The 545,730-nt window shown below is 41.7% G+C and overlaps 11 protein-coding genes across 48 annotated transcripts; 2 read left to right on the top strand and 9 right to left on the bottom strand.

Annotated features, from left to right (window-relative positions):
- Positions 1 to 28,114: 28,114 nt before the first annotated feature.
- Positions 28,115 to 41,984, bottom strand: LPAR3 (lysophosphatidic acid receptor 3). Its single transcript, XM_009673219.2, has 4 exons — positions 41,846 to 41,984; positions 38,342 to 39,099; positions 30,061 to 30,441; positions 28,115 to 28,721 (listed from the first exon to the last, which is right to left on the bottom strand). Exons 2-3 carry the CDS (start codon positions 39,075 to 39,077, stop codon positions 30,092 to 30,094), a joined length of 1,086 nt encoding a protein of 361 aa, XP_009671514.1. The 5' UTR covers positions 39,078 to 39,099; positions 41,846 to 41,984; the 3' UTR covers positions 28,115 to 28,721; positions 30,061 to 30,091.
- A 310-nt stretch (positions 41,985 to 42,294) lies between these two features.
- On the bottom strand, positions 42,295 to 76,291 carry MCOLN2 (mucolipin TRP cation channel 2). 22 transcript variants are annotated; one of them, XR_011142575.1, is made up of 21 exons: positions 76,138 to 76,251; positions 72,738 to 72,897; positions 72,059 to 72,196; positions 69,341 to 69,514; positions 65,602 to 65,755; positions 64,987 to 65,074; positions 64,713 to 64,809; positions 64,118 to 64,217; positions 62,431 to 62,546; positions 61,160 to 61,309; positions 59,489 to 59,590; positions 59,250 to 59,372; positions 57,525 to 57,731; positions 56,044 to 56,159; positions 54,247 to 54,750; positions 53,097 to 53,270; positions 52,712 to 52,785; positions 51,768 to 51,831; positions 49,268 to 49,372; positions 48,986 to 49,081; positions 48,460 to 48,632 (listed from the first exon to the last, which is right to left on the bottom strand). XR_011142575.1 is itself a non-coding variant. In XM_068952648.1 (15 exons), exons 3-15 carry the CDS (start codon positions 72,083 to 72,085, stop codon positions 54,714 to 54,716), a joined length of 1,491 nt encoding a protein of 496 aa, XP_068808749.1. In that variant the 5' UTR covers positions 72,086 to 72,196; positions 72,738 to 72,897; positions 76,138 to 76,291; the 3' UTR covers positions 54,068 to 54,713. The 22 variants fall into 22 exon arrangements, 13 of the variants coding, with proteins under 13 accessions (XP_068808749.1, XP_068808750.1, XP_068808743.1 ...); XR_011142569.1 differs by lacking the exon at positions 72,059 to 72,196 and having other exon boundaries at positions 76,138 to 76,262; XR_011142574.1 differs by lacking the exon at positions 53,097 to 53,270 and having other exon boundaries at positions 48,462 to 48,632.
- A 2,990-nt stretch (positions 76,292 to 79,281) lies between these two features.
- On the bottom strand, positions 79,282 to 98,051 carry MCOLN3 (mucolipin TRP cation channel 3). Of its 6 annotated transcripts, none has more exons than XM_009673216.2 (16): positions 97,234 to 98,051; positions 96,877 to 97,026; positions 95,747 to 95,797; positions 94,260 to 94,489; positions 92,301 to 92,468; positions 89,659 to 89,812; positions 89,077 to 89,161; positions 88,903 to 88,999; positions 88,151 to 88,250; positions 86,014 to 86,126; positions 85,784 to 85,933; positions 83,795 to 83,896; positions 83,561 to 83,683; positions 82,762 to 82,968; positions 82,254 to 82,383; positions 79,282 to 80,592 (listed from the first exon to the last, which is right to left on the bottom strand). In XM_009673216.2, exons 4-16 carry the CDS (start codon positions 94,485 to 94,487, stop codon positions 80,573 to 80,575), a joined length of 1,677 nt encoding a protein of 558 aa, XP_009671511.2. In that variant the 5' UTR covers positions 94,488 to 94,489; positions 95,747 to 95,797; positions 96,877 to 97,026; positions 97,234 to 98,051; the 3' UTR covers positions 79,282 to 80,572. The 6 variants fall into 6 exon arrangements, with proteins under 6 accessions (XP_009671511.2, XP_068808740.1, XP_068808739.1 ...); XM_068952639.1 differs by having other exon boundaries at positions 89,659 to 89,803; positions 97,234 to 97,419; XM_009673218.2 differs by having other exon boundaries at positions 80,463 to 80,592; positions 82,298 to 82,383; positions 97,234 to 97,419.
- Positions 98,052 to 98,341: 290 nt separating this feature from the next.
- DNAI3 (dynein axonemal intermediate chain 3) lies at positions 98,342 to 128,461 on the top strand. The gene is made up of 24 exons (XM_068952634.1): positions 98,342 to 98,361; positions 98,887 to 98,984; positions 103,881 to 104,015; positions 105,368 to 105,409; positions 110,379 to 110,560; positions 111,118 to 111,222; positions 112,084 to 112,248; positions 114,023 to 114,222; positions 114,511 to 114,627; positions 115,320 to 115,510; positions 116,432 to 116,556; positions 116,656 to 116,745; positions 117,330 to 117,419; positions 118,034 to 118,162; positions 120,067 to 120,140; positions 121,782 to 121,929; positions 122,697 to 122,784; positions 123,459 to 123,589; positions 124,442 to 124,505; positions 124,961 to 125,091; positions 125,709 to 125,913; positions 126,409 to 126,500; positions 127,378 to 127,500; positions 128,079 to 128,461. The coding sequence occupies exons 2-24, from the start codon at positions 98,981 to 98,983 to the stop codon at positions 128,223 to 128,225; spliced, it is 2,778 nt and encodes a 925-aa protein (XP_068808735.1). The 5' UTR covers positions 98,342 to 98,361; positions 98,887 to 98,980; the 3' UTR covers positions 128,226 to 128,461.
- Positions 128,462 to 135,772: 7,311 nt separating this feature from the next.
- On the bottom strand, positions 135,773 to 171,602 carry SYDE2 (synapse defective Rho GTPase homolog 2). Its single transcript, XM_068952628.1, has 7 exons — positions 171,448 to 171,602; positions 163,594 to 164,313; positions 153,246 to 154,342; positions 150,404 to 150,530; positions 144,329 to 144,510; positions 142,346 to 142,577; positions 135,773 to 137,477 (listed from the first exon to the last, which is right to left on the bottom strand). Exons 1-7 carry the CDS (start codon positions 171,560 to 171,562, stop codon positions 136,975 to 136,977), a joined length of 2,976 nt encoding a protein of 991 aa, XP_068808729.1. The 5' UTR covers positions 171,563 to 171,602; the 3' UTR covers positions 135,773 to 136,974.
- Positions 171,603 to 184,563: 12,961 nt separating this feature from the next.
- On the bottom strand, positions 184,564 to 197,432 carry C8H1orf52 (chromosome 8 C1orf52 homolog). Of its 8 annotated transcripts, none has more exons than XM_068952631.1 (5): positions 197,101 to 197,431; positions 196,757 to 196,967; positions 196,436 to 196,542; positions 194,865 to 194,909; positions 194,206 to 194,770 (listed from the first exon to the last, which is right to left on the bottom strand). In XM_068952631.1, exons 1-4 carry the CDS (start codon positions 197,377 to 197,379, stop codon positions 194,895 to 194,897), a joined length of 612 nt encoding a protein of 203 aa, XP_068808732.1. In that variant the 5' UTR covers positions 197,380 to 197,431; the 3' UTR covers positions 194,206 to 194,770; positions 194,865 to 194,894. The 8 variants fall into 8 exon arrangements, 5 of the variants coding, with proteins under 5 accessions (XP_068808730.1, XP_068808731.1, XP_068808732.1 ...); XR_011142567.1 differs by lacking the exon at positions 196,436 to 196,542 and adding an exon at positions 196,543 to 196,584 and having other exon boundaries at positions 194,681 to 194,770; positions 197,101 to 197,427; XR_011142566.1 differs by lacking the exons at positions 194,206 to 194,770; positions 194,865 to 194,909; positions 196,436 to 196,542 and adding exons at positions 184,566 to 185,186; positions 185,812 to 186,013.
- A 1,341-nt stretch (positions 197,433 to 198,773) lies between these two features.
- On the bottom strand, positions 198,774 to 207,657 carry BCL10 (BCL10 immune signaling adaptor). Of its 3 annotated transcripts, none has more exons than XM_068952624.1 (3): positions 207,508 to 207,657; positions 202,472 to 202,760; positions 198,774 to 201,383 (listed from the first exon to the last, which is right to left on the bottom strand). In XM_068952624.1, the coding sequence occupies exons 1-3, from the start codon at positions 207,577 to 207,579 to the stop codon at positions 201,016 to 201,018; spliced, it is 729 nt and encodes a 242-aa protein (XP_068808725.1). In that variant the 5' UTR covers positions 207,580 to 207,657; the 3' UTR covers positions 198,774 to 201,015. The 3 variants fall into 3 exon arrangements, with proteins under 3 accessions (XP_068808725.1, XP_068808726.1, XP_068808727.1); XM_068952625.1 differs by having other exon boundaries at positions 207,520 to 207,657; XM_068952626.1 differs by lacking the exon at positions 207,508 to 207,657 and adding an exon at positions 207,161 to 207,261.
- A 4,182-nt stretch (positions 207,658 to 211,839) lies between these two features.
- DDAH1 (dimethylarginine dimethylaminohydrolase 1) lies at positions 211,840 to 317,921 on the bottom strand. 3 transcript variants are annotated; one of them, XM_009673207.2, is made up of 8 exons: positions 268,016 to 268,853; positions 266,912 to 266,957; positions 266,762 to 266,831; positions 231,429 to 231,528; positions 230,182 to 230,255; positions 229,418 to 229,537; positions 216,961 to 217,104; positions 211,840 to 216,489 (listed from the first exon to the last, which is right to left on the bottom strand). In XM_009673207.2, exons 1-8 carry the CDS (start codon positions 268,026 to 268,028, stop codon positions 216,373 to 216,375), a joined length of 684 nt encoding a protein of 227 aa, XP_009671502.1. In that variant the 5' UTR covers positions 268,029 to 268,853; the 3' UTR covers positions 211,840 to 216,372. The 3 variants fall into 3 exon arrangements, with proteins under 3 accessions (XP_009671502.1, XP_068808724.1, XP_068808723.1); XM_068952623.1 differs by lacking the exons at positions 266,762 to 266,831; positions 266,912 to 266,957; positions 268,016 to 268,853 and adding exons at positions 314,954 to 315,169; positions 317,725 to 317,921; XM_068952622.1 differs by lacking the exons at positions 266,762 to 266,831; positions 266,912 to 266,957; positions 268,016 to 268,853 and adding an exon at positions 276,227 to 276,567.
- Positions 317,922 to 319,557: 1,636 nt separating this feature from the next.
- On the top strand, positions 319,558 to 322,243 carry CCN1 (cellular communication network factor 1). Its single transcript, XM_068952620.1, has 5 exons — positions 319,558 to 319,811; positions 319,916 to 320,132; positions 320,497 to 320,844; positions 320,981 to 321,183; positions 321,291 to 322,243. Exons 1-5 carry the CDS (start codon positions 319,752 to 319,754, stop codon positions 321,588 to 321,590), a joined length of 1,128 nt encoding a protein of 375 aa, XP_068808721.1. The 5' UTR covers positions 319,558 to 319,751; the 3' UTR covers positions 321,591 to 322,243.
- Positions 322,244 to 333,197: 10,954 nt separating this feature from the next.
- Positions 333,198 to 368,946, bottom strand: ZNHIT6 (zinc finger HIT-type containing 6). Its single transcript, XM_068952621.1, has 10 exons — positions 368,852 to 368,946; positions 367,469 to 367,534; positions 367,252 to 367,358; positions 367,080 to 367,165; positions 365,657 to 365,760; positions 355,952 to 356,020; positions 355,015 to 355,095; positions 354,408 to 354,488; positions 338,730 to 338,854; positions 333,198 to 333,363 (listed from the first exon to the last, which is right to left on the bottom strand). Exons 1-10 carry the CDS (start codon positions 368,908 to 368,910, stop codon positions 333,278 to 333,280), a joined length of 864 nt encoding a protein of 287 aa, XP_068808722.1. The 5' UTR covers positions 368,911 to 368,946; the 3' UTR covers positions 333,198 to 333,277.
- Positions 368,947 to 369,616: 670 nt separating this feature from the next.
- COL24A1 (collagen type XXIV alpha 1 chain) lies at positions 369,617 to 524,098 on the bottom strand. Its single transcript, XM_068952617.1, has 60 exons — positions 523,945 to 524,098; positions 518,170 to 518,234; positions 509,366 to 510,651; positions 500,216 to 500,269; positions 497,295 to 497,348; positions 493,228 to 493,281; positions 491,028 to 491,081; positions 482,527 to 482,571; positions 480,250 to 480,303; positions 478,921 to 478,965; positions 475,854 to 475,907; positions 475,087 to 475,131; positions 469,431 to 469,484; positions 467,085 to 467,129; positions 461,217 to 461,270; positions 461,077 to 461,121; positions 460,579 to 460,632; positions 459,909 to 459,962; positions 458,234 to 458,287; positions 450,718 to 450,771; positions 446,258 to 446,311; positions 444,851 to 444,895; positions 441,536 to 441,589; positions 440,280 to 440,324; positions 428,490 to 428,543; positions 426,462 to 426,515; positions 424,222 to 424,275; positions 423,406 to 423,459; positions 416,420 to 416,473; positions 416,096 to 416,140; positions 415,936 to 415,980; positions 414,585 to 414,638; positions 411,505 to 411,558; positions 410,433 to 410,486; positions 410,146 to 410,199; positions 408,839 to 408,892; positions 408,118 to 408,225; positions 405,344 to 405,397; positions 404,663 to 404,770; positions 403,489 to 403,542; positions 402,669 to 402,722; positions 401,554 to 401,610; positions 399,734 to 399,787; positions 399,044 to 399,097; positions 398,885 to 398,938; positions 395,768 to 395,821; positions 393,904 to 394,011; positions 391,119 to 391,226; positions 389,426 to 389,533; positions 389,293 to 389,346; positions 388,936 to 388,998; positions 387,619 to 387,672; positions 385,936 to 385,971; positions 379,256 to 379,291; positions 379,135 to 379,161; positions 377,740 to 377,805; positions 376,808 to 376,976; positions 374,089 to 374,198; positions 372,751 to 372,966; positions 369,617 to 371,039 (listed from the first exon to the last, which is right to left on the bottom strand). Exons 1-60 carry the CDS (start codon positions 523,998 to 524,000, stop codon positions 370,893 to 370,895), a joined length of 5,061 nt encoding a protein of 1,686 aa, XP_068808718.1. The 5' UTR covers positions 524,001 to 524,098; the 3' UTR covers positions 369,617 to 370,892.
- Positions 524,099 to 545,730: the final 21,632 nt, after the last annotated feature.

The following is a 545,730-nucleotide window of genomic DNA, read 5'->3' as shown; positions in this document are numbered from 1 at the left end:
TGGAGCAGCTTAGAACTAGTAACTATTAGGAATAAAGCCACCACCAGTAGCAGCACACGAGTATGAACGCTCTATTTCTGCGAGAAAATTTACTGCAGCATCATTTCTTGGATGTAAATTATACAAGCATCAGAAGAAAAGAATTAAAGGTTTTACCTAGTGCCATTCTTAACCACACAGGAAAAAAGTTTTAGGAAAACAAAATTTATAGAAATATATTGAAAGGAATATATTGTGGTAAAATATGAAACCCACAAAGCGATACCAGATATCAGGAAAACACCGTAACATACTGATTTCAATCCAGCATCTGTTTAGCTGATCTGTGACTAGGTTGCAAAGCAATTAAATTGCAGTAATCCACTCTGAACACAGCTGATACTCCTGTTTTTAAAGCATTCTCAGCTGCAACAAGTTTCAAACGATGCCGCTCCCTAGAGAGGTGCTTGATGTCACAGCACTCAAGTATAGCCTGAGCTAGCATAAGTTTATTGCATAAAGACACTTAAATAAGAATCCTTTTTTCATTTTAGGGTTAGCTCAGCAAGAGCATAAGAAAAAAATTGTATCTATGATTCTATATTACCCCTCAGTTTGGTGAGTGTTGATGCACATGAATACCTACATACAACTTCAGCTTCACATGCACACATACTGCTTTTCTGTTAGAAGAAAAATAAATGTCAAAGCAAATCACCAGCTGAACAAACTACTATTCTGAAAAAATGTCGTATTCAAATTAATATCTTAAAAATAAAATAAAATAATTTACCATTTAAAAAACATTTTAAATGAAACAATATTACGGAAATGAGCAATATTTCTCAGCTCTGCCAAGATATATGCTCTCTGCAGAAAGGAACTCGTGTGCCCGCTGCACACTGTGCCTGCAAGAGAGAAGCAAGGACAAAACCAAAAAAGAAGCGAAATATTTGAAAACCTAAATGATTAATGAGAGCAGACAAAATCTTTGTAATGTGAGTTCTTCCCTCTCTAGCTATTAATTGTGAAACCTGGTCAAAGTAACTCCTCAGTCACTCATACCCGCACATTTTAATCATCACAAATATTTCTAGGATAATAGCTCTCTATCTGTACCTATAAAGACAATTGTGAGTAATTTGTTCTTACTGGTCTCTTGGGTAACAATTTAAGAAAGGTTTTCTGTTCTTTTGAAGATTGAAACTGAACTGCTTTAAAAACAGATTGAGACAAACAAATAGGCCTTTAAAAACACCCTTAGAAACACCCTTAAGCAAAATCATTTTTATAAAACTGTTATCAATTGCTATGCACTCTAGCAAACAGCTGGATGGCCTCCTCCTAAACGTAGGTTATGTCTCTGAGTGTCTGTAGAAGCCATGCCTGGCGCTGTGTGCCACGGTGTGGTAACAACTGTGTTACACGCTCCTATCTGTCACTGTCTAGGCTATAACATGCTACTAGGACACTGGGATTATTGTATCAGGTCTCTTTTAAATGAAAACTGGTATTCTACACCGTAAGCTTTGATTTACAAGAAGTTGAAGAAGACGACTAAGAGATTTGTTTTAAAACAAAGCCAAATAAATCTTTTTAAGTCTGTGGTTGAGCACAAAAGGAACGCACAGTAAAAAAGAAAAAATTGTTTTTTCAGAGAAATTATACCGGGAAACATGATAGAAAAGGTTTGTTGACCAAATGAAATCACTGAAACTACTGAAAACTGAAAAAGAAAAAAATATGAGCTGTTGGAGAAGATTTCTCTTAGCCGCCATCAGAAATTATACTGCCATTTTTGCCTCTGCATTGCCATAAATAACACAGCTACCTTTCCTCAGTGACTAAGGTACGCTTCCTGGGTTTTGAAATGCAGTTATAAAATGAGGTTAGAGACCCCTCAGCTAAAATAAAGCAATCTTGATTTTAATTTCAAACATCTAGTAATTTTGTGTGTGTGTGAAATTGCCAATAGAAGGAGGAAGGAATAGATACGTATGCATTTCCTAAGAGAAGAATAAAACCTACTATTTTCCTTTTATGCTCTCAATAGGAAAGGGAAAAACTTCTTTTTAGAGTGCTACAGTTTGATGTTAGTGCGTAACATTATCTGATTTTGCGGAAAGTTTTAGAGCAGGGAATTTAAAAAATTATTCCCCACAGTTGTCATTTTCACCTCTTGCCAGAGGTGACTGCCTTTGGAATATCAACCAGAGAAGCTAAGAGGCGAACATTTAATCCCTTTCTGACAGCGCTGTTAGGAGAGCTGCCTCTAGGAAAGGAAGAAACCAGCATGGCAGCGCAGCGCAGGCAGCTAGGGATGAACGGTGTTGCTGCACAGAGAGCTCGCGTGGGAGAATTCCTGAAGTAAGCCTGGGAGCGGAGAGTGTCACAAGTGGCATCTCTGCTTGTGCTTTTTACTACTAGAGCAGGACTCTGCACCAGCTCCGAGGGGGGATTTGATTGCAGAAAGCACCAGTGTGAAATTATATTTCCACAGATCCAGGGTCACAGATCGCAAGTGAGTGGAGGCTTGTTGGGCTGCAGTACACTCCTGTGATTTGTCATGAAGATGAAAGAAAAGCCCTTCCCTTCCAGAGAGAGGACTGCAGAGGCACAGTGCAGCCCTAGGAATCTCTCAGCACTGTACCGTGTCCTGACAGCTGCAGTATTTTCCTGCGGGCTTAGAGACATTGTAGATCTTGAGGAGTCACACAGCCCTCTGGCTGGTGAGGAATAACGGCGATCCGTGTCCCGTGATGGAAGGATTCTGCAGAGGCAGGGAGAATTAACAAACACATATATCCATTTTAAATGTTAAAAACAATAAAAGGCTTTAAAGAGCAAGATAGCAAAAAAACCCCACACTCATTTAAAGAAAATTCTCCATTTTTTCCAACACTGTTTTCTACCAATATTAAGGTATCTCTTATATGCAGCTCCAAGCTTACTACCAAAAGAGGCTCTGTACTCTGCTGCGGTCTCTCACCTGCTCTAAGCTGGTGACTTCTGTTCCCAGATTGGGTCCCTGGTTTTTTGAGGGCTAATGTTAGTTTGTTGAGCTCTTCAAAAAGTGTACTTCCTCTTTTCCTAAACGATATAAAAAGTATCCTGCATGACCGTAATGTGGATTTGAAACTGCTTTTTTTGAGTCAAAAGAAGGGGATAGCCTGCTAGGGCCTTTGAAGGGACAGGATGGTGCTGTGATACCTGGTGAGAAAGGGCTGTGAGCAGGCAGGAAAGTCAAATGCCTAAGCACAGTAAAAAACATTAATAATTTCCAATCTAAGCTTTCTGTAGAACATTGCACATACTGGTGCTATTTAAACTCCTCTCCTTAGGGCTAAGCCGGTCAGAGATGATAACACAGAGCTTTATTTCAGTGGAACAATAGTGGCATCCAGTGGTCAGTCAGCAAAATTCAAAGCACCCATTCCCCAGGGTTTCACAGAAAAAACTGTGGTCAGCTCTGCACCTTGTAGTCGTGACATCGGTCCTGTTCCTTACCGCTTTGGGGCAGTGGGAAATAATACTTCTCCTTGAAAATGGTGTTTATTTGTATCTCAGTGAAAAGAAGAAAATACATTTTCTAAGGTCCAATAATTAAAAAGTTAATTCTCTGAGGCCTTATTCAGTTGGCTGAAAGTAAGTGTAGAAAGGGCAGAGTCAGCCCTGGTGCAAAGACATTTGATCTAAGGGCCCTGTTCTTGTGATGAGGTTAGACAAACTGTAATATGTCTTTACAGCTATGTTCTGTTTGTTTCTCTGACTGTCTAGAGAAGGATCTGCGGGCTGTTTTATAAGCCAGCAGAAGTACCACTTTGGCTGCTATAAACCCTTGGAAACTTATTTTTGTCGTTCCACTGAAGTGAGTCGCATCCTGGCTCCTCAACATCCAGCACTCATGTTACAGAGATGTCGTTGGATTGTGTAGATTTATACTATTTCTTCTTAGACTAAATGTAGCTTTTAAGAGGAGAATATGGTGTTTTGCGTTTGGTTTTATACAGTCTCACCTCTACATTTTGCACAGAGCGCTTTTATTCACAACAGGCTGATCAGCTTAACATCCATTCCCACCCCTTCCACATTGCTAGGACAGCAGGAATTCCCTCTGGAAGAATGATCCTGGACTGCCTCCTTTTTCTGACTAATCAACCCCTAATGAACTGAAGAACACAGTAAAAAATAAGGGAAAAGAAAGGGTGTGCTTACCCCACCAGGCCTCCAAGTGGCTCATTTGAATCCATCTTCTGCCGTTCTGCTTAGATTTCACCTAAAGCAATGAACCTAGCCCCAACCTGATAATGACAAAGGCCTCTGTTACAGTCTCATTTCTGCATGGAACAAAATGCTGTAAACTAGATGTTGCTATACTTTAGGGAAAAATGCAATAAAATTACACTAAGCAGATCTTGTATGAAGCATAAATTACTTTCCACTCAGGTATACTTATCAAATCAGCTTCAAAGTTTAAAGATTCATGCAGGACACTTGGTTTTGCATTGCACATCTTCACCTTCATTATATGTTTGCAGGTCAACCAAAGGGAAAACGAAATATTTGTAATCCTGGACCAGATCCCTGCAGTGTGATCTTGATACACCATCCATGATTCTCACAAGTAATTGAGAATGCCCTGAATGTTTTATCTTTCCACTTTCCACCTTAAAAACTAAATCCAGATATTATTTTCAATCAAAGTAAGATCACAAAATATATATAAAAGATTTCCACCTGCCTAATATGATAGAGTTCATGTCTGGCCTGAATCTAATGCAAGTTCTACAGAGTTTAACCAGTTAAAGATTTACACATTACCTTAAAGACAAAGTTTGTGCTACTTGTCAGATAAAGATACGCAATGGATTAAAATTGTGTGTCGTGACATTTGGCAAAGAGAAACTGAGTGAACTTCTTTTCAGAAGTTCAGAAAAGTTTACTGCCCCTGAATTTAATTATATGGCTGTCAAGTGACAAAATAGGCATAACATTGCGGGGGGGGGGGGGGGGGGCGGAATCTTCTGCAGTGATTAGTAGATGCTTTCTGCCTAATAAGAGATTTCTGCTATCTCAAATGTTGTGTATACATCTTATAAAGGTCTAGGATTTCACTATTTTTATGTAGACTTATGAAATTCTGATTTTGCACACATTTGCCCCCCTTCTTTCTGCCTCTCTCTCTTCAAAGGATAGAGCTGTAAATGTGTAAGGTCCCAAGTCAGTCACCATTGAAGTAAATGTAAAGACTCCCACTGACTGCTGTGGGAAATGGATTAAGTCTCTAAAACAACAATTACATGCCTAATTGCTTTTTACTGCTCACTTAAAAATGCATTCTTTGAAACACTACCAATATTTGTAAAGGCTAGGAGTTTAATGTGCCAAACAATTTAGAGTTATTATTTGGAGACCTGTTTTCCACTAGTGCCTGGGGATTTAAATAAATGCTGTTAAAGAGTGTTACTTACATTCTGCATTTATAACAGAAGTGTTTATATTGTATCATCATTACTCTTAACAGAATTTGTCCTCTAAATGCCAAAATTTTGCTTCTTTGAAGTCAGTGGCAGATTTACCATTGACTTTATTCTGACTCTGAACAACTAGGAGCTAATTTAGGACTTCTGGAAGTAAGTAGCAGGTAATGCAGGTTTCAGAGCCTTCAAAACATAGGCAAATGTTGAGAAGGACTCTTCCTAGAGCTCTGTTACTGGCTTGCATGGACAAATGCTGTGAAAGACTCTTCCTAGAGCTCTAATACTGACTTTCACCTCTGAAAGCCATTCTTACCCTGTCTACTCTAGTCCTGAGTGTCTCTTGAACAGGAAAAAAATGTGTTATTTTGGCAGTACCTGTAAATAGTACCTAAAATGAATTTGTTAGATTGACAGTGGCTTGGAGAACTTGAACCCTATTCTGCACTCTGCACCAGCTCAGTTCTTGAGATTGCCATCCTGACTCCAGCATGAGTACAGACGAAAACCGTAGGAAAGTGGTATGAGAGCAGAGATTAATTAACCATCAGTGATCTTTTACTTGGCCTCCAAGACTAGAGAAAGAAGTCACTGAAGGAAAACAGTATAATCGTGTTCCTGTAAAAAACTGCTTGAAAGAAACAATATAATTAAAATAACCCTGAGTCTTACAAGCATGGCCTGGAGGAAGACTACAAGATCTGAATTTGGCTACATGCCTGATGGCTTTCACTACAAAAGCTATAACTTCCTTCTTCCGATGATCCCCTCCGAATACAAAAATCCAATCCCTGTGACAGTGAAGTTTGGGCATCTTTTTAAACAAATATAACAGGAACCCTCTGTGTATACTTGGGAATAATTCTGAATAATGCTGCTAGGCACCATAGGGAGAGAAATCAGTTTTTGGGAAATAGATTAAAATGATTACAGAATTTGGTCATTAACTCTGTAGAGGATTCATGAAAGATATGCTGAAAGTAAATAGCCTTGAAAAAAACATTTATCTACTCACAAAACAGCTCATCAGCAAATAAAAGAGAGCACTCAATGAGTATAAAAACTAAGCTGGAGAGTATCTACATTTGCTTATTTCAGCATTATTTCAGTATAGGAAGTCTGCAGATCCTCTAAAAGGAACAGATTAAAGCACAGACATCATTTATCTATATGTCAATCTACGCACTATTCAAATTTCAAAGCATTTCAAGATCATATCTTTGTATGTTGCAGTAATAAAAAAAATAGTTTCTGATGTATAATACTGTTGCTCAAGAGCTGAGATTAGAGCAAAAATCAAAATCTCTGAGTTTGAAAGTGCTCTTCTGCTAATTTGATAAAGGTAAATAATTTAAACAGTAACCCATTAAAACATCCCAGAGTTAAGATTAGGATACGAATACTTTATTTTCCAGGAATCTCCATCTAAGTCTTTGACTGCAACCGAAAGTTGTCCCTAAATGCTTCACTTTTTATACAATTTAATTCTCACGGTCAAGTTTATCTGCATACCATAATTCTCCTTGCCAGTATTGTGTGATTACTAAGATGCTACTGTGTTGCTACAGGCAAACGTTTCCAGAACCCTGTGAAACTAAGGCAAAGCTGAAATTGCTCCACACAGCAAAATCGAAGGGCATTAATGTGGAACATAGTTATATTTAATTTAACGATACATTGTAATGGCACTGGATTAAGGAAAAACTTTTAGACTAATGGAAAGTAGTTGTGCAACAGAACAGCTGAGATAAAATAAATGGTCACTTGTGTCCACATGGTTGGTTAGTTACAGCAAACAATCCTCTCAGTCAAACTTGTCATTTTAGTGATGCTCTCTCCATAGCTGGGTTTGGGTGTCATGTAAAACCCCCACCCCCAGCAATGCTGTGGTTAGAAGTGCAATACAAATGTGATGGTTGCATTGGGTTAGAAAATTCAAAGACAAATGTGGACACAAAACAACACAGCTATAAAATAAAACCAACAAAGACTGTATCACGTGAGCGCTGACATTATCGTCATTACTATTCTATTTCCCTAATGTAGCCCCAACAGTTTTTTTCTTTTTTCTTTTTTTTTTTTAAGAAGAGTGATGATTTTAGAGCCCATTATCCAGCTCTCACTGCTCTCAGGTGCATTTCCATGGCAACAGGAAATGCAGGCATCCGCAGTGCTGTCAAGGCGTGCTGCATTCGGTTTCTGCAGCTCCGCTTGGCTGATGGCAATCCAACAGCAGCAGTCCCACAGATTTTTTAGGAACTAATTTTTACTGCACTCTTTTCAACTCTAAATGAAACACAGAAATAAATATGCAATTAATGTGTGGGTTTTTTTTGTTGTTGTTGTGGGACTTCTCTTTTTAAAATTATTTCCTAGAGAAGGGTATTTTAAAGAAACGTTTATTGACCAGGAAATCCTAACATTAATTATAGCGCAAATCTCTGCAGTTAAAAACTTCACCAGCTCTTTTTTCTTGTTTTAAATGAAGTGCTTTCTCAGCAATGGCTCCTCAGCTGCGACTTGCTCCCATCTGCTGTGTGGGAGACAGCCCATGCAATGATGTGCGTGCACAGCACAAAGCATAGCTGTTTGGCCAGGTTCGTACATTGGGGCGTGAGGACTGTGACGTTAGTTTGAATGGATCGAGCATGGGATGGGTCAGATGGTCTAAGGGAGAATTTGTTCAATTTACTAAAGTTTTTATGAGAAAAGTACTCAAACCTCTAGAAGATTCATAAGTATTTAACTAATCAAACATTCAGTACAGCCCTCTTGTGGTTTGCACTCTGCGTATACTAGTTACAGGCTAAATAGATAAGAGCTTTGGAGGGAGCTGTGATATTGAGACATTCTGGATGCTCAAGGCTCTGCGGGCACGCAACAGTCCCTGAAAATCAGAGCCCTTTCCAGTGTCAGCAATTCAGCTTCAGCATCGACCCCTGTGATTTTTTTAATCTCTTCCTTAAGAGTTGTGATGGAAATTCATTGTCAGCTTTGCTTAGCTAAAAGCACCAGTTAAACAAAAAAGCCTACTAAATCCCGTTGATCAAAAGTCATTTCCATTTTGTCGATAATCTGACATGTAACTTCTGACGTCTGGCCACTAGGCCAACTTCCAGCAGGCATTGGCAAGAGTTGGGGGTGCCCAGCAACTCCAGACAGGAGGAATTTAAGTACAAGTCTGATAGGTGGGTTAAAATGATATAAAACAGTAACCCAAGTCTAACTCCTTGCCCACAAAGACAGGCCAACGCAATAATTGTGTTCATTTCAGTGTTAAAAGCAGCATGATGCGACAGGGTATCCCTCTAAGCAATGACAGCAGTAGCGCCCATGAAGTGGCTTGTGTGCAAATGTGAGGCTCGCATGCCCATACACATGAAGGACAGCTCTCGGTTTCGAGATCATTCAGTATTTGTATAGCTCCCTTTGATTTTAGTTCAGAGCTAGGCGGATTTGTCAGAGGCAAGCGCCACGTTACTAGCCGGGGATGCTGAGCTCCTCCTTGTCCTGGCAGAGCTGATGCAGCCTGGGCAGCAGCAGCAGCAATTTGTCAGGAACTGCTAATCCCACTTTGAGGTAACTGCTAATCCTGGCCCCCAAATGGGGGAGTCCCTGCTCCCCATGCGGCAGCCCTGGCCTACGGGCTCGCTGGGATGTAGCTGCGCCCCTCAGAGCCAAGGCTGCCCCCGGGGACCTGGTCCGTTCCCTTCACTGTCACCCTGGGAAAGTGACAACCAAACAGCGGCCACAGCTCATAGTCCTGCGTATTAACCCAAGCGGAAACCCTTCGAGATCTAGGTTAATATGCCAGACTGTAAAATGTGGCGGCTGGGATGGAGCTATACATCCTCCCTCAGCCACTTCTCCCACAGAGACGTTCATCTCTGGCAGGGGGCAAGGCCGTCACCCAGGGAAGGTTACTGTTTAACCACCACGGTAAAATCCTCCCCTGAATAGTGGCTGTGAGCCCCAAGAGGAGTGCTCTTTGCCAGAACGCTTTTGGCACACCTAGCACATTCCCTCGCTGCGGCGGCACCGGAGTGGCTGGTCGTGGAGAGTGTGCAACGAGCAGTCAATGCTTCAGGCAGTTTTATACTCCTAATAGGATTTTCTTCTTGCACAAATGCCAGAAACAGGGCGCAGCCTGCCCCTATTTTGCGCATATTGAATTATAAAGAACTAACTAGAAAAGTACATGGGGAGTGTGGCATAATACCATGCAGCATATGGATATTTTGTTTTTCGCTGCCCAAATTCTGTCTAGAATAAGTAGGCTCATTTTCCACTGACATCAAGAAATAGTGTCATCTATTATCCCATATTCAAATCTAAAAGAGGATCATGATCATCTCGCACATTATCAAGCAGAGCTAGTTGTCCAAAGCCAGACAACATTCCCGTAATAATGTTAGCATATGCCATTAATCTTTCCCTGAAAAGTGAATTTCCCCTAAATGCACTGACTGTCCTCGGATTCAGCAGATTATAAGTAGGTCAATGTGGAGAACTTGTCTCCTCCAAATCCAGGCAGCAAATAACTCAGCTCTGGTCTGCAGCATGGTTCCAGCTACACCACAGCTTCTATGCACCGTTACCAACCGCTCAAAATAAGAAAAATGAAATCTAATGTTTAAGAGAGACAGAAACCTGTCCCCTAAGAAAAGCACTCGCATGAACCTTGCTCTCCAAGGGCAGCCATGGTTAGGATCCAGCTCATAGTAGAGATCCCTAGGTCTTCAGCAGACGGTTGCATGCGACACCTCTGGTCCTGCAGGCACATGTTAGTAACAGGGATATCATGGCAACCACCTTTGCTCCATCAGGCCGTACCTCTTTTCCTCTGGTTATTTGTATTCTGCTCCCAGGCAAGAGGTCACGCTTGCTCCCCTGGCATGGACGGCTTCCCAATGGTGCGAGGGGAGGGCTCAGCTCACTCCCTTGGCATAGATGGCTTCCCCCCGGTGTGGGGGCTAAGCCTGATGCTGTGGGGAGACTCCGTGGCTTTCAGGGGTGGCCAGCAGGGAAGCAGAGGAATGTGGCCTTTCCAGCCAAGCACACCCTGTCTTCTCCCCAGCTGCAGCTACTCCATCATTTTCATCGTTCATTTCCACTCATGCCTTCAGTGCATGCTCTGCTACCTCAGAGCCTTCCCTAAGCCAAACACGCTGTTTACACAGGACTTGAACCTGCAGGTGTTTGTTTATTAATTACACTCCAAGTTCAACCTTGCACTGCTGGACACGGATAGAGGTGACAATGTCGTCCTGCTACAGCGGGCACTGCTGACCAAGCAAGAAGCTAAGCTCTTGCTACCTCTAGTCGCAGGCAGATAAAACAGTGGTCCCTGAGGAGGGCCCTGTAGCACTTTGCACCTGAAACGGCAGAGACACAAAGCATTGGCCAAAGACAATCTTCCACAAAAATCTGTCTCGCTCTGCCAAACAGAGGTAGGCACTAGGGCACCCCTCGGCTCTGCTGCTAACAGCACCTGGAGATCTGTGAGATTCCCAGTCCTAGGTGTGAGACGAGCAAAGTGATCAATGAGGGATTAGCCTCAAAACGCCAGCCAGCTTCTTTCCACCTCCTCCCATCTTGTTAAACATGTCTGAGTCAGCCTTCAGCCAGCCTGCCGTCGTCCCCTGTGCACCACCTCCCTAGACACGGATCCAGCGTTCCCCCCGGGGCAGCAGCATGAGTAGCCTGGCCCTGGCTAAGTCTCCTCATGGCGCTGGGCACAGCACCACATGAAAGGGAAAGCTGCCAAGCTGCCCGGACTCCCTTCGATGACACCCAAAGGAGACAGCATGGCTCTTCAGCTCCTTCTGAGTATGCTTAGCAAGGAGGAATAGCCTCCCACCTCGCACCCCTGCAATGGCAGTAACTGAAGTCACCATTTCACTCCCAGCCATCAAGATAGACGGTACCTCAGCTGCACAGCCCTTTGGCCTTTCTCATACTACCAGCTCCAACAGCAGTGCACTTCGGTCCTGCTCGATGCTATAGCAGAGTTGGTACTCCCTTAACCACTGCCAGTGGCCAGGGGGGCAGTCTGGCTTGCAGACACCTATCACTGTCTCTGCTCGGCTGCCCCAGCTGTCAGCGGCGCAGGGGTTTCACAGCCACCCTCCTGTCACGCACACTTACCACTTCTGGGTCAGAGTATTCTTCAGTTGCCTTTTGGCTTGACACAAAAGTCTTTTCTGATTTGAATGCTGAAGCACAATCCTATCAGCCGTTGCCAGGATGGGAATGCTTCAGAGAGGCCATGCTTCTCCTTGCCATGTTTGTACGAAAGGAGCCCACACGAGTCGTGACCATCCCTGCCTCACCGCAGGGCCGTGCGCGCGGCTCTGCCCTAGGGGCTCCCCCTCCTTCATTCCCCACGTGCCTGAGCTTTAGCACACCCTCTGCCATGCCCAGCGAAGCTCTGCTGTGTAACTCCTCTCTAATACAGCCCTTCACAACTCTGTTTGTCAAAGTTATTTCTCATTGTCAGACCACAGTGCCATATTAACACCTACGTTTTCTCCTGGCAGAAGGAAGTTTCTCCAGGATCCGGTAGATTTTCAGGCATTCATGTTTTGCTCGCACCACTTTCCCAGTGGAATTTGCAAGTAACGGAGAAGCCACATTAGCTGTCAGTTAAGCACCCTTTGGGCTAATGTTTTTCAAGTGGCCTGCTGTGTTGAATCCCTAATTGCACTAATGGACCTAATGAACCAAGTCTCCCAGGGGAAGTAGTGGAATCCACACTGACAGAGTTATTTAAAATTAAACTGGACAAAGTGTTTGGGAATATACTGCTAGGAGCAGTTCTGCAGCAGAGGAGGAAGTCCGTTAGACCTATTAGTTCACTGCCAATTATGATTTCATAATTTCATAATTAATAATAATTTCATAATTTCAAGTGCTCTTGCATTCCCCCTTCGTGGATAAAAGCAGAGCCACACTCTAATGCTTGTGTTGCTAACCTGAGATGGCAGAGGAGCTTGCTTGGGTCAGGACTATGAAAATGAGCAAGGAGACAGATCTGCACAGCAAAAGTCAGAATGACCTATAAAACCCTGAGTGGACATGGAAAGAGTTGTGTCTGCTCATACCACTCTACACAGCCTCTGATGGACTGCGGTCTTATTTGCGGGTCCATTGGTGGAGGAGGACGGACAGGGAGCTGGCACAGTGCTAGGCTGAAATCCCCTTTTGATGGTGGGGATGGTTCTCCCTGAGCCATGCCCTGGACCAGACCATATGGTCTCCTGGGAAGGGGCAAAAGAAGCCCCACTGGAGGAGGAACTTCCTGCATTATCACTTTCCTCGATGTTTCTTATGGTTTCTTCCCACCTCATCCCATCCCTATTAGGCACTGTTGAAAAAGCAGGGGGACTATGAAACCCACCGGTCCACCAAGTCTCAGGTCTGAAGAGATGAGCCTTAAGAATTCTGCCTTTGCTTTTATGCTGGATTTGCTACTGGCAATCATGAATCTGCAGATTGTTTAGCAAAGCCTTGCACTAACAGTGCTGTCAGCCCCAAAGAAGACAGGCTTATGAGCTGTAGCTCTTCTTTATGCCAAAAATCTGTGTAGATAGACAGGCAAACCTTTTATTTCCTAACGTGCCCAAGTCTGATGGTTATTAACTAGATGTCCCCTATTTTTAAAATATATTGTAAGCTGTATTTTGTAATGATTGCACTGGCTGAAATGGGAGTATGTAGCACACAGCTTGCTTTATATTCCTGAAGTGATTTTTAATTAATGAGTGGCCTAGCACTGGCTGGATGCTTAGAGCTATAATTTAATAATAAAATAGATTATTTCTGTATCTCCCATGCTATAGTTGCCTAGTGTTCATTTCCATAACATTTTTTACTTGGGCAAAGAAACAACTGGGACCCAGCTTCCGGCAACTTGAGCTCTGGCTAGAATGTCTGCAGCAAGTGAGAATCAGTCACCAACCTGCAGCTCAGGGCTGGTCAAGGTAACTGAGTGGAAGAGACTTGGGTTTTGCTGTGCTGCAGTTGCCATAGGAATGACTTAAGAGGAATTTTGTCCTACTAAAGCAAGCTTTAAAAGACAGTAGAAATTTCTGACTCTTTTGGAGATTTTCCTCCAGTAATTCCTGCTCCTGTTTGTAGATGCAAATATTTATATTTAAGCCAGAATAGTTTATCTCTCATGTAGCCTTCTTAATAGCAATGTAACGTTACTTGCAGATCTTTAGCACTACTTGCACAGAGTCCTCAGCCAGCTTCAAGAAAGATAGTGTTAACCCTTTCAAGAAGGACAGGAGTCTGTCAAGAAAGACCTTATCTGCAGATAGCACTGCTCAGGATCGGCAGCAAAACTGTAACTGGAGTTTGGAAATGGTGATCCTGAAGGCTTGTGCCATTGCCGCCAGACTGGCTTTCTCCCATTCGCGCCTGCAAAACAAGAGGGGTAAAAAGTTTACAGCCCAGATGGGGTATCTGCAATAACACAGGAAACTCCCAGAACACAGGACTAGAAGAAACTTAAGACTATGCTGTCTAAACACCAATGTACTAACCATAGGTGGATGCTCCCACATACATGCTTGCCTACTTTCTTTTTAAAACACCCAGTAATGGAATTTCTATAATGTCCCTAAGCTGACGGCTCTAGTGTCAAACTTTTAAACGGCTGGCAAATTTTTCTTGGTAGCTATCTCAATCATATTTGCTGCACGTTAATTTAATTCCCATCAGTCTGAGGACGTGGAGAGTGTCTGATCAATGTCCCTGTTATAACAGCAACATGATAGCAGGCCTATCGTGTCTAATCTGTCATCTCTTGATTAGGCTGAACACAGCTGATTCCTTCAGCTTTTCCTATAAGGTCATATTTTTCTACAACTGTCAGCTGTGTTGCTGTCCTCTGGACACTTCTCAATTTGTCCAGAGAGTTCAGTGTGGTATCCCAGACGTAGCCTCCCACTGGAGGCCAAGCTAAGACTACTGCCTCTCATGCTGCTTGTGCAATAGTCCCGTTAACGTATCTCAGACTGAGGACGTGCCTTTCTTGCCTTTATTTGCAACAGCCCAGTGCTACTGTTTCATATCTAGTTTGTGACTCAGTATTTCCCACTGGTTCCTTTTGTGTGGTAGCCATCTCTATTTTTGCATGTAATTCTCCTTTCAAAGGTAACGCTTTCTTTATCTTTTCACTGGGCTCATCTAAACCACATCACCTACAACGAGATTGATTTGAATTCTGATCCTTCCCTCCAGAATGCTTCTACCCCTCTCCAAGCTGACACCCATAATTGTAAGTGGGGTAATTGTCTACTCCAGCTGGCAACGCATTAGTAAAAATAGTGGCGGGAGGTAAGCCCAGGACAATCTCTTGTACAGCGCACCTAAAATATCACAGGGCATGAAGTGACTTTAGTCCACCCAGGACCTGAAGGAAATCCACGTTTCTTCACGGGCAGCTAAACAAGCAGATCCAGGGCAGACACCACTTGGACAGCCTTTGATGCAGAAGATGCCTGTGTCCTCGCCACCAGGCGGTGGCAGCTGGGGCGCAGCTGAGGGAAGAGGAAGGTAGGGGAATGCAGGAAGGAAGAGAAGGGTATTGCCACAGAAGCTGGATATAACAAATGCTGCACATTGGGGCCCTTAAGAGCTCATCCACTTTTTAAGTTGGGAAGCCCCATTTAGACCACATTTCCACAGGTTGCTTATTAAAATGTTTTGTTGTGTGGGACAGCGTCAAAAGTCTAGTTAATGTCAAGGTGTATCATGAAATTTAGAAAAGTTCAAACAAAGCAGATGATTTGTGCCATAGATTTTTGCCTCCCCATTTGTGGTCGTTATCATATGAATATTAAACCACAAATTCTAATCAGTAATTTTGTCAGAAGGCATGACAGGCTGATGGTGACATTTAGAAGTCCGGCCTTGGCAGCCTCAAAACCAGAAGATTACGCCACCCACGCAGTGGACAGGTGTCCTCCCAGCTTTCAAACCACCCTGAGCAAGAGCTTCCCCCAGGAGACTTTCCTCCTTGCCACTCTGCAAGTTGGTGGCTGAGCTGTACACTTGAGTAGCAAGAACCCTTCTGTATGGCATCCTGTTGCCACAAGTTCACCCAAGCAGTAGTCATTATTAATAGTTTAAAAATACCAACAAAGCAAACATGCCTGAAGCATGGCAGTAGCTGTCCAGTGGGGAGGAATCTGAGGCAGGCAGGGAAACACGTGCGTTGGGGAGAAAAAAGGCTATGTTAAAAAAGGAAGACAAGAATAGAAAAAGTAAGTTTGATGAAAAGAAGCCACGAAAGGAAAGATAAAGTTTGTAGAAGAGAGGAAAAACATTATGGGAAAGAAAAGAAGAGCTAGAAGGAAATGAATAAAAGAAAAAGAGGTACAAGAAAGAAAGACACTTGAAAATAGTGCAGAAAAATTACACAGCGATCTTTGAGAGTGAGACGCAGGCAAGAAGGTAAATGAAGTCTTACAGAAACAACAAACTTGCCCAATTCTAAGGTGTTTTCAATCAATTCCAAGCTGAATGAGTGGTTATATCCCATAAACAGCTGCTAGCTAGGTATTACTTTGCCTAGGACTCATCCTGCTACCTAACAGCGGGAGATACTGAATACTTTTCAAATCTGCATGACAGAAGACAACTTAGGCTGGAGAAATAAACTGTGAATCAAGGCTCAGCATATAATATTTTAATTCTTGCAAAAGAGAGAATTAAAAGTAGTCTGAAAGTGTGCTTTCCCATCAGCCTTGATATTCTAAACTTGAAAAAAATAAACTCAGCTCTTCTCAGCTCGCCATGAGCTACTGGAAAACACTGCTCCCTGAGATCAAAGCTCAGGCAGTCCTTGCTTTTCTTTATTAAAAGAAGAATTTTTATGGGGCTGTTTTCTGTAGAAAAATATAGCAAAATTCCTGAGAGCAATGGCTCAAAGAAAAGATTTCCATATAAAGGTAAATGGAAAGATTTCTTTGTGCAAATCAGGACTCAGGACGAGCAGGCACTCATAGCCTTCAGAAGTAGGGATTTCCTAAACAGTTCAGTATTTGGTGGCTAAGCAAAGTGCAGAACGCTAACAGAGCAGATGGAGTGCTAACGTGCTGGATAGATACTGTTCAGTATAAACACTGGAGAGGCCAAGAATTTCTCAAAATTATTTCTGTGGGATTTTTTGGCCTTTTTTTTTCCTCTGTAAACTGAAAGGCAACCACACTTTCTACAGGGAAAGCAGGAGTGGTCTGCAACACGAGCAGTGCTTGAAAGCTGTGGCCATAATTTCATATAACAAGAGGAACCCCCAGGGAAGACAGATAGCTACTCTGAGGCTTGTGTGTGTCATAGGTTGCTTTAAATGAGTTTCTTTGAGTTTTATGGAATGTCAAATGCAGTCCATCCACTGTGCAGATGCTGGCCCCCGTGCAGATATACACCCTGCAGTTGCCCAAAGGAGAAGCTCTCTGAGGCTCTGTGTGTGGAGCAAAGGTGAACGCTATCCCTTTCCCCAAGTAAACACCTGCTGAATTTGCCTTTTTTTTTTTTTTATTTGACATTTTGAAGCTGTTTTTTGGCTTTGGACAGTCCCTCAAAGCAGTGCCTGCACTTCCCCACTAAAGGATGATTTCAAATCACTGTTTGCAGGAGGCGATTCACCTATCTGGCTAGTTACAAAGCCTTTGACTAAGCACTGGCTAGACTTGCTATGATGCTGTTGATTGATGCACCCCCCCCTCACTTCTCCCAAGAGCAGACAAAGGAAGTGACAGGTAACCATCAGCCTTTCCCCAATTCTGCTTTAGCGGACTCTTTTCATCCTCGATTTGCAACTGGTACTCCATCAGGCAGCACTTTCTTCCCCATGCTTAGCAAATCTCTGCCTTGCTCACCATCCCAAACTTCACCTTGGCCCTATGATTATTTCTACTGAGGCGCTACGCTCCATCACTTCTTGCTGTAAAGGATTAGCTGGGAGCTTTAGCTTTGCAGCAAAAGTGCTTTAAAAGCAGCAGCACAGCCAACAAGGAGGCTGGCAAAGGGTCACTCAGTGAATCGGGAACTTGTGAAAAAAAACATCTGGAAGACAGAAGAGAAGAATGAGTTTTCCTAAGCCAGCAATGCCACAACACTCCACTCGGGACGAGAGGAGCCAGCGGACATTTCAACTCCAGCGGTGAAGGGACTAAATGACCTTCAGCAGCCAGAGGAAAGGTGCATTTAGGAAACATCGGTGACTTCATTCCCTGCTCTTTCAGCTTCCTGCTTCTGGGATGCAGGCTCTGAGAGACCACGATAACAGTACCGAAAGATAGCCCCTATGGATTGATGGCAGGACTCATGGGCACCCCTAGCTCAAAGCACACAGTCTCAAAGAAGTGCACAAATCCCTGCCTACCACAGTAGCCTCAGGATTTCCTATTCAGCTCAAGCCCTCTGCAGTAACTACCATATCCTTTTCTGCGTTTCAAGGACACATTAGCTTGTCAGCACACGTGGCACCTCACAAGCACTGAAGAAGTATGTAAAATCAGATAAGGTAATCCTGATAAGAGATATTTTTATATAGGTTACAGTCTTCTAATTGGAAACCAACCCCTTTTATTTTCCCTTGCCATTTCACTAACATTATAAAAACACCATGCTCTTAGCTATTTAATTTTAGTTAAACATATCTGCTCTTTCAAATCTCCTTTAATTTCAAATACAAAGCAAAAGCCTTCAAAAGGGAGATTAGTCCATAAACACCCCTAAAAATCTGTCCCCGCAGCCCACGATACAGCTTGGCGCGGCGGGGAGGGCGGCTCGGTGTGCCTGCTGGGAGCTGGTGACTCCCGGCGGCCGCTGGTGGCCCCGGCCTTCCTGCCCGCTCTGCTCGACACCTCTCTGAGGTGAACATCTGCAGTGACTTGAACTTACCGCGGCCGTGCGGGTTTGCCTCCTAATTCAGGCGGGGAAGCGAGCAGCAGGAGAAGACGGGCTCCTCCACCACGGGCCCCGGCAGGTGGTGGCGTCGGGAGCGGCCCGCGGGGCGGACGCGGGTGCCAGGGGCTGCCCCAGAGCGGCCCCGCGTCCGTCCGGGCGGCGTCGCCGCTGGCAGCGGGAGGGAGGGCACATGTCGGCGGGCAGAGCGCCGTTTGGTCCCCCGGCGGGGCCGGGCCGTCAGGGCCTCGTTAACCATTGTCAGGGACACAAAGGCAGCGCAAACCTGCAACTGCCTGCCCTGGCTGAAAGCGGAGTCGTTCTTAAATTAGGAGAATGAATGCCACGACCCGCCATTTATCATCTTTTGTGTTGCTAGCTACAGTAACCGGCTTTGCCAAATCGCACGGTTCGAGACCGGTTTGGTGGCCGGAGCCTTGTCGACGGCCACATCTGCCCCCTCCACGGCCGCCTCCCCACCCAGAGAGCGCCCCGTTGCCCCCGCCGCCGCGCACCCAGCGAGGGGCCGCAAGCGGCCCGGGCCAGGCGGGCGGCCGGGGCGCGGGGGCGGCAGGGCGGGCGGCGCGGGCAGGCTGGCGAGGTGGGGCTGGGCGAGCGCGGCCGCCCGTGAAGGGAACGCGCCGCACCGCCGCCCCGGAGTGGCTCCCGCCGGCCTCCCGCGCACGCCTCCTCCCAGCCAAGGGTGCTGGCGGAGGGGAGGAAAAATATAACGCCAACCAGCGCGGCGGCCCTCGTGCTGCCGCAGCTCTCACAGGACGCCGGCGCTCGAGGAGCCGACATGGGGACGCCACCACCGTCCTCACCTCCACCACTGCGTGGATCAGGCAGGTGGCTGCCAGCGTGGTGTCACCTTGGGCTGCACGTGGGTCAAGCGCGCTCTCACCGTTTTCTGAGCAGGTTCAAGGCAGGGGCGCCCAGCGCGTCAGGGCAAGAGCAGCCGGGCACCAGCCTGGGGTCCCTCACTGAGGTGCCTGGCTCGGCCTCGTGGCGCGCATGGCCTCGCCGGCCGCTGCCGAACACCGCAGCACAGCCGCAAGGCTCGCCAGGGAAACGCAGTCCCTCCGCTGCAACCTGCCACAAACAGCCCTGCAGAGACCATCTCTTGGTTCATGAGCTACCCTGAGAGCCTGACTCCTGATCTGTCGTGGGGTCAGTGGGGTTATGCAGAAGATGCAGAATACAGAATCACAGCATGGTTGAGGTTGGAAGGGACCTCCGGAGATCATCTAGTCCAACCCCCCTGCTCAAGCAGGGTCCTCTAGAGCGTATTTCCCAGAATCGCGTCCAGGCCTGTTTTGAATATCTCCGGCGAAAGAGACTTCACAACCTCTCTGGGCAACCTGTTCCAGTGCTCCGTCACCCTCACAGTAAAGTAGTTTTTCCTCATATTCAGACCGAACTTCCTGTGTTTCAGTTTGTACCTGTTGCCTCTCATCCTATTGCTGGGCACCACGGAGAAGAGTCTGGCCCCATCCTCTTGACATCCTCCCTTTAGATATTTGTATGCATGGATAAGATCCCTTCTCAGTCTTCTCTTCTCCAGGCTAAACAGGCCCAGCCTTTCCTCAAAAGAGAGATGCTCCAGTTCACCAGTCATCTTCATAGCCCTTTGCTGGACTCACTCCATGTCTCTTGTGTACTGGGGAGCCCAGAATTGGACACAGATGAGGCCTCATCGAGGCAGAATAGAGGGAGAGGATTACCGCCCTTGACCTGCTGGCAACACTTCCTAATGCACCCCAGGATACCATTGGCCTTCTTGGCCACAGGGCACATTGCTGGCTCATGGTCAACTTGTTGTTAACCATGATGGGAGGTGGGTTTGGCCCGAGCAATGCGTTTTCCTCCCTAAGCAGCAGCCTGGTCACGGGGGCTGCCTCCCAGGTCCTGAAACTGAAGTCTGCAGCCAGATTTACACAGAGGGGTATATATTTGGGTCTGGGTTATAAACACTAGCATAGCCTTGTTTAAACTAGGAGTAAACAAATAATCGTATTTACGAATATAGACATGTATAGAGGTAAAAATCCAGGGTGGCTATAAATAGTAACATTCCTAAAAATCACATCCAAAGAAAGCTTTATTCTAACAGAACTTGGCTTATCTTTACTGGGTTTTACTACTTGCTTTCAAGAAGATGACTAAATAAGACACTTCGCAGCTGCTACTGTCAGCCAGTGGTATTTTTGCTTCTGGAACCATGTCATTTAACAGATGGAAAAGCAGATAAGACGATAATATAGCATTCGCAAATAACATTTCAAAAGAAGTAGTCATAGCCCCTAAACAAAACTGAACATACACAAGCTGAGTCAACTTCAACTCCTGGGTCAAAGAAAGCTCCTGTTGCCTCAACTTTGACAATGTTAGAAGTGTCCGTTAAAAACTGCTGGAACAAAAATGTAAACTCCATGTTTGGAAAGATGTGTAAGTGTCTGCAAACTCTCTAGAGGAACGATGGTGCAGACCTCAGCAAGGTCTCCCAAAGCAGGTGGACACCAGCTATTACACATTGACCGAGTGGGACTACCGAGGCAAGGCTACCAGCAGCAAGGCTACCCACCAGCTGTCTGTAGTCGCTTCTGAAAAATGATGAGAATTTGAAGAAGCTTTGAGTTATCTTTGATGGCCCCGATTGGTGGCCCCAATCAGTGTAACAGCTCAGGAACCCTGAGGCCCCTTATCCTCACAGTGACGTGTCTCACTTTAACCTACGGAGAAGAGAGGCACAAGGGAAGATGAGTGTGTAGAACACAGCAGTGCCACCTCCTCACAGAGCGTATTTTTAATTTACTGTTCATAAAAATAACAAATCACAAGAACATTGCGTGTCTACCAGCCAAACATATGGGGATCAAATAAGCATTAGCAAAAAAAAGATTTGCTGGGGTGGGTGAGGCACTGGTTGTGTCATCTTTAGCGTGTTGATGCAAATACATGCTGGATCCAGCTTGCCTTTTGAAATAATAGCTCACTCAATCTTCATTGTGGGACTAAATGAATCAACAATCCTTCAGGGCAGTTCCTGATAGAGCCTGTTGCTACAGTTTGTATCAAATCAGTGGATATCAGCCCACAGGAAACGATTGAATATTTTGACTCGCTAGAATGTGAATGCTGCAGAGGAGGAAGAACTGCTCATACCAAATCCAAGTGTTATCTCATCCCTGGCACCTCTTCTAATCAACATTTGGCTTAACTTGCTGAAAACTATTTGTACTTCAAATCTGAAGCTCGTGCTACTGCTGCAAAAGGTAGTGAAGGGACAGGGTTCTAGAGAAAAGGGGATTGAATGAGAAGCGAGTTCTCAGCTATCAGAGACTTCCTATGTGGCAAACTTCAGCAAGTCCCTCAAGATACTGAAGTGTCTGCTACCATTTCTTTGAGCTTGGGATGGAAGGAGATGGCTGCCTGAATACCTTGTTCAAGGAAGATTAACCTCCAGTCTCCCTCCTATGTAAAAGGAAATGGAGCTGAAATTAATTCATGTTTGACAGTTATTAACCAGGTTCTAAAGTGCTTTGATAAGTCAGTAATGAAGATGACCATAGAGGTCCCTAAAAAAGATGGTCCTCCGTTTGGATAAATATTCATAATATTTCTATTATGCTTATTACCCTAATATCTGGGCATTGCAACTGAATAGAGGTGCCCGGTCCTGCTGCCTCTAAACATCTCATCTGAGGTTGTGAAAGGCCACAGAATCTCTGGGATGACCAATTCCTATGCAGTGTAAATGGACTTAAAAATGTAGCTGCCAGTTGTACAGCTTAACAGCAGATCCTGATGAAAAGTCAACAGTATTAGAATTAATTAACAAGACAAGTAGTTCTATGCACTGGAAACCTCCTGTGACTGACTATAATACCCAGGAGGCTCCCTCAGGTCAGTCAAGCCATAATCTTAGGCTCATTGAAACCACTCCTACCAGACACAAAGGTCTCAGGATTTGCACACACAAGCAAATTCCCAAACTGATTTGCAAAACCTGAAATGCAGCCATCAAGAGGTGAACTGATCACACACAAGCTGAGCAAACATGGGAGTCTGATTTTCCCTCACTTGTAACAACAGGGTTAAAACTGGGCTTCTAGCTCTTTGCAAGTTACTCTGCTATCTTTTGGAGAACCATGAGGCACATTCATGCTAATGCAAAGAAAAGGATTTGAAGCTACTTTGTATCAATGATTCCTTGATTCTATTGGCTATAAAATGAGATAAAGGCAGACAATTCTGGTCTTTTCCTGGCAGCAGCTGGATAAAAACGTGATGAGCAGAGGTTCAGGGGTGCTGGGGATTTCCTGAAGATCAGCTCTTGGGATTGCATTCATCCGTCCCCAGGAAGCCTTTTCCTATGCACAAGCAAACATAACATTGCGTCCATGACTTGCATAGTTTGAACCAGAAAATAATTTTAACCTGATTTCTTAATGAAATGAAGCATAGGCAGTTGTACTGCTTTTCACTTGGCTAATCTCTCGTAATTTCTGAAATCATCAGCTCCTTCCAATAAAAGTTGATTGAGCAGAAGAGATCTAAAGGCATAGCCTTTCCAACAGGCTTAGGGAAAACAGGCAGTTGGGTAGAGGAGAGTCTATTAATGCTTCCACAGAAGGAAAAACTGCTGTGCAACTTGAGCTGTCACCTGGGGAAAGGGGTCCTGGCCACCCTAATTGCAAGAAAGTCTTCAATCAGAGCTCACGCCTTGTTCGTTACTCTGTCCTCAGGCATGGATTCATTTCCATGATTCAGCAAAGTTCCTTGGTGTCCAGGGAGACAGGAGCTCAGACTGAAGCTTTGCTGGGGTTAAAGCATTCAAAATACCACTTTCCTTTATGGATTCTCTGGTGCTGAAAAAGAGCTGAATTCATGCTGCAGCATTAATTTACTTAAGAGAAGCCATCACTCAGAAAACAGATTTCTTTAGTTCTGATATTCAGAAAACTCACTGGTTAACCATCTAGCACTCCCAACCTCCGATTTGATTGTACAAACCTGCCATAAGTTTGGGGTCTACTTTTATTTTGCCAGAGTATTCTTCTCCAATATCTTTAATTATTATATGCCTATATACATTTTTTTGTAATTGTCACTATTCTAACCTTGCAAAAACCCAAGACTAAAATGTTTGCTCAACCACTTTCATTTCTTTTTGTGGCTCTCTGGTCTGTAAAATTGGAGGGTTGCTCTAGAATCCCATACTGCTGGAATTTATCTGTTTAGCGAAAAGTATGGTTTAATCTATGCTTTGAAGAACAAAGCAGGACACAAAAAATTACATGGACTTTGTAAAAAGATTATAAAGGAGAAAATAGAACAAAACAAAGTAGGTCAAATTCTGGACATACTCCAACATTGCAAATTTCTGTTTATGGGCCCAAATGTTTTCTCTTTAAAATCAACAATTGTGTCTGCTAGGGATTTCTGTGTGAATAAAGTCTAGCCTTCCATGGCTACTCCTTTGCTGTTCCAGTTAGTAACTATTTAAAGGGAAAGTTTCTCATACAGCAGAAACATACAGTCTGAAGCTAGACATTTAATGTCTTAATCTCACAAATGCTGACACATGCTTGAGTCCTTTCCACAGAAAAAGGTCTACTAAAAGCAATACAGCTACAGAGAAAGTTAAAGCAAAGCATGTGTACGGGCATTTGCAAGTTCACAGTCTACATGCCCTCTCCCCTTATAGGCACAAAAGCTGTACATTTGTGACTAAATTAACTCATTTATACCTGTGGGAAAATCACAGCCTAATATCACAAAGTGCGCTGCACAAACAAATAGACTGACTTTCGTAACAACTGATGCGTTAACCAGAATTTGAATAGAATCATTTAAGCATTAATAACATTTCCATCCCAAGGTCAAGCCTTTTCACTCCCATGCGCTTTGACATCCATTAGTAACTGAACATATTTCTAATAGAAAGCTAATCAAAGCCAACATACCAAGCATATGTTTGCATAAATATAAATGGAAGCTGGATATAACATCAGCTCTACAGTACTACAAGAGTTTAGCACACGTGGGAGAAGCTTAACATTTACCATCAAGACAGTAGATACATATACCTATATGATACTGTTACCTATATGAAATGCAATACTGGGTAAGACCAACAGTTCTTCTAGGCCACTATCCTATCTCCTTCTACAGCTACCAGTTAGGTTTATGAGGAAAGCGAAAGAACATCTCTAGATGAATACCACATCCCCACAGAGACTCTGTCTAAACTCCAAGCAACTACTTGTTAACTTGTGCTTAGAATCATGACTTCCTTATTTTCATATATATCAAAGAAAACAAGGTAAACTAAAAAGGTCAGGTGCTTGCTTACTCCTGGCCTACAGAGGTGCAGAGGAGTTTTTTAGAAAAATTAGACCATGTCTATAGTTTTAAGGAAGTTGACATTTAAATTAAAATACAGCAATTAGTGAGAACAGATAAGTGATTTGTGCTCATCTTACTGTGGGTGTTTTCTGATACGGTTGTGCATCAGAGCCCTGAGTGCACCACCGTGGAAATTTGTGGAGGCTAGTTCAGAATAAAACAGTTCCTGTGACAAACATGGCAGAGGTTAGTTTGAAAATTAATTTACTTCAGTACATACAGGAGAAGTCCACTGAAATGCATATAGAAAACTATTAAAAATAGCGTACTTAAGGGCTGCAAAATAGAACTTCTGAATAGGTTGGGGGAAAAAAAAACAGATGTGCTTGCCTGCTTCAGTGAAAGAAACCCTTGATATTATAAAAAGAGGTAGAAGAGAAACTCAGGGACTAATTACTATAAGAAAGATAAGCAGGGTGTTTTGAGGAACAGCTCTAACACAGAAGTATCTAAATTCTTTATCTTTCAGAAGACCTTGGAGGAAAAAAAAAGCCTAACATGACCTAACTCCTTGTTTCAAGAATGATTTTTTCCCCTCTTTCTTTTCATTGATAGAAGTGTGTCTACTCACTGCAAAGTGTAGCATTTAAGGAGGATTGTATTTTACAGACTTCTGGAAACCAAACCATCTATGTGACTCTATACAGCAAACCGAGGAAATAATTCAGCTGCTGGTTCACAGCAAGTGGAAAATCTTCTCTAGGCAGTAGTGACATATTCCATCCAGAGTCATTTTTCAGCTAGGTTGGTCACCCACTACAGTTCGCCATATGGTCTCACAAATGGCTGTACCAGCATAAGGAGGAAGTAGGTGGCAAGAGGAAAAGTGGGATCGCTTACAACGTTTGTTTGAATTATAAGCTAGGGATAAATAATGAGGTTCACCTGCCTTCTCCATTTCAGCATTTCCAGGTATTTTCACTTTTGGAGTCTAACCTTGCAAGCAGAAATTGCTTTGGGCAAGATAAAAGGATCAGCCCACACTGTATCCTCTCTAGGATATTAGACAATAGTCAAAACTATAGGGAAGGAGCATAAGAAATAGGGCAAGTTTAAAATGACCCTTCACCCATCAGCTTCAAATAAGCAGCAGTTTAGAAGTCTTCATGCAGAGGCTACTGAAACTGTAAAAGAATCATAGTAGAAGTATTGCTCCTACAGCTATTAGGAAGAGAGTTTTAAGTTAATAAAAGTAATAATACATATGTACGTATATATCTGATCAGAGAAAGGCATCATGATTTCACATAACTTACCGAAAATACTGCAGTTCATAAACACATGCACATGCTATCACGTGCATAGATGCATTTCACTCATTAGTAGTAACCTGACTACAAAAAAAACACTGAGGAGGAGGGAAGAAAAAAGTCATGGTAAAACAGTCCTAGAAGTAGTGAAGAAACCACACTTCAGAGCTGCTCAAGCTGTAGTGATTTGGCTCTTCTCCCAGAAAGACTCATCACCCACTCTACCTAGCTCAGACTGACAGCACATGTATCAGAGAAACTTTTCTCCCACACACGTAGACAGCTATTAAATAACAATCATTTTAGTTACTTATTCCGAAAGATTCAAATGATCTATCATGTAAAGTAAAATCCCATTGCTCTGGGCTTTTAATAATAGTTCTTTGAAAAGCATCTCTAACAATCATGACCACACAGACTTTGTGGGGACCTAACCACGGAGGACAGCACATACACCTCTGGCCTGGGAAAAGCTGCAGAGCATTTCTTCCTGCATCCACTGATCAGCTGGAAGCCTTTGGTTTGGAAGGTGTGCAACTAGAGAGGGAAAAGGGAGGGGGAATTTGACGAAAGTGTTTAAGCTATAATTGCTGTGAAGATGTTGAATTAGAAATACTTGTTCACTGTTTACTACAATATATGAAGTAGGAGTCCAAAGTTATTAGGTAGCCAATTTAAAACTAAACAAAAAGAAATGGTTTTCTTCACATAACACAAACAAATTGTGGAACACACCACTGTAGGTCATTTTGAAGACATATGGGATAAAAAGAGGGTCTCAGAAGGACAAGATCCCAAGTAGATTGACCTTTGGCCCAAAGTAGTACCACCATTACCATGCAAGGGCTCTGCTCTTCTGCCTCTGGCTCTTGAGGCTCCCCCAGATGAGGAAGGGCCTCTGGAGACACTGGGAACATATAGAGCCTTATAACCCTCCAATACAATGGTAACTCTACCCTTGCCATTCTCTGTCTCCCAAGAATGAAAGTCTGAGAGTTTCTAAGGACTAAAAAGCCTAAAGCTTTCCCCATAAGGATGAATTTCATCTCGTGCATCAGTAGAATACGGCTGGCATACATAAACAGGAGTGGACACGTGCCAAGTCAACTGATACTGGGACCTTCTTTGGGACACCACTGAAAAAACAATATGAAAATCCTGCAGAACTTACTTAAAAACTAGCTGTTTTACTCAAGTGCAAACAGCACTGCAATATGCTTTTCTTAGAACAAACTATTCTGACAGTTTGTAGAAATAAAAAGAAATTCCCTGCTGGGGGAATAACTGAATGTTTGGACAGTTTGATATAGGAAACATTACATAGTCTCTGCTGTAGCACTCTGTAGGAAAGCTTGATGCAACATCAATTCCCTGTTTTAAGCGTGTCATGTAATAAATGTGAGTAACAGAGAATAAGGTAGCAGCTCTGTAAGAGAACCATCATGCCAAAATAGAGGGCATGACACATCAAAGTATGCCATTCACAGAGCACCAGTTTGCAAGCTACTTTTCATCAGGCAACAGAAAGCACAAGCACAGAGCTCTGTGACTCCTTCCATGTATTTGTGCCAGAATGATTGTTTAACCTGTGATAGCTCTCAGATCTCAATCCGGACCAGGAGTCCACTATACAAGGAGCTGCACAAACAAGCACCACCCTTTGTCTTTACAGGGTTCACCTTTTCCTGCTTACCTGGAAAAACATCCATATGTGGTTGTTTTGCAGCACACTCCCCAAGTTCTGAGGGGAAAGCTCTGCAGGGGAATTCTTGGGTTTCCTCCATTGCTGCAGATGTCCCAGACTTTCATCTGAGTCCTCCTTGGGTCCTAATCCAACCAACCGTAACACTGGCTACTATTGTTAATAAACACAACAATTTCATTAAAACAAGAACCCTTTTGTAGTAATCTGAAACAAAGTTTCCTGATCTTCATTTTTATCTGCAGTTTGACCAGCCTTAGCTTAGACAGATCCCTGGAATAAACAACAATAACAGCAGTCATTTACTGCTGACTATACTGCCAGGTAACGTTCAGTCACCATCCAAACAGGAAACAAAACAAGTATTTTATTTTGAAGGAGCATTTTATTTTGTTAGCTTCATATATTGAGTTTCAGTCTGGTTAACACAAACTGCACTGCAAGTGATTATAGAGACATGAACGGTTGTGTGACACGTCTTTGTAATGCCACTGACTCTAGAAAGCACCACTTAAACCTTTCAAAACACCAAACTAATGAAGTAGTATTTGCACAAGAATATTGCATTATAATAGCAAAAACACATGTAAACCTTTTCAACATTACAAGTACAGCGTTTATCTTGAAATGTTAGGCCACAGCCCTGCAAGCTAACTGATATTATAGAAGAGCTCTGAATAAGGGCTTACTGTGTTTATAGGGTCCTGCTACAAAATCCCCAAATGCCTTCTACAAAACTGTAGCTCGGCCTTTAAGCCAAGTGCCAGCTCCACTTTTGACCAACATAATCCAGATACCTGTATGCAGGCAACACCAAAAGAATTTGGCCAAACCGCAGCTTATCGTTCAGCCTCACGTAGCATGCGCTTGATGCTGTTCTCTGATCCTTCCAAATGACCAAAATTTCCAAAACTTTACAAAGTCACCTCTGGTTTTACCGTCACCACGGATCGTATTTTCTCTAGGATACACAGGTAATGCCTGTTGAAACAATAAAGGAGTAGTAGGGAGCTCACTACTTTTCAAGTCAGAAAGAGAGAGAGGCTACGTTCTCAGACAACCAAGACATCTACATTCCAGTTTTAAATTAAAAGTTTAAATTCAAAAACATTATCCTAGAGCTTTAAATAGGTAAATACTCCATTAGAGCACAGTTTATATGTCAAACTTCAGCTTTATGGACTGCGGCTGCATTCCACACCAAACCTGATTAGTTATAATGCTGAAAGCCCTTCATTGCTTGTTGTTTCATGGCTTCTTCCTCAAGTATCTTCCAGTAAGATCGTCCAAATCAAGGCAGGGTGAAAAACTTAGATTGTACCCTAGCAGGATTTTTTTTTCTTTTGTAAATTAATTTCTATTTTAAATAGCTTAATTGAACTTGTATATTTGATATATATATATATATAAATAAATATACATTACATATGTATTTAAACACCCCTTAGAAGTTTGTCTTTTAGAACAGGGTTTTAGATATCATTTCTCTCAGCCTCATAGCAGTTCAAGAGGGGCAACCATACTTCCCCAGATAATATACGATGGGCAAGAAAAGAGTCTAGTCCATTTTCCCCCACAGCCACACTGGTTTTCTATCCATCCACCCTCAGTGCCTGCCTATGAGATAGCAGCAAAGTGTGCAATGTACCTCCTTGCAGCGATTCATCCTCCCCATGAAAGTAACAATGGCTTCTGTGCTTTTGGTACCGTCATATCCTGACCATTTGTGGTGGGCTTTGATATACTCACACACACTGGTATCTATTTCGGGCTTCCCATCACAGCCAGGTTTCTGGCATTGTTTAAACAAGCCATCAAACTACTTATTTTGAAAGCAGGAGAAGGAGGAGGAAGAGAGAAGGTAAGTATAAACTATTTCATGAACTTCATAAACAGAGAAAGCAAGTGGGTCACAATCCTCTCCAACCCGGTCTACAATCCTCCTCAAAATGCACAAAACCTGTTCAATGCATAAATACTCAATGAATGCCAAAACTGCACTGCAAGGAAGGTTTATTCTTTCTGCAGGAGCTTAAGGAGGGTCTCACTGTGTTGCTTACATTTTGTTTCCATGCATAAAAAGTATCTCAGACATATTTATTCCACAGACATGAACAATTTCATTGTGGAAAGGAAAAAAAGAAAAAGAAAAAAGTCGGCAGTACAGAAAGTTTTCTTCCATACAACGTGTTTTTCCATCAGGCAATTATTTATAAGAACTTTTGTGAACACTGGGGTTTGGGCTCTGGGAACAAAATGGATACATTGTTACTAGCTTTGCCAGTCAATCTCCTCTTGCAAAACTTCTCCCTTCCCCCACCTTTTCTCAGCCAGGTCAGTCCTTGAATAGCTCAGGAGTTTCCTTTGTCACCAAGATCTCCTTTTCCACAGACAGTCCCTTGAATAATGCCGTCCTCAACGTACTGCCCCGTGGCTTCTGTGCCCCTGCAGAGCACCGTCGAGGGGATCCGTGAGGAGCGTCTGTCCTGACTCTTATCATCAGAGGAGCAGCAAATCATCCTTCTCATGGTGCCCCACATTTCATCATCTTTGTATGAATAAATTATTGGATTCATGACAGAGTTCAACAAGGCCAGAAGAAGAAACCACCTTTTAACATGCTGAATCCCACAGTGCGTGCAATTCAGACCATCGAGTAGTAAAACCACCAGGCCAGGAGTCCAGCAGACAACAAAGGCACCTAGAAAGAAAGAAGAAAAGACTTCAAAGTGCTGGGGGATTTTTTTTTTTTTTTGGTCTGCCAAGAATATTGGGTTCATTAAGAATCTTTAGAAAAATCATAAAAGGAGGAGAGGACAAAATACTAATCACAGTAGCAAAGTTAACTCTATTAGCAGCTTCTCTGACCATGTAGCAGGCCAGCTTTCGGAAATTCAGGGGAAGCAAGAATCCAGCTGCAAGCAGCCATCAGCTCAAATGGAAGTGGGGAAAGGTCATCACAACAGTAATTTGACCACCTATAAATAAACAAGAATAGAACCAGCACACTGAAAGTAGAAAATTCCTCTCCTTCACCTCTCTCTTGTAGGCTGGAGGGGAAGATGTCTGCTGGCCCATCTTTACCACTGCCACAGTACAAACCAAAGTCAAGTCTTCTGTCACACCTCAGCTGACTCTGCAAAGCCATAGGCATACTGCCAAATTCATAAAATGAGAGTCACATAACTTAAATACGCCCCGGTTCAAAACAGCACAGCTAGTGCAGGGCGCACGCCGTCATCGGTGGCCCAGCCGTTGCCTGGATCCCCAGCCCTGCCTCCACAGCACGCTCCGGCTGGATCTTCTGGGCACTTGAGACCTAACAACTTGGGCCACCAGTGTCAGGAAAGGGTCACCTGGCTCCAGCAGGGAGGGCATCTCACTACAGAGAGGAAAGCCAGGGAAGTACCTCCAAACCTGAGATTTTGGAAGGGTCTCCACAACGCAGAAATTAAGATGTAAGAGAGAAGAGAGAAAGAAGATGAGAATAAATGAGAACAGATGAACTGAAATGAGTGAAGATGAACTGAAAGAGGTAGCAGTCAGGAAAGAGAAATACAGCAAGGAGCAGAATAAAAAGTTAGAGAGACAAAAGGACAAGAACGTAGGAGAGCAGTGATGGGAAAGCTCTGCGAAAGAGGCGTTCTCACGTGACAAAGCAAGAAACCGAAGGACAAGACCAGGAGTAGCAGGGTCCTCCTTGTGTTTCAGCTGCAAGGCAGGAACGATGCAGCCCCTGCAAGGAAGAAGTGAGTGAGACACAAGGTGATAGCAAAAGCTAAAAGAGGCAACATAGGACAAATAAAATATATTCTCCCACCATCCCCCTAAAACAAAAACAAAACAAAAACACACACACACAACACTGGGGCAGAAGTGGTATTAGACAGCATGAAAACAGCACAAAGAAAGCATAGAAATCACAGTTCAGAAGGAGGAAGGTTAAAATCTTGTTTGCCCCTTGTACATGCACATCCTCATCAAAAGGACCAGGGTGCGGGCAAGACCGGCTGGGAAAGGGAACGTCCCGACTGAAGGCAGCCCTCGGCCACGAGCTTGGGAGGGGCCCTTGCCCAGCCCCATCTGCCCTTTGGCCTCCCCACGGCACCACCAGGCTGTCATTCTTCGCCTTTGAGCCTAAGGAAAAAGTAGCCATATGCATGATAATACTAACTTAGCGCAAGCCACAATTGCTGTCTGACATACAGAAATAGAAAATTACAATTCTGCACAATAGTCACGTTGTGAACGACATACTGAGGAAATTCCAATATTTACAAAGGCACAGTTTCCCTTTTTCAGGCTTAAAAGAAATAATCAAACAAATAAGGATGTTAGCAGTAACGTACTGAGAAAGTTCTCCTGCGGGTCTTGGTATCCCCTCAACAATTTTGACAAGGAAAACAAGTTCTGCTCATTTTCATAACACCACTGATTTTTCCAATATCTGATCTGTGTTAACATACATTAGGGGTTATAGTCCAGCTGCTGTCAGGAACCAGGACCACAGCAGCACCTTGCACATCCTCATCAGCTGCGCTGAGCATGCCCTGGTTTCAGAAGCACTGAACACTTCTCTTTTTCAAGGACTTTAATGGAAATGGCGACTGCTCAGGCCATCTGATGAGCAGGCCATAACAGTATACACAAATGAATTCAAGTGAGATAGTGAGCATCAGGACTGCTGAAGGGAAAAAAAAAAAAATGTTTCCAAGGCAAAGTACCTTGGACCTTGCTGCAAAACGATACTCCTGAGTTATCCCTCTGTTATAAAGAGCTTCATAAGAAGACCAAATAAAATTCAGCTAATAGATTTACTGTCTTCCAGGAAACATTGTACAGAAAGGAAAGGTAAGAGGCCATCTCATTTAGAGGTTACATTTTCTACTCTGCTGTACCAAGATTTTTGTGACAGTAAGTACTAATTTCACGGTGTTAGTTTTGAATCAGTGGTTAGCATCAGTAGCAATTCTCCCATAACTCACTAGCACCAGGAGCTGCAAGCTGCTACCACCACCGTAGCTCAAGGCATCCATTTTCTCCAGGCAGTTGCTACACTACGCACTGGTTTGGGTACAACATGCTGAATAAGTGGTTGTGACACCAACTCTCTCTTTCAGTCCACAATGGAGAAAACACTGTGTATAGATTTATTGCACCAGGATTCAACAGCAAAATCCCATCCACTTGAACAGGCACTAGAACAAGGCCAATTAGACAACAAGGCCATGTCTACCTGAACGCCACACTAAGAATGCAAAGTGCTCTCGCTAGGCACCAAGGGTCACCAGCAAAGTAGCCAACACACCAGCTCCTTGCAAAAATTAATATGGCACATCACCCCTCCCTAGAACAAGCACAGAAAGTATTTTGACCAACTGTATTTCTTTTACCTACAGCAAGGCATGTAAGGTGCTCTCAAGTGCACAGAAGACGAAAAAGCCCCAAAACTGCATTTAACAAAAACCAGACAAAACTCCTACAAACAAAACCCCAGTCTCGCAAACTTTGTGCGGGACTGGTCTGTGAGCTCCCAGGATATACTGTGGTAGCCTTATCTGCTTGTACAGGCAAAACTGTAAAAGGTTTCAACAGCAAAAGTAGGAGGAGGCAAGTCACATCTGCAGACATCTCTGGTATCCACAGAAGCGCATACAAACCTGTCACTTCCCCTTTGGGGAGGCTGCATCTGCCCACGGCTAAAGACAACCTCAGCTGTACGTCGGTTGGCGGTTCAAAGGCTGTACAGTGCTGTTACTTTGATTCCATCAAAAATACATTTAATTGTGTATGGATACAATGCAAGTGATTCACACCCTACTCTTAACATGGCACAGATGAAAGAAGCACGTCCCAAACTTGCTGCCTTTCTAGGATTTTTCTATTTTTACCACAGAACTTCCAGAGGGAACTATAGTTAAACAAATATAAACCTTTGCCTTGGCCCTTCAGTGATTTTGTCTGCAAGGTTTCTACCCTGCGGGAGCTCCTCTCCCTGACAAAGTGCCACATTTCAAAATAACTTCATTTTGAGGACTTTTTAAAATCCCCGTAAGTGACTTGATATATCACTTGGCTGCAACATGAACCAGAGAACAGCTCTGAATTTGCACACCACATTAGAGGAAATCAGGCATCACAATGCCTCAAGGTCAGTTTGAGGATTTTCCACTAAATCTAAACACAAATTTTATTGCAGAGTAAGTCATTTCTGGTTGAAAATGAGTTCTAGTGTACCTGGAAGCACTACTGATGCTTCGGCAGCATCACGCCATAAAACTCTCCCCATAATCAAAGCTCTCTCTCAGGATGCCAATGCCGAGGAGAGTCCAAAAAAAAAAATCGTAGTAGCTTCCAATGTGCCTGAATTAAAATAGCAAGTTACCAATTAAGTTATAAACTCACAAAAATTGAAAATCATCCGCCTCAAAGCTGCTATTTCAGCAGGAATTTAACTGCCAAGTTCAGATGAGCTACCACATGCAACCCACCTGAAATCACGTACTTGCACACATGCCAACCATGCTTCTTCAAAGTTAGTTACATGCTTAGCTAGGACTACGCCACAAGGTAAGCCCAAGAGAGTTTTAAACCCTTTTGCTAGGCTTCTCCTCTTCCTATTTCAACCAGATGACTTCCTACAATTTAGCATGCCAGAGGGAAAAGTCATGTCAGCTGCTGCTCTCCTGTGATGGATCTTCTTAGGGGTTACAGTAGAAAGAGGAAGAAGAGGTGCCAGTTATAACAAGCTCCTATCTCTTCTTTTAGGCTTTACCTTTTGCAAAGGTCCCCAGAAGTCCCTCTCACAGGTCTCTCACAGAAGCTGGGGTAAGCGAGGTGACTTGCACAGATCATCTACAAATTAATAGCTCGTCTCCTGTGCCCCCATCCTCTAAGACATCTTCCTTCCTAATAACTCCGAAGGAAGATCCCCAGCTACCTGTGGGGTAATATGGCCACGGCGAGCACTGACTAAAAGGACTGCGAGGGATTAGGAAATTGGAGGGTCAGTGACAGCGCCTGCAACTCCCACATCAGCCAGTTGGGATTGTACTCCCAAGCACAGGCCACCTTTCTGCTCTGCCCTGCAAACACGTGGGGGTGGCACCAAGAACTGAGGGTGTTATTGCAAGACTGAGCACACTCTGACCTTGGTCTACACATCACTAAAGGAATATTAATTTTTATATAGTTATATATATATATATATATATATGTGTGTGTGTGTGTGTGTGTGTGTATGTATGTATGTATATGTATATACACACACACATACAATAATCAAGACAAAGCTCTACATTATGATTTATTTGCATGTGACTTCCTAGAAAGAAGCCTGTGATTCTGCCTTGAATAGAAATGCTCAGAGAATTGCTTTTTAAAAGCATTTTTCTTTTTATCTCTTTCCAGTGCAGCAGTTAACAACTGGACCCAGTCCACTGGATGTTAATAGACCAGGGCAGGATGACTTTTGGAGAAATTCAGAGTTTTATTGCAGGGACTTTCTCCTTCCAAATGGATGGGTTTCAAGTTTCATTGCATGAGAGCTTAAGGAGGAAGCAAAAGATTGAATCTAATCCCTGCAAATCACGGAGGGGACAGGAAACAGCACCACACAGTCTGTATGTGCTGTACAAGCAGGGCAGCTGCGGAGGGACTTGGAGGGGCAAGGCTCCAGCAGCGGACGAGCTGCTTCAGGAGGCACATGAGCATAAACGAGAACCGTGTAACTTGCTTGAACCATCAGTCCACTTTCCTTTCCAAGGTCAGGCACTGCAAGGTTTAACTAGACTCAGCTTCTAAAGCATTTTAAATATCTTTTGGTGGAAGCTGCTGCACACTATAGCACTTTTACTTTTCCTTTTCGCAAGGATCCCATAGTGATTGTCTAAAAAAAACGCTTACCAAGCCAAGAACTAGAGCCACTGTGAGCATAACTCACTGAGAAGGGGGCTGATGTTTCACAGAAAATTGAAGCCTCCCTTGGGTTGTCAGTAAATGACTCAGAGTGAGGAAAAACGCCTTACTAAGGAGCTGGGATTTCTTTAAAACTACAAACTCCAAACTCATCCAGAGAGCAATTCTGATTATTCTTTACTCAGAAACTTACAGGGATTTAGAAGTAAATCTTTGTCTGACATAGTCTGACTTCTAAATCTAAACTATTAAGTCTGCACTTCTATTCAAGTCTAACTCTGTTTTAGAAGTTAAATGAGGTCTAATTTCTGATTAAAAATTAAACAAATATAAATATGTGTCAAAGACCACAGGGATCAGACTGACTGAAAAAAATCATTCATTAAAAGAAAAAAAAAATCTAAACTTTCCTTTTCCCTTCGTCTTAAAGGCTTCTTGTCCACCCTTCCACCCTCAAAAAGGGAGCAGGTTGTATTTGCACCTTACGGTCATGCCATTCTCTATCTAGCCCAAGAAAAGAGGGCAAAGCAGCTAGCTGCTTGCATTCTTGCAGCACAGTGCAGAGCAAAAAGCTTAATGCTCCTCTCTCCTGCTGGACAAGAAGAAAAAAAAAAAAACCAGTTCAGGATAATCTGGAGCATCACTGAGACATTAACACAGTCCCCTCTCCACCATCTCTAAAATTAGTGATTGGTTCATTGTAGACCTGAATATTTTTTTAAAACAATGGCTTTTTTAAAAAACAATAATGCTATTCAGCTAAATAAGCAAAGAAATAAACTTTCTTCATGCAGATCAAAAAGCAGCCCTGAGCCTGAACTGAAGATCTGCCTCCTGCTCGGTAGACTTAGCATCTGTGCATGACAATTGGGACCGAAAGCTTTGAAACCATGCCATTTATAGCACAGGGCTATCTCAGAGGGACCTTTTTTTCCCCCTTTCTCCCAGACCTCAAACAAACCATTAGCATATAATTGTGAAGGCAAGAGTGTGCCTGCAACACACTGCTGCCATTACAATCACTTCATTATTAACGTAAATTAGCAAGGGATTTTATAAGGAGGGTTAGAAGCATTGCACCCCAGAGATGACTCTGAAGTCCCAGACCTATCACTGGAAGGCCAATACTAATTAGATTTAATTCCACTTACGCCTAAATCACCAGATTTACAAACATTATAATGCCTCCTGCTTGTGGGACAACGAGAAATCCCAGAGATGAGAGTGCAGGGGGAGAAGACAGAGGAAGATACTCCACTGTGCAAACAACACGCAGAGATTCTGAAAGAAGAAAATGCTCTCAATCTCAACTTCTTACCCCAGCAACTACTGCCTCCAGAAAAATAAATGTGGCAGTTTTCTCCCAGACCTCTTCCTTCTCTCATTAGCTTCCCAGAAGTGCCACATTAAATACCAGAGGAAAGAAACAGTGGCTATAAAGGCAAGCTTTAGCTGTGGCACAGAGAAATCTCTGCAAGCTGCTAGCAGTGATTCAAAAAATCCATTGCAAAACTAAGGTGTGAAACATTCAGTTCCAGGATCACCTTCATTCTTATCCCTGAAGAAGTTCAGCTAAGTGAAACCCAGGTCAGATCTCCACGCTATAGAACCCTACAACCACCTCCTACACGCACCCTTCCCAAGAGCCCCAGCTCTCATATGCCGGCCCATACATCACTGGAGCACTTCTCCTCTCAGAACGGGAAAGCCATATTCACAGTTTGACAGTCCAAAAGCGCTCTTCCACCATCTGAACCTTGTTTTGCAAGTGTCCCAGAGCTCCACCCAGTTACACCTGCAGCAAGGTTTGAGTGAAGCCTGTCTTCCAGAAAACATCTTGTTCAGTTTCAAGTCCTGAGGAAGAATTCACCATTACGTTTTTTTCCCCTAGTGATCATCATCCACCCTGTGCACTCTACTTTTAAGTTAGGTTTCTCCTACTTTAACCTCTAGTTTCTCTTATGTTAATAAGCAGCCAAATCACAGCTAGCTGATAAAGCGAGTTCTTCTGAGTTGCTCACGTATTAAGCGTGTATCTAGGACGGGATGTAGGTCAGGTCTCATTTTATCATCTAGAGATATATGTCCAAGGCCATACTCCATCACCATCTCACAGCATTTTGCACTGTGCGTTCTTCACAAAATGAAGGTGAATTCTCCCCTTGCAAAGCAAATCTGTCAGGATAAAGTCACACATCCACCAGGCCACCCTCTCCTTTTCCCAGAAAGAGCATGTTTGTAGGGAGAGAAGTTTGTACATACAGAAATGGCCAAGAAGAGGAAGTGCAGAAAAACTTATCCATAAACAGCCACAGGATCCAGGGCCTTGTGCAAATACTAAAGAACATTAGTTTGAGAGTGTCCTGCTAAGTCATTACGAGCCTTTACAAGCCTTTTTCATCCAAACACATTCAGTAATTCTTTCCCCCCCACAAACTATAGATAATTTGCGTTTTGTAACAAGCATCCTACAACCAAGCAGGCTGAGCATTACTGAATGGAGAGACCTTTCTTCTACATATCGACTGGTCCTTTACTTGACATTTCTCTTGGGCATAACACTAGCTACATCAGACAGAAAGCTAAACTCCAGCACTAAGAAGTCTGTGTTTGTCTAGCTGGGTTTTTTTTAAAGCATTGATTGGCACTGCCAGCCTTGCACAGCATGGTCCATAGTCTCTTACCTAAGAGAGTCATGACTGTCTTCATAAGCTTCACTGGGGTCCTCCTACGGCTAATGGATCCACTAGTGTGCGACGACAAGACATTTGTTTTCCTCTGGACGTACATGTAGATTCTTATGTAAACCACCACCATAATGAAGAAAACTACAAGGTTTAAGACACTCCAGAACACCAAATAACTTCTGCTGTAAATAGGGGCCAGGGATGAGCAGGCTGTAATGTTACAGAGGCAGTTCCAACCCAGGGTAGGAACAGCACCCATAAAAATAGCAATGGCCCAAATTGAGATAATTAAAAAGGTGACTCTCTTCTTCGTGAGATTACTGTGGATCTTCATCCGCATTACTGACATGTGCCGCTCAACAGCTATGACGAGGAGATTCACCAGAGAAGCTGTCAGGCTGGTATCCAGAAGACCCTGACGCAAAAACCACCGGTTAACGGTTAATGTCTTAGACACTGGGCCAGTGTTGAACATTAAGAAGACATAGGCAATTCCAGCAAAAAAGTCTGCAGCAGCTAAATTGGCCAGGAGATAGTAAAAGGGAAAATGAAACCTCTTGTTTTTGACCACAGCTGCTATGACCAATGAATTCGAAACAAAAATGAAGAGGCAGAAAAACGTCCCAAAACACAGAACAACAATAAGCTTTGGCCCTGTCCACTCATCTACTGTGTCAGTGTTTGTCTTGTTATAGAAAAAGTCCATGCGTCTATCATAGTAGCATTCATTCATCCTGGATTAAAGCCCCTGCATCCTAGGAAGGGGCAAAAGGGAGAAAAAGAAAAAAGGATTAAAATTAGCTAATGGTCCGTGCTCGAATCCCTACACCTAACATCTTTTTTGGGGAGGTGGGGAAGGAGAGGAGGGGTCATGGGAAGGTATATATTTGGAGGCCTCAAGGGAAAATGTATATTGCACAGTGTTAATGCAGAAGGAAATACTTTGTCTGTGTAAGGACCGCAAAACACAATACTTTGATGAATCTGGAATTTGCAAAAGACTTAACCACTTACAAAACCCCAAAATAACCCCTTTGCACCAGCAGTTGTATTGTAGATGCAACAAAGTTGAGGTTAAGAGTGACTTTCTGGAGGTCACAAGGAAAGTCTGAGCAACTGCCAGGCCCTTCTTACTCTGAAATCCCATGTTTGAGCCACAGCCCCATCATTTTTTCCATTTCCCCATGTATGGGGAAAGCATACAGTCAAGACAGTGAAGCATAAATCACTACTCTTCCATTTTATTGGCTAAGCAATAAAAAGCCTTTTACCGGAAAAATATTTTTTGTTTTTTCAGTTACATATTAATGAATGTAATAATGCATGTATGTATAATGCCCAAGGCACACACATTCTGAATACATGCCTGTTATTTACTGCTACAGGATTTAAGTGTTCTGAAAAGGAAAAAATACATTCTACATATTTGACTACACTAAAGCCACAGATTATTTTATTGGCCTGTCAACCCAGAGCCCTGTGAGCAACACATGCAACAATTATCTTCAAAAACCAAAATGCCGTTCCCTACCCAACCGCAGGATAAAGAAAGTCCCAGTAACAGCAGTAGTATGGGGTGTTTTTCTTACACCCGCTCAGCACTATTTTGGACAGATGGCTATTAAACATGATGGAAGGAGAAGTCTGTTTTCCCAATTACATCACACTTCAACTTCTCTGGTGAGATCAGTGTCAGCTGCCCTGGCAATTTTACTGCGTTTATTAGGAACTGAAAGGAGCCCAAACTAATTTACACTGGCAGCTCTGACAGTAATTACTTGTGGTGACAGGACCCTGGGCAGGGTCTCATGGCCTGGTAGCCAGTTTGCGTCTGATTGTAACTAACTCTAATTCTCTGTCGGTATTTGAATAAAGGTGCTCAAACATCAGCTTCTCACAGCTGTGAATAGCATCATTAATAGTATTGTAAAGTTATAGCAAAACCTAGGAATCTAACTTTGGCACGAGATCTTAATTACATTAGATACTATACAGAACAGCAAACTTGTGCCTAACTTGGAGGGCAGACAGAAGGAAGCATCTGTATACGATGCTACTGGAGAGGCAGCAACGCTCATAAAAACTTCTGTGGACCTCCTTGTCAGTCTCAGTGCGCTATGAGTGTCAGCGCAGTAGACTAAGGGAGGTTGAAAAGAGATATGGAAAGAAGAACTGGAAGAATGGTCACAAGCTAAAAATTACAGCAAGGCATAAGCTTTTCTCCTCTGCAGCTAAAACTGATCTCAGATGAAGATCAGATTTGTTTAGGTAATGACAGGTAATAACAGGCTAACAGTCAGCTCTAGCTTCTCCAAGGATTGGGAAGCAAATTAAGCACATCCCCAGCAGGCTGACTAACAATCCACATTTACTTTTTTAAAACTTAGAAAGAATCTTTTATGTTAAAGATTTATCTTATATTAATGTTTTTAAGATATTCTATTGTATATTTCTTTCATGCAATATTTATATTATCTGACTTTAATTAACTTGTATTATTCCATGATATTATACCATGTATGATTCCAATAATATATTCAGTGAACTTAAAAAGAAAAAAAAAAAAAACACTTTGAATACTTTGTTTTTCCTGAACTAGTTCCTTGCTGTTTCTTGGTTTCTGCCCTACATCTAGCAGTCAACATGAAGGCCAGCCACTTGATATTGTTGTCCATTTTCTTACCTTCAAGATTCTAGGCTTATTCTAGGCACTTATTTTATAAAAAAAATCTTTTTTTAAAGCATCAAATGTGAGTACATAGTCAGAAGGAAGAATAATTACTTAAGGATAAGAAGAGGAAGGAAACAAGTAAATCATTCCTTGCCCTGAAATATTACAGAGTATCCCTTCATCTAAAAATAAAAAACCTCAGCAACTCAGGTCCAAGGTATGGAGTCAAATGGAGTTTGACGCCTACCTCTCCCTGTTCAGAGCAATAAAGTAGAGGTGGGCAGTCAGTAAACTCCCTGTTCTCACTTAGGAAGTATTCAAACGAACAAGATGCAGTTAGAGCTACAAGTGACTAGAAGTCCCTAATAAGCTTCAGACAACAGTTACTCATCGACAGGCAAGCGCTGGGAACCCTGCCCAGGCGAGATGGCTCTGATCTTACTGCCTTGATGGGTAAAGACTTGCTGAGCTTGACAGGAAACTTTTACGGAACAACCCAAAAGCCTTCATATAGAAGCAACATTTTGGGCATGAACAGCAGGAAAGTCTGAAAATTACAGGGAAGGTTTTCTGAACATGCCGCATGTTACTACGTAATCTCAAGAAATGAGTCTCTCTTACTTGTTCTAACAGGAGAGTCAGATATATCTGCAAACACTTTTTGAATCTTATCTGAGAACAAGCTTAAAAAAAAAAAAACCCAAAACAACTATGAACCTATTCTAAATGTTTCTGCTTATTGAGATACCACCCTTATTTGAAACAATACCCCCCCCAAAAGTCACACATCAGTAATTCTCTACCAAAATAATCACAGTACAAACACTCACTGTCACACAGCAGAGCTCAAAAAAACAATTCTCAAGAGTGGATTTTGAATGAGATGTCTTGAGATGTTGAGATAAGGCAGGAGGGAGTAGAAAAACATCCAGCTGAGGTCTCAAGGTCATGGAGCAGACTCTGGAGATGTCCAAGTAGAGGCTGCATCAGAACAGTAACTGCACTGAGGCTGGGTTGCATCCCAGTACTTCAGAGCGCAAATGCAGCTGGCTATCTGCACCCACCTATGAACAAAAAGCACTTGTCACTCCCAAGTCCTTCCAGGAAGTGGTTTACTTCACGCTTCCTTCTTATTTATGTCCTCACAGCAGAACTAGCCTGGGCTCAGGAGAGCTGTACAGCTGCGACAGAGCGCAAATGCAGCTGTACCCTCAGCCTTGCACCAGTCCACACTAGGCAGGAGAGATGTGCGACACAATATCCACGTTTCCTGGCATGGCACAGTTTAACACATTTCACGAGTTTATTTCCAGGTCTTCTCTTCTGCAGCCAAACTGGAGATGTTTATCTGAATCAAGACAGGTTTAACCTTAAAAAGAAGAAAAAGAAATCTTAGATGATATTGCAAGTGCTAAATACTTTTAAACAACTTTGAAAATTGAGGCACAGTATTGTTTGTCAAAGCTTTAAAAATAACAGACGCTAAAGTAGCAAAACAGCTATATTAGTCAGATCAGTCTTAGAGAGACAGTCTTATAGAGATGAGATACTGTCTCTGAAAAAGGGGCCAGAGACACACGGCCCGGGGACAAACCCAAGAACAGGAGATGCCTCCCCCGGTATTCTCTCAGCCTACATATTCTCAGCCAACGCGATTCCTGAGCCAGGTGTTCGCTATGTGTTTAAAAGTGAGAAGATTTCTATGAACTTATCCAGGCTCAAGCCAGTGCAAGCCTCCACCATCCACAGCTTGCTGGAGCAGAGCTCCCCAGTTCGACGACTCGCTTCATGAGGAACCATCATCTTTTGTTTTGAAAGCGGCTCTCCCTAATTTGATACCTCTAGCTCTTTTACTAGAAAAGTCAGCAATCAATCAATCCCTATGTACCTCCTCTGTGCTGCTCAGGATTTTATAAACCTCCATATAGGGTCCCAACTCCCTCTCCAACTTTAAAGGCAGTAGCCATATATTGCATATTCTACAGAAGGGTTAAGCTACTAGCTTGCTTTAAGTCACTCTCAAGCAAAGACATCAAAACTTTCAAGGGCAGAGAGTACACATTTGTCAAAAAGCTCATTCCTCACGTCAATCTATTTAATTGCTTCAGTTCAACCAATTGTGGCTACAAATATCAGAAACTGAGGGACTGGAAAGTCTTCTACCACTCTGAGTAAACATACGCTTTGAGTGGGAGAAATCAACTGTTCCAAACTGAACTGTTGGTTCTGTTAATTTTGTAGGATTTGGTTTCAAATGTGAAAACATGCAGTAAGAATTCTTCCCAATTCTGCCTATTACGAGTACTGTTGTCTTAAAGACAGATTATACAAAGAAGTTTAAAATCAATTCAAATCTATGTTGCTTGTTTCAAGTTGCACGATATACTTCATCTTTCTCAAAAGTCAAGAAATTGCACGCGTGTATAAAGTACCATATTACACTAGCTACCTAAAAAAAGGATTACTGAAATAAATCACCTAGTTAAATCCAATTAGAATCTAGTTTACTTTAAGAAAGTGACCAGAAAAAAAAAAAAAAAACTTACAATAAAAGTTAACATCAGTTATTTAAATCAAGGATTTTGCTGATTCAAGAGATGATTTTAATCACAGTTTAAGTCACTTTCATTCAAAATTAATTCAGCCTATAAATCCCTTTCAAGCAGATCATTCATTATTCATGCAGACAGTTCTGAAGGACAACTCAAAACAGTGTTTCCCGCCCGTTAAAACCCAGCTGTCCCAACGCGTTTGCCACCGCTTTATTGAAAAGCTGGCGTGAATTTTACGACGCGCGGCGGCTTGTGCCCCAGCGCCGCCTGAGGGGGCCGGGCAGGCGCAGGCCGAGCGCCCGGCGGCGCGGCCCTGCCGCGGGGCAGGAGGCAGCGCTCCCCCGGCAGGCGCCCGGCCGCTGCCCGGCGGCAGCCCCCGGAGCCGCTCAGGGACCTCGGGACAGAAATTCGGAGGAGTTGAGCGTCCGGGCTAGGCCCCGGCGCCGCCGGGGAGGAGGCGAAGGAGGAGGAGGGGGCGCGGGTGCGCCTGTGTGACGGCGGGCGAGCGAGAGGGGCGCGGGGTCCTTCGCCTGCGACGCGGGCAGGCCGCAGCCCCCGCTGCAGCGCTTAACCTCCCTCCGGTTTTCCATTAGCAAAGAGGTTTTCGATGCAGACCTCTGCAAGATACTTGGAGAGTTATTAAAATAAATAAATAAACGCTCTTCAGAAAGCAGTTTATTGCACTGACTTAGCCCGGGCAGGGGCGGCAGGGCAAGGAGGAGAGTCACCTGAAGTCACCTGCCTTTGGGTCCTGCGTTCAAACTGTTACTGCGGAGAAGAGTTCAGCAGCAGCAACTGCCCATCTACAAATATTGCGACGGATAAGTTTTAGAAAAAAGGCAAAGATGGCCCTTGAAACAGTCCTGCTGAAGGACTGTCCGAACGCCTCCACACCATGCCCTTAGCAACCCGCCGGCAAGGGGGCCCCGAAGAAGCGCTCTCGCTGGCCTGTAACCTGGTCTACAGGCAGGCAAGAACACCTTCAGCCCCTTTTTTGTTCTGGATAGGTGACCGGTGACAAAGTCCTTTTATTTTTCAAGTTACTGAAAAGCTCTCTCACACCTCGTTCCAAGGAGAGGAGCCTGGGAAGAGGAAAGAAAGTAGGGTGCCCCTCGGCCAAGCTATACGTACAGGTAGTACCAGGTCAGAAAAGGAATTGGTCACTTGTTCTCCTCCACACCCTGAATACACGCAAGGCCATGGAGAACACCACAGCCAAATGACCGCACAGCAACCCAAGAAACTCATTCAGATTACTTCAGCTTAAAATAAATAAATAAATAAAATAAAAATAAAAAAAGAAATACCAATGCAGAAAAGGGTGTGTAACCCAGCAGAAGCCAGAAATGTTAATATGTAACTGTAAGAAGGAATTTTATGAGGTAAGCACTCTGGTTTACTTTCAATTGTCTTTAAGAGTTAATTGATATTACACAAAAATCATTTTGGTGAGAAACTTCCTTTCAATTTATTTCTCTAAATCCCCGTTCTTAGAATCAGATTAGTTTCTGAGGCAGAAAGCTGCCTCCAAATATCTCCGGATCTAAAATATAGCCTTTTTTATCTGATATCACTAGAGGATGTAATACAAGCTGACAAGACATTTGTTGAGCAGGATTTACAGAGAAAAATTATCTCAGAAGTAACAGTTTTGCGTTTTTTGTTAACCAAGGAAATTCTATGGGCACTACCTGTACTTGGAACAGCATGTTACATAGTCCACTTTTCAAGAAATGAAGAACAGACTTTAAAAGCTTCTTTTTTTTTTTTTAATTCATCTACATAAATTAGAAAAAATCATTGTAAAAAAAATTATTTAACGTGTAATGAGTAGGCTGCTGAGTCCAGAAGATCTATTCATTACCAGGGAAATCCACTTCTGGCAGGTTTTGGCTTTTTGGCTTTTTCTTTTTTTTTTTTTTTGGTAATTTAAGTATTCCTGATTTCAGATAATTGATTGTGAACACAAACCAAGTATGCATGCGCAAGCAGCATTATCTTATCATCTTAGTCTTCAACCCCTTTTAGAATAAGGGGGACAGAGTGCCACATCTCTTTCCACTTCAATCCTTCTTCATCTACATAACGTTAACATCATAGTAAGTACAGTAACAGTCAAATTTCCACCACAGTTCTGATCATTTTCAGTAATAGTTCGTTTTAATGGTATCAGTTTGGGCTAAAAAGGGAAGCGGGGAGAAGAGTGAAGGAAATCAAGATGATTTTATACGTAGGTCACATTTCTGAGAAGTATAAATCATTCATCCTCAAATTAATATCTTCAGCGATTCATATAGATTGCTGCTAGAAACATCTGAGGTTTTATTATTATCCAGCAACCTCATGTTGTATCCAGGGTACGCGGTGCAAACAAAGGGTCTTAAGAAAAGCATTAAGTCTACCAAAGATTTAGAACCTCAAAACTGAATATTGAAACTGCCAAGACAAGAACTAGTACTGCCAGCCACAGGCCACAGCACTGGGCGCGTAAAGGCCGATAAGAGACAAATCACTAGTTGGACGCAGCAGTGTCACCCCGTGCACATATGTGACAGTGCTGTTCCTCTGAGTCACCGCAGACCAGCACAGGCACTTGGGCTGCGAGGCACGGAAACGCAGGGACACCTAGGCTAAGTTATCACAAAGCTCAGGCTCCAATTCCCAAAATCCTTTCAGTACAAAGCTAACCTGTTACACCAAATTGCTTTTTAAAGCACCGATCCACTACAAAATGTTGTTCAGGGCAGATACTAAGTAACTCGCTAGTCACCACAAGTTTAGACTTCAGACTTTGGTAATTTAAGACCTTCTGAAATTATGGTTTACTAAATCTATATACGGAGTCCAAAATAAAAACTTCACTGCAAAGCTTTCATTTAGAGTCTCCTTTAAGTGTGGTTCTGGAAGGAGCTGGCAGGTCATCCTATAATGCAGAAACAGACACAGTATTTAAAATATTTAAAAGCCATTCACGTAGCCTTTACACTGTAAAACATGCCTGCAAGAAGATACCTGTTCTGCTTCTGAATTAAGTTTTTCTTCAGAACTTTCAAATCAAGTCATGAATGACTAAAAGATCCATTTTATAATTTGATAAATCAGCAAGATTTTGCAAAACATGGAACAGAAACAAAGACTCAGTACGTTCACCACCAAGCGAACTTTTCTTTATTTTTTTTGTTTTCAGGAGCTAGCTGATGAAGGCCTAAGTCTCGCCACTTCTGATTAAAAAAGGTACCTATTTATATGATTTGTTAACAAATCCAGAGCCCTGGTTTGCAAGCGTACATTTCAGCGAAGTGGCAGAAAAGGTGGGCTCCAAGAAATATTCCCTGCTAGACACAGGGAAGGGGAATTAACATCACAGCAGTAGTGCTCTTCCCATCGTGTCAGTCTTTTAGATCAAATTCCTATGAAATCGCTTCTGTGAAATATGTCTATTTTTTGGTGTCAAGCCTTATACTTAAACTTTTTTCCATTAGCTGATAACAAAGACGATGCTGGAGGATGTTCTGAAACGGTTAACAGTAGTAGTGGCACAGGAGGATACGATCAGTACAATTGGTCTGAAGCTATAGTCTGGCACCCCGGGGGGGTGGGGTGGGGGGGCCAACATACACACACACCTTGAAGCTCTAAGTGCTGGTAAGAGTTGCACCCTTTCTGATTGTGCAAAAAAAAATTTTTTTTTAGTTATTTTAATTCATTTTCACTACACAGATAAAGTTAGTGATTATCAGATTTTTCACCATGTAACTGGTTTTGTTGCATTGTACTTCCTGGTACACTACTCAGGAGATCACAAGCAATCGCATACTCCGCACAGCTTAAAGGATCAAGCTACAGCAATCCATGTTAACTATTTGTAAGAAGTGTCTTTTTCTAGATTTATATTACAGCAGAAAGGAGAATAGACCTACCTAGGTGATCTCTAGCAATTAAAAAAAAAAAAGATAAAGTGCATTTTGTTTTCCTTAAAGAAAAAAAACTATCAGAAGATATCATGCAAAATAATATCATCGCTACTTTTCGATGCATTGCACAGATTAAGGCCATACCTTATGAATAACTTAATCAAGGGATCCATCTATGCCAAAGCACCACATAGTCCTGCTGAGGCACTGGTAGTAAATGCACATACAAATCCAAAGACGTGCAAAAAAGCCCCAAACATAGCTGTTTCCTACATGTATGTGCGTGTGAGCGCGCGCGTGTGTATCTGACCTAGGCGCACACACACACGCACGGCCGGGCAGCGGGGCGCGCCGAGGCGCAGCACCTCTCCGCGCTGGGGCTACGCCTCAGCTCAGAGCGGCGCGGGCGCACTTGCTGCTGCAGAGCGGCTCCCCGGGAGACCCGAGCGCGACCCGGCTTTCCGTTCAGCAGCAAGGGGACGCGACCCGACCTCCCGACGGGCGTTCAAGCATTCACGGGAAAAAAGTTCTAGGCAAAACTGCAGAGGGTTTTGGATTGCTTGATAGAGGGAGGGGGAAAAGAACACACACACAAGAAGAAGTCAGTCGCAGAGCCGCGCGTTAAGCCTGCGATACAGGCACTTCCATCACCGGCCGGAGGCTTCTGGCGAGCCGCCGCCGCCGCCCGCCCGGCCTCACTCACCGCCGCTGCCGGAGGCGCCGCGCCCGCCGCCGCCGCCGCGCAGCGCCGCGCCGCGCACAGCGGCCCCGCCGCCCCGCGCCGCCCCGCTCCGCTCCGCGCCGCTCCCCGCCCCGCCCCGCGCCGCCTTAACCCCTCCGGCGCCGCCCGGGGTTCGCCCGGCCGGGCCGGGCCGGGGCCCCCGCTGCCCCGCGCGGCGACGGCAACGCGCCCGACTGCACCGCCCTGCCCGCCGGGACGCGAGCACTGCGCCTGCAGCCTGCACAGAAATAAACATAAACAAGGGGGAAACAAGTTTTTTTTTTTTTTTCCTTGACGAGTTTGTTTTCTTCCAGGTGCGAAGGTCTCCCAGGGCTCTCCCAAGGCGTGGGTAATGCCGAGGCAAACCTTTAAGGACAGAGGGGCAGGAGTCAAAAGGGCTGTGCTTCCTGAAAAGCCCGTAAGAAGATCCCTGGAAACGAACAACATCCGTGGTTTGGAAGAAACAAAAGCAAAACCCAAATAAACTAGAACAGCAACAGCTGTGTGAGCATATCCAGCCCAGTACAGTGTGCCGCTTCTCCCACAGTAAAACACAGTAAAAACCAGCCTGCGATACAGAAACCTAGAGGCTCATGTCCAGCTCCAAACAGCAGGACCTCATACAGAGAGCTTTGCTGTGAAGGACAGGACAAACTCAAGTGGAGAAGGTGGTGCAGGATGAGGTTTATCCAAGCATCGTGACAGATCCCCTGAATCTATCCCATCATTGCCCAAGTGATTTACTCAGACCAGTGGAAATCTGAGGTGTACAGAGCTACTCACATGTCGTTTCACAGAGCTGGCGTACAACCGACGAAGGAAAATCTCAGCAGAAAGTCTCTCTTCTCGCAAGTCCTGGTGATGACTACAGCACAAAACCTACAGAGCGTTATAAAGATTAGATGGAGTCCTACGCTTTATTACCATTACATACGAAATACCACACACAGCCCTCCGCTTCAGTGGCGTCTTCCCATCTTAGGCATAAATGGAAGGCCCCAGAATAAGAGCCCAAAGTCTTTCAGGCAGCTCTTACCCACCCCATCCCCCCATTTCAATGCTCACCTCCAAAGATGGCTCAGGAAGCAGTCTTCTCCTTCCTGGCCTTTTCTTCCTAGGACAGCCTTCCCACTGCCTCTCCATCTATTTCTCTCCTTCATTTGTTTAGTCCTATAAGCAATGAGCAAGAACTTTTTATTCCCAGAAAACAAGACCACTGAAAGCAAGAGCCCATTTTCAGGAGATTGCAAAAGGTTATGTTACAGTCCTGCTTCCATTACTGTGCATCACCTCCTTAGCACTCAGAGCATTATCACCTATCAACCAGCTACTATATTCAAGTCTGTATTAATGCACAGAATTAAGAGTTAACATATGCTAGATTTCCTGTTAAGTTTAACCTCCAAGGAGTAGAGAGCCAATGAAGAGCTCCAGCAACTAGCTCCTTATTAATCAAGAGCAATTTATTTTTCTTCCAACAGCAAGAGACAGAAGGTAAAGACACAAATTGGTTTCAATACAATACATTAGTGACCTGCTCTAATATGGTAGGGCTCAAACAGTAGCCTGCCTAGCACGTAGCTCATATGATAATAAAAATAATGAAGAAATAAAATCAATACTGGACAAAAAAGCTTTATGATTCCATTACAGAGATTAAGTCTAAAATGCAATAGAAATTATTAGTATTTTCTACATCCCTTAGGATGACACTTCCCTTCATTCCCTGAGGATCTTTCACAAACAAATAAATATTTATCTGAGCTGTGGCTTTGGCAGATCACAGTCAACATCCTACTAAATAGGAAAGAAGCAGCCTGAGTCAGAGCCCGGGGGCTCCTCACGCTAGGAACAGGACGTTCCTCGTGTGCTTTAGGGAATACAGTTGCTAGACCTCAGAAGGTGATGAGCTTGTTGCAAGCTACTGCTAAAATGCAGAGAAAATCTTTGCAAAAGGAAAGTGTTTACTCACAACTCGCAAAGAAGGGAAAGATCCTACAGTTAATATGTCTGAGAAATCATCTGATGCTTTGAAGGCTGTTTGGAGCAAAGTGAAGCTCAAGCATCCTGTCCAAACCTTTGTTTTTCAGTGAACTGCAGGACTGGCTGGCCTACGACAACACTGAAGGCCAAATTTTGCTTTCAGAAACACGCTGAAGTGCCTTTGTGCTCAGCGGAGATCAATTCTGCACAAGAATCACTGGATCATAGATGAAGGAAAGAACTGGCCTATTTACTGATGAAGGGCTTTGTCTGTGCCAGCACCTGCCCGTAACATAGACCTGACGTATGGGAGAGCAGTTCTGTGTCACCACACTGTCTGCAGAGCTCTAACCACAGCAATGCTCACCGGCTTCCAGCCCTTCCAGACCACATCATACACGCTTTGATCACTGTCTGGCCCAAATAAAGCAGCTAAGGGTTCATGCACTCCAGAACCTCTACTGTTTTTATACATTCACAGCGTGCTATCCTATCTCAGGCAATAGTGCAAAAAATTACCAAGAAAAAAATCCAAGCCTTGCCAACTTGCCCAACCTCAGTTGGGTATGTGCAGTTCAGAAGACACATGCACGACATCTCACAGATCACAAGAGATGCAGGACTTGCACGCTCGAGCCAGAGCCCTTTGAGGTATGTATTACCCAATGTATCTGCATGCCCCCTTAGGGCAACGCATACTGGGACACGTTATATGCAAGCTCAGCCTCTAACATAACGTGAATTGGATCTATTTTTCCCCAGGTTCAAGTCTCTAACCTACAATTTCCATGAGTACTGACAGAAGGTAGTTCAGTGAGGATAATACAATTCATTTTTAGACATGCTGGATTGTTGTCTTGTTTACTGGGGAACTATTTGAATTGAGAAGGGAAGAGACCTTCCAAAAAGCTATTGGTAAAATGGCAACAAATATGGAAAACAACAGCATTTTATATGTGACAGAAGTCAAGATCTCACACTGTGTGGGCCAAGAAACTCAGCTAGTAATCAATTAATGCTCATCACTCCTGTAGTTTGCAGAAGAGCACTTCGATTCTCCAGGGCCCCAAAGCATACATTAGAAGATCCTAACAAATTCCACATGTTAACATTAGCAGAAAAACTGATTTTTCTGTTCAAGAGTGGAACACGGTAAACTTCTATTCTGAATCAGGCAATTAGCATCTGTTTGGTGAAAGACATAACAAGATCTTTGCTAACAACACAAAGTCTTTGTTATTGGGAGCAATTTAATTTTTGTCCTCATTTGTAATGCAGCAGGACCCACAAGCTGTGGAGGCAGCTGAGGCCACAGCAAGGCATTGCTCAAACTAGGACAGGGAGAAGGCTGCGCACCCCAAAGACACTTCAGCAATAGAAACATGGATGCTCACAGAGACCAGATGAATGCAAATACTTACATGAAAACTGTTTCTTCCAGACATCTAGCTGCAGCCCAAGCAAGACAAAATGGCATTTATTTACAACACAAAGAGTATTTTTTCAGGAAAGTAAATACGGGGGGAGGGATTTGAATTACAGTTACTACATTTTCCTGGAGCTCAGTTACCACTGCTCTTACCTGCTAGCCAGAAACACTGCTAGAGAAACCGCCAAGCTATTAACTTCTCTTCTTTAAGCATCCTCTGGGGGAGGCAGAGAACAAAGACAGACCTATAAAATAAGCTTTTTCAGCCTACCAAAAAAGGTGCAAATTCAGCACTGGTTTTGCCCATGTATCCCCTCTTTAGTACCCCAAACAGGAAGAAGAAAAAGAAGTCTAGCATATTTTGCTTCTGTCCTTTAGAAAAGCATTTATTTGAACACAGATCAAGAACCATAATTAATTCCCTCTTGCCTTTCATATGAAAGTCAGGCCAGGTCTACACTACAACCAAATGTTGCGTCTTCACAGCTCAGAGCTGATTAGCATTGAGATCACTACAGCTAGGATGGATGCTTCTAAAGGCAAGAACAATGTCTGTCCGTTACAGGCTTCAAAGCATCACTACTGAAGGTGTTAGTGAAATACAAGCATGAGCTTTTAATAATTCTGCTCAAGGGCAGCAAGTCAGGCTTTTTATACCTAGGGCTTGACCTACTGCAGGTAAACAAGCATGAACAAGAACAGAAGCTTCAGACTATGCTGTTAGCAAGCCTTTCCCTTCTGAACAGCCGATTTTGCTCTCTTGGCCGCTCAGAAATAGCACAGCATAGGGTTTCCAAATTCTAATTAGGGCTCTTAAATGACAGTCAGAGACTCGTTACTGTTTTGCCTACATTAGGGTTATGTTATCATTTTCAAAGTTTCCCAGTGCCCTCTGAGACTCTTCCTGCCAGACTTCAAGATAACTACACCCAACTGATTTTAAAACATCCAGGGCAAGGCAGAGGCACTTGTCAGCTTCTCTCCATCACCTCTCCTCCTTCAACCAAAAACATTCCCCAAAACTTTACTTTTCAAAACACAAATCAATCACACTGAAGTATAAAATGCAAGCAGATAAATTGGTTCAACAACCTCACCTTTTCAATCCAACTCTGCTTTACTACAAGTAACCATCCCAGTCAACCACAGTGGCTCCTCCCTCTGAGGCACTCTTGAGGAGAAACAAAAACTGAATGTGGGTGATTCATGCCTCTGAAGCAGGAGCATAGTTGTCAATATAGAAGAGGTCTCTCCCCACCCTTACGGTGTTTTGGGGATCTATGCTTTATTCTATTACCTAGTGCTCACGTTTTATACTGATGACAAGAGAGATCTGAAGAGAACAAGGAGCCATGGCACACTAATGGACACCCTGGACAAGCTAGTGAGAGCAGGGCAGAAAAAGAGATGAGAAGTACAAAGATAGTGACACATAGCAAAAATAGAGCACACAGAATTAAGGTAAGTTGTCCTAGGACAGACCTGTTCTGTTATGATTTTTAGCATTACTTCAGTCCAGCTCAGGTAGCAACAGCTGCCTTCAGTAACAGGTATCTTCAGATGGTTCTGATCTGTCTTTTAGCCACAGTAGACGTCAGAAATTGTGTTGTCTTCATTAACGTTATCTTCAAGTCATCAACATGCTCTCCTAAGAGCCTGGAAGAGCCAGCACAAAGCCAAGCTATGGCAGCTCCATGGGTACGTCCAGGAGCGCTGCCCCTGCTGGGTTAGCTACTACCGCCTCCTCAGCCGAGGGTGGTCTCAGGCATGCAGTGAGGATCCCCACTGACCGAATGGGAAGACCCGAACTCAAGTTTGTGGACAAGGATGTACGTTCACCGTGCTCTGCTGTGCAGGCAAGCAATAAAGGTGGGGGGGGGGAATAGCATACAGTATTTTGAGTATGAGTACCCTATAACAGCAGCTGTCAATAAGTCAGGATCTTGTACAAGACTTTTTTGCATCACTCCCTTCTTACGCCAAGTTACTCATACAGAGAGAACATTCCAGATCACACTTGCAATCTGAATCTTGCTTTATAAAGAGAATGTCAGAGAGAGAGGAAGAAAAAAATTATTTAGGATAGTAATCTGTAAATATACCAAGAAATTCACCAATATGCAGCCTGAACAAGCCAAATGCCTGAGTCTGTTAAAAGTGTTTTCTTCCATTTAACATGTACTTGAAATAGAAGTAATTAGGCAAGTCAGCTCCACAGCACTGTTTTTGCCTGAATTTGTCCTTTAGGCTATGACACACACACACAGACACACACCTTCTCATGCTTCATCTTTCAAATGATGCCTGCCACAGAAGTTTCCAACAACGCAGTAAAGTATTTACCTATAGCTAAAGTAGTAAATTTAATCTGGGTGCAACATACATCAGATGTTGTGGGTATAATAGAGAAGACTCTCAGAAGAAAAAAAAAAAAATACAAGAACAAAAAAATATTTGTTTTTAGTAAAGCTATTAAAAGATTGTGAATTAACAGTAGCTTGTGTTAAAACTGGTATACAAAAGGGAGAATAGCAATTATTTTGCACTTTTGTGGGGCTCTGTAGTTTTATATAAATTTATTTCAAGAAAGAGTTGTGCCAAGTAGGAATTAGTCTCAATGCTAATGCATCACCTCAGTAAGTGAAGTGAAACACTCCTCCCTTCTTCTTGCCGAGAGCTGTAATATTCTTTTTATTTTTTAAAAAGTGAAATTTTAAAGTGTCATTTCACATATTTCTTCTTATTAACAAGAACTTTTGGTTCAGGACCACTTTCCTTCTTCCTAGAGGTGATTAGCAAACAGAACTCTCCCAGATACTTCTCAAGGATCAGCCGCCTTTGACATAACCAAACTTGGCGCAAGAATACCAAGTTCTTCACAGCCTTCCTCCAAACAAAGATGCTTCTGGGCTCTCATTGCATTCATCCAGCTGATGTCACATTAGCAGCTTTTCTTCCCCAACACCTTAATTAGGTAACATTAGTCTGTTCACATGGAAGCAGGTCCAGTAGTTGGTTTCATTGTTATTTGGAGAATTATTCTTCTCCATAAAATATGCAAAGAAAGCATATTTGTAAGTAATGAATTTCAGTGCAGGATCAATTAATAAGTATCAAGTTGTCATCGCTCTGTTGTCTGTAAAAGAAAATTTCAGAATTTTCATTCAATAAGAAATGCAATAGGAAACATTTGTCTATACAAAACTGATTTTTGATCCTTTCGTTTTGTATTTTCTCATTTCCACACACAGCTTGCAACACTTAGAATGAGGCAATCGAGCAAAGACTGTTATAGCAGCAAAAATCCCAGATTTTCACTCCAGCTACCAGGCTTCTGCTCTTGATACACACTGCAGCACACTACACTAAAACGTATTTATTATACTCAAGCAGACAAGAATCTCTTAGGCTGCAGGGCTGACTTGGATATGAAACCTGATGCTGTACCTGGCTGGAGTTCCCGTGTACTAATTAGATTTCAAGCGCCCACAGCAACTGCTGGAATAGCCGCCCAACATCATTTCACTTACTCCTTCCTGGCTAGGAGATTCTGGTCTCCCAGCATATATCAAAAGTAGAAAGCTGCATTTCACAGAAGCCTCAAAGTAAGTAGGACAAGTCTCCTAGTGCTAAAATAGGATTTGTTACACCAGTTGGGATTCAACAAGTGTTCACGTTCAGCTCTACTCCTCCTCCCATGAGCTGGCCCCCATACACTGTGTCCACAGTCATTCCTTATCCCAGCATGAATAACCCTAGATTGCCCAGTGACAGTGACAAGATCCCCATCTTCAGTTCCAGCACGGATTCAAAGGTTAGCTAGGTTTTCTTGGAGACAGAATTCAAAGAGACTTCCAAGCGAGCAAGCATCAGGCAAGGTATCTGCATGTCTCACCAACACCAGCTTAAGGAGGATAACGCCAAGGCCTCCAGAGGCTTGAAGTCAGTGGCAACCAGATATTTAGAAATGTGTTCCCAATACTTTGACAGATGATATTGGAGCTGGTTTACCTCAGACATGACATAGCTTTGGGATCACTGAATCACGTTCTCTTGCTGTCTGCTACTACCTTATCCTGGTAGGAGAGTAACTTAGAAACAAAAGACTCATAAAGGCCTAAGCAGCAGAGGCTTAATTTGCTCCTGACTCTGACGGTTCCAAGTTATACTCCACAGCTTCAGTTTCCGCATGGTAGCTTTCGTATGAGCAGAACACTTAGAAGGGTGCATTTAAACTCAGAATCACCTCCACTTCACCATCAGCATATTAAAGATCTAATATTAAAGTAAAACACAAGAGAAGTAGAGTCCAAATATTCGACAGGTAGACTTCTGTGTGTTCCAATGTTTGTGAAACAGCGTGTTCTAATAAGCAGCCATGCACTGATGCACTTCCGAGACTAACACTCACTAAAGCTACCATACTGACCTTCTACAGCAGCAGATGAACGGCATGGAAGCTTGTTCTTTTCTATAGCCAACACTGCCACACTCTTTTAGAAATTCATGTAGATCCGTTACTGGAAACCCACTTTGTTGATATTTCTGAAAAATAAAGCATCTTATTTACAACACATGAGAAATTATTCAGCATCAAGTGTCTCTAGACTATGATAGCCAAACCTGTGTTCACTATTGCTGTAAGAAGAAAAAAAAAAACAGCCTGCCACAATCTCATCCCAGAAATACCATGTATATATGGCTGGGGGAACAGAACCAACTAGAAATTCACATAAACCTTGTACTGTTCAGATCCTGTTACATTTTGTTATTGTCCGTAGGACCAAGCAAGTGATCTTGAGTCAGACATTAATTCTCTCCTGTTCACATTAGCCACTGTGCTTGCTGGAGGCATGCTGGGTTCACTTTCACTAGAAACGCCAACTCTAGGTTCCAAATGCCCTAATGCAGATATTCAGAATTTTCATGCTGAGAAAGTGCTCTGCAAAACACCAGTTCAGCATAATGAAATGGCGCCCCTTTGAGTCACATGAAGTCCTCAAAGAAAAGAGTAACAAGTAAATATTCCTCTGTTTAGACCATTCAATAAGCTCAGGAGTACAGACAGTAAGTCATATTTTGAGATGCTTAGAAAGTAGAACTCATGTGGACCACAACTTCCGGACCAAGCAAAAGAACCAGCCTTATCCTGCTGTCCTGTTTACTTGGCACAGAGGCAGAAAACAACAAGAGCTAAAGAGCATTTGTTCCACCTCTCCTTCCTACTGATACTGCCACTACCAGGAGCGCAAAGGGGGACAGCAACAGAGGACAAGAACCAAGGGAGTTACTGGAAACTGGGAATATTTCACTTTCATCCAGTTTATACCTGAAACTGATGGTACAATGTTACCTTGAATGAGAAGTAGTAGGCTTTTTGGAACAAACTCCTTAATAATCACACATTTCCCAGTGGCACATTAAGCAAATCCAGACAGCTAAACAAGCTGAGTTATCTGCTTGCCCTGAGCCACACTCCTGTCAAATGTTTCTTCAAGAGATGCGACAAATCCCTCCTGACTTCAGCATCTGGTGCCATGAGAAGAAATATTCACTCCAAACAAGATTCACCCAGCTCTGTGCAACTGTATCTAAAATATGACTTTTAACCCAACCTCCAATTACCTGCAAGTTATGTTTCCATTACCTTTTTCAAGGCAGGTCAAGTAATAGGAAATACGAAACAGGGACCCAGACTAAGTATTATTTTCCAAGTCAGTTATCGGTCACAGTCATTTGGATAACCACCCAGTGACCCTTCCAATTTCTCCTCCAGATTTTAAGCTGAAAGATTTTAATATTCTCATCATCCACCATAATTAACACTGACATTATGGTGCTGACTGGTTAACAATAATGAATGCAGAACTGTTTAGAAGAAAAAAGTATATGGGAAAATTATTGATTTACCTTTATGGTGTCATAGGAGTCTGTAATGAGTGCAATGAAAAGGCTGAGGATCATGTATATAAACAGACTAATGAAGGAGTACAGATATAACCGACTGAACAACCACACCAACATGCTCTTCTGCTGGATTTGAGCAAATGTTGCGAACATATCATCACCATTGACCAAAGAAAACAGACACTCAGCCACTGTGTTCAGATCTTCAAACTAGAAAATATTGAGCACAAATAACTATTAGAACATGAATATCACCCACATCCAGATTAAAGGGAAGGGAGAAAGTGTTATTAAAAAAAAATATGGGGCCCTCTAGTTGCCACAAAAGCAAAAAGCAGGATTTCCATCCCCTCTGACCTGTAGTAGAAGGAGGGAAAATACATATATCTGATTTGAACTAAAGCTTCCAGAATTTTTGAACCCATGGACCACCCTCCTCTCCACCTACACAGTGGAGGAAGGCTCTTACCATTTGCTGTAAGGGACAGCTTGTGCTGACAGAGCACACTGAACCTGCAACGGGCTCAGCACGTTCTGCGCAGAACCACACCGCCTTCCAGTGGGGTACAGGAGAATAGTTCAGAAAAGAAGAGAAGGATGTGCGTGTGGTGGGGGGAAAAAAAAAAAAAACACAAAGACACCCTACAGTTATTTTCCTTGACATTGATCTGTAATATTTAGCAAGAGTTAACATTTTCATGGAGAGGCATATCATGGCCTACAATTTCTTTTACTCAGATGATTAACATGCTTGCTGCTGGAAAGTCAGAAGAACAATATTTACACTGTGACCATTATAAACAGTTGACCTTCTGGTATCACAGAGGATCCCACAGCATATAGTGGCTTCCCCTAGAGAAATGTTCTGTCATCAACTTAAAATATACATAGACTGAATACCCAAGTTTCTTGAAGGAAACGCATGCATTATGTCAGAAGAAACCTAACTCTGGTGATACAAGAAGTTGAAACAAGCACAGCAGCATGGATCTTTGTTATAATACATAATGTGCATTATCAGAAATCAAGAATGAGTAGTAATACATTTGTTACTCGTTAATAGACACTTAGACCAGGAATCCGCCTTTTTCCAAACTGTCATATAAAGCATCCACAAAGAATGGAAACAAATCAGACACTTAAGATTCCTAGCTTTGAATCTGAGGGTTACGGCTGTTTCTGCTTGCAGTTAGGATAGCACTGCACCCTGGTTCAAAGAGGAAAGGGGACATGCTGGCATACTTCGGGGGATTAATAAGGTCACTTATCCATCCATATTTGGGTCAACATGTAATAGTTAAAGCTGCATAGCAAGGAAAAGATTTGGAAAACAAAGTCAACACGATACCCTGAAACAGTAACAGACAGTAAACGCATCAGCATCCCAACTACACTGGGACTGCCAGAAGAGGGCGAAAGAGATAGCGTACCAGTGTGCCTCTAGTCCCCTGCCAGACTGCCTGGATAAACCATCCAGACGCTCATTACAAACACAGCCTCGTGTTTGTGGATATTAGTTTAGTAGAATAAGGATTTCAATTACACAGTGAAAGAAATACAGTTATTTTGTTAAAAGGAGCGGGTGATAGGAGTTAAGCAAGTTCTTTCAAGCTTTTAAACAAAAACATGAATTCAAGACTTGTATCTGTTAAAATGACTAGGAGCTTTACACATAGTTCGGTATTTACACATAGTTAGAAAAGAAAAGGAGCAATATTGCTGACATACCTTTTCATGATAAGGTCCCAATACAATCCAACCACAGAAAGTATAGCCAAGATAAATCATCCCAGCACAACAACAAAACCTTAGAACTTTGGGCAGTGATGCTTGCATAGTTAAAATGAGTACCTGTAAGTCAGGGTGGAAGAAAGGTTGGGGGGAAGTCACATATATTAAAAGAGATCCGAATAAAAGTGACAGACCTAAATGTGTTCCAAGTGTCAAATAATAGATTCCAGCCTTACATTGTAGGTTTGAAAATATCCCAAATATCGGATGACGCCAACCCAGACAAACAAAGTTGATGTTCCAAGTAAAATACTGCAGACATCATAACTTGTAAGATTCTGAGGGATCCAAAAAGAGCAGGTGGTCAAGTTAGTGGTAGGTATGTCAGCTTGACAGCTATACAGGTGTCAGCAGTTCAGACAAATAAAACTGGACAGTTCATTACTGAAATGACATTGCCACATCATAAAAATCAGATCAGCATAAACTGCAGTTAGAGAAGTCACTCAAAAGCAATAGCACTACACATAAAAGCACAGCTACACTGACATTCTTGAACAAGATTTGTATGAAGTTTGGAAGAACTAAGGCCTTTGCTTTGGTTACAACATACTTAAAGTGGAAATTTGGAGATACTCAATCTAATTAAAATTAGATTAGTCTAATTCTAACTCAATCTAAATTAAAATTAGATTGAGTATCTCCAAAATTCCACTTTAAAAGGCTAATTTTTCATTCACTGTTAAAACAAGTCATGACTTAAAAAGCAAACTTCAGGACTACAGCCCTGTCTGTGCTACAAGCACAAACAGTTTTGAAAAAGTTGCTAGCTGTTTGAAGTCTGAACACCATTTCCACTGCCGGCAAAGTTTATAGCCATTTCTACCCGCATTTTGATTCAGCGGAAGGCTAGAGCATGTCACAATAAGCATGAGATATGTTTAAGATTTTATGCCCTCCCCTCCATCACCTAACCACAGAACTGGACATTCCCAAGTGTTTCACCTGAAGCCCGCTCCAGACGTTTGCCCTTTGAGCATTAGTACACATGAAGCAGCACCACACTACCTGCCCTGTTTTTCCCAGAATATAAAGTTTTGTGAACACATGAACTGTTAACATACAGCTCTGTTGCTAAAAAACACACACACAAAGAGCTGCCAGCTGGACAAAACACACTGATTTCAGTAAGTACGGACTAGAAGGTCAAGGACTAGCAGCTGATGACGACTGTGCCTGTAGTTTGGACGGGCCAGGAAGACAAGTCATAGTAGTAATGAGCTCATGAGCTGCTGAGACCCCTGTTTTATCTAAGGTAATGACTCAATTTCTGTGTGCAATATGTACTACTGCTGCTTAATTACTAACATAACAAACTAACATAACCTAAAGCTTTTAATTAGGAACTGTCTTTTCCATAGGATCTACAGCACTGTCTACTTACAAGTCCTAAACCAGGGATTACAGGGCTTAACACTAGAAATAAGATGTTTAATTAGCTTCCAGGGTCTTACTGAAAGAGTTTAGGGAAAAGGGGACTAAAACCATTTATTAGTCAAACTTGCAGACAACGTTTGTTTTAATGGTTGATGCACACACATCATCTTTGATTGCTATAAGAATCCCATCAATACTCAGAAGACACATTAGTGCTCACAGAGAAAAGCAAGTCTAAGGGTTTCATTCAACATACGTAACAGGTCTCAAGTAGAAACAAACACCACACAACTTCAGTCAACCATTTATATATGATGTCTACTATAGTAGACAACAACGTAAGGGATAAGAACTAGCAGAGGTAAAAAAGTGACTAGTAACTAATATAGCTCATTCACATGTCCCCTAATTAGGGGATGTTACACCTGACTAACAAGACTAGTATTTTATCTGAAGCATTAGACTCTCACCTTGGCTTTTATTTCCATTTTTAAGATTGATCCAATGATGGTCATCATATCACTGATAATTACCAGGACATACCATCCATTTATGAACTCCAAGCGATCAGCATGACAGACATGACGTTTGTATTTCTCCAGGAAGAAATTCACAAATCTCTGTTAAGAAGCATTTAGATGTTTAGTTACAGGTCCCCTTAGATGAAAGATATGCACAGATGCCCCAGTACTGTAGCAGTGCTTGAACTTCACTTGCCCACTTTTCCCATAGTATTTGCTGGAATAATAGCCTAAAAATTGTTAGTAATAGCAACAGGAAAAAAAAAATTACAAGAAAAGATTAAGACCGCTTAGATCATTGAAAATTAACTTTTCACAAAATAAATGACTTCACAACTGACCCCCAATAACCTAACTATGCATGGCTTGCTATCCCCTTTCCAACCCCCTTCACAAGAGGTTTCTGTCCACCCTTAAAAGAGCATGGCCACTCAGCTGAAGGAGTGAAAGAACAAGCAAAATTAATAACTTCAGTTCAAATACAAGTATCAGTCAACAGCTCTCATTTCCAACAGAGACAGCAATTCTACTTCCTGCACCCAGTACTGCCTATCTGCTTTCACTTGTTCTCTCTGCTCATGAATAAAAATGCTGCTGTCCTAATTCCTGACTGCAACTTGCAATATCTTTGCTGATCTGTGTCCCATTCACCTTTGTCTTGTTTACAAGTTCCTGAGAGGATATACTGGATTAGATAAGCACCTATCTGCACTTCCATATCCTGTGCTCTTTTCTAACTCCCTTTATCCACATGCTTAGGAAGTGTATCACAATTAATGGTACTAAATTATGTAACGACTCTGGCCTGGGGTGTGAGAAAGTGTGAAGTATCAGCCAGGCTCTGGACATTTGGGAACTCTTCCAGCACAGCAGTTCTACAGTGCACAACTCAAGTGAACAAAGCTTCCCATGCAGGGCCAGCTCATGTTTCTGCATCACTTTCTTTGGTTGGGAAGAGTTGGGTCTGCTTACATGAACTCAAGATGAAGCCAGAGTTAGTCTCAGAGTATGTGGAGGGGGGCAAGTGGGGAAGAAGCTGACAGCAGATTCTGGTCAAGCATTGTGAAAGCAGAAGGAAAGAACAGAAAAGGGCTGTTCTAGCCTCAGGAAGACCAAGAAAATAGAACAAATCACTTCACAAAACTAGTACCAAACAAGATAGCAGAGGCAAAATAAGCATGGAGACTATGAAGCATGGAGACTATGAACACTGTACTTACTTTTTGCAGTTTCAAGGCAAGAATAATGGATCGCGTGCAGAGAATAAGAGAAGCAAGGCAACTTATAATGACAAATCCATCGAAAACCAGAACATACTGAGTATTTTTCTGGAGAACTGTAAGTTACAGAAAGGAAAGAGTCTTTTCACATCTCTTTGGGCATAGATTTGTCATAAGCATTGACACCTTTACAAAAGGTCACGTATTTTGCACCAAAGTCTCTCACCCCCATAAACAGATGGGCTAGAAACAAAAAAAAAAAACAACCCCAAAAATCTTTCTGCAAGTATGTCTCCAGCACAACTGAACAGAGAATCACATCCCAGGAGAGCTACATAGACTGGGCCACAAACATGAAATGCACGTTTCAAGTACAAAAAAAAACACAAAACAAAAAACACCCCACCCCTTCCCACAACACTGATGCAAGCTTCTTGTTTTTCCACTAAGCTCACCTGACCATCTGTGCTCCAACAGTGTTACAACTGCATGGAATAAGAGAAATGCAGGATTTGGTCCATATCAATGTAATTAACACACACAAAAATCATACCTACAACACAGCTCTCCACGACCACAAGACCACATTTCTTGTTCCCTGACCTGCAGTCAGGAACTGCATCGTACTCTTTTCACACACAGGTTTAGAAGCTATCATGTGAACCCAGGGAGCATAGTTTTGAAAAACAATTATTTTCTTTGGCTTACTTGTATCTATTGTCCCTAAGAGTTTCACAACATAGTTTTTAACTACATAAACAAACACTAATTTAATTAGTATAATAGCTCTTTAGCTCACCTTTATAATGAAGTTACATGCTCTCTCCTTCAGCTGCTCATTATATACAAATAAACTACTAAAGAGTAGTTAGTTGAAAGACAGCTGCTAGAAGTTACTGAACATACACACAAGCCAGTGCTTTGCGATTACTTGAATCGTATTGTAAGATGCCACTTCAATGCCAGTAAAACAGGGTATTGTTAGACAAAAGTTGGCTTTGGACAAGCAAAGGGCAGGCCATTTGACATCTTTCTGAACTGAGATCTTCTATAACTTGTAAGAAACTATTACCTCTATCACAGCCCTTTACACCAAGTCACTGTGCGAGAGATGTAGCTGCATAGCACTGTCACAGTGAACGCTCCTCTGAAGGAGTCCTGAGCATCCACTTCTTAGCTGTCAGATAAAGCCTTAAAATGGGAATAAGGTAGATGCCACCTTTTGCTTGCATGCATCATGACAGTGGCAGCAAAAAAAAAACTCTAAACCTCTAATCTCAGAAATAGTAGGCTTCAGTTAGCCAAAATGAAGTAATTTTCAAGGCTATAACGGCTTGAGTTGGGAATTTACCACTCTTAGTACATTATACCAAATTACTTGAGTAAACTCAGAGCAAAAAAAAAGTTACAACCTATAGAAGAAATATTCAGTCTCCTTCCAGATACAGCCTGGTAATTTATACAGCTGTATAGAGATGCTTATATTATCAATACCCTTTCAGAAAGGGATCAGTTCCTGACTCCGATTTACAAAGATGTATTGAGTGACATAGGCAAGGTTTTTGCCTGAAGGTGGTAGAGAAGAGGACAGGAAATATCTCGTTAGTTCAACTGTTATGGACCAGGAGAAACAGAAGGAGATGTGTAATGCTTCCATCATGCAAACAGATGCACACACAATACTTACTAGAACCAGATATGTGCCAGTCTTTGCATTCTTGAATATCAGTATCACTATCAAAATAAATTTTGATTTTTCCACTGTGGGCTCTATTATTCAAAGTGATCTGGAAACAAAGGTGAATCAGAAACAAGACAAGCAAAATGTAGTCCATAAAATAAACCTTAGTCTGTGCTCTGACATAATATGCATCGGTATTTTTTTTAGGTAAGCTTTTAGGAAAGTTGCCACCATAAATGGCAACATATACAGAACACTTGAGAGCATATAATATATAGCATTAAAAAGCAATATTCTAAGAAGCCAAATTTCAAGTTTTACTTTGTTAAATGAATAATAATTACTTACTCCCTTCTCAGATTACAAAGTTACCAGCTGGACTAGGTTACAAGACAATATTGTTCTGTTGTCAACATCATTTTAGTTGATTCAGCAGCCTTTAGGAAAAGGGAGGATAAGCATAAGGCATCTTCCTAGTAGGCTGGGACATGCCTGGCTGCTTTTCCATGCAGTCTGGATATAAGGATGCCACCTATGGACCCTTGTTACTATAAAAATAGTGTTAAAAGTTCGATGCAAACCAAACCCAGTATTCACTTACAGTATTTTGAAACACGTAACAGTCGGGCAATTCACGGGCATGGATTGTTTGGAGAGCGATGCCTTTTAGCTTGAAGGAGATTTCAACCTGTATAAGCCTGAATGTTTAGAAGTGTATAAATACATATACAATCAAAAATACAAGCATACACAAAGCAAGGAAACCACACAGAACATAATTCAGCATATTCCTATGAAAAGACAATAAAAAATAAAATTAAGAAAAAAATAAAATCATAAAAAAAATCTATTTCTTCCCCTCCCCCAAACTTTACCTGTAAAATTCCAGATTGAAAAATGAGGAATTCAACTTCAGTTCAGCCTTCTTACTGGCTAGCTCCTGTGGCTTTAAAAGGATACATTCTGGGGAGAGAAGAAGGGAAAAGTTGAAGTTTTAAAAATTCCATGTAGAAAGCAGCATAAAACTGAGATAATCAGTCTCAAGCAGAAGATGTAGTCAGGCATAGTGTTAATTTTGCACAAAAACACTCATACAGAGCTCAACTAGTGGGAAATGGGAAGAAGCAGGTGCAGGTAGAAAAAAACTCTTGGGAGGCTAGAAGGTGGGACTCTGCTCGGCAAGGTGCTAAGGAAACCCGCTGAAGTTGCAACCTTACCAGCATCAAGAACTCTGTATATGAACCTTCTGCATTAAGAAAAAGCTAACGATGACAATTTAAAAAAAAAAAGGACAGAGAAACCTTCTACCTTCTTCCAATAAACTACAAAGTCATAACTTTAAGCAGATACTACAAAGCAAGGGGTGAAGCAGCAACAAGCATATTAGTTTCTGTTATTGCTATGCAAAAGTCTATTAAACATCACTGATTTACAATTACATTGTAAATATTCCATAGCAAGAAATTTTTTTTAGTACAACAGTATCATACCTGTTTCAGTAGCAACATCTATGTTCAGTGTATCATTGGAAGGAAGCATTGTGCCTTTCTTGTACTGCTGTTTACAGATTTTTAAACCTGATCCTTCATTTTCATCTTGTCCATAACCAAGCGTCCCCAGGGAAATGTTCTTTAATTGTTTGTACTAGTTTAAAAGCAGAACAGAACTAGAAGTTAAGAAGAGATACCAGTTTGAGGGAGGAGCTAGGGGTCTCACTACCTCTTGCCTGCCCACACCCCTTATGGTAGGTCTTTTTGCACATGACAACTTTCAATCTCCACAAAATTCTTAGTAGTAACGTAGCTTTTACATAAGAACTCAAAAATAACAAACCTTTACTTTCCCATAAAGCCTGCAAATTGGAAGTGGACACATCATGGGAAGTTGAGGTGGCTGCTGGCCACTTGCATTCTTGGCATCCTGGTTACAGTGACTAGGAACCCCATACCTACTGGGGCGCCTGCAAGCAATTACACACGTGTCATACAACAAGCTAGCATGAGAGTCTAAATTAGATGCCAGGTATTGACTTCAGTGCAGCATTGCCACTAACTACGCACACTTCACGGATATATTTTATGCATTCATCTCATGAAGGTGTTTTTTTAAACCATTTAACTTAGAGATTCTCTGATTAAAATTCAGCAAAATTAAAAAAAACCCTAAGCAACATAAGACCTTTTTCTACACTGAACTCAAATGTTGGTAGGATGGTCAGTTAAAAGCACAATATTAAGAACAAATTTAAAAACTATAAAATCTTTTCAGACTTGGCATTAAGGCCTGAAAAGGCTAGTAAACAGTTTTCATATTTCTCCTCCTTTTTCCTCACTAATCCCTCCCCTAAAGCAATCATCTTACAGAAGGCAGAAGAGGTCAAGATTGAAAGTACGAGCAATTTAAGTCACAGTTTTAGTCTTTGTCCCCAAAAGTCTGCTCTAATAAGAGGAGAGAAACTGCTCCTTGTATGACTACAAAAGAGCAAAGCTACATGTGCACCATAACTAGCATCCATGGAGCATGCACAGAGCTTGGGCAGCTTCCAGAGGCTATTTAACTTGTCCGCTTTACACGAGCATAGAGGCAACTGAAAGCTCGTCTGTGAAGAAGGCACTCTCTTCACTTACTCCAAGTGCAACTAGAAGCAAGCTGTATCCTCTGTCCTTGGAGTCACACCTCCCACACTTGCATAGCTGAGGCAAATAGCTGGGGGTGCCACACCACCTTTGATTTTTGACTCCCCAACAGCAGAGCACATCTATGACTAACCATGAAAGCAGCCATTTGCCCATTCAGCTTAACATCAACTAACATTGCCCAAGAGAAGCCAGATAGACCAAGGGTCCTTTAAGGAAGAAAGCATAAACACCTAGTAATTAATGAATTTTTATCATTACCTCACCTGACAGAACAGCTCAGGGCAGCACACAACATTGGTCATCTCTGCAGAAGTATTTATTGTTCTGGGAAGTATTTCCCAGGAGGCTTGTGTTAACAAACATGGGAAGTCAGACAAGGCTTCTCATTTCTTAAGAGACTTGCCGTTCAGCTGATTTTGATATGGATTAGACCTTCCTCCCCTTAAACACCAATCTGATTATTAACAGCCATCCATTGTTACCCTATTTCTTCTTTCCTATGGGCATTATCTGCATCCGTCCATCATGTAAAACTCCCTACAACAGTAGAAGAGCCCAGTAGCTGTTAACTGCCACACACTCCACGTCCGAAAAGGGCTGTAATGCAACCTGCATGTTCCCATCCAAAACTCTGCCTCCCAGCACTGCCTTTCGAGTCTTCACAGCAGAGCTTTGAAGAAGTTTAGACAGCCAAGGAGATCACCGCCTCAGCACCCTTCAAAAACACTATCTTAAAATCAGAATAAACTAAGGAAGCCAAGTCTGACTAAGGCGTGTCAAGTGAGTAGAAGGAATAACTAGTCACAACTAGGTACCCGTCCAAGGCCATCACCAGATCACTGCATCTAGCAGCTGTTGTTCTGTCCACACACATAGAGGCCCTGCCCTCCTGACAGTATCACAGGACTGTAGAAGCTATGCACAAGTCTCTCAAACAACACGCTATACAACAGTAACAGCAAAATTTCCATGTATACATTCCCAAGCAGCCTAAGACAGAGTAACCAGCAGGAGCAAGAGTTCTGCAGCCTCTTGGTACTCCAGACTCTGCCAGCTGATAGGCTACAAGTGTACTCCGCATGGCTTTTTTCATAATAGAAGTTTCCAAAGCAGACTCCAAGAGAAGAGTAGGAAGAAGCTGTGTACTTTTCAAGTAGAGAAGCCTGTTTTCTGCAAAACATGAAAATATCCCAGTGGTTTAGTACATATAAAAAAAAAAAATCTGTGGATTCTAGCTGCCCATCTTGAAATAAAATAGGCTTAGGCCTTCTTGGAAGGTTTTTTTTTTTTTTGAAGAACATCTCAATGTTCACCTGAAAGCCACATTTTTTAAAAGGTTTACATGCAATAAAAACTGCAGGAACTCCACAAGACAAAGAACCCAGATTACATGAATTTTAAGCTCCTCAGAGGGTATATCTACATTTATATAATATAGGCATTTTATGGAGAGACCTTTTTCTGATGCCCGTATCACACATTGGCTCATTCTTGAGGATATAAAGCTATTATTTCTCTACTGTCTTCTACCTGGGCTTCACCTCAGTCTTAGTGCCTATGAAAGAAGGAAGTAAAGCAAGGAGGAGAGGAAAAAAAGAAAAGGAACAGGTTAGAGCAGAAACAGCAGCAACATTGAAAGTTCAAGGGAAAGTCTGAGAAAACTACTTCAGTACTCATTGAGCATACCAGGAGTCAGATTATTGGCCTTCTCCAGCACAGCAGAAACAGTATGTTTGATCTGCTGATGGTTCTGCTGTAGCTTACAGGAGATGGTCAAGCAGCAGTGAGCCCTTGCACAAGTGTCTGTCTGAAAAGGAGGCCTAGCCTTCACACCATAGCAATTCCCAGATGCCTGCTGGGCGTAACTGTTGGTGGGCAAAACAGCTTTAAATCAAGCCTCAAAGCTGATCCCCTAAGGTCAGAGAAAATGCAAGGTGGTTGAGGCCACTTTCTGTTCATCTCACCTGAACTGTTTCCGGGCACATCACCATTCTCAAACAAGAGATTTTTCTTGTTTTACACACACACACTTTCATCCTTTGACTTTCAAACGTAGCTGTACTAAATAAGAACTGTTTACTGAATTTTCATGCTAGATTTATTTCCCCTCCTCCCACAATTGTAAAGGCACTGCTCCTTAAAATACCATCTGTAACCAGGGCCGGTGCCCCTACGTTCCTGGAAGTACCGTACTCCCCATTTCGAGGCCTCTGGCACTCACTACAAAGCTGCAATTCAGTATAGCTGTAAGCACAAATTTTTTGAATGCCATGCATAGGTATATTCAAGACCGTAGCTCTTCAAAGTAAGACCTAAACAAAGGTTCCAGTTCATGTAAGATGACTGAACTTCAAGGTTTCTGGACTTCAGTACTATGCACTAATTGAATAAAACTTTGTGTTTATTTCTGTTTCTTGGAGACGAATCTCAGACATCTACACACAAACTTCAGAACACTCCGCCTAAGCAGATTCACTGAAATAGCAAGATTAAAATCCAAATGGAGACAGAAAAATAGAACCTTAGCAGAAGTTCACAAGCTACAGCTTCAGTTTTAATGCTATTCGTCATTATAAACAAACACACTTACCTGATTAATAACATAAAAAATGCTATCATAAGCTTCCTGCTGTGTATATATACTGCAGCTGTAGTCATCTTCATCAACACCAGAATATCCTTTCAGGAAAAGGTGTTTAAAAGCAACAGTGTTCTCCTCTTTGAATGAGACCACCAACTGGTTACTCAAACCAAAAAAGATAAGCTGACGAGAAAAACAAACAAAAAAATTGAAGTGTTCAAGCAGCAGCGTTTTGGAAACAACTTCACTTCTTTCAACTCTAATAAATAGAAAATAGAAAGGTGCATGTTTCTGTAATGTTGCTACAATAAAAATCAAAGAATCTATTTGCTAACTATGGTAATTAACATCAGAAGACTACTAGAGTAGTGATTACCACATGCACAGTAAGAAAAACAAAAGTCAAAATCTTTATTGTTTCCAAAACTTCGAGTGCAGCAACAAAGACAGCTGGTTCATGTCTACCTTTCACATATCATAGACCAACAACTCTAACTGGAGTTCACCAAGAAAATTGTGGAGGAAGCAAATGGCAAGAGAGCTAACCTAACAGTGCAGCCTGCTAAACCAGAAGTGCTCTGTGTTGCTATGGGATGAATCCCAGCAGTTTGTTTCTGCCTGCAGCATGACACAGGGCTAGAGCAAGACTATGCAGGACCTCACAGCAACTAAGTCATCTGCTTGACCCAGGTGCTTGTTAAGGAGGCTATGATATGCTCCTGCAGCAGCACACAGCAGTGTGTGGATTTCTGTAAAATTTGTGTACACACATCAAGATTTGTGCAGACCTGTGTGGATGCTCCCAATCTTTTTCCACAAGGAGAATATAAACAGAGTCTAGAAAAGGGGAAGAGGAAAGGGGGGGAGAGGGGGGGAAGAACCACCAAGCAATGAATTGCTTGACAAACACAGCAGCAGAAGAAAATCCTAGGCCCTAAACATCTAACATTTTCTAGGCTTAAACTATTTACTAAGAGCCAATGTGAAACTGTCATTACTGCACAGAGTTTCCAAGTCCCGCAAGAAACTCAGAAGTAGGGAAGAAATAAGAGTGAGAAACTCTAGGCAAGAGAACTGTGAACTCAGAAATCCCCCAAAGCAGACAGGAGGGTTCCCCTAACTTTCAAATTCCTTCATTCAAAATAATGGAAATCAGGAAACATGTTCCTATTTGTCCCCTTCACTGGAATACTTCATCTCCTGTCTTAGAGAGTAATTACTTAGATCTGGGCTGGGCTGAAAGAATACATGAAACGGGATTATTTATAGCAAGACTTTTTGGTTGCGTGGCAGAGCTGCAGCCAAAACAGAAGGAGAAGGGGATGTCAGGTATGTCTGGATCTATACAATCTTTAGGGTAAGAACTGAATGTCCACTCTTCTAGCAGTTTTGCAGTCACCTAAGGATATAAATAGTTCATTTACAAATTGGGTAGGAGTGCTACAAATCAATCTGCAGCACTCCAATATCTCTACATATCAGAGGTCTTCCAACCACAATGCAGAAAAATAAGACATGTTCAGTAGGTTTTCCTCAGGGGACTCCCTAGGGGATTTCAGCACAGCTTTGGAGTAAAACACATTCCCCTTACCAGGACAGGAGCCTCTTCTGCTTTTCAGTAAGGTAGCAACGTCCCAGCTACTACACCAGATCAAAGCTGCTGCTACAACAGTCATGCTTAATCAGCTGGTATCAGACAAAAACAGCCAAAGAAAGCTTAAGCTATTCCTAAATCATCCTTCAAGGGTCTTGCCTTCATTCTGAAGCATAGAGATGCTTGTTAGAAGCTGTCTATTTACTATTAACTCAAGTTCAAGACTGCTCTGCAGAGCAGCAGCACATTTTCCTTCAAAATCTGTTTGCCTTTCCCTGCTGGCTGCCCGGCTGGCATCCAAGCAAAGCCAGGGCTGATGAGTGTTGCAGTGCACCGACAAATCTGAAGGGACCAAGCAACTCACAGCAAGGCAGTAGATCACCCCTTTTGCCCACAAGGACAGAGATATTGGGACAGCAGATAGAGAAGTTATGAGTTCAGTTACTTTCCCAAGAATTTAAGCCAGCAGGCTAGGATATATTCAATAGTACTGAACCTTTTAACAGCCACGGGAGTTAATGAGACAAAACAACTTCACACTTGAGGTTACTGTCTTGTCAGCCTTTCTAAGAAGGCAGTGTAATAACCCATATTTTAGGGGCAGCTGCTTGTAAGACGGGGCAACCCTTCCCTCTACTTTCTTAGTACTGTCATAAGCTAAGGTACCTGTTCTGCTGGAGTTATGTTGTGTTTGCGCTGTCGAGTTTGCCCACACGCACGCACTTTAACGTGCTCCCCGTTCTCAGCAGCAAAGCCGCTACGGGTAGCTATTGTGCCAGCATTAGCTTCAATGGCATATTTTGGCTACCCTTGTCTAGGCAGACTGACCAATGCATCCCAACCTTAGCCTGCAGACAGAGCTGCACAGGACTCCCACCACTGTAGCAACAGAGGCTGAACTCTGCCAGCAAAGCCAAAGAGCTTGCCATGTCTTTCCAGAAGGATCTGAAGAAAGCAAGCATTCAATACAACACTGGGACATGCAACGCCCCATTCTGGCAGGTAAGTCAAATACAAACCCTGAATCCTGCAACTCAGCACGTTTGAAGGATTTGTATATTTAGCTGTATTTGCAAAGTGCCAGATGTCAGAGTCCTGCATTTCAAAGGTCCAGACAAACCATTTCTACTTACACGTTTGTCCCCTTCTCCTTCCCCCATCCTCCAGTCAGCATTTCTCAGTGGATTGTTAAACAATCAAATGCACTGCAATAAACTGCAGTTTAAAATTCTCTTCTTCTTTGCCTCTACTTATGTGCATATCTGCAAAGTCTGAAATACATAATTTGATACAAGCAAGGGGCACATCTGACTTTAGCAGCCCAACCATCTCCATTGCCACCAGATAGACTGCGGCATTTTCACACCTGAACCTGCACATTTAGAGTTACTATGTTTCAAATGCTGTCACTTTCACAAAACATGCAGTGAAACAGTAATATATTAGCCTAAAAGGGCCACGAACATAGTAAGGAACAGAATATGAACACAGTAGGGAACAGAACATACAACGTTTCAAAACATAGTGTTAGATTTAGTGGGAGGGAAGAGCAATTTGTTTTAAAGTGTTATCTTAAAAATATTAAATTACAAAACACTCCTGGAGGTTTTGGGGCTGCATTTGACCAGATAACGTAGTTCACGCTATTCTTTCACCACACCCCCTCTATTCATAGTGTTTTTCTCTTTCTGGACCGACGAGGGAAGTCGGCAAAGAACATTGAGAGACGGCAAGGAGCTGGATAAAGACCTAATGCTTCTCCTGTGTATCATTAGTACACTTTCTAAGAGTAAAAACAGAAACAAAAATTACCTGTGTAGTAACCATCAGTATCTTCAAAATCTGCAAAGCCAGTTTCCATGGTATTTGATGTCTTGCTCTGTATTTTTCACATGGGTTCATGAAGTAAAATTTCAAATCTTCTTTTAGAGCTGTTTCTGTTAGATCCAAATCTGACTGAGCCATCATATTTCTGCCATAAATAATACATTAATTAGAAACCAACAGAACGCTTTGTCAGGCAATTTCCTCTTATTACAGTTTCACCTTAGCTCTCCATATGACATAAAAGGTCTGTAAAGTTTTTCATAGCAAGACATAAAAAACATTTCCCTATGATCACATGAAAAAAATTACATTAGATTATGATAACACAAACAGTAATTTCTCAAGCCATATGCTTTAAATAATAGGATGTTATAACAATAACAAGCTTAGTTTTAAGAAAGAGGTAAGACTTTTAAATAAACAGAGGCCACTGTTAACATACTTTTCAGAATAAGTCACATTCTTCCTCCAGAAAGAGGTGTCTCAAAGACTGAGCAACCTGAGCAGGCTTCAGAGTACACGCATGCTATGAACCAGCAATTTCAAGGATCGGAGTTATAAACATTTACTGCTCTCAAACGTTAACACTAAAAAGCCCCCACGCTTTTTACACTTTAGGCATGTAAAAATAAGAGGAATAAGCACAGATGGCTGTTGTTGTTGTTGGCATCTTATATCCACTCTAAATTTCTGCCTCTCAACTGAACAGGGCACTGAAAACTTTTTCCTCCTCCCACTCTGTCTAACCCTGTTTTCCAGTATTGTAGTTGTCATAACTTTCCTACTTCAAAAAAATATCAGGACCAAACTTCCCCCCCACCCCCCAACTGTTAAGATAGAGCAATCATATCTGAAAACAGCTATATAAATCGATCTCTTACCAGTCCCATTAAACATTCACAAAAATATTCCCAATATTCTGAATTTTATAAAGGATAATATTTTCTCTCAAGGTCAAAATTGGGAACACCAATTCCAAGCTTCCAGATGCATTTGTAGTTTGTTTGTCCTCATCTGCCTAAAGTGTATAGTTACTTCTGAGCCTGAACTCCAGAATGCAAAACCCATTTGATTTGACAGAACCAGCTACCTCATAACAAGGAAAATGAATTATAAAACATAGTAAAGGCAATACAGTGGCAATCCCCATAAGAGGGGTGGAAAGTCTATTTTAACATTTAGAAGCTCAAAGGTTATCTTTATTACACAGAATTACATCAATCATTCACTGAGATCACGAGAGGAGGTGGTTGTTTTGTTTTTGAGATGGGGGAATCATAGGAAGAGTTTTAGAGAAGATACAACCTGTCGAGCACCCCTATTTAGGGAAAGAACAAGAAAGCCACACACACTGTGCTAGGCTAGTTTTTAAATGACACTCAGAATCTAAATTTGGAACTTTAAACACATCTGACAAAAGCATATAACTTTTATAGTTGCAAGTATTGTTCAAGGAAACGGTTACACATGCACTTCAACACAGCATGGACACCCAAAGAAATAGTTCTTCTTACATCAGCTTCTTCTGAGCAGGCAGAAGCATGTTTTGGGCACAGCATGAATGAGATGTGACACAGAATAAAAATAACACGAGGAGGTGGTAAAGAAAGGAGAATTGGAGCAAGTTTGCTCTGGAACTGATCCAGATTCAAAGCATGAGGTATGACATAAGGACCACTCCAAGACATAAGCAAAGTCTTCCCCTAAACTTTCAGTAACGGTACATCTGAAATGACAGATCTTAAAAATCAGGCAACAAACCTTATAAGAAATAGCATCTCCTTAAAAAATCAAGTACATACCATGCAAAATATGGCTTTTTTTTCAAAGCTGTCTTTTAAGCCTCTGCAGCTATTCTAAAAACTCCTTGTTGACTAATAACAGTGCTTTCACTTTTACACACCACTCATTTAACTCCACTGGCTCCACTGTTTTAAACCTGCAGAACTAGAAACTTTGACCCAAGTGTTATAAAAATAATTAAAAAAAAAAAGCTCTGAGCTATTAACAGTGACCACATCTTAAACAAAGCGTTCAGTTCTACCGCATGTTCATTAACCTAATATTCTAAAAACAAGCCAAACAAAACCCCTACGGCCAAGACAGAGCCATGGAATATCAAGTTCAGACACAGCAATGTAATTCATATCGCTATTACTTGTGTCCACGCCACTATTATTTCCATAACGTTTTGCAAGGCAGACGCAAGCAAAGGTCTTGTGAACGAAAAAATAACTCTCCTGACACGACAGCCTCAATTTTCTGAGGCACGCGTCCAAGCACCGTTAAGGATGAGGTGACCAGCCACAGCAATGCTTTAAAGCCCGAGGTCTCGGCAGCGGCATCGCGTGCTCTGGCTCCGCTACAAGTGTAAAAGCGTCAGTAGTACAGATGCCATCGCAGAGCTTTAACTAGGAGGCCGCGTTCAGCCACCTGTTGAGGCAGAGGAATAGCACGCCGTTTCGGCGAAGTGCATTACCCCTCTGTCAAAACGAGGGGGAGGAGGTTTTGTTCTCTTGCATTACAAGAGGTGTTTATGAGCTTGAAGAGCCTCAGGAAGATTCAAGAGCAACCTTTGGGAGGTACTTTCAAGTACGGCACTTAGGAGCTCAGCAGCTCATTAAAGAAAGAGGACTCGACAGTCACAACTATGACCTACAGCTACCGACGCATGAAACGCGCTTTTAACACGCGGCTCTTCTCCGAGCACAAAAAGCACCATTGAATCGAGTGCCCAGAAAGCTGCAGAGCACAACCGGGCCTTTTTTCGGGGGGGGGGGAAACTGGCGGCAGGGGCGAGGCGCGCAGAGGCCGGCGGCAGGCCCGCTGCCCCCGCCGCGGCGACGCGCCCCGGCCCACGCGGGGCGCACGGCCCCACTCACGGCTCCGGCCCGCGCCCCGCGTGTCCTGCCGCAGCCCGGCGGCCGCGGCCCCGCCCGGCGCCTCCCCTCGGCCCGGCGCAGCGGCGTAACCGCCGCGGGGCGGCCGAGCGCCGAAGGCGTTACCTGCCGCAGCGAGCGCCACACCGGAGCCGCGAGTAAACCTCCCGCCTGCTCGCCGCGCCGTAGCGGAGGCGGCCGTTGGGAGCCGTTGGCAGCGGGTCCCCGCCCGCCCGGCGGCGGCTGCCGCAGAAGCGCCGTTATCCCCTTCCCCAGGCGGTGCGGGGGCCGTGCCCGCTCCCGGGCTGGGGCGGGGCGGCCCGCTCGGGGCAGGGCAGGGCAGGGCAGGGCGGCCCGGCCGGCGCCGCCTCGGCTCCGCTGCCCCGACCCGCCCGCCGGGCGCAACGGGAGGCAACCGCCGCCCCCGCGCGCGGCCAACGGCCCGGCGCCCCCCGCCCTGGCAGGTGGGGTCGGGGCCCGGCCGCCCCGCTCGCTCGCTCGCTCACCCGCGGGCGGCCCGGCCGCCGGGCAGGTACTTGAGGGAGATCTCCATGGGGCCGCGGCGGCGGAGGCGGCCCCGCTCCCCGGGCGGACCTCGGCTGCAGAGCCCCGCGTCCGCCCGCCGGGCGGCCCGCGCCGCCTTTAAAGGGCGCCCGCCTCGGCCCACGTGCCCTGCGGCCGGGCGAGGGGCGGGCGGGGCCGCTGCCGCGGGCCGGCTCCCGGCGGGCGGGGAGCTGCCGCCCCGGGAGGGAAGGGGGGCGCGGGGGCCCCGGCAGCGCACCCCACGCAAACCTCCGGAGAGCCTCGACCGCCTGCGGCACACGGCTCCTGCCTGTCCAGCAGCTGGACACGTGGACTGGCTTCATTCAAAGAGGTCCAACTCCGCTTCCATGGGGAACAGTCGGTTTTCTTAGCCCCACCACCTGAGTTTTGGGTAAAGCTTTTCCCAGAGAAATATATTTTACAAGAACCCTGCTGAGGTGTGGAGCCAGTTTCTGTGTAGGGAAAACAAAACAAAACAAAACAAAACAACCCCCCCCCCCAACTTTACAAGTCTAAAGAGTACATTGAGCTCCCTCCTTTCTACCAAGTCTACCTCTCTCCTTTAAGGCAAAGTCACCAGTGCCTGAGCTCTTACTGAGTGAAGTAAGGGATGTTAGTCACTACTGCAGGTAAGGCAGAGTTCTCCCCGAGAACAGGCCAGGAAGTTTGTCAGGTTAGATTAGCCGCTACAGAGCTGGTCGTTTTGCAGCTAGAAAGATACTTTAGTTCCTCTGACAGTGTGGTTTAATGTGTGCATTCCAAACTAGGATGTTCAAACATCTCGGAAGTCTTGGAAGAGGAGTCTTCCTTACAAGGACCTTGACTTTTCTACCTGCCTTAATAGTAGGAACGGCAGGATAGAGCATGCTATTGCATGCTACGAGATAGCCTAGTATTGCTAGCCTTGCATAGCAAGGTTGTACAGGAGATGCTGTGCTCCGTCACAGTCACCCCGCTTAAGGGAGAAGGAGGAACAAAAGTCCAGACAAACTTCAATTTGAAGTTACTCAAAATTAGCTGCAAGAGCATTAGGTCAGGTCATGCATGAAAGTTTTCTTGAGGCTTCCTCTGAAGCATCTGGTATCAGCTACTGCCTCAGACAGGAAGACGCCTCAGACAGATCAGATCAATGGTCTGAGGTTTTACAGTAGCAGCATGTTTTTTTCCTCCCATCTGCCAGAGATAAATTATGCCTATACACGTTTTCTTATTGGAAAGGTATGACCATATCAGGATTTGTTTTCCTCTTACTTTGCATGCACACTGATGGCCTTCCCTTGAGTGAATGCTTCTATCCAACATGGAAACTGGTACCCAGAAGCAAGTCTTTAGCCCCCACCTCTCCCTCCCCCTCAGTCTAACTTCATTCTATTAATAGATGTGAGCTTTGCTGCAAACAAGAGGCTCTCACTACCTGGGGATGCGCAAAGCATTGGCACTGAAATGAGCTTCACTTATCAGCGCGCTGTTACTCAAGTTTGGCACGCTGCAAGTTATTTTCATGAGGAGGTAATACTGAGCAACCATTTTCCAGAGCCCTGAAAGAGTCAGAACAAAGGAACCCTCTTACCACTCCACACCTTCTTTGGACAGTACTAAAGCTCTGTCTTCCTTAGGATGGCATTTGGATGGGTAATGAGTTTATCTGATGCTTTATCTGCTTCTTTGCTCTCCCCACTCGCATTTTACGGTTCTATCTGTGCCCGCCTGATTGCATCAGCATAAAGATACTAATTCTCCAGGGTGCAGCTTTATATATGTCACTAGCATTGCTGATGTTGACATTACTGATACCGTTGAAGTCAAGATGTCTTTTTTTAAAATAAGATCATTGCTGTGGGTTTTGGCTCTGTGAGGCCTGAACCAGCGCACCATGCATTGACAAGAAACAAGGGTAAAAAGCCCCACCACAAATCCAACAGCAGCAGCCACCACACAGAGCTAAACACAAACCTCCTGCTAGAGCTGCACTTTTTCTCAAACACAGCCAGTAGACTAGAAAACAGCACAGACGAGCTCTTTAGGCACCAGAAATCATTCTGCAGCAGCAGACTTCCTCTATTAGAAATTAAAAGAATCCACACACAATACTTTTTCCTGCTTTGGGGTCACCCGCTGCAGGTTTTCATGCCTTGCGCTCATACTGCAGACTTCTGTTAACGTGATTTATCCCTGCTTCTGTAAAACTTTGTAAGAATTTGATATTTTAGAGGTCTGACAAATTGTGTTGAAATTTGTCACCAACTTCAGAAATTAACAGTGATGAGGCATATACTCTGCCCCATTTCCAAATGAAATCAGGTTACTACTTACTTTATGGATGTGTTGGAAAGCAGAGTACTTTGTAGCTGTTTACAAAATGCACGTGGTTTTTGAGGAAGTTACTCATTCAGGGGAAGAAATCAAGACAGATTTGTTATGGGTACAACCTTGAACGAGCAGTTGTTTTCAATAGAAACCTCATACTTTCTACCAAAATCTTAACCTTCTCCTAGCTTCCTGTGAAAAAGCCTTGCTAAGAAGTCAGCCTTATGCATTTCAGTGATTCTATCCTTGCCATCCTTGTCAGAATTCCTTGCACAGACTTTTTTTATATCATAGTGATTATATATTGTGTGTTGTCAAAGACCCACAAGGAATTTAAAGAGTCAACAACAGATAGTCACTTAATATTTGCTTTTCAAGGCAAGGTAGCCTTGAATCTCTTTAAAAGATTCAGAAGTCTGCAATCTCAGGTGACTGCTGGAAGACAAGTATCTCAACACAGGAAACTTTTAGATACTGTGAAGTTTGTTTTGACTATACCTTGCATTTGTCTGCCTTTACTGAATTTGAACCTCATATAATGTACAAGCAGCATTTTTAGCGTAAGGTTTAATACCTGCTTATTCAATTCAATGACAAACTCTCAAAAGCAGTTAGACAAGACCTAACTGGGAACAGATCCTGATCAGGGTCCACACCAACTATCTCGACTACAGGCTATGCGAGTTTGCACACTCAGCACTCTGTTTCATGCCAGAAATTACATATTGCTATGAAAAAGCTCCTGTATTAACCTGGCAGCATATTTACTCTTAAAATGAATACAGACGCACCCAATACTTACTGCAACTGCAAATGTTTATTGTAGCACATTCCTATATTATGTAAACATTCAGACAGAGTATGTTTAGTGTCCTCCACATTTGTGCACAGTATACAGCATTTCATTATACCTTTTCACACACAAACCTATATGATTGTTGCTTACAAATGCAAGTTATCTAAAATATGCTTCCCTTTGTTTTTCTACTCTGCTCCCAGAGTGAATAGACTATAGAAAATAAGGCATCCATTCAATGATATCACAATGAAGAAAGTTAGTTTGTAACTAAGCTGTCAAAATTTAATTTTCATAATTTGTTAAATAGAATCTAATGTTTCAGAGAGCCCTTGACAGTACCAGATTATTAGCTTGGTTTGAAACATCCAGCTTCTGAAGCGTGGAGAGATGTGACTCTCAGAGTCCTATCTCCCACATATTTAACTTAATTTAGTCTCCAGGTTTACTGACCTGTGTGCCAGAGGAAGTTTTTAAATAAAAAAATAGATATTTTGAAAGTGCTTCTGTCTTTTTCTTTAAAAACATAAGATCAGCACACTGCTCAGAGAAGCTGAACACTGTAACTGATCCTAACTGGAGTTAGATAAAGGAGAACATCTACATTTCTCCACTCAGCTCACCCCTCAAACTTGGTCTGGGCTGCCAAATCCCTGGCCTCTCTGAGAAGAGCCTGCCAGTTATGGCAAATGGCATAACTTTCATTCATATAAATATTTGTTTTACACCCTGAGCCATATTTGAATGGCTTGTGCATCAATTCACTGTACTGTCTCCAGAAGCCAATTACACTGAATTTCACCGTTTTAGTTATTTTTACTACAACTGTGGATAAACAAAAAGCCAAAGGGCACTGGAGTGTGCTTTAATTCATTCAGTATATGGTTGGCTATAGATGGATAATGCCTGCAGTACTGAGGGCTAGTTTGGTACTCAAAGTTGCAGTTGTCCAATTTTATTTCTACATATAGCTGCAAGTTACTTACTGCATTTCTAGTCTATTTGTATAACCTAGCCAAGCCTCTGAACACAGTTTTTTAATGCCCTTTGCATTCTAGTGCCATTTAACTTAGGAAACAAGTAGGGAAAAGCAAAAGAAAACCCAAACCTGAACTAGAAGTGAGAGTGCCTAATCAGAAAGACTGTATGTATATCACAAGTTTCTTCCACAGGCTTACTCTATTTTTGGAGAAAAGCAAATTTAGGCTTAAGGTATAAGATTTTCCACCAAGTCCACTATCTACTTCTTAAATGTGTGCTGCTTTAAACTCTGCAAAACATGCTCCCACAATCCATTAAACATCTTCACTAGGACCTGTGCAGGAAAGGAGGAGAAAAGCTGTCAGGTACACATATCAAAATAATAGTTTCGTTAAACAAGGAGCCTTAAAAATGCTCCTGAACTATTTAATTCCTCGTTTGATATGTAAGTGCTATGAACCACCATACAACATTTTGAACATTTATAAGAATTTAAGAGAAGCCTTTGGTGTACTGTAAGACCATTTAAGACTATTTAAGGAGCAGATTCCCACTTAAAACACCTATTCCTACATATCATTTGTTTCAAAATAAAGCCAAAAGGCCAGACTACTGAGCTAAAGGAGAAACACCCAGTATTCACAGGGCACTGCAAAGGCAGCCTCTGGTTCACCTTCTAGAGAAAGAGCTACACTATGTAAAACACTTGAAACACTAATACAGTGTTTATTAAAAACAGTTTGTAACACTAATACGCATGTTATGAGGAATGCGCATGGATTGAAATATTTGCCACCAGGATAAAATGATTAAAGATTAGGCAATCAGTTTAGAAAACAAGGTTCTGAAATCAAGCACTTCAGTGCCAACACCTCCCTTTGAGCCCAGTTAGCTCTGCTAACTGCCCAGTACTCCTGAAGAACAACTTACTTGAGAGTAACCAAGTTTTCATTTTCAAATGCTCTTCTAAAATCCTGATCTGACCCAATTCAGTGGCAAGAGGATTACATCCTTCCATCCTGCCTTGTGTTAGGTTTTGTGCCTGGTTAAACTGAGTGGTGCATGCAGAAGAGGGAATATCAACATTTCAGTGCCCTTTACCCAGGACCAAGATGGCCTGCTCTGCTTCATCCCACGCTTTCCTCTCATAGCAATCCATTGGAACAACGGCTCTCGATTCTAGACTGTCTCACTACAAGCTTTATTTTATCCCTGCTCCAAAATATGGCCCCATCTCCTCCCCCACATAAGTATATCCTATGTGACATATAACACCAGAAAAGCCCATTTATCAATAAGCTGGAAATTCCTTTGATCTTCTGATCAAGCTGCCAATGTTTTAAGGCTCCCCCACCAAGGGAGCCTTCCGCAAGTGAGACACAGAGTTGCTGCCAGCCAGGTTAAATATAAACCATGTGCTCTGCAATCAGTGTTCGTGAGGAAACAAAACTTCAGATAACCGAAGTATATTAAGCCTTCCATAATGGAAGTTAGGCGATGCTTTTCCAAGTGCTGTGATAATATCTTGAATTGCATGCTATCTTAGTACCCTGACAGGCTGCTTTTCTCCCTAAGTTTTACGCCTGCTACCGTCTGAGTTAAGACAAGCCACTGCATAAGGTATCATTAAAAATTAGGTAAGACACTGAAGGAGTTCAGTAAGTCCTGACTATTGCAAATAGTACAGGAAGTGTAAATGCCTGCATGTTCCCAAGTTACTGTATATATTCTCTAACTTTCTGTAGTGTTTTGCATATGTTAAGTAATCCCTAATTTCGGGGTTCCCTTACCTCTGCCAAAAAGTTTGTTGGCTGGAGACATTTCAATAAATTGTTCCATTCTAGAGCACTAGAAATAGTTTGAGTTTGTTGGGTTTTTTTCTTCCCTTCCCCCATCCCAAAATTTAAGTATTCTTCATACACATTAGACCATGGACATTTTGTGCTCTGTTGCTTTGGATATATATTAATGTGTAATTTTAACTCAGGTACCTACCATTACAGCAACAAAAGAGAGATATAGAACTCTCCTCTTCTAACCTGTACTTGCCCGAGTTTGGTAAGTCTTTGCACTGCGATATAAACGTCTGAAGTTCTGTCTCTGGAAAGCCATCTTGCTGGTAGTGCTAAAAAAAAAAAAAAAAGTAATTAGTTAAATTTTTAACAAAGCTAAACATACAATAATCCAAATCCTTCCAAGACCGCTTTTCAGATGCTGGTCAAGGCTGAAATTAGAAAATTCAAACAGTTGAATATGAAATCACTGCTTTTAAGTAGATATTTAGCTTCCATTGGAACAGGAAATCAGATAGGCTTGTAAGAAAACTGAAGTAGGGAAGGAATAAAAATCTCTCCTTGTCATTTCTCTATACCCTCAGAAGTATATCATTATGTTTACTCTTTAAATTGGCATACACAGCAAGTCAAAATATTGAGGGAGATGAGTCTCAATAACACCAACCTTGTCTTTTTATTCCAACCAAAGAGTAAGAGTTCATTCTCACCTTGATGGTTTCATATGTATCTGTAATGAGTGCAATGAAGAGACTTAGCACCATATAGATGAACAGACTGATGAAGGAGTAGAGGTAGATCCTACTGAATAACCAAACCAAGTAACTTTTCTGCTGCATTTTTGCAAAGGTGGCAAACATGTCATCTCCATTTATCAATGAAAAAAGGCATTCAGAAACCATATTCAGAGAACGGAACTAGAGAGGATGAAAAAAGATAATTACATTGGTGTCCACTTTATTCAAATTCAAAGATTGTACCTAACAAGAAGAAGATATACAGCTGCTGACTGGCTGCCTTGGATCTCAGCCTTTTTATCTCCAGATTATGACAAAGTGCAGTGCTAACAGGAAAATATCTGGGGAATGAACAAAGGTGGTCAGCCCCCCCAAACGCATTCAATTCATTCACCTGTAAATTCTTGCTAGAGCGGATAAGCCAATTTCACTTTTATAATGGACAAGGATAGAGTCTTGAAAGCTTTAGTCTAACACTGCTGTTCTGCATAATGAAACTTGTTTCTCAAAACACCACACAGGACTCCCAGCATGTGACTGAGAGTCACAGCAGCTTCCACTTCTAACTCAGAGCTTTCATAACTAGAGGAAAGTCTGACTGAGTCATGAAAGTATGACTCCTCAAACAGAGCAGCATCATGTAGACGATGCACTGTTTTTATATTAAGGGAAGCCTTGACACTGAAACCTAGAAGACAGCAGTAGTAATGCATCATTTATTAGGAACGCATTCTACTATTCCAGTTGCCTTTTTCATGTCAAGCCATATTACCTTCACATGGTATGGTCCCAGTACAATCCATCCACAGAAGCAATAGCCCAGATAGATCATAGCAGCACAACAGCAGAACCTCATTACATTAGGCAGTGCTGCTCGCAGTGTTAGAATGAGAAGCTGCAGAAACCAAAACAAACAGTTAGAATTCAACCAGACATTTCTTCCAGTTGTCTGATAACAATGAACAAAATAAATACCAACAGCACGAAGATCCCAGGAGATCCTTACATTATACTTCTGAAAGAAACCGAGGTAGCGAATGACTCCAAGCCACACAAGCATAGTAGATGTTCCTAGGAGTATGCTACAGACATCATAACTTGTCAGACTCTGGAAAAAAAAAAAAAAATCAAGTATTATAACAGCTAACAGGCTCCAGATTGCAACTCCCATTACTACACAGATCTGTTAAGAAATTTTGTTATCCTTGAAAATCTCTCCCATTAAAAACTACTTGGGGCAATATATATTAGAGAGTAAACGTCCCACCAAGGAGCAAGGGAACATGCAAATGTAATTCATTTCACATGCCTTATATATGGATGTTTCTCAAAATGATTTTGAAGACCAACAGCACATCTGCACCACAGCTGCAGAGACACTCACTCTATACCTGACTCACTAAATCCTGCAGAGCGGCACTGCAAACATTTTTATGCTGCTTCCAGAACCAACTGCAAATGTTTCCAGAATCCAGCAACAGCATCAACAGATTCCCACTACCAGCAAAGCATTCTCCCTCCCCCCAAAAAGCATGACTTTTCAGCAAAGTTCAGATAAATATTAAGGAGGATCTTGCAATGTAAAAAGGAACTAGCAGCTGTCAAGGAGAAGAATAATTAACTTCTAAATTAGTTCCAAGTAGAACTTTGTTTATATTTTATTGGCATGGCACTGTTTTTCTACCTACACATACTGTCCTATTTTCATCCAAGTTAGCACATACACTGTTCCTTGAATTACAGCTCTACTCGGTAATTAACTGTCCCAAAATAGGATGTCCTACTCAGATCAGGACAGCCTACTTGAATAAAAAGTTTTCACTATTTTCTGTTTTTATTCATCTAAGAGCTGGCTAATCTTGCACATTAGAAAAATTAATTTGTAGCTTGAAAAAAAAAACAAATTTAGACCACTTTAATATGGTATTTTTACAGTTATTCAGCTGATAACTTTCATGTGGTGACACGAAACAAGATCTTATTATATGACCCACAAGGCTTGCAAAATCAATGAAATGTGCCTGTAGAGAAGAGTGTTAGTAAAATACTGTTTTAGGAAAGACACATATCTAAATATATGTATTTGGATATGTAAGATACCAAAATCCCAAACACAAGATCTTACTCCAGTCTCGTTCTCATCTTCACTTTATCCCAAAACAGGATGGAGTTATCTTTTATCTCAGCTAACTTCCTCTTAGCTTCTTTTTATTCCTCAGAATTGAGTTTATAGCTCCTAAGCTAAGATAGGGCAATTTGTGCAGGGCGTTTGTGACAGTCAAGCTGTCACCAGATGGATTTCAGAATTATCCTTTCATCACTATAGTCCAAAGTCTGTTGTGTTGCAATGTCACACTTCAAAGTCTGCTACAGATTTGGTGAAGAACAACACTACCTGAATGTTAGAATGCTTGAGGATAGCATATTGCAATATTTCTTTTTCACTAATTCTGGCTGTATGTAGTACCTTAACAAAGATTTTTTTTCTACAGTGAGTTTTAGAAATTGAGGGCCTAGAACCAGACTGTGGCTGGTTTTTATGTACATGCTGGAAACTAGAAGCTGGGAAAGCAGCAAAGTGATGTTTAAGGAGACATTCTCTGTGCCAGCTAAACACTTGCTAGAGGTGAAACAGAAAGTTACATGCTAATTTAAAAAAACACATCCAATTATCAAGGATAAGTGGTCCTAAATGGGGAGAGGAGATGAAGTCAATAGTTTTCAGCTTTCAGAGATAAAGTTAATTTTATTTCTTGGAGTCACAGAAAGGGGCAAAGAGGAAAATAAATGTAATATCTAGTGACTGTTGGAGTTTTTAAATCTCACAACTGGAAACAACACATCTGAATTATAGTTCCAGAAGAGAAGACGGAGTTTTAAAATTTCATACCACTCAAAATCAAGTATCGCAAGCCTAGAGTCTTCTGAGGGATTTAAACCCAGCTGGGACCAACATAACCAGTTTTGCTTCTGCCTAAAAATGTAAATATCTTACCTTTGCTTGTATCTCCATCTTTAAAGTTGATCCAACAATAGTTAAGACATCACTAATTATAATCAGGATGTACCACCCATTGACAAATTCCATTTGATCATTGAAAGACACTTCTTTCTTATAATAATATAGGAAAAAGTTTACAAATTCCTAGGGGGAAGAAGGCAAGGAAGAAGTTAATCAGGCTAACAAAAGACACAAACACTTTGCACAGAAAGAGTTACACCCACCCTTTGGAGCCGAATTCCTTTAACCACCGATCGTGTGCAAAGGATTAATGAGGCCAGACAAATCAGTATAACAAAAGCATCAAAAATCATCATGTAATGAGTATTCTTCTGTACTGCAAGAACAAAAATGAAGAAGTTTAAAATAAGATGCATTTCATCTTGTGGACCAGCTTGAATATTCAAGTAAGAATATCAAGTTTTGCTATTTGTTATATTTATACAACTAAATTAAGAAAAATCTTAGCACTTCTCCCTTGAAAGCTTGTCTAATATTTTCATGATACACAAATATATCTACACTAGATATACCACTTCAATTAATTTAGGAATAAAAAATATCACACATCAGAGAGTGAGTGCTTCTTAAAACCCTGCAAAATTAGAGCTGAGGGTTCTCCATTTTATAAGCACTGGACTGGCCTTTGGAGCCATAGACCTTGTCTAAAAAAATTCCAGGTATTTTACAGTATGCATCTTCTTTTCCAGGCTAGTATTTGACTAACAGATGGGTTTTCTCTCCTAGAGCAATGCAGATAATTTGCACAGCTGTTCAGATAGCCAAGAGCAACACTGAGCTGGACATGCGTTCCCCATCTCTTAGGTTACTAAAAGTCACATTCTTGATAAATTAAGGTCGCAAATTTTGCACCAATATTACCACTAGACATCTTATTTTTTGTTATACCTATCATACAGCTGGAACTAGATGGAGACAGGATAAGAAGAATTACATTTTTAAAGCTAAAAGAGGGATTCTATTTGAAGAAAAAATTGTAACACATTAATGTTAAAATTGCAAAAACAGGCAGAAAAATCTCCAAAAGAGGATACTAACGTTCTAGCTGACTTCACAAAGACACCTACTGTTTTACCCAGAAAGAGCCCACCTACTCCTTGCTTTTACCAAAGTGACTAACACATATACTGTTGGCATTTAAGTTGGTTTTGCAGTTTAATACAAAATAAATACAATTTGTTATTATCCGTTTGCAATCATTTCCTGTCTATTTTTTCCTTGGGTTTTATAATACAATACAGGGTACTCCAGGAGATGATTTTGGAAACTGTTACAGAGCTGGACACTAGGCAATCTTGATAGCTATCAAATATGAATTATTACAGAAGCCTGGTATCAAAATCATACTGCATTGCTGCACAAGCAATCTACTAGATAGCATGCCATCTGGCGTGCTTTCATAACACGGCAGCTAGCAATGCTAGTTGATAAAGACCGTTAGTGGAATATGTATTTGCATGAGTGGTGTTTTGTCCTCTGTAATGCATTTCACAAAGCTCCAAAAATTAATTCCAATCTAGGTCATTACAAAGAAGTCTCCTTTTTACTACCAGCTCTTCATGGGGTAATTTCCTAATGTTAACATAGCAAAGGGGCAAGTGGTAAAGTAGAGAAAAGATCTTATTTATCCTAGTGCTTATTTCAGCAAAAAGGTAAGAAACAACAAACGAAATTTAGACTCCTGGAAAACTTCTTCCAAAGAGATTAGTTTTGCCAGTCAAAAAGATGTCATACGAGCTTTGACCAGATCCAACAGCTGCTAACAAAGGGTGCTCTTGTTAGTAACTGATTTAAGATATCTAGTCATACCGTGCCTCTCAGTTACGCTCAAATACATGACCAAAAACATTTAAGGAGCAATCAGATGTGTTGCTAGCCACTTCAATCTGGCAATTAGCAAGAGTGCTTCCTTATTTTTTCTTGTGTTAAGTCCTGAAATAAGAGTGAATTAGTTTCAACTTTCCACCATTATCACATGACCTGTTGCTTGGGACCAGAACAACGGCTCACAGCCCTGCCTTAACCAATGAGGAGCATAAATTTAGTAGCTAAAACTAGGAAGATAAACAATGATTTGTGGAAAAAATTTCAGTTGACAGCATCAGTGGTACAAGGTTTGAGATCTGCTAATGAGAGTAATGGTATGTCTGGATTCCCAAGATTTCGAATCAAAAGTTTAAGAGCAAAATAACAATTATTTAGAGAACAGGATTTAGAATTTACCTATTAGACAATATATGTCAATAGTGCCTCACCTTTCAATAAAGAAAACAGTTAACAAACATTGTACTACTGTGACAAAGTTTAGCATGAAAATTTGAACACATTTATATCACTTACTTGATCCAGAAACATGCCAGTCTTTACATTCCCTGATTGCTATGTCGTTGTCTAGACTTATTTTAATTCTTCCGCTATGTGCTTTATTATCGAACACTATCTGTATTAACAAAAAATATTAATAAATAGTGCATGTCTTTTTAAAGTTAAACCATTATATATTTAGCATATTGTATTGCTAACCTTGCATAATGATTCTGAACAATACTCCTAGGGGAGAAATCACAAAGCTTGTATAAGCTTAAGGTAGTTCCAGTTTATTCAGATAAATACTTTTAAAACAAAAGACTTAAGATGGTGGACCACAGATTTGCCACGAATTTGCAATTTGCTACAAATTGCTTGATCAACTCAATATGGAAATACAAGTGAAATTCTTTTAAATTACAGCCTCACTCCTCCATGATCTGAAAACAATTATTGCTAGAAGGATCTCTCTAAAGAGAAGATGTTTATGCTTTTACGGTATTTCAAGTGGATTAGAGCACACAAGGCTGTAAGCCAAACGAGTGCTTAAGGAGTATATACCATCAGGAGCACCTAAAGCTTAACCTCCTATAGTTGCAACTGACAGTTATTTACGGGATACTAAGTCACGACAAAGTAATCCGGGCACCACTGGGGACCAGTTAATGATGCTCAGCACTCTTAAAAAAAAAAAAAAAAAAAAAAAAAACTTCTGCACTAACTGTAGATCAGTGAGAACTAGTTCCCATCTTGAACAGAAAGATACACGGCAGGCGTCTACGTACCGTCAGAGTGAAATCGTAACAGTCAGGGAGTTCGTGGTGGCGAACAGTCTGGAGGTTGATTGCCTTCAGATTGAACCTGAGCTGTACTGTCACTAGTCTGCAATACAGCTTCATATTAGATTTTCACAGGGGAAAATGAACACATCAGTATAGAAAGCAGCTATTCTTCCTCACCTGTGGAAATCCAGAGTGAAATTCAAATTGTGTTTTCCCACAGTTCTGTTGTCTAAAGGTATCATTGGCTCAATGTACAAGCAGTCTGCAACGGATAAGTACACACAGTAATATCAGGTGGGTTATTACACGCTTTTTAACTGTAACCTGCCTTTTTCATTCTTGAGGCTGTAAGAGCTGTTGACTGTAGTAGCCAAGATAGCATGCTTAAGAGATGCGCCATTTTGGAGGCTAGTTTACAAATACGTTTGCTCCCGTGGCAAAGTTATTCCTCATGAATTAGGTGTTTAAATCTTGCTTCACAGGGAAGACTTGTGAAATTAGCCTGAAATACTTGCATTACACAATCATGGGTGCTAACGGCTCATCGCTTTTTTGTGGAAGTAGGCATAGAGGGCTGTTTTGTTGAAAGTAAGGAAGAGAGGTTAGTTATACAGTGGTTTTCTTATCTGTTTTGGTTGGTGATAAGTTTAATACAGACCGTTTGATAGGACTATAAAATACTAGATATTTTTTAAGAATTCATCATAATTAGAAGGTCCTTCCTCCCAAAGAAACGATATAATAGATTAGATTCATCACCAGTCACAATCTCCGGGTCTATATCAAAGGTGTCATTTCCAGGACAGATGGTTCCTCGCTTGTAGAATTGCTGACATACAGCCAGAGCTGTCTCTTCTGCTCCCCTCTTTTCATAAGCATGGTTTCCAACAGAGATGTTGGGCAGCTGTAAGTACTCAAGTTCAGAACAAATAGACAAACCAAGTCAGATGCACCAGAAATGTTGGTTTCTGAAAAAGTCAGAAGCATTTGGATCTGTGCTATAACCCATCTTTTCATTTTAAAGTTCACCTAAAGAGTGTGGAAACCTACACTACACCACTCTAAAGCTGAGTCCTCAAATACTTTTAAGGTATTTGGCAAAGGCAAGAAATGCAGGATTAGGGTCTAAATAACTCTTTGCTTACTATTTTTTTCTGTTTACAATCCTTACTAGAAAGCCTAATTCACTATTTGCAAAGCATGCTGGCTCCAATACAAGGACTTCATTTAATGCAGAATTAATATACTGACCAGCTTTAAAGATGTCTCCGTAAGTCTAATGCTCTGGCAATGACAGATACTCTGTTTCTTTTTTCTGACAAATCACTGGATTTATCCATCAGTTCTTTTCAGAAATGGCTTTATTCTAGGTGAATAACAATATTCAGCTATTTTAGCAACTAATTTAGCAATACTTTATTTCTGAGAGGCCTAATGCTTCTAATGCTTTGACCAATGACACAGAAAACCATGTGATAGCATATATCTGCTTTTATGTAATGGGGGTACAACTCTGGTCAAAGGGCTAGTACATCCAGTTCAAAGGATCTCCCCAGCATACCGGACCCTCAGTATATTAGAGCTTATACAGTAGTACATACTTGAATCTCCTTCCTGTTTCTAGTGTAGGCAGAAGAGTGAGATCAAAGTCTCTGTAGGGTTTCTCTAGTCTTCCATTAATTCTCTGCTCCATTTAACTCCTTATTAGTTTAGCCCCAGTCTGTAGCCCCAACACAACAATCAAGGACACCGTATAGGAAAAGTGGAAAAACAATCATTCCATCCCACTTGCGCTGCAGGTTTCCAAACTAAAGCCAAACATTCAGTAAGTTTTACTTAATCTTTAACAATCTTTGAGTTTGTCCCATGTTCAGTGATATCTGGAAAGCCAATACTTCTCCAAATAATAAAATTTGTATTATTTAATATCAGGAATAAAGTAGTAGCATGTGTCTTCTCCTTCCAAACGGCTTTAAGAATTTCTGTCTGTTAGATATCTGGTTTTTTCCACTTGCATATTCTGTAACTCTTGAAGAAAGTTATCTTTGTGTTCAGTAATTCACTGTATCTTATTCTGCTGTCCCCATAGGAACCTATGTGTATGTCAGCTCTTCATACATCCAGATCTTCCTGTTAAATCCTCACTTCTCTTTCCCTGAAGCAAGACACTTTTGTTATCCTTACCTGTTAAATGGAGAACTGATATACAGATTTTTGTATTTACTTCCATAGGGCTTTAACACAAATAAATTTTTAGGTTTAAGCGACCCTCTCAACAGAGGTCTGTGTGAAAGCAGAACACACCCATGTGATGGCACTGTTGCCACTGGGACAGTCATCCTTTTCAATCCAGCAACATCCACTTCAAAATTTAAGGAAGATGAGCTAAATTACATGTCCTATAAAGCATTAAAGTCTTAGTCTAGATAGCTATCTGATAACTGCCAAGAAGCTTGAAGTTAGAGAAGCACTCTTTGGCAGCTGAGTGCTTCAGATGAATGTCATGGTAAGATGCAGGTCTGCCTGTTACAGACCAGCCTTTTGCATTTATGGTTAGAAGTCACTTGACCAACAAATTAGCCATCAAAGAGTGTTACGCTTTATTAAGCACTGAGTTTTGACAGTGTAAATCAGGTTTATTAACCAAATAGAAGCAGATTATATTTTGTTTTCGTTAGATAGGTACCACAACAAGCATTGACTGGCAGTTGATTACCTATTGATACACACCACATAAAAACTGTGATGTAAGGACAAGTAGCAAGATCTGTATTACTGTATCTTTGCCTATGCAAAGTATGTGATAATATGCTCTGACCTATAGTACCAACTTCTAGATAACTCAGTGCAAAGAAATAGCGTAAGGGAAAAAACATTACTGATTTATTTGCATCCGACTGGATCATTTGCACCACCAAAAAATAGTAGCAGCAATCCAGAGCCATAGCTTTGTGTGTAACCTGTACTACTTGCTATCTGGTATCCATTTTCTTAGTTTGTTCAAGTTTGAGTGTAGTTCCTTTGACAAATGTCTCTAGATTGGTCCCCTTCATAAGGAGGGAAGATAAGAATGATCCACCCAGAAAGTTACTGAGTCCACTCTGGAGCATAGATGTGGCATGAAGACTTCCTGCAAGCAGTCACTCTGACCCACCCTCCCCCCCCCCTTTTTTTTTTTTTAAGTTAGCTATCCCAGTTTTTATTCTAAAAAAGCCTGGTTTATTTTGAATTTAAAATCCTCTTTTGAGGAGTCCTCTATCAAAAAATCTGAACAAGTCAACATTCTTGGTTTAAGAGACTGGTACAAGCTCAGTTTGAGACACTGTCAGGGAAGGAGGAAGAAGAAAAGGTTCATGGGTAATGAGCATATAGATTATATACATTGTAGTGACAATCCTTACCTGGTTTATTGCAAAGAATATCTGGTCATAAACATCTGTTTGTCTGTATACAGCATAGGTATCATCTACTCTGTCCATGTATCCTTTCAAGAAGAGATGCTTGAATGCTACAGTGTTCTCTTCCTTGAAAGCAACCACCATTTGATTGCTCAATCCAAAAACCACGAGCTGAAAAAAGACATTTATATGTCCTGTTTGAAGACAAAGTTGGCTTCTGCATTAAAATTCCGTTCCTGTCCTACAAACAGACACTCTTTCATCACACTGATAGACACAGCACTTACATGCACGCTACTCCATTTCATAGCAGGTCAAAAGAAAGTTTGACTTCAGGAAAACATTGGCTTTCAATAATGTTTCTTTAACACATTTACTGGCATCTTGGCCAAGGACTCACCTTTTTAAAAAGAAAAGGATACCATCTCAAATCCAAGCTACCCATATACTGTTACACATGGTTTGTTAGCTCAGTCTGATGTTGAAAAGACTTGCCTCAGGGAATATCAGTGTTCCTCAGCCAAAAAGGCAGGCAGAACATAACCAGATCCCACTTTGAAGTCCTAACTCCAGTGTAGAAAAGGGAGATTAAGGACAACTCAGAAAAGCAAACATTTATCCCTCAGGTTTGGGTGAAAGGTGCTTTGCGAGTAACTGATGAGCACTGTGCTTGTAACAGGATAACCTTCGTAGCTGTTAAAAAATATATTGCAGCTGTTCATGAAAAGCTAGCTTAAAACCCTGCTAGATACTATCCAGGATGGAAAAGGTTTCTAGAAGAATGTGAGGTATTGTTTGTGGGAACTCATGATTCTCTTTAGTGACTACTGTGTCATACCTATTATCAGGAGCATTATGAAAAAATGTGTCAGGAGACAAGGCTGAATCAGTAGTCTACAGGTTAGTTCTATGGCCTTGATACAAACTGGCTTTTGATCAGGACAGCTCAGTCATAGAGATACTGAAATGCTCTGCGGACAAGTTCAGTATTGCAGGGACACCAGAATACGCTGGGGAATCAATAGTGCTAAGATTTCATTACCTACTGGCAGATTTTCTCTGAAAAAGATAATTCAACAGTAGTTTCTTTCTTATTTAGACTCTTCCACCATCAAATTTTATTTCTAGTTACAAGAAGGAACAGATGAAGATCAGAGGATGTCTACATATTTAAAACATCAGTGGTTAAGTAGAGAATACAAATATACTGCCAGATGTATCGCAAGAGAATTGATATACCTGTGGTTCTTCCCATCATTCATGCAACCGGGGAAAACATTCTTCTCCAAGCTCATACTTTCATAGCACTGACATCACCTTAAATCTAAATCACATTCAGACAGTTCTGAGGGATTATTATCTGAGGCATTTCAAAGGTTATATGAAAAAACTTTCTTCTTCCTTAACCACAAACTTTGAGACAAATAATTGCATTCCAGGCAGCAGATACATTTGTTAGATGAAATCTGTGGTGCAAGGCTGGGTAAGAGGAAGAGTGGAACAGAATTTCAGGTTTATTCAGAACAAGAGAGTTTATACACCACATGCAAGACGCAAGGAAACATCACGAAGCAGCTACCAATTTCAGTTTTTATGACTGTGATATTGTACTATAAGCCACTGTTGCTTTCCCACCACCACACACACTCAGAATGAAGAAGGTGCTGAGGGAGAATACACATGTAAGGATGCCATCTTTTTAAAAAAGTAAAGTGAAAAATAAGGTAAAGTCCTTAAACATGGTTACTGTAATCTCCACTCTTAGGAAAGCTATTTTTCAGTCAAGACTACTAAGAAAAAATTTTACCATCTCATTTCTAAGCTACGTATATGCAACCAAGACGGTTTTGCACTCTATCCTCTCCCTCTTTCCATAGCAGACCAAGAATAGCATTTTTCATTTGCACTCCTTATTTGAATTCTCATGGACTAAGAAGAGTCCCTGCTTCCAGAGTTACTCACCTGGATAGTAACCATTGCTATTTTGAGTAGCTGAATCCCAAGTTTCCAAGGTTTCCTTCCCCGGGCCCAAAATTTTTCACACGGGTTCATGAAGAAGAATTTTAACTTCCTTCTAAGCTGGTCTTCCAAAAGCAGCTGCTGTGATACTGATGGGCGTTGTCTGCAGCTGCAAAGATTTTCATCATCCTGAGCACTGGAGCTACTCACAGCCACTTCAGGATTTTCCATTTCTGGAATGAAAAAAAAAAGTTCATGTCAGTTGGAAAAACATGTAAGCATTAGTATAGTAACATCAGATCAGTCTGCACTGACTGCCTGGACGATATAGATATTTATCTTCTGTGAGGAGTGCTTATATGTTACACTGAACTAAAACCAAGGCCTGACTCATAATATTGCACATGTTCTGCAGAACCCATATCAGTAAAAGGTAAGTTTCAATTAGTCCTTAGATTTACGGATAGAAGGTCAGGAGATTTATTTAACAGTGGAATTTCTGTCCCTTTGGAATTACAGACTCACTTGCTGAAAACCTCTTCCTCTCTCACTTCCCAACATTAAGATCATATTTGCAAGACATTCTGACTCATTTCCTTTTGCGTCTAGAAGAGTACCGAAAGTCTCTTATTAGTGTTGACTCTTACGGAAATTTATCTAGTTTTATGCTTTCTGTATAGTTTGCTCCTGCATCTACAAGTCTTCTGTCCAATACTAGAAAGAGACAGGACTTTAAAGACAAAGAGCATTTTTTTAGACATTAGTGTTAGCATTGATGGCTCTTGACAGTGGAGATCTGGCATGCCAAATTGCAAATCAGGTAAACTACGTGAGCATATTAACTTTCATGTAACAAGATTAGGTCTATTTCTACAGCCATAAAGGCTACAAGATTGAATGCAAACCAATGACAACCATGAACCAGACAAAAAAGACCAGAAGGTAATGGTTTTCAAGCCTCATGATTAGAAGAGGTTGACATTTTAGCTGTGTATGAAGGAAAAGATTATAAGAGAATCTTATAAACAGTTTGAGAGTTTATTCTCCACAGTATTCAACATGTTTAGACATTAATCTCTTACTAACTTCACTGACTCCCAACTATTTTACAAATGCTTTATAAAGCATTTAATAGGTAGCCAAGAACATTTATTTCAAAGAAAAGATTGCTGATACTGGGAACAGAGGAGACAGTCTGAATAATGAATAAATTGAAAGAGGTGCCATATTATAGACCTTTAATTTCCCCAGGTGTTGGACATGCTAAGAAAAGTTTTGGATCAGCAATTTAACACTAAGAATGCACCCATAAGTAGATTTAAAAAAAAAGCCCAAACACTTCAGATCCTATTTTATGAAGTCTCCTAACGTGCAGAGGTTTCCAGTCTTCTTTACCGCAGCTGACCAACCATTTCTAAGTTAAGACTACTCAGTCCTACTACGATATTGCAATACTCCTGTCAATGTTACGCCCGATTTAAAATACATACGTATGCTTCTGGATCTCGTGGTATCAGCTTCAGAAGTGGCTCAAGATAAACCTGAAACACAGCAAGTATTTTCTCGTTAACCTGCACATAGACAATAGCTTCATATATGGGCTCCAAACCTAAGATGACATCACAGTATCTAGTCTCTGAACCAGGCAGTCACCTTCTCACAGCAGAAACACTGTTCCCTTCATCCTCTCTTCTGAGCCGTTACAACCGGTTAAAAAGCAGCCTTGTCCATCAGCCCATTAAGACCTGCCTATGCAGGTTACAGGCAACAAACAACGGTGGGAAGAGGGGGGCTCCTACGCCGGCCGGCCGGCCGGCACGCGTGGCTGCCTTCTGCAGTCTCGAGTTACAGGCGGACGGTGTCAATGACTAGACATGTCGGATCCTGGCTTCTGCTGACATATGCCAACAACGCTCGCTTTGGGGAAGGAGGTGCCCGTTTTCACTCAGTAAAACCGGCCATCCCCAAATCAGTACGGGGCCCTGAACTCCGGACTACAAACGGCACCCCCGACCCCGACCCGCCGAGCAGGAGCTGCCGCGTGCGCTCCCGGCGCTGCCCGCAGCGAGGAGCGGCTGCCGGCCGAGCAGCACCACGTCCCCCCGGGGCTGCCGCGGCCACGGCAGAGCCCGGCCCGGCCCGGCCCGGCCCGCCAGCGGCACCGCGCAGCTCTCCTCGGCCTTTCAGTGAGCGCCCCCGCGATCCGGGGCATGGGGGGGCGCTGGCCCCCAACCACCCGGGGCGGGAAAACAGGTGTGTGGGGGGTGCCCCCGGGGGCTGCCCACCCTGCCCTTCCGCGGGGCGGCGCGGAAGCCGCGCGGCTCTGCGCCGCTGCGGCCCGGTGCCCGCGGGACGCGGCGTTTCAAAGCCAGAAGGTGGAAGCCGCCGGTTCTCCTCCCCCCTCCCGGCGACACCCCGCTCACTGATGGCAAATAAAAGGCTCACGGATAGCGGCGGGCCGGGCCGCGGGCGCTGCTCGCTGCTGCGCGGTGCCTGCCGCGGGGCGCCGCCCGCTGCGCACCTCCGGCGCTGCCTTCCCCCGACGCGAGCCGCCGCTGCGCTGCGCTGCGCTGCGCTGCGCTGCTCTGCGCTGCTCTGCTCTGCGCGCACACGCACGTACCTGCAGCAGTACCCCGCGGATGCCCCGCAGAGATGTATCATTCTGCTTTACGTGTCTCTTCGGTCATACATGACACGCATCCCTCTATGCTATATATACTTTCTGTACTGGAGTAATGCTGTTTTCAGCTTTACTACTTTAGGCTTCTCCCTTGGCAGAAAAAAAAAAAAGGCTAATTTGTTATAACTAGCTGTTTCCAGTCTTTAATAATTCCCCCCTGTATAGGTCACAAAATCATAATTATGAAGGGCAGCCAACAGTACAGTGAACTAAGTGGAATGGCTCGCACTGAAGTAAGGAGGAGCAATGTGCGGTAGCGGTTATCATCAAATATAACTAAGCTATTACAGTTATTACCTGGAATTCAAAGAAGTGGTCTCTTTTCCCAAGTCTTGGCCAGCTCCATTGCATGGCAGAAATATCACTTTGGTATTGCTGCCTCACGTGAGGAAGTGCTGGGATAAACCCAGGGATGTAATGGCACCTGGTCTCCAGCTGGCCTGTCTAACTCATGGTACAAGCAGCAATGTAAGCAATGGCTACAAAGAGAGAAGATAAAATAAGGACAAGATAAAAACAGGGAGAGTAGCAGGATTTTAAAGCAAGAAGTGTGGGAACTTCCTGGCTGTGGGGAGGGAAATTGGAAGGTAGGGAGGATCCCTGTGTGCTGCAGCTCTCCACACACGGAAAAAAAGAAACCCGGGGTCTTGTATGCTTTGCAATGAGACAAGGCAAACTCAACTATTTTTATGCATCTAAAATATGAAAGGTGTATAACAAAAGCCTTCCCCGAGTCATCTAAACCTCCAGCTCCAGCTCGAGACGCTCCCGGCACAACCGAATGGCAAAGCGATGCTAAAGCACGAAGCATCCCTGGGCGCGGGGTTAGAGGTGGCCGGACCCAGGGGGGCAGCTCGCCTGCTGAGGCAGGACGCCAGCTTTGGCAAGTAAAACTCGTGGCCTTAACCCGCAAGCGACGCTCAGGAAACCGCGCCCCGGGCGGACGGGCCGGCCGCGGCACCGCCTCCCCCGGCCGCACGGGCTGCAGCAGGCAGAGGCCTCTGAGGGCCAACGCCCCCAGCGGCCGTGGGTCCCGGAGAAGCGGGGAAAGGTGAAGGCCGATCTCCTCATCCGCCCCCCGCGCTCCCTCCCCGTCAGCAGCTCCGCCGTTCCCCCACCCTGCGCGGCCCCCGCTGACAGGGCCTGGGGCGCCCACGGCGCCACCGCCTACAAACCCCACTACGCTCCGCTCCCGGCGTGCCGCAAACCGCCACGCCGACACCCGCGCGGGGCATGCTGGGAAGTGTAGTTTTTCTGGCAGCGGCCGACATAACAGCCCTGCGTGAAAACGACCAATAGCAACTTCTCGCGACGGGGGGGAGGGGTGGGGTTTGAAAAGCAGAGCGCTGATTGCCTGCCGGCAACGTCAGTCCTGGCCGCCCCGTCGCCCTAGCAACAGCCGCCTGCTAGCGACGCGGCGGGCAGGTAGGGGCGGCTTCCCGCGGCAAGCGAAATGGCGGGCGCAGCCGGGGCCGGTCCTGGCAGGCAGCGGAGGGGGGAGGCTGCACGGAGCCAACGGGGGGAAACGAGCCAGGCGCCGGCAGCGGCGGGCAGGCGGGTGGTGGGGGTGAGGAGAGCGCTTCCGAGAAGGGGGAGGACTCAGGAGGCTGCTCGAAATAAGGGAAAGCGTTCCCAGCCCTGCCGTCGGAGCCCTGCGCTCCTGAAAATAACCCACAAATCCCCCCTCCGCCCCGGCCCACTTACATGATTTTGTTCCGGAAACTTAGCTTTCACATTAAAAAGATGAGATTTATGTTTTTACCTTTGTTGGCAAAAAAAAAAAAAAAACTGGAAAAAGCCTGCCTGGTGTAAATCGTCATAACGCTTCTGGGCATGTTGCTGGTTCAAAACCCGTAACAAGGCAAGGCATGTGCTACTGTTTGCATCCTGACAGGATCACGTTATGGCGACTTCAGTATCCTATTTGTTATGGTCCTTATCGTATTAAAGGGCGGACCACGTTAACAGATTTGGAGAACACAGACCCACTGTCCTGCATCACACCAGAAGGTCCATCCAGCCCAGCGTCATCTCTTCAACACTGATGGGTAACAAACATCTGGGCAAGATTATAGTAATGCCAAACTTGTACTCGCCCACATTGATGCACCCTCTTTCTTGGAGTTATGGCTTCATACTTCCATAGCCAGAAGTGTTAAGGCTGTTTTTAGAAGCCCCGACTTTATTTTTTCTTCTTCTATTAATTTGTCCTGTGACTTTTTGAAATTGGGCACTTTTTGGCAACTGTCACATCCAGTGACAGTATGCTCCATAATTCGACTAACTATTGCGCAATTAAGTACTTCTGCACTGCTTTTGTTTGGTTTCGGTCTGTCCCTTGGTAAGCGCATGTCATGCCAGCTAGATCTTGCACTATGAAAGACCATGAATAATCAGTCCCCGTTCACATTCCCCATCCCTCTCATGACTTTATTGATTTCTGTCGTATCCTCTTCAGTCTTTCCCAGGCTAAAAAAAGAGTCCTAGTTTATTCAGTCATTCCTAGTACAAGAGAGGGTCTATATACTTGATCATCTAGGTTGTCTGTTTTTGTACTTTTTCCAGTCCTATTATATTCTTTTTGAATGGAAGAAAGGAGAGAAAGAGAAGACAGTTTTATACAATGTTAGAAGGAAGTTTTCCATTTTCTTCTCTCTGCCTTTCTTAGTAATTCTAAACTTATTTTCCCCAATGGTGTATTTATCCCAGAGTCTGTAACCACCTCTGTTTTTTTTCAAATAACAAAATCTGCAGATAGTTTATTTAGGCCTAGTTTCATGGAAACTTGTACATGTGAAATCAGGTACATTCAGATAGAACTATTCACATGCCAAAATGATTTGGCAGTTTCCAACTTTGCTCCCTGTAACTTATACAATGAAGTTGTATCCAAATATGAACAAGCATTATTAAAAATGCAAACTTTTATTTGTATTATTTACTCTTTCCATAGAACAAAGTATGATATATTTAATTAAAGTGAACACTGTATAAGAATTTCAGTACAGATTAAGTCATTTTCAAGATATTTTTAACATGAGCACCTAAATGTTTACAGACAGACAGAAATGTGATTTTTAACTTGACACAACCAAAAAAAAACCAAGAAAGCAAAGCGTGTTTTTGATTATTTGCTTGTAGTGTTTTTGTTAAATGAAAGTGCACTCAACTTTTCAGTCATTCTAAATGGTACTAAATTACAGACCTGAATTAGTAATGCACACAAGCTTGACCGTAAATCATTCAATTAGGCAACTAATGAATCATTCTGCCTCCTCCGTTCAGACAGCATCTTTAGCATTACTGTTAACTAATTAACTTTCCTTTCTGCAGTACCTAGCAACTTTGTAGATTTGTTTTATAGTTAGTGTAAATGTTTCAGTCCATTTAATGATTAGGAGAACGCTCTGATCTTCACTTTTCCCTTGAGCTGAAGGTCCATCTATGAAATAAATAAAGCTACAAAACGTCAAACAAAGTTTTCAAACATTTGCAGGTTTCCTTGGGTTTTACCAGTTAATGAATGTAACACGTTCTGCTGAAAATGTGGTGGAAAATTTGACTCAATGTATTCATTGAAAGTTTTTAATATAATACATTACCTACTTTTTTTTTTTTAATAAAAAACCAAGGCAGCGTATGTGGCAATTTTCAAGGACTTTTTGTATTTTTCGTGCTCTTAATTATGTTAATTTAAATTAACATAACCTCATTTCTCAGTCATAGAATCATGAATTTATGCAAGTGTTAATGTAAAGGAAAAATACATTTGCATGTTTGTGGACAAACGTGCATATTAGAATCCTTTCTAAATAAACAAAGTAGAAATATTCCTGAGGACAGGAACTACCTATAGCTGAACATTTTCCCTTAACATTTAATTTAAGACTTTACATTGCATGAAATCTTCAGATTGTAAGACTTCCACAAAAGAAACCACTTACTTGCTGATCATAGTCTAAACATATAACAAAAGGTACTTCGTAACATTATGTATAATTAATTTTCTCTTTGAACTAAAAAACGAGGTATTTAGTAGGATAGTGCCTGCGCCTGGCATTATGATATGAGGAATTTATTAAAGAGAAGGTGGCCCCTAGCCCATGGCTCTTTCTTGCGGTGTGTTCTGTCACTGGTGTCAGCTACAGGCACTGGGGTCCGCGTGCTCTGCCCCACTGCTGATAGGGACAACAAAGTACAACATTACCCACAGCCTGCTACTGGCTCAGTAACGCTGCCCAGGACCTAATGAAGGTTGGGACCACTGGTCTTGTTTAGGAATGACAAGCAGTTAGTTCAGTTAGCTCTTGTTCTGCCAAGGGCTCAGTCTTGTAGCCTAAGATAATTTACTAATGACCACATTTTCAGACAGCCCTCTTATCTAGGAGCCTTATTTTCCATGGTTCCTCCTGATATGATTTGGTTTAAAAACCTAGGAGTTAACAACAGCTGCAGTCAGAGGTAACTTCCAAAATTACTTTTATCTTAAACATTAGGAACTATTAGGGTTTTTCTTTATTAATTTCCTTTTTGAAGGAGGTGGGGTGCCAAAGATGGCAGCTGTTTAGTACCTATTTTAGAGTTTTTGGTTCATGGCAGTTTCCCACATGGAAACACCTGGAGGTTAGTAGCATAATCCTGTGTAGAAAGCAACTCAGCCAAACAACTTTGCATATATACACTTTGTAGCTGCTGTAGGCTCAATTATGCTTCCACCAAAGTTTTGGAAGTTCTGCCTTTGCATTCTTTGGAGGCCTTAACTGTTCCCTAACCACTAACAATCATGTGCCCACAGAATGACAAGTGGGCAGATCCGATATGTTATTTGGGATATTGTAGAAGGAGATAACTAATTAGTACTTTTCTAACTGTTCTGGATATATCTGTCTGTTTTCCAGTTGGTTAAGTTCTTTGCTCACAAATTGAACCATAAGCAGTCCTTATTGATCACTATTTTAATTTACAGTGCTTAAAAACGGACACTTTTTGTATAAATATATGCACACATACCCACAGTCTCCCACTGCCTTCACCAGCACTCCCATTATCTGTATACTGCTATGTGTACCTGTTCACCTGATTCTTTTCATTAAAGAAATTACTTGGAAACCTTGGAAACAATTTTCACTTTTTTTTTTTTTTTAAAGGGAAAAGCTTTTACTGTTTTTATGGGTAAAATATTTTTAAGTCAGTCAAAGGAAAGGGGTTATTTTTACTTGCAAGTTGTTATTCTACTAAAAATAGCCATGTGATTTATCTCAGGCCTTTCAATGTTTCCTCTATTCATGTGACTTAGGGTTTATATTACTCAGTAAAAAGAACTCAAAATTTCCAAATTTGCTTTGCTTCAGTATATAATTAGGAAATGGTAAAGTAAGAATGTGACTGTAATTTATATGAGATGGTTCATATTGTCCTCCAACTAATTTCTGAAATAACAGCCCTCGCCTCTTATCCTAAAGAGCACTGTCTCTCAATCAGCAGCATCAAGGTCTTGTTTCAAGGTGGAATAGCCACAAAATTCCTTTATAAAATGGACCACAAGGTTTTATTTGAAATATTCTATGGGGTATATAGGAAATGGCTTCAAGGAGAAGGAAAAAAAAAGCACAACTTGGAAAGAGGTTGCATGCTTAACTACAGGCAACAACCACACAGCTTCTCAGTCTGGGAATGAAAGACCAATCTGTGGCAGTATGACCATTGAAATTGCAAAAGCACAGACCATGCTGTACTTGCTCTAATGTTCACACCTTTTAAGGCCTTTCTGGAGGGGAAGTCTCTCACGATACAACACTTCTTTTATAAACTCACCTTTTTGCCTGAAGCTCTTTGATGTGCTGTCTACATGTAGCTCTGGCTGTAGCTCCTGCTGGAGTTCATAAGAAATAGCTGTTATATCATGACATAGTTGTTAACGGTGCAGACTTTCTGTGCTAGAAGTGCATCTGCCTTCCTGTTATCGCTGTTAACATTCTAGTAGTATTCAGAATACTGTAGGTGCACTGTGATATTAAATATAGCCCCTCTCCCAGTCAGCTTACAGTCTTAACAAAAAAAGCAGGGGACATGGGAAAGGTGGAGGGAAGGTTTAGATTTGTTTCCTGTCTCCTAGAGAAGCTTGCGGCAGAGACAGAGAATTCCATTGTCCTTGTCCTAGTTAAATGCATCTAGTTGTTGTGTAATAACATCAGTTTTCGATACTCTTCATAACAAAGTCTAGACCATTCCCGTTTAGTTCTTCTACAGGATGCTATGTGTTTATCTTCCACATGATGGTGCTGGAGCTGTATTTTGTGGTGGCGTCCTGTCCAGTCTGTATAGTTGGTGGACTGTATTTCCTTTCATTCTTTGCAATGGAACAAGTCAGAAAACATTGCTATTCTCACCCCTATTCTAGATATTGGGAAGGAGAGCAGCGAAAGAAACAAAGTAGCCTTCCATACAGTATAGTCTCCAGCTGTGTGGTTGTTGCCTGTAATTAAGCATGCAACTTCTTTCCAAGTTTGCCCTCCACAGAGTTGCACTGAAAAATGAAATGGAAATAAAAAAGCACAAAATGCTTTGGGCAGCTGTGTAATGATTTACACTTAAATATTTACAACTATATGTACAACTATAGGATTTTCACTTGTGCTCTTTACATGGTAGCTCAGGTCCCTAGATTTCTTTGAGAGTAAAACTTATCCTAATTAAAGCTTTCACGGTTTTGGATAATCGCTTTCATACTTAATCACCTTGGATAGAAGGAGTGTTTCCAAATATGACATATCATATCTAAATAAATTAAGTTTGGGAATTAAAATTCTGCAGCATATCTCTGGCTGTAGATGAAAATAGTATCTTAACAATAAACTACAGAAAGTCACGGGCCAAACTGTCACTCATGCAAGGCTCATTCCATTGTATGTTTACAACTCATTGAGGATATATATTTTTTCTAGAAAGAAATCTGAACAAAATGTCAAAACCTCTCATATCCAGCAAGTCCTCCTCAAAAAGTCCAAAAGGCTCAGCAAAGAAACAGAAAGGTGAAAACAAAGCTAAGGAATCCTCCAAAGGAAAACAAAAACAGATCGGTATGTATGGTATTGCAGTAATGAAGCAGTAGTCTGTTTTCACAGGACAGTTACCTTAATTGTTTTGGGCCCAAGCATTTAATTAAATGTGAGAAAAATTAGAATATGCTATTTCATATAAACAACTGAGAGACCTGTGATTACTAATTATGATTTTACAACCAAAACATAGAACGTAACAAAGCTACATTATGATATTTACACTTTTTCTTGTTAGTTTTAAATTTAATAGTTTGTGGTGTTATGGAAAGAGTATTGAATGGGAACTTGGAAAGCTTAATGTGTAGATGTGGGGAGATTCAAAGATTATCTTAGTCAAGGGAGCTAGCATCAGACACAGAGGTATCCCCCGGAGCAGGAGTTTAGGTGACCGGGATCATGCTAGGAAGCTACAGTAGCAGATTTTGAAAACAAATCTTACAATTTAATTGCAGTGTTTACGTTTATTACGTTTTTCTGAGACATGATGAGATACTATCTCAGTTGCGCCATTTATAAAATGTACAGTTAATGAAGTGTAAGCTAATGTGGCTTTGCTATATGGTTTTTTTTCCCCCAGCGATTCATGCATGTTCACAGAAAGGGTGAGAATTTACTCTTGCTGGTTTTTGTCCCCTTCTCTCCCTCCCTGCCACCGTGCAGCCACTTCCTTGAAGCTTGGTGTCTCTTTTTAATCACCTTTTCCCTTCCAGTTGATTAATAGCTGTTGTGCTGCAGAGAATATTCTGCACCTCAGTGCTAATCTCTTCCTATCCTACCTCACTGTGGAGTTTGCAGACCCTCTCTCAGGAGTGCTGGAGTTTGCCTGACTCCTGCAGCTCCCTGCCATCCCGAGCAAGCCTGCCCACTTCACCAGTGTTAGAAGGGCGTAACATCTGCTCTTTTCTGCACACCTGCCCGTTCTGCTACTATGTGTTAGGGAGCCTTGTCCATTTATCACCTCTTTACATGACATGTTCTGCATGGTAAGTGCCCCAGGCAGGTGCTATCTCAGGTAACAATCACTGCACTTGTCAAAGCACAAACTGCAGTGCACACCACAAAATGAGAGATCTCTTATGGCTTCCCTCTTATGCTGAGCATCTGCTCACAACAAAAATGAGTTTTTAATCTCTGTAGTTTCAGAGAAACGCTAGGATGTCCTTAACACACACACTTTATTTTACAAGGGTTCACTCATTTCTTGTGTTAAACTTGAATTGAATATAAATTATTTTTTTCCCCTCTTCACAGATTAGTTTTAAATATATATAAATATTTCAAACATTGTCCTGACAAGGAAAGATTGTCTATTGACAGTTATTTTTTTAGGAAGGAAAATTACTGATTTAACATCATGCTTTATATTTCAGATGAAAAGGATGAAGAAGTTAATCTATCTATGGCTAGTATAGGTAAGTGCTATGACGATTTGGGTTTATAGTAATAGTTTTGTAGAGGAGCTGGGATCAGGGGAAATTAAGATCATTGCAACAGAATTATAGGATGCAAATTGTTTGCGTTTAGTAATAGTTAAGCAGTTGAAAGAAAACCTTGAAATACTTTTATCATTTTCAGTTTTTCTTTAATCTTTGTTAAACTATTATTAAATCTGATGGGAAAATGCAGATCATTTGTGTTTTTTAATCATATATATCAATACACATTGACTCAGTAGGATGACACTTTGTAGAACAAAATAACATCTGCCACTGAAAAGTCACAAGATATCAAATGCTTCTTGCCAGTTATCAGCAAGAAAAATGCAGTTTTACTTTGTGGGGTCATAGTTATGAGATAAAATATGAAATTATTCGAATTGAAATATATTGCTTTACCTTAAACATCACTTTTTTAAATGTCTCTTCACATCTCTGGTTAGGCTTTTTATCTGACCTGATTTTTGCATTTTCTCCTTATATATAACTTATATTGACGTAAATGTAAAATTTATGTACAGTTTACAGGAACAGCTCAAAGTGTTATCTTCTTAATTATATTTTAATGGTGCCACTTCTATTGCTAAAAGCAATGATGTGGCAAACTAGGAATATACAAACCAGGTAATTTTTAATGAAAACATAAATCACTTTCGCCTGAGTGAAAAATTGCACTCTCTGACTGGGTCCACTCAAGCGCGCAGGCTGCAAATAGTGAAAATGGGCAATAAGTGATCTCTCAGATGACAAAAGCGTTACTTTTAAAATCCTGGTGATCCTGGAAATAATTAGTATTAGCTTTAAGAGAGAATTTTAACTCCACCTAGTGGCAAATAAAGTTAGATTCGCATTATTGCCTAATTGTTAGAAACAGGAAGACAATCTCACTATATTCAGACACTGTCTGTGCAGGATTTAAACCTTATGCATGTGGGCTCCTTAGCAAGAGACTTGCAGTTCTCTTAGTGCTTTTTGTCCCTTTATGAAGGGATAATAGCACAGAGTAAAAGAAATGGACTGTTACAAATGATATGAATACAATTTACTATTATAAAACAAAAACATTTTAACTGAAAAGCAGCATTCAGTAAAAATATTCATATTAGTAAGAATTCCAGTATCAGCTCCTTTTGTTATAATACGGAATCCTTTAGACTGAAAGATGTACACATTTTAATTCTATCATTACTTTGTTTTTAAACTGGACTTACAACAATTGCGCAGTGAAGCAAACAATTTAGACTATATGTCCCACTCTGTCCTCTCCCCTAATGCTGTCATCTATTGTATTTTAACTTTAATGCATGCTTGCATTGCTTCATTTAACATTGAAAACTGTATCTCTTTGAGAAGCTTTTTTAACATTAACACTTGTGCACAAAACTGTCTGCATCTGAGTAAAAATAATTTATCAAATAAGCTTCTTGAAAAACAAGTTATTCTTGGTGAGGATTTTTGATGTATCAAAAAAAATCTAATTTTTCAGTTTTACTTTAACTTATTTTGAGCCATGGGAATCTTCTCCTCTGCAAAAATTTCATATAAGAGGTCATCAAAAACTGTTGTAAGAATGGAGAAGTTAGGTTTATAAATTTTCTCTAGGTCCTGGCTCTCTTAATTGCACTAGCCACATAGACCAACTCCGATGTTCACATTTGCTGTTCCTTTCCTCCTCCTGTGCCTTCTGGCCTGTGGGCCCATCTGCGTATAGCAGAGGATGAAAGCCATATCATGTTTGGTGCACAGCACTAAGGTTTCTGTTCTCTTGGCTTGTGAGAGCATAGCTGGCAAAGAGGATGCCTTCTTAGTCATGGTTTGGATGGAAGGTATTCCACTGTTAGGAAATGGGGACTGTTTCACCTCACAATACTGAATAGTTACATAGTTTAAAATGTGACTTGCAGTTCCAATATATTGAAATATAAAGTGTACCTCTACTGTTGAGGCTCGTACTAAGAGTTTCAGTCTGTTTCCTAATGACTTCCTAATGAGGGATGCCTCATGCCCTTGGCTACTGGGACCTGGGAGTCCTGCAGATCAACTTTTCAGTTTCTTAAAGGAGTAAGTGTTTTAAATCACCCTGGAATAAACACTTTTTCTCAGTGTGGTCTCATAACCAGATTGATAAACTAAAGGAGGATCCAGGTCTTGACCTCATTAGCTACGGGGATTAGATGTCAAAAAGGCAAGCACAGGCAGTCCAGAAGACAAACCAGAGCTGACTTGGTCTAGTCTTACCAATAGTGAGGCTGGACCAGATGGCCTCATAGGTCCTTCCCAACCAGCATTTCTATGATGCTGTGATTCTTGGAAGCATCCAGCATCCTGTAAATCACGGAAGTCCTGGAAATCTGTGAGACATCAAAAAAAAAAAACAAAACAAAACAAAACACACAACAGTGCAATATTGACTACAACTTGTGAAGAAAGAGTACTAATGAATTGCACATGCCTATTTTCTGTATGCTACAAAATAACTTATGAATGCCACATAAATCATACCTGGAATACTGCAAGGTGCACAAGAGGTGTCTTAATATTTTATTAATTTTAGGGAATGACTATGGCAGAGCAGGTGCAATGGAGGAACAGAACTGAAAGGGTTTAAAGGATACATATTGGATTCGTTGACCATTATGTATTATATGATAGGCTTATGCAGAGATTTAGCTTCCTGGATGATAGAGATTAAGAAGGATTTATTGTTCTGTCAGTTCAAGATGGCTTAGGTTAGAGGTGGCTTCTGAAAACATGCATAGCCAGTTGGTCAATATAGTCATTTTAGATATAGCCGCTTCATTTCAAGATACACACAAGAAGAAAAAATGCCACAGGTGTCAGAAGATATATTAAATATATCAAGTAAACAATGAAAATAGGAAGTATCAGCTATCATCACAAAAACAGTCCGTTTGAGTACATAAAAAAAATCCCGTGTATAAATATCCTGAAATCCTTTCTATTTCTGAGTTAGTCAAAAAAAAAAAAACCATATTCAATGTGAACGTCTGCTAGCCTTCTCATATAAAAGTATAGTGGTCTTCATGGGGAATGCTCTTATTTTTCGAAAGCTATGAGACATACAGTTTGAGTCTGCTACTGTGGCAATACTGGCAAGGAAGAAGAGAGTTTCTCAGGCAGGGAGGATTCAGCTAGCTGGATCTATACCGTTCTTAGTCACTTATATCTATTATATAAGCCAGACCATGTTATCTGTGAAGGACCTTTGTTACATACATATTGCTGACACACACTTAATGAAAAGCCTGTAGTACTATGTGTTAATGTCAGATTCTCAGTGGCTGCAAAGTGCAGTTTCTACTCACCTGACTGTACCTATCTTCACTAGAAATGCTAAAGATAACAGTGCCAGAGTTAGAACAATAATTAGCTGTCTTGGTTTGAATCAATATGAGTGAACCTAACAGAAGTGACAGGCGCAGCAAACAACAAGAGATATATTCTTCATCAAAGCAGAAAATAAAATCTTGTATCTGGTTGGAACCTCGGCAACCTTGCTTCAGTCTCAAATAATAGTTCAAAAATAGATTCACCTACACTCTTATTGGATGAGAGGAAGATGAACGTCCCAAATCAGAAAAGCACCCTTATTTGGGATGGTATTTAAGCATTATTTAGACTAAACATTGGCTTTACACGGTACAGCTCCATAGGGAAAGGCTTCTATATTCAAAGGCTTTCTTAAATCAGAATCATGCAGTTGTGTCCTTTGTGTATTAAAAACAGTCTATTTGTGACTCTTCACCAATGCTCTTAATGACGCATTGAACAAGAGAAAAGATGACCACCACAAAACCTGTGATACCCCATCTGAAAAATCCTGTTAAACAGAATGCCTATTATTGCTTTTCTTTCCAAGATGAAAGAACAGAATTAAGAGATGACAGTTCTGTCAACACCACAAGTACTGTCTTAGGTATATGAACACGTCTTCAGAATTAACAGTAGTAAAGACAGCAAGTAAATTCATGGATGTAAAAGTCAACACCTCTTCTTTACCTGTTATCAAAAGTTAAGCAGCCAGTATTATTAAAGTAGATTATTTCCATTTTGGAAAGATAAAGATCAAAGAAGGGTAAAGTTCTCCTAGAAATTGTCTTATTGCAAAAACTTTTACATAATTAAAAAACAAATAATAAATATAAAGGCCATCCATTCAACAAATTGTCAACATCCAGAGCCACAAAATTTTCCATAAGAAGTTCCTTTTCTTTCTCTGTTCCCTTCCCCTGCTGGCTTTCAGTAGCCAGAACTAAAGTGAAAATACAGGCCGTGACCGGAAGTTCTTCTAGCCCATGCAAAAGATTTAGAAGCAATTAAACCAGAACAAAGAACACGGAACAGTTTTTCATTATATGCAACTTTGCGCCTATAGAGGAAGGTTCTGTGAACATAATTTTGTAAAATATATCCTTAAACAAACAAAATGGTTTCACATAATAGGAAAGATTTTCCCCAATGAAAATTAAGCAGGCCATAGATTTGTCAGCCTTTACACCAACCTAAAAACCACAAGGAGACCGGATTTACTACTGTTACCATCAAAACCAGCGAGTATTTCTTTGTATACCACACATAATTCTAGGCATGAAACTCAGTGCATCGTTGCCAGGGCTGGGGTGGTTTCTTTTCATTTTCCTTTTCTTGTGAATTCAGGTTTCTTTTCCTTTTTTTAAGAAAGCTTATATTAGGAATAATGTAATTTCATTAAGCAAAAAATGTGAGATAGAGTCTTTTCAAAGATAGATAAACAAAATTAGTATAATTTGCACTCCATGCTTCCCCACAAAAGCTATAAGCCCAGAGATTCCAAGGCATTCTGCTAGGAAACTCAAATAATAATTCAGAGACTATTATGAAGCGGCATGTTTATGTTTAAATAACACTGAATTTGTTTCTCATGCAATTTTGCTTTCTTTCATAGGCCACCCAGAAATCTTTCCCTTAGTTTTCACTACACAGACCCAAGAAATCTTTAATTGCCGGGTTGATGTAGATGTCACAGAAGAAAACCGTTTCAAACTTATTAAAAAAGAGGACATCATTGAGGACCTGAAAACAAGGGCAGCAGTTTCTGATTTCCACCCTGTCAAAAAAGTTGTCCTAGTATGTAATGTATTTCACTGTCACTTTAAGGCTTCATTCTTTCAGAGCATACATTCTTTTAATGGTAAGGTGTGTTCTTGTTTGACCCTTTGTAAACACGTGAATGCTGTAATATCCAAAGGTAATAGGTCATGGACCATTGTCACCTCTAAAAGTTTTGCATGGCTCATCATGCATCTTTTTACTAACTTTAGATTGAAAATATGCTAAAAGTAACATAAATGTTACTAGTTTTAATTCTGTGAACTAGCAGAGGTTGACATATTTGGGCTTTCCATGATTTGCGGCTTCCTTATTGAGAACCTGTAAGAACAGTTTCTTTTCTGTTTAAGTCTGTGTATGAAAAATGATTGCTATTTTCTCACAGTTTCTTTTATTACAAAATAAAAATCTATCTATGCTTTTAAATTAGCACATGAAATTCTCAGTGAAGACCTCAAGATTGACCACGTATGCTGATTTTACACAATGACATTAGTGATAGCTTTGCTAGTAACAGGCTTATGTGTTTTTTGGGTGTTATTTGCTTTCAGCTTTCATTGTTTTACTTGAAATAGGAATATCCAGGGGAAGAACTTCTGGTAGTTTTTGATGCAGAGTTCCAGTATGGACAGAACTTTTATCTTGTTGCTACTGAAGAAGCCAAGGAAAACCTTCTGAAGGTAAGGAAATCCAAATATACCCCAGCATTGTTCTATCTAAGAATATTTCAGAATCTTGTCTCAAATACGTAGTTCAGGATTGGTATGGTATTCATAAGCATCTGATGTGCTTGGCATGCCAGAATATTTCTCTGAAGTTAATCCAACCATGAAAAATACATGTATCACCGTAAAAATGCCTTTCTTCCCCAGAGAAAAACAGAACTGCATTTTTGCATTTTCGCATTTTCCTTCGGAGAGACCATTATAACCCTTTGCTGCATTTTTCTCGTAATGGATAATTCCCTCTGCCAGCACCCAGGTTTCCAAGCAGGAAATACAATTAAGAGATTATAATGTGGTGGGCACTTTCAAAGTAATAATATACATATTTGTCATAATATGTACATATATGTTCTTCAATTCATACTTTAAAATGTTTTTGAATTCTAAATAACTCCTCCTTGTGCAATGTATCATAGAAGAAGGTTTATGGGAGTTTTTCAACACGACTGTGTCACCCAGCATCAGGAGAAATAACAGTTAAAAGAAGCAAATTGCAATTCCAAGACAGGAAGGCCTAATATAGGAAATCGCTATAAACTCTTTTTTCATATAATAGTGATTTTCTTTCAAGACTGTAGTATCTCTTCAGTATTTATGAATTAAATATGTAATATTTACTGGAAAATTCTAATGCATAAATGGTTGAATGCGGCCTAACTGTGCCCCTGGGTACAACTGAGTATGGCCACATTTATTACATTGAGACAACAGTAAAGGCTCTGTGCATAAAGATTGAAAGCTGAACTTCTAACTCATGCTTACGTTTCAGTAACAAATTTTTAAACAACCAGTATTTTCTACTGTTTGATGTCATAGCTTCCAGAAGCTGTGGAAGAAGAAGACGACGAAAAAGATGACGACGAAAATAAAGAGGGAACACTAGAAGAGTATGTTTATAAGCCTCCTGTCCGCAAACCTTGGGTTTCTCTTGGCAGCGAAAAGGAAGTTGAAGAAGAATCTGTTAAGGACACTGTTAAAAAGGTCAGAATCAATGGCTGTTACTCAATCAAATGAGTATCGCAAAAACAAACTTAAAATAATTTCCTTAAAAAACAGAAAATTGAAAGTTGCCATCCTAGTTTTGCTTGCAGTCTTGTTATATTAAAAAAAAAAAACCCACAGAATACAGAGAACTAGCTCAACTTTTAAGAAAACTTGAAGTGCTTCAGGAAATTTTTTTTTTTTTTTTTTATGACTGTCCCCTTTAAATCTTGCAAATAAAGTATGTGAGACCGCATGGAACATATTTACTTCTTAACCTGTAAGATCAGAGTCCTGAGCATCTTTGGTCATTAACCGTCTCTGCCACTTTTTGCTCAGTTTACTATCTGGACAGATTACAAGTTGAATCACTGTAATTATATTCTAAGGACCTAGTTCTGATTCCATGTAGCCCAGTGAAATTTGTTTCATCGTATGAATTGTATTTAAGTAGTAGGTAAAACTTTAAGGGCTCTCAACCTTAGAGTAAATGTTACAAATTACAGTTATTAAAAGCTGACTTCACAAAAGTGCATAGATAATTAACTACATCTAAATATTATACTTCAAAAATTTTAAGTCCAAAAGGTAGATCCACTCACAGCTGTCATCTAACTTGTGATGCATTTGGGGTCTGTGAGCATTTAACTGTCCACTAGTGAATTTTACTTATTACTTTACTCCCTGCTCAGGGAACACAGCCTGAATTGTGATAGTTCTCGGTATGTGGACATCTTGCTTATACTTCAAAACATGTCTGAGTGTTCTAAGGCTAATTCACAAGCACTAAATTTAAGCTGCATTCACAGTCCCAAGTATTCTCTGTTCTACCATGCTGGCAAAGTCCACTCAGTAGTATTCTCAGAGCGTGCCCATTAACTAAGGCTTTGTATGAAATGGAGTTTGAGGCAACAATGATAGTCCTTCTCATGAAAAAATCCAGCAAATAAATACTTAAGTAGGAAGTTGAAAATTTTCCTGCTGCTCGAGGAAGCTTAGGTATCCAACTGGAGTTAATCACTTGGAGCAGGTATCCAGCTGGAGCAACCACCACCACCTCCTTGTCATATTCTCCTCCAGCGTTCTCCTGACCTCTCCTACTCAGACCAATTTCATTTGTACTATTTCTTGCCTTTTTGGGCGGATTTGCAAAAAAGTACCTGGCTATGAATCCAAGGCAAAGAAATACCTCCCTACAGCCCGGAATCAAACTACCTCTCTTTGAGGGCAGAACTCAAGTCACATCCCTCCTCCTTTCCTAGTTCTTTACCATAAGTTCTCACATATTCATTTTTTGTGGGCCCTCTTCTGGGTGCCTTCCCTTCCCTAGGCACTGCAAGGGAAGCCAAAACACCAAAGATAAGAATTGTACTAAGCAGGAAAGTGCTGAAAAGTTAGGTCCTGGGAGCCCTCAGCCCTTGGCTGAGCTGAACTCGGCATTATGTAAATCTTCATGTGAATCAAGCCTTTAGACAAAGGTGCAGTTTTGATATTGCATAAATTAGAATTTATAATTCTCTTATGCTGCTAGCAGTAATTTGAAAAGGCAACTTCTTTGTTCTGAAAGTACAAATATATCTTCAATTCTGTATACAGGTGATTGGAACATATATGAGCATTTCAGAAATTCAAAATGCAGAAATATTAGTAAACTCAGCACAAAAAGTCATCTACAGAACTGGTTCTGCAATTATATGAATACTGTCATTTTACAGAATTGCCCTTCTAAAACCTTCCTCCTCTGCTAATTTCAGAAATATATATATTTTTCCAGATTAAGTATTTGATTTCTCGAGTACGCAGAAAGTTTGGTGCACCAGTTACATTTACTGATAAGAATGCTTCAAGTGTAAAAGACAGTTATATTGAATGCACTTCCTATCAAGACAAAACTTTCAGCATTAAACTGCTTGAAAAAGACGTGGGTGCACAAATAGTTCCAAAAGTAAGAGAAAACAGTACTCAGACAAAATGGTAAGTGTGAGAAATATTACCGGTTCATTTTATTAACCTCCATGCTATTTCTGATCTCACCTAAAGTTATGTAAATTAACTCAGCTCCTCTGGAACTATTCAGTTGCAAATTGATTATGAGATCAGAATTGGATGCTCTGTCTGCATCTTTCTTCTCTTGCTCTTCTCCAGAAAGGTTCTAGAAAAACTGAATATACTTGGCTTTTAATTTCATGAGTTTTTCTTAAAAATATTTCTTTAAAATATTTTATATATTTACTCATGTTCAAATTTATTCTGATTGGTTAGGACCTATCCAAAAAATGCAGCCACACAGTATTTTCCTAGAGAGTTCTCAGATGAAGAAAGAGAAGAAAGTCTGTCATCCAAGAAGCTGAAAGAATTTATTAAATCAGTACTTTTAAGGTAAAATTACTGCACCAATATACATTAAAGACTACCCAAAATAATATAAAATACAAGCTGCTGGAGACAAAATGCTGGCCTGAGTGGATCACTGATTTGGTCTAATATTGAAATTCTTTTGTTTCTATATGCCTTTTTTGTTTGGTCCCCCCTCCCTTGCTTATTATTTTAATATTTAGCTTAATCCTTATTTTTATCAAAATAAACATGAAATTCGTGCCATATTAATATGAATGTTGGTTTAAATAGGTATAGAACTCCTAAAGTTCTTAGGGATGCATCCTTTCAAACAAGCTGCTGAGCTGATCTTTCAACCACTTTGCTCCCTCAAGTAGAGGCAGAGGAAGAAAGGTGCTGTCTTCTGGCCCTTAGTCATGGGAGGAGTCCCAGTTACTGTCACTTTTTGTACAAGAACTGGATAATAAGCTTCAGTGACTTGATCCAAATCAAACTGGACTCAGATTCTTGGTACAATTAGTGGGTATTGGGTAGCAAAACATTTACTTTTTTTAAGTGGAAAGGTTCTCCTTATGTTTGTGATCTATCACTGATGAATTCATACTTCCTTTTGTTAATAAGGGTCATAATTTTGGGCAAAACAAAAGTTGTCTCTATTGAAATATGTATGATTCTACGACTGAGCAGTCACATTTGAATTCTTGAAAGTGTTAACTGTTCTTTTCACAATACAGAATGGAGATTGCATTGCAGCAAAATGAAATTATGAATGTTTTTTTTGATGACTGGAAAGCCCTAGCAGAAGATGAAAGCAGCTATGGTGGCAAGTCAGATGTTTATCTTAAAGAATATCAGTCATTTACAGATCTGCACTATCTCAAGGATAGAACCATTAGCTGTGTTTGCTGGCACCCAAACATTTATGGTAATACAATTAAAATACTCATTTGAGATTTGAATGACATGTATATTACAGCTATAAAATGTGCATCCGTCAAATTTATCAGTCATCAAATTGAAAAAAAGAAACAATCAAAACTGAGTTACAACGTTTGTCTAAATTGCTGATTTGAGAAAAGGGAAAAAATGATACAGACCAATCCTTTACAGAATTCAAAAAGGCTAAACAATGTGGGCCAATGATCCCTCGTGCTAGTGTATAGCTGGAGATTTTTGGAGCGGGAAGCTTCTCCCTTATGAGGCCAATTTAAGTTGGGCTGCAACTGTGCTAGATCCTTCTGTTTAGTGGTGCTGCTTACATTTCTTCTCCTCTCAGCTGTCCCTTGTAGCATCCCTAATACCAGCGAGGAGCGTTGCAGGCAACAATGACATACGGCTCCACTAAGTGGAGCCAAGGAGCATCAGGAGGCATATGCCCCTGCTCCATCATGCATAACTGCTCTATACAGCCATGCTTAAAGGCACAATCGAGTTCTAGATAAATAGCCTAACTGCACAGCATACTAATAGCCAGCATTGCCGCCTCCGCGGGAAAAATAACTTCAGCTACAAAAAGATTTGATTTCATAATGGATAGCCAGGACTATATTCCATGTCACATCATTTCAAGTTCAGCATTATACCGTTAAGGAGTAGTAGGATCAGTCTGTTTGTATATAGCTGAATCTTAACTAACAAAAATAACGTCCTCAGGGCTGATCTGTAAAAAGAAGAATACATGCTTTTTCTTGTTCTTTGCACTGTATTGAAAAGCATTACACATAAGTCACTTAGAATAATTAATAGCAGGTTGAAAATTGAGCTGAGCCTTGCATGTTTTGGTTTTTTTTTTTTTTTATGTGCCTTAAAATTTCTATTTTGATTTTTTGTCCCTCCTCACAATCAGGAATTATAGCAGAGTCAGCAACAGAGAGGCTTTCTTACGACGAACGAGTTAATCTTTCTAGTAAATTATTGTTGCAGAAGTCAGTAATTCTTTTCTGGAGTTTCTCTGACCCTATCCACCCTCAGGTATTTGATCAGGATTTTTAAATATTCCAAGTGTCCAAATAACAAGAGAACAATCAGTGGGATTGTATTTCTCAACTCTCTTGTTTTTCTTCTTTCCAGTTAATGTTGGAGTGTCCTGAAGACATTTACTGCTTTCAGTTCAGTCCAAGTGATCCAAATATCATTGCCGGTGGCTGCATCAATGGCCAGGTGTTTATTCTCTTTTAAAGAATAAAATTAGATATAGCTTTCTGTATTTTCTCCTAGTATCAAAAGTAAGGGTGAAAGTACTCAACAAATCGTTAAGCTGCAGTGCCACAAGATATTAGAGTCCCACGAACAACTCCAGTAATAGGATTAAGACATTTCAATCAATATGGAGGTTTTCTTTCTAGTTCTATCAGTTAATGGCTCATTTATGAAATGGAGATTAAGAATGTATATTACTTTGTATTTTCATTGTGAAATGAATTAAGGAAATTCTCTGATCTTACACTGAGTCCTGCTAACTTATGTCTGATTATTCTGTAGCTGAGCCATTACTGTAAAGCAATTCTTTTTATTACTGATAAACAGGTTAAGCTGTACAGACACTGGTTTTGTTTGGTTAAGTGCAACATTTTAACTGTTTTCATCAGACTGAAGAGTCTACTTTAAAAGACTTATAAGTTCTAGTACAGAAAGTAAAGCTCCTATTTTTTCCTCAGGAAACACTGATTATATTTGAAAAATACATTTACAACGAAAATATAAAGAATGAAATCATTCATAATAATATTCATTTCTCATTGCAGGTTGTGCTATGGGATATTTCTCAATATGAAGAAAAGCTGCAAAATGCAAAAGCTAGTGCTAGTGGAATCAAAAAGACAGCTGTTAATTTGGTGAATGCTTCTGTTCTAAATCTATAGCAGTACAAATAGATGTCTGGGATGAAGGGAAGGAAAGCTAGAATATAAGCTAGAGTGTAAAAATGGGTGAAAGGATCCTGGCTCAAAATAGAGGAATAGATAATCTTTGCAGCGAGAGAACAGATATTATAAGCAGACTGATGAGCTGATGAAAAACTCATTATCAGAATATCATCTCTCTCTGAATAGTCCATCTTAATAGCTTTACATGTAGCATTTAATGTTAAAAATAATACTGAAAATGATTCTGGACATGTATGGACAGAAAGAAGGTAGCTTGGAAGATGAGAAGAGGATTTCAGTGGAACAGGAATATGAAGTGGGTAAGCAGAAGAGAGACCTAAGAGCAGAGGAGGAAGTAATAACGTAAGTGGATGTGTACCTGTGGAGGCATATTGAAATTCTTTTTAGAGCTTCATATCCATATTTCAGAGCTTTCAATGTTTTCCAAAGGACTCAGTTTTATAGAATGATCTAAAATGTTTGAGGAAGCATTAACAGTATACAAAAGTAACCTTTCCTCCTTGACAGGTTTACTACTGTATTTTGAAAATACACTAAAACATCTCTTTCCAAAACGTTTCTAGCCATCATTTATACAAGCTCAGCTGAGTGGTACAGAGCCACCTTTAGTGAGATACTGTGCAGTGTCTTCCATAGAATATAGCCATAAAGCAATAATAACAGATATACAGTGGCTGCCAGATTATTTTGAGGTGAGTTTAAAATTTTTTTAATTGTTATTGTTTTTCTAATCCACTACTTCTGAAACACCAGTGTAAATCAGAATAAAATATTAAAGATTAAATTACTTGTAATAGTGCTCATCTTTGCTGACTTCATTTTAATGTTAAGTAATTTGAGACCACTTGTTCTGTTTACTGTTTACAACTGTGCTGTATTATACTGAAGATTTCTGTTGTTTTACTCGTAATTATAATTTCATTATTACAGTCAGTCTTCTATTTCTAAAATGTGTTGAATTTCTACTATGAGTAATCCAATCTGCCACTAAAAATGCAGAGAAATAAGAATGGTGTTACAGTAATTGCCTTACTTCTCCTAGGTGCTAACTATGAACCCCAAAATTATATTTTCTGTCAGTTTTTTTAAAGCTTCATGATACATAGGGCCTACACAGTTAAAGGGTCCAAGATTATTATAAAGACAGTAGATGCTCATTTGCTACCAAACTGCTGCAATTTGCTCAAATTAATTTAAAATGCAGAAATAATCACATGCAAAATAGTGACAGTGGAAAAGCAGGCCAAGGTCAAAAAAATTTACATATTTAGAGGGCTTATACAAATTAATCAACATTTCTTGGAACCAAATTTTAAAGACTCCATAGATATTACAGTCCTTAGCAACATGACCAGAAAAGTGAGGAAAAGGGTGGATGTATATGACAAAGAGAAAGCTGATAAAACTGTTCATTATTAAATTGTGTTACAGTAGTACCCATGGATACTAATTGGTACCAGATGTCGTGAAACAAAGAAAGGTCTTAGATAGCAGAATGCTCTTTTATTATTATTATTTGCCAAAGAAAAACAGAAAAGCTGTACTTGATAAAGAACACTGAATTACTTTCTTTGTCAATATTAGCAATATGTACTAGGACATACTTTTTGTTATATAAACACATTTGTGATGTGTGTTGGCCTTTTCACAGCATTGCAGTGTTTATGATGCAGTTCTTAAGACCTGCAGTTTGTTATAACATAACAGTGAAAAAGTAAGCAAAATTATATGCAGATCCTAATCCAGCTTTGCCTGGTTGTGCAAATAACACTAACTCTAGGTGGGCACTCATGAGTGAAAACAGAGTAGAATTTGGTTTAAAAAGTGTAGCTGAAACTTTGTTGTATAGTTGATAAATACAATTTTAGCCAAAAATAAACACATTTTGCATAAATGGAGATCATGTTTGATCAGGGCATAACCTGTCATCAGCTATTCCCTCCCACATTTAGGGGATATACGTTGCCTTTATTTTGCTGAATAAATTAAACAATAAATTTAGTCTAAAACAATGACTGCTTGGTAAATGATAATTGTTGTAAAACCTGGAGAACCCTACATACACAAACTAAATTATTACTAATAAATTTTTGAAGGTAGTACTACATTCCCACAGAGGGGCCTAGAGAATAGAACCCCCCGTGATAATGTCTGAGAGCTGACCTGCTGGGTAAACCTGGCAAACGCATGTCACTCTCACTGCTCTTTAGCTCCTTGAGATTAACTCCTCAAGGATTTGTGGTTTGCTTACGCAGGATAAAAAAGTTAACCTAGTTGGTTAATGGCAAACTAGTGAGGGCCTAATTTGCAGTGGTGCTAGTAAGTACTCATCTTGCTGACTTGATCTGGAATTTCAGGCGTTTAGCAGGCACAGTGGAAATCAATTCACTTGGAGTACATTTGTAAAATGTACACATTGACTTTGTTTTTATATCTACGAGTTAGCAAGTCCTGATTTTTCAAACTTCACGCAGGCAGAAACAGTGACAGTTTCCAAAAGCTCATTTTATATGTGTTGAAGTAGTTGCTTAGCTGAGGATAATTTTCAGCTCTCATTTTCATCTTTCCCTTTACTTATTATTACTGTTATTTTTAGGTCAACAGAACAGGTGCTACTTTTGAAAACAGAGCTGAAATTTGCGTGCAGCTTGTAACCTGCTCCCCTGACTGGTATATACAGTACCTACTCTACAAGACATTTTCCAAGTTCCTTTGAAAAGCTTCCAAAGTACAACTTATTCTTTCTGTACCCCTCATGTTCTATCATATACTCTCTGATTTAACTAGCACATTTCTGGATTCCTGGCAAGCTATTCCTGAATAGCTGAAATTGTGTATGCCAAAGACAATCACATCAAGGTCTTGGCCATTTAAGCCCCTTACAGTGATGGCATTAGGGGTTCATTAATTGAACAACTTTACACATTTGAGTTTATATTCTGGCTGCACCTTAGCAAAGATGTTGGCCACACATATCCCGGCCTGGAGAACCATACCACCACATTTATATCCACTATGTAACTCTTGCAAAAAACATTATTAAAGACTTTAAAGCCACAGAAATATTGTAAACTCTTTTTAGATCAGGAGAGTTAGCTGGCAATGTTATTCTGTATGAATCCTCCTCTTTTCTAGATTAAATAGTCATGAAGGTTAGGAGCAAATATATCCTGTGTGAAAGACTAGTAAGGGGCCAGAATGCAGAAAGTATAAGTAAATATTCAGTTTTCATGATGATAAAAGGCTTCATGGCTGGTCTGAATCATAAATATATTTAACAGTTGAATCAAGAGGAGAGTCAGAATAGGAAAAGCAAAATTTCACAATTCAAAGTTCTGTTTCTGATTAAGAAAAGTAAAACTCCAAAGAATTCAGTAAGTTAAAAGAATGATTGCAAATACAATTGTCAATAAATTTGCAATGGAATGTAAGTAATGCACATTGAAGAAAATTTAAAACTACTCACACACCAGGGCTCCAAATTAAAATCATTCACTCAGAGTAAGGCAGGGGAGTCACTGTAACGTGGTCCATGAAGAGCATGGTCCCTGTGCAACTCTTGACAGAAAAGGAAAAGCAATGTCAGCGATCAACTGTAAGGAAAATGTATCATTGTCTAGATCAGTTCTGTGAATGAATGTCCAGAACAGAGCAACAGCAACAATTAGGAGGCTGGAAGCTCCAATAAGATGACAAATTGAATGGAATTGTTTGCCTTAAATATAAGCAAATAAATTAGCACATACAAAATGAGATTTGCTTTAGCTGGCTAGATTACCTGCTACTAGCTTGAGTCCATTTCTCTGAGCCCCTGGTACTGACCACAGTCAGAGACAGGATATTGAATTAAATAGTTCGTTTAAGATGGCATTTCCTGCATTTCTAGGCTGCGTCAGGCTGTGCTTGCTGTTACAGAAAGTTGGGCCCAGCGGAGTCACATAACACTCACTCTCGGGCTCTGGTCTGAGAGTAGATTTCAGCTCCCTAACAGCTCCATAACCAACCATAGAGAGCCCAAGTAATTGTACTGTTCAAGAGAATTTCACCCAGGTAGTGTGCAACTTTCTGAATGCTATTTAGCTGCTTTGGTATAGTTAAAAACTGATGACATGATGAATGAATATAAGCCATTGTATACAAATGAAGAAATTAAGTATTTAGTGTTTGTCTGCTTTTCAAAGTCTCTCTATTGCTATGTGAAGTTTGAAGACAAAAAGTTTAAAAAAAAACACTTTAAAATGTGCTGAAAATTGCACCTGACTTTGAAACAAACAGGAAATAATATTATATAATCACTTTGGTATTATGCAGCTCAATATTATTCTGGGATATTCGAGGCACCAAACTTCCTGTCCAACCTTTGTCTGAGAAAGTTAAAGAGGAGAAAATTATTGACGTGCTCCCTGACATTCCCGCTACTTTTAAGCATCTAGATCTCACCTGGAAACCCCTCATAAAGGTACTGTATATGAATATTGAAGGGAAGGACGAAGGCAAACTCTTAAGTATGGCCAGAACTCCGTAGTATTTTATTTTTATTCTTTTGCTTCCCAATCCTTTAATTTTTCCACAAGATTCATGTTTTTGTGAATTTTCTTCAGATTATGAAACAGAAGAGACTTCAAAGTTCCTCTGCAACTTCAAAGAAAATATTTTGCAAAGCTAACTCACAAGACCTTTAAAACAAACACTTTTTAAAAACTGTAGTAGGTTCAAAAGTAGTTGCAATAATAATGTATGTTACCGCCAGCTTTTTCAACCACTGGGCTGCCTATTCCAGTGGGTCCCAAACTGTGAAGCATGGTCAGGGTCAACAGAACTGTAATTACCTGAAAACCAGCAAAGTCTGATGCAAGTGGTCATAGCTGTTTGTGGGGAAAAAAATGATAGTAAAAAAAAATAATCTGTTAGGTTAAGAAAAAAGGGCCTGCTGATCTGTTCTGCTCAGAACAGCTGCAGCTAATACACTATTTGAAAAAACGTGACCACTGGAGCTGGTTTTCTGTTAGCAACCTAGGGAAATTCTAAAAGGAAAAGTTTAAAACCAGAGATACCACAGATCTGCATTCCTCTCTGTGCCTGCAAAGGAAGCAGCAAAAGCTGTTTGTGGAATATTAAGAATACATCACAGACTGAAGAGAGCTGTTCCATTACAGCAGAAAGCACTTTAGTCTTGTACCTCAAGGTCTGACAAAATGAGTTATCAAATGCTCTTCTTCTGAACAGATAACCCTGTGCAAGAGTGATACCAGCGTGGACTACAGTCCTATCAGAATTAGTCTAAGGGAACAGCATTATCATTACAAAACGCCAGGTAATATTTTTATTACAGCTTATTGGGAAAAAATGTTTTTAATAATCTCATATTTCAGCATATACAAAATGAAAGCTAAACAACAAAATATTCTACAGCTAAATGCATGAAGGGAAAATGTTTCATACTGGTATTTATCAAAATATTGTGCACATATTAAATATGAAAAGAACAGTTCTGCATCCACAGTAACACTGCCAAGTTTCAGTTAATAGCACATGCAAGTGACCCAGTCGCTACTCCTGAAACAGTAACTCTTTTTCAGTCCCTATAAAACAAGCTCTTCAGAAAAAGATTCCAGAGCATCCTATTCTAGCATTTCCAGTATAGCTATCATTGCTGCTGCTCCATTAACGGGGAGATTTCATGGGGACAGTTAACCTGCAAGAGTGCTACTTTACTTGGTACTTGCTTTTAGCTCTTTTTAGCTGTAAAACCTCTTTCCCCAAGCTCCATTGAAGGTAGCACTGTATACCTATGTTATATATATATATTATATATATATATATATATATATATACACACACACACACATATATACACACACACACGATATATAATGTTTGTCTTCATCTCGCCTCTTGAAATTCCTCTCATCTGTGAACTATCTTTTTAAGACAGATAAACTGTTTGATCGTGTAACTTTTGAATAATGAATCCATGCTTTTTCCAAGATAAAGTACAATCTCTGAACAAACTAGAAGTACTTGCCAAAGAAAGCCCATATACGGAGATAAGTGTTCCTTCAGGCAAAAATCTGAGAGTGCTAGAGAATATCTCCACCAGCTTTTTTGCGGGAACTGAAGTAAGTGAAAGCAACAGATCACTGTAAAAACGTTAATCAAAGATACCTGAAAGACTGAACAATTAAATAACAGAGTTTTCAGAATTGAATGAGCTTACATGTTTTCTTCAGCTGTTAATCAAAAAGACCATTCTGAACGTGCCTTTTTTTTTTTTTACTTCTATTTTAATGCATTTAGATCCTTGTTTAGAACAATAACAAAACCTTGTTATTTGGTAGACTACGGACCCTTATTTCAAGGCTAGAATTAGAAGACATTTCCAAAATACATTGAACTGAACCACCTACCATTGGAAACCCAAGAGCAGTTTATTATTCCAGAACCTGTAAGATTAGTAATATTTTTTCAGTGCTTCCCCAAGTGTCAGGTGAAAATGTTACTTTACTACCATTTCCCTCACAACATATTTCTAGTTTTAGAAGCCCCAGCTATTCATAGCCTTCTGCCTACATACATGAAAACTGTGATCTAAAATTCCAAAGTCTTTCCCAGGTTTGAGTTCATGTGGAAACATTTTACATCCAACCGCGTTTTTGCTTCCAGCCACCTTTTGCCAAAATACTAGGGTAAAGTTGTGTGCTGTAAATTCCCAGAGTACCCAATTCTGCAGGACTGACTGCCTACATATCTCATGATAAGTAAAGCTGTTTCGGCAGTATAAAACTGAAAAAAGTGCCCCAACATTTTACTGTTTTCTCAGTCATGTTGGCTGCAAATTTTTCTCTTAATTTACACAGAGCATTTTTTATAATGGTTATAATTAAGTAAAGTCACAGCTTAAAAACAGGCAAGTTTGCTAATGTTAAAGCTTGCTGACATATCTCATTTATTTGAATTTTCTGGCATCACAGGATGGAGAAATTATTTATTCTGACTGGAAAATGGAAAAAGATGGTGATTCAGGAAGACTAATTAGTAAGTTCAAGTTTCTTAGTACCTGTTTAAGCCTTAAAAATTACTAACTTTAAAATATTTACAGCAATACTTTGCCTTTTTAATACTCTTACTTACCTGCTATAATACTTTATTTCACTGATGACATCAAGATTCAGCAGTAGGCCCTCAAAATAACATGCAGTTTAACTGCCATGACAGAATAGGAAAAACCCCCTCTAGTATCATAGGTGCATCACTATGCGCCCATTGATGCCAATCATGGACGTCATACTTCACAGTAACTAAATTTTGTACTAAATTTTGGAATTGTCTGAGGCAATTCCAAAGCCTGTATATTACAAGCCAAATGTTGAGGCCAAGTGTTGTCAAATCCTGTGCTGGATCCTGCACTCCTGTTTCTCCCTGCATAACTCAGTGTGAAGACCAGCACTGAAAGGGCTAATTACAAGCAATTGTCTTTTCCATTCTGTTAGGTCAGAAGCCTTCTCAGAAGCACACCATCCACGACGGAATCGTACATACTGTTCAGAGATCGCCATTTTTTAAAGACATCATTCTAAGTGTTGGAGGCTGGAATTTTGCTATTTGGAAAGAAGGTGTTACAGTAAGTTACTTTAAAACATAATTGGTGGAGATAAGAGATTTAATAAAAGCCTCAGAGACTGTATTTTCAGAAGTGTTGGTAAATCCCAAAGCCTGAGAGTTTAGAAATAAATTGGATAAGGAAAGCTTTTAAAATATTTTTTTTGACGTGAAAAAAGTGTTTTATAAACTTGCCTTATACAGAAAGAAGGAAGTGGCCTTCTTTAATATCAACCTTGTAAAACCATGGCTTCTCCACAAATTATTTCTGCTACAAGAGAAACTAAAGAATAAAGGCAGTGTATGCTAAACAGGTCTGAAGAACTCTTATTTAGGATGCTGTCTTTTCATCAGCTGAAGACAAAAAAAGATGTTTTTTAGTTTGTCATGTAATAATCCAGGTTAGCTGCACCTAGCAAAATCTCAAGGCTACAGATTTTAAGAGCAGACAGATTACCTTAATAGGTAATAGGGTGGGAGTTAGATACGAGCTTTATTACTCCCCTATGTTTCTCCTCCTAATCTGCAAAAGGTGATACTGTTGTCAAATGACAGGAGATTGGAAGTAGCGAATAGAGAGTACTGTTTGATTTTTGGGGCTCTCTCTCTTTTTCTGTTATTAAAAAAAAAAAAAAAAAGAGCGGACCAATCCTTCAGTCAAGCTGCTCAGCAGTAAGATACACTGTGGGACACTGGTCCTTAACAAGACCAGCAGTTTTCTTCATTGGCAGAGAAGACGGAAATATAGATATTTGGGACTTACTGGAGAAAACTCATGAGCCATCTCAGTTCCAGAGCATCTCCATCTCAATGATCACTTGCATCAGACCCTGGATTGCCTCAGGTACGTTGATGGTGATCACACCTTACTATGGCACCATGCTTTTGAAGTTTACTATCCCATTTCTGCAAAGCACAATGTAGTCTTAATGTTACGCTATGCTATATATTATCAAATAATAAGTACATACTTCTACACATGTAACACTGCACTGTGTACAGAGATGCATACATCAGATTCTGAATGTACTAGCAATGTAAAATATCTATTTTTACTAAAAGAAATGCAATTGAGTTTGAAAAAGTAAAAACTTTTCTTATAAAGGGAATTTCATTTGTTAAGAAAGTAAGGCTTTATTTTTGCTGCAGTGAACAAAACCAAAAAAACTCACAACAACAAAAATGAATCCTTTGTAGCTCTTCACACTATCTGCATTAAAAGGCAATCATTTCTCATATATTATGAAAATGTAGGCATGTCACGTTTAAGTGGGGGAATGTATTACTGTTGGAATTTAGATTGTTTATATGTTTTTTGTTGTTGTTAAATATCTTCCAGCAAAGCAGCATTTTTTAGCTGTTTCTGATGATTCTGGAGTACTGCATGTTTTAGAAATCTCTTGGACATTAAGTCACCCTTCCAGCAATGAGGTTGGTAACAACTCTACTTATCTCCATGACTCTCTATTGTGCAAACTCCCCAACAGAAATAGGCCTTCCTGAAAAAACTTGCCTTCAAATGGGCAATGATAACTTGAGATCAGTGTGGCCCAGAGCCATATTCCCCAGAAATCACCTGTAGCAAAGCTGGCTCTGTGCAAAGCTCAGATAGGAGGCGCCTGAAGGAAACCGGGGTGACAGCTGGCAGAATTCAACTGCTGCCGAGTGGCTGCAAGAAATCCACAGTAAAGAGGTCAATGTTTTGCCATGTGAATAAAACGACCCATAGTTTCAGTTGTTCTCCACCACCTCCCACCCAGAGACAAGTTAGTCTTCATCTCATCCAGTCGAGCAGTCTTTCCTGATACCTATTCTGTTCTTTTTACATCCTAACATTTTCTTCCCATCCTATCCCAGTTATAAATTTTCTCCAATTAGCCCCATAAGTAGTTTATAAACTGAAACTGATATACAGAGTCCCAGATAAACGCATAGCATAATACTGAACCTTTTTTCCCCCCCCTTGTTTTCTTTATGCCTGAAGATGGGTCCAGAAGGATTTTAGCATGTTCTTGGGCTGATTTGGTTAAATCACTATCTTAAAACTGGTTTAGTTATTTCAGTGCAGGTTCCTGAGGGGTAATCTACTCGGAATCAATGTAATAAAAATTCTTTAACCACTTGCATGTTTGTATCCAAATCACTTGGTTTCCATCCACATCTTTTTATTATTTTGCTGTGAATCATTTGGCAGAAAGAATATAGATCTCTCCATACATAAGAGATGAACAGATAATACCACAAGGATCACCAGGAATAATTGAGTCTTTGTACTTGTAACAAGCCTTGTTTTTCTTTGTATTAATAGCATGCTAGTGTACTTCATTACTTTGAGAGAGAAGTCAAATATCTGAAGTATTATGAACAGCGGCAAGAGTTCCGAGCCAGAGAAAGAGTGGAAATGGAGCTAGAGGCACAGAGGAAGAAAACAGTATGTTATATCTGGAGTTAGACAAACTTTTTTTGTTTCCCTAGATCTTTAAAAATGCATCTATATTTGCTATGCAGCATTTCCCTTGCTTTTTCAAAAATCAGGATATGCACCTTTAGAATAGCTTAGCAGTGCCTTATTTTATGCTTATTTCTAGGAGCAAAATAGATGATCCTAATTCATGCCAGGTCAGCTCTTAGTCAAGCAAAACTCCTAAAAGAGCATTAGAGCCTATGGACATTTAGCAACTCCAAATTCGCTTTTCCTTTTACTCATTGCTCTTTCAGAAAGTGAACATTCTGGTAACCTTCTTATAAACATTGCTCCTGAAAGGCAGGATAGATTCCAGCCTCCCACTCTTCATTCACATAAGAATTTTGCCCATCCATTTGTGGAGAAATCGTTTAATACCACCAGCTAACCAAGGAAATGGCAATTCAATTAATGTAGCCCTAGAGGATACCTGTTTCCAGTCATTTCTGATAGCACTGATACTAACCACTGAAAAGTAATGGAGTCACATGCATGTTTCAAAGCTGAACAATGAATTATTGGCTGATTTATGTTTTTTCCTTCAGACAGCGACTGCTCCACAAAAATCCAGAGAACAGATGGAAGAGCAAGAAAATATGGATTATATGGAGTTTCTGGACATAGAGAAGAAGATACTAACAGATCTAGGACTAGTAAAGGGATCAGAAGTATTTTCTCCATCAGATGTGTAGAGTACAACATTATCAACCCTAAAACCAGTGGGCTTTTTTCTTCCAGGGCCTCTTATATCCAGATCTCATAAGAAACCAAAATATGTAATTCAACATATAATTCAGTAGAACATTTTTAGCTTCAGAAATTAAGTATCTTGCACTTAAGAGATTACTGTATCGTTAACTTTATTCATTTATTTACTCTTAAGTGTGGGTAGAGAACGTTTCAGGCATATTTCCTCCACTCTTTCATTAATAGAGTTCTAATGAAATTGTTATACATACATATATAAAAATATAAATATATAAACATATTGTTTAAATAGTAGTTTTTAAAGTGGGCTGTTAACTGCTGCTCTATATCTGTCCAGGACTATAAACTGCGGAAATCTTAAACACAACTTAACAGGTCAAACTTAGGCTCCAGGGTTCACCCCTGCAACCTACCTCCACCTGGTCCCATCAGAGAGAAAGTCATTCTATTCCAGTAGTCCTATTCACAGAAACCAACCAAATGTTGCTACTTAGCTCTAGCAAGCATCTCCTACCTCATCCCAAAAGCAGTCACTCCTCTTGAAAAAATCAGGGACAAGCAGTAGTTTTTGTGGTGTCCAGGATATCGCCCAGTCCGGAGATGTGGTGACAGAAAGCACTCCAGAGCGAAGATTCCCACAGGAGACTCGCAGCACCGGGATCCCCGAGCTGCTGCCCTGGGGAGAAGGGAAGGTGTGCAGGCATGCAGATCACTCAGATGGCAACTATCACATGAGGAAGGAAGGAGCAATTCCTTCCGTAAAGGCTCCAGTCTCACCTAAAGGATTTAAAGATCAAAACCCAGATCCTAAATTGCTCTTATAAATCAATGAGCCGTTAAAGCTCAAATATTCACAAGCTATTTCTTGAAGTCTTTTATTTATTACTTAGTACACTTAAAGCGAAGGGTGAGCCTCTTGCCTTTACCGAATCCATACACTGATGGAATTTAGGGAAGGATCACGTACATTATTAAACAAATTTCAGGAGCTGCTGAACAGAATGCATAGATCTAAACACACTCTTCATAAGCCCTCCAAACTTTGGAGGCTGAACCAGTTTTATTTGCCGCCATCAGATTAGAAAATGATTGTTATTTAAGCTTGGCAAATGCTTAACAAGCAGAAAGCCAAACCCATAAAATGTATTTTTCTCTCAAAAAGATTAATGTTGTTTAGAGAAACAGCTTTTACTAAGCACACTGTGGATATTGCTTATTTGCCTTTCAGTCAAAAGAATTATTCTTGAGAGATGCGGAACTGTGCTATACAGCAGCTTTAATATTTACCAGTGTAAATGAGTAACAGCTCATTAATATTAATGTTCATCTTTTACCTAAAGAGATGACTCTCTGCTAATGTAATGCTCTGCCTGTTGCCAGGTTTCAATAGTCAGGTCAGACACCATGTAACTGAGCAGAGCCTGTCAAGTGGAAATTAAACGTATCGGAGGAGGACAGATTAAACTCTATACGTATGGGTGAATTCACTCTTTCCATGACTCACCAAACCGCTTGAGGGTCACAGACTCCTGTCAAACAAATGTCCATATGGTCACAGGAGAAACTAAAGCACAAAAGACAACTGACACATGGGGATTTGCAAAGAGGAACTTTGCTGGCAAACGATAGCCAGCTCCAGTGCTCAGACCAAAGCCTAGCCCAGGAGTTGGGAAACAGGATCGGTGAGAGCCTCCCATGTCCTGAAACACACATTGCCAATAGGTTTTTAGGTGCTGTTGACAATCAAAGGTGCTGTGCCCTTTGATTGATTTCTTATGGGCAGGCTCCCCCTATCAGATGTTTACCACTGGCTACACTTTGGTCAGATTTAAGATAGGGTTAGTGCTACTAGATTGGACTCTGTGGCTGCTGGGAGACATTAAAAATGGAGCTATGTTTGAAAAATAGGTTTTTTTTAATATGTTAATTTGAAGTTTAATATCACAATAATATTCCTTGCCCCAACATATTAAGCTAACAACCACATCCTGAACGCCTGCAATATGGTGTTTGCAGTCAGAGCTCAAACAAAAAGAAAACACAGTTCTCCTGCTAAATCAATATTTAACTAACAATCTGATTTATACAGGTATGTAAATATCCCACAATCAATTAATTAAAAGGCCAAATTCTTGGTTATCAGGCCTGGGTTTCATTAGAACAGCACATCAGATCATCCTTCGTAGATTTTTGATTAACAGGGCTGCAAACTACAAACACAACAAAGTCAACCACATGGCCGTGACTTACCAGGAAAGCCCCAGTTGCCTCCCTTCCTCGTAGCTCTGCAGCTACAACGCGGAGGAGCAGCAGCGCCGCGGTGCCGTACTCCCCAGGCCGCGGGGCTGTCACTGAGCCAGGCCTGCCCTGCTCCTGGAGGCCGGCTGGCTGGGACCAGCACCTCACGTCTGGCCCTCATAGATTTTGGGAGAGACTGTGGTTAATGGATTTATTCTCTCATGTTCCCAAAGTTTCCTCAACCTGCTGACCCCAACGCTGAGAGCACAGTTCCCACTAGCCAGCCTCCTTGGGAGCTGGGCAGGAGTAGCCCATCTCCGCTCTTCACAGAGGAAATAAATCGCCTGAGAAGAGCAATTTTGCCAAATAAAGCATCACAGTATTAACAGAAATGCAGGCACAAGGCGCCACAGGTGCACTCTAAAGTTTTGATAAAATTAATTTCTGCCCGTTAAAAATCTTGCACTGGTCTGAAGGGCACGTAAGCCCCCAGGGCCTGTGCTCGGGGGTAGCTCTGCGGTGCAGCTGAGGGAGGCTCAGGCTCGGCTGGCGTCAGCGCGTGGGGCCGGAAGGCAGCCCTGCGCCTCCCGCGCTCCTGTGCTGTCTGCTTACACCCTGAAGCACTAGCTTGGCCACCTCGCTTTCAGCGCGGTTTGAAGCCAGCTAGAGACAAGCGCACACTGCAAAATAAGCCATGTGTGGCAGGTTGGAAGACAGCCAGGTTTCAGCTGGATGTTCCTGACCCAGTGGGGAATAGGAGGCAGGTCAGGCTCTGCCGATCAGCCCCTTCTCACCAGGGCAGGGCAGTTTGGGGGGAGCTACATGACAGCAGGCTCTCTTCCGGAGAGCCATTTTCCTTCTAATTGCTGTTAGCAAATGCATTTGTACACCTTGAGACATGAGATTATACATCCCATCTTGATCTTTTATCCTCTGCAGTGTAATCCTGCATGTTCAAAGACCTGCAGGGCCTGCTTCGCATTCCCTGGGGGCAGGCTGCTCCACAGGTTAACCGTGCCTGGCAAATTCTGTCGTGAAGACAAAAATACAGGGCTTCCCCTGCTGCTCTGAAAACGTCAAAGGGAAAACAGTTCATTCAATGTGTACGATGACATTTTAAAACCAATGCATCATAGTTACACGGAAGGATAACACTAATCTTTCTGCTCCAAATAACCATCTCTCAGCTGTTCCTAGCTCCATAGTTTTAGGTGAAGACTTATGTCGAAAGACATTTTTACTGTTAAAAAAACAAACCCTCCACGCTGCTTCCCATCCGAAGGTTAGAGGAGTTACAGTCTGGCAGCAGAAGTACCAGATGGTTCCCTGGCTTATCAGATTTACAGATTTATTCCATAAAAATCCTTAGTATCTTCTTCTGTCGGGGATGTTTTCCTCTATTTTTAGGACATGTCTGAATAGTTACAGCTACCTTTCTTGCCTGGTGCATTAACCAGCCACATACATTGTGGCTTGGTTTGGGAAAAAGAGGAAGGGGACAAAGTTTCTTTTCAACAAATAAACCTGCACCAAGTCCTGCCACAGAGGGCACGACTGACCACCACCTTCTAAAAGTAACAACACAACCTGAGAAGGAGCATAAAGTTGTCTTTAAAGCTTCTTGCAACCTACAGGCATAAGTCAGAGGCAAAGTCTGAAAAGGTGGTGCTGAAGGCAGGCAGATACAGCGGCCATGGGCAGGCCCAGGACTCTTCAGCAAACGGCATCTCGTCCTGCTTCCTGCAGCAGCCGTGACAGCACTAGGTAAAGGAGAGCCAGGGTGCTGCAAGCACTGCCCCTTTCAGCTCTCACAAGGCTCAGTGCTTGCAGATAATTTCAGAGCTGTAAGGTTAGAAAACACACAAGGGCTCAGATTCAAAGACTACAACACAGCCAAGGAAGTTATCACCATGATATGTGAAACCGCACCTTTCTGAAAGGAAATACAGACCATAAATTGGGTCTGGCAAGTGCAGTGCAAATTGCCCCACCAGGCCCCCAAAAGTTCATTTGATATTGTCCCAAAACAGTTCCTCAGTCATCTCAGTCACCTCTGAGAAGGGACAATGCGCCTGCAGTGAGGCTGTGAAAGACTCTTGCTCAGAGATACTGAAGCTTAAGCCTGAGGAGCAAGGGCAGCGGGACCTCCCTACCTGGCTGCTGACACTCGCAAGGCACATCAGTTTTGCTTCTCTGTGCTCCCAGCTGGTGAACACGCTCCTGACGCCTCAAGCGTAAGCAGACCTCACACCCAGGAAGGCAACACACACCATGCTCCCTGCTTAGGCACGTCTAACTAAAGGTGAGAGGGTGACTTCTCCGCAGGCTCAGGCGTGGGCAGCCTGTGTCCTCAGGGCACCGACAGGGCAGAGGGTGTGAGCAAGATCCCTTCTGTTCTGGGAAAAGACGCAAAATCTTCGTACCAGCCCATTGCTTTGGGAAATCTCCTGAGAGATCCCAGCAGTTGAGTTGCTCATCAGGGATGAGAAAAGCCTTGAATCCTGTGTTCAGCTGCCTGACCACGAGCAAGATCTGACATCTCTGCCAAGGACGGAGGTCTCCAGCAGCCTAAGACAACCCAAGCTCACGCTGCCGCCCCGTCTGCTCTACACCCCATAAAATCTCAAGCCGTCTCTTGCGCGACCCTGTAATAAGCCACTTTGGGACGCTGAAAAACAAAAAGGGGATTTACTGTGAGCTGGATTAACTGCGCAGCCCAGCTGCTCCCACTGGAGCCCAGGCACTGCTGCGGGAAACACTCCTCCATGGGAAAGCTCGTCACATACCCACTGACAAGGCTATGCCAGGGTATTCTTAAGCAATTTTTGGGTGTTAAAAGAAGCACTAATGACCAAACACAGTCACTAAGGTCCTTCTAGCTGCTATCACCTCTCCAGCAGCAGCAGCCAGTAACAGTGCTTCAGGGAAACAATACAAGGCACGAGGCAGGTACAGCGGGCTATTTTCCTGTTACAGCCTGTCAGCTTTCCCGTCCCAAGTGTGAGGATTTCCCTGGCTGGCAGCAGCATTTGGACAGTCCTGTTTGAACAAACAGCAATGGATTAAAGCTCCATGAATTAGCCTAGTCCGCTCCTGATCCCACTTACACGTGCTCTATCCTTAACGTTTGGCAGCACACAGCTGCGCAGACCTACGGAGGGATTTCTTCTCTTCCCTGCAGACTACAACCTAGGATTCCTGGCTGCTGCCCAGCTCAGCACGCGCACATTGCTGGCCAGACCTAAAAATACCAGAAACACCCATACTTGGGTGGAACAATTTGTCTGTATGTGATTTTGGTGGGAGTCTGGGAGCTGCTTCTGGAAGAGCACCTGCAGAAACTAGCTTGACCTGGGAACACTGAGGCCACACCTGAAGGAAGTCTGCACAGCCCAAGGCCAGCAGATCTCTGAACCAACCTGCATGCTCTACCCTCTACTTTTAACCCCTTCTTGCAGCAGTGAGAAGCCCTGCAGCACATAAGCTTCTCTTGAATGTCCGAGTCAGTTGCAACAAAAAGTCAACAAGTATTAGTAGAGTAACCGAAGCGTCTGGCCTTGCCCATGGGGCTCAGTAGGAGCTCTGCCCTGCAAAGACCACAGAGCCTAACCACACAGCTGCAAAACCCACACTACCCTTTCGTGAGCATAAAAAAAACCCCTCACTTCTATTTTGGTAGAAGCAGGTCGTTTTAATCTCTTCCCCAATCTAGAAACACTAAATGCAACCCCCCCCACTAATCCTCCTCCTTATCTGTTAGAATCCTAAAAAAGATGCCATTTGACCAGATCTTATTATATACTTTTTAATATATACAGATATATATTCTTATATTATTATATTTCATAAGGTACAACATATAACAAAATGCTACTTGGTAAATGTCTCACTTGAAGAGGGATCTCTAGGATACAAAACGCATTCTACAAATTACCTTGACTAGATTAAGTGGCAATGTTTCATTTGAATAATGTGAATATTGAATTGGCTTTGCTTATACTATATGTCTAACTAGACTGACACTAATACAGTTTCAGATCATTATTTTCCCTGCTGTAAGGTTAAAATACTAATTTTAACCTATTATATAGTGAATATTCACTATATATTCATATACTATTTATCAAAGAACTTGAAATGCAAAGAGCTTTTAATTACTTCTAATAAATTCACATCCCCAATTCAGGAGTTGGGTTACATCCAAAAGCATCAGAATCTCTTTGCAATACAGGAAGAAATGCTATCAAAACTTTGGGTTTGAATAGTTCCTTAAAATATTACTGCTTCTGAGTTTAAATTGAGTAGTTATTTTTTAATTATGCAACAGAAACGCTGGGTCAATCTAGACAAAACATCAAACAAAACACCTTCTGAAAAACTAAGTGTCTATGAAATTAATTCACACGTGCAGCCAATGCACACCACCAGCTGAGACTGGCTTTAAATAACCACCAACTAGGCTTAATCAAATTTCATTCTTAATTCAAATTTTATTTAGAATTAAAATTTATAGTTTAAAAAGTACACGCATTCTGTAGGTATAAAAGTTTAAAAAAATACATTGATTTACTGATAAATGCTTCAGGTTAAATTTACATTTTCATACATTATTATATTGCAATAATTGTTTTGCATCTTTTAACACTTATAAAAATAAATTAATGAGATTGAATAAACCATGTGAAACCATGCTAAAATAATTCCTTAGGAAAGAGTGATGTTTGTCATAACAATTCTTAATCCCTTGCTACTGCAAATAAATAACTCTACAATTAAGCAATATATGGAAGTAGGTGGTTAGCAAAAAAGCACTTACCCACATAGTGAATGGAAAGGCACGGTGGGATGCCAACATGGTACCAAAGAGATGGAGGAAATTAAATTCTATCCTGCCAGTTGACAAAGACTTGGTGTTTGAAGTCTCAAAACAAAATAACCATCTTGCCCCCACCCTCCCAAATCCCCCGCTCCTCACTGAGAGCGTCCTGCAAAGGAAAAGCAATGAGTTTGTGATTCTGTTTTGGTCAGAGCAACTATCAAAAACCTGTGAGCAATTTGGTAACTATTTTTGGTTAAACAAAGAGTGGGTTTGGTTAAAACGAAATGTTTAATCGTTCACCGTAAACGACTAAAGATAAAAGATGGTCTCAGAGTACGGTGATAGCTGAATCTAACCAAGCCACCGCAGGCTGCAATCCCACCCACGTGCCCCAGGCTGCGTAAAACTCCGCTTTCCATTTTTCAGAGACTAATTTAACTAAAGGACTCAGGGGAAAAAATAACTGCTTTTGTGTAGGATCTCAGACCTGCTTCTCCTCCAGAGAGAGCTTTAACGCTTCTAACAATCAGCCGTCAGCCAAGGTACCTCAGCAAAACTACTTAAAACTGGAGAAAAAACGAGTATCAAAATGTCAGGAATAAAGTAAGAGGTTACAAGGACAAAGTCAAAAGTCTTTAAAAAGTAAACATCTCCCAGGCCTTCTTTATGTATCAAAAAGACATAAAAAAACAAAAAATGAACAGTGCCTTCATATCCTTCCTGTGCATACTTATTACCCATTTAAAGACAGCAGAACAATTCACTGCTAGAAATCCTGGAAAATCCTTAAGATTAATCTGAAAATTTGTTTTTTTTTTAAAGTATGGTTAATAGTCAACACCTGTGAACTGATGCTCCTGCAACACACAAGGTCATTTACATTAATCATTCACCCTGCCTCTCTGGACATGTTTTTGTGCCTAAATCAAATGCTATGTTATTGAAGGAGTAACTTAATCTTGGCATCCTTAAACATGTTTTCTTAGAAATAGTACCCTTACGTAATTTTTATTCTTTTCCTTTCCAAAGGTGGCTACAGACACATGCACGTTTATACATAAATATATACAAACAAGGTTAGAAAAATATTTAATTCTTACTTGTTTAAATAATTACTGAAAAGTGTTAATACATGAATACATTAATATTTGTACAATTAAAACTTTATATATAAATATTTTTTATATATATATAAAAAGCATTTCTCATAGCAGCCATTGCATATATAGTAAAATGAGTCTATCTAAAGTTCATGCTGCAAATCTCAGGCCAAGCAGCGTTAATCCTCTTCTGAGAGAAGCATCTGTACCAGAATTAAAATCTCAGGAACGAGTTCTGCTGTGGCTACAGACAGCAGAGATGTTGCCTTATCGTCTGTCAGATATTGCCCAAACTGCTCAAGTGAATAGTTTTTTTTAGGTAGAAAATGCCGCTAGTTTGTAGAATCACTTCATGTTCTCTATGTTTCTGTCTTAAACACCAGAGGATCAGGCCAACAGATTCCTCTAACAAAAACGCTGAAACATGATGGAACGTCTTAAAATGGATTTGTTAATTCAAGGTGGGCCATGGCCTTACGATGGCATGTTCATGGAAACCGGCACTCCACATGCCGTTATGGGGAGCCAGGTGAGGGGCAAACAAGCACTAGGAGGAGGCATCATGCAGGACAGGAATTAGTAACTCATATTTAGTTTATTTTTGTTGAGTTCCCTTTCCAGGTTTCCTATCAGAGTATCAATACTTTCCTGCAGGTCTTTGAGGTTTGCTCTGTGGTCCACTGCTGAATCGATCGCTTGCATTGCCAAATAGCTCCGAAACGTGTGTTCCTTGGGAATGGGCTGTGGATGCTTTATCAGGTTATCCGACCCATCAACTTTGCTGTTATCGTCTCCACTTTCTGTGTCTTCTGAAGGGACGTCATCGTAGTCTGCTTCACTTGGGCTCTCTTTTGGGTTTAAGTAGTAGTTTTCCCCACAACTACTCCAGTCTCCCGCATAGCGGTTACTCGAAGGGCTGTCTAGACCTGCTGGTCTTGGCCTAAGCACCCCAGACATTTCAGTACTACTCAGATTCAACATCTGAGGTCTTTGCTTCTTAGGTCTCAGATAACTCAGGGATGACGGGTGTTCTAGAAACGCGTTCAGATGTGTTGGGTCTTTGGCAGTTGAATGACGTACTAGAACAAAAAAGAAGTTAAAGTCAGAGCTGAATTCATATTGGAGCAAGAAATAAACCACGAAAGAACGCTCATTTTCTTCCCTCTACGTTACACGCTAGGAACATGCGTGAATGCATGCAAAATTACAGCCAACGCATTCCACTAATATGTTTTCTCCCATTATTTGATATAGTTAATTAGAAAAACTACTGTAAAAGCTCAGTTTTGAAAATTCATGCCAGATTCAAACTGCAACTGATAAAAGTCTATCTAAAAGTAGAAGCTTCCAGAGCACTGATTAAACTCACTGCATGAGTTAATCACCATCTAGCTCTGGTTCAAAGAGAAGCAAACAGCTCAGCTCACACACTTCTTCCAGGCTAAAAGGTATAACAGAAAGCAGGCACAGCATAAAGTGGTTAAAAAGACAACAGAAATACCACTGCTGAGAAACACCTAGAGAAGCTAAAGACACAGAGTTGAACCCTTGCATTTCTCTTTTGTCCTAATGTTCTGCACTATTACCAGAAGCTCATTTGCATTAATTTTTCTAAGCAGCCATAACCTTGGCGTCAGAAGTACACTCAAACAGGTTTGATGGCCGTGTTACCTGAACTCATGATTATACAGCATAAGTTACTAACAGTGTCCTCCATTGTTACCGGCTTCCTATGGTAAACAGTACAAATATTTTTACTGGCCTGTGCCTGTTAAATGTCTGAACCGCAAAACTTTTGGTTTTGAGCAGACCATAACCTCCTGTAATTAGATACAGAGACTTTCTATTCCCGTTCACTGCTGGAAACATAGTGTACATAAACACTTACAGAGCAGAACATCACTTTTTTTTTTTGTTAGATTCCATGCATTTAAACAAAGCTCAATCCTGAGATGTGTCAAATGTTTCACTTTCTGGGTCCATATAACAGGTCTCTGCAGAGAATTTTAGTCTTACTTTACATTGTGCACAATAACATGTAATAACTATCACTGGATTTTTTTTTCTTCCTTTTACAGTAACAAAAGGCTTACTGTTTGGACTATGTTCCATTAAGACCAAAGGCCATGGGTTAACAATAACTTGCCAGTATTACATGTTCTAACTGAACAAGGACCATTTGTTTTCAACTGGAAAAATAAGGAAATTGAAGTATTGCGCAACATGTTTGTTATCAAGTTGTCTATAAACCTACAGGCAGATTAAATTTAAGAGACAAGACTGATTTTTTTCAGGTCCAAGTGTTCTGTTTACATTATGCAAGCACTCACTCGTTTACATCTCTGCATTCATATTTTACTTCAATTTTAGCACAGTCTGTCTTGCACAGTTCTTGCAAGTCAAGGGATATCATTCAGCATTTATTGCAAGGTGAATGAAAACTCTGCTACTTACCTTTTGCATTCTTGACTCCTATGCAAGGAGCTACATCTAGTTGCTTTTGTTTTCCACAGCAGTCATGCTGTAAACTAACCCCAAAGTTCTGTGATTAGCTTCTGTGTCGTATCTGCTGCCCAAACAGCTCTTGATCCTCCTTCTTACCGCCACATTTCCCATCTCTCCTGCACTGGCTCTAGCGGTCGTGCAGCCACCCGGTACAGCTGACTCCGGCCAGTCCCCTCGGCTCACTGAGCTGACTGAACACTTCTCCGTTTCTGGCAGTCAGCAGCTTCAGGGCTGCACCGGCTCTACAGCTGGTGAGGGAGGCAGTGAGAAACGTCCTAGCTTGCCTTAAGCCAATCACGAAGCTGCATCATAAGTCAAATTAATTTTACTCTTGCTCTTATTTTCAGCATTTTGCTTGTTGCGGTCATGTCCCAAGGAGCCCACAGGCCAGGGCCAGAGCACACTCCTTAGGGCTGGCGGGGTGCAACTGCGGCAGGAGGTGCGCCCAGGACATGTAAATGGCAGTTTGTACTCTACTGACCTGGCAGCGACCATTTTCCGCAAGCAGCTCTTCAAGTTGCTCAGAGCCTTTAGATGGTGATGTCCTCTCAGGACCTGGGCCTGACTTTACAAGACTACTGGAAAGTAACTCACTCAGCTGAGAACAACAGCAGAGTAGCTAGCAACATCTATTTGGAAGCAAACTATCATAAATCAGACTTCTAGAAAAAAAAAATTAGAGAACAACTGAGACTATCCTTATTTTTTTTCCTCCACACTACATAATTCTCTACATGGACTTTTTTTTGGCCAAACTCGCATTTCCTGCTGCTAGGATACAGAGACAGAAGCAGGTGCTCACAGCCAGCTGCTCGCGGCAGCGGCTCCAGGCCGTACCGCAGCGATACCTTCTGATTCGCAGCGACTTGCTGCCAATGATCTTTCTGGCAGTAGCAACAAGCCTAGCGATACTCCCAGGGTGGAAACTATTGTTTGCAATAGGAATGAAGAAGTAACCCGTGATGGCTGAGATCTGACTCACCCAGAACATTCTTCATACTGATCAGTGTCCGATGCACCACAAGAAACCTTCAGGCACTTAAATGACTTCAGTATGTTATTCACAAACTTGTCAAATTTGTTGTGCTGTTCAAAGGAGATCACATTGAACTGTTCTATTTTTTCTTCACTTGCCTTGCTACTCCACAGTTCTACTTAAGAAAGGATTAAACCTACTCCAACAATTCTTTCATCTTCAACCATTTAAGAAAAAAATCCTTAGAGATTTAGAGTAACCAGAACTATTAAGTAAAGCAGAGACTATTTAAGATGATCTGACATAAAAAGCAAGCAAAAAGACGAGAATACAGCATAGATTTCAACCCTCTTTTGTAATCGTAACAACCCCTTTTAATAGTAAGGTTTGTCATGCATCCTACATAGCTTGATTATGAAATACTAAGCTGAAGACCACATGTTCACATGTCTAGCCTGCGCTTTGTCTGCTACAGCCCATTCGTTTACAGCTCATGTCTAGGAACTGACAACAGATCCAGACACCTGCCCCCTCTCCTCCCCTTTTCTTCTTCCCAGTTTTACACAATTTGCCAGAAATAATTCCTTGCCAATCCATGCTTATAAGTCAGCTGTTCCCTGACTCTTCACAGTAACATGGTTTAAGTATCACCTGGTTAGGAAGGGGAATCTCTATAACATCTGCAGCAGGAATTCCACCTCCACTTCGAGAAAGCCCTTCTACAAACTATAAGAAAAGTAAGTATTTCCAATATTTCTAGGGTTTTTTCTTCACCCATACCAATGATATCTATCTACTCTGCATTCATAGATGAATTAAAAAATATGTTTTTGTATGTTATTTGTTTAATAATTACCATTTACTTCTCTTTTCTAGTCTGGAACGTAAACTCCTAAGATCAAAAAGCTTTGTTTACAAAGGGGCTCAATCCAAACCCTCCTTAAATGAGTTGCGAAATATCTTGCATTCTGAGCATAGAGCGGCACAGAGCCTGTCTGGTTGCCTCAAATGCAGTTACGTTATCTGTAAGTAATGGCAGTACTGCCAAGTCCAGCCCTTCTTGGCCCTCCACATTTCCCAAGTACCCCCTAAGTCTTGCATAAAAAGCCTGCCTCTTGTTAGAATAAAAAAAAAAATTAAACTAAATTCAATCAGATATGTCACTCATTTAGATTAACTGTAATTCTGTTTCATGTTTCTACTGGTGCAGAAAATCTGCAGAGATGAATATATTTGAAAAGGGAGCAATAAGAAGCTGTTTAGATGACAGGAATCTTCTCCATCTCAAAATTAAAGGGTTTACAGTGTTCAAATTTGAGAAGCAGACATTAAGCTATTTGGGTTACAAAACAAATCAGTTCTCCACACCATCACTAATCAGACCACTGTGAAAAGGAAGATATTACAACTTGGAACAACAAGTTCCAATTCTGTACGATTACTTGGTCAAAGAATATCTGAAAACAAAAATAACCTCTTTGGATCTAATGTTGTTTCACTCTATTATTCTCAAACTCTCCATGTTATAATTGAAAAGCAGTAATATCTTAGCCTGTCTTGTGACTTCATGCAGTGTTTGCATAAGAGAACGCCACAGTTCAATAGCTAATTACCTAGCAGAAGAAGAAATGCAGAGCAACTCACCCTAGGCTCAAATCCAGGCTCAATGATGTCATTATGAATATTTCCACTGACTTAGGCCTCTCAATACCATGGGAAATGTGAACACTTTCCCATTTGAAAAAAGAAACCTTAGCAAAAATAATTACCTTCACTTCTACTTCGGTCATGGAGATGATCAGAATTTCACCTCCTTTCTTATTGGGGATTGATCCCAAATTGTGCAAAATCACAAGAAGTACTCAGGTTAAGAAGTAGGAGCTAAAAGCTACTTTCTCTCTCTCTCCCTCTCTTTTTTTTTTAAGCATTTCTCCTTATGCAGTGCTCTGGAGAAATGATCTGAACTTGCACAGCTTCTAGAGCAAGGATGTCACCAACTCTGCCAAATTACAAATGCAGAAATAAAAGAAGGTCTCTCGTCCCTCAGAGACCAAACCACTAATGAATCCCATACAATGTCCTGAACCAGCAAAGCAGCTTTAAAACGTTAAAAAAAAAAAAAGACAACCCTAAACCCTAATTAATATGTGGAAGCATTATTGTCAATGAGTTTGTCTTCACTGGTTGCTTTACTAGCATAAAGCACTTTCTCTGCTTTTTATATTCAAACTCTGCCATTTGGTAAAGAACTAATTAAAACTGCAAAGTTCCCATTAAATAAAATACAAAGAGTAGATTATAAAACTGTCATGTTCTCTTTATACTAAGAAGTTATGGCATATTACCTCATATTTTAAGAATACTGACACTGCTCAGTTATCCTGTGAATTAGTCTACATTGAGGCACAGTAAAAACATACAGCAATGGTTTGTTATTTTGCTTTGATCAAACTCATGAAACATTACCCGGCCATAGCTGGAGTAAGTAGTGAAGAACTTCTATGTGCTTTTTGAAGTCCAGAGCACTAGCAAGTTCTTCCGAGTCCGTGAAGACTCTGTTATTATGGTTGCTGGTCTCCTGCCTCTGGCTTAGTAACACAGGCCCAAAACATACAGCTAAGTTCTGGCATGTCATCTTATTTACTTCGTGGTAAGAAGCCACCAATTTCAGGTGATCCAACAGCATCTTCAGGGTAGCCTACAAGAAAAAAAATTACATCTCAGGAAGCAAGATATTAGGCTAATGCAGCGTTACCATCCTAACGCCATTGCTCTAGAGGGGTAAGACGGAGGCTGCTAATGTTAAAGCTAAGGTTTTTCTACCAACACTCATCGACGCAACAGCTAAGTCCTGAATAAAAAGAACTGTACTAGACTCCATCACAGTGCCAACTAGTTAAGACAGACTTTCTAATAAAACTTAGCTTGTCTCTTACCTGATCTCAGTTTTATGTGGATGAGTTTTCTCACAGTGGAGAGGGGACATCAGAGAAGGGAGAGAAGCTGCAGAGGCAGCACAGAAGATCCATTTATATTAGGAAATAAAGAGACCCTCAATTTGACTTCAGCACCAGAACAAGCCTTCAGAACTCAGTTTAGCTTTATCAGAAGTGACCTCTAGCTAGCTGTCTGGTCACCAAGTCTGCTGTAAGTGGAAATGGTTTACCTGAACTCTTAAAAAAAATTATAGTGTCATTTTAACTGCTTAGTTTGCAGAGATAATTTGTGAAGGTACATTCTATTTTAGTTAATACCACAAATTAAAGTTATATTTTATGTTTATGTATATATTATGCTACCTTTACTCTTGGCTGTACAGCACAAAAATATCTCACTCCGGGAAGTGAAGTGAAGTTACTTGAATGGTATGATACTATTCATCATTAATACAAATACAAAAAACATTGATTTACTCATCTTTCAGTGTATCACATCCTACCACATTGCTAGGAATATTTACAGTAGGTCTTCCATCACGAACGAGGAAATCCATACCAAGTGACAGCTTGAGCATTTGCCCAAAGCATGCAAGTTCTCCTAAATCAGACGGCACTAAGAAGAAAAGCACCACCTCAGATAAGCCAGCAAGCCCAGCTCATAGAACCTGTTCCACCCAGAGCACTGTAATGTAAGATGTTAGAAGAAAGGACTGAGAAGTTACACAATATCTCATGATATCTATTATAAACACAGAAGGTAAGACTTCTTCCACCAGCTAAGCTCAACTTCACTCAACGGAAAATGAGCATTCATTCTGCAGCACACACTATACCATACAATTTGTTTTTCTTTGCATATCCATGGAGGACTTTGTGCACTTGAAAACACAGAGTTCAAAAGACAACAAATCTCAAAACCAGCATTACATATCCGGTAGTCCAATAGGGCTAACAATACTCATGCATGCAAGACTTACACAGTACTGCCAAGGTACTGCACAGTCTACTCACTCATTCGCTCTTTCCCAGTAAAACTGGCTAACTGTGGTTTTCTCTGTAGTTTGATTTGGCAGCTGTCTAACAGAACACAGCATTATTACACTGCACAGTATGAGGAGTTAAGGTTTTATTGCACATATTTGGGAAAAGGAATGTATTTCCGCATTTAGTCACAGCATACAGAACAAAGGGCTCCACAGAAGTGTAGCATGACCCCACATGGGAATAATCCATGATCTAACATTTAAAAAAATGGCATTCACAGCTTTTCGTTCAGTTTTATAGACACGGTATAAAATGCAAACTAAAACGCACCTAGCAATACAGAGCCTCGGATTAGTAAGAGCATGGAAGTACTTTCAGCCAAAGGGGCAGAGCATCAAGAATCTATGTAGATATCTAAGTCAGAAAACAGGCATGCACGTTTTCACATATTTTATGCCCAGTGTGAAAATGTTTATTTTTTGAAGCTGGGGATTTATTATCACTTGAATGCACTAATACTGCTCACCTTCTCAACATCTGGCAGGCAATCCAGGAGGGCTGCTGTGTGCTCAGAATCACTTGGGTCATTTTCACAACCACTTGCTGTCATTTTCAAGGGATTTTTCACCATGGCATCCAGTACTGCTTCATACAGCTGTTTGGTTATCAGGGGAGAGGGCAGTTCTCTCAGATAATCCTTTAGGATACCTTCACAAAAGACACAAGAACAGTTGCCTTTAAACAAGCTGCAGACACTTTTCAGAATTGCTTGGGAGTGATTAGGCACATAAACATCATTTATCTCAAGAGAAAATCACCCACAAAAGTTACAAGCGTCTCACTTGGAAGCAAGGGAGGGAAGAAAAACAATAAGGATACAGTAAAGCATTAGTACTTGAGGGATCATCACACAGTAACCTAAAAGCTGTCAGGTCCCACTGCAATGCCCTCACAAAGCCAAAAAACAGCAGCATCTCTGCCTTCCAGGCACATCCTACAGCAACGTGAGTCTCAGCAGCTCCTCTGAGATCACACAAGGCGGCTCATAGTGAATTAAGGACTGAAACCAGGTGAAAAAGGTGCTTTCCAGAGAGGATGGATGTTTGCAGCTGCTGATGAGCACATGGAGAGCTGACACCCCCACTCATCGTTCTCCCTGGGCAGGCAGGAGAGCGTTTTTCCAGATTCTCCTCCCAAGTAGGGAGAGGGAAAAGCCAAACAGGGCTCTCAGCAGTTCACCTTCTGTCCAAGGAAAGGAGCTGGACACCAAAGCCTCAAGCCTGATGACACGGCCTGCTTTCCATACGACTGTAGATAATAGCCTTCTGCTCAATTTATTTTGAATTATAGAACTATGAGCAAATGTCCCAGTGCTGGTGCCACACACTGCAAACCACACCGGGTTTTCTCATCTACTAAAGCACAAACCAAACATCTTCCTCAAGAGGCAAACATCAGCTCACCCTTGCCTCTAGGCTCCTCTGGTCTCCTCCAAATATACCGTTCACATCTGCAGTGGAGCCATAAAACAGATCTGCAGCCACAGGACACATTGGCTAAAGCAGCCACTTACTAATAATAAGCTGCTCTCTGCAGCCTCGTCCTTGGCAGAGGAGCCTTTGGGTCCATAAGTGGGGTCCTACTGTGCCTACTGTCTGCAGTTACGCAATTCGGGACATGCACAGGTAGGTCTGCTCCTGCAGATCTCTGCAGGAAAATACGTTCCCTGGAAAAAGTGACTTGTGCAGAGTCATTGCCACCGTCCCAGCACTGAGCTCTCTTACCTGCAGAAAAGTACCACATTGCACGAAAAGCCAGAGAAGTGCTGGGGCAGAGGCCGTTTCCATGGGATGCAACAGCCAGGCAAGCACTTCGCTAGACCTGTACTCCTTACACAGATGCAAACCAACAAGCAGCAGCAGAGTTGAGCGTTTGCATTCTCTGTAAATTGGTTTTAAAGGCTGGCTGATACTTGAAGTTTGAGTGGTGTTTCAGTGATTGTAATGATAATAAAAATAATTAAAAAAAAACACACACACACAGACTACCTCTAATAGTGGCCCCTTGGAAAGAACACAAAAATAATGCTATTCAGGTGCAACACATCCAGTAAAACTAAACAAAAATCTCTGAAGGAAATAAGCTTTACCTCTGTCTTCCAGCAGCTTTTATTTTCCATTTTAAACAATTAAGAAAATGCACTCTGTGCCACAAATAGCTAACCATTTTAGCCAGACCACAGTTAAATTTAAACACTTCGTTAAGAAGAAACAGTAGATTACAAACACTTTTTAAAAGACCTGTCCTCAGGTAGCCTGTCCTCTGATAATGGAAAGTTGGAAAGGGAGAAGATAGAGATTTTTTGGTATGTACTCCACATAGCCTTGTAAAATCCCAAATCATGGCAAATGCCATCGATTTTGTGCTATTTAACACCACAACAGTTCTCAAACTCAATCTTTATGACCTAGCTGTAAACTGAACTGTATCAGGGGTGGGCTTTGTTATGAGGTCATTTCTAAAAAACAAGGAATGGATATTAGCATTTTCCCCTTCCTAGCCATGTTCTCATGTGGAATACTAGTAAAAGGGGGCTTCTATCTGTATAATTTTTTTTTTTTTTAAATTAAAGACAACTGCATCTAGTAGTGGTGCAGATAGTCAAGCAGTATTCCAAGAACAGCGCTAACTGAAGCAGAATCACCCTCCGGAGCAGCCAGACGATCTCTCCTTGCAGTTTAAGGAAATGGGGCAGCAAAATAAAAATTTTTATCTCTGCAGATCACCATGGAGCATGTAAAAACAGGCACTGTGTTTAAAATGGGAACATTCCATCAGGAACATGACAAATGAGAACACCATCTGCATATTTTCCTGAAAGCACTTTAAAACAAAAATAACTAAAAAAATAAAGTGGAGCAGTAACAAAAGTGGCATATTTCTACGTGGCTAGTTTGATCACAGTATACCTTGTTAAATGACTTACTTGCGTTGGTGCCTCTCCTTCCCCCCTTTTTTTTTTCCTTTTACTTATTTTAGAAGCCCATTCCACACGTGTATTAACTGAGTAAAATATTTATGACACAAACGTGGCAGAAATCAGTGCTGCACAACAGGGTTTGGAACATTTTCCTTTTTCCATGGGCAGAACTAGCAAGAGATGCTGACTTTAGCAGGGTTCGTTTCAGCTGTGCTTTTTTGAAAACAGTCTGAAGTCAGAATTAACTTGCAGTAGGAAACGAGAAGAAGGTCCGTCTTAATCAAATCAGTTTATACTGTTGTAACACTCGCAACCATCTGTTAATAATCGTTCAGAAGGACCTCCTGTAATACCTTCTACAGTCACAGGACTTCTCCCTGCCAGAGGACTTCCTCCTATGTAACCCTGAATAACAGGATGGTTTGGGAGCCACAGATGCTCTTTGACCTTTCTTAATCCTTTTGCTACCCACTCTAAATTAGCCTTATGAGTGGCTGCAGTTTTTTTTTTTTTTTAAATGAAACTACACTTCTCCCTCCTGACTGTCAGCTCACTACCACAGCCTTCTTGGCACAACCACTCACCACACAAAAAATTTGGACCGCAAGCAGAAATTGCCATCCACTTCATTAATTCTTCATTTTTCTGATCCACTGAACTGTTAACAGCATTACATGCTTTATTCAGAGATACAAACTCACATGGATGAGAACAGATGTGATGCAGCAACATTACTACTGGTCAGTTCCTAAAACTGGCAGCACGCGTTATTTAGAGCCACAAGTACACTCGATTGTGTGCAAATCTGTGCCAGTCCCAAGAGCATTCTTCTGTGAAGATTTAATCGTTAAATGCTCATTTGGAGAGCTGTCAAAAAAAAAAAATCTTTTGAAAAAACAGTGCTACTCAAATTTCAAAAAGGACACAACAAGGCACTTCTCTCCAAATCAGCTAAGATTTATGCTGAGGATTCATATTTTACAGAACATGTGTTTTGGCTTATAAAAGCATGAATCACGTGCATCTGCCTTAGCATTGCAAACACAGCAGTAAAATTGTAGGGAAAACATTCTGCACCTACCAAACTCCCTAAACATATGCGAAATAGGTTTTGTGGGCTCTTTTGTTCCTGGCACTAAGCATGGTGGGTACCTCAGGTCTGTGGGCAAAACTTGCAGGCTCACCTTTATGTAGAAACCACACTGTTTACAATTAAAGAATCAGTTACGTGTTAGTAAGTGGAAGTTATCGGTGCAAATACCGTCTCCTGCCCGCTCCCTCTATCACACACTGTGCCACTGCATTAAGTCTTTCAACATGGCATTCAAACACAGGGACTAGTGAAAATTACACAGCACAGCTGCCATGGTACCAGAGGAAATATATGCATTTTTTAAATGCAGTTCCTTAAAATAACGTTTCCCTCTAAGCAAGTAAATTCTCGCAATCTAACATACAAAAGCACATCCAGTAGTTTTTACACAAGATACAACAGCTGTATGCTTTTCACCCTTACAAAACAAACTCTGGATGCAAAAAATTGTACTGCAGCGGTACAAGCCAAAAAGGTCCAGGAGGTCCTGCACATTCACTAACACTTTACCATCATCATTTTCAATAAGGCCTGCAGCAATGTACATTGTAATATTAAAGCACACTTTTCTATTTCCCCACCTCATCATAGGCCCATGATAGAAAAAAAATCAGTCTAGCACAGCCACCCTTTCGGGGCTTTTTATCTATAGTGGGCACTAATCCAGATCAGACTTCAGTTGCAACTAGTTCTGAGCTTACGATGTGCTCAGGAACTCAAAATGCTTATGAAATATCACAAGCTCTTTTGTACGTGCTAACAAGTTCCTATACCCTCGCCACCATAAGCCTGAATCAGTTCTGCAAATACAGTTTTATCCTAGATGACTGTAGCATGGGAGTGCAACGCCCTTTTATTACTCTCTGGGCCAAAAATTTACATTAGCAATGAATCTGTGTGACGTTTATCTGCTCGCATCAACATCAGATTGTTTCTGTTGTTTGGCGCAAAGCGACAGAGCATCTTTTCTGGAGTTGATTTATAAAATTTGGGAAGAAAATAGGACTTCAAATATTTCATGGAACAATCTGCTTTTAGAAGTTAACACCAATTTCTTCATGAATTTATTTTTAACTTAATTTTGTTCTTCTCTTTAAAAGATATTTTAAAGTGTTTATTGTACACCTTCTCTTAATGAAGAGTATATCTTACCAGAGTGAATCATAAGCCCAAGATTCTGCTTCTGGGAAAGCCAGTATTTGTGAGGAAGACAGGACCCAACATTGAAACCAGCCAAGACAAGTAAGCTAACTGAAAGCTCTTTACCAAAAGGTTCTTTTATCAAAGTGAATGTCACTGAGTAGTATCCTCAGATAATAATTCTTGCAATTATAAAATGTATTTAATATCCAATTTATTCTCAATATACTGAGGTGAAATACACTAAACAGGACACAACTGTCCAATTCCTTTCAGTGTTACCTAAAGCGCTTTCGCACAGGAAATTTATACCCTGGGCTGCTGTTATGTTTTCCTTCTCTGGATACATATGAAGCAAGCCTTCTCGACCGTTTTCCTCAAGCAGTCAGTTTAGTCTGTAATCCCTGAAATTATATCAACTTTGCTCTGCATAACAAATATTATCAATAGTTATACAACTGTTCCATCTTTAAGCAAATAAAAAAATTTGACAACTCAATTTTGTTGTGCAGTACAACCCCTGCAAACATGCTCACCGAGAAAGATGATGCAAAGGAAGACATGCCTGCGAAGACCTTCTGTTCCTGCGGTCCCAGCCACTCTTTGCTTTGCCAGGATCCTTGCCGCATGACAGCAAGCAAAGGGCCACTCCAGTGAGCACAAGTTAGACTATTTAATAACGTCTTAAAAGCAGCAGATTACCAAAGGGGGGCACTTTCCTGCAGTTCTAACCAGGCTTTCCCTAAGATGATGGGAAATCTGCGGACTTTAAGGATAGCGGGATTTGCTGAATGCCCCAACCTTGCGCACATTTATGTTTTCATACCAAATTGAGCGTTACTGAAACGACAGCACGTGGAATCAGGCACAGACATCTTTGCTGGATTGGGGCCTAACACTGTAACTGCAAATCATTTTTCTCTCTTCTTGTTCCCTTGTGCCTTTCCAAAAATCCTACAATCGTTGATATCAAAGGAGAACAAAAGGTGGATCTGAGACGGCCTTTTTACCACGTGTTATAAAGTAACCAGTGAAATGCAGTTCCCAACCACAGCCGAGTGCACCAGCTACTACAACACACACTCATAACAAAGGTGCAGTCTGCTCCTGGGACCTTAGGTCCTTTCAAATTTCCATTTTTCTCTGTAATTAGTAAAGCAGGTTTAAAAAAAAAAAAAGCTGCTCTTTTCATATCATCCCTCTAAATCATTCACATGCCACCAAGGTTACTGTACTCACTTTCATTTAACCTTCAGCAATAAAAAAGGTAGTTAATAGCTTGTTAAATGACAACAGAAAACTAGTTAAAAGTACAATTTCACCTATTAAAAATATTTTATAAATACATCGCAATTATACACTAGAAGAAAATCAAGTAAATTGATTACCTGTTATCACATTAATATCTGGGTACTGGTTTTCACAGAGAGAAACAGCCTTACTGTCCCTTTCAAACGCCTCTCGAAGCTCTTTCTTAACTGCTGCCGAACCACATAATCGATAGAGGCCCACCACCTAGAAACAGAACCAGCGGCCGCACATCAGTTACTTTCCTGCACAGGGAATAAGAAGTCTCTTCTGGGAAGCGTGACAAAACAGTCAAACAAATGTTAGGAAATTTAAGTTTAAAAAAAAAAAAAACCAAACAGGGAAAACTCTTAACCTCAAATGATAATGTACATATTAAACATTACAAGAGACACGCAGTTGGGACTGTAAGGAGTAAGCAAATGATATTAATGCTCTCTAGGATATCAAACATCCTGAGCAATGTTTTACTGACAGAATATAGGTTTTAAATCAGAAGCATAGTATCAAGTCATCCAGAATCATCCAAGCACCTATACAAAACTTAGGAAACAAATACAGACAAAGCTTCGAGCTTCTTATCCTATAGAGCCAGACGGCTATTATTTTTCTTAGTATAATTGCTTCATTCTACAACATAAAACTAGGACTTAAGCAGAAATAAAAGAGGAGAAAAAGTATTTTTGAACTTAAGTATACCATACTGCAAAAAGTACAGTATGGCGAAATAAGTAGTTATTAATCATTAGCAGAAAAAAGCAGCTACACAACTGACTACCTACTAAGTGATAATACAAAATACCATAAACTGATTTAAAAAATTAAGCCTCAATATATTATTATTAAAATAAACTAAATAGTAAATAATTTAAATTATATTTGATATCACTAACTAGGGTTTCAAGAGAATTATGGATACGCCTTTATTACCTCTGCAAGATATTATTTTAAAGATCGCAAGACGCAGGGAAACTCATGTTTAATGTTATATGAAAATTTTTATGCAAAGGAGAGGTTACTTAACATGCTCAAGATGACAGGAATGAAACCCACGCCACTCCTGCACTGAATTACTAATTCAGTCATGTGCTTTCATGCACTCAAATTTGTTACATTTTATCATCATTATACTTTTGAATTGCATAAATACCATTTACACAAAGCACTCCTTAAGGAACTAAGTCCCAAATGTACTATTAGGTATTTTTAATGATCTTTACAGGCAGGTGTACTGAGCAGTAAGTGACTAGTCCAAAATTACCAGAGAGTCAAAAAAGAGTAGAAATGTGAATCTAGGTTTGCAAACAAGCGTATTTGTCCAGCCACATGTTAATGACTGCAGTACAAACTGGATATAATTCCTTTTTAAATAAATGGAAAGTTACCTAATAGAATTTGTACTCCCTCTTCCTGAACACGATATGATCTTGTATTAGCCTAATGCAATTACTGTTAACCATAAAATTTTCTAATTCCACGTCTGAAATTCAAGCCTAGGTGACGCACCATAACAGACAGTAATCTGCAGTCTATAAGAAAGCCAAAAATCTCAGACAAGTTCATAAGCTCATAGTTAAAATGAGAAGTTAACAGTATATTTTGCATTTTTTGTCCTCCCCGTGCAAATGCACAAATTAAATTTCATGCTCAAAAGCACCACGTACACACAGACAATTCAGCTCTGAATTGCCTAATCACCAGTAATGTCTTGATTACCCAATATCATCTGCATGACTAGATGCTAATAAGCCCAAAATAAAATGCTGAAGCCATGGGACATACATACTAGAAAGAATACTTGTTATAATAACTTTCCTACTGATTTGCAAATATTAGGAAAAGCATTCACAATAAGAATGAATCAAGTAGGTATTACCAATAACAACTTCCAGCAAAGTAATTGCATAGAAATACCATTTCTATCTCTATTTTATGACCAAGGTTATAAGTAGCAGCATTAATCTCATAGTCTCATAACAGTAAAAAGAGGCAGGTGTGATCACTTCCCAGTTTCACTCGAGCAAGTGCACGTGTCAAACAAACCGAGGGCTCATGCACGCTATAGAACAGCATACGAAAATCCTCTCACCAACTGGAGAGGAATTGCCAAGGGGAAACGTTTGCCGTTAGGACCGTGCATCTTCCTTCCTAACAGATTCCTCGCGTCCGTAACTGGGGATTGGTTTTCATACCTTGTTTCACATACCTATTTTTATCCTTTCGACTACATTAACCAGTAAACTACTAAGATGTAGAGAACACACTGCTGGCCATTACTGTCTTTCAGCATTCATCTCCTTCCCTAATCTTGAAGGCAACCTGAAGACAGACAAGGGGGAAGCAGCGTGGGGAAACAAACTCAGCTCAGAATCTATTCCTCATCTCAAAGCTGTGCACAGTAGAAGTGACGTCAGAGATGAGTCTTTGTGATACCGGCTTGCGAATGCACGTATGTAAGCAAAGATTAGCAAAAGAACTGTCCTTATGTTGTTTCAGATAACATGATGCCTCAGTTTTGGGTACGTGGGAATGGCATGAACCATATCTCAGGAATCAGAAATTACCAAATTGTAATCCCAGCTCTGCCTTATTTTGAGGGTCTTTCTAAGCGCTGGAGCCTTCACGTTCATTTATCTATCCTAGTCCTAAAACACTACTGCAAGCAAGCATACGTCTGCTTTACAAAGGCAAGTATTAATTTCACATAGTCCTATTATTCTTCCTACGTTACAATAACTAGTGTTCACCGAGCAACAGGAATAGCAAACAGAAAAAAAAATTCCACTTTGGAAAGATGTTTTTAATTTCCCCTTTTCCACTCACAGCTCATGCTCCCAAAGTAACAGTACAAAGATAAGCAACCATAGACATCCTGACCCAGAAATATTAACAAAACAAAACAGAATAAAGTATGTACCGTACCTGACAGCCTCTCTTTTCTATCTCCAGAATACACTTCTGCATCAAAAGTGGTACCATCAAGCCCGCATTTTCTTTCTCAACAACTTTTCGAGCATCTACCCCGAACATTACTGGCTCTCGATCTGCATCTAGACCATCGAGAGAGTTCTCCCACTGTTCCATGAGCGACAGCTTGACATAAATAAGGCCCCTCGGTTCCAGTTTGACAGCCAGCTGATGAGTCTTTGTCACTCGAAAGAGAGTAGGAAGAACCACTGTTCCATGACAACAAACACGATTTTTCCGTGGGGTGGGTTCCCAGCTGAACACTACTAGCTTTAAGTGCTGAGCATTTTCAATTTCTATGTTGAATGTGTGGTCCATATCTAAAAATGTTGTCCTACATGTAAGCAGGGCTGTTCTTGCTTTGTTTACTGAGTCAACCTGTATTGCACAAAAGACATCTTTGGAGTCTATTCTAGGTGGTTTCAAATCTTCAGCACCATAGAAGTGAATGCTCATGAGTCCAGAGATGTACTGAGAACACTTGGGTTGATCAGAAAAGTTGTAGTGTCTAAAAGCATCAATATCTATTTCACTTTTACTACTGTTGCTTGGAAGGGTCTCCTTTCCTTTCCCAAGCTTGGTTTCATGCCCGTGTTTACCCGATTTTGTTATAAGTTCAGGAGAATCACCATCACTGAGGTAACCACCTTTGCTGGAGGATTTGGAACTCCTCGTGCTTTTCTTTCTGTAGGTGTGTTGCGACGACACACTGCTGTCAAGATGGTAACGACTTATGACATTCCTGCTGGCAGCTGCTGTTGAGTTTCCAGAAGATGGCAAAGATGTTGTATGGCTTGTATTCCGACAGCTACCTTTCACCAGGGAAGAAGGATTATCAGAACTATTATGGCTTGAGGTTCCCTTGACGCTCAGCTTTCTGCTGAGCTCTGGCAGCTTTTTCATTTTCATGGAAAGTTTCCTGACTGTTCTGGGAGATTTAATTCTATCAGGGAAAGGCCAATTGATTGATCCACCTTTTTTCAAAGGACTGGGACTTGGAGGAGAAACTTCTGCTGGCATGTCAGCCTTGGGTGCAAGTACGATTCCAGATCCTTTAGAAAAAAAAAAGAGAAGGAATAATTTTTTTTTTTTTTTAAACACGTCAGTACCTTACCTTCCTGCTTGAAGGAAAAAAAAATTAAGCTAGGAGAAAAAGTGTTGATTTGTCATAACCTGATAAATGCAATTCATTCAGATAACCATCATTCATCAGTCAGATGTTCACGAGCATTCAGAAAGCTGCACTGCCGACTTGTTCAGCCAAATTTGGCAGTTCACACTCAGAAGCCCGATTTGTTCTGCTCTATGGAGATGAAAGGGGCAGAAACTACATATAAACAAACGAACTATTCCACCTACTTGTGTTCAGCTCTACCCGTTTGTGTTATATCCTACAGAAGCAGACACGACTGCATTCCTGGGGCACAGGTGTAATGACACCAGTATTAAATGGGAAGACACTGGAATATGACAAATACACTTTTGTCTAAGAAGCAGTCTAACTGGCTAACACAATAGCGCTGCCCACTCCTCTTCAGCCTAAAGGAGACATGCTCATCTCTAGTGAAAGACATAGCTATGCTCTTTAGCATGTCTCTGTTACCCGGAATAGCCCTAAATCCCACTCATGTAGATGCAGGCAAGGTGCCTCACACCTTTTTCCTCTAGTTCTCTCAAACCCTCTTTTCTGATACAGGAAGAAGGAGGTATGCAACAAAGATTCATTCTTTCCAAAAGCCACATCTTGCACTGCTTCATATATGCTAGCAACCTTCCCTCTTTCCTAGCACAACCATCCCGTGACAGGACTTGAAGTAAGCGGTCCCCAGCTGATAACCACATGGGAAACCACTAACTTTTCAAGGTACCAACCAATCATACCAATAGACACTGATGCAGGAGAGTGAAAGAAAGAAAGAAAGAAAGAAAAAAGAATCCCTCAACAGTGAAAGACCACCATTACAATCATGCACCACCCAGCAGAGCAGAAATTTCTGCACATAATGCACACATCAGGACCTGTGGTTCACCCCATGCTGGAATACTCGAGGAAATCCAAATCTCAAGTTATAGCTCATCTTCTCACTTTCATCAGCATGAGGCAGGAACGACTGCAGGAAAGGCAATGAATTTACATGAGTAAATGGAACATGCGAGGGGGAAAACTTGGCCCAGAGTGATAGATATGAATAAAATTACATAAGTACTTTCATTTACAGTCAATTTGCTGTCCCTTGAGAAACTGACAGCGCTTTTAGAAGTAACCGCCACATTTATTCATCACTTTGCAAACTTCAGCAGCTCCCAACAGGACTTTGTGTAGCCTTGCACATACCTGCTAAGGTACCACAGAGCCCCTAACCATAATGATCCTTGTTTGCTGTTGTTAGCCCAAGCAGCTCATAGAGACTCAAATATCTACACACATCAGTTATCCTCCCCCCGCCCTTGCTCACAAGCGGAGGGAAATCTGTTTTCAGCATATAAAAGACAAGAAAGAAGTGTTGCTTTTACCACATACTTGGCAAATCATATTTCATAGCAACTTCTATTGCAGGTTTTTCAAAAGCTTTCTGTTTTATCTCTAAACCTACCACTTTAAATCAAAATCGCCATACAATTGCAGTGATATTTAAAATCCTCCTGTTCATCCAAATTAATTTTTCACTATTTAACTGTTAATTTACTTTTTATACTTCATTTAGCTTAAAACAGTAAAATCACGCAACCTGGTCTTTATTATAACTTTCACAGAAAGGATTTATTTCCCTCCCCACCAACTCTAAGACCAGTTTTATTCCCAACATAAGTTTGGCTTTAATAACTTTAGCAGATAACTGCTTTCTTTATAAAAGAAAGTTTTAGTTTTGAGGAATAACGCATAGACTTTGTTTTCCAGAGCAACAGAGGAAAATTCATTTTGTCCTGCATCTCACTGAAGCAGTTCCCTTACAGGGAAAGGCCTATTTCTAGCACGCCTGCTGTGTTTTTCTGGCAAGCAGCTAGTAAGAAATGTGGTGTTTGATAAAGCTGGACAAAGCCTCCCCTTGTACTGCACATCACAGCACAGTCCCACTGGTGGGCTGGCCTGAAGCAGTCTATAGTAACCAGTGCCATACTTCAGCCTGCTAACATTAATCCTCCCTTTCTGCCAGAAGTCTCTGACACGGGCTTAGAAAAGCAGGCCAGCATATTAAACTTCCCTCCAGCTCATTAACACCGAGGAGTCAATCTAACAATCTAACAACTTTTGTGCGTCCAACTTCTGCTGTACTCAGCTCCAAACAGTAAAAGTGAAATATGTGGCTAGAAGAAACTTAACAGTCAAGTATTATGCAGGATGGTATTCCCATCAGTATTGAGCCACATGTTGTTCCACTAAAGCCAGAAATGTGCTGAGGTTTGCACACAATTTTCAAGAGCGCACATTAGACAACTGCACAATCTGCAGAAAGGAACGGCAGCACAGTGAAACAACACGTCGCTGTCAAACCTACCCATTTCATACAGCCTTCTCATGAGAGGGCTGCAGGAATTAAGTCGCTTCTTGCTACTTGGACGTTTTGTGAAGCGCCAAGGCTGTTCTGCAGGCAGAACCCAAACTACTCCATCCCCGTCTTGCTCTACCACGCACCACACCTCACCTTAACGCCAGCTAGGCTTCAAAAATATCCTGACGGAAGGATGGCAGGAGGAGAGGAAACACAAGAGGCACCTGTTGCTTAAATGACTACCAAGGCAGCAAGGGGAAGGATCAGTTTTAAATGATGCAGCTGACTTCCTGCGTTTATCTTGCACTTTCTGGAGGCTTTATCAGTACCAGACAGACAGAAAAAATGGCTTTAGAAGGACAACCCAATTCTAAGATGCATAGTTTATCAGCAGACAGGTCAGCGATTACCCTGAAAGGGGACTATACTGAATGAAGATGACTTGACAACATTAGTGATTGCTTCTGTTAGGTTTTTTTTTTCCCCCCCAGTTTCTTTAGTAAAGCCAATTTTTACATTGTTCAGTGATATGGCTGCCTAAAAGGTTAAAGCCTTTTTTCTTAACTAATTAGACATAGTCCACTGGAAATAGTTTTTCACAAATTCAGACACTGCCCCCATCCCATCCTGTATGGGAACATTGTCCATTCAGGCAAGCAGGTTGTCCCTGACAAAACGCACACCTATGTATGTAACTCTGCCCTAAGGGAAGAGAGGGGCTTAAAATACCTTCAGCACTTACAGCACAGTGCCTGTCAGACATATGCAATGATTTAGCATAGTTTTTAAAAACAAAAAACAACCCACCCTGTCTGACCCTGCTTAACACTGTTTACATGTACTTGGGCATATAAATCACTGTCACACTGATTGCCAACGGGCATTCTGCAGGGAGATTTGATTGCCCTATTCTACACGTAACGTTCCTCATCACTTAAGGTAGGGTTTCTGAGTTACTTTAACATCCATCAGAACACCTGAATTAATTTTTGGGACCACGAGTTGAGGTGGATGAAGAATAAGCGAGGTGACATCATTTCCTTATTATAGCAAGCTATTACAACACCAAAAAAGCCACCCTGGTAACTAATGGAAATGCTAAGTTAAGACCAAATTAAAGCTGATACGTAATTTAATTTTTCCTGTTGTTTTCCAGAAATATTTAATAGGTACACTACAACTAACACTAAAAGTTTATCTTGAAGATAACAGCAGTAGTGTTAAAGCTCTAAGACAGTCATTTCTTTTTAAAAACTAAAAAAAAAAACCACACAACTTGTACTCAGTGGTTTAGCTTTCAAAATTAAAGTTTCCTTTATGCCTAAATTTTTCATGCCTTTTTCCCCTTCTTTAATTTTTAAATCAAACCAATGACTGACTTGTGAAAAATTATTAAAAATAAAAATGTCACAAATCAAAACAGAAAAGCCCAAATACTTCCAAATACTTCAAAACTGTTCTGATAGCCAAGTGATGAGTGAGCAAGAAAAGAGCAACTGTTCTTTGCTCGATTACAAAAAGACATGGATGCAGATCTGCAGCTGACACAAACACCGTAGCTCTACTGACAGCAAAGGCTGTCAAATTTAGTCAGGCTCAGACTTTGGTCCATTAAGTCTTTTCACCCCCAGATAGCTCCAGACCTGATCTGATATCAACTTCACAGCAGAACTATAAATAGCATTAAGAGAAGAATTCATGCTATATCAAATTTAATCAACTTTAGTTAAGATATAAGGAAAGTGTCACTTCATACACTTATTTCTTTGTAACATCACAATGAATTATCTAAATGAATGGAAGAAGCACCTCTTCTAACTTGTCAAAAAGTTAGGTCTTTTTTATCTCTATGAAAACTACAATTTTGACCAACTCAAATTCTGGGTTCAATCCCAGAATAGCGTTTTAAAAGCAAAGGAACAGAGAAAGTGTTAAAAGAGTTTAAAATCTCCAAGAACTTTATTATGGTAATTCATTTTCTTAAAATATTACGCAAACTGACATTAAGTAAGCCTATCCACTCAGGGATCACTTATCTGCTGGCCCAAAAGGCAGAAAATAAATTGCTCTAAATAGTGCATTAATTAAAAGAGAAAGTGACTACCAAGTACCCCCTGGAGGCTATACATGTATAAGGAGGTCAGCCAGCTGCACGCTGCCTGCCCTTCCACTGTGGCAGTGATTTTCAGAGCATCCTATAAAGCGTTATTTCACTAGAGAGAAGAACACGCGTTTAATAGATTTATCATTAGATCACTGACCAGACTTGAAAGAATGACCAGACAAGAATGAATTTGTTGCAAATATTTTAAACATTAATGATTTCCTGGTTCACATACACCACAGTAAGCTTCATTCAATCACTGGCATCGTACCAAGCTCTGACACCAAGCACCCTTCATTTGGGCCAGTCTCATGAAATTGGCCTTCCTGCACTGCTTCTTTCACAACAAATGGCATAAAAAGTAGCTTTGCCTCCCTTTGCAAAGTAAGATGATAAAAGCACAAATAAACTGAAAAAGGCAGTAACTATTTTAAATTAACTGTTTCAACTACACAGGGCTACATCCTTTTTGCCTCTTTCACCAGTAGGTCTTTAAGGGATTGTCACTTGATGGATCAAAGACATATGCATGAATAGACCCTCAACCTTCAAAAGCACAGACAAACTCCAAGAAAGCCCATTGACAAGCTGGTTTCAGCTCCACAGAAGAAAGAGGAGCCCTTCTCGGTCAGCAGCGTACTCCCTGGAGGTGTGACGCTTTCTCTGGCTGCCCTCCCTGACGTAGCTTCTCTCCTTTTGTCCCCATGCCACCCAAGCAAGGGCTCCCACTGCTACCCCTCCCTTATTCTTCAGGGCTTGGAGGCATCTCTAACACATTTGAGAATCAACGGCATTCTATCACTGAAGAGCAGACGGATCTTTCCACCACATGCCAAGTCACTTCAACAACTCAGACATTACACAAATATTTTACATGAATACTCTTTTGCCCTATTAAATCCAAGCTCCTTGCACAGTTAAATCAAAGTATCTTCCATCTGAAAAAAAAAAAAAAAGCAAAAAACATTTGCAGCATGTGTGCAAGGAAGCTGGTAGGTAGGATCTGCTGTTCAGCGAGCTGCCAGTGTGTTGGAAGCTCATTTGCAAAACCTAAGCAAGCAAAATATTTGCCCACGTTGGCACAAGAAGATCTATCTGTACCCCAGGGTAGTCATCATGCTGTAAATGAAGAAAGAGCACTTCAGTTCTAATTTGATTTTTGCCAAGCTCCAGCTGGCATTTACGCGTGTATTGTGAGTGGGAATACAGCCTTCACTCAACCTGCACTTGCTGTAACCTTGAAAAGAAATCATTGCCTGTGATTCTACATCCAGACAGCTAATATATGCACATTTTTATTAGCAAAAGCACAGTCAAGATCCTAGCCAGCTATCACTCAGACGTGCTATTAGGATATCTTTGAGACAGACACACATGTACTGATCCCACTGATTAGCTGTACACTAACCCCAACAGTAACCCTCCCCAAAAGCAAAAATATTACAAATTTGTCAGAAGGAACTATTCAGTTATAAAGAGGTGCCATCCCTCAACGTTTTGCAGGTGACACTCATCTGCAAAAGTGCACAGTTAAAGTTCTGTCTTAAACAGTTCTACTGCATATATAAAATGTTAAATAAAATTTGCCAAGAACTATAAATACATTATGAAAAGCTCAGTATACAACAAAAAGGCCAGTTTTCCTATCACAACCATTTTACCTTAAACACATACAAAAACTAAAAACATCTGTCCCAATCTTTTCCAATTTAACTTTTCTCCAATGGAGCTAAAAGCATGAGCTGACACTCTATGTTTCTACATTGTTAATTCAGAATCAAATTATCTTCTGTTACCTTTTGTGTATTTTTCATAAATAAAATACATGAATTATTTTTTCAAGCTCTGATATAGCAGTTCTTTATTTTTAATCAGTTTCTGCTTAAAAACCAGCATGGCTAGAATTATTCACTGAGGAATTACCTGACAAATCCCATTAACATAAATGGTATTTACTGCAGAAAGTAACCCGATTAACAGCAGGAACTAACAGTGTGAGTTAAGATTATGGGGCAAATTAGCACCTCTGCAGTTATGACCCATGTTACTGACAACGTTTACAGGAAATATCTTTTTGCTGCTTTGGGAAAACTCCCAATAACTGAACCCCATCACTTATAATTTTTATTACTCTTTTGTCTAATAAAAACTCTTTCAACAAATTAATGAAAAGAAAACATGAAAATCCATGACCATTTCCTCTCTCCAAAGCTTAAATCCAAATAGGGCAGCATTGTTTAAAGTTTAGAACATTAAACCCGTTGCGCTGTCCAAAGAAGAAAACAGTAAAAGACAAAATGAACAAACTACATATGTTGTTGCCTTTAACAGCACCCTACATTTTTTTTGTCTTTGCTTCCCAAGATCTCTCTGTTACTTTAACCTCTTGTACTAACCAGTATTGACATACACAAAGTTATATCACTAAGACAGATAAATAGCCTTTTCCCCAAGCAATAATTAGGTATGTCGGTGCCACTGCTTAATGTGTGCAGCTTTCTAGGAATACAGATATCTATTTCATAGCAACTGTGTAATTCAAACTCTGTCCTAATACAAATAAAGTTAATTGTCCATGTTGCCCTTCATGCAGTGATTTTGTAGGGATGAGCCGTCATTTTAAATTGATCGGAAAATAACTGTAGACACTTTAACCAGATTAACAAAGAACTAAACTACTTCTCCATAATAAAGCCAATTACCAAGCAGCAGGACTCACTTCATCATCAGTCAATCCATTCAATGTGATCACTATTCAATGCATACACAAAGAGAACTGCATTTAAAATAGCTTACTTAACTCAAAATATAGTAAACCAATCAGGAAAAATTTCATTTTTCTTCCTGACTTCATGAAAGATGCATCCAACCAGCAATTTTGCTTTCAAGAATAAAATTTTTCTTCATACACAAAGGGATATAGTCATTCAAAAGAAGTGGAGTCACCTACATATCAAGGGATTCATCTCCTAAACGAAGGTCAAAGAGTTAGCAGGACAAACACAGGGCTTTCCTAAATAATCATGCTTAGTGATCTTTTCAAAGTGCTTAGAGATCTACTGATGGAAAAGTCTACCTAAGAACATGGTATGTCGTCTATCTTGCAAGCAAATATAATCAGTCTAAGTATTTAATGCAGACGATAAAGCAAACTTCCTAAAGAGATGCCTGGTTCTTAATATACTTTGCGCGTAAAAGTTGTGTTTCCACAAAAAGAGCACAATATGAGCTCCTAGAAGCAACACAGCATTTTTCTCCCGCCATTTGCCAAAGTTGTGTTGTGTCTTTGCAAATAGCTCCCGTTTCCAGCATTCACCTCTGCACTTGTAATCCAGACAAAATAACTTGGACGTTCACAGATGCGGGGCACAAAGTCTGCCAGCACTCGGTTGGATGCGCTATAGGGACACAGGCAGGGTGGGTCCTCCAGCGATCAGCGCAGGACAGGGATCTGGCTCAGGTGTTGCAGATCTTCTCTATGAAGGCAGCCAAAGCATGGGCTCTTCCGTTTCAGTGCACCGTGCCTCAGCTTTGCTGGAGGCCTCAACTCACCAAAAAGCATGCTGTGCCACCCACCCCACTTCTGTCCACTGCCTACACAGCAAGGCTAAGGGGATGGTCTTCAAAACGCAGGCAGCTAGAGGTCTACATCGTATAATATGAACCCTCGTGGCTTTTGACTATAAAAAAAATGTTGTATAGTCCACACAATGCAGATGATTATTAATATACCTGTTTTGTATATGAAATAGGGATAGCGCTGGAAAATTACTCTATCCAGAAACAAATCAAATCAATGTCAAGAGCAGAATCAGGAATTCCTTGCTTCCCGAATTTCATGCAAAGATCATAACTATCTCAACAGGATTATTAGACTTAGGGTCAAGATATGATAATATAAGACACAAAGGTAATGGGCAGGGGGGTTGCCTCCTTTTGTTTGCTGTGGTTTTGAGTTTTTTGTTTTTAAGACAGACTGGGAAGAATTTTTACTACGTTGCTGAATTCATACACTAATGGAATCATTAAAATGGGACTATCGATCATTCAGCATTAAGATAATACGGAACAAGCAGTTTGCTTCTGTAAGCAAAAACCATTCCTCTCTAGATGGTCCTGAGGCGGTCAACAAGACAGCAAGAACTGAAAGGGATGTAACTAATAGGCTTATACAAGCTTCCAAAGTCTTTGTAAAAATCCCAGGCAGCAAATGAAAGAAAATCGAAAAGTCTTAAGTAGCTTCAAGGCTAGAAATCAACACCAGAATTTGACACTTGCTAACCAAATGGGAGCACCCTCCCGGTTTCCATTAACAGGCCTATTAAGTAAATTCACTTTCATACAAAACTTTTGTTTCCAGCTAGATGGAAGCAAAAAAAACCCCAAACAAAAAACAAACACCACCACCACCACAGTTACTTCAAATTCTAAGCTGATTCCAGAGGGATGGCAACCAAGGCAGTGGAAAACTATAATTCTGGACACGTGAGATGAAGAAACTGAGAAATCACTGTGCAGTTCTACATTCAGTAGATACTGATGTCACTATCAGAGTAATTTTTAAGAACTTACTTATCAGCCATTTCCACTCGAAATTTACTTGACAAAGACAAAAGGAGGGAAAAAGGAACAGAGGTGTATGAAGATTTATTATCCCTTTAAAAGAAAACAGAGGATGTAACGTTTTTATGTTCCAGAGCCCTCTTACCTGGTGAAGAATATTTAAACGTAGGATTGTCTTCCACAGCTGGCCCACTCTGGGTCTTGCACGCAAACCTTTGCCCGTGCAGCTGTACGTGCTCTGGCACACGTGTGGCTTCGGCCGGATGCACCTCGCCAGGCTGAGCTGTCTGACTGTCCCCCATGTGCCCTGAGGGGCGTGGGGGGCCTTCATGGGGCCCCCCAGCTGTAACCAAGTCACTCTCAGGCAAGGTTTTGTAAGTGGCAGCTGGGGAGTCTGCCGTACCAGAGCTATTCACAACAGAGGAGCAGAATCTTGGGAAGTCTAGCTCGTCATCCTCAGGGATAGGATTGTACCATATTTCTCCTTCATCATCTGCATCGTTATCCTCACTGAAGTCCAGAGCGCAGTTCCTCAGTATGAAAGTGTTTGGAATGGCATTTGCAGAACTGCAGGTTCTCACGGGATATTCCAGCCCTGCAGGTGACTTGGAAGGAACCTTCTGCATTTTAGGTTCAGGTAATGGACTGGGAGATTTAGGTACCTGGATAACAGCCCCTTGCATTTTCTTACATGCGTTTTCTTCTTCCATATGAGAAGCTCTGTGAGTGCTCTGGTGTAGCCAGTTGCGTTTCTTCGAAACAGTAATGCTGTTCATCTGTGGCCGGTGCTCAGGGACGTCATTTGCCGTAGGAGTTTTAGGTTCTCTCCTGCTTCTTGAAGCTACGTAAACATTTTCGATTAAATCTGTTGCCAGAAAGAAAGGCAGAAAAAGAGGGAAAAACAGATGCTTAGAATATCATTCTGCTTCTAATAAGACAGAGAAAAAAAACATACGCCTTCAAATTACATTCAGGTTAGACCTCATCCAAAAGGACAAAAGACAAGTTGATGCCATCATAAAATTAGATTTCAGCCTGTCAAAGCAGAACGTGCACATAATTAAGAAAGTTAGAATTGTTTGGCTGTATTTTTAAACACCATGTAATTTAGATATATGCCAGTAAAATAGCTTTGCTGAAAGGTCACACATACTTGGATGGAAATAGCTGCTTTCTGTTCTGACAATTACACATACAATTGGTTTGAAAAGTTGCTAGGTAGTATTTCTACAGTTTACTTATGCCAGTGAAGAAATAGCCTCTGGTTTTAATATATCACTTAAATGACTTTACAAAAAAAAAAAAAACCAAACACGTATATTCACTTCTAGCTTTAGATACAAAATAAACGCAAGGATATCTCTAGGATTGAATCCTCCCAGAAAGCACAGCTTTATTTTATGATTAAGACAGGAGCATCCCCTTTAATGGATAAAATGTTGTTACTATTTTTAAATTTAACATACCGATTTCCTGGGAATGAAAGCCACACTCATAAGGAGGGAAGGAGAAAGAACAAATGTGGCCAAGTTCTAAAATATCTCTCTTTGCAACAAAACTTTCATGTAGCAACTAATCAAATTCCTTTGCTACTTTCAAACTTGACACAGAATTTCATTAAAGCAATGGCTAAGCATTTAATTACACATCGAAATGGTCACTTGCCTTTGGCCGTTTCGTCAGAGTACTTTTAAGAAGTCCATTTAGCAAAAGTTCCATATTTTGATGTAGGCTGCCAGATGTGGTACTGGAGGTACCTTGCAGTAGTGCCCCATCCTGTGAGGTAGGGCAACACAAGGAACAAGCACCTCACCTGCTAGCAAGTACTTGTATGACCAGGCCCTCTGCTAGGACTCAAGGCAAAGTGGCAAATGCATCCAAATTAAAAACTGGAAGTCATATAACCCTCAACCTCCACTGTAAGCCCAGCTAGGGTGTTCCCAGTCACTAAGACTGACTATAGACAACCAAGTTTTCATATAACAGACACTTGGTTTAACACAAAACCCTCTGCGTATGCGGATCCCAAATGGGAAGAGCTGTTTCATACTGCTTGAACATTCTTTTTCGCAAAAAAGTACTTACTCACCAATAACAGATGTTAAAATATGGACAGCTCTCTGAATGGGTCAAGGAGTAGCTCTGTAAATTAAGCTAAGTTTACTTTAGACAGAGGGACAGGAGAAAGACTCTCTTGAACCCCTTCCCTTTCACCTTCCTTTTTATGTTTGCACATTACAGACAGAGACCGCTGTGAGAGATAAGATCCCAAAGACCTGATTCATCATTTGGTGATTTTAAAAAGCTAGGATTGCTTGCTTAGCTGGACTACGATATGCCCATGGTTCTGGATTCAAAGAACACTGTATTAATTTTGAAGTCTGTGAATAGCCCTGTTGAAGCACTTTGCTGGGGCCTAAGTCAGTCAATTAATAAAATCTTAGCAAAATGTAAAAGTAGGGCTGCAAAGACTTAGCTCTGCAGAAAAGTTTCAGTGATCTGGCAGCAACTGCATTCTTCCCCCCCTGTCCATAGCCTGGAAAACATAAGTGTGCTGTTGTGAAGGTTCTGTACCAAATTTCCTTACTATGTCAAGAAACAAACTAACCAAAAAGATCGGGCATAATCTGCAGCAGGTAAAGGCTATGCTTATATTTGAGAAGTCAATTTTGAGTAGGTACTTCAGTTGAAGTCCTAACTGAAGGAGCCTTTGACACTGTCCTAGAAGTGATATCAGAAGCACGTTTGTACTTGTGGCACGTTCCAAGAACACATACATCACAAAATACAACTGCGACCCCACTTTTGAGCAGTCTGATACTTCTATTGATAATGCCCATCTCATGACTTTGGAATATTGCCATGAATATCTCACTCCATTTATGGTATTTACAACTACGGTCTAGGTGCTAGAGAATGTTAAGTGTCTTCTAAGAGGTGGTAAATGCTTACAATATCTAAAAATCACCACAGGACAGTATTAAAACCTCTTTAAGATGAAATTACAGGGTGCCAGAAGCTATTAATAAAGTAATTCTGTTAAAGGCATTTGGAAGAACAACGTTCTCCTCCCAACGTGAAGCTTGATATTGAACAGGCTGTGGAAAAGGGCCAGTGCAAACTCTATTTTCAGCTATCACTTATGTCCTCTTTAACATCCCAACACTGATGTTGCCAATTCTGAAACAGTGGAAGACTAACAGAAAGAGAAGCAAGCTAATGGAAATAATTCGTAAATTAACGTTGTGATTCCAAGTCAATATGCCACTTTACTAATTGAAGCATTCTTATAACGCACTCAGAAGAAAGCTTTCACACAGGATCAGCCTCAAAGACAACATCCAGTCTTCTGATACTACATAAAACAAATGTATGAAGTACAGCTGTTTAATCAAGTTTCGTTTTTATCAGCATTTTGATGCTCTTATTTAAGGCCAATGCTAACACTGCACGAAAGAACACAGAAGCAATTAAATGACTTCTAAGAAACCAATGACATTTAACTCTTTCCTACGTCTAAAACCACTGTTCCTGTGGTTCAGTATTTTCATTAATAAATTAACATAGAAAATAAGGTACTTGACACTTGAACACTGTTCATAACATACATTGATATTTCTTTTCATAAATAAAGGTATTAAATTAAATTAACATAGGCTGAAGTTCTTCCAAAGTGACCACAACCATGTTAATTTTACGGTATGGTATTTGTTTCACTGTTTATTGCACTAATTTTCAATCCAGAAGTCAACATTTATCTTTAATCTAAAATTCACATCTAATCTGAAATTTGAGCTTGGTACTTCAATATATAAATGTGAAATATTCTTTATCTAATACCAAAAGGAACAAACATATTTCAAAAAATAAGTCTATTCTTACTGTAACTTGCATTGTCTGTACAGCAGAATTTAATAAATTCCTTCATACTCATTCTTATATTTGTATTCAAAGGACATTAGAATGGCTGAAGGACAGTGTTACATGCACATCTGATTTTTCAGAATATTTTTACTAACTACATCCATCATTATTATTATTATTTTTAAGAACTACTGGTTTGCAATGAATCCAGGGATTTACAGCCTCTAAATATTTAACTGGACATATTCCTAGACAAAACTTTATTAAGATCACAAATGGCCAAACAGAACATTGCTTACCAATATTTCTGTTCAGTCCATACTACAAGTGACAAATGCGTGTGATACTGTCAACGTATAAAGCACACAGAGCCAAAGAAAACAAATGTCACCTTATCCAGGGGTAAACCTAGTCACTCCTGTTCTATGGAGTACGAACCAAAAGTACTATCAATTAAAATATGAGCAGGGCAAGGATGAGTGTCCTTATTATCAAATCTGTCTATAGTAGGTTTGTTTTGATCAGTACATACTTCTACTTGTAACTGTGCTACTCCTATTCATTTACATTTGTATTCCCATACTGCTATAAAATACACCAATTTTAGACGTGGCCTTTCTTTTTACTTTTTTATTAGCGAATTCTTAATAATGGTCTTGTTGTAGATACCTGTATTTCTACATATAATATGAAAAGGCAATTATTTTAACAAACTTTCACAAATTTTTGCTCTAAAGAAATACATCTACCATTTTAAACATTTATACCTAGTATTACATGACCCTTGCAGTTAAATATTACACAAAACCAGAAATACTGAAATAATACGACTACGATACAGACTTGGAAGGCTTCTTCCTGTCTCTGATAACAACCTTAAAGCCCTCAACTTTTCCAAAGACAGCCTAAGGAATGGTTCCTATTCTGATAATATAAATAGATGGAACATACCAGAATTGTATCTCCACAAACAAAAATATCTGTTACTTCCTGCTTTACCATAGAAATGCAGGCCCTCGAGCTTCGGTTAAGAAAGCTTACAATTCTCAGAAACAGAAGTACAAACATGCCTAAATATACAAGCCAATGACACATCTGGAATCTCAGCCTTAGGCTGCCCTTTGGTCCTAAAGCTGCAAATGCACAGAGTGAGCTGGACAACATGTTCTGCTGTGACTTTATTTTCAACATGCAGCTGGCTATCTGAATAAGAATTTATAAAAGCTTACCAAAGAAACACTAATAAAGTAACTTCAAATAATGTTAAGGCTTGCCTAAATATGCTGCGTATCACACTTTCTCGTTCAAAACTACCCATTCTAGATCACTGAGCAGTGAATTAGCCAACATGCTGCCAAAAGTCATTGACTAAGTGTTCAGTGAATCTGATTTAAATGATATGCTTATTTTTAAAACTTTCAGTTGCTGCTTTTGCGATTGATAGCTATATTTCCAAGTGCTGTTTCCCCTTTATTCAAACTTGGCCCTGATCCTGAAAGCCCTCATGCCTGTGTTTATTTTAGGAACAGATTCACATGTAAGTATCAACACAACCACTGCTTCAGTCCGAGAGCTGGTTTTCACTTTATTTTGCTCAAATGTACCATGCAAAAGGCCGAGATCAGAGGAACTGAAGATAAACCTTCCAACATGCCATACAAGTGTCTACCTTGTTCATATGGGCTCACAATCTGTCTCTGACTACATAAAAAAAAGAGCTATTGATGGACATCACCTAAATAACGTGATGCTAATTATTAAGGACCAAGCCTGTGTATGTGCCTCACAAAGTCCACTATTTCTTTCATGGCAAGATTCAAGCTTCACAGACATTCAGTGTATTATTAGCCACCACCGAAAAGCTCCAGATAACGCTCAGTGCAACGCATAGGTCTGAAGCACCAGCACGGGGCTCTCGCCCTCCCGGCCAGCTCTCAGGTGCGTCTGCACTGCAGCAGAGCAGCGCAAGTGTTGGCAGATCTGCAGAGTTAGCTTAAAAATAGCCACCCAAAACAAGTTTGCTTTGGGAGTGTGGAGCTCAGAAATAGCTGCCCAGGCTTCTGCCCTGAGCCCCGGCAAGGCGCACCGGGTGCTGAGCTCCCGGTCTCGCGGCCAGGGCTCCGGCCACAGCCAGCTCCGCAGGCGGCGCAGCGAAGCACTCCCCAGGTCTGCCCACCGCACCGCCGGTGCGGCTCGAAAGGCTCCAGTGCTGTTAGATACGCTAACAAGGCAAATTTAAATAAACACAAAGCTTTCAGGGATATACACATACTTTTAGTTCTCAAGCAGAGTTTTAAACTTTCAGAAGAACGTCCTCTGCGCTGCACTAGTATTTGAACTTCAACTTATTCTGGAATCCCCCAAAATAGACCAGGCCTTCACTGTCCAGCCACAGCACAAACACTGAACCAGGCAACAGTTCCTTCCCAAAAAAGGCTTCAATAGGGTGTTGGGAGAAGGGAAAGAAAAAAAAAAAAAGAGAAAAAGAAAAGGCCAGGTATTCAATTCACCTTCCAGCCTATCTACAAAAGATTAAGTAAATCACCATTTAAGTTAAAATCTTATAGTAACAACACACGCTTCTTCAGAATCAGAGCCTCAATGTTTTGACTTTACAGAGTTCACGATTAACATCTGACTTACTAAGTATGCATATGAAATATTTCAACAGGATACTGAACTCTGCTTTTCAGATTATCACGAACAAGGGAAAGGCTTTTTCCAGTCTCTCCGTATAAGGATCAAAAACTTCATATTTCTTCTCACTGCAATGATGGTTATTTAGCCAGGGTTTCACTAAGTTTCCTAATACAACCATAAAACACAGTAAGTATTTAAATTATTCTAATAACTTAAATGCAACAAAAGCAAGACTAAAACTGTTCTGTAAGGGCACCTTTTAAAGACAAGTAGAAAACAAATAAAAGCCAAAGAATGACAAATAGCTGCATGATAAGAAAATGTGCAAATACAAAAGGGGAGTTCAGATTTGACAGTCTCTTACTTTCATGAGAAAGTTTTACTCCTGAGGGGAAGTTACTGATGTGAAGATGCTACTGATGAGGGCTGATTCGAGACCTAAATTTAGATATGCCATAGTATGTGATCTTTGTCCACAACAAATTCAAGAGTTACACAAGAGCTAGAAAAAAAGTAAAGTTTTCAAAACTTAAATAAATTATTTTGTTTAGTGAGGATAATGGCAGCTCTGTTTAAAAGCCTATCAGCTTTATGACTGCTTTTCTTTACTTAAAGTTTATATAAACTGCCCCTGACCAACGAAAACAAAGTCAGCTTTTAAACATGGACGATTTCCTCAAGATATTCCATAAGGGACGAACCAACAGCAAACGCTTTCTCCTGTACTTGCTGACTTGCTCCAAAACGTAACCAAGTAGAACTACTGCGTTAGAGGATTTACCAGGAGAACAGCTGGGTTTTGCTTTTACAATTCACAACATTCTGAGATACAATATTCTTTTATACATATAGATATGCATCTATACCTATACATATGCGCACACATATATAAAAACATAAAACGGGAAATCCAAGCTGCAATCATAACCCTAACGAACTCGCAGAGGGAACTCGGACGACCTTTCCGAGATAGGAAAAACCAAGCGTCGTTTAAGAGAAAAAAAAAAAAAAAAGAAAATTCTCGGAAAAGCGCCATTTCACCGACTCCCCTCGCCCCCCCAGCTCCCCAGGAGGGGAGCTCGCTCCTGCACGCCGCGGCTCTGCCGGGCCAGCTGAAAGCGGCGCCGCCGGCCGAGCCCCAGCCCCGGGCGCAGCGGCCGCGCTCCCGCCGAGCCCCGGCGGCCCCGCGGCCCGGCCCGGCCAGTACCGGCTCCCCGGCCCGGCCCGACTCCCTCGGCGGCGTCGCCGCGGCCCCGCCGGGCCCCTTCGTACCGCGCGCAGCCCCCGCGGCGGGAGCCCGCGGTCCGGTCCGGTCCGGCGACAGCGCCGCGGCGCCCCGGCTCCCGCTGCCGCCCCGCGCCGGCCGGGCCGGGCCGGAGCCGCACGGCAGCAGGTAAGCGGCCGCCCGCGGGTCCCGGCAGGTGGAGGGCGGCGGCAGGGCGCGGAGCCCCCCCCCCCCGCCGCCGCCGCCGCCGCCGCGCAGCGCAGCGCTCACCTTGCGGGGCGCAGATCCCGCCGTGGCGGTGCCCGGCTCCCGCCGCCGCCGCCGCCCCTCGCTGGGACCGCCGGCCCCGGAGTTTGGAGAGGGTCCTGCGGAGCGGCTCGGCCATGCCTGCTCCCTCCCTCCCTCCCTCCGCCCCGCGGTCGCCTTCAGCAGGCGCTGCCCCGCGGCGCCAGGGCGCCGGCAGCCCCCCTGCCCGGCGGCGGCACCCCCAGCGGCAGCGGCGGGCCGCGCTGCCCCATGGCCGGCGTGGCTCGGCGCGCGCCCGGCTCCCGCAGCGCCGCCGCCGCCGCGCACATACTTGGCATAGCTGCGCGGGGTGAGAGGGCGCCCTGCCGGCCGCGTGCGCATGCGCCCCCGCCCCATGCCGCGCCGCCCCACGCCGCCGCCGCCACGCGACCCCCGCCCCGCCCCGCCCCGGCGCCGGGGGAGCCGCCTCGCTCCTCCCCTCGCTCCGCCCGGCGCCGCCGCCCGCGGGAGCCACCTCGGCCCGCCTGAGGGAGGGGGGCGACCCGCCCTGAGGGGGCGTCAGGGAACTCGTAGACTGGTTTAAGGATTTTTAACTTTTCTTCCAAATAAACAAACCTGTAGGCCACAAAATTCTTCCCCCCCGCCATCGCCTCATCACCCAGGTGGTGGTTGTTGCTTCCTGGCGGGTTTTTAGACGGTGGCGCGGGAGGCCTGGTGGCGTGGAGTGGCGAGGCGTGGCGGGGCGAGGCGAGGCAAGATGTGGCGTGGCGGGGCGAGGCGTGACATGGCGAGCAGGAGCCCGCGCGTGAGGCGTGACCCTCGGCCAAGCAGGGCTGGCCGCGCAGGCAGGGAGCTGGCCTTGCTGGCGACGGCCTTCAGTACGCCGACCAAAGCAGCAGCTCGGGGTGGTACAGGTGGCAGCAGGGCCTATCAAGTGGTGTGCTGAGGCCGCTTCAGTGGGCGAAACCTTGGGGTTTTTTTGTGTAGGAGGCACTTGGCTACATCACACATTAGTTCCATTAGCAAACTCGCATCCCCTCAAAACTCACTTTGGGAAAAGGTATGTCATACTGAGGCAGCTTTTGGTAAGGTCTGCATGGGTCTACAGCTCCTTTATTTCACTGCATTATAAACAACTTCAGGAATATATTTTGCAACTTTCTCTCTATATGGTAGCTCTTAAAAAATGATGCAGGATATCAATGTAATGTAGTTCAGGAGAGCAAAGGAGCGCTGACTGTCTCCTACCAGTCAGCAGCCGATGTAACACAGCTGCCTTGCAGAAGAAGAGGGTAGCGGGACATTCCAAGCATTCCCCTCCGAGCGCGCTCCGTGCAAAACGAAGCAGTTCCTTTGGTACATAACAAAACCCCAAGCATCTCCAAATACTCGGCCACAGGAAACGCTCCTGAGGTTTTAGAGAAAACAACTGCACACAGTCACAGATTTCCTCACCAGAATTTTTCGAGATTTTAATCATTGGCTCATTTGAAACTAAATCTTTCCAGAGAACAAAATGAGATTAAAATTTTGATTCTTTTTATGTGAAAACAATTGCAGCAGTAATAAGCAAGTAACATTGTACATACACAATGTAAAAAAAAATTACAGAGTATTTGATGTGTTTTCTCTCCATCTAAAACACACCTCACAATAGCTATCGAGTCACATGTCTGCAACTTGATTTGGCATTTTGCCATGCTATCTTTTAAAAATATTTGCATTCCTTTAAGGATACACATTGGGAAATCATCTGTGTACAAGCTCTGGAACAGGATGCAAAACCATTCCAGACTGCTTTCAGTTGGGGGAGGTGAAAGATGAGACCGCAGCAGCTGAGGACTGCGACGCTCATTGCTGTACAGCTAATGAGCTGAAAATCCCAAACGGGATGCCCGGCCGCTGTCCCTGCAGGCACTGGGGTCCGGCTGCCTGCGACCACCGTGTCACAGCAGCTGTGCGCTTCTCCCCTGCGGGCTGAGCTGCGACCGCTGCATTTCGATCCCAACTTACTTCAGCTCCAAAGCAGCATGGAAGAAACGCATAAAAACAAAACTGTCAGTACTTTGCTGACAATGCACTTATTGTGTATAAGTAATGCCTCTATCTCCAGCAGGTTAATTCAAAATTATATTGTTGTATTACAAATGCTCAGGACCCAAATAAAGGTAAAGTCGAGCGCTGCCTCATCTAAATACCTCATCTGTTTGAATGGTTAAGCCTTCATCCCCTACTTTGACTTTCAGGTAACGATATATAAAGTTAAGTCTATAACTACACTTTTCATAACTGTGATCCTAATTTGTAAGGTTATAGTCAAAGAAAAATAGAAATATTTTTGAGTGATACTCTTTTTTATTCATCTCTCAGTCAGACAGCAGGCTGCCCAGAGGGGTTGTGGATTCCCCCTCTCGGGGATATTCGGACATCAGCTAAGCGACCCCACCTAAGCTGCTGCTCGAGTCAGGCGTGATAGCTGACCGCCAGAAGTCCGGCCTAAGTTGCTCTCTGACTTTAAACTTTCCCTCATACTGGAGCTGCTGTCCTCCCTAGCTGAGATACAGCATGGAGATAAAGAATAAACTCCAATCAAGCAGAATGCTGGTGTTTTCTCTGGTAAAATCCCACATAGCCACCATGGCCTGACTGCGCTGACCTTGCTGAGATGCTATTGGTAGGTCAGCTGCACCACCAGCAAATGCATGTCTAAAGCAAAGGGCAAGCATCTGAAATCTAGAAGAGGGGATCTGCCCTATTAAAAAGCACTAGAAAGATGCAAAACAGCTCATAGGTGAGCTCTGTACTACTTCTGAAAGTAAAAGCTAACACAACCATTTCAAACTGAGCAAACCAAAGAAGTCTAAACCTACCCTGACTGTGACTGTCACGCTTACAGATTTCCAGCATGTTGTTATGGGAAATCAGATTCCTTTGTGTCTACCTGTGCATTAGGTTGTCTGAATTACTTTCCTAATAATCACCTTTTACTGTACTTAAAGTGACTGTACTTAGCTTTTAGCAAATTCCTCTCTTTTAGATGTCATTTCTGGATTTTTTTTTTACTTGGATATTCTCTTTTAGCAATGAAAACAATATTACTAGGAAGTACTAGCCAGAGTAAGGAACTACTTACATTCAGTTTGCAGTACTGCATCCTCAGTATTCTCCCATGAGAATTATCTATGGGCATGAAAGAAAATTCAACACCATTTTCTCTTCCATGCTGCTTCACACAGTATTTTATTCATTCATTTATTCATGTTCAGTAGGTTTTTAAATGTTAGTTTAAGCATTTAGATTACTCCTCTATGCAATAGGCATACAGGAAGTAGCTCAGTGAAAAGCTGCCAATAGTTGAGTCTATAAACACAGTTTGATCTGTATCTTAAAAAATTGTTTCCCTTCCAAACTGTGGTTACAAAGCACTTTTTCTTGTTGGCAGCTAGATTTTTTTTTTTTTTAATCCCTATGCATCCTGTATATGCCCAACAGAATTGGCACTGATCACACACACAAAAAAAACCCTGCATATAAAGTAACACTACGGATCTGGCTGGAACTAACCTGAGCCAGTGGAGGAAGAGTCAAAACTGAGCTTTTGTTTTCCACTCACTCTGTTTTGTTCAGGTGTTGCAAGGCACACAGTACAGAGCGTGATCCATTTTACGGGGCCTTCTACAAAACGTAAAAGCTACTTCAACAGGTTGGGAACAGAGCTTTGCGTCAACTTGAAGTGACTTATTAGGAGACTGAAAATATTTAGGACAGATTAAGCACAGTGTGACTTGAAACAAATAAAGCAATATTTTCCCGTCGGTACAAACAGCAATGTTTTAAACTGTGTTTTCATTAACAAGGTACAAGCAAGATTTTGCCAATTCCTTACTCAACCTTTTCTGAGCTGATGAGTTCTCCAAATATGACATGAGAATTGTAAATGATTGCCACAAGCAAAAAAGTCAAATTTAATTAATTGAAAAAAAAAAAAAGCCTTGGTGAGGATCTCTTTGGCAAAGAAGCTGTTACATAGGTAGCAACGTTTTGGCAATGATACACCTCAACAATAAAATTATCCAATTAAATAGCTCCTTATAAAAGACTGACAAATTACTTTTTACAACCTTGCTGAAAGTTTCAGAGATCAGGTCTGTCTCAGCAAATACCGTCAAGAAGCTGGGCTTTCTTAAACACACAGGCGTTCATTCTTGTGCAAACTCACTGTTTTTGAACTGCTGTCGTATAATTGTGGAATATCCACTGCTTATAGTATATAAGGCCTTATAATATGTATTTGAAATTAAAATTAAATATCAATTTAGGATGTAAATACGCAAACATCTATTTAACTTTAATCTCTATTAACTTAACATCTATATTAACTTAACTTCAGTGGGATTCGTTCATGTAAGTAAAACTAAAAGCATCTGGAAACGTAAATGAGGCCCTGAGTCTCCTTTTCATCAGAAAATCTGTATCTTTTTTCTCTCAAGGTCTGTCACAGGCAGGGAGATAAAGTGAGAACTACGTGATTAAAGAGGAGCTGATGACAGCTGGGAGCTGGAAGCATTTGGATGACCCAATAAAATCCATGAGCACTCTTTCTATTGAAAGTGCCTGCCTTCCTGTCATCAAAATGGACTGAAATTGGAGTCCCATGAAATTCTACCAGACATCGCACAGCTAAGAGCCACGCATATTATCTCCAGCCTGTCAAAAAACTGATCTTGCTCAGATGCAGACATCGCTACAGTTGTCCACACCTTTGTTACCCCGACCTTATTTTGAATTGACCAGGAAAGGCACCCAAGAGGCTCAGACAGTCCAGAATCCAGCTATTTTTGTCTGATGTTTCTGGTCTAGGAGGATGAGGAAGAAGTAGAATTCTGTTTGCTGTCTGTTGTCCTCAGCCTTGTAACGTCACAAAGTTGCTGCCATCAGTCAGTTTCTGCCGATATTCAGCTATTAATCCAAATTAGATTAAATGTCACATTTGTGAATCTCATCTCTCTGAAATAGCTAAACCTGTAAAGTTTCTGAGTTGTGTCCTGTAGTGCTCCCTGATAATATTGTACAGGCATGTTGTGCCAGCTTGATTTCAGACCCTTGGTAGAGCCAATCTTCTGCCAGTCTACGCAATGGTCCGTGAGAAGTTGCAAGGTACATCTACCATAAATCCTATTATGCCTAGGGTTCTGAAGACTGCTGTGTAGGCAAATTTATTTATTAAATAGCCCACAAAACTTAAACACTTTATGAAAAATATCTTGAATGGTTTAAATTAACTTTTAACAGCCGACAAAATGGCAGAATGGAGTAAGAGCTTTAATGAATGCCTTTTGAGGAGAATCCACTTGCTTAAGTTCCTTTCTTCCACTTCTACCATTAGAATTATTTTTTAAATCATCAGCCTCAAAACTCTGAGTTTCAGGTCAGAGCAAAGTATGGAAAACTTCTAAAATGCTGAAAAAAGAAAGGTAATATTTAAAAAGGGAAGTGGGAAGGTCTTAAATTGGAACACTGATCCTTTTAAGCTCTGTATATACTGTGCTGTACTCAAAAGGATTTTACTTCAGATAATCACAGGGATGCATCAAAGATGTATAATTATAATATTCAATTTTAAGCAATAGATGTTGTTTCTGTAGGCAAAATATGCCAATGACTTTCACATGCTGACAACCTAGTCTATTTTTCTCTTCTGTGCAAGCTAAATACTGTATTACTCAAACAGCTTTCCATGTGTGCATATGGTCATTTCATGACAGTGATCCTGTACATTGCAAAGCCAAAGAACAAAACAAAAGCCAGAGAAACCCAGCATACCACCTCAGGCTGCTGAGAGATCTGTGGAATTTTAACGTGCTTTTCTATATTTGAAACGCTCATTTCTTTCTCTCCATTGTGTGTGCATCAAAAGGAGCAAACAGAGAAGGTGATAGTAAGAAACTATTACAATGAAGTCTGTGCATGCATTAGCATGCTCCTACTTAGCTTGTTGGCTGTATTTGAACAAGGTTGCTTCAGTCCCGTGACTGAAAACCAGAAAACCATTCTTGTATAGCTATGTAAATGAACCCTGCAGATATATATATTTTTTTGCATCTCCTGGAGTACACCTATCATATGGAACAAAGCAAAACTGTGTTTTACAGGAGCAAAAAGTTTTCCTGTTTAGGGCAGCAACTACCGAGCACATGTTTTGACCTGATGGGCTTTCTTGCATTGTAAAGTCAGCAACAATCCAGCAGGAGAAGCGTAGTACTTGATCCTGCTGGCTCAGAAGGGGAAATTCCCTCATTTGCAAACCTGCCAGGGCTGCTACTTACTCTGCTGACAGCTTGCTCCCAAGACTCACATTCCTGTGATAACAAGGAGTGACAGAAAGTGATGCAGCTGAAAGGAAGACAGCATGGTCAAACTTTTTGTAATTGGTAATTTCCATTACTATGTTCAGTCGCCCCTGGAAGACACAATAGAATCCAAAAAATAGAGGTGAAAAAATATACTAATAATCTCATTTGTGCTCCCTTAACCACACATCTCTTTGTTTGCTCATACTTAGGCCAATCTAGCTTTAAATATCTCAAGTTATACTGTCCTACTATTATTTCAACAGTCTAACTGATCATATGGTTAGGGAGCCTTTCTAAAAATGTAACCCAAATGGTAGTCACCTATTCTGTCTAGTCACGTCCTATGAGATGGAGTGTTGTGCGCTTGCTTAGTGCTCACACTTGTAGAAAACTCTCTCTCTTCTGAGCGTTGAGCATGGTTTGGCTGGTTACTGTTAGACTCAAGTTCTGTTTCAGTTTAAACCGAGTGACATTTGCCTGGCTCAAAGCGCATTGCAAGGCTTAAGGCAACGCAGTAGTTCAATGTCACCCCCTTCTCTGGAGCACAAGCTGTAGCTTCCTGCCTAGTAACATCACGTGCAGACACTGACACTGCAGTTTGCCTAATTTCAGCTAAGTACTCGACTTCTTCAGCTTCATCCACTGTCACTGTTTAAAAAAAAACCCTCCTAGAATGGAAGTGCTGACAGTCACCACACTCCCCCCCGCTCCCAAGTGGTAGGAATCCTACAGCTCTAAGCCTATCTTATCTTTGTTGACGTGAAGTATGTGTTAGAGCATAAAATGTACAACAAACTCAGCTAGATTAAACAGCAGGATTAGAAGAGAACATGAAATTTTTGTTAAACAACAAAAAGGCCACCAGGAGGAAAAACTACATGCCAGTAAGTTTGCTCTTAACAGCATTTGACGAGAAGATAGCATATAGTATTAAATAATGCTATTGGTAAAATATATATTATATACTAAATAAGTTGTATTAGCAATTTATAAGTCAGCCATGAAGTCCAGGCTAAATAGTAAGTCTCTAGTTACTAGTCTGTGGTCACTGCCTAGTAGAGGTAAATAAGCAGTGACTGACGGCAGGGACTGGGCTGGGATATTTGGTACCCCGCCGTGGGGTACTTTTGACTAGTGGGTCGGGCACTGCGCCCGCAGAGAGAACTCTTTTACACGGTTTGCTGAAGACACGAATATCTGTGGTACAATTTTAAACACAAAACTATACAGTCTGTAGAGTACAGTAATACAGTTGCATCATATAATATACCTGTAAAATCTAGTGTGTAAAGAAAGGTACACATTTGGCTTTCATTGCTGCTGTGCTGTTCAGACTACAGCATGGTCCCACGTGGCATCCTGTCCCATCCAGCCCCACAGACAGCGCAGGCTCCCACAGTCCCATGGAAAGGTGACACAAGATGCTGCATAGTGACCGTCAGTCAGTTGGTCCTGCACGGGTTCCTCTGCGTTTCTAGGAATATTACCTGGACAATAAAACAGATACTTAATCAAGTATAATTTAATCTTTCAAATAATTTAAAATCAATTTACTTTTCACCTTCAAATATTTTTGAGTGGGGGTGGAAAGTCCACATATCTCAGCTAATTTCAAGTACAGAGTTAAGGCTACAAAGGCTTCTGTGCTTTCTCTAGTGGGTCCTCACAGTAAGGGTACTCTTCAGATGAGATCTCTTATTGAGATGTGTGAGCTGTTGAAAAAATTCAAAATATTTACATTCTTTAGTGGATAGAAGCACTACTTTATCCTAATCTCTTCCCTAATTACTTGAGCTTCCAGCCATGCCACAGCATAATCTGTATAACACCCACAACAAAGACTCACAACGCTTTAACACAGCCCATTCAGAAGGATATCCCAGTGATGGGGACTCTGAAGCACCACGAGTATTTATGAGATTATATCCATGTTTAAAATTAGATTACTCCTTGTTTAACCTCCCCAACCCCCCAAAAGTCCTTATTGCTAAAATCTGTTTCCTAAATGCCATATTCCTCTCCATAATGAAAAGACAGGATGGTATGTAAAAACTAAGTATTTAAAATTAAACCTTTTTTAATTTTTTGTTCTTTTTACAATTATCTCTAAGATCTAAAATAATTGATTTTTCAATCTACTTTTGAATGGGTTTAACTTTGCGCTTTTCCAAACATTGGTTTCATGCTCTGAAACACCGTGTGCAAGGTCGTTTTCAGTGTCCTCCTAGTTTTGTCTGGCAATTTCCCCTGTTGTTTATATAGAAGTGAAACACAGCTAAACAGGATATACTAAGTGTAAAAACAGAATTGGCATGGGATGGACAAGGGCAGAGGGAAGGCTGACACTAAAATTACTCTAACTTGCTTTTTGAAACTGTTTCCAAGATGAGAAACCTTAAAATATAGGGTTTTCTGTCATTTATCTTGAACAGTTGCCAGGATTTTGATCTAACTGTTCGTTCTGAAGAACTAAAATTACCTCCTCCTTCTCAAAACAAAAATCAGTCAACCAAACGCAACAAAACAGATTTTAACCATGTAGTTGCTTCTAGCTTTGTGAACAACAACGAAGAAAAAAATCAAGTCAAAGCGTAAAGCTGCCAATTTTAGCATCCCTTTGGAACACGCATCTCCAAATAGCACTTTCTAACTATGCATATGGTTTATCAGGTATCACAGGCTAAATGATGCGATAAGACCCCATTACAACTGTGCAGCCTTTCTGATCTGATTTGTTATGTACTTATGTGACAGACAGGACCCGGTCTGGGCACCTAGTAGCAAGTCAAAGCCTGTAGGCTTTTGGAAAGAAAATCTTGGACAACGGACACACACACACACACACACACACACACACACACACGGAGGGTCTCAGGCAGCTGTAACCCACTCTTCCTGTTCTGTACTTGCGTTCTAACTACCTGAGTTAAACAGTTAAAGGCCCTTAACGGAGACACTACTCACCCATCATGATCAGTAAAAAGTTAAAACAGATGCGAATCACTAAAATGTCAGAATAGCTCACCTGATCCTGAAGCGCGTGGAGTGTTTTTTGTGACTCCCACCAGCAGTCTGAGAGTCCCACAAGTGAGTGTGCAGATGAGGAGGGGAGGAGGAGAGCCGTTTCCTTTCTTTTTTAGCTATAAATATTTAAATACACAAGTCTGGCTTAATGGATGTATTTCTTCAGATTTTTAAACATGTTCCCTGCTAAGTATTTAGGGGAAAAAAATCTTAAGAAAATACCAAAGAATCTCTCCTAGATTGCTCTATAAAACATCCATAAAATTGTCAATTTATTTAAGTAATGTTACCAATGTGATAAAGCTGCTATTTTATAAACTACGTTGTCAAGTCACAGAGCTTTAACATCTAGAGCTCCTTAGCACTTTGTCTTAAGATTCAAAGCCCTGTTTTGCTCTGCACATTTTTGTTCTTTAATGACACAAACTGTAATGTTCCTTTTCTTTCCCCTTTCCTCCTACCACCGTCCTCCTCTCATAGAAAACACTCAAAATTTGACTGAGTCATCTCCTCCCACTACTTTGCCTGCTTCTGAAACACCACAACAAATGAGTTAACACTCTAAACCAACATTTTTCCCTTTCTAAACAGCTAATGTGCTTAATGAAGACCCTCAGGTATCTGCCTGCTTTACCTAAATAATAGCAGAGAACGGTACCCTGCACCTGCAGTTTTATCTCCTCTCTTCTCCCTCTTTACGTCATTATCCTCACTTACTTCGTCACAGACGAGTTTCCTGCAGGGTTTGGGGGTAAGTACCATGACAGAGCTCCATAAAGATTTATGTGCCTGAAGTGGGACTTTACCAGACCTAGAGCTTGAGTGCACAACTGCGACCCTCCAACACCTGTTTATTAGGCCTCGGACAAGTTTTGTCAGCAATGCTCCCAGAGTCCAGAGTTTTGCTATCACACAGTAGCAAAACCGACTCTCACTGTTTGCTATATTGCAAATATACTGTATTGCTCACTATATTGCTTTTAAGTAGAATAGGTGCAGGTTGTTGTGCTGCTATCCTTAAGTCTCCCTTTTCCCCCAGCACTATGCAGGGTTTTCCAGCCTCTACATCAGGGTACTCTGTGCTGCCACAGAAGAACAGTTAAAATGCAAGCGTTCAGGACTCTTTCCATAGGCTTAGCGCTGAGTGCTTACTTGCACCTACTGAACCTGTGACGCTAAAAATACATGCAAGAACAGCAGCATGCGCTTCAAGAGTCCTTGATGGACATAAAAAAAATCACTTATTCTTTTTCCTCTTACATTAACAAGGCAGATAGGTGAATCTGAACCTAGGAAAATTGAAATGTTCCCCTTCCCTGTACATCAGAGGTCTCTCCGGCTTGCCTGACTCACAAGCAGCTTTCAAAGAATTCTGCTGTTACTTTAACTTCCTCTTCCATCTGGATTAAAGACTTGCATCTCAGCAACCTCTGAAGGGAGACAGGTTTACAACAGCTGATCATTTTGATTGAACCCTGGGTCTCCAGAATTCAATTTGCACAAATATGCAGTGTGTGTGATTGCACCGGCTGCCACCCTCCATACTCTGCCCACTGAATAAAAAACTGGTTTATGACTCTCGAAAGCACTCTAGTCTGCAGTTGCTTTTCTGGTTCCACGTGTCATTTCAAAAGGACAACAGCTGCTATGGGTGGAAGTAGCAAAAGACTGCTTCTAAGGAGACATTTCCATTGCTGCTGAGGGACACGAGCCTCATCACTTCCAGAGCTCAGAGTCACAACTGCCCTTACCTTAGAGAGAAGCACAGATTGCAGAAGGATCCATTGTTTCCAGGTGTCAGGATCCCTCACTGGACTCGCTGATTCCCAGTTTTCACCGTTAAGAAGCCCTCACGGTGTAGTCATTAGAGAGTACTACCAGGCAAGAGAGCCAGTATCAAAGTAAATATCTATTTTCTGTGCACCGGCAAAAGCAGCAAGGATTCTGGTTACTTAAGTCTTGCTCGTGTCCCGCTGGAAAATGAAACGCAGCACATGAAGAAGAGGGAGCTAACACACAATCACTCTCCAACTGTCTCTCATCTCAGTTAACATGCAAGACATCCGCTCTCCCTGCTCCGTAACCCGGGGTGCGCCCCAGAAGGCGCACAAATCATTCGCCGTGCCAAGTCTCGCCAGCAGTTAGCATGCAGTATTCAGGAAACCCATCAGGAAACTTACACAAAGTATCAAATAAAAGGTGAATGATGTATTTTTATCTGTCCCATTCCACTTCAAAGCAAGCACCACTGAGTCATTTTCCAATGTCAAGCACACTGAATGTGGCTTCCATGCTTCTGTATGAAAAACACATCCACCTCTTCTGCTTGGAAATAGAGGATACAAGGAGGGAAGCTCCAAAGCCTTTTAGCCCAGTCAGCAGGGGCGAGCCTTATCCTATTAATGCAGCTATGACAATGCAAATCTATGTATCGCAGGCATTTTAAAGATGCCTGTCATACTGGCCTGCGTTTTCCCTTTCAGGTCTGCATTCGAAATAGGTATTTTTGAAATACATTCACAAATGTTAATCAGAAGCAGAATTCTTCTTTGCCTGTCAGCAAAGAGCAGCTGGAAATGATCAATCTCTCTCTCTCTCCACCATGCCCCAAATGGTGAGCATGTCCTCGGGCAGTAATTTATCTTTTCAGACAAATATATTGAAAAGAAAAAAATATTTTTGTAAACTTGCTAAAATGAGATGCTGGGGGGGGGGGGGGGGGTTCCTGAGAAGAAAGCCTAGGGAGGGGAAAGGGAGCCATTCTTTCTAGGATTAAAAAACACAAACCATTTGCATTATTTCTTGTTAAATGCACAGCGAAGCTTCAGCCCCATCAAGAATCAGATGCTCAGTGCTGTGGCCCAGTAAGCGTGAGCTTAGCTTCCCACGCGATAGACTTCCAGTGGCCTTAGTGGGATTCATAGATAGCTGAGATTCATATACATGAGATTCACACATAAATTCTTGCAGGAATGAGTGATGCACCTCTAAGTGGAAGTGTTACCAGTCTGGGAACAATGGATAAGCAATGGTAAGTGCTTAACATTAGCCTAGCTCTCATTCTCCACCATCCCCTGCACTTAATATAAGAGCCAGTGAATCAATTAATAGGGAAAAAACAGTCTTCTAAAGTGAGAAACAAAGCTACGTTCAGAAGGCAATGTTGGCATGCTACCAAAAGCTCCAGCCTTTAATGCAATTGGCATACAGTTGTGTTTTTTCCTGGGAGGCTCATTTTCGGCAAGAAGGCGCATCCTGGAGACACGCTGGATCTGAGCGTGCAACGCTTCTCACGCAGGCAGGGTGTGACTGCTGAAGTATTTGGGTTTGGATCAGAAGTGTGCTTTTGAAGTGACTCTCCCAGTCATCCCCGTAGACTGCTTTGGTTTTTGGAGCGCTCCCACTGGATTCCTTTTGGATGAAACTAGAAACAGAAGATGCACTCCAGGAGCGCACTTAATGCACTTTAGCTGCTGCCAGGTGTTGAGTCTGTGGGACCAAAGCAGAGCTAGCACAAATAAAATCCTCCAAACACATTTAGTGTGGACGTGGGGTCCACAGCACCGATAGTTCTGCTTTACAGACACCCTCCTATTGTGCCAAATGGCTAATGGAACGTAAATGTAGCCCAAGATTAAAAAGTGGCCTGTAGCACGATACCAGAAATGGAATTGAAGTGGATCGATCGCATATAGCTTCTCAACAACCCTGTAGCATCGACCAGGAGGGTCTGTTAACCTGCTTATTCTGCAATAAAAACAGAAGTTACCTATTTAACAAATAAAACCCATATGCAATATAATCTAGAAAAACAGTAATTCAGAAAAATGAAGTTTTTCAAGATGGAATTGATATTCTGAAATGGATTAGCGCAAGTACCAGAAGAGCCAGTTTCGCAACAGCGTTTATTTCTAATTCTTAAAATTCAAATGTATATGCACAACCTAGGATATAAACACAGCACTGATGGCAAATCATACAGAATTTCCTGAGAATGCCAACTGTTATAACTTTTTACATTAATTTCTGTGTAATGCTATTAAAATTGATAGGACTTTTGCAGAACGAGGAGGAGAAACAAAAATCAAGATCTTCAGAAGATTCTGAATGTAAAAATGACTGCTCCATTTAAGCTCTTCCATGCTACTTATTAAACACTGAGGTTCAGAGCAATCGATGAAGACGACTGTGTAGCACCCAGTGTTAATGTTTTCCAGCAGACAAGACAGGCATGTATTGAGCCGCAGTTACTGTTCAAGTAAGAGTTTCCACCTACCACAGAGGATGTTCAGCTCACAGCAGCCTTTGCCCTTTTAGCACATCACAGTAGGTATTTCCAACAGTGAACAAGATCATTAACTTTCAGCTTCATACGTGGCCAGAAACCTGTGAAAAATTAAATGAGGTCTTTTAATTAAAAAACCTAAACACTTACAGTGGGTTAGTCCTCATAGCTAGGACCTCCATTTCTTCTCTCTTGCATAATCGTAGTTTATCTTCATTCCTTCTACAGAGTCTTGAGGAAGAAAAGGCTGGTTTTAAGGGCTAGTTTGTCCTCTGAGTGAACTGCAGGGCCTAACTGCGTTAAATCCTATCCAGAGTCATCTGAGTGCAGCAGTAATACAGTTCTCGGCAAAGTCTGCTACAAGCAAACTTGCATTACCAGGTTGTTTTGACCAGACAAATTGTCCTCAGAAATGACATCTTTTGGTAAAATTCAGTCATTTAACTCAGAATTTGTTAATTAAAAAAAAAAGACCTAAAATGTTTTTCCTTGGCTATGCTAGAGACAAATAACCTAGGAAAAAAACAGGACAAATCACATCTTATAATTCCGAATATGTCATCTTGAATCATTTACACCTATGCTAATGTAGGAGTTCTTGCGCTGTACAAATACAAAGCTATAAACTGCTAAGAGTCACTTGAGACTTGGGTTATAGGCTTCCCTAAAATGGAGAAGGATGTTATTAACTCTCTTGTTCAATTGCATATTTTTGCTGATTCCTACCAACGGATTACTGTAGTAACCTGGTAAAACTGAAGAGAGGGGTTGCTGTGTCATTTCAGTGTTATCTCCTGGTGAAGCTTTGTTTGGTAACTGGCAGACAGCAGCCAGGAACGGTGCAGGTGCGGCTGGCCCGGCCCGAGGTGGGCAGATGGGCTAGATGACCGCTGCAAGGGCCCGTTCCAGCCCTTTTTTTGGTAAGCTTCTGTGAAAAAAAAGAAAAGTATCTTTACAAAGTGACATAAAGCCGATGCCTAAAACTCAGGTTACAAATACACCTATTTTTTTCTTAATAAAAGAAGGAGCTCATTGTTCAGTGGGAAATTAGATTAATTGAACTTTTCAAAGCAAATTCTTACGCACTTGCTTATTTTGCAGAAATCAAGTTTTTTCAGTGTTCATAAATTTAAACCAACCATTACAGCACGATAAAATCCTTGTTCTTGGGCTTCTCCTCTAAGTTAGAAACTTTGAAACTCAACAAGTAGTTTTTCCTAAGTAGAAGTTTTGTACAATTTTTAACCCTCTATTATTTTGATAGTGGTTTTTATTTTTTCATTGCAGACAAACACACTTGACAAAAATTGTGCTTGCCAAATCATTTCTTCGCTGCGATTCATCAATATAAGAATTATTTTTGAAAGAGGAGAGATTATGGTAACTCTCACCAGATATCATTAAAAAATTATTTGAAATGTAAAATGCAAAAGCAACTTGAAAAGTCTTTGTAGTACAAAGAAAATATATAGCGAGGCATCAAGAAAGCAACCAAAATAGATGTGCAGTGTCAAGAGACACTTCAATAAAACATTAGGCTGAATCAAAGAAAATCAGGGTCTGTAGTTGAATGCAGCGCTGCTATTTAACTCAGCCGTTTCGCTAGCAGTTAACAAAAGCACCCTCTAGCGGAGTATCATAGTGGAAAAGCTAATGAATGCATAATTTTAGAGCTAAATTATTGTGGGGCTACTTGCTTCATTTGTTCAGAGGTGTGTCGAGCAAGTTTGCCAAAGAAGCAGTGTGTATTTCTGCCAGCCACGCGATGCTTTTATGACTTAGCAGATCCTGTGCACTGCAGCTCTTCCACAGAGGCTATGAAACGCCAGGGAAACGTGGGATCCCCCACAGGAGGTGGGGACAGTACGTGTCTGCTACCTGCTGCTGGCTCTCGACCATTCAAGAAGCCCTGAATTTAGATATATACAATCCGTATCAGTTAAGTGTCCCTATTTCATCATCACTGGAATAAACTGAACATGGTTCAAAAGAACATGGGTTCTACTTTTCTTCATAATACGAACTTGAAGGGTCAATGTGTATATTATGCTTCTGCAGGAAAATAACGCAAGGAATCTATTCATGTTATAATAAATAGTTATACAGCATGCAAGTCTATGTGTTGCTTTACGTAGATATTTTGAAAAGCTTAAGTTTGTAAGATGTAAGCAGTACTTCATTACTATGTGAAAGATCACGGAGATATGACTGATTTGCATCTGTCACTGAGATACAGCTTATTTGCAGCTATCCTGTGAGAACAGGTCACTTACAGGTCGCTAATGGTAAGCAAAACCTTATGCCTTGCATAAAAATCAATCTTCTGAGTAATCTATTAAAACAGGATGTTTTTAAGCAAGCCATTGCCATCACCAACCTTTTAAATTATATTCGATGTAACAACTCTTTGGAATATTTCAGGCAATATATAAAGCTCTTAGTCTCACAAATTACAACTTTGTCCATCCTAGGGAAGTGACTTGTGCATTTCCCTTAGACATATTTTCATTACAACAGATAGCGACAATTTTTCTAGAGCAGAAGCTTAACAGAGAGAAATGTTTTTCATAAAAAAATTCTGTTAGGTCTTTATTAAGTAGCAGTATTCCTTCCTACAAAAGGAGTGAAATGAGTCCCTCACATCACTTAAGTCTGGTTCCTCAAGGCACCTCTTACCATAATGCGTCAGAGAAGTTACTAGTTTAGCAGAACTGGGCCATTTTCTGCTTCCCAACGGACAGGTTGCCCAGTTAACTTCTGCTGGGAGCCTGCTGGTGTGGGGTTTTTGTGTTGTTTCTTTCGCTTTGTTCCGAGTATGTTAATCCTTTCATGGTAAGTCCTGTGTTGGTTTTAACTCCCCATTACGCCGGCCTGGGGTTAGCCTTTATTACACTCTGTACTTGTTTCCGTATGAATCCATCTACAATAAGAAGCAGACAGTTGAAGAAGTTAAGCAAAAGAGCTGGGCAATCTATGTTTGCTCCAAAAAATTGGTTCACCTTGTCAGAAGGTAGCAAAACAGAGTACTTGCCCTGCTGCTCACAGCCACAGTGAAACACAGATGTGATTTCCCTTTGAAGCTACCAAGATGAAAGCACTCTCAAGATGCAGAGTGCTTCCTCTTCTAAATGAAGAGCACTGATACACTTATTTGATAAAGACTAGAAATGCTTATCTCCATTCTCTGAATTCACTGCATTCTTCTGCCAATTCAGCTCCACATGTCCTGGATTCCCCAGAAGATTCCTGATTTTTCAGAAGTAACCTGAAGAAAGTAGTTCAAAGGAACCAGAAGCATAAACTCAGTCCAGCCTCTTTGGTGCTACTCTGTCTTCCAAGTTCAATCAGTCTTTCCACATTTCTGTCATTAACAAACTCTGCAGACTCCTATGGATCCAAGGTTACTCCCTTCGATCCGCAATACCCCAGAACCTCCAAACCTGAAGAGCTGGCTTACTAGAATTTCTGTTCCTCTGTTATTCCCATTGTTTTTTGGTTCTTAACTGTATGACTTTGAAGCTTTTATAAAACAGTCCACTGCTACCAAAAAAGCTTGTTTCAAGAACAGAATCATTCACTGAGATTCCTATGACTGTTCGGTCTCATTGGAGGCCTTCTTTGCAATGAAAACACAGTACTTCTTTCAGCAGGTTTTCCGGATTTTGCCAGCCTTGTGCTCTACAGAAATTCTGCTTTTGTTTCAGTCTTGAAATTTTGACCAACTCCCAGAACTAGTAGCCAAGCTCTACCTCTTGTTGTATCATCTTTAAGCTTTACCTTAGCCAATGCAACTAGAAACCTTTGGCAGTAATGGAACATCACATTCTTTAATACAGAGACTACATTTGCTAAAGGGTTTTCCAAAGGCATCCCATTCTAGTCTTCTCTTCGCGAAGTTTTTTAGTTTGTAACATCCGCCCTCTTGTGAATTATAAAGAGAGGAGACAGACATCTCTTCCTGAGCGTGCTTGGGCAGTCATTTCCACCTGTAGTTAGAGCAATTAGCCTCTCAACAGGCTCACCTACATAAGGCATGTAGTAATACCATACTTATGGCCAGGCCTTTGTGGGTCTAAGAAATCATGGTGCTGTGATTTTTCCAGTAAAAAGCTATCCTTCAGAATTGTTCGGTCTTGAGAGTAAACGTAGGTGTGCTTGAGTATCTTCTCTCAAAATGAAAACGCTGCACACCTTTAGCCACTGCCAAGGATCTTTATCTCTGAAGAACTCATACTTTAGCTGTAATCAGCTAGCACCCTTTTAAGATAGTCCTACATTTTTCTCAAACTTATACAGAAATCAAAAGCACAAACATCTGTGTCTAGTATTCACAGGGTTTTGGAAAAATCAGCAAGCTCAGACAGAAACAGTCACAAGATCCTTTCAAGTATGAAAAAAAATCTCAAATTGTATCCTGCCGGTGACTGAAAGCATTACCTCTTTCCATTCAAATTCTGCCATGATCTTGCAACATTAGCAAACTAGCAAATGAGCTTCCTGTCATCAGAGAACTTAAGGGGTCAGCCAACTCTACACAGCTTCTGTTTCTCTCTGATGATAAAAATTCCTCCTCCCTCACTGATTATAGGTTCAAGATAAATTACTCTTTGTGCAACATGCTGCATTTCCCTGGATTCAGTTTCAGATCGGCAGCCTTAAGCTTATCACAAACCATCTGTAAATGAATCAGTTCTTCAATGGTGTTAGTGTGCATCAAGCTATCGCAAAGGAATAACAAGCAGGCTAACAGAGGGATGCCTTGCAACAATCTCTCAATTAGCATTTTTCAGACAAAGTTTTGCCTGCCATGAAAGCCATTATCCTATACAGCTGTAGTTTTATTCTGATGAGATTTGTTTTCGTATACCATCCTGCCTTTCCTGGAAATCTACTTTAGGTAGCTGCTAATAAGGCAGCAGCTGGAGGCAACACAATGCGTTCATTGCAAACTGACTGCCTCCCAGGCACTGTTTTCCTACCCTTGGCAAATTTTTTTTTTTTTAGAGAATTTTCTCAGATCAAACTTGTAGGACGCTATTCCTGCTATTTGTTTTCTGTTGAACAATAAACATCATTACATCTGATTCATCATAAAAAGAGTGCAACATGAGTTAACAAGAGATCTGATTTCGTAAGTCAGTCTTCTCCATTTGTGGATGGGGGTGTATGTTCCTGTCACTGTCTCCTCTTGAGAGTCAATTCAGGATAAACTCTTCTCTAGTTAGACTTGTTTTCGAACATACGAGCTATCAGTTTAAGTTTTAAGTTCACTCATGCATTTCACAGATCCTTTTGCACAGAGTAGCCAAAGTCTCATTATGAGCTGCCAAAACCTAAAGAAAACCTGCAAGGTTTTTTGTTCCGTCAAGATTTGTCCTTCAGCTTCATGTCTTTCGCTCTGCTACTTCTGAAACAAATGAGCTAATCTTCTCCTTATTGCTCATTTCTTCACCTTTAAAAGATCTGCTTCCTTTAAGTACTCCACCGCCATCAATTCTTCTTGTTTTGTAAATCAGCCTCACTTCTAATCATTCAAAAAGGGCACAAAGATTAGAATCCCCTTTTCCGTTTTGCATATTAGATGCACTCCTATAATTGCAAGGCTTATTGGGAACACATCTTTCCTGATAGCGGCTGCTTCCTTCTACAGTGAATTACTGAGGAACTTGAACCACACCCGGTAATTTTACTGCATCACTGCTATGAATACCACGGAAAATTTATCACTGATTTTGACCTAGAAGCTCAACTCCAGGTGACGACTTATAATTTAATTTATTGTCAATTTATCTTAGAAGCTTTTTATTATATCTGAATAAGATCCCAGAGATCCCCAGCAAATTCAGTAGGCTTTTTCCTCCTTTTCTTCTTCTCCTAGCTCTTAGCTATTTTCTACCTAGCTCAATCCAGCTGCTTTCAAACAGCCTCTTAGTACCAGATAGAGATACCTGCCTCCCCACCGCCCTGAGGTAAATACTGCTTAGTAAGTACTGTACTTTCTCATTTCTAGAAACGTTTTATCCGTCTTTCCAGCCATTTTCTCTCAACAGTAGGCCACCATGAAATGCAAACAAGGAATACTGCAAATATCCTAAGTTGCCCTCTCACACAGTCACATCTGTAGGCAGAAGACTTCCATACCACTCTGTAACCACTACTCTCCTTAAGACTTTCTTCTTAAGCAGATAGCTCAGCTGCAATTGCTCTCCATTAGAAACCAAAGCTGGTCAAGCTTTCCTGTCTCACTTATTTTGGGAAAAGCTTCATATCCACGACAATCCAGCTGCTGGTTATTTACTTATCAAGCTCAGTGCTGGAGCGCTGAGGCAAGATGTGACAAACCAAGGAGCAGTTACAAATTCAGCAGCAGGATCCAGCACGTGTCTCCTGGCAGAGAAGAGGCTGCACCACAACTGTGCAGTGCCAAAGAGCACTAGGACCTCTCAGACTACAAGGCCTAGTGCAATCCTAGCAACTACATATCACATGAAAAAAGCTGTCTCTGCTCTAGCCCCACAGATTTTACCTCCAAACGCCTCTCATTCTTTTCTTACATTAGAATTTCCCTTTAAGACCCTACCACTTACCCACTAGTGGCAGTTCTGTAGTTGTTTGCATTAGAAGTCACTGATGCTTTAGAAGTCATCCAGCAACAAAACCCACCCACCAAAGCAACTCAGCTTCAGACAGGCTTTCACACAGCCTGCAGTTGTTTCAGACGTCTTATTTAAAAAAAAAAAAAAAGAAGCATAACTGCTTTCACCACTTATCCTGAATAGGAAAGGTGTCATGGTCACTGCTTACAATGCAGTTTCTCTCAACCTGTAAATAATACAATTAATCATTCTTCTCTCAGATTAGACATGCTACTTTTCTCCTTGAAAACCAAGTATCAGATGGTGTTAGCTTCAAGATGACTGGACACCACATATATCGTATTGTCTGAAAACAAAAGGAGTCATTAGCATGGTTACTTCCAGAGCTGCCACGTAAAATCGCACAGCAAACAATAACAGGACAAAAGCCTCCTTGGTCATGGCAATCGTGGGAATGCATCCTATTTCCAGAGCCGCTGACATTAACGTTCAACTGTAAAGCTCTTCAAGTAGCACTTTAGTAGCAAACTGGCATACTATTATGAGACTTGAGAATTAGCCAGGCCATTGAACCCTGCATTCCACGTTGAACCCTTCAAGTTTCAAGAATCCTTACCATTCATCCCACGTAAACCTGGAGTAAGCTCTGTACATGCTCAGCAGTAGAGATAGATTTCTCAAAAGTATCTTGCTAGACGTAATTTGCAATCTGCAAATTTGCAGACGTAATCTGCAATTTGCAGACTGGACAAAAACAGAATACCTGAGAAACTGACCTAGCATCTGATTTTCATAATGGAAGAGGAGCTTGCTATTGCTTCCTACCTCCAGCTCTCCATTAGCTACAGCATAAATGCACTCCCATTTGTCTTCTACCACATTCTCTGAAGATTTGCTAGGGTGAGGGTGCTATATCAGGACTACAGATATAGAAAAAATTGACTGGAGTGAGCCTTCTCATTCAGAGACTTCATGTTCAACACTCTGGGAAAAAACACCCTTCCTTTTCTTGTAGGCAAAGCTTAGAGGAACCATTTGATCTCAGACCAAAAGAACCTAGATAGCAGCTACAACAGTAGCTGACAACAACCCACTTCCTGAAGAGGATGCTGTTAGGCTGCATTATACGCGCCGAGGTAGTTATTCCTTTAAGAGAACACAATTACTCATCATTACTCAATGCTATCATACACAACTACTAGAACCAGGGAGAATTTTACTGACAAGTCTAGCGAAATTGAAGCATAGGCATTTATAGCTTCTCAACTGAACAAAATGCAGCCCTCCACAGTTCCCCTAAATTGTCATCTATCACCTCGCTTTCCACCTAGGAAAGCTCTGCTTCATTAATGGATAAATACGACTGCCATGAAGAGATCTTGATTCCACCTGGAACTAAGCAGGATCATTACTAAGGGATTGAGAGGTTTCCCTCTGCAACCTAGAGGGCAGCTTATTCTGGTCCTGGCACTTCCTGAAGGAAGGAACATTTCAAGAGACCGTGAACAGATGTGGCATCTAACTTCATAAGCTTTGCCTATGACACCCTCTCTAGTCTTGGGGCTCGCTATGATGAGGGGGTTAGATATTTGGGTTTGTGCTAGAAGAAAGAAATCTTGTGCATGGGGCACCCGGAGCTGTGTACAACTACCGTTGTTTGAATCCTTTCCAAACTGGCAGAGCAGGAAGATGGGGAATATATCATGGAAGTAGCCCATCAGCTGGGAAATCAGCAAGGAGTGACTGTAGAGTCTGCAGGTACAGAAGGAACAAGAGAAAGCATTATCACACTGCCAAGGCTACAACTGCCTAACTTGTTGCTGTCTTCACGTACTCACTAAAAAGGAATATATTTTTCTATATTGAGGTTTGAAATCACATTTTTTTTAAACACTAACATTACATTAGAATATATCCATACAGAATGCTCTATGATAAGCATCTGTTCTGCCAACTGAAAGCTACTCCAGGATAAGAAGAGAATAAAAAATATGAGTGTTGACTAGTTGTCACTGTAGGTTTCTGAAGGGACAAAAGCTTTTATCTCAAAATACCCTCCCCCCCATTTTGCTGGTATTTTTTCAAATATAGACCCAAAAGCCCAGCAGCATATCATAAATGCAACATATACTGGCTATAACACTGCAAGAAAAGACAAAGTACTTAAGTACATTTTTACTGAAGTACAAACGATTTGGTAGTAAAGACTGTCACAGCTTTGTCATAATTTCTTTTCAAGTAAATATTTTGCTGCTATTTTCAGTTTTAGGAAGAATACCCTGAATGCTCCAATTCTTCTATTACTATTTAGTCTCATGCTTCACCGATGCAGACCACATAACATCAAAACTAATTATCAGATATTAAACTCCATTTGTAAGTCCATTTTTAAAGTTTGTAGTTGTAGATTTATTGCAAACAAACCCCTGAAGAATCTGTTGAGTCATTAGAAACACATCACTGAAATACATAAATAATTCATCCCTCCTATTCATTACGCATGCAATGCAGTAGTTATACTGCAAACGTTTTCAAAAGTAATTTTATTCCAGTGACGTATTTACAGTCTTTACATAAATTTCAAAACAGCATTATTCAAACATATCACAGTACAATACTTAAAGAAACTTTAATATATGCTCCTTTATAAAAGGTTTGACACAATGGAAAAGTCAGTCAAGAAAAGCTCATACCACAAGTTACCAGGTTTGTTGATAAAGAAAGTACCACAAAGCCCTATAACCTGCATGAGCACAAGTATCCGTCGCAATGTTTTAAGAGACCTTTTTTAAGTAAACAGGTTTAAGTTTTTTTTCAGTAGACCAGTTTCTATCACAACACTGCCCATTTAATTTTGTGCTTTCCAGAAAGCAAGCATACTACAGAAATAAAACTCCCTACCCGATAGGAGAGAGAAATTTGGTAAACATGTATTTGTTTCTCATTCCAGCAGCAGAATCCAAGTTCACCGAAATTCTCATTTTGGCCAAATGCAGCATGCCCCGCTTATAACTTCTTCCTCTTTGTCTGCTCCCCAGAGTCTAGTTTACGTTTCTTAGCAGAAGCTGGTTCATCATCTTTTTCATCATCTTTAAATAAAAAACAGTATTAATCAAAGTCAGTAAAGTCAATATTTTTGTCATAACCACCACCCTCATGCCACAATGACTGACTTAATCATACCTGAGACTCCTGGAAAGAGATGCAGTAGTTTTAACTGACAACATCCTCGTTTTTGGAATGTGGAAAATATATGAACAGAATAGAAATAATTAATTATCTGAAGTACCACAGACCATTGAGAACAACTAAGAAAGGGTCTATGTATCCTGTACAATTGAGGAATACTGTATCTGCTCAAAAAAATTGTATTTACATAGGATAAGGTAAAAAGATGGAAAAAGTCATTTTAGAAGCAGGGAGTAATGTCAAGGTCAATTAACAGTTCATCTTCTTAGTCTTTGGGTGAAGGTTGGCTAAGAGAAGAGAAAAAGTCCACAGGAAGGAAAAAGGAAAAAAAAAAAAAGAAGAGTATACAAAACAAATGGACAAGCCAGAGACAGAAAAACTGCCACCAGGGAAGAAACATTCAGAATGGAAAAAAAACTCAAGACAGCAAAAAGCGTCCCTGCTGTAAAAGGTTTGTAACTTTCTTTGCTGGCAACTGTACTGGTGAACCAAAACCTTATCCCATGTTCTGAAAGCCCAGAATTTTTATTTCTGGTTTTGTTCTCATTTGTCATTGGCTATTCTTGCTCTCCAGCAATAAGGATCACTCCTCCTCCTGTCAAAACATTCATTCCTGTATTTTCTAGATCATCACTACTGCTTGTGCCATGATTAAAAGTGGCATTTTCTTTGTTACTCTGTCACTTGCACAGTTTACTTAGTTCTCCCCAGAATTTTGCAATCATTTTAAAAACAATCTGACCTACTGTTCAAATATAACCACGACCAGGGTCAGGACAGCAGCGTTTCAAGATGCTCTCATACCACTTTCTTTGTTATACAAGCCCTATCATGACTGAACCTGTTGATTTTAAACAACAAAAGTTCCACAGACCCTAATCATTTTCTGCTTCTGCTAATAGTAATGGAAGTGGAGCAAAGAGATTCCTCAACAGTCCCAATTCATCCTAGGAAGACCAGGAGACACACACTGAGGTCACTAGCGGAAGCCTTCCCATCACCGCAGCCAACTTTGACCTAGAGCAGCAGCGGAGGTACAAGAGGCCGACAGACTTCTGCAGCGGACGGGCGCGAGTCACAAACTACTCTCAGAACCTGTCTATCGCCAATTCTTCCTTTTATGCCCGCAAAGTCAAAACGTGTCTGTGCAAAGCACAGCTGTCTCATGCCCGACCACGTCGGGAAGGAGTGGCAATGGGAGACGGAGCATGCAGGAGCCTCATGTGTTATCTGCGACAGGAAATAACGCATCTACAATAGGCTCCTTGAAATTCTAGCTGTAAGCACTGAACTTTTCAGACCTTAGCGGTTTTGAAGAGTCTCCTGTGAAGTTTAGGCACTCAGTTCCACATATAAAACCACCTGTGCGTTTCACCTCTTTATAATTAAGTATTTGATGCTCCGCTATTCGTTGTTCATCCCTACGGTAATAAATAAAGTTCTACATCACAAAAAAACAATATCCATCCAAAACAAGGGAAATTTTAGGAATTTGGAACATTTTAACTATGAACTATAAAAAAATTATCCTTACAAGCCCCGAACAGCAACAGAGATGTAATTACCACAGCTAAGCCCTTTGGAGGTACATCATGCAAGCTTGCAGGCAAGCAAAACATCCGGGAGCAGCTTGGCAAGAGGTTTATTTGTTGGAAAGTTTGTTTATGCTTACCTGGTCAAAGACAAATAGAGTCACGTTAAACTTCCGGAGACCCTGGGGGGGGGGGCGGGGGGGACGTTTAACAGGGTTTTCCGCACTGCTCTCGAGCGCGGGAGGCAGCGAGCCGGCGAGCCGTCACCTCGCGCGAGGGCCGGGCAGGAGGGAAGCGAGCACAACCCGAAACCCGCCGGCGGGGAAAGGGTCCGCATCGCCGCCCGCCCCTCACCTGGCTCCAGGCCCCGCTGCTCCTCGTCGGGCAGGAAGCGGGCCCGCCCGCCGGGCCGCGGCGCGTCGTCCCCGTTGTCCTCGTACATGTTGGACCACTTGATGGCCATGTCGAGGGCGGGCGGCGGCGGCAGCCTCTTCTCGGGCAGGCTGTACAGCTCCGGCGGCGGCGGCACCGCGTTGCTCTTCCAGGCCTTGAACTCCCTGGGGGGCTGCGGCGGGCAGCGCGGCGCCTCGTCAGCGCCGCGGCCTGCGCGCAGCCCCGCCGCGAGGGGCCGGGGGGGGCCGGGCCGGGCCCGCGGGGGGCGCACGGGCGGGGGGGGGGCACCGCTCAGCTCAGCTCACCTCCTCGGGGGCGCGGAGGACGCGGCTCTCCCAGTCGATCTGCTTGTTGAGCGGGTTGTAGAGGAAGGCGGGCGGCTGCGACACGCGCCGGAAGAGCTCGTCGGGCGGCGGCAGGCGCGGGCGGCGGCCCGGGCTGCCCCCCGCCCCCGCCGCGCCGCCGCCCCCCGCCTGGCGCTCCCCGCCGCCGGCCTCGTCGCCTTCCGAGTCGGAGCTGGAGCTGGAGCTGCCGCTGCCGTAGGCCGCGAAGTAGCCCAGCGGGTCCTTCCCCTCCGCCGCCATGGCGGGCCGCGCCGCGGGGACACCGGCCGCGCGGAAACGGCCGCCCGCGCCCCGCGTTCCGGCCTGCGCCGCGCCGGGGGGGCGGAGGCGGGCGGGGGCGGCTCCGGCTCCGGCTCCGGCCCCGGCCGGCGGGACGTGGCGGGGTCGGGCCCCGCAGGAGAACTGAGCGGCCGGACGGGCAGCAGCGCTTCCGCTCCTGGGCGAAGCCGGGGCCCGCCTGCACCTGGCGTAGGGGAGCGGCGGAGCCCGCTCCGCCCGGCTCCGGGCGCTTCTGAGCGCCCAGCGGACAGGCCGGATGGAAAGTGGTGCCCTTTTTGAACTCGCATTTGGGTGAAAAAAGCGTTCAACCCCAGTAACTTGGTACTCTTTCCGCTTTCAATTGACCCTCGCCAGACAAGAAAAAAAGAAAGGAGGGTGTGTGGGGGGGTGGGGGGGAAGACATGAACCCGAGACCCTTTCTTTGACACCTGCAGGCCGAGCTAGGATAAGCAGCTTTTTACTCGGTATGTTAGAATATTAGCTAACCCGGGGTAGTTTAAGCTCTAAGCATTGCATATCCAGGTCTAGCTTACGTAGTCCTGGCGTCTGTCTTTCCCAAGACTTTGTAGATTCTTTTTGTAGATTTTACAAATATGCTGGGAAATATTTTCACTAGACTTCTCTTCGTCAAGAAGGCCCAAACATCTGCTTTTGAACCAGCTAGAAGTTCTTCTTAGCAGTGCTTACACCATACTATCAAGGAAGCAGGAAAAGGACCAAGAGGCTTTGGTTATAAGATGATCTGTTAATTTATTGGAAAGGTATTAAACTGTCTAGCTGATCTCTCATTATCAATACTATAAAAGAATCTCTTTTAAAACTAACCCTACACCCAAAGTACTAGGAAAACACAAACACTGAAGGGACCCTCCACGCTCCTTGCAGTACTCGAGACTCCTGCACCCTCCTTTTTTCAGCCACACTCCTCAGCGCTTGAGGATTTTCTTTCTCCTCTGCTTTTCAAAAATCTTAAATTAAGACTGATGCTATTACATGCATGGATGGAAGCAACATTTCTCATGGTGCATCTTTAAGTTGAAGTATTAAGTAATTTAAAAATAAAGAATCAGGTTACTGATGCTAGTCGTGAGCCACAGAAACTGCAGCTAAGGAGACGACGTTTTCATTTCGCATGCACGTTCTCCTACACACTGCTCTTGAATGCAGTCTTGCAGGCACAGGTGTTTCACATTAAGTCAGTCTTTCCACCAAAGACAACCTTCTCTCTTTAAAAGAAAAAGAGAACAAAACCCTCTCACTCGCACAGACCCAAAACCACACACTCAGATACTACCTTGAACTGCTCTTAAAACCTATGCATTTTAATAATGTTAGAGACAGACTGGAAAACAGGCTATTACGCAAAAGAATTTTATTTCAAAAGTTGTGATAAAAATATTTCACAAATTAAAAAGAAATGCATGTTACAAATATTTGGTAAGATTATACATTCATTTAAAATCTCAGGTTTAATAAGCTCCACTGCAGGAGAGCTCTCTGCACAGGAAGACCTACTGCACACTGTGCAGCGTGGTAGGCAGCACACATTATACCTTCCGATTTACAGTTACAAGACAGTGCTTGCCTTAAGCTGATGCACTTACTAGTTAGCGGCAAGCTTGTTCTCTCTCTCTCTCTTTCCTCCATTTACAAGAGTCCAAGAAGCTCAAGTAAACACAGAGCAGACTCTCATGCAAACTCCTGAATGCTTTTCTAAAACTGAGTTAAAAATACACTTAAAAGGGAAGTTGATGTGTCCATTGGCTGGAAAGGAATCAAGGGCTCACAGCAATGAAGGGACCCAAACCTAAGCTTTAACAAAGCAGTAAAACAGGTTTGGGAATACAAGTGCAGCTCTTAAAGCAGTTGCAGTGACAGAGGGAGCATTTAGACCTACATATATATATATTTTAATACCCTGAGTATGTGCAACTACAGTTCAAGTTTATAGGAGACAGGCATTTAACAAACCCTTAACCTTCATGATACAGAGTAAGATATTTGCTTGTATTTAGGCACTTAACTCCCAGAGCGCCTTCAGAACTGAAGCAGTTTAGAGGCATTTTGACCATCAGGATGGTCTGCCACCTTAGATGTTCACAAAACCAAGGATTCTTATAAACAATATACAAAAGCCCACATCTTTATCAGATGTGGGCAAGTTACTTATATACTAAAGATGGAATGTAGTTAAACACTGCCGTTTATTTGAATCTACTTCCAAAACCAGAGCAAATATGACAAAAACATTGAGACTGTATTGTGGTCTTGCAAAGTCTCTGACTCCAGACAAGGAGAACATGTTTAGAAATATTACCTGGCTTGAGGTTAAATAGAATAAAATGGCTATAGTGGTCTATGAGAGACAAATTAATTTAAAGCCTTAAATACAAACCTACCTTTTGATATACTGAAAGCATCACTTTAAAATGTAGTATGCAGAACAGTTACCTATACACATTTTTGAGTAAGAGCTTGTCTTTGGCGAATAATTTTTAAATGATTTAAGCCAGCTTCATAAAAAGTAGATTGCAACTTAGGAGGAGAGTATGAGGAATATAGCACGTTAAACCGTATCAGGAAATATGAGAACCTTCCCATGTTGAAATAGTTTAAATGTGTTTGACTCCAAACAATTTGAAATGTAAACGTGTCTATCTGCTTTGACAAGTACATATCTGAAGTGCAACATTTTCAGGAGTCCTTCAGTGAAGGATACTTTCTTGCTACAGGACTCCTCCTCTACCTATCTACTGGGACAAAGCATACACACTTTGCTCCTTAATAGCATTATAGAGTAAGATTTTCTTACAGTCCACATGATGTGGTCACAGCAGTTTACATTCCTTTCCAGTATTCCATGTGATTTTAAATTTAAAGTGCATTTCAAATCAGAAATCTCTAAATAATATACAAGAATAATATGCTAAAACTTGTGGAAGCATATTTACCTACTCAAATCACTGCAATATTGAGTGCCTTTCAACTTACTACTAGCACAAAGAACAAAGTTCAGAAAATTAAAAGAGTTCTTACAAACAAGCATAGCTACAGATTTGGTCAGATTCAGTTTTTGCAATGGAAGCTACACACCTCTACACGGAAGGCAGACTTTCTCCTACAAAGAAACACTTAATTTAAGCTTTTCAGGAAGTGAGTTTAAGCTTTAAGTTCAGAAGGTTATTTTTTAATACTCAAGTTCTTTTCCTAAGCATCTTTCCCACCCACCTGTCACAGAAACATTAGGGGGGAAAAAAGTTACTGTAGGAACATAAAATAAACCGCTGTTCTGTAACTGCAGCTTAAATATCTGCAATTAACATTAAAATATGAAACCCTAAATAAGCTAGTTTAAAAAACAAATCTTTGCTGGTGTAGTACCTTTTTTTTTTTTTTTAAAAAGCGCCCTAAAGAACATAAAAATCAAGCAGCTACAGTGTCACCTGATGATACTGTTTTTAAGGAGTTCGGTATTTTTGTAAATAGCACGGGTTATTTCTCTGATTTTGCAGATTAACAGTTTGAAAACATTTATCCTTACAAGACATCACACAAAATTTCAATACCCTTTGGATGAACACACAAAGTCACTCCAGTTCACTGTGGCTGAAGAGAACGTGACCTTAAAGGCAAAAAGACATTGTCACTTGAACTGGTAGAAGGTTCTTGCTGTTCTGACTGAAGTTCTGGTGGGAGAGGTGGTGCACCAGGATCTCCAGGTCCTGGAAGGGGGCCCGAGAAAACCACGTTCTCTGTACTTCCCATCTCTGCAATTGGTAAATTCATTGAACGAAGAGAGACAGCAGACACAAATGCAGCAGTACTGTACTCTTCTTCTGGATGATGTATCTGGGTAGAATCTTTGTCTTTTGTTTTTTCAAAAAAGTTAGACTCATCAGAATATGATCTAGAAAGGTTATTTGTTCCTCCATACAATGAGGTCATACAGGTGCTGCAGCTTAGACCTAAGACAGAAACAGAGACTAAATTTAATTGCAACATGATGCACTCAAACCTGTACCGTACCCGAGTATCTGTAAGACATTATCAAAGATCACGCTCTAGTATTTTTAACAGACTATCCTCTTTATCGTGCATGTGATATTGCAATGTTCATGATGACTTAGTAAATACATACATGTTGTCCAGTCAGCTCACGTGAATGAGTTTCTCTATACCTACCAGTGAAGGTCAGCTATTAGCTAGCTGACATAGATGTACTAACGTTTAACTTTACTTCAGGAATTTTGAGCTCTTTGGCCTATCTTTTGATAGATTTTTCTCACTATATTCTTCAAATAAACTTTTAAAAGCTTCAGCTACATACTTCTAATCCAGAGTGGACTGCATTCGAAGGCAGTTCTACGTGAAGCTAGAGAAAATTCCAGCCCACCTCTTCTTTATTTTTCTTTTGATGTGTGTGCAAGGGGAAATAAGGTTTTTGGTTTTGAAGGCTTATAATTTCATTTTCTGCCTTAAAACAGAAGTACAGATAGTGACTTAGTTTTTTGTGTCAACAAAACCTGTCTGTACGAAGCAACACGTGTACATATTCATAAAGTCTCACTTTAAGTTTTAGCATTGAAGGTGTTCATACGAATTCTCCTCAGCTTGCATTTGCTGGCTTATCCGCTGTTAACATGTACATTTTAACAAAACCAGAGCATCCTGCCACTGCAGTGAATAGTTTCAAGAGAAAAGAAAGATGGAAGATAACCACCTATTTTGAGTTCTGTATTAGAACCTCATAGAAAACAGAAGTGAAGTGTGGAAACAGACTTGTTCATTATAATAACCCATGGTAATTTTTTGCAATTTGTCATTTATGATATGCTCAAACGGTAAGATGACAAAACCAGGACACATGCCCTGGGATCTTAAACCCAAACTGGTGCCGTTTGCTTGCCCTACAAAGTTTCCAAGAACGTTGTCCCAAACGCTAGGAGAAGAAAAAATTTGTAAAAAACACATATTAAAGAACTGTGGGAGTTAAATTTTGGAGTCCCTCAGAATAAAATTTCTATTGTAAAAGATACCAGCATAAACTTCTCACCTTTGAGAGCTTCAAGTTTTTCATTTTTGACTTTCAACACTACGTCAGTTATCTTTTGTAACAGGAAGTTTTGTGTTCTTTCTCGCCTGATAGATTCAATCAAAGCATCTAGTCCCTTTGGGTTTTCTGCTAAATAGTCCAATAACTTCCCAGTTTTTTTCCTACTAGAAGATCGAGAAGAAATCTCTTCTGTGTCCTCTCTAGTGAGTATTTTCTTTGAACGTAGGTAATCGAAGTGTCTCTCAGCTATAATTTTGTCACACAAATAAGGACGCATTCTTTCTAAAGCCTAAAAGACAAAAACAAACAAGTATTAGCCAACTTTTCCATTTAATTAGAAGCCTATATTGGAAATCTATATGATTTTGCTAGACGCTGATGAAACAGTTTTTAAAGCCACCACCATGTTAACTAGCAGAGATTTTTCTCAGTGCTCTTGTCTTAAAAAAAAAGTGATTTTTAAACCATTATCTAATTTACTCAGCCATTTCATTACTTTTCTTTGAAATGAACTCAGGTTTCATGCATTTTAAATATGGCAAATACTTACTGAAAACGCTAAATTACATTAAGCCTTTGGTTATAACACTTTAGAACAAGTGCCAAATAAAAAAAGAGAAATTATACCAATAAAACACAGTTGTACCTACTCAGTTTGCCTACATGCATACTCACACTCACTGTCTGACTACTGGATTGCTGCATTTCCATACTACTTGTATCCAAGAGGCACAACTCCAATACACGGCAATTATTTCTGTTTTCTGTACAGTGACTGAAAGCCATCTCAGAGTAATAGAATTAATATACTCACTGTTTAGAAGATTTATTAAACGCCACTACTTGAGTTTACAAAGTCAGCAGATTACTGGCATCCAAAACACATGCACTTTCATACACAGATGTACCTACTCTCAACAACCTCCCTGGCCGCTTTTTATCTTTATCAAACCATCTTCTTTTGGATAAAGATTTTCTATTAAATATCTGAAGGAACCTGTATACCTCTGACATGCTGCACAGACCACCAAGAGTTAATGCAGCTCCAATGACTCTGGCAAAAGCAAAATGACCCTAACTTTAGCTAACAAGTGTAAATTTGTTGCTTAAGTCCTAACCAACAAGAGGAGAAAGAAAGAGATGGAACAATCAGCTCAAGGGAGGGGACTCTAACCATTGTCTAAAGACCCTACCATGCAGTCAGCATAGTCACCAGGCAAGATGAAGCAAAGAAGTATGCTTTGAGCACAGCTGTTCATTGTGCTTTACTTCAAAGCTACTATTAATAAAAATTAATTCAGTTTCCATTTTAAAATTTCACCTGAAGCATACACAGTATATTCCTGACACTTCTGCTTAGGATCTCATCTGATGTGAAAAATAACTTGGGTCTTATTCTTCAGCAAAGGATGACGTACATTTCACACATGGAAAGCATGGAATGGATTGTTTGCATATACCGGACTAGATGAATAGATAACCAGTTGCCTGTAAGGCGAAATGGCAAACTTAATTCAGGGCCTAAGGACAAAAGATTTTTAAGAAGCAAGTCGGCTAGCCTGCATAAAACTAGTTTTATTTGAAAATTTAATTGCTAGCTGATATCTAGTTTGCTTCAACCATGGAGAGCGCTCACTCACATACTTCATTGAAACAAAGGTAAAATGTTAAAATTTGTACACAAACAAAACATTAGGAATTAATCTTTCTGATATGTGTATACTTTCTGTAAAAAGGACTATGCTTAGTCCAGCTACAGCAAGGAAAAAAAAAAAGCTTCCCCCCAACTCTTCTTAATATTCAGCTACTTTGCTGTTGATTGCTTCCTTATTCACCTCACCAGTCATGTTTTGTCACCTTCCTGCGTGTGGCAGGTTTTGGTTCCACAGGAGCACAAGGCAATACAACAGATCACCTCTACTGTAGGGGAAGGGACTTTGTTCCTGCCAGCACGGGCCTTGAGCTCTGGCACTTGTCATGCTTTCTCAGCATGGGCTCCAATGCTCTAAAACTGCAAAACACTACCCCAGCAAAACACTGCAAGCTTTCTGCTGTTCTATCAAGTTGACACCTAGTGATTAGATTCAGTGAAAGTAGCATTTAAAAATTAAAAGATAAAAATGACTTTTTGCTTTATAGCAATTTACTGGCTCAGTAAAAAGAAATGGAGAAAAAGTTGAAAAAAAAAAAAAAAAAGAAAGACACTTTAGGACAGGTTACTACAAGGAGCAAAATACCATCTGGCATATTGTGCTAGAGGTAGCATCAATAGTTCTTAATTAAAGTTAAAACAATAAAATAAAAAATAAAGTAGTCTTCCTGGACTTCCTCATCTACTTCACTAAGCACAGCAGAATAAAAATCTGTTCTTGCAGTCTCCCTCAGGGAATCCAACAAAAACTAAACCATCAATAAACATCCTCTCACACTGGATGTGACGCCACACAGTTGCTAAGGAAAACGTCCAAAGAGCATGGATGGAGGAGAAAGGAAGGCTTTTAGCAGTAGATCATAATCACTAGATTGATTATAACGTAAAATTAAAAATAAGGGCGCAGATCCATGGTAGCTGAAACTAACTTAGGCACAAAGACGCAGTCCCGTCCGCATCACAGCTAGGTTTTCCCACCCTTTCCCTTGCACTGGTGCCTGAGAGGATCCAGTTCAAGAAACTGATCCCACATTCCCCCCACCCCCCGCATCCAGTTTACTGTGCAGTCACATGGGCACTAGTGCTGGCATAACAGAGATGTTAAGAACAGAAAAGGGAAATGGTACAACTTATATCAATTTAAGGTGCTCTGGATTAATCCCAAGCATCCAATCGCAACAAGCCCATGCTTGAATGCCTAGGAACTTTGTGGGCAATACAAATTTATTTCTCATACAAATCTCATCCTACCACCAGCAGGAAGCAGTCAAACTCTGAAACTTGAAAGCAGTCAATAAACTCTGATCGCATGATTAGAGGCAGTCAGCCCTCCTATTCCACACGTGATCTATAACAACACTTTGACTGACATTAATTTGGAACTAAACTTTTATTGCAGCTATGGTTTCACAATGATTAAGCTGGTTCTGCATACTACCCAATAAAGCAGTTGTCTTGTCCATCATCTAATCTAGATGACACACAGACAAACAGCTGAAATAATGTTATGCTCACTCAATGAGTGGCAAGATCATACTAGTGCTGTGCTGACTGTGAGAGGACAGACCAAGGCCTCATTTGGTCTAGAACTCATCATTGCAAGGCTGATCTATCAAAATTACTTGGATAACTTTGAAACAGCTAAGAAACCTTACACTGAACCAGCGCTTTGTATCTATGTAACGTATTTGTATAAAACTAATCATTTTCTACTAAGCATTAAGGTTTCCATCAGGTTCTCCAGTCAGTACAGGAGATCCTATAAGATTAAAGGCTGAATTGACATAGATGCACTTCTATAAAAACAAAAAGGCATGTGTGAATTCAGTCGCTTACACAAATTAACTTACATATCATGTTACATATATCATCTGGCTTAAGAAGTTCCTACCTTGAATGTTTTTAAACTACCAGCTGTTAACTAATGCAGTATTACCCTATGGTTCTATAGAAGCAAGAAATAACTTGAAAAACATGCCTCAAAAAGTTATCACAAAGGAATTAAGGAAAATTTTAATATGCATTAAGCTTTTAAGAAACCAGTCTTCAACAATATCATTATTAGTTCAGTAAAGAATGTTAAGAGACATGTGAGGAGAAAGGAAAAAAAAGTCAAACAAAGAAAGTCTATAGAAGAAGTTTATATGTTTTAAAGGCGCATATGCAACAAAATATAAATCAAATATAAAACATTGTACATTATAAACAGATGCTATGCATGATCAAGCAATAAATGACAAACTGTGGTGAATGTTTAAAATAAATAAATAAATAAGAACCAGTATATGTTCCTTTCAGACTATGTGGTTGGTTAGCGCATTGCTTGTTTTGCAGTCTAGCAAACCGATTTGCAATTCCAGACTGAACCAGGATGGAAGACAGTTTCCCAGAATGAAAATACAGAATTTTATCTCTGCTTAGAATGAAAACTAAAAGAATTTTCTTATTCCTCACATATTTGTATTCTCCCACTCACAGTTTATTGACAAATTGTCTCAAATTTCAGCGACTGGTTGTGATTTTTCACAGAGCACAAGGGTTGCAAGACTGTTGTCTAATAGAAAAAACATACAAAACTCACAGCAAAATAGAGTCCTCATGCCTAAGATACACTGATGTTCCACAGCTGCACACTTAACTCTCTGCAAGCATTTGCAGAAGTAAGTGGCCAAACCTGTCATTTGCCCTCTCTTCCCATAACCACAACGGAGTATCATCAGGACTAAAGAAAACTCCTAATTAGCAATGTTTCTCTTCCTGTTCCTGGGGATTTACAGTCATGAAGCATCACGATTTCAGCAGCTTCTTTCTTTTGATTTTAAGGGTGAAATAATTTTGTCAGGTCCCAAGCATCAGCGAACAAACATGGGAAAACACCAAGAAAACAAAAGAAAAGCCTTTAAAAAAAAATCAAAAAAATGCCAGTATTTAATAGAGAGAGTCACGCTCTACAAGAGCCAGCCTCGGTAATGGCGAGAGCAGCACGTTTACAGGTAACTCCTGGACCCCGCGTTAGTTATTTGTCCCTGCTACCCTACCCCTCACCGCGGCGCACAGGGACCCTCCGCTGCTCTGGCCTCCAAGCACCGCCAAGCAGTCCAGAAAGCCAGAAGAAAACCAAAGCAAGCCGGCCCCGCAGCAGGCTCGGGCACGCCGTCTCCCTCACCGCCGGGCGCTCCGCCGAGGCCCCGGCGGCCCGGCCCGGCCCGGCCCCGCCGCGGCACGTGCCCGGCCGGCGCCCGGCGGGGGCGCGCGCACGCAGCCGGCCGGCGGCCCCGCGGCCGTTGGCGTCTCCCCGCTCTGATGGCGCTTCCGCCGCCCGGGCCGCCCCCCACCGCCGCCGCCCCGGGGGCATCCCAGCCTCCCGGCCCTGCCCACCACTCACTTCCTTCTTCACCTCCGCCATCTCGTCCTCCGTCAGCAGCCGCCCCACGGACCCCGGCCCCAGACCCTCCATAGCGGAAACCCACCGCCACCGCCGCCGCCGGGGAAAACCGGTCGCGACAGCGCTTCCGGCCCCCGCCCCCGCCGGCCCCGCCCCGCCCCGCCCCCCGGCCAATCGCCCCCGCGCAGGGGGCGGGGCTGCCCACCGTGGCCAGGCCCCGCCCACGCGCGTGCGCAGGGGCGCCCAGCCTCGCCCCGCCCCTGCGGGGACTTTGCGGCCGTTGAGGCGGCCCTGGGCTCCGCGCAACGGCTGCCTGCCGTTAGGGGCGGGGGGCGGGGCGGCTGCGGGGGGCTGTGCTTCGCTGCCGCCCGCTCCGCGCAGGGCCTTGACCTACGGGGGCGGCGGTGGGCGGCCGCGGGGTGTGGTGCAAGGCGGCGGCGGCGGCGGCCGCCGCGAGTGGCTGTCTTTAAGGATTCCCGCGGTTCTGGAAACAAGCCAAGGTGGAGGCCGCGCCCCGCCGGCGAGCGGCGGCCCCCGAGGGCTCGAGTCGGGTCGCCGGCCGCAGGCACGCTGATGCTGTGATTTGACTAGTTGTCCGTCGGCGTGTGAGGCGACTCAGAAGCTGGGCAGTATCTGAGAAATAGGCATCTCGTTCTTGACAGGGCAACAATTAATTGATAGCACCCACCATACCCCTCCGAAGGCTTGGTATCCTCATGCTCTTATTTTAGCATTTAGGTATTTCCAGTGCGCTACACTCGTGACAAGAGGGAACGATTTTTCAGTCATTACGTAGTGAGCTCCCAGGAAAATCAGAGCGTGCGTCTGGAAAGGAGGGCTGGGGGAGACAGCAAGTTGCTTGGGAGGCTGCATGTCATCCAAGTCTTGGATTACATGAGAAAATAAGAGAGGTCGAGGTGGAAGAGTGGTCATAGTTACGGAATAAAACTGGGCAACAATGGCAAGAGACAGTGAGAGAGAGCATGGAAAATTAAATGAGAGGCGATTCGATTAGAAAATACCTTTGAAGAGGGAAGAAAATATTTTCTGAAAAGAAAATAATTCGTAGAAGAAGCATAAAAGGAAGCACGGGTACTGACAAGAGCATAGAAGTAGGAAGAAATGGGAAAGCAAAGCAAGAAATGTTGAGAGAGACATAAGAAATAATTTTCATTTGTTGGGAAAAAAAAATCTCTAATGATTAATTAGCTTCTAACAAAATAACTGAAGGACGCTTCTGCTTTGGGTGCTAGACGTTACGTACATACCAGCAGGTACAGTAGAGCTTTAAATGCAAAGATTGGGAGCGGCTGCTGCTCGTTTAGCCAGAAAGAAAGAAAGTCGTCGCTAGAGGGTGCCAGGACGCCACGGGGAGGCCGCGGCGGCGCCGCTCCGCGCCCGCGGGGCTGCTCCGCCCTCGCCGCGGCGGCTCCCAGCGACGGGGCGGCGGCGGCGCCGCAGCCGAGCGCTTAAAGCCCGCCCAGGGCGAAGCCTGAGGAGTAAACGATCTCTCAGCTTGTCGAAAGCAAAACAAAGGCTATCGCTGAGGTCTTAAAACTGGTAGTTAAACATTAACACGTATAAGGAGGAGAAACAATCAGTAGTAGCTCTTGCTGTTATTAAGGGAAAACTGGTTTTGCAAACGTCTTGCAAAAGTCCTTTTCCAGGGTATGCCTTTTTAGTGGGATCATACTTCAGATATTAACTGTCACGGTACCTATTTCACAGTGCTTGCTTTTCCAACTTTTCAGCAGACACTAAAGTGCCCTGCCCAGGACACTTCAGTCACCATTGTTAACCTGGAGACAATGCTGATTTCCGTTGACTTGGCTGTTAAAACCACAGCCAGGCTGCAAAGTGGCTATCAGAAACCATCACCAAGCTCCGCTCCCTGCTGCTGCTGCAAAGGACATGTCTACCCGTGGAAGGGCCTCGCCACCGGCCGCCCCCTCGCTGCCCGCTGGCAGCCCTGCCTGGTCGCAGCCTGGCACCAACCCCTGCTACAGCCCCAGTCTTGCAGCGTTGTTACGTGCACCCAGGAACCCTTTTTTTGCTCTAGCACATTTGAGGATCCCAAAGCTGTCTTGTGTATTTGAGGATTAAACATCTCAAATATGATGTAAACAAATATTTACTTTGTATTTCCTTTCCAGTGAGCTGAAGGGCATGGCGGTACTTTTCAAGTCCCAGTGCCTAAATTGATACTCCTTAATCTGTGTTAGGCACCCAACTACGTGGCCGGGTTTCAGCGCCTCTGAAGTGTCCAGCGAGCTCATCGTGGCCAGCTGACGCCTTTGGGACAGAGCCAGGCATGTCCCCAGCTCCTGACTCCCATTCATGTTCATTAACCCCAGTGACTTCCAGCTCCTCCTCGTCAAGGTGAATGCTGGTGCAGATTTTGCTGGCTCCGTATAATACTTTTGATAAAAATAGCTACCGCACATTCTGGATTTAGAATATTTAAAAATAACCTTGCCCAGTGACCGAGGTGCAGTTCAAAGCCATGTGATGTCTGGAGAGCTAGACTCCTGGATTCCTGAGCCGTGTATGAGACAAACTGCAAGGAATGAACTTCAGGAATCAGAGAAAAGGGCATCTGGTAGCGAATACAAGAATAGACTGCATTTTAGCAGGTTTACTGCCAGTAACTCCTGACAGGAATTAATGGTCCAGGCAGCTGGAAGACGACTACTGTCAGTGTGAAATTCATTTCAGGAGGTCAGGATCAGTTCAGTTTCAAGAAGGGAGTCTTAGGAGTGCATTACAGAGAATTTCTTTCAAGGGAGCTGGGAAGATTTTGGACACTGCCTTGGTTATATGAGCACGTATACATGTAATCACCACCCCGACTATGCTTGTGAAATTTCAGATACTGCTTACAAACGAGCGCTGCTCAAGGACACGTCTTCCACCCTATCGATCCCAGAAAACGTCATAACGCTGTCGCAGCTGGTGAGAAGCGGTCAGTGGACCTTTCTGTATTGTGACCAGCTCCAGGCTTTCTCCCCACCTTGGTGCTCAGGACCAGCCGTGTTCCCCCCTCCCCCCCCCCAATCCTGTCCTGCAGGGGTGTGGTGCCAGCTCTGGCCCTTCGCCCCCTTCTCATGCGCAGGTCAGGGTGGCCCTGGGACAAGCCCTTGCTCAAGCCACAGCCCCTGCCTGGCACCTGCGGGAGGTTATGACTGATGCTTTTTGGCAGACTGCATTTACAGTGGAGCGTGAACTTGTATACCCAGCACAGAAAGTTTGTGCTGGCTACAGTAATAGTCTACAGCTGAATTTCTCAACGGGCACTTCTTTTTAAATGATTTTCATGCTTTTGCATGTTTCTATATTCTTTGAGCGGAGCTTCTTAATGTGGCAAATGGGAATATTTTTCTGTAGCTTTTGTGTTATTTTTAATTCCTGTCACTTAGAAACAAATTTAAGTAAATTGCTATCAACTCTCCCCTGTAGATGTGGTTATACAACGATGCTTATATATGGTGCTGGTTATAATATTAAGTAATTGCACCAAGCTAAATGTATCCACATTAGAGGTTGTACAGTCTGGACGTGATACAATTCTTTTGCTACAGTACAGTAGTTGGATTTTCTTAAATACAAAGTTGAAGTGACAATACTGAGGCCTTGACTAATTAAAACTTCGATTGCCACAAGGTGGCACTGAACACCTATGAGCACTTACATGGTCCACGCAGCCCAGAGTAACTGCATTGTCTCCCGCTGTGATTAATTCTCAAATCATAGTCTACCCATGTTAGAGCACAGTGGTACAGGCAGAGACCAGCCATATACGCTACTTATAGCACACAAGGACGATTTAAATATAAAACATGCAGCCATCTGCCCTGTTATCCACTGTGTGATGTCCATAATGTAGTCAACTCTCTAGACATCTCAGATGAAGAGGAGATGACACAGGAGCTTTGTGAAGAAATTCAGCCCAGTGGTCGTGCCACTAAACCTTTGCAGTTTCACCTTGTGTAACCTGCACTAAATACAGTGGACTACGGAGAAAATATTATACTACAATAACATGTAGTTACCTTGGACAGTAACAAAATAAAATCACAGCCATCGTATCTAGAACACTATGGCAATGCCTCTTCTATAGACATTATCTTAAATGTAAGCCCAAAATCATGATTTGTTTTTGAAGAGCCAAGATTTCTTTTAAAAGGTTTAAAGGTTTTAGCACAAGTGTCTATTGTCGGCTTTATTTCTAGGCATGTTATAAGCTTCACAATAAAAAAAAAAAACAGCATGAAACAATACAAAATCAAATACACGTGCTTTTGGTTTCAAAATAAGAGGCAAAACTACACAGTCCACAGTACAACTGACACTTTATTCCTTTGTGATGGGGATATATAGTATTGAAACTGCAAGAGTCACAAAAAATCAAAGTGCAAACCTCTATTAGAATAGATTATGGAATGTATTGATGTTTTTGGCACAAAAAGTGGGCAACTATATACTGTAACAAGATTTTAAGTTTAATGAAATCTAACACTTTTGTTTTCAGTAGTCATATTTGTGCACTGCAGAACAATACAACGTAAAACAGTGACTAACACAATTCACATGCAACTCTATACAAGTTACATCATACGTCCAGTTAAAACTTTTCTGAAAATGCAAGTGAGATCCAACGATACTGCGTTCACAATCACTTAATAAACACTACCCTTCTAAGTCTTATCTTTTCAGCTTCCTTATTAATAAAAACAGAGAATCTTAAATAGCAAATTATTTTCCCCAAACAAATTGAATTTTGAGTTTTTCTACCAAAGTAATTTAGCTCTGACTTCATTGATCTAGTGTTTAATAAGCTGAATGAAATCAAAAGCCATTTTTTTCATATTTCATTCCCAACTTGCTGTGAACAAACAGAAAAAGCAGATTCATTGTTCTGCATTTCACTGAATTTTTATTTTTAAAATTGGACACGGTGTGCATAGGAGCTCTGTACCTATCTCATGGAAATCACTCAAAAATTCAGAGAATAGCTCCATACAGTGGCATCTATTTAAGACTGGAAAAAAGTATATTTGCAAGGAAAGACAATAATGCAGAAATGGAAGAATTCAAGTTTATCTGTAAGGTACAACTATGCATTCACATTTTCATTGCAGAGAGAGAGAGACACACACACACTGTATTCACATTCTGTTGAAGAGGGAAACCCACATATCACAACCTTTTCCTGGACTCATAGTAAGTAACAGATAACAACATCCGTGAAAGATCTATAATAAGCATAGTAGCTCTTTCATTTGATCTGAGTTAAACTGCTTGCTTGAAAAAAAAACTAGACCAAACAAACCAGTGACGAGTAATTCGAATCCCATTGCTGAGCTATTAACCACAAGATCTTGTATAGTGCCCTGCTATGTCATACAGTCTGACAGTTGTTATCAAATATTTCATGTGGGCTGCCTATTAGTGTGCAGTGTCTCATCTCCTTTTTTGGTTTGGGATTTTACCATATTAGTCAAGGATGATGATTTACACTAGGCATCTGAAAAATGTTCTAGTGACAAGATGTACAGGATGCCCATTAAATGCATTCTGTGTTACAGCAGAAACGTTCTCACAATTGAATTCTTCAGACGGGCAACAGAAAAACGACCAAGTAGCAAGAACAGCAAGCATTTGGCATGATTTTGGTTCTTAGTACCATACTGCAAATGCACAAACTGAAGTGCTCTTAATTTTGTTGCTTTATAATGCCATAATAAAGTGAAAAGCAGAGAGAGGAAAGCAATCCCACTAAACAGCTTAGATGACTTTTGGCCTTGGACTAAGATGTAATTCAGAGCATCTCTGTCAGGAGCCTATGACACCTATCAAACCAATGGAGACAAAGCAAGCATGATTATATGCCTGAAGTTAGACAGTTTGAATACGTCTTAAAATCATTACTTGAAGGAATTCAGGTGCCTCAGCCACTCTCCTGCTCTTTCTGTAGACTAAAATGCAGCCTTGAAAGCAAGGAAATCTAAACGGCAATTGGTGAAAGAGCAACCTCTCTGGAAAGTGAGATGCTTTGCAGCTCTGAGATCCAATCTTCCCCTCCTCAGCGAGGACATCCTCTTGCACTAACTCTCCCTCCCTTGAGGGACCTGGGGGGAATCCCTCATCACCCATTCTTTCAGGGACACAAGATAACAACAGTGTCCACCACGAATGAATGGAGCAAGCCTAACAAAGAGGAGTCACCCTCTAGGTACACAGTTCCTGTTGATAGTTATTCCTCTTGCTCAAAAAGTTTCTCAGAGTAAAAGTGGTCCCCTGGCATCTGCTCAAGGAGGGAGGAAATGTAGGACAGCCTGTTAAGGGTTGGGATACTTTGGAGTGAGCTGTGAGGGGAAGAGACAGGAGTGCAGAAAAAGGAAACTGAAGGAACAGAAGAACTGAGACAACGGAAGGAAAATTTGGGGGATTTTTTAAAAGAGGGAAGTGCTTATCATGCAATAAACTCGAAACCACAGCCTGAGGAAGAGAGAAACAGTGAAAGGTGAGAGCAGATAAAAAAAAAAAAACCCACAACAGAAAGTTGGAGACAAACCGAACAGAAATCCTAGAGCCTAACGATGGCACAGTGCTACAGTGGGATGCTCTGGCTCCTGGCGAGACGAGGGAGAGGGACTGCAGCCCGCGGACAGGGCGAGGCGTGGCCAGGCCCACAGACAGGCGACAACAGATTCTGCTCCGCTTTACACAACAGCTCCCACAGCTACATATGTTTTTAAAAGGATGTAGCTTGCCTCTAGATGGTCATGGTTAAATACTACAGGGTTACTTTTTGGCACAGAATCTTCTTTGTTTAATATCAAGGGATTCTAAAATGCAAGAAGCTTTATCAGATGTTTAAAAAAAGCCAAGGGAAGGAGGGAAAGGAGATTCCCCACTACAACGTTTCCAACCTTAGAGCTTGACCATGCAAATCATGCTGAAACGATGGCACGTGGCAACGGAGGAGCCAAAGGGAAACGTGAGGCGAATCCTTGGGAATGGCACGCAGCCCTAAAACCTGCACCTTGCTGTCTGGCTGGCTAGAGACTTCCTTTGGGACATGCTCTCTTTTCACATACTTTTTATTCTCGTCATTGATACCTCCTGTCGTCACAGGACACAATGCATTCAGAGGGCATTTGATGTATCCCGGTAGCTGCCAGGACGTATGAACTTCCTTTGCTCCACATTAGCTGCTGAGGTGAGATGTGTTTACGCTGCTACACCGAGAGTGCAGAGGAAGTTTGTGAATATAAGTGCTTGCGTTTCCTCCCCTATGACTGCGTAAAAAAGCATGCAGATTTCCAAAGGATGTTGTAGCGTGCCCTCAGTTCACGCTGCTTGCTCTCCTACAGGCCATATTGACAGAGCTCCCCTGCTCACTTCCTACTGTACCTTAGCAGCACGCCAAAAGTGGTTCAGGAAAGGTGGGGGAGATGCCTAGGAAGTTGATAAAATGTTCAGACTATTCGTCAGCCTCTGGAGAGTTCCCACTACTGCTTCTGTTTGGGAATTTCTCCATCCTTAGTTTACAAATGATTTAACAAGAATCATATGAATACAATGGGGTATACTTCATGTTACTGCGGTGAAAAAAAATGTGTGAGTCAGTGGATAAGGATGTTGTGGAATTTGCTACAAAACAAATATATTTGTTTTAACTGAATACCACAGTAAATATTCATGCAATCAAAAAAAATAAGATGGTCATTGTTCCAAGGAAAACTGGCCCAAGGGCAGATAAAATACACACGCCAATCTTTCAGACAACAATGGCTTCCCTCATTCATGAGCATAATCCAGGAATAACTGTCCTTCAACTGGTTCTATCACCCTTTTCCTTTGAATTTTGCTAGTACGTGGCCCCCAAAAGAGGAGAAAACAACAACAGAGAGACTGAAATGAAAGTTCACACAGAGAGATTAAAAAAAACGCACATTCTTAGATAACTTGTGGACTTTAACTTTTCCAAAAGCACTTTGGTCTTTCATTTTGGTGGTCTACATGCTCCCTACGATCTGGCCTTTTAAAACGCTCCTCTTCTGTTCTCACTCAATTGCAAGACACAGCATCAGCAGCAAACAGGGCCCTGAACTTGTAGGACTTATCTGGTGTGGCTGCCCTACTACCTCTTTTCCTGTCATTCAGGTTTCCCAGGCAAATATTGCCCTTGAACGTGCCTGAAGGAGAAAGCTTTCTCCTAAGTTGCTGTCTCAGGTCTGAACCCGATCCGAGCCACAATCTGCCCAGCAGTGGCAATGTGATATGGCCAAGATGCTGAGCACAGCCTGCCACGCACTGCTCCAGCCAGCGTAAGGAAAGCTTCCCTGCCACATGAGATACCAAGTTCACAATCTCACTGAATTTTCTTCAGTCCCTACTGATACCTTGCATCACTGAAAGAGAGAAACAGAGAAGAAAGACTGAGGAATGGAAAAAAGATGCAGAGAAAGAAGCAAGAGAGAAAAGACAGAAGGAGAAGAAAAAACAGTGTAAAGACAACAGAGCTGCTTGAACTTCTTTGCATTAGTTGGTTTTCATACAATTTTCACACAGAATATGTTAAATCACTAAAGCTAGGGGTTAGCCACTGTAACTGTCTTCTGCTAGCCCATGGGACTAACATACTTCAGAGTGAATGTGCCCCCAGCAAAAGCGTACACCCACCTTAAATACCATCTGCAAGGACATCATAAAAACACACAAAACAAAAAAATTTGTAAACAAGGGTTAGTAGCACAGTGGTACAGTAGATTGTCAATAAAAACAATAAAAGTGTGGATACAGATTCGTCTACCTTGTATGTAACATTATTGCCAGTTACAAGGGAGGGACTCTGTAAACTCATAATTCTGAAGATTTGTTAATAAGCACAGAGCAACAGGTGAGTGCCCCGTCTACTTTCTCCAGTTCTGTGTTGGCTATTGGGATCAGCATGTGGTCCTTCAGTTTTTCAAAAACCTGTGTAAGAAATAAAATGAAAGAGAAATCATTACATTTATGCTTCTATTTTCCCTTTACTCTAAGTATTTATGGAATGAATAAGCATGGATTTATCAGCGGGTGCTAAGGTGCCTCATTATTTATCACCAACACTAACATTTTCCAGTACATGTGGCCTCCTGGCTATGGCTCTCAAAGGATTCACAGACATCACTGCTGCAGTGAGGGGAACTGTTATTACTTCCAGTTATGTAGAAGAAGCACCAGAGGCACAAGAGACAAATTAATTAAGTCAGTAGCGGAGATGAAAATAGAGCCCAGGCCTCCCACTTTTCCAAAGCTGGTGCTTTTGCCAGCTGGTATTTCCATTACAGCATACAACAGCCCCATTCGGGAAAGCACTGAATTTCAATTCCTGCTGACTTCCAGGAGAGGCTGGGATGCTGAAGGTCTCCCAGCAAGCAGCGCAGTTCAGAAACCATCCCCTACCTTTGCACTTTCGGGATACTCCTCGGGGGCTCGGTGCAGCAGGACGTGCCCTTTGCTTGGTATGTTTAAGTAGATGCAGTTTGCTGCGGCGTCATCAGGCACTGTCAGCTTGTCGTAGCGGTGGTCGCTCATCTGTTGCATGGTCTGTAGAGATGCACAATGTGCAGCCGTTCAGACCAAATGCATTAGCAGTCCCAAACAAATGTGAGAACAGAAACCTTGGAAAACCAGCTAATTATGATTTCCGAGTCAGCCAGGAGCCATTGTGCTATGCAGCAAGTAAGGAGATCTCTTTTTATGTCTGTCCTTCAAGGAAGAGTCTACTAGCCCTAACTGAAGTGAGCAGTAGAAAACTTTTGCAAGACGGTTCCTGTAAGTGGCAGGATTAAGCAGGGTCTTTCTGCATTTCTGTCCCAAGAAACACAGCTAGCAGGGGTCTTTTCCTTAAGGAACGCATATTGAATATGCAAAACTCCTGCTCACACCGAAGGGAATTAGAGGTGCTCAGCACCTTTGGAAAAAGCAGCCGTCGCTCACTGTTTATAAAATGAGAGTGAATTAGCATAAACAGGACAGGAACAGTTCCCAGCCTGGATATCAGCCCATTCTTCATTCTTTCCGAGGACCCCTTTCTCTTTCCCGAGCAGTTGCTCTTTCACCGAGCACCTGTGCTGGGCAGGGAGGAGGCCTGGCGCAGCTAATCCCCCTTCCCAAGGGGACGGCACAATAACCTTGTCTGAACAGCAGAGCTGGCGGTTTTCAGAAGTTTAGTTTATAAATACAGGACTCGTACACAAATTCGGATCCTGGCTGGAATTCCAGAGACAGAGACTCTCACCATATGAGACCCCTGAGATCCCAAGTGTTGGATTAGGCCCAACTTTTTACTAAGGATGGAAAAAGCCTGGAGACAAGAAGCCTGACTCCCCACTGTATCATTCCAGCTTTACATCAGCTTCCCTCTGACAGATAGCTAGAATAATGTAGAAGTGAACAAAGCTCAAAATCCAAAACTTTGGCCTTACCTAAAAACCTAGGCAAATTTAAGTGCTTCGTTTTTACTCCTAACCCTCTTATGTTTTCACATATATTGCAAAGATGCAAATAGAAGGAAAAAAGTTTTTCTCCGCTGAAAACACAGTAGTATTGTGTTAAAAATACACTAATATTCTTTTAACAAAATGCTTAGACTAAATTCCCTTTGCAGATGAACTGGTATAAACCCCACAGATTTACATCACATAGCAGAGAGCAGAATTTGATCTTAGGCACAGTTAAGTTTATCTTTAAATTATTTGTAAGGTCATTTGTACCACTACTCATTTATGAGCAATACTGTACGGAACTGAATTATAGAGAGGAGCTACAACGTATTGCAAAGTAATAAAGCAACTCACACTTGCACACCCCTGCGATAGCTCCTTTATAGGTCTGGGTATATTTTGCAGATTGCAGCCTGAGTCACCCACATCCCGCAGAGAACAAGAAACTCGCAATGAAGAATGCCAGGCATTCCTGAGAAAGTGTTATCAGATTGTCATTTCTTGTTTCTTCACGAGTTATGAAACTCTTTTGAATTTTCAAGGTCACATCTACCTCTATAAAAGGTTAATGGGTTTTGCGAGGGAAAAATCCCAGCACCTTTACTTCACCAGATGTACTTTTATTATAGCACTCATGATGTCGAACTTCTCTATTTACAAACTTGGCTTGTTTCTATTGTGTAGTCACGATCTATTTTTTTTAAGCTCTCTTTGATGCTGCAAACATTTAGTACCGGGTGTCGCACCCAGCAGAACGAGCGTCAGCAGAGTCATCCTCACCAGCAGCTTCTCTTGTCTTCCCTAGGTAAGCTTTTAAGTCATGATTAAGGAAACATATGTTTGGTTAAAACTGCACAGAAATACAGGTATCAGTAGAGGAAAGGCCACTGCCTGTATTTCACTCAGGTCCCAAACAGTTGTGCTTTCTTCAGTCCTTTTTGGTAACAGAATCCTGCTATTATTGTAGGTTTTCTGTAGAAACAGTTCATTTACCAGGAATGCATCATGATTCACCAGGAAACATTTCCTCACGAAATTACAAATGAATTCTTAAACAGAAGGGTATAGGCTCTTCCCCTATTCTTTCATTCTGCGAAATGATCCGCACAGGCATATCAATAGTGAGCAAAAACAAAGAACGAGCGGCAAGGCCCTGTCTGTGCCAGCCGGGGAACACACCAGCCTCAGGAAGCCCGAGAGATGATGCAGAGGGCATGTCAGAGGGATTGTTATCAAGGGCATATTATAAGGATTGTTTTCAAGGGCATGTTAGAATGATTGTTTTCAGATTAAAAAGCACAGAAGTTGTGACTGAAATAATTCAGAAACAAATGAAGAGAAAAAAATGAGTGGAAAACGAGATAAGCAAGCAAGAGTTTGAGCGCACAGCTGTGCCAGTGGGAATGGGATTTCAGTTAGCTCGAACGCTGCAAGAAATCACTTGTTGGTAACTGGAGGTTTGACGATACCAGTACTCTCTTCCACGGCTTTTAAGGTAAGAGGCAAATCACATCTGCAAGCGTCGGTCCCTCTTATAACTATGCCTGCATGTTGAAGGAAAATTTCCAAAAACACTCTTCTGAGAAAAAGTATAGGCAATGACACCCTAAACCCACCCCATAAAGAGACTGTAAATGCAGCAAAAATACATCGATACCACTTAATCTGGTTGTTTTAAAGATCCATGGTGTTTTCCATATTCCCATTATGTAAACTCATTGAGCACATGTGCCTGGTCAGATAGGACTAGGGCAGAGAAAGAGATAAAAGCAAGGTTTTTGATTGTATTTTCTATCAGATGTGTTTCTCCCCCCCCCCCAAAAAAAAAAAAAAATAAAACAAACATTTTTTGGAAGCGACAAGTTTACCAAGACGATAGCACTCACAATGAGTTTGTGCACGGTTGGCTTTCTGCCCACAAACATTGTATGACCAGCTATGTTAACAGCCAGGCATTTCCCGCATGCTTAGTTTTTCTGGGAATTTTCTTCAGCCTGAAGAGGGTAATTTTCTGCACATTCTCTCAGCCCTTAGTCATGCTTTCCTTACGTTGAAGTCATTCACATAGAAAAGCATTTTAAGCTGGCTATAGTTTTTTATAGTGTGTCCTCAGACAACTGAGGTAATGGACAAGCTAAATAATCCTAAATATGAAGCAGCATTATGCATGAAGGAAAAATGCGTATGTGTTTAGGGCCTATTATCATTAATAGAGCTATAAGATGACCACATGTACTTTTAAAGCAGGCCAAGCCTAGTTAAAGATTTTCCCCATCCATGAGGAAGGCCCTAGTCCGAGTCCTGCTGACATCTGTCACCTATTCACATAGAGATTTGTACAGGACATAGAGCTACCAAAAACATCATGCCTACAAATGCACCTTGGATATACCTTACTATATCCAACTGCAGAGCCAAACATACAGTGAATGCTCTTCTTCAATATGAAAGTGAACACAGCTTGCTTAGTTTGTCTCCTTTGGCAAGCTGTTCTGGGTACTCTTTCATGCCCTTTTCTGAAACTTTCCACTTCTACTCTATCTTTTTTGCAATGAAAGGATCAGGCATGCAAAGTGCATGCACCAGCCAGCATGCAGGTGCATCACAGCTTTTTGCTGTGGCATAATGGATCATAATGATGATACACATTTGCTTTTCTGGCCACTACTGAACTGACAATTTCAACAAGCCTCGGATCCTATTTCCATGGTAATGATCGGTCAGAACACGCTATTTCATATGTGAAGTTCACGTTGTCATTCTCTCCCTCCCTCCGGCACATCACTTTACATCCATATACACTGAATTTTGTTCAGTGTTTTATTGCCTGATCTCTGTATCTTAAGTTCCCTCTGCACTTTTTCAAGTTTGAATTAACAATTGACACTAGGAAGAGAAAGCAGCAGCCTTAGGGTTTGGCGCAAGAGAGCGCAGGACAGAGAGAGCGCGCTGGAGAGAGATGCCACGGTGTTATGCGCCTGGCCACAGAAGTCAGCCTGCTGTACAAACCATGTTACTCAACAGTATTTAGTTTCCCTGAAACGCAGCAGTGAGAACAGTGACCAAAAGCTGCCCAGGCTGCCCAGAGGGGACAGAAGAGCAGAGCTGGAAACAAACAGAGTTCTTGCTTGAATGCCAGGACCTATCAGGAGTGTCATCCCAGCAACATGGACAGGCAGGAGAGAGGACAGCAGCATCGACTCAATAGGAAGGGGCCAAGTCAGCCACTCTGAGCAGCATAAATCACAGTAGAAATGATCTAAGCTTTCTTGTCAGGCACAGAAACATCTCCTAGAGATATAAAATACAATAAAATAAAATAAGATAAAATAAAATAAAAATGTTATGGATGCAAAGACAGGATCCCACGTGTACAATAGAACAGCCGTATTCTACAACTGCCTGGGGACCTATTCTAGAGCACGCCGCCCTCAGTCTGCCATGCTCAATATGCCAACGTCTTAGGCCGTACACAGCCAGAATTGTTACTTTAACTTCCATCTATTGCCTTCTGTTCTCAACAGCTGGGCTTTGGGGCTTCTTCTCCCCTCCCCTCCCAGTCATGTTTTCCAGAATGCAAAGTTCTTCTGAAAATCTCTGTGCCGCTGCATTCCTTGGCTTTTCCTGGCTGGGGACACCTTTTGCATCCCTGCAGAGGTAAGCGCATACAGCCGTGCTGCTTGGCAGCACGCCGGTGCTGCTCTGCCCCTCTGAACCACCTTGCGTTACAGCCATGCTGTTACTGCCTGTCAGCTTCGCCCAAGGCCTGCTGCTAGGAAGCAGCTTATGCTGGGTGTTGCCTTCAGTCAAGCAGTCTAGAGGACGAACATCTTCTCTTCTGGAACAGGAGAGAATAATCAAAGAAATAAAAAAAAGCAGCAAAGGAATAGAAACATGAGTCCCCATTTAGGCAAATCGAAACTGCATCTCCTCAGTCAGCCTTTGTCCCAACTCCTGTGGCTGACAGCCTTACTGCTGATGACAAATATGTATTTACAGGGACATTTTTCTTGTCTTTACAAAGAAAAAACCTAATACAACAGTTTTATTCTATAAATTAATTGCTACCCTTTTAAGTCTGTATCTTCCCAAAAGACTAGATTCTGCTGCTTATAGGCAAACTGAACACCACTGATGCTCAGCTGCACGTAGTAAGTTTAATACAACATATAACTCTTCATTAGAAAAAAAAAAATAAACCCCACAACTAGCTGCCTTTTTAAAGTACCATGTACTCAGTGAGGACCTGTGTCCTCTGAGATGCTGTACACCCCTAACTCATAAAGTAATGGAAAATGAGGAGGAGCTAAAAGTACGCAATATCTCATAGGATCTGACCCAGAGCAAACAACTATGAGCTAAGGGAAAGTGTACAGAATTTTATAAATTGACTAATTTTCCTATCTGAAAGGTTGAGAGCAGCAAATGCCTCATGGAATTTTTAAAAATTTATATTTGGGAGCAAGCTGTCAATTGTTCTCTGCATTTCACTAACCTCTTTCTTTGGTTCTGCATTACGCAAACGTCAGCATTCATCTGCATTTTCTGCTAATTCCCTACCTGAAGTCATCCTCTTTGGGTTATTAATATTAGTAATAATTTCCATAGCAACCCATTGTGATATCGTAAACAGAGGATTATGACTTCATGCAGGGAATAAGCAGAGGCACAAATGATGGATTCTTAAGGAATAAGAGATAATGCTTTCATGCAAACTTCTGTATTACTAGAAAAGAAAGACGCTATACAGAGGGTAGGAAGAACAGATTTAGATGAGCCTTTTCATACAGCCCAGGGGGTACGGGCTGCTCTGTAAGAACACAGGATAGATGAAGTTTTCACTTAGGTGCTTATTCTGAAGTTGCTTTTGTGGTATAGAGCTAGGAATTCCCTTAGCTTTTATGCTGGCACTATCACCCCACTCTAGTGGAGGAAAACAGTATTCTGCTTTTTAAAGCTAGCGCTCCACAGAGACTTCAGCTATGCAAGACATAGTAAGAACAAAAGGCATTAAATCACAGGAATGGGGGTGACGCTGCCAATCCTATGGCAACTTCTTGCTCCTAAGTCTCTGAAAGTACTGCTCTGATCGTGGGTTTGGATACAGGCCAAAGGCCCAGCTGCCCCAAAGAGACTTCTTTCTATTTTTTCCTTAAGATAGGGTTTTGATAAGCCTCCCTTGACCTTTGTCAAAACAGTGTACTGAGCTGCATTTGTAACAGCGCCTTCCGTGGAATAATTTAGGAGCTGAATGAACAGGTCCACTCCCATCAGAAGATACTGAATGGGAGAGTCAAGGTCCAGGCAAAGCAATAATGTCTTCGGTATCTTTCACTGAAGGGGGAAAAAAAGAGAAAAGTATTTGCTGAAGTCATACTATTCCACTACTATATATATTCCAGCGCATTCCAGACCATAATGAAATCTCACAGACTAATGAAGTCAGAGTCCTGGACACCTAGAGCGAGCTCTGAAACACAGATGTCACCGCCGCTCGGAGCCCCTTTAGGGCAGGTCTGTCCGGAGGAAAGGAACGGTTACAAGTTCAGCTGCACGAAATGCACTGCTGTCTCAGCTCCACCTAGCAAGGCAGTCCGCAGCGGAGCCAGCTGGCCACGTTCACAGGCTACCCTGTTTAATTCGCACCCATTCCTCGGGGTATGCTGAGGCTGAGAACTGCCGGTAGGAGGAATAAGCTACTCCCTGGTAAAAATCCAGATAGTTCACTTGAAACTAAAATTTATTCATTTATTCCCAGATCCTAGAGAGAATGCCCCAGATACAGTCAGCCGCGCAGACTCAGCTCAGACCGTGCCACGGCATCGGTGCTCTCCGTGTCGCAGTCCTCAGCCCTTGGACCGTGCCAGGTTTCCAGCTACCAGACCTTTCTTCCATACCCTCTCTCTTCTGAGATCAGCCAGCAATCGCTGGGCACTGTGCACCCCACATTACCCTAGCGAGCAATGGGGTCAGCTGGCTTGGCACCTAAGATTTCGTTAGCAGTCCTATGAGGAAACCCTGGGGTTAATGCTCGAGAGAGTGCCTAACATCAGAGCCTACCCAAAGGACAACCTCGTTTCCCAGTGGATGAGAGAACAACTTGATTAGCAAGCATTTGCTACAAATAAAAAACATACTGCTTGCAAGAGAACATTTGAGGTTGCCAAAACTGGGAACAACATGTATAGCTCTAAAATCCTACGGGATTGCTACCAAGTCATTCAAAGGATGACACAGAAGGGTTTGACATCAGACAAGTTTCTTAACTGAGAACTCTGTCTATCATCCGTAGCCTCTGGTCAAGTCCTCACTCACCTTGGAGAGCAGAGGCTATTTGTACTCTACAGTGAGAGGAGGATATTTCAGGGTGTTTATACTTCACCAGTCAACACAAATATCCAAAGGACACAAACACAGGCTTTTCCGGATTTTAGCGAGAAAGTTTCATAACCGATACTAACTGTATCGCTGTTCCCATCATCATCTTGCTTAGCACTTGCCTTTGCTACTGAAACGTCAACTGGATTACGTCACGGTCCAGCTCCTGTTCATCTGCCGTCTCAGCCAGATCCACGGCTGTGGCCCTTGATGCAGAAAACACAGGGCAGCGACATTTGCTGGAACCAGTCCCCTCCCTACGCCGGCGCAGGCCTGGGTGCGCCCGCATAAAGTTCACTGCCTCCAACAACACAGGATCAGATCCCAAAGGTGACATGTTTGGAGGAAATCCTGGCCTCCCTGAGTGAACAGAAAAAATAATCCTAGGCTTTATCCACTCAACAGCTACGGCAAATATTCCATTACGGAATTATGAACGGGGTTAACTGCGAGGTGGACATAAACGCACGCTGAAAACAGCAGAGGGAAGTTAAAGTTTCAGCTGCGATATCCACTACAGGCAACAGCAGTTTATGTAGTTAATTTGTCTTTCTTTTTTCACTCAGTTTTCCTGGAGTGTCATTTTTCAGCTGCAGCCCAAATAAATATTCTGTATTTGCCAGAGCCTGAAGAGAATTTCATGGTCAAAACGCCACATCTGATTTCCTATCTGCTTCTAGCCTATGTTCTGTAATCCTAAACTTTGTGCAGTCAATTTATAGTTCACTTGCAGCATTTACATTACATAGACAGCACGAAACCCACAATCCATCATACTGTTACATTTGAGCATCAGATACAATTTTTTTTTCTATCCCTTTAGAATCGTATGGAACACGTGAGCTCCAATATTAAGAACAACCAGGAAAAACTGCTGTCTTTCAAACAAGATTGTTACTAGAAAAGAAACACAATTTCAGACATAAAACATTAGCATAGAACGACACAGTTCACTTATTGCCTAACAAGACATACTACAAAATGAAAGCAGCTGAACTACCATGGGTGCTCAAAGCAGCTTAATTGCCTCGCTTGTAGGATTGGATTTCCAGAGCAGATATGAAAAACAGCAACAACAAAGAAGATGTTTAAAACAACAAACCATCAAACCAAAATGTAGCATTCTGGACTGTTGCAGGCAAATGGCTTAGTGGGAGCTCAGGGGACAGTACTGCTACCGACCCAAGATGGATAACAAGAGGAGCAGCTGACAGGCTACGCAGCATTGCTAGAGCTCAGTCAATTTGGTAAAATTCAGAGAGCAGCTTTTGCTTCCAAGTATCAGTACCTCATAAAGACCCTACTGCAATTTTTCTTCTACAAGATTGTTTATTACAGACCAAAATGCCTTTCCCCAGAGGTAAGTGAACAAATATAAAAATCACTCAGGTCAAAAAAGCTAGGATTCAAAAGCTAGACAAACCTAGCGACAAACAGCACTACCAACGCTGTCGTTTCTGAGACAGATGCTCTATTTATTCATTTGTTTTCAAAGCATTTCTCTGAAGAGATTTAGCGTTCCGCCTCTTGGAGGAAGAGCTACAAGTTCCCCAAGGTTAGAGCGGCTTTTGATCCAACACACAGAGCAAGAAATACGCTCCTGGGAGCCTCGTATTCTGCTCCCCCTTCTATGCGATTGCCTGATTTAACCTCTCAGCTTCCGGCGAGCAGGAGCGTGAGAGGGGCGCGTTGCTTCGGCCTCAGAACCGCTGCTCTAAGGGCTTAAGTTTCTAACCTCAACTTATAGCGTGTAAGCAAATACGTGTATGACTGTTACCCGAACATAAATGTGCTGTGAAACCTCTGATGCAAAGCAATACACTGAAATCTACTGAAGACAGACACAGCTGTTTTCTTTCTTTAAAAAAAACTATCCACCAATCACCAAGCACTGCCAGATTACCTCGTTAATTGTAATTTTCTCTTCAAAGTGTATCTGCGTTTCACTGTACCTTCATTAAAGCTGGTATTTACTTGACAGCAAGTTACCAACATCTTTTAATCAGCTTATCCAGAAAAATAATTTGGGCTACAATCGCTAAATTGATGCACTGCAACATGATTAGCCGAGCTGTGCAAAAGGCTTTAATCATACGAGGGAGTTCTCAGATTAGCGCTGGCTCAAGTTCAAATTGCAGCTCCGAGCGAGCAGTACTGTACTTGCATTTTGCTCATGTTTATAAACACGCGATAAAAGTGTAGGCCTGTCTGCATATCTGCAAACGCCATCAGGCTGCTGCTCACAATGCATCTCCAGTTTGAGCCTGAATATTTGGGAGAGCACATATTTCACAGGGAAGGACACGTGACACTTTCCATCCCAGACTAAATCAATCCTACAAACATCGGGAACATCAGACCTTTTCAACCAAACCCATTTGCAATAAATTTCCCAGGGGCGAACACAGGGCAGCTGCGGCTAGGAACGTACTCTGAGAGCTTCGCGCAGTGATTTCTAAGACGAGTGGAACTTCTGCGGCTTGTTCAGCCAAACGAGCACCTTAAATGCAGGCCAAGGCGCGGTGGAGGCCAGGGACCGTCCCCTCCTCCCCGAGCTCAGCAGGTGCCGCCCAGGCTCTGCGGTGCCGCCAGGCTGCACGTCTCCCACAGCCGCTTCCCCTTTCTCCCTGATTCATCTTGTGTCCAGCAGGGGAGATGCTGAGCACACGTGAAATGTTGATTTTACCTTAGCTGGGGAGTGACATTTCAAATCTTGAACTGTCACAAGATAAAAAAAGAAAAAAACAATTCTCTGCCCAGCTCTGTCATTGTTTTATTTACCTGCAAAAGAATCAGTATAATCTGAAAATTTGCAACTTGCTGCCACCACTGAACAAGACAATTTTGGTTTAACCTTTGAGGGCAAGTCCTGATAAAAACGCATAAGACACTTAGCTGTAACACTTTCAGACACAGCCTGACTTACCTGTGTCTCAAAACAAAGAGTGCAGGATGGTAGGTCCTTATTTGTCAGGAGGACAAACTTCCTCAAGATTCACTTCAGGAAAAGTCTCAGTGGCACTTTGCTGTTTTGCTGCCCCAGCCAAAGCTTCTGGTGCAAAGCATCAGTGCTCACAGCTGTGCATCTGCTGAGATGCCGACCTCTGGGGTGAGCTGTCTCATTACCTATGGCTGTGAGGCGATTCATGGCCCTAGGTGCTTCGGTGCCTAAACTGCAAAGAACTTAATTTGGTAGGTTTACTCTGAATACACCCAGCACACAGGAAGGCCACTGAGCTGAGTGCAAGCCACAGCAGCAATAAACATTTCCCTTTATGGCAGTAGTATAGCGGCTACCTGCTGCGCAGTAGCTTACTGGTTAGAAAGTCAGCCGACACAGAGTGGACTGGAGTCAAGAGGCCTCTTAGCCCCAGGGCCAAACCCATGGCTCCCACTCTGAAGGAAAATGTTTGGAGATTCAGATTAACAGCAAGGCTCGGATGAAACAATTCTCCCTCCTCTCTGTTGAGGCCATGCTGTTAAGGGCAATACATGGGACCAGAAAGAAAAAAGAGCAAACAGAAAGGAACTTAACTTTGCAGCCACGTGATGGAGGAGGGAGGGAATGGGAGTCCTGGACTCTATGCCTGCGTTATTTACTAATTTTATCCATAAAGTCTATACTGTAAAATGCAGATACAGGTCATCCTTGCAGCACAGATCAGATTCCTCTCCCTGTGCGCCAAGCCTTTTACTTTTCTAGGAATCACAGAATGGCCGAGGTTGGAAGGGACCTCTGGAGATCATCTAGTCCAACCCCCCTGCTCAAGCAGGGTCACCTAGAGCACATTGCACAGGATCGTGTCCAGGCGGGTTTTGAATATCTCCAGGGAAGGAGACTCCACTACCTCTCTGGGCAACCTGTTCCAGTGCTCCGTCACCCTCACAGGAAAGAAGTTTTTCCTCACGTTCAGACAGAGTTTACCATGTTTCAGTATGTGCCCGTTGCCTCTTGTCCTATTGCTGGGCACCACGGAGAAGAGGCTGGCCTCATCCTCTTGACACCCTCCCTTCAGATACTTGTACACGTTGATGAGATCGCCTCTCAGCCTTCTCTTCTCCAGGCTAAACAGGCCCAGCTCTCGCAGCCTTTCTTCAGAGGAGAGATGCTCCAGCCCTCTAATCATCCTAGTAGCCCTCCGCTGGACTCTCTCCAGGAGTGCCATGTCTCTCTTGTCCTGGGGAGCCCAGAACTGGACACAGTACTCCAGGTGAGGCCTCACCAGGGCTGAGCAGAGGGGAAGGATCACCTCCCTCCACCTGCTGGCAACACTCTGCCTAATGCACCCCAGGAGACCATTGGCCTTCTTGGCCACAAGGGCACATTGCTGCCTCATGCTTAACTTGTTGCCCACCAGGACTCCCAGGTCCTTCTCGGCAGAGCTACTTTCCAGCAGGTCAACCCCCAGCCTGTCCTGCTGCATGGGGTTATTCCTCCCCAGGTGCAGGACCCTGCACTTGCCTTTGTTGAACTTCAGGAGGTTCCTCTCCGCACAACTCTCCAGCCTGTCCAGGTCCCTCTAAATGGCAGCGCAGCCTTCTGGTGCGTCAGCCACTCCCCCCAGTTTAGTATCATCAGCAAACTCGCTGAGGGTGCACTCTGTCCCTTCCTCCAGGTCATCGATGAATACATTGAACAAGACTGGACTCAGGACTGACCCGGGGAAGACACCACTAGCTACAGGCCTCCAAGCCTCTGGAATTTTTAAAAGCCATCACATCTCCTCTCCTGTTCATGTCAATGTCTGAAGTGAACATCTCCTACTGCTCTGACCTCACATTATCGCCTTCTTAGTCATCAAAACTGTAAGTAGTAACTCATATAATCCATTTTATAAATTACTGTAGGTAGCTAGAACCAAATGAACATCACTGTTCACTTGCCTGGTATTAACATTCTTTACAGTTTTCACATACAGGAATCCCTGAGATGAAATGACTTCCTCTTTCATTAATCTGTATTTTAAAATTCCAGCATCCTTGAGCAGAGACAAAAACAACATTTGTTGTTTAGGAGATTTTCTTATGCACTTTACCTTGAGAGCTTTCTGTGCAGCTTCACTTGATCCGATAGCAATCAGGTTTGGTCCAGCCATGCTGCAAAAACTCTTCAGATGCAAAGAATCGTGAACAGGGACTGTGGAGACAGCATAATCCTGTATGGAAGCAAACAATGGCTGCTATAAACATTTTTAAATTGTCCTAGTTCCGTAATTACATTGTGACATTCCATAATTAATTTTACTCTCTGCAAATTAACAATAGCAACATATCCCAGGGCACAGTGTCAACTGTTTAAGTATGACATACCCCTCTGGACCAGCTTGTCTTGTCTTGTGCACTGGAGTAAAATCCAGAACATGTTTCAAATATTACTAATGTTGCAACTGTAAAGAAATACATTAAAATGTGTAATTAAACACTATGTACATAAAAACTCTCCAGGGACCAGCAATAAGAATATGTTGCTATATATTGTTAAGTTTCCTAAATCTAAAACTCAAGTGCTGATATGCCCTCAGATAACAATAGCCTCCCACTATCCAAGTTACTCTTATGTAACGACTTTACATTTCAGATCCAGCTTTAGCATCTGTCACTTGCTCAAACCAAAAAGGATGCTCAAACCTTTTCAGTAACTTGGTCTTTTTTTTTTTTTTTTTTTAAACTAAGTCCAAAATAAAGCACCTCAGAGTATGACTTCAAGTTCTTGTTACCAAACATCTTGGCCAGTATAATTTTTAAACTGGTTCAGTGGATCATAGCTTATATTTCTTGTGACATAAATGAATCTACAAACCTTAAACGTGTCAGCCAGAATTTCTGCTCCACGTTGATTTGTCCGCTTAGACAGACCCACAAAAAATTCTCTGCCTGGAATGAAAAAATAACAATTGAGGGCAAAACAATTACAGCCTTTTTTTTCTAAGCTGTCCAAAAAATTACATCATCAGCACCTTCACCAGAATCTACATGTTTTAAAAACAGGACAGTTTTAAAGATGTTTTGTGACCATCCTTCATGGATATAATTTTCTTTCTTTTCTCAAGTTGAGTAATAAAGCTGAAAATTCTTCTTAAAATTACACAACCTGTAATTGCAAGCTGATAATTTAAAGTGATTATATTTTTCCAGAAGAAGCATTTCATTAGATGCATAAATAGCTTCCTCTTCTAAAGCTCTGCAATGGTCATTGAGCAAGGAAAGCGAACAGCTGGACTGGATTACTACGGCACTGACTGACCATCTCCCCCTCCCTCTGCGGCTTCCTCTGCTCTCCGAGGCAGCTATGCTGACACGGGCATCCTCAAGCTTCAGAGGAAATCAATGCCCGATCTGCAGCGTGCTAGAAAAGCCTTCTTTTTCAGTTTGCCTCTTTTGAGACCCTTCTTTCCCCTTTGTGAATTAAGGCAAGCAGCCTGTCTGCTGTGATGCTGATCAAAATAAACAGGCTCATTCAGCACAGGCAGGGAGAAAATGTACATGAAGCCAATGTGAGAAAATGCCTAATGGGTTTAATGACATAAAAAATCCAGTCAGTATCTTCACCTTTGAAGTCAGCCGTGCATGTAAGTTGTCTAGCGCATGACATCTGGAAGGCAACTCTACCGCTTTCTCCATAAACTAAAAATGCATTTTTTTGTATATGATTCATTGAACCAGTGACAATTGCCTGGATCAAGCTTTTACAATTCCTGAAAATGACTGTGCGAACATAGCTGCTTGTAATAAGAAATAGGAAACAATTGCAGTCAGTTGACTACTGAAGGCATTTTTCTTATTGGCACTTTACAAACTAAAATAAAATTTGTATGCACAATACTGCTCTTTGTGCTGTGCGTATCGCTAGTTCATTTAGTCAGGCATTAGTCAGGACACTGAGCATTGCATTGAAAATTCATCTGTCAGCTACTTACATGACATTCGGTAAACAATTGATTTAACAAACTACATGAACGACGTTTTATTAAGCAGTTGACAGATAACATGCGGTTTCTAGGCAATCGGAATACCTAAACAGCACTGCCACTATCGCTACCATTGTACCTGTAAATAAGACGTCTCCACCATCCAAAGTCGCATTTTCATCTACCATCTCTACCATATTGAGGTTAAGACTTTCTAATACTCTCTTCATGGCTTCGACCTGTTTAAAAGAAAGTTGTTGAGACTATTACTTGGTCTGTGCCACCGAAAAACTTCAAAAAAAAATCTAACTGAAAGGGACCTCCTTAATAAAAATATCAGTTAATAAACACACTTTCAGCAAGCTGGATGCCAGGGGCCTTTGTCCCTGCACATCACAGTGCCCAGACTCTCTCCAGAGCTCTCTGTGGTCGGGAAGGGATGGAGGTGTAAATTAGCAGCGGTCTGATTCTTGCCTTTACCCATGACACACCCAGAGGAGACAGAGGGAGGTACCCACGGCCTGCTAACTCCAGTCCCTCTGTGCAGTAACACTAGCTCTTGCACAAGCCTGTTCCTTAGGCTTTGAACAGGAAAAAGCAATGACAGAGAAGTGGCATTTGCTCTTTCTGCACCGCTCAGATGCGAGACACAGCTCTACCGGCCGCAGATGCGGAGGTCTACCCTCAGCCTCCCTGTAGTAAGGGAGGAGAACTTCTAATCAATAAGCTTTCATCTTCTTTATAATTTTTCAGCTTTCCTGAGCACTAATTTTTGCTGCGTTTCTGCACTACCGCGGTACAGAATCGCAAGAGCTCCCGCGCGCACGTTTCTATAGGCTGGGCATCGGCCGTGCCCTGCGCAGAGCTCTGCGCGTGGCAGGCAGCCAGGTGCAGGCCAGGCCTTACGGCAGCAGCTGGCGCTGCCCCAATCCCTCTCCTGCTAAAAGGTTTATAGCAGAGTCGGGTAATTCTACTTCATTATGCTTCTTCTCTCCCCGTAAGAGGCTGTTAAGGATGTCTAGTGCAGAAGCTGTCTCTATACAGCATCACGTCATTCTTGCCATCTCGGTGCCTTGTTATCCAAAAAAAAAAGTCTGAATGCAACAAATCACTCACAGAAAGCTAATGTCTACAACTTGCAGGATGTCAATATAAATACAACCTCATCCACAAAAACACGCAACTTCTGATCCCACACAGGAGCATCTTTGCATTCACTGAAACCTCATCACTGTGTTTAACCAGAGCTACCTCACAAGCATTAATGAACGCAGAGGACACAACGGTCTGCTGGCTCTAATCTTTGCAAGTCCCACAGGTCCTTCATCTATTTAACATGATAGTTTGAGCATTTCTGCAAGAACCACAGGAAGCTGATATGGGTGACAGGACCCTGTCTCCCAGCACCGTATGAAAACAGCAGTGACTCTACCAGCACCGGGCCTCAGGCTCTGCCAAGCTCTACGTGGCAGAGCACAGAAAGGAGACGGCGTGGTGACACATCATTCCCATGAGCTGCAGCAGTCTCAGGGCACTAGTGGCGAGCGCTTTCGTTGTCATAGCCTTTTCAGAGCTGTTCTGTCTGCAGGGAGTAAGTTGGGGGGCAGACACGATCCAACTACACCTGTGTTTCCCCGCCATTTCCACGATGAGGCTCTGTGGAGTTTGTGAGCTGCCCTACGTAACTCCGGAGCTGAGGCCCCAGAGGTGAGAGAAGACCAGTCCCTGTGGACTGCAAGGACAGTTGATGGGGACAGAAAAGGGAAACATTGGGTGCATCATCTTATCTAAGATCTGATTTGCTCTCTGGAGGTGCCTCTTTCTCTCTGTCTCGTTCTCACACTCCAATCAATGACTGTACAAAAGAGCCTAGGCCAATCACATCCCTAAACTAGGTGCCTCAGTTCAAAGTTAAATGGGAAGAAGGCAGGTCTTTGTGCCACCTAGCTAGTGCTGATGGGTTACGCTGCAGCAGGTAACTGTACTCACGAGCTATCTGAGACCAAGGGACTAGTTCTCCACGTGGGAAATCCTCCCGCATCCCCTAGCTGTTCCCCCTCTAAGGCTTGGACACTCAGATTGGAGCGTGCCTGCAGCACATCCATTGCAATTACTAACCTTTGTCTTCGATTCTTTATCTTTTTCTTGATGCTAAAACGATTTCAGGCTGAAACTCTGCAGTCAAGGATCTCCAGGCTGAAACACTGTTTATGTTTCCATACAATTGTGCTTAAGCCTCAGAAGGCAGGCTTAATCTTTCTTTCTACTCTTGTTGCTCTATCTCCAGTGATCTTTAAAATTAAGTTTAAAAGGAAAACTTGGATCTATGCGGTATTTTAAAATAAACAGGAAAACAGCTGGCTTAATATTTGAAAATTAACTTGTACAAGCACAGCAACATTTTGTAACGTCCATGCACTCCCTGATATAGGAATGACTTCTGCCTGTGAAGCCCAGTAGTCTTTACCATGTAGGTGCTATGCGCCTAAGAGCCATGAGACCTAAAGAAGAAAAAATTGCTTTATATGGAATAATATAGTTGTGGTGTCATGTAAGAAGGCTCCCACCCCAAGAGCACACAGACTTGATAATTTGTGCCAGAGTGAAGCAGATCAGCAAACTCATGACTGGGCATAAAGATACCCTGGCACTAGAACGTGTGTGCTCCAGCCACAGGCGGTGGGAGTAAATAAACATACCCAGTAGCTGGGATTATTTAAGGCAGATTGCCAAAGCTCAGGAAAAAGAAAAAAGAATCACCCAGCCTGTTCTGCAGTCACACAACTCTAGTTAATCCACTGTCTCCAATAGCTTCCAAAACCAGAATACTGAAAAGAGAAAGCTCTTTCAAAGAGATGCTTTGCTGAAAGGCGCAGGAGCCGTTCTGGCTTCCGGAGAAAGCCAAGTCAGTGACTCGGGGGCTCTCCCTGCAGAGCATCCCCTTCCCCCTGCCCTGCCAGGGCCACCCACTTCCCCGCTCACTACCCAAGGCAGGTTCACTGCCAGAAGGAGGCAGATTATTCAGCGGAAAGAAAAAACTGCATGCACTTTGGGTATGTGAAGGAAACTGAAGTGGTACCAAAGCTGAAGATGGACCTGCCTGGGAGAAGACATGCCTGGGAGCAGAGGATGCAGGAACTGGCCACCAAGATGTGCATGGGCTCCCTCCAGGTGGTGGGAAGCCTCGAATAAAAAAGCCTGAGCACTACAATGCTCAGGTGCAAAATGCTTACACACTCCTCAGAAGTGACTCAAAAGCAGTCAACACGGTCACCTCAGCAGTGATTAATGTTGACTGGGAAGAGCATGCAGGCAAGAGACCTGGAAGATGTACTGACTCAGCTCAGACAATAAATTCAGACTGTATCCCTCAGGCAGGGTACTCCGAGCTGGGGTAAGGACGCCATACAACTTTCTAGGGAGAGGCAGGCAGGGAAGCAGCAATACTTCAAATCCCTGGGCCACAATGGCCTATTAATAACATTTGCACTAGAGCAGCAATTAAATAAAGCTCCTAGCTAATGAGAATAATAGAAGGTAAAGACTGACTTTGGATTTGTTATTTGAGCCAGATGTACATGTTAATTACCAGATGCTGATTACAATTTAACCACCAGGCTACGTCAGAGATGCTGTGAATTGGTTTCTTTACTTAATTTACAGGGGTTGACGCAGCTGTAGTGCGGGCATTAAGAAAAATTAACGGAACTAAAAGTTGTCCAAAATCACAGAAAGCTACTTTGTTTTATTTGCTTCATGATTGTTCCAGGCTTTGAGGATATTTATAAGGTGCTCAAGATGTTGAGCCCAAGAGTTGAGTGCATTTTAACTATGAAATCAAAATGAAATAAATACAAATTGCCATATAAATAGCTGGATCTTTTCTCCATCAAGGGTGTTAATAGATTCAATTCTACAGCTCAATGTTTTGCAAGGTTTTTAAATGGCCAGTAGAAAGTCCTAGAGTTTTAATTGGAAAGTGCTGTTCACACTCTGGTGACATATGCTAGGAATAGCTTTCAACATCCATTGCTTGTGCGATTAACAAAAAAAAAAAAAGACCCTCAAGTTACTGTTTTTCCTATGGGCAACACCAGGAACTTCATTCAGTAGAATCAGAAATAAGAAATGGAGCACAAACTGAAGCAGAGAAGGAAGATGTGAATTATTAAAAAGAAGTTTGGGAAATGAGGATTCGAAAATATAGGATTCTAGAAAAACTAAGCTAAAAATGAATAGCCCATCTGCTTTTGCATACAGCTGAGTTTCTTGCACAGTGCTCAGCTCAGACTCACATTACCACTGCCACAGCAACGTCTTTAAAGTGATGTTACCGTCACGAGTAGAATCTTCCAAGTAGCACGTCCAGAATAAGCGTATTGACGCCAGAGGTGCACGACCATCTTGGAAAACGTGCTGCACCATTCAAAGAGAGGGTTAAGAAGTGGTAAAGTACACACAGGTTGATTGAGTCTGTATCTTGTTATTGCAAAAGGGAAGCGAGAGGCTGGCACCAACCTTGTGTCCGGAAAGCCTTTGTGAAAGCATTCCCAAATCAGGAAGGATTGTGGAGCACCTTCCAAAGAGAGAAAACAAGAAGCAATGTCTAATGAGGGACAGGTGATTGTTATCCTCAAATAGAAAGTTAAAAAATAGGGATGCAGTGAATGGATTTGATTTTACAGAGCCCCCTATCTTCCTCACACTTTATTCTCCTGAAACAACTAATATCATTTTTTCCTCAAGTGTGGAGTCTTAATGCATACTGGTGGGATTTAATAATGAATGAAAGAATAAGAAACAATTAGCTTTGACTTATGAACAAATCATCACCTCTTGTTTTTTTCCAGGAAAAAAATGAAAAAAAAAAAAAAAAAAGGATGGAAAAAATCCTGTGGGTAGCCAAGCTTACCCAGGAAGCAAGAATAAAATACATAAAGCATTTGGAGATGAATTGACATATAACAAGCATACTCACTGTAAGGAAGACTTACTGCTTACTTTTTTTCAGAGTACTCAAAAGAAAAAGTTACCTTGCCTCATTTTCTGTCCTTTATTTGAAAAATATACCCCCAGGTAGTCAGAATTGCAGCATACAAAGAAAATGCTCATCTGTATCATTTAAGATTTCTGTATCATATTATCTAAGGTCAGCCTTTGGTTTGTAACATGATATTGGGTTTTATTGCAAAAGTACCCATTAGTACATCAGTTGAGCGTTAAAGCTTGTATGCTTTGCATAGTGATTTTTTTTTTTTCCCCTAATAAGCACATTCCTGGTGTGAGCTGGAATGTATCTAATCCATAACAAAGCTGATTGAGAGACAATGGACTTCAGCCAGCTCAGTTCTGTTTCAAGGAAAGACGACAATAACTGCGTTTGACATTTATAAGAATCTAATTTCCTTGTGCTTTAAAAATGGAGCTCATTACCCTCTAGACTGATGTGCTTCATCAGTTACTGTAACTGATGTGCAGGGATTTTTTCCTTCTCTAATTGGTATTTGATGCAGTCAAAACAGAGGCTGTTTCCTTAAATATTTACTAGTAGTCTGTGCACTAACCATATCATGAGATTTTTGTTAAGACGGTAAGAAAATGATCTTTTCAAAAGACAGCAAAAACAGTGAAATGATTTTTTCAGATAGGCCTGAACCTAGTACGGAAAGCTCTGCTGTTAACTATGGACCTACCCTTAGAATAGAAGCTTTTCTGCTGGGATGCTAGCGCCTGGGCGGTGGGGCTGGGCTGTAAGCAATGTCCCACTGAGGCTCGGAAGTGCCACTCTGTGGTAAGGGCACAGCTGGGTCTCAGCAGAAGTTATGGATGCTACCAAATCAAGTGCTCCTTAATGACTGCAATTAGCCATCCGCCCTCATCTCAGAGTCTCAGAGTGCTTGGTGAAAGGGGAAGAACGTCTGCAGACTGCTATTTCTGACAGACTTGGAGAGCAGCAGATCATTCTACGAGCCAGAGATTAAATTAGGTTCCCAAAGCAGAGTTCAGCTTTAAGTGCTAACAGCTTGGTTCTCTGGAGACGGTAGCCCTAACAAAAAGGACTTTCAGCCTAAGAAACACTACTGTGTTGTCTCCTGAAATTTTACATCCACCACAAATTTCTTCAGTGTGGTAAATCACAATTATTGGGTTTCAGCCTCCAATCCATTGTAGTTTAAACCAACATTTAGAGCTGTGCAAAGCAAATGTCAGACTTAATACATGGAAAAGTTAGACTGTGATATCTCTGAGGTGACTATTTTTGCAGCCATTAGTTCTGAGGTCACCAAGTGTCACTGTCAATACATAATACATTTTTCAACAAGGCTCTGAGTGAAATCTATAAATAGGGATGCACAAATCGAGGGCCAGGAAGGGAAGACTTCAGTTTTGCAAAACTAGAAACCAGCGCTGATCATGATCCAGACTCTAGCCTGTCTGAATCTGCTTGGTTTGGAGATGAGGAAGGTCTGTCTCCTCTGGGTGATAAGCATTTCCATTCTGGGCTTGCAGATGCTTTGAAGGAAATAAAGCAGCATTGTAACAGTTCAAGTGTTTTGAAAAGACAAACCCACCTACTGGTTATTTTCTTGCTTTAAGTAGGTCAGATACACACCCTACTATACACTCATCTTGGAAATTAGCGGGATGTGGGTTGTGGCAGCGTTTCATGCTCCCGCTTCCAGTTTTGGTGCCTCTCTGTTGATACCAGAAAAGGCCTTGGTTCTTAAGAGTCAGTTGGGAAGCGGTGGAAGAACAAGACACTGAGTTACATGCTGGAACTGTGTCTTTGATGCAGATCACACAGTAAAACTGTGTGTATGTTATCTGCAAAGTCAAGTAATGTCCGCTCTCTCCTATCAAACAGTCTCCAGCACAGCCTGGTAAGAACACCTGGTACCTGTTGTTAACATCCCACTCCTGCAAGTGGAAAGGACCACAGTGGCTTTGGCAAGTGATTCCCCTTTCCATTCCTTCAGGATCTTTGTGTCCAGCCTCGGTACTCTTTCAGGAAGGCAAAAGAAGGCAAATAGTTGGTCCTGAGGAGAATTGCTAGCTGCATATTGCTGAATGATATGGGTAAATACCCTGCCCTCGAGGAGCCCGTACAAATTGCATCAAAGAGTGCTCAGTTCTGGGTGATCAGAGCATGATCTGTTCAAACTAGGCTGCGCAGAGTATATTGATACTCTGTGCAATTCAAACTAAATTGTTCACATAGCACTACACATGGAAAACCCAACATTAAGTCAGACCATCCAAAAAACCCTTTTCCGTGAGTTTTAGTACCTCCTACCCGCTACTGCCCTCTGCCAGCATGGAGCTCCGGGGCCAGGTCCCCACCTGGATGGCAGGGTGTTGCACTGTAGCATCAGCCAGAGTCACTGTGCCCCACTTGGCGAGCCAGAGTACACATCAGCACACGGCATGCACCAGCACCGTCACCCATGGCATGCCTGCAGCATGGCAACAGCCCACACCTTCATTTCTCACACTGCCATGCTCCGGCTGACAGGCACAACACTCCTTCCACCTTGCTCAGCCAGACGCGTGGTCCCGACAGCATGCAGCACAGCTCACCCCAAAATGTTTGCCATGCAAACAAGGTCATGGAAGGGCCCAAAGGGGACACCTAGGTACTCCCAAGCTGTGTCCTCAAGCTGAGTGGGGAGCAGGACTTGAGCAGAAAGTGACTTGTGTTACAGAGCCCACACCAATGCTTTCAGGTTGCAGCTCTGATACAATTTCTTCATTGTCCAAAGACTGCACCAAGCAGGAACAGCTTTTCGCAGAATTTGGGTAGTTCTGAAACACAGAGTTCAGAAAGGATCACTGTGGGGGCGCACAGATAAGTGCCCTGTTCATTATTGCCCACACCCTGCGAATTACGGATCCAAGTCCACTTGCTGCCTAGTACTGAAACAGTCACTTTGTACCTAGAGTTGATGTACTTATTGCTGAATGGCCATTGCACTTAGAAGGTGATCTGAGGTCATGGTTAAGTACAGTAGGACCAGGAGACCACAGAGCAGAGGCACTATCAAAAGAACTGGATCAGCAGAGAATCGGGTTTAAAAACCTGGAAAGCACAGAGAGATATTGGCCCACGTGGGAGGAGCAGAGAGTAGCAGGGGGCCTCCAGGGCTTGGTGTCACAGAAAGCTACTAAACTGCACAAGAGAAGCTTCAGCACGGTGGGTCTCAGGAACTCAAGGGCAACTTCCTCTTCCAGCTTTCCCAAACCCTTCCCAGCAATCCCCTGCTATGCAGTAACCAAACACTCATTAAATGAGGTGCTGGTGCCATATCTGCTCACAAACACACGCACACTACCTTTCGCCAATGAAGCAGGCATCATCTAACCTCCTGCTCACCTCGTGGTGGAGAAACTGCAGCAGGATGAATTGATAGCGAAAAAAAAATAAATCTGGATATTCTATCATGAGTGATATTGTGTAATTTCAAAATTTCATTGAAAAACTTACATTTGGGACACGATTTTTTTCCATGTTAAGAATTTTACTCATAATGTTTATAAAAACAGATTTATATAGCTGTAAAACATAGGTGAAATGACCAAAAATCCTTCAGCAAATTGTTACATTGACAACACACGAAGCATACCCCATGGAACATCTCTTACCCTCAACTGTTGTTCTTCCATTAATCTGCAACAATTGTAATGTAGTTAGATTTGTGTACAAAGTTAAAACACACTTAATCTGGACGCCCTTTAAAAAAACGCTATGGTTTAAGAACTAAGCAGAACTGAAGCGCATCAGACCAGTTCCATGTAGCTCACTAGCAGTACACTTTGCCTTGATTTCCCTTTTCTCTAACAATTCTTAGCCCTTAAAACGAAGAAATGCCATTTCCCACAAAACAGGAGCCAGTGATCAGTTTGTTTGGTAGAAAAAATAGGCTGAAATTTTAGTCCACAGCAAGTGGAGATAACTTCAATCAGGTATAAGTTATTAATAGAAACAAAAACCCCAATGCTTAAAAAGACGAAGATTTAAAGTCACTAGAAAAAAGTCTCACTAAGATCTACTAAGCACAATATCAGGTTAGTGGAAAAGTTTAAACGGCATGAATGGATTGTTACAGAAAAACAGCAAAGATTTTGCTGGATAAAGATGCTGACATGAAATTTAAGTCTTATACAAGCATGCTGAGAAAGTAACATTCTAAATACTTTCTGCTTACAACTACAAAATGATCAATTGTTAAATGTTGGATAGGGAAACGTATTCCATTCTGCCTGGACGTGCACAGCGGGCCAAGAATGCACCTGGAAAAGCCAAGCATTCATTATCTCCGAGACACTCAATATCCCATAATACCCAGAGTGGCTGCCAGCTCCTTGTCCACTGTTGACCACAAGCCATGTGCCCCATTTCACAGCTGAAAAGTATTTAAAATTCATGAAGCCCGTTGAAAGCTCGACTGTCACATTCTGCTCATTCCACAGGGTATGGGAAAAACGAACAGAATGGACGTTTCAACTGGGGCTATTATGGCTCCTGAATAACCAATATTCCATTAAATTGCTAATAAACCCACTTGAAGATAAGTTGATCACAATCAAACCATACAGTAACATTCCTTTCCTTTAACACCGAGTTGTCAGGTTTCACTCGGTACTGTACTACTGTTTCTGTGCCATTTGTTCATGACTTGACACAGAGCATTCAAGATACCTACTTTGTCCCAAGTAATCTAAATGCTCTATTCTAAAGAGGCTGAAAGATCTTTGGCAAGGATAATACTCTGCTTATTTTAAGGCAGGGAACTCTTTTAAAAGTAAAATCTACACTAAAGAAGCGAAAAATAATTATAGTTCAACAGGGATATTTGCGTTTTCATAACTTCTTGAAAGGGATGCTCACAGTCCTAACATGGCAGTAAATAATATTAGCGCTCCCTGCAAACAAATAACCTCTCAGGTTTCCTTTCCCCCTGCCCCCAGTTAAATTGGGTCTGGTCTGAAATTTCATTTGAGCTTGGGGTTCAGCAACTCATTTCCTTCCCCCTCCACCAAATCTTAAGTTTTATCAACTAAAATAAATGCAAAGACCTTCTAAAATCCCTTCAAGAGTGTTTATTTTGCCTTGAATGGATTTTGCTTATATTCTTTTTAGTTAATCGTCAAACGGCTGGCACGCCTGCTACTGCCTTCTGAGCCTCCTTTCTGTACGTGCCGTTTTGCCAAGAGGACTCCAAGTTTTCTAATTTATAACACTGAAAAGCATGCCATTCTCCCTCTCAGAAGAGGATTTAGAAGCTTTATTTTCATATCAACCAATAACGCACTGCTGAAAAGCAGCTCCCAGCCCGGCTCCACCGCTGGCGTGCCAGGAGCAGCCGCTACCCCCCAGCTGTGACCTGCTGGGGTGCCTCTCGCCGCCAACCCTCTGGGGCACCCGCGGCGCCTGCTCCGGGAGGATCGCTGTCAGGAAGACCGGCCTTATCTAGCGTGTCCGCTGGGGGCCACCGACAGGACCCCGCGGTCCCTACCGCGTCCCATTGCCACGTGCTGAGAACTGTCACTTGTCCAGCATCACCGAGAGCCGGCCCGGCCTGGGGCGGTGACTAAGGGAATAGTTTGCCCACACCACATGCACTCGGTACCCGGCCTTTCATCAGGGACCCTCTGGCTGCTCCCTTGGCTATTTTATAACAAGGGCCACCGCACGCAGAGGTTACAGTAATCCAAGATTTGCCTGCTCTAATAATAGGTTTCATTCATGCTCTCAGAGAAGTTGACTTGTCTGTTTTATTTTAGCTACGCTAATGCGTCCTGCAAGAGTGCGCTGAAGCATCAAGACTGATATAATACCTATAACGGCAGAAAAGGTAAGGTCGGACCATTTTCTTTCTCCCGACTAGTCTCAGTAAGGTTCCACCGCCTGCCAAGAAAAGTGTCATCCCAGTAGGATCATGGCAATTTGGTGATATACATAAAAAGGGATTAAAACCTTGAAGATATACCAATAGCTAAGCAGCCAAAATCACTATATCACAATATAAATGAGTAAACTAGCAGTCATCTATTGAACAAATTGGCAAGCACAGCGCTAGCTATGATGCTTCAACCTTAAAATAATCAGTAGTGATCTAATACAGTACTGACAAGCTGTAATTAATTCTTAGGATTTAGAGGAAAACATGCAGTGTGCGTAAGCAATTATCCATCTCTGGCCACTGTGCCTCAAACTGACAAAGAAAGTCAGCTTTACCAGTACTGCTTTTACACAAACTTCCCGTTTGAAACGTACAAGAATAAGGAAGAAAAGAGCATAAAGCAGCAAGGATTAAAATATAGAGCGCACATGAAAAAAATACAGCAGTTAGTGCATTCTTTCTATAATTACACATTTTTAAGAAGCAGAAGCTTAGGCATGCGTAGTGCTCTCCCTCTTGTAAACTAACTAAGTGTTCAGACAGCTGCCGGCAGCACTGGCAAGCTGACAGCAAGAGCCTGGAGAAAAGCCCTCTGTTCCCCCGGAGATTTCTCAAGGTGCATGCCACGAGCCCTGCAAATGCAGGGAGGGACTATGGCTCCTCTTTGGCTGCTTCATCAGGAATTAGAATTTCTCTGATCACTCTGTACCTTTAGTAACAGAAAAATCACAGTAACAGTTCACCTCTGGCCTCTTGCCTTTTTAAACTGCTAACTCACAGGTAATATGTGGTTAAAACCAAAAACAAAAAAACCCACAGCTGTATGCAGGTCACATTATGTTAACAAAACACAACTCATACTTTTAAACAAGCTTATTTATACTATGTCTCCCCACTCTTTTCTTCACTAATGTCTCAGAGGACTCAGGACTCTCTCATTGATGGTTCAATAAAGTTACAAGACCAGAGAACTACAGAATGGGAAGTTTCAAGCACTTAAACCTCACTTATGGCAGCATGTAGTCTATTGGCCTAAGAGAGGGACAATGAGCCACCACAAATGCAGAAGCACATCCTTCGCCCCTAGGAGGAAGCACAAGAGCAAATATTTCCAAAGTTACCAGTAAAGCTTTGCCATTAGAACTTCTATGAAAGGTGCCCATCTTTCTCTGTAATCGAGAGCAAACTTCAAATGTAGGTAAAGTTTAATTAAAAGTCTAGAAAAATTATGAATTTCTTGTCTTCTAAAGCAGACCTCTAGACGCCTGGAAAAAGGAAACAGCCACCTGACTGTCATGCAAAGATGTTTCACCTATACAAAAGGGGCACACAGACTCTGCAAGCGCTAATCTACAAAGCCCTGATCTACGCAACAAGTATTAGTGAAGTACAAGTCAAGGAACTCCTTGCGTTTTATTACCTTGAACTCTACATGAGTTTCAGTGCTTTGCTATTTGCATAACAATAAACCTCTAAATGCAAATATGAGCACTCCTTGAACAAAACAGGTAGCAGTTAAAGTGCACCAACAGGTGCAATCTGCTTCCTTGTTTTGCTCCTTTCCCTGCAAAATAAGCTTTTACTAATCTCAAGACCATGTTGTTTTAATATAGCTATATACTGTATTCAGCTAAAAAGCACATGAAATCAAGGTTCTTTTATGGTTTTGAAAGGAGTACATTCCCCTGAGCTCGGTTACCACTGTATTTTGCTAGTGTATAAACATCTTTGCTTTGTACAAACATAAAACACAAATGGACTCCAAACAAAGGCAAACCAGCTAGCTTATTTTTACCGTACAGGGCCAGGGAAAAATGCAGAAAAGTAAGATAATAGCTAAGTAAAAATAACTGTTTGAAAGATTCTACTTAATTAAAGCTTTTTTAGTTAACAAAGATACTTTATATGTGAGATTTCTAAACCGATCATGTTCCTTTAATGCGAAATGTGCTTTTACAAAGTAAGCTGTCTCCCTCTTCACTTACTTAACAATTACATTTGTTGTGCATTTTGTAGGAGATACAGCTTCTCAGCTATCTCATTACTTTGTCTTGCAGACGGTTACTTTGGGAAGGGAAATATATCTCTGCGGGCTTTTAAATGCACCTTGGAAGGCTTTAAGTTAAAGTATTATTTAATAAAAGCTACTTTGAAAAAGGAGTAGATCCCGTAGGAAGACTTCATATCTACCTTGCATTGGGCTAACCGAATTCGATGACCTACATACCCTAATTATGCCTCCTGTACCTCAGGAGGCTGCACATCAGTGTTTTATCGCACGTGAGTACAAATGGCTCGACGGATGGCAGCAGCCGTGCTGACGCTTACAGGTGGGTGCATCCCAGCACTGCCCTCCCGCTCGCGCAAGACCGCCAACTAAAACAGGCGCTGGAGGCACAACACTGCGGCAGGTCCCTGCTCCGACCTCTCCCTGCATGGTCGCAGAGTGGTCAGGACTCCTGGAGCAAACAACAGCCCGACTGACAGACACAGCGCGAGAGCGGCTCCTTTCCAGACTCATGGGGGAATAGAGAGCGTGTCTGCTGAAACAATAGCCAAGAGTGAATGGTACAGTAGATTCCAATATTACTTTATAGTCGGCCTAATGGCTTTTCCTTTCTCTGCACAGTACTACATAACTTCACCGCCATGTAGAAATAAAGGACAATACTGAAATTTATGAAATTATAACAAAGTGGAAACTATTACCTCATCAAATGCTATCGAAATCGTCCGAGGTGTGGAGCTCACTTGACAGCTTGTAACTTCAGGGCTCCCAGACAAAAGGGGATGCCAGAGCCCACCGGTACCTGCAGGACCTGCTTACAAAATAAAAAGCGAGCTCTGTGCTGGGGGGGGGCGGGGGGGAGAGGGGGACGGGTCATTCATGGAGAAGTGACATGAAAACTATTGTGTGCAGTCCTGCCACCGAAGAGCTGCACCAAGCACTTGCTCCGCAGCGGTTCTCTGTCTCAGTGCAAAGCCCGGAGAGCGGCCGGGCTGCGGGGTCGCCGGCGGCCTGCGGGAGGGCCAGGCCGCATCTCTCGTTCAGAGAGCGCCGGAGGACGCCTGCGCTCGACTGCAGCAGCCTACACGAATCGAGGCCTCAGTGCATCTCCCACAAATACCCTGCAGAAAACGAAGACACCCTAAAACGTGCTAGCTATGCACTGCTACCTAAGCAACATAGCTTTAGACCTCCTCATTGCTCCAGTGACGCTCCTCAGCATCGCTGGGCTATGCCTAGGGGGCCCAGCTGAGATAACACGCTAAAGCACAAAGCTCATTTCCCCGTAGCGGAAAACCCTCTTGGTCACCACCGTGCCCAGCCCAGCAGGGCCAGGCGCGTGCCGCCCTGCCGTCCCCCAGCTCCCGCGCACCAGCCTGGGCCTTCCAGCAGGCACCGCGCTGCCGCTCTGCACTGCACACCCTTACAGGCCTACGTACAAAGAAATGAAGTGGAAACGTGGACAAATGATGATTGCTACATTCTTTATAGATGCTAATGCATTTTTTTAGAACTTCTCAGTACATTTAGCTACTGCTGAATGCTTTCGAGGCCCCACAAGTGGTAAGTGCCCTAGCGGAAAGGTAGGGAGCCTGTTTTCTTACCCCTCTTGGCTGGTGAAAAAAAGTTGTAGGTCTAGTTAGCACAACAGTGAAGAAAGAAAAGATGCAGAAACGTGTACAGTGTGCAAGGTCAGAACAGAAAAAACACGACATTCTCTTTGGCCTGTTCCACATTCCTCTTGCACCTCAGAGTAACAGGTTAGACAGATGTCTGTTAGTAACAGACAATAGTGAACAAGTCTCCGACACACCAAAATGCACCGAATCTGCTCAGTGCTCACTTCAGCTTAAAGGGAGAAACGCAGCTTCTCCTTCTGAGACCACTCATTACAACGACCAGAAAGACGATGCTCCTCAAAAACCTAATGCATGTGAGCAGATGTTAATTGATAAAGGTACATTAATTTGTTCAGAGTAGACGTAATACTCCATGCTCTTTCAACTGCACATAAAGCGGTGAAGCTAAAATTCACTAAAAAGTGACAAATTTCATAGACAATAAAGGTGTCTAAGAGGCAAAAGCAGTTACCTAATGAACACACAGAACTAGTAATTTTCAAAAACACTGTTTTAACAAAGCTGAAGTAGTTATGAGTCAAACTGTTAAGCAGAAAATCTGCATCACTGGATGTCCACAAAGCCCACTCCCACATATGAGAAAAACACTCCAGGAGATTAAGAATCAAATATAATGGATAAAAATAACTTGTGTAGGGGGGAAACTATCAGATATAAAAGTCAAAATAAAAAACGACAGTAGTAAGTTGTAGTGTAATATATTAGAAATTAAGATAACTCATAAAAAACAAGCGGACCTAGCGACCTTGACATAGCAGAATCAACAATCAGAAAGGCTTTTTTTTTTTCCTCCTAGTTTTTTCTTCTCTATATGAGGGACACGGTATTGATTCATAAGCAAATTTCCAATATTCACACCAAAAAGGTAAATGCACTGAATTTCCACTCTGCATTTAGGAAAAAAATGGTTAAATATTCAGATTGTATTTTGGAGAGTAATTTTCCTTCCAGCTGTAACACAGGAGGAAGTTAAACAGCAGTTACCACAAAACATTTTTCAAACAGCAGGTCAGGATGATTATCATCTAAAGAGGAGCTCTGGAGAGTGTTCACAATCCCTTAGAGCCTGACGTGAATGCCAGGAAATTTTGCAAAAATGACTGATGGGGCATTAATAAGGAATTGAAGGAAGTTAAAATAATTAATACCAATGAACATATGTTTATAGAAAATCAATCTTGTCTAGTCTGATATAGCTTTGGATGAATGAATAACTTCAGTAAACGGGGTGACAGTTTTGATGTAACAGGTTACGACATTATATGACCGGGTACTTGCCACTGGAACGCAAATTTGACAAGATAAAATGTTTTCGTCTATATCTCAATCATCGTTGATTAGGTGTGTTTCAAATGGAAATCCACTGGCATGTTACTCAAGTTCCACACACGTAGCCTGGGAGAACAAAATCATCATTGGTAAAAGACAGAAGGAATGTTAAATAATGAACAAAACAGGTCCCAAGTAGAGAGGATGCAGATCACAGAACAGGCACAAGCGAACTGCGCGCATTGCAATATGGCCACTTTTGAGCATACATGGCCAGGAGCAAAGATTTCCAGCCACGTTTAGGCGATCTGCCGTGTGTTCACTTCCGTAAATTTAATAGTCACAGAAGATCATCTGAACACAAGCTCTGACTGCGACTTTGGAACCGAAGAGAGATCTTCAAACCTACAAGCGAGGGAAACTGCATAGGAGCTGAGAACTTCAACTGTCAGAACACGGCAGGGTCACAACTGCTCTCGAATACCATGTCCATCACACATGGACAATGTCAGAGGTGCATGAAGGGCTCAGAGAGGAGCCATGAGGAGGAAGGCACAATTGCCAAAACCTCAAAGTGGGATTCACAGAGCTCAATCTATTTAGCTGATCAAAGAGAAGATTATAAAGGCCTTCAATCATGTGTGCAAAGACCTGCATGAGGAATAGAAATTCAGTGACAAGTTTGAACAAAACGCAATATCTACAAGATGAATCTAAACCAACAACATCAAAAAGATGCAGGACTATTGCTTTTATTTTTAAAAAGATGATGATTAGACACTTAGATAACTTAGCAAAGATTGTATTAAGCTCTTTCCTTGGTTTTCTTTTGTTTGTTTTTTTGTTTTTTTTTTTTTTTAAGTTAAGCTGGGAATGCTTTTTTTCCCCACTCTCTAGTTTGAAATGGATTTAACTCAGGGAAGTCCTAGGGCATGCATTATATAGATAGTCAGACCAAGTTATCACAACTGTCCCCTCTGGTCTTCCAGGTCAAGCTCATGGGCACCTAGTGCTCAGCAAAGGACCCAGTCCACTCACTAATGTGGACAGTGCAAGTCTGGGAAGAGGATGACGGGAGAAAGGCTGAACCCGGGAGTCTGCTGCTAGTCCACGCACCACAAAAACCAGGCTGCCAAACTGTGACTCAATGATTTTTCTTCCTTGTTCAGTGAAAGGAAAGAAAGGGATACAGATCTGAGTGGGAAACTAAGGCACTCTCTTTTCAGACAGTGGTTAATGCCAATGCAAACAACATAACTTTAGGGATAAGTGAGTCTTAAAATCTTGAATAAAGGAACTTCTTTTCTTTTAAATACATATTTTTAAATTGCTCCCACACATCCATGCACAGGCAAAAGTACACGCAAAGAAACAGTTGACGTACTAGGTTTACTACCGGCAAATGGATCAGTTTTCTCTTTGTGGGTAGGAAAAGGTCTCCCTGAAAAAGCTTGTAGCTATTTAAGACAGACTAGGTGGTTAAGGATATCTTGCAGTACCACTTACTTGCCACTTCTGCACATGTACTCAGAAAACAGAAACATTAAAACAGTACGATATTGAATAAAACCACACAGCATCTGCAAAACGTATTGCAGCACTTCCAAGCTATGGGATAACAGGGGAGGAGTAGTACGAATGGCAGAGTTCACTTGGGAGGGGGCGGGGGGCAAAGCAGCTTGGGAAACACTGACGTATTGTCTTTCCATTACCAAAAATTACACTTTGTGAAATAGCATTAGATCATTTTAAGAGGTTTATACAAGGACACTGAAAAACAAGGCGTTTTGCAAATTCTATTTTTTTTATGCCTCCCTCCTCTTTCCATTCCCGCTATGCATCAAGTTGTGAAAATCCAACATGCAGTAAGTCTAGTGTTCCCAGACAGAGGAGACCAACCTTAATGTTAAATCTTCCAGCTGTTCCTAGTCTCTTCTCTTCTCTTCATCAGACAGACTCATAGCAGTGCCTTAATTACTTGTTTAGGAAGGATGTGACATGTTCCAATTTAATGCATTTAGCCCTTCTTAGAGCAAATGTAGAATTAAGCCTCAGTATGCACTTGACAGATCTCTTAGCAACTAGAGGGGAATCAGCCAACAATGGATGATTCACAGTTTTAGCTAGAGTGTGCAGAACTGTCTGCCAAAAGTCTGAATAAACTCACATTGCTAGACACTATGGTAAAATGTACCCTGATCTCTTTTAAACTATTATATCATAGAGGAAAGTTAAACTGCATGCATTCCAACAGCTCATTGGAGTCTGGAAATACAATTGTACGGTAACATCTTGATTTTATGAGAACTGATACTTCTCTGTGGTTATTTTCACTTAATTAGAATAACGGTACCTCTCAAAGAAAACTGCTAAAATCCATTGGAGTTTGTGTAAATAAGGGACTTCTTTCTTTTTCTGTCGTTTTGAAAGCGGAAGAGACTTTGGAGGATGCTAACGGTGATAGTTTATCAAGAGTCACACTGATTAAAAGATGGGCTTAATCTTACACCTACTGCTGTGGGGCCCAGCTTTCACTGTCCATTTAAATATTTACAGACCTCTGTGCAATCCGTAAGTCACACAAATAACAGGAAGTGACACAGAAGAGTGCCAATGGCCATCCTGAAGCATTTCCCTATTCTCTTTCTTGCTCTCAAAAGCCCAGTTGAGGACTGGATCCAGTTCCTGAGCAGGACTGCTGCTGCAACAAAGACAAGATTGTTTATATTTCCACAGCCAAATTTCTGCCTTCATTGACCAGTTTCACTGCAAGCTTCAGATTTTGCTTTGGAAGCGTTTCCTGTATGTTCTCTGTGTGGATATCTTAACATACAAGAACAGACTTGAGCAAATCCTTTATGAAATACCACAGAAAATAAAACAGGAAAAGCACTGTCAGGATTAGTCCCATATTATGGGAGCACAAAGCGATAGAGGATAAATTACAGAGCCTTCCCATTCTGCTATGACCACCATTAATCATGACTGGGGCTTTTTCTGTGGTCCACTGAATAGCAAAAATACAACACCTAGTCAGTAAGAGGATCCGTTCCCAGGATACTCTGACAGCGCTTCCCCAGCGTCTCAGCCCCGCTCTAATGTCGGTACAGTGAAAGGTCCCACTGGGTCTCCATTGCAAACTTTTCAAATTCCAATAGCTAAAGCTTTTCATTCTAAACATACTTTACATTGATTTCTCCATCACGTTGGCTCATATCTTACATCCTGAACTTTGTTTTTCATCATCCCTTCCTTGAGACATCAATATTCATAGCAGAACAGAGCTTACGCTTTCGTCCTTTATGTATAAAATACTCTTTCTACCTTATCTTTCTCAAGCCACAGCCCACCTTGCGCTCAGCTGAAGAAAATCTCATTTACAACTACAGACATCGCTGAGCCTTTCTACTTTCCCATCTTTTCAGTAGATCTTGTACCCCATCTCTGCCGCTCATTGAAGATGGTGAAACAATTTGGTGGCCAGCCAGCAACTCACTGGGACCTGCCCTGAAACCCCTCTTCCACGTGACCTTCAGCAAGTCTTCTAGCTTTTCTAGTCCAGCCGTACAAGTAAGGATAATGGTATTTCCCTATTTCACAGGAAGGCTACAAAGATAACTACAAAGATAAAGGCAAAGATACAGGAACTGCGTGGACCATCATGAACACATACAAAAGGCTTTTCAAGGCTAAGCATCCTCTGCACGCGGACTGTCTTAAATGGTTAGTTTAATCAAGGCATCACATAATATGCTTTAACCCCGTATCAGTCCCTGGAAAGAACATAATGGTTATTATTGACCAGGCTCAGACCCAAGAACTGAGATTATTAAAAGCAGGACATAGCACACTAAATCTGTTTACCATTTCTGCAGTGTCCTAGAAGCCCCGTGTTGCTCCAGTCATTAGCAATCCTGGGATCACTCGCATTCCACAGGGCAAGCATTACTGAGAAGACCTTAAGCAGCCCTTTTCCAGGTAAAGCAGATATGCTTGGCTAAATAAGTAGCTTTCTTTGGCACAGAAGAGCAAAGCGTCCTGACTCGGTTGGCAGACTTTGCCTCGAAAAAGAAGGTTGTGGTTAGGGAAAGGAATTTGAGCACATTGAGCTCCACGCCGTCTTTAACACTGGGATAGTCACAGCTTTCCGCTTGTATGGGCGGACAACCCTTCAAATCGAAAGGGAGGCAGCAGGGGAGTTGCAGCAAGTGTCAGGAAGACACATTAAGCGCAAAAATATTGTAGCCGTAAGTCTCTGTAAATGCACAAAGACAAAAATTAGGTAGATAAAGAGAAGAGCAGGTACAAAGTAAAAAGTGCTTAGACATTTATTGCTTTTGTAGAGAAAAGCTTCCCACTGACTTTCAGGGTGGCAACACCGATTTACTCTCAGTAGACAAACCAGAGCCTTGGAGATTTTTCCATCTGTTTCCATACAGCTGAGATGAAAGGGCTGAAAAGGCTCAGTAGAGCAGCCACAGGAGTGCTGGAGCACAGACACTGCTGTGAAAAAAGGAACTACAGGGCAGGCTGAATCCAGCAGTTGATATAAATTGAACAGTAACATGTGATTTGTGCCATGTACTGCCAGCATCATCACATACTGTGAGCTAAAAAAGTGCTATAATATTTGGAAACAAAATACACTAAGGTCCCACTATATCTCCCTTGAGCTCTGAACAGGCTATCCTTTGCTGGAATCGAGGCAGATGGAATGTAATTTTTTCCACCCTCAAGTTGTGCTGCAGCTCTTCTGGGAGCTCTGCTACCATCTACGCTGCATAACACACCGCAGCGGTATTTCTGCTTTAGGGAGTTAATGAAATTTAGCGCATGTTACTCAATGGCTGACGTGAATCCCAGTGTTATACGAAGCAGCAAAACAGAATTCACTCACTGTTTTACCGTATAAGGGCATTCAATGATAGTGCTGTGAACCTGTGCCTTCACACATATTTTTTGCAGCTGCTGAAGTCCCCTGCTAAGCCAAGACCAAGTTTGGATTCTTGCATGTTGTGATAATCAGCTGGGGTTCGGAAAATCCTTCGAAAAATCTAATGTTCTGGCAACTTAACAAGGCTTCTGAAAAAATAACAGTTTAACATCTGGAACAAAAATACTGCAAGGAAGTCCAAGACCAACACAGCATAGAACACTTTTCCCCCAGTAACGGTTACTGTATAGCACTTCCTTGTCCCCAACTAAGCGAAGCTGGAACGTTTGTATCAAGATGCTGAAACATTTTATTGGAAGCCATACAGGAAGGCAGAAAGATAAAGAGCTATTCATGCACTTGAAGATTTAATTTTCTGGGTTTTGTTTCTTTTTATTCCTGTCCCATGAATTTCCTCAGTCATTTAATGTATCTTAATCTTCATCAATATTTAACTCTGCAGCAGAAATACTCCATACTTTATGTTTTTGTATTTAACTTCAGAGTGGGGGGGAAGGGGGGGAATTTACAGGAAGAAGAAAATCAGCCAGGTCTAGAGGAAACAGCTTTTCCTTTTTCCACACGATATCCTGGAATAGAGTCAGGGAGAAGGATGAAAGAGGAAGGTGGGCAGCAAATACATCATGCTATTTTAGAGAGTTAACTAGCGTCAAAGTTTAGGGGACTCTTCTTCCTACCTCTGGGGGCCTAGGTTTAAAATCTGGCTGGATCATGACTGAAAATATTTCTCACTGATGAGCTCAACTCTCAGCAGACATTGCCCTGTAAGAGCAGTTCCCTGTAGTAATAAAGAATAACTGGAGTACCATTCACAGTGAACTAGCAACCTGTAGAAGTTTTATACATATATTTATTTATATATGCACAAGACCTTTCTCTCTCCACCAAGGATTGGCATGCTTTGCAAACTTCCGCAAGCTAAGGGAGGTCCCATCATTTTTAATATTTCATGGAACAGCAATCTTGCATCCAAAGTAACAGGTAGGTCTTTAAGAAATGATCCAGGATAGAGAATATAATCTTTATTTCAGTGCGTTGCATGGAGGATTTATATACATAAATCTCAGTGTTTTGAGCTCTTCTGCAAAGGGATGGCTGCTTCCATGCAAAACACACGCAAGTCAGACCTAGCAAAGCACAGGAGCTCAGCATTCGGATCAACACTCCACATGATTATTTCTAAGGAATTTTGCTTACATAACAGGACAGCAGAAACAGGCCCTGTAGTATTAAGGTTTGTGAACGTGGTCAGATGCAAGTAATCTGACTCAGCAGAGGGGAATGATGACATTCAATGGCCTGTTATACAGGAAGTCAGTCAGACTTTAATGTCTAATGATCCCTTTTGGGTTAAAAACAAAAACAGACAAATCAAGCCAACATAAATCTAATGTGCAGGTACACCCCCAAAATATGGGAACACCACAAAAATCAAAAAAGAGAGGAGATCTGATTGAGCGGTCTGCAGGCAGCTGGTTCTAACTACAGAACTAAAGGGTCTAATTATGTTTCTGTTCCAACTTGCAACTGAAATCTAGAGTCACATCAACAAATACTTGGCACGTAAACAGTACCTTTCAAGTGCTCTTACAGAAATTAACGACTCCTTCCTACACCTCTGTAGCACAGAGGATTCATTATCTGCAGTAGATACACAGAAAACCATACGCCACTGCCCAGTTGGCTTGGCTGAGGGAAGAGACCCAAGCTCTCCAAGAGCCCACTTGGAAACAGAAGAGTTGCTGGCTCCCCAGGCAGTACCGCCGCCACCAGCCTGGCTGCGTGGGAGCCCAGCACTGCGACTGGACAGACTCTGTGCCAAGGCACAAATGCGGGGCAGAGTCTTGGAGCAGAGGCGGTGGAGCAGAGCCTGGCCACAGCTCAACGGCTGGAGCTGGTAGAGAATCAAAATTGCTCAAAATACCTTTGAATTCTAAGAAACCAAATGAATGAGAGCCACAAAGCACTCATACCAGAGAAGAACTTGTACTCACTATTTTATTGTTTTGTGTACCAAAAAAAGAAAAGTACTTGATTTAGCCAAAAAACAAACTCAGACAGACAGGAGCTTTGAGGAAAGAAACTCAGATCAGAAAAACAAAAGAGCAGAGTTTTTAGTAGGCTCCTCACAGGATGGCAAGTCTCACCAGTGGTTTCTGTGTTCACTTAAGACTCCCTCTCTTGATCAGAGCAAAAAAGATCAACAGGCACTCCAGAAAGAATTCAAAAATGCTTTAAGCATAGCCTGGAATTTATTTCCAAACTCATGAGATTCGCCACAAATTTTTATGCCTCTCAGATTTATACTGAAATGGCCCTCTTCATATAAGTTATTGCTCCTTTCAAATACAAATAAAATCCACCAAATCATTCTCTCACTTCAAGCAAAACCCACATACAGCTCTTCATCTCTGTCTTGAAGCAAAAGTTGGAGTTACAACTTAATCATTTGTGTTGATACCCCAGTGGTCCTGCAATACCACTTAGGGGAATCATATGAAGCATTTCTCTGACAGATCCAGCTGTCACCAACTATCTCAGCCCAAGTTTTTCAGTGGGTGCTCACAAGCATTCATTGCTGAATATCTACCTGGCACCCATCCTTACTGCCTTCCTGCCCTTCACACAATTCACACGTCTTGTTGTGGTCATCGCAAGATCAGTGCTCCCTGCTCAAACCAGCTGCACCAGTTCATGAATTTTCATTCTTGGTCTTCTGAGTTGCTGTTTCCTCAGCAGGGTCACAGACCCATGGATTCCTAAATGCACAGGCTTTGCAAAAGGTTGCAAAAGTCAATCCTCTTGCTTTTGTGCTGTCTACAATAAGCAGAGTTAGACAAAGCATGCTAACCCTTGTGGCAGTTCATTTACCATATTCTTTTTTAAGTTTTCAACCTTGTGTTGCAGATCTGTTACAAGCTGATCTCCATCAGCTCATAGGGAAATTTGGTTTTTTCATGCTTTTCCTAACTCTTGTGTGAGGTAAAAGTGAAATCCTAAATAAAGACTTTTTCCCTTCTCCTACACAGGTAAGATTTAGGCAAGTGCTGACAGTCTTTAATAGGCAGCCCAGGGACAGTCAGACACACCGGTGCCATCTTCCCAGCTCTACTTGCTCTTACTGTGTTATAAAGAGACTTACGACAGCAGAAATTTTCTGAATTCCCAGCTTTTCTTTCCAAAGACCCTGGTCCCCAAAAGCTGGCCTACAGATCTTGCAAAGCAGCTTACTTCACCTTTACTGGTTCAAAGACATGTCTTAGAGTCATAGGGCAGCAAAGGGTAGTGACAAGTGTATCCTCCTGCCCACAGGCAGGACAAGCTCATCCCACAGGTGCATTTGACCATGTTTCTTACATATCTCCAGGGCCACAAAACCCCTAAACACCTAGACAACCTATCCTCATACTTACTATCCCTCATATTTTCCACAACATCTAACCTGAATCTTGATTGCTGCATGTTAAACCCACAACTTTTTATTCCTATCTGTCATTGATGACGAACAGGTTAATTCCTCCCTTTCTGCAGCTGGCTGCCTAAAGGCTACTTCTGCTGTTTTCCTTCTAACATTTAGAGCACAATGAATCTTTAATCAAAATGGGCTTGATGAGGAAAAGTCATTCAAATTAGGCTTCATTAGCAACACAAAACCCCAGCTGTCTTTCCCAAAGGATTAAATTAAGCACAGTTTAAAATACCTGGAATGTAATGTTAGCATTGCAGAACAACAGTTAACAAAAACAGAATTGTGTTAGATAAAGGGGGAACAGCTCAAAGAGAAAAATCTTCAATATCTCAGATAACTAGGTATATTTTAAGCCATATAGCTTTTACAGAGTTTTCTTCACAATGGAGTACCTTTTGACAATCTAACAGGCCTAATACAGCCAGTAGCTATATTCAAAGGTTTGCAACTGGTTTCACAAGGGTTATTTTACATATCCAATGTTTTACAATACAACAGTGCAGCAAGCATCATAGAAAAGGCATCTCCAGGAAGCTTACTGTAGCTTCAGTGGAAATGGAGTAAATAAAGCATGTATCATCAGGACAGCCTCAACATGCTTCTCATCTTTTCAGAATGAGAGCAATTCTGGGAGCTTCTCCTGTTTAATTTGCATGAGAGGATTCATGTGCTCAGGGCTGAATGACTCTTCACACTGACTTCAGTGGGAATAAACTACCCTGGATTTTAGAAGGAAAAAAGCATTAACAAAGCTAACGAGGTACAAACCAGGTTATGAATGGAGCAAAGAAGAATTCTCCTAAAGCTATTTCCTGTCCTGCTGTGATAGAATATGTGCCTTTTAAGGCCTCACCTTAGCCCCTTCCTTTCTTTGGGCAATGCTTTATTGTATCCCAAGACTTTTTCCTCCACTTTTCTAATCAGTTTCCATTATGTCCTTTTCCTTTAAGGTTTCCCACTGTTACAGCTCCACCAGGAGCAATAAAGCTGAAGACAGCAGCATAGACTAGCTACAGTTTTTTAAATAGTGTTGAAATGGAGCCAACAAGGAATAAATTTATTGGACAAGGGGGTTAAAACACTGGTCTTCTTACTCCAGTGCCTTCATCACCACCTCTACCAATGTAGCTCTGCACATGACAATGCAGAAAGCTTCAGGGAAGGGAGATTAGCCCAGATTAAGAAAAAATTCCTTACCTACAAGTGTAGAAAAAGACATTATGAACCAAGGGGCTGATTCTAGTCCCCTTCAAGCCAGAGGGAGACCAAAATCAGGGTACAGGATCAAACCAACTACAGCAGGAGAGTTCCCAATTTGTACAGGGCATTTTCTCTGTATTTTCACCACCAACTGAAGCAAAAGGAAGACAATGCAAGTTTACTCTACGTATTCATTTCTTTTTTTGCTTCAAACACGAAATCACCTCCCCCTGGATCCCCTGCTCTACTATCATTTCTAATTAGCCATTTTACCCATCCTCAAAGATTTCTCTCTCAGCTATGTTCCCACCTCACCAGTTCATACGAATAACGAGCAACAGGCAAACCTCAAAGCTGGCTGGCAATCTCATGAGACAGGCTCTCACAAGAATTTCCTGCTTCTGGTTCGGCCAGACATACTGCAACAACAGACGCTCTCGCGGTATTTTGGCACTTTCATTCCTTGTTCAGGCCAAGAATCAGGAATGCAAGTAAAAAAACCTTAATTTCTAGAATTTTGAAATAACTCTGCTCTTCTCTATGCTGCAGTGGGTGTCTGGTTGACTTCCATATTAGAAAAAACTGCTTGCACTGAGATCAACCTAATTTGGGAACTATACTGCTTAAGGTATCACTAAGAAATTTTTTTCCCAGAAAGCAGCTTGCTAAGACAACAGCCCAGTGGGGTGTCAGGGCAGCTCACTCCAGAGAGGCAGAGTGTTATGGAAAGAACAAATGACTGACCCTCTGAGCACACTGAATCAGGTTTCCACGAGTCCTGGAGTACCTCCAACAAGCATTTCTATCAAGATGACCTAGTTTGTGAAAATAAGAAGGGAGGCCAACACACTGTACGTAGGAACTTCAGGCAAGACCCAGAGATCTTTCATGCATGTTCCTAAAAGTGCAACTCATGACAGACTGAGGAAGCCAAAGTTTCTATGCTTTTTCTACTGAATTGCGTTAGCCTGAACTACATTTGGACAAGGCCATTTCTCTGTATGACTAATGTCTCATAGTAAGTACTTAGACACTTATAGGCTATTCTAGTTTCATCATTTGAGAGATCATCTATCTAGGCATCACTGCTGGATCAACGCAATTCTCACCAACAGACCAGCTTGGGAAAAGCCTACCTGGAAATTCAGGTGTCCTCAGACAAATCCTCTCAAATTAGGCCTCACTTTGTAGATAAGCCCACATACATGCCTAAATGTGAAGTCAGCACAAAGTGAAGAACATGTTGGACATCGGGGAGGTTCCTAGTTCCTTTTGGCAGTGACCTTCAGGAGTTCTTTGAACTGTTCACTTAAAATGTAGCAGCTAAGGGTATAAAAAGCTACAAGAAGCAGTCACAGCTTGAGATACTCTCACACATACTGCCTCATCTTCTAAATATCCTCCTCTGTATCAAGCTTAACTTTCTTAAAGCAGCAAAACCAGAGAATTGGTGGTGGGAACACCTCTTACAAAAAACCCGAGTATACTGGCAGCTCAAGCTTGAGGGCAGCTCAAGCTTTGAGAAATACAAGCGCTAGTATTTCTCACTATAAGGCTGGGTTGAGCTCCTGAACCATATTTAGGCCCAAAAATGGAGAGGCCTGCCTTTCAGAGATGCTGAGCATCTCTGCTTCTCATGCAGCATTTAGCCAGAGCCAGAGGACACACACTGCAGGGTGAGATGTTACTCAGGCACATTAAAACACTTGAAAAAGATCATGCTTCTGGTCTTGGCGAGAGTTACCACTCACACGACTGTCTGCACCAAGGCGGGGGTGACTGCTTGCACTGGAAAGGGTAGGTGTGACAAGCGCTCCTTCTGAGGACCAATCAGCATTTTCTGCAGCTGTCTCCTCACCCCATCGTCCTCTGGACTGCCTTCTCTGACAAGCTAAACGATGCATCTATTTTCTGTCAGGAGTAAAGGGGAGAATGTATAGAAAATTTCATGGCTATTATGGAGCCACATTACTTGAGTGGTGAACACGCAGGGGAGCCATGTCAGATGCTTTCTGCATCAACAAAGAATAGACAGCTTTTCCCATCCCTGCTTAGATGGGGAAGCAGAGAGGAAACAAGTGACTACGACAAGCTTTCTTTAAAGACATATGCTCCATATGGCTTTAGCTCACTCTTAAAACTCTGCAGGATACGTTTAATATTGCTATTCGTAATATAGCTACACATTTATTATTACTATACAGACAAGTTCTATTGTTATTAACCACACACTTACGCAGGAACCACACTACAGCCTACAATCTCTTCATTAACATTAGGGCCTAAAACCACTTTAAAGCTAAAACCTTATCATCTTGACAAATGGTACATTATGTCAGACTTTCAAATAGAAAAACATGATTACAGGATCGGTGCTGAGAGATGGTAAGTAAGCACACAATGCAGGAAAGAATTTAAGTGCTTTAAATTAAGGAGACTGATTACAGGTCCCGAGTTAAGCGCTGGCACCTTAGAGGACTGATTCCTAGCTACTTACATCAGAGACAGAAGATATAGACCTTAAAGACAAGAGGGGAAAAAAAAAACCACTCCCAAACCACACTCTTCTCCTTGAATCCTAACATTACATACAGACAGCCATCATCTGTCTTTATCCTTTCACTCCATCCTAATTGAAACTGTCAGCTAGATCTATATCTAGTTTCTTAAGCAGCTCACCCACATTCCTCATTGCTCCAGGTTATACCAGCTTCTCAGATGAGAGCGCCAACATTTACACTTCTTTGATGGATATATGTAGGCCATTTCTCATTCCAGATCCCTCCTGTTAGAATGAAATATAGTCTTGGCCCTATGTGTTTTAATATTTAAAATGATTGTCAATATGTATTCTGCAAGGCTAAAGGTAAAAATTGGTTTTCAGTACTGTCCTGAGAAGTTCAGTTTCTTAGCAGTAGAGCACTTCATGCAAGATGCTGTGGGTATTTGGTGAATCTGCTTTCAGGAATGGAAAATAGGGTAGTATTTTTAGACATGGAATTAGTATTTATACAAATCTGAATAAGACCTTACACACTGTTTTGTTAACAGTCCTTTGCTTACATTCCATCCCAGAGCAACACAAATCAAAGCTTAAGAAGTTCCAGGAATACCAGGGCATGCTAGAAGGGCTGCAGACCCTTCAGGGCTACATTTGGGGTTCTGGTTGTGTGCAGCAATCTTGTAAAGAGCAAGGCAACCAAGCAAACTAGAAACTAGGTTAAAATTTGAGAAACTCCGTGCAGAATTACAAGTAGTACTCTGTCCACACTTGATTTTAAGGACTAAAGGCACATTTCAACTGCACAAAAGCTTTTTGGCAGTTTCTGGTGGCTGCTGACATCTGTGCCAAGACTCAAGTATGGAGCTCAGAGATAGAGCCATGTTTGGGAAATATCAGAGCCTGATCATGAGACAGCGAGCCCAGGAAGGGTCAGCACATGCACCCCAGTGCCGTCCAAGGCGCAGTCACAGCTAGCGAGCAGGTGAAGCACAAGAGCCTTTTCCCAGGAGCACCACAAACTGGGCAGTTTCTGCTGAAGGCTGGCTGCCTGGCAGCCACCCACCCTCGTGTTCTGCCCTTGCCAGTAGCATGGGCTCTTGAGAGTGGGGATACCGGGCTCCAACAGCCCCACTGCCCCGACTCAGCAGCTTTGCCTTGTTTGATGAGCTCACCACTGAGGCAAGGGCTTCTGTGCAAGAGGCTCATAGTTTTGGGGGCTGTGGAAACGCAGCCACAGAAGTACCTGCCATTCAGCACTGGCCATGCTGCATTTGTTTCCCATGAAGTCCAGCTTCCATAAAAGCACTCCATGTTCAACACTGGACAATGCAGACCAAACTTGAGGCTCTTCTGTTAGAAAGGGCTTTCAGGCTGTTCATGGCATTATCTCAGATAAGATGAATGCTATCCCTGGCAGTCTGCCATTTATCAAACCTACCTGAAAATGGTTCCTGTGTGTCTGCCATTTACAGACCTACAGAGATCAGCAGTTGTACTTTGCAACTAACTTAGCGATCTGCTTAGCTGTGGAACAGGGGCATGAGGGCAGAAGAGAGGGGCACCTTTTCCAAATAGCTATTTGTGTTCTGAAAACAGCTGTTTCTTACCACCAATACTGATATTTTCAGGCTTGCTTAGTCCATATCAGGCTGCTCAGGAAAAGCCTGCCCTGAACCCATAATCTCCACAGCACAAACTGGCAGGTTATCAATTGTCATCAGCTTCCCCATGGCAATATAGATCTTATTAGCCCCGAGGAGGTCTCCTTCCCTGTGACACCCATTTCTCCAAAGCCTCCTCTAGGACACTCTCTTTCAGAATGTTAAGCCTGGCTCTTAATATATCAAAACTCTGTATGCCAAGTATTCATTGCTAGGCCTTTCTAAGAATCATTTTGCAAAGCTTGGATGGCAATATGTTTTCACAGCTGATGTGGAAAGCCTGAAACAACATTCCCCAGTGAGACATCTCTGCTTTACAAAGCGTGCACTGTTTCTTAGGGTTAATCTGACCTCCTAAGGGGGTGGAGGGGGGGGAGGGGGGAATCCTTTTATACTATTGACATAAAATATCTCAGCCCCTCTTAATAGTGGAATTGCTTCCTTTTCTAATATCTGTGCTAGTATAGATATACTGAAGCAAGGGGAAAAAAATTAACATCTGACCTCAGAGCATCCATTTCTGGTGCTAACAATGGTCCAGCTTACACCATCTGACACCCTGATTGAGTCCAAATGCAAGTTCTCAAAGCCTAGTGGGAGAGAAACACTGACAAGATTATTGCAAGACTAAAGAAGAGATCCAGAGAAATGCCTCCCAAACTGCAGCCCCTAGACTACTTGCGACCTTCAGGATCAGGGCAAGTGACTCACAATGAGTCTGCTAAACAGCTATCAGCTTATTCATAATACATTAACAGCCTAACTGGGTCACAGAGATCTGTATATCCAAGCAGCTTGGCTTAACAGCAGTCAGTACTGGCAGCCAAAGGGAGAAGTAACAGAAGGAGGGCAAGCATAGAAAGATTCTCTCTGGTATATTTTGCCTAGCTTATGGTAAGAGACAGTGTATGTACTTCCCAAGCCAGATACTGCATCTGGATCAAAGTGTTGAACAGCTATTAATGGACCTCTCCTCTGTTAATTTACATCCAGCTGTACTTTTGGCCCCTGCAACATCCTGGCAATGAATCTGACAGTTCAGTTGCACACTGCATGACAAAGTACTTCCTTCTGTTTGAGTTTGCTGCCTGGGTATTTCTCTGGATGCCATCAAGGTTTTGTACCATCATTCCCAATTCATTTTCTCCATACCATGCAAGATGGAAAAGAACTTTCTCCTAGTTTTCCCTACTCCTCCTAGAAATATAGCTTTTTCAGCCAAAGATATTTAAGCTAATTATCTTCACCTCACTGAAAGCAGTGCTGTACTGCAGCAAGGTCTTCTCCTCCATCTTTTATGTTTACTCTCTGCATTTCCAAAATGGGTGACTAGAACTTCACATGTATTTCAGGTCCAGATAAATATTAAGTTCAGTCAAAAACTGGTCTTTTAGCAATACTGGCAGTACTGTTTAAGAAAGTTTGGAAAATACTCATCTAGAAGGGAAACCTCCTAACCCAGAGCCCTGGGGTCAAGGAAACCTGGTTTTGTTTTGTGAAAGTAAAGTCACACCCCTTGAGCCAGAAGAAGTCTAGCGGTACACTTACTTTAAAGGTTGCAAAAATAACAGATTGTGTGGCACTAATGAAGCTCCATTTTGTATGGATTAGAGTTTCATGGACTTGCTAGCATCATTGAAAATACAGGACCCATCATGGCAGCTAAAGTGCTGATAAAGGCTCTCTCCCATGTAGCTCATCAGACCAAATCCCCTCCTTTTATTCATTTAGACTTTGACAGCATCTCTGTTCTACCCTGACTTCTCTTTCATACTGTTTCTCTCCTTAAAAACAGTTCAGATCAGCCAACAGGAATAAGGCTTATTGGACAAAGATCAGTAAGACCAACAGCCAAGTAGTATAAAGCCTGATTTATTCTAGAAACTACACTAAAACAGATCTTCCCTGCAACACTGGAGCAGGATTCCAGAAGTGCTTAACAAACCTGTTGTAGAGAAGGGACGTGGAAGAGGGTCTAAAGTAATCCAGCAGTTACTTCTCTGATGCCCTTTACTTCAGGGAAAGCACTACATTTGGAAGTTTGAATGCTGCTTCTACAGGAGTCAACTCATAGTAACTCCCAAAAACCAGGCAAACTCGCACTTCCCTATGTCAGCAGGAAAAATAAAGGTATCCAACTCATGCCCTTCTCCATCAGAATCTTTCATCACTTTCTATCTGCCTTTCAAGAGCGCTGCTCACTCACACGTTAAACTTTGGTGAATACCTAGTGGCTAACTACAGCAACACCACCACAAGTGGGCAATTCCTAGCACTCGACTGTACAGTTAAGTGTTGGAAGAACAGGAGATGCTTGAGATTCATGACTTTTACTGTTTTAAGCACAGTGATGACATCAGACACACTCAGCCATCTGGGTAGGTGAAATGCTCCAGAACACTTGCATTTGCAAAATGAACTCCAGCAGAATTAGTAGATGCCTCATCTTTACTAAGAGGCATAGTCTGGAATTTCCTGCTAAACATTTACTTAAACATAGCTTACTCTTTCTGACTAAGAAGCAGAGAGTGGCTTTACCTCTAAGACATTCACCTTTCTAGTTATCTGAAAGCCTGTGTTCCTGTAGAGATGTTCTCCACATGACTCGGAAAGGACACTGACCATACCAAAGTGCAGAGAGACACGGGTGCACACACAACAGTGGTAATAGTATCAAATCATGTAGCTGGTTTCATTTCAGTTTGCTTCAGTGGCCAGCTGGGACTGAACTGAAACAAAAAGTTAACCTTGCCAGAGAACTTAGGTTGACATTCAGAGATGGACTTGGCTAGCCAGTGCCTTTACTGACCATTAACCCACAAAACACTTCCAAATATCTTAAATCTTGATAACCTGATTTAGTGCCAAATACTGAATTTCTACTTAAATATATGAAAATGAATTTTCAAAAACTCACCTGTAAGTCTCTAGCAAGCTATTTTTGACATACTTGTTTTGGTTTTGCTATTGATCAATAACAGAAGAAAAAACACATTACAGTATAATCAGCTGCCCTGTGTGTGAACAGTTGCCTTGGCTGACTGCAAGACCTGACTCCTGTACATATCTCAGCCACAGAACACTTCATTTAAGTCTTTCTTTAAAAAAAAGAAATCCTAACACTATTTACCAGGAGACTTATGTCAAAGACAAAAGAAAACCTCTGAAAACTTGAACTTAAGCAGAAGCACACATATCATTTCCCTGAGCTAATCTGTGCCACTAAAGCTCACAAAACATTCTGAATACAAATAATGTAAATTAAAGCTCCTTATGTGGTCATTTCCTGCAGTATCCTCAGTAGAGTCACACTGTGTCTATGGTGGAGCCTGAATACCTGTTTCAGAGTTACGCTTGAGAAATGGGCAGGAGAAAAATAAGAGTAGTGGTAGAAGTTAGAGTCCGCATATGTTTATTTTAACAAAAAAAAAATCGGTCTAAGCATAGACCAGTCATGCTTTGCTGAAATGCTGTGTGCCCTGGTTACCTCACTAAGAGGGAAGACTGGAGACAGTGACACTAGACACAACTGGACTTGGAACTATTTCTTCCAAAACTGCATTTGACTAGCAAACCAGAGGTTGTCTCATACCACGTTTATGCTTCTATGTTAGAAGTAAGTATATTTTACAATGAACCAGTCTGTTTGCAGACAGAGCTGAGACTCATTTTCTTTAATGAGCATCAAGAGAATTGCACTAGTTTCATATGAAGCCTTAGGAGATTTCTAGAAAATAATCAGGATCCTAGAACTGGAGGGAGCGTAGCAAGATGCAGTGTTGGGGCAACAAATGAGCACAAGGAATTTGCCCCTAGAATTTGGAAAGTACTGTCCTTAGAAAGCCCAACGTCAGAAGTGCCTGCAGAGGCCACAAAGAAACATTTAGAAGGTAATGGGAATAAAAGATTAAGGAATATCTGCTCAGTTGGGTTATGGATGTGGCCAGAGAATTAACATTGTATAAACATAAGAAACGTGCATCTTCCTAAAGAGTGAAGTACCTTGAAATGGGCATTGCACATCTTTTCAAGACAGTTCTTTATAGCAAAAGGTTTCATATCAGCCAAAAGACCTTGCATCACGTTACTCAAAGTAAGTGTTATACAGATATATAAAACCTACAATGCATTACTTGCAGAAGGGTTTAGTGGCAAGGCAAGGTAACATTTTAAAAACTTAAAATGAAGTGACAGGCAGGCATCTGAGCTGCTAGACAGGCACGTCCACATGTTCTTGCCAGCAAACAACATGCACTGACTCTTGACACAAGTACAGGCTAGCACCCATGCAGCCACCGAGGTGCGCTGTTTCCTGGGAGAGGCTGCTGCCAGCCTCTTCTGCTTCCCGCTGGAAACACCTAGAGCCCAGTGAGTGCTGCAGCTGCACTTGGCAGGGGAGTGAAGCAGGCAGGGCATGGCCAGATCCCAGCTCAGGTGACAGCACACCTGGGAATAGACAAATGTGCGTGTCCTGGTACAGCACTGGGAGCAGGTGCTGCTTGTGCTAGTGGCACAGCGTGAGAGAACTCAGCTATGGGAAATGCACTCGCTGTATCCAAGCGTCCCAGAAAGCAACAGGCTGAGCTAGAGCAAGCGAAGGCTGCTTTGCCACTCTCAAATGCTGGCAGACTCCAAGAAGAGCCAGAGAGGACTGCAGTCTGTATATGAAACCTCTTTTGCAGGGTGTAGGGTGTTGCAGGTTTGAAGGCTGCATAGGATTAAAAATCTATCAGGCAACCTATACTGGGGATGTTATTACCCCACCTTCAAACTCTCAGAACAAAATTCCAGTAGCGACAGCTAGAAAACTAGTACTTACTATAATGAAACAGTTATTAGAGAAAGATTTAGGTTTAGTCTGAAAGTCCAGGCAAAAAGGTCTTGAGAGTAGAGGGAGAGAAAGCAGAAGGTAACTAAGCCCCATATGGGGGTGAAAACAGTAGAACAGGCTCTTTTCACTTTAGGGGAATATTTAAGGTTACTTGGAACCTTTAACCACTGAGCATGCTCAAACTGCAATCTCAGACACTATTTATCACAGCTACAGGAGCTGTGATAAGTGCAAAAGCTGACACCTGATTTGCAAAATAATAATCAATTTCCACAGCAGACTAAAGAGAACATGCTTTTGATTTAGGTTCTGTCTTTTTTTTTTTTTTTTGACTCTTCAGTCAGCAACTCAAGACATTCCTGAGAAACTTGACCTACCAATTTAATAACAAGGCCTAAATATTGCCTGTGTTCAAACACATGAAAGCTCAGGCTGCTCCTAGGACTGTCCTTAAAGATTGTGTTTTACAGTTCTGTAGATAGAACTCAATTATAATGAGTATAAACCACTTTTATTGATCTAACTAGAAGCTATCTCCTAGTATTTTCATTAAATCTGATCACAGCAGCAAAATTGAAGATGAAAGAGAATACAGTTCTTGGCATAGCCAGTTTGTCCAAAATGTCAGCCTCGTTCATGCAGGGTTAGTGCCATTCAGCACCTGACAGTGCCGTATCAGCAGTTAACTTTGCATCCAAAGAAGAACGTACAAGAATTGCAAGGCAACGCTCAAACTGCTACGCAGATGGACAAAGCTGGGCCACAGCAACAAATCAAACCTGCTTTCACAACACACTGCTTAGTGAGACCCTCACATTCTTTCCCCATGTTTCCTAGGACTACAGTTACAGGGGTTCCTGATATAGGTCTATCTGTATCTATCCCACTGTTAGAACAACTTTTTTTTTTTTAAAAAAACTTGTCTCAAATATTGTTAAAGAGAAAACATCTCTTCTACCACATACTTTATGGTTAATCTATATGTTTATACCAAAACTCTGAAAATGAAAGCTAATAAAATATATAAAAAACCCACCAATATAGAGTGATATGAGAGGTCACTTGGTTGCCTTCTGCACCCCATGACGCTCAGGTCCTGTTTGTTCCTGGAGAGAACCAACCACTTTCCCTCAACACAAGCCAAAGAGCACACCTCCAAATAACAAAGGCTTCCTTGAAGACTTACATTTGCTTCTGCCAATTATATAATCTCAACATTCTCCATGAGGCCTCTGCAAAAGAGACAATCAAAATCAGATTTATATCTTACCTAATTTTATCCTAAGTCTGATTGTTACTGAAAACAAATCAAGAAGTAAAGCTGAAAACACAGTGGCAACCAGTGACAGTACCTTCTATGTTTTTATTCTAATTTTGAAGTTAAATTGAGAACATGGTGGAAAAAAGAAAAGCAAAGGAGCACATATATGGCTTGGTACAGAACAAGAAATGTATTCAAGGGAAAACAAAGGCTGGAGAGAGTGTGGGTGCAAAGGTACCTAATGCCATCCCTAATTTTTGTCATCCTCCATTAAAAGTTTTCGGCCATGTTTACTCACTTACCATTCTGGGCACTAAGCAAGGACAGAAGGGTAACTCCTGGGCTTTCTATCATATGCTTTCTAGGCAGAACACTGAAGTTGACCAGCAACATTGAGGGCCAAGCACAATAAGGACAAGCAAAAGGGTCGGGGCAAACGTTCAAGATCTCCAGGATTTGTTATAAGTTTAGAAGACTATGTGAATTATTCAAAGTGCTAATAACATTTTTTAAATCTCTTGCTTCTCTTTAATGAGCAGCAAGCACTAATCCTCCAAGGAAACGAGACAAATCTTTGCCAGTTGTGCAGAGAGAGATTCTGGTTTAAATGATTAGTCAGCAAAAAGAGGTTCTTTTGCACTAGCATGTGCTATAAGACAGAAAGCATAACCTAATTAATTTCAGGATCTAGCAGAGCCATGAATCTGTTTGAGTCTAGTTTTTCTATTATTTTGTAATAGACATTATCTCGCACAACTGTCCGTCTATAGAGGGAACAGGGGAGGTGTCTATTATTTAACAGTAGCAATATAAAGCTAATCTGAGTCTATTTAATATATGTATGTAACTTCCTACCTGTTTCTGTTTGCTTTCTCTTTTCTCAGAGGCCTCAACTGACTAGCCCAAGAATCATTCCTGCAAGAAATAAGCTGCAGCTGGGACTCCTCTGCCCAGAGGAGGGTGCAAGCTCTAGTTCACATAACCCCATGCCTGAAGAGCCAAACTTCAGCCCCAGTCCCCCAGAGTTACCTCCAACTTGCATCCTTCCCAGTTACGCAAACTTGGTGCTGTGAGGCTTGGTACAAAGCGAGGAGGATTCTTCCTAATCGGAACAGAGGAAAAACAGCACGTATCTTTCTTACTAATAATAAATACTCAAGATTTCAGAGTATTTTTTTAGAAGTGAGCCCCAATGGGTTGGGCAGAAGAGGTTTTTCTAACCTGCATGCCATAGCTGGAGGGTTTGCTGTGAGCTGGCTGCCCCCATCCCTCAGGTGCTCACCTAGCCTGTTTGTGGTGTCCTTGGGAGCCACAGGGATCGGTAGTGCCACTGATCACTGACACACTGGTGCTGCCTTTCCAATAGACTCATTTGCCTACAATGTCCACACCAGAGCTTCATCTTGGTTGTGGGAGCTTGTTCCTGGAATGCAGGAATTGCTTCCCCCACCCATATGCACACAGGTGCCCCATTCCAAAGCCAAATTCAGTGCTAGTCCCTGTGGCTAGTCAGTGGCCTGATACTTCTATCCATTTCTTGACCTGCTGCAAGAACATGTCTCACTAACAAACTCTGCAGCTATCACTCTTCTCACCGAGTTATACAGCCTCTCCAGATTGTACACTAGCCAGCTCTTCAAGAATTACCATATTCACCATGAACATCACCTAAATATGCAAATAGGCTCAACATTACAGGCCTGCAGATATGCTCAGTCTTACACTGCAGCTATATAAACTATTCCAGGTTCTTCTAGCACTGATCCAGGGCGAGATGAGCTAAGAAATAAGTGTGAGTAGTCTTCAGGCACTTGCTCTTGGCTCTGTATGGCCCCTCTGGGTACAGCTGTTCATTGGGCTGCACAAAACACCATCTCAAAGAGCCTATTCAACTACCTAAACCATCCTGAAGAAAGAAAAGAGGAGTGGGTTCCTTCTACTCCAGAGCAGGTCCCCACTCCGGCTTCCCGTGCAGCCCTACAGAAGCTGCGCTAACAAGCGGGTGAGGGCACGTGGGATGGAGGCAGTGGGCTGCCTGGTGCTGCACAGCAGGAACCTGGAAAACCACAGCTGCGCACAAAGCCCTGGTGCCTAGCACATGGATGTGGGAAAAAGTACTTGAGGGGGGGCTCAAAACGGAAACAGTAGGCTCTTTCAATGCTTGTTGAGAGGACGAGACTGACAAATATCCTCTTTTGCTAGCTGGAGAAACTGTACCACTGTCCTCACTGCTGGAGGACCGTATAACCTCCCTTCTTCACTGCAGTCATGCAACCCCAAACTTGCTCTCCTGTAGACTTTGTAGAAAAGGACTCTTGGTTGGGCACTTCCTCTCCTGACAACCAAGGGAAGAACTATGGTGATTTCTTCCGCAGCAGCTCCTGAAGCTGTCCCACAGCATCAGCTGCTCTCCCTCCCCTTTGCAGCAGCTGAAAAGAGGCAGCCAGGTCACTGTGGGTACATTTTGCTGAGCTTTTGAATTTCCATCTGTCTGCATAAGCTCAGAAATGGCAGAAACGCCATTTAGTACTATCCCAAGCACATGAAGACAACTTACGCAGTAAGAGCAATGTGCTGATCAGAGCTCTTTTCAGCCACTAACCCTGTTGTGTCCGGAAAGTGACATGAAGAGTTTATACTAGAGGAATAAACATTTGAGAACATATTGTTAGAACAAAAGGTTCTGGAATTGGTGAGCACTGATCACAACGTTTCAATTGACATTGTTCAAGTTGAACATCAAGTGTACTGGTGCTTGCACACAGCTGAACAAAACATCAGCTTATCTGCATTAGTAATCTACTTCTAGTTTGTGTTAAAAGCCTTTACCTTTCTGATAAATCCAAAACTCCTTAGGAACTATGAATTTTAAAATAAATTCAGAAGACAACACAGAAACATAATGCCTGAAATAAGTGTCTGACTTTTACAAACAATTAAATGCATGACTGATTTTTCTACTCTGCTAAAAAAAATACTGGGTTATTTCCCAGTACTGACTATGACCAAATTTAACTCCTTCTACAACAACATAGTACAACAGAGCAAAAACTAATGTAATTCCAGACAGAGCCAGTCAAGGATCCAATGGTGTTGGAGGAGTGACCAGTAGTATTGGTAAAGCCTGAAAGCTCAGTCAATGCTATTACAAACCATTGCATAGATTTGTCTGGTACATGCAATGTTACAGTAATTGATCTCAATCAAATAAGGGGGGAGGGGGAGGAAAGGGAAAGAGGAAGACTCCACAGACAGCTGATAGATGGCTGGCAATCCCTACTTTGTTCTTTTCACCTTATTAACCAGTAAAAGGTGAAATTTCCTTTCAAGTCACAGGAAAAAAAAAGTGCTTGGAACCTGATAAATACAGGTCCAGGGGCTTGTTTATGCAGACTTTTCCACACAGAAACATAATGCCTTGAATTAAGTGTCTGACTTTTGCAAACAAACCATTAAATACATGACTAATTTTTCATCAGAGTCATTAGCCAGAGTTAGCATCCCTATGAAGACAAGCCCTAAGTGCCTTAAGAACATTAAAAATACTATCCCATATTAAGAGACTGATTAATATCTGGAAATAGAAATGCTTGTCTACTTACCATAGAAAGAAAAATTTGTCAGTTCAGTAGAGACAAGCTATCCTTAATAAGGCATCTAGTCAGTGAGAGGCAACACTTGCAACAGTTCTTAAACACTGCATTTTAGTTCTCAGTAACGTGAAATGCAGGAGATGAACAGAGCTTCTCAGTTCATGCATCTGGCAGATAGGTTATCAGGAGGCACTACGCAACTGAAACAGAGCTGCTCCAGCTGCACATTCAACCAGGCTGATATCTTCAAGATGCATCTGGGCAGACCATGGCCTTCATCTTTCACTGGTCCGCTCAGGCTTCTGAGCTTGTTCTGTCACCAGCCCTCTTAGCAAGTTTCCTGGACACAAGCCCACGTCTGTTAATTCTTCACAGAAATGGTACCAAATCATTCAGGGAAGAAATGGTACCATTCCTTCCCTGCCCTCCCACCCTGCACTACTCTTGCCCACTCTGCACAGAAGTCAGTTAAATAGTTAACCCGCTTGGAAATGAGGTAAGAGATCAGCAAGACAAACCTTGCTGACTATCAACCAGCTAGAGCAACACTACTGCATTACAGAAAGGTTTGGGTCAAGAGTGCGTGCTCAGTAGGTGGGCTTTACATTAACTGGATTAAGCCAAGCATGTATCAACTGCACTGTTAAAATATTCATGGATTTACACTTATGTTATATAAAAAGAATACAAGAACTGGTGTTGTATGCAGACTGCCTCCGTTCTCCTCCGATCTGTCATGCAGCAGATCATGTGAGTGATAACGCACTAAAAAAAAAAATCTTTGGTTCATATTCATTCCAGGCTGCCTGAACCAGCTGAGGTAGGAGTACAGACTTTTGGAGACAGTATAAGGAAACATGGTTGAACTGGGTTCACAGGGCTTCATCCTTCTAATGTTCCAACAATGGATCCATCAGCATGGGAGCCATCCAGATTTAGCAACTGTCCACTGTCATTGAGGTGCAGATTATATAACAAGTTCAAGCAGCAAATGCCTGTCCCCATGTATCTTAACATAAAGGTTTCATACTCACAGAATAATTCAGGTTCAAAGGCACCCTCAGGAGGTCTACAGTCCAGCCTCCTGCTCAAAGCAGGGCCAGCTATGAGGTTGCTCAGGGCTTTATCCAGTCAGATCTTGAAAACCTCCAAGGATAAAGACATTGAGCTCTTCTTTAGGTCTCCATTCCAATGCTCAGCTGTCCCCATTGTGAAAAGCTTTCTCCTTATATCCCAGCAAAACCTCATTTCAGTTTATACCCATTCTCTCTTGTCCTCCCCTATGCACCCCTGTGGAAAGCCTGGCTCCTCTTCTTGATAACCTCCATGTAGGCATTCAGGGGCTGTTGTTAGCAACCCTCCCCCCTTCCCCCTCAAGCTACCTCTTCTCCAGGGTGAAGAGGCCCAGTGTCCTCAGCTTGCGCTCCAGCCCCTGACCATCTTGGTGGCCCTCCACTGAACTCACTCCAGTTAATGTCTTTGCTGGTATTGGGTGGGCCCAAAATTGGACACTGTATCTAGATGTGCTCTAATGAGTGCCGAGTAGAGCCACTGCTTCCCTCAAACTACTGGCTCCACTCCTGTTAATACAGCCTCGGATTCTCTTGACTTTCTTCACTACCAGGACCCACTGCTGGCTCAAATTCAGCTTGCTGCTCACCAGACCTCCAGGTGCTTTTCTGCAGAGCTGCTCCCAACCAGCCAGAGGCTCCTCCTTCCTACAGGCAGGACTTTGCATTTGTCTCTGTTGAACTTCATAAGGTCCCCATCAGCCCATTGCTCCAGCCTGGCTCCTCTGAATGGCAGCCTGGCCTTCAAGCATATCACCTGCTCCCCCCAAATTTCAGGCTGTCCACAACTTGATATGGGCACCTTCCACCTCACCTTCCAGGTCACGGATAAAGACATTAAACAGGACAGACCCTAGGAGGGACCCCTCAGCAACTTCACTTTCCTCCACGTTTCAGGAATAATATCAATTGGGGATTCAAAGACCGGACATAAATCTCAGAAAGGGTACTTTTTCCTGGGTGTTGCAGAGTTGGCTTCACAGCAGGTTGCCAGGCAGAACAGGCGGCTCAGGAAGGGCCACCCCACACTGAATGTTCGGGGTGGTTGCAGACTTTGCATCTCACCTGACCAAACCAACTGCACCAGGCACATCCAAGAAGGGTTGAAGGCTAGAAGTGAGAACAGACAAACTCTGTCTGGGTCAGGGAGCACTCTTTCAGGAAGCTACAAGAAACATCGCTGTTTCGTGGGAAGCTCTTTAGGAAAAGCAGATTAACATAGACATTTCCCAAGATATCTGAGACAAACACTGGGCCCTCCACCACAGCAAGCTGTGCAGATTTGTTCTTTCTAAAGCCTTGACTATTTTCTTCTCACTGTTTTTAAATGACAGCCTGGTCACTGCAACCTCTCAAACAAACCAGACTTGCTAGCTAAACACAACCAACGCACAACACACTGCAAGCCCAGCCCTGTGTCTCCTCTGCGAGGGGAGAAGGGATGAAGGCCTGGTCTCTGAGAAGATGCCTCCGGGAAGGAGAAGGCTAGAGATGCAGCACTTGGAGTGACCAGGAACAACCCCACAGAAAGTCCCCCTCCTCCTCAATGATCTTTTTTCCTTCCTCTGCAGAGCAGTGCTGTAATGATGTTCCCAGAAGAAAGAGCTGTTATAAATAATTAAGAATTATGCGACCAGACAAATACACTGCAGTATATACTTATGAGAGGGATTGCCCCATCATCCAAGAAAACAAATAAGGTTCAAATTATGCTTCAAAAGTCACTCATGGAAAAAAGCAAATCTGTTCTGCTGTTTCATGCAAGAGAGCACCACATTCAGACTTTACTTCAAGTCACTTTTGAACTATTACTTCATACAAAGTAGGTAATTCTGATTGATAAGAAACCTGGTCTCAGGCCCAGCAGACATGGGCCAAGCAAGAAAACAGATCATAAACCTAATCGATTTTGTATTATTCTCAAACTAACAAACTGTGTAATTTAATGATAAATTGTTACCATATGCATCCCCTGCAGCACAATTCTTTCTAATCTTTGTGGGTGCCAGGGAATAGCATCTAATCATGGTTTAAAACATCTCTGTAATCCCACATATGTTAAATTAAGCGTCATATCTTGTGGTTTTTGTTAAAGGAAACAAATCAAACTTTGTTTTACCTTCCTGGTATTTGTAATAGCCAGGATACAGAGTAGTTAGTTTGGGGCTTAATTTGCTGCTGTTAATCCCAAAAGAGGATTAATACTATTGGGTGCTCACATCCAACCGTTTCTGTCAGTGTCCCAGCAAACCCTTTCTCAGCCTCAGAGATCACTAACTCTCCCTCATTACTCCTGCAACCTCCAGTTATGTATCTTTTTCCACTACTTTTACTGTGCCAGAATAATCAGTGACACTGAAGGGAAGAGGGAGAAATAACCTGCTTCTTTTCATAAATGACCCCATGTCCTTTGTTTCCTCGTTCCATGCTTTCTCAATTCTTTACTACCCCTGAAACGGTATAGCAAATAGTTACAGCCAATATTGTATTCAATTCCACCACCATACCTTACCTTTGGAATTCGCTTTGCATTGGCACAATTTGAGGCCTCAAAATGGAAAGAAATACTCCTTCCTTTCAGCTCATCCTCTAGTTGAGTGACTCCCACCTCCTGCCAGTGCCATCATTGCCAGCTGTGTAACAGAAGCCACTCCCCCCCCCCCTTCCTGAACACTTTCTGGGCTCTTTCTAAGTATAGAGTTCCCTCCTCCCACCAAACACGCACACTTGCATTTTTACACACACTTTATGCACTTACACAAAGGTGTAAACTGCATAAGTGAGCAACTGCTCCAAAGGCCAGCTGGGTCCACATGGCAACAGGAGTCACTTAACGACATACCAGCAAGTCAGGGTAAAGGACCACAGAAAGTTCACTTGAACTGTACCAGAGAAGCAGTTGCTTCAGCAAGTAGCACACAGCACACACACTTTAATGTTGTTACCTTTAAGGGCATCCAAGTGCATGCTTCAAACAGAGTACATACACACAAAGAAACTGGCATGTATTTGAACACAAAATCTGTGCAATGTCTCAGACTGTTACATTGTTGGACAAAATGCTTATTTGAATAAGTTTTATTATTACTATTTTTAAAAGAGGACACTAGATCAAAAATACCAAGGCCACAGAGACAGTTTCCATTGTATTCTCAGCACCAAGAGCATTGTTACTGTTTTACTTCAATTAGCGACCCAGCCCCTATCCCACAGATGCTGCAGTCAGTGCTGGCAGACCACAAGATGAGCTATGGCAGTACAGAGAGGATGGGAACTGGAAGAGATGAGAAAAGGGTTACAATGACATATGCTTACAGGAAAGTAAGTTGCTGGTGTGGTAGTTTTGCAGCTTTGAACAGGTCAAAGTTTGTTTTATTTGCTGCTCCTGTCACTCCTAGGAAAAGAGATAACTGGGTAGCATTTCAGCACATTCACTGTTTGATGAACTGGCTCATGGAGAGACTGAGTAGGTCAAAAAAAATTTTTTTAAACCTGAAGTAACTCCTGCAGTAGCACATCCTTTACACCTATCCATTAAATACCAAGCCCTGCATTCCTTGCACACCCACATATTCCTCTAGTTTCTAATCTGCGAGACATGCAGTGGGTGCGCAAAGCAGGCAGCATTAGGATCAAGGGCATCCAGGCTCACACTGAATACACCAAAACTAATACCAGCTCTTGCACACAGGCAGCTGGATAGTTACCAGAGACATCTGTAACAAACTTCCTGAAAGGGGGCTCACATTAAACTAAACACATTGTGAAAACAGGATTTGGACTGAACAATATTTTAGCACCAACGTAAATCTGCACTACTAACCGGTGATCCATGACAAAGGACTGAGTTTTTTGCAAGCTGGCAAAAACTGCAAGTCCCCACAACTGAGAAAGGATGAGTCATAGTTTATATCGATCATTTATTGTCACAGAGAAGCACAGCACCGGTAGCTGTTCACAACGCACTGCTGAAAAACGTACCCTGAACGAAAAAAACCCAGCTCTTCGGAGCGCTCAGCACCTCCAGCCGGGCAGCCCCGACGCCGCGGCGGTGGCGGGGCCCAGGGCGAGCCCCCCGCCCCGCGCCAGCGGCTGCGCGGCGGATGCCGGCTGCGCCGCCCGGAACCGCCGCCGGTGCCGCCCAGCCGCCTCGCCCTCTCCGCGACCCACCTGCCTCGGCCATTTCCACAGCCGGGCTGCGCCGCCCGCTTTCATCCCGCCCGGCGGACCCTCCCCCTCCCCGCCGCTCCCAGCCCGCCGACACGAGCCCCCGGCCGCGCGCGGCCCGCGACGGTTAAACGGGCGCGGCGCGGGCGCCGCGGACGTGACGGCGCCGCAGCCGCCGGACCCCACTGGCGGCGCGAAGCCGCCGCGCGGAGCCCCGGCCCGTGGCGGCGGGCGGGGAGGGGAGGGGAAGGGCAGGGCAGGGGCCGGCCGCCCCGCCGCGACGCCCTGGCCGCCGCCAGCCCAGCACCGCGCCGCGCCCTGCCGCAGCCCCCGCGCCGGGCCGGGCCGGCCCCGGCCGCGCTCGCCCCCCGCGGGCCGGCCCCGAGGCGGCGCCCCGCCGCGCCCCGCACCTCCTTCCTGCGGCTGGGCGCGCCCGGGCGGGTGAGGAGCGCCGTCTCCTCGCACACCACGGCCGCGTCCTCCACGAAGACGCAGTCGGGCAGGCTCTCGTCGGCCGGCAGCTCCAGCACCTGCAGCCCCAGCTTGCTCTTCAGCACGCCCACGTAGAGCTGGTGCTCCCGCTCGGCGCGGGCGAAATCCACCTCGGGGCCCGGCGCGGTGCGCAGCGCCTGCCGGCACAGCGACTCGGGCAGCGCCCGCACCACGGCGTGCGTGCAGCGCCCGAAGGCGGCGGGGCCGCCGCCCAGCCCGGCCATGCTGCCCGCCGCGGGGAGGCCGCGGCCCGCTCCGCGCTGCCGCCGCCGCCGGCCCTGGCAGCTGATAAAGCGCCGCGCCGCCCGCCGGCCGCCCGCCGCCGATTGGCTCCCCACCAGGCACATTTCCATGGGGCCGCAGCCAGGAGAGCTCCCATTGGCTGGCGGCGGCGGCCGAGCCTCGCCATTGGCCGGCGGCGGCGGAGGGCCGCTTACCTGTGCGGCGGCGGCGGCGGCGGCGAGCGGTGCGGGGCGTCGGGGCCGGGAGCGGGGCCGCGGGCGGCGCTTCCCCGCGTTCCCCCCCCCCCGCCGCCGCCGCCGCCCCGGGGAGCCCGGCCGTGCCCGATGCCCACGCGTGGCCGCGGCCGTGGCCGTGGGAGGGCCGCTCTCAGCCCGCGCCGCGGGCCACGGGCCTTTCCTGCGCGTTTGGGAGAGGGAGGCGTCCGCGCGGCCACGGGCCGGCGGTGCTGCCAGCAGGCGTCGGCCCCGGGTGCGCCGCCGCTGCCCGTGCCGCTCGGCTGGCCGGGCGGCCACCAAAGCCGTCGGCTTCCCAGCAGAAAACAAATCTCGTTTCCGCGCTTCGTTCCAAAAGACAGTGTTCGAGGGACAGCGAGGCTGCGCTTGACTCTTCCCTGCTGATAAGAGAGTCAGAGGCAGGATTTGTAAATCGCTTTTCCGCTGGGTGAGCGTTGCCCAACCAGCACTTGGCAGGAGCTGGAGCGCGGCTGCGAACGCAGGAACGCGCTCCAGCGCTGCCCTTGCTCACGGCTGTGTTGGCAGCAGTGTGCTGTGCTCTTTGCTATCAGCACAAGCACCAAAATGATTCTTTTTCCCCCTTAGGTCAGAGGCAAAGCTCCCACTGACTTCAAATAAGTCTAGGAGTTATGTGGGTAGAAGGTTATCTCCAAGTTTTAATTTACGGCCATCTTAGTAAACACATCCTTATGTTGACAAAATTCAGACCCCTGCATGTCCTTGCATCTGGTTCTACATCCGATCGCATTCGGAGGGCTGAGTGGGAAGGCTGCTCGCCTCTGACACCGCGCACGGTGCTCTCTGCCTCCGCCCGCTGCGGCGGCTGGCCGTCCCCCTGGGGCCGGGGCAGGTGGACCCGTGAGCTATACCACTGAGCCAAACACAGAGTTCTCCAGCAAGGGAAGACAGTGCCAAACGCAAATCCAAAGGAAATAAAACCTAGGTTTCCAAATCACTCTTGCTTTTTACAGGATCATCCTTCTTGAGAGCTTCTCCACCTTCATCCAGTCCTTTATGCCACCAAAGCTCCCACCTCTGCGGGGCAGAAGGGAGATCAGCGTCCTGCCCCACCTCTGCCTCAGGGATAACAAGGATTTGTCATCTTTTCTGCTGAAAGAAACCCACCTTTTACCCTCATTTCATTTTCCCCTGGTTTTCTCCAGACTTGGGATAGGCCCTCGCCCAGGCTTCCCAGGCTGGCCCCCAGAGGGAAGGCGAAGGACGTGCCGCCCCAGGCCCGGCTGTGCAGGAGCCGCTCCCGGGGCCAGCCCCGGCCCCGCCGGCGGGAGAAGCGGCCGTACGTACTTTCCTTCCAGCTCTCCCGTCACCAGCAAGACTTGTCTTTCCGCGTCACTCGGACTGCAGCGGCCAGCTGCGGAGGTCTCCGTCCGCACGTGGCCGCAGGTGCCTCCCTCAGTGCTCAGACAAACCCCAGCAGCTTCGGCCGGGCTGTCGTGGAAGTGTTCGCACCTCCAGGGTTTTGGAAAATGACTAATGAATACCAAATAAATAAATATCAAAGTGTGCTTTCAAAATGGCAGCTGACTGCATCGTCTGCATTTTTCACGCGCCCTCTAAGTACCCTGTAAAGGCAACTTTTACAGGTGTAATGTGTATAGCTGCAGTGGTTTGAATAACTGTGATTCACTGAATAGTGTACAAATATTATTCTCCTTAAACAAATGGGCAGGTAATCGAGTTGCTATCATTTAGGACGTATTGAATCCTTGAGAAAACCACTAGAAACAGTATTCTACCATTTCTGTTACATGGTATGAAAGCTTACTGAGTGCAATGATTTTGTGTGATCATCTCATGGTCATTTTTACCCTTTACAGTTTGGGGATTTGTCCAGTGGCACACTTTTGGTTTTGTATTTTGTTAGCATGACTGTTAGCCAGATGAAAAAATGTTGCTATCCGTATGTAATAAAAAAATTGGCCAGGGTTCCTAAGTGAAAAAGTCCTGCAAATAGTTGTTCTCACAGCCACTAAACTGGAAAGTTCTAATCAATACGGATTTTTTGATATTCATAAATACCTCATGAATGTATAAGCTATGACAATTTTTAAATCTCGCTAAGATTATAGCAATATGAGCTATTAGGTGATGTCATACAGTCATAATGTGCACATGCTCTATCGTAAGACCATGAGGTTTGTCCCAGAGGCGTTATCACCGACGCAGGATGAGCTCAGATGCCCTATGGCTGTGCTCTGTGAGCTGGCTAAACGTTATTTCTAACATCTTCTAAATGCCTTTCCATATTATGGGAGACAAGGATGGAGAAAGAAGTATCGCTTTATGAACAGCAACAGGCGAAGAATATAAGGAATGTGTTTGGGAAATGCAAAATGTTACCTATTTAGACATAGTTACAGAAGTAACAACAGTAAAAAAAAAAAGTTAGCTATAGCTCCTTAAATATGTAAAGCTGTGCAATTTAAATACAAATGAGGAACTATTTGCTGATAGTAGTTGTTAATTATTTATGTTCAAAAGAAATGCATCATTAACAATCTATGAACAGATGCAGCTGGAGCAAAATTGTGCATAGTTATAATAAGTTGAACAAAATATCAGTTTACTCACAAATTAGCACTGCATAATAGAATGTGTTCACACAGTCTTGTGGGAGTGATGTTAACATTCATCATATGCAGTAATACAAAATGGGTCAGCTACAATCAGCTACATACTGTTTCTTGTCTGCCTTGCTGTATATCAAGTATTTTCCTAGAAATTTTGTCCTGGTGAAGTGGCCAGCGGAAAAGAGCAAAGATACTACCTGCTAGCAAGAAAAAAGCTGTGTCACTACGGAATTCATACAGAATGATAGACAAAAATTCTTGTAACGGAAGATGTAATGCAGACCACTTAAATGGTATCAGAGAAAGCTGTGTGTAGAAAGGGGGAAACGCATTACACAGAAAATACAGAAAAGGATGCAAATCCATTTTTTTTGTGACTGACACTACACAGAGTCATCTGCTGACAGTGACAGTGAAAAGAAAATTGCTTTGCAAAATGTACTTGAGGAAGCGTATGTGAATACCATATTCACTTTCAGCAGAAAGCAATGGATATTGAAAAAGAAGATACGGTTTAAAAGTTCTGACAGAAAAGTCATCAATAATCAGAGTAAAATTTCATCCATTTGACAAAATCACCAGCAGCATATTGATAAGATTTTTTTACAGCCATAACTTCAGGACAGTTTGCAAAAGAGCTGTGACAAAGATGAAGGGAAAAATCTGTTCTCCATATCCACGAGGTACAAGACAGGTAACGGACTGCAGGGAAAAGTAGGGAAAACTTTCTAACAGTAAAGGAGCACTGGAAAAGATTGGCTGGGAGGAGCATGCAGCTGCTGGACAGGATGTTTCTAAGAAGAGGTTAAAGAAATAGCTCTCAGGAGCAGAAGGCTAGAGCTGGGGAAGAAGGACGGACTGGAAGAGGTCCCTTCCCGTCCAGCTCTTACTGCTCTCACATCGAAAATGATTGGTAATTTTAGTGAAAACAGCTAGATAATAACGATTGCAAAGTGTCCTAATGTGTACCAAATGTACAACATTTGTGTAAAACATTCAGTAAACTACCTGTTTCATTCAGGTAGTTTACATAAGTTTCCAGTTTCTGCCCTAGTACTAGAGTACAAGACAACACAGGGCTTCAAGTTAAGCAGTATTCTTACTAAATAATTAGTGGTTGGGAGTCACGTTGGTAACATTTAGAAGAGCTAAAGACTTTGATCTCAGCCAAGCAACAAGTCACCTCACTCGACTTCACCTGCTGTACCGACAAGCTCCCTAGCACTTTTACATTTCCATTAACAGATTTAGCTCTTCACCTGTTCTTTACGGAACAGCTCGCTCGCGGAAGAGGAGAGCAATCTCTCCAAACGGCAGAAATCACCAGTGGATCTGCCAGGGTGCGGAGAAATTCTTTTGGGGACCAGCATTTTCCCTTGCCTGAGCTGAATCCAAGCTATCTCACAGAGTCTTACCAGGGCCAGCTTAATTCTATATATAGCTGGTTCATGAGAAACACAGTATTTGTTTTGTCCGTTATGGGATAATGCACTGCGCATTTTCTCAGCTAGCATTTTGCATGCTCTGGAGAAGCAGGAATTTCCATCAACTGGCAGCTAAGCAGTGGTGGGGAAACTGCTGTCACAGCACGATTCTTTAAAAGTCAACGTTGGCCGCATCGTTGCCCTGACGCGTGGCCCCGAGGAGCACGGACAGAACTCAGACGCGCAGGGCATTCTTCGCATTTGTGGTCCTCCCACGTGTTTTGTTACAATAGGTTGCACGGCCCAGCCAAGATCAACTTTTGGATTTACTTGGTTGAACAAACAGATCATTTGGGAGGCAGCTTCAGAATGCTGATGATATTCGTTCTGTGCTCCTGTCTCCTCGCCTTCACCGTGCCTCACATGCCTTTCTGCCCTTCTGCCTCTGTAGGGGAGAAATCTCTTCCTGAATTAAAAAAACCCCATGGGTTAGGTACCACAGGTTCAGATGACCAGGACTAAAAAGTAAAAGTGCTGTAGAAATTTATACTGAATAACAACATCTGACATCTTTCTTACAGAAAAGAATGGGAAGACAGCATTTATTTCACTGATGGATGGATTTCCCAGAAATATGCTAGAAATACCACACCAGCTGGGAGAGAGAGAGGAGGCAGGAGACAAGGCTAGGATAAGTGCTTTGCAATTTGTTTTTGTGGTAGCTACCCTGGCAAAATTAGACAATAAGACTTTTTCCTGCTATCTGACAGCATTTTTAATAAAGCATGCTATTTTATTAGCTTGGCAAGAAAAGACCAGCTCCTGCAGTAGAAAGGGGATAGCTCCTGCCATTCGCACTCACCCAGCTACTGTTCAATGGGCCTCACAAATGTGGACAGGCTGGTGTGACTTGGCACGGGGACGCCAGTGCTGCATGGGTCCACCGCAGGCTGCCTCAGGCAGGGCAAAGGGAAGAGTGGGATAAAGCCTTTGGGAAATCATGGATCCTGATATAGGACTGGATGACATGACTGGGATGACGCACACTTTGATTTTTCTTTCTTTGATCTGTCATTGAAATAATACATTAATTCTACTCCCTTAAAAAAAAAAAAAGCTTAAAAATGCTGACTGATGTAGGTTAATATTTTCTAAAGGACCCAAGACCTTTGCAAAGTGATTTGAGTTGTTTATTCTAAGCCTTCATTTCCCTTTTCTGATGAGCCAGCTGACCTGTTGGCAGCACCCCTGCAGGCGTGGCTGGCTGTCCTTTGGTTTTATTGCCCAAAGAGCCCTTGCAAGCTCAGGTAAGATGCAATGACACTTGGCTGTAGCATTTTTTGCTTTTTTGAGCTTGTGTTTCCTGTTCCTTCCAGGAGCTGGCTGCCTGAGAATGAATCCCCAGCCTTTCCTATCACTCATCTTTTGCCTTGGCTTGTAAATGCTTGGTTCATTTTTAGTGCTGACTTCATCAACAATCTGCAAACGTAACTATGAATTAGCATTGTATCCTCAAGAAAGAGATTATGGAGGTATATGTATACGTTTGTGTGTGTGTATATATGTGTATACACACACACACACAAGCCACCAGCTTCGTGATTTCCCTTGTGTACTTGCAAATGGCAAGCAGTTCTTTTGCCAGCTACCTTGGCACTAAGATTAGTGTTGGAGACAAACATGTTAATACATCATAAATTAAACTAAGAAAGTCAAAGATGTCCAGTATGCTTTTGTCCTAAGTTTATTAATATGCTGTCCTAGTGTCAGAGTAAAGAGGCTATATAACGTGAAAAAATACACAGATTAGCCTCAGTATGAATGTGTCCAGGCTTGTGGCAATAACTTTTGCTGTAATCCGTCACAGAATAGACATAAAAAGATCTTTTCTTATTTAAAGGAAGATGTTCAGTAGACTTCGCCCCTCCATATGGGAACAACATGTGGATGCTTCCATAGGAAACAGGCAGGAGCCAGGGGAATGACACCAGCTGGAAGACTTGAGGAGACACCAGGTGATCAGTTTGTTCCTTTTTAGCTCATGCTGTTCCTTGTCACTTAATCAAGAGGTTTCTGGATACCTCTAACTCACCAGCTGAAAAAGAACGGAGAAATGGAGCAGTTAAGGTGCAGGTCAGGAGGGGACAGAACTTCTACTGCTGACAATTTCCCTGAGAAGTAATGAGACTGCATGCTGCTGGGGATACCAGCTTTGCCAGATAAACTGACAGACCAGCAGGAGATGAGGCACCCGTGACAGCACTTAGCTTTTGGTCCAGAGGGAACGGTCAGCTGAAGTGTTTGTGGAACTTCAAGATCTGTTTTTTGAATCTCAGTAGATGACAGCCCATCGCTGTGTATGCAGTGTTAGGACCACGTTTTCCTATGCATGTCCCTTGAGTAAATGTTATCTGCTCTTTTATTGCCCTGCAAGCGGCAATATGAGTAACTTAGTATTATCAGCAACTTTTCATCTGACTATTCACCTCCTTCACTTCATTTATGCACATGCTGAAGAGCACAAAATCCAACAGAAATTCCTCAGGAGTCTGTCAGTCAGTCCTGTCTACTGAGAAAATAACATTTATTCCTAATTCTGTTTCTTCTCATTTGTTCAATTATTTGTCCAGGTAAGAAATCACAAAAATGTTGGTTGGAAGGGACCTCTGGAGATCTTTAGTCCAGCCTCCCGCTCAAAGTGGGACTATTGCCAACGCTAGCTTTGTTTAGCTGATTCCTGAGAACATCTAAGGATGGTGTTTCCACTGCCCCTCTGGGTGACCTTGCTCAGTGTGGCATCACCTTTGTAATGAAAAAATTGTTCCTAATGTCCAGTTTGAACCTCTCAAGCCACAGCTTCTGACCATAGCCACCTGTTTTATCATCTGCATCTATTGAGAAGAATTTGTCTCCACTGTGTATGTCAGTGCCCTTCAAGTAGTCACAGGCTGACATTAGCCTTAGCCTTCTCTTTTCTGGGTTAAACAAGCCCAGCTCCCCTAATCTCTCCTTGTAGGCCAGGTGCCCCAGACCCCTAATGACTTTGGTAATCCTCTGCTGGACAATCTCCAGTTTTTCAATATCCCTCTTGACCTGGGAGCCCAAACTGGACACAATATTCCAGATATGGCCTCACCAGTACCAAGTAGAGGGGAGTAGTAACTCCTCTGTTTGCTGGCCACGATCCTCCTAATGCAGCCCAATTTCCTGTTTGCATATTTGCAGGGAGTGTGAACCTGGTGCCCATGGCAGCCTTCATGGCCTGCTGAGCAGGGCTTTTACTCAGCCCGTTGGTTCCTGTCCTGTTTGGGTGCATGGGGCTGCTCCATCCATTGCAGATCTCTGCTCTTCTCCTTGCTGAGCTTCACAAAGTTACCGTTAACCCTGTTCTCCGGTTTCACAGTTTGTCTGAGTTCTCCCACAGATTGGCACGCAGGCCCACTCAAACTGCATATTCCAAATACAAAGGGCAAAAGCTAGATTAAACTGAATTACTGCTGTTAAAACCCCCCAGCCTTCTATATACAATACAAACCTCCTATCCTTTCACTTGATTAGCAAGAATTCTACCAAAAATCAGTTCTTCCCATTCAGTTCTATGTAATCACCTGTCTGGCTTCAACTCCAGGGAACGATGCTAAGTTACACCAGTGAAAAATCTCATTCACCTTTTCTGGTGGTCTCTTGAAACTGATGATTACAACTCTTTTTCTCCAAATCCTGAGGACTTCTTATGACCTTTACGTTATTGAATATGAGTGCTTTGTAAGACAAAAAACTTCTATTACACAACAGTTTAATGGGAAGTGTTAAAAATTTTGGAGCTATACACTGGGAAATTTCTGTACTGTTGCTTAAACTTCTGTCTGATGCATTGATATTTCACAATCTCTACCTTTCTACATTTGATGGCAATTTAATATTTTATGGAAATCCAACCACTTTAATTTCAGAGATGCAGAGATGTAGACACATGAGATGCAAGCATTGCCAGTCATGTTATTTGAAAGGAATGAGTGTTGTCTCCCTTAAGCTGTTAGAAGAAATCAGTCCACATACAGAATGTGCTTGCCGGTAGCTTTGTTGACTGCATGAGTTCATCTGTGTTCGAAATGTGTTTGGGAACTCAAGGGGAGGGAACCAGTCATGCCTTTAACAACATAGCCTCAAAGACAAAATCAGCACTGAAGGTAGATAGCCCTCATATTGATTCCTCTGGAAACAGTAACAGAAAAATATGCCTCATGCATTTTGCCAGTCGTGCTCCTTACTGCTGTGACACATATAGACTAGTAATGCTCAGAGCGCTCATATCCTTAGCTCACTCAGGATCAGGGAATAAATACCATATGCTGCTAATGAGCACAGGAGGTGGGAATGGAAGAAATTTTATTGTGCATCTAAATTAAATATAATTATTTGATGGTTATGGTGGTAGTCTTACAGGATATATAAACCTCAAGTATAATTATCTGCTCACTTTAACAATACATTAATGCAGGAATGGAACTACAGACTTATTCGTTCCTTTCCATTAGGAAGTCATTGGAAACAACTTTTTAATAGCAGAGAGAAAAGCCTTCTTTTATTTATTTTTTACAAAACAAAGAAGATAAAGACATATTTTTAAAGACAACTAATGATTTCAGGCATCTCCCATTCTGGCTACTTCTCTTTCAACACCTGAAAGCAGTCTGAAGGTCAAAGGCTCGGCAAAGTGCCCCGGAAAAAAAGCAACATCTGAGGTATCCTAAGTAGGACACACCAAACCATGAGTCACTTCTCAAAATCTCACTAGAAACAATGAAGATGACAAGACAGTGTCAGGTGGGAAGTATTTTGTTACAGACAGTAGAACTGCTCTGGGTACAAAATGAGACTATAACCCAACGCTGATTAACAAAGGAAATATATCAATAGCTGTTGCGTTTTAACAGCTGTCTGAGGTACCAGATTACTTTTGCTGTATATATTGTCATCTCCTGATTAGAAAGGGAGATATATATACATGAAAATAAGGCAACAGTGACATCACGATTTAAAAATACTCTAATAGCATGAGATGAAAGTCAAGATCTAACTAAGCAACAGAAATGCATCATTTTCCTATTTTAAAGTTGGCAAGTATGGATCTAAAACTTGCCTTTTCATCTGCACTATCTTGTCCATATACAAGGTTTGCCTTCCACTGTCGGCTATTTTAAGGAGTTAGTTATTAAAGTCATAAGGAAATAAATCACTGTTTCCAAGAGGACCACTTTGCACTTGGAAATATTATTTTTCTCTACTGCATCAAGTTAAAACTTTCTGAAACACAGACAAAGAAAAGTAAGATATTACTAGTCAATCAGCACAGGGTTCCATGTTAGGTGTTCCTTTCCTAACACGTCAGAAAAAGTCACTTTTAAAATATACAACTGCAATGGAAATGGTTTACAATGTTACTAGACAATATTAATTTTTAGACATTAGATGAATACTACTTTCATTTTAATTTATAAGCCATCATTTAATTTTCCCCTTCTCCTTGATATTCAGATATCTGGGGGCTGATTCCACCCTGTCACTGCTGCAAGGGCAGAGTCATTCCAGTAGAGTCACTCCAGTTCAAAACACATGCAGAAGGAAAACCAGCCCCATATGCATTTATCTTTCTTCCCATTTGGTATACAAATTGGTATACAAATATTTGGTATACAAATTTGGTATACAAATAGCAATTTTTACTATTGACCATGATTATTTTTATGGTGTTGTGATCGGTATAACAGTCTGCAATGTCCCTGGGGCACCAAATGATGCAAGTCCCTATATTTAGAAGTTGTATCTGCTGGATACAAAATACGTAGCATTTTACTAATTATCCCTTCCTCAACAGAAGAGAAATCATTACTCTAACCTTTATTTTTTAATTTCAGAAAACCACACACACATGTCCACCCGGCATAGGCACAGCAATCTCCATTACATGTACAGTGTTAGATTAGTTGTCTAGAAACCTGTTTGTGCATAATGATGCTATTTGCCTATTGCATTGTAAACCTCCGCAAGTCCGTATTTTTGCCAGTTTTGCAAAGGCCATTCTACCTCCTTCTCCCTCCTCAACCATTCCCCCCGGAATGTCCTTTAATTATATTCTAATTAAATTGCTACACTGTGTCTGCACAGGAGATTTCTCATTGCGTCTCTGTTTCAGCCAGCTTTGTTCCCCTGCAACAATGAAACTGTCAGCTACCTGGCTGAAACGCCTGTGTGCAGGAGACAGCTCTTCTGGCATCTAGCCCACAGCATTTGGAAGCTGCCCCCAAAAGAGATAATGTCAGCTATGGACGTCAGTGTCTTCAAAGGGAAGTGCAAAATCCACCTCTTTGACCTAGTCCTCTGCTCAGTAACACCACATTATAAACAAACATGCATCATATAAAATAAACGTTGCCTTGCTCCTGTTGACCAAAGAGAGAAGGATCTTTCTAAGCCTGTTTTATTTTTGGGAGGCAACTGGACACTACAGCAACGAGGTTTGTGTAAGGATTTGTATATGAGGACCTAGCGATGTGGAGAGTCTCCAAAACTGAGAGCATGTTGTGCACTGACAGCGCGGCAGGTAAGACAGGTTTTATAATTGACTCTTTACAAATCTGTGCACACACTCAGTTGAACCCCCAACCAGAACCTGCAGGTGAAAGCAACTTTAGCTTGCCCAAAGCAGGGAGAGGGAATGAAGCACACATCAGGCTGATGAACACTACGAAGTAAGTCCTGAGCCGAAATGGAAATCAATAGCCCTCTTCACTCTTCGGCAAGATCGGGAGCGCCGGATGGCATTTAAAGTTTACCCAGCTGCCAAGTGTCCTAATTAAACACACCCAAGAAAGCCCACATTTCTCCTTCCTGAAACATCCCTTGAGCCACATTCGTTAAGCTCGTTAGAGTCAGGCCTACTGCTGTTGCTAGCGCTGACATATATATATATATTTTTTTTTTTTTTACCAAAAAGCATGACACTGTTGATGGCACCAGGCTCCAGCAGCGGATGGGTTTGCTAGGGGATGTCCAGAGGATACCGCGCAGGGTGCACGGGCCCTTGTGCCACGCAGCGGCCACCGGCCGCTCGCAGGATTTGCACAAGTGCCTCCCAGACAGATCTCCCCTCTTCCACCTGCTCCCGTCGCCCTCCACCTCGCCAGGACCTTGCAGCCCAGGGCAGCTCCCATTAGGCGTCGTCCTTTCCCGGCTCCTGCACGGGCCCCCCGGCTCTCTCGCTGCCGATAAGTGCTCCCGACTCTGCCGTCACGGCTGCTGCCACAGTCAGGCTCGGGACTTGAGGCACATCTGGAGCAGCCTCTGCGGCAGGGCGAGAGCGGCAGGGATGGGAGCGAGGCGGGCGCTGGCGGCACAGCAAGGTGCCATCGGCCACCGCGGCCGCCTCGTCAACGCTCATCTCCGTCAGCCGTAACCGGCTTTGCAGCAGGGCATGGCATTATCCGCGCGCGCAACGGAGCGCGCGCGCACGGGCACGTACACCGGCTTCATTTCGACGCCCAGGGACCTCTCTAGTCTCTTGAAAACGAAGCCCTATCTTGCATGTGTTTTTTCCACTGCATTGTTCATACATCCTTTGTGCACTGAGGCAGGTTTGGAGTCTAAGAAGAAAGAGTAAATTTTTCCTTTTCTTGTAAGGAACAATGTAGCAAAAAATTTCTTACAGATCTTTATACCTCTTTAATTTTCCTGGCACACCTTTGGTGCTGTATAAATAGTAGTGACTAACAAACAGCTGAACCTGAACAGTGCAAACAGTTTCCAGGAACACCTCCTAATTGTCCTTGACCAAAATATGTGGTTTTTCAGAAGCCTTCAATAATTCAGGTCTGAATCTAATGTAATTAGCGAAGGTGCGCAAAGCACGCTGAAGAGAAAAGCCACTAAAAGCTCAGAACTCTTGTTTTATCATCAAAATTATCACTTTATTATGAATTAAAGTGGGAGCACCCATTAAGTACTCATGGAGCTGAGAGCCAGGGGTTAGCTCTGAAAAGACAGAGGTAAAATACCATCCCACTTAGCCTAACAGCTCAGCACCACAATGCCCGAGACATTACACTGTATAAATCACTTTGCATGTGCACAAAATGGTCAGATTTATTTTAATTAAGCCACAAGATTAGCTGAACTGGAGTTCAACTATATTCAACAAAGAACAAGTAAGCTATGGGATACATCAAGGGAGAAAAGAAAAGGTAAAAGGGAATCAGTCATTCCCCTTGAGCCATTCATAAGCTTCCAATTTATGTGTGAACTTCTAAGGCGGAGGCAGTTAAAAAGAGCATTAAAGAGTATTAGTTGTGTTATGCTTTTTTTTTTTGTCCTTTTAACAGTACTTTGATTCTCATTTATCCTCAGCCTCTGCTACACCCCTTTGGAAGGGCAGAGAGGCCTTACAGGCAGGTATAAATGAATTTACAATGCCAGAAAAGCATAAGGCTGCCTTAGAGCTAATGAAAGTGATACTCGTTATCAGAGGGAAAAAAAAAAAAAGATTTTTGAAAAGCCCATACTATTTTGGATGCAAGAAAATAGTTAAAAATTTCACTTCATCTACATGTATTTTAGTTCACAAACCAAATACTATAATCACTCTCTTTCAATACAAATAATTCATATGCACATAACTATTTCAAATAAAGCCTGATCAGCATTCTCCTTGAAGGAGAAAAAGACCATCTGTCCGTCATCAGCTGGGCGCAGAAGGGATGCCTGGATATTTTATACAAGCCAACAGTCAGTTCTAGGTGTGGGATCATCTGTCACAATAGGCAACGTGCCATCTCCCACACTGGTGAAGTGCTGTGTAATTTGCAGCGCTAGGAACACGATTTGTAATTATATTTGATGAGGCCATAGGACTGTAAATTACACAGTTTTTACACTTAGCTGCTACTATGAATTCTTGTCTGGCGAGGGGTTTTCACTAGGGATAAGGGAGGAAAAGGAGAAAAAGACATGTTATGAACCTTTTTAAAGACTATTTTTAAAAAAAAAGGAATTTTAGAAGAAAAATAAATAAAACTTATCTATGTGGGAATGTTTTAAGAAAAATCCTTTGTTATTATTTTTATTGTCGTTGTGGTCATTGCTATTGTTATCATGAATTTACCTGGACAATACCCCAGTAAGACTAGCAAGAGAAAAAAAATTATACAATTTTTTTTTTTTAATTCACGCTTGGCAGTATCTGTCTAGGTATGTCACAGCACGACTCATTTTCTTCTCCTATTTGCAATGACTTGTAAGCATAGCCGTAACGCACTGTTCTGGTCTGGAAACCAGCTCCATAAAAATGGTACCTTATAACCCGTTATGTACCTGTCGGGTGCATACTTAGTCATACTCGCTGGCTATCATGAAAGAGGTATCTATAGCACAAAAACCCATGGAGGACTCTCCTGCAGAGGACTTAGAGATGGAAATTGAAGAGAGAGATCACAGTCACAGCACAAAAGTACAAAGGATGCGATTCCCCGGGGTGTACTGCCGGCTCCGTACGGAACCAGAGCCTGAAAACGCTGCGCCGCCAGGCCAGCCTCAAACGCTATCCCACCGCAACAGGGCACGACCGGAGATTAGCAACTATTTAATTCATTTTGGCCTGGAAAGAATTTAAGAAGAATGAGAAGCTTGAATCACAGCTCCAGTAAGCCTGAAGCTATCCTGACACGTTTGTGAACTAAATTCCCTCCCGACACTTTTCTATTATTTTGGCTCCTGGATCATCATTCTTGGCATGCTGGGGCCAACAATGCCTTTTATTGTAGCCTGCCCCATTTTCATCTCGCACACAAAGGGAAAGCTCCCTCTGCGAATGCCATGGGCAAATACTGTTTTCGCAGAAAGTTACACGGAGAAGTATGTTTCAGCTTTTGTTTGCATACTGTAATCTTCAGCCTCATTGTGAGTGGGCTGAGTCATTCATAAGTAGGGCCTTTGGACTTTAAAGGTCACTTACTCTTTTCATAATGAAAACCTGTTACACAGAATCGTCCTGGCAAGCCCAAACATCAGTTTTAATTAACACATCACAAATGAACCGCTATAGTAAACGCTCCACCCATAAATGCTCCTCTGCAACGTGCAACGTGCAGTACCCAAACAGGAAAGAGTGGTGGAGGTGAAAAGGCCTGGGAAAGGTGTAGGAAAAGCTATGATGTTTTTGACAAACTACAGCCTGGGGAAGGAGTTCAGAGGAGAGTCTGGCACAGCTGAATATGAGAATATGTAGGCTTCTGAAACAGAAGACCAGCTCAGGAAAGAAGCAATATCTAATGCACCCAATGCAAAGGACCACCTCATGAATGAGAAGTCTTGCAGTGAAACTACAAGGGCCAGTTGTAAATAGAAGAATAAAATTTGAGACACAGAAAAAAGCAAAAGCTATTTGCCAATCATAATGAAAAATTCAGATTCTTTCAGGGTCTTAAAGGTATTTAAATGTAAATGAGCTTGCTTCAGCCAACCCAGGATGAAGAAATGCTTACAAATTGTGGCATTATTTTATGCAGACTAATCATAACTTTTGAGCATCCAGGTGCTCAGCATACCCTCTGACAAAAAAGCATATAAGCGTTGTGTTCTGGGTATGTATGTGATTCTCTCATAGTAAGTAAAATGGATGTGTATTCAAGGTGTAGCACCTTCAAAGATGGGTTTTGTATACCTCAGTTTAGGTAGAACCAAGTCCCTTAACAAATGTGCCCGAGCCCCCATATTTACTGCAAATTTGTTATTTTTATAGAAAATAAGAAGGAAACACTTAGAAAGGGCTGCACAGGGTAGCTGCCGTATGAAAACAATAATATATTTTTAAAATTTATGACCGGGTTTGGAGCTGATGAAAGGCTCTAGACTGACAGATAGAAACCAAAGTCCACTACAGAAAGCTTACAGTAGAGGTAGCGGAAGGCAATAGTCCTCACCCCGTCACATCTGTGTGCTCGGACCAGGTGCTGCAGCGCCTAAATAACATCCTCGGCTGCCTGCTGTAAGCGCCAGCAAGGAGGCAGATTAGTGCCAATTGTTATGGAGATTTCTACGGTCTGGACATTTTCCCACTGAGACCTGCAAGAACAAAGTGCAGTGGCAAACCTAGTGTTATTGAAGGCAGACTGCACGGAGCGCTCAGCAGTAGGATGGGCTGAATCCTCATTTTCCTCCTATATCCCTTCCTCCTTCCCCGTCACTGTCAGCAGTCCCATCACCTTTCCTTTCATACAAGCATTCACAGTTGGGATAACCTTGGACTCCTCCATTCCTTATCCCTTCTGTACCCCCAAAATATGCCTAGTTTCTGGAATCCCTTTCTCTACAACTCAGCTGAAGAGCTCGGCCTCACGTGGCCATCTCCACATGACAGCACCAGGACCATCCCATGTGCCAGGCTGACACTTGGCCACCACAGCCTGTTTCAAATGTTGCTTTTGAAGCCACCCAATGCACTGATCCCTCAGGCCGTCAGCCCAAAACGGGAGTCTCTTGCCCTTCTTCAAGCCCAGGCTGCTCAGAGCAAGCCCCCAGCCTGTGTGAACTGCCTAGGTCCCTCCAGTTTCATGAGAGAGGTCTTCTCCAGCAGCAGGTCTGCCCCTCGTCCCTCCTTTGAAAGTGCAGCCCTGGTCCCAGCAGGATCTAGTACCATCTCTTATAAGCACATTCTTGATGTTCCTTTAAAGCTCTCCAAGAATGATGTTTTCTTCCCTTTCTTCTGCTATTCCATCTATCCCCCCTTTCCCCAAGGAAATGTTTCACTGATTCTGCTCAGCTTACCACCTCTTCTCTTTTAAATCCCTCTTTGTACTCAACTCTAGCCAGCCTGCTCACGTTGCAAAGAAAGTAATGTCCTCCTCTTTGCAACCGCTTCCCAAGGAGTTATGTCACATTGAGATGCAACTAACCTGTTTCCCATGTGCTTATACCCAAGGCTGCCAAAGGAGGCAGGCAGGGGTGGGAAAGAGGGACATTTAAGGAGAGAAAAAAATCACTTCCCCCAGCTTCCCTGTTCGTACAGTGATCACCACAAGTCCCACCCAGAGTGACCCAAAAACCCCTCGCTGGGTCTCTGCACCCTGCTTTCAGGCCCCATTTCTGTTGAAACACTCAGCTTTTAGCCCAGCTTAAAATATTTTTCTGATCTCTGCCTGAGAAGCTTGTGCTGTTTCCCTTAAAGCACCTAGCGAATTTCTGGGCACTGCCAATTTACCAATGGGAAAGCCATTTCCATTTCCAAACAGTATGAAAATGAATGGATTTGGTTGTATTTGTTTCTAGTATTTGATAAATGTTTTGCACGCGGATTAGAAACTACAACATTCCTCTGCCCAGTTTATTCTACAGTGGGTGATTAGCAATATATATCACTTTAGCTGATTGACTCTCGGACCCACCTAGAAAGCCAAAGCTCTAAGACTCCAAGTGAATATGTAATGATGGAAAACGAAACAAGAAATGATACACCTTTCGAAATATTTGTTGTATTGGACTTCTAGTGCATAGTTCTAAGTATTAACATGTCTCATACCATATAGCTGTCCTGCTTCTACATCTGAAAAGGCACCACGGAGCTATTGTCATGGTTTCTACATCTGAGAGCTTGCTAAATTTTCCTCTCGTAACCTCTGCAGGTTATAAAAAGATCTGTCCACAGTGAAAAATGTAGTTAATTTGTATTTAAAGTCATTTTTGGAAACTAAACCTAGGCTTATTTTATTCAGAAGAGCGCAAAGGTTTATAGCTGACATTTTCCTAAGCTTCTAAGTGTAGTCCGATGAGGTAAGATGTTATTTGAACTTGCTTATACAGATTTCTGTTGGTAGGTGGCTGTAATGTGTTATTTTGTTCGTAGCTAATGTCTTTAAAAACAAGTTATCAAAGATTGTAATTATAACATCTGTATTGTACTCTGGTATCAGAGGAGCAGTAAAGAGCTGTGCCTCTGACGCCTGAATGCACACATGAGCCAAACTGCCATGAAAATGGAAACTCGGGAAAGGGAGAGGTATCAGCAGCAGGAAAGCAAGCAAGGCAATGCTGGAGGAGACTGGTCAAAGTTCACCCAAGCCACGCCGTCATGCAGAGAGCCGGGGTAACTATAAGATATATATTGCCTCAGTAATGGAGCACAAGATGAGCAGCCAAACTAGAAGAAAAAAAAGAGCTGAAAATGGTAACAACAACTGGAAACGAGTAAGATTTATAAAAGCATGCTGTAAAGCAAAGCAGAGAGGTACTGATATCATTTATACAACACATCTAGGCAAACTGACCCAGACTAGAAATTCCTCTGAAAGCCTGGGTGTATCTTTGTAGTTTATCACACTTAAAAACTCCACTGATTTAGGACATTGACTAAGTGCATATGCTTTTAACTTCACGCTTATGCTGAAATCCTATTGAAGGCAACAAGGCTTGAAGCACATGCTTGAATGATTTCCTACACGGGGACGAGGCTAGAAGGAAGGTGTCCTTGCCCCAGCAATGTCCATTTGTCCAGATGCCATTTGGGTTGGAAGGCTTCATCCTTCCCAGAAGCATCTGAGGAACGAAGGTAAGTGACTGGATGGAACAGAAATCTCATACCGCTTGGCAACTTTTTACAACTTGCAAAGCCAGGGAGATAGCCCAAGGATATATCTTTCCCTGTAGAGAAGAAATGAGCTTAGGGAAAGCGGATCACCCTTCTGCCTTGATTCCACACAATACGCGGGGGTGCCCTCTCCAGGATATAAATCACAGAGACGTTACCAGGAAGAACTTAGTAGGAAGCCGAGGATAAGAAAACAGGCTGAAGCAAAAATACTGGGAGAGGGTGGTGGCAGCATGGGTATGTTTCGAATGCCAGAGAAGAGGATTAGTGACATGCACCTTCTCAAATGTTAGTATCTCTGCAAGGATCTGACCTGAAATGCAGAGTTCAACATTATGTTAATGCACTTTATGTATGTTTCACTGAATTGAGGAGGAAAGAAGTAAAACGCGTTTCTGCAGTAGAACCTGGCTCTTCAGCACTCTGACAGATTCCCCCGCTCCTCCTCCCCAGAGTGCAAGCGGGCACCTCACAGCTTATCACGCACAGGAGCAGCACGGAATTTTTTTTTTTGAAGTCAGATGTCAGAAGGACACCTTTTTTTTCCTCCGAAATGGAAAACTCCTAGTGCTGGAATCAAATAATTGAAAAGTTGCTGAAACAAGAGACTAACAGTTAATCCTGCCCGACGGGTAGATCTAAATTCTCCTTGGAAAGGCTACTGCATGTGGGATTATATATAGTGGTTAACCAAATATTCAAGGGACATTAGTAATTACCATAACATCCCACCACTTACTCTGTCAAACGCACAATTTATGCAACAAGCCCACAACTTCAAAAAGAATTTGTTTACTTTAAAAATAGTTGGAAGTACATTTCCAACCCTCAGTTTTTTCCCTGATACCTTCCTGTCCCCACCTCAAAAATACTTTGCCTGAAAGACTTCTAGGTGTTTTGTGCAAACACCTTTTTGAGTGAATTTTCTCCCGGTGCAATTCATTTATAATGTGCAGCATGCCAGGATACACAGCTTCTTCATTTCCCTACTTTTCTGGAATAAACACATGCAGGACAGTAGTCAAATGTGGCCGCTATCTAGTCATGCCTCTTGTCCCACGTCATCCCGTCCGCCCTGCGCACGGGCCCCTGGGGATCGGTCGTTGCCTTTGATGCTACTTGACACTTCACCAGAGCACTGGAGAGTGTCACAAGGAAGGCAGCTGAATAGAGACCAGGCTTTATACTGCAGTTTCTAAGATTTGTAAAAATACGCCTGCAAAGATCTCTAGAAATAGAAATGCAGCAGGGAGCTGCGGATGGGCGTCCAACCACGCTGCTGCACCAGCGTCCTCCTCCCGGCGCAGCAGATCGTGTTCGTGCCGGTCGTTGCCTTTTGCTTCCCACCCCTGATGGGACCCCGCTAAGAGGCACCAGCGGGTGCGGGCATGGCCGCAGGCACGCAAACCCCTGGGGGCGAGGGGCCGGCCGGCACGCGGCGCGTCGAGCGTGCGCGCGCCTGCCACCGGGAAACCTCCCGGCCATGCTCATTCCTAACCGAGCCCAGTCAGGACCCTAAAATAAGAGGTGGCTGGGTGCCAGCGCCCCGAGCTGTTTGACCTCCCAGCCCCAGCACGCGTCGCAGCCACCGAGCGGACCTTCGGCTTAGCTGACCTGCCCGTGGCCTGCCCAGGCTTGTTTTAACCTCTCGCCCAGTCATTTCAGGGATGTGTCAGACTATTAATCCAGAGCTTACTCTGTAAATCTGATACAGACACGCTCTGCTAGCTTGCTTCTTTCTCACCTACGCTTTGGGAGCGCCAGATGCTTTTAGGGACACGGGATCAGGGTGTGCCTCAAATATTGCCGTGTTTTTCTAGCAGACCTTCAGCTTCTGATGGGATTTAGGTAACGCTGTGAAATATTTATAGTTAAGTGCAATGGAGTAGGGGAATAAAAATAGGCTTTATACGTTAAGCTCATGCTATTAACTGACTCAGTACAAGTAACCAAGAATGAGGTAGTGCTTGGTAATACAATTCAATCTGGTCAGTCTAGCTTAGCAAACAGCTTGAGCTGAGTTGACTGTATTCCTTGCTTACACTTTAAATTGAATGTTGTTCATGGTCACGGTCCTTCCATCGTGCATGCACCGAGCTGGCTGGGCTGAAGGGCTGGTGCCTGCAAATGGGGCCGGGACCACCCTCCACCAGCCCCTCCGCCTGCGCGTAGCCCCAGCTCGGGCCCACGGCCCCGGGAGCCGCCGTCCCCACGCGTGCTGCCAGCATGAGCTCAGGCCTCCTAAAGGCCAGCAGCTTTCCTGGCCCTCCCTCTATTTGCTCTTGTTCCCACTCGGTAGCTCTGCCTCCGACCTCAGTGGCGTTATGGCTGGGCCTCCGTTAGCGCAGGCTCTTCACTGAGCTTTGCAACATTATTTGAAAAAAAGATCATGCAAAGGTATCAAACCCCAGAGGCCTGCTTTGTTCATATTTTTCCTCCCTGAGCAGCGTGCATTCCAGAGGGCTATCATCTTGCTTTCCAGCTGAAATAGAAATTCAGTAATGCATAGTTTGGGAGTTCTGTCATTGAAGCAATCATTTAATAGTGACAAATAAGCCAGAGAATAAAGCAAACAGATGGAAAATGGTCATCCCCATCCACGGACACCTGCTCTGGGATGCGGTCTGTAAGGATCTATATACACTTCAGAGACCAAATTACTTTACCACATGTTCAAGAGTATCTGTTCAGATCTTGGAATGAGTTACAGGAAAGACATAATGGGTACTGAAAATGGCATAAAATCAACAGTCTAAAAAGCACCCCGTTGTAGTTTTGAAAATAACAGATTGTCTCATTCAAAAAAAAGCTCATGGATTGTGAAACACAACAAGGGTAAAAAAAATTGCTTAAAGGAAACCGTTGTGAGCCCCGGCACTATTTAGCCCCAGGACAAGTCACCTATACCATAAACTTAGAGGGGTTTTTCAAACGAAGGTGATTGGCTCCGACTCTGTGCGAAACAGGCAGTCCTTTGGTTAGGAGCAAGGAGGAGCCTTCCATGCATTTCATTTCCATGCATTTCATTTCCAGGATCAGACCTTAAGGCATTTAAGTAGAAGTTAGAGGTTTAAAGATTTTTAAGGGTCCCGAAGCCCATATTGAGTTAAGAAATCCTTCATGCTTAACACTTCTTAACACTTTCCAATTGCGAGGAAAAACTGTTTGTATGCCTAAGCAGGACTTTAGGAGTTGCCTAATGCTGGCAACCATCTCGGTGTGGGTAGATTTCACGGTAGAAAAGAAGGATCTTTGCAAGAAGACCTCATGTGTGTTCCCTGAGCAAAATTAGCTTTATTAGACTTTTCTTTAAGTAGAGAAATGATGCAAAGAAAGCAGTCCTCTAATCACCATCACCATCTCTGCAACAAAGTTTCCAGTGTCTTTCTCACACAACGGTATTTTCATTCCTCAATTTGGAAATGATCTCACAATTAAGGTAATCAGGGTACTCTCACACAACAACAGCTTGGCATCACATTGTGAAGTCACCATTCAGGTAAAATTTCAGCTGTTTCAGTAAGGACGTAATTATTTGTAAGTCTGGGGTTGCTGTTCTTTATTTGTAGGAAGGCCAGATACAGATTTCCACAAACTCAGTAGAAAGAGTTCTCTTTCCCTGCTCTACCTATCCCTTCTTGGGTTCAGTGGGAAGTGGAGTAGGTCTTAAAAATACATTCATTACCTTGTTTTTTGAACGTATATCAATGTGTGAAAATAGCTCACTAGCTTTCACCCTCAGAAGAAAAGCCTAAGTAGATGACATAATACGACAGTTAACTTACTAAGACATCCGTATCTTTGCACTAACATAACAGATGTTATTGCAGCTCCGGAATCTGAATTGAACAAAAAATCCTTACTGTCCAACAATGTGTTTGGAAAATTTAATAATAGGAAGCATAATGAAAGCAGATATAAAGATGGAAAGAGAATTGAAAGCAAATGGGCTGAGTTTTGGTGGCAATTACATAAAATAAATGCGAGCACACAGAATATGTATAAAGGCCTTATTACATGCTTTAACATCAATTATAAACCATCATTCCAAAAATAACTTTCCCTGCAAAAAAACATATCCACAGGAGGAACAGGAGACTGTTATATAAAGGGAATCAGGGTCAAAAAAGAAGGTCCACGAACAGTGATCTATTCACAAACTGAATTACTTCACCTCTTTCATGGAAAAACACAGGGCAAGTGTCAGCTTTCTTGCTTCATGTGGTTACAACTATAAATACAACTTCTGCTGACCTGAAGATATTTACTGATGCCAAGCAGATTAAAGGGAAACACCCTTGCCAGCCTTTTGCTCCTTCTTTTCTTTTGATAACAGGTATATGTCCCTGAGATTTAGACAGAGCATGGGCCAAAAGAGACTTTGATAATCTTACAAGCGATGGCAGCTATTTTTGTAATCCACTTGTCTAGAAGTGCGGGATTTTCCCCATTAGATAATTGCTATTTTAAGACTATAACTTGCCAGCCAACATGAGCCAGAGAGATGAGATCCAAACTTTGTACTGTTTGTATCACCATCTTGAGTCAGTAATCGGTAATGCTGTAAAACAACTAATTTTAGGCATCTGAGGCATGTAACCAACCTCTGACCAAAACAGCATTGGGAGTAGGCTACGGGGACTGAACTAAAAAACACTCAGTGTTTTTAAGATGCTGCCCCGTACTACTTGGCAAAGAAAACTAACTAACCCCGCGTCAAAACCCAAACGGTATTGCTTCTAGCTCATTGTAACAACTGCGCAGCCCTCAGAAACTTCGGGGCACGCCCCTTGCCTCGCTGCTGCTCCCAGCACTGCCCGATGCCGTCGCAGAGGCGACGCGATCTCGGCAGCGCGCTGTCTCGCCGGCCTGACGCGCGCGCCCCTTCTCCGCGCGCTGGGCGACGCGCCTTCAGCGCCTGGCGCCTCTCCGAGGGGCGGCTGCTGCCTCCGCAGGCCAGGGGAACGCGTGCCACGGCAGTAAGTTGTGTCACACACCCCAAAACCAAATCATTCGCGGTTCCCCGAGGACCTCATAGGTAATTTACATGAACGTGTGACAGCAACGCCGTTGGTTGCAGGAGCCTTAACCAGCCTTTATCGAACAGCCTGCAATACCTGGGCCAGGGACCCAGCCTGACAGGAGCGTGAAGTCCACTCAAGACCTCGCATTAGGGGCTCCTTTCTGCACAAGAGGCTGTTGTTGGCTGCCTTTTTGAGGAACGGGAGGTGAAGGTGGGAGTGTGTCGCGAGGAGGGTGGGGAGCGGAGATTCCAGACCAATTAACATCCCTGCTGCTGATGGCAATTACTGCAGCTGTGAGCAATGCAGATTGTGAAAGAGTTCAGTTGTATAGGAAAGAAATTGTTATTTTTCTTCCTCCACAGAAAGGAATGGATTCAGCGTGTGCCAGACTTGCCTTTTTTTTGACAACTTGCAGCTCATTGTTTTATAAAACGGCACCCTAAACCTTCTGTGTCATATTTTCTCTGACTTAAATGCTTCTATTTAACTAACACAATGTGTATGATGGCAAACAAACAAATTAATTTAAAAAAAAAAACAGGGCTCTTGCAGAAACTGAGTTTATAATTTCCCACATAGATTAGATGCTGGTTCTCCTAATGAAATAAAACACGTGCGTATAATTTTGCTCTTGCGCACTCCAGACGAACTCACAATTTCAGACTATGGATTTTTTCAGTGTTGCAGCTGATTACAAATATGTGGTCATCACCTCACCTCTTTTTGAGGAGGGACGCTAGGCTTCTCTTTCAGTCTGGCTTCTGACTTTTTTTTTTTTTGTTTCCTCCAAAAGGAGCAAAGCTGTCCCAAAAGGCGCGGGTGCGGCCTTCGGGAGGGCCCGAGGCCGCGGGGCGAGACGCCGAGCGGCCCTGGCCGGGGCCACGCTGCCCTCGGAGGCTCCAGCAAACCGGAGTTTGCGCCCGTAACGCGCCGGACACGTGGAGGCTTTGGGGGACCCCAGCGCGCTCCGGGATGGCGGCTCCTAGGATTTGTCAATACCTTGAATAACTTAGAGCAGCGTCGAGACTGCTCTAAATCACCCTGGGACGGCTTAATCCGCCGGGCCGTGCGGTTGTTACGGCCATTGTAAGCGACCTGCGCTGCGTCCTGCCCACGGCTCTGACCGTACCCCCGCCTCCGCCCTCTCCAGTGAAGCTGTCTTAATTTTGGCCTTCAAACCGTAGAAGTAAACCAGAAATTCCAAGTGCGGTTCACAGCGGCAGACGGGAGAGCGCGGCGAGCGCCCTGCCAAGCACAGCCCGTTATATAACCCTGACTGTGTCAACACGGAGCCCGGCCCGCGCCGCCAGCCAGCGTCACGCTCGGCAAATCCTTCCGATTCCACGAAACCGGTTCTGACTTAAAAAGCAAACAAACAAACAAAGAAGATCGAGCCCCAAAATCCCTCCGTGAATGCTCAAAGCCACGAGAGAGGGTTTCAGGTGTCAGAAGCCCTTCTAGGGTAATAGCTTTGCTGCAAAGGTGCAGAGAATTAATGCACCAAAGGGTTCAAATATTTATCAGCCTTGTGGAAGGAGGCCGGGTGACGTGGACAAGCTAGGAGGAGCGCTACGCTCATTTGGCAGCCTTAAATGCTACCACCTTCTCGGAGAGCACAATCATCACTGTTTTAAGATAAATATTCACTATTTTGAACTTACAACTTCCTTTGGAGCTTTTTTCTTTGGGTAGACGATCAGTATTCACAGAAGGTACGGGGTCTAAAGTGTTTTTGGTTGGTTTGCTTTTTGAAATAAGCTACACTTGTAAATCAGGACCTCTTGATGACTAAAATGGAGAGAGACCAGTGTGAGAAGCTTTCTCAGGCTGCTTATTACAACATCTGAGAAAGCCTAGTTCACTTTTTCCCCAGCACAGGCAAGTTTCCTCTGCCTCTGTGTACAGCAACAGAGGAGGGAAAACACTGGGAAGATGTTGGAAAATATGAGAGTAGAAGCACAAACACTGACAGGTGGGCTCAGACCTAGGCAAATCTCTCTTTAAACATTTTATTTTTAATGGAATAGATTTTGTGTAGGAGCGCTGCCTTGCCCTCCTGCCTAAGAAGGAGCCCATTTACAGGGGAAGGAGGCAAGGACGGGGGGAGGGAGCGCCTAAGGATTTAGTTGACATTTCGTCCAAATTCTTCCCAGTTCCGTGGATTCAAGTCGCCTTTGCTCTCCTAACGCTCAGTTCTGCTGCCCGCTTCGGCGCGACGGACCTGCCTCCCAAACCGCCCCAGCTCTGAGGAACGCGGGAATCCCGCTGCAAACAAGGCTGCTCTAATCCAGCCCCGAGAAATGCACGCGCTCAGCCCTAGGAGCGGTTCAATCCCCCCGCTCCAGATGTGACATTTCCGGGCTGCAGCCGGCAGCCGCGTTGCAGGCTGCAAGTTGTGGCTTGGCACATCGTTTCAGCCGAGCAGCCGCACCGAGAGGCTGCTGCCGGGCCCAGGAAAGATGACTGCTCAGGCAGCTACGTGGAGGGCGCGGATGGTGCGTCCACAGACGTGCGGGCCCAGTAATAATACATCTTTTGAGGGAAGTTAGGTTTACCGTGGCTGGGAGGCTAGCGGCCAGCGGAGTGGCTAAGCAGGGCGGTACTCAACAGGGTCACAGCGCTCTCGGGCGCTGCTGCCGTTCAGCCAAGGTTAGGGGCAAAATGAGTAGCTCAGTTTCTTCCCAAGAACATTCAAAGGCAGTTTTACAGGAGCGTATCACATGTGGAAAACTCTATGTCACAGCGCTGTTACTTTATTTGTGGGGAACAGATGGGAGCTGGGAGATAGAGGAGCAATGTTAGACAGGCTGTGAGAACAAGCTTGGCACGAGTATCGGCTCCACAAAATCTTGAACTGCCATTAACATGCATGTTAATAATCACTACAGTTCATACTTCACCACATATTAAACAGTGGCTGCTCAAGTATTCATAACATCTTTCCCCAGCAATGTTCTTGAAGGGCTATTTTTTTCTTAAAAACTGCATGTGGCCCAGCACAGCCTCTGCCATGGCCTGGGTTACCCCCCGCCAGGTCTCCTCCTTGGCAGCTGCTGGCAGCACGGCGTCCATGCCTCTCACCCGCGATGGCACCCTTCGCAGTGAGAACTCACCCAAGAGCTTCTAGGGAGCCTAAGGAGGGGATCAGGCCATGCCTCCATCCCCGCCTGCATGTTCTAGCGAACCAGCTGCAGTGTGGTGAAACAAGGACTGTTTGGTGGTTTTAAAAGGGGAAATTATTTTTCTGCCAGCCCATCCCAGGCTTCTAGCACTTCCCAGACCACTCTGACCATAGACTACATTTAAAACACCCTCTCTGGCTTTTTCTTACTGGGGAGAGGATATGAGCAACAAGCTGGTACAGTCTTCTTCTAATACCACATTTTTCTGGTTAGTAAAATCACTGGCAAAACCTCTAAAATGATCCAGATGGATTTCAAAGTACTGGAGTTGGGGCAGCACATAAGATCCAGGTTGGATATCATGACGGACAGATGGACGTTATCTTATCGAACGGTGCCTTCACATCTTTGAACCTGCCACATCTTCAGAAGGTGGAAATTCAGGGTAACTCAGGGAAGACATCTGCCCAGTTTCCAGCAGTTGTTCAACCAAACTGAATGCCTGGAAGCACTGGGAGAGAAATGAACAAGTTCTGTGAGCAGTGGAACTAATGAAACCTAATTTCCTATGGATTTGTGTTTTGTGGTTGGACTTTCTGGTGTCTTAAGAACATACACGCTCCAAGGAGGTGTTTTCCGTGGTCAGGGTTTTCAGTACCTCTACCTCTGCCTCTCCCTCACGGATTCTCCAGTGTCTAATAAGAGCCGAATGCAGACAGCAGGCTGTGCTAGGGCACTCAAAGGTCCCCTCCTGCCACCCCAGCTGCTGCTTTCCTGGAATCTACCTGTGATTTAAAGTGTTTGAAACCAATAGTTTTGTTTGCCAACTGGTCCAGTGGGCTCAGAAATTACAGAGGGAACCAGGAGGTAAAAGTGACTACAAAAGCGGTATTTAATAAGAAAACCGGCGTAACAATGACACAAAAACATTACACTATAAAGCAGGGGTAGCCAAGAGTCTTGAATCTACCAGCTGCACACACAAACTTTCTTGAGGCCAAGAGACACTAGGCACGTACCACATACCTCAGAAAACCGAGGAAAGCGCAAGTGGGAAGGAGTTATGATTCGGGCTGACAGTTACCTTTTCAGGCACTAATGCCCGGGCCAGAGCTAGGCACGCAGTTGCGTCTCGCACAAGCCCAATGGTGCAGCCCCTGGTTTGCCACCTCCTGCTACTGGGTGTTTGGACGAGCGAGCAGCTCGCCTGCCAGCACAGCCCTGCCATAGGGCACAGGCCACAGCAATACAGTGCTAAATGAAAAAAAGCAGCTAAGCTCTTTTGTCTGGCATTGAAGGCTGAGCAGGTAAACTTTACGCTTCCCACATTAAAAGTGGGTATATTTTTTGTGTGTGTGTGTGTGTGTGTGTGTGTGTGTGTGTGTGTGCGCGCGCTTACCCTCAGTGACACCACTTCTGTAACACTGGCAAGGAAATACACTTGAACTTTGCTGCCCTGCGTGTGGTTCAAGTGCCACAGATTGGCTACTCCTGCTGTAAACACCACTTCATGCATATCTTTTGCAAGAGCAGTAGGAGTGCAGGTTTCTTCACGAGGATATAAGATGGAACAAAAAGAACAAATTAAGGGCAAAAATGAGAGGATACCTGGCTAGATTTATAATGCTCGGAGATGTCATATGCACTAAAGCTATATAATTAAAGAGAAGACTGAAAAGGAAGGAAATCAGCTTTGCGTTAACATGGCATTCAGTGTCTCAGGAAGTTACAGAACTGGAAAGCCATCACTGCATAATTTCAGGCACACCAACACTGTAGAAGTTAAAAGAAAATGAACAATTCTCCCTCCCACATGCAGTGGCTGCAATATGAATGATGTCAAGAATGATGAAAATCCAGGCTTCCCGGGCAGACAAGCTCAACACGAGCCAACAGCGTGCCTGGGCAGCAAAGGAAGCCGACAGCATCCTGGGCTGCATTAAGGAGAGCAGAGCCAGCAGCTCCAGGGAAGCGATTCTCCCCCTCAGCGCTCGTCTGACCACATCTAGATACCGCATCCAGCCTTGGGCCCCCAAGACAAGAAAGATATTGATAAACTGGAGCGGGATTAGCAGAGGCCATCAAGATGGTCAGGGGCTGGAGCACTTGCCCTGTGAAGAGCAGCTGAGGGAATGGGGCTTGTTCACCCTGGAGAAGAAACGGCCCCAGGGGACCTAATAGCAGCCCCCAGTGCTGCTAGGATGGTTACTAGAAGACAGAGCCAGGCTGCTCACAGTGTTGCATGCCGGACTGGACAGAAACTGAAACAAGAGATGTTCTGCCCTAATATACAGAGAAACGTTTTGACCATGAGGACAATCAAGCATTGAGATAGGGGACCAGGGAAGTTGTGGGTTTCTGTCCTTGGAGGTTTTTGAGGCCGGACTGGTTAAAGCCCTAAGCAACTTGGTCTAACCTCAGAGAAGACCCTGCTTTGAACAGGACATTGGACTAGAAACCTCCTGAGGCCCCTTCCAGCCTGGGTTATCCAACGATCCTACGATTTGCCCTGTGCTTTCGTTTCCCATGTGTAAAATGTGATGGAATACATAGCAATTCCCTGCTCACAGGACTTTCATGAGAATGCATACATATGCTAAGACCATAAGGCACCAGAGACGAGAGAGATCAAAAATAAATACTTTTTAAGACAATGCAGAATAAGTATCCATCACAGGTACAAGTGCAAAATTTGGTAGGAGCATGCTGTCTGTGCCACAGGAATTCACTTAGCTGTCTGTCAAGTACCGCTGCTGGCCTGAGGCAAGCTGAATGGCCACACGGGGTGATCTGACAGAGTCCATCCTTTGCTGACGGAGGGTAACCAGGACAGCGGGTCAGAACCTCAGCCTATATTTATAGCATAGTGCATCCAGCACCTTTTTGCTTGGCATGATAATTTACTTCTCAAAATATTTTCCTTTCTAAAACTAACAGGAAAATCACAGCAGCAGAAACTTAGCCTCAAACTGCCATTTAAATAGCCCTGAGTTACTTAATTTTTCTTTCTTTCTTTCTTTTTTTTTTAAGCTGAGGATGATGGTGTCTGGGGTACAAGAGACTGACGGGCAGCAAGAGACTCCCAGATATGCTCAGAGAAAGTTAGCTCCCATTCACAACAACAGCAAAATGTCACTCAACATCTGGATCAGGACCCCTCAGCATGAGAAGTCAGCTTGCAGATGGGGGGCAGCCCATCCGTCCTTTTGTATCTACTTGTCTGTGCCACAGTGACAATGCTGCTCACACTTAATTTATTTTGTTCATTTAGGAGACATCTAGTTATTTCAATTATTTAACAATGTGTAAAATAACAAACATATTCAACTACAATATGTTCCTCTTGCGTAAACCTCTCCTCTTGGCCACATACATAATGAAAACCCTGTTGAGTCAGTAATAAAATCCAGAGAGCTTTCAAGTCTCAGAACTGAATGTTCAAATTTTGTAGCTCACTTCCTTTTCTAACCAGACAGCAGGACTGCCAAGAGAATTTCTGGGCATTCAGCCCCTTTTGAGATACATATATGTGTGTGTATATATATATATATATATTTACAGGTACAAATTTATTTATCTATATCTCGCTTTACCAGGATTGCCAGAGAGCAGGCACCAATTGTTTTTAATTCAGTTATGAACAAATGCATTTTAAAAAGAAATCAGAATGGTATTTGTTTTCATCTGATGGAACAGACAACTCAGAACTGGACAGGGAAAACGATCAGCTCCAGCTATGTCAATAAATAAATATTTGCATTTCTCTCCAGCAGAGGAAAAATGCAGTGCTGATTTTAGGAACCAACCTCAAAAATTCATGTGTTGAAATATCACAGTTCTTTAGGTAAAAGGGCCGGTTGCACACGCAAAAGCCTAATTTGCACGAATAACTGCACTATATATATACAGGTTGGGGACATGATCTGGCATACCACATTTTTGGAAGATCATTTCTATAAGCCTCATTCCTGTGAAGAGTAGAGCATCCTCATCCCTCACTGAAGCCAATCAGTAATGAGTAAACTTGGCAAATCACAGCTAGGAAGACTTCAATAGCGAAATATGTGAGCTTTAGGATTACATGACACAAAACACTTGTGATCCTGCCCAACAGACCGAATAGCTTCTAAATCCTTGGCATTGTTTATAACAACAACAAAACACAATTGCATTTATTTCTCTTCAGAAGCACTGTCTGCTTTTGCGTTTATACTGTACGTAGCATATTAAAGAGGGGACAAAATAGATTTCACATATGTCAATGCAATACAAGAGCAGGCAGCAGCCACGTGAAGGGAAGGACAAACATTCAAAGAGTTTCATATGGCATGAAAATACAAAGCTAAGTTCAAGTCTGAGAGTTTTCCCACACTTCAGCTAAGTGCATTACCAAGAGCCACTGATGTACTACTCTCTGTGATCGCATGAGAGTGCGAGGATACATGGCATGATACAGCATACCCCTAACGCACACAGTATCTGCAGCTGAGGTATTTATACTGGTGTGTGAACCAAAAAGAAGGACTGAAGCTATACTCTTAGAGGTCTGTAGGAGAACCTGGCAAATAAACGTTGACCATGGAATTAGCCCCTGTGGCTCTTCATCTGACAGGAGAAGCAAGGTCACCCTAACCTACCCCACACTCCAAAATGGAAGATCTTTCCATTGCTTTCAATGATTAAATGATCTTTCCACAGATATTTCCACAGATAATGAGTCAGAATAGGACACAGATACTGTTTACTAAAATGCTCCTGGAAGTAAGGAGAGGAAAAGAGAAACACATAGAAGAGGTAAAGGAAGAATTCCAAAAACAAGATAGGAAAAATAAAATGGGGACAAATTGTGGGAGTGAGAATGGAAGCTCAGAGCAGAAATATTGAAACTATCAGAAGAGGAGAAATATTGAAACAGAAGGGAAGATACGTATTAGAAAAATCCAAATAGAAAGTTGAATACAGGTAAGGAATAAAGTAGCAGGGCTGAAACACCACCAGAAAGAGAAGAATGGGAATAGGAGATGGGAAACGTAGGGAAGACAAAAGGTGCTGGATTCCCAAGCTGTGCGCTACTGATGTGTAGGAGCCCCTTTTTAAGGGGATGCATAGCCAAGATGACACTAACATTTTCAGGACACTAATGACACTGTCGGGACAGACAACCTTCTTTGGCAAGTGATATAAAAGTCTTCAACTACAAAGAATTGCTGCTGTATCCAGTTAGATAAAACGACCAGGATCAAAGGGAGCACAATGCCCTAGAAACGCTACTCCTCTCCCCATGAGGGGTCACCTGCATTGTAGCTGCTCCACACAGGCTATTGCCATTCAGGAGTAAGTATCCACAGTTCGCACACTTACACCTAAGGTATCCGAACGCCCCCTCATCGTTAGCATAGCCTCGTGACATCACTGTGTATCAGGAAATAATACTTATCTCCTTTTTACAGATGGGGCATTGAGACAGAGGGAGATGAATGACTTGACCAAGACCACACTGGCTGACTGTGGAAACTGAGAACTCAAACCCAGTTCTCTCAAGTTCCCGGCCAGAACTGTAATTGCTAGTGAGAACCAAGAAAATTCAAAAAATGCAGATGAACCTTCTTGAAAGTTTTACAAGTAAAACTCCTGCTGTAGGCATGAATGGAGGAAGTGCAGACTCCAACAGGCAAATTCTTTGCCACCCCATCTCCTGAGTCCCAGAAATACTGTTGAGCTGGGCTAATAAATTTCCCCAAGCCCTAGACATTCTCTTGGCCCTCATCCCAAGTTCGCATAAGAAGCTATTTCATAGGCAAGGTTCTTATTTACAGTTACTCAACTCCCATAATATTTTATCTGAGGTGGCATTTTTAACACTCCCCTCCCCAATACTGGATGAACTGTCTCTTTCTTTGCTTTATAGGTTTGTAACTAATCTAGTTAAAATCCCATAAATACTGGGATGTTTCTGTGTTCCACATTCAGACAGGAGGCTGGCTGAGGAAAAAGTACATTACCATTAAAATCATGGTGACATCCAGACTGAAGCTGACAATACATTCATTTTTTAAGTCTACTGTCGTTATGCCAGCTGCCCTTCAGGAGCTGGCTGCATGAACTGTGTAGCCTTCTAAACGCGTGATACTCAGGAAAGGGTATCTTCCTACGAAATCAAGAGGGAATCACAAGTCCTTGACAGGTCAAACACTGGGTTAATGTGCTAGTGTTCTACCCCTTGGAGACCTGGGGTATATACTTTGTTTTACTGTAGCCCTGTATGCCACTCTAGCAGCAAAAAAGGAGGTCATAAATGCAGTGGAACGGGGCACTGGGGAATATCCACAGCAGAACAGGGTGCCTCAGGCCAATTCTGTTTCTGGAATCGATGAATCTCAGTATGGGTCTGAAGATTGCTGGTTTTTCTTGAATTAGTGCTCACAACTGAGGCACAATTAAGAGGTACAAGTGGGCCATATTGAAACATGGCCTCTAACTCAGTTTGCAAAGTGGTATTCTACCACTTTTCCTCCTAAACGTGCAATGCCCCATAGTGCTGTTGCCTGTCACAGCAGTGCTTAGGATAGGATTTCCATCCCCTTGGCACCCTGGTTTTGTGACGTCCCAAGGGGCACTGAGGTGGTCTGTGGCTGGGTGGGTGCAGACTATGGCCAATCTGCTAGGCAAACACGTCACTCCCCAGAGGTAAGCAGAAACCAACTAAAACAAGCTTTCATCCTGCCTTCGCAGCCCCATATCTATCCTTCTCCAGATTCTAAGAGCATCTCAGTGGCTTTTTTCTTTGGATGTGGCTTGCTTCAGCCTTTCAAGTTCAAGAGTCCTTCCCCAGGGACTTCTGTACCATCTTTCCAAACAGGCGAGCCTGGTCTCTCCCACCACTGCTGTCCCTCCCACCCCGAAGCCGAAGTAAGCATGGCAGCTTCACATCAGCCTCTGGTTTTGCTCTGGTAGATCCCAGGCTACTCCTGCACTTGTCCGTTACTGGGTAGTCATCTACTCTTCCTTTGCAAGCCTTCCTCAGTTTCAACGCCTTACAAGAGCAGCTCCCCTCCTGCTTATGCCCAGATACCAGTCTCAGAGCTGGAACTCTTCAGACAGAGCCCTGTGATTGCTTTATGCACCATCTTGTGCAGGTCCCTTCAATCAACCAGACAGCAGTTCCCAAGGTCCATCCACACTGCACCTCCTGCATTCATTCTGCTGCCATTAAGAGCCATGTCCCAACACCACCCAGGCTAGCAGCCTCGCCTTTTAAAGGATCTGTAGTCTCTTCAGGAGGCGAATAACAACAAGCCAGTGATATTTAGCCAAGCGGAGGATGAAAACTGGTTAGCTCCTCACACAGGATTAGGAATGTGTCCAAACGCTAGGACTCTGCATCGCTTGTCAGAAAAGGAGCTTGCTGACAAGGAAGTTGCAGACAGGGCTAGAGGGCAAGGGTGGCCCAGCTACCTTGTGCTTGAAGGCCAGAGTAAGAAGAGGTGTTGAGCTACTTTTAGCAGGATTATGTTTTCCTGTGGCGAGTGGATTGCCCATGGGATTGCTGCACCCCTCTACGGCACTGTGATGCCAGCTCATGCGCTGCCAGAGAAACGTGCTCCTCTAGAGACGAAGCTTGTGGGAAAGCGAAACAATCTCACTTGGACTCCTAGCTTTATTCACATGCTGAGATGACTATTAAATTATACATACATACGAATATTTATGTATCACAGTCCATAATAACTGGCGATAGATAAGCATACGCTGCTTAGCAGGCTCCTACTTCCTAACTTTTCTCTTCTTCAGCAAAAAACTTTCCTGACATAACCCGTCAGACGCCCTGGCCCAAGACTCCCCTTTTAAAAGGTACCTTAATCTTCTCCTGCAAGGGTTAAAAAGGCTGCTAGCTGTTTAATTGTTCAATTGATTGTCAAAGAAAACTCATGTCAAAATAAACTCATGTCTTAGCCCAGGATAACTTGAGAGGAATCAGAGGGACACAGATGAAAAAACAGCCACCCTCTCCTTGGGACCTCTCCAGAAACCCAAACATCAGCTGTTTAAGTTAATTAACATGTGTGTGTTAATTAATTATGTTATATTTGACCAGATGAATCACATTGAATGTCAGCGTAATTGAGATCAGAAGCTGCTGCCCAAACAAAACCTCAGTCAAGATGCAAAGCTAATCTTTAAAAAAAAAAAAAATCTTGAATCTGGCAGTGGTTTTCTTAACGTCCCACTCAGCAGCTTGTACGTCAGCGAGGTGTTTACACGCTATCAAGCGGCGAGGGCTCCGTACACGCTGCTTTCCCCGCAGCGTCTGGTCCTTCTCACCTTTTAAAAACCTAACTGCCCATCACGTCCTGATGCTCAGATTTGGTTCTCACTGAGCCCCCAGACGCTGACCCGCGGAAAGCCACAGGCACGGCGTGTTTCGCCCTGTACAGCGTTTGCCCCGCTGCCAGGGGTGGAAGAGGCAGAGCTTTGCCCATGCCTGAACTTTTCTTCCTCATTTCACACCAGACTTTCCTCCGGGGCATCTCAATAACAGCTCTGTTCTCCCTCAAGAAGAACTGCTATCTTGACCATCTCTTTCAGGAGCTACATAAGGGAGGAAAAGCTTCTTACCCCACATCCTCACTAACCACAATCTACTAGTCCTCTATTTTTGAAATATTTAAGGCCTTAAACGTAGAATTTGGGTTTTTACACCAGCTAATATTAATAGAAACATTCTCAGGATTTTTTTCCCCCAAAGTGAATGGAACACTTATTTTTTTAAACATCCCCCAGTGGTGCTTGCAAGCCAAACACTGCAGCATTGTACTAGCCCAGGGAACTCGCTATAAACAGATCTGCCTCGCGTCTCTGTCAGGCCCTGCAAATTCTGTATAATCCAGGAAAAGTAAACGTGTACATTAAATATTTATGTTTTCAGTACGTATAATCTAAAGTGTTTTGAGCAGCACAAGCAAAGCGCACTTTTAATCAGTGATTTTTATTTTGACATGGCACTATTAAAATTGTACAGGTACAGCCTGAAAAAGCCTCCGCCTCTAAACCAGAGGCTCTCCTCTCACAACTGATTATAAATACTGTTGGGTTATTACCCACTGCTCACCTGAAAGACCCATGCTACCTCCCATTTTTGTGATCCTTTTGGGCAAATGATCGCAGCAGGGTCTAAAAGCGGAGCTTGTGGAAAGTCTCAGAATCAGCCCCGAGTTAGCTTTGGGCAGGCAGCTACAGTGATAAACATGTAGTTAACCATGCATAAAATGATACATAGAGAGAAGAGTTAAAAGAATAACAACACAAAAGCTAACTTCTTTGAAAGTAAATAGCCACCAGTCAGCACTGATTTTCTTCTCTGATTAAGATAGCGGCTAGCTTTTAACACTTCCTCCGTGCAGAAGAGCTTCTGCTTTTATCTCAGCATTGATGCTAGCAGCCATATATTCTGTACAACCGGAAAAGTTATGTTAATGCAATCGTAAAAAAGCCTCCACACTAAAGTAATCTCTGATAGCCCCTGCTAACCTTTTACTTCCTGCGGACATCCGTCCCTGGGAAAGCAGTGGGCAGCACAGATGCTTCCCGGCTGGCTTGGAAAGATGTCGTTCTCCCTGTGGGTCTGCAAAAACTGGCCTGCTCCTGGCTCGTGGCTGCTGGACAGAGCCGCACCAGGGCCTGGCACGGGGCACGCATCCCTTCACCAAGCGCACCCCAGCCCCGGCCAGCCGGCTCCCTCGAGCCGTCTTTCAGCCCTCAGCAGCGATAAGGTGAGGAAGAGCGTCCGCTCAAATAGTTCCTTCTTCACTCCCTAGAAAAATCACCTCGACCAGGTCAACAGAGCCAGAAACATCTTTCAGATTTGGAAGCTACTCAAGTCCAGAGAAGGTTTAGCACACCTCCTTAATCGCAGGCACGCAAGCCTGGGATGGGCAGCGATCTACACATTCCTGGATTGCGACGCTGTCTCCACAAACATTCCTGAAGCACATACATGATCTGTTGGCTGCCTCTAAGTCCTTCCTATCTGCAAGGATGACATCGTGTCTACTTATTTGTCTGCTACTGACTTTTTCACTACGCTCTCACTGACTAGAAGCGAGGGGCACAAGCCAGAGACTATTGCTAATAGCTAATCTGCAGCAGGAGGGTAGCCCCTGACAGGTCACGGCTGGCTTCCTTGTACCCGTTAGCTCATACGTGTCATAAAACAGACACGCACAATGAAAGAAAAGAGCACAACTCACTGCCACTGAAAGGTGCTCATCTAACACATTGGGAGGTAAAGGATAAGAGCCCGGGTAGAACAGCATGGCAGTAAACAGTAACGCAGCAAACACAGCTAGGGTCTCAGCGTGTTTTAATGAGCTTGCGTACGCAGCAGAGAACGAGTTATGAGTCTGGACAAAGCCAGCAGGAACCTCAGGGGATTCTGCAGCATGCTGACATTAATCCTGTGACGTTTTCAGCAGAGAGCCTGGAAGGATCAGTAATTGATACAATTCAGCGTGTGGCAAAACTTGCTGGGTATCCTGCAAGAAAGGGCTCTCCTTACTATTTGCATACAAAGAAAAAAAAATAACTACACTCATTTATTCGAAAACACAGCTACAAAGATGTGTATCATCAAGCGTTCTTAAAACCAAAGGCCAGGCGAGTCCTTTAAACGTCCATGCATCAGTGACAAGAAAACGCTGCAGTTGGTCATTAAGAGCAGGGAGTAAACACGCCAGAAACAAGGCAGATCATTCCTCTAGCATTGATATAGGCTAACATTGAGGAAAACCAGCTTTGATTATTAACGACGATGAAACAAAATACCTTTTAGGAAACAAGAATTTGCCATGTATTTTAAATGCAGGAAGAGAAGAAAAACCCAAATATACTCAAGACAGCATATTCTGGGGCACTTACTCCTGCAGCACAGATGGAAACCGAAGGCAGTTGTCTCCTAGGTCTCGTTGCGATGAAGGCTGAGGCAGACAAACACAGCTGCTCACAACCGTTATGGGGATCACAGCCTGGAAATGTTCTTTGATCAAGGATTTCTCAGGCACAACCCTCTTGATTGCAATCAGGTTAAACTAGCTCCCACAAGCCCTAGCAATCATGTGCAATTTTCTTTCGAGCTTGCTCGCTTTGCCTTAGCAGAGATGTCAGTTCACATGCACTGCCCCACTGGGAAATTCTGCACACTGAGGACCAAAGTTTAAAGTTAAGCACAAGTTTCTACTGAGATCATCCGGGATGGTTGGTTCTCGAGGGTCCATCATCTCAGGTGAAGCTGAGACAGAGCCTCTGTATGCTCTTGATGCCTCAGCCTCCATCAGTGAAACTCATGAGACACAGCTGTGGAAAGAGTTTTTCCAGAATGTATAATGTGAGTTTTCAACCTGCATTGTTACCATTTGCAAGTTGAATCACTGCATGGGGTGAAAGTGATGGACACGACTTGGAAAGCCAGATGCAGCCAGGTGCTAGCTAGGACAATCTTGATTTTTTTAACGTATTTATTTTTTTAAACAGAGAGCCTAGCCCAAAGTCCATGACAGTCTTTTCACTGCAAACCTGAGATACAGGGATGTGCCAGATACATTCAGAAGATGCAGTTTGCATTCTAGTGAAGTAAGCTTTAACACCCGAAGCACACACATATCAGCTATCTGAGAACAGATTAAAACATATACTAAGTAATACACCTGTCTCACTGAAGGAACAGAACTGCTTCCCAGGGCTACTGTAGCGGCTGGTACTAAAATAATTTTTAATGCCAGATCCTCGAATGACAGTGACAAAGATCTTCTGCTTCCCTGACCGGTTGGGAGGAACTAGGAAATGGTTGTAACTGTTTTGCCTTTCTGCGCCCAGCACTGGGTGAGAAAGGCAAGCGATATGTGGTGCTAGTCCAAGGTTCAACAAGAATACACAACCATCGGCTGGGATGCTTCCTGCCTGTCATGCTGCCGTGTCCCTTATATCTGCATGTGGTGCTGTTCACGCACTGAAGAAGCAATCAGCACAACAGAATCCTATTTCAAATTCTGCTTCTCTGTTTCCCCTGCACGGTTAGGAGGGTCATGAGTTCCCCTTCCACTTTCACAAAACTGGAAGCTTCAGGACACCTCGACAGCAGCCAGGGGAAACGCAGCGTACCTGCAAAGCCCAGTCCCTACCTGTGCACAAATACTGCAAAGCACAACTCTGCAGGGTTACAAACCACAGGCAAGGCACAGACTGTACAAAAACTGACAGGCATTAGTTAAAGGGATGTAAAGAACGAGTAGTGGGGAAGAAAACATATAGGAAATGCCACGTTCAGAGAATTCAGCATAAACTCCGAGCATATCAAAGTAGGAAAAAAAAATCTGAACCCACTTGGGTGTCAGCTGCTGAAGCCTTCTGGCTGCTCTGCCTGCATGTTGCTCTGCTTAATTTACGCCGCTGGATTTGCAGCTCCTGTGACTCACTGAGAGGAGCCATTGATTCTGGGAGAACTGATTTAGTGCAGCAGGAACCGGTGGCCTGGCAGGAGCTGCAGGAGGGGCCCAACCTAAGGTAGGTAAACATCAGAGGAGGAAAGGCTATAGGGAACTACAACAGGGAAAAGGAGAAGAAAGAGGAGGAGAGACAGAAGAAACGCAAGGTAAAGGAGGGGCAGAGGAAAAAGAGAATGAGAAAGAGGAAAGTAAACATACTACAAAAAGGGGTTGGTGCTGATTTTAATAAGAACCTTCCCCAAAATTCATATGGTTGTAAGTGTCTGATGTTCTCTCATCTGGACTGGACGCTTGCTTTCACTGGAAGTAGCAGCACTCGGGGGAATATCTGCCCTATGCAGCGCTCAACAATGCTCTGAAATCCCTACACGCAGCCGTGAAAAGCTGACATTGGGTGGAGGGAAGATAAACCATTCAGTTACTTTTTCCTTGATTTGTTTCTTTAGAAGCCCTTTCCCATGGGGAGAGAAAGGCCTGTGAAAATGAGAGTATATACTCAGTATACTACCAGGATACTCCAGTAATTCTGGAGTATCTGGTGTACAAACCAATTGTTTCAAATTTCCTGCTTTGTATTAGCCAAGCTCTCAGTAGTCTTTACCATAGCAATAGCAGTTGCCCGGGGCACAAAAAGCTAGGAGCCACTAAAGTACTCTTCGTCATAGGAACAGCCCTGAGAACTGTATATTTTCCACTTTACTTAGAACAATGAAGGTCTGAAACTTTACGTTATGTTATACTGAACAAAATCTAAAAAAAGAAAGGTATTTTCCTCTAAACTTCCCCTCTTTCCTGATGCATCAGGAGATGTAGACACAGGCCGGGCCATAAACTCTGGGTCACAGTTTGTAGCAGGGGAAGGTGCGCAGCAGAAGCGTATGAAAGGTTCACAGTCTAACTTGAACTCAAAGGAAACTCAACTGATTTCAGGTGTCGTTAACTACTTGAAATTCAGGACAGGTTTGTTAAAAGGTGCTTCAAAGCTTTCGAAGTGACCTTTTTTGAGTAAACGCAGGTTCAGTTACAGTTTCCCATCAAAGTTGTGTGAACGTGTGGGTAAGACACGAAACCAAGTGAGAAAAGGTGCTATTCATTGCCTTTTCCTGTGGCATTTGCTAAATGTTGTGAAAGCCATAGATCAAAGAAAAATGCTCAGTGCATGTCCTTAAATTAGATGCAATTAAATAAACAAGTGTTTGCATAAATCCCTGAAAAGCAAAGCTGCCCAATTTAACCACCCATTGGTATGTTAGCTCTTTCTGCTTTAACACTTTCAAAACCTTTGTTAACAAAAATGCATTGCTTCACAAAATTGCTCATCTTGATCACAATGCCCCTGTGTAAAGAGTCCTCCTGAGGAAAAAGCACCGGTGAGAAAGTACCCTGAAAAGCTAGGGCTACGTTTTCAAAGCTAAAGCATCCTAGAAAAAACGTGCACCTACAGTAAAGAAACAAATAAATAAAGGGAAGCCTGGAGTACTGGATAGCTCAGAGCCTGGAAACAGGAACGAGTCTTTCTCCTCCTAGTCACCAGCTGGAGCTTAGCCAAATCAGTAGGGATGGAAAGTTGTTACTACCATTACTGGCAGCTATATAAGTCAGCTGGTGGTCCCTGTCCAACTCTTAATGGACGCATAAAATAACTCCTGTCATCAGAAATGGCACTAAATGGTATATATTGGCAGTCTTGGGAGATAGCTGCATGTAACTAAAAACTCAATTTCCCTTCCGACTGTTGTCCTTTCTGGTCAAATTTTCAGGCACATGAGTGAAGAAGAAAGCCACTACCTACTTCTGCATAGCACCTTCTGGGCAGAGAGGGCCCAGCGCTTTTACCCCATCACCTTTCATGAACCACAAAACCACCATACAATAAAAGCCACCTTAAAACAAAACCACGAGTCTAATTTACCTGAATGAAAAGAAAAACACCAGAAGCTCAAGTTGTGGGAAAAAACACGAGGTGACCCCGACGTCAACAGGGGCCCGACGGCGCAGGGCGGCGGGGGCGCGGGAGCCGGGTCCGTCCCGCCGCAGCAGCCCGGGCACGCCTGGGGCGGGTGGCTGCCTTGGCCCCGGGCGCCCACCAGCGTGCCGGAGGCTGGGGAGAAGCAGCCCGTGGGGGGTGGGGGGGGGGAACCCCCCCTCCTTCGCCACCGTTTTGGGGCCCGCAGCTGTTCCTCTCTTTAAGCAAGGCGAAGGGGGGGAGATGCTGGTGAGGGAGCGCTTTCTGCGGCAGGATCAACAAAGATGGACTGTCTCCATCAGCCCCCGCTCCGTTCCCCGGGGGGCCGGGGCCGGTTAGAAAAGATACCCGCTGGAGAAGTAAAACAAAACGGTGAATGTTTTTGGAAACACCGCTGTAAGGTCCCAGGCTGGCGGCAGACAGTGGCCCCATTATGCTGCACCCCTTCTTGTGTCGCCCGCGCCTCCCGGGTCTCCCCGCCGCGCACCTCCGTCCGCAGCCCAGGCCGGCCGCCGCGCTCCCGGGACAACAACAAACCCCCTTTTCTGCGGCTCCAGCAAGGTTCAACAAGGCTGCCTTATTATTCCTGCCGGTATTAAAACACAAAACAAAACAAAACACATATACACGCACCCCCGCCCCCCCAGCCCCTGCACAGATTTAGGACCGGGAGCAACACTTACATGAAGCATGTGCACAGTCGCCCATCAGTCACCATGAAACGGTCCTTTCTGTAACCCTTTCGGCGGCGGCGGCGAGGGGCAGGCGACGAGGCGCCCGGGCTTCTCCGCGCGGAGCCGGCGCTGCCTCGCTGCCCATCCTTTACGAGCCGCACGCACAGGCACGGACTGTATGGAAACGCTCCGCCGCCAGGTTAATCAGCTCCCCCTCCTCTTCGCATGCCCTCCCGCTCCACTGTCTCGCTCCCCCTCACCCCCCCCCCTGCTTTCCATGGGCTTTGCAGGTTTTTGTAACGGGTCTCCTCTGCTCTGAAGCTGCTCGTCCACCTTCCATCCTTGAAGGCAACCCCCCCCCCCAAAAAAAAAAAACCCCAAAACCACCACCCCAAACTTGTGTTAGGAACAATCAGCTCGTTTGCAAAGAAAAATCCCTGGGACGGGGACTTATTGTAACGCCGCTGGGTAGCAGACTAAGCTACTTTGCTTTTTTTTTTTTTTCAATAAATGAGCAAACTACAGTAAAACGCCAGTTGGCTCCTCCAGCGCAATTCTCCTAAATCATGATAGACAGATTGCGTGAAAAACAGGAATTCCAAAGAATTTCCTGCCCTGGGAACAGGAGTTAAGGCTATATTTAACAACATCTGAAGCTGTCAAGAATGCTTTGTGGTTGGATAACAGAGCAGAAAAATGTGAAAAATGCAGGCTACTGCTATACCAAATATGGAAATATTGTTACGTCTGGTGTCTAAATCACCATCTGGAAATACTTACAGCCATGAAAAGAAAAAATGCCACAACAGAAGCTTAAATTCTCCTCCCCAGTCCCAAATCTTAAACTTCAACAAGGAAATGATATTCGAGTACGTCTAACTCGAGAGGGGAACCCTAAAAACTGATGATAAACAGGATGAAAGAGGGATGTGTTTGCTGCGCAGCCCAGGGTTTCCTGCAGTTTTGTCACTGGCCTAAGAAGTAGCCCCCTAAACACAGCTAGGACACGGGCAGGCTCTGGGCGTTACGGCAATGCAAGCACGCAGCCCCGAAACGTCGCTCTCCAACAGCCCTGATGACAAAAGCCTGGACACTGCAGGCGTTGCCGGTGGACAACACGCTACGCAGTAGGTCCCGCAGAAGAGTAGCGCTGCCCATCGCTTTTAAACGTCCTTCTCCCTGGGGTGAAGGTGATTTAGGTAGATGTTTATTTGAATCGCTTATCAGGGTAGGCTGGAGTGAAGGTCGGGCAGGCTTCGTTACAGAGGCACGTACAGACGCTTTCCCCCCGCCGGGTCCCCGCGCGTGCGGCGGGGCTCCCCCGCGGAGACGCCCAAACGCGACACACAAGCAGCCCGCAGGCCCAGCGACCCGCGGTAGCGCAGACCTCCTGCTTTCGCCGGCCTCGCCGTCCCGCTGGGGCCGCGGAGCGGGGCCGGCGCCGGGCGGCCCCCCGCGCCTCCCCGGCCCTCCTCCGCGCGCCCCCGCGCAGCGCGCCGCGGCCCTGCAGCCGCATCCCGAAGTGCGCGCGTGTGCGCGCGCGTGTGCGCGCGCGTGTGCGCGCATTCCTCCCCCCCCCCCCCCCCCCCCGCAGCCCGCGCAGCAGCGTGCGGTAGCGCTTTAAAAGGAGGACCGCAGAAATCCCTGCGGTGCGCGGTGGAAAAGGACTTCCCCGCGAGCTGTGAGACCCGGTGCGGGGGGGGGGGAGGGAGAAGGGGGGCAGGGGAAAAAAAAGAAAAAACTAAAAGAAAAGATAAATGCAGTGGGGCGAGCGGGGCGGGGCGGGGCGGGGCGGGGCGGCGCGCGGCGGCGGCGGCGGCGGCGCGCGCCAGCCGCATTCCTGGGATGCCGCGAGCGCGGGGCGCTGCCGCGGCCGGAACGCCGACGTCAGCGCCGCGGCGGCACGCGGCGGCCCCGCGCCCCATATAAGGCGGGCGCGCCCGCCGCCGCCTCAGACCGCGCCGGCTCCGCTCCGCTCCGCGCACCGCTCCGCGCACCAACCGCCGCCGCACCGCCCCGCCGAATCAGCGGCTGCCATGAGCCCCGTCGGCAGCGGCCCCGCTCTGGCCGCCGCGCTCCTCTGCTTGGCGCGCCTGGTAAGTGTCCGCCGGCGCGGAGCTACGCGGCGAGGCGAAGTGAGGGGGGAGGACGGAGGTGCGGACGGCTCCGCGGCACTCACCCCGCCTCGCTCTGCCCGCAGGCTCTGTGCGCGCCCTGCCCCGCCGCCTGCCAGTGCCCGCGGGAGGCGCCGCGCTGCGCCCCCGGCGTGGGGCTGGCGCTGGACGGCTGCGGCTGCTGCAAGGTCTGCGCCCGGCAGCTCAACGAGGACTGCAGCCGCGCGCAGCCCTGCGACCACACCAAGGGGCTCGAGTGCAACTTCGGCGCCAGCTCCACCGCGCTCAAGGGCATCTGCAGAGGTAAGGTGCTGGCCGCCCCGCTCCCCCCCCCCCCCCACCCAACCCGGGGGGGAAAAATAGTGGTCCCCGTAGTGCCGAAGTTTAGTAATTTTGAGTCCATGTATGGTTATGCTTTGTTGTTGGTAGCTTGGCAGAAAGGCATATGACTTCAGCAGTCTGGAATGCAATTCAGTATGTCTGGGCTCTGCTAAAAGCACATAAGGAAAAGTGATTCCTGACTAACTTATTGTTCTAGCCCCACGTCTCCCGGGGATTGTAGGGAACTTTACCATAAATTGAATTTAACAGACCAGCAAATATGTGTGTTTAAATGAGCGATTCCCACCTCTAACTCCCTCCTTTCTCTCTTTGTTAATCTGTGCAGCACAGTCCGAGGGGAGACCATGTGAATATAACTCCAAAATCTACCAGAACGGTGAAAGCTTCCAGCCGAACTGTAAACACCAGTGTACGTGCATAGATGGAGCTGTGGGCTGCATCCCGCTCTGCCCGCAGGAGCTCTCCCTTCCTAACCTGGGCTGCCCCAGCCCCAGGCTGGTCAAAGTCCCCGGGCAGTGCTGCGAGGAGTGGGTCTGCGACGAAAGCAAGGATGCGCTGGATGAGATGGAAGGCTTCTTCAGCAAAGAGTTTGGTCTGGATGTGTCTGAAGGCGAATTAACCAGGAACAATGAGTTAATTGCCATTGTGAAAGGAGGCCTGAAAATGCTACCTGGTGAGTAAGGGTTAATCTGTGTAACAGTGACAGTTTAGGCGAGGAGGAGAGAGGCTCTGTGACCTCTTAGACCCCAAAGGAAAGAGAAGCCTAGTAAGAGCATATGTTTAGTCTAAGCCCTCCTTTTCTCTTCCAGTTTTTGGATCCGAGCCACAAAGCCGAGCATTTGAGAATCCCAAATGCATCGTGCAAACAACTTCCTGGTCCCAGTGCTCAAAGACCTGTGGAACTGGCATCTCTACAAGGGTTACCAATGATAATCCTGACTGTAAACTCATCAAAGAGACCAGGATATGTGAAGTGAGGCCATGTGGCCAGCCTAGCTATGCCTCCCTGAAGGTAAATAGAGACTCTTCTGGTGCTCTTCTTTCCAAAACTGGCTCGGGTAGAGAGTAAAGGCTGGAGAAGCATCTCCCACTAATAACATTATTACCTCTTCTTTACAGAAGGGAAAAAAATGTACCAAGACGAAGAAGTCCCAGGCCCCTGTGAAGTTTACTTATGCTGGATGTTCTAGCGTGAAGAAGTATCGCCCCAAGTACTGTGGCTCGTGCGTGGATGGAAGATGCTGTACTCCCCAGCAGACCAGGACTGTCAAGATCAGGTTTCGTTGTGATGATGGAGAAACCTTCACTAAGAGTGTCATGATGATCCAGTCTTGCAGATGCAACTACAACTGTCCACATGCAAATGAAGCTTATCCTTACTACAGACTTGTCAATGACATTCACAAATTTAGGGACTAAGTCACGTTGGGGGTGGGATGCTAAACAGAATTTTGAAGTAACCAGCCATGGAGAAAGGACTCTTATGATGGAAGTGGTGCCTTGCCCATTTGAGGGCAACACTGAGATGTTACAAGAGTGCACTGTGCAACTGGACACTAATGCAACAGATTTAAGCATACTTAAGGCTTCATAATACTGGAGCAAATTTATTGCTTCTTTTTGGAGCACCTTATCTTTTATATACTGTTTTCTGTTTGTAAGTGATCAGATAAATGTTTTGTTCTGGTTATGAAACCTTTTTTTTCCTGTACTGTTCAACTTAACACTTTGCTTTCCCTTTCCCTCCATCTTCTCCTGCCCTTTCCCAACCAAGTTGGAAGTTACATTCCTTCCTGAGGTGGGCACTTGTGGGGTGTTCACAGTGGCAGCTATTATGTACCAACTGTAGTTTAATGGCAAACAGAAATCAGTTGTTTTAAAGCTGAGTATTTTATTTATCAAAATGTAGCTTTGTTTGTTTGTTTTTTTTTTTTTCTGAGGGTTTTTTTTTTTGTTTCTACCCCTTTCCTCCCCTGTAATACTGGAATAAGTTGTAAATGATTTTAATTTTATATTCAATGAATTAAATTTATTTATGGAATTAATCATTTAATAAAGAAATATTTACCTAACTCTATTCTCAGAGCACTTTGAAAGGCAACATATTTAAATAAAGCACCTGTAAGCTTTCTAGAAAAGTTTTAAATTCTGATAGACTCAAATTCCTGGAAAAATGAAAGAAGCTCTACTACAGAGGTGGCAATGACTAATAAGCTACATCCATTTCTTGGGATAAATGACATGATGAAGTGGTATATGCAATCTGCAACCCCATGCTCCATAAAGTATATCCAGAAAATGCTTCTTGCCTTTGAAAGCAAATGTTTGATAGAGGGACTGAAATGTTAATTAGACTGTCAGATTATTCAAACTGTCTTGGAATTTGCAACATAACGTACTTCATTAGAATGCAGTACGTGCACAGTGATGTTGAACGTTGGGGTGGAAGTGTTCACTAGGTCTTATGTTTTTTGGTGGCCGCATTTTGCAAATTAATACACTTCTGTGGAAGAAGAATGTTTCCTAGGGTCTGCAGGAGGTAGTGTGCTTTCACTAAATTCAAATTAAATGAGCTTCAAGCAATGACTTTTGTTAATCCTAATAACCCAGTGATGAAAAGTAAACATACTGTTAACAGGAGAAGAATGTGAGGAATTTCAAGTACTTTTCCAATAGAGAGTAAAGGCAAAGCAGCCAATCTTTTCTCTTCCTCACCTCCCCTTCCCACTTTTTAAATATGCAACTACACTTTATACTTTGGGGACATGGAGGACATTTAGCTAATCAAGAGAACTGCAAGAGCGATAGCTGGCATGTATTAAGATGACATTTAAAAAAAAGGAACTATGGGAGGACTGAGAAAGCTGCACTGAACATTTATACTATGCTAGTTAGCAGAAAGCTGCACTACAGGTAAGACTGAAAGGAAACCTGCAATGGGTTTTTCTCCTCATAACCAGTCAGTTCTCTGGCAAAATCTTCCCCCCTGTAGTCTTTAGCAGGTTACGCCTCATAAAAGCACAGATTGATTTTGAGGTGTTAAGAGTTGTATTGACACCCTAGTAGCATACAGTTAGATGCATCAGTGGCTGAATTAGCTTTTCCTTAGATTAGACATGAATATTTCAATAAAATAAATGGCCAAATAGCTCAGAAGTTCATCCCTGGCAGCTAATGCTCTGCCTGAAAAATTACAGCTGTCTTTTTTCTGCTCAGTCAAGTTCTCTCCCTGAAGGCATTCAAAACTTTAGCTGTTTTGGAATTTACCACCTGGCCACCAGTCTTAGCTGTACCTAAAAGTGTCTATACAATGTTTGTTCACAGTAAAAGTGTAAAATGCAGTGAAGCGCTTTTGTTTGGGTTCTGCTTAAATCTAGCACTGAACACTTCATTACATCAGCCTCTCACTGAGGAACCACCACGTTTACATGCTGGGTTATTGTGTGGTAAGAGGAACATCCTATTCATGGCTATAGAGTGGCTGCATGCTTGTTCTTGACCATCTCCACTTGTAGTCATATTTTAATTACTTACATCCATCTTTCAGTAACATAACACAGTTCCCCTAAAAACTGCACATATGCAAAACTGTCTATAAGATGCACACCATATACAAACAAAAGTCGCCCTTCCCACTCCAGTGTAAAGTGTGGTTCTAGACAGGTCCTAGATTTTATGACCTGTACGTTGGGCTTTTCATGTTTTACCAGACAGGGAAGGGGTTCTGTAATCTTTGCTCACAAGAAAAATCTACTTGAGTTGGAGAATAAAGGTTGCAGGAGCAGCTCATATAAATAGAGAGTAAAATTTTATAACAAGCTAATTTAATCTAGTAAAGAGTCAACGACCCCTCCGCTAGAACAAATTGCAGACCTTCTGGAGTTGGAATTTCACACCAAATATCATCACCAATATAGTTTTCTTTTCACTTATTGCATTTCACAGCTATATGAGAAAAATCCCCAACCCCATAATTCCCAATACTGTAAAAGAAGTCAACTTCACCTTTTATAAATCATCTTTGCACTTGCTTTCAAATCTTTATGTTGCTGCAGCAGACAACACAGAGATACGAGGCATAAAAATACGAATGATAAAAACATGGTTTTCCTTTAGGTTTAAGTAGCAGGGCTTACAGGCAAGGTTAATGAGCCCAGCTGTAATTTTATTTCTTGCTCCGAAACTAAAATATCAAAATCCTTCTTCAAGATGAATACTAAAAGAGCTCTATCGACTAGGTAACAGGAACATAAATAATGTGTATGAAAGAAGCAGTAAGTTTTCGGAATATTTAAATCCCAGGACATCAAGTAGTTCAAACCCTGAAAATAAAACAGTCTACATTACGTGGAATTCCTCTAAGCAGGCCAGACACCTTGAAATGCCCCATCTTTGTCTGGGGAGTCCTCACCCACCAGAAGGACGATTACCAGTGCAGAACCCTGCAGGCACAGTATTGAGCATCACCCTTTCAGCAGCAGCACCAGCTTCAGCGGCCTCACCCTCTGCTAGTCACTTCTACCAGTGTTTCTTTAGTAGATTATTTTTAACTTGCTCTGATTTGTCACACAACCCCACAAACAGCTGTACTGGTACAACTGATGGGGTCACACGAGGATGGAGAAGAACGGCATGGGGCAGAGTTTGCTGAAGCTGGTGCTGCCGCCAAAAGGACCATTTGTCAAACTACAGCTTTAGGATTGAATAAATATTTATTCTTTCATTCAACATGCCTATTTACAAGTGTTTTAAAGGTGTTAATCACTATATCATCAGGGTTACACATAAAATCTTCCTTCCCTACTGATGAAGGCAATGCAATGAAGATATTTCTATTTTCTCGAGTGCTGCATCATAGGAAACAAAGTAAAATGCACGCAAGAGTATGCAGAAAATAGAATTCAATCATTACACTAAATCCTCTCTGGTGGGATGCCGCTAGTTTTCTTTCATGAATGAGTACGCAAACTGAGGAGCAGATGGATGAAAAGCTAACATCTTACTGAAAGTCAAGCTATTAATTAGCCCTTGCTCAGCTTGGCCAGGACAACCACTATACCCCACGCGTAACCTGCCATGGAGCCCACAGCAAAGCAGGCTGCACCAGGCTGCCAGACCCACCAGGGGACACCAGCTAGGCATCAGGCCAGGCTTCCCTGCCACGTGCGGGAAGCTGAGGCGGTGCATGGGCTGCGCAAGATCAGCAAGCGAGGACGCTGAACAGCAGGATTGCTGCAGGAGGATTTCCTGTGCTCACAGCTCACTCAAAGCTGCATGAATTCCCCATGCGCTCCTGACAAGGTGCTCTACCACAAATCTGGATATGCAGGAGATTTTCTGAGCAGGTCTTGAAGACTGCACCAAAAAAGTTTGCAGTGGACAATCATTCAGAGTTTGAAGTCAAACCTACCTACCTACACAAAAGGAGAGGCTTTTACAGGGCTTGTTCTTGCCATGTGCTGGCCCTTCTATCTGATCTGCCAAAGAGCACTCAGACGCATGTGTGCATTTTTTTTTAGCGTGCTTCTGTTTAACCAATGGAAAAATTTATATGTAGTGCTCAGAGTGCTCAGCGCACAGCAAGGGAAGGCTGCGTAGACCTACTTACTGCTCTGCCTCAAGCCTGTTTTCAATGCAGACATGTCCGTGTTTTCATCCTCACGTATTTTTTTCCACGTGTTACATAGCCACAGCACACAGAAACATAAGACAGACCACAGAGAAAGCAGCGACACACAACTAGCTTTGGACACATTTATAAATGCATTTCAACTCATGAACAACTGAACTGCATTGAACTACACGTAGTGAAACTTAATATCTATAAAATACAGATCCTGTAAAAGATTTCAGCTGATAAAATGATGAAATAAACATCTGTCTATATTATCCCATAAAGACCAAACACTGATTTTTTTTTTTTTTTTTTTGGAAAAACTACAAAGCTATGACTTCTCTATATACAATTTATTTTGGAGAACATCCTGAAAGACCTCAAGGCACCATTCACATGCGCAACTTCATCTGTCTTGCAATACAGCCACTTAAGGAGTGGGATGTAGCAGCTATCGAGGAGAAAAGAAACATTATATAAGTTTTCGTAAGGTTTTCCTTTACTGGACATAAGAATTTTAAAGGTAAGGTACATAGATTTGCCCAGACGGGAACCTGGCTAGGACAGAAACGTTAGAACAGCCTGACCTCATGATGAATGCAACCAGAATTTTAATAATAGGTATCAAGGGACTCAACCATTATAAATATCAGATGAGCAGTGAACAGTGCAGTCCAGTAATGTTTGGAGAACACTGGTTCAACCCCTGACCAAAAGACGACCAGCAGACAGGCTGATTCTGACACACCAGCTTCTCTGAAGCTACCCATTTCCTTGAGCATCTCAGACCAAACAGGTTAGACCCAAATTAGCTCATGAAATCTGACAAAATCAGACACCAACATGGTATGGCTGTAAAACCAGGGAGTCTACTGAAGAGAATTTAAAAAAGGAAAATCTATTTTATTCTGCAGAAGCAGGAACTTGTGCTATAACAGAACAATCCCATTAAAACTAACATGGCTGCCCAAACACAGCTGAAAGGAGAGGCAGTGAAGAAACATAACGAAGAGACAAGACTGAGAGTTTAGATATGAAAGAGACGGGAACTTCACAGGCAAGCTTTTTAACGCCTCCCATCTGCTATTTTTCTAAATGTCCATACTTCCTTCACTAACTTAATTTTTCTGCTCCCTGTTGGCAAAATGGGCCAGTTCTGGGGCTACAGTAGGATTCAGTAGAAAACCAGGAAGTGACGCGTGGAAAGGCACTAGAAAGTTTTCAGTCTCTTGAAGCAGAAATGGGGTGAGAGGAAGAAAGCTGCAATGTGATTGTAAAAACACTTTCGCATTCTCCACCAGCCAGCTCCCAGTAAAGTGTGATAATTTACTCTCTAAATTTTGTGCAGAAGGGTTACTGTTAATTTGTTTCACTGTTTGACAACTTCAAGGTATCTGTAGTGCTTTTGAGGAATTATCCTGAGCCCAGAAGACAGAGGGTGACACGAACTGGGCTTAGGGCTTGTCCTGGTGCATCTGTTTAGGACATAGCTTATAAGAAAACATAGATTTTAGCTATCAGTTGTTCACTAACAGCCTTGAACTGACCTGCGTGGAATGACTCGGCCTCACCGTAGCAGCGTACCTCTGCAAGAAGCACCCAGCAGAGTCTACTAGCACCCTGCAGCCTGCGTACCCTGCGGCACCCTTACCTGGAATTACCACAGCAGCACTGACTGATGTTTGGGACCATGGTGCAAACAAGCCACCTTCCAAAGCCACCAGCAAATGCCACTTGGAGGTGTCATACTGACCATCTGCAGTCACTGTAGTCTGCATACTGCAGTGTTATTCCCCATCTTTAGTGAGATCAGGGGAACAGAGATTTGAACTACTTTGAGCTTTTCATTTCTTCTGACATAATTATAGAGTACATACTTTCATCCTAGAAATAAATGTCTAGATTCAACAGTAATTGGCAGCAAATACCTTTCTCTGAATTGTTCAAAAAGCAGGTGATGTAGCTCTGTGGTGCCACCATCATCTTTAGAGCTTCTCTGTAGCTGCTGCTAATGTTAAGAAATTAGCAGCTGGTTTCCATCTTCTCAGGCACTAGGGGAACTGCCAGCAGAAAGCTCACAGCAAATAATACCTTTATCTAAGGGAGGAAGACACATCGGAAAGAGCTTTACCACCCTGATGTCAATATGCCACAGAAATAAACTGATTGCTTGTGAGTAGCTCAGTGATATCAATTTTAATTAAGAGCTTCATTAATTCACACCTCCTTCTCGCACTATATTCACACCTGCATCAGTGTCATCTTGATCTGGGATTGCTGTGAAAACCGCTGAATAGCGAAAGTACTGTTACTGTTGTATAAGGAACGCCTAGTCATCAGGTAATAATCTAGGTGCGCGGCTGAGAAATGAGAGAGAGAGACCAAGAATCATTCTGCCCAACACAAGCATAACGGAGAAACTCCTTTGACGATACCTGTAGTAGTGTCACTGCCCCACAGACACAAAAGAACGAAGGACGTGTGAAATAATTTAGATTGACTAACCAGGAGCCTGATATAGCCTATTCATCCATAGCAAAAGCATTATCACTGCATCACTGAAAGCTTTTCCACGTTGTGCAGGAACTCTAACGCAAAAGGAATCCCAATGCAAAGGGACCAGACACATACGAGGAGGAAGACAGCATGTCTAAGGCTGTGACTGACAGTAATGATTAAAAAAACCAAAAAACACTGTTTCTATCATAAATAAGAGCCAGTAAGTCCACAAAGACTTCCCCTTGCGCCAGGGGTAAGCAAGGCTCTAGCGACTTCCCAAATTCTATTGCTGTATTGGATTTTTCTTGCTGAAAAGCCTAATACGTTAAGATAGCAGAGAAATGCTTTTCGGCAGGATAACAACAGGGGTGAAATCAGGCCATGCCAATGGAATTTTGCTTCCAAAACAAAAAAATGTTATGATCCACAGAGCTGATGTGGGAAAGAAGGTCTAACAATAAAAGCATCATTGGAGCTGAGTCACTGTCCAACAGGACCAGGCTGAGACACAGCAGGAGTGCGTTTCTGTTATCAAATCACAGGGAGACAGGCAGGAAAAAGGCTACTTTATCCTTGTGTTTTCCTGGTTTTATATGTCATCTGCAACTCCCCTTTCAGTTTCAGTATTTATTCTGAGCTGTTTTTGCTGCCATTTCTTGTTTGTCTTGCATACATGCGACTTCCTTCCATTTTGCCACAAATTTCCACCAAATAAAACCATATGCACTGCCATAGCAACATTCTAATACAAACACAGGGTAATCTTTATTCACTCAAGTACACAGTTCTTTTTTTTTTTTCTTATTAACAGAACCTGCATCTGCATAGAGTTTAACTGAATGTCATAGCAACAACACAAACAAATTCAAGATATTTTTTCCTTTGGAGAGAGGAAGAGTAAATGTTTTCAGGAAAAGAGGGGGGCTTAAGAAAGCAGAGTGAAATGTTTGTGACCAAACATGGCCTGAAGTTACATCATCACAGCTGTATATTTACTCTCTGAAAGCCTGCTCTTGCAAGGTGTTATGCATTCTCCGCTCCTACAGATGTCAACAGAGAACAGCCAGCCGTATCTGGCAGGGCAAGGTCTGCATCAGAGCTGTCCTTACACAGAACGCCCAGGTGGGACGGCGTATCAGCACTAAGGTGAACTTGTAAGTTGATGCTTTTTCTTTCTTCTTCTTTTTCTTTTTGTGTAAGACTAGTGTGGGTATCCTGCACAGTAATGAATTTTACTTATAATGCAAAATACAAACGTACCGCGTTCCTGGAGTAACGAAGGTTAGTTAGCCCTCTAGCCAAGCACGCCCCTAAGACCTAGTCTTAAGAACAGCAGATAAAAAATTCCTAATGCCAAGATAAAGAGGAAATCAAAAACAACCTAGAATTCAGATGCATTCATTCAAAATTTAGCTTTTCTCCTGAGAGTATACCAGTTACCATGACAGTACAATAACTTAAACCTTATACTCCCAGGAAGTTATACAAAAAAGGAAAAGAACCAAGTTCTCTCACATGGCTGACTCAGTCCTACTTCTTAGCTAGTGCTATGCTCTTAGCTATGCTCTATTTTTGTCCCTTACGGTCTGTGAAACGGATGACTTCATAAGCGTTTAACTTTTTTTTAGCAGTATGTTCATTCAGGACAAGAGCCTTTACTCCTTGTTGTTTAAGCTTATGGTCCCCCAGCGCAAGCACGCTGTCAAATGAAAGTTCAGGGTTTGAAACCTGAGAAGGCTGAACATTAAAGGAAACGTAACAACGCTGCATACAATTAGTTCGATAAGTACTTTATGAGGAAAGCAAATGAATAAGCATACTAGCCTTAAAATCAAGCCCTCAGTGCAACTTGGTATTGAATGATGAAGATTTAAACAACATTACAGTCTTCATGCACAGATATCATCTGTGCTGAATCAAGTCAGAGCCCGTAGATATCCTCATGTGAGATAAAGATTATGATAGTATGTTTTCAAAATGAATAGAACAGAAGTTTTCCAGGCAGCCTCAGCTCCACGTCCTAAATTTCAAGTGCTTGACCCAGCAATTTAAAAATATGAGTTTTTAAGATGCACTTTCTCTCCTCAGTTTATTAACAAGATGCTCACTCTGGGATAAATCATTCAGAGAGGAATTAAAAATTTGTCCTAACTGCCTACAAAAGCGTTAAAAATCATCCACCTAGTCAAAAAGCTCAAAGTTTGATTAAAAAACTCCAACCTTATTATTATGAATTGTCACTGTTGTGGGACTGGCACTGGTCAACTGTCATCAGTCAGGCTGTGCTTTTGGCCAGAGACCACGATGCTGGTTCGTTTTTCTAAAGAAAAATTGAACAAATTTCGCTACTCCTAACAAAAATATTTGGATTCCCTTTTAGCTCACATCTGATGAATCACCACAGTTTAAACTAACGTCACTGATCTCAGAAACAAATAAGAATAGGTACGCAGTAAGCTGGGAATGAATGGCAAATGCACTTGTTAACAAGGCCTTTTTTACTCTGAATTTGACTGAAAACCGAAGACGATCCACAGCTTCATTTGGTAAATTTCACTTCTAATGACCACGACAGGAATGATCCTTAATCATTTTTAAAGCCTTCTTTAAAGTCAGGAAAGATTTCAATCTGCAGGATAGATTTAATGGCATCTTCACTTAAAAACAAATTAGGGTTGTGTTTGACGGACAAGAGAGCTTAAACTGGACTTAATGTAGGAAAACAACGCAGGCAAATCCTTTCATATAATTAATGAAAACCTCCAGGAGCGTAGGAAAGTAACGCAAATCACATCTATTACAAATCTATATTGCTCAGCCAAAGACTAATCACATACACATGCAGATCGTACGTTAGTATCTGCAGCACTCTGATTTCCAGTATGTGTGATGAATCTTAAGAACAGGAATACCATGCATTTACTGCAGATGAAACATATTCTGGCAGATGAACTGTGGCAATCTTGTTCTGCTCTTCTATTGGTATTAATATGGATGGATGCAAGACTGATTTAAAGTAATTTGTGGCTACCCAGTCAGCACGCAGTCATCACTGACTAGGAAAAGCTCATTCGCTTTCGCTGAACTGAAAAGAAATGAAAGCAGTACCTATAGCTAGGAATCACAGTCCTTTCAAAAGGGTTTATATATAAAGAAAAGGAAGTAAGCTGTGGGCAAGGGACCAATAATGATAAAAAAAACAAACAAACAAACCCCAAAAGGTAACACAGGCAGCTACTGCCAGGCAAGAAGAAAAAGTCCTTGTTTTACCAAAGGTTGCAAAACACACAAAGGGCGTATGATATTTTCGTAAGAAATACTAGTATGTGACCTACAACAGTCTGGTGCTCTTTCCAAAATTCATTAGCTGGATGCGTCAGTGAACAATTTTTTATAGACAGTCTGACTGCAAAAGCGTAGAAGACTAACATGTAAAATTCAAAAATCCTCTCCAAGGAGTATGCCTGGTAGAGAACCAACAAGCTGGTGCCCAAATGCTACACCGCGAGCCTGGAGGCCCGAGCCCTGCCCTATGTTGCTATTACCCCTCTATGTGACCGCAACAAGTGTCTTCACGGTTTTCTGTTCTCTTCCTATCTGTAATGTTGGCAGAAAGAACACTCTTATGACTGACCTGCATGGCAGTTTAAGGTCAAATCACCACGCTCTGCACTTAGGTGGCCGACTTGTGCGTGTCCCATGCCACCCGCTTTTGTTATGAAGGTGATAATCTCAGGCAGGAGACAGACAGACTGCGGTAATGATGATGGCAACAACTTAAATCCACAGAGCTGTTTACTAAATGACCACGTGCTTAAGACTTTACAAACGCTGACTTGTGGCTAGTCCTTAGATGAACCACAAACCCCCCCTCCCCGCAAACTGATCCCAAAACAGCCCCGAGCAGACAGGCCCACGCTACCTATGCTGATTTCTGAGAACCGCACGGTGCCCATGTGCAGAGGGCCCGACCTGTCTAACACCGCTTGCAGCACACCTTGCTCTCAGGCACTTCTTTTCATCCTCCAACAGATCCCACAGACACGAGGGACTTGGATATGGGCGACAAGTGATCTGGGATCTTGAAATCTTGCCACAGAGGTAAACAATTTCTGTTGTCAGCAGATGATATGGCACACAATTTTAAGGTTTGTTTCGAATTAGGTAAGGCCTAGTTGATATTCCAGTACATATTTGCAATACCTGGCTTCAGTAGATAAACTAATAACATAAGGTGCACAGCATAAGCACTGTCCAATATATGTGCATTAGTGAGACTCCACGTATTCGTTTCTGTTGATCCTTAAACACATGCTAATTTGGAACATCACGCTAGAAGATTAAACATACAGCAGCACGCCAGCCAGAAACCATGGCTCGATCTCATCCCTTGCTTAATACAGTCAGCAGGATGCAACCAAATAAGAAAAAACAATACTGCGCTAAGCACCCAAAACGTCACCACAGAAGATTAAAATCAACAGCAAAGTAAGACCATCTGCAGCAGCTAAGCATGACAAGAAATACCCTAAAAGAAAATTTGTCCAAGAAAACACAGGATTTTAAAAGGAATTTAAGTATTCTGACTCATAAATGTAAACAGAAATACAGATAGTTAAAACCAACCAGTTCAACTACACCAGATAGAGAAATAAGATACCAAAATTTTAGGATAAAGGGGAAAAAATATACTGTTGAAGCTAACCTGGAAGCTTTAAGTTTGGGTTACTCTGATTTTTTGAAAGATATATAGACAAAAGTGTGCAATGCAATAAGAATAATCAGACTTTTCTGGAACCAACAATCCCTGTCTTTATTTACATAGCTAAATACGCATTACAAAATCCATAATTAAACGGTCAGTTTGGAAGTGCTGTCTTTAGTAAAGCATACCAAACTGAACCTCAAAGAACTCGGTCATATAAAAAAAGATTTAATTAAATAAAAGAAAAAATATAAAAGGCGCATCCCACCCTCTTCTCTCAAAGAATTGTCATGAACTCTCCCGAATTTCCCCTTCTTCCTCAGATGAAAGGGATGAACTTTCACTGTTCGAGTCCTCAGCAGGTTCACTGGCATCTGAGGGTGCAGGACACAAACAAAACAAACAGAAAAAGCAATTAGTTACAGCACTGTTGTTTTCCTTCTTTCCGGTTTGCTCATGATAAAGAAGCAGCGTTCCCTATCTTCTTCCTTTTAATCACAGCTTCCTTGAGGATAACCATTTCATAAGATATGACCAGTTTCGTTACACAGGATATGGCCCTGTGCAGGACCTTGCTGTTGAAGGAGAAAGCAAGACAAGGTTTAGGATTTATTTTTTAAATCCTAGTCTTTCAGTCAAGTCGTTAAGCAGGGCATTTCTCCCCTAGAGAACTCTTCCTCTTCATCCCCTGAGAATTTGAAATTGTTCCCTTGGTTTGTTTTTAAATGTCATTTTCCGGGTTGCCACATACATATATTACAACTGTAATGAATTATAAATCATTTGCAGTTTTGTTAGCATTTTGATTAAGTTGGGGGAGCTATTGAGAAATACTAAATGGAAATGAAAACTAAAATGAGGCACATATGTGCTCCTTTGGCATGTTCCAGCATCCCAAAGCTGGTGCTAAGCTGCATAAATCCATGACCTAAAGCTGATGAGGTTAAAGCTTCACAATAACTTGTGCTTTAGGACAGGCTGTTGTGTTCTTTTGCTATCATGTTGCGCAGCACTCTATTCCCAAACTGCTCTTCAGCCTCACGTCCCGCGACGCCCGCCTCAACAAGCACCGACCCGTCACCTCGTGGTGAGGTCACCACATGCCACTGGTCCGTGGCACTCGCACATAAGCGATACAAAAATAAACTAGAGCAAAGTAGGCCCATGATACACACGCTACTCGCACTGCTATTTTCAAGCGTTTGATTTGACTATGAATTGGAATAAGTTTTTGAGCATTTAGTGTCAGATGCTCCGTTCAGGAAACATTACCAAACAGGAGCTGATGAGGTACGGTTATCGTCTTGTCCAGATAAGTTCTGCAGCTGGAAAACGTAGACAGTACATGGGACACAGTGTGCACCTGTACAGCTGAAATGGAATTTGTTCAAGAAAATAGAAGCATTTCACCCAGAAACATCCGAGGTCACATTTTGTCTACATTAAATCTAGTGTATAATCAATTAACGTTTATATGCCAGATATGTCCTGAGTAATGCATGAAGTGAGGATTGTTTTTGCCCCTAAGTCCTGCAAAAACTTCTGTAATCCCCTATTGACTTCAGCCATGACTGACCTTGTATGCTGAAAGCAGAGCACCTGTATTTTTTGCTTTCAGCAAGTCAAGCATCAAGACATCACATAAAAGAATCTGGCAACCTTCCGACTCACAAAGCAGCTCAACAGACAAATTCTAGCTTTAGTTTAGTCTGCTACAGTAAGTTTTATTTAATAGGAATTATAGATTGCTTTCTCTCAAAAAGAGTATATTTTCAATAGATTTGACAGCACTGCCTATAAATTAAAATTGCCCAATCCCTCTCATCATAGCACTGTCTGCAGTTTACTCAACCTGTAAAATTTAATTTAAGAGTTTAAATTAAGACTTTAATTCTTCAGTGCCGGTTACCTTCCTCGATCAGAATTTTTTTTTTTTTTGAAAGATTCAGCCAAAATACTTCAGCCATTTCTGAGAACAAGGATAGGAGAAATAGGCTTTGTCTTCATTAAGTTGTAGCACCCCCTCCTAGAGGGCACCCAGCTCTAGCTCCCCTCTGCCTCTGGGGGTAATAACTTGAGTTATGGGGTAACAGTCATCTCTCCCAAGCACAAGCCTGCTGCTGTTGCTATGAAAACTAGTCTCTCATATAGCCAGCCTCCTCTTCCTGGGGAAGAGGGTAGATCTGAGGTGGCTGTGTAAAGAAACATCATTTTAGCAGTTAAATTCCCACTAGTTTTTGTCTGCACTACTCACGTTCCAGCCTGGGTAAACCGTCTCTGAAAACGGAGCCCGGCACTGACATAGGATGCGCTACCCTGAGCGCCTGAAGTCCGGTTACCCAGATCGCCGCTCAGCACTGCGGCGGCTGCCCGCCTGCAACGCGGCGGGGAGCTCAGCTGGGCAGGCAGGCAGGGACACGCAGCCCTCCGGGCACGCGCTGAGAAGGGAAGGAAGGCCGAAAGGAAGGGCAGTGTTGGCAAAGATGGGATAAGCTAGAGCAGGATGGCCTAGGAAGGTGCATGGGATGGATACAAACAGCCACAGATGGCGAAGAACCTGGACTGCAAGTAACAAGATGCTGGGGCAATAAAGCCACCTCTTGGGAGACCCAAGCGGGCTTAAGAACCTCTCTGGTTACAACGCGCTTCTCCCTGGAGAGTCGGGAGGGGAACCCCAGATTTCCCCCCAGCAATCATCTGTGAAAACAACTGACAAAGTGGACCAACTATAATGCTCTTTCTCCTCTATTCCACAATGATGATACTCAAAGGAAGAATATAGTGATCGTGGTATATGTCTCCAAAAGGCCCCAGAAGTGATTTTTATCTTCTAGTGGTACAACAACAACCAAAAAACCCCTATTTTTATATTCATATTCTGAACATGCTTTTCCTGAAAGAATCTGTAAAGTTCTGGAAACTTGGAAAATGCAATACCAGAAAAGAGGATGCTTGTTCACCAAATGCAATTTATGTTCAATGCCTAAATACATAGTTAAGAATTAAAAAGACTCAGTACTCATGTATAAGATTTTAAGAAACAAGGGAAGAGGAAAAGATTACAAACACACATTCAACATCTCTAATTATTTCTAAGATAAAAAGTTTATAAAAATTATAATGCTCTGTGTCTTGCAGGTCACTAACTATTCATTTTTTTCTTGACATTTAAGAGTATGTGTTATTACTTTACTGGAAACATCAGGTATATAACTGGTTTTGTGAAGGCAACTTTCTCAGGTGTAAAATACGTGTTCATCTGGTACTAAAAAGACAAAACCCTACCCTTTCACTGAGATTATATTTTTAAAAACAAGCGAATTAGTTTTAGCATTCAAACTCTGAAGCTTCAGGAACAGACAAACACGCTTTGGCAATGGAAAGAAAGATGAGAGACTGAGAAAGACTTTTTTTTTTTTCTTTTCATTATATATTCCCATTGAAATATTTGCCTTTTTATTTTCCAAAATTACTGTCTCCAAGTGTCAAAACTACCTTCAAACAAATATTAAGTAAGGAAGGAGAAGATTTTAATACTTAACATTAAACAAAATAATTCATCCCTTCACAAGAGCGTAAACGAATGCACAAAAGAATACTGTGGACAGCAGAAAGTCTGGCTGAAACACTGTGTACAAATCAAAAGCTGTTAATCTTCTATACTATCTAAATATCCCTATTTGCTTTTAAATATGTTGTAAATATTTAAATAAACACAATATGAAGTGTCTACAGCTATTTATATTCATAATTGCAAGTGCAACTATTTTCTACGTTCTCTTTCAGTTATTCTGAGCCTTCAGTTTGCTTCCATACAATACATGGAAACGACTACATACAGATCTCACAAAGATAATCTAATTTGAAGTGGGTTCCACCCTCCCTCTCTAAAGGGGAAGAAATGCCACATGGTATTTCTCTTTCCCTCCCTCAGTTGCTCTAGCATGCTTACTTCCATGCTAACAGAACAGGGTCTAAGAAACACAGGGTGCAAACCAAACTCAAGGCTGAAGGAAATGCTAATATGTCAAATAAAAAGATGTACAAAAATAACATGATTTTCACAACTTTAATCATAATTATTTTTCTCCACTAGTGATAATCTTTTGCTACATTACCCCCAACACCCCTCAATAGGGAACTTTGCTCTTGATTTTTATGGAATCTATAGAAACAGCTGCCAAAAAAAAAAAAGATTAAGAAAATTAATGGGTCCCTAAACCTGAAATAGCTGCTGGCATTCCCTGAATACCAGTTTCAGGGAGGACTGCTGAGTGATCCCTGCAACAAAGGAAGGTCACTGCCTTGAAGACTGGCACTGGCCCTGTGCTGTGACAGCTACCGGCGCGTCCCCCGCTATGTCAACGCTCTCCTCCTTCGCCCTCCTGCCCTGCCTTCTCCTGGAACCTGCTAGGCACTGCAGAAGCTTCAAAATATAGTTGTTCAATCAACACCTACTTGCATCTATACCCTTAAAAGAACAACTTCCCTACTAGCTCAGCAGACAATAATGACAGCCACTCTATTCAGATTAAGTTTATGAGTCAACCAATTGTAATTCCCTCCTGGCATCTAAACCACAAGGGAAGGGCTGACTACTGAAAAGCAAAGGTCCTAGCTCAAGAAATAATGGATAAAGTGGAGGTATCCAGTGTTCTTGTCCTCTAGTAAATCCACATGCACGTCTAGCGTGAATATCAGCAGATCTAGTTGCTCACACAAGACTCCCTCTCATCCTTGGGCAGGGTATCTCACTCTCAGAAGCTCTTGCAATACGTAATGCAAGAAATGTTATTACTCTGTCTCTTTGAGAGCAGATTGCTGCGATGGATCTAACCAGAGCACCCAAGATCTCTGGAAATTTGATATCACTGGTACAACATTCTCAGTATCATATTTATTCAGTCTAATTCAATACATATAGAGCCATGATTCAGTTTTTGCAGGGAAATTTCCACTGCAAGAATGTTCAAAGCTGCTCCTCAGAAATTTGTAAAAATTAGACTTGACCATCACCAAAAACATTGCAATTTGACAACTACAGTGACTAATTAAACTGCCCCTTCTAACAGCAGCTGCAAAAAGTGAAGCTGAAACATGAAGCCTTTATAGTGGGGAAAAGGATTGAAATGAACTTCAAAACTAAAATATGAATTCCTACTAGACCCAGACTCTCCTCTAAGTTAACTGCAAAATGACGTTTTCCCCCAATGGAGTACTTTTAAAAAGACAATGTAGTGCTTTCAACCCAACTGTAAAGCCACTTTGCCATATGATTTCTAATGGCTATCTTGTAATTCGAAACCATTTGTCCAATGTTAGGAGTTATGCTGGGAACTCATGGAAAATCATTCCCTTCTATGATCAGTAGGCTTATTATAACTGATCTTCCCCAGACAGTTTGACTTTTCAGAAACAACCAACTCTGTCAAAACTTTGCTCAAGCACAAGTCTGAAGAGCTATTTTACTGCGATGGCTAAAACTATACAAAAATGGACTAAGCGCTAGTAAACAAAGTTAGGACAAATACATACAATACAGCTTGTGTCCATAAGCCATCAAACAGCAGATTTAAGACAAAGCATTCCACACAGCTTTTTTATAGTGATCTTTTATATTCAGAGGGAAATACAAGACATACTGTACATGCCCAGCATTAATAGTGGGTGTATCCTTAATTATTGTTTATTCAACTAAAATATCTAAGTATAGCATAACAGGAAATAAATATATGCTTACCTTGGCCAAGAACCACCATGTCATTCTTCAATGTTTTCAAGACCACAAATAACGTTGGGTACTCAATTATTACTTTGTCTTTCAAATTGTCTAGGAGACTCCTACCGGCATCCAGTTCATTGTACCTTAAAAATAACAGGAAAGTTTATTTTAGATTTTAATACTACCAAGGACATAATGTACACTTTCTAAAAAAAAGTTTCTGGAAAAATCACAGGATTTTCAGATGATATCATGTTCAGAAGAACTATCTTATGATTCAAACTACATATCCAGTCTTATTATACAACTACGCTAAATATATTTTCAACTCTTCTGACTTCTAAGCCTAACGACCTGAGAAGGAAAATGAAATTCCCATTTTCCTATGGGATGAAGTGTTTTAAGAGTTCTTAATGGATATCTTTACCAAAATCAGATATGGATATCTAAACGGATATACATAAGCATTTCCCATAGCAGCTCTTCCTTCTCTGATCATTTACATGTTATGCAGCTGGGCTTTCTTTTGCCATTTATGAAAATCACACTCTAAATTAATATAAGACTCAATGTTCTACCTGTTTTTCCAATCAGTCACCCTTCGTATATACTTAACACACGTTTGAAAATTTCCATGCTCAAGGGCTTTAATACTACGGATTTAATTTACATGGTTTGTAGTGTACCTTAGTTTATCATGTTTGCTTATGAATTATCAATGATTTATTGGAAAGTCAAAATAGAAAGCATAGCTAAATGACTGTCAAACCAAAGGTACACTGGAAGCACTTAGAGCTCTGAGCAGAAGTAATGGCTTGGATACCCAAAAGAGACAGCACTGATCCCCATTAGGGCAATTGTTTCTGAAAGATGGTATGATATTCCTAAGCAAATCTCTGCTCACAGCATCATCTGTAAACAGTTCTCTGTAGAAAACCCCACATATTTGTGTGTGCTACAAGAGGCGCATGACTTGGATGAGCAGCCCTTTCCCATATAAGGGCTGCTCTTCACCCTAGAGGGTCAAGGCAGTTAGGTAACAAATCATGCCACGGTAATAAAAAGTAAACTGAGCGTATTCTCCGCAATTATATGGTATAACGGTAATACTCTCTCCCCACTCTCTAACCAAAAACCCAGAGGTAGGCTTTTGGGGAAAGGAAGGAGTGTTCCAAAGCTGCCTAAAAGAGAACCCTGTTGCTTTCACTCAATGTACTTACAGCATCCAACAAATGCTCTGATATTATTACACTGCAATCTGAGTTATGCGATGCTTTCTGTAATCAGGATTATTAAATTACTACTAAGCTACTGCAACAGTTAAAGGCACATGAACACACTCTGGGTAATAAGGGAAGTATTTCCCATAGCTAATCTTCCTTCTCTGATCATTTACATGTTATGCAGTTGGGCTTTCTTTTGCCAAAAAATACACTGGATAGGCGAAGGAAATTACATACTTTATGATTTACAGTAACGTGCAATTAAGAACAGTACATCTGAGGAGTTAGCAGACAAGAAGAACATTGAAGGTAAAAACAAGATTTGAGTTCTTAGGATTTAAGGAAAATTTAGTTTGAGCAAAAACTATTCTCTCGCATATTCAACTTCAATCATCATGAAAATATTTGGTTTCATGTTTCTCTCAACCCAAAGTAATTATGACCTGTTCTTACTGAAACCCTTTAAAAGGGATAACAGTATATTACATTTCTTATTGAATGAAGGCATTCATAACTTGTGGATTTACACATGAGCAGAAACATATTTACTGCTTTATTTACAGTACTCTAAATGCAAAGTATGGCAATACCTTTCCTTTGGCAAGGACCTCGACACATTCTTGTCTGGTTAAGCAAACATTTACCACCAAGAGGCTAAAGTAATTCACATGCCACAATACACTTTCCATTATCTCATGTTTTAGACAAAACATCTTTAGCGTCCAGCTTGGCATAAGATAAAACATTTGTACTTAAAACTATTTTATGATAGTAAATTACTGAAGTGTTAGATCACTGAGTCACAGCTTTATCTTTTCTGTTTTTTAAGTAAATTTTATTGGTTGACAGTGACAGAGAAAACATTCAAAATTTTAGTGCATAATCTGGGCTGTAAAATTCAGGGAGAATATAACAATGGAGCTTAATATTTCTCTTTCAAACCTCCCTGTTACTGCCTACTCTATCCAAAAGGCCTCAGTCTATCACACTCTCCACGCTATATGCGAGTGTAACTTGAGGTTTTCTGCTAACCCACCTGCTCCCCTCTTCTTTGACTGCACATGCTTAAAAAAATCTCAGAAGAAAACTAATACTTGTCCCTCAATTCCAAAGGCAAACACAGGATGGCTCCTGAACAAGAATGCTTTTTTCAGGTTCTCTCTGAAAAATTTTGTCCTGATAAAACCTCCCAAATTTTTTCCCAAAGTCTCATACCACGGAGTTAACACCACAGACCTCTGGCCAGAAGATGACTGCCCTATAAGGCTCTTCCAGAACCCTAAATTCACACCCAATTTCAATTTTTTACTTATGAAAGGGTCTAGCCATTCTGGAGAAAAGCTGAAGAGAACGAATCTGGAAAACAAAGTGAAAAGGATTTTTACAAGTCTCGTGACTTCCTGAACTGATCATGCACCACGATGATGATGAGCTGAATACATGGGGCTGGTAATGCTGGAACACAAGTCCTCCTCCCATGCGTTTGCAAGGAAACAGCCTCATGGCAGGCAGGCGTTGATAAGGCTGGGGCAGGGAGAACCAGTATCAGACCACGAGGAGATATTCTCACCATTTTCATCTGCTGGCCTTGCAGTGCTGCCAGGTTGCCTGGGCTGCTCAGTAAGAACCGACAGTGGGCTGCAACCCTTCCCAGGCCCTTCCTTTAGTGCACAGTCCCATTCAAACAGCTGGCTAAAAATGAATGACAACCAACACAAGCCTGCCCTTTCACTCTGCGACCCTTCTGTACCCCAGGGCATGTCACAGGAACCAACTTAACTGAGGCTATCATCCTAAACTCCTTCAGTCCTTTATGACAAAACCGATTTGGAGGTAAGACTGGTTCCAGGCCCTCAAATGAACTGACCACAGTGACAAAACCATTCCCCTACTGCCCCATCTTCACACCTTCCTTCAACCCTTCCACTGCTTCTTCCTCTCTCCCCCACTGCCCATCTTGGACAAATTGCCTGCCACTGACCATGCAGGTCAACAAGCAACAGACACCTTTGAACCCAGATGTGATACACCACATCCCTGAACCGTAAATTTGGAAAGAAACAAGTAATATATAGGGTTTTTTTTGTTTTTGTTTTTAAATAACTCATGGTTAAAACATGCTACTGCAGATAAGCCTTTGCATCCTGGTACCTAAAGCACATTCTCCCCACCTTGCCTCCTACAGTCTCCCAGCTCCCACAGCCAGCGGGACTTCTCCTTGCACCCTTCTCTCAGAACGCTCTTTCCATCCTGCTGTTTACTTCCCACACGTTTTCCTAGCCCCTTCCACACACTCCTTCAGTCTCCCCTTTCTACACCCCTTTTAGCGTACCTCTCTGATCATTTTCTTTCCCCAAGCAAAGTCTCAAAGAAATGGGCCTGGATTTTGTCTTAATAAGAAGATTCCATTTATAAGGACCACAAAGAGACAATCTTGGCAGACAACAGCTTTTCATTTCATCTGGGATGAAGTAACAATAACTGCTTTTTGAAGGACAAAAAATAAGCAAAATTCTGCCTGCCAGCAGGCAGTTTGAAAACCTACCAAAACTGTGACAATTGAGAAACTTTAACAAGACTCAGCAGTCCCACATCAGTTTCTATAGAATCTTTTACAGATATATTTGCTCTATGAATCGCTTTGTTACTTTCCACAAAATAGTGCATTTGACTTGGCTCTGCACTTTTGACAGCATTTATGAGTTTCTGCAAAGGATAGTTTCAGTATCTATAGTTTTTCTACTACCTTCCAGGAATTCAAAAATTCAGTCTCCTAATCTGTCTCCCACAGACAGGAATGCTCTATTAGGTCACTGCATGACAACAACCCCCCCCCCCCCCCCCAAATGGAGCCTAGGGCTATCATCTCAGTGGCGTAACTTGTCTCCGCAAATTCAGACAGCAGGAAATTCCCTGCTAAGATCAGGTTTTCCTGAATGTCATCTACAGGAACTATGATTTTAATAGTAAAAAAATCTGCAATCTGGAACTGAAGATAAATTGTAAACATGTTATTTCTTCAATTTGATCTTCAGTCACTGAAAAGAGAGCAAATAGGTTTTAATCATCTAAGTCACTGCATATATTACTAAAATGCATAGGTTTGTACAATCATGTTCACTATTTTCCTGTGATAGCTATGAAATAAAAACCTTACTCATATTTTAAGCAAAGAATTTTTTCTTCCTAGAACTGAGTGGAAGCATTAAGGTTTTTTTTGGCATGATTCATATGAAATAGATCACAGAACTTCATGCAATCTGTTGCAGGCCTAATGCTAAAAAGTCATCACCAAACTCCCACTAACTTATGGGAAGAAAAAAAGATTTTTTTTCCCCCCCAACAAAGGGGGGTAGCCTTTTCTAGGTATCTACATTTGCCTAGAAGAGAGCAAAGATCGGGTATGACGCTTGCAAAGAATCTTCCAAGCACTCATTCTGAAGTGCTGTAGCACAGCAAGGATAATAACTAACAGATGGACTTTCATTCCTAAGTGGTGAATAACCTCTTCGTGTGGTTATAATTTGGTGAACATGGAAGTAGGGAAACGCGCTTTTGAATTAGATACGAAAGGAAAGTTATCTTTCAGAAAGTGAACATAATGTATTGGAATGATGCACAATTTTTATATTTAACTTTGTTCCTAGAATTTTGACATTTTTTAAATTTGGAACACAGAGGATTTTGTTAGTCCATACATGGGAGAATTAGAAAGTCCAATGAGCAACAAAGAAGAGTCCTTAAAAAAAAAAAAAAAAAAGGGAGGAGGGAGTAATTATTTGCCATAAAACTTCCTTTATAGTGTAATTCTTAACAACTGCTCAACAGTATGAAAGTCTCTACTTTAGCTGAGTATTCTTGTAAGGAAAGAAAAAGGGGGATCAACCAAGTTCAAGTTAGCATTTTAATATGAAACAAATTATAACACTGTTCACAAACATTTTAAATCCTACTGGCTCCCCTTTATACTCATGCTCCACGTTGTCTCACCTAGTGTAAAACGCTCAGTTTGCAACAGCAGATATTCACTAACCTCTCCCAAACCATCAAAACCTGCACAGCTCAGTCTATGCCAATACAGACCAGCTGCCTGAACAATCCCTTTTCAAGTCAGACCTGTCTTCATTAATACCTTCATTACAGCACAGCAGGAAGTGTTTAGAAAAAAAGAAAACTAGGACACAGAATCTTCTCTTATTTGGCCCACAAGTCCTGCCCGGAATCAATTAAAAAACAGCATTATGAAAATTAAACTCATTTGATCAGTATAAGAAAAGATTATTTACAGAGTAGATCTTCTCTATTAGCGTTTCATTCCTTTAGCTATGCACACCTGCATAATGGCAGCTGCATGCAGAGCTCGAATCTGAAATACTAAGCATCAACAGTTAAAATAGCCACTTCTACAGACAAAGCAGAGGTAGAAATCCACCGCATAGGAAGAAAAGTAGCCAGCTTACTAGGAAAGCATCTTAGACATTATCACCATCTCCAAGCTGTAGCCACATACATAGAATGCATACAGCCACTTCCAAATGTAAAGAAAATCACGATGCTATTCCTTTTCCCTGCATATTCTGCATATCGCAGACAAAGATCATCTTCAAACAAAGATCCTACTAAGACAAGCTATATCAATCCACAGTCTCGTCTTTTTTTAATGGGCCATAAGAGGCCCTTCCACTAAGGAAATCTAAGAACTACTGAAAATTGAATTGAAAATGAATTAATTAAAAAAAATTAAAAATAAAAAAACTGTCTTCATATAAACATATTTCAGTGACTTAAAACATCTTTGGAAGACCAAAATAATATCCAAGTAAAGACAGCAGGGACACTGTCCCCTAAATTATTAGATACAATAATATCTGTCTAGAAGTATTCAAAAAGTTTTTCATTTTTATCACAGAAAATACACAAAACAGTTATTGGAAAGAAAACAGATATGCACAATAAGAGTGTAAGCATGTCACCCTAGAAAGATAAAGACTGTCCTTGTTTAAACCTCTTGAGAATGAGGCAATTGCTCAAAGAGAAAAACACAGTAAAAGTCATTTAAAGACAATCATGGAAAAATAAATCAGTTGATGACGAAAAAAAGCAGGTAAGGCATCTGATGCAACAATTCAGTGGACAGAGCATTAAGAGCAAAGCAGGAAAAGGATTCAGGATGCATAAAAATGATCTCAAGACTAACCAATGGACAAACTATTCTGAATCTTTTCTCATGGCAGAAAGCATGACAAAACAAAACCAGAAGTAAAACATGAAACTTAGCAAATGTCAGTTTCTTGGATTCGGCAAAATTCGGTTCAAAGAACCAAAGTAAAGCGATACTGAATTTCAAGAAAGCAAATTATTTTCCCCATCTCTATAAGACATAATGAGAAGGAGTTATGCAATCCAGCAGCAAGTAGAGATACAATAATCCAAGTGCATCATGTCAGTGGTGCTTTATACAAATATGAATTTGCCCGGCAGCTTCATAAATTGCTCAAAGGCTCAAGGTATAAAAGTCTAAGTTGCATAGCGTAGCCACTGCCAAAAAAGGTATACCAGAAACACGTGAGGCTACTACAGGAACGATAAACAAATCAGCCTAATGAGTTAATGACAGGCAGAAGGCCTAAAGGGAATATGAAACTGCACAAGGGAAATGTTACTAAAAAAATGAGCGGGTTGACCACTGAAGATGAATTCTTGAAGTTTCAAAAACTGCAACGACATTAGTGCCATATTTAGTATAAGTAAAAGCAGTACATGGTTGGCTCCTCCAAAACGCAGGGAACCCACAACACATAACTTTGTCATTAGTTAACTACTGGCATAATCATGAGAGCGCAGAAAAAGTGAATTTAACACATCTATTTTAATTACAGTTCATCTGTTACACAGTCTCATGGGATATATCTTGATACATCACTGTAAATAATCTTGAAGGTGAGGGGTTTACCAAACGATGCAATGAAAAACTCTAATATACCAAGCTAGGAAATTTATACTTACATGCAAATTTATACTCATCTGCATGGGAATCTCAGTGCCAGAAACCTTCCATTAAGGGGTTACTAATGCTTTACAATGAAAACAAAAAGCTATGGAATGAAGAAAACAAGTCATTTTCTTGGCAAAACAAGCAGGAAGGTCAATTCCCTCCTTGGCGGGGTCGAAACAATCAGTCCTAGCTCATTTCCGTCAGGAAAGAGAGGAACAGAGGGATTCCCCTTTGGCAGCATCAGAAGGAAATAACAGGTTCTCGCCTTTCTGACTGGAACATAAAAAGGTTCCCCTTTACGCTTTGTTAAAGCACTGATGGCTAAGCTGCCATTTTCCACAGTGCTGCAGATTCCAAGTTCAGTCCTTTATCACCTCAACTCCTCTCAAATACAAACAAATTTGCCTCTTTGCCTCTAGAAGCCTTTGACTCCAGTCTCCCCATGCTGCCTGGTTCCCAAAACTGAGAAAAGCTCATTTCTAACCTTGCTAGCTCACGAACTAGCTTTAAGTCAGTGTCCCAGCGTGTCTTTCCTTCCAAAACTAGCAACCAATATATTCTTTCCAAGGCAAACCCTCTCTCTCCTTCAGGAAAATATTTAACAACCACCCAGCTGGATGCAGTTTAATTAAACCCCTCAACACATCTCAACACAACACTTCAACTAGACTGGAACAGGACAAACTGTTTGAACCTCTTGTCTGCAACCCATTTCTAGCTGCTGCCTCTGCCCAGGAGCAACATATTTCATAGATTATTCAACAGGATTTTTCTCAACTAAAATCTTATGGTTTTCATGGACTGCCTTCTTACCTTTCAGCATGCCTCATACGTGCATGCTACAAAGGACACAGACTTTCATAAAGACATTTGCTATACTATGCATATGCTAGGCAGCTATACAGGCAAGTTCCTGTCTGCGTCCCAGGAGAGATGGTGGGCTGAAGCCAGCTGCAATATTTGCTCTGGAAACAACCATTCTTAGACGCATGCTTTCCGAACAGCATAGAGAAGATTTACCTGTGCACATGCTAGCTATACTGCTCATATACTACAAGCCCAGTTATGTGGCAGAAAAGAGGTTACAGTGTAACACTTTCCTTATATTTTTAGAATTTGGGGTCTGTCCATCTGCTTTGTAAATGTGAAGGGTCCAAAGGACTCAAACTCTGTCTGAGGTGTTTACATCACACCACTAGATGAAGAGACAGGCAGAGGACAAACCAGTGCCTGAAGCCAACACTAACACTTTTACTGTTATCTCATCCTTTACCTTTTTACTTACTCACGCATTCCTCCTCTATGAGTGGTCTGGATCTAACTCGCTGTAACACAGACTGCAGGATTTTGGAGTGGAGACTGCAATTTCAAATAAATCTTTGTGCAACAGATGGCTCAAAGTCTTAGACACTCTAGCTGGGACACTCCAGAAATCCTAATGCAATACCATTAATTATAAGCCAGTTTATCCAAAAGAATTCAGTATTGGTTACAAAATGCTAGATTGTTATTTTAAAAAACAGGCACATACTGGTCCATAAAGGAATCCTTTTCAGGAAAAAAAAAAGGAATGATTGCTCAAGATAGTAAGATAGACCAATTCTGTTTTGTTTCAAATCATCCCTAAAAATCTCAAAGGTCAAGTGATTGTAGTAAGACACCATAAACATTTAGCTATGCGTACTAAAGATTCAGATTATACACACTTTTCATAGTAAGCAGTGACTAGATTTCTCCTTTCTGTGTTGTGTAATACATGATTTCAAATGAAAATGTAAGTATATAGGAAAGAAAACTATTTTTACAGTCAAATTTGCATATCCGGGAATATGCTGCTCTCCATGCCTCTGTCTGCAGGGACCGATGTTCAAAGAAAGAAAGAGCAAGTGAAAATGACACCGAAATGGCTGGTGAAACAAAACTGGGAAGGCTGAAAATGACATAAAAGAAAATGTAACAAAGTATTCAGTAGGAAATGCCTGAAGTTTTAATAAAAATAAAATAAACCCCCCCCCAAACCTAACACTCTGGGAAAAGCAACAACAAGTATTAACAGACGGGAGCACTGTCTCTAAAAAAACAGACTACAGACCAAATTCTACTTCCCCTTGAACAGTACAACGTAGCCAGAGCCTGACTATAGTTGTGCAGCAAAGAATAACTATTGTAAGCTAGCTCCCTGCTTTTGTAAAGCTGGCAGAGCTGCTTTTGTGCCAGCTGCTGCGGGCTAGAGAGGAGTAATGAATTCTACTGTCAATCTTCTGCTGGCCTAGGCTAAGGGCAGCGTGGCGGCTGCTCCAGCCCATGCCAAGGCCAGCAGTTCTGCCAGGGATTCGTATCCATAACTCCTGCCTCACGTATACCAAGCACTACAGAAACGCAAAGCGGAATTGCTTCCTGAGTAAGACCAGAGAACCTTAAATGAAAGCACCCTACACTTCGCGATGCTTGCAAAAAGGCAAAGAAAGAAACGCTGCTTGAAACACGTCCATTCCTGCACGGTTCTGCTAACACAGTATTTTTGAGATGAGTTTTAATATGATGATAAGAATGAACTAATCCATGCATCACACCAAAAGCAACAGAATTATATGCGAGAAGTAGAAAGCAAAAGCCGTGAGCTCCACTGGCCTATTCACAAGTGGTAACAGGGAAGGAAGTACCCTAAGAAGCTGATATGAGAAATTAAGATAGACTCTAAGGAAAACACTAACGCTATCAACATTTGAGGCTATTCACAATGTATTTAAATATAAAAACTTTTGATAATCTTAAAATCACTGACAAAACGTCAGATTACTAAGGGCTATTTTAAAATAATTCAGTAATATTACATTTAAAAACACTTGGTCCCATTATGTTTATATTACTCTCTGAATTCCAAGACAATTTTCTAAAAGTCTGTTGGCATATTTACACACACTAAACCAAATCAAGAACTTACTTCATCTTTCTAAATCTATCACTATGACTACTGTGACCTACTAATGTGATCTAACCCTCAGATATTTAAAAACAATAGGCTACAAAAGAAAATTCTTTTCGAGCATAGAACTCAGTCATCCAAGGAAATAACTCTCCTTTCTGCCAGCTGATCTTGAGACAGGAAAGTGCTCCAGAATTACTAACATCATCCAGCATTCTGGGAAGCAACTGCATTGGATCAGTTAAAGCAAAATAAGTGTTCACCACCACAAAGCGATGACATTTAATAAAGAACCTCTGATACTTGCTTAGCAGATTTTCTTCCCTGTGGCCCACACGAATTAAGCGGCCAACAGGCCAGTAGTCTCACACGTACTAGCCAACCTCACCACAGAGAGTCAGAAGTCCTTTAATGTTGGAACTAGCGCTAAATAGTTGTCATATTTTTGGCTTTCCAAGTAACTGAAGCATGAGCTGCACCAGTACCACTGATATAAACACCAATGCTACAACTGAATCTATATGCTAACATCTCTGAAGGGTTTTTCATCAGCAAAACTACAGGACATAGTCTGGTGTTGCTAGGTTCTCCAGCTCCTTGAAGGATATGGTTCACTGACTGCAGTGGGCTTCACAAGGCATTTAAGACCAACAGGGTCAATCTTCCGAGTACTTAAACATTCAGTCAGTGCCTACTGAGATCTTCAAAGCTCAAAGAGCACTGCATAACAACTTACTCTGAAAGAGTGTTCGCATGTCATTCCAAATATACAAACAGCCAAAAAAACCCCGAACATATAAAAAAAGACCCAATATTGATATTCAAGACAGTGCTATTTTTTAAATTACATTAAGCTAAAGTCACCTGGTCAAAGACAGGCTAAACTGGCTTCATGCAAGATGTTACTGAACACAGTAAAACAGATCTTCCAGTTGTGTGGTTTAACTTCATTACAATTTACTTTATTGCCTTTTAGCTAAAAATACTGATTGTAAAACAATTCTGTGGCAGTTATTCTTACTTTAAAAATAGGATCATCTTATATGATAAGAATGAGTTAGTAACTATTCCATCAAATATCTGTAGTTATGAAAAGCTCTTACTGTAATTAAATTAATGGATAGAAAATACCAAGAGTCTGTTTTTGGTTTTTGTTTGTTTGTTTGTTTGTTTTTGCTTACACAAAGCCTAATAAGGCAATTCTCAGGAAAATGAGAAGGTGTACTTCTCAAACCAGATTGTATAATTTGGCAATTTGCATCTATCCTTTCCTTAGTGGAAAAAGCAATACTCTTACCATATGAAGTCACTTTGAAGGCATCCCAAATAAAGGGCTGAAGATAGTAAGGACATTAATTTATTCTGAAGAAAAAGACTGCTCTATAAAAGAATGTAGACTGCAAAAATCATCCAAGAGGCAGCAGTTAAACCTTTCTTGGAATAGTTTCAGTTGAGGAGAGAATGGACACCAACTGAATATTGCATAACAGGTGACAGAGGCAAGCACCACGAAATGGAAAACTATTATAATAACCCATTCAAATGCGGATTCTTTCCAAACCAAGGTTTTAAAGAAAGAAGAAAGTTGTGCAACACTTGTGTTTTTAAAGCCTCCTTCATAAGATTCCCTATAAAGCAAAGGACAGTTAAATGTGAAGACTGTCAAGCAGCGTAACAGTTGTGTCACATAATGTTAGGTGATGGGCAGGGCAGAGAGGACGGTAGGAGAGATTATGCTTTAGGTTACTCCATCATGATTGTTCCAAATAATTGTGCAGTGCTACCAATTCATTCTGAAAGCAATACCGATGTGCTAGTTTTAGACAAGACAGGAGATAGATCAGGATAAGGAACAATGAAATAGAAATAAGAGCTTACTATATATGAGAAAGTTCTCTCTAGGAACCGTCGCCACCGATTATTAAAGGCAACTGGCATGAAGAAAGCAAGCATCATATTGTTTAGCAGCTATCCATTGCATCTACGATTTATCCGGTTGCTTTTTAAAGTTCTGCAGAACTCCCCTGAGGGAGCAGAAATGTGTATTAGATGGCTAGTCTACATTTCTGGAGAAAGAAAGAACAAAAAAAATTTTAAACATTCTGCAAAGGACCTTCAAACTAAAATGGTTGTTTGCTGTGAAACAGAAAACAGCCAAAACTAAACCACAAACTCCTGTTTTATAAACATTCGCAGGAAATACTAAAATCCTTCTGTAAAATGGTTATCTTGAAACTGGAAGCCTAACATTTTATAACCTATAATAATCCCGCTTAGATGGTCTCTGAAACACCACTGCACTGCCTCAATAATACGTAATCGTAACTATGAAAAGTATTTTTCTCAAGAGGTTCTGTTAAGCCTAAAAACAACATCTGATTCAACAACTTGTATCTTTAAAGTCTTCCTAGTATCTAGTACTTGTGGAGAAGTCATTTCTGTGGTGGGCGCAGCAGAAGCGCTGGATAACAGGACGTTCACGTAGCCTTACACGTATTGGTAAGTTGTACCAATCCTGCTCCTCCAATCTGCCCACAAAGTGACAAGAGAGGATTTTGCCATACTGCAGGAACGGTAAACCTAAAAATCTGGCAGGCTGAGGTGGCACAGGACAGGACTAGACAAAGCAGGCAGTTCCCAAATCCCCACAGAGGCACAGGGATAAAGAAACCGAGGTGCGACAGAAGTCAGCATGCAGCTTTTGCTCCACACAGAACATTAGGAAGCCGCAAGCCAGTCTGTTTCACTAGCAAGTATTTCCACAGCAATTCCAGGTACTGATTTTTAGAATGGGACACCATGAGCCTCAAATTACTTCTACTGGGAAGAGCCAAAAGCAGAAGAAATCAAAATAAGTTCTCTCTTAAATTTTTACTCTAGTAAAAATTTAAATTCCCTCATAGAGCCTTTATCACGACAACTATGCTAGCAGAACAACACCGACAGAGCCTGCTGGCACACAGTCAGCTTCTGTTGACAGAAGATGCTTTTCTGCTGACATAGTGGTACAATCGTTTCAAACAAAGTGTGCTCTTTTCTTTGCAGAGTGGAATTTTCTGTCAATATACTGCCTCCTTGACCTATCTGCGCTGCCGCAGCTGGGCCTGCTCCCCTGACTTATGGAAACAGATTCAGATAATTTCCAAGTGAGGAGTCACATTTTTCAGAGAAACCACTTCTCTATTCTGAGCTTTCTACAGTTGTTTTTAAGTTTCTTATTCACTAAGTGAGATGAATACTCACTACTATGACTTGGCTATCAAGGGCATAAATATCTCAACCAACATAACTGATTCTGGAAATATAGGATGGGGCTCAAGCTTAAGGATACTTATTTTCTTTAAGTGTAGCACAACTTCTGAGCTTCTTTTAAAAAGTTCCATAAAAAATAATTCTCTCCCAACAAAATCTGTGAACTAAGGAAGTGTTATAACTATTTTCATTTTCTGAAATGGGTAAGTAACAAAAGAAACTGATGAGCACAAGAGATTGTCCACTTGGACACCAAGTTGGCTGCTTTCCCAAGCCTCGCATGCAATTTACTACACTAGTTAAAAGATAAAAAGTTGAACTTTACATGCTATTATGGAAGTTGTTTTTGGAAGTTGTTTTTCCTTCTTTTAAAAATTTAAGATGTAAGAAACCAAGCACTTATCTGAAAACAACATTCTCTGAATGTTTTGCTCCCCTAACATTTTAAACTGTCATTAAGACTTCTGTAACTAAAAAAGACTCCAAAAGCTAAAAGCCAAAACATGAGCAAGACACAACCATGCATAAATATTACTACACTTAAAAAATACCAACAAATATTCAATATCACTGTATGAATATGGCTTTTCCAATCACGTACTGCAAAATGATGCACAGCAATGACATCATGAACTGATTTTACTTCAGTTTTTGCTGTGTTAACTTCAGTACAAAGGAGGGGACGGTGAAAGCTGTTAATCTCTGGAAACCCATCTTGAATACAACTATTGACAGAGGAGCAGAAGAGCTCACTAAAAATATAAAAATATATTCAAATGTGAATTTTTTTTTTTGTGTTTCTGTTCTCATTTCACCAGCCTGAGCTCTAGAAGGGTGCAGCACTATACACAGCCTGGTTCCAGGCACTTGCATGGTTGAAGTGCTGGTGCTGAATAGTCCCCTCCGTGAAGCACTGGGAAACACAGTAGAGAGAGAACTGCACCTGCCTTGGTGCTTCTGCACTGAACTTTCCAGGGTAGCTAAAGCTCTCAGCATTTTTCAATTACCTGCAACGTCTGGTCCTTCCAAACATAATACAGTCACGTAGACATCAAAATACATAGATTTTACTCCCAAACATTAGACCTGGTGGAGGGAATGAGCGTGCAGGGAACAAAACAGCTCCACTAAGCACACAGAATTTGGCCATTTTGAAATAAATGGAAATCGGTCCAGATATTTTACTCAAAAATAAAAGGTTTATAGCTGACAATTCTCTGAAGGCAAATTTTAACATCCATATTTCAAATGATTGCCAAAAAAAAAAAAAAGTAAAAATCATGAAAAGTTTATATAAGGGACTTGAATTTTGAAGCATGTTACATGCATTTTTGCAAAGTAGTTATTATGAAATGAAATCTAACACAAGCAGGAAGTCCATTTACAACAGGATTTCTCTTAACATATCTATTATTTTTCCTTAGAAATATCACATGCTTCAGGGAAGCAGAATTTTTCTTACATTTGAAGAAAAGAATGTACTTTAAGAATCCTAACTAGGAAATCACTGGTCAACCACAATAAGCTATGATATTAAGGCTAGTACATATCCTTTTCAGTAACAATGAGAACAGGGTGGAGTGTTCAAAACGGTATTTGTAATATCAAAATTTTTTTTTTAAGTTTAATTTTGAAGTTTAAGATTATTATCTCTTATAGAAACAAAGCTGTTGTTCAGAAGTCAGAACTGTGGAAACTTCAAAGCCTGCACCCAGAGTGATGAACTAGTACCACTGAGAAAAGTGTATTATTTTTAGATGCAGTGACTGGGTGTTAGTAAGCAAATAATTTTTGTTGCAGCATTTTAAAACGATAGCCCTCCTCAGCTGTCACTTCAACTCTCTTGGGGAGGTTAATATCTCCACAGAGGAGCTTGCAGAGGGAACGGATGCCCACATTTCTGATGTTCGATACATTAATTCAGGGTTTAACACAAACCCATCTTCACTGCAAACACCGAGATATTTGCATGGACTGTTGCTGAAGCAGCTCAGGTACAGGCATGCTCTGCTCCATCAACGCTGCTGTGGGTGCTGTTCACTGCTGAAGCTGTTCAAGCATGAGTCACCTGAATTTACTGCTCAGAGTTAATTGCACAGAAATTTCAACGCTGACATATTAAAAGACAAAGAAATAACCTTTTAAAATGATTTTTTAAAAATGGTTGCACGTTATTCAGTGCAGTTTAATCCCAGAGATTATGTAATCTTTACTTGCTATATTAAAGAGAAGAAAGTATATTCAAAACTTAAAAAAATTACTTTTAGCTAACAATCACACAAGCTAAAGAAGAATCTTACCTGGTGGAGTTTTGTCTTCTGTTTTCTATTTTCATTAAAATTTGTATATCTGACTGAGGAGACATTGTATAGATTTTTAATCTGAAAAAAAGAAAACGCGACAGAGCTGAAGAAACAATTGTGTACTTCAGACTTTTTCTTCTTATCATCAGTAAGAGACAGATACTTTTTGCACGTCAAGAATCAAGAGAGTACATTTGTTCATAAAGACAATCATGTGCCACATGCTAAAGATCTGCTATAAATTGGGGCTATGGTCACTAGTATGTTTTTCTACTTCTTCCAAAGAAAAGGTTCATTGCTACCCCTGAGGTTAATTTTGGTTACCTTTTTTTAGGATTTCAGTTGCTTTATTTGACCTTTATGTCAGGAATCAATTTCTTAAACTTCTCCTGCTTTAAATTTGGTGCCTAATACACATAAGGTCCGTTAGTGAATGTTAGGATGCTTTTCATCCCAGGAATTAAGGGTATACTGCTGTCCGAGAACTCAACTCTACATACTGAAATTGCAGCAAGTGTTAACTGATCTGTTCAGAACCATTCTGTCCTTTTATTAGTGAATTAGACTAACTAGGAAAAAAACAAAAGGGTTCTTCAGTACATACCTTTGACAAACTACAGGATCTGACTCCACTGGATCAATATAGGGCTTAAGGATATCAGAGAGTGTTTTATCCTCAGGCACCCTTTCATCAAAGATAAAAATCAAATACATAAGACACGGTTCATCATGTACACAAAAAGCTATTATCTGAGTCATACAAGGAAGCCGTACAGAGAAAGCTATATGTTTGCAAACTATAGTGGCACAACTAAGTAATTTATGGGACAATTTTAACTGTGTATCAATAGAGCACAGCTAATTGACAGCTCTGCCTCAATTTCAACACTGGGACTTCATTAGGATCTACAGGGAGTAAACAGATGCATATCTCTGATTCTAACATTGCAGCAGAAACATGCTGTTCCTACAGCCCTAAGAGTAGACAGAGCATGCTTCTCATCTCCCTTCAGGGTAGAAAAACTTAGATGAGGGGAAAAAAAGAGAGAAAGGTTTGTTAATAGAAGCTTCTTTTTTTTTGGCCTTGGTAAAATGGACTTGTTGGCTTTCCTACAAAGGGAACGGTGCAACTATTGCATCCTAAATGAAGGCCAGCTTCAGTGCGATGGCGAGGAGGGAAAGGAAATCTTGTTGAACATCTGCTCCATGAGAACAGAGCATGTTAAGTGTATAGTATATAAGGTGTATACGTGATGGTCATATCCTATACACAAGTTGCTCTATTTACACAAGACTAGCCATCAAACATTTTGTAAAGTTACTCAAGTTGAAAGTAAGATTTGTTCTAGCTTTCAAATAGAAAGGGACTACAGACCTTCAAATAATTTATTTAAACTTAAATACTTCTTTAATAAAGACAAAAATAATACTTGAGATTACCTTGTAAGAAAGAAATAGTTGAGAACACATCAAAATATCTTGCAGTTTATTTCTAGCAGACTAATTTATACTTTATAAATTTCTTTTTTCAAGCTCTATACCTTTTTAACGTGTATTCAGCATGACAGTGAGGAAACATGAGTTTCAAATGCCAGTAAAACTTTTGCTCCCTGAAAAGAAAAAGAAAGGCATACTCTTAACGTCGCAGTAATGTTAGCTGGCAACTATTGCTCGTGTTTTTTTCTCCATGGTACAGCTTGGTAGCCTATGACATAGATGGAAAAGACAATGTATAATGTCAGATTTTGACTGGCATTTTCAAAGAGTAAAAGGGGAGAACCTGTGAGAGGCACCTTGAAAGAGCCATCAGCTCTTAGCCTCTGCCAAGTTTGGCATCCTCAGGAGGTGAAAAATCTCCTCCTTACAAACGTAGGCAAGATACCACTGATCAACTGCTCAATCACATATCACCTTTAAAGAAGAAGCATCTCCCAGCTGAGCAGCTATGTGCACAGTTGCCCTTTAATTTGAGAAAAGGGAAATGTTTTTGGCATACCATCTGGACAGGTGGCCAACCCATTGCAATGATAATAGCCAGAGGTCCCAGCCCGGGCCAAGCTCTACACAAAATGAGAAACTAGTCTTTTCGGGCAGTGATCATCTAAATAGGAAAGGGTGTGGTGTGCGGGGTGCTACATTTTGTCATAACAGGGATAACAGAAGTTAGAGACATTCAATATTTTACAGAAAGGTCACACAGGAAGCTTGTGGTAGAGACAAAAAATTGATCTCACGTACTCCTTTGCAGTTCATTGGTGGTATGACCACGTTCCCCTTCCAGCTAGCATAATTAATACCTCAGAACAGAAACTACTAAAACGTGGTTTAGTAGTGCAATACCATGTTAAGAAAGGCTGTGTTGCCTAGAGGATACTTTTCTAGATCAGAAAACTTCTTCCTGGCTTTGTCACTTGTCTGCAGAAAAGATGCTTAAGTCACTGTTGACTGATTTAAGATAAACCACTTTTCTTCTCATTGCTTCAATTTCCCCCAATCTGTAAGTGAATATCTTCTAACAAAACACAGTCTAACAGGGCATGGCAGTCTGCTCTGGTTCAGAATTTTACAGTCATGGCTCAGAGTAAAGATTAGCAGAAAGGCCAAAGGAACGACTACCATTTAGAAAGAAGAGGCTAGACATCTGTCTGAGGCGTGGGAACTTCTTATAGTACCATTTTTCACTACTTAGGATCTATGAATCATTATATCCAAGGTAACCAGTATCAGTTTTGCAAAGGTCTTGGTACTACGATTAAAAATAACATGCTGTTGTTCCAACATGCTGTTTAACTAGCTTATCAGGCAGATGAAATATTATCCAGCAGGGACTAGTTGGCTACAGAGAAAAGTGTACGTGCATCCAGTAGCATGTACTGCAAAACAGTAGACAACAAATTGGTTGCTAAGTTCAATTAAGTGTGATGCTACTTTTTAAATGCAAACACTACAAAGTGCACTTACCAAATAAACAATCATTCCCTCATCTAGTCATTCCTAGGAGAAAGCTGAGCTTTAGAGCTGAATTCTACTTCCTATAGTATAAGTAAAATCAGTAAGTGTTAGTGTTTTCCAAAGGGCAGGCAAGCAAGAACTCTAGCTAGTAATCTGAAAAAAAACAGTAAATGAAGGCTAAGGCCCACAAAGCAACACGTGACTCAGTGGAGATGCGCAATGTGCTTTGTGATTCTTCACATCTAAATGCTCGAGCTCGATAAAGCTGAGAATAAGGGAGACTTCCTTAAACGAGCAGATCACATTACAACAGATCAGGTTTGAAAGAGGGAAGAAGATGGCGTGCTCAGAGCTGGAGGATAACATAGAAGTGGTTAATTACACAGCATATGTAACCAAAAGCTGACATAGGACCCTGCCTCACGGATTTCACGCTGTTTGGCACATTGCTATGGTACAGTCTCCAGCTCCCAAACTGAAGTATGTTTTCAGATAATTCAAAACCTGTGAGTCTCTTGGAGGTTTGGTACTTTTTGAAAGATAGGTCAAACAAGGTTTTGCAATTTTTCATCTTGCAGTTAAAGGAGGCACCAACCTTGCTGTATACATACAGCAAACTGGAGTACTGAAAGGATTGTGGGACCAGTTCAACTGACTTAACAAGCTTGTGATTCCTTTCTCAGACATATATTAACATGGTACTGTATTAACTTAAAGCACTTTCCCAATATTTTAGTAAAAGTTGGTAATCTTTAAAACTTAGAAAACTCAACACCACCATTTTCTGCAGGAAGCACTAATGATGGGCACACTTACTAAAATATGCACTTACTGTGCAGAACTGTTCAAACGAGGCCTTTTTTTTATGTTGTTAACTAAAATAAGGCTTTCTAGCATTTTTTTCATTTAACTCACCACCTCCCACATTTGATCAAACAGAATATGTTCTTCTATTGTAAGTGATCAACTCTTATTGTTATCTTATTGATACGGACTTCCTTTATCCCAAATTATTTCAATCAAGATAGCCAAAGCAAAGGGAGTACTGCAGATCTTCTATATCACAGTTCATCTGTTTCCACTTCTAGATCAGAGAAAAACACACGCGGCCTAAATACATGCCCATGGCCATCTCTGCAATGGGCATCTGAAAAAGAAATATTCCATAATTGTACTTGCTGTTTTAGAGTACTCCTTGTATATTTGTAGAAACTGTAGTCTCACAACAGAATGTGATCTCGCATGCAACACCAGTCCCCTGTCGGCTCACTGAGCCATCGTCCGTTCATCACTGCAGCTGTATAATCAGCTTAGAGGATCTTTTTAGACTTTCATCCTCCCTCCCCTTTCCAGGCACAATTCAGCCTATGGACTAGTGCTCAGAAAGGGCTACAAATCAGGGAAATATGAGCATGGAAGTTAAAAATGTCATTTCTTGTCAAAAAGTTACACTTCGGAAAAACAGAAGCGCTGATTTTTCAGCATGCTAATATGTAAACTGGCAGGGTTTATTTACTTCACCTCTCTGGAAAGCATTCCTGTCTGAAAGTAAATAGCAGAGAGAAAGAGCTAAGATAGAGTAAGAACTGTGCAGAAGGGGGCAAGGAAAAAAGAAATAGCCTCATACACTTCTCTGTAAAATAAAGTCTTCGAAAAATAGCATTACTTTTGTATAATGAGTTTCCGTAAGTAGAACAAATTCGTAATAATCTGCTGGATGCCTATTATTATAGTGAAGCATTCCTCACCATCAGTGATTTCTGCATGATTAGAGAACTTGATGTCAACTGTAGATGTTATCAAAGTTGCTTCACAGAAAGTTCAGATTAAAATTAGATATCCTGGCTCCAGATTTCACTGACTTCATTTTCCAGTATGGCTCCCCAGGGCAGTATTTCCTTCAAATATAATTGACATGTACCATGTTCATTTTCTACATGAAAAGGCTTAATTGAGTAAGTCATCCGAAGTTGAGTAACAGCTCAGTGCTTAAAGCGTTCCATGCCGTTAAGTGGCCATGGAATGCCACTCCATGGTTTTCTTGAATACCAAGGCACTGACTATAAAACTACCAAACAGCACAGGTCTGGATGAGGAACAGCACATCCTTGATGTCATTAAAAGCAGTATCACAGCCCATCCCTGCATTGCTTGGCTTCACATCCTATTTTGGCTACTTCAGAAGCATGGAAACCAATCAGAGGGTGAAAGAGAAGCCAAGGACCTCTTCTCCCGCATGAGATGTAGCTACAAATTATGTTCTAAACTGCACAGGCTGTTTTGCCATTACTGTTCTTCTAAAGCAAAGCATCTGCCTCCCTTTCATTTCTCCCAAATTTTTCCCCCCAAATTATTTTCTATAATCAATTTCACTTTTCCTCAGTCTTTTTGCAGAGCTACCTGTTTTTTTTTAAACTTTTGACAGTAACAACTGAAAGTATTTCTGATGCTACAAAGGTAGCAGGAATATATACAGTAGCTGTTAATTTCTGCTAATTCTCTGAAAAACTGTGAAGATTCTCACTGTCTTTTACAGTTAATGCAGTACCTGGGAAGATGCTCCAAGTACTGTGGGTGTAGGCAGTACAGCCGCTAGGAAGTAAAGGAGAGATCTACAAAGGACTTAGAGACCTAGAGATGCAGGTAAATGCCTTAGAGGATTTTCAGAAGGGTCCAACACCTGCATATTTCTCAAAACATTTATGAAATATCTCATAAAGCTTAACTTTTTGAGCTAGGTTTCCTCTGAACAGGCATAGAATTTTGCCTAGATTGCTGCAGAAGGCTTTATATTTCTATATACGTTTTCATAAAGAAATTGACTCAAAGTTCCAGTTTATTTCATCATTAAGATACCAGTTGCAATTCTGGCTCTGCACAAATACTTAGTGTCAGCCTGTGAAAGACAGTGATCCATTGAGCATTTTGTTTCTATTTAGCAACTAACAGTCTAAGATGTTTAAGAAGAGTACGTGGGATTACCTTACAGCAAAGCACAAGTACTAAAGTATTTCTTACACTAATTCGGATTGATAAAAGAAGGAAAGGAAATAGAGATGTTTAATGAAGGACCATTATCCTTTAACTTTGATAATACCCAGTACTCTTACCCGGTGCACTGAAGGTGAACTGAAATACAGGGCATTGAGTATCTACTCCTTTGGATAATACTGCCTTTCTTTTAAGCAACAAAGATTCAGTCCAAGTTCTCTCTTGTGAAAACAACAACAACAAAAAAACCCTATTAAAATAAGAGAACATGCATGGGGGATTTCACTGGGGAAAAAAAAAAAGTTCATAATGCCAAATTTGCTTTGTAGCTTCTAACAACAACACACAAAAGAGGATGCCTCAATTTAGCTGAAGCTTGATTAAGCTAATTCCTAACTGAAGTTTGATGTATAAACAGTAAAACCAAACGATTTCTACTGAAGGCTGAAGTGTTTCCTAGTCACAGTAAACAGCAAGACAATCCATGAAGAAACTGAAGTGCACTTCCTTTGTAACACATATGGTCTTCTATCAAGGGGCCTCACAACAGCAGGAGATTTTACTAACCATATGTGTTGCAATAATTAAACATGCTGGGGTTGAACCGAGTCTCCTGCATAAATCAAAGCGACACTGTCAAGGCTGAGTCACTCAAACCGCAATTATCTTAAAAGAATGAAATTCCTGTCCTGCTTAAACTCTGCAAATAAACAAAATGACCATCAGTTTCATTATGAGAGTAAAATATTTCAGTTATTAAAAAAAAAAAGTTTCAGCTGCAGAGCTCAGTAAGTGTTCATATTCAAAAGCAGATCTTCTGAAAAGCTACCCATTTACTGAAGGTAGCACAAGGCTCCTGCTCTCCTAGATTTAAGCTTAATAGGTCTAACAGCGTAAAGTTAGCCCAAAATACAGCTCAAATAACTCCCGGATAAATTCTAAATATCAGCAACATTTCAAAAAAATTAATTTTGATCTACTTGAGGATAGAAGAGTTATTGTTTTGGGATTTTCCAGTGTACCTCAAAGTAATTCCATAACACCAGTGATCATTTATATGATGCTACTCCTAAGTCTCCATACTGTATTTTGTTTTCAGTATTCAATCAAAGAATAGAGATAAAGGGAACGATTCCCTCCTCTCCCATCCATATAATCTGATCAGCTATTCTCAAACTGCAAGCATGCCCACCACTAGGGAGGAGAGAGCTGTATCCTGTTTGCGGGGAGGACAGGTGAGAAGGGTTTTGGTGCTGTGAGTAGAGTGGATATGTAGTCAGAGGGAGACCGCTATGGGTAAGCGGCAGGGCCAGCCTGAGCAGGGCAGCAGGGAGAGCAGAGCTGAGGGAGCTGCTCAACCACCTCCTGCCAGGCAGCTAGGAGCCCCAGTGCTCCCTATGCTCTTCTGCTTGCACTGCTCCCCAACCCTCGTCCCAACCTGCCACCTCGTCGCGCTGCCCACCCCCTTCCCAAAGGCTCCCTGCGCCAGCAGTCCGCCCCAAGTCCATGGCAGCACGCTTCCAGAAGGGGAACTATCACCTACGCTGTAAAATGGGGGCATCACAGACAAAGTTGGCTGAAGCAATAAAAAAAAAAAAATTTGAGAAATCGCTTCTAAATCTGACGTCTCATAGGTAAGAGCTCACTATAAACTGGACTCAGACTCCATTTTCCACTGGCCCTCCATTAGCTAGATTTTCAAGATTACAAATTAGTCTAAGCTGTGTGTTACCTAGCATTGGCACGTATGCTTCCACAACACTGAATTTAGCAAACAAACTAACCGAAACCAGGAAATGAAGAGTCTGGTTAATACATCCAAACAACAACTGATCTGTCCTCCAGAGCTGGCAGGGGCAGGGGATGACACAAGAATACATCTTGTACTTCCTTGTCTTGGATTACTCTCGCTCCTGCCTTGTACAGCCTAACGGCTTGGCTCACATGGAAAGCGTGAAGACGACATCAGAAAAGACTGTTCCCAACTTTCTGTGCGCATATGTAGTGTAGCTTCCCATCTCCACCCTCAGGAGCAACCCCTCCACAAATCCTCACTGGCAAACAGCATGAGGAGCTCAGATGTACACAAGGGTTGACACACCAGACCCTGGACACTGAACTGCTAAGCTTGTATAAAGCAATTCTTTGCATAGCTTAACTTTTTGTTGAGTATTACATTCAAAGGGGTAATGGGTGTCATGAAATCACATGGGATAGGTGCTGAACGGCTGATAACTCTGTAGTTCGATTAAATCTGAGGTTTGATTCCTCAGGCATCCATATAACAAAAGAAGGCAAAACGTGCCAACTTAAAAAAGGTGCTCAGTTTTTATCTAGATCAGTGAATTCAAACAGGTCATCGCTGCATGAGTAACGGTATTAGCACAAAAGACGAAACAGGATTGCAGCAGCCTGTACTCAGACTGGTTTTAGCTGCTAAGTTTGGTAGCTTAAGCTTTGTGGTGAGCTGGTTCAGAGTTGATCCAGCTGAAAAGTGTCACTGGAAAAAAAAAAAACTTCCTGTTATATTCAGGCTATATTACCCTTTAAAAAAAGGAACAAAGGCATATTGTAGCAAGAATTGTTTCTTCTACCTGTCTGTTTAGCTTGGCTTAAACCTGAAACCAGGAAGGTGCAGGCTGCATTCAATACTTACCATACATCCTTTAGGAGCCAAATCACATAAAATGCTACTCTGAATGCGTGAAGAGGCACTTTAATGCATTTTCAAGTGATGAGCTTGCATCTGTTCTGAGAGCCATACCCTTCCTTGAATAATTAGCTCAAAACCGCTTACCCTAAGGCAGAATAACTTTGATAATGTTTAGCAACAGAAAGTATTCGAGGGATTGTCACAAAATGACTGATACCTAGCAATGGCAGAATCTGTCAACATTAAGGAAAGGGCTGGGATGTGTTTGGCTGGGGGAACTATCTCCAGAACCTATTGTTTAAAGGTATCATAACTTCTGCTGTTGAGCTGTATGAGACACATCGAACCTCAACGCAATCTAAGGAAGCATGGGGATCTTAGAAGGCTAAGAAACAACGTTTTGACAGGAAAAGGTTCTAACATTATCAGTGACTAAGCCTCTTCTCTGCCTTAAAGAAGGTACAATATAAAATTTCAACTTTTTAGCCCCAGTATGACTTACTGTAGATTGGATAGAGAACTGCTATTCAGGACAAGCTGCTGTTCCCCCCTCCCCCAGCAAAAGCACATTTTACAGTATGTTTTACTCTATTTCTAAGCATCTACTTTTTGTAGTAACCACAGTACATATTCCATAGCCTTGAACCACATTTGCAGGAAACAGATGGTTACTTTCCCATCCTCTTAAGGATGGGAAACATGATCAAGTCCTTTACGAAGAAATCTGAAAGTCCCTTACAGGCTAACGCTTTAAAGAAAGGACTGTTACTATTGAGAAAAAAGTAAGGTATTTTCCCAGGCAGCCTGTAAAATACTTCCTTGACTATTTGCCAATAAGTCACCTTCCTTGCCCCATCTTCTTAGGTTTTAAATCTGCTTCCCTTAGAAAAAACAACATGTGAATGCAAAATCCACTCAAAGATTGAATTCATTCCCAACACGAGCTGTGCTTCAGTATGTACTCCAAAAAGATTTTCCAGAGAACAAAACCTGAAAAACATGCTATGTGAAGGCAAATCTCTGTCAGCACAGGATTGCACCAGGCCCAGAATCTTACCAAGAGAGACCAAAAACTCTGTCTCTTTGCCTGTTCTGTTCTTCTACCCTCCTTAGCCACTGATCCCTGAGTCTCAGGGCTCTTCACACTTGCTCTTGCTCTTTGAGCCTACTCTCCTACCCTGTATTCCTAGGGAGGCTTGTGTTGCGCCAGGTATCCATGACATTTAGGAGACTCTCTAGGAAAGTTAAACTGAGCTCTAAGCTTGAGATACTTTAGCAGCACAAGCCTAGCACAAGATACCTATAGATGGTAGAGCATGTAGCCAAGAAAAAAAAAAAGAAATCAGCATAGATGCAGACAGTCTCTGCTTACTTGGCTAGCATCTGCAAGGTTTGGGACTATCCTCTAGTCTTTCCTGAGCAAAGAAGAGAGCCTCACTGATGCATAAACTTGGGGCATGGGGAAGAGAAAACATGCCAGACTTCCTTTCCTTCCATGAGTCCTCCATGGTTTTTCTCTGGCAGTTAGAACTGGTAAAGTATGACCTTTAAAAAGTTACGTTTCTAAATCTCTTGTATGCCTTATGTTCTACCAAGAATAACGTATCTGCAAAAACGAGAAATCATGCTTTGCCTCAAAACAGAACAAATTATATGAGAGTGTATTCTGCAGTCTTTCATCTGGCTTGTTAGTTTGTCAGAGAGAGACACCTGGTGGCTAGTCACTCAAGCACGCTCAGAGTTTCTCTTCTAAACATTGCTTTTAGATCATGATCCGTCAGTAAACAGAGAACAATACGGAAAAACGCGTCCTGGAACAGAAACTCACCACCAACTAAGGACACAAAGAAAATCACAGGAGGAGCCAGCAGCGATATCTGACACAGCTGACTACTGTCAGAAGGCATTTAGATTTGCCCCCAGTCCAATCACAGAGCTGAACTCTGGACCTGCTTCCCGTCCTAATGAAGTACTCTAAATTATTTTCACCGCAGAAAAATATCTTTAAAATACAGTTTCTGAATATCAGAGAAAATCCGCAGGAGAGGGTAAAGGAAAGAAGACCTGAAATTATCTTAGCTTTTTTTCCTGAACTCATGCCGGTCTGTCTGCGCTTGTCTCTCCAGACAGTGCCATATCAAGTGTTCACATACTCCAGTAGGCTTCAACCCTTAGCACAGCATGCAACAGAAATAACTGGAACAATTTAGAAGCAGCTGTTTTGAGAACAACAGACCTAAGGACAGTCTTCTTCCTCCTTCAGGGATAGAGATTTTCAGCAACCATTCACTTTCTATCAGTAACCTTTAAAGATAAGTTCTTTTCCTCTAGCAACAAAACCATAAAAAGCCTTTTCAGAATGTCAGTTAACAGAAGATGAAAAACATGACAGCATTGACTTCTTCCTCCTGCGACTGAATGGTACTGTTTTTCAAAAATAAAGCATGAATTGTATAAGCTGTCAAAATTGAGCCTGAAGAGCCTACAAAATGAAAACCCGCAACAGGAAATACTAAATTTAAATAGCTCCTTTAAAGAGTCTGTGGATCTAACAGATTTTGAAAGCATATCAGTATGAATTCAGACCCTCAAATCATTATGTGTTCAGTGAAAACAAAATATTGCCGATTATAACTAACCAAAGACTTACTTCTTATTGAAGATGGTTGAATTTTCTCTTCTTTTTGTAAATCCAATGGGCAGAGTTTTGAGGTTGATATTATGTCTCCGAGCTCTATTTCTCAAGTAATTTATCTATTAAAAAATAAAAACATATTTGAACGTGAATAATATAATCAAAAGTTGAAAACAAAAAAGAGTAATTCTGAAGGGAATTTTGGGAAAATTATAGAAAAGGTCACATTTAATACAGTAATGGCTTTTACCACCCCCCCCCCCCAAACTCACAAAAGAAAAAGTTAACAGAGGAAACTACCTGAAACACTTTCAGGTGAAGTTTTTCCAAGGTTAAAAGCCAGCATGCCTATGAGTTCTTTTTAGTAAAGGTATTTAAGCATACTGTGAAAGCCACACACAGCCATTGTGGATGTAATACCACCCACGGAGCTGTTTTGGGGCTAGAACCCAGCTAGCAGAAGGGATGTACAAACACCATCTCATCCGCTCTGACGAAATCTGATCTGAAGGTAACACTAAGGATATCATTCTATAAACGTGCCTACTGCCAAACCCTAAAAACTGCTACCCTATATAGCATCTCACCATCTTCAGCGCATGTATTCTCATGACATCCCCGTAACCAAGTACACGCAGACACAGAGTGCTACTTCAGTCTAAGGGGAAAGCTGGGAGTCTTCTGAATTTACTTTGCAATAAAACACCAACATGAATTCTCCCCAACCGAGCAGCTGAATGCTACGTTTACATGCCTTCAGAGGGCTGGAGAACAACATGGCTCTGATACCTTTCTATGACATATCAGTGAGCAGAAGTACACTAGAGTGGATTTTTCTTCTCCCCTTCCTGATCTTGGTCTTCTCAGTTTTGTCACAAAACTTTCAGGAAACGCCATATATTTTATGATCTTATTACTGTTTTAAACAACTGGAAGATTTTCAATCAAAATCCCTTCCCATCCATAGCAGATTAGCTTTTACTTCCTTGTCTCATTATAAATGAATGATTTATTCATTAGAAAGCTCTAGCTGCCTTCATTTGGTACACGAACGTGGAAGCACGTAATAAAAAACCTCATTGCTTACATGGGAATACTGTGCTTAAAAACTCAAGGAAATTGTGAAGGTGGAAGGGAAAGGGAACACTCAGGCTTTCTTAACACAAACTTAATGTCAAACAGCAAGAATAGCCACGTCAGTTCTTTTAAGAGCATACGCTACTGGCAATTCACTCTTCTAAGCAATTGGATGCAGTCATCAGTACTACTCTTACATAGAACTACAGATTTCTTTGATTTCTGGCTCTAAACTTCAGGGTCATTCATACCTTCCCAGGAAAGGTATCAACTCTGAAGTCTGGATTGGGACTGCCTCGGTGGGAATTCAAAGAAACTCAAGCTTATTTCCAACTGACCAAGTTCCTAATTTAAAACTTACAAATTTATTTGTTGTTGGCCTATGCACAGAAATATCTCGAGCAGCAGCATCAGCTGTCCTTCCTACATCTTCCAGGAAACGATAATCTGAAGGTAAAAGAAGAACAGGAAAAAAATGTAGTGCTAGCCTACTAAAAAGGATGAATTTTAAAAAGCACAAGGAATAGCCTTACCACTCAGAAGGTTCAAGTCAGTAAATTCATTTACAGAGACAAATGCTGTTTTATCCCTGATTCCATTACAGCTCAGTGCAAGCTTATGCTTCTTTACACACAACAGACTGAAATGACACACAAAAAACCCCATCCATTAACAAGCCAGGTTCAGCACAAGAGTGAGGAAAAAAAAAGAAAGAAAGAAAAAGAACAGTTTAATTCAGATAACAGATACCTGCATGAATATTTCATGCATCGTGGACATCTGTACTTAGCTTCTTCTTCACTACAGGTTTCACATCTAAAAGAAAGAAAACATACCTCTCAATAAAGTGGCATCTTTGTGCCCAACTGGCTTGGGAAGGCTTCTGCTCAACAGCCAGGTGCTACACTATTGTTCACAGATTTCAGAAAAAGCCATTTGAAGCGTGAAAGCAGAAAGAGGAAATACAAATACTTTGGATTAGGCCAGGTGGCAGAATAATATACCAGCTATGGGGAGCATCTCCCAACACATATAAGGGTCTTGTCCATATTAAAACACAGCACAGAGATGCTTGAGAGAAAGAAAAACACGGTAACTGCAGACCTGGAAGCACAGCAAGGCTGTGTCAGCTTACGCTTTACGGCCTGGTCTAGCAGTGCTTTTCTATGTTGACATCATTCAGAGGGTGCATCTCACATGCAGCCTTCCATGTGTTTGTAACTGGGGCATTTACGTTCCCAATTCACAGCAAAACCTGAACACTGCGTCTCATTTCTGTAGTGAAATAAAATAAAGATGATGCAACTCAGCAAAACTTTCCCCTGGCTGTTAGCAAAGCAAAGGCTACAGTTAGGGAACCTCCTAGCGACAACATGCAAGTTTTTACACATGTAGGCTAAAGTATTTTCTGATTAGAAAGACTTCTTCTACTTTCAAGCTAGGTTACCATAACTGATATATTTCCATTTTTAGAAAAATATTCTTGGTATTTTCAAGGAAGAATTTATCATTTTTCATTTAATTCCCACAAGCGTGGCAGAAAAAAAAATGACCCTCAATCCACTCCAATAAAGTTGCTGAGAACAGCACAAAACCATCACTTTCAACGCTTAAAGAGAAAAAAGTAAGACTGACGGTGTTTGGCGCGGCCCCGGCCCCGGCGCCGGCTGGGCGGAGCGCCAGCCCGGACGCGACCGGCAGCTCTAGAGCGGCAACGCTCCGGGGACCGTTAGGGCAAGAAATCGCTCACTGGAAAAAACCCAGCAGAGCGAGAAGGTTCCCAGAACAGGGCTTACTGAGCTCGGCCCTTAAGGAGGCAGCCACTAGAAGGCCCAGGGGCGGCGCGGCGCGGCACAACTTGCTGACCCTGCCGGGGCCGCGGCCACGGCGGGGGCCGGGGCTGCCGCGCCCCGTGGCCGGGAGGGCCGCGAAGGCCCGGAGCGGCCCCGGCCCCGCCGCAGCGGCCCAGCCCGGGCGCAGGCCCCGCGGCGCCGCGTGCGGAGAAGCCGCCGCAGCCCGGGCCGGGCCGCAGCTGCCCGCCTGCCCGGTCCGCACCACCCTCCACCCCGGCGCGGCGCGGCGGCGGCCGGGCGCTGAAGGCCGGTGAGGAGCGCCCGGCCGCCGCCGCCCTACCTGCGCAGGGCCATCTTCCGCTTGCCGGGCGGGTCGGCGGCGCCGCCCGGGTCCTCCATGGCGGCGCGGCGGCGCCTCCCCCCGCGGGGCCCGACGGGAGCGGCGGCGGCGGCGGCGCCCCCTGGCGGCCGGGCCGGCTGGCGGCGGGCGGGGAGCGCCGCCCTCCCGGGGCAGCGGCGGCGGCGCGCCCGGCCGGCCGGCGCCGGCCCCTGGCAGCCGTGCAGCGCGCCCAGCCCTTCCTTTTGGAAAACGTATTGTTTTTGAGACGCATACAAAATATAAACCTCGCATTTTCAAAGCCTAGTGCAACGCTGTGAATAGAAACATAGAGGGAGCAGAACATTTTCTTAAACATGACATCCTCAGCAAAACAAACCAATTTATCACAACATCAGCTCCAAAACCGAGCTGCGAGCGAATGTGAAGTGACGCTATCAGAGTATAATGGTCCTGAAAAAGCAAAAATTGCAGTAAGAGACTTTCCCTAACCATTATCATTCTATAATCTTACCTTCTCTCTAATCAAATTTTCTCACAGAGAAAACTAATGCTCGAGGTACGATGTAAAATGGGATGTGCATGCATGTCACCTTGTCAAAGCAAATGCTGCCGTTGTTGCAGTCGCCCATGGCGCCAAGAATGGGCTTTGCCCCTTGGTGCAGGCAGAAGTGACACCTCAAAGGTACCCCCCCACCCCCGGAGAGGATTTTCATGGCTGCTGAGAATGAACTACACAATATGAAACAGAATAATAAAAAACAAATATTTAGTTTTAAAGCTCATTTTATTATAATTTGGTAAGTGTGGCTCCCTGTGGACCCAGGCGGTAAAACAAGCTGAACACTTCCCTTCCCCCCAGTTTGGTTTGGCATCGTCTTTGGATTAAAAACAGATAGAGACACATCATTAGAAAGACTGTTTTTCCTAACGGTAATTTTTTTCAAGGCATTGTAGGCCTAATTTAAGAAAACCAAAATTGTTTAAAAATACTGCAAAAAAAGGAATTTCTAAGTTGATGAAATGATTATAATTTATCAGCAGCCATTCAAAAGGCGTGCTGAAGTAAAATTTTGAAGAAGTTACAAAATATATACACAATGTATCACTTTAAGATGCCTTTGGCATTCAAAAAAGTTAACCGTAATACAGAATCTAAAACTCAAAACTATTGTAGGTAGCTCTTCTACCACAATTTTTACAATGGCTAAGAAGCTAGCTGTTCTGACTATATGCACCATATACAATGTTCTGTTGCATATACCACTTCCACAACAGCACACAAAAATATTTTAAACAAGAAATCCACATAAATAATGTTTTGGTTGTAATGAAGTATGTGACCAACAATTTATAGTAAGTACCTTTACAACAGAAACGTATCTCAATGTAACCGGCACATACAGTCTGAAAGACAAAAAGTGACTCCAATAATCTCTGCTGAGGCCACGAGCACCTTGTGTGATGAGGAGCACCAAGGCAACACGACAGGAAACACGTAAGAGGTAGTGTACCATCTGTTAAGATGTGTGTGTCCATCCAGGACTATAATACAACTTTGTGTTTAAGAAAAGAAGACTTTTTGTACTGTGGCATAATTCACTTTTCAAACACAAGCTATTGCACATTTAGGAGCACTAGTCAGTATTGCTGCTCAGGATGGTGTGTCTCCAGCTTTCCTCGGGATGCTTCGTGCAGCGCTGTTAAGGAGGTTACCAGAACACTAGAGGTCCCGATGAATTCCATGTTCAGATATATAATTCTCAGTTCCAGGAAATTATACAAGAAAGCACCAACCAATATTTAAAAAAAAAAATTACATACTTTGTCAAAGTTGTTGTAGTCTCTTCTTTCTTTTTATTTCTAAATGCCATTTCTCCTTAGGAAGAAGTCTTTTCTTCCTGAGGTTCTTTACCCAACTCTGTTTGAAATGATTCTTCAGCTTCAGGGCAGTAATCGTGCCTGCAATGGATTGTGACCTTTGCATTCAATCTAGGCAACAACTCCATGGTGATGTTAAAAAAAAAAAACCAGGACAGAAACCTTAAAGGAAGCACACTAAACCACTTTCTACAAAGTGCTGTTGTCCTGGTTTGAGATGAGAAAGCACGTGAACCTGAACAACCGGAAGCTGATTAGTGTCCTGAGTGTGAAAAAAGAACTGCGTCTTATGCCAGCTGCCGTCTTGAATCTGCAACACACACAAGCAGAATATTAAATTGGTATCAAAGATGAGCTTCAAAACACAAGCAGAAACTGGGCTTAAGGAGTCAGAGGAGGAGTGCACAGAAACGTTTCTTCTCCCACCAGGTCGTGAACCAGTTTCACCAATGCCTTTTCTCCTGTGCGATAAGGCAGGCGCTCTGCCAAAACAGCAGCTTCCCAGCGCGCTCCAGAGCAGGGCTGGCGCGGGTGCAGGTGCCGGGCGGGACGGCCCAGGGAGCGAGGTCTGCCCCTGGGCAGGCACTGCCGCGTCCACACGGCCTCTTAGCTCGCTCGCGAAATTCACTTCTGAATTTAACAACAGGGCTACAGTCACAAACTCTGTAAGCACGTGAACGGCTTCGGCAGGCCCTTGAGAAATAATCATAGGGGATGAGAGCTATATTTTTGACATGAACTTTGTATTGATTATTCTGCTCCTTAAAAAAAAAAACAACACTCAGTAAAAAATTGTTACCTTATTAAAAAAATATGAAACAACATTATAATACTGTCTGAGGCTGGGAGTGCCTTGATGTTTGCAGTAACTCCTTTCTTAACCAGCTATCACATACAGTGGAGACCACTGAAAAGTGAAATCCCCGCAGGGAGGAATGTGTGAGATTCTGCAGGAAATCTGTACAGTACACAACTTCCTGCAGAAAGAGAGAAAGATCTCATAGAATGTCACAGAAAAATGGCATTTTTCAATAGCCATCACTATATGTCTTATTTTTCCTCAGGGACAACACAAGCCCCGAATAAAGGTGGGGAGAAGAGGCTTCAGTGGCCATACCTTAGCTGCATGACAGCCGCAGAGCATCTCCTTAGTGTGTAGTAATAAGGGATGGCAGCATAACAGCTTCTGAGTGCCTCAGCAAATCCACTTTCTATCTTAAGATTAAAAATCTCACCTGGCACGTTTGTATCCCGATATGGGATCAGACTGTACTCTCTCACACCTTCTGTCACTGTAAATGACAGCAGAGCTATAAAATACTTTAAGCATAGGTGCTTGGCTGTTATTTTTGGTAGTGTTTTACCAAAATGTTTACCAAATGTCTCATTTCTTGATTATGATTATTAGTAACCTAACAACTGTTAGAAAGGTAATCAGCTCTTCCAATTTTTACTAAATCCAAAATATGACTTAATATTTTAATTAGCCAAAGAGTCAGTTTCTAACCATTATTCTTTTATTGAATAACCAAACAATTGATTGACAGTCAATGAATTTACTGATATTTAGTTGTCAAAAAACTGAATTCCAGCCTGTCTAAACCTAAGATTTTGTGCTGGATAACCTCAGCAGAACTCCTACAGAAGACTGAATTTTCATTCTGAGAGAAAGTGTTGCTCAAGTTTCCTGGAGGGCCAATTTAGATCTGTGCTAAGCTCTCTCCAGTACCTTCGCAGAATCTGGAACTGCATGGAATTCATTGCTACCAGCAAGTACAGATACCCTGTATTACTGCAACTGCTTTTGCATTTGGGTAGATGTTGAATTTTATATCAAAGGGCTGGCATATAGAGACATATGCCGAACAACATAGGTAGTAAGCCTCAAAACAAGAAAATCTAAACGACCATTACAATACTAGGGAAAATTATATATTCTCAAAGCTTATGTATTTGCAGAATGTTAATAATGTCTAAGCATTGACTCCATTATGCGTTTAATAATGCTGAAAAGTATTTACCATGCATTTGTCCGTAAGCACCTTCGGTTCAAGTAGCGTATTTGCTTTAAACGTTTGACCATTCCATCCCTTGAAGCTAATAGATGTTTTCTGGTCACCCGCCTCATTTAATCCCCATATTGGCATGTTCAGACAGTGAATTGTGATGCTGTGGGTTGCTTCTGAGCTCAGTAAATGAAGGAAGTTCATCTGCACTTTTCCAACACCAAACTCCAGCTAAGCTCCAAAAGAAAGGCATCATTAGACTTACAGCTGGACTGTGCTGACTGGCCACAGCAACATGAAGGGACATGCAGATATATGTGCAGTGTTTAGGCATGGGAGCATGTATGCATGTTTATACATGGGGATTAATGCCAAAGAGTATGATTTGTTTCCTTTAGGAGACCTGTTAAGTTCTATAGTAGGAATACTACAAACACAGAAACTGTCATAGGACATTTTCAAAGCTGAAACATAAACATTTGCTAATGCTCACAAACTTGCTGCAACACAGCAGGGCAGATACCATTATTTTGCAAATAAGGAAACTGAAACAAATGATTATGTTATTCAAACAAAGATCATCTCAGCAGCAGCATTTTATCTGCGTTCCCAACATTCTGCTGATTAGTCTTGTTCTTAGACCGCTGTATGGTTCTGCCTGTCAACACCCAGATCCCATCAATATCCTCAAATGTTGTAAGCATCCTTTAGACAGAAAATTTACTCACATAAGAAGAATTTCTGCAAGATTAAATCACACTTAGGCATCTTTCAAATTTAAGAATGTGTGTGGGAGCTTTATGTTATGACTAATGCTCTTCAATGGATAAAGCATATAAGTAAAACTCCATAAAAATAAAGTTTCTATTCTCAAGGGTTTAAGGAGTATATCTAACGAGTGGCATGGAAATAGTGATATAAAGGAAAGTACTCTCCATCTAACAAGGCATTTATCGGTAGCAGAGTGTTGAAAATGATTTTTTTTTACTTCCCACTGCAATCTCAGCACTCCTATACTCAGCTGCCTCAAGTGATGAGTTAGTATTGGAGCTTAGAAGCATTTCTGGCTTGTTTTTAATATCTTGTACAGAAAAGTATAAAGTAAAGCAAAAGAAGAGCTCCAACAGCATGGAAGATAAGTGAACAAAGTCAATGTTCAAAGTCAAAACCAATATATGTTGTCTCCGCTATTCTCTAATCTCCATTACAGAATATATACCAACATGCCATCCCACAGAGATACACACAAAAGAGACAAAGAGAATTCTAACATTTTACTATAAGGTAAATAAACACGCATTTATTTGTTCAGAGTTTTGGCACAGATGCAGTCTGGTAAGAAGCAATGTATACCTTTGTCACAGACTTTGGTGATAAACATGTTTGACCACCGGCAGTGAAGTTGCAGTAAACTTCAATGGCATCAGAAGGACATCCAATATTTGGGTCAATCCAGTATTTTCCTATGAGTATGCAATCCCAAATAGAGAATAAAACCAAAATACAGTTTGTTACAAAATTTTGCCAAAAAGTATAAAGATTTTAGCAGTGTTGGATATGTTCTTACTACTGCTTCACTGGGAATGGAAGAAAGGAAACAAGAAAGTCTTTCCACTATTGCAATGGAATAAGAGATATTCAACAAAATTTCCACAACCATTCAGTATTGACTACATATGCAGTGACTTCTGAACACTGACTTTTTCAGATAAGTCCTCTCTTTCTACAGCTAAATAGTGAGTGAGGACAAAAGGCATTTCTGCTGTCTCTATATTGAAACTTATTTTGGTTTGGCTTTGTACAGAGCATATATTCCTGAATGTAAAATTTGATTCTAAATCCTGCGGCTCTCACAGTATCTTGAAGATCCTTTCCTTCTCTTCTTTCTCCTGTCTGTAAGATACTTCTACTTCCCACATTCTTATGATGTGAATAAGGAGTATTTGCCCTTGTGAAACAGTGAATTTGGTCCACAAGAAGAAATAGGACAAATAAGGCATATCTAAATTATAGCAGAATTTAGCTCCCTTTAATTCATGGTTAAATGTAGGTGAGCCTCTGCTCTGCAGTCTATATGGATGTGTGTAATCCTCTGTGAAGTGGAGACAGGGTCAGTGACCTCTGTCCCTAAAGGACTGAGATCCATTCAGGAGTACCAGTTTTAATGAGGGTTAGATTCATCTTTGTTATAGTCTAGAATAACTGATTAGTCCTGACGCATGCCAAGGAACAGCCATTTATTTCCTTGTAACGTCTAACTTCATTTCCTATTTTCCCATTAGCTTGTTACTATTAACAATTGATAATAAGGATATTTACATATATTTATTGTATTATTAAACACTCAGAGGGGGATTATGTCACAGTATTTACATGAAACATTTTAACAATCATTTGAAATATTGATTCAGGATCTCCTTAGATACCAACAGCTATCAGTGTACCTGACAGTGACAGTGTATTATATACACTTTTCTCATGAGAAATCTAGAATCTGATCCACACAAAAGTCATGGCAGAATGGCTATAAATACTTGGGAAACTTATCACAAAATTGAATTCTGTTTCAAATTTTTTGGACAATTTGTTTACTGTATTTGAAAAAATGTCAAGCTTGAAACTACAACATACTGTGTTACGTATCTTTACATTATGAACAGTTTTGTTATATCTGTATATTGCACAGGATATTCTAAAACAGTGTCCAGAGGCATGATATACCCTACTCCTGTCCTGTGAAATAACGGGCACAATATATCTTCTTTGCAGTCAAAAGTGGCCTCACTGGCAGTAGGACCAAATTATTGCTGCCTGAAAATTGTACTAATTACAGATCTCAGGCTTTGAATCAGATCTTGGAAACAGACGTCTAAATCAATAAAAGTTCAGCTCACATTTGCATATATGTGAGTAACTTCATGTGTAAATGTAGCTCAAGAGGAATAATCACTTGTATAAAATTACTCAAATGTACAAGCACCTCCAGAATATATAAAACAGTAAAGTCAAAAAGCTTAATTTTGTCAAGCTGCAAAGTCCAAAGTACTTGCATGTGCAAAGACACTAACTACACTAACACATAATTCAGCTCCTAAGCATACTATATCCACACCAGTTAACTGAAAAATGTACGCATTTTAACCAGTTTGGGATGGAAAGACTCTTCTGTAGACAGAAAGGCAGTCAGTCGTGAATGGGATCTGAAGAACAGATGACTCAATTAGAGCAAATATTAGTTAAATGTTGCTTAAAATATTTAAACCACCAAAGTACCAATTACTTCAAACGTTTATTTTTGAGTAATAAACCTATGAGCCACCGTTAACAAACACTGGTAACAAAGCTACCTGTGCAGAAGAAACACCAACGAAGGTTAAAACAACGCAAGGGTTCTTAAAGCTGCTTAAAGCAGTTAGATGCCCAACTTCCACTTGCCTTGGGCTCTTTTGATATTTTCAAGTCAAATGTGTACAGAAAAGCTTTAAAATGATAAGGTTTTTAAGTTTTGAGAATATGGCACATTTAGTCATCCAGGCCACATATTTTTGGATGAGATCTTCTGATATGAGGAACACGTAAGCTGAACAGCATCTCAATGTCAAATGGAAAAGGCAGACTCCACAAACTGCTGTGTAATGTATCTCAGGCTTATTTTCACCACTGTGTACCAACAAACTTGAGCTAACCTACCCAAGCTTTTACACAAGTTCGAGATTGTCCTAAAGGCTCTACAAGGAATTAACATGGAAGGTTGTTAGTAGGTTGCTTGCTAGCCCTGAACAATCAAAGTTACTTTTTCACCAATCACAGAGAGCAGAAGCTACTTAAGACAAGAATATGTAGTCAAATCAAATTCAAACCGGGGTATGAATATTAGCTGGCTACGTAATTTCGCCTTTAAAATCCAGAGTTTGCATCTTAAATAAAGATAAAATAAAGACGGCTGCACACACTGCAACACAGTCTAAGAGAAAAACCTCCCTGTTAGAATTTTGAAGTAGAAAGTAACATTTTGTAACAAGATGCTTTAAAGCCTAGCTATATTCAAGCTTTTATGAAAGTGGACACTTACCATCTGACACTTTACGTTCACAGTTTAGCAAGTCCCTGCAGATGCGTGCCGGGTTGTCCCGCGTGCCGAGGGGGTTCTTGATGCTGTGCAGTAAATTGCTAAGGTAGTGCAGCGTTTTGAATATCTCTGTACTGTGATCTAGTAAAGTTACTTCAGTATTCTGGTATCTCTGCCAGGGCCATTAGCAAATGTGTTACCACAAAGAAATATCACAACAGCAGCGTATGCAGTAAAAATCAAATGGCCATTGAAGATCCAGACAGAAGCATTAAGTATTTACGATACATGCAATCAGCCATATAAAACAGGGTAAGAAGAATGTATCCCAGTGAACAAATTAGTATATTTTATTAAAATTATCAGTGCAATGAAGTTACAGTCAGGTTAAGATCATGCAAATACATCATTAGGATATGTTGACATAGAAATGTGGATACAGAAAAAAAGAAAAAATGAAAAAAATTAGTGCATTTTTAAAGTATACTTAGCAGTCTCAGATTCTGAAGAGTGAAACCTATATTTCCCAATATGGTGTCAATATATTTGACTTCACACATGTAAGTAATTTTCTTGCAATCTGTAGGATCACACACTTACATAAAGTTAAGCACATGTGTCAGTATTTCTTGGATCAGGGCCTAAATAGCAGTATCATTATCTGCAGCTGAACAGATACAGTCCACTATCTGTGATAGCCAATAAACAAACTTCCACCACTGCTAAGCATGATAAAACGGCAGAAATGCTGCTGTTTTTTAACTTCATTTAAGTTGCATCCTATATATCTTATTATGTTTAATTATATTCTACAGTGATCACCTGCAATCTGTGATTAATTTTAAATAAAGTCTTTGTAAAGAAGCCCTGGTCTTTAAAAAACATTTTATAATGCATACTCTGTGTGCCAGCGTAAATACAGTGAAATACATTACCTCCATCTGCAGTGCAGCATTTGCCTGAATCAAGGCTTGAACAGCAGCATTGATGTCCACTTGTTTCTGGAAAAAAAAAAAAGAAAGGATGAAAAGATGTTTCAGAATATAAAAAGATAAGCAGAAATATTCTAAAATACATGTGTCACACTGACCACTGTTGTAGAAACATACAGATGATATGTTTATCATCTTGTTATTTTAGGGGAAAAAAAATCTGTGTAAACACTTACCTTTAAAATGGGATCCTCACTTCCATTTCCAAAGAACGCAAGCACACATACGGAAATAGCATATTACCTTTTTATTAACATCTCCCCCTCCACACAGAACATTTAATGATCATACTCCAGGAATCAGAAAAAAAGATATTATAATGATAGTAACAGACTAGCGCCCCAGCTTATTCCTCCCGTCCATTTAATTTCTGTAGTTGAGAAAACTGATCCAGGTCAGTGGGAAGACATATTATTCCTTTCCAGAGGAGGCACAATGAAGAACATGGCGATGTAGCTGTACAAATACAGCTTGGGCCATGTGCTGTTGTCTGACTTTTGTGGTTGGAAGGTCACAGGACTTTTGCCAGCTAAAAGCTCCGCTCCTGCAGAGAAGTCTTCATCTAGCGCCCAGACAGCAAAGCCGCAGCCCACTTGCCCAGTGGAAAAGGAAAAGTGTGTGAGAGTTTGACCAGAGGGTAAGTGAGCTCCAACTACCTGCAGCCGGCAGCTGGTCTGCGCGAGCTGCCAGCAGCTGCTGCAGAGCAGGGCAGCCTTCGTGCTGCACAAACACACACCAAGATTTGTCTATAACTAGCCCTCAGGAGGAAACCAGTTTCTCACTTATCTTCATTCTCTGCCCTGTTTGTCAGATGCGTATGCCATACAACAGCTTTAAGTTCATTTGTTAAAGAATTAATTCACCCATATGAACAACTAGGTCTTAGGGTTTGTTCTCATAGTACAAATATCATCACAGCTTTAGGATATGTCAAATATTGGGCCCATCCTACTAACTGGCACAATCTCTTAGAAGGGAACAGTCAAGTTAGATATATAGAGGGAGACCATCTGGGCCAGAAATACTGCAGAATCTTCTAGTGCTTTCTTTCAGATTGTTCTGAAGCAGAATTGCTCCAACAGAAAAACCTTTTACAGTGTGATGGCGCTAACCCATGTCAAAGGTTCATGAGCTTTGTCTGTTAAGGGCTCAAAAGCATCACAGAACAGAATCGTTGGTGTAAGACGAAAGATTCAAAAACTATATTACTGTAGTGACGGAAGTCATAGGAAAATGTATTTGCATTTCACCTGTGGTGACGGAACAGGCAATGCATTTGAAGAGGATCACGTTCAACAAAGAGGGCTGCATTGTAGTTAGCGCAGTTAGAGAACTTACTCTTGGTCCTGGTGGTCCAGGCAGTCCCTAGAAAATCAGAGATACCAGATATTAGGTGCATCATCCTTTCAAATGATACATTCGCAATAGAACACTACAGGCACAGTTTTTATACACTTACAGGTAGCCCTGGCTGGCCCTGAGGTCCCTGAGGGCCCTGGAAGAAACACAGACAAAATACAACAGTTACAGACGAATGTCTCTCCTCCTTTGTTTGTTTTTAAAAATCACAAAATGCCACTGTGAACAATGAAGTGAAGATGTTTGTGACACAGGTGTTGGTAAAGCTGCAGATCGTTAGTTGCTATTCTTTAAAGTGCCACCTTCTGTTAACGTGAGAATGTTCCTATGAGAAGCGTTGGGTGGGCTGCATACCAAAACTCATTTATCCAACTATTTTTGATGTTAAGGGTACATCAGAAGCCATATACAAAGTATTAATACACAGTGTGCCAGCATTATATATGTGTTGCAGATAGGAATTACTATGTGGTATGAAAGGTCACAGAATTTATAGGTTGTTATAAAAAAACAACTCATCTCCCTGACCCCATGAATATCTGCTAAGTGTTTATTACCTCTTAGTACAGTGTCACCTTTCAGCCAGAACACATGATGTTCATTGTTGAGTGAGTGATATTGCAAGTTTATCACATATTATCTAAATTATGCCCTTGTTCCTGACCTTAAGGGACATCATTTTAGGGTGTAGGATGATGCGGTGGGGAGGAGAGGGAGGAGGAGAAGCTCTTCCCTAGCTTATAGCACCTACAACACACACAGTCTTAAATCTGAAGTAGAAAAGGAAACAGAGAGATTTCATGTCTTGGGGGTCAGACATGGACCCTCACAAAGACCATCTCCCCCTCTGCATTATTCTTCCTTTAAGTAACTACTCACATTAAGAAAAAAAGTATTATTAATATTTATTAATAGTCAGTGATACTTGCATCTTTTTTACATTATGTTCCTTAGTCTCTATATATTCAAAGCCTCTAGGAGCTGCTGTAACATAAACAATAGCAAGAATATTGAAAAGGAAAAGAATAGCCAGCAGCAGCTTAATACCAGCAAAAGAGGAGAAAGAGGAATAAAAGGCATAGGCCAGACCTGCATTACATATTAGCAAAACCTTTTAGCGTAACGGAGTTTAAGCCAAATGCTCTTTAGCCAAGTGCTTGTACCAATTTTTGAGCACAATAAACTGTTCCAGCAATAGCACTCTTATACCTGTACAGTTACCCTAGCACTAAGTCTTTGCCAGCAGAGAAGTAACAGTCATGCTAGTAAATGCTTTTAAACTGATCTAGTCAAAAGAAATATCAAGTTGAAAATCACTTAGCATAGTAACAAGAAGTATTCTTTCTATGAGATTTCACAACAAGATCTGTGTAAGCATCACTGCATGCTACAAGTACTGATCCTGGGCTATGCTTCAAGCCGCGATCATAGCACGGGCAGCTGAAAATGGTTCAGGACCTTACGTTGATTTGCATATATTTAAATAAAAAGGATGACAAAGCCAATAGAAGAGATTTAAGTCACTGAGGCTCCACATTTATCAATTCTTAAGAGTATACCAGCCACTTTTTTTTTTTTTTTTTTAAATCTCTGGACATATTCAGAAGACAGAGCTCATGGCAGCCACCTGGGAACACATCAGACAAGGGTTATGATGACCTCCACAGCTGCACAGGTTAAGTGACCCTGCACATCACCTGCCCTGGCAATGTCAGAGGGCCCCAGGTGCTGAATTATGATGGATGTGAAAAGTGAGGGTCATCATTTAGTTCCTACCACCAGATTTATAGCAGCAAGGCTATGCTGAGGGACTATGAATGAGCTTTGAGGCTGAGATCCATGCTATGCATGCTCTGTGGATATGGATAGGGGACAATCACAACTGAAGCTATTTCCAGATGTTTAAAGATTTGGTCTTCCAATACTTAACTAAAAAAATACTAACAACATAAACTCTAGAGATTTTACATATTGTCAACTTTTCAGCTGATGCAGTCTCACCCTATTTATTTATGCTTTACCCACTTATACCTATACAAGGGACTTTAAGCCATCTTGTAAATAAACACTTACTGATACTTTATAAAAGTATTAATGATTAATGTTGGAAAACAGGAATTAAAGAATAAGTCATCTTAGCATAGAGAGTAACACAGAAATGCTGTGGGTTTTGTGGCAAGTACTTAGCATCCCTTTACCCTTTTGAGCGTGATCATTGCCAAGCTTGAAATTTTCTTTGAAATGATATTATTATTAAACAAGCATAAAATATTGTTATTAATTAGTACAAAACTGATGACAGATAAATTTGCAGAGATGACATCCACATGACTGTTTTGGAATAGAACCTCAGCTGATGCAGATCAGCTGGGTTTCACAGAGCTATACTATCAGGTGACAGCTGAGAAGGTTAACATCCACATTTAATTAATTAATCAGATCAGTAGCTTAAGTATTGTTAGACTGCTGCAGGGTACCTTCAACCCCATGGGTATATGTTGCCAGACTCTATGATCATGCTTAGTGAAATATGTTTGGTACAAAATGAATGAGAAAGTGTATAAAAAACTTGAGAAGCAGATTTGACAGTGTAAAACATACTTGTTTATCTTTTTACAAGACTTGACTATGCAATTACCAAGCCAGGGCAAGGCACAAAGTTTTCAACGGTTTGTCCCTAAGTAACCACTGCTCTCTGATGAACAGAAGTCTTTGTTCTGGATGCTAAGATTTAGAAATTTCAGTAGCTTTTTCAGATGACTGAACGCTTCAGTTAGTAATTCTATAGTCTTGGCATATGTCACAATTTTAAGACTCCAGAAGTCTTGGGAGTAGGACAGTTCAAGCTTATAGTGGTTTCTGATATAGAATTGGATTTTTTTTAAAGATCAAAAGTACACTGTTGCAATGATTTTAAGCTATTTTACAATGGAGGAATTTGATTTTTTCTTGATTCACTGTCATCTCGCCAGTAAAAGCCATGTGGAAAAAGGTAAATACTGAATAATATTTGTTATCTGCAGTAAACTTCCTTAGGGCATATTACATTTCCTAAATGCATTAAAACGTCAACGGTGTATATCAGTTACCTTTATAAGCCTTTAAAATATAACAAAACTGCACAGGGTATGTTGAAAATCCTGTAGACGTGTTAGAAATGTTCTTTCTTTCTGTTACAGAGCTGCAGAATAACGTTAAATTACACATTTCATGCATTAATTGCAGAATGTTCCAGTGGAATGTACAGGATTACCTTTACAAATCTACTTAAATTCTAATATGATCAAAGGATAAATTAAGTGAGAAAAGTGTAATTCCAGTTCATAATAACAAAAGTAAAGAATAATTAGTTTTAGTTTGCTCTTTAATTTTTTAATCACTTCATTTGATTGCTAGTACAGAAGTTCAAAGGCCAAAACTCCAGCCTTTTCTAATACTGTATGACCCTGATTTCGCATGCAATTATACATATTCTTAACTTCAAATACATGAGCAATTCCATGGATAGCACTACTCATATGTTTAGCTTTAAACATGTGCATACTAATTTTCAGCATTAAGACTGTAGCATGTTGGCCAGATTTCATAATTCAAATTACACTGAAGGAGACTTGTGAGAGCTCAGGTGGTATAAAAACCATAGGGCACGTTTTACATTATCCTCTGACTTCCATCAGCTTTCTGCCAATGTAATATCACTGACTTCAGCAGAATTTTTCTTGATTTAGTCTCCTGGGGACAGAGGAATGGATTTCTAAATTATTCCTGTTTAACATATTATTTCACACTTTACTGAAGATACAAATAGCACATTTGATCAATCTGCTTAAGATAACCATGTAGAAACCTGTTTGATGTAAAAATATTACAGGTATTGAGAAAATGAATGCTGTGGAAGTTTCTAAGGGGGAAAGAATCCTGTGTTAAAACTAATGAGACTGTCACTACTGTCCTAGCCCAGCATCTACACAACTTCCCGCTGTTGTGTGAGGAGTATCATATGCCTGCCAGTTTGCCTGGTTGCTGTTATCCCACCTGAAGTTAGATCAAAGGCAACTAAGTAAAGGAAAGCAAGCTGGAATCACAAAATAGCAGGGTCTTATGATCTTACCACAGACCAATTTGGATATTATTAACAACCGCCCCCCCGCCGCTAGTCTTGTGCCTGCTAGCTGGCTCTTCCCAGGCTGAATGTAAGAAGAGTAAGAATACAATGCAGCATGGAAGCTGCTGGACTAAGGAGAAACGGGGGATTGAGCAGGTTTTCAGCAAACTGTCTGAAACAAATCAAGAGAGCCAAAGCCAAAATCACATTCCTGCTGGCTTCCCCTAGCACAGAGACAGGCTCACAGAGTTGGAAGTGTGTAGGAATAAGGCAAGAGTATTGTCACATCAGGGCAAGAGCCTAAAATTCCTGGTGGAATATGTATAACTGTAATTGGAATAATATCTAATGCTTTCTTTTAAAGTGCCACTTAGATCAGACCCTATAATGGGTTCAATGAGGACTGCTATGTTCAAACCAGTTATCCGAACAGAGTGGCTCTTGCCCAGGGGCACCCTCAGACAGGCATTATATGAAAACTGGCCTCAGAAAGGGCACCTCAAAATGTTAGGCTTTCCCTGACCATTGTTGTCATTTTGATGTTATTTCACCATATTGAGGAACGAGTAAAGCATATTAAGGCACAGTATTATGACATATTCATGTTATGCCTTAAGGTATAATATTAGACGTTCATTTTTTAAAGTATAGTAATATAATAGTCTGGTATGCAACACAAACAGTGTAGTATCTGCCATTAATTTCAAATCTAAGATAAAAGATCATACTCCTTCTTCATACATAGAGCTGGTCAGCAGCTGAGGAGTAGAAGTAAAATTTGTATCTTCAACTTATGGGATCTTCTGCCGAAGCTGCTGGGCCTGGCCTTAGCAAAGAGATAGGCTAAGGGAGGAATCACATGGTAATGTCTTCTGTCACCTGAACTTCAGTGTTGCGCACTACAGACTGCTTTCCCTTGTCTTCTGGATCACTTCAGCGGAGAAAAATACGGAAAGGCTTGAGTAGAGGTTAACTTTTGCAGCCCTAGATGTTCATCTGGGAACCTTTAGGGCAAACACTGGGTGGAAAACACATTGGTTTGGAAAATCTCCTTGTGTCTGAGAGAGAAAGAGGCAAGATAAGACAAGAGAAGCCAGCAGAGATGACAGGAAGGGAAGGGAACTGCCTTAGCCACAGAAATGCAGTATAATAGAAAGCTCATGCCCCCCCTGTCGTCCCCCCCCCCCCCAAAAAAAAAAAAAACCTGAGGAAAGGGAGAAGTACCCATGACAGTCTAAAAACTGTAAGTTAAACGGTAGCAGTAAAACTGCTACAGAAAAGTTAAAATCTTGGAGCTTCTCGGAAGAATGCTAATATCAATTCTAATAGAATAAATTCAAAGCTTGGAATACAAAGTTGGATGAAAATCATTTTCTCTCCTCTATATCCGAAAATAGTTGGAAATAAACCCTTTCCTTGACTAATGCTGCTGTGTATCATTTAAAATTAAACATACTTCTGAAGATAGTCTTAGGAGAGGAACCCACAATTCAGGAAATGAGTTGCTAAGTGCCAGCACCAGTTGTGGAAACTCTTGCTTCTTGTTCACCATTCTAGATCTTTTTTTAAAAGCGTCTGAGCATTTTTAGCTCTGTGCCGACATAGTAGGTCTTATGAACTGGAAGAACAGACATGAGAAACAGGTAACTAAGATGGTTAACGGCAGTATGAATTAAAAGCCTGGTACTCCTCCTGCTCTGAAATAGGAACTGCCCTGAGAGCATCAGAATGAAAGCAGAACATTTCCTGAGACATGTACAGCAAACTTAGTTCTGAGCCTTAATTCTTACAGCAATTTTCAATATTTCTAATTTTTAAAATCTTTTATAAGGCAATTAGGTCAGAACTGGCAGTCTTTGTATGCAGGCAGACTCTAAAGCCAAAACACAATAAGATAGGAGAAACTAAATGTTTTTAAGTGGGGTGAGATGAAAGGCAGAGTAACAGGCACAAGATCATGTTGGCCAGTTACTAGAAAAACGGATTTTTACAAAACTGCCATACAAAGTAGTGTCACAAGACTAAAATGACAGCTGATACCTATTTGGAGTAAATACGATATATTGACACTGGCGGTTCACGCAGTCAATGTTAATGGGAGGCTTTAGTAGCTCTTGCACATTTTTAAAATAATTCATTTATTAATATAACAAAATTAATGCAATATTCTTACAGAAAAATGAAAGACAGCAATCTGTCAGTACTGCCTACTGCTACTACAGCTGGTGTACATTGTATGGACACCCCTCCTCAGCCCTAGGCTTCTCCCAAGCATCTCCCTCCCTAGACAGAATCATGCAGATTCGTGAGCATGGCCCTTTACGTATGCTATGCAGTGACATGGCATGCTCAAATATTGATAAGAAATGTGACAAAGGATTTTGCTGGTTTAGATCTGAAGCGGAACACATTTGAAGCATGTGATTCCTATATGACCAGGGGCTGTATTCCCAGGCAGCACATAGCCGCCAGGGTACCTACAGGAGTCGACTTGCCCAGAAAAAGGTCAGGCTTTTGACTCATGGTCCCAGCTTTCCTGGCTGGTACCTTCCAGGAGCACAACTGGACTGTCTGGTAGACTGCATTCAGAGGACTCAAAAGTACATTCGGAGTAACATGAAAAATACTTTTTTACACAACCTAAAAATGAAAGCACAGAAGTTGCTGCAACTTACAATTTCACCCTTTGAGCCCTTTTCACCCCTGGGTCCCTGTAAGAAAGAGAAACTGTTAATCCAACATGCTTTCTAGCCTTCTAGGAGTGAAATTAATACATGCAAGGATTATACTGCTTACAGGAATACTCCAGTCTTAGTTCATCTGTATTTACAGCTCTGGGGCTCTAATTTTGCTGCATTATTAGAAAAATAAATTACTTGAAAATGTCTTGTAATTACTATATTTAGAAAGCTGGTTTTCTTCAGATTGTAGGTACGGTTTTGCTCAGTAATGTTAATTGCTAGTGTTTTCCAGTCAAACAGCTCTACTCTCTTCTATTTGATCCACTGTAATAGGAGATCAGTGCTTCACCATCTGAAGAGCTGAGAACCAAACTTGGTGCTCTCTGTCACCGAAAATCTATTGGTTACACATCCGTTTTTACTACTCTGTTAGTAACCCCATCTCTCACAGCCAGATTACTCTGTCTCTGTGACATTTATGGCTAGCCTTGCACTCGCACTGTGTTTCCAAAGATGCTAACAATTTTACAATTAGCCTAGGGTGGGAAGAATTCTGCATCTTGATGGTAGCTTTTCATGTCACAGAGAAATAATCTTCAGTTATAATGCTTTCTTAATGATAACGGCAAACTATTTGCTTCAGAGTAAAATCTATTAAAAGTCTTCATTCAGGAACATAGCTGTAAAGAAACGAGAGCTTAGTTTTCCTCTTAAGTGGGAGTGAAAAGAATGCAGCAAGACTTACCGTGTTGTCTTTCTTTAATAACTGGAAAGAATGCTCTAATTATAGAAGGAGCTTTTCCCTGCCCCTTTCTTTTTCACTTCTCCTGTACACAGGTAAGTATTCATATTTATTATTTTTACTGTATATCCATGTTATTTTGATAATTGTGATTTAGATTTTTTAGATATTCTTATTCACTCCAAGTCTTGTCAATCAGGCAGAGGAACTCCAACGGTAGAAAGAGTTTCTAAAAATCTCTTACATGGCTGGGAGAGGTACTCTGGGCTCAGGGACTGCAGACAGAGCCAGAGGGTGTCCTTGCAGAACGCTCCTCTGTCTCCAGCACAGAAAGTGTGACAAGTGATGGAAACAAGGACTAGGGCTGAGCATCCCTACTAAAGGGAACCTAGGGAGCACTGAGGGCCAGAAAGGACAAGAAGATGTTTAAGTTATAAGATGGACCTCACCAGCACCTGGAGCTCCTCAGTGAGGGACTATGGGCTCACTCAATACACATGTCTTAAGGGATACTCAGGAAAGTTTAGGCCAATTAAAGGTATGGCACCAACACATGAAAGATAAAGTACATTGAAACCGAGCATAGGTGGTCTCAATAAATGTCTAAGCCTTAAGGCTGAGTCAGAACACCCAGGTGGTAGTCACCATGTGCTAGTTTACACCCTGACTTGCCCACTGGCTACTCTAGATAGGCCCTCTGTATACAGTATTTAGGGAGAAGGTCATTGCAATCACTTTTTTCATCTTGTCGGTACTACCAATGACAGAGTTGCATATGTTAGCTCACCAGCATGGTATAATATGGAGATAATCCTGCTAGCTGCTGTTTGCAAATGGAAAAATAAGAAGGATGCAAAACTAGTTGCAAAACTGATGAATAAAAATAAAAGTATGGGTTAAATAACCAAATGATACAAAAGGAAAGGGAAACTTACAGGCCTGCCAGTTGGGCCTGTTATGCCTTCTTGACCAACAGGGCCAATGTATCCCTGTAAACAAACAAATTTATTAGTCCCTCCATGTTTTCAAACATGGAAAATCCTCAGGACATGCCCTGGTTTAAAGTTACTCAGCTCATACACCTGGCACACATGCAAAAGATCATGGCAAAGTCTTCTTTCTGAATATTGAGTGCACATTGATATACAATCAACAAAATTATTTTAACAATTAGTAATTATTTACGCTTGGAAAGCCCCCCTCCCCCGTTCTTCTATGTGAGAGTTGATGCGCTAAAAAAGTGCACTCTGTTTGCCAAAGTTCACATATTTATTGAGCTACAGTCAATTATATCTTGAGCAATATTATTATGCACAAGTATTCCTTTAAGGCTGCCAATAAATACTGCTCAGATTGTTACTTTATTGTTTCATTTCCTTTAGAGCAAACTGCTCATTTCCAGTGTTTATCTTGTACAGGGACGTTTCAGAAGAGAAAACTATCAGAACAGACCACTAAAGCTGCTTGCACTGCCTCTGGTTAATTGAGCCACGATCTCATGGCATGTATCACAAGTGCTGCGACGTCAATGGCAGCAGCGAGGGAAGCGCATCATGCAGTAAGACCTTCTGTGCTGCAACCTTTCCCTCTATTTTTTCACTTGACATTGTAAGCTGAATGCACATTCCCCAGTAGTAAAAAATGCTAAAAGTGCCTTATTTTTGGTGAGTAGTAAAGGAGAACAAGAAAAGTTTTCAGCGCTCATGAAAAATTAGCTGATGCATGCTAGTAAATTCATAGATAAAAAGGAAGTGTTTATTAAAAAAAAAAAAAACAAACCCAAACCTACCTATTAATTAATAACGCCTGGCCACTACTTTCTCTTATTGCAAGCAAAGTCTGACCCTTTTTTGTTTTGCTGCAGGACAGAGTTATATAATCAGCAATGTCAGTCAGAGGAAAGAGAAGGTTCTAACCTGATGGACAAATATAGAACAGCAATAAAGACACTTGTGTGGATGAAATTATACTGGAAGAGCCACACTTTATCAGCAGAGCTTGCTTTGTTCCTTCAAGGCTGAAAGCTGAGCTCTGCTCGTGTATCTGTGTCCATGCTGTACCCACATCTACTGTACTGGCATCACAGTACTGGTACTGGCCAAGGGCTCCTAGTGAAGGTCTAGTGTTAGAGAGAGGCTTTCAGCTAAAGGCTTCTGGCCCTGAGAATAGGAAAAATAGGATTCCCTAAATGAAAAGGAATATGCCACCTGCAAACCATCCTAAGAACCTCTTTCATGGAGCAAAAGACTTACGACTTGGCCTGTTGGACCTTTTGGGCCCAGAATTCCAATGAAGCCGATGTCCCCTGCAGGACCCTGAAAATGCACGGAAACAGTTTAGTCAAACATGAACACTAACTATTGACTTGGTTTTAATCTCTTGTAACCAATGGAAGTAAGACTTTTCAAGAGCAGTAATAGTGAAAATATCAAGCTCACTGACCCAGAACTTTAGTCTTTGGACATGCAGTATGAAACTCTGCCTGCAATGTTCCAGTAGTTCAGATAGTTCTTGAACAAATTATTGTCAAAGCCAATTAAATCTGTGCTTTCCTAATTATTCCACTCTGTAAATGGCTTCAAATCTAATAGGAAAAAATGAACACATACTTTTGGACCTGGGAATCCTTGAAATCCCATCAAACCTTGATCTCCATGTTCTCCCTGTAACAGGAGCAGGCATCCTCATTATTATGTTGGTAACTCTTGGACTAGTTTTGCATCAATAGGTGTGATTACATACAGGCTGTCCTTTCAGTCCAGTGTCTCCTGCTGGCCCTTGGTCACCTTGTGATCCTGGAGGGCCTCTTTTGCCTCGTTTTCCTGGGTGACCCTGAAGCCCTTTCTCACCCTGTGGATATGAAGATAATATACCCTTTATTATCATATGACAGTTATAGAAGTAAAGATAGGAAGAAGTATGCTATCTCACTATTTCAAGAAACAGACCTGCTCTGCTCATTTTATCTCCTTCAGGAATGCTTTCGATAATTATGTCTTTCACTAAAACACAAACGTGACCTGACTATTCCTTGACTTGGACCAAAAAATAAGCATATATGCGCATTTCCAATATGATCTCTCCCAGTGCAAGTACTAAAATGCACAAAATGAAACAGAAGAGGCAGCTTCAAAGTAAATGAAGAAAAGTAATCCTTCAAACAAGGTATAATAAAGTTGTGGAACTCCTTGCGGCTGCTTATTGGTAACACTAAAAGTTTACATGGATTCAAGTGGAAACTAGACAAGTTCACGCAAGAGAAGTCCACTGAGGACTATTAAATGCATACCAAGACTATTAAGTACATAGAAACCATATCTAGCTCAGGAGGTTAAAGAGCTGCAAGAAATTACAGCTGGGAATATACACCATCATGCTCACTTTGCTCTTATGCCCTTTCCGAGGTGTTTGTGCTCAGCTCTAACAAAGACAGACTTTTGGACTGACCCAGTATGTCCACTCTAAATGCTTATTTTGCACAATATGGTACCTTTTCCTCTTAGTTTATCTGTTCCCTGTCTTTTTCAGATTGCAAGCTTTCTGAGCTGGAACTACCTCCTACAGTACGTTGTCTAGACAAAAGGGTGTAATCCAGACTGGGAGCACTGGCAAAAAAAACCATTACGAATAGTGAATACAGTTTATACTGAAGTATTTTCATGGAAATATAACAAAGAGAGATGGTATTTTCTTCTCCCAGTTTTCAAGTAATTTAAAGACTTTTTAAAAAAGTCTTTAAAGACTTTACCAATAAAATCATATGTAGCATTGTAAATCATTGTTTTAAATTAAGAGTTCTACTCCAAATGCTGAAAATTATTTGTAAGGTTCTCATTCTTTGCTTCTTTTACTACTGAAATGCATCTACTTAATATTATCAATAGACTCTGAGGATATGCTGATGTTGGTACCTGGAACTGCCTGGAAAATGGAGCAATCTCAGATTTATTTCTTTCTTACAGGGCCAAACAAGAAAAATTTCAGTCCTATGATAAAAGAACATCCCAAATATAGTTGCTAGCCCCAAAACTTGGGACTTATACTTGAAAAAGTACAGCACTTCATCACCAATTAATAGCTTAGATGTTCAAATCATCCAGACCATTTGCTAGCAGGCCTATTGTCTCAGTCATGGAACTTTAAAAAGAAAAGATAGGAAACATTTGGCCCTAAAACTTTGATGAATAAATACATAGTGTTTTGAACAGCTGCTAGAGGTGGAAGCAGCACCTGGACAGATAGATGGGAAATCTGCTTTCTATTTATAGTTTATAGAAACAAGCTCAGCACAATCTGCAGTCTTATCTATCAGATACGTTTTGATATCAGTCCTCATGTGATTAACAACAGCATGGTGGTCTCACAATCACTTCATGCAGTATGAAGTCTAAGCAGTTCAGTAATACTGTACTTAAACAAGATCCCACTGATGTACCTTTAGTCCTGGTGTTCCCATGGCCCCTGGCATGCCTGGTAATCCCTTAGGACCTCGAGCACCAGGATAACCTGCCAGACCGGTTAATCCTTGGTTTCCTTTATTACCCTTAACACATCCAAAATAATTGATTACAGTCAGAACAGCATAACATGTTTTTTCATTGCATGGTAAAACAGGCAAACAACATAAAATCAGACAATGCTGCTTGATGCTTTCCGCATACATGGGTGCATATTGATAGTACATCAAAATATACATAAACACAATGATCAGCAGTATCATCTAGATTTCTGCTAATATTCCAAAAGCAAAAACCACTTACAGCTAGTAACATAGCTACATGTGCTATGACTGTGGGGTGCAGTGACAGCTTTTAAGGAATCAAGTTATTGTAGCTTAACAAGTCACTGACTGTCAGCAAAGCCAAGGCTAACCAAGCCTTAGCCCATGCTTTAGCCCACCACAAATGTTCAGTTCAGTGTTCTTCTAAAACCTTACTCTGTCCTACTCTAACTATAGTGATATCAACTCTGTGAAATCACTTGCCCTGACCCGCAAAGGGGAAAACATCCAAGAGAACTCGCTGCCTCTTTGGGCTCATGCAGGGCATCTCCCCTACCAGCACCCTCCTAAACAGGAGCAGCTGCCCAGCTACTGGTACCAGTGATGCAGAAATAGTGAGCAGTCTTCTGTCGACAGCAATTGTGCATTCAGGTATACCTGGAAGCGTATACCTGAACTGCTTTTACCAGTAACTGCTTTTACTTTCCATCAGGATAATGGGAATCATACAAAATAGTTTACATGAGACCTCAAACTTCTCCCACACCTGAAAATTTGCATGTTCAGATCAATATCCTTTAGTACTGAACCCTGTTTAACTCTTTTCTAACTCTATTTTGAAATATGCAGGAATAAAGCATTAATCTATGATAAGTATAGAAAATGACTCCCGGAGATCTTTCTTGGGTGAGAGGCATGTGATCTTTGCAAATCTGTGTTGTTTTCCTTTTAGTTATAAATCTGAAGATTCTGAGCTTACAATAAGGAGCTCACTCTGCTGAAAACAAGATGCTAAATTAATTCACTGCAGATGGGCTGAAAATACTGTTCAGATTCAAAGAATCCATTTCTCAAGAAGGAGGTACTCCACATTAAAAAATCAAAACGACAGTACCTCCTTTCAGAAACATTCAAAATTCAACATGCCTATTTATAAATACCAGACATGCTAATAATATTAGTATGACTGTGTATGCTCTGAAGGGATTCATAAAAAGTAACTTGACCACATCAAGAAAGATCAGAACGTTTGTTATGAAAATGTATCATAACATCAGACATAAACAAAGAGTGAACATTTTTACTGAAAAAACATGTTACTGAGTGCATGGAGCTAAGCCAACTGCCCTGTTAAAAATACAAAAATGGAACCGTGCTGCTATCCATAAAGAGTGTTTCTGTGTTGTCATTTAGTAGAAATAATGGAATACATATATACATACATACATATAAAACATGGTATATAGTGTGTGTGTATATATATATTCTTCTTTTCATATGCTAGTCCCTTAAGTGTTCATGGAAACAAAAGTTATATGAAATGTGATTTTTATATTAAATGTTATTTCCAGGGCTTTTGAATATGGTACTGTCACTTACAGCCTGATGGACTGATAAGCTTATGTAGCCAATGTTCTGTTCTTTTTTTCCATTGTGGGAAAATCACTTAAAAGTCTCTGCATTACAAATTACAATGCTACTACCTATTGCTAATAAAGAGTAATATAGAGCAATGGAGTAATTATTAAAAGAGAAGAAAGATGACGTTTTGAATGACAAGGCTAAAATGTAAACGTTCTTTAGAGTGATAGTCCTAAATCAAGCTTCAAAGGACTTTACAGACCTGAATGAAGTTCAGTAAGACATGATCTGAACTTTAGTGGCTCAAATAAGGCGCACCTGCCCCCTACGGGCAACTCCTTTAATTTTGTCTTCGTTCAATCAGATATGCAAATCTACACATGTAACAGTGCCTCCTTCAGCACTTTGATTAATTCCTCCCATCAAATTTAACTTGACATATAAAAATTATTGGTCCATCTAACTAAAACCACTGAGAAATAATATAGATGAAATCCATGCCATCAGATTTCTGATAATGAAAATTACTAAAGGAATTTTCTCCCTTCTCTCTGGAGTGAATGAGTGCAAAGCTATCTCACCATCCCCAAATGATGAAGCAGGTAGGTAGCTACCCTTTGCTCACGGCAAATTACAGATGAAAACTCTGGTACCAGGAACGCTCCCAGCTCCTCTGCACTACTCCAGACACCTCATACTCTCATTCACTGTTTTTGGATGAAGCTTTGTAATTGCCTAGGTACATGGATACAGGCTACAAATTCAAAGACAAAAAGGAACATGTGGGACGATCTCAGAACCTGACCTATAGAGAAGTGACAGGATCAACTGGGGTCTACGGCTCATGTTTGGGAACAGAATTGCGAAGTCTTCTCAGCAGGATAACATTTTTGTTCTGCTGTAGTTGTTACTAGTGATAGATGCTAATAAAACAGTTCTCCTGATAGCACTCTTCCTTTATATTAACTTTGCCTCCTAGCCAGAATATCAGGAGCAAAAGAGAAAGAAAACAAAGGCTTGGTCTAATTTTCCAGATGCTGAAGGAACTGAGAACAGCCCCTTCTGTTTAAACATTCTAACCTTAGAAAATGTGTAATGCATAAGGATATAAAGAGGGACAATGTGGAAGGCAACTTACCTTACGGCCAGGCTTCCCTGGCAGCCCAGGTTTTCCAGGGTTCCCAGGAATGCCTTCTGGTCCAGGGTACCCAATTGCTCCTTTTTGCCCTATTGACCCTGGATTTCCCTTGAAACAAATTTAAACAAAATACAAAACTGTTGACTCTCTTCATCTCCACCATCACAGAATGAGATTCCAGTCACAGTATTTCCTAAACCCTACATAATAACAGACCCAGTGGCCCAGGTGAATACTCACAGAGGGGGCTTTGAGTTAGGATGTTCAGTTTAAAATGCTATTACTTAAACCTCAGACTTGCTGTGCTGTTGGCTCTGAAGAAATCTGGTTGAAACCACAAGGCTGACACCCTGCGTGCCAGGCCTGACCGTGGGGCCGACCCCTCTGCATGCCAGGCCTGGTAGCTGGGTTGGAGTCCTAATTCTTAAACTGAAGCAAGGAAGCAAGGAAACCTGATGAAGAAAGTCTGTTTCATTATCTCTTTGTAAAGAGCAACCATATGCTTTCTCAGCCCTTATTTTACTAGATACTCTATATTGTGCAATTGAAAATGTATACTGTTTATATTTGCATATATCAAAAACATGCACAAATGTCTGATTAGACAAGTTTGTGCTAACCATTGTTATACTTGCGCTGAAAGGTCTCAGATCACTTCCACCAAACGATCAGTGAATTTTTCTTTACAATCCATTTCCCTTTAGGCTGGCATATACTAACTTTAGGAGCTTCAAATTCTGCAATGCATTTCTCTGAAGTTTAAAATATGCTAACTATAGAAAATCTCATTCAAAATAGTATATTTAGCAACAGCCATACAGAATATAAAATGTGTCACCCTAGTCTCATTTCTGACTTCTTGTTCCTGAACAATCTTGCACTTGGGATGTGCTCTGAGATTTTCTTAAGTTCCACTTTTACTGTCTTCTCCTCCTCACTTCCCTCTATGTGCTGCCTTTCTGCCTTTTCCTTCAGTCTGCAGAACTGATACTCTCTCTCCAGTCCTCCAGCGGGGAGAGCCAAGCATTTACAAAAGACATACGGTTTTCTTCTCCTCAAAAGGCTGTTCTTCCACTCTGTCCAGAAGGTACAAGCTCTGCGAAGCAGCTGTATTTCTCTGGTTACCAGCAATGTTTCGATGCGAGCTAGTAAAAGTTATTTATAATATGTGCTTGTGTGGTATTACTTATTAGAGGACTAAAATAGCCTTGATGCATTTCTTTTCTGGTTACGTTTACAGAAGACATACTGCTTCCTGCTCGCTCCTGCTTTCCCCTCAAGGAGAATGGGATGCAGGCTGGCTTCTCTACAATTACTGAACGCAGGAGCAAGGTCAGGGCAAGTGAGAGAAAGTAGTGAAGCTCAGGGGGTCTGTCAGCCCTATCAGTCACGGACACATGGATCCCAGCTTCTGCAGGCTGCAGCTGTTCAAAGAACTGACGGGAGCTGGGAGCAAACAGTAGTTTGGCTCGGGCCAGTGTGACGTGACAACTTCTGCACGCACGAAGAGCCACGCAGACAGATGATCTAATTATGTAACTTGACAAGCGGGGAGCACCTGATTATACATATAGCAGCTGTACTTCTTTTCCATGTTCTGAGTAACTGAGTATAGTTTGATATAATTTAACACAGTTTAAAAAATTATGCTTATTTTCACAGGGGCTCCTTTATACTTAGATAATAAGAATGTACTTTACAGTGAACATAAATTACACCTATATTGACTTTACTGGAACAATGAAAAACGTCCACGGCATAAATAAGACCTTCTGGTACCATCAGCATAGCTTAATTTGATTTTATCGATTACTATTTTCTTGATTCATAAATAGAAGATAAACTGTAGGATTTTGTTACTCACAGGAATTCCAGGTTTCCCTGCCTCACCCATTGCTCCTTTCTTCCCTGTGGGTCCCTAGAAGTTATAAATATTTGTGAATTGACAAATGTCATTAATTCAAATCCCTAAGAAGAGTTGAGAATTGTTCCCCTCTAGCATGAGCGTTCACATTGCCTGGCTTTGGATCAGATCACTTCCATTTCAGGAGACAGCAGAAACTTTCTCTAGAAGGGCATACATTTTCTGGTAGACTTCTATACGTTTTCCCTTTCCTCAAAGGATAATGTGTAGTTTTCAGATCAGTTTGAACAGCAATTGGCATAAAAATTTATTTGCTGCAAATCTGACAATTTCCTCTCTATCAGCCACATCTTTGTAAGGAAGTACACTTTTACCACACTTTCCATATCTTTTAAAAATGAAAATCATGAAAAGCAAGCAATGTAGATGCACTGAATGTGTGTGGAAGAAGGTACTAGAAAACAAGGCTATCACAGAAGGGAACATTCTTTTTTGTCTATAACATACACAAAAGAATATTTACTTTAAACTAGACTTTTTTGCTTGTTTTAAGCTAGAAATCTGTAGTTAAGGACAGGACAACTAAGTGATATTGATAGCAGTTAACATTCTCACACGTGACTTAGTGACGCAGCAGACCAATTACCAACACAGAACAGCTCAGAATGGATCAAAACCACTTCAGAGAATTTCACTTATATTTTTCATGTTTTAGGTTTATTCGTTCCATTTCACTAACTTTAGAAAGCATTCATGAACCACAATGTGTACAGGAATTATATTCTATCTCCCAAGGATACAACCACTCAGATATCAAGGACAAGAATAATAGTTGTTACCATAGATAAAATAAAAAAGTACTTCCAAGATTTTCTGGATTAATTATTTTTAATACCGTTCCGAAAGCAAAAGTTAGAGAATTACTATGCTGCAATATGTTAAAATGACATATTATGTAATAAAGTGAAAAAGCCAAAAATCTTTGTAAGTGTAAGTCTTTTGTAATTAATATATATAATAAAATCAGGAAAATTCTGTTCCATTTCTTAATGCCTTTTTGTTAATAGTTATACAAAAACTTCACAAATCAAAACTGGAACCTACATATTCAAAGCACTTTATACCGTTTTCACTAAAATTTCAGAAGGCATCTAAAATAAACCCAGACAATTCAGCATTGCAGTTAATGGGATTTGCTTTGTAAAGTTTGTTAAGCAGCCCCAGTCATATCGCAGGAGTCCAGACTGTATCACTGTGTTTCTACTATTAACTTTTTTTCATAAAGCTTTAGACAGTTATGGTTTGCTCCAGGCTGAATGTTGAATCCATATTGATAAATGACATTTTTAATTTGAGGGGCATCTGCAACAGAAAGGAAATCTTCTCCATGGGGAGGGCAGAGGAATGACTGATTTTATCCTGTGCTGTGAGCAGTTTGTCAAAGGTAATATATCTGAGCACATGGTGAGTGTACATGCTGACAATGTCTCCACTTGCTATTTCCTTTTTATTGCTCCCCATTCCTAATCTACCATAGATTCTTATATTTACCTAGAAAAAAATGAAATTGTATCAGAGTTGTTTTGTGGAACTCCTCAGAAAAAAAACTAATATCTCATTTACGTGGCAATGGCAACTGATATTACAAGCAATCTTTTAGCCTAAATCTTTTGAAATCTCAAAAGTCAATAAAAGTCATCCTGTGGCAGAATATAAAATATTTTTGGCAACTTTCAACACACCATCAAGATGAACTGTTTTTTCTAAAGGAAAATATTTGCTCTTTGATCTTTTCTTTATAACTTGTTATGTCATTATTCCTCTACCACTCTGCAGCAAATTCCATATTACCAAGTCCACTGAATATTTAGTGAAGCACAGTACCAGGAGGTATTATTTACAGATCAGAGCAGTATAATCCTTGGCATTTTGCAGAGCTAATTTGCCATAAGGAATTCTAGTTAAGGGTATAACTGAATATCAGTCAAATGTTTCCAAAAGAGCCTTTCTTAATGCTTTATATCACTCTGAGGCAAAACCACCTACGTATCAAATACATATTTGCTATCTAAGATCATTATGTAGTTATCCTAATTTTCTGTTTATATTTTTATCCTTCCCAGAGGTATGAAAAGAAAATCCAAACATTGAACTTCAACCTTATATAACAGTAAAACCTAGAACAACTTCCATGGTGCCCTGACATACATTGCCCATACAGGTAATTTATCAAAAATTTCCCATAAGCTTAATATTTGGAAAAAATAGCCTGACCACTTCCAAACAGAATTTAAATCTGGGATCCGATTCTTTTAAGGAAAAGGCAAGATGTCACCCATGGATAATGCCATATAAATGCTGAGACACCACACAAGCATCTCTGCACAGAGTCAAACTGTGCCTCTTCGAGAGGGAATGCAGCATAATCCGTGTGTGTCGATGGCTGACACCAGACGTAACGGTTGCGCGCTCCTGGAAGCGATCACAAACACTGCTGGAGCTCCGGAGAGCACTGGACACTGCACTGTCTCCATCTCAGACTAGGTAACTTGAAAGTATTGCTTAGTCCTTGCTGAATATGCCTTATAAGCTCTTTTTGACTTGAAATTGTAAATACAGCAAAAAGAACTTCCTGTTAACTAGCTAGCCAAAATTCATCCTAAATGTATCAAACAGGAGGAATCTAGATTTGACCTGATTTGAAACCTAGATATTTTTGCTACAGAGGTGCCCAGCAAGCCCAGACATTTCTTAAAACTTAAGAAACGTACTGCAGCAAATCTGTCTAGGGCACCATATTATAGTGGTAGACAATGATACAGATTTAAGCGGGATTCAACTCCAGTGTGCTAGTTCAGGTTCTTAAAGACTTAACAGAACGTGGACTATGAGAACAAGCAGTACAGAGTCCTAGCCTTCCTGTCACACTAGAATATAAAGGTAAACAACATATTATCTTTCAGAACATCAGTCATAAATCATGCTTCATTCTTAAAAGCAGCCTTGTGATTCAAACATTACGCTATCTTATTTTCTAAGGACAGTAAAGGTAGAATTAGAGTAGTAAAAAAAAAAAATAAAAATTCAGTGCAGCTTTTGTTTATTTTTTCTACTTACTTCTGAACCTCTTTCTCCTTTTGGTCCTTGTTTCCCCATTTCACCTGGTTCTCCCTTAGGAAAGAACAAATATTAAATAAAATTTTAAAATCCTTTGAATGAAGATGAAAACGAATTTTCAACAGCAAACAGAGAATCTTCACTGTCTCAAACACTTACTGGAGGCCCTTGCTGTCCAATAGGTCCTCTAAGCCCTGGAAGACCTGTATGACCCTGGGAAGCAGAAAATATAACATATTACAATACAGATAACTCAGATATGTCAAGCTCAATAAGGTGCAAATTTCCTTCTGAGGCCTGTCTTGGGAGGGGCTGAGTGGCCCCAGCTTCCATGACTTAAACTTTATAAAAGGATGCTCATGTACCCTGAGACCAGACCTTGGGTAGCCTTTCTTCTTTCAATCCCCTACTCAAAACTTACTGCAAGAGAGACTTATATATGGTTTAAACATTTCTGCCCCACTGTGAGCACAGATCATATTTAGTTCATTGATTTATTGCCATGCCTGGTCTGTACTGTCTGTGTAACTCAAACAGGAAACTTTGTATCAAGGACTGAGTCTTTTATATTGCAGCAAATAAACATCATAGGTAATTAGGATGAGGTTATCATCCATTTCCTTAAGACTGTGTAGGATAATGAATAATTGTTGGGATGAGATCTATAAAACCATAACGCTTAAATTTCAAAGAAAAATCATAACTGATCAGCTCAGTGGGATATCAGCAGGTGCATCTCTGTGCACCCTTTTGAGAGAACACCCGATACTTCTTGTACACTTGTACTCTACATACATGTATAGAACACCAGGTTCCAATAAAAAGAAGTGAAAAGTAAGAGGTAATTACCTTGTAGCCCTCATCACCAGGTTCTCCCCTATCTCCACGTTCACCACTAGGACCCTGCAGAGAAATCCAAAGAGCACAATTTAGCAGCTGAATGTACTACTGCAGTGTAGTGAAGACAGAAAGCTGGGATTTCTCTGAAAACAGACTGACCATCCAGCCTGAATCAAGGATTAAAGTTAGCTTGTCTAAAAGAGTAAACACGAATTATTTCTAAACAAAATGCATTACAGTCAGACATGAGACACTGTCTAAAATATTTTGTAACTGAAGACCAGAGGCTAAAAGATAGACCTTATATGGCCATGAATTAAATAAGAATATCAACCGTAGTAGAATTTCTCCAAGTTTACACTCTCCTATATGAGAACAAAATTAAAAATCTCCATGGATAAATGAAGAGACTTTGTTCGGAAGGCAGAAGAGGAATACTCTTTCATTATGATTTCCATAAAGGAACATATGGAAAACGAGGTCCTTTTTTCGAAATGACTTGCTATACGCAAGAACCTGCTTTAGTTTTGAAGTTTGCTCTAATGAAAAAGCATTCTCATTCCCTCAGCACGCCTGCCCGGGAGGCATAAGGTGTGAGACCCGTGCAGGAGCTGAGGGAGTGGCATGACTCTTATGAGTCCTGCAGCTGTTCCAGCTGCAGTTAGACACCTACTGGCTCTACTTTAGGAAAAGCTCATTACTCTAATTCCATAAGAAATGGGATTTCTCCTGGGAATTTTAACTCTCATTGCAGCAAATGGACCAAATCTCAGTCACAAAGAAAACAATGGGGCAGGGAATCATGCCCAGAGAAAGTAAGGATGGCCAAGACTTGCCAGTAGACAGACATCCAGCCTCTTTCACCTTAGTTAGGACAATTAATAAGGAATTGCCTTTTCTCATCCTGTGTCGGAAGTAAAAGCACATCATGAAAAACTAGCCTGGGATCACTAATTGTAGTCTATCTTTATAGTTCACAGATTAATAGATTAGTCATAACTATTACACATCCACCAAGAGACACTATTATCCAACCGCTCCCATACTCTCCAAGGTTTCTGTAGCCTCGTGGCATGTTTCCTATAGGGAATCCACAAGATGGCAAGGCCCTGCTTGCAACTCTTCATCAGTTGGCAGGGCAGAGCCAGCCCAGCTATGACAGGAGTAGCTGGGTTCTCTTCTCTCATGCATTTCTATAATGAAGAAATGTGGCCCAGACTCTCCCTTCGGTTACATTGGAGTCTTATAGTCCTGCTTTTTGGGGAGATGAGGTATAAAGATTAAGGGCAGTCTGAAGAGAAATAGGCTGTACAAGCATTACTTTTGGCACAGTCAAAGCCTGAACATGAATCATTTTTTGCAAGATTTTGGGATGGTAGTTATTTTTTGGACATGTTCCTAATTGCTGCTGAGAAATACTCCACATATGAACTTAGCAAACAAATGGTTACAAAATGCAGCTCCTTCTCTCGAAGCTAAATTAGCTTTGCAGAATAATGGAAGCAGTCAAAACATATTTCTGGTTAGTAAAGCAATTAGGTATAATGTAGAATAAACACAGAGGGTAAAATTCTGTTCTGAGTTGTGCTGCTCTAAAACACAGGCTAATGGCATTAGTGTAATTAAACACAAGACACATACTCTTAAGCAGGAAGGAGCACATGACCGTGCATTTTTCAGAGAGGGATTATTGATTTAAGGACCCTTGCTCTACATTTTTGTACAAGTGAGTGCTGACTCCCGGGACAGTGATATAAGTTTCAGAAACGGCCTGCGTTGTCTCTTGTCTTGAGGCACTAATAGAATTTTTTTGAGAAAGAAAGACCTACTGGTTCACCTATGGGCCCAAGTGGTCCAAAAACTGTATTGTCTTCGCCTGGGTAACCCTGAAATAAAAGATAAGTATTAAAACATTTGCTTGAAAATTCAACATTGCCTGCAATGCATATATGTTCAGCTGTAGATAATAAACCCACAGGGTGTATTGCATATTTGCTAATAGTGAATATGATGCTTACAGCTTTAATACAGTGAAGACTCCTTTTTAACATGCACAATCATTCTAAGAAACACATTTAGGACTAAAAAATTAAATATATGCTCTGTTCTCAAAGCCATCTATAAAATAAGTCTTTGATAAAATGTCCATGTAATCATTTTTTTATTTAATGGAGAAAAGGAGAAACAGGGTATTTGACAAGAAGAAAAATAAAATTTCTTCCATTGTTTTAAGAAATATAGCAAGCTGGACCTCTAGCTCCCAGTGTTCAGTTATTGTTTCTGAAAATTGCCTCAGAAGTTATTTACAAAATCCCCACTAGTTTCCTATTTTCAGTCTTCACAGCAAATCTGGCTCTAATATAAGAGCACGCTTCTCCATCAGGCGCAGATCCAATAAACTAATCTCCATGAAGGGATCCCTGTACCTGCTTGGGGCTGCACAGACTTCAGTAGGCATACAAATCTATTTGCAGAATTTAGGCCTTAAAAGAATAATAATGAATTTAATACTAAAATAGCAGCACTGGGGCAACATCCTGCAAATAGTTCATATTAAGCATAGACTTCTGTCCACCACAGTTGGACTTTCAGTAAGACATGTGGGAACACTCCCAGGCTTAAAGTTATGTGAACACTTTGATGATTCCATATTGGTTATTTCTGTCAACCCAGCCGAGGTCAGTGGCGCTACCTGATAGGATAGAACGTGTTTTTACAATGGGTACTTTGAATTTTAAAACATGAAACATTTCTACTGCATAATTCAGAACTTTGCCTCCTAATGATCCATTTCTACAGGCTTATATTTCATATACTCTCACAATACCAATAAAAGTTGAAACAGTGACTTTTGCCACATGCTGTGGAAAACAGTGAACATGAAGTAACATTCCCTCCGTTTACGATCACTAGAACTGTAGGAAAGCATAATTTATCTCCATACCTTCTCTCCTTTGGGTCCTGGGGGCCCGGGGGGCCCTGGAAGACCCTGGTGACCCTGAAGAAGCAAACAAAACAACAATTAATTTCAAAACAATTAATTAATTAACAAAATAGCTAATTTCAAACCTCCTTTTACGTGCTTGTATCCTAATAATGTTAAATAGTGATGTGCCATAGAATTAATGGACCCAGCTAGAACACTTATTGAATACAGGAAGAGCCCTGGCCACACAGGGAAACCAAAGGTCTCAGCAGGCCTCGATGCAGGTGAGGCAAGTATAGGGCCCCAGATGGAAGTTCCTGTTTGGAACAGAGATGTGGCAGCCCAGCCTGTACGAGTAGGACTCCATCCATCCATGACGGTCATCAGAGAACAAGAATTATTTTTCAATAAAAGCCACAATATATTTATGTCCTTCAACTATCCTCATTCAATCAGTAAGGTGATAGTTCTGTTACTGAAAGGAAAACTCTCTGGCCAAGCAGTAAGCAGAGGTTGTCTGCTGAGCTTTCTTTTTAATGACTGTCTGTGGTAGTTTTATGGGAACTTTTCTTAACAAATAGTGGGATGCATTGGACAAATAAGGGTTTCAAAGGCGAAAAACAACTGCTAGTGAACTCACATGGAACAGTCACTGTTGACAAAGGCTAACATTTCCGAGCAGGCAATCAGGTATCACACCAATTTATGTGAGTATCTGACACTCTAAGATAAACGTGTATTCTGGATATCACAGACCTTCTATGATATATGAAGTTATTTAGAGTACCACAGAATTACTTAGGGATGTGTGTGTACACGAATTCAGTAAAAAACTCACCCCATAACCTGGAATTCCTGGCTCTCCTTCAGGTCCCATTACTCCTAGACGTCCCTGTTAAATGCAATAATCAGTGACAGAAAAATGACTTTGCTTTTAAAATGTTCCAACAAGGCATACTTTTAATGAAGTCATCAGTTAAAAAAAACTTGAGAAATGTTGAGATTTTAGAACCGCATATTACTTCTTTGTTTCCATCTTTATTTGGTAAAGAATACTGGGCTTTTTCTCCGTTCCATAGAATGGATGGTCAAAATTTTCAGTCCTAACTTTACAACCCCAGTGCATAATTAGGATCAAGGAGGAAAATACCTGAACTTTCAGAGGTGCTGAGGAACTCTATTTATAAAAATTAAGTATGCCAAGAGAAGTTGAGTGTGCTCCTCACCTTAGGAAGCTGGGTGTGAGCTCTCCTACTTGAAAACACTGCTTGAAAATATCTAATGGTAGCTGCTTTACTTCTACACTTCATGCATACAGGGATATGATGCTGCACTTGGTGGCTGTGGGACGGGGCCCTGGGGTGGCAAAGATGGGCAGGTCACCTCACTGGTGTGGAGGCTGCGTGCACCTGCATTTCCGCTATCACATGGCTGAAGTGAGCTCAGGGAGTCCAATGAGAAGGGCTTTGCATGGAGTTCATAAAGTTAACGGCAAAGCACTTAATTCAGTTAACTTAACAGATCAGACTCCCATTCAGTGCTCCTCCAGCAGTCTTTATTGGAAATGCTTTGTTTCAGTCATGACTAAGGCTTACTTCATGTGACAGCAAAAGACATCTTTTCTATTCTCAAACGAGACAGTTTTAAGAAACAGCCGAATCAGTGGGGTTATATCTGGACTGCAGGGCACGCGTATGCTCTGACATCCTGCTTTCCAGATCTGGGACCTGACCAGAACATGAGATGATGCACTGCAGGCCCTTGCACCCAAGTTTCTGTCTGGGGAGGTGCATGGGTCTCATTCCAACAAGGAAGGGGCCATGGCATGCACCTGGATCGGGGGCTAGGAAGGACTCCTAGATCCTACAGTTGAAACATTGCCTACATCTCCAGCTGCCTCCAAGAAATATTTATACATGCTACAGCTGTGACCTCCCTTCTTTCCATGGAGAGATGCAATGCTGCTGAACCATAAACATGTGAGCTCTTAAATAACCATATGTGATACAAACCAAAGGACCTCGAGTTCCTCTTGCACCTTTAGGACCAGTTTCTCCAGGCTGGCCAAAGTCACCAGCAGGTCCAATTTCTCCAGGGGGCCCAAGCTGTCCCTTTTCCCCCTGTTGGTGTTATTGTATTAAAAATAGTAAGAGATTGATACAAATTTTTCAAATATGGTTTATGTCTTACCAAACTGTGTTAACAGCATTATTTAAGTAATCGTAATACTCTTATTATGTCATTTGCTGTAGTTCGTAGCCTGTTTGCACCCAGAACTCTTCAGCGAAGAAAACTGTGCTAAAGCCACTCTATTTATTTTTGGCTTTAGCCAAAGCTTAACATTTTTGGATTGCAGCAGAAACTGTTCTGAGTTGCAAAATCGCATCCTGATCCAAATTTAAATTTCCTCAGGCCCCAAATGTTCTTGACTGCTGAACCATGACAATTCCAATTGCTATGGCTAGCTAGAAGAAAAATTGGCTTGAAGTGTGACATAAAACAGGGACAGACTTGGTTCATTTTATGACTATACTGCAGCATGAAACTATCAACACATATAATAAAGTCTCCTGATGTCTTTTAGGGCGCTGCCTGGCATTCATCAGTGTCAAGGGATTGACTAGAATTATTTTGTAATGTAAATTCAAGTATCAGATAAAAGGAAGGGAACTAGAGAAAATGAAAAATATTACCTTCCTCCCTAGACGACCTCTCTGACCCGGATGTCCCGGTATTCCTTCTGGACCCTGTACGTTTATTAGGAAGAGAAAACACAAACGATTGAAAGAGGCCCTGGAACATGTTTAAGCTATGCTTCCAACTGGATAACCTGAGCAGACTTCCGTAATGCAGAGAGGTAGGTAGAAAAAAATCTCATTAACTATGACTGTAAGCAAGTTAGTAGGACTGTTTCAAGTTACAGCAGAAAAAGGTGGGCAAGAATCAGGGATAACTTATCAAACTAGTGAAAACACACTGAAAACAGGGGAAAAAACATAAATCTTGTCCAGAGAGAAAAAGTTAATTTAGCAATGAAACTGCATCAAGATAAACACTGAACTTAGAGAATCTGATACGCAACAAGAGGAAAACTAAGAGAACCTTGAGGTGTCATGTGTGAAGAGCAGAGCCTTGGCACAATTCACTGCAGAGGAGAGGCCTAAATTGGAAAGTGCTGGTGCCCACTGCTGCCAGTCTCCCAGTGACCAGGAATTTGGGTGTGCAACCCACAGCTGAGGGGATGCCGTGGGGCCACAGCCCTGCTGCCCTCCAGGCCGCTTCACAAACCGCCCTTCCTAAAGGTATGCGAGTGTTCAGGGCTCACCAGTTTCAATTACTCAAAAGCTCTCTGAAGGCGAGGAGGTAATTTAGCTTCAGGTTTTGGAGAAAAAGAGATACACCTCGTGTTTTGGCGCTATTGTGGTGATTAGCCAGGATATATATATAGTTTAAACTGATGTAAAGTTCATTTGTTGTTTTGTAAGCCTCTTCTGTTTAGGGAAAAGGTAACATTCTCCTCAACCTCAGTAAAACCTTCAAACTATTGATTATAGGAAACTAATTTCCTCATTCAGACTGTGATCTGCATCCCTGGAATGAGGTCAACCAAAAGCGTGATCTGAATGCTTCCAGATGCTGGGGAGGATGAGCAGGGAGAGAGGCAGCTCCGCAGCTGCCTCTGGGACGTGTGGAACAGAAACGTGAGAAATGCCCCACTAACCACATCCTCACAAACATTGAATCACTGTACCAGCCCCTCTCACTCAGCCACAGCAGCACTCATGGTGCTGTTTACTCTACTAAAGTATAACTACATACAATATAGATATGACAGGCCTGAGTTGTTTTATGATAATTTCAATGTATGAAACATGCCAGCTTCTTCAGAACTGCCATACAACCAAAAAGAATGTCAGGGTGATATTATTATATCAGAAGCTAAAGCTGCCCCTTAGCACTGTGACTGAGTGTGATAAAATGTCATAAAAATAGACTTCATAGACAGATTTTAGGTGCTAGGCTCAATGCCAGAACAAATAAACTAACTGATGCAACAATGTCAACTGCGGATCCCAATGCTTATTTACTGTTTTATCTATGCATGCATGCTGTCCTCTCTGTCCATCGGCAACCTCTGTTTCAGTTATCTAGTGTAACTGGTGTTCTCATGATGTTTCTTTAACTCCTTTCACGGAGGCACCAAAATGAAGTTAAAGAATAAATGTCTTTCAAGAACAATATAGAATCATGAAATTCTTCCTTTCTCCTTACTTTTTGCAGTATATGCCTCATCACAGGGGAAGGACAAGGTAAGAAGAGAGGGTCCACCAGGGACATGGCCTTGCACCATAGCACAGAACTATCAACTGAAGTAATGCTGCCCAGCACAACAGACCCTCATTTTTGGAAATCTGTTCCAGGCTGAGACGGACAGCATCCCCTAACATTGTCTTTACAACATCTTGGTAGGAGGGCAGGAAGACCACTGTTAGGCAAGACAGGCAGTTCTCTGGTAGCCTGGGACAAGGAATCAGCAACAGGTTTTGTCTGGATTATCCTATACCTATCATGGGATACTGGCTTTAAGTCACTTTTGACCTGCTTTGTACTCCTGACCAGGAGGAGCCCTATAAACCAAACCAATGCTTTAAGAAATCCCGTGCTGTGGCTGTCCGTGTTGCAGTTGTTTTGTAGATAAATAAATCTCAGTGTTTAGAATATCGTTTTTTCTATAAGCGCTGTTTTAAACTTTTCTTTTGTTATTAACTTTTATTAAAAGGACCAAGAGCTAAACATGTATATGGTAATAATGTAAAACACAAATGTGGGGTAATAACACAGAATCTTAGACTGGAGTCAAATCTCTTATGCTCTAAGGTCTAAACCTTCGTAATTTACAAAGTTTCTCAAAATGACACTTCTTTGCCTCAAGGAACTTTTAATCTAAATTAAAAACTAGATAGCCCTGGGATACTAAACAAAACCGTGAGAAGGCAAAGACGCAAAACAATGAAAGATCTTACTGCACAATTTATAACAGTATATGTATCTGTCCAATTTCTTAGAGTGTTTTTAAAAGTTAAAGAATGATTTAATACTTTGAGATTGCTGACAGCCTCCAAACGAAGGTAAGGATAGAGACTAATGACAGAAGGTTATCTGGAGAGGACAGAAATGAAGTGAGAGGGTCCAAGTTGTGTGGTGTATGCCCCTGGGTGACAAGTGAGAAGGAATCAATATCTGCTAGGACATCCCACATTTAAGATAGGGAGACCATTAATCTTTTCTCTCTACCAAACCTGAAAAGCTGAACAGTATAGAAAGTGGAAGCGAGCTAATTTAAAAATAGCTATCTCTATTTGCAAGAGAAGAACAGAAATTAATAAAGAAGAGAAATATAAGCAAAATTAAAAACAACAACAAAAACATATAAATAGAAAATCCAGTTCATCCTGAAATCACTTACAGGAACACCCATTATGCCAGGCTCACCAGGCAGACCTGTAATTCCTGGTATTCCCATCTCTCCTTTTTCACCACTTTCTCCAAGGTGCCCCTGGTCTCCAGGGTCTCCCTAAACAAATCAGAAGAAGTTTTATCAAGATGCTACAGAATTACTTACTATTGAGAAAAAGTGTTACACATGAATTTGCCGGATCTCCAGGTCAGATAGAAGCTCACTAAAACTAATAGGAATCTTTTCAGCTTCAGATCAGGTTCCAGGTTAGCATAAAGTCCTTTTTATCTCATTTGTACAGTCCTACAGATTTGTGCACTCTCTCCTATAGCAAGATTTTGGCTCAGCCATCTCCAACTGCCTAAGGATGCCCTCTGTGACATACCCTGCCCTGGTGCCTGCAGCAGTCCCCAACCAGCCTTGATCTGACATAGGGAATCGCTTTGGGCTTGTTGTCTCCAGCATGATGGGCGCCATGGAAAGAAGCTGTACTTAGTTCTCCAGCTTGTGTTTGCTCTCTCAAGCTGCACAACTTTGCAGTTCTTGCAGGGTAGGTATGTGCCTAAAAAGCACAGCAAAGCCCACCCATAGTCTCCTGTTAGAGCCTCCTATGTAAAACTATGTGCACTTAACTGGGCTCTGTTGAGCTTGTGAAATGCAGAAGGGAAAAAACAGATTTGGGTTCTTAAACTAATGACTGCTTTACATTTGCTATAAAAACTGAACATACCTTTGGGCCATCTTTTCCTTGGACACCATCTTCTCCTGGAGGTCCCGGTTCACCCTTACAGAAAGGGGCAATTGAAAATGAAATCAAAATTACTGCCACTGTCTAAACTTCTCCAGATAGAAGTGTTGCCTTGGAAGAACTAAGGCTGTTTGGTTTTACACATACTCATCATGTTTTTGGATTTTCTGAACTTTGAAAAACTTCTATGCTGCTGTGATAGTTTACTTTATTTGTTTCCATTTTTCAGTGATTTACAGTGACAACGTCACAGTGCTGTGAATCTGGAATGCATGAATGTAAAAGACGATCAGCATTAGAAAAACCTGAGGCAATAGTATGGCCATATAACGCTGTAGATATGGATAGCGGCACAGAGTGGCTTCAGTGTATAACATGTAATTACAGTAGCCTCAAAAATATACCTATACTCTCCTGAAACGTCAATGTTCATGTGGATAACTGTCATATTGGTACATTTAGGACTCAATTGAGGGCCAATTCATCACTTATCAACAGTAACCACACCATACTATTTTAGATATCAGAATATTTGCCTTTCTCAGGGTCTGCTTTTCAAAGATGCTGGCCACCTGTAGTTTTGGACCGCAGACAGCGAAGAAGAAAATAGCAGCTGCTAACTACTAGTAACATGATATTGCAGACCAGAGCGTCCACTGTGGACCGCTACCAGGAGCTACTCTTCTCCAAGGACAGGCAAAATCATGCAGTCCACCTTGCTAGAGACTTAAGCATCCTGGAAAAAAAAATCCATCACTAGAATTTTAAAACTTCAAAAGCAAGCAAGTATTTGAGTCAGATGGAGAAATGACACAGAAAGAATAAGCAGGGCCACGAGTGCTTGGGAAAATTGAGCGCTGAGTAAGTTATCCACAGCACCAGAAGCAAATCAGCTGCATTACTGAGTGGTACAGAGAGATACTTTGCTCTGCTGAGACTATAACGTTCCCACTACCTGACCTAGCTCAGATATCTGTACACACTGCACACAGCATTATTTTGTGCTATTATCATAACAGTTGGGCAAGACACTCATGGATTTAGCTTTGTGTTCAAACCACTTGTTCACATGTCACCACATGTTCACATGAGACAGATAGCTATATATCAGCATTATAATCAATAGTCTTTCCAATCTGCTAAAGTATTACAAATATTCTTTTTTGAAAGTTATAAGAAAATAACTTCTTATTGAATTCTTTTGAAAAATTAAAGTTTTGTAATCTGCATTTCTGAAACATTCTTAACATACTTTCCTTTTCAGAAGAAGTTTTACAACCATAGCTTACCCTTAAACCTTGATCACCTGGCTCTCCAGCCTTCCCAGCAGCTCCAGTGTCCCCCTGGGACATAACAAGAAAATTAAATTATTTGACTGTAAGGCACAATATTTCTAATAGTGATAGGGCGTACAGATAATGCAGTCATTGTGATTATAACAGTATTTCTTAATGGCTTATTTCCTGTATCACTACTTGCTTGCCTAATGAATTAGATCACTACAAAGTACTCAGATTTACTTTTATGGAAACTGGAAAACGTATATAGCACAAAAGAGAGTAATTTCAACATTTACCTTTGCACCTGGTTCTCCTTGCAGACCAGGTTCTCCCTCAGGACCAGGAGGTCCCTGCACAATACAAGAGGTACCATTATATTATAATGATACATGGTCACCAATAACAACTTAATACAGCCAAAATCCAAGCAGAAAAACTACATGAGACAATAGGAAAGTTGCATATCTGAAAAGTAAAAATAAGACAACACAGTTCTTTGGTCTTTCTAGAGATAGACAGAAGAAGAGAAAAAACGGTACAGGAGGAGTTCAGATGGATCAGGAATATATGACAGACTCAGCAGCACCATGAAGCCTGTATCCTTCACCACAAATTAACTAGCAGACTAAGCAACAATCCATCTTTTGCAAATCTGACTGACAACTCTATCACTGTTTAGGCTTAGAGCCAAGCAGATATACCTTTGGAGGACAAATGTACAGGGGTCTTCAGCCCTCAAGGAATTAATGGTATCACATAACTTCTTGTATAGTTTACATTTAAACCTTTTCTTCACAGGCAGTCAGAAAAACTGGGTTCTGGGTGACTGAGGAAGTGCATATCTTTGAATAAACTAAATCCTTTTTGTTCTGAGTGAGCTTATCCCTCAGCTACTTCCTTGCAAATGTGGCTAATATATTCTGTCATATTTCTTTCAAAGAGATACTAAAAACAAAGCAAAAAATAGAAGCAAAAGTTAGCAAGAAGACTGCCTGCAGCTGCTTTTCTTCTTCTACCATTTACAAGGACATATGATTAATGCTGTTCCAGTTGCAAACCCCCAGTCTTAGACAAGCAAACTGCAAGGAGAATGGTGTTTCTTCCAGAAAAAAAGCCCTTTGCTCAACTTAACATTTAGCTTCTAGGTGCAGATTTCATGAAAATGTGCTTGAAGACAGTCCTTGAAGATATTGCTTATTTTAGATACTACTTGTTGTAATAGCTATAAAGTAAGAGAGACTCTCAACAGCTCATTGTATTTAAGTCAGGTGCAGGTAAAACAAAAATAGTTCCTGAACACTTTGTCCACGCATATTCTGTCCTTTGAGCGTTTTTAATAAGTACATACACAGATCCTTAAAAGCTTACCTCAAAACCCATTTCTCCAATAGGGCCAGCCTCTCCTGGTTGTCCTCTTGGACCCTGACGTTAAACAAAAAACTTTGGATGCATCATTCAGTTACGGCAGCACATAATATTAAATTACATGGTACAGTCTTGATTTTGTCTCTTCATAACCCTGCCAGGTGGTGTAAAGCGTATTTCATTGTCTTTGCTCCTGAATCCCACAGTGTACACTAGTACCACAATGGGATACAGTTAAGAGCACTGAAGATCTTATTGTCAGTCTTGACACAGTAAAATAACCGGTTTCAAAGAATAGCACACATCTCCCTTCTTTTAGGCCAAAAGTAAATTATTATCTAAACTAAGCTGTCCTCTCGATTAACTGAGACTTTGTTTAATTAAGGTTTGTTACACTCTGTCTGGTTTGTTTTGGGGAAAAGCCTACAGTCTGGAACAGAATTAACTGAAAACAACTACTGTGTGCTTCACTTTATGGATTCAGCAATGTTTATACAAGACAATCACTGAGGTGTAACGGACTGCAGCCTTTTTGGTAATAGCATGAGGGACTGTTCTTGTAAGCCATACTACAAATAAGAAACTAATTGCAGTAACACCTACGGATCTTTTCCTAAAGCAGCATGCTCAAGTTTTGCGTACAAGTTAATTGTCTACCTCTGTTCACAGAGCAGGATTTATGTGCCTAATGGGTAGAGTTTGCCTTTAGCAGCTTACAGCTCATTCCATAGCCAGCGCGAACCTATGTCAAGACAAATCAAACCCTTGGGTGCACCCAGTCTCTGAAGCTTGAGAAAGTTCACAGCCATTTACCCCGTTTGGATTCATCTCTGTTTAAAGAGAGAGAACTTAAAAACATTTTTGTTGCTCTATTGTTCTCATATAAAGAAAAGATGCGGCTATCTGTATTTGTGATAGAAGCCTTTCAAGTAAATACCTACTCTTCTCTTTCAGTTCCTCATTACAGAACATGCATACAGTTTTGCTGCTCCTGATGTCCTGGCAGTGATGATGCAAGTCTCTTCTTCCCTTCTAGCATGAACGTAACCTGCATATTACTGAGAGGATTTCAGCTGTTGTGTGTATTTTATCCTATAGTTTCATTTAAGTGTAAGCAACAACTGAAACTGCAGTTAATTTCCCAGGGAGAATTCATCTGCGATAAATGTAAGTGCATTGGTTTTGGTTTGCAGCAGCTCCACGGCCTTCTATTCCAGTGTCCCAAAGCTTAACTGTAATTCAGGAGCCAAATATTCCTTCATCATACTCCCGTGGAGCTAAGCCTGCTGGCTTGGTAACATACCTCTTCCCTGTGACTCACAGGGAACTTCAGAAGTCAAAGATTCAGAGCAACATGGTGACCCCTTCTAACTATTAACAAACAGTAATTTACTAACAAGGACTTTACTGAAAAGGTCTGACAAAACAGGTAAAACAAGAGGGTAACTTGGATCAAGCCTGTTGCTACAAATAGTTCTAATTGCTTAATTTTTTCTGCTCTTCCACCAAAAATTAGTGTTTCTTTGCTCTGTGCAGGACTAGTGACAGGGCCAGAGAAAGCGCTGCAGCAGCTGGCTTCTGTGCAGTGACCAGCTGATGGAAGGTGAAGTCAAGCTGCTTGCACAGCAGCTAAAAAAACCAAGCCATGCATTTCAGTTCGTAATGTCTTATGTCATTTTCCAAGCTTCTTTGTAGCTCCACGTATCATTATCCAGACAAAGTCATTCTACGTTTTCAGCACGTGAAAGCAATAGCACCCTGCTCACAGGATAAACTTTTCCTAACTGTAATGTTGCATGTGTAGATTCTACCCTGATGAGCACAACAGAAATGTAGGTTGCTCAGGAGTAGACTGCTTAGACTAGATAAGGCTGATTATCATTCTATACATATGAAAATTCAGGTTTGATTGGCAAATGGAAGGAAACTTGTATGTAAACTTGGCATTGCAAGAATTTACAGCTGTTACAATATGGAGACTAGATAAAATAGATCAAAAGATATGAAAGAGATAAAATGGCAAGAATCCAAAAATAAACATTAGAAAATTCATTTTTTGTTGACACTTCTTATCCTCCTACGAAGCTGGCAGCTGAAATGAGTAGGTAATTATATTTAAAAGAAAATTTACTAAAATAAAACCTGTTGACTGTTAGAATTTTTCTGTGCAAAAAAATCGTGTAATAACTTTCTGTAAGTTAAGATCACTATATATAATAATAATATTTGATGACATCACATATAATAATAATTAGTAGAAATAATATACTTTATATCCGCAACTCACCTTCAAGATTTAAACTAACTATATGTCATTTGTTGTGCAAAAGAACTTTTAAGAAGTAACAAAAACAGACAATTTTTGACAGCTCTTGAATTTCCGCACTATAAAACAGCAGCCTTCTACTAAGTCCTCCTAGGAAAGCACACATTCTTTCACTATATTTATAAAATCTGACTTACCCCCAGAGATGGTGGTGCAATAGCATTCTTGTCATGACTACACCTTTCAGCACATTGCATATATTTGCTGCAGATCCTGCATGATCTTTTGTTACAACTTAGCCACATAAAAGTGAGTGTGGCTTTGAAATAACAATAATCAGAGCAGGAATCTAGTCAGCAGAGGAACGTCTGAAGTTTATTAAAACAGTCTCTTGCTGAAACTTTAACCTGCCAAATAGACATGGCCCCCAAGTTCCTGAATAACCATCATAAAATTTGCCTGAAAAGAATTACTATTTACATCTGTATTTACACATACATTTACATAATCCATAATACATGTCTACCTCAACGCAGCATAAAGTCACATAGTACTGTGGTGAAACTCTGTCATGCTCTCCTGCATTGTGCACTCCTTACTGCAGCGCTGCCCAAAAAGATCAACAGGGCTGCTTATGCATGAGTTGCGCTAAGCAAGGGAGGCCGACTCTGGCCCTGTAGTTTTGGAACAATTACACCACGACTCATATTTAACCACAGCTGACAACACCAAATCTTGGTAAAATTGAGCTCAAGTTTCCAGGGAATTCAGTACAATACGTGGAAAAATTATTAAGCTGCCATAAGGATCAACTTACTGGCTCTCCCACTGGTCCCCTGTCTCCTGTGGTTCCAGGAGGCCCAGGCAGACCCTAGAAGATTAAAATAGAATGAAATAAAATAAAAAAAATTGGTAGGAAACAAGCTGTTTCATATTCTGTAAAAAAGCCACATCCTCTCTTATTTCTGCTTACTCAATAATTTGTTCAGAAATACACAGAAATATGCACAGCCTTTTCTTCTAGATGACATGTGTTACTCCAGCACTAGGTCCTGTGGCAGCTGAGGGAGCCTCAAGTGAATCCTGCTTCCGTTTCTTTAACATAGGGATGGCTCCTGGCTGACCGACCTTTTACCAGTTCCTTACCATTTTCCTTAGCCTCACATGTTGTTTGTGTGCGCAAACCGTGCCTACCCACAACGTTACCAGCATCCTATCTTAAAAACAGTGTTTGAGATCATCAGCAAGGTTCACACCACAATGCGAGGAGCATAGTGGAGGGGGCAAGAAGCCCTTTCCGTTCACTCTGGCTCACTGCATTTCTGTCTCATATCCCCTTCTAGAAACTGTGGCTATAGGAGTGCTAGAGCAGTATTTTGTACTCTGAAATACCTGTACTAGTTCCCATCATTTCAACCTAAAGAGGTTTTGCTGCATTTATTTCTGTATATTTAAATACATACAAAAATCACAGTGTAAGAATGAAAACACATTATGCCAAGGGTGAGAGGCAAAAATCTTCCAAATTTGAGCAAAAGGGGTAAAGAGAAGTTCAGTAGCAACCAATGTTCTCAGTCCCAATTTTAGCACAAAATCACTACCATTTCTGCTTTTATACTTCCCTCCCGAAAATCTGCTGTAACTGGATTGTCTGGTAATCACCTTTACAAAAGAAAGCCTCAGACAGGACACCTTACATTTCCATAGAAAGAAGTCATAAAAACAGGAATTTTTGTCCATATGTATGATATCTATTTTATGTATTCAATCCCATATTGATAGTACATATCTACTCTAAAATCTATTAGAGAACTGTGTCTCTATGCCACAATGACTTTCCCGTTTAAAACTACAACAGAACTACTTCAGTATATGAAGTAACTTCTAGCACTCTCTTACTTATCACAGGTGCTATTTTTTCTGCTGCAATTTGCTCTCATATTGCCCTCTGTGGAACATCACCCATGAAAACACTGGTCACTGAACAGCAGCAGACCAGGCTACACTCACGCTTGCTCCCACTTCAGCCCGTGATTCTTTCATGAAAAATGCAAACTATACTGCCAGTGTCTTCCAGTTCTATAAAGAGTTCCCTCATATCTCAGTGCAAAGTGAGGTCTGAAGTTTTATTTGTTTTGGCAGAAGTATCACAGCATTTCAGTACTTACTGGTACTCCTTGATCTCCTCTTTCTCCTGGATTTCCAGCCTTACCCTAGTCACAGATAAATATTGAAAGACAATGCTTGCTTCAGATAAATTCCAACATGACCCAGAAATTAACAGTAACTATGTTATGCCTTAATACAAAGACTGGCTCTGATACTTACAATGAGCCCAGGGAGTCCTTTCTTTCCTGGATCTCCTCTTTCTCCCTGATAAATAACCAACAATATGTGAGCTCTGTGTGCATTTGCTAGATAAGCTGCAACATGTGCATGGGCTGTCAATTTAATTGCAAGGGAATGCCGCAGAAATTGCAGACTCAGGCTTAGATATGCATATATCATAATAAGGAAGTACTTTAAGGAGGCAGAAGTTTGCCAGTCTCCTTTTGTACTAAACAAACTTATTATGGCTCCTGATATGCTTCATTATTTGGCTTGTCTGTCATGGGTTATCTAAATGTTTTGTGTACTGAGTAAAGCACTTACCTTAATGCCTCGTGCCCCTGCTTCTCCTGAAGGACCATCCAGACCTCTTGGCCCCTGAATATTAAACAAGTGATTTGGGATATTAATTCCACATTATTTTTGGTTATCATCAGGAGAGACAGAACATAAACCTTAGGAGAGGGAAACAACATATTTTGTTAGCATGTACTCTGAAAATCCACAGGATGAATATCAATTTTCATTGTATGTTAAGTGTGAAATAAAGCATCAAAGGCTGTAAAATCAGTTTCCAGCTTGCTGTAATATCAGTTTAAGAAAGCTCTTCCTTTTACTATTTAACAAGATATTTAGGGTCTCTGTTGGACACAGCTTGCAGGCAGATATTTTTCACTCTCTTTTCCACCCACTTTGTATGCATGCAACAGACATTTTAGAAGAATTTACACGAGCATCAGTTATATGAGGTGTTGCCTTTGAGCAAATTATAAATTGTAGATGCAAAAATCCTCCTTGCTAGCAAATAAAACAGGCAGATAAAGTTATTTGATCAGTAAATCAGTTTGAGGCAAGATTAAAACCAATTTATGAACTCATACAGTGAATTGCTATATTACTAGGCTAAAATGTCTATTGTAAATTGACATTTTATAATCAGTATATGAAAAAAGATACTATTATTTTATATTACTATATTACAATTTAGCAAATATTTATGCTCAAAATGTACAGAAATGATTGCTGAAGATTAGATATCCAAATCCTTAATTTACAAGCAAAAAGAAATAAAAAAAAAAAGACCTAAAACAGGTGATGAGCAAAATAGAAAAGAACGTTTTATCTTTGCTGACTTAGGAGGGTATTTCCATAATTCTAAACCAAACAACTGCTTGGATACTGAAAATAAAATAAGTTAATAAAAATTTAAAACAAACGACCACTGTAAAGAACGAGGTGGACATTAAGATGATGGTGCCAGGTCTTTACAGCAGTGCATGGCAGGCAGATGAGAGACCCCCGGCATTCCTGGCAGCATCTGGGCTATGCTGGGCTGCCATCACTCAGAGGGAACCAGTACATTGCTACTGCATGTCCAGAGGAAAACGATCTGTATTTTTAAAGCACATTTCTGAGATGTGGAGTGCTCTACATCACGGGTCACAGTTTATAGTGTAGAGCAGGCAACATTGTCCGATTTCCAGAGAGTTGCAGTATTGTTCTAATAGGCAATAACAGAGCTTGCATAATGACTTGGTTGGAAGCACGTCTGATTTTATTTAGATTACTTTCTCCTCAAAAATGTCTGTAACTTCTATGTCCCTCTTGACTTTTTGAGACAAAACATCACAGAATTTTGTTCTCTCTCTGACTTGGATTTACTGCAGCTCACCAAAACCTGTGTCACAACAGACGACAAGCACCCGCTCTCTCAGGAATTTCAGTGAAAGAAATGGTTCATTGGTAACTCGGGAACAGTGTATAACTAGAATCTAGGCATTACTTCTGAAACAGAAATCTCCTATAAAAAGGCCTCTCCTGTGAGCTGATATAAAATTACATCCTCTGGTAGAGCCAGAAATATCCCATGAGAAGTTTATCCGTCAGCATTTCAGCACTAGGAAACACGGAAACCATAGGAGAGGGAAAATGAATGGGCAGGGAAAGCTGCCTGAATACTTCTGATACCTCAGTAGTTCTGGACACAGCTTCTGTGAGGTAATCCTTGTGTTACCTAGGCCACCTTTCTCATTTTGGTGTGAACCAGGACTGAGTATTTACACGCGATTTTTCAAGTTAGATAGAAAAGAAGGTACAAAAGAACACACTCCTACTTGCTGCAGGGCTCTTGCTGAGAAAGGTCCCATCCAAAGATTATTGAAGTATGTGGAAAAACTCCTGGTGAACTTCAATGCAATTGCAGATCACACCCAAAAGATTACCATCATTTTCAAACATGAAGGCTCTTATGTAGGCTTACATAAGAGCTACATAACTGGGCTTCACGTTACACTATGTAACTGTGTATGCTGGATTACTGAACTACTAAACTGCATAATTCAGAAGAGAACTAAACGTTTTGATCAAGTTAATGTCAGGTTACCTCTCTGCTCTTTCTCTGTAACTGGTATCTCTACCAGGAAGGCAGACTAAGCAGGCTTACTTTAAAGTCCCACAATCAGAAACTGGTTTCATGTGAAACTTCTCCGAGAACAAACACTAGGGGAACATAGGAGGGGGGAAATGCAGAGTGGTAAGCCAGGCACTTACAGAACAGTTTCCGTGTTTTCCATACTTTTAGATACATAATCCATCATCTGTCTTTGTGCATCCTGCCGCAGGGCTGACAGAATTTCAAGATGAAATATTGAAGGAGGAAAAAGGACATATATTGATTCTATAGATTTGTAGAATAAAGAAATTGATTTCTAGGCTTTATGTTTTTTCATTAAAAATATCAAGAGATAAATTCTTCCAACACTGTGTGACCTCATTTTAATCATAAGGAGGGTCACAACCCATAGTCTGAGAAACAGGCAAATCAGGAAACTGAACAAGTTTCTCAGTCTGTGTTATATTAAATGCATCAAAACCTTTCCACTAGTCCCACAGACACTGTCACTGCAGTGGAGCCAGCATCAACCATCCAGTCATTTGGAAGAGAATAACAACCAATTTGATCCCCAGTTATTACATGAAAAGGCCTACTGTTCAAAACCCCAACCTCTTAGAATGTAATTTTGAAGTGAAAACAAAGTAAACCAACATGATGCTCAGCTTTTGGCTCTGGGCAATGCCTCCTTGCAGCCTACCTTTAGTCTGCCATAGAGCAGGGCACAGGAATCCAAGCGAAAGGCAATTTAATGTTCTAACAAAAGCACAACATAACATCCCTATAAATAATACAGATTATTTGGATCTGTATCATTTCCTACTATAGCTAGTACAGAATGAGAGATATATATGATTTGCCTGCTGTTATTTAATTTAGGTTGCAATGGAGCTGAGGAATAGAGCTGCCAAATGATTGCTACTACTTTTTTTTTTTTTGGCATGGATTCAGCTTTGTTTCTAAAATTGAATATATTGTGTTGAAGATTCAAAGATAAGAAACTGCGAAAAAGCTCATCTAAAAAGGCACACAGCAATCAATCAACTCTCTGTTTTTCTTCCTCACCCTGCCTCCTAAACGCAAGGAGAATGAAATGACATGAATGTACCGCATAGATGCTTCTCTCTTCTGATGGTTGACATGGAAGAATATTGGGAAACGACATCCATTTTAATCTTACTTCCTTTGAACAATTTTAGATAGATATGCACGCTCTTACTGATGTCCTTATGTAATTGAGCTTCCTCAGGCCAGTACAGACACAACTGAAGCAAGGATAACCTTACTGGCTGCAAAGGACATCTGCTGCTGTTGCCTGACCCCAAATTTGTGGCACTTCACCATGCCATTTATCTGTATTTTCAAACTGAATTCGATAAGCTACATTCCAGGCAAATAAGAGCAGAAAAATTATTGCTTCCTAAGCTTTAAAACACTGAACAACAGTCTGAAGGACAGCTGCCTCTGCTATGAGCCCAAGCAACCATTGAAAATTTTGCTTACGTCTCAGGTGTGAAGTGAATCTATCATATATCATGATACTCTATCTCTTCCTCTCAAATTAAAAGCAATGGTTGTATTAATCAGAGACTACAGCATGAACAAAAAGCAGCACCAGTCCCTGACATTCTAATTTTCTTCTCCATACATTAGCACACAGACTTATGGCAACAAAAGAACATGCAAGAGTGGCTTCAAGACTGCCAGCACTGCTAGCACCATGTCCTCCACACAAACGTGTTTCTTATGGTCTTAGGGCAAAATTCCTCCCTGCAGATACAACTATTCCCACCTCCCAGAGCGTCATTCTGCCTTTGAAGTACCTACAAAGCAGCATTTTCCCTCTGTGCTTTCAGTAGATTAAACAGTAAAAAATAAAATGTGGGTCATAAAAGGACCCAGCTTTCCATGCGATTCCAGTTTAAGTGCATCAGGTCTTGAGCATGAGCAGAGGAAGGTCTATGCTAGCACTATGCTCAGTGACATACCCCCAAATCCCCCAACAGTGAGATACTCCATAGTCTCCTAGACAGTCTGCCTTCTTCAGCTGGCCAGAGTTCCCCCATACCCTGCAGACTGAGCAGCTGGATACTCTCAAGCAGAAGTAGCCTTCTGGGTAATCTTGGATACAAACTGGTTGCTGAAAGATGAAGGAATTCCACTGTGTGACAGTGCAGAAACAGATGGTCAGCGCTCGTAGGACTTCCTGCAGATTCCAGCTGTGAAGATGGCATACGTTCTTGTTTCAGGACATAATGAAGTGGAATTTCCATATGCTTTTGTTTAACTTCTGTATGTGACTGCAGTATGAATTTTTCTGAGGCCTGCCACACAGAGCTCAGGGTTCTGACACTGTTCTCATTCTGAACCCAGTGATGACAAACCCAACCCTGGGTTTCCAGGGATCTTAGATATTTTCCTTATGCTGATTCCACTTTAAACACGATATTTTGATGTTATGAATAGGCAAAATTCTCAACAGCTTCAAAGGGAGTTCATTTGCAGAGCCTGAAGACCTGGGACTGCTCTGAGCTGTCTTCTACAAAGCATTCCCAGCAATGCTGGATGGAGACAAAGGCCTAAACTCGTAGTTCCAAACAGGGACTTTCACATAGCTTGGGATGTTTGGGATTTATTTTGTGTGATCTTTAATCATAAGCACTCTACACCATGATGTGCTGCCAAAATCATAGAGAAGCTCCCTCAAAAGTTCCTGACTCAGTTGGCAGATGTGACAGTTCTTAAATAAATTACTACCTCCTACATTCAAAAGAGAATCTAAATTAGACTTCCCCCCAGTTAAAATAGTGGCAGGTAACAGCTGCTGCTGGGTGGGAGAAGAGCAGGCAGGAGCCACACTCCTAGCAGTAGCTGGGCCCTAACTCCAGCTCCAGTGATGCTGGCAGATGGACTGGCAGGAGGGAGGGATCAGAGAGAGAGTTTTGGGGGCGATGCCAAGTCCAAAGGAAGTACAGTGTGCAGCTAGCAGCAGCTCAGTCCTCATCTCAGGGATGACTAGAAAATTTACACTGAATTATTTTGAGCTGGCCTTCTAACCCACTGCATCCCATAGGTGAAAAACCACACGTTAACTCCTGCGGACAGATATGGCCCAAGGGGTTTTATTTTCTAGATGAAGCCTGAACAAAAGCATTTTACATTGAAAATGGCTGTGCATATGTATACTCCTCATCCACGTGCCATTGGCTTGTGTGTCCCAAGCCAGCAAAACACTTTGGCATGCATTTCACTTCATACATGCTCCTACTGAAATCCCAGAAAGATAAGTGTACTAGTTTGCCTGGCTGAATCAGGCTGTTGACGGAAAAAGTGGAGCCAAACTGCTACTTCCTTTCAGCCTCACAACTGGTTTGCATTTCTCTGTTTTGATTTGCATTTTCAAAGCTGTCTGTGAAGTAAAAGGGCTGTTTTTTCCCCTCCCTCTCCTCCAAACAAAAGCTGAGATTCTCCCTCCTGGCACAGAAGGCTGCTCTAGCATTACCACAGGGCTCCCTGGAGCCCCTAGAGCCTTCCTCCACCAAGCGTGTTTGTATAAACACCTTCCCAGTGCTTCAGGAGCTACTTCTCTGCTAGCCGATGCTGGGGTCAGACTCTCCCTCTTCCCTCTTTTCTTTCTAGGTAGTGTAACTCTGCACACACCAGGAGGGTTCCACATTTGAAAGTGAGGGTGGATTCATGCCCTCTGCATCTAATTAATGATTCTCTGAGTTTTGTCAGATATATTTCATAAACAAACGTATCTGCATTTCAGTTTTTGCCTGACAAACAGGCCTTGATCAACTCGGTTTGCTGGGCACTGATAGGCTACATGTGGTGAAGTACACCAAATGAGGTGTTAAACTTTAATGCAGCATTAGACTAAGGAATAAACATTAAGAAAGATGGCTTTAGTTATTCCACTGTGCCAAGCCAATGCAAGTCACTAACAGTTCATTCCAAATACTTAAGTATGTTTCCCATCTCTCACAGGTCACCTGCTCATTTTCTTAACTAAATTTACTTTTAATCTTTTAATCTTTTTTTAAACTTTTAAATAAGCTTTCTAAAAATAAATCTATTGTAAGGGAAGAATGAACGCTATTTTCAGAAGATCATGAATATTATTTCTGGTGGTAGCGGGTACATCCTTTTCTACGAGCAACTGAAGCGTTACCATAAAGTCCTCAATCCTGAAACCCAAACTCAAACAAATCTCCTACTGATGATAGGTACTTCAGGCTAGCACAAGAAGTCTAGATGGATATGTGCTCAAATCTGCCTCACCCATTTGACTGAATTAAAGTCTAGGATGAATTATATTCTGCATCTGCAACTAAACAAAGAAAACCTCCAAACACTTGGCATTGACAGCTGGACTCCTTTGCCGAATACAGAGTAGTCCAGTATCACTACTCAAAATTTTTAGTGGAAATTATACATTTCATATGCTACATTTCACAAATGGTACCCATGAACAAAGAGGTAAACTACAACAGATTTCTTCTGAAGAAGGAGGAAGTCATATGAAAGAATGAAAACTTTTATAAATAATCCCATACTGTCTTAAATATCCATCTAATGAAATTGGAGGAAAACCTCTGGATCTTGATATGGATAGACTCCTCATTGGCTTACCTGGGCTTTGGATTATTGTTTTGTATACAATAAAAAAAGGGTTCACATTTCACTGAAAACATACGGGAAACACAAATGACTGTCTAATCTGAGGTTTGAGATGCTGGAATACACTATCTTCTCTTGGGTGATATACTGGGCTTTGCTTTTTCTTCTCTCTCTCAACCATGCCTTAGAGATTTTCATTTTCTTTCCAAAGACAAAAATGAAGTGATGATAAACAAAAAAGCCCATAAAACACTGCAACAGTCCAATGGTAGTGACAAATACCAACAATACTTACTCTTCTTCCCTTAGGTCCCTGTAACCCAGGTGGTCCTCCTGTCCCTGGGGGTCCCTACATGCCAAATAAACTCATTACTCATTGTCTTCTACAGAAAGATTTCTAGAAATGACAAAGTTCATGTAGATTTCACAATAGTCAATGCAACCACCACAAACCAAAATTTCACATGTGTTGTAAAATCAGTTAATTGTGTTAGTACAATTTACCTAGAAAAATATGAACAGCAGCCCCTGTATAACTTTATTCTGAATAAGAAATTATGATGTGATTGTTGGCTACATTACATCTATCCAACATTCCAAAATTGTCAAAGGATACTTGTATTTCAGTAACATTATGTTAAAAAAAAACTAATACTTTGTTATAGAAGATTCAGTTTTTGTCTCTACTGACGACCTATAGCCAAATGATAACACAACTATACACCAAATCAGGAAATTAATTTCTTTTTGTTTAATAATTAAACTAAACATATAATGAGCACACGTAGATTATATTAAGCATCGATGAATTAAAAATAAAATTGCTGTGCGTTACTGTGCAATTATAAACCATCCTAAAAAAATTCTACTTCCCTACTTGTCTCAATGAGTAATTGTTAAACGGGTGAGTAAATGATATAATTAGTTTTTGTCTCTCTCATGTTTCATCATGGTAAAGTGAATAGACTTTGTGTTTGGGTGGGTAAATTTTCATGACAGTTTTACTGGCTTCAGTACAAATTAGCAAGCTTTCTTAACTTCAGCACCGCAAATGGACAGTCTAAAAAAATCATACATTTTATGTCAAATCAAAGCACTGCTATATACTTACAGGTAATCCTTCTGCTCCCACAGACCCAGGGCCTCCTGGAGGTCCTGGGTAGCCCTAGAATTGAAATAAATATAAAAAAAAGACAGGATAATTTTATCAAAATTGTTTAAAATGTAGATAACAACAACAACAATAAATCTAGTGAATTGCCTGAAATTTGAGGTATATTAATAAAATGTTTAATCTTGCAAAAATTTGTTTAGAAAACAGACATTATTTTGGATACACCACAAAAATCATTAAAAGATTTTATGAAGTTTTCCAACAAATAGGCAGGAAGGACTTACAAAGCTAGTTTCTGCACTGAAAAAAAAGCTGCTGCAATCTAACTAAATGAATTTGATATTTTTTTAAAGTCATCTGCACAAAACTAATAATACAATCTTCAGAGATTTCTTGAAATGCAAACTCTTTTCTCTAGTACCATTAGATATGAACATGAGCTTCTCCTGATGATTAAAGCCCTTCACATGTCTAAAACATCCACAAAGTTTTACCTGCTCCTAGAAATGACCCTCTGAGGCAATGCTGATTTTGGGGGAGGAAAACCATCATCAGAGCCAGCAGCCTAGAACAACATTTACCATTCTATTCAGTGGTGGATTTATACTCACTGGACAAATCAGTTAAGTGTGCTAATGCATCTTGCAGAGTTTGTTGACCAAATCCAAAATCCTCACTAACAGTGATGTAAACATCCCCATGTAGGCAGGGCTAGCCCAGACAAAATGCCAAGCACAGCTCCTATCCATGGGCTGTGAACACTTACTACAGGGTATGGCTCTCACTACTATGACTTAAGTGGATTTACTTATGGCAGTAAGCATGCCTACTGGTTGATAAAAGGTAGTTTATAAAATAGGATCCTATATTAATAAATCCTCCTTTATTCAGTGCTCTCATGACTTTTTTTTCCTAGATCAAAAGCAGTTGGTGGAAGATAAACTCAGATCAGAGAGGTTTAATGAAGCATGGAGCGTTTCAAAAATCATCCTCTCTGCTGCATGGATCAAGTCAGTCTGCAGCCTGAGGGTGCTTTGGTCTCTTCCTTGGCAATGGATGCACAAAGGGTAACTGCTGCAAACGTTCAGTAATAAAGTCTATTTCCACATACTAGCAGGAAGAACATGCCACACTGCATCACTCTTAGGCCTGCGTCTGTGACCTCTACATACGATCACTGAGACTTGACCTCCACTGCCTGCAGCTTTGGTGCCAGATAGCAGGACACAGCACCTATGCTAAGTCAATGGATAAAGAGTATGTGAATCTGGAAGCATCTCAAACCTATGCTGACTTTCATATTAAATAACAGATAAGTTCAAACCAATCTCTGTGATGGATATTTGGCATACTCATAGTATAAGCCTGGAGTTGCGTCATTAACATTGCTTTGACACTGAAAAACAGGTTTTTCTGTAAAGGAATCTCTCTGAAAGGATCCCTCTAATCTCCTTACAAGCCAACAATTAAAAGCCCCTCAGCATTCTCTATACTTTGTGAGGCCATCACAGAGCACACTAGCAAACACCTGATCAAATGCTAACCACATCTCCCTGAGAAGTTCAAAGTGAACGTGGCAGTGGGCAGCATAGCTTTGTACTCCTGTGCCCTGACAACCTGCTTAATATGGGACTGGCACAGAAAGGAACGACCTTGCTACTGAGGCCAGGCTCTGAACTTTGGTGGTGAAAGAGAGCTAAGTTGTTTGTAACACTCAATGCAGTGGCCTCTAGAAGGTCAAATGCTGCATGAAACATTGCACCCTGATTTATGACAAGCCGTGCCGTCAGGAAGCCAGTCTTCCCACTGGAGTGGTGCCAGAGGCTGTCCGTATATTACTGTGCAGTAGCACAAGAGATCACTCTGGTTACGAATTTGCCTACTAGAAGAGTTTATGATACACTAATATACATAGCAGATCATAGATTTTACTCTCCTGCCTTTCTTTATCTCTCCTTTCAATTCACTGTGCTTAATTTCGTACCTAAGTCTGCTGAAAGCTATTTTAAAAAATGCACTTGTTCGGCTGCTTCATTCAGCAAAACACTTTGCAATGCTAGATCTACAGAGTGATAAAGCTGCTAATTGAAACTTCATCAAAGCAATACATCATAAATACTATTTTTTTTTCCTATAAGGCATGCATAGTTAGGAGAGTGAGAAATTATTACCCATTTAGAAAGTAAAGTGCCTTTGTAAGTAATATAAATATGGATTTTGCTTTACTTGTGACTTACCATGACACCTTTCTCTCCAGGAGGACCTATTGCTCCTGGACTGCCTCGTTCTCCCTTTAACGAAACATTAAAAAGACAATAATAGTGAGTGCTCTTTCACTGACTCATTCCATTTCCAGTGTTCCAAGCATATCTGGCTAACAAGGCTAACCTGCGATAACAATACCACAATGGTCCCAGAGGACTTTTATTAAGGCTGTAGCCCATAGTCTACAGTGGACTTGGTTGCCAAAGGGAACCACTTCTTGCAGTACATAACACAGTTGGTTCAGGGGAAGAAAATCCAAGAAAGGGAATACAGGCAACTCAGACTCTGCCCTTCAGAAGCAGTGCAGGGGCCTTCTTTTCTCCTATTTTGGAATTTCTGCACTCCTTCTCCCTAAAAGCCCACCCCTATTATGAAAAGAAATAAAACTATCAGTTTTTCTGTCTTTCCCTTTCCCTAGAAGACCAGAAAACAGATTTGGTACTACATTGGTCTCTGCAAACTGTGGCTCACAAATTCCCCCACCCCACCCCCTCCCCGCCTTTTGGTGCACCATATTTATAGTTATTTACGTTCTTTAATCCACAAACCTCTCACCTTGTAAGCAAACAAGCAAAAAAAATACAATGTTGTTTCCCTTCCTTAATTTTTTCAATGCATGTCAGTAAAAGCACAGATATATAAGCAAGGCCAACCCTGCAGCAGCCGTGGAAGCAATCAGAGTAGGTGCAGCAGAAAAAGCCTCTTTCTTGTCACACCTTTCTCATCTTTTACCCATTTAACATGCAGCTAAACATCAGCTCCAGCTGTAGATTATCCCCACTACAAAGATTACACTTTTATAGCAGCTACTACACACAACATAGTGATAATGATACATATTTTATGTTAAGGACACATTTCTTTAAAATAATTATGCTCAAAGTACATCTGTCATTTAAATCCACATAGCATGTTCACACTGTAGTATTTAATCTCATAAAAGAGGAAGATAATAAATGGCACAGAAACAGCACAGTAATGAAAAGAATATACCAGCTTGCCTCCATTTGTTGAGAGATTAATTAGTCTAGTTAAACTAGCAACAGTATCCTAAGGTAACACGCTGTTGAGCAAAGTGTAATTATGAAGAACAGGAATCCTTTGACATTGAATGCTACGATGATATTGTGATTAAAACCATATAAGACTTGTCTAAATTTAAGTTTTTACAAGCAGTGCTTTTCATTGATATATTTCCTTGCATATATTATACAAACCAACAGCAAAATTCTCATCAGATTTTAATGAAAGTTCTAGTAAATCACTGAGTAGATTTTTTTCAGTAACATCTCTTTAAATAGCAGCCACTGGTCTAGGTGAAATAATTTATCCCTGTAGGGTAGAAATATAAATAGCGCTGGATCACTCTGACAAACAATTATGCTTTTATTATAATTGAAGTTGACATATAGTCCACTAATAGTTTCCTGTTTTTCAGCTTTAAAATATTTCACTTAAATAAAACCACGTCAAATAGATTTAAGTTATTTATGCTGTTCTGGTCACATTAACTCTGCCAAACACTGCTTTAATAAACACAACTGTTACTGTAGAGTAGACAAAACTAACAACGTCTTATTTACTCAACTTTGTTTAAGAAGTGTTTTAGCAGAGTTACTAATGCATATGGTCAAATTTTACTGTTCTACTTTCATCTCTTCACTATATAGCAGCAAAATCAGTGATTGGTGTATAAAACAAACATCAGTTGTGCCAGTTTCTGTGAGTCAACAGCATTAGATAGTAAAGTGCTATAATAGATTTGCTATCTCATTTGTATCAGCTCTAAATTCATTGACAAAGTAAAACCAAGGATACCAGATGCAGATCTCAAATACGGTATTTGGGTTACTACTTATTACATCCCTACGCTCTGAAATAGCTATTAGAATATTAGCTCTGTCACAGTGGCCAGTAAATGATCTCTCACCAATATTTGCTCTCACTAATGGTTTTCAAAGCTGATTTTTGCTGCTCAATAGGCAGATGTGTTATAATACCTTTTCACCAAGGCTTCCAGATGGACCAGTTTCTCCAGGTAACCCAGCTGATCCCTGTATAAAAAATAAACAGATTTTATTAGTTTAATGCCCATACTGGTTCATGGTTGGCAGCTCCCCAGCAACCCAGCAGCAGAGTGTGAGGCTTTTCTTCATCCCAGAGAACCCCGGACTATCTGGGCAAGCCTTTCTGTGCGAAAGGCAGGGCTGCACAAACTAACCCAGCTTACAGTCTGGCCGTGAAGATCACTGCACCTAGATACACAGACAGTAAAAGGTTACAGCTTTAAAAAAAAAAAATTTTCATTAATGTGACCATTATGCTACGCCTAGTGTCTGCCACTCAGCTGAGTCCTGCAGTGCTAAAAACTTCACAAACATACAATTAAACTGTTCTGCCAGTGCTTCAGTCCAACCACAAACTTCAAGTAGGGTAAATTCACTAGAAAAAAGTAAAAGCCAGTCAAAACAAGAATGATATTGGATCAGCTGTTGTAAGAGTTTTCCCTTGAAGTGTTGTAGCCCCAAACACCTTTGAGGCCAGGGGATCAGAGTCTTTTAGCTCTTTTAAAAATAAATAAAACAACACTCTCTTGAGGCTCTCCAACAATTTCTACCGGATACAAGTACCACCACACGGTATAGGAAGCGCAAGGGAAAGTACTTTTCAAAGTGTTATTCCCAGTACCTGTAATATCCCTGTTAATATCAAAGTAACTGTAAAAAAAATTATAGTGCAAGGCCCTAATTCAGAAAAATATGAAACAGCAGCCTTCCTTCTAAGTAAGCTAAGAAAGCGCTTAGCAAGTGACATTGTCTTCACTTGAACTACGGACAGGCTTAGAGCGAGGGAGGGAGGCTCTTCAGGTACCTTTCTGAAATGGAGCCTAGATGTATAACTCAAGGAAAAAATGCCTGTTTTCCAGTGCTTGCCTAAAGCAAAACTGCTGACTACGGTGTTGATGTTCCCTGCTGGTACAAATGCTAAAGGATCTGTCCTAGCGCTTACCATTTTTGCTCATCTTTAGCAGACTGAATGGGTTTGTCAGGTAAGTTGGCTGTTTGGTCACTTAGTCTAATCTTATTCCAGTTGTGATCTTTTCCACAGAACGTATCACACGCTACATGATGAATGTGATGGCAAAGAAAAACGCACGTGAACTGGATTAACTTGAAAACTGCAGGTCAAGTGGGTTGACTGTTTAAATGGTCTTATGAGAGACACCACTGTGGAGGTGGGGTCTCAGGGTCAGGGTTCACACAGATACCTAGCCAGATAAAATATCTAAAAAAACAGACAGACATCACAAGACCTAAGGGAATTTGGGGGTTTAAAACTCACAAAGTGTCAAGAAGAATGCTTGGGGTAGTTTTTCAATGGACTCAGTGAGAGTGAAGGGCACTCTCATATAGCAGTTTTCCCTCAATACTAGCAGTTTTGAATGGTAGTTGGGGGCTCTGTGGCCTCAGTTACTTCAAAACTACTGCTCTTAGCATACACAAAGATTGATATGTTTAGAAGCATTTCCTATTGAAACATCTTAATAAAGTTTTTCCAGGTGGTCACTGTATGACAAAGTATAGAACAAGCTCAGGAAATCATCTCAGCTGCACCCTGGGAAATTACATGCAGCAATTCCGAATGGAAAAAACTGCAAGGAACTGCAAGGATCAGCTTTGCTCTTAAGTAAGTCTGAATTCTGAACACATCATAACTTCATAAGGGCACATCTGGTTATCATCACATTGCAAGAAAATGAGGATAGGGAGCTGGCACAACCTACAAAATGAATATTGTGGGAAACGTTCTCAATTTTCCCACTAGATCTAGACTCAGAGTATACTAATAAGAGTTTTGTTTTTTGTTTTAATTTGGAGCTTGAAGAAAAGGCAACAGGTGCCCACAGTACATTGCATGACTTCTCATGAAAGATGGCAGAAGTATGGAAACTCCTAGTAACAGCATGTACCACAACTGTATCATGTCTGTAATGTGTTGAAAAGCACTGTGCAAATATTCACGAGTTGATGTTTTTGTCTCTAAATAAGTAGAAATGTACTAGTTTAACCAGCCCTAAACTGGCACTTGAATGAGATTTTTAAAGCATTACTATCTCTTTTATGAGTCTATTAGTAGTTTATTCCATGGAAATCATTTCATAGCAGAAAAACAACAATTCATTCTGAGATTTCTGCTTTTGAACAAATGATTTTTTTAAATTTTTTACCTGTGTAATTTCAATGCAGCACATCCTCAAGCACTTTAATCTAACAGCAAAGTCACTAAAGCTTTATGATTGTTATTCTGGAAATCTCAGTTTAAACATATGGCAATGGTAAACGCTATGCCACGAGAGTTATCCCATGCTTAAAAGTGCTCTGCAAATCTTAGAACTGTGAGACTTTTCCTGACCTGCCCAACAGGAAAAGAGGTATGGGTATAACAGACCATTCCTGTTGCACTGTTGCACAATTGAAAGCAGAGAGAAAAGTTAGAGGAGAGTCAGTGTGGTTATCACAAAGCACTTGAGCCTCAGACATCGTGGAATTAGGATGTTTTCCATTGATTTTGTGAGCTTGAGAGAAGAAACTAGAAAACGGAAAGAATAAAAGCCAAAGTAGAAAAATAAAGAAAACAAAAGAGGAAAAGAGGAAAGAGAATGGAGGGGATGGGGGGAGAAAGGAAAACTAGAAAGAGTTAAAAAAAAAAAAAAAAAAACCCAAGTATAACAGACAGAATACAGCCAAACAAGAAGCGCATGGAGAAAGCAAAAGGAGATGGAGGGAAGGGAACAAATCGGGCAGCAGCGGATGTGAAAAATAACAAAAAAAATAATCAGGGAGCTAATACAGAAAGAAAGAAGAAAAAGAGACACAGTTAAACAGTTCAGGACTAGAAAGCAAGCAAGGAGAAGAGTGATTGATGAACCTAAGGTATATGATGATCAATACATCAAATAGTGATGACAAACATTATCTGCTGGGCAGGATATTTTAATTGCAAATATTCATAAAAGTGGCACACATGTGGCACTATTAGGAGCAATATCCTCAAATGTAGAGGCAAAAGAGCAATTAAAGTTTATGGCAAACTCTGGTCACCATTATAATGTCAACAGAAACATAAATAATAGAGGGAAGAGGACTCTGAAATGGGTGTGACAAGGAGAGGGCTTTTAACAATTGGAAACAAAGAAGAGCTAATACTGTTGCTACCCTGGAAACTTTACAACAGCTCATTAAGATCCAACTAACTGGTTTCCATTTTTCTCTAGCAGCGGCTGGAGGAATTACGTTTGTGCCCCAACAGTGTACAGGGACTCCAGTGGAAGAGGGATGGAAGGAGGTCATGAGATGAAACTAGACAAAGAATTCCAATAACTTGCTGCTAGATTCCATATTATGAGGAAGAAAAAGGAAGAGTCTGTCCTGCTGCTAAATTAGAAAGAACTAAATTAAGTTTGTCATCTGAAATTCAGAGTCTGATCTAGCCCTAAATATATTCTTAATTGGTTAGGGCATGGAGTAGCTGATGCAGAAATCTTAGACTGGAACTGATCTGTGGATCAATTTTATCTCTTTGTGACAGATATCAGAATTTCTTTGACCTAAATTGAACTATTTCTGCACTGCTCAACTCCCAGTTTTCCAAGTCTGAATGTGATGGGAGAACTTACTTTAAATTTTAGGGGTAGATACGCGGCAGATAGGAGAGCACAGCTAGCAATTGTGTGGATAGATGAAATCTGCATGGGAGACAACTTGGTGTGGCCCAGGAAAGATTTATAAGCTCCAATATGGCCACATACTTCATCTTCCTTTAGACCCTGATAGCAGGGGGACAAGCACAGAGACGATATTAAGGCTACAAGATGAAAACACTGTAAAAAGTTTCTGGGCTGGTATTCCTTTTGGATAGGAACAAAGAGAAACACTGACTTGCCAGCAGCCTATCCAGATACAGTTGGCTGTATAGGTCAACCGAGAATTTCCTTGCTCCTTCTTTGTTTTTATAAGTAAAGAGCTATTTGAGATAGCTACCTTTGAGGCTGACAATACTTTCGCGGCCTACTTTTTAGAAAGGGCCAAAGAGATAAATATGCATCTCAATGGCTGATGGACTGATGTATTATGCATCAGAACCTGTGTATTACGTGTCTGTACTGAGACGTCTCCTGGCAGCAGTCAAAGATTGGTTCTGGAGATACTAGAAAGAAGTTGATGCCCAGAGGTCAATAGCAGGAATGACGGGACTTTGTGACGAAGTTTCTAATGAGTATGACAGCTACCATCACTGTCAGCGTGACTCGTGGCCAACACTGGGCCTCAGTGCTAGGCAGAAAGCTGTGAGACAAAGAATTACCCTGTATTCTTATTCATCGAGATAAGAGGTGTGGGAGGTAAGATTTCAAAAGGCTAAAAACTAATGACTTTGATTCTTATTGCAGAAAAGATAGAAGATGTAATCAGAGCCAAGAGGTAACTCAGGCCTATTCTCCTTCTACAGAGGCAGCACTGAGCTCCCAGACTACGCCACACTGTGTAGAGGACTGAAGATGCTGATTAGCAAGAAGTGTAACTGTGCCTTGTACCAGCAGCTACACATTTAGTGTATAGGTCCTGATCAAACCCCTTTTTTGATTCAAAAGTATTGCCTTTCTGAATAAGATGCTCTGGTTTGATCTCAAAGAGAAGGAATGACTAGGAAGCAGTGATGGAGTAAATGCTCTTGTATTACCCAGCACATTATAGGTCTAGTTTACAATGCCTTGCATTCCAGACCAAGGAAAAATGTTGGCTATTAAGTAGAAAGTTTCCTAGACACTAGCTGTTCCTCAGAAGAAAGCAGTTAAGTTGAGAAAATTTACAGTAGAAACACAAAAGAAGAAAGTGGATTTTGAGCTGGACCAAAAGAGGAATAAAAATCTCTGCAGAGTGGAAGTGGATATGTACGGAAAGTAAACAAGGAGTCAGGAGGGCAGGAAGAACTGAAGCCAGAAATGGCAAAGGCAATAAGGACTTCAGGAGGAATTAAGGGGAACGGAGTTCATGACAGGTTAAACCCTTTCTTACCCCTCCATTCCAAATACAGGGCAAGTGTCTGAGACTGAGATAAACCTAGAGCACGCACCAACAGAACCAAGAGAGAAGAAAGCTTACTGAAGAATGAAATTTTGGTTTTTGAAAGAATTAGTAACACATAGTGAAGAAGTGGTGCAATCAGAAAGCAAAACATCTTGTTCCTTCAATATATCCACTATAAAGCGCTGTTTTCCTTATAGACTTTCTTAAAGTTGATGTGGCTCCTCAAATGTCGGATTTCAATTAGCCTATTAGAGAGGCCAGCGACCAAGTCTGTAATGAAGTTTTTCAACCCTCTCTCCTTCTTACATAAGAGGATGAATAAAATCCAAAGCAGGTTTAAATCAGTGTCTTCCAGTATCCCTTTAATACTTTGGGGAATATTAGGGGATTCCAAAAAACCAAATAGAATGCATTAGGCAACAGAAAAGTAAAGTAACTAAAATGTTTAAAAATGGGCATGGCTCTAAACCTTATTAAAAACAAATTCATAAACTTTCATTTGCAGGGTTTTGTGTAAAACTCTCCAGCAATGATAACATTTTAAAAACCTTTTTGACAGAAGCATTTGCATGGAAAATGAATCAGAGATCAAATCTAGCATCTAACATATGCCTAAAAGACAAGATATCTTACTAGGGCATATGCTCCATGTTAGAAATTTGATTGTAGTTGGATAATTCAAAACACGCTGCATATTTAATGTAAACCCAAGTATGGAGTAGTCCACGAAAAAGCTTGGGAGTGAGGAATGAATACTCGGCTGCTTCCAAAAATTCCTGTGGAAGCAGTTACCTGTCAGGCTGTACACTAACACATTCTTCTACGTTAACAGAAAATTTTCCAATGCAACATTATTTTATTTAGAATTCAGCATTTCCAAATATTTCCATTCACCATTTTTTTAATAAGGTGCTACAGGTAAATTTAAAACACTATCTTGCCACATTAACATTTTTCCATGATTTTTAAGTTATTTTCAATTCATTGCCACTAAAATTTACCCTGAGTCAGTGCATTCTACATGTATCCAGATCCAACATGCAGCAATGTCATAATCTCTACCTGCTCATAAAAATTCCCACTTAAACATTTCTTAGGAGTCTACCAACATCAGCCTTTCTGGAGGGCTTCATATATTTTAGTGTTGTATTCAAAAAACCAAAATGAGCCTACATTTCGATTTGATTTCAACAGATTAAAATTTACTTAAGGAGCCCTGAAAGTTCAACTCAAACTACCTATGTTACTAAGACAACTGCAAAAACCAAGGGTGAGGGAGAAGAGGACAAAGAAAAGTGCATGCTGTAACAGTCAGCTTCTACTTCATACTCTGCTTATGCATAGAAAAATATGTTCATAACTCATAATATTAATAAAATGAAGTTTAAAAAAATAAATTTTAGACTAAGCTCAGCTTTGCTAGCCACACATAATGGAACTTACAAGTATATTTAAATACAAGTATTTTTAAAGCCAACCCATCTGGACCCTGGTACCATAGGTACTAATGCTGGATCTGTACAAGCACACTTCTACCAGATTTGACCCAGATTAGGGCTGGACACAAATTAGCAAGGGAGCAGGGTTTACAACGGCTGTTAATCCACCTTCATATCAGCTGCAGGAGAACAGAAGAGAACTGATCTATCAGAAAGGAGGCATCACCGACAGATGATACCTGCTCTCCAAATCTCCTGGTCGTAGATTTCTGAGTGAGTTTGTATTGCTTTCTTGGAGCTGTGGTCTTGATCTGAATGAAATTAGTATGCTGCCGAACCACAGGCAGGCTTTTGAAACCACAGACTTTCCAATAGAGCCATTGTGTAAAGTATCTGTTTACTGCTGCTTCATTATCTGGTGCAAACTGAACGGAGCAGCTGTTAATATCCTGCATTTAAAGGTAAGAGCGACCTGAAGTTTTAAAGAAAGCCTGGTCTCCAGCGCACTGGGGAAGATGATGAACAAAACAAATCAACAAAGAAACTAGGAATACAGTTCTGAAATTGTCAGCTAATTAGAGTCTAGTTTTAATGCAGCGTTGTCCCAGGCCAAAGGTCTCCGTTGTTAAAGCCATGTAAGCCCTTAGTACAAACTGACTGAACCATGGGAATACAAAATTTTAGCTTTTTTTCATTGTAATTGTTTAAAAAGAATTTTCACCTTTCATCTTTGGGGAATAGGATGGAACAGGCACTATTTTGGAGGATGTATTTTCTCAGAAAAATGAGAAACTCTAGTAATTTGGGTTATTTGAAAGGCCGAATAAAGAATATAAGGAAAATTGATACCACCGATTACTAAACTGAGTCCTTTCAAATCTCCTAAAGACCAATACTACATTTGCTCCCTAATGGCACTTCAGTCTGAATTAGCAAAATGCAAGAGCAGACTAGAAAAGGGCACTGTGTCGGACCTTGTCATCTAAGCAGCTGTTGGCCGACTGTTGTGCAAACTGCTGTACTTCTGCCACTTGGCGCTCCTAGCTTTTACTTGTGTGGTCCTTTCTTATTATTCAAGCTCGTGTTCCACCTCCAGGAGGAATTTCCTGTGTTAAAACTACAGTACTAAAAATATTACACAGTGAACGTAAGCTCTGTAGATGTTTTGCCCAGGATTACGTTGGGAAGCATGAGATCTGAAAGGTAGATGCCATTTTCCTCTTTTTTACACTGAGATCTGGCCACCTGTTTTGCTGGCATTTTCTGTCTGTTGAGAAAGTTACTTGGTAGTCAACCAAAGGCGATAATCTGAGTGAAAGTGTCTGCTCCATTACTGCAAGAGGAGGAGGTGAGCGAAAGCAGAGATGCAAGTTTGCACCTCACAGCCGATTTGAATTTGAAAGAGACTCCAAACTGCAATTAGCTGAACATTTGAAAGGTAAAAAACTGTAGATGCCATTGTTTAATTTACAGCAGTTTTAGAAAAGAGATAAATGGGTTAAATTTTACTTCTAGTAACGCTAGTGTAGAGGTGGGGTGATTCTGTCTGGCGATGTTAGGGAGAGAAGCATCTGCATTTAAAGGAAGCTAGCATATAAGGAGCCTCCAGGCAATCTCCAGGTGCCACATGCAGATCCCATTCCTCTAAATTTTTCTTCTCAAACCACTAGAGTACACAAAATACATAAGTTAAATTCAGCTAGACAGTGAAAGGGACAAAAAGCGAGAAGACCAGATGTATGCTGATACCTATACCATTATTGAATACAGTTGAATATACATGCAGAAAAATCTATCCTTGAGTATTTCTAAAATAGCCTCTAAGCATTTTTTCTCATGTTTTAGTGCTGCAATATCTTTTGGGCATGTCAGTAAGTCTGGATGTAAAGCCAGAGAGCTGGAGGTGAAAAGACAGCCCAATTGCCAATTAACTACTATACAGGCAGCATCTGACCCCCCTGGCAATTCCTCCCTCCGTGAGGGGAAAGAGTGGAGGGTTTGGATACTCTCTTGTCCCTTCTTCTGAGGTTCTACTAGATCTGGAAATGTTCCATTCATATGTGCAACTTTTCAACAACCATGTTAAATAGGCAGCCTGCAGTGAGGTCTCCAGAGGCAGTCAGGGCTTGGCTCACTCCCTGAATAGGGCACTCCATATCGCACAGCCCACAGACTATAAGCAGCCTGATGTGAACACAAAGTGAATTGGATGATACAATATCCATCCAAGTCTGGATTATTTTCACTTTTTGAGGGATAACCAGAATAAATGGCAATACATAAATTCTCTTGTTTCTGAAGGCCAAGTTAGCAGTGGAGGCTTTTCGTTATCTGTGAAAAGGAAACAAGTTCTCTTCTGATGGTAGATACTACCCAGAGAGTCATATCTCAGCTAAACTGAATTTGCATAAAGGTTATTTACATTTATGCATCTAACTAGTGACTTGTTTTACCTTGGGCAGCAAATTTCACACAGAGCAGATTATTCTTCTGCTTCACTGTTCTCAATGGTATAGGGAGTGTCAACTTATTTAAGGTGTTAATCCTAACCTGTGAAACCATAAAGGGTTTGCTGCTATGGAGTAGCATGGCATAAACTAGCTGATGAAGAGCATTTATCAGCAAAAATGTCCTTTGAGAGAAATGGGCAACACACAGCTTGAAAAAACTAACCTCCAGGTCTGACAACCTGTTTCTCCATGCTTCTTGAGAGAAGGAACTAGCAGCAACGACAAGACATCAGTTCATCTAGGATGAATTTCCTTACCAGGAAATACTATATAGACCCCCAAAGCGTTGTCATTACTATGACATCAGTTCTTCATAGAACACATGTTAAGCTCCAACAGCAGATTTCTGAGAGCAGCTTAACCAGTTCCTTCCTCTGAAGCCCTTGGCAATACTGACCCCATGCCTTCACCAACTTTCCTGTAGGCCCACAGCTTCCAGTTCTTGTTTGTGTATTCCCAGAGTCCAGACTTCTAATGATAGTTCAAAGAATTCCTTCTATCGATCTTCTCTTCAAGCAAAAGGAATTGCAACTTCCATTCTCCATAAATTAAGCATCCCTGGGGCCCAATCCAGGTACATTTTACCTCTACAGGAGATGTGGTAATTGCTTTACGAGAATGCTTCTCAAAAGCAGCTCAACTCCTTCCACGCACATGGCATGACTACTGGGTTTTCTTGTGTTCCCGCAGTATGAGATGCTGACCTTTTTCAGCCTGTTGTGGAGCGGCCATTGGCAGGCTGAATACCATTTTTACTCTTTGCTGGGCCCTGGCTTTCTATTCTTTTCAATTTTTTTCCCCTTTTCCTTGCACTTCTCATTGTAGTTTGGTTTCTCTACTGCTGTTTTTAAAAAGTATTTGCAACGGGGCAAATTTGCTGACATGTAACTTTTCCAGGTCTTTGAAGCAGCGACAAGATTATTTTTCTAGGATTTGTGTTCATGATCTCTGCTTATTTTAGTTTGCCCTTTTGACACCAGTTGTACGTGCTGCATCTGACAGTTATGCATTTGTACTCTGCCCCAATATGCCAATAAATGTCAGTGACTTCTAATTCAAAAGCCTATGAACAAGAGCTGAATTTCTGTAAAGGAGCTGGTAAGGAGAAATTAGAATTAACTTACACTTAGTTACTCAGTGTGCCTCTGTGTAGGCAAACACTAGTATTACCAAAAAGCAATACAGCCTTGACTGGCAACTGTTCAGATGAGTTTGGTTTTATGCCACAAAATCAAGCAATTAATCATTTGAGACATCAATGCACTGGGATTGACTTTTTAATAACACAGGTAATTTGTACGAGGTGCTTGAAGCAATATGGTTTCAAAGACTTGCCATCTACCACTGATCTAAACATGTGAAATACAGTTGCACATGCCAGCAAACTGAAATTTTCCTCACCCCATATGCAAGGGCAATTTTCTCAGTAGCTGAAGTGATTATTTCCTTCGGCACGACTTCCAAGAACACTTTTGTCTCTTCAGCATGGTAAATGTGCTCTGCCTGCTGTCCCTTACTTCTCCCTACCTTAACCAATCCCTTTGCAATTAGATCTGCTGGTCCTGCAGCAACTGACAACCTTGCAGAAAAGGATAGCTGCTAGGTCCTCTCAGATCTGAGTTCTGCTTAGCCAAGCAGCGCTACTGAACCTGCCCACCTTCCCCTGTCAACGGGGCTTATGCTGTAGCCAGATAAACACTTTTAGTCATAGGGGTCAGTTAAGGAACAATGACTAAAGTGCAATCTTAGTCACATCCCTGATCTAAAATTAAAATGTATATTTCATTTTAAGCTTATAGGCACAGTGAACATTTTATAAATTTAATCTACTCGGTTATCACATGGGATAAGCAACCAAAAATATTTCTGCAGAAATGGGCTATAAAGAGTCAGCAGTGTGAACGGACAAATACTGGACAAGATGACTGCTGATCAACTGACAATGTTGCATTTTTACATTTTAGTACATTCCCCATCTTACTGGGCTGTAAATAGCCAAACGTTATGCTCCAGACTCCCGCTGTTGAATCTTCCCAGCTTGTGCATAGCTTTCATCTGTATTTTTCCATGCAGATATTAAATAGTATTTGACCTGGAAAAGCTATTACAGAAAAGTGATAACTCTTTTGGCATCTCAGGCAGCGATGACAGGCATATCAGCCAAAGACAGAAGATGGATAATACCGGAAAACGTAAGAGCATTAAAGGGAACAGAATTAAAATATTGGTGCATCAGACTTAAAAAAGAAGATAGCTCTGGGCTGCCTGGGCAGATCATGGAGCCTTTGTTCTTGGAGCTTTTTAAGAACTGGCTAGCCAAATATCTGTCACAAGTGATATAAGGATAACCGATCCTGCCTAGGAAGAAGAGGATGGACTACATGCCATCTGAAGGTCACCTTGAGCTCTGTGATTTTATGGAGGGCAGACAGAACAAATCTGCAAAACACATATCAGGGTAAATATAACCTCTCAAAACATTTCACTGAAGAAGGATCAGTTGTTCATTTACTTGAACATTATTTGGAAGATACTTATAAAAACCTGTAATATTTACAGTAGGAAAAAAAATTAATTCTGGAAGGTACTTAAACCGGTAAATTTCTTAACATAGTATGATTCTGAAAGATCACAAAGGTATAATCGACACTACAGCTTCAAAGAAAGGCAAACCTCCCCCAAAAGCTACTGCAACAATTAGCATTCAAATGAGCACAAGATTAAAAAATAAAACTAGAAAGAGAATTCAAGCTTACTGCTTCACCAATTTTTCCAAGGTTTCCTTGGTCTCCTTGTTCTCCCTATTAAATGGAGAAAACAGATGTGGTTGATTAAAAATGTAATTTCTTTCATATGTGCATATTAAATTTCTCTATTTTCCTAAGAGCGTCTTTATTTTCTAAATTGCAGCAGCCAATTAAAACTTCCAAAAGTAAAATTATGCAACCAACAAAAAATGAATTTTGTCCATAGCTAATTTTGATTGTGTAATGAGAAGTAAGTACTGCTTTAATTCCTCTGTTTATGACAGACTTGCCCACAGAAATGAAAGCTATTTATTAAGGGCTTACTAAATGCATTAGGTCAGCAAATACTACAAATAAATGATGTATTTCTCATTTCAATCTTCCTTTTAGCAAATACAATTATCTTGATTATTTCACAATTGCTTCAAAAGTAAGTTACCTGTACACATTATGATCATCTTCAATTTTGCCAGCAAATGTTATACTGGGAAAACTAATAGAAATCATTCAAGTATTTATCTCTATTTACCTCTTTATTTCAAAATGGCCTTACTCCATATTGATGATGGTTTTGTAAAGAATACTTTAAACAAACATTTTGAATGACATTTTAACAAACTATTTTCTTTTCCAAAAATTTTGAATGACATTTTAACAAACTATTTTCTTTTCCAAAAATCTTGGAAAAGATTTTTGAATGCTATGCTTGAAACTCTTGTTAAGTATAGATAAACAAAGTCTGCTCTTCTTAACATGCTACGAGCCATGTTATTCCAGGGCATTTCACTACGCATTTTACTAGCGAAAGCTGGGTTTATATGCAGTATTAACAGCTACAATCCCTGTGCCCTGACAAATAGTGGTATGGGGACTGTTTGCTCAGATTGCAACCCAGCACTGAGAAAATTGGCAGCCACAAGGGCTGCACCCCATGCCCCCATGCAATCCCACTAGTGCAAGAACAGCCTTTTCTCCATCACCACCCCCAGCTCCAGCCCGTGCTGCCCTCACATCCCCAGATAGCCAGCTCTCCTTTTAGTGTGTGCTGTCTTTGTTCACACATCCCCATCTCATAGCTCTGCATAGAGTTTTTCCTTTTCCAAACAAGGCTTCTCTAAGTAAGCAGAATCACCAGTATGACATATGTTCGTATTACGTGTGCATGCTTCCGCATGTGCATGAGTCTCTTTTCACTGGCACATGTATGTATGTACACAATTGATACTTCAAATACATTTTATTTCATAAATAAAACCATCACTTGCCTTTAAGCCTTCCGGTCCAGGGTCACCTACATAACCTTTCCGCCCTGGCCTTCCCTAAAATAATGATTAAAATGAAATAATTTAAATATTTTATTTTTTAAAAATAATAATTTTACCCCAATTTCTCTATTTATCAAAATATATGCACTCAAAAATATACACTGTTTGGTAATATTTAATACCTATGTTTGAAGCCAATTTATAAGTCTTAATCTGGAAATACATCGTTGATTATAGCGGCACATACTAGCCCAGTAAGCAGAATCCATATCAACTCTTAGAGCAGTTATACTGTGAGAAAAACTGTCACAATGCAAGAATCTAACGTATTCCAATTTCACTTTAAAAATCGTGTTAAAGAGACAAAGAAAAGGTAAGGGTATGCTCTCTTCTAGTCTAATTCCAGCATAACGGGAAGTCTCACTAAATGAGTCTCATCTTTAGTCTTTAGGGGCTGGTGTAGTAACTGTCCTTTCTCAATTAATCAGAATCAGCTCAAACATCTCTTCTTTATTCAACCTGATTATTTTAAACTTCAGCTCTCTGCTAGCATTTTGCGGTTGACAGATCTTGTTGCTGTGATGCTCAGATAGTAGTATACTGTTATCAGAAAAAAATACGGCAACATTAATCAGAGCAGGAGGCCATGAAACAAAGATCTTTCAAGTATATTATAAAATACATAGACATATGGGAAGTCTTTTCCAAGCTGGGACCTGGGATCTGGAGTACAGGTTCAAATTTACCTTCTGTTTCAGTAGCTGATGATAGATTTTGCTGGCAGCATTTGTCAGGTGGCACCCAGGGACGTGTTCTGTCTCACATTCATTTTTTGAGCGAATGTTAGGAACAGGGCAAGGTGGGGGGGAGGGGGGAAGAGCGTGAAAGGGCTGTTAAAAATGAGGAGAAACTGTATTGCCGCTTGCTTTGCACGTGCCTAAATCTGACATTGCCTGAGCACTTTTACCTGAAAACTACACAGTAGAGGAGATTAGTGATTCCAGATCAGCTAGAAACCTGTTCCATTACCACCCAAGGGACAACTGGAATAGTTTTATAAGAATAATCAAAGATCTAAAACATATCACCTACTAAGATATTTTACCTTAACAAGGTTAGAAAAAACTATAGAAAGTCAGGTTAACAGCTGCCGAAAGGAAGAGAATAACCTGTTATGCACACTATAGGCCTGTAGGGCAAGACAGCAAGAAAGACACAGGCAAGACATTCAGACAGAAAGGCTAGACACTAGAAAAACTGTCAGAAAGACAAGCAGAGCAGGATGAGGAACCCTCACCCCCTAGAGGCTGCAAAAAAGCAGCTTAGAGAGGCATCTGCTCAGAGGGGCGTAACAGCTGACCACTGAGGGTGCTTCAGGTCTGTGCATGGTAGATCACTTCTTCAGGCCCTCTCAGACACCTTTTCCACACCACCTGACTACTTAATTAATACAATGAAGACAAATATATCATCACAGCTTTGATAACATTTACTTTCAGATGTATTTTAAATACCCTTCATGGAACCTGGAAACAAAGACTACGTAAATGAAATGAAGGTGAAGCTGCAATCAAGCAAGAAAAATTTAAAGACAGATGTGTTCAAGAACTTACTGACTCAGTTCTGCTAAACTATATTAGATTTAACAACTTTGTGACTGGGACTATTTCTGCAATGTAATCATGCAATCTGTATTATAAGCAGGAGGGAAGAAACAAGGACAAGTAGAAGCGGGAGCGGAGTTCAGAGAGGCAGGGCAAAAAAGTTGACCTGAAGCTCTGAAGTAGCTTGAGCCAACAGAGGCCAGGTGAAAACAGATGGGTCTTGGGACAAAGGGGAAAACCAGGCAGGGTTCCCTACCAACCACAAAATCTCCATTTCTCCTCTCTCTCATTTCAGGAGGGAACATTAACCAGCAAGCTACTCAAAAATGTCTGCAGACAGCAAGCTGAGGCCCACTTCAGTGTCCAACACATTCTTCTCTCAACAGCTTGCTGAGAGAGAGAAACTGAGCAGCCATCAGGCATGCCAACGGTGTACACGTTTTCCATTGAGAAAAATCAAGAGCAATTTAGGTCAAACTGACCCAGAAGATCAAAAATATTTCAGTTTGCTGGGTTACACAGAAATTTTTCCTCTTGGGTCACTTTGACACCAGCTGATGGCAGCCTGTGTGTGTGTGGTGATGCACAAAAATGGGAAGGTAGGGTCTGCTCTGCAGCTTCTCTTTCCCAATTGCCACTGCACAACATGGAAGATACTGTCCAGCCATGAAGCCCTGCCCAAGGAGGAGACAAAGGATGATGTAGCCAAAATAAAAATTTCCATGAGGCTTTTGGCAAGCACTAAGGCAGATGAAGCTGCATATTGAACTGAGTCACAAAGTGTTTTGAAATTCTATTAAATTTTTTGTATTTTTCCTCAGCTAAAATTAAACTGTTTTAAACTTATAGCCTAATGCATGTTGAAAATAAGCTAAATTCCCAATTTTTATTAGCTGTAATATAGAGGCAAGAGAGCTAATGAACAGGAAAAATGACATAGGAATATAACCATTCTAGAGCTGGGGAACAGGGGAAAGAATTTCCCAAGTCCATGCAAGAAATGAGAAGTCATCCAAAATGAAGCTCAAGACAATTATTCTCCCCACATAAGCAAATTTAGTAAAGGCAGAAGTTCATATTGCTTTCAGTGAAGTTCAACAGTCCTGTGGCCCCTACCATCAGCCATTTCTCACTTTTAGCTTAGAATTTTTCTAAAAATAAGCTTCAAGTCCCTCAAAATATGCTTAGCAATGGTACATTTTCACAATTAAAAATTAGTGAAGTGAAATTATCTTCTAAAATGTGATAGTACAAATGACTGTGACATCCCAGTTTTACTGCTTTCAGCAGCTGACAATTAGATTTACAATTGCAGAATGATTTCTTAAAAAAAATCAATCCTTTATATCGCTCTCTATGAGCTAAGTGTCATGTTCTCTTCCCTGATTTAAGTATGCTGATTGTAGTTCAGTCCTAGGAAGTGCACTATGGTTTCCTCTGTCTCAGAAGCCTCACCACTTTGTTACTGCATCTTTTTCCTTTTCAAGATTTTTATTTTGTGAACAATCGTAGTGGTTTCATCCCAAATCCTGCATATGGAAAACCATTTCTCCTCCCCTATCTCCTTAAAAGATATGCTTAGAAAAGAGATGCATTTATTTAGGAGATGCCATTTTAACACAGTCACTTTTCACAGTAAATTTTTCCTCCAAAAGAAAAATTCTTCTGCTGCTGAAAAACAGTCTGCAGTAGCAAAATTAATTATACTTACTCTTGGTCCAACTCCTCCAATATGTCCAATCGGTCCTATTTCTCCCTAAAAGAAATCAGGACTTTAGTAACCTCAATATCAAGTCTAGCTTTTAAAGAAAATCTGCAGAGGACTGTTTTTATATACGGTATCATCTTAAATTTGCTTCATATATGTTTTATGGGTCTTTAAGTCTGAAGAAAACATTATGAGATAAACTATTTTGACCTCAGTTAAATTCTTTAGCTGGAAAGCTGTGCCATATGCAACTGCCAGAGACAGCCAGAAAGGCTGTGAAACAGTTGGTACACTTTTTTTTTTTTAACAGAAATATTTTCACACTTTTGAGCAGGGGGAGACTCTGCAATGATGGTCATCCTCTCTGTCTGTCCTATGGTTAGTTTCCTTCCAGCAGCATCTGACACTTGAGGAGTATGTGAGCAGTAGGAGCGTTCCTGCTCTTCACCTCTCCATGGCTATGGCACAGCAACTGAGTCAGCAAAGCTGTTCTGCCTTTTCCGAGGGATGGAGGCAATTGGGAGGCCAGGCTGCTATTCCTAGCAGCATAATTGTCAGAGGTTTAGGAGAAGAAATGAGACTCTGCCTACACTGCAATGTGCGCTGATATAATTATGCACAACAGGGAACTGCAGTGTTAACTCTTCAGGGTGAACTCAGTATGAAGTTATAGTAAAGCATGGAGTTGTATCAATGCCGTGTAAGGACATCATGCTGTGATCATTTTATGGTTCACTGATCCTTCTCAATATAGAAGATTTGCTTTGGCTTTTGGAGGAAGCAATACACAACCTTTTCAATTACAAGCAATATGAAACAAAGGAATTCAGAAACCCTATCTGCATCTTCCTGGCCTCTAGCTAAACAGATCATTTAGCCCTGTTAGCCTTTAATCACTCAAAATCTGTCATGAAAGCCCATAATTAAGCAAGCTACTTATAAGTCCAAAGTGCTATCCTTAGATTCATTGATTAAATGATTTCTAAAATTAATTTAGCCCAAAATATGAAATCGTATTTTTATGGTGATAAATTAGGAATACTTGATAAATTTACAAGTTGGCAGGCTGCCTTCCTCCCCCTTCACTTGACTGGGATCTCACCATTTACTTAACTGGAGCTGGGATACTGTAATTAAATTCATATGCACTTTTTCTCCCTTCCCCAGCCCTGCCACACTTTAGCTGAAAACTCTTTGCAAGACTGGGCCCACGTTCTCTGGGATTCCCCTGAGACCACTGAAATAAAGCCCTCTAACACTGCTAAAGGTCTATGCAACCTTTGTCAAAATGCAACAAACCTGAAATCTTGCATGGCAACACCATAAATACCTAACTGCTATAATCTTACAACCTCCCCCAACTTTTTCTTGTAAAAGTAATCTGTAGATTAGATAATTGTTCTATCTTACCTCAACTCCTTTGGCCCCTGGTGGCCCTGGAGGCCCTCGGTCACCGAGAAGTCCCTAAGCATCAAAACAACAATAGTGAGCCCTTACATTAACTAAGGGTCACGTTGGCCTAATGTCTTTTCTTTCAAAAACCTGGACAGAAGCTGAAAATTGAGAAAGCACACCTCATTACTTACTATTGTCCTTTTCCCTTAAGGAACCAAGAGCAGACACAGCAGAATTTTAACATCTGTTGGAAATCTTAGTATCTTACAAACTTCAACTACCCAGATTTTTCTCAGACTTTTTCTTTTATTCTTTTGAAAAGGAAATAAGAAAAAATTAGAGCTTGCAAAGGAACAATTTCTCTTCTAGGAAGACATAAATCATGCCATCACATTAAGATTAAAAGTAGAACCAACAACTTCCACTGAGCTTTGATTTAGGTACTTTTTTAGCATAACAGTTGATGACAATGTTGCAATGGAAACGAACTACAAAGTGAATCTAGCTTGTCCAGACCTACTTCTGATTTTCAGCCTTTACTTCTCTGTCAGGATTATAATCAGCATCCCAGAGATAAAGAACCTTGGCCTCTGCCAACTCCAGGTTTTCACATCTGCCTACAGCAACATTTCCAAAACTTTGTTAAAATGACTTAGCAGCTAGCAGCGTGTCAAAAATCTCGGTCATCCAAATTACAATGGTAGTAATTAGGAAAAGCAGTTGAACAGAAATTAGGACAAGAAGAAAAAGTCTGTGTAAACATATTATTAACGTTCTGGGAAAGTTAAGCTTAACAATATCAGATAAAGCAACAAGAACAATGAAACTGCCCTTTAGGAGAGAGATGATTAGCCTCTGAAGAGAGAGATGGTGGGAAAGTTTCAAGTGTAAGCCTTATTAATTGCTTACTAATGAAGCTGAAGTCTAGACTGAAGGTGCAGGCATTGGTCCAGTAACAGCCTACTTAGCACGCAAAGTAAAATGGAAGAGAAAACAGAACCAGCCTCCTCGAGGTGCCGAGTTTTACCAATACGTCTACGAAACCTTGGGGCAGAGAACTGCAGCGCGATATGCCACTGCAAAAGCAGCAGGAAAGCTTTTAGTAGCACAACCTAAATAAGATTATCGTGTAGTTAGTAAGGAAAACCGTAGGTTCATTGTAACAGCAAAGCACAGTAAGAGATACGGTTTTCAGTACCATGCGGTTGCACAGTAGAAATGTTAGCAACACCGCTATTGCATGCGCCCTTACACTGAACTTACTTGGATATTGAAAAAAGTCTCAGACTTTAAAAGGGGTATTACAACTAAATGAACTTTCCATCTCTGCTTTGAGGTTTCAGGCAAACAACAGAAAATGAAGGTAGTTGCTAGAGATGTGCCAGAAGGTCTGGAAAGAATCTGGGGAGTCAGCAAATAGGGGCACCCTATATTTCAAAAACATATATACATATATAACTTTCCAGTTGACTATCTCTTCCAGGACTGGTGGAACTCTTAATAGCCACGAGTGCTAAATATGTTAGCCAGACAAAACATCAGTTAGCAGAGGAAAAAAGTTCTCAGCTACTTTCATGGTACAGTAAACGTTGCTGGAAAAACTTGTGCTGCAGTCAGAATATGTCTGTCTTTTCCTCTCACTTTTCTTGGTTGCGGAACAGGAATACTTACAAGAACAACATAGGAAATAAACCGAAAATTATTTCGGAACTTCTCAAATTAAAAACATTTTTTTTCTCTTTTATGTAATTGTACCTTTTTATGAGCAGTGGATCAAGATCAAACACCTTCTAAAATATGGTTTTCAAGCTGAATAATGTGTTGTTGACCAAATTATGTAATATAGCCTTTGATCATCATTTTAGGGAGATCAGATTTGCTGATTACTACACTAATTTGGAGGAAATGGACAATCCAGAAGTGCTGCTGGTTTTTGGAGATGGCTGATCATGCTCACAGAGCTTAAGCTTTCATCACGAGGCTGAATTTCTCCCATACCAACTGCTAAAAAATGAAGATTATCTTGCGTTCTTGGCTTTTAAAATGGGTATTGCTTCTGAGGAAGCATAAAACAAAAGCATAAGGAGGGTAGCATAGTGGAAAAAGTTTTCCTAAAAAAAAGCTGGAGGAAAGTTTTTAAAATTTCAGTAAACACAAGACACCTGGGAATCCTGAAAGCCAGACACATCTCCAGCATTATGCAGCCCTTCTCCATTGATATTACGAGCAATTTAAGAATTTTTCCACTTTGGTAAGACTACATCTCAGATGTAAATCAGCAAATCTCCCTGGTTAAAGCAGGCTAAGCTTTTTGCCTCTAAGAGCAAATATGCTGGAGGCCACCAAATCTTGTTCAGCTATATAATTACTTTATTGAAGGAAAGCAGAGTCTTAAACACTGTGGGCTGTCTTTTAGCACTTTTTTGCTGGAATTTGAGTGAAAAGGTGATAGATCAGTACCGTATGTCTGAAATATCAACCATATTCTAACAAAAACATCTAATTTTGCACTTTGGATGTAATGAGGAATAATACGATCTCACTTAGTAAAGAAACTGGGTAGTGGGATTAGACCTCAGTTACAATATTCATATATCAGTAACTTAGATGATTAAATTTGATCTTAAGTTCAGGAACTCCTGCATTTCTCCTACGTTCCCTAGACCATAGACACAATCTTTCATTAAAAGCTCTTTCTAGATGCCCTAATAATTTGCTGTTCTCGGAACACAGGAGCAACTACCACTGCAACGTTCAGCTAAGAATCATTCATAAAAGGTTGCTAACATCATACAGATAAATAAGAAAAACGAATAAGTTAACCAAGCTATAAATCAGAATGAAAGAATGAAAAGGTTCCTGCCTGCCTCTGGAAACATATTCTTAACTTCTCCCCTTTGCCCCATCAAATACTGAGTTTTCAGCTACCCTAGTAAACTAATGCCTGGGCTATTTTGGGACAAGGATCTTGACACAGCTCAAAGATAAAGAGATGCAGAAAAAACTGAACATGACTAGGGCTTTGGCAACTGGATTATTTGAGATGTTCTCTAGAATGATTAATTTTGGCATGGAGGGATCGTTACCACTTTCCATTTTTAAGCCACTTACAGTTCCCTGTCCTGTTTTTTCTTAAGCAAGCTGCCCCAGAACTTCATTGCTCTGCTGATGAGAAATCTTCTAATTTCTATTTCAGTTTAGTCACGGGTAGCTCACATATTTTGTTCTTGGCCCAGTGTCATTGTTGGTCTTGCACAGTTTTTTGTCTCCTTAATTTTTGCCCTCCACTTTACTTACGCAGCTCAGAGAGGCCCTTTGTTTTGGCAGGAAAAATAAGCCATTTCTCATAATACAGTCATTCAAGCAGCCTTTTCTCCATCTATTCCCATTTGAATCTTTCTTGAATACAAACGCTTGGAACTGCATGTACTACTTAGATAAAGTCTTTCCGTGCTTTGTACAATGGTGTTAACAAAATACCTTGCCTGATGCATTCTAGAATTACACTTAATTTCTAACAGCCTTATCCTACTCTTCCTTCAAAGAGGCCTGACATTGTCTTTCCTTCTACTGCTGGCTGTGAAGCCTTATGTTTGCAGTAGGATTTATTGTTTCAACTCCTGCACGCATGAGAAGCGGGATGAATTGGTACAAATGACAATTTTCAACATTATTTAAAGATGCTCGACTTTGTTTCTTATACAAATTTCATTCTGACATACTTGTGCCTATTTATTCCTGAAAAAACTATGTAAGAACAGTCCTAAGAATGATAAATGAGGAACTTCACTGGTACTTTCCTTTCAGCCACAGATAGCCAGTCTTTAGGTACAACCCAGTCACCTTCCTATAGGTTAATTTCTGACCTACCTACATTCTTTTTATTGGTCTCTACCTTTTCCATTTGAAAGAAAAATTTCCCAGACATGTTTTTATCCAAAACTTCATTGAAAACTTCATATATGTGACTTATTGCCTAAGCCTGGTTTAAATTATTAGTTACTCTACGAAAGAACAGATGCTCAATTAATTTGGCACAGTCCATCCTTTAGTAGATGTATGTGAATTTTATTCATCCGTCTATATTTTTAGCCATTAATTCCTTCCAAATTTGCTCAAAATATCATGTAGTATTCAGGTGAGATTATAGAGGTCTATGTGCATTTGGAATACATTTTCTCTTATTTAAATATAGGTGAAATATTTACTACTTTCTAGCTGTATGGTTCTATCTCCAGATTTCCTGGCACTTAACTTGTCATTACATGCTTCCTTCTAACACAGAAATCACCCTCATAACTGTGTGGACAGCATTAAACATTACGCTGACTTCCTCATATAACACCTGAGGCAAAGTACCTGCAGTCTGACAGTAAAATTATCCTCTTATAATGCCAATGTCCATCTCTCAGAGCTTTTCCTCAGAGATTTATACTCTTTACTGCTGTTGTGAATAAAGTTCCACATAGTCTTACCTTTGGACCTTCAGGGCCATTTACTCCAGGTACACCAATATCTCCTGGAAACCCCTAAATAAATTGGACAGACAAATGATTTATAATGTAGGAATGTTTCTAATGTACTTGTTTTGATTCTGTTCACTCATTTAAGAAATTTAACAAAACTAAATCACAGAAATGAAAAAATAGATTTGTTTTATCATCCCCAGAATGTCAAAATCCATTAAGTTCCCTTTGACAGGACTTGGATAAGTGACAGATTTTAGACAGCTTTCATTAAACTCAATTTAGCAGATGTCAGTATGGATTTCATTTCTCTTAACATAAGACTTTTTATCCACTAAGCAATATTTGTAATTAAACCTTTAGACTGGTTTTGATATACAAAACCTCCACAAAGTGGATTTTTTTTTTTTAAGCTTAGAGTGCAGCTGAAGCTCTTTAATCCTTGGCCTCACTTTAAGGACCAGATCACTGCAAGATTAAGAAAATGGTAGGAAGCCTTTGCCTCCAAGTCAGCAGGTGCTAATCTAGTTCTGGCTGGTAGTAAGTGAAGGTCAGTAACACAGAACATTATTCAGAATAAGCCTTTGTGATACAGTGTGTGGTATAGGTCCAGTCATTGGTGAAGAACAAACCAAATACGCAAAATAAACGAATCACCTAAAGTTATCACCTAAAAATATTTGGCCAGTAGGCACTGAGTGAGACACCATGGAGATACTTTTACATCAGAGAAATCCAGTGCAACAAGTAGACTGCTTTACAAGTAATGAGTTTATTTTAAGGAAACAAAAATGATGCTGCTAACACATATGCAACATAAGCACTAGTGAGTTAAGTTTCATAAACACTCTCTGAAGAAATATATCCTTTATATTTGTAGGATAAAGCAAAGCGCTGGCAACTCTGACTCTTTAATTAGCAAGGGATCACTCAGTCACCTGCCAGCATAGTATTTACTTTTGTTATTTTTATAACCTTTTAAATTCACTAAATATTGCATATATGAAAATAGAAAAAGTGTTGCTGAAAAGTTCTGTTCTGAGTAAAATGTTTATTACCAGTTCTGCACACATCCTATACCTGAAGCTAGTAAACACTAGTTACCTTCATCCTTAACAGAAAAATCATTGCAAAGTGAAAAATAGAAATATCATTCTTCACATGCACACTTGTCCAGTTATGGAAGTAAAAGCACCATACTTGTTCAAAAGATTTTAAAGAACATTTCATAAGGAACTTCCAGCATGAAAGTCCCTCTGGCATTCTTCCATATTGCACACTAATACATGTAAAGAGTAAAGCTGCAAAAGTCCTTTTTAGTTTCTTCAAGCACAAAAGAGGCATACAAAATTGTCTCACTAGGTGGCATATAGTTAGCCACACTCTCTTCTCCCAAAACAACTGAGCTTGAAATACAGCTGATAAAAGTATTTAGGGCATCACTGTTCTTAACTTTTGAGCTTTCTTCTGCTTGCTTTCTATAAATTGTTCTTAATAGGATGCAAATAGAGTTATAAATAGGATAAACAGGTAAATAGGATGCAAATATCGTTAGATGTGTTTATTTAATAAATCCAAAAAATGTAGGAAACAAAATATAAAATAATGCTGATTTCTTAAAAAAACCCTTCAGTGTTATTACTTGAATACTAATGCATGCTAAAGAAAACTCAATAGCGAGTGGCAAAAGAATTCAGATGAATTTTCAGAATAACTGGAACCACCCTAACGCACTGCATTTCACAAAAATAATCAAAATGATCATTTCTTTTTGCAGCAAAACAGTAACTGCTAGTAAAGTTGTGCAACAACTCCAGTATGCCTCTAGGTGGCACATGGCTTATTATTCACAGGTGACAAAGGCTCCCAAACTGTTACCTAAATTACATCATTTATACTAGCCCACATTTCTAAAGAATTCTTAAGAAATTTTTAAAAAATCCTGATCAAATTTACCTACTGAAGTATAGGGGAGAGTCAAGTCAATCCTATAGAAGTTGAAAGTCATCCTTTCATATTTTTTAATTTGCTGAGTTTACAGGCATTAAATAATTAAAGGAGGGGGATATTGTACACCTATAGATTTTTCATAATTTTCTAATGTGTGAAAATGCACTAAATGAGACACAGAGACAACATTCCTTATGTTAATAAACGTTTCAGAAAATATTTTGTCAGGGATAATGTCTACTTGGAAAGATTCCTATGTAGAAAGATTCCTATAAGGGACTCAGTCTTACTTATTTGCAAAACTACTGCCAGAAGGCACTGAGCAGGAACTCTGAGATGTAAGTGTTAACAACTACAATGAGTTAGAACAATCACTACGTTTGGAAACGTTGCTATTTCAAACAGTCTTATGATACGACGGAGCTATTGGCCAGAAAGCATCAACATTAGCAACGCATTTAAACATTCAAAATCTTTTTCATTTTTCTTTGCTATATGTCTGTTTTAGTCTTTTCCTCTTGAGCACTACCCACAGAGGAAACGTAGATGCTGTGGCAGTCCTCGAACAGAGCTTCCAAGACGTTCTCACATGAATAACCCATGACATAACGGTGCCATGCTAAGACAATTCAAGAAAATGAATGAACCAGAAAGGAGTTTTCAAAACAGTTCAGTAAATTTGTTTGCTATTCAAATTACAAGCAGTGCCATGGTATACCGCGTACTTCTACCCATATTTGAATTTGCCAAGAGTTATTCAGCAGCCAATTGCCTGTGAAGCTACTCCAGAATAAAAAACAAAATCATTATTCTTGCAAACAGGATCAGGCCAGGAAACCAACATGGAGTTTCCAGCTGCAATACGTAGTTTTCAGCTGAGACCCTTCAGAACAAAATATTAATAGATACTACGATTTCTCCTAAGGAAGTGTAGAGGGTAGACTCCGGACTTTGCCATCAGCCTGAAATCTGGCAGCTGGTAGGTTACAAAATACTTTCAAAATCTTGCAGCCAACATGGCCTTTTGCCAGCAAAGCACTTTAGAGTTCTCACTTAGTTTAATCATATTAGAAGCAGTGTTAAAAATCACTGAAGTACCAGCTATCTCAAAACACAACTGATTTAATCTTACTGTGAAAGCATTGATTTTTGTGCTGAATGCATTTAAACATGAACTATGTTTCATAAAGAAAGAAATACTACTAAGGTTTTGGTCCAATTTATCTATAAAATAAATAAAAAGTTGCAGAGACCAACAGATTGCTGCCATACCAGGGTAGCCTGTTAGCACTGAAGTCAGTCTTCACAGAGATGGCAGATCTGCAAAGGCTGCTGCTTTCTTTTGCTTTTTTCCCTGTAAGGCTGCTAACACAGGAGCAGACTATTGAGAGGTTTGGAACATGCGCTCCATTTCCACCAGGAATTCCCCTGCATTTGCAGAACCCAACTTGCTCCAAGTGGTTTTCCACGGGACATACGCCAGCATCACTATTAGGCACTGGTCCTCATGCCCTCCAGCTCCCCGAGGTGCTCCCCAGCCGTCCTCATTGGGTTGGGAGGGGAGCCATGTGTAAGGGCAATATAGAGCAAAAACCTCTCCAGGGACTGCAGTAGTACCTTCAGCTGCCAAGTTTCCCTGCTCAGAAATGACTTCATTCGGGCACACGCAATGTTTCATTTGAATGAGAACATAAAATGAATTTTGGGAAGTGGTACTGACTATGTGCAGCTCCTGAATTTCAACAAGCAGCTTTATTAAAGCTTATTTATAAAAGGAAATCTCCAAAGGAAGATTTCTGCATAAAACTACAGTCTGTCCAAGCCAAGGAAACGAGAGATATAATTCTGCATTCTCAACTAAGAAGCATTTATTATTCTTCTGAAAGGACAGACTCTGCAGAGAGACAATCTAATTCAAAAAAAATCTATTTTCTCTCTCACACCTCTCTGTGAGGTCTCATACAGCTCTGTCTGAAAAAGAAAACCCTACAAGAATACAAGTCCAATACAAAATACCTATGAAGGTCTGTGAAAACACACTAGGACCTAGGGGGAGCAGACTGAACTATTAGAATCACTGAAGAAAACAAAATACACTGGAGAGTCATCTGAAGCAGCCCTTTTCAACATTATTAGAAAGGCAAAGTACACTGAGTGTTTCTCCAGAATTAGTCCATATTTCATTAAAAAAAGATCAGAAAGAGGTGCTTATGCCAAGTAAATTCAAGAGAACTAGTTAAAGATTCTGTGCAAAAGCAAGCAGAAAGCATCAGGCTTTCTATAATCAGAACAGTTCTTCAGAATATGCAAAATACGCAATTAATTCAGCTATAGAGTAGTCTTTATTTCTGTATGCTCGCCAAGTCATTTTATATGTTAATTTATTTGATAAGTTATTTGATTTATTTAATACCAAAAAGACTATTGCATTCATGGCATTCTTTACACAGCCTCAAAACATCATGTGATAAGATAAAACATGTATCAAAAATTTTTTTTTCTCTTTTGAAATAAATAATTTAAAGCAGTCAATGATTCCCTTACAAAAAAGGGCCTTTTTGACTGTTTACTATTATACGAACGTTTCCTTTTTCTTTGTAATGCCATTGCCTTGAGCATGAAACATATAGCAGCTGAATCCCATATGAGTACCTTCCTGAAAGAATGAGCTAATGACTTCAAATCAAAATAATCCACAGACGAAATAAAGTTCTACTAAAAATAATGACTAATACTCCCTCTGCTCCAGATGAAAACTATTTACAATATTCAGAGTACATCTGAAGGCACATCTGAAGGCAACCATGACTTCCATTCTTGGGGGATAATTAAATGTGATTCTTAGAGCAAAATTTACTCGTAAGTAAAATGTTATGGACATGCCTGTTAAAATCTATTCTAATTTCATTCATCTTAAGAATATCCACAACATACTTAACTTCAGCATACACAGTATGTAAACGTGGATGTTGTGGGTTAAAACTTGATTAGACCAGCACTTTCTAGTAGTTACATAAATAAAACAAAGCTCTCTAGAAAGTTGTAATTTTGGACGTTCATTTTTAAACGCATGATAAAGCTGGAAAACTGATCAAGAATACACTCTGTAAAGGGCTTGCTAGTATCTTGTGCTTTGTGAGCAGCAAGCACTCTTGCACGTGACAGCCCTTGGTTTTGTGGCCGTATACCCAGAAGAGAATTTGGCTTGATGCTGCAGGACCTCCACACTGAAAAAATGCACGTGGCAGCCAAGCACCATAAAGCCGCCCAGAGAGCGGGAGCAAGGTCCCTGTTCCTCCCTCCTTCCACCCCTGCTGGCCAGCGCTGCAGTTCCCAACACTTTTTCACTAGGAGTGAGCTTATTTCAGCTCCAACCTGGTGTACCTCTGCTACACAGCTGCAGGGGAAAGAGTTGGAAAGCAATTCACTGCTGAGTTGCATCTAAAAAGCCAAACATCTTAGGAAAAAAATGGAGCCCACTGGGCCTGCTCCTGTCGTTGTGTGCAGAGGGAACTAGAGACTTCAGCTGCAGTAGTGCCTGATTTACAGCAGTCTATATGGGAACTGAATCAGGACTGGGACTGCTCATTCTTCATATGGGAAAGACGCAAGGAAGGAAAGAAAAAAAACCCAACTGGAACTGGAATGGGAGCAATTGGAGCACAGGATCCACAGTTACTTATCTCATATCCACTTGAATCACCAGCTTGAATGTGCTGGCTTGGTACATTCATAAATCCCACTCCAAGTATTCAACAACAGGAGAGAGAGAGTTTGAAGTAGTATTTGACAGGTCCTGCTACTGGGCAACAGTGGCAACAAATCCCAATGCCCTTGGTTTGTTTGTTTTTAAACAAGAATAAAAAAAACCCTTTCCTGAAAGGCATATAGTTTATCATGTCCACACCAACTTCAAATTACTCTTCTTAGAGGAAACTGCTCACTAAAATTCTGAAGTCTTTAATGGCTACTTCCAGAAGCATAAGAGGGAATCATTTAACATCCCCCTTTTCTACATGGCGTCACAAGAGGTCTGAGCATTCAGATAAAGAAAGAGGAACAGGGAAAGCAGCTCTGACCTGCTAGCTGCCTGTTTTTGGAGTTCTGGAAGGAAACACGATTAGAGATACACCAGTAGGATCTTGTATAAGAAATCGCAGTAACTGCTCATATCTCATACATCCAGTTGTATCTAAATAGCTCCTGACAGTAACAATTAGCTGTAAGGTATAAAATAACAGGGAAAATAAAATACAATATTCAAGTTTAAATAGATAGTTTTTCTTCCTTCTACTAAAGAACTTCTGGAATTTCCAGTCTCTTCAAGATCCTGGTATACAGCTGCCTGCCTCCCTTTCATTTCTGCTGTTTTACCATATGGTGACCACGTTTTTATGTGTGCATATAGGACAGGCAACACTTATTTTGTTTCATATGGGTCTGCTTTGTGTGAGTAAAGCTAAGAGATGCATTGCTTTGTAGTTCTAAGCCTGATATTTTGCACTCAAATATTCAAAGAAAAACACCTGGTCACTCATACTTTGATTGCTCATACTATCCAGAAACACCTCATTTGCCTTCCAATGCCTGAAGTAATTCTGCATCCCTCCACTGAGCTTTTCAAAGAGGAAGTTTTCCCATCCATATCTGCACTGAAGGTACTAGCTCTGAGCAGAATTTCTCCCCAAGGCCAAGGGAACAGCGTGCCTGGGCTGGTATAAGGAACACTGAAGGACTACCAGCATAGGCATTGGGGTGACCAGGGCACAGGCTTCAGGACCAACAGTTTGATATTAACTTCTCAGAGGAAAGCTGGCGTGGGGATCTCTTTTGCTAGCAGAGGAGCTGCTCACAAAACGCGAAATCCCAAGGCACAGAGAGAGGTGGCCCTGGACAGCACGTGCAGGCTTTGTGCAGTTTTCATTCTAACTGAAGGGCATTAAAATATTATCTCCCTATTTACTAAAAATGCTGGCTTATTCTGAACAGATCATCTTGTGCTGCTACAACACATCTCCTGGTGGGTTTGAAGTCAACAAGGGCTCATCTTCAAAAAGAAAAGTTGTGTTCTGTAGCACATAGACCTACGGTAACTAACAAGGCGATAAAACCCAGATTTGTTCTTTGAGGATCGCAGTCCTTGGGCCTTTTCATTCCTTCCAACTAAAATTATTTTGTAAGAGAGAAATATTCAGTCAGGCTTGGAAGATTCTGTTTGTAAACATATGGTAGAATTCATGAAGGGAGCCGTGTCTGAGAAATCACATGATAGGGGGTAAAATCCTTGCAACATGTGGAGTCACATAAGCCCTGATCCCTATCACATAGGCAAGTGAGGCACTTCTGCTGTATTCAAGGATCCTATATATTAATATTTTGCTTTAAAAAGTATGAGATAAGTCTTTTGCACTTTAAGGAGAAGATTTGATCCATTGCTCTCCAGAATATGGCTAGAATAAAAAGTACTCTCTCATTCAACTAAGACATCAATACTTTTGAAACAAACCCATCTGATTGATTTTTATAATTTAAAAGTAAATAACATGCCATTTATATTTATCGAGCAATTTCTTACCTCAGGCCCAGGAGGACCCAACGGTCCATGGGATCCAGGATCTCCAATTTTTCCCTTAAAAGAACCCAAGCTGTTAGGTTTCTGATAACAAATTAAAATTTTTAAACCCCAGACTCTTATTAAGATTTCAAAATATTACCAAAAAGAAAACCAACAAAATTGTGGAGTAGACTTTACTATTAAATAGGAAATTTTATAATTGTATACTGCTTCTCTTTGGATTTAATTAAGACTCATTCTTCTTCATAGCTTGTTCAAGTCATAATGAATAAAATGCAAATTAGTTTTAGATAAATAAAATTGGAGCCTTGGGATAGCCCAAATATTTGTATAAATAAAAAATTTGAAACATATGGCTGTCTTCATAACAAAAAAAATTGTATACTGTTTAAAAGGCCAGGAAGTAACTGTTAGGAATATTAGTTTATACACTTGCCTATACATGCTAACTGGCCATTCCTGGCCGAAGAAGTTAATTTGGCCCTATGCACGTGTTTGATTGATTCCACTATACACAAATAATGACACACTCAGAAAACTGACCAAAATATTTCTCTAAATTGTATCTGCTCTTCCATCTTTAAACCTCTGTTGCTGCTACTGCCATAAGCGGGTGTTTCTTGAGTAAAATTCAAGCCTAACCTGGAAAATCTTTTAATGTTTTTAATATAATTATTTGCTCATTTCTGCGAAGTTAAACATGTTACTTGCAGGACTGAGGTCTCATATCTTATTTTAATGAAAGTGAAAAAACTGTTCACGTTCAGTTTGTGATTAAAGTTCACCGCTTTTTCAGGAAAGGGCTACAGCACCTGTTTAAACGTAACAGGACCATGTTTTCACATGTAAAGGTAAGCAAGTTTCTACAAGTCTTTTGCAGGATCAGGGTTTACACTTTAAGCTATCTGGGACAAAATAAGAAGGTTTTTTTATTGATTCTAAGGACCTACGACATTTAAGACAGCAATGGTGGTTTCACTGCACATATGAAAGCTGAGACTGGAGGGGTTAATCCTTTAAAAGCATTAAGTGTTGGCTGCTCTTAATTATGCACAGAAAAGAGGCTGGGAAAGGTTAAAATCATGAAGTCAACCAGAATTTGGAAGCCCAGGACTGCATTATTAGAATGAAAATCATTAACTGCTTCATTTTATATTACAGGTAACATCAGACCCTTAAGCTAGGTCTTAACATTTACAGACAGATGCTTTTAAATTGCCCCAAATCAGTAAATACTATAACCCTTGACTGCTCCCATCCCTGTGAGAAATGACTGCCCATTATTATGAGATTTCCCATACACTTTCCAAATTCATCTAGCCCACATGGTCATCTGGGCAGCTCCCAAAGCTCTCAGTGAATTCGGTTCTAACATTACCATCCTGTCTATTCCCCTGAAAGTAACTGTTACAGAATGCCAAATGTCATAAGTAATTCCCATATTAAAATCTGACACATATAGTATACCGATCTTTAAAATACAATCTTTCACACATCAGGATCTAACTCACCAATTATAAGTCACTAGATATAAAAAAAACTTCGGTCTTATTCTTTGTGCATTTTGACATAAACAGCTTCTAAAGGATTACATGTGGCCTAAATGCGAGACAGGGAGAAGTAGAATGTAACATAAAGTGATATACTGAGAGTAAAAATAAATGTTTAAACTTACAGGAGGTCCTGGCTTTCCTCTGATTCCTGGGGGTCCTGGTAAACCAAGAGCACCCTGAAAAAAGAAAGCTATTAAATACAAATGAAAATGTATCATTGCCTTATGTTGGAAACAATAAACAGATTGCTATACTTTGCCATCCAAAGGAGGCTTCACAACCATTCTGCAGGATCTGAAATGAGTTCAGCAAGAGTTCTCACAGGACGCGCTAATTTTAGTGACTTCTGATGTACCAGTCAAAAGAAAAAGAATACTTGTTTGTCTCAAGTTTCCTATCGAGCAGCATGCCAGACTATGGGCTGCTACTAACCAAAGCTGGTCCAGGCGAGGTCCAAATGAACTCTTGGGATCAAGGGAAGGTGTCCTGTACAACAGCTTCTGAGCCGGTTTCAGAAGGAAACAGATACTACTTTTCTTGGTTGATGCATCTCTGAACAGACGACAGCCAGAATTCTACCCATGCCCTTTACTTGTTTTCATTCACTACTTTCCCCAATTAAGTTTTATTTAGCGTAGCATTTTCGAAAAATATGTTAATACAGTGGTACCCAGTAACTTTTACTACTGCATTCTACTTCTGCGCAACTAAGTTGTTGCACTTTAAGACTCAAAAGCCTAAAGAAGGGACTGACATTGGACAATTCTGCAAAACAGTGTAATTATAAATTACCTTGTCTCCTGGGTACCCCTGGTCTCCTGGCTCTCCTGCAAGGCCATGTTCCCCCTAAACAACATATTATTTTATGCAGAGATATGTATGTGGCTTAAAACAAAGTAGTTCTCAGAGTTAGAGAAGGAGAAAAATAAAATCAGTGCTTAGTACTTAAAACTGTAGCACAGATCTTTGAATGACTATGCAAGATGTTGCACTGCAGCATCCATTCCAGCAAACTCTACAGACAGGGCACCGCATACTGTTATGCTCAGTAAGAAGTACTCTGTCCAGAATAAGTTTGCCCAAAGGATCAGATTCTAGTTCTGAAATAGTTTATTTAAAAAAAAAAAAAAAAACACCCCCCCCCCCCCAAAAAAAAAAAACACAGTAGAACAGGAAAGAAATCAAAAAGAAAAATGGAAGGCTTTAGTCAAGTATGTTATTTTGCTCAAGTTTTGATAAAGGTAGTCTGAAAGGACAGTATCTCTAGGATAACAGAAATATTTAAATCACCTTATCACCTTTCATTCCAGGCTGTCCCACACTCCCTGGAAGACCCTATTAAAGGGAAGGAAATAAAAATGCTTTTCTATAATTTCGAAAATTTGGAAAGCAGTGAAGGCACCTGGCTGTGGGAACATTTCACACTGTACCATGGGCCCTGGAATTCCTGATGGTCCGCTTGGTCCTGCCAGTCCAACACCTCCCTAGGAGACAGCAGAAAAGGTGACTGTATTAAGGGTTTGCTGAAGTGTAGTATCTTAGAGACTGGTAACACAATATGGTGTTTTCTGTACCACAGATAGAAATCAAAAATCTTTGTCAATCTAATTTCCTGGGGGAAAAGTATCCATACTATAAGTCCTCCACCATTATGGTTCCCATTCACATCAGCAGTAACACCAGGAACCAAGCTTCCCTCTTGTCCTGAAGATTGTGTGTCCAGGAGAACACAGTGGTGTGCTAGACAATGTAGAATAAGGAAATTTTCCTTTATACTGCAGCTGCACATTCAGCGGCTATCCCCTCTCTGTCTTTGGGGTTATATGACACATTGCCAATTCTGCAAGCATCAAATTTGGCTAAAAGGAATTATTCCACTATGAATAACGACATTTCATAAAAAGCAGATTTTTTTCATCTCTCAGAGACTTCTACAAGTTAAAAAAAGCGATGGGATTCTCCCAAAACTGCATCATGTGGGCAATCTTAACCTAAGTTCTGATAGGCACGTTAACTTCTTCCATCCTTAGGTACCTCCGAGCCCTGACTACATCCTTACTTTCTGGGACTTAAATGTACCGTTCCATGCCCTAAGTGAGAGTGAGAGAGAGAGAAAGAAACAAAACAAAAAAGAACCTCCCCCAAAACAAAACAAAAAAACCTGAAACACTTAAAGATCAACACAGCAACACCACATTAGAGAAAGATTGTTAACTAAACTTAGAAAAAGACCCAGCAGCAGCTAAAACTATATTACAGACGGAAAGTCTATCCACTTTCTACCTTTCCTACCTCTGAAAAACATAGCAGTGTGACACCTCTGTGCCTGCAAATGCTATGTAAGAACTCAGCAACAAATACAAACAAAAATCTTTTGCTACTTGCTGAGAGTAACATGGAAAAGAGGAGGCAGGCACCTATTGGGTTTTTTTCCAATTCAGCGCACTTTCTTCATTCTTTTGGCAACGTTAGCAAAAACTGTAGCCCTCACCAACCTCATGGTTTGCTAAAGAAAAAGGAAGATTGATGGCTTAGCTTCTCAATGATGCTTGGTAAAGCTCTCAGGAAAACTGCCACTCTTTAATACTCTAACTTTCCATGACTGCTTAAAAGACACAATTTGTCTTGTTAGCTGATGCCAGGATAAATTGCGTCCATTGCTACGTCTTACTTTTGCGGTAGATACCAGTTCAGCAAGGCTATTCTATATTAATGATACTGTATGTTGACATATATACTTATGGTAACAATGGCACTGGCTGAAAAAGCACAGAGTGTCACTGAGCTGGGAAATTCAGCTTAGAAAAGCAATGAGAAGAGGTTCCAAAACAGCTTAACAAAATTCAGGTTGATAAAACTCCTGTCACAGAGTTTGGAGTCTAGAGTCGCCTCCAGAGACATTTGGCTGGCCTAATTAACAGCAAAGACTTGGAACTACATCAGAATAAAACTGAAAAATGATTTCAAGGGAGAACGTCCTTTTTACACTGCACAGCTATAGTCATTATGCCCAACTACCATGCTTGTAACTTGAATCTCAGACATGGAGAAGGGCTAGAAATCTTCAGACTATGTTAAACCTGAAAACCTTTCTTCTCATTAGAAGGAAGTCACACTTGCTGCCTTAAGGTGAATATGGAGATACAGAGTTTAGACTATTGATGAGAAAAGAGTTCAACTAATAAGTCTGTCAGTTTTTAAAATTGTCCTCTATTTACATTAGCTTTACTGTCAGCACATGCTGAGTGGTTTGGTTAAAACTTGGTAGTCGATGTACAACAAACTTCTAAATTAATCTAAATTAATTAAAAGGGAGACCAAAGTTATCAATTTAAAAATTAGATAAGTTTCATTTCTGTGTTTATGATTTAATTACAATATTGCAAGGCTTGCAGTTAAGACACCTATCCACCTCCTTTTGTAGGAAAAAAAAGCATGCTGCTTATGTAAACAGTCTTATGAGACACAAAATCAGATCATAAATATATTTACCAAACATCACATCTTTGGTCCATCTCATCTGTGCAGAGTAATTGCCTTCCAAATATACCAATGCTGACATCTGTGTCACCTCATTTTAGATAAAGGTTTGCATAGCTGAATTTGGTAAGAAGTTTTCAATAGCTATGCAAAGATATTTTTAAAAGTCCATCTTGGGGCATTTGCTCTGCATTTATGAGAAATGAAAAATTAAAACTTATTTTCACTGTTCAAGATGGGGAACAGAATATACGACGTCTGTTGAGTTCATACTGTTAAAAACAACAATTTAACTTACAGAAATACAGACACTTATATAAACACTTATTATTTTCATATCATCTGAACCTGCAGTGTTTTAAAATGTAAAACAGGTCAATAGCAATGAAAAGAAAAATTAGTTGGGCTACACGAAGCCTATTTTTTCCATCATTTGTATGTGATTACTGAAATTAAAAATAAATAGGTTGAATATCTGTTGAATAAAAAAAGACAAGATACAAGGAAAGGAAAACCAGTGCTTCCTGGTATCAGGAATGTTTTTCTTTAAAGAAAACACATTCATTTTAAGAGAAAAACTTGCTCTGATAATTGTAGTAGCAAGTTTTCTCAAAGTCCTCATCTTACTAAAACTCATGGCCTTGCAAATCATGAGAGACTGACTGCTCAGCCAGCCAAAACTCTGAACTTGGCAACAGTTTTGATATATTGAAAGAGTCATGGAAGGAAGGAATTCTTGGACTCAGCTTGCCCATGCTGCTTACTTTACCATTGTTCTCATGAACAAACACAAAAGTATAATTAGCTCTTGACATTGCATACAGCTGGGCTGGACAAGCTACTTGAATTAATGCTGCTGGCTTCTGCTAGAATAATATTATATTTAATCTACTGTTCAACATTTCATCTTGTAACGGTATAATGTGTTATAATTGACTAAGTATTTCAGACAAATATTAAGGTCTCTAATTCTTTATTCAGTTTTGAACAGCTCCCCTGAACAAGGGCCATGTGAAAACTGAGGCCAGGGTGCATGAACCTGTTTGGGGAGAGCAGGTGCAGTGCAGGAATAGGGCTGTGCTGCACAAACTGTCCTCAGGGACGGTAAGGAACAACCAAAACTTCTCCAGGGTCTTGGTGAAATTCTGCAACAGTTTAAAGCGTGCAATGGTCCCGTGTAAACAAAATACAGAACAAAGTATAACTCCTCCAGCTATCTTACTGACTGGGAAACCGGGAACAAGAGCACTAATTTGAGGTGGTGCAGAGGTACAGAGGGATGTTTTGCTGATCATATGCACTATATGACCATCCACACAAGACTCATCCCATTAGCTACCCAAGTCCTTTTCAGTGATGTATTCATGCTATTTTTAAGCCACACAGATTTGCTGGTGTTTTGTAAGTTTCTAAAGGCTGTTGAGAAATTTGGACGAAATGCTGCTGGGCCCTCATCCTCAACTGCAAAGTCTTACTGTACCAGTAAGGTCTTATCAGCCAGGCACAGTTAGCAACCCTTAAAGCAGCATTTCTAACATGCAGCATGTCTTGGCTCAAGGAAAGAAGATACCTTTAGAAACAACCCAACACATGCATAAGACCTATTAGGCTGTCAGAAGGACACACTATTATAACCCTACCTACTGTTACTGAGCAGCATTTGCATATCATAAGTGTTTGTCCATACATTTGCCATTCCGAGCACTACACTCAAGACCAGAAGTTTATGTGCAAACCTACTTCTGCCTCCAAAAACGTCTTGGCTTTTCAGTATATATACACCTACCTCAGCTACAAACACACAAGTGTATGGATCAAAGGAGCTGCCTGCTCCATAAAAGATCTCTAACTCCCTGCAGTCAAAGGGAGCAGCAGCAGGTGAAGTAAAACTTGCAACACCTACAGAGTTTAAACTCTAATATGAACAAAACGTGTATGTTCGCTTTGTGTATGTGCATGTAGAGTGAACATGCACATACTCTATGTTCTTTTACACAGCTGGAACGGTGCAAAGGGCCCCACGAAGAAACAAGAGGTAGAACCCCACACAAACGGAGTTTATAGGCCAAACCCTTGTAGATTTTATGCTGGTCAAAATCTAATTATGCCATCAACTCTCATGGGTACTGCTATTTTGAGCAAATCCACTCCTATTGGTTTATATATGGGAGTATTTTAAACACATACAGTCTACTCATTCCATCATCAAGAAACCAGATATTACTGCATATCTGACAGTCTAAATATTTTTTGGCAAAACTAACCTTTTTTTTTATTGACAGCTTATGAATGCAAACTTGCTTCAACACAGACTGAGGCTCAAAGCAAGAACATCCCAATCTGACAACGGGTTAAGTCTTTTTTGTCTAGAAATAGCTCTCCTTATGGCAGTGTTTTAGAAACATACAAGTGGCAAAGGCTTTGGACTGGTCATTGATAATATCATCTATATTTTATACAAAACTTACTGATACCCAGTCTCTCTGTGAAAATGATTGTAACTCAGCAACATGGAAAAACGGATCTCTGATCTGCATACATTTATGCTCACAAATTCTAGGAAGGGCTAAACCGCTGACTAAGTTTATTCACAGTAATTAGTATCAGTATCTTTATAGAAGTGACATACAATAGGCTTTTTTAAAAAAACAAACTCAAATATATTTGTACAACTATCAAAGTCCTTGAGATAAAATTCCAAAGATAGCCACGTAAGAAAAAAAGCAAACTATAATTCAAACCAAATTCCCAAGAGTGCAGACTGTAGTCTCACCAGTGGTTGGCTCAAATGCATCAACTGAGAAGAACACAGTGAGTCATGTTTGCATGATGAGGGCTGCGAGCCACAGGGGTTCCTTGACCAAGCTTGTGTCTTCACTATAGCAATGCCATAACAACCCCAAACAGGCAGCAAGGAACTTATTATAAGTATATAATTAAAAAATAATAACAACAGGACTCAAATGTCATACTTCAAAGGAAAAGTTAGATGGCCATCAGTATAAACCAACAAAGTTTTAAAAAATGTTTTAGAGCTCAAGACATCAAAAAAACTGGAGACAATCAAGGCTTTCTTAATTCAAGTGTAAATACGCTATTTTCTCCCACATATTATGAACTATGTACAAGGCTGGGTAACCAGCCTTGGCTGAGCCAGCATCGACAATCAAATCCAGGTCCTCTCTCAGTAAACACATGAATTACTTGAAATAAGAGAGTAAGGCCACACTGCCTGAACAAGTCGCAGTCACTCCCACCTCCTCTATGACTCCCTCGCATCACAGGGCGTTCTCCTGTGCGACTGCCTTTATAGAGCTACAGTTTGCAACTGTGTAATGGGTAGTACAAGCTTACTCTAAAATACACAAAAAAGGGGAACATTTTAGGATGCTACTAAAAAAAAAAGACAAAATAATTTGCCTAGAAATTAATTCTGCTTTGAATTCAGTGGCTACATACATGAATAAATTAGGGCTGAGGACTTCAAAATGTTTCAAAATACTGCACTTTTTCAAAAAGTAACCCTGGCCTTAGAGGGATAAACTAGTAAACTCAGTTATTTTAAATTTAAAAAACCCAGACCTGGAAGATCAGGAACAAGCACACAAATAGCAAACAAGTATACAAGTGCTCCATACCAGCAACATGAGAGCAATTTTGTGAAGTGATTTTAATTAGAACTGCTGCTAATTAAAACAAAATCTGTTAAAATAACTTCCAGAATCCCTGAATTTTTGTTTGTTTGTTTGTTTTTTTAAACTATTTCACAAACATTGTGGTGAAGCCATATCAAAATAAACAAACAGAATTCTACTCACTCTTAGTCCTGGAAATCCAGGAGGACCAACACCACCAACAATTCCCTTAAAAGACAAATAACTTTAGATTACCAGAATTGTAATATTTTAACAAATTACCACTTCTAGTGAGATAAATAAAAGTGATCCACAAAGCAAACAAATAGGGATTTATTTAGAGAGTTCCTGAAAAGTGACAGCTTCCCACTGTGCAAGGGAATATGCTTATTGAAACCCTTGACTGAGGAACTAGGTATTTGTGTCATTAAACCATTCCTGCGTTACCAAGGAATACCAGATTTGATATCCTGGTATTTTAAGAGGGAAGAAGAAAAAAAACAACTGGGGGGGGAGGGGAAGCTCCATGACACTTTATGAAGATTTCTTTAAAAAAAATAAATAGGACACCAGCCCAGTTCAAAGAAAGACCTTTGCGAATCACATCACATACAAATCACAAAGGTTACTTTCTCTTTACAGAAAATTATTTCTTGATATGAATTAGATGATTTGTACTTTATGCAGCAGGAACAAATGTGACTGCACAGAAACAGAGTACCAATACCTTCGGATTTCATAGGTGGCAATTTTTTTTTTTTAATTACATTTCAGTATACAAAAAGGTTTAAATGTTTCAATTAGTTGAACAACCACCCTTCCCTGCTGCATATAAATTCAGCTCAGCAAAGGCTGTAAATTCTGCATGCTGCCAACTGCACGCTGCCAGCCTCTGCCCTGCGTGCGAAGGGCATCGCAGCCCTCCAGGCCGGCACCCTTCCCGCAGGCTGTCCCAGCCTCTGGGACCAGCCTCTCGAGGGAAATCCTGTGAAGGGCTCGCCGCAGCCTCCGAGCTCCTGTCACCACAGGCCTCCCAGGCAGCCCCTGCTCTCCATTGCCAGCTCACGAACAGGCTCTGCGAAAATCGCATTAGCATCGCGCCGGGCTGCCGCCCCCCGCAGCTGCGGCCCTGGCCCCTTGCCCGAGCGAGCGCTGCGGGGCGAGTCTAGGGGGAGGAAGGCAGAGGGGTCACTGCCTGTTTGAGGAGGCAGTAAGAGCAGCAGCTGTCTTGGCAGATTAGAAGGAACTTGTTGGCAAATGTTTGTGTTAAAATAGGCTTCTTTGTAAAGTGCAAGTCCGTAATTTAGGATCCAGGCTTTCTGAGCTTGTTTCTGTTAAAGTACTGTTGTTCTTCAGATCCTGTGGAAAGAGTATATCTGCTTTTCAGGAAAGGAGGGGGATCTGGCAGCAGCAGCAAGGGAAGGAAGAACTCACTCTTGCATGCCATTTGCAAAGCAGCTGGTCACACTTACAGCCCCTCAGAGCGCTTTCCAGGTGAGAGCACCAGGCTGACACCACCTGACCACCACCACCCCAAGGGGAGCTCTGCCTCAGGAACCAGAAATGCAAAATAATTTTCTCACAGGTTCCAAAATGCTGGCACCAGACGATAATAATTGCACCAGCAACATTCATGGAAAGTCTTCTAGAACAAATTTCCAATTCGGAGGTCAGGAAAGGGCAGGTCTTCAGAAAGGACACCAGCTCTGCCCAGCTGCTGACCGTATCAGAGCAGCCTTCAGAGGCCCAACTGATAGCAGCTTCCCAAGGAGACCCAGCACTGAGAGCAGATTCAAACTGCCATTTGCTCATGTGGGCCAAAGCCCTTTACGCTGGTTTCTCATCTCAAAGGAAACCTGAGTTTGGAGTCTGCAGCCAGAGCTTCCCTACAAACAGGGCGAGACAGCAAAGCTCCTTTGAGGACAGCCAGTAAAGTGACGTGACAGTGCCACAGTTTGAGTACAGTGCCACCAGAGCACTTTAGCCTGAATATGCTGCCAAGAACAGAGCTGTAACCATACTGCTTATAATGCACTAAATGACATACTAGCAGTAGTGTGTGCAGTAACAGTTCAAAGGATAAAATCAACTATAAAATGCATGAGCATATGAAAGACAGGGTTTTGGCACACAAATTCAGAATGCCTTTTTTTTTTTTTTTTTAAATGGGATCCTAGCATTATGGTTTAAATAAAGAATGCAAAAATCATATCTAATAGAATAATTTTTGAAGGCAAAACATTGATCAGTAATGCAATGGGGACAGCAAGACACCTGATTCTCCAAGCAGCGAGCACCTGCAGCAGCAGCAGCTGTGTGCTTTCAGCAGCTTTCTGGTCCTTTTCTTTCTTTTTTACGTCACTACTCATTATGCTACTAGCCTAGCACTTTCCATGTAGAAGTAACAGAAATCTTCCTGTAGGCTTCAGAAAATTGTTTTTCAGGCAAAAGTCTCCTTTTTATGGAGGAGAGTTAATCATGAATGTTACATACTTTACCATCTTAATCAACACACAGTTTGATACTTACAGGATTCCCATCTGGACCAGGTGGTCCTCTATTTCCAAAGTCACCTGGCGAACCCTAAGGTAGAAAGGAGAATACTTGTTCTTTATGTCTTTAAGACACAAAGGATGGTTTGAGCACCAAATTCCTACAGAAGCTAGAAACTAAAGGTATTAGCATGGGGGTCCAGGGGAGAGATGGAGGAAAGGTGAAGGGGAAAGTTTCAGCTGCACTGTTCAAATGGTATTTTGTTGTATTCTAAAATCATATTCAAAAAGATATATAATGCAAGTGTAGGACAAAAACAGACAACTGAGTACTTTGAGAGCAATATTACAGCAATATAACTCAGATTGTTTGTACTTGGAGTCTCTTATTTCCCTGTTTTATCTCAAGATTAATATTATTTTCCTGTGGCCTATAGACTTTACTGAAACATTCTGTCTTTCATTCTCCTCTTACTCTTCCCCAAATATTAATGGCTCCACACTCAGTGTGACAAACGTGCACTACAAATCAATTTTTCCGTCCTTCTGGCACAACACTATCCTTACTAGTGCAAACACTCATCTCCCTCAGCCTGCATCTAGAGACTGAAATAGTAACATAAACAACACATGGGAAAACCTCATTCATTTTATCAGAGTTTTGATTTCAGAGCCTGGGTTATCAGAGACGGCAAACCTCCTTAAACACAAGGATGTAGAAGAAATAGGATTGGCCAAGTGAAGTGTCAAAGCTTCTTGCAAAGTAAAAAGCAAAATGAAATGGAAACCTCCCACTTTACTGGCACTTTACTACCTTGTTTAGAAGGCATCCATATAGCTGTTGAGCTCTCAACTACACACAGCAAAGTTTCTTTTCTTAATGTTATAGGGAATACATACCATTCCACAACATTATACTATTAGCAGTTAGGAAGACAGTATAAAACTGCAACAAGGAGGTGGGAAGATCTTCTCATAAAACAAAAATACTTCAAGGACTGCTTAAGCCATATTAGATTTAAATCACAACTTAAAACAAAAATTCTATAAAAATGAATGCAATTTATTATGTGTATATATAGTATCTATACATACACACTTCCAAACTAGCATGTAGAAACAACAACTCCTGTAGAAACAATTCCTGTCACCACTCATGATGCTGTGAATTCATCTGAGACATTCATAGCACTCCCTGTGCCATCTTTTAAAAATTAACACAGTAAAGGTTGTATTTTTGAATATAAAACTAGCAAATAGACATTTTGAAGAGAAACACTTGCTGAATTGAATGCACTTTCACTTAATGCAAATCATAACTTAAACTAATTATAAATTATACACATAATTATTAAATATAAATTACATGAGTAGTAAGCTACTTACTTCATGATTTGATAGTGTTATACTGAATTAGAGGAGAATCAGGCAGTGGGGGGGGGTAAATCACATTAGCAATGAAATCGATAAGATTTTGCCACTGATTTTGAGGGGTGAAGCTTTTACCTTGGGAGTAATAAATGACAGACATTAGGTTTCATTAACACATCAGATACTCTCCAAAACAATTGTGGGACATTCTTTATGCACTGCAATTGCACACTGAAAGCAACTTAATTTCCTGCCATGTGGTACTGATATTAAAAATACAGAATATCTATGGTACTATCAAAGGTTATCTAATTAAGTGAAAAACATACGGAAATGGAGAAGCAGGTACAGCATTAACATGGAAAAAGGAAGTTACACTCTTAGGGCTTCCACACGCAACTTTAAATCCTTTGATTTTTCTTGGATTGCACAGGCCGTGACTTCCTTCCAATGAAATGTGGAAATACTTGACTGACCAGGCTGGATTCAGCACACAGAAGCCCGAGAGGAAGATGTTATATCTTTGCTGCCTGATCCAATAAGGGCTGCGTCCCCAGAGGGCCCTCTGCCTGGCAAAAGACCTGCTTCGCTGCACTCCTTGCCCTCGCCACAGCTCCAGGGGAGCCAGGAGCCAGGGTGTTCAGCCTGCACAGCCCCCGCCCGCAGCCCTTCCTCAACCAGTGTGCCTCACTGCCACCCCCCTCTGGCATACAGGAGCAGCATGCCATTCTGCTGCAAATTGGGAATGCTAGTTTGCTATTTTTTGATCCCCTTCCTGCTAGGGCAGAATTTCTGCCACCCAACTCTTCACATGTGTCACCCGTCTATGTTTTCCAAAAGACAGCTTCAAGGTTTTTTTTTGCATTCTCTTACAAATTCAGAAAAGTAAAGAACAGGAACGCCTCTCTCAGCTATGAAATTTTTATTCAGGATCTGGTTGTGGAACTCACGAATGAGAATCTATAGCCATGGTCAGAAGGTCTAACATGTACATACCTTTCTAGCATTACTGTCTCACCACTTAAACAGTAGACGTTCATATGCTAATTGTTGATATAGAAGATGTCATTGATTCAACATATACATCATTGGCCAAATTTTCACATGTAAAATTTCACACATGTAAAATGGTTATTTGACAGTGCCTGTGCTGTTAAAAGGTACTAGCTCCTAACATGTAGATGAAGATTAACTTAACTCAACCTTTTTTAAATAGCATAATATTTTGGTTGCAGTGTCTACCGTAGGTAGATGTTAGAAAAGGCAAAATTGAGATAACATATATGAACATCTTTAAAAAAAACACACACACACACACAATCAAGGCATCAAAAGGGAAACGGAGAATGCAATGGGACAGTTTGTGCAGCCACTAGATCACAGATGCAGGTCACAGATGATTATTTACATACAGCACAAACACAGCATGCCACGAATTATGAAGGGGACAGATTACCCCTAGTCATCATAACCCCATTCTAAACAGCATGAGTCTTCCAGATGATGTTGACAAAACTATTTTAGTAAGTAGAGAAAGAGAATTTCCAACCAAGGAAAACAGTCAGAAAGGTCTCAGATTAGAAGTAGTACAATAGTACTACTGTGCAACAAATGTTTTATTGTATCAATATCATCTAACACATTACTATAAAACATATGAAGGAAGACTATTCATAATTTTAATAGAAAACAGAACCTCAACTGTTTTTGCACAGTTGCAATGGACTAGACTAATAAATTCTTGGTTCAGTTTATAAGGTCTGTTCTGTCACATTGACTGATGGTTGCAACTAGTCCCATCCAGAAGAAAACTATGTAAAAAACATTCCCCCCTAAATGTGGTCAAACTACAGACATAAAAACACATCATAGTAAAAAGACAGACAATACATTTAAAATACTGCAGAACTAGCCAAATTTTGTACTATAAGCATAAAATGGAAAGAAATGGGATTTTTTAAAGTGTACTGTATATCCAACCAATCTAAAATTCAAGCAAACCCCCACTGTATAATCACCACATCATCATAAAGATCTTGGCAACTGAGTATTTTGTTCCATTTCAAATATGCCAAGTATTACAAAAACAAATAACTACTCAGCAAGCCTGCTAAGCAGCAGCAGTCTGTCTCTGGGTACAGTCTCTGGGGACGCTGTACCATATCAATGGCACAATCCCTTGTCAAATATCAAATACCTGTCAGTCTCTCAAGATGGTAAACTAAACATCAGCAAATGTAATGGTCTGATCTTTGTCCTCTAATGTCCTCTTACTGTAGTCTTCAATGCATATTAAATATTAAATGAACTGTTGCATATATCTAGTGGAAGACCTCCGTCTTCACTTCTCTTATACTTTAGATCACTTTCTCAAAAATGAGATAATATTCAGGATTTGTTTTCTTCCTGAAGGAACTTTGCCAGTAAGACTATTTTTTTTCCCAGCATTATTATTGACAGAAAACTTGTCCAAAGAAAAGTTGCATCCTAGATCACAAGGCCAGGAGTCTGACTTCAGGCACTATGCAGTTCCCACACCAAGCATCCTTTAATGACAACGCCCTGCCCTGAATTGCTGGAGTCGTTAACTCTCTGACAATGTCTTTTGTCACAGAGTCCACCACAGCTATCAGTTATCTGAAAAAAGAGACATTCTCTAAGTTTGTGACCCAGCAAAGCAGTCCAAGCCAGGCTCCCATTTAATTACTTTGCTGGTCCCCATATTAGCAGACTTTAGTCAAGTAGGCGCTTTAGGTTATAGAAAGGCTTTGGAATGGACCTTGGGACTATGGAAATAACAACATTACAGAGGAATTAGTACTAAATAAAGGATAATCGAAAACATCACACAGAGGCACTCTCAGTGATCTCTTGTGTATTAAATCATTTCAGATTTATTTTTATAATTAAAAGCCCTCAGCAGAGCACAACCTGGTACTGAAGCTGTGTTCTTGCTGTAAATGAAAAATAACTGCTCACCACAGCACGCATAGCACCAGCTGACAGGGACTGACACAAACCACTGCACTGGCAATCAGAAGCCGTAGTGACATCTGCCACTGAGAACGAGATTATAATGCAAAGCAGGTTTTCAGAGTACCCGACTGTCACCTCCCCTCCCCCCCCTTTTTTAATCCACCCTGAGCACAAGCCCTCTGTTTTCCATCCAGATTCTTGCTGTTCTTCAATGCTTCGCGTGACTCACTAACGCAGCAAGCTACCCACTACTGCAATATATTGATGGCACAGACCAGGTCTTGCACAGTGCTCAGATGCACAAAGTAGTAGTGTTTAATTCACATTATAGGCAAACTAATTAATTATATATTATTATATATTTATTACATATTCAAAAAGCATAGGAGCACTCTGTCCTATTAGCTGAATAATTAAAAAACGGAACCTTACTTTGATGTTATATCTTAACAATTTCATAGAAGCTTCAGGAGGAGTAGCGCCTATCTGTTTAATGACACTTCTCTATGTGCCTTTCTTTACACCAAAAGGGCTTTTATTGAAGGCTAGCACCTTTTTTGGATGATGTTAGCATCACACGGCAAACAAAAAATAACTAAACGGAGTCCTCCACAATTTTTATAGTATACTTCAAGGGCCAAGCCAGGGTAAAGGTAACACTACTGCTGCACAAGCCTGTTCAAAGCGGTACGTGAAAGTCATCTGAAACGCTAAGTGCAACCGAGTGCATGACTGGGGAACGCTACCACTGTTTCCAATAGCAAACGACAAGTAGGTTAGAACTGGAAACCCCTGGATAGCTTCAAAGACCTAAAATAATAAGGTCGCAGCAGAAAACAAAAAACTTGGCATAGAAGACATACCACAGGAAACAGGTAAACCTTGACAATGTATGCTTGGAAGATTTATGTTTTATTCTCAGCTGTAGAAATATATGGTAAGTAGAGGATAGCTTTAATTTGCCATAGTCCAGAAATATCAGATACTGAAAGCTGCTGATTCGTATTTAAACTAACACCAAAATTAAACTTCTCATCAAACTTGCATCATATCTATACCTCATGCTAAAATGAATTTTAAGGAATATATTTGTGCTTTCTGTCATCTTTTAACCCTCAGGAAGCTGATATTAGCAACTAGCCACAAGGCTCATCATGTTAAGTGTTCTTCACTTGAGAACATCTAGTAGTTTCACCCTGCACAGAATTTTCAGTACTTCAAAGCACTAGCTGGAAACAATTCAAAGTTATCTGCAGAAAATATAGGAGTAACATTTTTCAAAGTATATAGTGAATTACAGGTGCATTTACGTTGGCAGCGGAAATCGCAAGCATGGGAAGCCTTACCTGTCTCCCTTTAGGGCCCCTTTTGCCGTGGACGCCTGGAATGCCCTGAGAAGACATAACTCACCGTAACTAGGTTTTCTTTTCTTCAATAATTTAAATTCAAGTAATTAAACTTCCACTTGATTGGGAAGGATAGTTTGAGAACAAGCACCATAAAAAAAAAAGATGTGAGCAAAGAATCACGGAGTCAATGCCCTATAAGGGGATGTGAGGGAGTGGGGCAAAAAAACCACAAACTGTGCTTGTCTTTGCTCTGGACATATCAGCTGAAACATGAAGGGCCAGATCCTGATTCCATTAAAGTATATGGCTTGGCATCCTTTGTGCTTAAGAGAAACAAGAAAAAGCTCAAGCATAGAGTAACAGAGATTGAGATTGCTATGAACAATTTTATTCTAAACACTATTCGGCAACTGGTAAATACTGACTGAGTGAAATTGCTTCCATGAAAAATATTCATTACTGACCTCAGTGATAAGAAAAAGACCCCCTAATCCTTGCAGATCCAGATTAAATTCAGTTAATAATTTATGTGATCCACATTTATTAACTTCAGTACCACTGTATTTCATTGATTAAACTAATTTGATATGATCTATTTATTTATATTTTTCTCCATATCAGTTTTGCCTTTAGAAATAAGACTCAAATGAATAGTAATATCTTCTGTATTTTTTTCAGGGGCATACGTTCTAACATACATTACATCCTTAACATATTGCATTACCACACAGATAACTATTTCATTGATGTTTCATTAAACCTACCCTTTCTCCTTCAGGTCCAGGTTGTCCTGCCATGCCTGGAGGTCCAATGAAACCCTTAAAAAACAAGAATACTTCTTTTTAAAAAGGCTGCTTCCCACCAACACTACTTGCTCCTCAGTATTGGTCAGCTGTGAGTTCAAGATCCAGGGATAAAATCTAGGCTTATTTGAAATTACTGGCAAAACTCATAATTTACTCTCCAACTAATTGGAAGAAAACCCTTGCTAGTAACCTCGCTAGTTTGGAAAGTATTCCAAACAGTCACAAAGTTGCATCAGAGAGCTCTAGTAAATGAAATAAGGAAGAGAAGCTGCTGAAATTTACCTTACTCATGAAATATAATCAGAAAAGGATGTTCCTCATCTTTAATAACTTTCCTGATTACTGCACTATGTAAGTGTCCCAGCAAGTTTACCTTGTCATAAGCAGAATGTTTTCCTTAAAAATCAGTGATGATGTATTTCTCTTCTACCTTCTCCCTCAGAAAGCCAGAAATACATCCTCACTTCAAGAGTCATCTTCTCTGTGATTGCATGGTACCATGTTCCTTCCATAGTGACTGTAAAATCTGCTGAGAAATAGACTTTTTGCTAAATTCATTGCTCAATATAATTGCTGTTTCAGTATGAAATACCAATGGTTCCTTCTGTGGAGGACCCATTATGACAGGTGACATACTAATCGCTGGGTAACAGAAAAGTCAGATCCCCGCGGTTTGCTCGCAAGCCAACCAGTTAAGCATTAACTCAATGAACAGAGTTAAAAATGAAAATAAAAAAATCTGAAATTAAAATATTTATAAGTGGAGAATTTGTTATTTGAGCACTTTACAAAATGCTGTTCTCTCTGGCTGCCTCAAGAATTTGTCTTTCTACCACTACAACAGATTTCAGTAGAGGCATCACCCCCCCATACCTCTCCCCTCCCCCAAAATATCAAGCCTATAATGGAAATTATAAAGGCAGGACATTTTTCTCGCGGACAGGAATCTTCATAACTACATGTTGAACAGAATATGCACAGCTTTTTCTAGATGATAAAACCAATTCAAGACAAACTGCTGCAATGCTCGAAAAGTGTGGGGATCAGTGTGCAACTTGTGTTTCCTTCTTTTCAGGTCATCCTGCTCATCGGTGAGTCAATACCCTAAACTGCAAAACGAGGAAAAGCAGGATGCGCAGAAGCTTCCAGTTCCCTATGCTTTAAATTATCCTCAGAAATATTTTTATTACATTTTTTTTAAATGACTGTATATGCACAAATATTTATGTGCTGGCTCCTAAGGTCTGTAAATTAATTCTGTTAACACTGTAATGTTTGATTTTGTTACACTCTGTTGCTTCAAAAGCACAGTTTTCATGCTTCTACTGCAGTGCACATACAATCTACTATGCGGACATAAAGACACACTCTGTACTCAGTAGAAATGACAGCACACTTTACAGACAGAAGTACCATAAAATGATTCTTCACTACCAGATTCATACTGAGATTGTAACTAAAAAAAAAAAAAAAAAATCCTTGCTTTCATACCTCTCTCTCTAGTCCTCTGAATGTAATTAAATATTTTTTATTCATTCTTTGATGATATTATGAAAGACAGTGCCCATCTTGACATCCAACCCTAGTAAAAGCAAAGAAAACAAAGGCTCTTTTTTTCCTGTAGCTTCTTAAAACAGCTGAAACGCAGAATATAGCTGTACTGTAGAAATGTTCTAAACTTAAAGCACTAAAAGATCAGGTATCATAATGCATGATCAGATATCCTCTAACTATATACCTCCATGGCACAACAGTACGTCGTTATCAACAGGGCAGCATCATCCTTTTTATTGGCAGTTGCTTGTAGAGTTCACATAGACCTGACAGTTGTTTTCCCCTAACATTACCCATACTACTAAAGGTTGGCCATTTTTAGCTTTGTATGAACAGAAAAAAGTAACTTGCTGAGAAGTGACTGGGATCACAATGTTTTGTCTGATCAGAAGAGAAAGAAACAAAATGCATTGAGAATCTGGGCAAAAATAAAGTGAAGAAATGTAAAAGAGATGCAGTCCCTGAGGGTGCAATACCTGTGGGCACTAGATCCTGACAGACTAATTTTTCTCATCACAGTAATGAAAGCTGACACAAAGAATTAAAAAAAAAAAAAAAGGGTTAAAAAGCTGTTGCAGGTGAAGGCTTTGAGTAACCACCTTTTAAAAACTAAAACAAATCCAGTAACAAAATGAGGTTATTTTAATAGATGCTTGAAAACTCGGCATGCTGCTCAGCAACCTGCGCTACATCAGCGCTGTAGAGCTGAGGGTCTGAGAGTGCCTCAAGAAAGGCCTCTTCAAATCCTACATGCAACAAGCAACATGCAAGACACAGAAAACTCAAGTCTACTACCAGAGCTTGAGAGCTGCTTTCAAAGAATATTTACACGTGCAAGTACATGTATGCATATGCATGTGCCTATTTAAAAAAAGAAACAAAAAAAACCACAAAACAAAAAAGCCTATTCTACCTCCAGGAACAATCAAAAAGAAACCTTGAATCAGCAAAGCATTGAGATTTGAACCTTCAGCCCCTGCGATAAGCCTCACTGGCTGAATTATTTTAAAATCTTGAACAGGCTGACTTTTACGGTTTTTATGTGACAGACTGCTTATCAACTGCTGTAGCAGTTACAGATTGCAAATGCCAGTTATGTCTCCCCTATTGACAGCTTCCATTATGGAAATAATGCTTCAGGCAGGAAATGTCCGCTCCTCTTCACTCCCAGCTCACACACCCACATTAGTATTGCTTTCCTTCTCTTGTCCGTATGCATTCCAAGTGAGAGGAAGGGCAGCAATACAAGACTGCTCTATATTGCTCACTGCTTACCACAAAAAAATAAATACATCCTTACACTGATTTTAAAAGCAATATTATGATTCCTCATTTGTGGATTCTGCAAAGATAGGATGATTTAGTGGGCATACAACTGGCAGGGCTGAATGAAACTCCTCAACCCCCCTTCTTATGTACTATATGTGTAAAAATAGTCATGCATACCAAAATGCTTAAAATGCTTACTTACTCTTACACCTTTAGGACCTGGGTTACCTTCTGGTCCAGCTAAACCCTATTACAAAAAGACATGACTTGTACTTCATTTTAACAAAACAGAAATGCTCTATTTAAAAGAACTATAACAATAATTGTTAACTACAAACTGACAATACATCTTTCAAAACTACAGGAGTTGAAGAGGGTGTCATCAAACTGCCCCCATGGACCACTTTCAGAAAGGTCTCCCCTTAATTCATGTCTGAATCTCAGATAATGACTGAAACTTCATTTACATTAAAATTATTTCTTCTGGGAGGAAATTTTTTCCAGATCCAATGATCTGGCATTATGGTGACATAATTTCACAGGATTTTTCATAAGCTTTTTTTATTTGGACACGTTTCCAATTCTTTTCAAGCCAATGTCAGAACAGCATGTGCAGTCCAAATGGTCTAAGAATTTTATATGATTAAACACAATCATGCTATCATCCACTAATATATAAAACATCTTAATAGTATTTTAAAATATATAACTATTACAAACTTAATAAAATGCTGAAATATTGGTCAAATTTACCCTTTAAGCAGACACAAAATCCATAGAAGTTAATAAATGAATTTGGCTAACATATCTATATATAGGAAAAATAATGAATATTTCTTCTTTATGTACTATTTGTATTACCGGATCAAGGCATCAATATTTATATAAGTGCTTGTCTTTATAGAAGAAAGGTTTCCAATTTTGCTGGTTTTCAATTACCTGAACGGAGAAGGAAAAACAAAACAACAAACAAAAAAACCTTTTAACGTTCTGTATCTCCAAAGAGCTGAAGAAATAGTTTCAGCAATAAGTATACTGATGCAAATCAAGAAGAACTATTTGGCAATAAGAAGCTTCTGTTGCTTCTGAACTTAAAACAAAGAAGTTGAAACACAAAGAATAATAAGAGGTTTATGAATGAGTGAAGTGTTTAGACATTCAGTAATGTGATTTGTGTGTGCCAGAAAGGTGAAGATTTCCTGTGCAAGCTTAAAAGGCACAAAGGGCTACCTGTGAAAGAGGTTTGGTTCAAGTATAAATGATACTGTGCGAACCAATACATTTATATTATTAGTAGTTCCATAAGTGTTAGACACGGTACTTTTTAAAGTACATCAGTTCAACAAAGTAGTCAGGCAACTTTTCCAAGGTAAATCAGTCCACTGTTCTACAAACATTAAACCACGTTAAAAGTAACCATAGGGGTACCGGATGAAGGAACGAGAAGGGAATGATTTTAACTAATGTCCCATATTAGATGTTTTTGAAAGGAAAAAACAAAAAACCAAAGCCATTAGTATAGTTACTGCACCTGCCTGCCAGGGTAACCAATTGCCCCTGTATTGCCAGTCATTCCTGGAATTCCCTAAATGGGAAAGTCAAAAAAAAAAAAAAGTGGTTAATGTCAGGTTTGGAGGTTTCTTTTATTATTTTTGAAGTCCTCTTAATATGCAACAGCTTAAATTCAGTGAAAATTTGCTTTTTGTGCAAGTTACACAGCGGGACCCTAAAACTTACTACACATCTAAGTCCATCAGTTTCACTTACCTCTCCTTGGAAAAGCATTGCAAGAAGAGTAGGCCAAGATGTTGTGAAATATGACAAGGCATATCACTAATTTCCAGAATAAAAATCATAAACCGTATTTGTGAAAAGCTGTTGAAGAGGTCTGTAGGAGACAGGTCCTTATGATGCAGTATCTGCACTGGTCATAGGTATATTAAGACAAACTTTTTAAAACTTTATTTAAAGAAGAATCTTTGTGTCTTTACAAAGCTGAAATTCTTTGTCCCAGAATCAGGCCAAGATAGAACGAGATTAATCACTAATGTATTGAACATCTTTCCATCTTTCTTCCTCCTAATCAAGTCCAAAAGTTATTTTTGTTGTTTTACTACTCAACATCTGTGCATCTGAGTGTTTCTTTTCAGAAAAAAATGTGCCTTTCTGAAATGGTGCCAAATGGCATGGCCCCATCACTGAGACACTGGAAGCTCCACCCACCTCTGTTCTGCTAATTTTATTTTAAACAAGCCAAGTCCATAAATTGGACACTCTCCCAGCTTGACCCTTCCACCCACTGTCATATGTCAGCGTTACTATAGCAATGGATCAGGACTTCCTCCCCAAGCTGCTCGCAGCTGATTTATGGTGAAATAGCAGTCTTCGGAAGCAAACCCAAACGTGCAGAGGCAAAAAGGTTGCCATATTTTTTGTTTATATGAGCTGCCGCTGAGCTGATTCTGTCACTTGCTTTCAACTGGTTGTGATTCTCCTTGCAACAGATGTTATGCCATGGAACTGGGATCCACGGTCTCCTATTCTGGCTTAGATGGATCTCAAAAATTGTATACGAAAAAGAACTCGAAAAGGAGTAGAATCATTGCATTTACAACTTCTCTTTTAAAACTCTTCCATTCCCAGCTCTTCAAGGAATCCAACAATTCACAGAGTCAAGGAATGTGTCTCTGCTGTAAAAGCTTCTGAAAATTACAGATGTGCGGGTGCTACAGACAACAAATAACTGGTCTAATTCATCACATTCTGCAGGTGGGCCTGAAAAAAGCAGCAATAAGAACTGCTTCCAAGATGAAATACTTTCCTCCAAAGCATTATCTGGAAAGGTTGGTCAGAATATTTCTAAATGATAATAATAAAGGAAAATATGGACAAAAGAAGTATAACACTGAGATATCACATATTCTGCATTGCCAACTTTCATATACTTGAATATGTCTAATTACCTTCAAAGGAACTCATACACTTTATTTTGTGAGTAATTGGCAGAATTATTCTTCAGTGCAAGTCTCATTTTCCTCCTCCATGGTAACCAACTGGTCACTTCCCACCAGCAACTCCTTTAAAGCTTGAGACACACTTCTCAAGTTAACAACGCCTTTTTTCCACTATCTCTTTTTCTCACTGCTAAATTACAGTCTACACAGAAAAATCCCGGTGGGCCTATAATAAAAGTCATCACTCATTCAGTTAAGATTTGTGTAATGCTCAATTAAAGTTATGGATGACGTTCATGAGTTTTTATCTTCCTTCTGGTGACTATCATCTGTTATCATTATCATTTCCCTTTCAGTATTGTGCAAAAGGAGACTCATGCTTCCACTTACACTGCAATTGAGAGCCTTGTTATTGCTAACAAGATGCATCAGCAAGTGGCCATCTCAAACTCACATTCAGATTACTTCTTCAGCTGTCATGGAAGTGTGAAGAAAGCACTGACTAACCATTTCTTTTTCTACATGCTAGGAGATAAGAAAATAATGCATTAAGTCAGCAGAGGTTTTGAAAAAATCTGAAATGCGCCTCTAATAGGAATTTAAATGAACATCTGCCAAGCCAGTAAGGTAGTTGAAGAAAAATAAACTGGTCTTTTGTATTTCATTTAGGACATCTTTACTATACAGATCTCTATAGAGTCCGAATTCCTGGTCAAGAACTTTTGAGTATTTCCTCAAGCAGTCAGTAATTTGCACTGATTACTTACACTGAATGCTTACATAGGATTATGCCTTCTTCTATCCTCAACTGTTCATCTGTAGAGTACAACATACTGTGCGCTTTCATCACTTACCTGTTCACCCTGTGGCCCTCGTGGTCCCAGATAACCCTTGAGACCCTGCAGGTAGAAAGGAACAGATGTGTGATACATACAGTTAAACACACAAAATGGACCTTCTCTTCCTACTTCAAACTCCTCATAAGAATTTATCAAAACTTGTTTGCAGAATTAGTGTAGTTTACATTCAGCAGCTCAAAATGAAAGCAGAGTAAGAAAAAAGGGGCAAGAAATTTTCGTGGCAGTCTAGACAATTTCAAGGCATCAGTGTGCTTAAGATGGTTACAAATTTGTGTTCATTAAACAAATGAGTACACCCTCCCCCTAGTGATTGTTGAAACCAGGGATTTGGATTCAGTCCAGTGCATTTTCCCATTCCAAATCCTTGTCACCATTCCCGTTCCAAACAAGGCAGTTTAAAGGACAGACATAAGCATGGGGCCATCCCAGATTGTTTCAGGACACTCTCTAGGAAGAAAGACCTCCCAGGACACAGAATGTCTCTTTTTATTTAAATTAACTTAGAATAAATAGCAGCCCTTATTATATCATGGAATTTATACCACTGGAGAGAATAGCCTGTTCCTTATCCCAGAAATCTTCCCTGTGGTGCTGGAAACATGAAGCTGTCAAATTCTACTCCCCGTACATTAACCATTTCAGTCAGAATTTAGCTCTTAAAGAAAAAAAGAGTTAATAGAGCTTGAACCTGCCATCTGTATCAGTACACTTGAAACGGGAACCTTCTTGGTTGCCTTTGGCACTGGACTAAACATGCCCAAGCAAACTGACCCAAACGAGAGGCTCTAACAGCTGTATGTCTGATGCAGAGGCCAAGAATCTGGTCTTCACATCCCTTGCAGCAGGACTAGGAATAGGCAGGTTCCCAAAGCCACAGCTTGAAAGAGGAAGACAAAAAAAAAAAAAAAAAACAAAACACCTTATTCTGGATAGAAATCTATGACAAAATTGGTCCCAAAGACATTCACTGGGTACTGGGAGCATCCTGGCTGATGTGGAACATCTGGCTGCCCTGCCATATGATGATGGTCATTAGTCAGGAAAGATGTGAGGTGATGACAGGCCCACTGTAATAAGAAGGAATTCTACAGTTGATTTCAGCAGACTAGGTATCCTTAAGTTTTGGACAAGATTTTGCATGACCACAAGAGCCCTTGCTGCATGAAGTTAACTTTATTATCATATAGAAAATTAAAAGAGTGAATGATTTTTCTTGGTGATAATTTTAGATAAAAAAGAGAATCACATCTGTTAGGCTTCAAAATTTGCAATTTTACTATTATAGGCTTGCTCCAAAAGAGATGTACTCATTAAAAACCCAAAGGCCTCATTTTCTCAAAACCCAGCATAGCAGGTGTTTGCTTGCATCTTGCTAATCACACACAGGGCATTGCCAACTTGCATTAGTGTTTAACAGTTTAGTAGAAAAGCAAATTGCATCTGTCTACAAGTCATAAGCTGCAGGGCTTGTTTCAGGAGTTAAGTCAGAAACTCCCATTTATGCATTTTCTCTCATTTTTCACCAAAAGAGCCAGATATAATTTATTCTAATTTTAATTCTCTTCTGTAACTCAAGTCTAAATAATTTCTATAGATTATCTTGTATCTAAGATGATCAGCATCGCTGTTGGAAAACAAATAGCTGTAGCACAGAGAGCCTGGAGCTGCTCTTGGACAAACTAGTTAACACAAAATATCCCAATTTACTATAATGCCTAGGAACAAATTTTTGATTCAACTGGTAACGTGGAACTAAAAGTGCCAACATAAGCCAGTAACACACCTTTAGCTTTCAAAACGTGCCTCAAAAAGCCGTATAGTTTGTTAGAGCCCTGGCTCATTCTATATTACGTGTTGTCCATTTCAGAATTTTACTCTTTCCCTATACTTAAATGATCAACTAAAATAGACATTGCTAGAAAAATCTCAGTATTTTATCATTTCTGGACAAGAAGAAAAGGAAAGCAGGTGCTGGTATGCATGGGAACACTCAGAAAAGTTTATCAGAATTTAAAGTGAATCAGTTTAGCTGATCAATAGCTGCATGGACACCTTTAGAAGGTGGCACACAAAGAACTGTGAGATGAAGTAGGATGACTAATTCCAGGGTGCAAGTTTTTACACCACAGTAGCTTACTCCTGCCAGAGGATAACTGTTAAAAATTCATAGGCTAGAGTAGTATGCCCACACTGTCTTTCAGAATTGACATGGTGTTAATTAATTTTAACTTAATTAATGCTGGTTGGGAATTAAGCTAAACTATGCTAAAGTGAATATCATTCCAAAGACAGATTTGCGCATGGAGGTTTCCTGTAAAATTCTTAGTTAAAATTCTTAGTTTTTCATTAGTCTAGGTTCAGAATCATGAGCATATCCATATAAATAAGCCCCAGTTTGCTTTGAGCTAACAGGAAAGTAAACAAGAACTACAAGTTCACAGGTATGCCTTTGAAAAACGAAATACCTCCCAAATTCTAAGATTAATGTTCTGATTTGAAAGCTAAAAGTAGAAGAGAAAGGTTTAAAGCTTCCAATTACTCCAATACGGATTTCAAGCATGTTTCTAAAACACAGTAAGTTGCAAGAATATTTTGTGTGTGTGAGAGAAAAAACCTTACCCTCAACTAATACAACTCAGACAAGCCTTGGTAAGCAAGTTTAAGTGCCTCACTTCTACCATATGCCTAGCACAGTGGGACACAGACTGAATGAAGTCCCTATGTAGCAAAACAATATAGATGTTAAACCATAACTGGTTTAACATAAGCACTGTTCAAGTCAAGTCTTTGTCTTAGTTGTGCTCATTGTATTTTAATAATAATTGCAGAGAAAATCTAATAAAATACATCTGGCACAACACAGGCAAGTTTGCTAGAAAACAAAGAAGGTTCTGTAACCTCTAAAAATTAATAGGTAATGTCTTATACCTAATGCTAGAAGTATTAGCTACAGAAAATACAAAAGATGTCAACCTTTGAAAAGTGCCAAAGAGCTGGAACCAAAAAACATCCTGGTCATAGGGTGAGCCTAAAATAATATAGTGCCATGCACAGTCACAGGAACCTTTGCAGTGTCTCCTTATCATCTTCACATTTTCACCATATGACAAAGTTTTGAAAAATTTCTTCATCAGCAAATAGTGCTTTTGTTTATTTTCTTTGTAGCTCTACTCTATCTTGTTTGTTGATACTAACAACACAACTAAGACTTCATCCAGCATCTCTTAGCTGGAATTTCCCAAGGAATGAAGCTCTATAAAATAAATTTATATAGAACAAATTGATATAGGACAGATTTGAAGTTTGGTGTAACTTTACTTTCAGAAGGAGCATATGGAAGGCTTCACTAGAAGCAGTCAGAATGTCTAACCTCTCCACAGGAAAGTTGTGCCAGTTTAGATGCAATTACTGCTACCTTGCAAATGGAGCTCTGATTGCAGCTGGTCTAGGCAAAACCAACTGGCTTAACTTGAATTAGTTTAAGATAAACATTATCATTATCCAAAGAATTAAATGACAGGCTCTCCGCTTTCGGTAAAAAACTGAGTACTACTCCAAAGCTTGGGCTTGGAAGCAGAGTACGAGAAGGCTTGGTGTTGCAAGTACGCAGTCTGTTGCAAGGATTCCTTTCTAGCTTTTGACAATTCTGTGCTAACTTCACTGTCTCTGGTGACTTTTGCAGAGATTTTCAAGGTCTAGCCATACAGGAGGCAGTCTTGCGTATGCAGCTGCTGAAACAATGCTGCCATATCCCCTTCAACAGGGCTTATTCAAGGAAAACTTTCTTGATTATTCAGAATTTTAGAAATCTTTCATCCTGTATAATAAAGGATGAGTTGTTAACACACTAAATTACGCCAGTCCATGTTTTATAGAAGCTAAACTCCTGTGAGCAGGCTGGAAATTCAATTAACTGAGATGGAAAGAGAAATTATACATTGATAGCAATGAGAACAACATTATTAGAAGGCAACAAAGTGCATTTCAGATAAGCTTGTTTGATTACTATATATTCAAATTAATTTTGGAATAGTAACTTTGTGACTAGGCAATAACGCATATCTTCCCAACAGCCAAGACCTGGTGCCTGAGGCTCCTATTCACACCACAAGGAGGATGGTCCTTGTGTCAGGGTCACCTAACTAAAGCAGGATGGGGGAGAAGACGGCCCTGTGACAGGAATGGAAAAGTCATCTGGCAAGGGAGGGATGTAGGGTACTAGACAGTGGCCCAGGAAATGTGCTTTTCAGTGCAGGAGTCTGCCGGAAAGCAGAGCGCCAGATGCGAATCAACAGAAGGATTCCTCTGCCAGCTTTGCACCCTCTCATGAGGCACAGCCCAGAGGAGGAAAGAAGCTACAGCCAGGCCTGTGACTGCACAGGATGCCAGCACAGCGGCTGGGGAGCAGGAGACAGGTGCCAAATGTGTGACAAGATAGGTGAGACCTGCCAGATCAGGAGGAGCTCTGCTTCCTTGCCTTGAGAAATGACATGTGTCTTCAATGCCCCTCTCCCAATGCCTGCTGTGCAGGGAGGAAGGGGAAGGGAAAGCTGAGCAAAGGTTTCTGCTTCCACTTTCCCCTCTAACACAGCATGTTCCTTGGCATGGATACAGGTGAGGATCAGTACTTACTTCTCTCTATCACCCGGTTGGTGCTGTAGCTAGATCCTTGCTATCATTATGGTCTGATAACCAAATGAACCAAGTGAAGCCCCTTAACATACAGCTGCACACTTCTGCCACCCCATTGCCTCCAGGGATGTAACGTGCTGGAGGAGCAACCAAGAGGCCAGCAGGGAGGAGGGACCCATGGCACTGTGTTACTGGGAGGCCTCTGCCACACTTGTGTGTAAATCTGAGTGCCATACTGAAGGACAAAACTGGCTGGTGGCCTCTTCCTTCCACTATTGAACCCAAGCCCCAAAGGGAGAAAGGGGTGAAACAAACCCTCTTCCAAAGGCTGCCTGCTGTTTTCTAGGGAGAGGCACTACAGACAGTTCTTCAGTGTGAACAACAGACCATAACTACTTAAGGCAAAATTACATCAAAATTCAGCTAAATACGTGTACCGAAAGGAAAGGTGCTTCTTCCGGGGAAAAAGACCTTTTCTCCATCTAATCCAGTGGAGGAATTTCTCTCACACAGCTGGACTTGCCTGCTGCTCGAGGAAAACGGCCCTCTCCAGGAAAAGCACTAAGAGACCCTTGGTAGCATAAGGTTTGCATCATCACAGCTACTGCCCTATGTTTACCTATTTGCCTTAGTCTTTACAGGATACAAAAACAGAGACAAAAGGAAACACAGAGCCCTTCTCAGTTTGCAACCCGTTTTTTCCCCTCTCTCTACACAAATCCTTCCGACCATATTATACGTCAGTATGTGAATTTCTGCATACGCACTGCAGTCATTTTAGTGCACTGGCATGATCCCAGGCAAGTTAATCCCCAGATGACTTCTACTCTAAAGAGTATTCTCCTTTGGTTGACAAATCCATTCCCCACCTCTCTGGCTATTAGAGCTAACTAATTGTCTGTACAGGTGAAGTAAGATCCTTTTGGGCAGGGAGGGTGGGCAAGGAAGGAGGGTGTTTCTCCCATGAAGTCTCTGAATTGTTATACGACAAGTTTTGTGATTGTTGATTTTAAGACAGATAAGATCTGTGCAACTGCTCTGGAAATGGCATTCGCCTCAAACTTACTCTAATCTCCTGCCATTGCTTCTCTGCTTGAAAAGATGCCTGAAAGAGAACATGCATCTGAACACTTTAAAAATATGGAATTTTCTGTTCTCACACTAGAATAAATTTGAAAAACCTACCCTTCGTGTAACTAAGCAAAACTTAGCCTTTTGTTACAAGCAAGGGAAACATGTAGGCAGCCACAAGGACGCATACTCTGAAACATAGTATGTAATGAGAATAAAATTAATCATAATAATCTCTTCCCAGCGTCTTGATTATTAACATATTTTTGTTTTACTATTTCACTGAAAAAAACAGACTTTCAGCTCAAAAAAGAAACACATCCTTTTGCAGTTATAATCCAAAACAGTAGTTTACTAGTGCTATTGTGTTGCACCGAGGCATTCAAAAATTTTCGTAAAATGAATCTGTCCAAGAAACTCTCCTAACCTCAAATATGCAGAGAAAATAGAACCAAAAGCACATAGCATATGGCTATTCACAAATTATTCTGGTCCAAACAGTGAAAATAATACGCACATTCACCCCAAATTTCCATAGCGCATGTTTTTCTATAAGTGCTGCATAATATTGCACAAAAAGTTCAGAACCAGGCTAAAAATCAGAGAAATCTGTTAAACAGATTGTTCCTTCTGCATTAGCATGACAACCTGGAGCACGTGTGATCCTGCCCAGCGGGGGGCAGCAGTTATTGTCGTGTACCCCTTTCCCAGCTCACTAACACTCCAGCTCTTCAAAGCCACCACTACAGTTAAGGGGAAATGGACACCAAATTTCCCAAAGAAATGTGCAAACCTCAAACTCAAGTCTTTCAGAAAAACATGGAGGAAAAGAAAAATCAATATGAAAAAGAGCAACTGATGTGAAATGAGCATAGATTTGTATGACACTATTAAAAATGTGTGGAAAAGCATGAGGATTCCGAAAGCGTGCTTATCTATTTACAAATCTTGAATAATGATAATTAAAGATCAAATATTTCAAACAACAAAACATGGGCTTGTCATTAAAAAAGTCAAGCACAAAATACTCTTTATAGGTGTAGTGCTGTTCAGAGGCTGGTATTCCTACAATCTGGGTAGTGTAGAAATTGTCCTACACACGGTTCTAGTTAGTCTCTGATGTATATGACACGGAAACAGACAGTAAAGTTTCCAGTAATCAGCTGAGCACATTTCTCCAGAGTCTCTAACCCCCAGATAAGGAGTGAATTCTTGTGGCAGGAAGAGAGAATGATGGCCATGAGATTTTCATTTCCTTGCTCCCAAATGTCAGTCTCATAATCCAGAACAAGTGACAGCTGCTTCCCATCTAAAAAGCTTTTATTTAAGATAAAACAAAAACTACTTTACTGTCCAGGCAAAACTATCAACCTGATGAAGTGGGAAAGCACTACGCTTGGAGATTCTCAGGGTGCCCAAGTATGGCCAGTGACAAGAGCAATCAGTGTTTTAGGCTAACTCTCTTGTCAGAGATACACATTTTCTCAGTTCAAAGAGCCATGAGCCACATGTTTTTGGAAAGATAAATTTCCACACTCCTCCTGGTGCTAATTCAGTAATAGCTTCCTTTTCTGGCCACAATTTTAGTGTGCTTTGGTCAGTTCAAGAAACCAAGAATTAGTTTCTTTAAAACACTATCAATACAGTTTTAAGATCAAGATAATGTTGAATGAAGCGGTCTTAAAACATAACACTGGACATGAATTTTGTTGCAATACCATTTTTTCTTTAATTTCAATAGCAGGCAAGCCTTTACTAATATTCCTTCTTTAAATGTCAAAGAGTGAGGCCAAGAATATCTGAGCCTAACTTCCTAATAATTCATTTCATCCTTTGCTGGACGTGCTTTACAGGTGCCTTTAGCATTACATACTACTACAAAATGTTGCATCTTTTTTCCGTATTTTTCTGTTACACTTGCAACACAGAAATATCTTCTGCAGAGACAGCGATTAATAGCAACTTGTCCTATCTTGCTGATTCTCCTTTCTTTGCCAGTTTAGTTCTATCTGACTAACCAGAGTAGCCTATGGGACATATATCAGGCAACCTCTCCTTCCACATGAACTATACTCACTCCTTTAAGAAGCAGTCAGCACAGAAGACCAAAGTTACTTGCCTTATTTCCTCCACTGACATCCTTCATGTTCCTGTCCCAAAATTACCTGCTTGTCTTATGCTGTCCTGCCTACACGAACTGCCTTAATATGGATGCATTTTTTAAATGCAGTGTGTGCCATCTGATGTTTCTCTTATTGAAAAATAATACTGTCATTATTATATAGCATGCAAATGCAGAACATATTTCACCTGAGTTCTGCTTTACATTGGAACATTTGGAAAAAAGTCAGTTATGCAATTCTGAAAGACCGCGTGCCAGAAGTACTATACTACTGAATGAATAAGCACATAGTCCTGTGGAATTATATCATGTAGAAAAAGAAGTCAAAGGACTTCTTACCGCAAATTGAACACAATTGATTTAAAAATGGCTGTATCTTGCAGGCAAGCCTATGCTTTCCAGCAACCTTTCTGTTTGAGCATGGCATGCCTTTCAAAGGACTCCAACTCAAGCACCTGTAATTTACATTCTGCTGCCATGATCTCAGTTCATTTAGTTTCAATAAAAGGTTTTGCACTGATGGCCCCGGAGCCTGACACATTTGACACTGTAGCAACAGCCAGACAAAAGTTTGTGTCCTTCCATTATCTCTCAGCAACGAGACTTCCATCTAACAGCCACAGATTTGAGCGAGGGAGGTTTATAGGAAAATAGAAACAGAGTATCTTACCTTCTGGCCTTTGATCCCAGGTGGGCCGGGAAAGCCTATTGGGCCTGGATCACCCTGTACAACAAAACGGGGAGAATCACTGTGTTTCATTGGAACGTGACTCAGGGCCATAAACATGCAGGACTTCATGTCTTCTCTTCATTTGTGGATGTTTGGGATGGAAAAGTAGATAATTCTATTTTTATCAGGCGTGGATTTATTGGCTTAGAGTTAAAAAATGAAAAACGGCTACAGTTCCCCCACTGATACTAGCTGGTGTAGCATGTGTGCTTCTGCATCATGTAATGTGATCAAATCACTGCTGGAGCAGACTGTTCATAACCTCAGAACTTTTACTTCTGGCCAATGTAAGCAGGAGTGAAGAAGATACAACAATTATCAAGACAGTCATTCCCTCAGAAGTGAGTGATTTCACCACAAACTAGTATATTTTTTAGTTACTATTTATTAGTTAGTGTTATGTCCACAGTCCTCAGATAGAAATCAGGATGCCATTGTGCTATGTGTCGCAAAAATTATAACAGAAAAGACCTGCTAATCTGTGCAAAAAGATATGAAAGATGGATATAGGTAAAGGTGTTATGGTAACATATGGCTACTCTCACTCAGATTCCTTAAACCTTGCAACTACATGACAGCACACAAGAATGAAAACAAGAGTATCTTGAACCTGAGGGAGTTGGAAAAAGACACATTTTCTTATGGTTGTTGCTCTTGGAGAAGGAGGGCAGGGTATCCCAGTTCTCTTTTCTCAGCACAAGACTGATAGTAAAGAGATTCATTCTTTTAGGGTTAGTGGCCAAATTCAAATGCAGCGGGTCAAAGAACAGATCCTGGAAGTGAGTTAACATCAAGGCGAGTTCAAGTCCATCACTTAGGCTGCAGAAATTTGACTTGCGTGAAAGAGCAATTTAAGAATCAAAAGAAGGCGTGAACTAGAGAAATGCCCATTTTTGGACTATACCACTATCTACAGATACTCATGTGAGCTTGAGACTGTTTATCAATGTATCCGTGGCAGCTTGGGCTCTGGCCAGAGAATATACCTAGAATTTCAAGTGGACACGTATAGCTTCAATCACTATGATTAGATTGCCACAAGTACAAGTCAGCTAGCTTAAATAACATTGCCATTTCTACAAAAGCAGCAATGAAATTTCTTATCAGCACGCCCATAGACACACTCTGAGTTTTGCCCTGTCTTTGATCCAGTAGTGCTTTAAAATTGAAAAAGTATTTTTGTGAATCTTACCGTTTAACAAATTTTATGCATAAAAAAAGAATCCTATTTCAGGTACACCCGCAGCTAGCTAGAATAGAGTTACTTGCTAATGCTTGCTTCATTAAGAGCATGAGTCCTAGATTCTTAGAGTGTTTTATACTTAGTACTAACTTTCCACAATTTAACTACTAGTGCATGTTCACAATAAAATTTAGCATAAATACAACCTATTCTAAAAATATATAGTATTGGCTAACTTATTAGAACGTAAACATGCCATTAGATTTTTAGCATTAGTACACTAGCTTTAAAGTGTCAAACAATCTGTGGATTTGCAATCTAAAACTGAAATAACCATAAGCTTTCAAGCTTTCCATTCTAAATATTTATACCCAAACACTTTGGGAAGAGAGAGCAACTGCAAATTTGGCTACAGAACTTCTCTTCATCTTAAGATGAACTAGCAGGAAAAAAAAAGAATCTCTGAAGCATACAGACAAATGACAGACATGCAGCATACAGACTCAAGCGAGTCTGTTAAAGCGATTAAATATGACAGTACGCACAAAAATGTGTGCACTAGTCATCACCAAATTTTGTTTTTCTTATGTCACTTTCTGTACTAATGAAAGATACTTAAGAAAACTGGAAGCTGTCTGTACTTTATCGTATCACTGTAAATAGAATTCAATTCAATAGAATTCAATTTCATGATTCTAGAAGTTTTTCCCTTCTAATTTTCTTACAAATGAAATCAAATGCTTAACTGCAGTTTCAGCTTTGATTATTATTTTGCATTTGTCTCTCGTTCATTACATCACCTGTGTTTGCACTGGTCAGTCTAATATATGTGTCAAAATACACCATAGTACATACAAACCATTGCTCTAACTGTCCAAACTTGTGTGGATGCAAAACAAGGCTTCAACAAAAGAATGGGGCAGACAAAACGTGATCCTGCAATTAAGAAAATATTACCTTTTCTCCACGTTTTGCTTGTCCCGGGGAAAATCCTGGATCTCCTTTAGGGCCCTATTGCAGAGAAATCAAGCCCATTAATACCAGCAGGGAACAGAGATTTTAAATTAGAAGCATGGTAAGAAGTATTTTCACCATTAGAGCAAAAGGAAGGGGAAGGTTCATATAAACTGTACTTGTTAGTACAGATTTGCTTTCTAGTAACTTCTTCAGTAAAGAACTATAACATAATACAACAGTGAGTTTACATTCAAATGAGATTTATAGATTTTATGAGATTTTCTTAATTTCATAATTTGTCAGAAAAATAATAAACCACAGATTTTAATTATAAACTCTGTTCCGATATAGTTAAGTTGGTGTGCCTGTATTCCCAGTTATAACTGAACGTATGACCTGCTCTTTGCTTACCTCTGAAAGCCTGCTTTATCACAATAACCTGAGAGGAATATCAATAGAGTTTGCAGTTATTTAGATTTCTGCACAATTATGTTTTACATTCCTTTTCAATCTAAACCTGTTTAAAGCTGTGGTTAAACTGTACCCAATGTCTTGAAACTTCTCATTCATATCAGCAGCTTAGCTTTCCACAACAGACTTGCACATCTCCACTGTATAATTTAAGAAAATCATTTTCCATTGAAGTTACTAGTTTTTTTTTTTTTCCTTCTAAAACTCTAATTTCCAGAGTTTTTAACAAGTGTCCACCCACAGTATAGTCTCTTCTAAGGATCTGAGGTACGGCAGGCAAGCAGATACCATCTTTTTTGGTAAAAGTGCTCCCACTGATCAGGATTACAACAGGCATCTCACGTAAAACGCTTTCCCCAGGACTCCACGTCTTCCCAATACCACATATTTGCTCAACCCAGTGTAATATCGCTCCTGTCCCACCTTTACGCAGCACAGGCCTCTGAGCTAAGAGGGATGGCTGCAAAAATTCAGAAAAAAGCAGACGAGCAGATAATTCCTCTTGCAGAAGTTATATCGCCTGCATCCAAGCCTAGGAAGGAGACGGACCCTGCGGCGTTGGTCTCTCCTCTCCCCGAGCATTACCATAAGCACTGAGGAACTTAATGCTACGTTATTTTAATCGCAAACAAAGATTAGGAGACATTAATCTGGCCCTGTTCAACCTCATTCTGACCTTGCTTAACTGGAGCTGTTGAAATCATAACGATTTGCCCTGGGCCGAATTCGTCATAACCAGCAATACCAGTCTCCCCAAACACTAAGAAAAGCCACCAGATTCAGCCATGCCGTGAGTTACTGACCCCTTCTCTCAGCTACCTGGGAACGGCACGTCCCCGAAACGGCGGGACGCTGTGGGAACGCAGCGTGGAGGCCTCGCTGCCAGGCCGCCAGGCGCTGCCGGGCCGGGGCTCCCCGTGGGGCCGCACCGCGCTGCCCGGGCCCGTCCCGCCGCCGCGGGGGAGCCCCGGCATCGAGCACCGCCGTGGGGCTGGGCCGGGCCGAGGCCGGCGAGGGCCCGCAGGGCCCCAAGGGCCTTCCCGGGGCGCTTGCGAACCTGCCCCTTGACGTAACGGGCCGATCCGGCCTGCTGACCTAGCAGCTCTGCTGGGACCCAGGCAGCTTCCGGGAGCCACGGGGCACCGGCGAAACGCGGGCGGCAGCGGGGGCCGCAGGGTGCTCCGCTGCGGGCAGCTCTGCCATCGCCCGGAGAGGAGGCACGCTCCCTGCCCTTCAAGAGGCGCGAAGACGACTACCTGTGCCTTCAACGAGAAGGGTGTGGGCCGGGCACCCTGAGGACAAACTGGAAGAGCTGCCACCCTTGGCTGGAAAGCTCTAGTTAGCCAAGCAGCGCCCAAGGGGGCAACGCTCGCTGCTCAGAGAGACGCACACGATGAGCAGCACGAGCCTGCCTGGCAGTCAGCTGTTTTAGACCTGTAACATACATGGTTTTCATCTGACACGCTACTGGGTCTGATCCTCCTCTTGCGCACGCTGCGTCAGGTCGAGAGTTAGGCCACTGCAGCTTACGCTTGTAGCTGTGAGGCCACTTGAGCAGAAACTAAGCTTGCTGAATCCTGGAAACATTATGGCAAAATGAATCTGTCATGTTGACCTGGTATGTCAGGCCACACAGAAGACGGTTCTTCGGCGTTGTAAAAGTTACCGGAGCATTTTCCAGTGGATTTACAGTTTGGTAGGTAAACTGCTATACTCCCTGAACAACTCCAATCTGTCTTCCACTTCCCTGTCCAGCAGGGGCATATTAAAATAAGGGTGGTAGTAAAATTTTGGTCAGTCTTTAGCCAGTTAAAACACAGGCCTTCTCCATAAGGTACCCACACAGCCTTTCCCTTCCTCCCTTTTGCCTATAAGCATAATTAATTCAATGTTACTTTTAACCTTAAAACAAGCAGCCAGCATCTGCAAACTAGATTTTCTTGAAATAATGCCTTTTTTTTTTTTATTATAGAAAGTCAGGAATAGAGATAAACCTCGTGCATAGTTTTAAGTGACTTTAAAACACGTCACCTGTTTATCAGGAGTTAAATGCTGAGGAGCTGCAGCTATCAACTGGAACTGCCAACGCACACTTAGAGGCAGAATCTGACTCTCAGCTGGAAGTGGTCAGTAGCAGAAAACTAAAAGGATATTAATTAATGTTGTTCCACACTTCAAGTAAGTGCATAAGGGATGCTTCAGCATAGCAGGGAAAAATGCATGTACATCAAAGGCAGAATAAAAGCATATGCTAAGTTACTGCCAGAAAATTGCTGTGACTTGTCTACTATTTTTTTAAGGTTAAAAAAAAAGTTTTTCATTTCAGCTTACACAATTAGAGCAAGTCAACTTGTTGTTCATAATTAATCCTTGGTGAGCACCTGGCTCATTTCTATGCAATTAAAACTGTTTTAAAAGATACTTAAATTACATGAGTAATTTACAGTCATTAGTTTCTGTTAGACTGCTAAACACATAGTAAATATATACATACATATATACGTGTGTGTGTGAATACACACATACATTATATATAATGTATAAAATTGCCTTCTACTCTTAAAAGCATGGAACTAGCTAGAGAACTGATCAGAATTATGATCTAATGGAGGGGCGAAATACATTATGAAACAAATCTGAGGAGTAATTGATTGCAATTATTTTCCTAGCAATATACTCTGTTATACAGCCTTCATAAATATTCTAAACATTAATTGCAAGTCTCTAAGTTTAGATGTTCCCATAAAACTAGATAATAATAAAAGGACACAAGAAACACAAAGCTACATTGCTTCACAGTGTCTAACATCATAAGCTTTATTACATGCCTTTTTATGACCTCAAGCCGTTTTTAACACCTGTCATGACAGGTCAGATTGCTGCCATAAGGAACTGCACTAAAACAAATCATGGTTGCTTTTGTTTTTTCCTAACACATCTATCAAATGGTTCAAGATAATATGAGTTGAAGGCATTTTGCAACTGCACAAATCTGTCAAATCTATTTAAATGGCCTACGTTACACAAGTTGGAAAGGTTTTATTTGAGCTCCCTGATCTAGTATTTTTTTCCCTTTGGTTTTAAATATCACATCCATAAATCTACTGGAAATTATTCCATTATATAAATCAAGTCATAATGCCTGAAATATTAGTGCATTTAAATACGAAAGGTCAGGCACTGGCAAAAAAAGAAGAATTTATGAATAATGACTCAATCTTTTTTTTGTTTGTTTTTAATCAAGGCAAAATGTTACTGCAATTAAATGTTTATTCTCATTTAAATACCAGTTTATCAAAGAGGCTGGGCTGATTTACAGGAACTCTTTTAGGAAGCACAGAACACTTGCATGGATAAGAGTTTCCAGGTCATCATTCTGCACACAGACAGGTTTTTTTTTCCCCCCTGAGAAAGCAGCTCTTTTGTTTTGATCTGGAGTTCAGTTTGATTAGTTACATTTAACTTAAAACTGTTTATAGTTATGGTCTCCATTTGTAAACCAAAGAAGGCCAGTTGCCGCTATTATATGAAACAGGTCTATGCTTTCCAAAAAGTGATTAGGAAGTTCACATATTCAGTATGGATAAATAACTCACCTTTGGACCTGGCAATCCTGGCAAACCTGGATTACCATGTGGTCCTGGAACACCCTAAAAATAAAAGGAAAGGATTATTCCGTAGCCCACTGAACAACTGAGAACAGTTTGCAGAGAACCATTTCACAGTACCATTGTTGCTTTTAGAACCATCAGCTGGAATTCTCTATGGATTCTTAAAAACAAAGACACAAACAAACAGCCCTTCTTCCTCAAAATTAAAAGTGAAGCTAAGCACTTTCCTTTCCATTAAAAATCTCAGTTTTTATTGTCCTCCCAAGTGATTTCGAACAGGTATTTGGGAGGCAGTCACTGCAATGTCATCCTCCAGCTACAAAATATGGAGGCACGGGAATGAAAGAAAAATTCTGATCACATGCAGAGGCACCCTGTTATACACTGCAAAAGGAAGGAACTGGATCAGCTCTCACGGCCTTCAAAGACAATTCAAAGCAGAGGAGGTTTGTTTACCTCCTCTAAACAAATCACTGCTGACAAAAACCCTTCACCAACCTGATTCTCCTACATCCAGTGTAGGAAATGGGCCTGTTGCTAATACAGTTTGACTAGAACAATTTCAGCACTGTTACAGAAACTAAGAGGAACAGAATGGGGTATCAGGATCACCTATATCTCATTAAAATGCTATCCAGGGTAAGCATCTGTTCTTGCAGCATGCTGCATAACCCCGATTCCTTGAGAAACTGGACATTAGGGAAAATATTTGTCCCAAAGGCTGACACAGCAGCTATTCATTTTCCAAACACAGAAGAACCAAACTAGTGAAATCTCATCCCTGGCAGCAAAGCTTTTGTTGAATTCACGAAGGCCAAAATTTTACCCAAACAATTCATCCAAACACCAAAATAATAAAAATCTGTTTCAACTCTCTCAAAGTCAGCGGTTTTACAATGGATAAACTCAGAGTTTATTTTTCCATCATATGACTCTGAATTTACCAATTATACCTTGCAGTAACACAGAAAGCTATACCTCTTAAGGGCTTGCTCTCACTAATAATAATGTTGACATAACTTCATAGAAACGCTGATCCCACATGCTGTTGGAGAGATTAGTTTGCACATAGGCAACTTTGGAGGCTCTCAGAGATTTAAGAGAAAAGAAACAAACAGAAAGTGCCAGTGTAGCTACAGTGCTAACGGGGCTCCAAAGACTAGGAATCAGGGGGCACAGATGAAGAAGTGCTGCAACACAGAGGGGCAAAGGCATCCTGGCTGCCTGGGAGTCTTTAGGGGAATTTGGTCTCATTGCTGATAAAACATTGGACAAAGCTGGTCCAAAAATAAAAGTCATCAAAACAGGAATGGACTACGGGGTTACCCATCAAATTGCAGGGATCAAAATCAACTTTCAACAGAAATCTGTAATTCAGGCATCGGTACAGCATCCAACCTGTGTCAGGATCAGATCCAGACCTGAGAAGCCCTGGAGAAGGCCCAGGCAATGCGGCGCTGCCACCTCACTTTGACGCCGCAAGCCACATTTCAAGATCCCACACGGCAACTCATGTGGCAGAAGACAGAAGTTACAGGGCAGACTGATAGTTGTGGAGATAAAATTCGTATCAACACCTGGGCAGCCTCATCTAAACCAAAGATAAGTACCCATTTATGAGGATTTCCTTGGTGTGCGGGATCCTGTCCTTGATGCAGGAACAGAGGCAGTACAGATCAGCAGCGTACAAAGTTGAAGCAGTTGAAGGGGCTGTCAGCTCTGATACAGGAGGGTAATTTGAAAGAGGGACCCAGGAAATGAAATCAGGAAGATATGGATCTGAAGGAACTGTGTCTTCATTTTATACTTTTAAACATTTCTCAGCCACTCACCTGATGCCCACCTGCTCTAAACCACCTGTGTAATATTCTGCCCCTCTCACCTGTGCACTTTCCTACCTGGCCACTCCAAGTTTTGAAAGCCAGCAGCAAAGTGTAGGATGCTCAAGATTGGTTTCAACACGCTCTTGAGCGACAGCCTGTTTAAATGTTCTTTCAAAGGCTGACTCAAAACTCCCACACATCAGCTGAGCCTTCATATAAACTCTTTCCCCTCCCGCTCACCATTTGGCTAGATGAGTGTGCTCCAGCCACAGGCACCACCATGTCCTCAGCTCCCGCGGCCCCAAATCTGACAAACCCTCCCCTGCTCTCTCGGGCTGCCCCTCATGACCCCCCGCCAAAGGGACCCACCAAGTATTTTTAGGCACACGGCTGTGAAAACATAGATTTGCCAGAGAGGATTTGCCCTCGCTCACCACGCCAGTGAGCCCTTGCAGCGACGCCAGCGTCTTGGGCGACGGCAGCAGCCGAGACATGGGACCATGGCATGGGGCAAGGTCCCTGCCTCCACCCGCACCAGGGAGCACCCAGCCACAAGCACACACATGTGTGTATGCTGTAATATCTCTTTTCTTGAGCAAGCATGCAGGCAGATATCACTCCTTTTATCAAGCTGCTGCCGCACAAGAGACCACAACCAATTATTGGGGATTATTTTTCCCTGCCCAGCAGCAGCTAATTCTGCTTCCACCACCTGCGTGTCTGTGGCAGGGATTGCACCCTCCCCCTCCTTCCAGAAATAAAACGTGACCTTAGTTTGCCGAGCAGCAGATGCAAGCAGCATGCAAAAACTAAAAATTAGTATTACAAATAGCCAAAGCTAAGTGCAAACCTAACAGTGCCCTGTGTACACACCCATGCAGAGTTAACTCTGCTGGATACTTAGAGCAGGAAAAAAAATGCTGCTTACCTTGCCTTACTCGAACCTATCTCCCAAAATTTAAGAATCATACACTTTCAGCAAGCAAATGAATACAGCTGAGAAAAATAACATGATTCCAGATGCCAGTGTGATTATCAGTGATCTGCCTAGAGCTACATAAGGAACATAACCGTTTTACTCACCCGAGGACCTCTCTTTCCTGACGGACCAGGTAAACCTGGAGGACCTGGAGGACCCTGGTGATACAAAATCAAAACAGTTGAGGCTAAAACCAATACAAGCACAGTACCACACGTCTAAATCAGACCAGTTCCTCTAGCTGATGACTTTCTGCTTGTGCAGACCTTCTCAGCTCAGTTCCCAAAACCAATTCCCAAACTACAAGCATGTGTGTTTTTAATCTGGCTGCAAATCAAAGATTTATGTTTAGAAAGAATTTTAATGAGGAATTGGAGCCAACAATTTAGATAGTAACTTTTACTTAAGCATATTTGTATTATGGAAAGAGCAGTTCATTTCAAGGACTAGAAACAAACAAGCATAGCGTATAGTAAAACAGAGAACAGGCTAAAATTCAGCCTTCTTAATTAGCATGCTGGCATGCCAAATGCCAATTTAAGAAAATTCAGAGAAGTAACTGTAAAAATTGATACCACCTAATGGAAAAGACAGACAAAGTAGAAGAAACATAATAAACAAGAACAGATGATTGTTCAATTTCCTAATTATGAACTTCTGATAATAACTGGCAGCATGCTCATACTTAGTTTCACTTGTATATAATGAATATCACCCTCTCTAAAGAAATGCAGTTTTTTAAAATGAATGTACTCCTATATATGCTAGCATATAGCTTTTGCAAACACACTAGATTATTAGTCATTGTAAGAATATTATATAGCATACCACCCCTCAGATATCTAGTTATTTTGATTGTAGAAACATTTCCTTTTTTTACATGGCCATTGCTCATTTTCAAAACCACAGGATCTACCTCATCCCACTCAAATAGGAGTGAGAGCTCTAAACTTACATCTGCACTACCTTGTATTATTTTCCTTCCATCACACTGGAGTTCTGAGGATGCGTGGGCTGCACTTTGGCTATTCTTAAGGGTGAATTCAGCTCCCACCCAAATGCCAGCTGAGTCCCAGCTGTAACAGAAGCAAAACACACCCTCTGCAAGGGAAGGTGAGTGTCAAGGAAGTCAAATCTCATGAAGGAAATCAGTCAACATCAGCAGGGAAGGACTCGCCATGCTCTTTCACCCAGCACTCCCCTCTGCTCTGCAAACAGCACAGCCTCTCAGCTGAGGCACTAGGCAAAACGCTCTGAATACTACACTACTCATCATCAAACAATAAAAGCTAGCAGGAATAAGAGGAAAATTAGAAGGGCAACCATGGTGGCTGAAATGGTGAACAATGGTTTTGCAGAAAAGAGACACTGAGGCACAGAGAGACAGATAGAGAAAATCTCTAACAGTCTTTGGAGTGTATTAAGATGACAGCTGTATTTTTAAAAACGTAAAGGTTTAGAGAAGTGATATTGCTTTTTCCTAGGAAAGATAACATCACTGGCAAAGACGGTGCTAATTAAGGACATTAAGCAACGCCAGGCCAATTACCTTCACTTGGTCAGAATACAGACAGCTTTGGACAATTCTGGGGAAAAAAATGTTCTTATGAGGAGGGAGAAAAATAGATATTTTTTCCTGCAAATAATCGTAATAATCTTAGGAGTCTAATGTTTTTTGTTGGACAGAATTAAACTAGATGAAGTCTTCTGTGGCCAAAGACAGGACAGCGTTTCAGTATCCTAGGTTCTGTGAAGACCCCTCTGTGCTCATTAAAGGCAAGTTTGACAGAGCCATGCTGATATTTCCACATAGCCATAGCTCTTTAACTAAAATCATTTAAGAGAACAGTGTGGGTTTTTCATTGGAAAAGGAAAGTTGCATTAAGAAGCATCCAGCTGACATCTGGAACCTCACTGACTGCAGCAGAATCAGAGTTGAAAAAAAACGTCTGTTTCTGGAGCGAGTCCCTGAAACTCATGTGGACCTTCTTGGAAGGCAAATGATAAACATCTATTTTTTCTGGGCTGGTAATTATGCAACTATTGGTGACACTTGCTTAAAGCATGAGCTAACTATACAGGCTACTCAATAAAGATCCTTTATACTGCCTCCATGCCATTTCACCTGTAATCGCTAGGTCAGTAAGAGCAGAAGCCTTGACTCTGAAGTGCTGAGCACTGGTTATTGTCCCTGGACTGTTTGCCTGAAAGAGTCTGAGTGGCCCCCAGAGTGAAAATGATGACTTATATAGCCAAGAAAACATTTTATGAGTTATACTGACAGCTGTTTCTCTAAAGTTACACTGTCATTACCATCACAGCTGTTTGAAGAGAGCTCTGGGGTGGGCTGAGACAGTGCAGAAAGACAGCTCTTTCCTCTGAGGTCCTACCCTGCATCTGCATTTGACATGCTAAGCAGTAATGTGAATTTTGCACTGTAAAGTAATCACTACAATGGAGCAAGGCCCATAAGGTGTTGAATCCTGCTCAATGCATGTTTAATACTAACTGTAGGGCAACTGCCTGTTTATAGTTGGGAATATTGGTATGCGCGCACACATTTCAGTCATGCTGAAATACACACACATTTCCCTCTCCATGTAATTTAGAGGATACAAATCTGTTACAGACCCAAGTAACAAGTACTGGTCTTTAGGTCAAACTGTAACATATCACACTTTCAGCTACAGAGGTTTCCTGCTCACCCTGACTGTATAAGTACTCACTAACGACCTCCTATTTTCCTACAGTAAGGAGACTTCAATGTATATTTCATACCTAATAATAAAAAATTTAGCAGATATACACATGGAAAGCTTTTGACCTGGCATTCACGTCAGGAGAGCTCAAGAAACACAGCTGAAAAGGCACAGAGCGCTCCCACCCTGCCACTGCTGAAGTAATGCTTTCCAATCTGTCCTCGCAAATTGTAAGTTAAGAGCTGCACTTTGTTTGGAAAATTACCCTGGGGCTACAAAGGTATTACATTAAAGGTAATACACTTTTTAATAAAGTGAAATAGTTGTAGAAAGTGTACATTCTCTTGCAAGCTGTGCTACAAAGTTCTTCTCTATCCCTATTTCAGACATTCATTGCACTTCCTTAACAAGACACTAATAGTCAAAAACACATTTTTCCTAATAGAAATTTTAACGTATGTTTATTTACATCCTGATCTTTGTTGCTGATTTACTGAATGAGGACAGCTTGAATATTTTTGCCTATGTGGCTTCTTTTTGATTTTTTTTTTTAATAGCATCTGCTTCCTTTGCAATAAACACTTTGTAGCTACGTTAATTCATGAGTAATGATTTCTCTGATCTAAAAACACAAAAAGAACTAAATCTAATAGAGGAAAATCTTTTTTTCCCCTCTATGTGGTGGGAAAACACAGTCCACTCTCACAATCAAACCAACTCTCAGCAACCCCTAAAAGTAGCTGTTAAGAGATATTCTTGAACTCTGTAGTCAGAGATAAATAATGCTTTCCTAAAGTGTTCTAAAACCAAAGTGAACTGTTGTAGATAAAAGTCTCTCAAACAGTTAAAGTTAATATTATGATCTCTCTAGACTAGGATTCTCCTTGCAGTCTTTCCTTCAGACTAGTTAGACTTCATCTGAAATTTTTTCTCCAGTAGAAAGACCACTTTCTATACAAAAAGCCTACTGCCCTCCCTGTCTGCGAATGTGGGCTAAGAAGCTCACGGAAGTTACCTAACAACAGTACTGCTTTGAAAATATGCCATGGAAATGTCTTACTGACCTGATTTGACCTGCAAAAGGTATCCCAGTTAACCTATTCCTTGATCTTTCCATCCTGAGAAGGCATATTTTAAGTTTCTACAGGGTAACAAACCAAAAACTTCAGTTAACCCCTTCTCATAACATTCACTTACTATAGGAGTAATGTGTTTCAAGGAAACATTAGTAGCACTTAATATCAACAAACCTGGTACTTTATTAAAAGTATTAACAACGATTCCCCTTAACCAAATCACCTTATTCTTAACCTCCAGCCTGGACTCCTCCCTGCAACTCGAGCAACCTCTCAGCTGCAAGCAGACTTAGTACAGCACAGGTCAGTTTTCCATGGAAATGCTTTTCCAACTAATTTTAAGAAGTTATCCTATCCCATATACTTCTCCAACCTGTGAAACCAACTACAACTTCAAACCAGCCTGACTTTATACTGGCTGAGAAGCTACTTACATATATAACACAGAGAGATCCCTCAGGCATTTCTGCAAGCCACAGGAGTCAACTTCAGAGAGTGAGTCAGTCTGGTCTTTCTCAAACCAAGGCATTAGTCATTTGTTTGAACAGCTATTCCTTCAACTATTGTAAACAGTAATTAAGCAATATTTAAGCAATTAAAAGTGTTACCATATTTTTTGCATTTGATGTTTTAACCATTAACAAAAAATAGCGACTTTGTGTAAATATTTCAGATGCAAATTTTAAATTTGGTGTTTTAATACAATCAGTTTACTCAAAACAGGCTGTACATGGTTTCTTTAAAAAAGGTACTGTCCTTAATAATTTCATTCAGCTAGTGAGGGGAGATGACCATGTTCCAAATAATTGTGGCTTGATCCTGAAACGTAAAAGTAGATGTTATGCTTCCAGTAATTCTCACTGCCTTTCAAGTGGTCCCCAATGAATGCCTTGGGGAACTTTCACAGACATTTTCTATTATATTGAGCCCTTCTATAGATACACGTTTTAAACCTGCACCGCCAAAGGTGATAGGAAGCATTTAATTTCCCTAACACAAGCCCTTGAGGTTTCAGAGGTGCAGCAGTCAATGGTGCATTCAGCAGTTAAAACTGCTGCGCTCACTGCGGATGCTGATCCTGAGCTGTTCAGTACCCAAATCACGGCCACTGAAGTTCCTCTTGCAAAACAGCTGTGAAGTTTCTCTCTCTAAAAGCGGTAATCAAACTCACCACATCCACTTCTTTAAAGGAAGAAATTAAAGAAACAGACAGGCTTAATATTAACCTATCAAACACCTAAGGCAGGCAGTCCTTCAGCAAAACAAAACTCCTTACCCTTTCAGCACATCATTGCAGAGCACCTGAAATACAGCCAGGGAAGTAACCTCCAGAAGCAACAGGCTCCAAATCTCTTCTAAAGAAAACTCTCCACCATAGGAAATTCCACTTCTAACACTGCTAGCTCTACGCTACGACATGATTAGCACCATGGTTAGCCATTTTTCCTTTATGGCCTACCTAAAATTTCCTACTACATCTTGCCTTTCTACAAACATGCAGAGCAACTGTCTTATTAACCTACTCTTTGCAAAACTGTAATGTTTGTCTCTTATCTTCATTATTAAACAGATTGTCTTGGCTCAGAGTCATATTTTCTAAAACTACCCTGTTGCTGCAACCTTCTGGAAGCCTCCCAGTTTGCCTCAATTTTTTCTTAAAGCACAGCAGCCTCAGCACACCCAGACCCACGGAAGAGCGGTCCGTCTCTGACGCCCAGTACTCCCATTCACCCATCGAGCATTACAGTGATGAGATGGATTCATTCGCCAGCACGCTTTAACACACTCCAACACTTCTCTCCCACTGCCTAACCGCTCACTTCTCCATCTTCTAGTTGTACTTTTGATTTGTGCACCACTGCACCAAATTTCAGCCTGTCAGTTTTAAACCACCTGGAAGTCTGATGCTGTTACTCATAGTTTTTGCAGCTACTCCCAGCATGCTTTTTCTAGCTTTTTCTTTAAAGCATAATAATTAAATTAATAAACTGAATAAAGTATTCAGCAACTAGCCTACCAAACATGAAAGTCTACCTGCTCTTTCTCTTGCTTCATTTGCATTTCATTTGAAATGATTAAAACAAAAACAAAAACACACACCAAAAAACCCCCCCAAATTTACTTTTCTTTCCAAATGCCCTAGAGCAGGCAGTCACTTTTGCACAATAATTTTTTTTTTTTTAAACAGCCCCCCTACCCCAGTCTCTCTTGTTTAACTAGAATTTCTACAACAGCCAAAGCAATATCATCAACATCAGAGGAATACATATTGCTTTAGGTTATGGATTAAAGCTTTCCAGGTTTTCTGTGCAGATGATGGGCAAACTGCATCTGTTTCAGGTGAATTAAAACATGTTTAGGAACCAAGATGACTTTATTTCTGTTAAGTTATCTAAGCTAGCAGACATCGAGATATAAATTTCTCGGCCTGAACAGGGAATTGGGAAGGTTGTTTGCAGAATTAAAGTGCATGGAAGTGATTAACTGCCTGATACATCAGCCGTGGCTAGGGAGAGCCTCAGCAAGCAACTTCACTCCTCCTCCCAGCCATATCTCCAGATGACTCGCCCTTGCCAACTAGACACCCTAAGGGACTCCACTTCTGTTTTCTACTGCTTCTCCTCCTGGCTAAGCGTTTTCATGATCCAGAAAGCTTTTCCAACAGAGAAAACTCATTTTTCAGGGGAAGCCAAATCCTGCACAGACGTGCCTGCAGATGCAGTCACCTGCCAGCAAGTAACCTAGCGCACCTTTTATGGACCCTCCTTCTGCCAGCATGGCACTGTATGTCATGTTACAGCAACCAGCTTTAGTGCTGTACGATGAAGAATATCACCTTGAAAATTAAATAGTTTTAAAAGACACAACAGGTATTCTTTCATTTATGTTTATACAGCACCAACATCCTGTACAACACAAAAAGGAGTGGCTCATCAGATGAGCGGAGCAGCTTTGCCTCTAAACAGGGGTTCAGGATTAGAAGACCGCATTGTTCCACTGCAAACTTACTTCATGTTCAGAAGGGGATTTTAGTCCTCACAATTGCTAGAATTTTCATCAGGCATAGAAACTTTGAAGAAAAAGGTGCCTTTTCCATATGCTATCCCTAAAGGAAAGGCTGAATCCTGGAGCCCCGTGTGGTAGCGAAGGGTGAATTCCACAGCTGTGGGATCATGCAACACACGGGGCCTAATTACACTCGGCAAGAATCAGTGCCCTTAGATGATTAAAAGCTGCAATGAAGCTGGGGAGCCCGAGAACCACAAAAGCTAGTTACTGCCTGTCAGCTCCAATAGAAAGAACATTATTTCTGCGTTGAAATCCTGAAAAAAGGTTCAAATCAACCACAATATAATGAAAGAAGGAGCAGAGAGAAAGAAAAAGAAAGAAAAAAGGCTTTTCTACGCCTTATCAGGCATAATTTTTATGCTTTATCAGGCAGGATTTTTTGCTGCAAGGGAATGTTGCAAGTTCCTCATTGCCACTTTTTTAGGCTCCCCACTACTTTGTGGGCATTCACGTATTAAAGTGTTACAGCTATGCAGATGAAACCTGCATTATTTATCAGCCCTCTCCCCATGAAGGTAGCAGATTGAGAAAGCAAACCAAGAGCATGCTCTCCACACCAATGACAGCAGCGCACACTGTGCTGTACAAACACCACCATCTAAAATTCTTTACAAAAATCTAGTGTGGAAAAGGTCAAATGGAGACCTTCTCTCTCTTTGGCATCCACCTCTTCTTTGGCAATGCAAAGTGTCAGCTTCTCTGGGGCTCAGTGGGTGCTATCAACCCTTTCATCTGAGCTAGCACCCAGGAAGGTCTGGATTAGCCTCCTGGTTCTGCTGGCAACCTCCTCCATGACCTTGGACAGGTTATTAAATCCTGACCCAGAAAACAGCACAAATGCAATATATTCACGCCCACAGGGCCATGTCTATGCAAGGGCTGCTGCAATCACCTTCCTAGAAGGGACAAGCTTCTGTGTCCCCAGTCTGCAAGATGCATGCATTACCATTTTCTTCGCCTTTCTTTCCTATAAGTTCCTATACGTTTTGAACTCTCCGAATCAGCTATCACCTTTGACACTGTACATATAGTGCCTGTGTCTAGCACAAGCAGATTTTTGCTTAGAGCTTCTTTGAAGCATGTCAGCAGCCATTGCTGTGACCTGTGAAAGAGACTGGACTTAGTTTTCTTGGCTGTAACTGACTGAAATAAAGATGTACAATTTTTAAACTATCTGCTACAAATCAAAACCTTCCATTAGCAGTTATTTAATGTCCTAAGCCTTAAAAATTAAAATTAGCATCATCTTGATGACAGTTAAGTTCTTAGTGATATGTTCCCATGCATACTATCATTAGGGACAGGAAAAAAAAAAGAAGAAAAAACTGGCATTGCATTCAGAAAAGATTAAGCAAAAGCACTCCTGGATTAACTTGAATTACTTTTTAACACATTTTCCAATCCCTTAGCATCTGGAACTTGTTTAAAGTAGAAACTGAACTTTTAAATAGGTTTTCAGTTGCTGATGACTAGCTTTAAGAAAAAAAAAATTCAGTGCTGACAGAATAAGAGATAAATTTACGTGCATATTCAAACATGTATTAGGAGCTACTTGACACATATCAAATTACTTTCCAGTAATAACCACACACACACAAAAAAAAGAAGAGAAGAGCAAGTGGAATTATCTACTTCATACTGTGATTTACAAATTTTAACCAAAAACTAAAACAAGTATTAACTATCATATTTCTCAGGCTAAGCAGGAACTGCTGTTCTCTCTTGCCTGTAACCTCATATATGCTTCTTTTTTATGTACTAGAAAGTTTCTGACCCTTGTGCACACAGAGAAAGGACAAATTGGCTTCTATTAAAAGCACTACTGAGCATCTGCAATTTTTTCAGGGATCTAGTAACTGAAGAAATGACACTAACTAATATAAGAATGTTCTAAATTTATCATTTTACATGCAGGTTTCCATGACCCTGCAAATTGGGGTTAAGAATGGTTTTCTTGGTCTAGAGCCTACTCTTGGTCCCTTCTACAATCATAAAGTTTAAGAGCACTGCTCAATTGAGAAAAGTACATCATTCTTCCCAACAGTCCGTTTGTTCTTTTCTTGGATCAGGTTCTACTTTTGGTAGTGCATGAATTTATCCTGTAATTTTATTAAGTGAGCAGTCTCTGTAATTAGCAGTTACAAACATCTGGCTGCATTTCAAATTAAAAAAAAAAAGTCTGAATTGCCTACCATTTCACCAGAATTGAACATCTTTGTACCCTGCCAGCAACACTTATCCCAAAATTACATGCTGGAAAGAGACATACTTAAGGCAGACAAAGATCTGTGCAGTACAGTCAGGAGAAGCTGCAGTCAGAGCTTTGGCATGCTTTGCAAGGTTTATTTCAAAGACTCTGTTAAATGTACGCTGCTGCATTAGAGTAAAAAGGGTAGAAATGACAACTTACAGGAGGTCCAGTTTCCCCCTTTGCACCTCTGATATTTCCCATTTCAAACATTTTGTCAAGATCTTCATAGTCATAACCATAATTAGCAATATCAATTTCATAACTGCTTTCTGTGTGATAAGTCTCATCAGCATCAAAGGCACCTTCCTCCCACGAACTGAGCTGATTACCCAGCGCCAGGTCAGCAGTAGCACTGTACCGGGTTGTGTTTATGATTTGCTGCTTCTTGGTTGGTTCATCTAAATGCTGCTTTGCCTTGCCCTTTCCCGTGCTTTTGCTCTGTTTTACAAGGGAGATCAGAGAAGGCTCACTTTTTCTGCTTGCATCTTCTGTGGTATTATCTGAAGTATTTGGATACGACACTGCATTTTTTTTACTGATGTTTCCGTCTTCGCTTAGCTCCTGCTGAAGAAGAGGCAGACTGACGCTCTCCTGGAGCTCTGTTTCAGGCCGAGTTTCCTGCAACAGAGGTTTGGCCTCCACAAACTCCGATGCAGACACATTTCTTGACTCCAGGTATTCTGGTAGAAAGTGAATCTGAGCAAGGTTCATGACTGGAGTGTTTGATGCTTCTTTCCTTCTACCTTCAGACTGGTTTTTGTTATCAATTTTTTTCCTCAAAAACATATCCAGCCCATCTGACACGCGTGGAGCTCCTAACAGAGATCGATAGGTTTCTGCTTGGCGACACTGCTGTTTCACATATTTACAATAGTTTGCAGAGGCTGCTGCAGAGGGAATAATATCTAGCTGACATATAACTCCTTCAAAGCTGACAGAGTGAGAGTTCATCCTTCCCAGGGTAAACAAACCATCCAGATCAAACGCCTGCACTTCTGAAAGTGCTTCCCTGCTGTAGTATTTCTTTCCACATTCAGCAAATATGGAGATGGTCTTGTCCCTAACGTCAATGGCAAACAAATGCCACTGCTCATTATGAACACTATACTCAAAGTATACGGGCTGCTTCCCTCCAGTGTACACCGCTACTTTTCTTGGTAGCAACTGGACACCAAACTGCAGTCTACTTTTGTTTCTAATACTGAAAAGAAAAGCATTATTTATGCTGTAAGAGTACAGCCCAACCAACACAGTGAACTGCTGCCCTAGATTTGATGGTAGGACTTGCGTGACGGGGGACTCGATATGTGCCTCTCTAGTCAGTACAACTCCTGGCACAGCTAGACGAACCCCCTGAGGTAGCGGAGATGATGTCCAGGGCACTGCCGTCTCCGAGGGCGGTCGAATGTCTTTTGCAAGGCCTAGCTGGTGAAGGATGTCTATTGCTGTAAAAAGAAATAAAGACATGTTGTTTGATTCCACTTTTAAAATTCATTTCAACTGAATTAGAAGTTTGTTCTCAAGACCCGTAGGAACATATATGCACACAGCACCTTAACACATCTGCACTTCTCAGAAGGTTTACATTGCACACAGCAAAGGCACCTAATCCCTACAGCGAGGCACACCAATCTTTCACATAAATCAAACACAAAAATAATTAAAGTCAGCTTTCCTGATCAATAATTTCCATCTTAAAAAAAGAAAAAAGAAAAAAGAAAAGGCCCACAAAGTGGCCATTGTGGGTTAGTTTGTACATGAAATGGAAATATCCCCACTTGCTGTCCTCAACCTTTTAACAGCAGTCAGTAAACACACTTTCTCACTTCCTTAGTTAGTTATTTGGCTAATCCTTCCTGCCCTTTGAACAGATGAACATTTTTTCATTTTAATTAACTTTTGCTTCTGCAAAAGCAATTTAAAAAAAAATGCTTTTAAGGGACAAAAGAGGCGCACACACACCACCCCTTTGCCAGGGGGCTGGCGGCGGGAGGTCGGGGAAGCCTCGCCGCCCAGGCGCTGCTGCTGCCCTTGCCTCAGGGAGGCGCCTCCGGCCGGCCAGGCGCTGCAGAGCTGCTCTCAAAGGCAATTATTTGTCTAGCGGGATCACCCTTGATCGTACGCATCTGTGCCAAAAGACAGTCAGACAGAAGGGAAACAAGTCTCTGCAAGGGGAGGAAGAGAGAGGCCCCAGCAGAGCGAGCCTCCTCCTCCGGCTCCACGCAGCTACGAGGAGGGGCCGCAGGCGAGGTAGACGCGGCACGAGCCGGGAGACGGCAGGGCCGCCACCGCCTCGACCAGGAGCGCGTGCGCCCCGGCAGGAGACAGCAGCCACCATCCCGGGGAGAGCGACCAGCTGCCCCAGCTTGTGTCCTTCGGCTTTGGCACACAAGAGCCCGGATAGAAGATTTCCTACAGCGCAGACAGGCAGTGGTGTTTGCACTGGTTTTTTGCTGATGTACTATATACTGCGAGCTTAGCCCTTTAGTCCTTTCCCCAGACTGGGCCATTACTATATCGCCATTTTTACCTAGCTAAATGCCTTCACCTAATTGGTAGGCCCACAATTATCTACTCTGCCAACTAACTGAAACTGTTTCAACAGTTTAAAAGTGATGATATGGAACCCAAACACGGCGACTTTCGCACAAATGGCTTGCATTATGCGCTAACAGTAGTGTAAATGCAGTAGCACTGCCCCATATTGCACTTAGGGCATGCCAGCGTCCCGAGGCAACTCGGAAAGGTTCCCTCCCGCCCGAGCTGGGGTAAGAAATTAGAGCCACTTTCATCCCAAAGGAGGTCAAGGAGGACTGACTCCTTTTGGTATCACCTGAATCTGACTTAGCCAGGTTGGAGTCGGGGGCATAAGGACCTTCTGCATTCAGGAAGGGTGTAAAGACACCATCGTATCCCTTACAGCTTGGCAGAAACAGCAGAAGCACAGCCAAGGCTTGGGTAGAAGCTAAGCTGGACTTCCCCAGAGGCTTTCCTGCAGGCCTGCATAATAAAAGAGCCCTTAAGGCATTGATTGGTAAAACTGCTTGCCTGGGTGATTGTGAAAGATGCCACAGAAATACTGCAGAAAGTGAGGGGGGAAAAAAAATTAGGCAAGGAAATAAGAGACAAGCATTGGTCACCTGATCCTGAGAAAAGACTGAGAGAGCTTTTGATCACTCTTGCTTGAAAAAGGCGTTGAGTGGCGCAAAATCTGATGGGCCAGCAGGAACCTCATGAACTTCACGGAAGTAGGCGCAGACGCGCTCCAGAGGTCCCCTCTAACCTAAACTTCTCTGCAATTCTGTTTCATTCTTCTGGTCTTCTGTGCAAGGCAAACTGGACATTGTACAGTTTTTGTCAATAAAGAGTATTGCACAGAAGCATAATATAGCTTTTTTTTTTTCTTCTAACTGGAATAACTAGCTGGGGTTGAGCTTCAGTGAACTGCATATATTAAAAGGGACTAGCAGTATATTTACCAGTTGCACTGCTGTAATAACCCCGATTGGGAAAAGACTAGCCCTTTCCATAGTATTTAGCTAAGGGCACTCTTTGCTATGCAGCTTGTGCTTATAGCAAGTAAATAAAGCCATTAAATGATATAACTAGAACCGGGAGTGACCAATGGAAGTTAAAGATTCTCTGCCAAATTAAATGAAGAGAGTATCTGAAACAAATGGATGTTCACTATTTTAGTGGAAAAAAGGTTTCCTTTCCCAGTCCTCCCTTTCTCTGTTTATTGAATGTATTCATAGCAAACTGCAAGAATAGACAGATGTTGGCTTAGCTTCTACAGTAAATTATGAAAAGAGCCTGAGATTTCCTTGAGAGTGGTTTATAAATTGGAACCAAAAGCATCAACCTGAATGCACTGTACATCTTGAAAATTAATTACACACCTTGTAGTGTTTCTAGCCATGTTAGAGATTTGCAGACATGCCAAGATTATCCTGGCGGGTAGCCAGCACAGACAGAGGCATAGGGAAAGCACATTTTTGCACAAAGACATCCATATGCCAATTTCTCAAGATGTTCTGCCTCAGAGCAATTGATTTACGAAGGCTGCGTTTTCATCTGTCAAACTGATAACAGAGGTTAGGTTATAGCACAGCTCTGAAGCATAGCGCACCCACTAATGACCAGGCACATTTTCCCAGGGCCCGCGTCCCGCCTGGTCCACATGCTGTTACGGAAAGCAAAGCTGTACATGTGTCACCCTTGCGAGAACTAAGAAGAAACGAGCCCCCGCACCCAGGGGGATGCAGAGGATGGACACAGGCAACAGCCCAGGACCCTGAGAGACAGCTCCAGCACTTCTGTGCACCAGCTGATCGAGCCAGCCGGCTGCACAGAAGAAAATAAAAATAAATGAAATGGCACCATGAAAGCTAATAACCTAACTTAAGCCTGTACTGAAATGGCACATTGAAAGCCTAGATATATGACAGGTATTTATATTTAAAAATAACAGTCCACATATGATCTGTTTAAGGTATAAACAGTCTCTTAAGGTATAAGCCAGTCTCTCAAACTGGCTTAAAACAGTTCATTTTAAAATGATATTTCAGGGTATTGTTCCTAAATCTCAACCTATAAGAAAAACTGCCAGTTTAAGCAGTTCTGATTTGAAAAATAGTACATTGTCTAAAAGTTATGGAAAAAAGGAAAAGCATGAGAATATGATGAAAAACAAAACAGATTCTCCACATCCTGCAAATGGATTGCTAAGAACAGTGACAGGGCTCAAGAAGGCTAAACACAAAGAAACGTGCAAAGAACGACAGCAGAAGACTAAGTATCATCTAATTACTCCTTGCTGACTTGTTGTCCCCTAACCCATCTTCAAGCCAAAAGGCTGTTCCAAACATTTTTGGCCAGTCATCTCATTTCTGGTCCTATATATATATATATTTTTTTTTTTTAAAGCTTTCAGAAGCTCTTGGCAGTACACAAGATTTTGGGAGCATGCAACCTTCTTAACTCTTCCCCCAGCATGACAACCACTATTTGCTTTATCTATCAGTAGTCAGTTTTCTTTGTTTATCATTGTCTGCACAACATCTGCCTTCACTTACTGTTCACTCAACCTGCTAATCCTCCAGTTTGCAATGGCTCATTTTCTTGAAAGCATATTGGGGGGGGCGGAGGGGGGGAGTGCAAGAAAGGGAGTTTGGAGTCAACTGCTCCCTTTCCATCTTCCAGGATGCCTCTCAAAAATTCAGACAATTCTTCCACCACGAGGAGAGGCAAAAGCTAAGATGGGCTTCAGTAAAATCTTCTGATCCTCTTGTTGATTCCCAAAAGGAATAGAGGGAAGAAATCTGCTTTTCAGTAAGTGTATCAGTACTCATTGGCCTTCAACTTGTTCATACTTTGTGTGGTAGAGCGTTATTTTACACCTCAGATACTAAAAGTCTCTTCAGTCAGTAGGTGAGGAAGCAGCATCTGTAGTAGTCCCCTTTTTATGCACAGGGGCTGACAGAGAGGCAGTCTAGATCATTGATGTTTACCCCTATCACAAATGCATCTTTAGTTGGAAATTACGGGAGGAGAAACATCTGTTTAGCCCTGCAAACACAGACAAGCAATGCTCTGTCTGGGAAGCAATGCAGTCTTACTGAGGGGAAGGGGCATACTGCTAGACCAGGCTAGAAACCATATGCACCACTTTAAGGAATGAAACCACATTGCTACATAGCACTGTCAAGATATCATACAATGGCTATTTAATCATTCTGCATCACTATTCTGCTAAATTTCCTTTGTTCATTTTCACATTCCCCTGCACTCACAACTTCTGAAGGATTGATATTTGGGGTCCTCTCTCCACTTTGGCTATCCTACTATACTAGTCACCTTCCCTATACTGGTAGAGGCAAGGGAATGGCAAGGGTCATTCATCAGTGAGCTCTGGGTACCTGACAGTACCTAAGCAGGCAGGTGTCCATTAGTGAAGCTGTGCTGCACCTGGGGTTGGTTACTCAGGGAAACGCGGTGGCAACTGATGCTCTCCTGGACACCAGGCAGAGCAACTAGCATGGCAGAGCCTATGAACAGCACCCTACCAAAACGAATAAGGCATAGCTTCTCAGCTAAAACATGCACAAGTTGTCTCCTGCATTCAGGAGGGAAAGAATATTAATTACGATATCTAGCATCTTTGTATTTGGCAGGATACTCTTTTTTTTTTCCAAAATTCAGGTGCCAAGAAAGCTTTAAAAACAGCTTAAGTGTCAACATATTCCTAGTGGGTGGTATCCTGTTCCTGGACAAACTCCAAGCAATGTGAACAGAGTACTGCTACTGCTGGATCTGTTAGGTACTTAGGCCGAAGGACAGACTTGAGTTGTTTTGATTTTTTTTTTTTTTTTAAGAGCTACTTTTTCTGAATTACCTTTTATTTTTGAGAAATCTGCTTAATTCACTTATATTTGCTTCCTCAACGATTTTGAGATCTACAGTTCATTTAAAAGATTCCTTAAGTAGAGATTTTTGACTGAATTTTGGCAGGTGTATTTGTTCAAACGCTTTTTTGTGAGCCACCATTTTTGGATCCTCTAAAGCAGAAAGCTTTACAAGTAAACCACATTGGTTTTTGGACAGATTTCCCAAGCAAATGAATTGTGCTATCTGCATGTGGTACAGTTCTACTACTTCCAGGCTCCTTAGCCATTTTACACCTGAATTGACATAAGAGTGCAGTGTCAGATACAAAGAATTGAATCACAAGACACAAATCGCTTAGGTAGGAGGCTTCCGTGGTCTGCTGTTCTCAGAGCTACCTTTTGCAACCCTGTTTATACTCAGTAAATAAAACTGCATGAGGGATGAAATTCACCTCGGGAGCAGAAAGTTGTTTCAAGGCTCAGTGCATCCTTTTGATCACAATCAAGCACTTAAAAACAGCCTAAATAGTGCATGGGATCCATGCATGGCAGCACATTTCCACTCAGTAAGGTTTCTCATATGGCCGTTTGGGATTGCCATTGAGTAAGAGCAGTAACAAAAGTAGGAAAGCTCCTTCGTCAGCTGATGACGGGGGCCCGGGGGGGGGGGGGAACGACACAAAAAACAAATTAAACATGGTGGGTCTGTTACTTAAGCCAAGACTAGACTGGGCTTCAGAGTTAAGAGAAGGCTATGCATTCATGAACACACTGCAACAGAAGGGCAGTGTGTCCTTTACCCTGTGTTTTTGGAGGCTTTACCCTATTTCTGCAAAGCTCTATACAGGAATGCACTCTTCTGCTGGACACACGTTGTAACGAGAACCGAGCACTTCAACTGAGGGGCCAATAAGCTTCAAACTGCACTCACCTCTGCAGCTGTGAAATGCAGGGACAGCATCCTGCTTTGTACATCTCATACTGCTTTTCCTCTGGGCTCGCGAGCACGACACAAAGTCACCTGGCTGTGCAGTGACTGCACATTTCTTTCACCAGGGCAGACTTCTCCATAAACTCTCCACAATCTTGACACTGGTTTCAGGAATGACCAACTATCAGCCTAACTGCAGCAGCCATCACCATAAACAGCAGCATCCAGATATGCCTTACAGTAATAAGGAGTATTTGGGATTAAGCAATTACTACTTATTAATACTAATTACTGCAAAACCCCTCATGCTTCCCAAACCTATCTATGAAGAGATCTCATCACAGCAGACCTCCTACCACACCTCCGCCCCATCAGAAAAAAATCTGCGAAAGAGATGAAAACTTGCATGTATTGCTTCATAATAGCAAACCTGTCTCTCTGGCCTCCGTTGCTGGCTGCCACTACACTGGGAAAGTGCAAAACGCCTCCTTACATGACTCAGTCTCTGTCCCTGCTCCTCTCCAGGCCCCAGCAGGGCAGGCTACGCACATCTGTGGGTGCTGCCCTGGTCAGGCAAGCCAATAGTTTTTTTTTTTCCCCCCCTCCTCTGATGCAGAACTTGGCTCAGCTGTTAGAAATAGCAGGAAACTCTCACCATCACAAAAGCATATGCCCCCCATCTAGCTGAATGTGAAAAATCAGCAAACAATCTTGCCAGGCAAACAGTGAACGACTAAGGGAAGGGCAAACTAGAAGGGGAAAGGGGAAAAATCCACCCGGGGGGAGGAGGAGACAACCTTAGCCAAGCACAAGGAACAAGAAGGGAAAAACACTGGTGAGATTAATGATCTCAGGCTGCTGAGTAATCCCAAAAGGGCTCTAGCAAAATGGGATCAGGAAGGAGTCCTGTCTTAGCCATGCAATCCAGCTGTTTGTATCCATTTGAGAAGTTGCGGTTAGCACACTTACCAGCCAAGGATGAGCTACTTCTTGCTTCACCTGTACGGTGAAGGGACATGGTAGAAAATTGATGCTGCCACTGTCCTGGCAGATAAAAATAACTACATGACATGTCAACCTCCATCAATTTGTGATGGTAATATTCCACAACTGTCTCTAATGTGAATAGCACATCTGGCAGAGTCATCATAGCTGGCAGACAAAAATCAAGACACAACCCTGTTTCCTCACTAACATCCGCATCTGAATGCAAAACCAAATGAATGTACAATTTCCACTTTTTGCATTAATGATGCCAGCTTAGACTAAGCCTTTATTATACACAGTGGTTTGCTCGCAAAGCCCTAAGAAGAGCAAAGGTAACTTAGTCATAGCTTGCCACCCCCAACAACACCCACTTGCAGTGAAGACACAATCAAAGCCTTTTCACTGTACAAGACTTCTCTTTTATGAAGAGTTTGCTTAAATATGTAAGCAATTTCATGGACAGAAAATCTGAGTAATTCTCAAAAGGTCATCTTTTCCAAACTGGTTACTTTAAACTTATGCTGTCATCGTGCTTTCTCTGAATTTTGATTAGTTACAATTAAGGAACTGAACCTAAGGTCACTAATAACAACAGCCATATACTCTTTTCATCTAGAAACAGATTATCTAAATGTTCTGATATAAGAAAGCATTCTCACCTTGTTCGGGTACTTGTGCAACACCCACAGCTATACATATTGCGATAAAAAGGAGGAAGGTTTTCCTAAAAGGAGGAAAAAAAAAAAAAAAAGAAAAGGACATGTGAGAAAATATCTGAAATTTCAGAACTCAAAGACTTATAGTGCCCAATTCAAAGACCAAAGTCAATGGAAAGATACCACTGACTCCAGCAAGTTCTGGATCAAAGCCATCAGGCCCTCACATTGTAAAACTTTCCACTGACGCTGAGAAGGCATTTTATACAAAGATCAAGGATTACATATGCCCTCATATCTAATACACATATTTTACACTGGCTGCTATTAACAAAACAACTTCATCCCATTTAAAATATATTTTGATGCAGCAACCTTGAAATAGGTATACTGCTATATATTACATTTTTTCTGGAAGAAATATTACTTTAAAGAAACTATAAAACAAACAAGTTACTGCCCATAGAGATCATTGGATGCTTTTTTCCCAAGATACTTATCTCATTGCCATACTATGTCACTTTACCACAAATGAAGATGTTGTAACACAATTTTTATCATACAAAAAAAAAAGTTACCGGGTCACAATCTTCACAAAATATAAAAATCCCATAACAATTTGACTTAAAACTTCACACTCAGCTAGAAAAGCCCAACGTTGGTGGGTATTGCAAGCTCACTGACGGCACATAACATAAATCAAATAAGATCCATATAGTCTATATGCTCAGAATCTGCTTTGAATGAAGGCACCAATAATGCTAACTCACTGGGTTCAGCAGAAGGAAATAATTCATTTTTACTGTAGCTAAAAACAGAATGTCTGCTATTTTTTAACTCTACTTTCATATTAGCCAGAATAGCAGCTAATCACGTGCTCTTATCAGTGACTGAATCCTTTAATGATTTAGAAACGCATTTTCTGTTGATGATGTACCATGGAACACCCAGATGCAGAAACTGATTTACATGCCGATAATAGCAACCTGTATGTATTTAGTGTTAAGAAGAAATACTTTTACAAGGTGATACTAGTTATTCAACCTTTTCAAGTTGCTACAAACTCAGTTCCATAAGCCATTTATCTCCAAGCGCGATGCTCATTAACACACAACCTCACTGATTTTTCATAACATTAAACACTAGACTCACTGAATGTGCTTGCCGGGCCATGCCAGAGAGCACTTGAGTACCTGGGGTGGGGAAAAAAAAAAAAAAAGCATTTGGAAGCAACAGAGATGCAACTAAGCACCTGTAAAACTTCATGCGATTCAGCTCTATTAGCCTATATTAATTACATTTACATGTCAAAAACAAGTGCAGGAAGAAAAATCTCACAACTCTGTACAGGGACGTAAACAGCAGTGTAAACAGCAGTGGCAGGCAAGCTTTTCCCAGTAAGTGTTCACTTCAAGGTTATGTTCAGCTCAAAGGTCAAGGTTTGCATAAAACTAGTATTACTGATGCTACAGTGACAAAAAAATCTTGCTATGATTTAAAAAAAGAAAAAAAGAAAGTAATATTTAGTGAAGATCTTAATATTCCTTTCAAGAGTTTGTATGCCGGATTTGCCTGCTCCCTCCTGCCCCTGCCCCAGCAGAGACCTGCCGACCTCAACCCTCCGGCCAGCTCTGCCCTCCATTCCCACCCTGAGGGGGCGCATCTGTGGTAGATACTAGGAGGAGAAAGGGAGCTTTACAGACCCAACAAATAACCACTCCTCAGAGATGTTTTGTCTCAAAAGAGAGCACAAGAAAACAAAATCAGGAAAAAAACAACCAAACAAAAAAACCTACACGCTCTCCAGGAGTTTTATAAAATTAGACTAAGCATACCCTGCCATGATACACTATCGTGTATGTGATATTCAGAAGTACCCAACATTGCTCTGGTTCTGACTAGAGCAGAAAAAGCCTGCCAGCCTTACAAATCCCCCCGTGGAAGGGCACGTCCTTCAGCTGCCCCTGCAGGCCCTTGGCACTCTTCTCCTCGTGCTTTCCCCTACTGCACAGCCACAAAACCTCTACTGGAGCAATTCTGCCCCCTCTGCAAAAGGCCTAATACTGACTATTGCCCAAAAAGCAGGCCAGGCCCTGGGCCAACACTTTGGTCTTTCTATTCCGAAGACCAGAATTCAAATTCTGGTCTACGTTCACAAGTCAATAGTTTCTGTATCACACAACATCATCATTTGATCTAACAAGAACCTCAGAGACAGGACGTGGCAGAACACATGGGGCAGGAGACAGCTGCGATAGCAAGGTTCACATATTGCACCACAACAGCCGAACTGCAAAGCCAGGATGCTCGAAGAACCCTAGAGCACAACACGCAAAGGTGACTCCTCTTGACACCGCCACAGCCTCCTCCACGCAGCCAGCCAGGGACAAGCGTGCACGCCAGCTAGCTGCCTCCGTCACCACGCAGTAAACGCTGTAGGGAAACGAGGAACTCTGAAATACTCCCAGGGCTGTAAATTACACAGATGTAACTGGATATACAGCAACATTAACTGGGAGGTAACGACAACCGTCTGCCTTACGCAGCACTCTCCAGCTAATGTCAAGAACAGACGATGATCAGCTAAGGGAAAAAACAGACCAGAAACAACCTTAGGGCGAGAGGTCCCCTAACACATGGGAAAAGTTATTTTTTCCTTCTACCTTCTTCGATAGCAGGTAAAAGTTTTTGTAAATGAAGCCATGTCCAACTTAAAGTGGAGTCGTACAAGGGAGCTTTCCATGGCCAGAGATGAAAGAGGAAAAATGAAATTGTCTTTTTGAGCAAATCCATTCATCTAAACCCTCCCTTCTGGGTGAGGATCACTACAGGTTACATTAAAAGTCACCTAACAGCCAGCTCGTGCTCTCCGTCCTCACACAGGCGGTGCCGCCAAGCCACCAGCAGTGCCTGCTGCATAAGACACATGGGGTTTGACCCATCCTCAGCGAGGACAAAGCGAGCGGCAGGCGTGGCACAGAAACCCAACCCTGGACCACGTGCCTCAACTCAGCCCATAACTTTTGGGGAGATTGGCCCTGCTGGGACACAACATGAGAAAAATACAAAAGCATATGGCAGGGGACAGAAATACCTCTGGCTGACTTAAATGCTGGCTATTTTTCCCACTTTTAACAACACGCAGTGGGCCTGAAGGTGCTCCAGTATCCCCTGGTTATGTCTTCTCCCAGATTCCAGCTATCTCTTCCTACCTTCACATCCTGTCTCCCAGTTTCACATGCACGCACAAGCTGAGGGTAACTATGTAATTATTTGAAGGAAGGAACTATTAAATGTGCTTGAACTTTTCCATCACTAAAAATAGCACTTATCTTTCTGATAATCTTTAACATGCTGTGGCTACATGCCTCCTCCTATGAATGGACAGCGACTAGCAGTGCACTTATTTTTTCTATTAGGGATGACAGATGGCTGAGGAAACCGATAAGCTTCAAAGCAAGCTGTGGCAAGCAACGATGCAAAATCCCACCATCTGAAGACTATTCACTAGTGAATAGAGCTCAGCTCTGGTTAGTGCACAGCACTGCAGTATCCTCTCCGTTCCACAGTCTTGTTTCCTCAACCTCAACTTTAAAGGGCAAAAATAGCACAAGCTGGTGGCTGATCGCTCTTTCTAAGGAGCGGTGACCTAAGAAGTCCTACAACAGCGCCGCGGTAGGAAGAAAGGAAACTTCCTGCCTGGTGTCCCTGTCACTCCATGAACAGCACTTAGCTTAAGATGACACATTAGCATGTCCAGAAGAACAGTTAACCTGGTTAGTATTTCTAAAAGTAGAAAAAAAAAAAAGGGGGGGAGGGGGAAGTGTGCTTTTTTTTTTTTTTTTAAACTGTTCTATAAGGATGTCCCTGATGTTCCTACATTTGCTCTCCCATCTAGATAAAACGCATTGCATGTTTTCCTCCGCCCTAAGTTAAGGCAAAAGTATAGAGCTTGAATGACCTTTTCTGTAGAATATTGTTTTTCAAAGTTTGTTTTCATATGTTTTGTAGATACCTCTACTAACCTCCTAGAGCTGAGAAGGCCAAGGTACAGAAGGCTGTTTGTGTTTTAAAATGAAACATTCTATCAATGAGTTCAGTGAGATTCGGAAGAAAATCACTTGGCATTAGGGTTTCCCCCCTCCCCTTTCTTCATCTAACCTGCAGGGACATCCCCATACAGGTGACAGGGCAACCTATCTGACCTACTGGTATTGACTTTAAAAAGTGTTCCAGGTTGCAAGGAATTGTCTGGTTTAACATATTCTAAAGAAACTTGATGCTTTTTTGAAGGCTTCTGCTTCTTAACAGGCAAGCATTCCCTCTAATCAAATGCTGGGGGACAAATCATCTTTTTTATGACTATTTCCTCTGTGACTATTTGTGTAAATCACATAAGCACGATCAGCTCTGTCTATATAGTTGTATAGATGTAATATAAATTTTGAAACTATCTAGGCAATACAGATTTTGAACTGAGATAAAATGCATCTTGGCTATTGTACTACTTTACAACCCCTGGATTTGTGCTTCTCTATCAGCAATGCCCCTTCACAAGTATTGAATAAAGCCCTTTAACTTACGCTTGGTTAATTCCTGTACAAGTCCCACAGACGTTGCCATTAAGAATAGAGGTCTCCTGCAAAGGCCACCCTCAGGTAGGCATTTAATAGCTGATCGCCACTCAGGCACACCCTGACTACCCACCAGGCTCGCCTGGGCAGCGCAACCCTCCCTGCATCCCAGGCAGAGCTCCCAGCAAACCTACCCCAGCCATAGCCGGAGTAACGCAAAGGACACGCACACTAGTAACCTCTGTAATGTGCCATTACCACCAGAAAGTGTTCAAGATTATCTTTCTTAATAGGCTTTTAAATAGACCATAGATGTACTCCGCGTCTGCGCTGTGGCTGGTTAGACTTTATAGACACCCGTGCCAACAGCGGAGGCATGTACATTCAGGGCACCTTATCTGGTGATCGCCGTTACGAAGAGTAACCTCAGCTCAAACCCCAAGTCTGGCAGGTTGCTTTTGCGCGCCGTGCTTCAGTAAGCGCCCGTCCGCGTCCGCAGCGAGGACGGGCAGCCGGTCACCTGCGGCGCCGGCCGCGGTGCCGCCGGCACAGCCCGCCCCGGGGCGCTGCCCGCGCTAAACCCTGCCGGGGCCACGGTCCCGGCGAGCGGCTCCTGAGCCGGGCTCAGGACGGGCAGGCGGCGGGCTCGGCACCAGGGAGCGTTTGGGAAAGCGGGAGGAGCAGGAGACGCGCCGGAAGGCTGCGGGGAGCCGGCGGGGAGCAGCGCCGGGCAGAGCTCCGGGGGCGGCGGGGCCGCTGCGCCCGTGCGGAGCCCGGCAGCGGGGCGCGCAGGGCTGCCCCCGGCCGCCAAGGCACCGCCAGAGGCAGGCGCTGCCCTGGGGACCCGGGGCTCCCTCCCGCCCCCGCGCCGCTGCCCACCCCGCCGGGCACCGGCGGCTCCGCGGAGCTCGCCCCGGGCCGGGGCTCCGCGCCCCAGCGGATGGTCCGCGCCGGCGTGGGAGCCGGGCGCCCCTCGAGCGCCCCCCGCCAGCTGGGGCTCCCGGGGAGCATCGCCCGTCGGTTCGCGGCCGCGGAACGGACCCAGGCGCCCCCGCCGCCCCCTCCCCGCGCAGGGGCCGCGCTGCCGCTCCGCGCCCCGCTGCCTGCCCGCGGGGGGCTCAGCCGCGCCGCCGGCCCCCGCGCGGCTCCGCGCCCCACCGCGCAGCCGGTGCGCCCTGTCCCCTCCTCGCCTGCTCCCGCTTACGTGCGCGCCGCCGGGGAGATGCTGCCACTCCTTGTCCTCTCCGCTCCTAAATGCATTTGTATGCATTTGCCCGGGCGGCGGGGATCCGAGGGAAAAGCGCAGCCCCACGCCGCGCCGCTGCAGGCTCAGGTACTGTCCATGAAACCCGGCCCGCCGCCCCGACGTCCCGCCGAGCTCCGCGCAAGCCCGAGGGCGGCCCGCGGGGGCGGGAGCGTTAGCGGCAGCGGCGGCGGGGGGGGGGGGGGGGTGGGCGCCGGGGGCCGGGCGCTCGCCGTGCCGAGCCGTGGGGGCCGGCACAGGGGAGCTGGTGAGGGGGGCGGCCCCGAGCGGCCGCGCGGAGCGGTGCGGAGCGGCGCGGGGCTGCAGCCGACTGCCCGGGCCGGCGAGCCCTCCCCGCCCGCGCGCGGTGTTGAATTTCAGCGCCCGCTGCCGCGCGATTACATCAGCGCACGCGGCCCCCGGCGGCGGGCCGGCCCCCGGCCGCCCCGCGCACGTCTCGCCCTGCCTCCCCCCGGCCCGGCCCCGCCTGCCCCCCCCCCCCCCCCGCGAGCATCTTCCCCCACCTGCCCCCAGCATGGCAGCGGCGGAGCTTGCGCGGGCGCTGCGCCACGGGGTCCCCCTCCTCGCACGGGGCCCGGAGCGGCAGCGGCGCGGCTCCACCTGCCCGCGGAGGGCCGCGGACCTGCCTCCAGCCGCCGCTTTCCAGGGGGAGCCGGCTAAAGGGCGGGGGGACGCGCGCAGGTGCCTGCGCTGAGCACGGGCGAGCGCCCCGCGGGCTTCGGGAGCGGAGCCCCGGCTGGAAGCCGGCCGTTAGACCAAAGCGTGGGGATGGAGGAGGGGGCAAAAGGGGGTGATGAAACGGTATAAGGAGAAAAAGCTGAGCGTGCTGGAGGCTTTTGCATCTCAAGTATAACCGGAACCCGGTCCAGGAGTCCTCCCTCTGGAAGATGTTTGAAGAGCAGATGTAATTTGGTAGCATTATAAATGCCAAAGGAAATACAACACCCCTCACTGCCTTCTTCCTAAAAAGACAAAGGTCTTTTAAACTTCAATTTCCAGCTTTCCTACCTTGTCCCAGGAGCACAGTCTGTTACAACTGTATCCCATAAGGTGTCGTTTAGCACGCCCTCCAAATATGCAAGGTAGTGCTGGACAATACAAGACACAGACCCACGCTCTGCTGCAAGAGCACTCCTCAAGCCCACGGTCACATCCTGCAGCTGTCCTTAAAGCAAACTTTCCATTGACTTAAGTAGAAATTGCACACAAGTTAGGACTGTGGCGTGGGCTGGCTCTTGCAGAAGAACAGAGGTCCCACGTCAGACCTGACCAAGTCACAGGTAAGAGGTGACATGAATTAAAACCAAACATGCTCCTAAATAGGGGAAAGCAAGAAACAAGAAGGCACACAGGAAGGCTGTAGGACAGGGGAAGGATTTCCTACTGTTATCCCTGAGGATTTCAGCCGCTCCACGCAGCTGAAAAGGACAGTTCTAGGTGATCCAGGTAGCTGGGAGCAGGGAGATAAAACACAAAAAAAGTTGAGGCTGGTCAGGGCAAACCTAGGCTGGGGAACTGTCCGGGAATGTAGGTGTCTGCCCATAAACTTGCCCAGCAGCTTGAATATATAGAGTAGGCATGTCTTTCAAATATCTTTTTCACAGTACATCCATTTAAAACATTTAAAAACTCTCCCTTTAAAACAACAGAAGTGGCACACTTGACTGTTTCTGCATTTACCTTTTTAAAAGCTGCTGAATCAAGTGAATTTTCCCAGATAACAAAAACTAAAGTCATAAGGGATAAAATTATTCTCAGACAACCTACCCAAAAGTTTAACACTCAAATTCATTTTCAACATCTTGAATGAACCGGAATCTATAACGTCTCACTGACTCCCTCGGCAGTTCCCACTCACTTCACTTTGGGAAAGCTCAGGGGAGAAGCTGACAACATTTTATCTTCCTGTCTATGAACCTTGCACTAAAAAACAGCTGACAGCAGAACATGAGAACACATTTGTTCACCCAAAAGAACATCGTGCCTGCCCAGTGAGGTATCATACATTGCTGTGGTAGTCCTTGTCAGCATTTCTGTTTTTAACCACACTTGAATGACTTCCAACAGCTACAATGTAATATTTTGACTGTTTTATTAGTATTAAGATGAAATAAAATGTGTATATTACAGAATGGTTTTGGAGTGGTCCAGTGCCGTTCCATGAGCTCTGTTTACCACTTAAACAAGATGTCACATATGCACTAGGTATATAGGTGACTTCTGAACCCTTCAGCATCAACAGCAGGAATGTTATGGAGAGAACTGTGCAGCAAGAGTAAGTTGCTTTACCTTGGGTAAATCCTGCCCTTCATTCAGGGCACAGCCAAGCACACAGCCATCCTGCCGCACACAGCCAGACGGGGTGCGGGCGCTAGGTGCCGAGATTGCCCTTTCCACTAGCGTTTCCACTGAAGCAAGCACAGCCTGGACTGCTTGCCAGCTGCACATGCTGGGTATGAGTAAAGGCTGCTGACCCCAATTATGCAATAACTTAAAATAACACAGAATTTAAGATTAACAGTGGTTGTTTGGTTTTCTATGTTCAAATTTGTACAAAAGTTCACAAAACACAGATTACTCCTGCTTGGTGCTCTGCTCTTTAGGTCCTTGTCAAAGCCCATGCTGGGGGCTCAAACCACACCTGCAAAGTTTTGGGGCAGGGCCTTCGGCTGCTCTGGTGTCAGGGAGCTCCAGGGACATGGCCAGGCTGTCAGGAGATAGTGGCCGGGGAACAATCAATATTGGTGCCTGTTCCCCCGCCACCACAGCGCAACACCAGCAAGCCACACACCTGCGAGGGAAAGCTCCTTGTTCCCCCCGTGTCCCCCCATCTCTCTGCGTGGCAGCTCTTGCACTGCTTTTTGGAAAAGCAACTAATGTTTTTCTGCAGCTGAGGTGCTTTCCTTTGATATGACCACTCCTTAGAGCTGCAGAAGCTCATAACAGAAGAGGTGAGCACCATATGATGCAGGTGAGGAAAGTAAATCCAAAGGCACAAGAAATCAGATTACTACTTTGATGTTTTACAGTGAACACATAGCACTACTGGAAATACAGTCCCCAACCTGTAACCCATCATCTTGTGTTTTTGATCTGCTCCAAATCATGCCAGAACTTGGTATCAATCTTACTCTAACACTTGTTTCTTCCAAGCATTCTGACACAGTCTAATATGCACAGCCTACTATGTTTAAAGCTATCAGATTACACGGGTTTATTTCCAGAGCTATATATAGCAGTCTGTATACTTATGCACACTAAAAGACATGGTCAGACTCCAACCGCATTAGCAAACGTTTGCGACACAGCGATGCTAGACTTCCATTTCCTCTGATAAACATCCCCAGATGAAGTTTTTCCACATCTCTGCTTTCTCCTGCTTGAACACAGTCTATCACTGGTTTTTCTTATATCTCCAAGTAAACTCAGGGATTACTAAAATCTAATTTCAGATCTTTTAAGATATCACTTCTTGCCTTTCCAACATGATTGCAGGCTCTTCTGATTTGCTCATTTTCTGGCTATTTTTTTCCCTCCTTTCATGAACCAACTTGCTCAGCTGTCACTCCGGATTAGCCCTGCTGCGTTCCAGCCACGCTTTGAAGCACATAACAGGAGCTAAAGGGTGTAAGAGGCAAAGAAAATGGTTCCCATCTATGGTTTTTCTTCCAGAAAAAATACAGAGAGCAATGGTTACTATGTTTCTAGAGCCTCAAAGTAAAGAAAGGAATGGGAATTTGAAGGAAAAAAGTATGTGGAGTGGGGTTGTAAGGACTCAGTGTTGCAGTGTGATCCTTGTCGCATCGCAATCAATAGGAGCTTTACCTTAGACTTCAGTAGGAACAGAACAGGACCCATACAAGTTTCCTGGTACAGTCCCAGAATTAGGAATTTTTGGCAGAAGGTCCACACTGCTATTGAGTTCCCTTTGGAGACTTTCCCCGCACACCACAATATATGTATGTTTGGCTACATACCAAAACTGATGGAATCTTATGCATAAAAATGTTTATTTAGGATTCTCTCTGTGGCTGCCAAAAATGTTCAACACACTGCTCTGGTTAAAGACAGTTACCAAGCTATCAAATAAGGTTTAAGTAATGGAAGGGATTACAGCATATCTTTGACAGCAACTAGCCAAAATCAAAGAAAGGAAAACTCCAGGTCTGGGTATGTCTCTGCCTTCTATCTCGAATAACGTGTATTACTTTTTGTTAGTGTGAAACAGTGTTCTCCAGTTCCTGTTCTGAATACGCCAAAAGTCATCAGCTGTGCTCTCTAAAGGCATTTCCAGACTTCACATAAATTCTATGCTAATTTTCACTAGCAAACTAGAGGGATAATTAGTATACATTAAATTTGCAAAGATTTCAGAGTGGAAAGGATTTTTCTGCCTTACCAGATGATCATGTAGAGACTGGAGAGGAGAAGGGGGAAAGGCTGGGGGTTCAGAGGACCAAACTTCAGAGAGGCTGAGACACAGAGCGAAAAAGGACGCAGTGGAGTCAGGACTGACAAAAATGCCAAGTCACAAACGAAGATACAGTTGAGTGAGATTCCCGAAGATGCTTAGTCAAAGCAAACAAGGAGATTTATCCAGCCAGGAGTAAGAAAGCAGGAGAGAGCCTGAAGGAACCGCAGGACAGAGTAAGGGCTGGCCGTGAGGCTCCCGTGCTGCCAGTTGAGGAAGGTGTCCCTCTGCCACTAAGATACACCCAGGTGTTTGAGAGACCTGTTTCCGCAAAATTAGGTTCTTGCAACAGTAAGGGCAGTTTACAGAAGACTTGGTTCTCCACTTTATCAACTGAGAAGTGAGCTACTGAGGATCAGTAGCTAAAACCATATTAAAACTCTACCTGGAGTAAGAGGACTTGTTCTCACATCAAAAGTCTTGCCAAAAATTTCTACCAGATTATAGAAGCAGAAAAATTCATGAAAAGTCCAGTTTATAACCTTTGAAATGATGCAAAATAGAGTTGAGGCAGCCATAGGATCTCTATTTTTAACTGCCTCAACTTTGAAACTAAGAAAAATGTCATAATACTAGGAAATACCTATTAATGCCAACTTCACAAATAATTTTACCAACTCCACATAGTCACCTCAGCCATTAGAATAAATGATTTTTGTTATGTCTCTGAAAGATTCCTGCAACTTCCTACCATTCTTAAATACTCTTAGTCTCTTATCCCAGAGCATACCTACAATCACGCAGAGCAACCGCATAGTGTAAGGCTAGCAATATTTGTTGAAGTTCATCAAAATAGGAGTTTCCAAACTCAGGAGTACATTATGTTAATAATTAACAATATTAATTAAAGTGGAAACTGTACTATTTCCCACTTTGTTTTTCACATGAGTAGGTCAGATATCTCCGGTACTCCTGAGCTCCCAGTAAAGAAAAAAGTCTGGGGCTCATTGTGATTTATTTTCTTAGAATCTCCGGATGAACAGAAAAAGCCAAAAGTATCTTTAAGCAGGAGACGGTATTTTTGTGTCACAGACATTTAATTTCCAAATTAAGAATTCTAGATCAGGCACGTATAATGGCAAGGAAAAGTTTCTATACCAAAGCAGACTTCAAGTAGTTTTCCCCTGAAACTACTAAGACAGCTGAATATGTGGACTCACAGACCAAAATACATTGGCACCAACTTCAATGTTATTTTTACAGTAATAGTATAATTAATTTTTGTAAATCCCTTACAGCTGTACCATCACTAGAGCACAGTATTTTTAATAGGCTATTTTCATCACCTTATTTTTAGAGATGAAGGGCCTGATCCTGTTCTTCAGTTACTTTAAATTGATTAGATGCACAAGTGAGAATTACTGCTGGAGGGAAGCAAAGGATGAAGTCTTTCACCAGGTTCAGAATAATTTCAAAGCAACCCTTCCTGATGCCCTAATGACATATTGCAATACTCAGTATGACTCCTCATGTCAGGATAGGGACTGCTCTTGGTAAGGAAGTAGAATAAAATTAAGAACAAAAAACCCCCTTCGAAACCCTTATAACAAAGCCTGGAGAGAAACTAGCCATACATCTGAAAGATGACAAATTTTCTTTCCGCTTGGATCAAATGCGAGCTCATTAAGCGAGATGTGCCTGGATTATTCTTGTCACAGACAGCCATTAAATCCTCATAGCTGTTTAACTATCCAGTATTGGCTTAGACATAGGCAAAACAGTTGAACAACAGATGATAGGAGAAACTCTGTTCCATGTTGACCCCAAACCCCATGGGTTTGTATTAAATGGATATCATTAAACTTGAAAAGTCAAGAACTTGCAAGGTTGCATAGAAAACTTAGTGCTGGCACTTACAAGTGCCTACTGAAGATTTTACACAGCTGCACGTTATTTCGTAGGGCTCCAGCTGGTGCTCAGGTTATGCTAGAGATGAATCCAGGTCCTACTGATTCCTTTCCTTGAGCTCTTACTGGAGCCTTTTTTTAGTCTGCAAAATCAGGAGAAACAGACCCTCCTCCTTGACCGCTCTGAGCCACACAGGGCATGACCACAGCAGCCACCAGGCTGTCTCAGGGGCAAGCGCCGCAGGGAAGAGCCCAGCAGTGCAGCAAGGCCCTGTGAGCTTTGGCTCAGCTAAGATGGATATGGGCACAGACCGGAATTAAGACTTTCCCAAAATGAACAAGAAAAAATAGATTAAAATTCTATAGTTTGACATAAGTATTTGTGGCATTAGAATATACTTACAACAAAATTGCATTTATGGTTATCAGATGTTTAGCTTCGCTTTAACTTGATTACCTCAATGTGACATTGTTCCTTACTACAAACTCATTTTCCTAAGCTTGCTGCTCATTACCACTTAGATTTCTTCTCTTCCCCCACCCCTTTTCTTTTGTTTTGCGGTTCGCTGGGGTAGCCAGGGCAATATGAAATTGATTATAAGCAGATTTCCTGTTAACATTTGGGTAGGTCGCTTGGAATATTCCCAGGGTGCTAGAACACCACATTTGTCAAATACCAAAGCATACTCCAGAGGAAACTGGTAATCAAAAGGTGTTAAATTTTCCAGGATGAAAGCTTTTCCTTGAGTCTGTCCAGATATTTCACTGACATTTCCCTATACGAACAGAATCCTCATTTTTGCCAAAACCATCTCTGCCAGGTGGAGTTTACCTTAGAAAATCCCAGTAATTGTCAAGAAGCTGTGGGTTTTGTGGAAAAACTCTGAATTTCTGCGTTTACCCAATAGCCAACAGCTCCGTTCTCCACATTTTGGAGGATGGAAGAGATGTAGGCTCTTTGGTACAATTCTGCTTGGCAACAGTAAACTCCTTGCTGATTGCTGGAGGAGCCACATGTGCTGCTGAGAGCCCAGCAAGCTTACCCTTCTCCCGTCCTGCGTGCAGGGTACACGTTGTTAATCCATACAGAGCAAGGCATGAAGCTATTTGAAGAACAAACCCATCATTTTATTACCCTAAGGACATCCCCTGAGGAAGTGCTGGAGCCTGCAGGAGCACTAAAAGGTCTCAGCATCACCATTAGACCATCACCAGGCAGCGAAGCAACAGGACAGAGCAGCTCTTCTCTTCGACCACTCAAATACGTTGCCCAAGCCGCAGAGCTGAGGAAATCCAGCACACACGCAGTCCTCCCCAGCATCTCACTGAGTCCTCAGAGGGAATCAATTTACTCATGTCATATCACACATCACACTAACATCCCCCTCACTCCAGCTGTGAAAATGGGAGGGGACGTGGACAACCCAGTAAATCTGGGCCAGCCGTCAGAGACACCACGGGCTCTGAAGCAGCCTCGTCAGTAGAGTACTAGGGAGTAAAACCAGCTGCTACAATGGACCTTGCAATATTTCCAAAAGGGCTGGTAGAGCACGACTGCTGACAATAGCAGTGCACTGAGCCCAGAGGCACAGCTCTAATCCTGAATATTCACCCACACACAATTCCTTATAGCAAAGCTATTGTCTGTGGTGCATAAAATCTCATGGCATAGGACATGTATGTGGCTGTCCTTAATTGTCTGGGTTTAAAGCAGAAGAAAACTTACTTCTTCTGGGGCTCATTTCTTAATTACTACATTTAAATTACACAAGGGTCAGTGAGCAATCCAAAGCTGCTCCTGTCTGCTGCTGTAGGGTTCAGCACAAGGAGAGCTGCCATTGATACCAAGAGTCCTGCGGGCAAATTTGGATCCCAAAGGCCCAAATTAATTTTGGCTGGATGGGCATGGAGACCAAATCATACAGTCAGTACTAGCATTAGTCCCTCTCGGACAGCTGCGAGGCAGCTTGGTGGAGAGGTGCTGGGAAACCCATTGCCTCCTCTCCGTCCTCAGCAGAGCCAGCTCAGGGCCTGCAGCCAGCGTAAACACAGTCTATGAAGATCAGATGCTTTTTTTGACAACAAAGTAAGAAAACACAATTAAAGTTAAGACCCCGACAAGGAAAAAAGTAAACTCTGATTGCATATAGCAGCAAGCAACATATTACTCCAAATACCTAAATAATATTTGGAAATAATGACAATTGCTTCCTTGCTGATGTTACATGATTTCTTTTCCATTCTTTTCTATGTCTCTCCAGTTCAGCTGCTTCAGTCACTTGACAATCTTCCATAAAGAGACTGGGGAAAACGATACCGCAAAGCATTTGGAGAAGGGAGTGTTTACAAAGCGCATAAATAGACTGTGCTGTATCCAGAGTAATTAGTTGTAAGCACAGTGACAAAGTGTGGAGAATTTACAACAAACTTGCCAGACGACTGGAGCTTCACGTGTCAGGTTGTACGCTGTATGAACATATGATAAATGTCACTTCATAATCTGAAGACAAATATAAAAAAAATTTAAAAGGCTTAAAAACCTTGGAATGCCTCCGAATTTCTCCACCACTGTAAATATCACTGCTTTCCAGAAGAATTACTTAAGAGCAATCACTGGAAATAATCCCCATTTCTATTGTGGCAGCAGCTACTTTGCTGAGAAAAGCCCTGGACCTCCTTGCCCCCTGCTGTCATGTTTTAGACATCAGCGTAAAACTCCCATGAGATCAATGTTTGTTTCAGACAGTGAGCTTTCGGCTGGGCTGTCGCTGAAGTCCTTGGCATATGCCAAGGAGTTTGACCAAAGATGATTCATCCCAATATACCATCTCTTGCTTAGAGATGGAAAGTGTAGTGAGGGGACCTTCAAGGATCAAATCTCCACTTTGGGAGGCAATTACACATACATATGCAGACAGACGCGACTGTGCAGCTGATTAAACAGCAGCAGCTCCAGGATGTACACCTATACACACAAGTATCTGATCATTTTTCTCCAGTAGTCAAGAATATTAACTACTTCATTCTCACCTTGATACTTCCTAGAAAAATATCATACAGCAGAACACCCTCATAATCATCACCCAAGCTATTTCTAAGGTTTTTATAAGGGTCTAAATGCATAAAGGGCTAGCGAGAACCCGATGTCATTTCTAGCCTCAGAGCCCGACCCAGGCGCAGAGGGACAAGCATGCAACCAGGGGTGGATTATCCCCAGCTCTGGCTGCCACTCGGGTATTTCTAAGGAGAGTATCAAACATAAAACATGACAAATGCTGATAGCCGCAAGTAATATAACCAAGCCATGACCATTGCTCCCGCAGCGGCTGTCTGGCTAAGGGATCCCTTCTTGCTCTCTGAAGGGCACTTTTCGCCTGTTCAAAGCTCAAGGTAAATGGGGCAGCAGGAGATGGATGCTGACTGCACTGACAGTGTCCCCAGACCTCTGGGGCTGATCCAGCGCTGCTGCTTCCCATGGGGTGCACGGCTCACCTGGCACATTTGCCAGCTTCCTTCCCCCTGCCAGGAGCTACTCTCCAGGGATCGTGTCACATCCCGGCCACCTCCCAGCAGAGCCCAGCACACCGCTGTTAGCATCCCTGCTGACCACACCAGCGCTGCAGCAGTGAGGTGCTGATCGCCATCGCTCCCTTGCCAAGCTGCTGCATCCTTCCTCGTGTGTGCATGCCACGAGCCTGATGGATGCTGGCACTCACAATTGCATTGGGGTTTTTTTGTCCTGTATTCCTCAAGCCTCTGAAGAGATTACCCTCCCAAACAATGCCTGCTGTGTTAGCGTAACTTTTTTGGTTCTTGGTTATTTGGATCAACATTTCTTCCACCACACAAGCCTATGCAGTGTAGGCTTGCTATTGTCTACCCCAGCTCACGCAGCTGAAAACTGTAAACAGCAACATACTACACACTCCAATGATATTTCTGCTCAAATTTAAAATAAATCCAAGAATAATCTATTAATAGGATCATTTATTTTTCCTGTTTAACTCAATTATCTCTAACTGCACCCCAAGAGGCTGTGGGAATGTCTTTCTTCCGCACTCCATTTTTACTGCAGCAGGCTTGGACACTGTGCATTATGCCTCTTCCTGCTATTTTTCCAACACTTTTTGCTGTGTGAAGCTATAAAGCCAGATTAATTACTTCACTAAGGGTGGCACTGTTTGGGAGACTGTGTGGTATTCAGCTCTCATTGACAAATGACCTTGCTTGTGCTCACTGGGGAGGGAGGAACAGACAGGGACAATTGTTACAGCCAGCCACAAAGCTGCAAACCCGAACCTAGTTAACTCACAGCAATTCATATAGCTCTACCCTATATGCGGCATTTATTTTTCTTTAAGTTACGAGCCTTTTCGGAGTCACTTGATAATCTTTCATTAAAAATATCAGCACTGCCAAATGAGGAAAGTTTTGGGGGAAAATTCAATATTTTATGTTCTGTATGCAAGCATAGGCTTCATCTTTTTTCACAATACTATATGTTTTTTCCTCCCACTAGTAATTCTTAAAGTATATTACATACCTGACTACCTTAAGGAAAAAAGCTCCTTAAAATACACTGAACTATCACAGTATATGGGAATTTAAGAAAGGGCAAAGTTATTTTTAAATCAATTCAGTAATTTAAATTACTTACATGCATCCCAGTGATCATCATTCAAAGGCTGGAACACACCATCAGCAACGCAAAGGGAGCTACAATGGCATTTTGAAATCATTTTTTCCTATTATGCTAGAAGAAAAAAAACTTTCTTCCCCTTTCTCCAGCCAGCACTTAAAAGATAAGTCGTCAGCTTAGCCAGCTGGATTCTAGCTGCTCAAAATGCTTTCAAAATGTTAGAAACAGCTTTCCTAATAATTTGCTGATTCTCATGACAAATCATACAACAGCTTCATCCTGCCCTTGTACTTTTACACTTTTTTGCTTTTTTCCCCCCTCGTTTTTGAAAGATATCCTGACCTTTGTTAAAATACTTTTATGCTGCTTGCTGACAGCATAATTTAGCTCAGGAAACATTATTGGCCAATTGTGTGAATATCTTGAATTGATGCCAGGTATTGACATCCCACATGAGAGGCTTATTTTGATCTGCCTCCCTTAGTCAGATTTGGTTTTTAGTTTGCTGTTGTGCAACTCTGGATGTGATACAGTAGGAATTTACTGCAAGAGGAACAGCAAATCATTCATAAGCTTCCCACTAGACCTCCTATATTACTGAGCAGGCTGTTTTGAATGCAAAGAAGTGTATACATGCAGATAAGTGAGTTTTAGGGAATAGGTAGCCTGTCAGTGGAGAAAGGCAAGCCACATGCTGGACTGATGCCGATGGAAGGAACCCACGCATTGCAAGCGCTCTCCTCAACCAGCACAGTTAGGAATCCCTCATTTTTGCCAAAACATGGCATGTTTGTAGCATATAGCACAGGCTGGGCTCGAGGCACACCGAACGTACCCAAGTGCTATCCCACGGGCTGGCACACAAGGCTCAGTGCTGCACTCGGCCATGCAGCTTCCAGCCACTGCTTCCCCAGCACAGCCCTCGCGCAACATCCCAGCGCTTCCCACGGTCACCGCCTGCCCGCCCGCCCTCCAGCAACTCAGAGGGGACATGGATGGACAGACATGCTTGGAAACCACATGTAATGATCCAGTGTTCAAAGCTGACAGTGATACTTCAAACCGCAGATTTAGAAATAGCTTTTATCTCAAAATTTAAGTTACCTTGTTTTGCTCAACTTAATTACATTAAGCTTCAAGTAAGCATCCTATTTTCTGTGATGTTTCTACTTGCAAAAAGTTGTCTAGTGTTTTCACATCTATAGAGATTTAAGAGGAACTTTGAGCTTACAGCATTCTTTCTGAAGAGACAAATTTTAACTGGTTTTCCACACAAACGCATCACAGGGTCAAGTCACAGGTCTCTGCACAAGAAATGCTCAGTTTAACATAGAAATATTTACTATAAACTGCAAGTGCTCAATAGCAGAGTGACAGGTCAGTGTTTCACTGCTGTGCTTTGGATTTAACCTCAGTGAAGCCAAGCAGATGTAACTACTTCTCCATTTCTTTGGGTCATCATGACTCACACAGGAGCTGCCAGTACATTATCAACAGCCCCATGACACCATTCAGAAGCAAACAGGCATTTGTGGGCAAGGTTGTGAATATTTGTGTCCGTGACAGAAACAGAGGAAAAATCCACAAGAAACCATGAGAGAAAACTGGCAAGAAAGTACTGGCTGCTGAAACAGCAGCATGACTTGGAGAAAGTCTCAGTGACCATTTAAGTTCAAATAGGGACAGAAAAGACTCTATATGTGAAGAGATACTTTCTCTTCAATTTCTCAGGTACTAAGCAGTAAGATTTCATAGTTGCTTTATAGTTAAATGAGACTGCACAAGAGCACAGTTAATTCCACCATCACCTATTAGCCTGAACTGAAATAGCCTTTAAGGCCTTAAGTTTTTAGCAGACCTGCCAGACAATTGGAAAAGGGTTTAAGAATATGTTTGCCCAGAGCCTTTGAAAGGGCAGTTTACAGTATCCACGATTTCTATACAGTTTAAAACCTTTAAGTCTGGAAGAAGATAGATGCCAAACTTGGAAGTTAACAATGTCACACATTTAGGAGAACATCAGTCTCTGAGGAGAAAGCATTTCTTGCCCAGAGCTTGACATTGCTTGCTTTCTCAGGGTGAGCTCCACATAGGTAGGTTACTTCCAAGACCTTGCTGTCAGGCCGCTTTACAGCTTCCTTGTGTGAAGAACTGCAGACAGATAAACATTGCTCTCAGCTGCCTTTGGGCTTAGCTGTGTTTTCGCCTTAGGAAGTGAAAGGTTTCAGGTTTCTCTTGTCATATAGCCATGGAATAAGCATGCAGGCAGCATAACAGCATCAGTCCCAACACACAGGCTGGAGGGGTCAGGGCAGGAGCTCTGCCAAGAGGAACGGGCAGGGGGAGGCACAGTTAGGTGCACGCAGACTCCATCCCAGAACCTTGCTGTATGACCAGGTCAATCAGCCGCATTAGAGGTGAAATCGTAGCCAGGGTTCAGGCACACTAGGATTTCTGCCATTGCTCAGTGAACTCAGAGGACTGAGCAGTATTGCTGTGATATGGAAATATTATCAAACCCAAGGGGAACAAAAAGTTAGAGCTGGAAAGAGAAAAAGGTTTAAGATTGTTTCAGGTCACCTTCATACCCTCCTAATTCTGGGCACTAAGGGATCCCAGGTCCCCAAAGGATGGCAGCTCACTTTGGGGTGCCCATGGCTTTGCCTTCAGTGGTTCCTTCCCCCAGCAACCACAGCACATGCTGTGGGACCTGAGAGGCCACGTAGGAGTTGCCTTCAGCAACATCTGCACAACAGCTGGGCACAGGGTTCAAGTCTCATGTCACTCATGGCAGGAGGGTCAGCTGGGAAGAAGGATCCCCCCTCTGATCTATAGGGGATTATAGCTGGAGGAGAAGCAAGCATGGGTTGGACCAAATCCTACAGTGCTCAACCATATTCCCACTACCTCAGTGGCTTCAGCAAGGATTGCAGTTCTTGGTCATAAAGGAACTTAGCTGATGTAAAACAGAATCAAAAGTAAGATTAATCAGAAAGAAGTGCAGTCACCATTATGTCAGTTCAGCTGCTTGTACTGCTCATGTACAGTCAATTCTGTTCTCACTTATTTTGCACCAACTACACAGACTTCCATGATGATATTCTAGATCTACACCTGTATGAGCACAGTAGTCAGGTTTGCTGAACCTTTTTTGCAATGGTCTTCATATTTTGGTTTTAGCTCTTCTAGTAACAAGGCATAGCACTGACTTACTCAAAACCTTTCTGTGGCCAATAAGTGACATTAACAAGAAAACTTCAAAGGAAGTATCATTCTTAACATTTGTAAATGAACCAAAAAATTCTTTGCTTCTGGAGTTTTAGTCTAGCCAGATACTCTTTATCATTTGCTACAATGTATTGTCCATCCTAAAAGGCTGATAAATGATTCAGCAAGAAACTGACATCTATATAACATATTAAATATCTATGCTTGGCTTGAGACACAGAACTGAACTGATGACAAAGCATTCAAAGGACCATCTCCCAGAATTTTAAATACAAAACATCAGAAAACATCTAGCATAGATTACTTTTCCATTTCATTTCCTGACTCAACAACCTCTTAAATGAACAAATGCATCTTCTTGATGAGTTTTCCAGTCTCATTTTAGAAGAGGAAATGGAAAAGACTGTGGTTCACACATTAGAAAGGAGGGAGAAAGCTGTGCAAGCTTTTGTCATGTTTCCTTTTCATTCTAGACAAAAGTGAGCTCTGACCTTGTGACAGGAAGCTTGTTGGGATGCACAAATACTACAGATGATAGTTGGAAAATGACAACAGCTGATGGCTGGTTACCTTTCCATGGATTATTTATGGAGAAAACTAAAAGCAAGAATTGCAGTATGTTTTGTGCAGTCAAACACTGCTCAGCAAAGGGCCAGTACAGTGGGAAACTTGTAATGATTTCCATTGGCTTTAAAGCAAGAAGTTTCTGCTGTTTTGTTTTAGGCTTGGTCCTCCCCACCTTTCTCAACCTACTTCCCAAAACCAGAGTGAGATGTGCTTCTCATGTAGGTCATGCCAGCAACAGTCAAGATGACCATAGTACATTAAGTGTCACATAATACTATGGTAGTTCCCAGCTGCTGTACCTCAAACAAGGGCCATCACACTCATCACCTTGACTCTGATGGGTTCCCATTTCTGGCAAAGTCCCCCAGCATTTCTTTAGCAGAAAATATTATGCATGCCTCAAATTCCCTTTTGCATTCATGTAAAGCAGCATTACCATAAAGAAGAATGAGTCCCAGATGTCTTTACGGGAAATACTGGATGCAAAAAATGCATAGCCCTACAAATATAGAAACCTTTCCTCTCTTCATCCCTTTTCAAACCTGAAATTTTCCTTGGACATATAAAGACATATAATTAAAGACATTGTGCTGGCTGTAGGGGTACAAATATGTAGTCCTGCTCTAAATTAGGAGATTAAAACAGAAGTGGTGAGACAGACCATTCATCAAGGGAAAAAACATTTATAGAAGAAAGGAGGGGAGACACTGTGTCCACCCACAGCCCTTTTCCCCCATCCCAGCTGGGAAAACTAGGGGCTTCTTCCAGTTGGATTGAGCAACGGCCTTGCATCCAAGAAACAGATCCCTTTACAGCAGTGATGCTTTCTCCAAGCTGATCCTTTCCCTACCAGTATCACAGCAGGCTTTGTCTGGAATCAGCCTTCCTCCAGGTGCCCATTTAGTTATGCCATTGACAAAGGACAGGAAGAAGCAGCTTTTGTATTTAGCTAGGACAATAAGGGGTTCACATGTTGCTGAAACGCCACAACCAAGGTCTCGCAGACAGTGGGGAGATCAGAGCCTGGGCTTAACCACAAGACTGATTTGGATTCATACAGTGTTTCTGGGCTGGGGGAGGAAGGGTTTCATGGCATATACCTTCTCACTGTGAAATAAGCCAGTCCAAACCACCCTGTGTTTTGGTGTGGGACAGGACGGGTGCCCCAAGGGGTCCCAAATTGCCAGGCTGGAGAGAGCCAGACACAGCACATGGCAGTCCAGGAAGCCCTGCTGCTGGCAGGTGCCCAGCTGCTGCCCCTCACCATCAAGGCAAAATCCATGCCACTGCACACACTGAGATGGGCCCACAGCATCTCTGAGCCAGCACCAACACATGCAAAATCTTCAGGACCCCATTAATCTCTTCTGGTTTAGCTAAACATTCAAAAGCCCTAGAGGATGTTTACATCATTCCCAAACACATTCAATATATCAGTACTTTTTAATGTAAATGCATTGCACAGTAAACACAGCTACAGAGGAGCTGCATGTGCAGCTCTTCAAGCACCTACAGCCACGCTCCACGGGAACATAGAAATTCAGGGCATTTGCCATCTTATTCCCTTATTGAGCTGTCTAAACATACCCTGACAAGGCCAGTGGGAAACAAACTGAGAGAGCTTTTCATGATTTCTTTTAATTGAAAAATCACATATTATGCAGCAGTGCAAGTTTGCAGTATTTGAAGGAAATTGGTTTGAGTGAAAAAAGTTTGGTGCAAGTTAGAAGTCTGCTGTGAATCCTGTTTCAGGAGCAAATCAAATACCATTACTGAAAGCTTTTAAGTAACTTACCAAAAACTTCCAATTTGCCACGGACACCAGTTCAGTTCACTAGAGCTTCTGGTAAAGCCTGTTTCCTCCCAATGACAGCACAGGGAACATCAAGGTAGTGGCCTCCCAAAGCTCTTGCACTCTTAGATTAGATTTAAAAGAACAAGTAATACCACTGGATAAATAGACATGAAATCACACCTTTGATAAAACCTGCTCTTTCATGTTTTCTCCCCTTCTTCCTGAAGGTCTTGCTTATTCAAGCTGCCCATTTAAACTGAAGGCAGTTCTGGTTAAATCAAAAGCAAATAGAGGTTGGATTTCTCCCCCACATGAGGTCTGACCAGGGACAGGAGCAGGCTTCGTGGCAGCAGGCACCCCTCTCCCATGCTGCAGGGCAGCCAGAGGCCAGACACAGCAATTACTATGGAGCAGGATTCAGCTGAAAACCTGCCATTTAGCTCATTTCAGCCTACATCTGGGACAGGTAATTCCAGGTCAGCCCTACAAAACCCACCACATTGCGGGGGAGAATTTAATAGCGTATTTGGGCTCTTTGGCAGGAAGTAAACAGCAGGTATGCATTAGTTAACAAGAAAAGCCATCTTTAAGTAAACACTTTTTGATTCGAGTCATCATTCAAGGCAAAGCTTCCTTTCACTAAAGCACAGTGTTTAAGATTGCTCCCTTCCCTTAGGGGGCCTCTTTCTCCAAAGATCACGCTCCTCCTTTCCCATGTTCCCAAAACGATACTCCCAGAACAGGCAAGTACTGGAGCCACCATGCCAAAGCAGTGGGAACGCTTCCCTGGACTAGCATCTTGCTGAGTGGCAAATTCAAAGCAGGAGGTAAATTCACCCTTGTTTTATTCCCTGCAGTGGGAGGAGAGGGAAAAAGAGTTGCTACTTCAAGTTTAGTGGATTAGCTATTTTGCCGTTCTTCACTGACCATTTCCCCTGCCTTTTCAAGAACCTGGGAAACATTTTCATCACCAGCTCAGCAAGTCCGAACACTGCCAGGGGTGAATGGGGATGAAAGTCAACACTAGTTAATGAGCAGTCCTAAGATACACCTAGATGCCAGTGTTTCAACTCAGTTACTACGGATTCAGAAAGACAAATCCATTATCTTGCCATTAAGTGCTACCTATTTGATTGCAACAGTGTTAAAGAAACCTTAACATGTTCCTCATGAGGCCAGTGTTGGGCTGTGCAGTCCATCACAGGAGACGAGATGGGAACACATGGAGAGGAGGGATGCGATGGGGAGAGCTGATTTGCATCTGGCCTGCCTTCTAGGGAGAGATCATACCTCACTAGCCTTGCAGGAAGTCACTATCTGTTGAGATCTGTAAACACTCATGAACATTTCTTGTGCAGCCACCAAAGCACAAGGCTATTAAAGCTCTAAACTGTAAGTAGCATGCACGATTTACAGGATAAAGTTTGTGATCTCACTAGTGAGTACGATTGCTTTGCCTTGAGTAGTTATTCCTGCGCTTACCTCAGCAGGTGATTCAGCCCCACATGCCCACTCACATCCTGACATACACTGAGTGCCTTGCCTTTGAAAGCAAAGGTATCTTGCTTTCAGGTGGTATTATATCCACCTGAAAATATTCTTGTTTAAAAACTGCAAAGAAATCCATATTAATATATCAGAATTTCCTCAGGTTCCAACAGCCTGAGCTAATCTGCAGCCAAAACACAGCTGAGGTAGAGACATATCTGCAGAGAGCTCTGAGTTACTTAGACCAATTCTCCCTGTGCTGCAGGTTGAGGCAAAGGCACTCTGGATGGGAAAAGCAAGGGCTTACTCCAGTGGGCAGGAGTCCAAATGCTTCACCCATTAGCACAGTGCTAAATCGGACACGGGGAGGAGGGAAGGGCGCTCACTCCACACACCCTCAGGGCACAGAGCCTGCCCTGGAGACACACCAGAGCTAATTTGTCCCATCTGCAACAGGCTGAGACAGACCACAAGGTTTAATGATAAAGAACATCAATTCTGTAACAAGCTGAAGGCCTCACACGCACTGTAATAGGACAAATTTTAATGGGAGAAGCACAGCACACAGCTGCCTACCACCAGAACAGGCAGCAAAAGCTGTTCTCTTCCATCTGATGGATGTTTGTTATGTGCCAAGACTGTTCATGGGACAGCTCTGGAAACAGCACTAGGTACAGCATATTTACTCTATCAGGCTTCCCCCTCTCTTGCTTTTCACTAACTGCATCTACATTTAAGAGTCCTTTCACACCTTTCCTATAATTAGCAGAACAGAAAAAAACAGGATATTGTGTGCCACAGTGTGCACAATGTGAGCATAGCACTCTTTCTAACATTTTCTAATGTTTTAAAACAGAGTTATTGCTTTGTGTTATCAAGACTACAAGAGAGAAACTAAGGTAAAATGAAGCCCTACCTAGCACAAGTCTGCAGCCACAAGTCTATGTGCAAGCAGCCTGTGGTATCAGCACATACAGCTACCATCACCTGCACCAGCAGGACACTGAGATAGCAAAATATTCATTTAATTCCACAACCATTCCTGAATGAGCTTCTAGACACTTACATGCAAGTACCATAGCAGAGGAAAAAAGTAGGCAGAGAGGAACAAAAAAGGATTCAAAGCCCACACATGCATGCAGGACCTGTTTTAGCAGCTCCATTTAGGCAGCCCTCAGAAACTACAGCAGTAAGCACATCCATTCCCCTCCAAAAGGGAAGGCAAAAACTAAACAACATCAATCAACCAAGTAACAGCTTAGCTAAAACACACTGAACCCCACTAAGGTGATACTTCCACAACACTTCTTAGGGAGATACCCAATATATCACAGGGCCAACCTTCATTTAGGCAAAAAAAAAAGGGGGGGGGGGGAAGCCCACTTCTGCCACAGGACATCATAGCAACCTGCCACACCTCAGGCATGGGGGATATATAGGGAGAGCAGCTCACCGTCTGAGCCTGGTAATTGTAATTAGCGGCAATGCAGCCCAGGTGGAGCTTCAGCCAGGGCTGCTGCTAGGGTCGTGCCTTACAGAGAGGGCCATGACATCTGTCAACTTCTGTCTGTATTTTAGGTTTTATTCACACCTACATTACTTACGTTGTCCTGTCTCATCAAATTCATAGCACCTTCAAAAGCTGCCAAGGTGGGGATAAAAGCTTTACCTAAGCAGTCAACTGCCCCTGCCCCAGCTTTTGGGGGGGGAAAAAAAAAGGATTCATTTATGTGGCCTTTGAACTTCTACAGCAAGTTGGAAGGAGTTCAAGGGCCCAGCAGCAATTTATTGTAGCTGCTGGGAGATTTGCATGCACGTTCCTATTAATGTGAGTGAGCAAGCAAAGAACGCACAGGCACTGCTTCTGGACAAAGCACATCCATCTTTATGCTAAACTGTCTTATGAGACACCAAACATCTGTCCATTAGCACCTTTTAAAATAGATTCAGCAGCTGCTGATAAAGCAGCGAAGACATACATTGGGGTAAGGAGGTTGGCTGGTGGGGCTGTGGAGGAGGCGGCAGCAGCCGCGGGAGGGAGCCCAGCGTTCCCGCAGGAGCCAGGCGCGAGCAGCCTGCAGCCCTCCTCCTCCTCCCTGAATAACGCCAGCAGCAGCCCTTTGGGTGTTACAGATACGAGATTTTCCGTGTGTCGCCTTCATCTCCCGCCCGAGCTGATAGATGCGCTGTGCTCAGCTGCCCCACAGCTCAGGGCGCAGCCACTCAGAAACACTTTTGTTGCAAACCCTCTTATCCTGAGCTTGCCTAGCCAAAGGGTAAAAACAGGACAAGTGGTTGATAACCCAGGTTTGTCTCAATAAAGATGACACTATCAGTCAAAACTGGATGAGCTGATGAGATCCCTTTACTGCCAAGCTGCTGGGCAGTATGCAATAAAATCTGAAGCAAACGCTATGCGCAAGAGAAGCTCTGTCCCGGCATTTTCCCTGCATCCTTTTGAACCTGTGTATTGAAAGGCCATCACAATATTTAATGGGAGGTGGTATTGCTTCTCCTCGGACTTCCTGGGTTTCTGCGTAAATCCTTTCTCTCCTGCCGCAGGTTTTGCGTGGTGTTGAGCAGTGTGAACCTGCTGAGCTCTGCTTGCTGGGTTTCACATTAGGCCGTTCTACACCAGGTACCTCCAGCTCCAGGGAGATTTACACTTTGTATATATTACTGCCAGCTACAGACCTGATAATATCTAAACACCCACTTTTCACCTCTTTATGTGAAATGGGTTAAATCCGTATGTTTAGCTTTGACTTTCCCACACTCTGCAGCGTATAAATACCTACCAGATGTGAGCGAGAGAAGATAAACCGTTGTCAGAGTGAGAAAAATTGCGCCAGAACCTGCCTCGAACCTCCAGCCGCTTCCGAGGATGCTCCTGCGGTGGCTGGTGCCCGCGTGGTCCCTCAGCCCCAGTGCCGCACGGCCAGCAGGGCCCTGCGGGAGGACACGGCCCCCGGCCACCCACGGCGGCCACCCCTAAGCTGGAGTCCTCCTCGTACAGCCCAGCGGTCGGGCCACCAGTGTCCCAGGCGCCCCTGGCAGGGAGATACAGAGACGGCTGTCATGGGAGATGCAAATCCCTTTTCTCAGAGAAGGTTCACCACGGAGACAGCCTTCATCCCACAGCAACATGCTCCTTTTTGTCAGGTGCAAGTCAATAATGAAAGCTGCTGGAAGTGGCGTTTTTCTTCCCAGCTGTGGTGGGTGCACCACCGTTTCACGCGCTCCTGCCTTCGCAGGGATATTTGAGAGGCATGACAGCTTCATTAGCTGCCGGAGACAAAGTGTCATATAAAGTGCTGAAGGCTCAGCTGCGTTTGCGGCAGCTCAATGGCTGAGCAATGGCTGGGAATGGAGGGAAAACCTTCAGCTTGCCCCTCGTGATGAGCTTATGTTCCATCAGATACGCTCTGCTGTGACAGTTTTCAAAAGGATGTTGCTCCCTTGCTGCTAGGGCTATAGCTTATACCTCAAAGCACAGCTCAGAGCTCCTTGCAGAGCATTTCCTGCTGCATAAGTCAGCTGAGACAGGACCTCGGTCCTCCTCTGCATCCTTCCTGCCCCAGCAGCAGGCCTACGTCAAACTGCACAAAGCGTGAAGATATTCCTGCCCCTGGAAGCTCAGTGGCTTGCAGAGAATTCAAATGTGGGAGGACAATCTGCCAGTGAGAAGCTA

Source organism: Struthio camelus, chromosome 8, assembly GCF_040807025.1.
Source record: "Struthio camelus isolate bStrCam1 chromosome 8, bStrCam1.hap1, whole genome shotgun sequence".
NCBI lineage: Eukaryota > Metazoa > Chordata > Aves > Struthioniformes > Struthionidae > Struthio > Struthio camelus.
Note: the sequence above shows the minus strand (reverse complement) of the source record. Positions and strands in the feature narration are given on the sequence as shown.

What these genes read in the sequence shown, in the direction of transcription:
- LPAR3 (XM_009673219.2), bottom strand. Translation starts at nt 39,077, where the DNA reads ATGAATGAATGCTACTATGATAGACGCATGGACTTTTTCTATAACAAG. An exon ending in GACAGTCATGACTCTCTTAG is followed by an intron (nt 30,442 to 38,341) that starts GTAAGAGACTAT and finishes CTTTCTTTCTAG; the next exon opens with GTGCCTTTGTTGTCTGCTGG.
- MCOLN2 (XM_068952640.1), bottom strand. Translation starts at nt 76,184, where the DNA reads ATGGAGATCTCCCTCAAGTACCTGCCCGGCGGCCGGGCCGCCCGCGG. An exon ending in AGATGTTGCTACTGAAACAG is followed by an intron (nt 65,075 to 65,601) that starts GTATGATACTGT and finishes TTCTCTCCCCAG; the next exon opens with AATGTATCCTTTTAAAGCCA. An exon ending in AAATGGAAATAAAAGCCAAG is followed by an intron (nt 59,591 to 61,159) that starts GTGAGAGTCTAA and finishes TGGATCCCTCAG; the next exon opens with AATCTTACAAGTTATGATGT.
- MCOLN3 (XM_009673216.2), bottom strand. Translation starts at nt 94,487, where the DNA reads ATGGAAAATCCTGAAGTGGCTGTGAGTAGCTCCAGTGCTCAGGATGAT. An exon ending in TAGCAATGGTTACTATCCAG is followed by an intron (nt 92,469 to 94,259) that starts GTGAGTAACTCT and finishes GTCTTTTTTCAG; the next exon opens with CTCGTGGTTTTTGGATTGAG. An exon ending in AGACCCGGAGATTGTGACTG is followed by an intron (nt 89,162 to 89,658) that starts GTGATGAATCTA and finishes TATCCGTTGCAG; the next exon opens with ACTGCTTGTACATTGAGCCA.
- DNAI3 (XM_068952634.1), top strand. An exon ending in TTAAGGACACTGTTAAAAAG is followed by an intron (nt 112,249 to 114,022) that starts GTCAGAATCAAT and finishes ATATTTTTCCAG; the next exon opens with ATTAAGTATTTGATTTCTCG. An exon ending in AAAAGACAGCTGTTAATTTG is followed by an intron (nt 117,420 to 118,033) that starts GTGAATGCTTCT and finishes AAACGTTTCTAG; the next exon opens with CCATCATTTATACAAGCTCA.
- SYDE2 (XM_068952628.1), bottom strand. Translation starts at nt 171,562, where the DNA reads ATGGCCGAGCCGCTCCGCAGGACCCTCTCCAAACTCCGGGGCCGGCGG. An exon ending in TAGAAAAGAGAGGCTGTCAG is followed by an intron (nt 150,531 to 153,245) that starts GTACGGTACATA and finishes TTCTGTTTCTAG; the next exon opens with GTGGTGGGCCTCTATCGATT. An exon ending in AGATATTAATGTGATAACAG is followed by an intron (nt 144,511 to 150,403) that starts GTAATCAATTTA and finishes TCTTTTGTGAAG; the next exon opens with GTATCCTAAAGGATTATCTG.
- C8H1orf52 (XM_068952629.1), bottom strand. Translation starts at nt 197,379, where the DNA reads ATGGCGGCGGAGGGGAAGGACCCGCTGGGCTACTTCGCGGCCTACGGC. An exon ending in TCCTCCGCGCCCCCGAGGAG is followed by an intron (nt 196,968 to 197,100) that starts GTGAGCTGAGCT and finishes TGCCCGCCGCAG; the next exon opens with CCCCCCAGGGAGTTCAAGGC. An exon ending in GCAGCGGGGCCTGGAGCCAG is followed by an intron (nt 186,014 to 196,756) that starts GTGAGGGGCGGG and finishes TTTTTTTCACAG; the next exon opens with AAGCTTACCAAAAAAAGGGC.
- BCL10 (XM_068952624.1), bottom strand. Translation starts at nt 207,579, where the DNA reads ATGGAGGGTCTGGGGCCGGGGTCCGTGGGGCGGCTGCTGACGGAGGAC. An exon ending in TGGCGGAGGTGAAGAAGGAA is followed by an intron (nt 202,761 to 207,507) that starts GTGAGTGGTGGG and finishes TTTGTCTTTTAG; the next exon opens with GCTTTAGAAAGAATGCGTCC. An exon ending in AAAACTTGAAGCTCTCAAAG is followed by an intron (nt 201,384 to 202,471) that starts GTGAGAAGTTTA and finishes TTTCTGTCTTAG; the next exon opens with GTCTAAGCTGCAGCACCTGT.
- DDAH1 (XM_068952622.1), bottom strand. Translation starts at nt 276,532, where the DNA reads ATGGCCGGGCTGGGCGGCGGCCCCGCCGCCTTCGGGCGCTGCACGCAC. An exon ending in TTCTGGCTGACACGTTTAAG is followed by an intron (nt 229,538 to 230,181) that starts GTTTGTAGATTC and finishes GCTTCCATACAG; the next exon opens with GATTATGCTGTCTCCACAGT. An exon ending in CTGCACAGAAAGCTCTCAAG is followed by an intron (nt 217,105 to 229,417) that starts GTAAAGTGCATA and finishes GCATCTCTACAG; the next exon opens with ACCATGCAACAGATGAGCGA.
- CCN1 (XM_068952620.1), top strand. Translation starts at nt 319,752, where the DNA reads ATGAGCCCCGTCGGCAGCGGCCCCGCTCTGGCCGCCGCGCTCCTCTGC. An exon ending in TCCTCTGCTTGGCGCGCCTG is followed by an intron (nt 319,812 to 319,915) that starts GTAAGTGTCCGC and finishes CTCTGCCCGCAG; the next exon opens with GCTCTGTGCGCGCCCTGCCC. An exon ending in GCTCAAGGGCATCTGCAGAG is followed by an intron (nt 320,133 to 320,496) that starts GTAAGGTGCTGG and finishes TAATCTGTGCAG; the next exon opens with CACAGTCCGAGGGGAGACCA.
- ZNHIT6 (XM_068952621.1), bottom strand. Translation starts at nt 368,910, where the DNA reads ATGGAGGACCCGGGCGGCGCCGCCGACCCGCCCGGCAAGCGGAAGATG. An exon ending in CGGAAGATGGCCCTGCGCAG is followed by an intron (nt 367,535 to 368,851) that starts GTAGGGCGGCGG and finishes TCTTTCTTTTAG; the next exon opens with ATGTGAAACCTGTAGTGAAG. An exon ending in GGCCAACAACAAATAAATTT is followed by an intron (nt 365,761 to 367,079) that starts GTAAGTTTTAAA and finishes ATTTTTTAATAG; the next exon opens with ATAAATTACTTGAGAAATAG.
- COL24A1 (XM_068952617.1), bottom strand. Translation starts at nt 524,000, where the DNA reads ATGCATTTAGGAGCGGAGAGGACAAGGAGTGGCAGCATCTCCCCGGCG. An exon ending in TGGGAGCAGAAGGATTACCT is followed by an intron (nt 423,460 to 424,221) that starts GTAAGTATATAG and finishes TTTGGCATGTAG; the next exon opens with GGACCCCCAGGGACAGGAGG. An exon ending in CAGGGAAGCCTGGCCGTAAG is followed by an intron (nt 391,227 to 393,903) that starts GTAAGTTGCCTT and finishes GGATGTGTTAAG; the next exon opens with GGTAATAAAGGAAACCAAGG.